The 508,175-nt window shown below is 40.3% G+C and overlaps 8 protein-coding genes, 1 non-coding gene and 2 pseudogenes across 51 annotated transcripts in view; 5 read left to right on the top strand and 6 right to left on the bottom strand.

The window, feature by feature from the left end:
• Window positions 1-20,933: 20,933 nt before the first annotated feature.
• Hesx1 (HESX homeobox 1) lies at window positions 20,934-23,299 on the bottom strand. Its single transcript, XM_006981472.4, has 4 exons — window positions 22,297-23,299; window positions 21,653-21,852; window positions 21,280-21,381; window positions 20,934-21,198 (listed from the first exon to the last, which is right to left on the bottom strand). The coding sequence occupies exons 1-4, from the start codon at window positions 22,451-22,453 to the stop codon at window positions 21,100-21,102; spliced, it is 558 nt and encodes a 185-aa protein (XP_006981534.1). The 5' UTR covers window positions 22,454-23,299; the 3' UTR covers window positions 20,934-21,099.
• A 17,778-nt stretch (window positions 23,300-41,077) lies between these two features.
• Window positions 41,078-89,960, top strand: Appl1 (adaptor protein, phosphotyrosine interacting with PH domain and leucine zipper 1). Of its 2 annotated transcripts, none has more exons than XM_076544098.1 (22): window positions 41,078-41,287; window positions 46,031-46,129; window positions 47,828-47,887; window positions 48,981-49,052; window positions 52,255-52,342; window positions 53,646-53,687; window positions 54,686-54,744; window positions 59,131-59,277; window positions 61,212-61,294; window positions 62,357-62,515; window positions 63,666-63,854; window positions 66,312-66,354; window positions 67,625-67,681; window positions 69,224-69,315; window positions 70,246-70,428; window positions 73,052-73,104; window positions 82,035-82,209; window positions 82,306-82,342; window positions 82,927-83,073; window positions 84,253-84,303; window positions 84,713-84,802; window positions 86,489-89,960. In XM_076544098.1, the coding sequence occupies exons 2-22, from the start codon at window positions 46,085-46,087 to the stop codon at window positions 86,633-86,635; spliced, it is 2,019 nt and encodes a 672-aa protein (XP_076400213.1). In that variant the 5' UTR covers window positions 41,078-41,287; window positions 46,031-46,084; the 3' UTR covers window positions 86,636-89,960. The 2 variants fall into 2 exon arrangements, with proteins under 2 accessions (XP_076400213.1, XP_076400212.1); XM_076544097.1 differs by lacking the exon at window positions 41,078-41,287 and adding an exon at window positions 41,947-42,152.
• Window positions 79,386-112,546, bottom strand: Asb14 (ankyrin repeat and SOCS box containing 14). Of its 3 annotated transcripts, XM_076544100.1 has the most exons (11): window positions 111,397-112,546; window positions 108,220-108,403; window positions 106,602-106,655; window positions 106,092-106,225; window positions 105,840-105,998; window positions 103,408-103,653; window positions 99,148-99,319; window positions 98,300-98,843; window positions 96,260-96,413; window positions 95,408-95,610; window positions 94,409-94,707 (listed from the first exon to the last, which is right to left on the bottom strand). In XM_076544100.1, the coding sequence occupies exons 2-10, from the start codon at window positions 108,339-108,341 to the stop codon at window positions 95,432-95,434; spliced, it is 1,764 nt and encodes a 587-aa protein (XP_076400215.1). In that variant the 5' UTR covers window positions 108,342-108,403; window positions 111,397-112,546; the 3' UTR covers window positions 94,409-94,707; window positions 95,408-95,431. The 3 variants fall into 3 exon arrangements, with proteins under 3 accessions (XP_076400214.1, XP_042140411.2, XP_076400215.1); XM_076544099.1 differs by lacking the exons at window positions 94,409-94,707; window positions 106,092-106,225; window positions 106,602-106,655; window positions 108,220-108,403; window positions 111,397-112,546 and adding an exon at window positions 79,386-79,404 and having other exon boundaries at window positions 105,840-105,973; XM_042284477.2 differs by lacking the exons at window positions 94,409-94,707; window positions 106,092-106,225; window positions 106,602-106,655; window positions 108,220-108,403; window positions 111,397-112,546 and adding an exon at window positions 93,296-93,431 and having other exon boundaries at window positions 105,840-105,973.
• Window positions 112,547-116,266: 3,720 nt separating this feature from the next.
• Window positions 116,267-291,681, bottom strand: Dnah12 (dynein axonemal heavy chain 12). The gene is made up of 76 exons (XM_076544093.1): window positions 291,389-291,681; window positions 273,521-273,709; window positions 273,000-273,125; window positions 272,699-272,901; window positions 268,789-268,870; window positions 268,608-268,634; window positions 267,498-267,687; window positions 266,209-266,281; window positions 265,372-265,530; window positions 264,974-265,169; window positions 264,087-264,275; window positions 263,112-263,268; window positions 261,773-261,864; window positions 255,600-255,778; window positions 254,213-254,348; window positions 251,386-251,511; window positions 250,147-250,281; window positions 249,652-249,845; window positions 248,923-249,166; window positions 244,143-244,328; window positions 242,733-242,933; window positions 237,718-237,912; window positions 235,551-235,672; window positions 235,171-235,453; window positions 230,831-230,950; window positions 230,382-230,538; window positions 229,133-229,305; window positions 226,910-227,062; window positions 226,393-226,632; window positions 225,638-225,883; window positions 225,170-225,289; window positions 218,897-219,006; window positions 215,771-215,954; window positions 215,318-215,458; window positions 211,445-211,528; window positions 210,762-210,950; window positions 208,234-208,353; window positions 206,134-206,322; window positions 203,157-203,308; window positions 202,071-202,209; window positions 200,846-201,012; window positions 196,503-196,758; window positions 193,375-193,674; window positions 192,458-192,636; window positions 191,308-191,500; window positions 188,863-189,024; window positions 182,716-182,910; window positions 180,265-180,398; window positions 178,873-179,035; window positions 178,137-178,217; window positions 175,399-175,579; window positions 170,743-170,870; window positions 169,122-169,211; window positions 167,963-168,103; window positions 163,898-164,139; window positions 162,491-162,638; window positions 162,062-162,207; window positions 159,367-159,581; window positions 158,518-158,710; window positions 156,857-157,049; window positions 153,780-153,952; window positions 151,907-152,047; window positions 149,659-149,817; window positions 142,735-142,879; window positions 140,939-141,089; window positions 140,371-140,624; window positions 140,044-140,184; window positions 132,342-132,479; window positions 129,679-129,912; window positions 127,824-128,012; window positions 126,282-126,385; window positions 122,809-123,013; window positions 121,072-121,209; window positions 120,263-120,354; window positions 118,496-118,563; window positions 116,267-116,527 (listed from the first exon to the last, which is right to left on the bottom strand). Exons 4-76 carry the CDS (start codon window positions 272,866-272,868, stop codon window positions 116,337-116,339), a joined length of 11,883 nt encoding a protein of 3,960 aa, XP_076400208.1. The 5' UTR covers window positions 272,869-272,901; window positions 273,000-273,125; window positions 273,521-273,709; window positions 291,389-291,681; the 3' UTR covers window positions 116,267-116,336.
• Window positions 229,458-230,240, top strand: LOC102919596 (large ribosomal subunit protein uL2 pseudogene; annotated as a pseudogene).
• Window positions 291,651-298,679, top strand: Pde12 (phosphodiesterase 12). The gene is made up of 3 exons (XM_042284475.2): window positions 291,651-293,360; window positions 294,533-294,611; window positions 295,380-298,679. The coding sequence occupies exons 1-3, from the start codon at window positions 292,047-292,049 to the stop codon at window positions 295,820-295,822; spliced, it is 1,836 nt and encodes a 611-aa protein (XP_042140409.2). The 5' UTR covers window positions 291,651-292,046; the 3' UTR covers window positions 295,823-298,679.
• A 4,017-nt stretch (window positions 298,680-302,696) lies between these two features.
• On the bottom strand, window positions 302,697-319,548 carry Arf4 (ARF GTPase 4). Its single transcript, XM_006981467.4, has 6 exons — window positions 319,094-319,548; window positions 312,133-312,213; window positions 311,844-311,953; window positions 306,502-306,573; window positions 305,804-305,929; window positions 302,697-303,643 (listed from the first exon to the last, which is right to left on the bottom strand). The coding sequence occupies exons 1-6, from the start codon at window positions 319,158-319,160 to the stop codon at window positions 303,557-303,559; spliced, it is 543 nt and encodes a 180-aa protein (XP_006981529.1). The 5' UTR covers window positions 319,161-319,548; the 3' UTR covers window positions 302,697-303,556.
• Window positions 319,549-327,358: 7,810 nt separating this feature from the next.
• On the bottom strand, window positions 327,359-376,759 carry Dennd6a (DENN domain containing 6A). Of its 2 annotated transcripts, none has more exons than XM_076544095.1 (20): window positions 376,451-376,757; window positions 367,512-367,550; window positions 367,368-367,410; window positions 360,991-361,103; window positions 360,192-360,272; window positions 357,581-357,686; window positions 355,907-355,986; window positions 354,801-354,863; window positions 353,841-353,896; window positions 349,836-349,958; window positions 349,399-349,494; window positions 345,305-345,399; window positions 342,465-342,530; window positions 342,138-342,202; window positions 340,246-340,335; window positions 332,712-332,765; window positions 332,497-332,606; window positions 332,037-332,139; window positions 330,663-330,737; window positions 327,359-329,552 (listed from the first exon to the last, which is right to left on the bottom strand). In XM_076544095.1, the coding sequence occupies exons 1-20, from the start codon at window positions 376,679-376,681 to the stop codon at window positions 329,421-329,423; spliced, it is 1,821 nt and encodes a 606-aa protein (XP_076400210.1). In that variant the 5' UTR covers window positions 376,682-376,757; the 3' UTR covers window positions 327,359-329,420. The 2 variants fall into 2 exon arrangements, with proteins under 2 accessions (XP_076400210.1, XP_076400211.1); XM_076544096.1 differs by having other exon boundaries at window positions 329,414-329,552; window positions 332,011-332,139; window positions 376,451-376,759.
• On the top strand, window positions 348,407-348,800 carry LOC102918686 (ubiquitin-like protein 5 pseudogene; annotated as a pseudogene).
• Window positions 376,760-435,818: 59,059 nt separating the features above from the next.
• Slmap (sarcolemma associated protein) overlaps window positions 435,819-508,175 on the top strand; it is a 144,746-nt gene continuing 72,389 nt past the window's right edge. For all 39 annotated transcript variants that reach the window (XM_042284465.2, XM_042284468.2, XM_042284469.2 and 36 more), the window contains exons 1-2: window positions 435,819-436,234; window positions 503,047-503,194. In XM_042284465.2, the coding sequence (XP_042140399.1) occupies window positions 436,037-436,234; window positions 503,047-503,194 (346 nt within the window). In that variant the 5' untranslated portion in view covers window positions 435,819-436,036. The remainder of the gene's footprint in view (window positions 436,235-503,046; window positions 503,195-508,175) is intronic.
• Window positions 489,421-489,552, bottom strand: LOC121832453 (small nucleolar RNA SNORA71). The gene has a single exon (XR_006076112.1). It is a non-coding gene; the product is annotated as a small nucleolar RNA SNORA71 (small nucleolar RNA).

The raw sequence follows: 508,175 nt of genomic DNA, 5'->3' as shown, positions 1-508,175 counted from the left end.
ATATTTAAAGGCAATGCAGAGTATTCAGAGTTTGAGGAATTGAGGTTGGAGTCTGACCATCAACTAAAAAGCCCCAACCAGCTAAGCTTTGGCTGCAGGTGAGAGAGATACTAAACTGGGACTACATAGGGAAATTAGAGATGTGAATTACATCATAAAGAAACTACATCCTCTTTCCCTGTTACAGGTGTGTAATTATCTATGTTGAATATTTTAATGTTATATAACATTAAATTGCCATTTTAATTATATAAAAGTTGCTTGAGCATATGAGACCTCAAAGCCCGCCCCCTACAGTGACACACTTCCTCCAATAAGGCCACGCCCACTTCAAGGAGGCCTCATCTCCTAACAGTACCACTCACTATGGGCCGAGCATTCAAACATATGAATCTATGGGAGTCATACCTATTCAAGTCACCACACCATGCCCAGCTTTAGTTTAGTCTTTGGGTAATCGAATAATCAGTGGGATAGTGACTAATAAATATAGCTAGCAATACATACAATTGCTGTTGGGACTGTATGCTTTTTCATTTTGGAGAGAGCTCTCAAAAGATGAGAGTGTCTTCATTCCGGCAAGGAGTGGCTGTATCCTATTAGGTGAAATTACACAGATTTCTGTATGTGTGAAGAGAAGCACAGGAAAGTGAGTACCCAAAGGGAAGCGTTTACTAGCTACCCATTTGTTGCCTCTTTTAGGTTCAGACTTACCCATCTTTAGCTGATAGGCAAAAATGAAGCTTTATAGCTGGTCTATTTAAATATTTTCCTTGGTCAGCTAACATTATACTAAACTTGTCAGTAGAGGGCGATGAAGAGACACTGCCCGAAGAAAGAAGCCAGCGGATCCTTAAGCGCGTCTTCCCCGGCGCGGTGCGCGCTCCACCTCCAGTGCGTGGCTGTGGCTTTTCCAGCTCCCCAAGAGCAGGGTGCTTCTCTAGTGTCCGGCTCTGCTACACATGCAGCTTTCCGGATACCAGGTTCTACAGAAGCTGCGTCCTGCACAGCACAGCAGCCAGCAGCGCCAGTGGCCAGAACCTCCGGATACCAGGTTCTACAGAAGCTGCGTCCTGCACAGCACAGCAGCCAGCAGCGCCAGTGGCCAGAACCTCTCCTGTTCTCCCTGTTGGGAGAGAGAGAGAGAGAGAGAGAGAGAGAGAGAGAGAGAGAGAGAGAGAGAGAGAGAGAGAGAGAGAGAGAGAGGAGGGAGGGAGGGAGGGAGGGAGGGAGGGAGGGAGGGAGGGAGGGAGGGGGAGGGAGGGAGGGAGGGAGGGAGGGAGGGAGGGAGGGAGGGAGGGAGGGAGGGAGGGAGGGAGGGAGGGAGGGAGGGAGAGATATATGATCCCGGAGCAGGGGGCTCTCAAAGCTCCAGGTCTACTTTTGGTGGGGTTTCTCACCCCTGAGCAGTAGTTTGTTGCATTTTTTTGTTTGTTTGTTTTTTGCTTTTGGGTTGAGGAGATAGGATCTCTGTCAGACTCAAAATCTTCCTGCTTCATTTTCCCAAGCTCTGGGCTTACGCTTGTGTGCCCCGTGCCCCGCTCATGGTCCCCATTGTTGGTTACGCTGTGGCGCCTTACACCCATACTCTTCCTTTTCTTCCTTTTTCGAGACAGGGTTTCTCTGTGCAGTTCTGGCTATCCTGGAACTCACTTTGTAGACCAGGCTGGCCTTGAATTCAGATCTGCCTGCCGATTTAAAGGCGTGGGCCACCACGGCCCAGTTCCTATATTTTTGTTGTTTGTTTTGTTTTTCGAGATACGATTCCTCCAACATAATATTTTTATTGGTTATTTGGGATTTTCACATAATGTTCCTGGTCACATTCACTTCCCAGTTTTCTCAGGCCCACCCTCCCCACAAGAAAGAAGAAGAGGAAGAAGAGGAGGAAGAAGAAGAGGAGGAGGAGGAAGAGGAAGAAGAAGAAAGATTTTGATCATATACTCTTAAATGTTCCCTCTATTTCTTTTCTTTTTTTCTTTTTGTTTTTTGTTTTTTCAAGACAGAGTTTCTCTGTGTAGCTTTGGAGCCTGTCCTGGAACTCGCTCTATAGACCAGGCTGGCCTGGAACTCACAGAGATCCGCCTGCCTCTGCCTCCCAAGTGCTGGGATTAAAGGCGTGTGCCACCACCACCTGGCCCCGCTCTATTTCTTACTAACAAACCCTTAATTTCTCTAATCTCTTGTTGTAGTCATTAATTCCTTATATTAAATTTTTTCCTGTTTAAATTATGCGGTTTCTGTCTCCTGATCTCCAGGCTAGTCTGTACCTGAGACAGGTCCAGAATTGCTCAGTCACTCCCCAATTGAGAACTCTGGGGAGACACAAAATTGAGGTAGACACTAAATTGAGATAGTTGAGCACCCTGGATCCCTCATTTGGTTTTGGATTGTGCACACAGCACACTCTACTTCCCTTGTAATGATGCACTTGGCAGCCTAGTTCCTCCCCCCTACATGTACCATGCACATACACCCTCTCCAAACAACTGCTTAGTATCCTCAAAAGCCCTCGAACCCCTACCTGCATGCTGTGGGATGTTCTGTATGGCAAATGTGTTGCTCTGATTGGTCAATAAATAAAACACTGATTGGCCAGTGGCTAGGCAGGAAGTATAGGCGTGACTAACAGAGAGAAGAAAAGAAAGAACAGGAAGGCAGAAGGAGTCACTGCCAGCCACTGCCAGGACAAACAGCATGTAAAGATGCCAGTAAGCCACGAGCCACATGGCAAGGTATAGATTTATGGAAATGGATTAATTTAAGCTATAAGAACAGTTAGCAAGAAGCCTGCCACAGCCATACAGTTTGTATGCAGTATAAGTCTCTGTGTTTACTTGGTTGGGTCTGAGTGGCTGTGGGACTGGCGGGTGACAAAGATTTGTCCTGACTGTGGGCAAGGCAGGAAAACTCTAGCTACACTTGTGTACTGGAGAGATGGCTCAGCAGTTAAGAGCACCAACTGCTCTTCCAGAGGACCCTGGTTCAGTTCCCAGTACCCACATGACAGCTCACAACTGTCTGTAACTCCAGTTCCTGGGGACCCAACAAATTTTTTTGTGTGTGCAAAACATTTTTTGCAAAATTTTTTATGTGAAAAACACCAATGCACTTTAAAAAAAAAAACCCATATGCATCAGGGATATACTTACTCCCATCTGAACAGTGGTATGAATTCCCCTGTCTATCATAACAATCAAATTTCAGCAGTTTCTGTTCAAGTATATTCTTGATGTATCCAAATATGAAGAATGTAAGGGCTAATCTGGCCTGACCTGGTTTTGAAGGCCTGGGCAGTGAACAAAACTGTATCCTCTAGCAGAGAGAATTCCCTATTTACCATCTTATGCCTGTGCACAACCGGGCATGCATATAATTAATTAGTTGATTAATATCAAATGCATTGTGGGAAGGGACATGCAGAGTAGAAAAGTCAACTAAAATAGAGAACCCCTTAGAAACCAGCCCCTCCTCTTCAGCCGCAGAAAAGGGAGGCCTAAACAACAACCCAGGCTCTTCAGTATCCCTGCTCACGTGGCTCCTTGTCAATCTTGACAGTGTATCTCTCTTGGATCTGTACTATCTCTTTGCTCCAAATAAAATTCTCAGGCTTCTTTTGCAAATCTGGGTGAGCCCTTATTTTCAATTCTTTTACTAAGAGACCAAGAACCTGGAAACACCCAGGCCACACCCAACTGCTAGTAACAAAACAACTAGCTAGACATGCTGCTATAGTCCTTATCCAGCCTCAGTGATTGTTTTGGCCTCCTGTGTGCTAAACACATGTGTTATCACTGAGCCTCACCCTACCCTGGAGCCTCTTTTGTGAGAACAGTAATCCCATTAATAGGGCTCCACTCTCAGGACCTAATGGTCCCTGAAGGCCTCACCCCTGCCACCATCGCAATGGCGGTTAGGAGCTTAACACACAAGCTGGGGTGAAGGGTGACAGACATTAGGTCCGTGCAGTAACAGGCTTGTTAGTGTGAAAAACAAAAACCTTGATGCTTGTCAACAGAGACCTGGCTGAGAACACACCGCGGAGAAGCTAACCGGGCACACTACACAAATCCAGCGGATCTGTTTGTTTCAATAAGGCAATCAATGGCAAACAGGTTTCTCCTCCCATAAAATGGGAGACACTCTTAAGCCCAGGTGCTGGCTATGTTGTCTGCTAATAAAAGCAAACTGATGTGAGTAAAGCTGCCCAATGAGTACCATCTCCCCGCCATCTCCCCATCATCTACCTACCATCTACCCACCATCTACCTACCATATACCTTCTACCACTGCCCATGGGAACCTCTACTTCCCCCAACACACAGGCTCTGCTCCATTTCTTGCTGAGTTCCAGCATATTCTCCTTAAGAATGACAGCTGATGGAGGAGAACAGAGCTCATGTGTTTGGGGACCTTTGTTCTGCTTCGTTACTTTATGGTCGTAGTGGGAAAGACATCAGCTGCTGTGTGCTCATAAATTAACGGTACCACAAAAGATAACTATCAAATTTCTCCTTCTTGTTGGAAAGTGGAAAAATAAAACTAAGGGTCTTAGCCTCATGGCATAAAAGAGAGAAAAATTAAGATGCTAACAAGCCAGTAAACTGAGCCAGCCATCAATCCAGGATGGAGCTGGAAATAAATTAATGTTATGGGGCAAACCTGGCAAACCCTGAGACATCCAGAGGGCTCATGAGGGAGCCCATCCCTTCCAGGATGCAGGAAGGCTCTCCCTGTCACAGTTCTTTGCTTTTTATGTAGCTCAGGTTAAGACCATGAAAAATAAACAATAGAATTTTGCCCTGGCATCACATTCCCTTCTGGGAGGAAATTGCTGCACCCACCTTTAGCTCCTCTGTTTGGAGTATGTTTTCTGGTATTTTAATTTTTAGATCTCTTAGTCCTTCTCTTGGCTTTTAAGAAAATTACTTGTCTTTTCTAACCTTTTAGACTCAAAGCAATGGTTCTTAAAGGTCTCTCGATGATTAGGAAACAGGCATGAATGGTAAAAAAAGTTGAGGTGAGTGAAAATCTCTTTTCTTTCTTCCAAGGCAAGCTTTGTGTAGATCTGAAATGATGACCATTTTGTGGGATTTTGTTTTATTATTGTTTGGATTTAGATTTTTCTAAGCTCCTCATAGCTCCATCATCATCATCATCATCATCATCATCATCATCATCATCATCATCTGTTTTCAAGACAGGGTTTCTCTGTGTAGCCCCGACTGTCCTGAAACTTGCTCTGTAGACCAGGCTAGCCTTGAACTCACAGAGATCTGATTGCCTCTGATTTCCAAGTGCTGGGGTTAAAGGCATGCACCACCATGCCCAGCAATATTAACTTTTTGAAACACAGTCTCATGTAGCCCAGGCTGGTCTTGAATTCACTATGCAGTTGGAGATGATCTTCAGCTTCTGATCCTCTTGCCTCCACCTCTTAAATGCTAGGATTATAGTTCAGTGCCACCATTCCGAGTTTGAGCTGTACTGGGGAGTAAACCCAGGGCCAGATGCATGCCAGGCAAGCACTCTATCAACTGTTTGTAGCACCCTGCTCTGCTTGTAACATTAAAACACTTTAAAGAAGATTTATTTATTTTGTGTGTATGAGTGTTTTGTTCACATGTACCTCTGCACACCACATGCACTTGCTTGTGATATTTTATGTAAGACAAGAAAGCACATTACAAAAAAAAAAAAAAAAAAAAAAAAAAAAAGCCGGGTGGTGGTGGCGTACACCTTTAATCCCAGCACTCTGGAGGCAGAGGCAGGTGAATCTCTGTGAGTTTGAGGCCAGCCTGGTCTACAAAGCTAGTTCCAGGAAAGGAGCAAAGCTACACAGAGAAACCCTGTCTCGGAAAAAAAAAAAAAAAAAAAAGAAAGAAAGAAAGAAAGAAAGCACATTACAGGGACTGAGGAAATGGCTTGGTGGATAAAGTGCCTAATGAACAAACATGAGGGCCTGGGGTTGGCTTTTCACCCTGGGAAAAGCCAGGAGCTGTAGCAGTGTATAGAACCCCAGTGCTAGGTTAGGGGCAAAGACGGGCAGAACCCCAAAGCTAATTGACCAGCCAGCCCAGCCTAATCAGTGAATTCCATGCGCAGTGGAGACCTTGTTTCAAAAGTAAGGTAGAAGGCAATGGATGGAGAAGCTGGCTGTCAGCCTCTGGCCTCTATGCACACACACAGGCACCTACACACAGACCCCCACACAAACATGGACTTACACACTCAACACATACACATGCATTAACAGTATAGCACATTAGAAAGGTACATTTTTGACAAGAGGCTTCTTGTGCAAATACATTGGCTTATGTGGAGAGATGCAACTGGTACCAAGATCATAGACTGCTTGTTAGTGAGATATTTCTCTCTTTTTCTTTCTTTCTTTTCTTTCTCTCTTTCTTTCTTTCTTTCTTTCTTTCTTTCTTTCTTTCTTTCTTTCTTTCTTTCTTTCTTTCTTTCTTTCTTTCTTTTTCTTCTTCCTTCTTCTTCCTTCCTCCTCCTCCTCCTCCTTCTTCTTCCTTCTTCTTTTTCCTTCTTTTTCTTTTGATTTTTCGAGACAGGGTTTCTCTGTGTAGCTTTGCAACCTGTTTTGGAACTCACTTTGAGGACCAGGCCTTGAACTCACAGAGATTCACCTGCCTCTGCCTCCCGAGCATTGGGATTAAAGGTGCGCGCCACCACACCCGGCTCCCTTCCTTCCTTACATTTATTTTTAATGTACGGGTGTTTTGCTTATATCTGTGTGCCACATGCATGCAGTACCCAAGCGGGCCACAAGAGGGCAGTGGATCCGTTGGGACTGGAGTTACAGATGGGATGGTTGTTCACGTCTGTGCTGAGAATCAAACCCAGGTCCTCTGGAAGAGCAGCCAGTATGCTTAATTGCACAGCCGTTTCTTTAGTCCAGAACAAGTTTTCTTTTCTTTCTTTCTTTTTTTTTTTTTTTTAAAGATTTATTTATTTATTATGTATACAGAGGAGGGCACCAGATCTCATTACAGATGGTTGTGAGCCACCATGTGGTTGCTGGGAATTGAACTCAGGACCTCTGGAAGAGCAGTTGGTGCTCTTAACCTTTGAGCCATCTCTCCAGCCCCAGAACAGGTTTTCTTAAATTGAAAACTAAATGTATTTTTCCCCAGCATAAGACTTTCAGTACTTTAGACAAAAACCTGGCCTCCTTATCCCACAGGAGGGCCTGATGATTTCCTAGACTCTGACCCTGTTCACTTTTCCTTACTTTCCTGCCTGAAGACCGGAGTACTTGGTTGTCCCCTTGGCTTGCACAGCTCTTCCCATAGGAGCAGCCCACTCTTCAAGGGATCTGCAGTGTGTGTGTGTGTGTGTGTGTGTGTGTGTACATTTCTAAGTGAGGCGTCTTCCTCAATTACCATCCACTTTTTTTTTCTTTTCTTTCTTTTTTTTTTTAAAGATTTATTTATTTATTATATATACAGTGTTCTGCCATGTGGTTGCTGGGAATTGAACTCAGGACCTCTGGAAGAAGAGCCAGGGCTCTTAACCTCTGAGCCATCTCTCCAGCCGCCCGCCCCCCCCTTTTTTTTCTTGAGAGGGTCTCCTGTATCCTATCCTGGCCCTGAACTTGCTATATAGCTGAGGCTGATCTTGAATTTCTGATCCTCCTGCCTCCATCTCCCGAGTTCTAGGATTATAGGAGTGTCCCACAACACCTTCTATTGGAGACGGCTTTTCACTAACCTTGGAGTTCAGCCATTGGCTAGGTAGGCTGTGCAGCGAGCTCTAGGGTCCGGGTCTCCACCTCCCCAGCACTGGACTTACAGATACTCGTGCTTCCCCTTTTTGTATGGCTGCCGGGAATCCACATTCAGGTCCTCATTCTCACACAGAAAGTGCTTCACCCCTGGGTCTTCGCCTATGCCCCGGGAATCGGCATTTTAAATATAAACTCAACATGATCCTCATGGACTCTTATTTCAGACTCCCTAGACACTGTGGAGTCTTTTTAAGATACAGGGTGTTGGGGCTGGAGAGACGCTCAGTGGTTAAGAGCACTGGCTGCTCTTCCAGAGGACCCAGGTTCAATTCCCAGCACCCACGTGTCAGCTCACAACTGTTTGTAATTCTAGTTCTAGGGGACCCGACACCCTCACACAGACAACAGACAGGTGAGACACCAATGCACATAAGATAAAAATAAATCTTGAATAAATAAATAAATAAAATAAAGAGATGCAGGGTGTTCAAAAGCATCCCGCAGAATGATACCTGGGGGCAAAGTGGGTCCTCTGGGCCAAGATGCTCCTTAAGGGTGCATTGGTTCATGGAAGAACAGGGCTGTGGCATCTGCAGTTTCTCCAACAAAGGCCAAGTGGATCACAACTAGATAGGGAGATTTTATCCACTAATACTAAGTTAAAGACAAACTATAGGAGTTAATTATCTCCCCCTTTTCAGGACAGAGCTGAAGACAGAACCAGGAAGAGTTCTACAGCAGGTCAGACCAGATACCTGTCTCAGAGATTTACTGCTTGTGGACAAGTGTACTGGGAACGCCCGCTGAGGAGGAGAGACTGAGTCAGCACGGACCCCTTTGAAGGTCTTGGGAATTTTAAGTGAGAGTCGTTGAGCTTGTACTCGGTTCCTATGCCAGGTAGTCCATGGGAGTCGGTGGACGATGGCTTCAGGTCTGCCCAGTTGTGTGAGGGCTGGCAGTTCCCACAGGAGCTTGTCACAGAGCAAAGTGGGTAGGTTAGGTCTGCTCGATATTGTTTGATAACGGATTCCCACCTGGGAGGCATAAACAGAAATTGCAACTTTAGGGAGTCTGCAGCAAGGACGAGCGGTGAGACTCGTCCTTTTGAGTGTGCTCAACATTCTGCTTTGTGCTTCTCGGTGAGAAGCCTGCCGCCACTCCCTGGAGTTGCAGAGGCTGTTGGTGAATGTGGTCCATCTCCCTGGGTTAAGAGTAGCTAGCTATCCTACTCTTAGAATTGGGCATCCCAGAGACTTCTCTCCTGGGTCTGGCAGGTTTGCTCTCCATTGAGTTTCCTAAACCGGCCAGAGATGAGGCTTGAGCCATCAAATCACGCCATGTCCACCAGCAGAGGAGGCCTGAGATAAAGGTGCTCCAACCATGTCACCTGAGCTCTGGATACCGACAGACCCTAGACCTTCCGACCACTCTTCCAGTGAGCCTACAGATGCCTTTACTGCTCCAGAAAGTTCCAGCCCATTTCTTCTCTTGCTACAGGGAAATCTCTGACTCACACACCAGCCTTGGATGCTTACTTTGCTATTGTTCCAAGTCTCAGACTAAAAAGTGACTTTTGGCAGATAATCATCTTTGTAACTTCATAGAGAGGCCACGCTTGGAATGTTGCTCAGTCGTAGAACTCTGCCTCGCATGTAGAAGGCCCCAGGTTCTGACCACAGCACTACAAGATTCCAGTGAGACTATGTGCCAGGGTTGGACTGTAAATGGGCAGCTATCATCCTAAGAGTGTGAGGACTTTATGAATGCTAGCTCAAGGACAAGCTCACCAGTCACTGCTCTCCTGGCTGTTCTAGAGCATAGTTCACAGAGCCAGTCTCTTACGACCGAATGCTCCACTCCTACACACCCCAACTCCACAGTATGGCTCCAACCCCAGCCCAGCAGTCCAGGGTTCACACCAGTCTTTCTCCTGCCATGCTTCCACACCTGTGAGAAACTGGCGTGCACTTTTTCCTCAGCATAGCCCCCTACTCCCTCAAACCTATAATATACAGAATACGATTCATACAAAAAGCAAGCTTATTGACTAGGCACAGTAATTAGTTTGCATATATATTGAACAAGGAATCAAACTGAGGGTCTGCCGCATATTAGGTAAGTGTTCTATCACTCAGCTATATTCTCAACACATAATCTTGAAGAAAGTTCGAAAGCGTGTGTGTGTGTGTGTGTGTGTGTGTGTGTGTGTGTGTGTGTTACACATGGGTACCCATGGAGGCTAGATTAGAGCGTTGGATGCTCCGGAGCTGGAGTTACAGGCAGTTGTAAGGCCCCATGTGGGTGTGGGTCCTGGGAACTGAACCTGAGTCCTCTGCAAGAGCAGTCAGTGCTCTGAACTGCTGAGCATCTCTTCGTCCCTGTTCCTTTATCTTTAGTCTACAGTGTCCCAAGTTCCCATTGCAGCTTTCCCCACACAATGTATTTGTATTAACCCGAACATCATTGTCTTTGCTTTTATTTACACTTAAGAGATGTTTTTTCTTTTATGTTCAGCCTTGAGTTTGAAACACTAATACTGCTCTGAGAGTCACGCCATGCACTATTGCTGTACGCAGGAAACTTGTCATTTCCTCCCTCCTCCTCAACCTTTCCCCCATTCCTACACTTCTGTTCTTGTCACACATCCCAATTCCCTCAAGGTAACCAGTCATCTCCTGGTTTTCGCTCTTTGTGATCTTTAAAAAATAAGCAGATGCGTCTGTTTCCTTGTTTCTCCTTTTCATACTATAAACATGTACTCTTTAGCACGCTTCTTTGTTGCTTAGGAGGACATACCCTGGCGGGGCAGTGGTGGCGCATGCCTTTAATCCCAGCACTCAGGAGGCAGAGGTGGGAGGATCTCTGTGAGTTCGAGGCCAGCCTGGTTCCAGATCGAGTTCCAGGACAGCCAGGGCTACACAGAGAAACCCCGTCTCAAAAAAACAAAACAACAACAGAAGACACCACCATTGTCAGTTCATAGAGATGGTCAATTTTTGGTACAGTCATGCAATGTTCTACTGTGGGGTGTTCTAGAATCACAATCATTCTATGCTTGGACATTTAGATTGCGTCTGAAATTTTGTAATGACAGTTATGCTCCAGTGAATATTCTTATGCATAAGGATTTTTTTTTGGTATTGGGAACTGAAGCGAGGTCCTCATGAATGCAAGACAAACACTGAGCCACAGGTCCAATTCTGCATTTCTGTTTATTAGAAATATATTTTTTTAGGGGTTGGGGATTTAGCTCAGTTGTCGAGCACTTGCCTAGCAAGTGCAAGGCCCTGGGTTCGGTCCTCAGCTCCGGGGGGGGGAAAAAAAAAAGAACTATATTTTTTAGAAGAAATGCCCCAGAAGCTGTATTGCCATTTTTTAAAATGTTGTTAGATTTCTCTTCGTGTGGGTTCCAGAAATTTCTATACCCACTACCAATGTATGAGAATGCCTGTTTTTCCACAGTCAGTCTGTCAGCTAAATGTTTTGGGTCAATTTGGGTGGAAGTTGTGAGGCTTAGGTCAAGCTTCATTTCCTTTTTCTCTTTTGATTTATTTTTATGTGCATTGGTGTTTTGCCTGCGTGTATGTCCATGTGAGGGTATCAGATCCTCTGGAACTAGTGTAACAAATGGTTGTGAGCGGCCATGTGGGCGCTGGAAATTGAGTCCAGGTCCTCTGGGAGAACAGCTAGTTCTTAACCTCGGAGCCTTCTCTATGCCCTCATTTTCCTTTTTTAAAATTGTGGAATCTAGTTGACTGACCACTACTCCGTTGAATGCCCCCTTTGTCAGAAGTCATCATCACCAGGTTTGTGCAGGTTGGTTTCTGAATGATCCATTCCAGCAGTTCTCAGCACCGGGGACTTTGCCCAGCATCTCACAGATGTCTGGAAGGTCTGGAATCAGGCTAGGTTGTAACAACTTGGGGACTAAGCACCCGAGCACACAGGATCCAGGGATGTCGCTCTATATTCTGCAGACTTTAAGTACCCAAGACAACAGAATATCCAGAATGAAGACTAAGAAATTTGCTCTGCTATATTTATGTGTGCCTGTCTGGTCACTAATATCCCACCATTTTGATTATTGTAGCTTTGTAAGTCTTTTTTTTTAAAAAAAATCAGGTAGTATGTGTTCTCTAAATCCACTCTTATTTTTCCAAATAATTTTGTCTTTTCTAGTTCCTTCCCCTTCCTACCTACATTAAAAACATTTTTTTCGCCGGGCGGTGGTGGTGCATGTCTGTAATCCTAGCACTTGGGAGGAAGAGGCAAGTGGATATCTGTGAGTTTGAGGCCAGCCTGGTCTACAGAGCTAGTCCAGGACAGGCACCAAAGCTACAGAGAAACCCTGTCTCAAAAAACCAAAAAAAAAAAAAAAAAAAAAAAAAAAATTGCCAGGTGTCAATGGTGCACACGTTTAATCCCAGCACTTGGGGGCCAGAGGCAGGTGGATCTCTGTGAGTTCGAGGCCACCCTGGTACCAGATCAAGTTCCAGGTCAGCCTGGAAACCCTGTCTCAGCAAACAAACAATCAAACTGATTTATATTTATGTGCACTGGTGTTTTGCCTGCATGTGTGTCAGTGTGAGGGTGTCGGATTCCCTGGATCTGAGATGGAGTTACAGACAGTTTGAGCTGCCATGTGGGTGCTAGGGATTGAACTGGGGTCCTCTGGAAGAGCAGCTGGTGCTCTTAACCACTGAACCATCTCTCCAGCTCCCTCTACCTACATTTTGTAAACAGCCTTTTTATACAAAAAGGTCTTTGGGGATTTGTTGGGAATTATGCAAGATTTTCTCATCACTTTGTAGAGGACTGACATCTTTTTTTTTTTTTTTTATCATTGTGGAGTCTTTTTAATATCACATATAACACACCCATAAGCCTTCCAGTGGGAATTAGTTTGTGAATTCTCTCAGCCATTTTATTACTTTTCTTTTTTTTATTTTTATTTTATTTTATTTATTTATTTATTTTTTTTTGGTTTTTCGAGACAGGGTTTCTCTGTGTAGCTTTGCGCCTTTCCTGGAGCTCACTTGGTAGCCCAGGCTGGCCTCGAACTCACAGAGATCCGCCTGCCTCTGCCTCCCGAGTGCTGGGATTAAAGGCGTGCGCCACCAACGCCCGGCTTTTTTTATTATTTTTATTTTATTTTTTTTCTTTCATCAGCTTGATACAGTACAAATTCTTATCCTAATAGTGAAATGTTTCACTGAAGCTTGGCCAGTGATTGAGTAAAAACAAAACTTATTATAAGCCACAGTCATCCTAGGGTCCCCCCTGCTGTGTAGCCTCCCTGGATCTGTGGGTTGCAGGAGGACCTGACATCTTGACCATACTGAGTTTCTAGGGCCTGGTTGTAGTGGCTCCACGGGGTCATTTAACATCCGTCATTAGCCCTCTGTAGTGTTTTGTAGGTGCTTTGTAGAGTTAGACTTAAGCGTGCACCTGGGGAAGATTGTTGTGTTTTTTATGTTTTACTGTTCCATTGAGCTGGGGATCAAACCTAGGGCCTCACACATGTTAGATGTGTGCTCTACCACTAAGCTACATGCCTACTCCCCTAGTCTTTACTCTATGTATGTATGTATGTACGTACGTACGTATGTATGTACGTATCTATCTATCTATCTATCTATCTATCTATCTATCTATCTATCTATCTATCTATCTATCTACTATATAATCTCTATAGCTATTTATTCATCCATCCATCCATCCATCTTCTATCTAATATCTATCTATCTGTCTATCTACTTATCTCTATATTGATTTCTCTATCTCTCTATAATCAATCATCTACCTATCTATCTCTATATCTATCTATTTAGTTTTTAAGAGAAAGTCTCCTATAGCCCGGGCTGCCTTTGAACTCTGTGTAGCTGAGGTTGGCCTTAAATCCCTGATCCTCCTGCCCCTCCTTTTGTCTGATTTTGAATTCTGTATCAAGGTAGTTTTCTGGAGAGTTGGTGCAGAACTCTCCTCCTGTCTGCCCAGCAGGTACTCCACCATCACTGAACCTCAGCCTTCTCTTTCACAGTGCTAAGTAGGATGTGCCTGGGGTTCTCCCTTGCAGAGATCGAGAACTATTGTTTCAGGACAGCAGGTTTACACATTTGATCGATAGCTTCTCAAACAATCTGATTTTGGATTGGCTCCTTTTCTCTGTGTCTTGCTGGTCTTTGTTACTGTCTTGATGCTAATTCTGAATGTATGCTCTTTCTTTTCAGTTCCTTTTTGTCTTTATTTGAGACAAGGTCTCCCTATGCAGCGTTGGCTGCCCTGGAACTCTCTGTGTTGGCCAGGCTGGCTTCAAATCCCAGAGCTCCTACTTCTGCCTCTGTAATAAAGGTGTACACCACCATGCCCAGCAGTAACTTCTGCCCAGTGCCACCCCTCGGATTTGTGTAGTTTTTAGCAGTGCAGGAGATTGAATGCACCCCAGGTGAGCACTCTGCCACTGGGCTATAGTCTCTGCCCTCTTCACTTTCCTTCTTTCCTTTCCTTTCCTTTCCTTTCCTTTCCTTTCCTTTCCTTTCCTTTCCTTTCCTTTCCTTTCCTTTCCTTTCCTTTCCTTTCCTTTCCTTTCCTTTTTTCCTTCCTTCCTTCCTTTCTTTTTTCTTTTTCTTTTTTTGTCTTTGAGACAGGGTTTCTCTGTGTAGCCCTAGCTATCCTGGAACTCACTCTGTAGACCAGGCTGGCCTCAAACTCACAGAGATCCACCTGCCTCTGCCTCCTGAGTGCTGGGATTAAAGGCGTGCACACATCACTGCCTGGCCCTCTTTAATTTCCTCCCTCCCTCCCTCCCTCCCTCCCTCCCTCCCTCCCTCCCTCCCTCCCTCCCTCCCTCCCTTCTTTCTTTCTTTCTTTCTTTCTTTCTTTCTTTCTTTCTTTCTTTCTTTCTTTCTAAGTTTCAGTTTTCTTAAGGTAAAAGGATAGATTATTGTCTTGTGAACTTTCTTAGTGACAATGTCATTAACCGGGAGCATTGTTCTCTAAGCATTCTGTGGTTGACTTTTACTACATTTGATATATTCTATTTTCACTCTTAATCAGTTTGAAGTATTTTCTAGCTCCCTTTGAGGCTTCATCTTTGCTCTATAGATCATTTGGAATGGGTTTACTTTCTGAGTATTTGGGAGGACTTTTCAGACATCTTTGTTACTGACTCCAGTTCAGTGTTTCAGAGAAGTCAGAGTCCCCAAGGCCATTTTCTGGTTCAGTGACTTAGGCTCCATTATTTCTACTGATGGGAAGCAGAAAAGCTGGTATTTTCGTAATCAGACTTTTCTACCACAGAACGATACAGATTGAAGTCAGCAAAGGTGAGGGCTGAGGATGTGGCTTAGTTGGTTGAAGGCTTTCCTAGGAAGACCATGCCCTAGGTTTCATTTTTAGCACTGTATGAAACAGGCACATGTCTGTAATAACAGCACTAAGGAGGATCAGAAGTTCACGGTCATCCTCAGCTACTTAGCAAGTTCAAGGCTGGACTGGAATACATGAGATCTTGCCCAAAATATAAATAAAAATCATCAGAGATAATAAGTATACAGAGCAGAGTCCAAAAAAAAAAAAAAAAAAAAAAAGAAAGAAAGAAAGAAACGGGAAGAGCTTTTAGAAGACCTATTCTATCAGAGCAGTACACATAGTGCCTGAGTCTTCCAGATTCCAGTTGACAGGACATACACCCAGGGAAGCTCAGTGGAGCCCTGGAATCTAGGGTTTCCACTGGGATTGGTCACATGGTCAGGGGCTACCCATGTGGTTGACCTTAGTCACTCAGGAGTCAGCCCCTCTGCAGATAACCCTGATGGAGTGTGGTCTAAATCACCACCTTAAGTTACACAGTTTGCGTAACTTATCTAGCATGATCCAAGACCCAGGAATACAAAAGTACTTTTATCAGGCAGGATATTACAAGGGCTCAGAAGTTATCTCCTAACAGGCCTACAAGGGCCAGTTTCTTTGGAATGTGCAGGGCTTGAATACTTGAAACTTGCTGAGTTAACCTTTTACTATGTCGGTTTAACTCCATTCTGCTCGGGAAACATATTTGGTATCGTTTCAGTTCTTATCAGTTTGTGAAGTTTTATTACCCAGAATACATGTACTTGAGATAACATACATGTGTGGGTTGGGGGAGAGGTGTTACTCAGAGGCAGAAAGCGTTTTCCTGACTTGGCGTGAGACACTGGGTTTGATACCCTGGCAGCCTCAACCCTCAACCCTCACTAATGAAGGTGTACTCTGGTGGTGTAGAAGTCACAGCTGTGTTTGGTGGTGTTCTGTTCTGCCTAACTCACTGCTTTCACGTGTTCCCACGACCGCTTAAGTCTCCAGTTATAATAATGAATCTGTTTCTCCCTGCAGTATCACCAATTCCTGTTTCATTAATTTTGTTGTTAGGTATATGTGTTTCCCTGCCTGTGAGTGTTAGTTTGTTTGAGACATGGGATCTCTATGTAGCCCTGGGTGTTCTGGAACTCACTATGTAAGACCCTTTCACCTTGGTTCTGAAACTGGTTTGCTCGGTGAACCTGGAATTTACCAATTCACTAGTCGGGGGCCTGGCCAGTGAGCCTGTTTCAGGCCCTACCCCAGACCCCAGCTAGCAAAGGGGTTACGGACAAGCGCCTCTGTGTTGATCCCGATGTTCGCCGCGGCATCTACTTTACCAGCCCAGCTACCCCTCCAGTCCCTGTTTGTTAGTTTCTGATGCAGCAAACAGGACGCCAGGACATAACCGACGTCGTCATTTAATTTACTGAAATCACCTTGTCACACATGTCCGTTAAAGCAGATGGCCGCGCCAGCCATCCTATGAGACTAGAGCACAGAAGTAGGTGATTTGGTTCCTAAACGTGAGTGATTTTACAACAGACGACGGTGATAAACCTTTTCGTTTCCGGAGTTCTTTTGTGAGGGTTCATTTGTGGGACTCACTCAATAAAGCTTGTTGATACCACCGTGCCTGCCAAGGCCAATTAGCACTGAAGGGTGAGCATGGGAAAATAAGGGAGGAAAAGAAAAGGGGTGACCCTCCCAGGGCTGGGAGTCTCAGGGAGAGTCACCAGGAGTTGCCTCCACCGCCCTGTGGGGGTGCACCGAGAGACAGACAGCGGACACTAAGTTATGCCAAAGGCAGTCGAGTGTTGGTGCCTGTTTTGGGCTAGAATCGTCAGCAAGTCGCTGATTATCTCAGTGACTTGGGTTTCACGTCACGTAAAGAGACTAGCTCGCTCTCCCTGTTTCAGAGTCCCTGGCGGTGCCGTGCGCTGGGCTTGGTCGTGGGAGGTTTATGCTATTTGTGTGCTGTGTGATAAGATGCAAGTGGAGAAAGCTCCTATTAGCACTGATTAACTCCAGAGCTGACCACCAGCACACACAACCATTGTTCCCGCCAGAACTCTTTACCGATGGGCTTTGTCTAGCTGGCTTTAGGAGAGACAAATGCCATTACAGGAGACCAAATAACTTCATCTGGGTGGACGTCAGATAATAGAGACTCTGCAGGTATTAGCCTGACTGCATTAGTTAGATTTGCTGCTACTGTTCACCTTGTCCTGGGTATTAATGGAGACAAAGGCCTGGAATTAGCAGCAGCAGAGATAAGCTGTGGGTTACAGCCTGGAGCTCAAGGGAAAGAATTTTACCCTAGCTTTGCATTTTGCTTGTTTTCTCCCTTCTCAGAGTTAACTTCCAGTTTCCCCCTGAATGTCATTATATTCTTTACAAATTTTAGCAATTTTATTTCCATTAAATCCCATTAACTGAGTCACTGTTTCTTCTAACGAGATCAGCCACTACCTATCAGGTTTTTGAAAATGATTTTAAGGGAAATACAGTGGCGATCTTGTGTATTATCCTTCTCCTTGAATATTCTTATATAATATGTATTTGTCTCATAAGAATCACAATAGAACTGATATTGTAATTAATATTTAAAGATGAATGGCTAGCTTGGTCGTGCCTCAACTTGATATACCATGCTTTGTTGACTCCCATGGGAGGCTTTACCCTTTCTGAATGGAGACAGGAGAGGAGTGGATTGGGGGTGGGTAGAAGGGAGATGGGGGGAGGGACCCGGAGGCGAGGAGGCAGGAGAAACTGTGGTTGGTATGTAAAATAAATTTTAAAAATTTAATAAATAAAAAAATAAATGGCTGTACATCACATTTATAGTTATTTTTAACAATACAAACTATCCTATTTTTCTAACATCTAAATATTATTTATTTCAATTACAATTGTAACCCTTTTTCTGTGGCGCTGGAGTTTGAACTGGAGTTTGGCTTTTATGCAGGTTAGGTGAATGCTCTACCAGCCCAGTGCTCACTGCATCATTTGTAATTTGTGCTATTGCATTGTGATTTCAGTTATAAAAACACGGTGCCGCCAGTTATACACAACTTCTTTTAGCTGTAAGCTAAGCAGAGTTTTAGGGCCCAGGAGTCAATCATATAAGGTTGTGCTGGGAAATGCAGAGATGAAGACAGCGCCAAGTCACAGCTTCCTTCCTCATCAGGCTTTCAGAATCGCCAGCCTTCACACTTCCTTTTTAAAGACTGTTCATTGTTGATCAATGTTTGTGATGCTATTTCATTTTCTTTTAGATGGTGGGTTTCTCTCTTTCTTTTTTACAGGCTCCTCATCCTCTTTATTAGCTTGGTTTAATTACAGACAAACTGTGGTTTTTGTTTGAAACCAAAATTTGTGAAAAACGCTACTTCAAAAATGTTCAAAATTTAATATTGTAGAGTAGTTTCTTCTTCTGTTCAAGACTTGAGAAAGAACAGTAACTCTAACATGGCAAGATACTGCAAATTATGATCATATTGAATAAACAATAGCACAACCAACAGAATGCCAACAATTTTTTAATAATATAAAAGATTTATAAGATATTTAATGGTGATTCTTTCTGAAGGATAAGACTTGAGGTGGCTTCTACTTCGGCAGTATTGTTATAAAATAAGCTTCTTCATATTACATGACACACTGTCCCCTCCGCCCGCTCTTATCAGCTTCCAACCAGCAAACTCAACATTTTCATGGGAGCCCAGTGGAGAGCAAAGGCAGCTGCTTGTGCAGAAGTGTTTGCTGATTGACTCCTAAGGACGGCTCCAGCTCTTTAACTAACGGCGAGTCCTTATGCTGGCAGGAGGGGCCCAGTCCTCCTCAGAAGCCCTCTAACGCTCAGGCCTTCCTAGTGACAGCCCTGCTCACCTTCTTTTTCTCCTCCTTCCCTTCTCAGAAACAGTGGAAAAGAAGCTGCAGGTTATTGCTGTCCGATTGTTGGGAAACAGCTCTCTGTCCCAAATGTGCTGTCAGTAAATTATTCTACAAAGTTCAGATTCAAGCTCAGAAATAATGGCAAGCTGTCTTTCAATCAATCAATCAATCAATCAATCAATAAATACTTCCGGGGGGGGGGACTGTAGTGGTGATGGATTTGATAGGTTCAGTAAGAGCCTATACTCTGGTCTTCACAGGGAAACAGGGTGGACAGAGGGTTAGGAGAGAGAGGAAAGAGAAAAGAAAATTCAACTCAGGTGGAGAAAACTGGAGTCTGGCTGCCATTGGACGGAATCAGAGCGTTCAAACTAGCATTTCAAAGCTAAACAAAAACTTACCCACCTAGGTTTTTTCATTAACTGGGAAACAAACACTTAGGTGTTTGTTTGTTTGTTTGTTTGTTTTTAAACAGAGGAAAGAACTCCCTTGTTGCCACAGATCTCCTTGATCTGTCTTCAGGTGGCAGGCCTGATTTGCCCATAGAAAGTGCCCCAATTATTTCCAGTGCGATGCCAGAGCATATACAAAAAGCCAGTCAACATAGCATGCAGCTGATTGGAGTCATTAAACTGGAAACTGAACCAACCAGATGATCACTATCTCTTACAACAAAAGGAGAGCAGAGCAAATGTACCTGAAAGTTACTCGAAAATTTGCATTTATTTGCACATTTACTCATTTTTAAAATGTTGAAGTTACACTTGTTTATTTGTGGTGTACGCAGTGTGCCTATGCAAAAGAGTGTGTGTGTGTGTGTGTGTGTGTGTGTGGTGTGTGTATGTGTGTGTATAGGGTATGTGTGTGTGTGGTGTGATATGTGTGTGTTTGTGTAGTGTGTGTGTGGTGTGTGTGTGTGTGTGGTGTGATATGTGTGTGTTTGTGTAGTGTGTGTGTGGTGTGTGTGTGGTGTGTGGTGTGTGTGTGTGAGTGTGTGTGTGGTGTGTGTGTGTGTGTGGTGTGTGTGTGTGTGTGAGTGTGTGTGTGGTGTGTGTGGTGTGTGTGTGTGTGTGTGTGTGTGGTGTGTGTGTGTGGTGTGTGTGTGGTGTGATATGTGTGTGTTTGTGTAGTGTGTGTGTGGTGTGTGGTGTGTGTGTGTGTGTGTGTGTGTGTGTGTGTGGTGTGTGGTGTGTGTAGTGTGTGTGTGGTGTGTGGTGTGTGTGTGTGTGTGTGTGTGTGTGTGTGTGCAGGTTCACGATGCACATGTGGAGATCAGTGAACTGCTTTCCAGTGTTGATTTTCTCTTTCTACCAGGTGGGGTCTGGGGGATTGATGGAGCCTCAGTCTCCAGGCCTGGCAGCAAGCACCTTTTAATTCTTCTTGCCAGTACAATGCGATAATGGGGATATGAGAACTGATGGTCTTACATTTGTACTCTGCCATGATGACTTAAAAAAATAACTTGAAATTGGTGTGCTGTAAGGATTTGTTAGAACACATGGCCAGAAATCAACAGCAGATTCACAAATGACTCACTCTATAACATAGATATGTAAAACTGTGTTTCAAAATATACCTGAAAGAAACTAATTGAAATGAATTGGACCCTTCTTTTTTTAGTTATTACATCTTTGAAATATTTTGTAAGTTGCATCCAGCCTGTGGGAATCACTTAGTTATGCATGAACATAGTGATTTTAATACACATACTTATTTATTACATTAACTTTACTCACTTTGAAAATAGTTATTGTTGAAGTTGGGAGGGAGGGGGGAGAATGGGATGCATCTGAGAAGTGTTATGAGGAGGAGAAGGGATGAATATGATTAAAATATACTATATATCTATGAAATTCTCAAAGAATAAAGTATATTAAATAGCTATCATTTCTTAAAAATTTTTATTAAAATATATAGGAAAGGTTTTATTTATTATAACTAAAAATCTCCAGATATAATATGTACTATGCTAGAATCATAATTATTTGTAATATTTTCAGAAAGCATGACAATATTCATTAGGTACAGGAAAGAGACAGTAACACTTTAAATACTTGGGATTCTATTGATTCCTTGTGTTCCGCAACTGGAAGAGGATCTCACATGTGTACTTTAAAAAACTATTTCAGAAGATCTGTGTTGAAGGGTTTTTTCGCCATTAGAAACTGTGATTCTCTACGGGCCCTTTTCAGCTTTGCCCGACGATTTTGGAACCAAATCTAAAATCAAGGGAAAATAAAATAGTTCTCAGACACATTACTGTATTATCATCACAAGTAACAACTGTGCTTGAAAATTACCTGGATTCTGTCTTCCTCTAGATTCAGCTTTTGAGCTAAGTCTTCTCTGATGTCAATGCCAGGATAGCAGTTCACTCTGAAGACATTTTCCAACACTTCAACCTAGAATAAGGAAAGAATTCTTGAATGTGATAATACTCCATATGTCACCAAAATTGGGCTTCCGGTTGTGCAGTATAAAAAAAAAATGCACTTAAACTTGGAAGTTAACCTAAATGCATTAAAAAAATCGATTACCCAGAGACTGTTAAAATATGAGTGCATTGTTTCATTAATGATACTTCTACACTGATCCCAAAGTGAACAGCTTTTGTTCACCAGGGCATCAGTTACAACCTTTGTGTTATTGCTATTGGGTGAAAAATCTTCCCACCTGATTTTGGGTAAAAGCAGTTCTTGGCCTTCGTCCTCTGTACCAGCTCAACTCTCTTTTCAAAGAGAGTGTTTCTGAGGCTGAAAAATAATTTTCATATTTCGAAGCCCCTTCTTCTGGCATTGGGTGATCCACGGGACAAGGAAATGAGAGCTCACTGGGAAGATCTGGGGCATGTAGGCATGAGTTGCCGCATTTCTCTAAAATCAGAAGAATAAACTCCATCTTAGATTGCCTGTGTTCCGCAAATTCAGGAAAAAGTCATTTCAGTAACTTATTTTGAAATTTCCTGGAGAATTTTTCAATTCAATTTCAAAAGGAAGGAAGGAAGGAAGGATAGAAGAGAAAAGAAATTCTGCCTTAGTGAGAGAACATTTTAGACTCTGCCATTTACTTCTCACTGAAAAGAGATTTAGAATGCCTGATGTGTCAAACATATACAGAGGGTCTTCCGAAGCAAACGGTAGTTCTTTCTATGACTGAATAACGTCTATTCCCAGCAGGCATTCTACTCTCTTATGATCCTGTTAGGGGCCTTTTGCATTTATGGAACAGAATGGAATCGTAGTTTCTAACTCCATACTGTGTGAAATAAAGAGCAAACTAAAAAGGCAGACAGATTTAAAAATAAAGTTGTGGCATACCTGAGTCGCTGCAGGTGTCTGCCCACGGTCTGTGGGGTCTTGTTGACGGTCCACAATCTTTTTTCTGGTCCAGTCCTAAAATGCTCTCAATTGAGAAGGAGCAGGATGAGGGTTTGCTTTTCTGGAGCTGAGCACCTTCCCGAAGGCTGGGAGACATCCTCTTCTGTGTCGCCCAGAGCTGGAGGGCTCCTGCCTCACGTGTGCAGAGCTGGGACCTGCCAGCAGTTCACCTTATAGCTTTGTTGACTAGGGGGCTGGGTTTTGCACGTCACTAATTAAAATCCTGTTTTAGAAAGTTTTAGCAAGTCAATGAACACTTGCCCAGCCAGCAGCTTAAGGAGTTAATTGTTTATTTGTTTGCAAGTAATTAGCAACTAATGGCTACACCAGGGGGCCACCTACAGGGACAAAAAGTGTTATCTCTCCTAAGCAGAATGCAGACTTAACTTTGTTGAAAGAAGTGATGCACGAAGGTAGCACTCCTCTTTTATTTGAGATCACTAATGTATAAAATCATGTTTTTATCCTGAAGTTTATATTTTCCAGGGTTCTAGTTACCTAAATGTACAGGACAGAGAGAAGAGCAGTCAAGTAAACAATAATCTGATTTAGCGAATGTTCTTCCAATGAAACTGGAAAAAGTAATAATCTCTTAATGCTATTACGGTAATTCTGATGAAAATGCCTGTTTTCCATATGCATATGTAATAGTGAACGTTGTCAACAAAGTCACAGTACTCTTCGGAGGGCAGCATACTGGAAAAGCCTGGCAATGTTATTAACACAGAGTGTAATTGTCTTCCAAGTGCCTTGGATTAATTCATAGGAACAGTTGCACCATGTATTTTAAATAATTAATGGGCTAATTCCTTTCTTTCATTCTTTGTTTTAAATGAGAAAGATACAAGCTTACATGAAGTTCATATGCTACAGAGAATAATTTCTTTCCTTAACACAGTTATTTCAAAGAATATAGTTAACTATACCCTTTTTTCTTTCCTTTTCTTTTCTTTCTTTCTTTTTTTTTTTTTTTTTTTTTTTTGAGACAGGGTCTTATATAGCCATGGAACCAACTCTACAGGCCAGGCTGGCCTTGAATCTGCCTCCCTCTGCCTGCTGAACACTGGGATTAAAGGTGGGGGGACACAGTGCATGTCCCACCTCTTGACTTAGGGCTTGTGTGTGCGACTTGCTTTGACCAGTGGAAAGAATGTGAACAAAAGCTCAAAACCTGTTAGTATGATTGGTTTGCTTTCCTGATAACACTATGACATCATCCCCGGGGTAGCTACTGCCCTTCAGCCTAAGCTCTAGAATGGACATGTGGATCAGACTCTTAACTCTTCTTACAGGCTATAGTCAAATCAGTTGAGTCCAGAAAAGCTCAGTCAAATGCCAACTGGTCTAATATTTTCTTTTTTTTTGTTTTTCAAGACAGGGTTTCTCTGTGTAACAGCCCTGGCTGTCCTGGAACTCACTTTGTAGACTAGGCTGGCCTCAGATTTACAGAGATCCCAGGCTGGAGGTGGTTAAGAGTACTGGCTGCTCTTCCAGAGGACCCAGGTTCAATTCCCAGCACCCACATAACAGCTAACAACTGTCTGTAACTCCAGTTCCTGGGGGATCTGACACCCTCACACATGCATACATGCATGCAAAATATCAATGCACATTAAAAGAATTATTATTTTTTTCTTTTTCTTTTTTTTTCTTATTTTTAAACAGAGATTTGCCTGTCTCTGCTTCTGAAGTGCTGGGATTAAAGGTGTAGTATTTCCTTTTCTTTTCTTTTTCTTTTTAATCCATATATCTTTATTTGCAAGTGTTCATTGCAAAGAGTCATTGTCTGGTTCAAGACCTCTGGTTTCTGCTCCACTCTGGATGCTGGGTCCTCCATGGCAATCCTCTTGGGTGTTCTGTTGTTATTGCCGTGTGTCATGGAGATCCTGCAGCTTTGAATCTGCAGGACCGGCCCCTTCACGTGCTCCAGCAGATCATAGATGGGGTGAATATTGGGGTGGGTCAACTCTGGTTCTGGGCAGGGGTAGTTGACGGTTTGGTCAGCCTGCTAGCTCTCCCCTAGCCTCACCACCACGGGGAGCTCTCCAGCATTGCGCTGGCTTGTACACCCCTTGCTATAGGTGTAAGGGGCGGGGCCAGTTCTCCTGTTTTCACAACCTCAGGGTCGGCTCCACTACACCTACCTCATTAGGGCCAGATCTACTGTGTTGCCCAGGCACGTGTAGGGGCCCCTCTCCTAGTGCTTCAGCTGGTGAGGAGCAGGGACAGGGACAGCTCTCCCACTCTTATGACCTCAGGGCCAGCTCTCCCACCTGCCACAGGCGGGGGTGGGTGTGGGTGTGGGAGATGGGGGACTGTGGTGGTGCGGGGTGTCTCTCCCCCACCCATACCACCATATGGTTCTAACGGTGCTGCAGGGCCCACTTTCCGGAGTGCTGCAGTTGGTAAGGATGGGTATGTTCCCTTGCCCACCACAGGTAGTAGGGGCAAGGGTGGGGTGGGGAGGGCATCTTTCCCTTGCCCTCACCACCACATGGGTCCTGTTTTATAATCCATCCTGCTAGTCTACATCTCTTTATTGGAGAATTGAGACCATTAATGTTAAGTGTTGTTATCAAACAATGTGTATTAATTCCGGCCATTTTGTTGTGTTTTCTTAGACCTCCTTTAATTAATGTTCTGGAATTATTTATGTACTCCCTGTGACATCTTTAACGTGTTTATCTTTGTTGTCGGACCAGCGTCTCCCTTCTAGTGTCCTCTGTAAAGATGGCTTAGTGGTCATAAAATCATTTTTCAAAAAATGTGTTTTTTCCATGCAATGTTTTCATTTCTTCTTCAATTTTAGTATACAGTTTTGCAGGGTTGTTGTCTTTCAGAACTTAGAATACATCTTGTCAGGCCCTTCTGCACTTAAACGTTTCTGTCAGATTGTCACTGAGTCTTACTCTGGTGGGCTCCATATTATACGTGACTTGACCTTGCTCCTTTGCAGCTTTTAATACTCTCTATTTAGGTTTTTTGTTTGTCTGTTTTGTTTTTAAGGTTTTCTGAGACATGGTTTCTCTGTGTAGTCCTGACTGTCTTGGAACTCTCTTTGTAGACCAGGCTGGCCTCGAGAGTGCCGGGATTAAAGGCATTCACCACCACCGTCCAGCTATTCTGTGTTTTTAATGTTTTAAGTATATTTGTCATGGGGGGGTTGCTTTTCTGGTCCCGGTCTATTCAGAGTTCTACAGGTCTCTTGTATCTACAGGATTCGGCAAATTTCTTCTATTGTTTTATTGGAGATATTCTCTATGCCTTTGCAATTGTGTTCTTCTCCTCCTTCTATGTCCATAATCCAAAAGTTAGGCCTTTTTAAAATCTCCCAGAACTGTTCCACTTTCTGCCCATACTTCCTTTTACATTCATCATTGACCTGTACTGAGTGGTCCAATCCCTCTACCTGCCTTCTGTCTCTGATTCTATCTTCTTTTTCTTTCCTTATTCTAAAAGCTCTTATTTGTTCTATTAGACAGGGTTTCTCTGTGTAGCCCTGGCTGTCTTAGAACTCACATTTCAGAGCAGGCTGGCCTTGAACTCAGATAACCATCTACTTCTGCCCCCTGAGCACTGGGATCGAAGGTGTGCACCACCACCGCTTGGCCTAAGAGATCTTTTAAAAAATATAGTGCCTCTGCCACCCTAGTCCTGGCATTAAAAGTGTGCACCACCACCACCACCCAGCCACCCGGGTATCTTTATTCTTGTTTTAAGGCTCTTCAGACATTTGTCATTTATGTAGAGTTGCTTTGATTCAGTAACATCATCTTTGATGAGGCTCAGATAGGAATAGAATTACTCAGAGGCTTAATATTAATTACACACGGCATGGCCTATGGCTCAAGCTTCTTGCTAGCTATCTCTTATAACTTAACTCAACTCATTTCTATTAATCTATGTATCACCACAGGTTCGGTGGCTTTACCTGTGTCCCATTACATATTGCTCCTTGGATGGCAGGCCAGAGTCTCCCTTGACTCCGCCCTTCCTTACGCACTGACCTTCCACAAGTACTGACATATATGATTACACACATCATCTCCTAGTGTATTCTCCCATCACTCCATCCCAGCCACACCAGGTGCCCCTCCTCTTCATGGATCCTCCATGTTCAGCCTTGCCTTTAGACCTTGACATGATTACGGTCACTATCTGGAATGTTTGTTCCCTGTGTAGTCTCTTCCTCCTTCAGGCATTGCTCCAATGTCACCTTTCCAGTGAGGCCTAGCTTTCCACCCCATGCTCCGCCCCACCCCGCACCCTCTTTGAACTGCAATCTTTCTCCCAGAGCCGTCTTCACGCCCTGTCCAGTTTTCATCCACAGCACTTACAGTCAAAACAGATGGTTTATGTTTACTGTTTGCTGCCCATTTCCTCACTGAGGATTTTTGTCTGTTTTCTTCAGTCCCCAGTCTTCAAGGTGCTGTTTGGCTCACTTAAGGTTTAAGAATAATAAATGGCCAGCTGTGTCAATGTGAAGACAGAGATTCGTCCATTAAGTTCCCTGATAAGAAAGTTAACTGGTGAGTTCGGCAAGCTTGAAAGCCAGACCTGAAGACAAGTGAAGTGAATGGAATGTAACTGGTTTAGTAACATCTGGGCCACATTCCTTGAAGGATCCTTTTTCTATGAAACAACTAGATTCTAAGTAAAGCCTACCTTAGATGTATTGATGGGATCTTACAAAGTCAATAAACATTAGTTTGTTCATGAAGTCAAACTAAACCCCAAACCCAACAACACAGCACTGAAGTCAGAACCGGGAGCAGTGGGGTCCCCTCCAGGGGCAAAGGTCTTGAGAATCACTGAAACTCAGAATCTCAGGCCAGCAGCGGTGAGCAAGCTGAACTGAAGACAACCTCTTGAGCTCTGTCAAAAACAGTCGAAACCCCACTTGGGAGGCAGAGGAGGTGGATCTCTGTGAGTGTGAGGCTAGCCTGGTCTACAAAGCGAGATCCAGAACAGGCACCAAAACTACACAGAGAAACCTTGTCTCGAAACCCCCCCCCCCAAAAAAAAAAAAACAGTTCAAACCATAAAGCTCATAATTAAGGATCATCAAGCACCTAAGGCCAGTCACCATGAGGGATAACCAGCAGAAATAAGGAGATTTGTATCACTACTTCTCCCCAGCATCCATTTTATACTCCATCAGCCGCAACAGGAGTTTCAAGGGTTAATAATTACATGTCCTAGACCACATTATCCATTGATGCGGTCTTGGGACCTTTCATCCTGTGAATATGAGCAGAAGCAATGTGTGTAAATGGTGAGGCCAGCTATCAAAAGGCAGAGCTGTTTCTGCTCTGTCTCCTGTCTTCACTGTGGAGAAGATGGTGGGAGACGGTGAAATGTTGGGAGCTGTGTTTAGAGAGAGAGGGGAGCTTGAAACCCTGTTGATTGTGGGTTCCCACATTCCATGCTAGTATGGAACCACCTAATTCGGCCAAAAAAAGGTCTCTTTTGCTTACTGAGGTCTCTGATGTGTGAAGTCAAATCCCTAGTCTAAGTAACGGCATTTCCTGAGGCAGTTCAGACGCTGATGCGGAATATAGACTAGCTAGAAATGAAAATGTGAAGAAGGGTAAAATTTTATATAGGGACAAATGATTAAATTGACAGAAATGGCAGGAAAGACTTGAAGGAAGCTAAACAGAACTTCTAAAATGAATGTGCACACACACATATTTAATTATTGAAATGTACTCAGTGGATAAATGAAATAGTATTTTGGACATATAAGTATCTTTGCTTTTATCCTGGCAAACACCACATTATTAACATTTTAAAATAGAGAGTCTTTTAAAAATTATGTTTACTTATTTACATATTTACACACACATGTGTACCTATGTGAATGTGTGCATGTGCCGAGGACAGCGTGTGGGATTGATTTCTCTCCTTTCACCACGTGGGTTCCTGAGCTAGAACTTGGGTTGCCAGGCTTAGTGGCAAGTGCTTTTACCTGCTGATATATCTGGCCAACCCCCGTTACAAACATTTTAAACACCTGCCCATCTGGTAGGAAAAATAATCTCACCATCATCCTTGTATTCTTGAAGCAAAGAAGTTGGGCATTTGTTTCTTTATGTTTGGTCACTATGTACTTCTTTTGTGAAATGATAGAATGTGTCTTAGCACATTTTTTCTAGCAGGGTGAATTGTTGTAGCCCACTAGTTCTCCTAGTGGCTGTACCCCGCAGGACTGCATAAGAGGTTGATTGGACCGCTGGCCTGAGTATCAGGTGTTTGTAAGGGTCTAACTAGCAAGGGGGAGGTCTTTTGCTCCACCCCTTGGCATTGTTACAAATAGACCTTTGGAATAAAGTTCTGGGCTGGTGGATAAGGATCCAGGCCCACCCGAGTCTATCCTGCATCTCTCTCTGTTTCTCTCCCCTCTATTTCTAACTAAGTCTCTTATCTCTCATTCCTTGAGCGTCCCTGGGGTAAATAATTGTGGGGGCTGGTCTGCCACCGTGAATTTTTGTTGTTTCTTTGCCAATGGCCTTTCTCCCCAGTGTGGATCTTGCTGTGTCCTACCTCAACTGACAATGGGGACAAGAAAACCCAGGGCTCAACTAAGACTCCGGTTTCCTAAGACTCAGTATTTAAAGATAAAGCAGTTTAGGCTTTGGGGCTCCAAAGGGCTCAGGCCTAAACTTTGATGCTATTTAATCTAATCAGTAGATTAAGTAGAGGTTGTCAGTTAACCCAACCTGATAGCTACTTCTACATTGTCTCTGTAGGGAAAATGTTACATGGTTCTAAAACAACTTAAAAAACAAACTTCTGAGTCATAACAAATATTCACTAAACTCTAGCATGGACTAGGGTTGTGCTAGGTACTCAGAACATAAAGACGAAATCATGCTGTATGGTGGTGGTGCACACCTTTAATCCCAGCACTTGGGAGGCAGAGGCAGGCAGATGTCTATGAGTTTGATGCCAGTCTGGTCTACAGAGTGAGTTCCAGAACTGCCAAGGCTATACAGAGAAACCCTATCTCAAAAAAAAACCAACAAAACAAAACAAAATAAAAACAAAGGACAAAAACAAAAGCATGTCTACTGTCAAGAAACTCATGATTAAGCCAGGCATGTGGTACATGTCTGTAGTTCCAGCATTCTGGTAGGTTAGGCAGAGGGATCATCAAAAGTTCGAGGCCAGCCAGAGTTATACAGAAAGATCTTGTCTCAAAAGAAAGTCATGATTAAGATGATAGTAATTCATATTAGGTATGGTAATATGGTTATGGTTAGGTTTTTAAAAGCTTTTTTAGGGGGTGAGGAGATGGCTCAAATGCGTAAAAGACCTGTCACACAAGCATCCCTGCACATACAGAGTACTTTCATGTGTAACATTCACACATGCCCCTTTAAAATATGCTCTAGTAAGTATTTATGGATAATGTCTCAGAATGTTTGGATTTTGCTTTAAGATGCTTCAGGAAGGCCAGGCATGGTGGCACATATCTTTAATTCCAGAACTCAAGAGGCAAAGGCAAGCATCTCTCTTTGAGTCCGAGGCTAGCCTGGTCTACACAGCAAGTTCTAGGATAGTCAAGATTACATAGAGAGCCCCTGTCTCAAAACAACAACAACAACAACAAGGATACTTCAGGAAGACAGAAAATAAACTAAGGAAGAAATAACTGTAGCAAATTTTGCAAAATATTGGCAAGCATTGGAGTAGAGTGACACACGTAGGCTCATTTTGAGATATACTAAGGTGGATTCGTTGGTCTCTCAACTTTTATAAATATAAATTATATAGTTCTCTTAGTCCTCCAGGAATACTGGTAAGCACAAACATAAATATAATATAGGAAAATAAAGATGTATACATTAGAGACTGTAGGAACAGAAAAGAGTCCGATATGCTGGGGTGAAATCGAAGATGACTGAAGGTGGGTCAGGAACCCAACTCTGACGTCAGGTTACAGCTCCAAACTTCAGTTCCACCTAGTTTAAGTTTTGTGATTTTGCATATGTAGCTTCCTTCTTATTCCTCTGTTTCTTCTACAACAAAAGGAAGGTAATTGTGTACTTAAAGATTGAGTTGGGGGTGAGGGGTAGGGATCTCTGCAAAACCTTTGGGACAGTAGCTAGTACAATGGAGAAATAAAAAAAAAGATATTATTTGTTACTGTTACTGATGACGTTTAAAAGGCTTTTCAGAGTTTGTTTGTTTGTTTGAAGACAGAGATATATCAGAAAATATCAGAGCCCGGCAGTGGTGGCACACACCTTTAATCCCAGCACTTGGGAGGCAGAGACAGGTGGATCTCTGTGAGTTCAAGGCCAGTCTGGTCTTCAGAATGAGTACCAGGACAGCCAAGGTTACACAGAGAAACCCTGTCTCGAAAAACAAAACAAAACAAAACAAAACAAAAAAAAGAAAGAAAGAAAAGAAAATATCAGAAACAAGGAACAAAACCTAAGGCCAAGTAGGGGTAGACAATGTGTCTGTGTATTGTGTATGTGTACTTATGTGTGCATACACATGCGTGCCTGTGTGTGTGACTGTGTGTACCTGTATGTATACATGTATGTGTGAGTGCATGTGCCTGTGTGCACATGTGTGATGAGTGCATTGTGTGTGTGTGTGAAGGGCTGAGAAGAAGGAAGTCAATGTGATTCCCATATTTCTTGGGAGGCCAGGTAGGTGATGGCATTATTAATAAGGGAATATAGATAAAGGAGGGATTATTAGCTGCAAATTTTATTTCTAGACATATTAAGCAATGATCAAGCATGTAAACCAAATCACTTCAGAACGGGAGTTTCCAGAATGAGACAGTCAAAACCAGCCGAGTGCAATAAATATTAAAGGTTCTAAAAGTGCTTGGAGGGGAGATTTATCTAGAATAGCAAACTTGAATGTCATATACCACACAAATACAGCCTGTGAGTTCATAAGATGACTAGAAGACACTAGAAATAATGTTGTTCCAGAAATCCTGCAGTTCAGGTATTAGTAGAATTCCCATAAAATAAATATACACTTCTCAGGGTTGTTATCTGAGCCAGAAGATGGCTCAGTGGGTAAAGCCACGCGCTGTGAAGCCCGACAGCCCAAGTTTGATCCCTGGAATCTGTATGTAGAGGGAAAGAACCGAGGAGGACAGGATGTCCTCTGACCCCACATGTGTACCCACGCCTGCCTTCCCCCACACAAAATAAAGGAATAAACGTAAAGACAAAAGTGAACAGCTAGTCCTCCATGAGGCAGCTGTATGGTTTCCATTGCATTCTTACCCAGAGGTGTTGAGATGTTATTAAATGCAGTATTCTGTTATATTTATGTATTTACTGTGTGTCTGTGCTTGCACGTGTGCACATGTGCGGATGTCACATCAGAGGACAGCTCCGGGGACGCAGTGCTCCCCATTCACCGTTGGCTCCCAGGATGGAACTTGGGTCATCAGGCTTGGCAGCCAGAGCCTTTGCTCCCTCAGCCATCTCACGTGCCCACCATCTGACTTTTGAGTGGCATAGATCTTCATTTAAAACAGATTCTATTGGAGGGGCTGGAGATGTGACTTGGAGGTTAGGAGCCCTGGCTGCAGCCAGGCGGTGGTGGCGCACGCCTTTAATCCCAGCACTCGGGAGGCAGAGGCAGTCAGATCTCTGTAAGTTTGAGGCCAGCCTGGTCTCCAAAGCGAGTTCCAGGAAAGGCACAAAGCTACACAGAGAAACCCTGTCTCGAAAAACCAAAAAAAAAAAAAAAAAAAAAAAAAAGCCCTGGCTACTTTTCCAGAGGACCCATGCCCAGGTGGTGGCTGACAACCATCTATAGTAAGGTCCAAAGAATCTGATGCCCTCTTCTGGCCTCCACCAGCTCTCCACGTGGTGGCTAGACAATCTGGCAGAACACTAATACACATAAAATAAAAACAAATAAAATCTCCAAAAATAAAATAATAAAAACAGATTACATTTGAGAGTGTTGGGAAGAAAAGAGCAGAAACAATTTTAGGAAAACTTTAAGTGCCCAGAAGACTCACTCTTTCCAGGACTCGAAAGCCCTTCTTTTCTAGAGTCAGGACTCCTGTTTATGACTAATCTCCTTTAAGGAGCAGGGCCTTCTGAAGAAAAACACAACCAATTAAAATATTATGTTCATTTGTCTATTCATGGTCATAGCTATGCATGTTTTCTAATTCATTTTTGAAACAGGTGCAAACTTAAGGAAAAGTTTCAAACTCTTTCCCTCCCCAATCATTACTTGAGAGTAGCTGCTAACTGATGCTTCATCACTCCCGAATACTTCAGTGTTTTTCCTGCAAAGACTTTCTTCTCCCATTACAATGAAACCATCCAAGGCAGGAAATCAACACTGACACACCACAATTATCAAATCCCACACAAGTTTCATCAACTGCCGTTCACACATAATAGATCCAGTACGGAGTGAGGCATTACCTTCAATTATGTGTGTACTTAAATTTATTTAATCATTAAACTTATTTAATCATCAAAAGCCTCACATTTCCTTGATCTTTAGCACTTGGGAAATTACAGTTACTTTCCAGACTGTCCTTCTGTTAAGTCCATCTGATGTTTCTGCATGATAGGTTTAGGTTGGACACTGGGGAGGCCCCTTACTGAAGCAGTAACATGTTCTTTTCATATTTCCTGTCAGGTAGTATACAATTCTGATTTGTCTTATTAGTGGGAACATTGAACTCTGAAGGTTTAAGTTGGTGTCTGCTGAAATCCCAGCATGGAGAGGGGGGATGGACATGAAGTCTGTCCTCTAGCTGAGGAGCTGTTGGTAACAGACAGCTGCTGGGAGAGGGAGAGTCAGTTTTCTTTAAGGATGTGGACCCTGGGAGGCTGACCACACTCCAGTGAAAGGTCACACATCCAAGAGTATATTTGCAGTACAGATTGGACTTAATGGGTTAAAAGTGGGGGAGGGCTAGTCATGAAGTTAGTTAGGTAGGGGAGGGGTGGTGGTGAGTCTGGGAGTAGTTGAGAGATGGGCTGAATATGATCAAAATACACTGTATGAAGTTCTCAAAGAACCAAAAGAGAAAACAAATGCTATCTTCCAAATTTCTTCACTGTACATTTATTATTTACCTTTTAAAATAACAGGGTATTTTGTGGGGGAGATCCTTTATTTTTTGGTACTAGAGATTGAACCTAGGGCTCTGTACTAGCATTTGCTTAGTACAGAGTCTCACTATGTAGCCCAGGCTGGCCCGAGACTAGCCAACCTCCTGCCTCAGTCTCTTGATTGCTAGGAATGTAGAAGTGAACCACCATGCCTGGTGAGGGAGCTATTTTAAACCTTTAAGTATCCTATTTTCTACCAAATTTTCTTAAAAAAAATTAATTTCATGTGTGTGAATGTTTTGTCTCTTTATGTGTAATGTGTATCACAGGTATGGCTGGTACCTTTGAAGGTCAGAAGGTGTGGGATCCCTTGGATCTGGGGGCAAGGGTGGTTCTAAGATGCCATGTAGGTTCTAGGAATCAAGCCCAGGCCCTCTGAGGGCATCGAGTGCTCTTAACCACGGTGACATCTTTCCAGCTTGTGTATGCAGTTATTTGCATACGATTGCGGGTGCCCAAGGAGACCTGCTGCATCAGCTCCCCCTGGAGCTGGAGTTGTAAGCAGTTATGAGCCAACCAACCAGGTGTTAGGAGCCAAACTCATGTCCTCCTTTGCAAGAGCAGTATGTGCTCTTAACTGTTGAGCCATCTCTCCAGCCCATTCTATATATATTTTTAGAAAAGCATTTTTTACTTTCTAGCAAAACAAAATATCCCAGGCACATGCCTCTCTACTCTTTCCTCCAGCCCTATAACCAGTAATTTCTCACAATGAACTCTTGTTTTTTTTAATGAGGAATGATATTTGGAAGTCGAGATCTTGGTTGTATGCTTGTTTATAGCTATTGGGTTATCTGTGTTCTCAGGCTCTCTTAAGAGGCAGGAACCATATTATGTATGTTCTACACGTTTACATGGGTACCTAACATGGATCCAGGACCACAGGGCTCTTTCTAATTTCTCTCTTTTGTCACCCTCTTTGACAGCCAGGATCCTGGCATCCGTTATCCCCAGAGTATTTATTCATTCCATCTTTTCTATGTGTGTAACCTCCCCCTAGCTGTGAGACGCCTTCCTCTCTCACAGCCCTGCTGAAAGGAAGTTTTCCTTAACTCACTTGAACACCAATAGTCTGCTTTCTTTTGTGGATATTCTCACTCCACCCTGGGTTTTGAAATTTTGTGTCAGGTACCTGCTCCCAAAAAGCCCTTCTCTTCCTGTATGACTTGAAAATTGCCTTCTCATACACTTTCCTGCCTTGTCCCACTTCAGCACTAACATCCTGCCGCAGGCCGACTCTCCACCAGAATGCACTCTTCACTAGTCTTGAAAAGAAGTGTATGTGAGGATACAATCCTTGTCATAATTGGACTCAAATATCCTGCCATGAGTCACCAGGGTAGCTTCATTCTATACCTATTCCTACTTTACCTGGGCCCCACCTATTGGCTTTGGACTGAATTATTCAGGAAGAGAAGAGGAAGTACTATCCACCCGTCTTCAGGTTAAACCACTGGTCTTCTGTTCTTAAGCTGCTCACCTTGTCCTCTGGCTAAGTCATTGATGCAAACATTTCTTTTAAATAAGTATACCTCATAAACTATTAAATTTATTTAAAACAATATCAATATACTCATTCTGATTTCTTGCTTCACTCAGTTGTTTTAAATTACAACTTCCATTAAAGTGGGTTTGTTGAAGTCATCACAGAGTGTCTCAGGATTTTACATGGTTGGAGCTCCTTCCTCTCCTTACTTGTTTCTCAGTCCGACCTCCTTGGTCTTTTCCAGCTACCTTGACCTCTGTGCTAGTTCTGAGTCAGGCCACTCCTGCCTTAGAGCGTTGGTTTCTGTGCTGACGGTCTCTTGTTGGAATGTTCTTTCCTCAGACATCCCCATGGCTCACTCTTGTGGCTTCAAGTTTCTGGTCAGATGTCACCTTTTCCATGATGTGTACCTTAAAAAGCCTATTTAAAACTGTGTCTCCCATCCTTTTCCTGCTCAATTTTCATTGCAGTTTCTAACATAATACCTCAACACTAAGCATGTTTATTTATTTATTTTTACAATCTTTCTCTTCACCATACCTTCTAAACAGTTCCACAGGGGCAGAGATTGTTAATGTTTCGCTTACTGTGGAATAAATATTTGTTGAATGAAGACAGTTGTTCAAATTCCCAAACTAAACACCACCACCTAGTGTTCATACAAGGATGTGTTCATTAATCCCAAGACTGATTTGCACTAACTCTGCAATAAAAGTCGTGGTTTATTCAATTCTCAGTTATCCTGTTTTGTTTTTAAACTTCCCTTAGTGTCTCGTAAAAGTCAAGACGTTCACAGCTATGAAGCATTCACAGGACATACTGACTTCTTTGACAGCCACCTCTTTCCCTTTTACCCTCTCTTCCAGAATTCCTATGCTGGTAAAAGTATCATAAAGGCCGTGAATCTTTTAACTTGGAGGCAGTTCCAAACCTCTTCCATAAACAAACAAACAAACAAACAAACAAGCAAACTCTCAGATATTCATTATAGTGATAGTTTTGCTGTTGGTACACCCTGTCCCTAGAACATCAAAATACAAATGCTGTGGTTTAAATGTTCCCACCAAAACTCATGTTGAAATTTAATCCCCATTGTGAGGTATTAAGAGAGTGGAGGGCTGGGGAGACAGCCCAGTGGAAGACCTCTGCAAGCAAGAGGATCTGACTTTGGATACCCAGCACCCACACCAAAGGTGGGCTTGGTCTTTGCATCTGTAACCCTGTTGGTGGGGTGGGGCGGAAACAGGCAGATTCTAGATTGGCTGGCCATCTAGACTAGCCAAAATAGCAAGGTCTGGATTCAGTGAGAGACCTTATTTCAAAATAAGGTGGAGAGCAATAGATACAGATACTAATATGGATCCTTCACCTCCATACTGGCATGCATGAGTGAGTGCCGCCATCCCGCCCCCATGCACACAACATACACATAGACGTGGGGGTGGGGAAGAAAAAGGAGGAGCAGGAGGAAGATGACAGGGATGAGGGGAGAAGAGAAAGAAAGATATTTAACTATGGTATTGGATGATGAGATTCAGATAGATTAAATGAGGCCATAAAGTCGAGGCACAAGTCAACAGGACTCTGCTGTATAAAATGAGGAAGAGAGACCTGGGCTGGGATATTCTGCTTCACTATGAATCCCGGGATGCCCGGGGAATCTGTGCAGAACCACAAGTGGCAAGAAGGACCTCTCAGCCATGGCTGGCCAAACTTGAACTTCTTAGTCTGTCACGAATCAAACAAACCTGCATTCTTTACAAATTAGTCCACGGCATTGGGTTGTACCAAGAAAAAATGGACTAAAGAAACCAAGGGTGGTGGTGCACTTCTGTGATCTCACTTCTTGGCAGGTGGAGGTACGAGGACTGGAGTTCAAGGTAAACCTGAGTTACATAGGGAGTCTGAGGTCAACCTGGTCTATATGAGAGCCTGTGGGGGGGGGAGGGAGAGAGAGAGAGAGAGAGAGAGAGAGAGAGAGAGAGAGAGAGAGAGAGAAGAAAAAGAAAGAAACCCAAAACAACAAAAGAAAACAGGCTAAACACCCTATTTATTTATTTTTAATTTTTAAAGTTTAGTTTTGGCCAGAGAAGCTCCTAAGTCACAGTGATAAGCCAGCAAGGGCAATGGTTTTGTTTAAATGGTATTGGAACTTCCTAAGATAATAAGCATGATTTCCTGATTCAGAACACATCAGTTTTTGTGGATATGACAAAGGAGAAATGAAGAAAATGGAAGCTGCTGTAAGAACAGGAAAGTATTTTCCTACTTAACAGTAGAGATTGGAAAGGACAAGTATATTTTTTACTGATTGTTTATTGTGCTGTGTACTACTCTACAGCTCACTGATTATTTTATCAACTCTACAGTGTAGGTTCCCTTTCTTAAGCCTCATTTCTCAGCTGACAGAGCAAAGACACAGAAAAGTAACTTGCTAAAGTCACAGACTACTAAGTGCTGGAGACAGGGTTCCAAAGCACAGGTGGGCTCCATCACGCCTAACCAAGAGCTCATAATCCAGACTCTCTCCTATTCTCCTCAGAAGAAAGGGGAATGCTGCTGATCTATGCCAAAGTTCTTGGTCTGAGCAGAGAAATTAATCAATGCTAACTTCTTCTAAAATAGGAAGATGATTTTTTTTTAAAACAAGGTGGAATGATTTGAGCTTCCAAATCACCAATTCATATACCCATTTCTTGAATTTAGTTCATCTCAGCTGTATGTTAAAAAGAAAATAATTGGATTATCTGTTTTTCCCACTCTAGTGATGTTCAAAAGTATTCTCTCTGTGTGTGCATCTGTGTGTGTGTGTGTGTGTGTGTGTGTGTGTGTGTGTGTGTGTATCTGTCTTTTGAGCACTGGAATTACAGGTTGTACCACTATGCCCAGATTATGCATCATCTTCTAAAAGCCACATTAATACCCCAAATTTCAGATTGAGGAGTCTTAGAGGTTATTTGTGAATAGGTGGCTTTCCAGAGGATTCTGGTAATGATTCTGCTCTTACCATTCTGAGTAGGACATTGGTAATTACTCTTCTAAATGCCTGTATCAGTAATTTTAAATGCTGTGCTGGGGACTGAAACTGAGGCCTTTGGCATGCTAGAGATACATTCTACCACAGAGCTATAACCCTTGTACTGGCTGTAAAATTTCTAAAGTACAAGGTTATTTAGGAAAGAAAAATGGTCATTCTCTATCTCATCGTTGATGGTGGTTTTCTTTTTCCCCCTTTCCTTCCTTCCTTCCTTCCTTCCTTCCTTCCTTCCTTCCTTCCTTCCTTCCTTCCTTCCTTCCTTCCTTCCTTCCTTCCCTCCCTCCCTCCCTCCCTCCCCCCCTCCTTCCTTCCTTCCTTCCTTCTTTCCTCCCTCCCTCCCTCCCTCCCTCCCTCTCTCCCTCCCTCCCTCCCTTCTTTCCTCCCTTCCTTCCTTCTCCCCACCCCCCCAGACAGGGTTTCTCTCTGTAGCCCTGACTGTCCTGGAACTCACTCTGTAGACCAGGCTGGATTTGAACTCAGAGATCTGCCTGCCTCTGCCTCCTGAGTGCACGTGCCGCCACCACCTGGCTGACAGAGGTTGTATTACATAGATTCTCAGCTCTACTCTGTACTAAAGCAGAAATTTCTATCAGGGTTTAGGGATTTGTCTACTAACAGTCTTTCAGATGATTTTTGTGTGTGCTGTGCTTACATTTGGAAACCATTAACCTAGGGGGATAATTTTTTAAAAGTGAAGCCCCAGCATCATTTGGGTTGTTGGATTCTTCCCTATTACAAACTACAGACCAGCGCTTCAAGGAATATAATGTAAAAACCTAATTATAAGAATAGTAAATATAATTTCAGAAGACTAGTAATTAACAAGCCTATTAATGGGATTGTATAACTTTTTATTGTAAACTACACGTGAAATGTCTCAATGAATTATATGTGTAAAGTATCTCTAAGAATTCTTTGATGGGTGCTGCTTAACTCTGATTTGCTTTCCATAAAATAAACCAGCTGCCTAAAGTTTTTACAATGTTACCCACATGCCAGTCTCAGTAGCCCCAAAGGCATTCTCTGAACAACCCTGTTTCCTGCATAAGAGGAAATGGGCTTACCCGGAACTGGTTGGTTAGCTATACAAAAGGCTGAAGATGTAGCACAGCTGGTCGAATGCTTGCCTAGCATGCATGAAGTCCTGCACTTCATCTCCAGCACCACACAAAATCAGGCACGGTGGCCGACTTGCTATCCCAGCACCCAGGAGGTGGAGACAGGATGATCCGAAGTTCAAGTTCATCCTTCGTTACACAGCAAGACGAAGGCCAGCTTGGGCTGCAAGAGACTTTCTCAAAAATAAAACAAAGGGCTTGGAGAGACGGCTCAGCAGTTAAGAGCACTGGCTGCTCTTCCAGAGAACCAAGGTTCAATTCCCAGCACCCACATGACAGTTCAAAACTGTCTGTAACTCCAGTTCTAGGGGACCTGACACCCTCACACAGACATACATGTAGGTAGAACACCAACATATATGAAATAAAAATAAATCATAAAAATCCTAACCCCCCCAAAACTAAACAAAACAAAATTCCACTAACCTTTTGGTTATCAAAAGAAAATATGAATTTTCCAGCTTTAGAGATGTTTTAAAATAATAAGTAAAATCGCATTGGTTGAACAGGGTATACAGTGTCCTGAATTTACAAGCACTTTAAATCTTTCTAGTTTTATAATTTATAATCTGACTAAACTACTTCTTAACCTAACTCATCAATGATCTGTTTGTTTGCTTGTTTGTTTATTTTTTTGAGACAGGGTTTCTCTGTGTAACAGCTCTGACTGTCCCAAAACTCACTCTGTAAACCAGGCTGGCATTGAACTCACAGAGATCCACCTGCCTCTGCCTCCTGAGTGTTGGGATTAAAGGTGTGCACCTCCATGCCTGGCTGATTGTTTTTATTTTTTAACCGTCTAGGCTTGGCAAGAACTCCTTGCCCTTTTAAGATAATATATAAGCCTCTTGAGCCCACTTTACAGAAACAGTTAAGACTAACAACAGAGAAGATTAATTTGATAATTTGATCATACCCAGATAATTCAGATGCTAAATATAATTCTTCTTCCTTTTCTTTTTTCTTTTCGACTTGACCAAGCTGGTCGATTAATTCTTCTTGTTTCATCACCTAAGTACTCCTCTTTCGCATACGTTGACAATTGTCATTCTTGGCTATTACCAGTTATCTCTATCTTTCTTTTTCTTTCCTTTTACAAAGTACAGTTGAAGCAAAAAGGTCACTTACCTTGAAGGTTTTCTTTCTCTTCTTCCTCCTCCTCCTCCTCCTCCTCCTCCTCCTCCTCCTCCTCCTCCTCCTTCTTCTTCTTCTTCTTCTTCTTCCCCTTTCTTTCTCCCTCTCACCCTCTTTCTCTCTTTCTCTGGCACAGGGTCTCACTATCTAGTCCTGGCTGGCCTGGAAGTCCATATCTAGACCAAGGCTTTCAACTTGCAAGGATCCTTGGGCCTCTGCCTCTTGAATGCTGGGATGACGGACATGTGTCACCACACCCTGCTTGAAAGTTTTGCTTCCCTACAAGCCAGGTGCACCCTGTTTGTGCTAGCCTAGTAAGAAGAGGTATCAAGAATAAAATACCGTAATACAAGTTGGAACTTTTCATATAATGTAAGAATTGGCTCCAAACCACCTTTCTTCAAAACTAAGCATCTCTTCAAGAGGGTGACTAGTTGGTAGAGAATCTAAGGGGTGAGTTCTCATACAAGAATCACAACACTAAGGATAATTCTGTGAAACTATAATACAAGTCTATCATACAACTTCTGAAACAATTTTTTAATCTTTCAAGAGCTCATGGGAAAAATCTAGTAGCTTTAATTTCAAACACGTAACTTCATGTTCATTACCATATTTGGATTTGTTCTATGGGATTTGGATTTGGTTCAGTTGAAGTAGCTGGGAACCAGGAAGCTAATGCTTTTTTTTTTTTTCAATAATCATACTTTTTTGAATGACAGTGGAAGGGATTGGTGGGGTTAACGGGTAGACTTTTGGGAAATATTAGTGATTTTTGCCACTTTCTCTGTATCCTGATAACCCCCTTGTATAACAGTAGAGAAATAAAGCAGTGTGAAGCTGGAGAAAAGGTCGCAACAAGAACAGAAAAAAGACAGCTTTCTAGCCCTTACACGCCCCATTTCCAACTGTGTGAGCTTCAACCCTACAGTCGAGGAGAACCAAGAAGCTATTTAAGTCTCTTTCAAAATCTCTTCGTGAAACAGAAATCCAATCAGTTTGCGAGACAAACACTTTACTGACGGAGGTATGTTCCCCAGCAATTGTATCTTTTTCATTTTTATTTTAAAAGGCATCTTCCTTTGTGATATATAGGAGAGGCGGTGGTCATAATTTCAGCATGTCAAACTTCAAGGCCAGGTAAGAACTAATAATGACTTGTCAACAAAGGCAAGGGTTTTAAACTCAGTACGTTGATAGCCAGGTGTCCAGAAAAAAAAAAAAAAAAAAAAGACGGTTTGGGGTCTACTATCTACCAATTAACCGTAAACGCCGTTAATGACACAATTTCGGATTTCAGAGATTTGTGAGTTAGCACCACTTAGCAGGAGTTAAGACTGAACACTTGGAGCAGGGTTGGAAAGGTTATGGGGCCAGCAGTAGGGATTTTTTTCTAAGGTTGCTGACGCAAGACGGTGCAGGGGTAAAACTGCCTCCAGTTCCCCCGAGCGGTCTTCACTCCAGGCTCAGGTTAACCGCGCGCCAGCGTGACAGAGACAGTCCCTGACATTCTCAAAAAAGGGAAGGAGAGCGACGCCCGCTCGCCGACGGGGCGGTCTGCGCGGTCACACCTCTGAGCCCGGCCGGCGGTCGGGGAAGGAATCTTCCCGGCCAGCCCCGCAGCGGTGACGGACGTCGCAGCCAGCCAATGGGCGTGCCGGAGGCGGGCCTGACGGGCCTGGAGGGGCGGGATTTCCCGCGCGGCCGCCGCGGAGAGCCCGGTTGGGGCGGCGGCGGCGCCTTCGAGAGGGCGGGCCGGGTCAGCTGCTGCAGGCGGGGCGGCGCGCGGAGCTGTGGGCGGCTGCTGAGTGTCCTGCCGCCGCCCAGCCTTCGCCACGATGCCGGGGATCGACAAGCTGCCCATTGAAGAGACGCTGGAAGACAGTCCGCAGGTGAGGCGCGGGCGGCGGCCGAGGACAGCGCGCGGCCTAGCGCGGGCCTGGCGCCTCAGGTGCCCGCGGCCCAGGTGGGCACCGCCGCCCGGGGTCGCTGCCTGCCGGGACCGCGCCCGACGGTCGCGGGCCGGGCTGGAGGCCCGCACGGCTGGGCCGCGGACTGAGACGGAGCGGCCGCCGCTGTCCCCGGCGGGGCCTGGCGCTTGCTGGAATCCGCGCCGGGTCTCCTCTGCCTTTCACGGGAGGTGCTGGGTTTTTTTATCGCGATGGTACGATGTGGTGAGATAAGCCCTCGGTCCTGGCGTTTTTTCGGAGGAGGCCTGGCACGCGGGGCGCGGCGGGGGCTGGTTTCCTTCGGAAGGGGCTGCGAGGCGGAGTGTGCCACGCCGGTGGACGCAGGGGCGCGCGCCTTGCTCCCCGCGGGGTGTCGTGTCCGGAGTCTCGGGCCGGCGGCTGTCACTTGAGCTGGGCACCCCCCGGGTGACGGGAAGGCGCCGACGCTGCTGAGCCCTGGGTTTGCAGACTTGGCCCGAATAAACTCATCAAAATAAAAGCCCTGTTTTGTGCAGTTGGGAAGGATGCTGGTGAGGTTGCTCTAGCTGAAGACAGTTTGGGAAAGCGTGACTGCTGGATTTCTTTATCAGTACGGAATGAAATCAGTTGTATTTTTAAAAGGTGTTAGGGCCTCTGACTTGCGTCCACTTCATCCTTATGGCCGCTTTTGTATATAGTAAGGGATATAAAACAATGTTGGATTTCTTAACTATTGCTGGCTGAGAAATACATATCATATGGCATTTATAGTGTAATGCCACCGCCCCCCCTCCCCCCAGGAAAAGAAAAGGGCTAGAGCTTGTTTTCCTGGATGACACATTTGCCATGGATTTTGTGCCAGTTCTGATTTCCAGGTTGAAATTGGGCGCTGATTGTAGAATTGATTTTTTTTTTTTTCCTCATTCTGAAAGCTATCTTCATAGGCCAGTTGCTCGGAGGTAATATACTCTTATCAGGCAATATGAGGAAGAGAAACTCACAGATGGTTTAAATTTTGCTTAATGACTTTCTCTGTAAAATCTTAAGCGATATTTCAGATGATTTGCAACAATTTTGTGGTTGTATTGGTCAGTGTAACTTTATCTTTTTACTTTTTAAAAATTAAGACTCAATACACTGAACTTCTTTTACTCAGTCTACTTTTTATAGCCCATAAAGACTATAAAGAGTATGGGTTGCCAGTGCCCTGTCTGTGACTTTCGACGAGATAATCTTGAATTTTCCATGTAATTAGTTGACAGATTGAATCAGGCTCCTTCTGTAGCCCAGGCCAGCCTCAGACACGAGTGCCTCCTGCCCCTGACTGCTGAGTGCAAGCTTGAACCACAAGGACTTCCAGTTGTTGCTTTGTTGTTTTTAGTTTAAAATTTGCTTTTATGTGGGTGGGTGTTCGGGCTGCATGTGTTTGTGTACCACTTGCCCACGTAGGTCAGAAGAGGAACTGGAACTGTTTCTGATGGTTGTGAGCTGCCATGTGGGCTCTGGAAATTGAACCTGATCCTCTGGAAGAGCAGCCAGTGCTCTTAACCACTGAGCCATCTCTCCAGCCCCTGTTTTTTAATTTAAAACAATGATTTTTGGGGGGACTGGAGAATGGATCCAGGATCTTGCACTTGCTAGGCAAATGATGTACCACTAAGATAAATCCTCAATCTTGTTTTTATTTATTATTTATTTATTTAATTTGTGTGTGTATATGTGTTGTTCATGTATGTATGCATGTGTTTGCATGTCTGTGTATGTGTGCTCATGTGCATGGAGGTCCAGAATTGATTCATCTTCCTTGATTGCTTACCATTTATTTATTGATGCAGGGTCTTTCTCTGAACCCTGGGTTTGCTAATTCAGCTAGTCCAGCTTGCCAGCTTGCCCCAGGTATCTATCCTGTCTCTGCCATACAAGTGCTGAGAGTGCATGGGATCTCCACACATGCCCAGTGTTTACATGGGTTCTGGGGAATCTGGACTCTGGGCCTCGAGTTTGCAGGCTAAGGGCGTTATCTACTGAGCCACCCTCCCAGCCCTATTAGAACGTGATTATGCGTATGCAGCTGTTCTTGTACATACACGCATGGAGAGGCTAGAGTGCCAACTCAGGTGCCATTCCTCCTCAGCCTCCGCCTAGCTTGTTGTTTTGAGATAGTGTCTTCCATAGAGACCGGGATCTCAGGGGATCATATAGGCCAGGCTGGCTGGGCAGCAAGCCCCAAGGGCCTGCTTGTCTATGCCTTCCCAGCACTGGGGTTACATGCACCTGCCACCATATCCAGCTTTTTACATGAGTACTTTACAGCTTAAATGTCTTCGTGGTATTCTGAGATAAAGATTCCAAGCCTGCATATTTCCTTAAGTGATTTAACAGGCGTCTCTTAAAATGTTTTATTAGCGTATTAGCATATATTAATTCCACATAACAATTTTATTATGACATTTCCATTTTTATTGTATTTGCCCCTCACCTCTCTTGTTCTCCCTTTCTCTTCCCAACTAGTCTTCTTACTTTCATGTCTTTTAAAAAGATCCTTGTTTTGTTTTGAGAGGAAACTCTTGTGTTGCTCAGGCTAGCTCGAGAGATCCCTCTGCCTCAGCCTCCAGAATAGTTAGGACTACAGCAAGTGTACCATATCCATCTCTCATTGTTTTAGAGTTTTTCCAAAGTTCTGCTTTTATAAATAGGGCTGAGGTGAATGCTTTTGGGTATATATCTTTCTCAGTTTATTTAGAAAATAATCCAGTAAGAATAATAAAGAATAGGAAAACTCTAAAAGCTCCTAATGTACTTTTTTTAAAAAAAAATTTATTTGGTTTTTCGAGACAGGGTTTCTCTGTATAGTCTTAGCTGTCTTAGAACTTTCTTTGTAGACTAGACTGGCCTGGAAGTCAGAGAGATCCTCCTGCCTCTGCCTCCTGAGTGCTGGGATTAAAGGCATGCACCATCACTGCCTGGCTTAGTGTACACCTTTTTAAAATAGATCTTTCAATCCTAATCAAAAGTGACCCACTGGGCAGAGGATGTAGGTCAGTGGTAGATCTCTGGCCTAGCAGTCAAGGCCATGGATTTGATTTCTAGTGCTGTAGCTTCTCCAGTCCCAGTAAAATGGCCTGTGGCCTATTAGTTGCTAAGTTGAAAAATTAGAGCTTGGTGGCTCATGTCTGTAGTCCCAGCATTTCAGAGGCTGAAAGCAGAATGACCACCATGAGTTTGAGGCCGGCTTGCCCTATCTTAAAATGAACAACTGTATGTGTGTATTGGGGCAGGGTAGTGCCACCATGAATTGCTTCCTGTTTTAATTTGTAAGCACACCCTTGTTCTTCTTGCTATTTTTGTTTGTTTGTTTGTTTTTCGAGGCAGCGTTTCTGTGTAGTCCTGGTGTCCTAGAATTCTCTCTGTAGACCAAGCTGGGCTCAAACTCAGAGATCTGCTCTGCCTTCCACATGCTGGGATAAAAGTGTGCACTACCATGCCCAGCTCCCCGCCCCCCCCCCCCCCCCAGGGTTTCTCTGTGTAGCTTTGCACCTTTCCTGGATCTCACTCGGTAGCCCAGGCTGGTCTTGAACTCACAGAGATCCACCTGCCTCTGCCTCCCAAGTGCTGGGATTAAAGGAGTGTGCCACCACTGCCCGCCATGCCCAGCTTTATGCTGCTACTTTAATGAAATGAAACAGAATAAAAAATCCTTTGACTTCTTGACATTACTATCAAAAGAGTTTAAATAGATTAAAAGTCAGAATTACTAGAGTTCTAGTATTTTACTGCTTTTAGAAAAATGTTTCACTGTCTGATTTATATACTGATTTATGTAAATTTAATTTTTTTTATAGACAAGATCTTTACTGGGTGTATTTGAAGAAGATGCTACTGCTATTTCCAATTATATGAACCAATTATACCAAGCTATGCACCGGATTTATGATGCACAGGTAAAGAATTAAAAGGCTCACACAATACTGGTTAAAAGAGACTCTCAGCACCTGAGGACAGAGGTAGTGTCTCCTTGACTTACTGCTACGTACTTCACTTGTTCTTAGGCCCAGAGTATTATCTGTTGAAAGGGTGAATGAATACTGTGGTGGTTTGACTAGGAATGGCCCCCATAGACTCATGTATTTGAATGTTTGGCCCTAGGGAGTGGCCTTATTGGGAGGTGTGGCCTTGTTGGAGGAAGTGTGTCATTATTGGGGTGGGCTTTGAGATCCCCTATGCTCAAGTTAGGCCTAGTATGGCATTTCCTTCTGCTGCCTGCAGATTAAGATGTAAAACTCTCAGCTCCTTCTCCAGCACCACATCTGCCTGCAGGCTAACATGCTTCCCTGCAGTGACAATAATAGACTAAACCTCTCAAACTGTAACCAGCCCCAGGTAAGTGTTCTTCTTTATAAGAGTGGCTGTGGTCATGGTTTCTCTTCCCAACAATAGATACCCTAGCCAAGACAAATACTAAGTATATTATATTACAGGACTTAGGTTTCAGTATAGAGTCTGCCCCCTCTCCTCAAACATAGTGAGAGCTTTCTTACTGGCGTTTACTCATAGGGAACTGACTGAAGACCCCATATTGTTGTATTTTTCTTAATCATGCTTTCAACTTTAAGGAGTCCTTTCTTTTTTCTGGAGTAAAGGCTTTGAAAGTAGCCAGCCTTTATCTAGTTAGTAGAAGGTTGTGACTGAGTTTTCTTGTAGAGTAGACAAAACTTGTCTATGTTTGTATAATTTATAAGTGTTAACAGCAGCCTGTGTTCTGTTGGTGTACTTTATTTGGGATTAGTTAAGTATATTAATTTTGTTTTCCTTCTTTTTTATCTATTGCTATGATAGTTGTGTCTTCCCACCGCCCACCCCCCATAGGTTTTACAAGGCTTCATTCTGGCCACAGATGTTCAGTTAAAAAGTGAAGCGTTATTTTATTATATCAAGACTGAAAAAAACTGAATTAACCAAAATGCCATTCTTCTGGCTGTGTTGCTTTGTTAGGTCCCATGTTAAGCACATTGTTATGTTATTGAATGCTCCTAGTCTCTAAATTGAAGAATAATCAGTCATTCTCATAGAATCTCTATAGATCTTGCTGACATTATGTACAGTTTACCTCTAGCGCTAAATATATTTAGTGCTTATTTTTCACCAGCAGAACCCCTTAAAACAAAACAGAAAAACAGATAAAACACATGTACCTAAAGCTGGGTATGGTATTGCATGTCTGTAATCTCAGCACTTGGGAGGCAGAGGCAAGAGGATCAGTAGTTCAAGGCCATCCTCAGCTACATAGCAAGTTTGAGGCCAGCCTGGGCTACATAAGTCCATGTCTTAAAAAAAGAAAAGGAAAAAGTATGTACCTGTAACATTGCTGAATTCCTTGACAGTGCTTCTCTTCTGGTTTATATCTTCTTTTGAAACACTTTTTTTTTTTTTTAACTTCTTTATTGACTCTTTGGGAGTTTCACATCATTCACCCCAGTTAACACTTTTAATGGTAGTTCCTTTTCCATTGCTGAGAAGTTAAAAAAAAAATACATGTATGGTATAAAGTGATAATAAATGAAGGTGGCCTAGAGATCATCAGTTAACGTTTTTTCTTAACTGTATATTGTGCTAATTTGAATCCTGGTCTTTTTCCTTAGAATGAACTAAGTGCAGCAACACATCTGACATCGAAACTTCTAAAAGAATATGAAAAGCAGGTACATATAGCAAGATTTGAAAGCATGGTTTAACATATGTAACTCTGTGTGTGTGTGTGTGAAAACTTTTTCATCCAGAATCTTTTAGTGTTTTAGAGCAAGGCTCTAAACATATAGATCAGGCTCTTCTCAAACTTTTGGTCCTCCTGCTTTAACCTTCCGAGTGCTGGTATTCAAGGCATACACTACCATGCATGGCCTCGTAGGACTTCTTGAATTTACAAAATACGCCATTGAAATTTCACCAAGTCCTTATTGTTAGTGACTTAATGTTAGAACCACGGTTGTCTGCTTTTCTAGATTTCTCCTTTTTACTAACAAAGAAACTGAGCTTTGTTCAAGTTTATGCTGTTAGTTGTTGGAGAAACCTGAGCTAAAGCCAAATCTTTGAACTCCTAGTATTGAGTACATTCCTGTGATGATATTTTGTTTGTGCTTTAACAAATAAATCTTGTCTGAAGATCAGAGGGTGGAGCTAGCTATTAGTAAACCATAGAGGTCTGTAGGTCTGTATAGACAAGAAACAGAAAGTGATATATATATATAGTTGGGTGGTGACAGGAGCTCATCTCCTTTTTGGTCTGAGGAGTCAGGGAGGTGAGAGGTGACTTCGGCTGCTCCTTTACTTCTCTGATCTTTCAGCATTTACCCCAATATCTGACTTTGGGTTTTTAATTATTAAGTCCAATTAGAATTTGTGCTACACATTCCAGTATATCATGTTAGTTGATTACTTTATAGACATTTAAAATAGTGTTGATTAATTATGAAGATTCTTTTATTAAAGGGGTATTTTTGGAGCATGCTCAAAATTTTAGAAGTTTCTTTTTGTTTTATTATTAAGAAATTTTCTATTCATTTTACATACCTACCACAATCCCTCCTCCTCTCTTTTCCTTTCTCCCAGCCTTCCCCCCCAACCCACCCCCAAATTCCCACCTCCTCCAAGTCAAGGTCTCCCATGGGGAGTCAGTAGAGCCTGGTACATTCAGTTGAGGCTGGAAGTTTCTAACATTACTTGAAAGCACAAATTCTGTTATTCATAAAAATACAGCATTGAACATTTATCTCATATGTATTTCTCAATTTTCAGCGTTTTCCTTTGGGGGGTGATGATGAAGTTATGAGCTCTACTTTACAGCAGTTTTCAAAGGTTATAGATGAGGTAAGTTTTGGTCTTGTTTGAATAGGTGGTTTTATAACTAAGTTACTCAAGTTATTCAGCTTTTACTGAAAACTATAAAAATTTATATTGTGTGTGTTCATGAGTGAGTACAAGGGCACCATAGTTTGTGTGTGGTGGTTAGAGGACAACTTGCAGGAATAGGTTCTCTCCTACCATCTGAATCCTTGGGGTTAGGGATCAGTCATCAGACTTGGTAGTAGGTGCTGATACCCACTGAGCCATCTTCCCAGCCTTTATGTGGGGAAGCAATGTAGTTCTGATTCTATAAGAAGTTTTGTTACAAAGAATAGTATCAGAAGGCACAATTTCCACATCATGATGGTTTTCATAATATCAATATTTTCTTATCTAATTAAAACATTTTCCCCAGAATAAACTTATCTGTGAGCTTCATCTATTCCTATGAATAGATGAATCATTCCATGAAACATTCAAAAAAAATTTTTTTTTACTGTTATTTGATATAGACAGAGAAGAATGAAGCTGTCTGCTGTAGTTAGGCACTTTGTGGTTTTTCTTTTGCTATTGAGCAACACTTTACTGTTCAGTCCTCATTAATCCATGCAAAATAGCCAAAATTAGTCCTTAATTTCTCAAACCATTAATCATAACAGATCACAAAACAGTAACAACATGAAGGTCTAGAAGTTAGAAGAAGAAAAGTAGTGAGATGTGTATGGAGAACCATAACTGTTCTCTACTCTTGCTGTAAAAGCTGTGATTGTTTGTGTGATTATTCTCATATACATACTTTTTTGCCATGCTTGGGATCCATCCCAGGGCCTCACATGTGCTCGGTAAGTCCTCTACCACTTAGCCCCAGCTTTTCTAATATCTTAATAACTCATCATAGCAGAATATTTTCTGAGGCTAACAGTATAAGTAATACTAATGGGTTAGGGATGTAGCTTAGTGGTAGAATACTTGACTAGCATATGTGAGTAGTAGGCTCTGACCCCTGGCACTTAAAGTAAACAAAAAAAATGCTTATAGGAATATTTTCTATTTTTTTTAATTATGGTAAAATAAAATATATTAACATTAATGATATTTAATCTATTTGCAGTGTTGTACAACCATAATAGCTGTCTAGATCAAGAACATTTTCATTTCTGGGTGATGGTGGCATAAGCCTTTAATCCCAGCACTTGGGAGGCAGAGGCAGGCAGCTAGCTATCTGTGAGTGTGAGGCCAGCCTGGTCTACAGAGTGAGTTTCAGGACAGCCAGGGCTACATAGAGAAACCCTGTCTTGAAAAACAAAACAAAACAAAACAAAAACATTTCATTATCCTAAAAGAAGTCTTTTCCCTTTAATCTATCACTTTCCCTCAAATTTTCCCAAGTCCTTGTCAATGATTATAATTTTGCTTTCTGTCTCTATATATTTGCCTGTTTGGATAGTTTATATAAATTAAATTAGCCTTTCATTCCTTTTTTTTGGTTGAATAAATTTCATTGTATAGATATATATTACCACATTTTGTTTATCCATTCATGGGTGTTCTGTTTAGTTATGACCATTCATATACTAGTTTGAGCTTTTATTTTATTTTTTTATATGCATTGGTGTTTTGCCTGCATGTATATTTGTATGAGTGTCGGGTACCCTGGAATTGGAGTTACAGATAGTTGTGAGCTGCCATGTGGGTGCTGGAAATTGAACCTGGGTCCTCTGGAAGAGCAGCCAGTGCTTTTAACCGCTGAGCCATCTCTCCAGCCCCCTAGTTTGACCTTTTAAATACCAGCTTTCAGTTCTTTTTTGGTATATTCTCAGGAGTGGGATTGCTTGGTTTTGTGGTAATTTTGTATCTAACTTTTTGAGGGATCACCAGATTATTTTATGTGTACCCTATAAACAGTATAAGAGAGTTCTATTTTTTTTTTATCCTTCCTAGCAATAATTTTTATTTTAAAAATGATAACCATTTGAGTTGGGTGGTGGTGGCACATGGCTTTTTTTTATTCCAGCTCTTGGGAGGCAGAGGCAGGAGGATCTCTATGAGTTTGAGGCTTGCCTGGTCTACAGAGTGAGTTCCAGGACAGCAGGACTACAGAGAGAAACCCTGTTTCAAAATGCCAAAAAAAAAAAATAAAAATAAAATGAAAAGTAATCATTTAATGGGAGTAAAGTCATTTTGACTTGCAGTGTTTGGATAGTTAATCGATATTGAGCATTTTTTCATGTGATTATTAACCATTTGTAGTCTTTGGGAAAGTATCTGTTCACATCCTTTGCCCATTTTTTTTTTTTTTTTTTTTTTTTTTTTTTCGAGACAGGGTTTCTCTGTGTAGCTTTGCGCCTTTCCTGGAGCTCACTTGGTAGACCAGGCTGGCCTCGAACTCACAGAGATCCGCCTGGCTCTGCCTCCCAAGTGCTGGGATTAAAGGCGTGCGCCACCACCGCCCGGCCATTTGCCCATTTTTAAATGGGCTATTTACTTTTTATTATTAAATTGTAAGAGTTCATTACCTAGATTCAAATTTCTCGTAAGACATGTCTGGCAAATGTTTTTTCATTCTCTTTATTATCTTAACTTTCTTGATAGTATCTTCTGGTGCACAGTTTTTATTTTAATAGAGTCCATTTTAGCATTTTATTTTGTTGCTTGTGTTTTTGATATATCTAAGAGAGTGTTGTCAAATAAAAGATCTTCCTAAATTTTTTTTCTAAAAGTTTCAGGCTGGGCATGATCGCGCACATCTTTAGTCCCAGCACTCAGAAGGCAGGGGCAGGTAGATCTCTGAGTGCGAGGCAAGCCTGGACCACTGGAGCTATGTAGAGAGGCTCTGTCTCACAAAAAGAAAACAAGTAGAAAAATAAGGAATTTCTTTTTTCTTTTTTTGAGTTTTCGAGACATGGTTTCTCTATGTAGTCCTGCTATCCTGGAACTCAATTTGAAGACCAGGCTGGCCTCAAACTCACAGACATCTGCCTGCCTCTGCCTCCCAAGTGCTGGGATTAAAGGTGTGTGTCATCATCGCCTGGTAGGAATTTCTCTTTTACCATATAATATTTCATATTATACTACATAATTTTTATTGTTTCCATATGTAAAACTATATCAGTCTTTTAAAAGACTAGATTGAAATTTATAGAACATTGGCAAATGTCTATGTATGGACATTTATTAGTTGTGTCATCTGTTAGTTATTTGGTCTCTTTGGTCTTTCTTTTACTAGCTTAGTTCTTGTCATGCGGTACTTTCAACTCAACTTGCCGATGCCATGATGTTCCCCATTTCCCAGTTTAAAGAAAGAGATCTGAAAGGTATTGAAGTCAACCTTATGTTTATATCATAAAGTCATCAGTTGTCAGATCAGTGCTAGTAGAGTGCATTTTATTTCCTATCTAAACCAGTTCTGACCACAACATGCCACTTTTAGTTTAAACAGTTACTAAACATTTATGGAAGTGCTTGATAGATATTAAACTAGTTCCTAACAAATAATAATGTCTTTTCCTCAAAAAGTAGATGGCTTAGCACAACAGTGTTTCATAATTAGGTAATGAGAAGGTGCTATGTGGGCTCAGAGGAAATGATCAAAAAGGCTTTACCAAAAACATGACATGAGCATTTTACAATGAAGAGAAATGTCTTAAGAGAAAGAAAGGAGTTCTGTTAGGGAGAAGAGAATTCACAAAGGTATAGGTTGTAGAAATATATCACTTATTCTGAGAATAATAAGAAATCAGTGCTGGACGTGCTGAAGCAAGGCAAGAGATGAATGTACAAGAGGATGAGATGGAAGTGAAGCATGGTAAAGATGTTGAACTTAAGTATATGAACAAAAACAAGCCAGTGGATTCTAAAGGAGCAAAGAGACACCGTCCTTTGTTTTCAGAGAGAAGAGAGTGAGTTTGCTATCTAGGAGACTAAGAAGTTGTAAGAGTCCGGTGAGGGAATAAAGAAGGCGGAAAGGTGATAGCGGCGCAGAGTAGAGGTTTATGTAGGCAGGGGACTAGAGGCACAGGCATATCTAAACTGTAGTAGTTAGTACACTTACTAGTTGGTAGGTAATAAGGTTAGTTGGTGACCAAATGAGTGTCTATAGATCTGGTTCTTTTAATAGTTTATAAACTCGAAGGTAGGTTAAAAAAAAAAAGTCCTGCATATCAGTGAATGGTAAAGAGCTTGAATTAAAGACAAGTGTCTTTTAGAGATGGAACCAATAACTGAAATGATCCTTAAGAGTAGTCAGTTCCAAGGTAGAAAGAACAAGTCACAATCTAAGGAGACTGAATGGCATAATCTTTTCTTTTTCACTCAGTATTTGAAATTATTAATATATATAAAAAACAAATTAACATGTTAGATTCTAGTATTGTCAGTATTTGCATTTCTTAACATTTAAAGTGGCTTTTGTCTTGTATTTATGGTAAGTAGATCTTCTGGTGATATATTGCTAATGATTTTGAATGCTTAGTAGACCAACTGAAACTAATCTTTTCACCTTGATTATAAATTCCTGTTTGAGTTTTAGTTATGGCTTAAATGGTACTAGTTGCTTTATAAATAGGATAAAATATTTCATAAGTATGCTAAACTGAAATTATTTTTGAACTTTTTCAGAAATACTGACACTAAAAGAGGTATTTCAGATTGCTAGTAATGGTAAGTGCTGAATGTGTTATACACTAATTTCTTTCATTCATCTATTAGTGTACATCATTGCTGATTTTTTTGTAATTAAAAAAATTAGCTCAATTAAATGGTTGATATAACATTTAAATCAGTGGAGATACTTTGAATATGCTTTTTACAAAAAAATATTTGAATGGCAGTTATAGCAGTCTTAAAATTTGCTATCCTCGTAATGCCTAAAGAGGGTCTAAATATTCTCTTTTACTTATTTCCTAAACATTCCAGTTTTTCCTTCCTTTCTTTCTTTCTTTCTCTCTCTCTCTCTCTCTCTCTCTCTCTCTCTCTCTCTCTCTCTTTCTTTCTTTTTTTTTGAGACAGAGTTTCTCTGTGTTGCCCTGGCTTTGCTGGGATTAACTCTGTAGACCAGGCTGTTCTCGAACTCACAGAGATATGCCTGCCTCTGCCTCCTGAGTGCTGAGATTAAAGGCTTGTACTACCACTCCCTGGCCTTCCTCTTTCTTTCTTTTCCACTCATATTCTCTTCTCTTTCTGTGCCAGGTCTTGAAGCCAGGACCTTGTGCATGCTAGGGAAACACTCTACCACATTTTTTTTTTTTAAAAAAGAGTTTTCCAATTTTTAATTGAAAATAATGTTTTTCCTTTTTCTTTTTATTTATTCTTCTCTTATACAATACATTCCTACCACATTCTTCCCTTCCCTTCACTCCTCCCAGTCACCTCCCTGACCTCCCCACCCCCCCTCACTCCCATCCCCACCCCCACTCTCCCAGATCCATTGTTCCTCCATTTCCCTTTGGAAAAGAACAGGCATTTTTAATAGATAATAATTTCTTTGGAAGTTAGTATTTTCTCACAGTTTGATACATAGTCACATAATTTAAGGGAAACGAGGCTGTGGGGAAAAGTTGAATGTAGTAATCACATGGTAGAGAATTTTTACCTAGCTCTAGTACAGGTGTAGTTTTGCAAAGTATGGTTTACTGTTAACACTCATTTCTGTTTTCCAGATCATGATGCTGCAATTAACAGATACAGTCGATTGTCAAAAAAGAGAGAAAATGACAAGGTATGTGTACACACTTTTAAAAACATTTTAAATGTATTTTTCATGTGTATAGGTGTTTTTTCTACAGGTATGTTTGTGTACCATGTGTGTTAAGTACCTGGGGAGGCTAGAAGAGGGAGTCAGAACCCCTGGAACTGGAGTTTCAGATGGTTGTGAGCCACCATGTGGGTGCTCAGATTTGACCCTAAATCCTCTGGAAGAGGTGTGAGTGCTTTTAACTGCTGAGCCATTATCTCTCCGTTCTCTGTATACTTTTTCAACATCACAGTTAATGGACATTTCATTAGGTGATTTAGTTTTTCCTGTTTAAAAATAGAGCCAATAGATTGTTGCTGTGGTATTACTCTTAAATTATTTTTTCCTAGCTGTTCAAAACCTTTCTGATCACTGGTCTGTTTAAACAAAATGCTTTTATTCTGCCAGTGTTTGATATTATAATTAAACATAACTGTTTTAAAAGTGTAGCTGCTTCTCAGTATAAAAAACTTGGTGTTTTTTTTGTTTTGTATTATGATAATACTGCATATATTCTGTTTTCATCTGATCACATGTGTATTCAGAAATACCTTGTGAGATACAGTATATGCATGCAATAACACTTAATGAAAAAAGAGGGCATGAATTTTAAAGAAAACAAGGAGTGGCATATTGGAAGGTTTAGGGGGAGGAAAAGGAAGGAGAAATGTGATTATATTATAATCTTAGAAAGAAAAAATCACAAAAAATAAAAAAAGATAATTCAGTTTTGTGTTCAGGTTATATGAAAGTATGTATATAAGTGTATAAATAGGTATTCATGGTAGTTTGGGTGAGAAAAAGGTGACCTTAAATTGGGGTAACACTCTGTGCTGGAAACTCATTAAAAAAACATATGATTAATGTTAGTTATTTAGCTGCGTTGTGTTCTTACCCTGCAAGGAAGTGTCACGAAACACGACAGAATCCGCTTATAAGAGTTTATTAGAGCCGGGCGGTGGTGGCGCACGCCTTTAATCCCAGCACTCGGGAGGCAGAGCCAGGCGGATCTCTGTGAGTTCGAGGCCAGCCTGGGCTACCAAGTGAGTCCCAGGAAAGGCGCAAAGCTACACAGAGAAACCCTGTCTCGAAAAACCAAAAAAAAAAAAAAAAAAAAAAAAAAAAAAAGAGTTTATTAGAAATACAGGGATAGAGAGTGCACAGGCCTGTGGGAGAGACACGTGCATGGAGAAGAGGAAGAGGAGAGAAGAGAGAGCTGGGAATATGGCGCTCCGCTTTAAAAACCGGCTGGGGGCGTGGCCAGGACACGTCACTAGTCCACGCATGTGCGTAGATCACATGGTCACGTAGCGCGCTTACGTAGCCATGTAACGTCACGGATTCTGGTCACGCGAGATGCCTTGGCCGGAACTTGCTAGGCGGAGATGTCCGGGTCCGCCGGGTATCCTGGCTACGAGAGACGCTTTGACCCGGAAATGGCTAGGCGGAAGTGTCCGCCTGGTAAATGGTACCGTGGGGGGCGTGTTGTAAACCCTTCAATTAAAACCAAGTAAGTCACACACATACCTCAGTGAATTGTCCCATACAGAACTCAGTGAAATTCTGGTATGAGGCTTTCTCTACTTAAAGGGAATATTTATGTTTTGATAGTTCTTTAAGAAGTGAAACTCAGAAGTATTACACAATATTTCAGGACAAATGCACTTAAGTAAATATTAAAGAAGAGAATATTACCAAGTTCTAGATGATTTCAAGGCTTGAGATACAGCTTGTACCAATGCTTGCACATGAGGCGAATGCTGTGCAGGCCTTGGTATTTACAACCCTGGCCACAGCTGTAGGCAGAGGCCGTTTGACTGCTTGTGGGAATTGACAACCGACTAGCGTTTAATGTGCAGCCAGTGTAACATAAAAGGGAATGAGTCTCACAAAGTGATCATTCCCCAAAACGGCTTTGTTTCAAATTTTAGTTCACAAATTACCCAATAAAACATACAAAGTTTGAAATCTACATTAGTTATTTTGACTTAGATGGTCTAGGTTATAAACTTTGGCATATTTTATATTGCTTTTGGCTATTCCAAGTATTTTTAAAAAAGTATTCATCTTTAATTAGAAAAATTGTTGAACACCTATTTATCAAGCAGTATGTTGGATCCTTTGTGGGAACAATGTGGGTAGGCTCCACTCTTGCTCTCCTGTGCATTCATGGAAGGCTTTTGTGTGACTCCATTCCAGAGCACAAGGATGAAGAGACTGGGCTAACATGAGTTAAATGCAGTAATAGAGATTTTTGCTAGTTGTACAGATAGAGCTTTATCGGTGAGTTGGGAAACATACTCAGGAGGTGACATATGCATTGTAGATAAGTAGACAACACTTTGGGTATTGAAAAGGACGTTCCTTAAAAAAAAAAAAAAAAAAAAAAAAATCCCCAAACCAAACAACAGAAATCCCTAAAACCAAAGCAGGTTTTCTGTTGAGACGTGTTTCTGGATTGGAAAATAGAAGGGTTTGGAGTACTGGCGGTGGGGTGAGATTCTGGGGACAAAGCTAAGGTCTGCTGCTGCGCTACTTGAAGTTATGTACTAGCTACTTAATTCCATGCCTTTATCCTCTATGCAAAACAAAAACCCCACAAAACTGTTGTGAAAATGCAATTAGATAATAAATGCACAGTATCAGTTTTAGCAAGTTTCACTAAATTCTAAACATGTGGCAATAGGAGGAAACCATTACCTTTCATTTCTTTGGATGTATTTGGGGAGAGATGTAGTTGGGGGCTGGGCTTGGTGTTCTAACTCACACACATGATCCCAGTACTTGGGAGGCAAAAGCAGGAGGATCAGTGAGTTTGAGGCCACCTCGGAGTTCAAAACTACCCAGAGCTACAGAAAGAGACAGTGTTTTATTTTTTTATTTTTTTTTTTTTGTTTTTTGAGACAGGGTTTCTCTGTGTAGCTTTGCGCCTTTCCTGGAACTCACTTGGTAGCCCAGACTGGCCTTGAACTCACAGAGATCCGCCTGGCTCTGCCTCCCGAGTGCTGGGATTAAAGGCGTGTACCACCACTGCCCGGCTAGAGACAGTGTTTTAAAACAGACCAACAGCCCCTTCCCCTCCCCAAAGCCCAGCCAAGAATAGTTTGGGCCAAATTGCTATATTTATGGCCTTGAAATTTGCATTAGAGGAAGTGAGTAGTCATCAAAGGATGTTAAGTGGGTAAGTAACACCATACAGTTATAGAACAAAAGCTGTAATGAAAATGTGAAAGGGATCATACTAGAGAGAATACAGTAAAAAGAGTACTAGAACCAGGCAGTGGTGAGCACGCCTTTAATCCCAGCATTCAGGAGGCAGAGGCAGGCAGATCTCTGAGTTTGAGGCCAGCCTGATCTACAAAGAGGATTCCAGGACAGGCTCCAAAGCTACACAGAGAACCCTGTCTCGAAAAACTAAAAAAATAAAACAAAACAAAAAAGAGTACTAGAATAATTTGCATAGTCATAATAAAGGTTGTTATTAAAAGAAGAGAAAAAGGAGTTTTGAGAGTTGTTCCTCATCTCTCACTGGGAATTGAACCCAGGGCTTTGTGAATGGTAGGCAAACACTCTACACACTGAGACACACTTCCCAACCCTACTTTTGAGAGAGAGATACAGTTCATAAAGAGAAATGACAAGTCCTATATATAGTAGGAGGTCAACTCCAAACTGACATTTCCTAGAGAGAAGTAAGAAAAAACAAGGAAGGACAGGTGTTATGAGGAAGAAGCTGTTTTTGATTTTGTGCATTTCCGATCATATAAACACTCATTTTTATACACAAAAGCACGTAAAGAACCTAGCTTACCTTTGGTATTTGGAGAATACTAGGGAGGAGATAAAAATTTACCACCACCAAGTCACTGGTGCATTGGATAATGTTGGAACTTGGTATTCCAAGAAAAGGAGGAAAAGACGCTAATACATATTAGGCCTCTGTAAGTGCTCAATGAAAATTTGTTGAGAAAAATAACTCAGGGTAGCATATGTATTTTAAATGTGAATCAAGGAAAATGAGCAGGTAGAAAAAAAGAGTGGTAGGGAGAAAACCAGGAAGGGAGAATTTGTGGTGTGAGCTGAATAAGATCAGATATTACTGGCTAAATAATAATCCATATAGTGGGCTCTGTCATGCTTGTTGCAGATATTTACATATGTAGTTATATGCAGATATGCATTTTGTAAGTGATATGGTTGGTAAACAGAAAAATCTGTTTACCCAGTGTGTTGATGGATTTTCAATAGAGTAGAAAATAGAAAAGCTATGTTCAGTGGTTATTCATACACTGTTTTCATTGATAGAATCCTCTTTATAGTTTCTATTGAAGATAATTCAAAATTAATTAATATTTTACTCTTTATTCAAAGGTAAAGTACGAAGTAACAGAGGATGTGTATACTTCCAGGAAGAAACAACATCAGACCATGATGCATTATTTTTGTGCATTAAATACTCTTCAGTACAAGAAGAAAATAGCTTTGTTAGAACCTCTACTTGGATACATGCAGGCTCAGGTAATACTATAGTATGTTTTGGGTTATATCTGTCCTAAAAACCTTGTATTAGGCTTGATATTTGCATTAACTATAAGGATATTGCAAACTGTTGTCAACATACTAATTGGTATTGTGGTCTTAAAAAGTAGTTTTAAAGACTGTCATGAGTGTTCTATTTTAATGAGGTTTTCCTTGCAATTGACATTCTAAAATGTTAGAGAATAAATGGAAACACATTGTATTCAGACTTTTTCCACCACAGTTACAGAAAGCTAGATGAATTTCAGTGTGATACCTACTGCTGGAGCTTCTTTTCATTATTGCTTCATATGTCTGAGAAAGAATGAGCAAGTTTGCATTTGTCCTGTGTTCCTTGCATACTACTTGAGTCAGAAATAATAGATGAGGGGGCTGGAAAGATGTCTCAGTGGTTAAGAGCACTGACTGCTTTTCTAGAGGACTGTAGCTGGAGTTATCTTCAGTCCCACCTGGCCCGGTAGCCACTCAGACTCAAATAAACACACAAACGCTTATATTATTTAAACTGTTTGGCCTAATGGCTCAGGTTTCTTGTTATCTAGTTCTTATATCTTAAATTAACCCATTTTTATTAGTCTATACCTTGCCACTCGACTCATGGCTTACCGGTACTTTACATCCTGCTCCTCATGGCAGCTGCTGGCAGCATCTCCCTGCCTCAGCCTTCACCTCCCAGAATTCTCCTCCTTGTCCTGCCTACACTATCCTTCCTGCCTGGCTACTGGCCAATCAGCGTTTTATTTATCAATCAATCATAGCAACATATATTTACAGCATACAGGGCATCCTATAGCAGAGGACCCAGGTTCAATTTTCAGTACCTATATGATAGGGGAATCTGACACTCTCTTCTGACCTCCAAGGGCACAAGTCACACACGTGGTGAACAAACATACATGCAGGCAAAACACCTTTATGCTGGAATGAATAATATAGTTCACATGCCCAAAAAGGGGCAATAGATCAGTTTCCTTTTTTTTTTTTTTTTTTTTTTGGTTTTTCAAGACAGGGTTTCTCTGTATGGCTTTGAGTCTTTCCTGGGACTCACTCTGTAGCCCAGTTTCTTAAAGAAACTTGCCATGAGGTGGTGGTGCACACCCTTAATCCCAGCACTCTGGAGGCAGAGGCAGGCGAATCTTTGTGAATTTGAGTCCATCGTAGTCTATAGAGCGAGTTCCAGTGCCATACAGAGAAATCCTGTCTCAAAAAAACAAAAAACAAACAAACAAACATAAACACCAAGAAACTTGAATATCCCTTCAGTAGCCTGAGGCCAGAGGAATAGTTGAGGCCGCCTAGGGTTACACAGTGAGACTTTATCTCAAATAACAACAGCAACTCCCTTAAAATATGTGAAAGATGACATAGTGGAATTTATCTAGTTTTCCTCAGTGGCTCTGTGTCTGGTACATATCGTAAACCACAACCTGCTATTTCACAAATCAAATAACCCAGTGTCATTTCTATATGTTAATTATTAAGCGGTGCTGTATACTGTACAAGAGACGCCAAGAGGCACAATAAAACCCACTATCAGAGTTTATTAAGGGAAGAGAATAGAAAGGGTGTGCATAGGCCTATGGAATGGCCGTACAGGAAGAGAGAAGGAATAGGTGGAACCCGTTTTTATAGGTGTGTGTTGCGGCCCCCCCCCCACGCAAATACGGGTTTCACGCATGCACATATGTTATGTAATCACTGTGTGCAGATTATGTGATCACGCAGCACATGGATTACATACGACATAAGTCCCTAGGATGACTAAGCATCTTGCCTGGCTACTGGACAGCGCTTGCCTGGTCATGTAGCTGGGGAGTGGCTAGGAATTCTAACACTGTGTAATCCTGTGTCTTAGAAATTGTTAATGTGATTTACATGTTTGTGTTGTATGGCCTTCTACTTCTCCACCTTAGATAAGTTTCTTTAAGATGGGCTCTGAAAATCTCAATGGACAACTGGAAGAATTTTTAGCTAATATTGGAACAAGTGTACAGAAGTAAGTATTTTGTTTTCATTTTAATAAAAATGAAATTATGACACTAAGTTAACAACTAAATGCCATAATTTAAGCATTTACAATTTAATTTCCTAGGGGTTAATTTTCTTGCCATGAGTTAATTTCTCAGCTTTATGGCTGAATTGTGGAGTTTTTACTATCTTCCTTCTAGAATGTAAACTCTAGATTTCATAACATTGTGGTATTTGATGACAGTTTTAATAAAAGCTATCTTTAATTTCCGAATAATATAGATACATAACAGTAATTCTCCCTAAGTGAAATTTTCTTTAAGATCTCATTTGTAAGCATTGCTTGGAAGATTATTAAGCAAATCTTGTTTTCTGTGCTCTACTGTGTAGAGAGAGAAAGCACTTCTAGTCACCTTTGCTGTCTGTGTAGCAATGCTGTTAATCTGAGGCATGGAGAGATGAAACTGGAGATTTTTCATTTTCTCTTTTGCAGTGCTGAAGCTTGTTGAACACAGGCCTGTGCTATATCATAGAGCATTTTAAAAACTATTCTCTAGTTAGGTGTCTAGTTACTAGTGTTCAAATTTGATATTGTTTCCAAAATACCTAAGTTTTTTTCTTTGGGTTTTTTGAGACAGGGTTTCTCAGTGTAGTTTTGGTGTCTGTCCTGGATCTCGCTCTGTAGACCAGGCTGGCCTCGAACTCACAGAGATCCGCCTGGCTCTGCCTCCCGAGTGCTGGGATTAAAGGTGTGCGCCACCATCGCCTAGCTCAAAATATCTAAGTTTTAAAAAGCATTTAGCCGGGCGGTGGTGGCGCATGTGCCTTTAATCCCAGCACTCGGGAGGCAGAGCCAGGCGGATCTCTGTGAGTTCGAGGCCAGCCTGGTCTACCGAGCGAGATCCAGGAAAGGCGCAAAGCTACACAGAGAAACCCTGTCTCAAAAAAAAAAAAAAAAAAAAAAAGCATTTATGTTACTTTAGCCATCTTACAATTACTTTTTAAATAATTAAATATATGGGCACATAGGATTGGTAAGGCATTCTTTCTTGGTTGTGGCTGGAAGTAACTAGTCTGTTCTCTGTATTAGTGTTCGAAGGGAAATGGATGGTGATGTAGAGACCATGCAACAGACAATAGAAGACTTGGAAGTGGCCAGTGATCCTTTATATGTGCCTGACCCTGATCCTACCAAGTTTCCTGTCAATCGAAATTTAACCCGAAAGGCTGGATACCTAAATGCTAGGAAGTAAGAAAACTATTGTAATTTTCATATCTCATCTTGTAATATTCAATCAATATAATGTATAATTAATATTATTTGCCAGATTGTTTGGGTTTTACTAAAGGTTGAAACCTCTTTTTTTAAAAAATACATTTTTATTTTTGTGTATCTATACATTATTATTATTATTATTTTGTGTATACATGTTGTAGCACAGTTTAGGAATGGGGGTGAGAGGAGAGCTTTCTGGAGCTGGTTCTTTCCACCATGTGGGTGGTTGGGGTAGAACTCAAGTTTCTAGGCTTGGTGGGAAGTGCCTTCACCATTATGCCATCTTGGTAGCCCAAGGTTGAAACTTTTTAGTGGTGTATTTATGAGCTTGTTGACAGATGGACGTTCATAAATACTTTCAAAATACTACCTTAAGCCAGGTGGTGGTGGCGCATGCCTTTAATCCCAGCACTTGGGAGGCAGAGGCAGGTGGATCTCTGTGAGCTCAAGGGCAGCCTGCTCTACAAAGTCAGTTCTAGGACAGCTAAGGCTACATAGAGGGATCCTGTCTTGAAAAACCAAAAAAAAAAAAAAAAAAAACAACCCAAAAAACCTTACCCTAATATTTATTGACTAATTTGGATTTATAAAAGGGATGAAACCATTTGAGTCTAAATAAGCCTATCATAACATTATATTAATATTACTCACATATTTAACTATGTGATTATATCAAGTCAAATTTGAGTTTTCATTTGAAAATGGGCCAAGCTTCCTTCCCCCACTCTTTATTTATTGATAACTTCAGTTATCAATGCTTGCTTGGAACCTAGGCCCTTGAGCATCCTAGGTACATGCTACCCCATTGAGCTAAGTCTCCAGCCTTCGCTTGATATAGGATGGTGAAGTAGATTAAGCCCAGAAATAAAATTGAGTTTCTTCCCTGTAATGTTGAACTATAACTAGTATTTTTGATGTATCGTTTTAATAGTTTTTTTTGAAACTGTAAATTACACTTTCACACAAGTAAGTCAACATACACAAATCATTTTAGAGTCTTATATATCTTGACATCTTTGTGCCTTTTTGCAAGTTGTTTTGTTTTCACATGCTTGTTCTTGTGTCTGCTGATGATAAGGGATTTTTAGGTGTCATTATTAAAATATCAATGTACTTTCTTTAGTAAAACAGGCTTGGTGTCATCTACCTGGGATAGACAGTTCTACTTCACGCAGGGTGGAAACTTAATGAGTCAAGCCCGTGGAGATGTGGCAGGAGGCCTGGCCATGGATATAGACAACTGTTCAGTGATGGCTGTGGATTGTGAAGACAGGCGATACTGTTTTCAGATCACTTCTTTTGATGGAAAAAAGTTAGTATTTTTCTGCTGCTAATAGGACATATATTTTAAAATAAAATGTAGAATATATAGAGATTTAAAATTACTTTGTATTGTTGGGGTGTTCTGTGTTGTATGGGTTGGTCAAAGAAAGAGGTCATTCCAAGATGAAATTTTAAGGCCTGTGTGGCAACAGGAAGGTCCAGCCTCTGATGAACTGAACTGTACCCCCAACAGCCATTCAAAGGTATATTTATTGATTGCTACACAAAGTTGTTTTTTGGGTAAAGTATTTCCTCATACTAAGGTCCCTAATCTAATCTATATGTCTCTCTAATGAAAAGTATCTCATGCCCTCATGACTTTAGTCTTTACTGTGTACATTTGCAATACACAATAACCCAAGAGCCTCAGCTGTGCCAGAGGCATCTTGTGACCAAAGTCATGCGAAGGCTGCAACATCCCTTCAGAAAAACAATCTACAAATCACGGAAAACAATCACTGTTTTCCACAAAGATTCTTCAAGGTCAAAGTACTTCTAGAAAACAACTATTCACTCTAATGTTTACCTTGGATACAGTGAAAACGATTCATTTTAATGTTTACCCTACAATGATTCTGCTAAATTCCTTCAACTATATATTAAGGTAATTTGCTTTCTAATTTAATAGACATGAGTTCATTTTTTTCTGACTTAATTAAATAATTTTTTTAATACTTTGAAGTTGTCAAAGCAACAAATGGGGCATACCTGTGATTTCATGTTTGAGACTAGTCACTGAAGAATCCTGCATAGTATTGGGAAGGCAGTGTAAGTTAGAATGCCAGCCAAGGGTTGTTATTTACTTTGTGTTCTTGGACAAGTTACTTATAAACCCTCTGATTTCTATTTTTCTATACATCAAATATAGGCAGAGGAGTTGTCAGTTATTGTGGGGAATAGAATTCTAACATACATAATGTGCCCATATGTGGTGTACAGATTATAATGATAGTCTTATTTTGAAATGTTAATCAGTTACTTTCTGGTTAGGTTATCTTGTCCATTATTGTTTATCATGCCCTTTAAAAAATTCTATTACCTTTGCCTTAAATGAGAATCTATAGAGTAGGGCAATCCTTTGAAAAGCATAAATATTATTTATAATATTTTATTTATGCATTTTCTTTCCCTTCCCTTTCCCCTCCCCATCTCCTCTCTTCTTCTCTTTGAACCCACAACCTTGAGCATTCTAGGCAAGTCTTTACCATAGCTAGAGCCACAGCCCTTTTTATAAAATCCCATTTTGTGACAGGTTCTCAGTAAGTTGTCTAGACTGACCTTCAACTTGTGGTCCTCTTACTTTAGCCTCAGAAGTAGTTTAGGAGTGTTTAGTAGTTTATAAGCGTGCCACCATGCCTGGTCTAAGTACATTTTCTTAAATAATTGAAGGATATTTTGTATACATAAATTGGATCTGCATCCATTAAAAAAATTTTTTTAATAGGACTGGAGAAATAGCTTAGGAGTTAAGAACACTTACTGCTTTTACAGAGCATCGAGGTCCAGTTCTGAACACCCACATCTTGCAGATCAAAACTGCCTATAGCTCCAGTTCCAGGGAAACTGACACCTTTCTGGCCTCCAAGGGCATCTGCATTCATGTGGTGCACATCAACTCACAAATACTTAAATAAAACAAGTAAATCTTTAAAAAAAAAACCACCGGTAATGGCTGCATTATAATCTTAAAAAAAAAAAAAAAAACATACAACATAATTTAAATGTTTTCCTAATGATAGATATTTAAGTTAGCAGAGATTGATTTTGACCTTTGAACTTTCTCATTATTTTGAAGAAAAATCTGGGTTCTCTGAAAGTCATTTTTTTGTTCTCCATAATATTTATATACATTAAGGTACCTTTTTACATAAAAGATAATTTTGCTTACTGTCTTAGCGACATGGTTATTTTCCTAGTCAGTCCTTCTACAGACAGACAATGTATGTCAGTGCTGTAGATTAGAGTTCTTGTTTTCTGTTAGCCAAGTTTGCAGATTGCCAGCATTTACACTTTTGTATTGTCAGTGTTTGCTAATGCTTGGCATGGTTTCCCATTGTTCCTGATAGGATAGAAAATTATTAAAATTTAAATTTTCTCATAAAATATTAATATATGGACAAAAGCCATATATTTTATGTTAGTGATTCATATGTTGGAATTTTTATTTAACCTTATTGAGGGTGAAACTGCCAACAATGAAGTTAGTATTTTCTAGTCAGATAGAGATGCTGGGAAGTTGAAGTGCATTTTCTTCTTTTATGTTCTGTCTTCTGAGAGTGGACACTCCATCTGATTTTGCACATTGTGTTGCAGATAGCCTCTTGGTGTTCAGGCTGAAACCCTGATGCTCTGGTGTCTTCTTTCCCTAAAGTATTGTCACTTGTGTGTTTTTTTTTTTTCTTTAATTTTAAAGTTGAGGCTAAAGCTTCCATTCTTTTCTCTCTAGATCTTCAATTTTGCAAGCAGAGAGTAAAAAAGACCATGAAGAGGTAAAAATTTTTTTATAAAGTTAATTTCTTTAGCAACATTTAAAACTTTTTTTCCTGAGAACAAAGCATATTAATGTATACATGTCATTATAGAAAATTTGGAAAAATCCTAGTTAATTAAAAATCATTTTTAAATTTCTCTGTTCTCAAGCAGGAGTCTTAGTTTTCTAACAGTTTTGTAGCTGGAGGAACCTTAGACACCGTTTCTGTGCTGTCATAGAGTGTTATGTTCAGCAGTGACCTCATGAGCCTTCCAGCAGGCGTAGGGTCATGAGTTGACAGTTTCATTTATTCTCCGTCTCACTAACTCTGAGACACCCTGCTGCAGCGAGAACATAGTGGAGCAGATGTGGTGCCGCAGGAGCAACCAAAGCGTAGGCGTGGGAAAATGAAAGACAGGGAAACAAGGATTTGGGAGTCTGTTCTTCCTTACAAGCCTTTTCGTTCTGGCTCCGGTTGTACTCCTAGTATACCACATGTGGAAGGTAAGGTGTTACCAAGACTGATACTTTAGAAACTGTTTTCAGAAATAGTCTTCATGAAAATATACCCTAGCTGACTTTCAAGCATTTTTATTTAGTATTATAATTTTATTGGTAAAAGACAGTTAGAAACTCTGTAGAGACACCATGTATTTATTTCTCCTGGGAAAGGTAGTTGTGGTCCTTGAGGACACACGACTCTGCTCTCGGCACAGTTTACCACAGTAGTAGTCTTGTGAGGCCTGTCAGGCGCAGGAACCCTTGAGAGAGATGGAATAGTGTTCTCTATTTTGAAAGAAGGAAGATATATAATGTACATTCCCCGGAAAGAATTTGTATTTTAATTTTTTACATAGGTGTTGTGGTAACTGAGTTCATACTACCATGTTTGGTGGGAATTAAGGGAAGAAGTAATATAAAAATATATAAATATATACTATTAAGTTACAATTTAATGTAATTACTATTTATTTCCTTGTATAAATACATTTATTTAAAAATAATTAATCTGAAGCTCTCTTACATGCATATGTTTATAGCAGGGTGTCTTGGTTTTGTTTTGTTTGTTTGTGCTGCTGGGGATTGAATCCAAGGTCTCATATGTTTTGTAAAGTATATCCTCTACCACTGAGCTACATCCCCACCCCCAAGGTATTTTCTTATGAAGAGGATTATGTGCTACTTCTAATGAAAATTCTGTTTCAGTTTAATATTGAATAGTCTTCCTTAGTAGAGAGGTTTTATTGAAAAAAAATTAGTAATCATATTTAATTATTTTTCTTTTTCAGTGGATTTGTACAATAAACAACATATCTAAACAAATATACTTGAGTGAAAATCCAGAGGTACTATTTTTTATTTTGTTATTCAGATCTATCTCAGTGAAGTTATTTTGTGGTTTATATGGCTTTTATTGACTCCTTTCTCAATTTATGTAATCTCAAGTACAGAATCCATACAGTATACCATGTATTGTCTGTCACAGAACAGTGTGTTATTTTAAAATACACTAAAATCAGTTACTCAACTGGTATTGACAGTTTAGCTTTATGTTGAATGCCGTGGAGTAGGCAAAAATTAGGTGAAACTCCATAGCTCCTCTAGGAGTTACTATGGTAAGGGAAAACGGAAGCTGTGTGAGATTTTATTTACAATATGTTGTGATGGTTTAAAAAATGCACATGGTGGTCACTTACAGGCTTACATTTTGAGAATGTTAGGATTGGTGAGGACTTTGTTTTAGAGAAAATTCTGTAGAGATGCTGCAGATAATACAATAAAAACTAAAGCTTAGACACAGAGGTGACATGTAGATGAACTAGGGTGTAAATAAAAGTTTCTGGTGCAGAATAGAAAACTGAAGTCTGCATACAGATCATCTGGAAATCATGCTATGATTTTGGTACATCTATCTATAATGATGTAGCCTGAATTCTCAGTTTACAACTTATTCTTTGAGTAGCAAAGGATTCAAACCCAGTGAACCTCAGCTTGTAAACTTAGCCTAGGTACAGTTCAGATGTGCAGGTAGAATCCAAGGGTGCTGGTAGTTGAAGGAATGGAATGAGTCCATGCTATCTGAGAGTTGGGAAAAAACTTGGTCCTAGACAGAAGCTGCCTAGATCTAGTCTTCATGAGCTGGCTATGCTGTAAACCCAGGTGCTTCCCAGAGCTGGAGAGGGATTGATGATTTCAGTTGAAAGTCTAAGTCTTAAGCTCTTCCCCTATCCCAACAGGGTTTCTTGGAGCGGCTTGCTTCTGCCCCTCCCCCAACCCAGGTTGATGGCATGTGCCACCGTGGCCAGCTTAAGCTACTATTGATGTAATGGTGGATTTGATAGGAGACACTAGTTAGTAACTGACTGAGTGAACGGTAAGGAAGAAAATGATAAAGATGACTTCCAGGTTTTAAATTCAAAGACTTTTCATTTAGAAAAAAGGAAGAATTCTGTTTTTGTGAAAATGAGATGCCATCCAGACTATTCATAATAATTTCACAAATAACTATATTCTAAGAGTTCATTTATATTTAATGAATATTTTCTACTCTTTCTAAATTTTATATTATATAAAATATTTTGAATTAGACTAGGCAATGTGGTAGGTGGTAGTACAAACCTTAATCCAAGATAACTGATAGTTAGGAAAATATTGTGTATGTTAGTAGAAAGAAATTAGAATTATTCTTGAATTATAGGAAGTTCATAATGTTTGAAATTAATGTACCTTACTAGTAAGGTCAGAGAATGGAAATACCTCAGTAGCTTGAATTTATATTGTAAACAACTCAAGAGCTTAATAACAATTTTGAGAACCATATCAAACTTTTAGTTTCTTACATTATTAACACTAATCCTTTTTTTAAAAAACAAAATGGAACAAAATAGGAAACTGCTGCACGAGTAAATCAGTCTGCTCTGGAAGCTGTCACTCCTTCCCCATCTTTCCAGCAGAGACATGAGAGCCTTCGTCCAGCAGGGTGAGTTAGTGTATGGGATTATTTAGTGGACAATATAAGCTATCTAAAGTGTTAGTGAGCAATCTGATTTTTAAAGTACAATTAGATAAGTACTAAGTCATCTCTAATAGAAGTATATTTTCAAAATAATAAATATACTAATAAGGGATGTGTGCGTGCACACATTCACGTATATGTGCCTGTGCAGGCCAGAGGTTGATATGGTGGAGATTGTTATTTTTAAGACAGGATCTCATAAACCTGGAGTCATTGATTTGATAGTCTGACTGGCCAGTGAGTTCCTTGAATCTTCCTTTCTATGCATTTCAGTGCTGTTTTTGCAGATGCCTGATGCCCTGGGGAGCTTTTTAAAATACAAATATTGAAGAGTAAAACCAGAGTTCTCCTGCTTAGGCAGCAGATACTTTGCTATCTCCCGAGTCCAGTTTATGATTTTAATTGGAAAGAAAGGAATCTTTTTTTTTGTTTGTTTGTTTTTTGTTTTTTTGAGACAGGGTTTCTCTGTGTAGCTTTGGAGCCTGTCCTGGATCTCACTCTGTAGACCAGGCTGGCCTCAAACTCACAGAGATCCACCTGCCTCTGCCTCCCAAGTGCTGGGATTAAAGTTGTGCATCACCACTTCTCAGCTAAGAAAGGAATCTTTTACTAAATAACTAGCTAGCTGATTTGGGATTAAGCTTTTACTTTTTCAGTCAGGGTCTTGCTTTGTAGACCAGGCCGACCCAGAGTTTGTGACTCTGTGCCTTCACTTCCTGAGGGCTGCGATTACAGGTCAGTGCTTCTCTGCCTGCCTTGGGAATGCTTTTTATTGGTGTTTGCTTTATACTGTCATTGACTTAAAATATTGTTTCTTTTTTTGTAGTCCTCTAAGCACTGAACTTCTGAAAGAAAAACTAAATTCAGTGCCTTTTTGTTTTCCTTTGTCTCTAGACAATCTCGGCCACCAACAGCTCGAACCAGCAGTTCAGGATCCTTGGGATCAGAGTCCACCAATTTGGCCTCCCTTTCTCTCGATTCTCTTGTTGCCCCAGATACTCCAATACAGTTTGATATAATTTCTCCTGTGTGTGAAGATCAGCCTGGCCAGGGAAAAGCCTTTGGCCAAGGAGGCAGGTGAGTGATGATGTCATGAAGACAATGTGCTGTGTGTAGTCTATAAGATTTGTGATTCTACTTATGATGCATTTCTGCATCAGCTACGTTGTCTTTCATGTAATTGCCTAACAACATTTTCGTAGTTATGATAGAACCATACAGATTCTTTTTTTAAAAGTCTTCTGCATCAATTAAAGGTTTTTGGATAATTAAATGTCAATAATTTTAATTCTGAATTGCTTATCAAGTCTATTACTTGGTTATTTGTCCTGTCAATTGCAGGGGAAATGATAGTTTTATCTTTAGGTTGTGATGATATTTTAAAAATTCTGTGTCAGAATAAGGGGTTGGGGATGTAGCTCAGTTGGTAGAGTGCTTGCTTAGCATGCATGGAGACTTGGATTCAATCCCCAGTACCACATCAAACTTGAGCATGTTTAGCTCATGCCTGCAGTTGGTGTACTTGGGAGTTGGGAGTAGGAGAATCAGATGTTCAGGCTGTCTTGGCTATAGAGCAAATTCAAGTCCAGTTTGGATTATATGAGATCCTGTCTTGATGATGATGTTAATGATGATGAAGAAGAAGAATACTCTTGTCAAATTACTTCATCTCGATGATGATGATGATGATGATGATGATGAAGAGGAAGAATACTCTTGTCAAAGTACTTAATTTTTTTTTTTTTTTTAGGGGGACTGGCTAGAGAAATGGCTCAGAAGTTGAGAGCACTTACTGCTCCTGCAGAGTGTCAGGTCATGGCACCACATGGCAGCTCACAACTACCTATAACTCTGGTTCTAGGGGGCCCGAAGCCATCTTCTGGCCTCGTGGGTTCCTGAATGCATGTGGTGCACAATAATTTATATAGACAAACACACATACACATAAAGAAATGAAACTATGGCGAATTGTTTATTAAGGAGGTTGGGCACTTATTACATTAAATTTGGATATGACATTTATATAATCATGTAAATTTGTATAAATATACTAAGTATGTGTAGCATTTGATATGATATGCCAGGCTGATATGAAAGAGATCAGTATTGGGCAAGAGAGATGGCTCAATGGTTAGCAGCACTTGCTGCTCTTGCAGAGGACCCAGGTTTGGTTCCCAGCACCTACATGGTAGCTGGCAACCATCCTTAACTCCAGCTTCAGGGAATCTGAAGCCCTTTTCTGGCCTCTGCAGGCACTGGACACATAAATAGTGCATATACATACATGTGGGCACTCATCTATAACCTAAAATAAGAATAAATAAATGTTTTTTTAAAAAAGAGGTCAGTATCTTTTTGTGTGTATGTATGTGTGTATATGCACATTTATGTGTTTGCAGATGCACACATACATTTAAGTGCATGTTTTGGGAGGCCAGAGGCCAGCTCAGGTGTTGTTCCCTTAGTGTGATTCCTCAGCCATCCACCTTTTTGACAAAGAATCTCCCACTGGCCTAAATCTTGCTAGGTTGGCTGGCTATCCAGTGAGCCCTAATGATCTGTCCATTTCTGCCTCCTCAGAGCTGGGATTGCAAGTGTGTACAACCTTGCTTGGCCTTTTTTTTTTTTTTTTTTTTTTTTTTTGTGGGAGGGTGTTTGAGACAGGGTTTCTCTATATCCTTGGCTGTCCTGCAGTCTGTGGACAAGGCTGGCCTTGAACTCAGAGATCTACCTGCCTCTGCCTCTCAAGTGCTAAGATTAAAAGTGTGCATGCACTACCACACCTGGCTGCTTGGCATTTTTTACATAGGTTTTGGGGGTTAAACTTAGGTCTGACTGAGCCATGTCCTTAGTCTCTGTCATGTTTTCTTAATGCTAGTATTATTTCAGACCACTGCTTCCAAGACTTTCTTTGAATGGAACTTTTTCCTTCTATCATTGTGATTGTGCCATAAGCTAAGAACAGGAAGAAGGAGGAGTAGTTTTTAATCTTTGGCTTGTTTTTCTCCTTGCATTGTTACTTATATCTTGAGAAATACAGAGGTCAGTTTTATTTCACTTTGTTTGTGGTGCTGGGAATGAAACCCAGGCTTTGTGTGCATACTAGGCAAGCCCTCTTAGTACATACATATCACATATCACATATCACATACATGTGATACTTATATAGAGGCTCAGCTGTAGGGAATACAATTAACAGGAAAGATAATAATGTTTTGAGCTAGACAGTGTTCAAATCTGAATAGTTAACTTGCAGTTTATACTTATAGAACCCAGACTGGGAAAAATCCCAGTTTACAGTTTAGTAAATCCCAGGCATTTTCATAAGCCTTCAGTAGTGTCTAACATTAATCTTCCTCTGTGTTGGCTTGTTTAAATTAGAAAACTTTTGGAAAATAGTTTATTATGAGGACTTTTTGTTGTGTGTGGCTAAATTTATGCCTGCTAAATAAAATACAGCAACAGAGGACTGAAATAGGTAAATCAGTCAATGCAGATACATTGGGTTGGCCTATCACTCAGTGTGAGAGTGAAGCTCATACAGTATTTTGGCCATCCTATTGTTCATTAACAGAGTAGGACATTCTAGAGCTTTTCTTTGTAAACATGTAAAGTTTTATGGCTCAGTTTTTAACTCTGGTCTCTTCCATGTGGCTTGTGGTGACTGACCCATTTGTTCCTATTTTTTCCTAAACTTCAGGCGTACAAATCCATTTGGAGAATCTGGAGGAAGCACAAAATCAGAAACTGAAGGTAGAACACATTTGGATACTCTTACATTCTAGAGTGACTCAGTAGTAGACTTTGAAATGTGCTGTTTGCATTTGTTCTGCTGCTGTGCTCAGCTTTGATGCTGTTTTTACTTCAGAATTGTCTCAACTTTACTCATAGTACTCCTAAGGCAACAAGAACCCAATCTGACTTCAGAAGTTACTCATACACAACTGTAGAATGTCGTAGACTTTTGACCATATAGTCAAATTCTTAGTACATAAGCTATCTCTTGAACTTTTTTGAAAAAAAAAGTTTTCATTTTCATCCTCCTACCCTCAAGAGGCAGTTGTGAATGGAGTATGTCCATGATCTCTTTCTCTGTATCATTGTTGGTGGTGTGTACTAAAGCTGTTGATTTGTGCAGGTTGATTCTGTATTTGCTACACAGCTGAATTTGTCCTTTCTAGAAGTTTCCTGATAGATTTTTTTTTGGGGGGGAGGATCTTTTAATGTATAATATTATGTCATCTGCAAGTAGGGATAGTTTGACTTCTTCTTTCCCTGTTTGTATCCCTTTAATTTCCTTCTCTGTCTGATTACTCTGGCTTGTGCTTTGAGCACAATATTGAAAAGGAGTGGGGAAGTGGACACCTTGTCTTGTTTCAACTTCAGTGGGATTGCTTCAAGGTTTTCTCCATTTAGGATGATGTTGGCTGTGGGCTTCTTACGTATAGCTTTTATTATAGTGAGGTATGTTCCTTCTAGTCCTACTAGGACTTTTATCTTAAGGGCATGTTGGATTTTTTCAAAGGCTTTTTTCTGCATCTATTGAGATGATCATGTGTTTTTTGTCTTTAAGTCTGCTTAGGTTTATTATGTTGAATTGACTTGCGTATGTTGAACCATCCCTGCATTTTAGGGATAAAGCCACTTTGTCATCGTGTATAGTCTTTTTTATTTGTTAGTATTTAGTATTTTATTGAGAAGTTTTGAATCTATGTTCATCAGAGATCCTGGGCTGTGGTTTTTTGTTATTGTTGTTTTTACCTGTTTGGATATTAGAGTGAAATCTATCGGCTTCAAGATGAGGCTTGGGAGTGCTCTTCCTGGTTCTGTTTTCTTTAAATAGTTTAAGAAGGATTGGCTGTAGATCTTTGAAATTCTGGTAGAATTCTGCTGTGAATCCATCTGGCTCTGGACTTACTTATCTGGAAAGCTTTTATTACTATTCTAATCACTTCATTTGTTATTTATATGTTTAGGTTGTTGAGTTCTTGGTTTAAATTTGGTGGTTTGGCTGAATCTAACAATATTTTTTTCTTTATGTTTTCCAGCTTAATGGAGAACAGGTCTTTTAGAATATTGCCATACAATATTCTGGGGAAAAAAATTTTTTTTTTTGTTTCTTTTTCTTCAAGACAGGGTTTCTCTGTGTAGTTTTGGTGCCTGGCCTGGAGCTCGCTCTGTAGACCAGGCTGGCCTCGAACTCATGGAGATCCGCCTGGCTCTGCCTCCCGAGTGCTGGGATTAAAGGCGTGTGCCACCACCACCCAGCCTGAATTTTTTTGTGTCATAATATTTTCCTGTTCATTTCTGATTCTGTTAATTTGAATGTCTGTCAGTCTTGTTTATCTTCTCAGAGACCTGTTGTTAGATTCATTGCTTCTTTGTAAATTTTTTTTATATTTCATTGATTTATACTCTGATTTATATTATTTCTTGCTGTTAACTGGGTTCCTCTGGAACTTAAGTCTGTTGACTCAAACTCAGAGATCTGTGTAGCCCTGGAACTTACTCTGTAGCCTTGAACTTAGAGATCCATTTGACTCTGCTTCACTAGTGCTGGGACTAAAGGCATGCACCACCACTGCCTGGCTGTTTTTCCAAATTTTTTAGTTGTATCATGAAACTATTTATTTGTAATCTTTCTGATTTTTTTAATGTAGGTACTTAGAGCTCTAAATTTCCCTCAAAGGACTGCTTTCAATATGGCCCAGAAGTTCTGTTTTGATTGTTTTCATTTTCATTTGGTTCCTGGAAATTTTTTTTATTTCTTTCTTGGTTTCTTTGACCTATTCATTATCCATTAATAAATTATCTAGTCTCCATGAGTTCGTGTACTTACTAGAGATTTGTTTGTTGTCAATTCTAGATTTTATTGCATTGTGGTCAGGTAAGATACATAGTTACCTCAGCCCTTCTGAATTTGGCTTATGGTATTAATTCTGATGTTTCTCTGTAGTTTTTGTTCAGATGATCTGTCTATTGGAGAAAGTGGGGTTTGGAATCACTATTTATGGGTTGATGTTAATCTTTGTTTTTAAATCCATTAGTACATTTTTTTTTTTTAATAGATTTTTTTTTTTTTTTTTTTTCCGAGACAGGGTTTCTCTGTGTAGCTTTGCGCCTTTCCTGGAACTCACTTGGTAGCCCAGGCTGGCCTCGAACTCACAAAGATCCGCCTGCCTCTGCCTCCCGAGTGCTGGGATTAAAGGCGTGCGCCACCACCGCCCGGCCATTTTTTTTTTTTAATGAAATTGGATTCACCAGTATTTGGTGAAAAAATATATACATTTTTTGAGACCTCTGTCTCTGTGTAACAGCCCTGGTTGTCCTGGAACTCGATTTGTAGACCAGGTTGGCCTTGAACTCACAAAGATCCTCCTGCCTCTGCCTCCTGAGTGATGGGATTAAAGGTGTGCGCCACCACACCCAGCTAGGTGAATGTATGTTTAGGATCATAAATGTGTTGGTTAAGTGTTACCTTGATTAAAACAAAGTGTCTTTATCTTTTATGGTTAGTTTTAGTTTGACATCTATTTTGTCAACTGCTAGAATAAGGGAAGCCTGCTTGCTTCCTGGTCCCATTTGATTGGAGTGTTTGTAGTCCATCCTTTTACTCTAAGATGGTGCCTGTTTTTTTTTTGTTTGTTTGTTTTTGTTTTTCGAGACAGGTTTTCTCTTGTGTTGCTTTGCGCCTTTCCTGGAACTCACTTGGTAGCCCAGGCTGGCCTCGAACTCACAGAGATCCACCTGCCTCTGCCTCCCGAGTGCTGGGATTAAAGATGTGCGCCACCACCGCCCGGAATGTGCCTGTTTTTAAAGCTGTGTTTCTTAAAAACAGCATACAGGGGAAAAACAGCATACAGGGGGCTGGAGAGATGGCTCAGTGGTTAAGAGCACTGGCTGCTCTTCCAGAGGTCCTGAGTTCAATTCCCAGCAACCACATGATGGCTGAAAACCATCTGTAATGAGATCTGGTGCCCTCTTCTGGTGTGCAGACATACATGCAGGCAGAACACTGTGTACATAATAAATAAATAAATCTTTAAAAAAAAAGAAAGAAAGAAAAAATCTAGCACACAGATGGATTTTGTTTCTTGTCCTTTCAGTTTGTGTCTTTTGTTTTGAGAATTCAGGCCATTGATATTTAAGGTTATTATTGAAATGTGCATGTTGCCAGTGGTGGTGGTGATCCCTTTAATCCCAGCACTTGGGGAGGCAGAGGCAGGCGGATCTCTGAGTTCGAAGCCAGCCTGGTCTACAGAGTGAGTTCCAGGACAGCCAGAGCTACACAGAGAAACCCTGTCTTGAAAAAACAAAAACAAAAAAGCAACCAAACAAATAAAAAAGAAATGTGTGTGTTAATTTTAGTCATTGTGTTATTAGTTTTTTGTGTTGTGTTTTCAGTGGTATTTTTGTATTTTAATAATGATGGCTTTATATTTCTTTCCATATTCTATATTGGTTGTGTTCATTACTTCCTGTGTTTTTTTTAGATTTGGTTTGTTGGGTAGAAAAATGTTTAGGCTGTTTAGATTATAGAAAATTGTTCTTTGCATTTCAATATGGCAGTTATATTAGTTTAGGCGGATCCTCATGGTCTTTTAGGACTGACTTGAATGCATTACTCCAGTCTTCTGGCTTTCAAAGGTTTCCCTGGGAAATCAGCTGTTACTCTGTTGAGCTTTCCTTAGATGTGACTTGTGGTATTGTTTTTTTTTCCCCTTGCAGCTTTCAGTACACTTTCTTTGTTATGTATACTTAGTACTTTAACTATGATATGTTATGGGTATTTTCTTTTCTGGTCTTGTCTATTTGATATTCTGTGTGTTTCTTGTATTTGTATGGGTGTGTCTTTCCTTAGTTTGGGGAATTTTTCTTCTATGAACTTGTGGAAGACTTGGTCTATGCCATTTACTTGGGATTCTTTTCCTTCATCTGTGCTTATAATTGAAGGTTTAGTTATCATGTTACTCCACATTTCCTGTATGTTTATGTGTTTTTAAGATTTTTTTTCATATTCTTTGATTATTTGGTCTAAATCTTCTACTTCATCTTCAAAACCTAATATTCTATCTTCTGCTTGACGCAGTTTACTTGTAAGGCTTCCCTTGAGTTTTCTAGTTGACTTACTGTTGGGAGTCCCTACTGGTCAGAGGTTGTAGTCTCTACCATGGCTAGGCAGCTCTCTCTAAGCTCAACAACATGAAGGATTCCCCCCAGTTCCCCAGGGGAAGCTTCCTACTCTCTGTCTGACCTTATTTGGAGACTGTCTCTAGGCCCAGATGCCTGACTTATCTCTAGTGTGACCCTTGACACAGTTCCCTGCAACAGCTTTCCCTCTGCTGCCCATGTGATAATTAAACATTGTGCTAGGAGCTTTATGGTAGGACTGTGCTATTTAATGCCAATTAGGTGGTGCCACTGTCCCTATCCTTCATATCTCCCATCATATCTGCCCTCACTCTGGAATGAAGTTGAACTATAACACTGAAGCAGTCTCCCAGAAGGCTATTTCCATCATGCTCATAGACTGGACGAGGCTCTCCTTGCCACTTCTACCCCCTTTGCCCTTGTGGCCGAGTGGCCAAAGGACCCTGGAGAAGAAGGGGAATCTCGGCTTACTAGGTTTTTCAGGTCCATCCTCATTTCAGTTTGAGTCCTCTTCCATGTTTGCATCTCTTTATTGAATTCTGTTCTCAAGTTCTGGATTATCTCCATCATATCCACCAGCGTTATGTTTGTGTTTTCTTGGGCATCACTCAGAGGTTTGTTTTCCTTAAGTTCTTTCTCCTTAATTTCATTGAGCTATTTCTTTGTGTCTTCTTAAACTGTTTAAATTATTGGATGTTTATTTTATTATTATTTTTTATTATTATATATACAGTGTTCTGCATGCACATATCCCTGCAGGCCAGAAGGCACCAGATCTCATTACAGATGGTTGTGAGCCACCATGTGGTTGCTGGGAATTGAACTCAGGACCTTTGGAAGAATAGCCAGTGCTCTTAACCTCTGAGCCATCTCTCCAGCCCATGATTGGTTTTTTAGATTCTGTGTCTTGGGTTTCACCTAGGTAATTATCATTGGCAAACATTTCCACAGCACTGGTAGGTTTTGGAGAGGAAATACTAGCTTGATCTTTTCATATTGTTTGTATTCTTGCAATAACATCTAGGCAGATGGACTTCTTTTCTTAGTTTTATGACTATTATGGACAAAGCAAATTGAGACACAAGAAGGGATGTACAAGTGGGTTAGGCCTAGAGGTGAGAAAGGACTTAGGTAGAAGGAAGTCAAATGAACAGCGCAGACTGGATTGTTGTACAGCATGTGTTTTCTGGTCCAGGCCTCGAGTGTAGGGGTAGATATGGCTAAGTGGAGAGGTGAGTGTGGTGTGGGAGGAGCTTGTAGGATTTGGGTAGACAGAGCAGGTCTTGGTGGAATCCTAGAGGTTGGTTGAGGCTCATTCTGGGGTGGCCAAACTAGGTTGGGGTACTTGACATGAGATCTGGGTGGGTTGGGTGGGGCAAGGGTGTGTGGAAGGATGTGTTCAGTTTTCTGGTATCTTTTTATTTATTTAAAAAACATTTTTAATTTTACATACCAATTCCAGTCTCCCTATCCACTCCTCAGAAGGGGTAAGGCCTCCCTTGGGGAGTCAACAATGTCTTGCAAACTAAGTTGAGGCAGGACCAAGCCCCTCCCCCTGGTTGAGCCAACCCTAGAGAATGTATTCCAAAAAGCCATTTCATACACCCAGGATAAGTCCTGGTCCCACTGATAGGGGCTCCCCAAACAGATCTAGCCATATAACTGTCACCCACATTTCAGAGGGTTCAGTTTGGTCGTATGCATATTTCCCAGCTGATAGGCCAGAGTCCATGAGCTCCCACCAACTTGGGTCAGCTGTCTCTGTGGTTTTCCCCATCATGATCTTGACCTCATCTGCTCCTGTGATCCCTCCTCCCTCTCTTCAACTGAAGTCTAGGAGCTCAGCCCAGTGTTTGGTTGTGGATCACTGCATTTGCTTCCATCAGTTACTGGATGTAGGTTCTGTGAAGACAATTAGGGTAGTTATTAATCTGATTATAGCGGAAGGTAAGTTCAGGCACCCTCTCCATTATTGCTAGGAGTCTTAGTTGGTGTCATCCTTGTGGATTCCTGAGGATTTCCCTAGCACCAGGTTTCTCTCTAACCCCCTAATGGGTTATCTTCCCCCTCTTTATAAGATATAAGATATCTTCCCCCTCTACCAAGATATCTCTTTCATTGTTCTCCCTCTCTGTCCCTCCCTCCACTGGACCATCTCAGTCTCTCATGTTCCCATCACCCATCTCTTCCCTTCCACCCTCATCCCAGTTTACCCAGGAGACCTTAACTAATTTCCCTTCCTGGGGCCCTCCATGTATGTCCCTCTTAGGGTCATCCTTTTACCTACCTTCTCTGGGGTTGTGAGTTGTAGCCTGGTTATCTTTTGCTTTGCATCAAATATCCATTTAAGAGTGAGTACATACCATGTTTGTCTTTCTGGGTCTGTGTTACCTCACTCAGGATGATTCTTTCTAGTTCCATCCATTTGCCCACGAATTTCATGATGTCATTTTTGTTTTTTACCACATTGTGTATATAATATGTACCACATTTTTCTTATCCTTTCTTGAGTTGAGGGGTATCTAGGTTGTTTCCAGGTTCTAGCTATTATGAATAATGCTGCTTTGAACATGGTTGAGCAAGTGACCTTGTGGTATGATTGAGCATCTCTTAGGTACATGCCCAATAGTAGTATTGCTTGGTCTTGAGGTAGATTGATTCCCAATTTTCTGATAAACTGCCATAATGATTTTGAGAGTGGCTGTATAAGTTTGCATCAGCAGTGGATGAGTGTTCCAGTTACTCCACATCCTTTCCAACATAGGTTGTTGTTAGCATTTTTGATCATAGCCATTCTGACAGGTGTAAGATGGTATCTCAGAGTCATTTTGATTTGCATTTCCCTGATGACTAAGGATGTTGAGCAATTCCTTAAACGTCTTTTGGCCATCTGAAATTCTTCTGTTGAGAATTCTCTATTTAGCTCTCTACCCCACTTTTAAATTGGATTATTTGGTATTTTGATGTCTAATTTCTTGAGTTATTTATATATTTTAGAGATCAATCCCTCTGTCAAATGTGGGGTTGGTGAGGATTTTTTCCCATTCTGTAGGCTACTGTTTTGTCTTGTTGACCGTGTCCTTTGCCTTACAGAAGCTTCTCAGCTTCAGGAGGTCCCATTTATTAATTGTTGCTCTCAGTGTCTGTGCTAATGGTATTATATTTAGGAAGTGGTCTCCTGTGCCAGTGTGTTGGGTTGTTTTATGTTTGGTGTGTGTGTGTGTGTGTGTGTGTGTGTGTGTGTATGTACACGTACGTACGTGTGTACGTGTACGTACAAGAACACGTGCACATGCATGTGTTTGTGCTTGTGTAGGCCAAAGGTCCACATTGGGTATCTCCCTCTATCCTTTTTCACCTATTTTTTGAGACATGGTCCCTCACTAAATCTGGAGCTTGCCAGCCAGCATTTCCCTCTCTGTGTCCCTCCCCTGTGACCCTGAGCCCTGAGGTTACAGACACCTACTGTCTCACCTGCTCTCGCAGCCAGCTTCTATGTGGGTGCTGGGCATCTGAACTCAAGTCCTCATGCTTATGCAGCAAATATTTACACGTGACACACTGAGCCATCATCCCTAGCCCCAGCAGCTATTTTCTTTTCTTTTCTTTCTTTCTTTTTTTTTCTGAGGGGGGTGGTGTCGAGGCAGGGTGTCTCTGTGTCACAGAGCCCTGGTTGTCCTGGAACTTGCTCTGTAGACCAGGCTGGCCTGGAACTCACAGAAATTCACCTGCCTCTGCTTCTCGAGTGCTGGGATTAAAGGCGTGCGCCACCACCATGCCCGGCTGCAGCTATTTTTCTTTAATTTTAAACTTACAGTAAAGTTATAGGAATAGTACAAAGAATTCTTTTTATTTAGAACCATGTCTTAGGGGTTCTATTGCTATGAGGAGACACCATGACCATGGCTACTCTTATAAAGGAAAACATTTAATTGGGGCCGGTTTATAGGTTTAGTCTGTTGTCATCATGGCAGTAAGCATGGCAGCATGCAGGCAGACATGGTGCTGGAGAAGGAGCCTAGAGTTCTAAATCTGTATTGGCAGGCAGCAGGAAGAGAGAGTGAGCCACTGGATCTGGCTTGAGCTTCTGAAACATCAAAGCTTATCCCCCAGTGATACATTTCCTCCAACAAAGCCACAGTACTACAACAAGGCTACACCTCCAATAATGCCATTCCCTGTGAGCCTTTGGGGGCCATTTTCATTCACACCACCACAAACCATATCACTATAACATTGTATTTTGCTGATTGAAATTGAGACCTTAATTTTCCTATAGCTTGAACACTGTAGGTTATTATAAATCCCTCCTTTAGGCTTTATTTTTCACTGGAAAAATCGAAAACCATGCAGTATATTCTTTTGGAAAAGAACTATGGGGTTTAAAAACACATAAATATTTAAATAGACTAGCACATGCTTGTAGAACCAGCATCCAGGATGCTAAAGCAGGAGAATTGTGAGTTTAAGGACAACCTGTGCTGCAAAACCAAAAGAATCCCTTAGCCATAATGTACCATATTCTGTTACAGATTCTATTCTCCATCAGTTATTTATTGTCCGATTCCTTGGTTCTATGGAGGTAAAGTCAGATGACCATCCAGATGTCGTTTATGAAACAATGCGCCAGATATTAGCTGCTCGGGCCATCCATAACATCTTTCGTATGACAGAATCACATTTATTAGTCACATGCGACTGTTTGAAGTAAGTAGTAACCCTCTCCAAACAAACTTACAGGAAAAATGAATTTTTAATTCAGCCTAATTAAAAAATTGTTTTCCAAATTTTTAATTATTATAGGTTAATTGATCCACAGACCCAAGTTACAAGGCTCACAGTGAGTTATATGTGATTAAAGTTTTAAGTATCTTTTGTTCGTGTATTCATTTTATAGTTTGATAATAACCTAGTCCTATGTGTTCTAGTATGACAGTATCAATTTAGATTGGTCTTTAGGCTGTAGTTACATATAGAACCAGCTCCAAAAAATTACTCAGCACTCTTCAACTTAAAGATTCAACACATTTTGATGCAATTGGTAGTTTTTATCTCTAGAGAGTTTATATGCCAAAGAAGTTAGCAGTAGGAATCAAGACATGAACATAATTGAGTTTATTTTATAATTCTGTATTTCTTTGTAGGTACAAGTGTATGTTTTCATTTAATTATTTACTAAGTAGATCATTTTTGTAGTTAAATTTGTATTGGTAAATATGTCATTGAATATAACTCAGTATTTAATAATCTCTTTGGTAATATCTACACCAAATATGGTATTATTTGTTCCTAGATTATTATTCTATTGAAAATTTGTCTTTAAAATTCTATTTACAATATTTTTAGAATTTAGCATCAGAGTTTATCATCTAAATGCTGCTGTAATGTAAGATCTCATGTTTATTTGTGGTGTTTCCGTGGCAGTTTCCATTACCGTGTGTAGTTTTGTATGCTACACACCAGGAAAATAAACGACTCTTTGGATTTGTTCTCCGGACGTCAGGCGGAAGAAGTGAAAGTAATTTGTCGTCAGTCTGCTATATATTTGAATCAAACAATGAGGGGGAGAAGGTACCTGGCTTTCAGAATGTTTATTTTGTAAAGCACCTATCAGAGTCACAGTTTAACCTAAACTTTCTGGAGAAAGCTCTCAGGTTGTGCCTAGTCCAGCTGAGCTGCTTGATGAAAGCATGCTGCTCTGGAGAGAGGAGTGCTGGTGATGGAGCCTGTCAGGTTCTGTACTGTCGAGAGCTGGCTCAGTCTTCTTGCCTCATGAACTTATCCTAGGAATAGAATATATCCCATAGTCATTTTACATCAGGATCGTCACCTCAATCCCTCATTCTTTGCATGACTTACTATTTCAGTAGTGATGTTTTCAAATTTTAAGCTTTTTCTATTTTTGAGAACTTCATATATGAGTACTGTGTTTACATCATTTCCTCTCCTCCCTTTCCGCTTTCCAACTCCTGCTTTGTTTGTCCCCCCCTTGAAAATTCATAATTTTAATTATTATTATTGGTGTGTGTATGTATGTATAAACCTTACTGAGTCCATTTAGTATTGCTTTTATATGCATGTGTTTGGGGCTGACCACTTAGAATTGGATAGCCTCTTGGGTCTCATCCCTGGACAAAACAGGGTCTTCCTCTCTCAGCAGCCATTGGTTGCCTGTAGCTCTTCATCTAGGGGTCGGGCCTTGTAAAATTTCCTCCATTTACATCAGCATGTCAGTTGTTGTCAATTTTCAGGTCTTGTTTAGGGAGCCATATTGTCGAGATTTCATGGATCCATCTTCTGTGTCATGTCTAGAAGACACGAAGCAGATGTTCTGGTCTGCTGGCTCTTACAGTCTTTTCAACTCTCTTCCATGCATTTCTCTGAGCCTTGGGTGTCGGGGTTGTGCTGCAGATGTATCCGTTGGGCCTGAGCACCCTACGGCCACTTGTGTTCTATATTTTGACCAGTTGTAGATCTCTGTGCTAGTCTCTATCAGTAATGAGTTTGATACCATGAGAAGTAGGATGGGCACATGATGGAGGGAAAAGCCAGCAGGAGAAGTTTCCTCAGAAGATTCTGAAGAAAACATGCTGACATTTTTTTTTTGGTTGAAATATTTTTAAATAAATTCTTATTTAACTAGTATGTTATCTTGAATTATTATAAAACTAGTTATGTCATCCATTTGGGTACTTGAAATTTTTAGTGTAATAGAAAAGTATCTGAGGTCTTCCTTTTTTATCCTTTTAGATTTGTGATTCTGTTGGATTGGCAAAACAGATAGCACTGCATGCTGAACTGGTAAGAGTCAGAGCCACTTAATTTCCAAGGGTGTCTAAGCTAAAGCAGGGTAATGAAAGCTCTTTCATACTAGCAAGTAAATACAGTTGTTTTGCAAAACAAGATTAACAGTGGGTGCTATTGTTCAGATATCATTTAGAATCTGGAGCCAGGTGGTGATGGTGTACATCTTTAACACCAGCACTTGGGAGGCAGGGGCAGGTGGATCTCTGAGTTCGAGGACAGCCTGGTCTACAGAGTGAGATCCAGGACAGCCAGGGCTACATAGAGAAACCCTGTCTGGAAAAACTATTGATGTGCCATATATAAAAGTACTAAAAAGTTACAAAGCTCGTATTAATTGAAATGTGCAAAGTTTAAAGTTACTTCCTATTTAACATGTTTGTTTTATTTACCCACCCCCTTTTAGGATCGTAGGGCATCAGAAAAACAAAAAGAAATAGAGAGAGTAAAAGAGAAACAACAGAAAGAACTCAGCAAACAAAAACAGATCGAGAAGGTATCTGTTCCTTTACGTGGTATTGGTGATGTTTAATTCAGCCCTGTGACTTTTAGATTTTAGTTTCCAAGTGAAAGTCCATTTCTGCTTGTTCAGCCACCTCATAACCAGATGATTCAGTGCATAGCAGAAAAGGGTTGACATCTGAATTGCATAGTAGCTGCCATGAAATATAACTTTCTGTTAAAGAAACATGCCAGAATTTTTGTATACCAATAGACTTAATTGTCCTGCTGAAAGCCACATTGACTGTGAAAGGGTAAATACTTATTTTAAGAATCAGCACGAGTGTCATATTCATATATGTACATGCATACACACACACACACACACACACACACGCATACACACGCATACACACGCATGCACACAGTGTTCAGCACAGGTTGGTCCTGGCAACCAGACTGGGGTGACAAGGCATGAGGAAAGGACGGACACTGAAGACAGGAAGGTGCATAGACAAGCTGGGATGGGTGTTCGTTCTGATGGAGTGGCACCCACTGCCGTACAACAGCCCAGAACTCAGTTTCTTATGTCTAGGTCTTGTGGAGGGGGAGCAGTCTGTAGAGCTCTACAGGGAGCAATCTGAGGTTGGAATCATTCCTGAGGTAGCAGGAGGGAAGAGGAAGCTGTGGTTGCTAGTTTTTGTACACACTGTCAGCATAGACCAGAAGGCAGCTTTGCCAGTTCCCATGGACTTGAGACACTGTATAGTCCTTGACAAGGCTGTGCTCCTGTCGATAACATGTTCACTCAGAGCTTCCTCCATTCCCCTACAGCACATTCATTCATCCATCTATTTTTTTATTTACTCAATTACTTACTTCCTTATTTATTTATTTATTTATTTATTTATTTATTTATTTGTGGTACTAAGGGTCAAACCTACAAAAGGATAATTAAAAGTACACAGTTAAAAAAAAAAAGATAAAAACGCCGGGCGGTGGTGGCACATGCCTTTAATCCCAGCACTCGGGAGGCAGAGGCAGGCGGATCTCTGTGAGTTCGAGGCCAGCCTGGGCTACCAAGTGAGTCCCAGGAAAGGCGCAAAGCTACACAGAGAAACCCTGTCTCAAAAAATCAAAAAAAAAAAAAAAAAGAAAAAGTACACAGTTTTCAGAGCTAAAACTTGATTAGGCGATCCATGAGATTGTAGGATCCTGTTAAGTCTGGTGGTGTTGATGGTAGGAAAACGGGAGAGAAAGTCACTGGGGAGGACACATGCGAAGAGACCAGTGAGAACTGAAGTGAGTCGGACACAGGTGCCTGAGAAGAGAAGATGGCAGAGACAACACAGCAGTACAGTTTGCCTGAGGGCAGGTGACAGCTGGAGAGGAGCAGGGCACGGGTGTGGACGGCGGTGGAGCTTCCTGACTGGGGGATTACTTGCGTGGTGTACAGTGAGATATGAGGATATTCAGAACATTAGCCGTAGAACAAGAAAGGGAGGATAAAATAGCAGACTTTTTTTTGCATGTTTGCTTTTATGGAATTATTCATATGATGCCAAAATTCACCCTGGTGTCTGATTTGTTGAATATATATAGTCTTCTTCTCATCGGATTGCCAGAACCGTGCATGTGACAGGCTTGGAGTGGCTCTCGAGCATAGTACGAGTGCACAGAAAACTAGTTCTCCATTTGACTGCTGACAGTTAACTTCCTTTCTTTTTTATCTTTCCACCAGGACTTGGAAGAACAGAGTCGGTTGATAGCTGCTTCCAGTAGACCAAACCAGGCTGGTAGTGAGGGCCAGGTTGTTGTCCTTAGCAGTAGCCAATCGGAGGAGAGTGATTTGGGAGAAGAAGGGAAAAAAAGAGAATCGGAAGCATAAACTTGTTTTTGCTTTTTGATTGATTTCCCCTTCCCCTGGAATGTGGCACAAGGTAACCATGTTGAAAGATCAAGGAGGAGACTAAGCTTTATATTTGCTTGTTTCAGCTTAATTTACAAAAGACTAAGCATGATAACAGGTTATATTGAGCATATCCTTAAAAATAAAATACTGCGCATTATCATCAAATTCCGCCTACCTAAATAAGACCTGCTTACTTCCTGTAGTAGATTGCTGAGGAATCACACTTGCTCAAGATATTTTTCTTTCAAATTGTGAACACTTTTTATCTTGCATTGTAATTGGCTGTCTCCATAAGAAATTATTTATTCTTCAGATTCTGACATTCGTGTGTGTGCTCTCTCCCTTTCTGTAGGAATATCTTGTTGGTAGTGAGAGAGTGTTCAGCCGAATGAGCTTAAAATCCGTTCTGTGGAGCATTCTACAAGTTTGCAAATATTCTAACAATATTAAGTATGCAGTAGGATTTGTATGAAATCACAGAACAGTGGCAGATGGTGCTGTTGATTTCAGGGCATTTTCTGGTCTTGCCCCCGTCTCTGATGAACTCTGTCATGGCAGTAGGAAAGAGACTCAAGTGTCTTGTTGGTGTTGACACAGTCCTTGGTATTTGTCACTGTCCTCTCAGTTCTCAGGTTGGGACTTTCATTATTGCTGCAGAGCAGTGAGGGTTAGAGTTTATTGAAAGATTTTGTTGTTGTTGTTCAAACATTTTATACTAGAATTGACATGTAAAGGGAGTGTTGTAGAGTGATACATTGTATTTTCTGTATTGTGAAATAATTTTTATTAATAATAAGTGACTTCTCAAAAGGTGTTCTATAACAATTATGTTTACTGCTTAGAATAAAAATGTGCAGTTTGGTTTAGAGAACATAATCTTTTAAATTTCAGACTGATAATCCCAGTATTTTCATAATCCCACATTTTGATAATGAATTGAATTGCCACTTTATATCCACAAAGGCAAATAACTAATTTATGAATATAGAATAATTTGTACTAATTATTGTAAATACTTTTACTTTTCAAATGAGTCACAGGTCTAATTCCGTGAAAGACTGAAAAGGAATTGAACTCCTCATATAGTATAGGACCAAGGAAGGAGTTAACTTGCTACCAAGGTTGACATGTCCCTGCAGTTTATCTTCTGTCAAAACTCTTTCTTCACTCAGATTTTAATCTGTTTGTAGATTTTGTTTTCATGTGTTCTACATGGAAAAGTGTATATATACATATGTATAAGGTTAAATATATTGACTAAAGTATTTTACATAGTCATACATTTATAGATTTTCAAGAGGTTAACCACCAATTTCACAAGTAATTTTCTCTTAGTTCTGTATTAGAAGTGGCTTCTGTTTTAGGTATCAGAATATAGCTCAGATTCACACTCATTAAGAACAGTTTTCTGTAGTAATGAGATAACATATACATACAAATCTATATATGTGTATATATATATATATATATGATCATGATATTGTTTTTATCCATGTGCCAAATGGAAGTAATGGTTATTTAATATACTTTAAAGTCTTATATTGCCTAAACATACAGTTAATTAGTAGCAATTTATGGAGTACATTTGGCTAAAAGTATATTTTGTACTTACTAAAGGGAATGCTTTCACATTAGTGTTTCCTTCTTGTTAACCTAGAAATTGCTGTGGTCAGTACTTGATTAGTTGTGGCAAGTCTTGCTTTTAAGACTTTATGGAGGTTGGTAAGGTTTCTGGTTTTTGTTGTTGGTTTTATTTGTTTTGTTTTTGTTGTCTGTTTGATTTTGGCAGTGCTGGGGATCAAACCCAGTCTCTCACACATGCTAAATAAGTCCTCTACCACTGAGCTGCATCCCCATCCCAAGTTTTCAGTTTCATGAAGTTTTTTCTTGATATAAGATGTCCTGCGTACTTCAGGGGAAATATGTTGTTTTATAGTAAGAGTGCTCACCATCAGGAGACAGTTTTACTTGCTGCTGCTTTGCATGGTAGCAAAATGCTGCTATTTGGATAAAAATTCAGGCTAGGGGTGAGGGTTTTCTAATTCTTTTTAAGTCACGTTTCATAGGAATTCCCACAGTTGCTGTCATGTCCACAGGTCAGACCAGAATGTGTTCCAATGCCCAGGACACGTCCTGAGGGGGTTGAACAGTTCGGATGACTCCAGTTCTGTTGCTATTAAACTGTATGGGATTCTGCACATCAGCTTTAATCAGCTCTCCTGCTTGAGGAAGGCTGCCTGTGAGCTTCTTCCTAAACATTAGTGCTGATCTTGGGCTGTTGTACTGTCCTCCAAAATCTCTCCCAGCTTTTTAGAAATTAATATTTCTTTAAAAAACAAATGAAATTTAGCCTACCTAATTCTGTTGTGCATTCTGTTACTTATATTGACAGTACTTGCATAACTGTAGTAATAAATTCAATAGAAAATCGCTTATTTCTGTATCCTTGCTAGAGACTTGCTATAAACTCACTAGAGACTAAAACTGTCCCTTTGAACAGAGTCCCTGAAGCTAATCTTGTTTTTGCCCTGTATTTAAAGGTTACTTGGTGTTTAATTTCAAAAGAATTCCTAGCTCCACAGTGTTCGGATGAGGAAGTTGCCATTATTTTTTGAGAAAATGATAGTAGGATATACATAACATTGTAGGTCACATGATTTTGTGTGGTGAACGTTCACCACTTACTACAGGAACCACACTATTTACAATTTGAACTGACAATATTGGCAGACCCTGAAAGCTAGTATATTACAAAATCTTCTGGTATCTGAATGAAATGAGAATATTATTTGATAACAAGCCTGAGCATTCAGATCATACTTTAAATATTAAACACACCAGTGTATGTCTCAAACAAGCTTTTCATCTTGTTTTTAGCAAGTTTGAGTTATTTCTCTTTGATGAGATTTTTATTCTACATTAATAACAAAAAAGATTTGAAACTAGAACCATGCTGAACTTTTAATCAGTCTGGCTGCACTTGTAAGTAATTGACTTCAGTTGATATGAATACTGGGGATTAAATGATAATTAATGTGCAAGACTGCTTTGTATATTTTGTGATTTTTGTAATGTAAGTAAATTGATTAACTCTTATTTCACTGATGATAATAACCAACTGTGCAGTGTACAATTAAAAATCATGCAGCATCTCTCTTAGAATTGGATTTGTGATCATGGTATAGTTGTGGGGCAGAGAACTTATTTTTCCATTTGTCAAAATAGGTATTTGCTGACAAGGCTTCAAGAAATATGTTGAATTTTTTAAATGTATAATAAAGTCCATGATTTTTATACAGACTTTATGTATGAAATATTTGATAGTTACTCTGAATTTTATTTCTCCAAGTAATTTCGGATATTTTCAGTCTGGGCCTGGAGAGATAGCTCAGCAGTCAAGAGCACATGTTCCTCTTCAGAGACCTGAGTTCAGTTCCCAGCATCCATATCAGATGGCTCACATTTCCTGCAACTTCAGTTTCAGTGGATCTGATACTTCCTTCTGACATCCATGGGCTTGTGCTCACATGCACTGCCCCCACAGACACAGTACACACATATAATTAAAAATAAGAAGACAAATACTGGTTTCTTTTAATCCTTTGTAACAGTTTGGCCCCATAACAGCCAAAATAGGGGAAAAAAATCACTTATCAAGAAAAGTTTAACTTTTTTTATAGCAAAGGAAAGAGACTTCAATAATTAACGATTCTAGTAAGTTATGATACATGCTTTGTGCTGTTATTCTACTTGAAGAAATTCCTCTGGTTATAAAGGCAGGTTATTGTTTGCTCCTGCTTAAGTAGCTTGGACCTGCAGTTTTAATACTAGTGTTATTTATTCCATGTGCTCTTTGTAGTTTATTATAGCACTTGGCAAGCTCTTTTCTTCTGCTGAGAGTTTATATTCTAATTTGTTTTGAGTTTTACAAAAATGTATATGTACTTGTAGGTCAAGGGAGTGGATGAAATTAACTAGAATTTTATAACTTAACTAATTGCATATGTGACCTAAGCAAACATTTCAAGTTCACTAATATTGGGAAAATTTTAGTGTAAAAATAATGTCTGTGTTTACTCAAGTAGCTAATGTAGCTATGGATCCTTATATCATAAATCAAAGAGCTGGCCAGGTGGTGGTGGCGGCGGTGGCGGCGGTGCACGCCTTTAATGCCAGCACTCATGAGGCAGAGGCAGGCGGATCTCTGTAAGTTCGAGGCCAGCCTGGGCTACAGAGGGAGTTCCAGCACAGCCAGGGCTACACAGAGAAACCCTGTCTTGGAAAACCCAAAGAATGAAAAAAAGAAAGAGAGACACACAGAGAGAGAGAGAGAGAGAGAGAGAGAGAGAGAGAGAGAGAGAGAGAGAGAGAGAGAGAGAGAGAGGAGAGAGGAGAGAGAGAGAGAGAAAGAGAAAAGAAAAAGAAATCAAAGAGCTTGAGTTGCACTAAAATGGACTATGTTAATGCTGAAAATACTAAGACTGAATATGGAAACTTCAATGTGATGGCTGACTGGGCTGCAGTGAAACGGAATGTATCGTCTTACCTCTCTGAGGTGCCATATGAACAAGACAAAACCTGGCTTAATGAACACCTGTACTTTTCCTCACCTTTCTCATACAGAACACTATATATAGGAATAAAAAGTTGGTTTATTTTGTTTTGTTTTTCGAGACATAGTTTCTCTGTGTAGCTTTTTGCGCCTTTCCTGAACTCACTCTGTAGCCCAGGCTGGCCTCGAACTCACAGAGATCTGCCTGCCTCTTCCTATTGAATGCTGGGATTAAAGGCATGTGCCACCTCTGCCTGGCTTTAAAAAGTTTAAGTATCTTTTACTTATATGCAGTGTAGCATAAGAATAAAAATTAATAATTAAAAATATTTTTAATTATAAAAATTTAAATATAATTAAAATGTATTTAAAAATATTCTTTACATGTAATATAGTATAGAAATAAAAATTTAAATAGGCATCTTCTGTTGGTAGTGAGCCCTTTCTCTGTTCAGTACCAGCCTGTATTTAGTGCAAAAACCGTAAGTTCATTGATTCGAAAACCATTTAAATTCCTCTGCTAGGGATCACATTAATCAGTACGTGGTGAGACATAACCAGGAATTTTCAGAAAGATGGCAAATTGTAGCTAGAGTTTTCCTGCCTTGCCCACAGTCAGGACAAATCTTTGTCACTCTCCAGTCCCACAGCCGCTCAGACCCAACCAAGTAAACACAGAGACTTATATTGCATACAAATGTATGGCTGTGGCAGGCTTCTTGCTAACTGTCCTTATAGCTTAAATGAACCCATTTCTATAAATCTATACCTTGCCACGTGGCTGGTGGCTTACCGGCGTCTTCACATACTGCTGGTCATGGCGGCAGCTGGCAGTGTCTCTCCGCGTCAGCCTTCCACTTCCCAGAATTCTCCTCTCTCCTTGTCCCACCTACTTCCTGCCTGGCCACTGGCCAATCAGTGTTTTATTTATTGACCAATCAGAGCAATTTGACATACAGACCGTCCCACAGCACTTCCCCTTTCTTTTTTTTAAAAGGAAGGTTTTAACTTTTACACATCTCCAAAGTCAGCTTGGTATATTTGGGAATTTGGGCGTAGCTTCTCTTACTACTTCCTGCTGGAGGGGGGCGCTGTATCTTATGGGGACACAAAGAAAATTTTAGGATCATGGAGTAGTCCGTGAGACCGTATCGTCTGAGCCAGTTGCCTTGAAATGATTCTGGATGTTGGATCATCTGGGCCATGGTGTCATCGGAGACCTTTCAGGTGGTCTTGGCTGGTCAAACCTGATGTATCTTTTTTTTTTTTTGGTTTTTTCGAGACAGGGTTTCTCTGTGTAGCTTTGCGCCTTTCCTGGAGCTCACTTGGTAGCCCAGGCTGGCCTCGAACTCACAAAGATCCGCCTGCCTCTGCCTCCCGAGTGCTGGGATTAAAGGCGTGCGCCACCACGCCCGGCCCTAACCTGATGTATCTTAATCTGGAACAAATCCATAGCCTCTGGCTTTCTGTAGAGACAAAAGCAGAGCCTCTTTTCCAAAGCAACATATCCTTACATCTAAATTTTGAAGTCAAGGTACCTTTAAAATATACATTTTGGCATAACTCAACAGCTTTTGCAATCAAATGTTTTTCTTCAGCTACAAATATCAAAGAGAACATAATCCAGATTCTCTGTGTGATAGCCATCTTTATGTGGCTTATTTTTTATATTACCTTGAGCCTATTGCTTTAAACTGCAGCCTTTTAAGCCTGAAATGGTGCTGTGGCTGCTGGCTCCGCCCACTTCAGCTTCCCAACATGGCGGTGGTACGTTTTCCGCCAGCTCTGGGAGCCATCATGGGTCTGTGCTTTTATCCAAGCAGCGTGTAGCCCAGAAACCTCTTTTTGTTTTGTACTAGCAAAGGCTAAATCCACCACGCAGCTTAATGTGCCACTTGCAGAGGCCTCAGCAAATGTTTTTCCCATCAGTGATAGAATTTCAATTCAGAGTTCTAAATGACCCTGTCTGTGTACTTGACTATAAAGAAATGTCAGCTGACTGGCATTTGAGCACATGGGCTGCTAGTTTCTAGGTCATGTAATGGGGTTCTTCTGCTCAGTTGAATCAGAAGACATATTTTCTGTCAAAAGATTACAAAAGTCATGGCCAGGTATGGTTGTGCACACTTTTAATCTTACCTTCCAAGAGGCAGATGCAGGTGGATCTCTATGAGTTCCAGGTTAGCAGAAATGAGAGAAAACAACCGTCGGAAGTGTCACCTGTTATTTTGAGTGCAAAGACATTGATTCATACACTTACTGTAAGACCAGTACACAGTTAGAACTGGGTGTGTTTCAGTTACCTGAAATCTGCTGGCTCCCGAGGCAAGCCTAGTAGCCTAAAATGGCTTTGAATTTGAGGCCCTCCCACCTCACTTCCTGAACAGTTTAGATTACAGGCATGTGCCACTGCACTTGCCTGAGGTTTTGGTTTTGATTTTTAATTACCTTTCAGTTCTAGCCATGTGTTGAGAAACTATATTCAAAGCTACTTTAAAAATTTGAAATTTATTTTTGGCAATCACACATGTATATATTTTGATTATATTTACCCCATCACCTCCTCTTATCCCCCTTCCATTCCTGCTGAGCCCCTTCTTCCCCTTAATAAGTTCCCCTTCTACTTTTATTATTTATTTGACTCACTAGTAATTAGAGTTGCTTGCGTGAGTATGAAGACAGGGCAGTGCAAATGTAACAAGTAAGTAACTTACTGGAGGATGGACAACTTCCCAGGGTTAAACCACTGGAGAAAGCTACTCTCCTTTCCCTCAGCAGCTGTTAATTACCAGTAGCTCCTTGAGGAGTGGTGGGGCCTCATGAGCCCTCCCTGATCCATGATGGGTTTTTTTAAAATTTGTTTTATTCATTTAGAGAGAGAAGTGTGTGTGTGTGTGTGTGTGTGTGTGTGTGTGTGTGTGTGTGTGTGCGCGCGCGCGTGCGCTTATGTGGAGATCAGAGTACAACTTGTTAGAGTTATTTTTCTCCTACCACTGGGCTCTGGGGGTCAAATTCCAGTCATCAGGCTGATGTGGTAAGCGCTTTTCCCCTTTGGCACCACAATGGAATGCTGGCGGGCCCAAAGTTTCTGTGAGATGATGAGATCACGATGACCATGTACAGCATTTCATAGCATCCTCTCTCTGACTCTTAACAGTTTTTTTTTTAATAGATGAATTTAACCTCTTTTTTTTTTTAAGATTTATTTATTTATTATGTATACAGAAAAGGGCGCCAGATCTCATTACAGATGGTTATGAGCCACCATGTGGTTGCTGGGAATTGAACTCAGGACCTCTGGAAGAGCAGTCGGTGCTCTTAACCTCTGAGCCATCTCTCCAGCCCCAGACTCTTAACAGTTTTTCTGTTCCTTCTTCTGCCGTGTCCTTTGAGCCCCAGAGGGGGATATTATGACTGTTTTGTTTAAGGCTGAGCACTCAGTAGTTGGTTGTTATTAGCATTTTCACCAGTTACAAGTCTTTACCTTAATTGACACCTACCGAAAAAAGAAACATCTCTGATCAAGGCTGAGATAACTAATGTATGAATATAATGTATTTAAGAGGCAGTTTGAGAACAAGTTAATTTAGCAAAATATCAGTAGGATCCTTCCTAGGGCTTATGACCTCTGCAATCTGGGGCTTTAAAAACACCACCAACACCAACATTCCCCCAAAACAAAAACAAAAACAAACCAGGTATATAGTACTAGGCATGAATTCCTTATTGTGGGGTGAGTCTCAAATCCAATCAGAGAGCAGTTGGTTAGCCCATCACATCAGGGGCACATTTTGCCTGCCAGCTCAGTACTGTAGCGTGCAGAGTCTCCAGCTGGGTTAGACAGTGATGAGTCTCCTACCCCACCCTCAGATGCCTGCATAGCAACTCCAGCACTAGAAAAGCTAGCCAGCAAGGAGGAAACTTCTAGCTCGTTTCTTGATATCTTTGTGTCCTGCAACCAAAGTATGTCATGTCTTTAGCAATGGTGTCTCACCATGAAGTCATGGTGGGCAGTCAGGAGCAAGGACAATGACCTGTGTTATTCGGGACTTCCGAACCTCTCTGAACAGCTCATAGAGGGGTATACCACACAGAACAACTGTAAATGATGGAGCTTACACCGAAGTTTTAATTACTGAGTGAAGAACAAGTCATTTACAATAAGTCAATTGTGAAGAAAATGCTGCAGGTTATACCTTCTTTTCTCCAGAATAGGTCAGTTACCAGGCTCCTGTAAGACTTCCTTGTCCGTAAAGGTCATACTCTTTGTAAAGGACATAAGCTTTTAGACAGTTGGGCAGTGGAAGAAATGACATGAAGACGGGGCAGCGCAGACGGAACCGTCCCATACACTTCCGGATCTTAAGGCGACACAAGTGTTGTAGAGAACGAGGGTTTGCTGAAACAAAAGGAATTGCTGTGTTTTTTGGTGACCTGAGGGTTTAGTGGGCAAATGTATTTGATAATCTGTGTTAATAACATTTCTGTTTGCCATACTGGCTGTAGGGAAACAGCTCTTCAGTTCTCATCACAGCCTTCCATGAGGATAGTTTCAGAACCACATCAATTGTGAGTCTGGCTTGTGAGACTCCCAAATCCTTCAAGTACTTAAATATCAGCTTCCCCATCTTATCTCTTGGCTGAAAGCTCAAAGACTCCGGGAGAAACGAGATTAAGAAAATCTTAATTTGATGCAGACAAGAGAATTCATTTAGGGAGCTTCATTTTATATGCTACAGGGTTAGAACTTAGCTTTCCCTCTTGCTATTGCCAATTCATAACTTATAATTCCTGGATGAATATTGTTTCCGTAGCAATAGGTTAAATGGATTGAGGAAGTAGTGTTACCTATCTACAAGAAAGTAATTAGATTTCATTTGATGGGAATTGATGATAAGCACACATTAAGTGTAGTTATGAATAGCACTGTTGTAAAAGAACGGCATTTTTCTATTCTTTTTAGGTCAACCTTTTATTCAGAAGAATATTCTAAAAATAAAATGAAGATAAATGTTTTGGTAGGAATTTTCTGTAAGAAAGATACTCACTCAAGATAAAATGTATTTCTGACCAGAGCTTCTGTTTTTCAAGCACAGATTTCAATTTTGAACAGATTTGAACTTGATCAACATAATCAAGCATCACACGAACAACTTTTCCAGAGAGATGCTGTAGCCATGACAAAGTTATGACTTCACAAAACTGAGAGGAGAACAAGCAGAAAGCAAATGAAAAAGCACTGAGCATCTGTAGGGTAGCAGAGTCATGAAGAGTACTAAACTCGGGCACTAGCTTGTCTGATCTCAGGTGGCCTTAGAACTCCACAAGGTAACGAGGCTTGACAGATTGGTCCGTATGTTTGTTGCTTGGTTGTCTGTAACAGAGATGGCTTTCTAGCTGTCAGATGTGAGTGGGAGTCTGCACAGATACCCAGATACCCTTAAAGAAAGGGTAGACACATGGAGCCTGCTGGCCAGCTGGAGTATGGGTGTGTGTTTCTCCTGTGAAACACAAAACTGTCTAGTTGGAGGATAAATTAGTTCTGGTTCTTAGAGAAAAGAATGAGACACTTTGGTTATTTTCAAAAAAAAACATTTAGTGTATGTGTGTCTTCATGCCTGTGCATATATTGAGGTCAGAGGACAATGTTCTGGAGTTGGTTTTCTCCTCCCACTATGTGGGTTCTAGGAATCAAACTCGGGTCATTAGATTTGGTGTTAAACACCTTAACTTGATGAGCCATCTTGCTAGTCTTTTTTTTTTTTTTTAAAGATAGAGTCTTAACTGGGTTGCTCGGGCTGGCCACAAGTAATGCCTCCTGAGTAGCTGGGACTCTGTATGCCATCATGCCCAGCTGGCATTTTATTAAAGCTTTTATTTTTTTTTTACATTTTCTGTTATTTAGAACCTAAATCTGATCCTGATGCTAGAACAATATGACAGTTTCTGTCTTTAAATAATTTATGTGCCCTTACACAAGATGCCAAAGTGAGAGTTGAAGTTATAATATAGGAGCTGTTTGGGAAATAATACCAGATGGTGTATGCCTAAACGCCAGATCAATGTGTAAAGTAACTTGTACCCTTATTACCTAAAATAAAACCTTTCACTTCATCAAACTGTTTCAAAGTCTTCCATTAACCATGTTATTTGTTTTGAAATTTTTTTGGGGGGGGGGCATGTTTTGAGACAGGGTTTTTTTGTGTAACCTTGGCTGTCCTGAAACTCACTATGTAGACCAGACTAGCCTCAGACTCATATAGATCCACCTGCCTCCGCCTCCCAAGTGCTGGGATTAAAGGTGTGCACTACCACAGTCCAGCCCTTGTTTTCAAATTTTGATAATATAAATTCAGGTATGTATAGAGCATCCACTGTATGCTAAGCTCAGACATAAAAGCCAAGGAAACAAAATGAACAAGAGCTGATGTTCATACATTTTGAGGAGATGCAGAATAATTTAAATGATGATTCTAGATGAATGCTATAAAGGAAGTCTCCATAATAAGTGAGTTGATTGAGGGAGGGAGCTACGTAAGGTGGATAGGGAAGGGCCTGTAGGAGCGGACACTTGAATAAGACCTGAAAAGTGGAAGAAGACACTTGAAAGCTCTGGAAAAAGTTGAAGGTGAGGAAATAGCAGAGGAGGTAAGGCAAAACCAAGAGACTGCTGTGTGAGTCTCTCTTCATCAGAAAGATGGCAAAAGGAAATGGGCTGATCAAGTTTGAGAACTAAGTGAAAGCGAGCCAAAGAAACACAGTGATTATGGGTATGGGGAACTTAGAAACATTTTAGCCAAATAAATAATTCACAGAAAAAGTAGCTAGAATACAAGATTGTGTGCATTCTTTAAAACCTTGCTCTTGTGTTGAACTTGTGAAATGTCCTCTTAGTTCTGACTAAAGTCACTTTCTCCTCTGAATTATTTCTGTACTTCTTACATCTCCCCACTGTTAGGTTTAGTTATTTTATGATATATCATACTAGAGTCTTCCCAACATGAGCTTTTCCAAGGGCATATTGTGTCTATTGTTCCAAGGCTACAGACAGTAACGTTTAGGGAATACCACCAGTACCGTGGACTTACCATAGTGTCTTTAATAACTGTAGATGTCCAGCCTTCAAAAGTACAAAAGCGATGAACTCTGTCCCCGTGAGGACAATCAAAACATCGCTCTGTGTCATACCCATAATTCAACAGCATCCTGAGCATGACTTCATCTTTCAGTGAGTACTGTAGTGCTGATGGGAAATGCAAAGGGTTAACTCTGCAGAAGTAATTGACGTTGGCCCCGTGCCTTAATAGTAGACTTATGAGCTCATAGTTGCCCATCCTGAGAGCTATCTGTAGGCAGTTGACTGGGTCTTGATTGGGTAGAGCTCCAGCACTCAGAAGCAGCTTAACAGAAGAGAGATCACCATTTGAAACAGCAAAATACAAGGCTGACTTCCTTTGATCATCATAATGTTTACGGATTCTCTGATCCAGCATGAAATTTACATCAAATCCAGCCTGAATGAGAAGTTCCAGGCACTGGGGGTGTGCTCCAGCTGCTGCGCAGTGAACTGGACTTATCCCACTCCTCTTGATGGCAGTAATATCTGTAACTGGAACCAACATCTTTAGAGCTCTGGGGAAAAAAATTTCAAAATGTACTCAGGTTGTTACAGTGCAGAGTTAACCTGTTTATGATCCTCTTATCCCTACATTGAATGTATATGTTAATCAGGTGGTATTTAGACTCCCTACCAAAAGGGCTAGTTTCTTCAAGAAACTCAGATGTCAAGTAAAATTTAATAAAACTACTGTTTAGGTTAAAACTGAATTAGCCAAATCACCTGAGACCCAAGATTTCCCATATTTCCCAAGCAGCTCTTTAAAAAAAATTAGTTATTACTATTTCCTGTTACTTAGAATTACAGAATTGAACTTACAATAAGTGGCCTTTGTCAGCTGCCACATGAATGGGCAGGTGGCCTGAACTTTTAGGAATGTTGGCATCAGCTCCATACTCTAGCAAGAGAGTCACAGAATCTGGATTTCCTCCTCTAACGGCTTCAAGTAAAATGGAGGAGGAATCAGAAGCCTGGCTGTGAACATCAGCCCCTAAAAAGAGAAGTCTCATTAGGCAAAGATTCTTTCCCACTCTATTGCTTAAGCAACCTTAATATACCATTACCTCCACTAAAAAGCGGCTCAGCAGTTAAGAGCAGTTGTTGCTCTTCCAGAGGACCAGGGTTTGGTTCCCAGCACCCATGAGGTGGTTCACAACCATCAGGAACTTTAGTTCCAAGGGATTTGATGCTCTCTTCTTACCTCTGGGCACCATACATACATGTGATGCACATAAGTACATGCAGACAAACACATAAAAACAAAACATTTTAAAACAGCACCTGTTATAGTAAAACACTAAGAATCAAAGACTAAAATATGTGCTCCCTTTTCCCAAGTGCTGTATAAACTAGTTGGGAAGAAAACCATGGGATAAGTAGTTTCTAAGTTACAATTCGGTTGACTTTCAGAGTCGTTCAATAGGTCGTTTGGCACTTGGAACTTCAGTAAGAATACTGGGTAACAGGTAGCTTGCTTTCGAGATTGGCTTATAAAAGCCACCCTAACCCATAACATGCTTGCATGTGGAGTGGCACAACAAGCAGCTATATTTCCATGTCCTCTAATGATACTTTGATGAAAAGGGACATTGGTTATTTTTCAAATTATTAGAGACTTCATATAATAAAGGACCCTAATCCTTCTTAAAGTTGAGGGCTGTTGATAGCTACAAAGGTAAATATGCCCACACTTCGTCGAGTATGTAGGTTAAGTGTCCCTAGAAGATCTAGGGCAGGGACTGGGAGGGGAGCTGGGAGCTGAAGAAAAGGAAGATGTCTGAGTCAATGCTAGATGTCTAGTGGAGCTGAGCACATTCTGAGCATATTTGGAGCTCAATAAAAAGGATGTGCCTTTAACTTAGCGCAGGCTCGCTCCTTCATCACAAGGGCTGCACAAGAACCTCATTCCTAGAATGCAGTAAGCAATCTAATAACCATTTTTGAGTGTTCACTATGTCCTGGTTCCTTTATGTGTGTAAAAATTTCTAAACTTGGGACTGTAGAGATAGCTCAGTGGCAAAAAGTGCTAGCTGCTCTTCCAGAAGACCTGAATTCAGTTTCCAGCACCCAGGTTGGGTGGCTCACAACCACCTTTAACTCCAGCTCTGGGGTTCAGTGCTCTCTTCTAGTCTTGGATATCTACACACCAATGGCATACACAGAGAGAGAGACATGTAATTAAAAATAAAATCTTGGTCAGGAGTGATGGTACATACCTTTAATCCCAATACTGGGAGGCAGAGGCAGGTGGATCTCTGAGTTTGAGGCCAGCCTGGGCTACATGGTGAGCTCCAGGACAGCCAGGGCTGCATAGAGAGACCCAGTCTCAAGAATCAAAAATAAATAAAAATAAAATCTTAAAGAATTTCTAATGGACCTCCACAATGGACCTCAGAAGTAGGTTCTAATATACTCATTTAAAGGTGCAGAAACTCAGGCTTTCTGAGTTTAAGTTCTCCAAGGACACAGACCTAGTAGACAAGCAAGGTGATTAAGATTTGTGTGCACATCTCCAGATCCAAGCTTACTTCTATGAGACCATGTTGCTATTGTGGCCACACAGGGTGGTAAAGTAATTGATTTAGAGTCAGATATGACTTCAAATGCTGACTCACTGGCTGGCAAATGGTGGTTTATCTGAAGGGTAAAAGATTGAAAATTTATTGTCTTTCCTCCGTCTCTATGTTTAAAATCAGTGATCTAAACAAAGGCTTACTCTTAAGCTAGAGATGTAGTTTATTATTAGAGTTCTTTTGAAGAATGCAGAGGACTAGTTTAAACCCCAGCAAAACACACACACACACACACACACACACACACACACACACACACACACACACACACACACAGAGAGAGAGAGAGAGAGAGAGAGAGAGAGACTGACAGAGAATCTGTCTTTCCTCAAAGATGGAAGATCTAGTGTTTACTTTTTGTTATTCTAGTGAATAACTTTAGACATCTCTTAGATCACATATGTTAGGTATGCTAAAATTAAAGGCATTTGTTAGAGATCTGCTTCCTGTATAGAAAAGAAGTAAGAAAACAAAGAACAGGACTGTTCTTCCATAGAGGAGACTCTGCCATCTAGAGTATTGCAGACTGGGACTACATATTACTAAAAGCCAAAGCTTCTGGATATAAAGAGAAAAAAAAAAAAAAATACACTGTTGGGCCTTCATACACTGCTTCATTGGACACATTAATGATGATCTCAATGATCTATAAGTTTTCTGAGCCAAGAGTCTCCTCTACTTAAACCAAAATCTAGAATGCTCATCACTATAATACAGTACTGGGGTAAGGGAATGGGTGTAATGGAGGAAGTGTTGCAGCTGGTACGACCTTTGATCCTCTTTCCTCACGCGTGAAATGAGGTTGATACCTGCCTCACATATTTAAAGGACTGTGTAGCACACAGACAGCTAAATGCCTGTGGGATAGAAAGTACTCTGTAAGCATGACTTCTTCTCTCTTCTCTTGGTTATTACTAGAGCAGAGGACTAGGACCCAAAGCAAAGCAGTCAGGAGGAATTTGCTATGATCTTAATAACTTGATGCCTCATGAAAACCTTGGAGGAGGTGGAGGGAAAGAAGCCAGGAGGGGGAGATGATAGCTAGATAGATGATGATAGATAGATAGATAGGACAGATATAAAGTAATATTAGTAGACTATTCCTGTACACTATGTGAAGATACTTCATTGTGATTGGTTTAATAAAAAGCTAAATGGCCAATAGCTAGGCAGGATTTTTTCAGAGCAGAGAGAATGCTGAGAAGAAGGGCAGAATCACTAGGAGTTGCCAGCCAGAGACAGGAAGCAGGAAAGCAGCATGAGCCATACAGAGTAACGGTAATAAAGCCACGAGGCAGGAAGTAAATTAATAGAAATGGGTTAATTTAAGTTATAAGAGCTAGTTAGAAACAAGCCTAAGCTATCAGCTGAGCTTTCTCAATAAGTCTCTGTAGTTATTTGGGAGCTGGCTGGATGGACGGAAAACATCCACTTACAGTAGTGGTTTTTTAAAATAATTTATTTTTATTTTATGTGCATTAGTGTTTTGCCTGCATGTAAGTCTGTGTGGGGGTGTTGGATTCCCTGGAACAGGAGTTACAGGCCATTGTGAGCTGCCATGTAGTTGCTGGGAATTGAACACTGGTCTTCTAGAAGAGCAGCCAGTGCTCTTAACCTCTGAGCCATTTCTCCAGCCCTGGTTAGTAGTGTTTGTTTTTTTGTTTTTGTAAGCGGTGAGCAGCTACTGTCTACTGGGTGTTTATGTGGTTGAGACAAAGTTGAGAGAGAGAGAGAGAGAGAGAGAGAGAGAGAGAGAGAGAGAGAGAGAGAGAGAGAGAGAGAGAGAACAAATGAATGAACGAACATGGGTTGTTGCAGAGACTTGGTAGGAAAGGACAACCAACACAAAAGTTTAAAACTCTTAGCATGATGAGGGAGTACTGGGCAAAAGTCATCTGCAGCCTTATAATTTGCAGAATTGTGTCACAAGAATTCCATCTCCATGTTTAGGCTTTTAAAAAATGTTTTGTTTTGTTTTGATAGGGTTTCACTGCATAGCCTGGGCTTGGCTGTCCTGGAACTAGCTCTGTAGTCCAGGCTAGCCTCGAACTCACCATCTGCCTCTGCATCCCAAGTGCTAGGATTAAAAGCGTGTGCCACCACCGCCCAGCTGAGTTCATCCTTTTTAACAGCCAACATTCACACACAATTTTCTTAAATACTGGTCTTTACAAAATGTTGATATCTATTATTTTGAAACATTCTTTCAAGGGGAACTCTTTGAGAGTCTGGAGAGATGGCTCAGTGGTTAAGAGCACTGGCTGCTCTTCCAGGTTCAATTACCAGCACCCACATGGCAGCTCACAACTGTTTTAACTCTAGTTCCAGGGCATCTGGCCTCAGTGGACTTTGCGTTCATATGGTAAATGGACATACATGCAGGCAAGACACTCACACACAAAAAAATAGGAATAAGTCTTTAAAAACAAATAAACAATAAACCCCACAGCCCAAAGTAACCCTTGGCTCTCAGTCCTCCTGTAATCAGTCATTAGGTCAACCTTGCCTTTCTGCAGTAATAGTTCCATGATTTCAGTGTGTCCACCTTGAGCAGCAAGGGCAAGAGGAGTAAATCCGTAGGAGCTCCGTGCATCTGGGTGGGCCCCAGAAGCCAGCATCAACTTTACCATGTCCCATCTGCCTAGCTTGGCAGCCTCATGGAGAGCAGTCCTCTCGTTGGCACATCGCAGATTGACATCCGCTCCACGGCTGATTAGCAAGGTGGCCATGTCGTAGGAGTCTTTCAGAACAGCTGGGAAAATGTGAAGTGGACATTCTATTAATGTGATGTAAGGTAAGTGGTGTATAGCTAGTGACCCTCAGCTCCTTAAAGAATTCTTCCCCTCCCCGCACACTCCAGCATTCTGTGTTTAGGAAACACATCATAAAATAAGGCAGATGCCGGGCAGTGGTGGCGCACGCCTTTAATCTCCAGCACTTGGGAGGCAGAGTCAGGGTGGATCTCTGTGAGTTCGAGGCCAGCCTGATCTACAGAATAAGCTCCAGGATGGGCTCCAAAGCTACACAGTGAAACCCTGTATAAGAAAAACAAAATAATACTAAACAAAAGTAATGTTTGTAGTGCTTTATATCAATGCAATGTTTGCTTTGTAAGCTATGAGCAGCTACTGTGTACTGGCTATTTCCACGGTTGAGACAGAGTTTCATTATTTTCTCAAGAAAATGGGGGCTTAGTGGAGAGGTTCACAACCTGCACTCCTCCCTAGGATCCACAGGCAGTCAATGGTTCCTGGAGGAGATGGAGACATTTCTTCAGTGATAGACCACTAGTGAGTTGTCTGTGCTCCTGTGAATAACCTCTCACCCACGCTTCTTTAAGCAACCCTAATTAAACTCACTGGATATCAAAAACAAGGGCATGAAAAAGGGGGGGCAGAGCTGAAAAGTGGGAGGAGATTAGAGGGACGGGAGAGGGCAATGGGAGATGAACATGACAGAGTACATTACATGAAAATATCGTGCCTAAATACATACATAATTTCATGCATACATGAAAATATCGTGCCTAAATGCCACATCAGTGTACAAAGCAACCCCTGTATTTACCACCTGAAAATACATCACACAGCATAAAACTTTTCACTTTTCAGAAGTGTTATAATGAAACCCAGTATTATGTGTAAGTAATGTATTTTTTTTTCTTAAAGAAAGAAAGGCCAGTGAGATGGCCCAGCGGGCAGAGGCACTTGCTGCCATGCCTGGTGACCTGTGTTCCATCCCTGGGTCACACATGGTGGAAGGAGAGAAACAATTCCTGCAAGTTGTCATATGATCTCCACACATGTACCATGTCAGTGGACCTCCCAACCACCCACACGCAATGAGTAAACAAATGCAAAAATATTATAAAAAGGAAAAGAAAATGCATGTTTATCTGTAAATTCCTTCGGAAGGACAGAAATGCTAAGGCCAGTCTAACTTGACCTCATTGTCTACTAAAATTGCTCCTTCACCCGTGACATGGAATGGTGGTGACAATTTTTATTTACATGTTAATTCTATTTTTTGAATTATTTATGAAAACCGTCTTTACTAAAAGTGAACTCTGTATTCTTAATGAGAGTCTAAATACTTAGTACAGTCCTAAGACGCCAGCAGCTGCTTAGCAGGGGACACTCACAGCAGCTGAAGCCACTTCAGCAAACGGATGGATGACTAAGATGTAATTTCAAAATGTATAGGAGAATGGCTCTGCTCACGGGAACTGAGAGTGTGGACCTGGTTCCCAAAGTGTGCAGTACAGAATGCTCCCTGGGCTTCTTTGCGCTGAAAATGATCATGTAGTTAGCAACAACCACAACAAAACAGCGCGCTGGCCTGGATCCCCGCACCACCAACACACGACATGAATAAAGGAAAGGCAAAAAACCAGAGAGGAAACCAGCCTTCCCCCATCATTGTGAATGGCTTCAGAGGTTAATGTGTGTTTGCTTTTCACATGTCACTTTTACATACTCTACCATCACGCAACACACTCGAGGTTTTGAGAGGGCGGGACTGACCCGCAGTTTCTCTGGTGTAGTGCTCTGTAGTGCATGCACTGCCTTCTCAGAAAGAGTGGGAGCCACGGAGACAACCTTGAGCAGAGTGGTGTTGATAAGAATTCCATTTGTGCTGGGTTTAAAGAGCCAGTCATTAGAATTCTTTGTCTTTCCCAACTATCTTTGTTCTTCCTCTGAGAATTTTTCTTAAACTTTAAATTTTGTTTCTTGGGACACAGTTTCAAAATCCACATAGTGAGTTAAAAGTCAAGAACAGTTGGTCACAGGCGAAGTCACCACATCGGGTTGTCCGAAAGCTAGAAAGCGGGTCTCTGTGTCTGGCCGGCAGGGACCGAATGGACAGGGCCCTAACTGTAGAAGCCTGTGGGGATGGAGGAGACCTAGACCCTTCTCCAAAAACAAGGTGTTCGTTTACCTGTAAGAAGAGGAGAATTGCCTTCCAAATTCTTAGCATTTGGATCGCAGCCATTGAGAAGGAGAAAATGGGCATTTTCTAGGAGGCCACCGCTGACAGCCAAAAAGAGCGGTGTTTCACCGCTGTGGGTGGTCTGTTCCCACACACTGGGTTTGGAAGCTGAAACAAATTCGTCACACCACACAGGTTAAGATGCAGAAATAAACTCAACTTACTCTTCAGAAGCATCAAGAGGAATGAAAAGGAGCTCACCATTCAGGGTTATTTCTAAGACGTTCTTGTTTAACTGCACTGCCGCCCTATGCAGAGGAAGCCAGCCGTCCCCATCTGCTTCATCGAATGCAGCCTGGTCCTTGGTTAAGCGTGCCAACACACCTTCCTCACCTAGTACAAGGAAAACAAAACAGATTCACATTTGGCACACGCAGGAGCCCACGCCACTTCTGGGCTTCGCGGCTGGGGTGAAGAAGAGTCCGAGCGCCATCTTCGGTGACAGGCAAGCTTAGCCGTCAGAGGACCAGCACCGAGGCTTTGTACACGCATTCCTCACACCCAGACCCAGGACCACCCCCAGTTCTGTCTGCACAGGAACTCCGGCATTCTTTGATAAGTTAGGCTGAGGCATTTTTCCCAGAAAAGGCCACTTCAGATTCTGGGTGTCTGTTTCCAGGCTTTTGGAGCGTGGAAGGAAATGCTGCTGCCGCCGCCGCCGCCTCTGTACCTCAGCACACATTGAAGGGAGACTAGGAAGAGTACTTAACTGTCTCTATTGCTTCAACTATCTTCTTATGGTCAGCACTCGAAACGGAATGGGATCTGCATAGAAAACACCCGTGGTTATAAACCTGCTGTTTCTGATGGAAGCCCAAAGGAAAAGGCAAAGACCGCAGTCGTTACTCAGGGATGAACTCTCATAGGAGGCAAACGATGAGACCCAGTGGAGACACTTGCCACGAGGGTGGGCATGCAGCTTAGTGCTAGAGTGCTTGCGTAGCATGCAACATCTTAGGTTTGATCTCCAGTGCACATGCGAATGCATGCACACACTCACCCATGCACACTCACATACGTGTGCTTGTGTATGAGTACAAGGGTTGGGGGGGCGGGAGAGAGACCATTTGTGAACTGTAGAACATTCCTCAACACATTATAGGGAAACTGCCTCTCCAGATCTGCCATCTCTCATTAGACATAACTTCTTGGAGGCAAGGAAACGGGTCTACTTGGGAGCCTAGACTGCAGTGTATGCCTTCAATAAATGTTGCCGAACTGACTCAAACCTGTCTGACATTGAAATAGCATTGTACCACATGAAAAAAAAAATTGATAGCTACTTTATGATTTAGCCAATGTTGCCAATCAGAGAGCATACATGTAGCTGTGCATGACTGTGAACTGTCCACACCTAGGGTAAGGGTGAGTCTTAGGCCGGTTAGAGACCTAGCGGCTCTTTCCTATCAATACTGCCAACAAAACTTGAGTCCATTCACCCAGAGGCGTCAGTCTCTTCTGAGGTTACCATCGGTCCTTGGATCTGGGTAGATGAAGACTGGGCTCCTCACCTGCCTCATTAGGGAATTTTCCATGGTGTCTTGGTTGGGTTCATGTGTACCTTTAACTCCCTAAGGACAATCGTGTATGGTATTCTCTGGCCCTTCCTAGCCTTCATGCATTTCTTCCTTCTGCTTTCCAGTGTGCATCTTCTCACCCAGACTTGCTGTTACCCTCCTTCAACTGTTTTCTTTACTTATTAAATTCTTAATCTTTCCAAGACATCTTTCTGGGCATCTGGGCATCATATCCTATACACACTTAAACTGCAGTTATTCATTGGGAGTGTAACTCGGTGGTGTAGTGCATGATTTGCAGCCACGTGGCCTTGGATTCAATTCCAACCACTACTGAAAAAAAAAAAAAAGACAACTGTGGTGGTTTGAAAGAAAATGGCTCCCAAAGGGAGTGGCACTATTGGGGGGGGCTTGTTGGAGTAGGTGTGGCCTTGTTGGAGGGAGTGGGTCATTGTGGGGGGGCTTTGAGGTCTATTTTCTCCAGTTTCACTAAGCGTGACAGTCAGTTGACTTCCTGTTGCCTGTGAGATATAGGACTCTGAGCTATTCCTCCAGCACCATGTCTGCCTACATGCCACCATGATAATAATGGACTGAACCTCTGAAACTGTCAGTGAGCCCCAGTTCAATGTTTTCCTTATAAGAGTTGCCGTGGTCCTGGTGTCTCTTCAGAGCAACAGAACACTGACTAAGACCCTCCCTGTGTTCTGTCTGCCTTCCCCTTCCATTTTTGTCACATTAGTGTTAAGATCATGACTCGTCTCAACTGTTGAATACTTCTTAACGCCCATTGCCCATGAGGAAGACATTACCTCTCATCTTCTGATGTGGGCTGAGTTAGCCGTGGCTTGTAAATGTCCAGCAAACTCCGCTGAATGACGAGTTGGGTGTCAAAGTCAGCATCTGCGTCCTCATCACTGTTGGAGTAATCCATGTGAAACTTGGATAGGTTCACTTGAGTTCAGGTGTTTTTTCCAGTTGTGAAAAGATTTTCAACTGCTTAAAAATACGGATGACATTTAGAAACCTAGAAAGTTGATAGGACTGAATAATGAAGAAAATGCAAATTTTGAAAACAAAATATTCATTTGAAAATGTCCCATGAATTTAAACGTTTTCTGGATTGCCAGAGTCATCATAAGTTAGAAGTTTCTGTAAATAGACATTTATTTAAAGCTTATTAAAGAAAACCTTCCTTTCATATGAGACTTAGGTTATAAATCATTGCCAACTATACACCAGAGGTTAATGTCTAAAATATGTAGAGAACTGCAAAAATTAAGTACCCAAGCCCTCAAATGATCTAGCCAATCTGAAGGCTAATGAACTGTATAGACAGTCCTTAAAAGAAAAATTTAAATGGCCAGTAAACTAGATGCCCCAGTGCCAGAGGGTGCTCAGCAGCCTTCTGGAGGAGAAAAGACATCAACAGCCATACCCAGCACTGGATCCTGCATATCACAGTAACAGCATGTTTAGGAGGAGATGCTCAGGAGTGTGAGAACTAACCACTTTCTGATGGGCCATGAGACCTGCTCCACAGGAGGGGCTTCATGCTCGGGACTGTCCACCTGGTCATCTTGCTTGAGATCACAGCCTTTGGGGGGGGGGGATCTAGCATTGCTGCTTCACAATTGGCACACTGCCAAACTGCTTTCTAACTATTTGTGTTTATAACCATAGATTTATGCCACTCTAATCTTTGCTACAGAAGCTCCTGTTCGCAATGAGTAGTGGTGAATATAGAAACCCACACATGGTTTAAGTGTCGGGTATAAGTAACTGTGAGAGCTCAGCTGCCGACGACTCCCATATATCCACACCCCCATCTCAAGGCACACTGAGGAAGAAGGGGCAGGAAGGATGTAAGAGCTGGCAGCTGGGGAGGAGGAGAGCTGCAAGGTGGCTTTCGGACAGGATACAGCTGCTGCACACAGGGGCTGGCCCCACACCCATGTACATATCTGGGCGGCACTGACTGGGCTCCGGTGGCATTTGATAGCAATGAACTAGAGGATATGAAGCTGGGAAGGGGACAGAGTGGGAGGTACCAAGAGGAACTGGAGAGGCGTAGTGGTGAGTGGAGATCAAGACAGCTTGTATAAATGCATGAAATTTGCAATGAATAAATAGAAATACTGTTTACCAAACAAAAACTAACCAAAAGAAAATGGCCAGCAAACATCTAAAACACTATTCAACATCAGCTTCCTTAGCCATTAGGGAAATACAAATTAAGCCTCTTTTGGAGATGGCTCAGTTCGTACACCAACATGAGGACCTAGGTTTGCAGCCCAGCACCCATGTAAAAAGGCAGGTGGAACGCACACATTTCTAATCCTAGTGCCAGTTTAGACAATCGGTGAGCACAAGGTAAACGAAAGTGTGAGGCCTGGTGTCAAAAAATAAGGCGGAGTAGATCTCTGTGGTCTCCAAAACAACACAGGCTATTGTCGTCACCCTGGTTACTCACAGTAACTCCGAGTTCATTGCTATCAAACGCCACCCGAGTCCAATCAGTGCCGCCCATATATGAACATGGGCGTGAGGCTATCGCCTGGAGCATGAGCAACCTACCAGAAAGCCACATCCCTAAAAGAGAGTGACCTTCTCTCTCTCCCTCAGCAGCTATCAACTGTCAATAGCTCCTCAGCGAGATGCAGGGCCTCACAGGCATCCACACTGGCATGTAGACTGGTTTCATTTTATGAAGGTGCTATGGATAACCACAGCTGCTGTGCACTGATGTGTGTAACAACTATATCGTGTCTGAAAGTCATCACTTTGCAGCTCTCCTACTGCTGAAGATGCCACATCTTTTGGCTGTAGGAAAAAAAAAAAATCTCAAACAGCCAGTAAAATTTATCCCTGCTGGCTAGCTTTCACAGTGTCATACGCAAGAATTCACAGTAGCCACGGTTACCTGCAAGAGACCTTCCCAAGATCAAACTCATCAAATCCTGGTGTATATGGAACAGACAATCTCTGTCCCATCCCTTATTGCAAAACTACTATAAGCTGATATATTCTAGGTGAGTGAAAATCATTTTTTAAAAAGATGTGATTACTGATAGGATTCCTATGCTCCAGGGCATGGCCCCACATTCACCCACACACATATGGAGAGTACTAACTGAACTTAGTGGGTTATAAAAAAGAAAAAAAAAACACAAAACAAAATAAGGACAAGAAGCTTGGAGAATGACATGTTGGGGGAAATATATGACCATATTTCATTGTATGCACTCATAAAAATGTCAAGAACAAATAAAATTAAAAACGAGGTGGACAGCAATAGAGAAGTAGATCCCACATCGCCCTCTGCCTTACACACACACACACACACACACACACACACACACACACACACACAGGCATACACTACATGAAATTAGACAGGGACCATAAGAGGAAATGGTTTTAAAGGAGGGGGAGGGGAGAAAAAGAGAGTGATGGAGACATATGAAAGTCAAAAGGGGAACTGTATGGGGAAGGAAGGGACTCAGGAAGAAAGGCAGGGGAGGGCAATGTCTGGGGAAGGGAACGAGTAAAGTATAATGACAGATGTGTCTGAAAATCTCAAAATAAAACCCGTCTACATGCTAACTTCAAAACTTAAAGCAAAACGGTAAAAACAACAAAAAACTACTTGTGAATAAATAATTAAATGAAACTTTAAAGGGATTTTAAAAAAAAGCCCAGGCCATTTTTGCAATACTGAAAGTGTTTATTATTGACTTTATTATGGACAAGGCATGTGAGTTTTTCCTCAATGATTCTGGCACCCAAAGAAGATCTTCCCTATACAGTGAATGTTGTACTAAAAATACTATTTTATCTAGTAAGAACTAAAAGTGACATGCTATGGGAATGAATACACCACAAAGAATAGGAATAGCAGTAGTTAAGACGAGGCAGTGTATTAGGCAATATCTAAATGGTTTAAAAAGAACATTACTATAGAACAGGCTCTAAAGACTAATTTTTACCTTTTAAAATATCTTCTAGGACTGCTCTGAAGTTTCCATGTTGCAGGTATCTGGATCTCCACTCCCTCTGGTGACCATTATAAATAGCTTTACTATAAATACTTAATCATAAGACAGTCTGGCATGTTTTCCTTGTTTTTCACACGTGGGTTTGTGCTGTCTGGAAACATGACCTCTTTTCTTCACTGCCAGATTCGTCAGATTTAAAAGATTTCATCTTATTTGGGAGATAGAAAGTATTTTCAGGGGATTAGCCATGAAAAAAAAAAATCATTGTCTTATATGGCCACTGGAGACCGGAATTTCTCACTTAAGAGGTGTTAACATTCTGACCCGCCCCTTGAAATCCCGCTTCTTGGGCCACACTGCGTCCTGGTGTAAAAACCTCATTTTAAGGAAAACTCCTCCCCTTTCTCTTTCCTGCTTTTCCTCCCACGAGGTGTGCACCCTTGACCTCTCTCTCTCTCTCCCTCTCTTCTCCCCCTCTTCCCTATCTCTCTTCATCTCTTTTATAATAAACTTTCCACGTGGATGCAGTGCCTGGGTGTGAAGGACTGTCCACATGCTGCTGCCTCCTGCATCTGCCCAGCATTTTTTCCCCTCATGAGCGGGCCCTGGTCTGGCCAGCCTTGGGTCCTCCGCATGCACAATTCATAACATTGGTACCCAGTGTGGGGCAATCCCACTGCTTTCTGCCCACGGTCTGACAAGCCCTGGGACCCTGTGCTGCCCACCATTTTTCCAACTAGAACACCACCAGGGGACTCTTCACCCTATGGGATTGGTAAGATTCCTCCCTTCCCTTCTGGTCATTTTCCCACAACTGAGGCTTCATCTCAGTCTGCTTGCTGGTACCACGTGTCTTTCAGGCTTTACACACACACACACACACACACACACACACACACACACACACACACACACACACACACACACACCGCCGCCACCTGGCGCTATGGGGTAGCATATGGAAACGGCCTGTGTCCGCTCAATTCCACCGCCCACAGCCTTTGGCACGATGGTCCATTGGCTATCTTGCACCGTTATCATTGGCCCTCGCTGACCCTCTGGGACACTCGAGGTCAGTTTGCAAGGCCTTATACCTAACTGTGGAAAAATGTGCCTACCCTACCCCAGCTCCCTCCTCATCACCCACCTCCCCATGCTCCTCCAGTGTCTGCTAAGCAATTATGTCATCACCTGTCGCCAGGTTCCTTCCCGCAACATGTACAATTGCCTGCCAGGGAAAACTCGCTCTCTCTGCCTGTCCCTTGCCTCTAATTCCTCTCCTTGTCCGTAATTCGTTCTCTTAAATGTTTTCCCTCTGCCACTTAACTCTGTTGCCAGGACCTCCCATTCCAAGCGAGGGAACTTGGCAGGAAGCCCCTCCCCCTCTGCAGCCTGTGGAGCAGCTGCAGAAATGTCTGTTCACTTGACTGTATTTCTGCTGCTGCCACTGCTCACGCTGCTGGGTCAGGCCAGGCGGAGCAGAGACCCCTGCCCCCACCACGCCTGCTCGCACCATGCTGCAGCTCCAGGAAGGCGTCCCTCTCTCCTGCCTGACTGCACTGCTCCTCTGTTTCCCAGTCCGCCCCCACAGCACTGCCTCTGAGCTCCAATGCATTCCAGTAAAGTTTCCCAAAAAACTTTTCTCCATCTTTCTGTCACAAAGTCTATTTCCTATGTGTGAATGGAAATGTATGATTGACATGGCCATCTATATTTCTTTCTGACTTTGAAACACTTCAGTTTATCTGTTCGTCAGGGGCATATTTGATAGGGGCCAATCATGTGGTCAGGCAGCGCCATCTTAAACAAGGGCAATGATGTGATCAAGCCGCCATCCTAAATAGGTCAAAATGGACAGGTCATATGACCTCACTGCCATCTTTACTAAGGGCACCAGGAAGTCACTTCCTGACTCAAGTTAAGGGCAGGGCGACAGAGTTCCAGTCGTGGCCTGGCGTTTGTTCCTCCATGGCTACTTGTGTGGGTGGGGGAGCTGTCTGGGTGGGGCAGAGGTCCAATCGTGGCCTGTCCTTCATTCCTCTGTGGCCACTAGTGTGGGTGGGACCCAGAGACATATGCGCTCCCCTCTGGGGCATCAGCAGAACCATTATATTAAGATTTTAAAATTTTAGATCTTAACATTAATACAATTCTGATACACTTTGGGTCACAAGCTCAGGATTTTAAATTTTCCTTGGTTATTCATTACCTGCTTTTCCTGATTGGAATTTCAATACTGATTGGTAATACTAAGGTATCTAAAACTTTTATGTCATTTTGTAAGATAATTCATATAGGCCTCAGAGGATTGAAAGAGTCATAAAGCCCAGATCCACTTCACAGGGTTGGAAGGACTCCAGCTTAAATTTCCCCCGCTTGTCTATTCCAAAGGATGGTATTTTTTCTCTCTCCTAGTCTTGGGACTCCTGCTCTTCCCAATTACTAAGAATATGGGCCTAAAAATTCCAAATAAGTTAATAAATTTTAACTTCTCTTCCTAGTTTAAATTTGTCTCAACAGGTTTCCACTTGGCTGGCGGACACCTCCAAGCTTCAGTTGCTGACCACACTGCTGCAGACTTGCTAAATGCTAATGTAGACCAACCACTGTAATTGTTCCTTGTCTCTACAACTGTGTCAGATAACCACGTGCTTCTGACAGATGCCCCATTGCCTAGCCTTTGACCAGCCTTTTATCCTTTTTTGGGGCCCTGACAACAACGCCCCAATGCCAGCTTGATGCAGTTACCGAAGAGAATACATTGTCCCAAGTTCCTTGTCCAGAATAGGCTGAAATGCTGGGTCAAAAGGAAACACCCTGGCATAGAGGACCAATTGGCTATCTAATGCCCATTGATACTTATTAATTAAAATGGTATTGCAATAAGATAAGAAATTTGACTTTCTTTATGCAGAACTAGGGAGGTATTGTATGACCTTAAGAAATTATTATTATTATTATTTATTATTATTATTATTTTTATTATTATTATATAATAATAAATTATTATTATTATTATTATTTTAGTTTTGGTGCCTGTCCTGGATCTTGCTCTGTAGACCTCAAACTCACAAAGATCTAACTGGCTCTGCCTCCTGAGTGCTGAGATTGAAGGCATATGCCACCACCACCTGGTAAGAAATTATTTCTATATAAATCATTTAGGATGGCTGTCTGGTCCTTTTCCTTTTCTCAGAGTTGTGCCGTACCCTGACTCACAAGCCCCCTTTCTCCTGTTCCCATTTGGCCTTGGGATCTTTCCCCCGTCACTCTTCTTTGCCTTCTCAGGAGATAGCTTAAAAAATAATTATTTCTATATAAGTCATTCAGGATTATAATCTGGCTGTATTCAAAGATCAGCCAACTTCATTAAGCTATAACTAACTGAGAAACCTGTATATTCAGATTTAAGTGATATATATATATATATATATATATATATATATATATATATATATGCTCTCAAAGTTATAAATACATCTAACAGATTTTGTTCCCTGGTCCTCAAACACCTGTAGAGATCTGAGAACATGGCATTTAATAAGAAACTTTTTATGATAAAGAGACCTGTCAGCTCCTGTATCTTCTCCAGGAAGACGGATGGCCACAGAACTTCTACCTGGAAGCTCATGGCAAGGCTGACCACACAGCAAAAAGCTGAGATCCTGTCCAGACTGTGAATAAGTGGAATAATGGAGGACTGATAGACCCATACTGCAAAGTCAAGGTGGGTCAGTCTCCCCAAATTTCTCCTCCATATCTGTCAGATCTTCTGAGCCTACCATCTGAACAAATGCTGCCTTTGGGGCCTCTGTCCCCAACAACCACAGAGAGACTTGGAATTACTGCCTAGGTAGCTGGAAAACTATCTTACTTCTTAAATGTATCCTTCTCAGATCTGACGATGTTTAATGACTAGGGGGTATCAGTTTAAGAGCTCCAGACTTCATGGTACAGGGTAGACTGGTTTCAAATATAACTCCAGAGGTTCAAAGTTTTAACAAATGGTTCCTAAGGTTTTTAACCCTTTTGCCTTGATGTAAATCCATTCCAGCTGTCTTACAGATAACTACAGGCTCCTGGGAAAAGTTTTGCTACTGCATCAAGAAATCTGGTCTGATGAAAACTAACAATCTCCAGAGCCCACTTCTGACCCCACCTATTTTTTGAGCATATTTTGCAGATTCGCTTTTCCCCCGTGACTTCCAGAGAAACAGCAGATGCCATGGCTTCTATACTCCTGATTTGGTGTGCCATTTCCATGCAAGCTCCTGGAACACCACTGCTGCAACCTGCCTCCTCAGCTCTCTCAAGGAACGTTCCTGCGATCTTCTGCCATGCATGACCCCCAGTTTCCCCCTCCCCACTTCGCCCCTTGGCAGCTTGAAGCATTCTCAGGAATTCAGCACCCTTGTTCCCCCACTTGCTCCCATAACTCAACTCTTTTATAATAATCAAAATGGAGGAATGTTAGTATTCTGTTTTGTCCTTTGAAATCCTGCCCCTTGGGGCCACCCTGCATCCTGATGTAAAAACCTCATTTTAAGGAAAACTCCCTCTCTCTCTCTTCTACTTTTCCTCCCATGAGGTGCACATCCTCAACCTCTCTCTCTCTCTCTCTCTCTCTCTCTCTCTCTCTCTCTCTCTCTCTCTCTCTCTCTCCTGTGTTTGTATCAAACTGTGAGAAACTAGATAAAATCTGCAAAGATTTCCACATGCTTCAACATAGAACTTTGTCTCACATTTTCTCTGAAGGTGTCTAGCTGAACCCAAAGGCATCTGGTTACAGGACTTTTCTAATCAAGGGTGGAACATCAGACAGAATGGGGTAAAGGCCCGTTCAAGGAATGACACCACAATACACAGTTTGGGAAATTTTTTAAGTAAGTGAAAATTTAAAAATTATCAGATGTTTTCTAAATTTGTTCAGTTTAGTTATCCAGCTGACAGAGCAGAGCCACACCACGTTTGACCCAATGTTGAATAGGCAGGTCTGTTTCTAACAACATGGCAATAACGAAGTTGGTAGAGTGTCCTGTAGTGGAAAGAGTTCCTTTACGTTCACTTGTCTTGTAGAGGGGGCAGATATAGGCGTTTGTCTTTGTAATCTTGGACTTTTCATCTTGAAAAAGAAGAAAAGAGAGAGACATCCATTAAAGAAAGAGGAAACAGCCATTGTTTCTAAAAGAACAATTGTTTACTTTGTAATAGAATGGCCAAGATCTTGAGTGTGATATTTGTAAGATTTAGGTTTTTTTTAACAGTGGGTATATTGAGGCAAGCACTTTCATATGGTTAATGAGTCTTGGTCTATAAATCAAGAGTTGATTGTAAAGTTTTGCTCCTGTGGGACTGGAGAGATGGCTTAGTAGATAATACATGGCTCAGGAGTTAAGAGCACTAACTTGTTCTGGGACCCCAGTTCAGTTTCCAACACTTATATCTGGCAGCTCACAACTTTTTGTAACTCTAGATATAGAAGATCTGATGCCTTCTGGCCTCCACAGGCACCCGCACATACATAGCACACACAGACAAACACATAAATTGAAAATTAAACTCTTTCAAATAATTATGTGTATACATGTGTGTTTCTTTCTGTGGGGATGGGAGTATCTGGACATGAGGGCACTGGATCCCCTGGAATGGAGTTGCAGGCACTTGAAAGCCATCTAACATGGGTGCAGCGGAGGCAACTTGGGTCCTCTGCAAGAGTAGCAGATGCTCTTAACTGCTGAATTATCTCTTCAGCCCCATAAAAACCAATCTTACCAAAACAGTTTGGATCTCTGGGAAGGTGTGAATCTCCAGAGGATGAGGGAGGGAAGGAGAAAGCACACACACAGGGAGTGTGTGATAGAGGAGGTTGGGGAGAAACTGCGTAGACTCCAGGAGCACTCCTTAGAACTGCACTGGACATTCTGAATTACAACGGAAGCAAATGCCAAGAAGTACAATAGCCCTGCAGGGGTGGAAGCTGGCACTACCTGCCAGCCAGCTTCAACAGGCCAATTAGAAGAAGCTGAAGGTCCTACCTGTTTTTAACAGGTTACTAATAAGGAAAATATACCAACTCCCGTAAACTCACAAAATAATCGATGTATAATTCCTAGAGGAGTTTTTCTAAATGAAAGGCACCCTTGTCACCATTGAATCACGTTAATAGAGAAGATATTTGATAGGTTGGGTGGTGAGTGTAGGTAATTGGTGAATATGTTCATCCACTGTTATTTAAGACTAGAAAATTGGGGCTAGGGGTGTAAGTCAGTGGTAGAACACGTCTTCACATGCAGGAGGCCCTAGGTTTGATCATAAGCACTTCAAAAAGGAAAACTAAAAATAATTTTTCAAAAATTAGAAAAATGAATGAGCCTCATTATTCATTTACTTTTAGAAAAAAAATGGTGATAGTAGAAAGAGCAAGTGCCTCCTCAAAGGGGTAAAGTTGCCCTCTATCCCACGGGGTTTCCATATGGGTCTTAGATCTCCTGGCTGGCTCCAAGGCCTATGGGTCTCTTACCGGCAGAAAACGCTGGGCACTGGCAGTCCTCATCAGAGCCTGCGCCCTCTGGCACTTAGCAAAGGCACGCAGCCAAAGTGTGTGTGTGTGGGGGGGGGAGAGGCTGTCGCTCTGTGAGATCCATCACAGAAGCGCGAGGATGTAATAAACAGGATGGTGTCTTAAAAAGATGGTTAACTTTTAATTTATATGTTATGTGCATATGTCTGTGTGTACGTGTGCCATGTTTGAGCTGGTGCCTGCTGAGGCCAGAAGAGGATATCAGATCCTCTGGAGCTGGAGTTACCAGCTGACAGACTTGGGTGCTGGAAATAAGCTTGTCCTCTGGAAGAAGAGCAGGTGCGCTTCACTGCTGAGCCATTTCCCCAGGCCTTAAAACTGTATCTTATATAGGCTAACAGCATAAAGAAGCAGAGTGATGGTCCCAAAGTAACAGAAGTGCTCCCAAATAGTTACAGCACAGACATCCCATCTTGTATAAATCACAAAGGAATTAAAACTTAAAAGGTTTGGGTAAAAAGTTATTCAGGGGAATAATTATCCTCTAACTATATTCTGTTACATATTTACTTGGTTTTATCCATATGATGGGCATCAGGTCAAACAAAAGTTTGGGATATTGTTCAGCAAGCAATCCACTGCAAAGAGAAATTGATGGATATTAGTAGTGATTTCTGAAATTTACTCATTAGAACAAAGTTGCCATTTGGACATTGACCAGAGATACAGGAGAAACATTAGATTTCTAGAAAAAGAGGGGGTGGGGGAGAAGGGGAAGAGGAGAGGAAAGGGAGAAGGAGGAGACGATGGATAGTTGAGAGAGGAAGCTTATGGACAGGCGAGGCGGACAGAAGGGAACAGATACCAATGCTGGCCAGTTTCTGAGTGCTGCTCAGGATACAGACACTGTGCTACCACACTCCACTCCCACGGTGGTCATGCCGTTCCTAGTCCACAGAGAGAGTGGAGGCTCACAGACAGAATAATCTTCTCCAGCTCCTGACAGGGTCAAGGGTCAAGTGTAAGCTGGGCATGCTGACTCATCCCTCTAAGATCAGTGCTACAGAGGCTGAGCCAGGAGCACTCCTGTGAGTCCAAGTCCACTCTAGGATACAGAGTGAGACCTCGATAAACAAGACAAAGTAAATATAAAGTAAAGAAAACAGATCTGTTTTCCTTTTAGTATGCTACTTTTTTTTTTTTTTTTGGTTAGGAAGGAAGGAAAATTAAGCAATTGAAGAAGGCAAAGAAAAATGGCAATTCGCCTCTTCACCTGTTGAGGGGTGAACCAGCCATGGTGGTGCACACCAGGAGGACAGTGCTTAAGAAGATGTGGCATGGGGATCAGGAGTTCAAGGCCAGCCTAGACTACACTTCTGTGGGGAATAGAACTCAGAAGTGTACGGGTTAAAGATGAGAGGCTGCCATGAGTCTCAGAAGAGACTTTGAACTTTGGAATCGTGACTTTGTTGAGACAGACTGTGGGGACTTCTGAAGTCGGACTTAGTACATTTTGCATTACGATCTGACTATAAGCCTGTGGAGGCCAGGGAGTAGACTGGGCCTCTTCAGTAACCCTGTCTTGAAATTATCTCTATAGAATTAGCATATTGCTTCCTTTTCAGTGGTTTTTCCTACCTCAGTTTCCACAGACTTGGGAGCAAAGTCCAACCCCATTTTTGAACAATAGATCATGCTGATAAATGAATTGTTAAGGACCAGGCTCTAAGGGAAATGTTCTGCCTTTTCTTCTCATCCCTACTTATTTTAAACCAGGAAAAGCTTAATAGTTTCCTCTCTGTTTCTAAGAATAAAACTGGGAATCTGTACACACACACACACACACACACACACACACACACACACACACTCATACACGCATACACACACATACACACTCAGATACACACAGACATACATACACATAGATACACACACACACACACACACACACACACACACACACAATCAAATGTAAGCAGAAGATTTCCATTCACTAAATGGAAGCTTTATTAAACTGTCAGTGGTTAAAAATTGATTCAGTCCTACACATTACAAGATGGAAGGGAGCCGTTTTCAAGTAGAAGCAGGAAAATAATTTCAGCTAACTTTTCTACTATTGAGACCACTAGAATATCAGCTAAAATTGTTAGGACCTAAAAGTAATCCCTCGTCCATTTTCCCAGCCTGCATGAAGACTTGTGCAAGGATTCTGATGACATGTTACTTCTCCTAGAAGAGGCCCTTTGCTTTGAAAGAAGATAGGAGACCACTAATGACAGTGATTGATCTATGACTAATCTGTGGTGGCAGACAGTTTGAATGGAAAGCACTAACTTGGTCCTGTCCCACCGTGCTCCATCAAGGTACAAGCCATGAATATACACGCCATCTTCTGGTGCGCTGTCAGAAGCATGACGAGAAATCACCTGCAAAGAGACCCACACTGTTAATGTTGTTCACCACGTACCTTCATCTCATGAAGAAAACTCTGGCTGGACAGTCAGGGTACATTAAGAAAAAAAAACCTGTCAGACTATAAAGTTTTTCAGCCATAATGTCTAAAAATATACACTATTATATAGTTGCCGTGTGTGTGTGTGTGTGTGTGTGTGTGTGTGTGTGTGTGTGTGTAGGCATAATGAGCATGTATATGAATGGGTGTGTGGAGGCAGAGGTCAACCTTGGGTGTGAGTCTTCAGGAGCCATCTTCCTTGGCTGGCTGGCCAGTGAGTCCCAGGTATCTACCTGCCCACTTCTCCAGCGCTGGGATTACAAATGCATGTAATCTGGCCAGCAGTTTCACACGGGTTCTTTTCTAGGGGAGAAGTCAGGTCCCCATGCTTGTGTGTTAAGCATTTTACTAACTGAGCTATCTACCCAGCCACATACAATTATTTTGAAACATTTTATCACATTAATTTTTGTTAACATAAGAACAATACTGGGTTATTTGTACCAAATATTGACATTACAAAAGCTCTAAATACTGTAAGACAAGAGTTATATAATTTATAAAACACAAAGAATAGAGAAATAATTTGGTTATATTGAACCTTTATATATAAATTTTGCATATTCTTCTTGCTTAAGCATATGACTGATTTAGCATCATACTATTGAGTTAAAGGAGTGACCTTTTGTACCTCAAATTCGTAGCCTAGTAAATCAATAGGGATGGTGTACTTTCTGGCATAATTCTGCATCGCTCCGGTTAAAAAAGCTTGGGTGAAAAAGAAACCAGAGATCCAAAACACATTGGGTTTTCCCAAAGAGAACCATTCCTACAAAGGAAAACAAGATACATTACGTCTATTTTTACGAAAGTGTCACTGCACGTACAATTCCTGATTCTGATTTTCGTCTATGTTGTCCTCACTTTCCCTGACATCAAATGCTCCCTCTTTCCTCCTTTCTTTTTCATAGTTATTCTTCTTGGAAATTCAAAATGGTTTCAGCATTAATTTGAGTAAGTTTAACTTGAAAGAGTCAAATCTGCAAAAGGCCATCTGTAATTTTGAGTGTTCATTACATTGTTGAGCCCAATGAAGAGCTGCCATCTTTAGAATTTTAACCTTTAATTAATGCTATTTCTCATGCTAGCCCAGCTCTTGAGCCCAGGTAAGGCCCTTGTTTGCATGTGCACTGCCCACTCTGGATGCTCAGTCTTCTTCCTGCTCCAGTGTGCACTGTCCTCTTGCTCCTGTCTACTCAATGTCTGAACAATGTCGCCGAGACACTTCTGGCCAGGCATAGTTTGTCATCTTGCACAATTCTGCAGTGGCCCACCAAAGTAAAACCAGACCTCCTAGTCTCCTACTCAAGATTCTTTTCCATCTGGCCCCACGGTATATTTTCAAGTGTGCCTTTTACTTTCAGGAATTCTTTACTCTAATTAGCTAGGCCTACATAGTGGTCCTGGCTATGCTGAATGGGCACCGTGGTTTTTTTTTTTTTTTTCTGCCTTTCTTTCGCCCCTCCCACACTCTCAGTCCAAATCTTTCTGAAGGCAGAACTCTGCCTAGTCCTGGAGTGGAGCCTGTGATTAACATCTGACCAATCATACTTCAAGTCACGGCAGCAAGTGACTCAGTGTAAGCCAAAGATGCAGAAGTGCTTGCTGAAGCCCTTGGTACAGGGTTTACCCTAATCTCAAAGTATCCCTCTCATTCTCCCCACACGGTACCTTTGTGTAAACATAAACTATGAGATAAGAAAGCACAGGAGCCGAGGAAGAACAGCAGCTTCTCATCTTATACTTTCCTGTGCCCTGAACATCTTTGTGCACGTATGTGCATGTGCAGCCTGGGAAGGGAGAGTCAAAGAACTTCTCTCACACTTTTTTTTTTTTGAGATAAGATAGAAGGCAAAGGACAAATGTTGATAAATCTAAGACTTGGGCTTTTTTGTGACTTCCTTTGAGCATTAAAATCACAAGACAACATTAAACAGTAGAGTCTGGGAATCACAGACTTAGAACTTTTATAAATATGTCACTCGAGTTTGACTAAAGTAAAATTTCAATTTTCTACTCAGTACTTCAAAACATGTGCATTTTATATATTCATACATTTTGCTTAGATAACCAGGAAACTACTCATCACATTTCTTTCAACCTAGGGACATTAAAGTGACCACAGTTGATTACTAATATCTCTCTGCTCAACAATGACAAGTATATATTTTGCTATATACAATATATACTGTGCTATATACAATATTTGAATGAATGTTTTTTTCATTTGAATAATACATATTTTAGTATAAAATTATCTATCATCCATCTATCTATCTATCTACCTATCTATCTATCATCTATCTATCTATCTATCTATCTATCTATCTATCTATCTATCTATCTATCTATCTATCTAACACTTTACCTGTAAAAAGCTCAGCCGGGCTAGGAAATCTGTGATGTAACTTCCAAGGGGCTTCAGACTTGGGTATGATCGTTCCGCCCACATTTCTGGAACCTTCCCAACAAGCAAGCTGCTTGAAAGCGCTTCCAATGCAGAGTCCATTACAACCACACCTTTAATAGCCTTCTTAAGGTCCTGTAGAGTATTACGTATAGTTCTAATTAAACTGCAATGAAAGAAATGGTGTCATCAACATATACTTGATAGTAAACATCCATGTACAATCTGCAAAAGAAGAGACAACAGGAAACAGTCACAGCTTTGTGGGAGTGTTCCCCAAAGCACGGCTATGCCAGTTGATAGGTGGCATATGAGGTAAATGTAGGTGCCATTTGAATGAGCATTGTCATTTTAGCCATTACATACTTTTTTTTTTGAGACAGGGTCTTACTATGTAGCCCTGGATAACCTGGAATTGGCTATGTAGACCAGGCTGGCCTTGAACTCACAGAGATCCCTCTACCACTGCTTCCCGAGTGCTAGGATTAAAGGTGCACACCACCACAAGTGGCATACTATCTTGAAATACAGAATAAACCAGTAGCATATCAATTTATTATTATTTGATATTCATATCAAATAATATCAAATACTTTTCTGGCTATTATTGTTCAGGACCTAGATAACTTTAAAAAATATATGTTGATAAATTATAATTGTGTATGTTTATGGAATATAAGGTGGTGTTATAATTTTTAATACAATTGGAAAATCATGTTAAACTCATGTTAAACTCATGTTAAAATCATGGGGGGTTCGTGAGGACCCCCCATGCTGTTTTCACATAGTGTATGTATGGGTTTACTTCCCACTGGCCGTTTTCATGAGAGCGAGGGATGACACTTAACGCTTTTCATTCGAGTCTCTTCTAGGTGCTGGTGCTGGTGCTGGTGCTGGTGCTGGTGCTGGTGCTGGTGCTGGTGCTGGTGCTGGCCTTCCTTCTAACATTGGCCTTTGGATAGCTTGTGTGAGAATGCGTGTTCAAGTCTCTTGCCCACTGATTAATCTGTAAGTTGTGTGAGTTCCTTACATATTTTATACATGATTGCTTCCTTTGATATGGAGAATCTTTGTATTTTGAGGGAATTCCATTTGTCTGTCTTTGCCTTTGAGGGTTATAGTCTCAGGCTTGTTTGTCTGGTATTGGTGACTGAACTCAGGACAGTAGTGATGTAGTCTATCACTGAACCACCGGCCCAGTACACTTTCAGGTCTTGGGTTAAACCTTTATCTATTTGCAGTTGGCTTTGTATGTGGTATGACATAAGGTCCAATTTCCTTCATTTGCCCTACACACATCCAGTTTCCCCAGCACTGCTTACAATGAGACTGTAGCTGCTCCACTGGGTACCACTGGCCCCGTTGTCAACTATCAGCTGACTATAAACTATGTTTTCCATTTTCTGAGCTCTTGCCTCTGTCCCTCCCTCGGTCAACGCATTCAGTAACCACCATCTGATCATGCTCCTGGAGTTTGGGTAGTGTGATGTCCCCAACTTTGCTCTTCTTTGCTTATAACTGCATTAGATATTTGAGATACTTTCTGACTCTTTATGAATTATATGAATTCTGAAATTGTTTTTCCTATAGCTATGAGACAAGACCTTTGAACTTTTATAAATGTTTCTTTGGATTTATGGACCATTTTGGGAGGATCAAATTCATTCAAGCAAAGAATCACCTGAGGAAAAATATTACATTATCTGTATAATATTACAGATAACATGGAAATATAGAAAAAAGTTGAAAAAATGGGGTTGTGCAGGCAGGACAAAGTGGCATAGCCCTGTAATCTTAGCACTCGAATGACTTAGAATTTCTTTGCACTTGAGGCCAGCTTGGGCTATATAGTGAGTTCAAGGACAGTCTGTGCTATGTAATAGCAAGACTCTGTTTCATAAAAACCAAAAAAGTATTATGCAATGGCTGAAAAGGGAAACCATGTATCAAAGTATGAATTATGTATTGATTTATAAATTTTCAAACACTGTTTCCTACTTAAGTCCAACTGCTGAATAGACCATAAATATACCTGTAGTGATTAATGAAGCCCTACTAGCTGAGAGACTGAATACTATTATAGATATGGATATATATGCATGTATATGTAGATATGCATACACACATATAATTATAGTATTATATAAGAAATACTGAATTACTGTTGGAAATATGACTCAGTGGCAGTGCATCTGCATAGCACATATGAAGCCCTAGGCTTCAATCTTTAGAACCACAAACCAAAGAGGCAAGCAAACAAATAAATTATGCTCCCCTCAAAACCCAGAGTTAAATAGAACAGCATGGTATTTTCATACAGTTTACTTTAGTATGTCAACAAGTCTAGAAAACAAAATAAGCATGGAAATATTACAGAAAACCCATGACAAAACAATTTTCTCTTTCTTGATCCAGTTTTGAATTACAAAAAATTCAATAAAAGTCAGCGCAAATAATTGGTTTATCATGGGGTACTTAATCAACTTCAGTAAGAAAAGGGAGCCAGACGTAGTGGTACACACCTGTAATTTAGCATCTTCAGAGGTGGAGGCAGCAGGTTTAGGAGTTCAAGGCCACATGAGCTACATAGCAAGTTCGAGGCCAGCTTAGGCTATCCTCTGTCTCAAAAACCAACCAACCAACCGGCCGGGTGGTGGTGGCGCACACCTTTAATCTCAGCACTCGGGAGGCAGAGCCAGGCGGATCTCGCTGAGTTCGAGGCCAGCCTGGGCTACCAAGTGAGTTCCAGGAAAAGGCGCAAAGCTACACAGAGAAACCCTGTCTCGAAAAAACAAAACAACAACAACAACAAAAACAATAAAACAAAAAACCAACCAACCAACCAATAAATAAGTCAGGTCTAAAGGTTAGTTGATAGCTAATCTGGGCCACAGTACTTAAAAATAAAGACAAAGAAAGCACATATCAGTGACAAAAACTGGTAGAAAGGATACATAGACCCATCCATGCTCACTCTGTTTAAACTGCTTTTTAATTACGTGTATGCTTGGGTTTGTATAAGTGCATATGAGTGCAGCTGCCAGACCAGAGGAGGGAGCTGGATACCATGGAGCTGGAGTTACAGCTGGTTGGGAGCTGCCTGATGAGGCTACCAGGAACTGGACTCAGGTCCACTGGAAAAGCCGCAAGTGATCCTAACCACTGAGCCATCTCTCCAGCCCCATCTTTACTTTGCGAAGAGGACAATAATAGATGAGAAGCTATGTGATTAATGACTACTTCTAATCAATAAGAGATCTCTTTTTCATAATCATTTTTTTACATGATAAAAAGATTCTCTTCTGGGATAAGGCTATGGTACTTAAAAAAATAAAATTGGACATTTTGATAATTTCTTAATATTTTAAAATTCAATAGCAGTAAGTCATTTTGTCAACTTTGGCTGCTTTCTGACTTCCTGGGGATTTACTCACTTGTTAAACCGTTCCATTTCTTGCACTAACACAGTATTCATGCTCTCTTCATACCTCACAGGATAATAGCGTAGTGCTCTTTCAATATCAAAATCATGGGGGAGCTGAAAAAACGTATGTTGAAAGTCACAAGTTACTCTCAAAATAGACAGTAAGCTTCATTCAGCTGTAATGTCAATAATAACTGACACATAGGTAATCATTATTATTTCCACTTTACAGATAGGACATCATTATTTCTAAAAATCTGTATAGTTTCTTTTTGCAAACTGAGTCTTGTTTTCCATGGATAAAATGTATTTACAATTTCATAACTGTTTCATGTTCACTTATAATCGATTATCACTTACCCTCCTATCAAATAGTTAATCTTGTAAATACAGAATGTTCTAGGGTACAGGAAGAGAGAAAGCCACTCAGTGTGTGATTCTGATGTCATATTTACAGATACTTGAGGTGAGGAGATGGTGAGGACTTTGGAATGCTCAAAGTCCTAAGACATTGGAGCTCACACTCCTGAGGTGGCAAGAGAATTCCCAGTCAGGGAATGCTCCAACTGAGGGTCAAGCTGCCCTTTCTGTCCTAAGAATCTAAGTGGTGCTAGTCTAGTGATTTTGACTCAGCACTCCCCCAAATATGTCTTAAATCTTCTTCCAGGTCCTTCCTAGGACCTTCCTTACTGGAGACAGCATTCACGAAGTCAACTGCCTTTTCCCACAGAGGTAAACCATAGAAGCAGGTGTGAAGAGAGGCATATTGCAAAATCAGTAGCTTGGAGGCCAGGACTGACTGTTGGCTGCCATCATGGTGGCATACAGTGGACCTCCTTCCCTACTTTGGTGACCACAGCCAGGATTGTGTGGGAATCCTGCAGTGGTACAGCCCACGGCCTCTGGAAGCAAGTAGAATAGGGGCCAGATTCTGCCGTGTCAGGGTGTCTGACACTGAAGGATGGCCATATTTACAGTAGCTACATTGGAAGGGAACTATAAAGATTGCTGCTGAGGGTCATAATCTGTTCACATTCCCCTTAGTCACTGGAAAAGAAGACAGTAGAGCACCATTCCGCATTACCTAGCAGGCTAAGTGCACTGGGCATGGAAAGGGAATGCATAACTGCTGCCTGAGCACGGATATGACTTCCTTGTGACAGCCACCTCCTAAGGTACAGATAAAAATAACCAAAAAACCACCATGTTCTCCCTGAACCAGCAAGTTCAGAACATTCCATTAAAAAATGTCTTTTTACTTTTGATTTAGAAATAAAAATGAATGATAGGCACAGTAGTTCATCCACAACTATAGTTACTAAGAACTTAGCTATGTAGCAGGCGTTTTACAAACTACTTTAAATTAATGTTCTCCTTAATGTCCTCAAAAAGCCTTATAACAACTGCAACTATTCTCCACCTAGCAGATTTGGAAACTAATGTACGAGAAGTAAAGTATGTTGCTGAAAGTTATAGTCTGGCTTCATGGAATTGCCCATCCAAATGCAATTTCTATTACAGCAGAAGCACTACATTTCAAACCAAGTATCACCTGATAGAGGATATCTTCAGTGATTTCTAACAGGATCTGGTCAGTACTTCCTGAGGAGCCTGATTGCTTGGAGCCTCCCTGGGTGAGAAGCAAGGATTCAAAGAGGACTTTTGTTTGTTGAAGATCTTTGGAGATATCAACATTGTCATGTAGTCCGAATATCTCAGGTTCTTGAGTAAATGGAAGTTTCTAGGGAAAACAGATAAAGCATGCATCATACATTCACTAGGGATCAGGATATGCCGCTCCAAAACATGCCACCTTAGCATAAGCATCACTTTGAGCTAAAGGCACATTATGTCGAGGATTTTCTTCCTCCTCTAATCTGCCTAACAGCAGGGCGTTTGTAATTTTCCCCTTGTGTTGTGCCAAGAAGAGGAGAGTTCTTACTAAAGACAGAAAACCGTATTGGGGTGAATCTGCAGATTCTACTAAGATAACTTGATCTTCTGTTAGTTTCCCTCATATGTTTCCTAAGCACTTTCTCACAATTTATTGCCCCTTAAGTCCAAGGCTTTTCCTTTGTTTTATCTGTGTATTTAAACGGCTTTATAAACCCCAAAGTAAACTGCTTCTTTTGGTTTTCAATCCTTTCACTGAAGTGTTCATATACTCAAAATATTAACATCAATACAAATTATATGTTGTTTCTCCCATGAAACTGCCTTTCATCCAGGGAATACCATAAGGGCAGAGCAAAGTGTTGTTCTTTCCCTACTACAAAGCATCAATTCCTGTTGTAGAATGTTATTTGAAGGTGTGTCACTTTTGTTTGTGTTGCATTTGTTTAACTCTGTGAAGCTGTGTTACTGTGCCTATGTAAAACACCTGATGGTCTAATAAAAAACTGAACGGCCAATAGTGAGGCAGGAGAAAGAATAGGGGGGGCTGGCAGGTAGAGAGAATATACAGAGGGAGAAATCTGGGAAGAAAGGAAGAAGTAGCCAGAGAAGGAGGAGGACATCGGGGTCAGCCACCCAGCTACACAGCAAGCCGTGGAGTAAGGGTGAAAGTAAGATATTCAGAAGAAAAGGAAAAAGCCCAGAGGCAAAAAGTAAACGGGATAATTTTAAAGTTAAGAAAAGTTAGCAAGAAACAAGCCAAGCTAAGGCCAGGCATCCATAATTAAGAATAAGCTTCTGGGTGTGATTTATTTGGGAGCTGGGTGGTGGCCCCCAGAAGAACAAAAACAAACAACAACAAATTTATAAGGCAGATGTGCAAACAACAAAGGGTTAAGAATCAACTAAACATCAAATACTAAAAGCTTCAGATTTTCTGTCCAGTAATTACCTGAACAAAAATGAGCCTGAAAGTTCATTAGAATCTTGCTTGTCTAAACCTATACATTAGAGGGTACAGCTCATCACTCAGAGCACACACACACACACACACACACACACACACACACACACACACACTTTCTCTCTCACACATTCATACTTTTTCTCTCTGTCACACATACACTTGTACATGCACACACATACATTCTCACACATTCACACACTCTCACATACACACACACTTTCACACATACACTCACATGCACTCTCTCATACACACATTCACATACTTTCTTCTCTCACACACTTTCACTCTTTCACACACACACGTGTGCTCTTTCACACACACTTTCACACTCACAACACTTTCTCACACACACTCACACTCTCACACACATTCACACACTCTCTCTTCCACATACACACTTTGTCACACATTTTCTCTTTCACATACACACTCTCACACTTTCTCACACACATCCACACACTCTTTCACACACACACTTTCTCACACACACTCTCTCTCACACAAACACAAATATGTCTTACCCTCGTTTCAGACCAACATTTACCTTAATGAATTCAATGTAGTCCTCATAAGTGCCTTTGGGAGGCGCAAAATAGTTCCCACTGGGAGAGAACTTGTAATGAGGGTTTTCAATGATGTGTAAGTTGTAGAAGTCTGCCAGCATGGTCAACAGGAGGCGTCTGTCCCAGTCGTCCGTCACTCTTCCTCCATAGTTACACTCCCCGGTCAGGTAAGAGATGGCTTCAAATGGGATTGTGTCATATTCATTTATAAACAACTGAAGCAAAGAGAGAAATGATAAAAAAAAAAAAAGAAATCCTTTCATTTCATTTCAAAATGGCTTCTCTTTTCTCTCTCTCCCTATGTAGAAAGGGAGCTAAAAGAATTATTACCGAATGTCTGGTGTTCAGTATTTTATTTTGAATTATTTTGTCTCCATTCTCCATTTTTCCGATATAAATACTTTGATATTTACTACTTATTTACTCTTACTCTATAGTCCGAGCTGGCCTCAGACTCAAGCCAATATACCTGCTTTAGCCTCCCAAGGCTGGGAGGATCAGGGTGAGACACCGTGCCTCGCTCATCTGTTGATTATGTGTGGGGTGTGCATGCATCTCAAGTGGGTGACTGTGGAGCCCAGATCAGGAGACTAAGTGGCTTTCTCTCTCTCTGCTTTGCTGCCTTGAAACATGGTCTCAGTGAACTTGCCGTTTTGGGCTAGGCTGCCTGGCCAGTGAGCTCTGGGATTAGCCTGTCTGGGCAGCGCATAGGTGCTGGAGATTCTGTCAGATGCTCAGGTAGATCACGTGCTCTTTTCCAGTGAGCACTCAAAGAACCTTTTTCTTGAAAAAAAAAATTACATGTGATCATGCATGTGTGTGTGTGTGTGTGTGTGTGTGTGTGTGTGTGTGTGTGTGTATTTATGTATGTAGTATGAGCACATGGGAGTGTAGGTGACCCCAAAGCCAGATTGACATTGGGTCCCCTGGAGCTGAAGTTACAGGTGGTTGTGAATTACCCAGCATGGGTGTTGGGAACTGAACTCAGGTCCTCTGCAAGAGCAATACGTGCTCTTAACCATTGAACCATCTCTCCAGTCTTCATAATGCATTTTTAAATGAGAAAAATACTTATGTTAAATAAGCAACATGGGAATTGCTAAAGCTTTTAGAAATGAATCAATCCTAACAAGCCTTTTTGGGTATGAATTGGGGTCCATTTTTATCTGTGAGAGGATACTCAGCAATGTCTGGAGATCAGTAAATTATAACTGTGGTGGGTGTGAGGTGCTATTGTCATCTCTTGGGTAGAGGTATGGGATGCTCTGAATGCACAGGGTAGCTGCCCACAGTCCCAGATACCAACAAGGCCAATGCTGGGGGCCTGAGGCCTGTTTCAGGACACCTTTCACGGTGAGATAAAAACAGCAGTTTTAAGTCTTAGTGCCGGGTCCTTGTTCCCATGGTGACATAGTTTCAATACATAAGTTTCCTTGTAATGATAGCAATAATAGTAAAGCTGTGATTTGCATGGCGTTCACTCTGTCTTATACATCTGCTATTAACCTTGCAGAACATGAAAATGTTAGGAAAATGTGAAGTAATAGGAAGACTTAAATTTATTTCTTCCACTTCTAGATCCTGTACTTTGTCCAATATACAGGGGTAGTGTGTGTGTTGCAATGGTATGTTACTTGCTGAGAGAGTTTTGCCTGTCTCTGAATTATAGAAGAAATGGTGCATGGTTGATAAAGTATTTTCTAAGTTCTCCAGAGCCAGGTCAAAATAAGGGCTTAGTCTTTTTTGAGACCCTCATGTTTTTGGGAGGAAGATAATTGTCAAGAGATTTTGGGGGGTGGCTGAGAAAAAGGGAAGGTTATCCTTGGAGGGAATGAATTATGTGCCATTTGAAAAAAAGTTTCCCCTTCCTTCTCTTTAGGGGAGGACGCATGTATGTTCAACTGGGTCCCCCCAAACTGGAGGAGACCCCCTAGAGAACTGAATGTTAAATTTGTACCATATGCAAGAGATAGAGACAGCTCTCTCTCTGCTGTTTAACCACTTAGCTGCCAGTTTCTGCTTGGGCCTTTTGGAGAGATACCCTGCCATTGTGGCCAGATGAAGATGGCTTAAAGGTGAATCTCAGTTCATGTCCTCACCACTAGATATGAAAGACGGATCTAGCTGATGTCTGTGGATTTCAATGCTAGTTCTGGGAAGGGTGAGGTCATGAGACTGACATCTGGGGCCTGGCAGATGGTGAGTTCTCAGTTGTTTATAGGTTGTATGGAAAATATTTTAAGCAAAATATTCTCCTACCTACTACGAGTTTCAAAAACAATGTTCAAATCAAAGTCATTCAACATAGATTGTAATTTATAAGCACTGATTTCAACAACTATAAGGATTTTCAAAATAAAGGACTTATTTCTGTTTAAGGTTTCTGATTCATTATTTTTAAAAGACTTGATAAGATACTAACAATTTATTTTTAACTCTTTTTTCCTCCTTCAGTGCTGGGGTCCAAACTTGTATATTAAGGTAAGTGCTTACTTCTGAGCTACATCTCCAGCCACGTATCAATAATTTCTATAAGAAGAATCTGTTATCTTTATTATCAAGTCTGACATAAGTGCCGTTAAGCGTGGCCTGGGGACTGTTAAGGAGTGCTCCTTCATAAATGCTTGTTCTGTTCTCATCTTACCTGCAGTTGTCGGATACTGATGCGTAGGTCTGACTCATTGAATCCATACGGGATGTTCCAACCCAGGGGACCGAATTTCTTTCTCTCTTGAACAAGAGCATGAAAAAAGCAAACTCCAAAAAGCAGCTTCTCCCATGCCTTTAATGCAAAAATCGTACAAGAGAAAAATAGGATTAGATTTCCATCAGTAAAACTAGAAAAATAGATGATCTTTCATTACAAGAGTCTACGTTCCCATGTCAGTACAAACTTCTAGTTTAAAAAGGCATGTATCTAAAGGCATACTTTATATAAAAAGCATTCATCTTATGCTTAATTCAAATATCCAAATCTAAGCAAGCCATAATAATGTTGAGTATTACTAAAATAAAAATTATTACTATTTTATAAAATTGTTGGTAATGATACCTGCCGTTCACAGCTATCTCTAACCCAGTATTAGTTTGTAGATTTGTGGGCATGTACTTGAGACTGTAAGTGCAAAAGAATGACTAGTGAAGAGAATATGAATGAATTCCAATATATAATGCCCAGTTTTATTACTTTTCATTTGGAGAGCACTAGGGAAAGCATTTTTAGCTGATCTCTCCATGACATTGTCCAATGTCTAATATGGATGTCGCTTGTACCTCCTCTATCAGTGCTCTGAAGGATGCTCACCCATCTCTTTAGGTCTTCCACAGTAGATTTCAAGTATACTGATGACATGTACTTCAAGTTAGAACACCTCAAACATAGCTCCAAGTCCATCACTACCCTCCTGTGATGCGCTGGTAACCGTTTCCCTCCCTCCTTCCCTTTCCATTTGTTGTCAAGTAGAATCTTGCTCTGTTGCCCAGGCTGGCCTCCTGGGCTGAAGCAATCTTTCTACCCAAGAGTCTGGAGTGGCTAGGACACAGTCACAGTTCATGCATTCTTTACTAATGAGATGCAGACCAGGCATGTTGGTACAAATCTATAGCCTTAGCTGCTCAAGCAGGAGGAGAGCTTGAGCCCAGGAGATGGAGGTTACTCTAGGAAACGTAACAAAATTCATCTCAAGACTGAAGCAAAACAACAACAACAAAAAATCCAAACCCAACCAATCCAGAAATGTAAGCATACTGTGCCTTAATGAAGAGACTCTACTCTTGAAACATACATAAGTCAAAATATATGTCTATACACTAGATAACGGTATAGAGAAACAGGGAGAGAAGAACCTTTTGAGAACAATTCCTTGATACATAAATATATTTCTTCCTCCAGACACGTACAGTAATGGGTCTTTGCCACCATTATGCCTTCCCTCCCGTGGATAGTTGATCTACCCATGACCTCTTCCAGGGTTTAAGATGGATGTCACATAGGCTTCCTATGACAGTGCTCTAGGGGATGCTCCAGAGGGTCTCTTCAGATCTCTCACAGTAGATGGCAAGTACACTAATGACTCAGCTAGCTAGAGGAGCATGCCTTGCACTTAGTAGGTGTTCAGTAAATATTTACTGACTGAATGGAGTTCGCCTCCTCCAAGGAGACTATAACTGGGCATAGGAGATGTAGAAACTGAAAAGGAACTGATATCATTGTTAGATATCAACAACCTGGAACAATAAGATATTTATTTCCAGTGGCCAAATGATGACAGCTCAAATTATTGTGGGCTCAGTTGTCAGATATTACTAGGGGCATGTCAACTATTTCTGGGAGCCTCTAAAAGAATTTTATATGTGTCTATAAGCTAGTCACCTGAAGAAACCTTAGAATAATGGTTTCCAAAGTATGAGTGCCAGGGTCAGCGTCATCATTTTCTCTTGAGAATTATGACCCCAAACTCTTAAGCCTCCTCCTAGACCACTGAATTAGAAACTTGGGAGCAGGGGAGGGGAGGGTCTGGCAGTGCATGCTGGAGCAAGCCCTTTAGGAGAATCTGCAGCACAGTGAGAACAAACATCACAGAGCATTTCACTCCATGTGGGTCTGTTTCCTTTTTACCTTGACACAAACTAGAATCATCTGGGAAGAGGGAACTTCAATTAAAGAACAGCTTCCATCAGATTGGCCTGTGGGCATGTCGGTGGGGGCATTTTCTTGATTGGTGATTGATGTAGGAGGACCCAGCCCACTGTGGGCAGCACCATACCCAGGCAGGCAGTCCTGGGCTGTGTAAAAAGGGGAACTGAACAAGCCATTGCACAGCTTTCCTCCTAGTTCCTGCCTCTGATCCTCCTTGAATTCCTGCCCTGATGTTCCTCAATGATGGTCTGTAATCAGTACATGGAAGCCAAATCAACCCTTTCCTCTTCAAGTTGGTTTTGGTCAGTGTTTTATCACAGCCACAGAAAGCAAAACAAGGCGTGACTTTCTTATTTGACCTATCTTCTATTTGCTTTTACTTCCAGAGAAGTTTCTTGGTGAAGGTCACCACTATTAACCATAAAATTATGACTCATGGCATGGATACTAACTTTGGATCTCACAGACAACAATAATGGAATGCCAACATTGCTTGATCAATGTTAAAATACAGGAAGTGCGAGGGTGTCTCTTCAACACAGCACCATTTTTTATTTGCATAATCTGAGTCCCAAATTAGCTTTGCTTATGATTTCCTGTCTTTGGTCCTCTGTCTTCTAATTGTAGGGATCACACACTGTGCTGCCTTCTCTGTTCTGGTAAGTTCTCTTCTAAAACCATAAAGTCTCTTCTTAGACTTACAGAGTTACTGTGCAGAAGTAGGGGCATAGGAATCATCATTAAGCAGAGACAGTAGTCTTTCAACTATTCAGTCCTTTCTCTTGCCTATTCTTCTTCTTTTTTTATTCACTCTTCTTCTTTTCTTCTTCTTCTTCTTCTTCTTCTTCTTCTTCTTCTTCTTCTTCTTCTTCTTCTTCTTCTTCTTCTTCTTCTTCTTTTTCTTCTTCTTCTTCTTCTTCTTCTTCTTCTTCTTCTTCTTCTTCTTCTTCTTCTTCTTCTTCTTCTTCTTCTTCTTCTTCGGCGTAAATAGGCAAATATAAAATAGTTAATGTTGGAGCTAGGTATGATGGCACATACCTAGAATTGTAGCACTTAGGAGGCTGAGTCAAAAGGACTGCTATGAGTTTGAGGCTAGCCAAACCCTCACTCAAAAGGTTTTGGAGGGTCTGGGGAGATGGCTTTAGCAGGGAAAGCAAGTTCAAATCCCCAGTACTAATGTAAAAGCCAGATATGGTAGTGTGCCTGTAACCCAGAGTCGGGGCCCGAGACCTGTGGATCCAAACAGTTCACCTGCCAGCCAGCCAGCCTAGCCAAAATGGCAAGCTTCAGATTCAGTGATCTCCTGCCTCAAAAAATAAGGTGGAGAGCAGTTGAGGAAGACAGCCAATATCATCAATAAAGTTGTAATTTTGCCTTTCCTATGTATATGCTTTTTTTGGGGGTGAGATTCTTAGTTGGAAAGAATTCAGACAGGAAAAGTGAGTGCTATGCTGGGATCCCCTAAAGTCTTCAATATCATGTGCAAAAATTGTACGTTTATTTACTTGAGGGTTATTATGCTTTACAATTTTATTGACTTGTTCATTTATATTCATGATAAATATATATAGTGTTGCATTTTATGAAGAAAATTTGTTTCTAATTATATTATGTACTTTAATCATACTTACTTCCCTTATCTCCCTACTATGTTAATATAGTGTGTGTGTGTGCATGCGTGTGTGTGTGTGTGTGTGTGTGTGTGTGTGTGTGTGTGTGATTAATTACAAGACCTACAAATAAGAGAAAATATGTGATATTTGTCTTTCTTTGTCTGGATTTTTTTGCTTAATACGATGATCTCCCATTGCATCAATTTTCTAGCAAATGACATAATTTCATTCTTATTTTTGGTAGAATAAAACTCTCTATGTATATATGCCACATACTTTCTAGTCATTGAGCTATTGGCAGATACGCCAGTGAATTCTACAGCCTGTCTGTTGTGAATAGTGCTTCAGTAGACACACTGTATGGATGCCCTGTGGTGTATTCCCTTAGCATCATTTGGATATTGTGCTGGTTAGTCTTCTGTCAGCTTGACACAGCTAAAGCCATTAAAGAGGATGGAGCCGCAATTGAGAAAATGACCCTATAAGAACAGGATGGAGGCATGCCTGCCGGAAATTTTCTTAATTAATTAAATTTTCTTAATTTTCTTGATAGGGGAGCGCTCAGCCCTTTATGGATGGCAACATTCCTGGGCTGGTGGTCCTGGGTTCTATAAGAAAGCAGGCTGAGGCCAGACGGTGGTGGTGCATGCCTTTAATTCCAGTACTTGGGAGGCAGAAGCAAGCGGATCTCTGTGAGTTCAAGGCCAGCCTGGGCTACAGAGTGAGTTCCAGGAAAGGCGCAAAGCTACACAGAGAAACCCTGTCTCGAAAAATCAAAAACAAAAACAAACAAACAAACAAAAAATGAAGAAAGCAGGCTGAACAAACCACGGGAAGCAAGCCAGTAAGCAGCACCCTTCCATGGCCTCTGTCATGCCCCTGTCTTCAGGTTCCCACCCTGTTTGAGTTCCTGTTCTGGCTTCCTTCCATGATGGACTATAGTGTGGAAGTGGAAGTCAAACAAACTCTTTCTTCCCCAGCTTGCTTTTGGTTATGTGTTTCATCACGGCCATAGTAACCTTAATGAAGACAGACTTTATCCAGAAGTGGCACAGCTGGGTCACACGGTCACATTAGTTTGAGGAATCTTCATACTAACTCCGCAGTGGCTGAACCAATTTGCATTTCCACAAGCAGTGTGTAAAAGGGTTCCCTTTTATCCACATCCACAATTTTCTTGCTTTTAGGTGATAATCGTTCTGGTTGGGATGAGATAAAATTTCTATGTGTTTTTCATTTGCATTTCCCTGGTGGTTAAGATGTTGAGTGTTTTCCCACGTGTTTACTGACCATGTGCACGTCACCTTCTGAGAACTGTTAGTGTGCTTCAGTCACCCATGTGTTGGCTGGGTTGGGTTTATTGTCTAGTTTCATTGCATCTCTCCACCACCACGGTACTGTGGTACCTAAGGGCATCTCTCCACCATCACGGTACTGTGGTACCCGAGGGCATCTCTCCATCATCATGGTACTGTGGTACATGAGAGAATCTCTCTATTGTCACGGTACTGTGGTACCCGAGGGCATCTCCCCACCATCACAGTACTGTGATACATGAGGGCATCTCTCCACCATCACGGTACTGTGCTACATGAGGGCATCTCTCCACCATCACGGTACTGTGGTACATGAGGGCATCTCTCCACCATCACGGTACTGTGGTACCCGAGGGCATCTCTCCATCATCATGGTACTGTGGTACATGAGAGAATCTCTCTATTGTCACGGTACTGTGGTACCCGAGGGCATCTCCCCACCATCACAGTACTGTGATACATGAGGGCATCTCTCCACCATCACGGTACTGTGCTACATGAGGGCATCTCTCCACCGTCACGGTACTGTGATACATGAGGGCATCTCTCCACCATCACGGTACTGTGGTACCCGAGGACATCTCTCCACCGTCACGGTACTGTGATACATGAGGGCATCTCTCCACCGTCACGGTACTGTGATACATGAGGGCATCTCTCCACCATCACAGTACTGTGGTACCTGAGGACATCTCTCCATCATCATGGTACTGTGGTACACGAGAGAATCTCTCTATTGTCACGGTACTGTGGTACCCGAGGACATCTCTCCATCATCATGGTACTGTGGTACACGAGAGAATCTCTCTATTGTCATGGTACTGTGGTACCTGAGGGCATTTTAATGCGAGTCTATGTTGTACAACTAGCGTATTTCCTCTGCAGCTCTACGTTCTCTTTCCCATCATCCTCCCGGCTTGCTCCCTTCATTTCCCTAGGCAGCTTTGCTTCTGCTTTCATGTCACATACAAATGCATGGTTCACTACACAACATGGAGGAAAACAAATAGGAGAAAGTATTTTTTGACTTGGTCACTTAATATGTTGATATCCCCTGCATCTATTTTCTGGCAAATGATATAACTTCATTATTCTTTACGACTGAAAAAGTCCATTGTGTCTGTATACCACAGCTCCACAACTTGGATGTTGTGAGTAGTGCTGCAATAAACACTGTGTGCAGGGGTCTCTGGAATGTGTTGACTTGGAGCCCTCGGAATAAAGATCCACATGCACTGTATGATAGATCTAATTTTAGTTTTTTAAAAAAGATTTAAATTTTTTTTATTTTATGTATAATGTATGTGTCTGATTCCCTGTATGTACACTATGTGTGTACAGTGCCCATGGAGACCAGAAGAGGGCGCTGGATTCCCTGGAGTTGGTGTTACAGATGGTTGTGAGACACCCTATGTGGGTGACTGAGCTATCTCTCCAGCCTCTCATTTGTTTTCTTAACGTCTGCTATTCTAACTTGGGTCACAGAAACTCTTTTTAAAATATATATATATATATATATATATATATATATATATGTATATATATATATATATAATCTATTTTTATTTTATGTGCATTGGTGTTTTGCCTGCATGTATCTCTGTGTGAGGGTGTCAGATCCCCTGGAACAGGAGTTACAGACAGGTGTGAACTGCCATGTGGGTGCTGGGAATTGAACTTAGGTCCTCTGGAAGAACAGCAGTGCTCTTAACTGCTGAGCCATCTCTCCAGCCCTGAGGACCTCTTAATGTAGTTTTAATTTGCATTTCTCTGATAGCTAGAGAGGTTGAGCATTTTTTCGCATGTTTATTGAACGTTCAATATTTTGTCCTTTGAGACTGTTCATTTCATTAGCCCATTTACTGACTGAGTTGATTAACTTCTTGTTGAGGTTTTTTAAGTTCTTTGTATGCTCTAGATATTCTCTGTCAGATATATAGCTGGCAAAGGTGTTCTCCAATCTCTAGGCTGTCTCTTCAGTTGATTGACGGTTTCCTTTGCTATGCAGAAGGCTTTTAGTTCCATGATGTTTCATTTGCCAGTTTCTGGCATTATTCCTGACTTACTCGAGTCCTATTTAGAAAGTTCTCGGCTATGTCCACATCTTACAGTGTTTCCTCACTTTTTTTTTCTTTAAAATTCCCAGAGTTTCAGGTCTTGATTCATTTAGAGTTGATTTTTGTGCAGGGTGAGAGGTGGGATCTAGTTTCATTCTGCATGTGGGCACCACTTGTTTCAATCTGTAGCCCAGGCTAGCCTAGAACTGCTTATGTAATCCAGGCTGGCCGCAGACTTGTAGCAATCCTCCTGCATCAGCCTCGCGAATGCTGATGTGACAAGCATGCACCATGATGTCTGACCGTGAAGTGGTTTTAGTTACACAATGGATAACCTAGTATTTGAAACCACTATGACGAGAACGCAAGTTCTTCAAAGGTGTACTTCTCTGCATCTGTGTTCTCTTTGCTTCACAGCTAGTACTTTTGGACATGCCCAACACATATTTGTTGAAAGTATGGTTAAGTTATATAATCTAAAACACTCTTGTCTTTAGTTTATAGGCTAAATTACATTCACTCAAAAATACTTATTTCCGTGTCTACTATGTCATAAGCAGAATATAAACTACTGAGAATAAAATGATGAATCATATAGAAACAATTTTTGTTATGTTAGAAAATATACCCAGTTTAGAAAACATGTTAAATAAAAGCCTTGTATTAGCATGTTTCATTACTATAAGAACACAACTGGGGAGTCTTGGAAGCTGAACATTACCAGTTCTTTGCCCGGGCATCCCTTGAAAAACTGAGAATCAGAAATTGGATCAGAAAGATATGATTGAAGGAGATTTAGCCGAAGACCCGTGGGAGGTTCGTTAGTCATTTTTACTCCATTCTGTAGAATTGTTACTGGGAACTAAGACAAAACAAACAAACAAAGCATTATGAAAGATGACAATCTCGAGCCCTAAAAATGCAAACATCAGTGGATTAACAAAGGAGTATAGGAGCAGAATATTCCAAAAAGGTTAAGAGTTTAAAACTTAAGAAATAGGGTATAATAGCTAAATAAATGTACTGGACTCTATCATAAGAAACATACTTTTGGAGATGGATAGCTTGTGAGCCAAAGCCTAAAAGTTGAATTGCAGACTTCAGGTGAAAAGTCTTCACATATCTTTTCCAGTGTGGGCATCCAGGAAACAGCAAGGTGACAGTTTTGTAGACAAACCCAAGTTCCTTCTTCTATTGCAGCTGTGATCATTTTTGCGGCAACCGGCCCTTGTCCTTGGCCCAGGGAAATAGCTTGAAACTTATTTCCGGACATAGATTTATCATTTGCAAACTTTAGCAGGCCTACAAGGGACGGGGACAAAGGACAGCACTGCTACTCTAGTCCAGCTTACAGTTCCTGTGTGTGCGCGCGTGTGCTTTCTCATGGAAAATCCTGTTGTCGCTCCTAACCACCGGATTTGTTAACAGAGTTATAGACATATAACAAATGCATGCTGAACAAAATGTTTTTAATTATAAGTTATAATCTTACAATATATGCTGGACATGCAGTGCATTTATATATATGCAGGCAAACCATACACAGAAAATAAATTGTGTGTGTGTGTGTGTGTGTGTGTGTGTGTGTGTGTGTGTGTTACAGTATATATACTTACTGGCCATGGGATCTGCTCCTGGAGACAGCACAAAGATTAAGGGAATGGTGCAATTTGAATCCAAGTAACTCTTTGTCAAATCAAATGGTGGAGGTTCTACAAATTTTTTCCCTAGCTTGTCAGTTACATAATTTGTTATAGCTGGGGTTATCTGGGGATAGAGAAGATACAGTCTTTTGAGAAAGTTTTACTGCATACCATAGATTTACTGAAAAACAAAAAAATAGAGTATCATTTCCAAAAGGCATACAGTGCATCATAGAAAACCATTAATTTCCTTAATATGTAAGAAGTAATCTATAAACTGATGACAAGAAAAGCATTCCAAAGAAAAATGGACAAAGGAGATTATCTTTTTACAGAAAAAGAAATACAAGTAAGTCTTAAACATAACGAAACAGGTCTCACTGGAGAGCAGCATGGTCCTCTTAGTCCCTACAGCTCCACTGGTGTGGCACTTCTGTGGTTATACATGTGAAGTGGAGATTTCGATTCCAGACAACTGGAGCTCCTAAACCCTGGAACTATCCAAGTCTAGCCACAGAGCTCAGAAAGACAAGACACCTATCTAAAAGATGTCTTTTAAGGCCACAATAACCAAATATTTGGTCAAATAGCAGTCTTCACTTTTTCGCTGAGACTAATATTTAGATCAGTAGACTAAGTAAAGCTGAGTTTTCCCTCTGTAACACAGTGTGGGTAGGTCTCATCCAGTCAGCGTAACAGGTTACAGGACAAAAGGGCAGGGGCAGATGTCTTCTGGATTGCCCCTGGATCTGAGCAGCACTGTCAGTGTTGCCTTGGGTCTCAGGTCTCCCAGGCTCCCTGGCCACTTGCCAGCTTCACCATCTCAGGACCCACTTCCTCAGACTTGTCAGTCTGGACAGCCCCAAGTGACACATGTTTTGATTCAAGTTAGTTCAACCCACTTTGTAGAAACTGACTGACCATAGAATACCTGCCTGTGCAGTGCTTTAAGTCTTGAAGATACACAGCAAAACAAGATATGGGTTCCCACCATCAAGAGTTCCCTGCTCTAGCTAGAGACACCCTAACAAATCAACAAGTATTGTGAGTTCTAGGGAGGTAAGTCCAATGGTGTGTAAAGTAAGTTCAGCCTTCAAAGCATGGATGGCAAAGCAGTAACCCCTCAAGAGGTGGGACTAACTCCACTTGCCTCCAGAGAGCCAGTCTGTGACACACAGACAGGTGTCCCCAGACGAAAAGCAAGAATCTTATTAGGTCAGTTCACCAAGGTGCTTTGTTCTTCAAGAAGAAATTACCCTTAGCTTATGGTAGTTTTTAGCTTCGTAAACTTGTACAGCTTTTAAACGTTTTAACACTTAGCTTATACAGACATTGCACAGCATCCCAAAACATAACCCTTTCTGGCCCAATTCTACATGCTTTTTTTCTACATTTAAATTTTAAAATATTTATTTTTATTTAGGATTTTGGAAACAAGGTCTCACTCTGTAGCCTAGGCTAGCCTGGAACTCATGGTGGTCCTCCTGCTATATTTTCTATAAGCAAGACACAGAGAAATGGAGGGTTTTTTCCCCCTCCTTCTTCCCACTCTGGCTAAAACTGTGAGTAAGTTCATTTCCTCTAGCTTATTGCTGTCTCTAGGTTTTCCATACCAGTCAGAGCAAACCTGAGATTCTGGTTACACAGTGTTTGCTGGTTAAGAGGCCCATCACCATGGACGACGGTGTCATCACGCACCCCAAGGCAGTTGTGTTCGGACTGGTGCTTCATAAATTGCAGGTTATCTGGATCTCAAATTTGTCTTTTACCTTATCGGGCCTCAAACACCGAAGAACTATTATTTTCTGCAGTTCATTCAGCGTCTTATCCATTGGTTCTGGAAATTTCACATTGTGCGGCTCTTTGCTGTCATAGATTTCCTGCCACTCCTTTATGTGCTCACAAAAATGCTCCCTGGTGGAAAAAATAATTATTTTTTCATTGAGAAATATCTTAAGAGGTGATTGAGCAAGGGAAGAAACAAGACATCAAGGGGACCATGTTAAAATGACTAGAATACAGGAGTTGTTCTTTTTGTTTGTGTTGTTTTTCGAGACAGGGTTTCTCTGTGTAGTCTTGGCTGTCCTGGAACTCCCTCTCTAGTCCAGCCTGGCCTCAAACTTAGAGATCCGCCTACCTCTGCCTCCTGACTGCTAGGATTCAGGAGTTGAGGGGAGGCAGGTAATGCATTCTATCTAGGAACAGGTAAATAAACCCTTCTGGCCAAGTAGAAGGTGTGAGAGAAGAAGCCAGAGGCCTTGATTCAGACAATGCCGCTCTAGTCAGAGTTCTGATATGATTCTCCGGCAGCTTGTAGGACTGGCCTCGGTGACCACAGACTCAGTTGACTCCATCCAGCTGTGAGTTCTTCCCTGACAAATGTACCATGGTATTATTTCAATCCTGAAAAGAAATGCCACTTTTTATTGCTCCCTGGACATAAAAATTGTAACATCTTCACAAAGAAGAGCACCATTGTAAAAGAAAATGGAAAGTGATATGTAGAAAAGTAAAATAACCAGAACTAGTTTTTTTGTTTGTTTCATTTAAATTTTTTTATTCATTTTACATACCAACCACAGATCCCCCTCTCATTCCTCCTCCCACTCTCCCCCCTGACTAACCCTCTCTTTATCCCCTCCGCCAAAAGTGTAAGTTCTCCCATAGGGAGACAGCAAAGCCTGGTACATTCAGTTGAGGCAGGACCCAGCCCCTCCCCCTGCATCAGGGGTGAGCAAGGTGTCCGACCATAGGTAATGGGCTCCAAAAAGCCAGCTCATGCACCAGGGATGGATCCTGATCCTACTACCAGGGCCCCTCAAACAGACCCAGCTACACAACTGTCTTCTGTATGCAGAGAGCCTAGTCCAGTCCCATGCAGGCTCCACAGCTGTCAGTCTAAAGTTTGAGAGTTCACTTGTCTCTGTAGATTTCCACATCATGATCTTGACCCCTCTTGCTCATAGAATCCCTCTTCCTTCTCTTCAACTGGACTCATGGAGCTTGGCCTGGTGGTTGGCTGTGGATCTCTGCATCTGCTTCCATCAGTTACTGCATGAAGACTCTATGATGACAGTTAAGGTGTTCACCAACCTGATTACCAGGGTAGTCCAGTTCAGGCACCCTCTTCACTATTGCTAGTAGTCTAATCTGGATTAGTCTAATGTGGATTCCTAGGAATTTCCCTAGCACCAGGTTTCTCCTTTACTCCATAATGCCTCCCTCTATCAAGATATCTCATTTATTGCTCTCCCACTCTGTCCCTATTCCAGCTCAACCATCTCTTTCTCTCATGTTCTCATCCCCCCTCCCCTCCCCTCTATTGCACCCCCTCACCCCCAGTTACTCATCAGGATCTCCTCTGTTTCCCCTTCCCAAGGTGATCCATACATCCTTCTTAGGGTCCTCCTTGTTAGGTAGCTTCTCTGGAGCTGTGGGTTGTAGTCTGATTATCTTTTGCTTTACATCTAGTATCCACTTATGAGTGAGAACATACCATGTTTGTCTTTCTGAGTCTAGGTTACCTCACTCAGGATGATATTTTCTAGTTTCATCCATTTGCCTGCAAATTTCATGATGTCATTGTTTTTTACAACTGAGTAGTACTCCTTTGTGTATATGTACCACATTTTCTTTATCTATTCTTTGGTTGAGGGGCATCTAGGTTGCTTCCAGGTTCTGGCTATTATGAATAATGCTGCTGTGAATATAGTTGAGCAAGTGTCCTTGTGGTATGATTGAGCATCCCTTGGGTATATGCCAAAGAGTGGTATCCTTGGGTCTTGAGATAGGTTGATTCCTAATTTTCTGAGAAGTCGCCATTTCCAGAGTGGCTGTACAAGTGTGCACTCCCACAGTGGAGGAGAGTTCCCCTTGTTCCACACCCTCTCCAGTATAAGCTGTCATCAGTGTTTTTGATCTTGGCCATTCTGACAGGCGTAAGATGGTATCTCAGAGTCATTTTGATTTGCATTTCCCTGATGACTAAGAATGTTGAACAATTCCTTAAGTGTCTTTTGGCCATCTGGGATTCTTTTGTTGAGAATTCTCTGTTTAGATCTGTAGCCCATTTTTTAATTGGATTGTGTGATATTTTGCTGTCTAGTTTCTTGAGTTCTTTACATATTTTGGAGATCAGCCCTCTGTCAGATGTGGTGTTGGTGAAGATCTTTTCCCATTCTATAGGTTGTTGTTTTATCTTATTTACTTTGCCTTACAGAAACTTCTCAGTTTCAGGAGGTCCCATTTATTAATTGTTGCTCTCAGTGTCTGTGCTATTGGTGTTATATTTAGGAAGTGGTCTCCTGTACCAATGCAGAACTGGTTTTTTTCAATGTCACCAATGGCTGCCATTTAGCCCATAGCTTTCAGTAAAAAAGGTCTGGAGTCAGAGCCCAGATGCCTCTGCTCTGGCAAGTGACCAATTTAACCTCACATTGGCAGATCAAACTGACCCTGACTAGCTTTTCCACAAAGAAAAGACTCCAAGGATATCATCAGCAATGTGAGTGACCTGAAGATCTCCATGTTCATGACACACATACATCAACACCTCTACTTCATCGACTTGAAGTACATTCTGTGTGCTGGGTGTTATGGATTACTTGCACTTTCATGCTCTGTTGTACTGGCCTGGAATTCACATTTAGACCAGGCTAGCCTTGAAGTCAATCTTGTTTCCTCAGTCTCTGGAGTGCTGGGATTACAAACATGTTCCACCATGCCTGGAGATGCTGATTGTTCTATATGGAGATGCTTCAGGAGCGCTATTTCAGTTAAACAGTTAATTGGGAGTTTTTTGTTTTTGTTTTTTAAAGATAATCCCCTTTCTTGTCAAATTCTTTTTCTGTCTCTCTAAAAAAAAAAAAAGGGAGGGGGAGGGAGGGCTCCCCACCTCAGGGCTAAAGATAAAATGGAAACAATTAAATGAAAGCCCCCCCCCCTTATACAACCCTTAAAGGAAACGAATACTGAGGCCACTGAGACCATTTTTGTAGTTAGAAAGGCTGCTGAGATATAAAGGTCCAGGGACACCATCTCAGTCTCTACAGAATAATTTAAGGCCACAGCGTGGAGGCATCACATCCATCAGACTTCTCTTTCTGACACTGTCAATCACAGATTTCTGGATTCTACTTTTATTATCATTCCTAATCCCTCACAGAGAAGATAGCTTTTTTTCATGATTTTCTTTCAGTGATTTATTGTTTTCTTCCAGGACTTTATTGTTTTCTTCTACTTTATTTATCCTTTTCTCTAGTTTTTTTTATAGCATTTTTCCCATTTTTTTTGTCTTTTCCTCTATATAAGCCTCTACCTTCTTCATGATGTTATTCATAAGGCTGTTTTCTTCTCCTTCTTCCAATTTTTGATGTTCAGGTCTAGATGTTGGAGCAGGGCTAGGTTCTGGTGATGCTGTATTGCTCTTCATTTTGTTGTATGTACTTCTGCCTTGACATCTGCCCATCTCCTTGTGGTTCGTTCTTGGTCTTATCAGCGCACATGGTTCAGACAGAGCTGACAGATTCAGGAAGTCTCTCTTTCTTGTCCAGATGGGAGTTCTCTTGTCCAGATGGGAAGTCCGGGTTCAGGATGGGAACTCTTGTCCAGACAGGAAGTCCAGGGCAGGATGGGCACTCTTGTCCAGAAGGGAAGTCCGGGGCAGGATGGGAGCTGGGGGCCTGTCTCTAAGTCTCAGGAAGTGGCTGGGGTCTCGGGCAGATGGGCGTGGGGCAGGGCGTGGAGATTGCAGGGTCTTCCGGGGGTCTTGGAGAAGGGGAGCCTTCCCGTAGGGCTAGAAGGGAACCTGCCTGGTGGCCAGAACCTGGGGCCATGTTGGGCAGGTGTTCCCCGGAGTGGCTGGTGCCCAGGGATGGGATCTAGGCTGAGCCCAGACACTCACCTCTGGTCCAGAAGGGAAGTTCCGGGGCAGGATCGAAGATGGCTTTTTTAAATGAAGAACTTTTAGGCAGTCTCTACCATGCCTTTGCTGAGATGCCGAGGTGGTTGTTGGAGACTGGTTCCTGTCTCCAGCTTGGTTCTTGTCCCACATTTCCACAAGAATAGAGCAGGCAGATAGCAAAGGTTATTAATGGTGACGAACTCTACTGCAAACTCGGGGTTAAAATCCTTAACAGGATCAAGCAACTGAAAACAGATTGCCATTTGGGACTTAAATGATTGGGTTTGAACTCCCGGGAGCAGTGAGGTGGCTGCAAGTCTGAGAAGCGTCACAGCTCTAGAAATCACGAGCAGATGCCAGAACAAGTCCGCAGGCTGCGGAGGGCTGCGACCTCGCAGGCTTCCAGAGCAGCAAGGGTCTTAATATCTGGAGGCTGGAAAGTGCTTGTGGGATGGATTGCCATCCAAGTCTGAAGCGTGGAGCCTTGGAGGCTGGTACAGGAACAGGTCCTTTGCCTGTGGTAGCAGATGGGTGCTGGAGGCCGGCTCAAGTCATCTGTCGACCCAGTACAGAAGCCATAAGCATAGGCAGTCTGCCTTCTTCTCCATCTAGTTCTACATCACCCCCACCCTGAAGTCCAAGTTCACAGAGTACCAACTGGGCCCTTGTTGACTGAATGGGCTTGCAAACCGAGTGAAGAAAACAATCAGGCAAGAGAGGCGAACCTCGCCAGAGAGAAGCCCTGGGGCTCACCAAATGCTCGCTGTCGGGTCTTCCATTGTCCAGACACTTGTTAGAAAGTTCCTCTCAGTTCTGGTTGCCATGATGCTCCTCTCAGGTTGCCTGTTCTTCCCACTTTCTTCATCTAGGGCAGTGGTCCTCATCCTTCCTAATGCTGTGACCCTTTAATTCAGTTGTTCATGTTGTGGTGACCCCCAACCACAAAATTATTTTCAGTGTTTCTTCATGGCTACTGCTATGGATCATAATGTAAATAGTTGTGCTTTTTGATGGTCTTAGGTGACTTCCCCCCCCCAAAGCTCCATTGGACACCCCCAAGGAATCTCGACCCGCAGGTTGAGAACCACTGACCTGGGGTGCTTTCCCTTAGCTGAGGTCTTGTTTCTTTTTAGCTGTTGAGTTAGCGGCTATTAGCAGTCCACTCCCTTTAGATCCTTTGCCCACAGGGTCCAGCCTCCAGCTGTGGGAAAGCTCCATACAGGGGGGTATGAGGGAGTGGCTGGGCAGGACACTTCCCTGTACCATTACCTTCCAGAGTGAAAGTACAACAGGTTGTGTTTCTGTTATGGTGACTTAAATGTTAGCTTCAAGGCTACGCAGTGAAGTCACACTGGCTTTGACTTTTTGTAATGCAGGAGCTGCCATCTGTGAAATGCTTATGAAAAAGATCCTTGGAAACGGATTTTGACAATGTATTGACTCCCCACTTGGGCCCAAAAGGTGACTAACGATCAACGCCTGGCATCTTGCCCTTGTTTCATGCCTGTCTCTTACTCTGGGCCACCTATAATCACCTTTCAGGTCTTCTACAATCACCTCCTTGTGAGGAACTGGAGGAGTATCTGTCTACCCAGCCTCAACCCCTTCAAGGCTGAAGGTGCAGAGGAAAGTTACAGTGTAAACCTGCAGTCACCATTGGTGCTAAGAAGAACAAAACCTCAGAGGATGGACGCCCCGCCTCACCCTCCAGGTGAGGGCAATTGTCCACGAGGGCCAGGTGGCTCCTGGAACAGGAGTGATCATCCAGCTGTCAAGACACTGGTAAAGATTTCTTTGGGCCACTTTGCAGGACTGGATCAGTAAGACACACCTGTACCAGTGATGAGAGCAGGAGACAGAAATCGGTCAGGTAGTTTAGAGCAGGGGTTGGTCAGCAGCTGGAAAGATCTCTGGTTCTGTTCTGGCCAGAGGCTAGAAACATCAGAAAATGCAGGGTGGGCTTTGATTCCTACTTGTCTCTTATCTGTTTTTCTCCTAAATGAACACTCTTGCCTGGAAATTGTCTGAAGGACGCAATGCCAACTGAGAGGCATCTGAACACCCTTGGATGAACTGACTGACTGACCAGCTCATCCCCCCATGACTCACCCCAGTTTCTGCTATAAGCCTGATAAAAACCTTCCTCAGCCAGACACTCAGTAGCAACCCGCTCCCTGGGATCTGTTCCTGCTGTCCAGGAACCCTGCCTTCTTTATAGTAAGCTTTATATTAAGTTTTGTACCAAAACTTCCAAAGCTCACCCCTCTGGGGTTCAGGAATTTCATTTTTCAAGTTTATAAGACAAGAACCTATAGCCATGGACTCAGTGGAAGTTGTGTGTGTGTGTGTGTGTGTGTGTGTGTGTGTGTGTGTGTGTGTGTGTGAGCTTGTATACCCTAACTCCTGGGGTAAAGCCCACCTGAGGCCAGGATCCTCTGCCACATTCAGAGACCCCTTTTTTTGACCTTAAGGACCTCACTTCCTCAGTATCACTAGGACTAATTAATTAAACGTACTCTTGCTCTAAGTCTGTCTCTGTAGACTAAACCTCACATCAGCACTCTGAATGCAGACCCCTCTGTCTCTCTTGCCAGTGTGGCCACTGTTACTTGTTTCTTTCATTGTTGGTTTACTGCGATAGATGGCAGAGCTGCAGGAGACCATGCTTTTGCCCAAAAACACCTTACATTTATGTGAAGTGTCACATTATGCGAAGAGCCTGTCTTTCTACTAACCACAGAAAAAATGCAGATTACCAGTTTAGTATTACCATTCAAATGGACACAATTACCTGAGTCCTTGGAAGACAGGAAGTTCACTTGCTCTGCAAATCTCCTCCCAGCTTTTATCCTGCAGCCACTTTGGAGCAGGATTTTTTTCAGCACTCTTGAGACTTACTCCTCCAGTTAAAAGAAACATGAGTTCCTGGTATTCGATCTCTTTCTTGGCCCTGTGTTCCCAAACAATAGCCGTTGTAAACGGTTGCTGTTAAGCGGGATGCCATCAACTTCTGTATCATAGCCTCACACCAATGAAACAACAACTGTTGTGGACTCCGCAAAAGACCGTGCAGAATGCAGCCCCTGAGAGACAGACAGGTAGCTGACATGGCTGCCTCAGCTACCTGCCCGGCGGTAAAACCCGAAGCCGGCAGGCACTATTGTTGGGACGGGAGCAGAGGTAAGGAGGGCTTGTCAGCAGCAGCAGCAGCAGCAGCAGCAGCAGCAGCAGCAGCGAGACCAGTCAGCACGCTGAGCGTGGCTGTAGGAGTGCGGCTCCTTAGGGACCTCTGCTCAGGTAAAGCTGACTCTTCACCTATGCTACAGCAAAGAATGTCGGGGTGAAGCAACGGTCACACATTTACAAGGCAGGGAGAGGGAAGGATGAAAAGGTGTAGAAAAGTAAGGGGACTGGGAAGGGAGTAGGAGTCTGGGAGTCTCACAAACCAGACTGCTTAGTCTTTGAGTGCGGCAGAAACATTGTAACCTTGTGACCTAGGATTTTACTGTATCAGTTGTAATCCCATGGAAGTCACACTGGGAACTATGTTCTCATTTACTGAAAACAAAACTCTTTGAGATGTAACCTCAGAACTTAACAAAACCAGCCTATCTGCTACTGTAAAGACATGTAATTGCAACTCTCTTGGGAAGCCCATACCCACACTTGTATGTGTCTTATTGCTTTCCTTAGCACCCCACTTTCTATTAACTCCCGTGTTAAAATCTGTGTTAAATCCATCTTTCATAAACTCCAACTCTGCTTCATAGTGGCTCATCCTGAAATTATTTCCTGTAGTGAAGCCAAGGATCAATGACCCAGCTTTACCTCACAGAGGTCCTTGAAAACTCAGGAGGCTGGTGGCAGGATGGAGCAATGGCTCTACCCCACCATTACTGACAGAAATAAGGGATTGCACACACTTTAATTTAGATGGGGGGGGGCAGAGAGCGATCGAGTGCATGTTTAATTAACAAAAACAAAAACAAAAAACAAAACAAAACAGCACACACCCTGTACACGGCACATTTCTAAAGAGAGAGGTGCTTAGGTACCTACAGTGGATACAATATTTCTGTGTTTTGAAGTGACATTATTAAAAGGATATAATTCATGACAAGGATTAAAATTTAAGCAATATAAAATTGAAGTACAAAATACAAGCTAATTTGTTTTTTTTATTTTTTAAATCTCTCTTTCTCTGTGTATGTATGTGTGCACGTGCGTAAGTGTGTGAGTGTGTGTGTGTGTGTGTGTGTGTGAAGCTTGACATCATTTATCGTCACAGAGATGTAAGTTAAACCACAAAGGAACAACGCTTATCACATACTAAAATGTATTTTGAAAATGACAATAGATGACACATACCTATGATCCAGCACTTGGGGGACTGAGGCAGGAAGATTGTGAGTTCAAGGCCATCATCCTGGCCACTGAGGACACTGATGCAAAGAGAAGAATACAGAATTCGGTGCAGACCGAGAACCACAGGAGCTTGACCTCTCACTGGATACAAACTGGGGAATCTGGCAATAACTTGCGTGTTTCTTTCTAGATACCTTCCAAATGGAAGTGTGTGCACTAGAGCACCAAGACCTGCACACAGCAGCGTCTGTAGTATTGTTATTTAGATGATGTTGAGGGAAAAAGCAGACAGAATACCTGCTTTTGGATACTGTTTATAAAGAAGCAAAACTAAACTGCAATATTGGAGAAGAGGCTAGTAGTCACCTGTGGAGGGAGTATGGGGTGAAGTACAGAACAGATTCAGGAATGATGGGACCGTTCTATTTCCAATTTTACCTTTGTGAGTTGACTGAGCTCTGTGTTATATTTTGTGAACATTTATGTAGTATATAAATGTTAAAAATTAAAAATAAACACCAGAATATCAACACGGTTGTGGAAACTATTGTTATGGGTGAAATAATGAATCAAACCAAGCAAGACATTGTACTACTCTCTAAGAAGCCATTTTGTAGATTATATTCCAAGGCACATTTTTAAAGTATTATAACAGGAAAATGCAAGTCACTTACAGAAGAAGATTAGCACATAACAAAAAGGAGAACAATAGCTTGTCCTTCTCAAACAGCGATCGGCATATGTTGCAATATAAGTTGTATGTGAAGTGGTCATTTAAATATCGCAGGCGCTTTTCCAAAATTTTGGATCTGTTACTAAAATGTTAAAAAAGAGAAATACGTTATCAAACAAAAATAGGAAAAATAAGTGACCTGGGTTAACCTATAAAATGTTTTAAATTGCCGGGCGGTGGTAGCACACATCTTTAATCCCAACACTTGGGAGGCAGAGGCAGGCAGATCTCTGTGAGTTCGAGACCCACCTGGGCTACACAGTGAGTTCCAGGAGAGGCACAAAGCTACACAGAGAAACCCTGTCTCGAAAAACAAAAAAACAAAAAAAAAAAAAAAGTTTTAAATTTATTAAAGTACTCATCACTAGAAACATTTGAAATCACACAAATACAAATGTAAAACTTGTCAAAGCTGAGTAATTGCCAACAGTTCTAATTCCGCCATATCATAACTGAAACATGTAAACAACGCATGTCATTTCTCCATCTTGACCTTCTTCCATCATGAGCACTATGTGAATTCACATTCTAAGTCACACTGGGAAATTTCAGGGATTTTAATTATTCAGGAGATATTATTCTACCAAGAGCTCACATAGAAAGAAATTTCTTACACACATGGGCTCAAGTCACATTTTTACTTAATAAGTACAGAAGTTATTGAACACAAGACATTGTTCTCAACACTTTGAAAACATTTCAGTTAATTCTCCAGACGACCAGAAGAGATAAATATTATTCCTGTTTTATAAAGAAGGGAAACTGAGGCAATTATAGAAAGGGTAGCTTACTTTTCTATAGTCCTGTAGCTGGTATGAAGTAAAAGTGAGATCGGATGATCCTAAAGCCTATGTATACATTTATTGTGACAGTTAAACTTTGTTGTCAGCTTGATGGATGGAGGACCGTGATGTAACTAACCTCTGGGAATGTCTGTGAGGGAGTTTTTATATTGGTTAATTGAAATGGGCTGGAGAAGGAAGGGAACTGGGCAGCAGTGTGACCAGCCACCTCACACCCTTCCGCCAGGCCTTCCCTAGCTCAACAAACCTCCAAACCGTGGGCTAAAATAAACCCTTCCTATCTTGAGTTGCTTTTTCTAGGTATTTTGTCCTAGCAACAAAGACAGTAACTAATACATTTCTTAATCAATTAAAGTGAAATTAGCAAATAAGTAGAAATGTGGTACAGCCTTTTAGACACCTCAAAGCTGGAGAGAGACATTAGAATTGTCAGCAAAAAGAAATCTTGAAGCCGGATGGTGGTGGTGCATGACTTTAATCCTAGCACTTAGTAGGCAGAAGCAAGCAGATCTCTGAGTTTGAAGCCAACCTGGACTATAAAGTGAGTTCCAGGACAGTCAGGGCTACACAGAGAAACCCTGTCTTAAAAAATCAAAACCAAGGAGAAAAAGAAAGAAAGGAAGAAATCTTGAGCATCATTGGAATACTTAAAAGACAGAAGAGCAAGGTGTGGTGCCACATGCTTTAATCTCAGCACTCAAGGAACCGAGATGGAATAACTGCCACAGTTTGAGGCTAGCCTGGGGTGATAGCAAGTACTGGATCACTCAGGGCTACATAGTGAGGGCAGCCCTACACATGTAGATCTTCGGTGCATGAAACAGTGTTTTAAAAGGGAGACTTTAGCTGTCTTTCTTTTGTTCTTCTCCCCTTCTTTCACATCTTCACACTTAATGTCCTACAATGAAAATACCACAGAAGTAACTGCAAACAATAATTTGGTTGTTTTTTAATGGGAAGGATGGTGAAAAATCTAATCTAGGGAGAATGGGGAAGACTGGAAATGCTTACCTGTCATGAATAGAGTTGATATAGAGGTTCACAAACCAGATGAGAGAGTACTGGTACATGGGATCAATGTTAGCCAGATCTGCAATGCTAAAGAACAGCACCGATGAGTGTTTCGCGATGGGTCTGTATCCTTCTCGGGACTCTGCTATCTTGAGTTCGGTTTTTTCTGCCACCTGGTAGAAGGGGAAAATCAAGATGAATGAATAGGGAGTGTCTTACTCATATTTTTCATATAACGAATCTTCTATATATTTGAAAAGCCCTTAACTCAATAACAAATTACATGAACTCAATTTAAGTGCATTCTACAAGAGAAGAGTTTCTAGCTAAAGAAAGAAAGGAAAAGGGAAGAATTACAGAGGGAGGAAGAGGAAGGTGAGAGTCAGGAAAGAGGAAAGGAAAACAGATGAACTTTACATATAGATTAAGAGTGTGATCGCCTACCAACCACTACTCTCTGAAGAATATGAGTTCTCAGTCTCTGCGTCTAGCATGTGTCTATCAGTTACCACCTTTTGTTTTAATAGGTCAAGAGGAAGGGGGATAGATAACAGTGTGCACATATCCATGTTAAAGACATTACCATGTGTACTATAGCTCAGTACAAACCCCAACTGTCTAATAGTTAATGGTTTTATATACACTGAGAATACATTCCTCAACTAGTCTCTCACACATTTAACCTCTTTGCAGTTAATTGTGCCATAGATATTCAACCATGGAAGAAGAAGAAGAAGAAGAAGAAGAAGAAGAAGAAGAAGAAGAAGAAGAAGAAGAAGAAGAAGAAGAAGAAGAAGAAGAAGAAGAAGAAGAAGAAGAAAACTTCCCTAAGGTAATAGCTCTTCACTTGACAACCCAGTCGGCTAGGCTGATATTCATTCTATGGGGAAATGTTTAGAACGCTGCCCCAACCAACTTTCCTCGTTTTGCTATGGCGTCCTATCCGCCCATTGCTGAGTGGGTAGCCTGTGCAGGCTTGATTACATAGAATAACCCCATTTGTAACTACATTGTCGGGTGTCCTGAGAGAGTTAGAACTTCAAGCACTTCAGAACTTCAGTCGGATGGTGCTTGTCCTAAGTGCTAGCAGATAAAGGGAAATTTCTCTGTGTAGTTTTCTAAATGGTAGACAAATGCATACAGAAACAAGGACAGAAGTTTTGCCAAGAGACTGACCTTTTTATAGTATTTTTATTTTATAATTAACTTAATTTCACATATCAGCCACAGATTCCCCCGTCCTCCCTCCTCCCACCCCTCAGCCCTCCCCCCTAATACACCCCCCACCCCCACTGTAGAGAAGGACCACACGGCCCTAGTAAGGAAGAGACAGCACAGGAATACAGTGCTTCTGCTCATCCTTCAGCCCTTGATGGATCATGTCAGAGGAAAAGAAATATTCTAATGTAGACCTTTTTATTTTTAGCTAATCTGAATGGAGTTCTATTCTTTCTGAAGTTTCCCCAAATTGATAAAATGCAATCACAAATGGTCTGAAAGTTCTGAACCTCAGTCTTGACTAAAGAAAAGCTAACAGCCACTGAGAATTGATAGTATTCTATGTAGAGAAGCATCCTACCATATGGACCACTTTCCTTCTCTCCTCCACTCCCACCCTTTCTTTTTGGCAGCCACGCTTGGGCAGGTGGTCCTGCGTTGAATAGAAATCAAGCTGAGCAAGCTCTGGAGGGTAAGCCACCAGGTACTGGGTTTCAGTCCTGCCTCCAGGCCCCTGCTTTGGTTAACCCTGATTATGGACTGTAACCTGTGGACCCAAAAAACATCTCCTTCCCGTGTCGGCTGTGGGCAGCACTTCATCACAGCAACCGAACACAAACAAGGACATCTCTCCTCTCTGAGAGTCAGTTCCAGAGGAATTGGGAAGACACCACAGAGATCTCGGCCATGGTCTCAGATGTGGGCTGCTGCGGGATACTTCTCTAAGACACTACCTTCTTTGGTTCTTCAAAAATTTCTCTAAGACACTACCTTCTTTGGTTCTTTAAAAATGTAAAGTAAGGGACCAAATGCCTGACAGAAAGGATCTTTATCAATGCATTAATATAAAACCAAACCTCTTGAACACTTGTTCCAGAGTGGAGCTGCATTGGAAGAGGGACAGATGGAAGATGCTGAGTGATTAATGCAACCTCTGTTATCTATAAGAATAAAGTGACAGAGGCTGGAGAGCTGGCCCAGTAGTTAAGAGTACTAGCTGCTCTTGTGAAGGACCTGAGTACACTTTCCAGGACCCAGATAGCAGCTCAAAACCATCTAATGGTTTTGAGATGGTTCAGTGGTAAGAGCACTTCCTGACAACCTGAGCTCCTCTCCAGACCGCATGTAAGAAGTCAGATGAGGTGGCTCCCATTTGTCAGAATGTCTGTGGCAAAATGGGAGGCAGAGACAAAAGACAGCCGAAAGTTTGTGACACAGTGCAGTAGTAGAAGTAACCAGGAAGACTGGGCTTCAGTAACGCAGAAGGAGGGAATAATTCCAGAAAGCTGGCCTCAGACTCCCCATCTCATAAATAAACACATCTTTGGGGTAAAAGATGTGCTATAAAAATAGCACCTGCCTGTTTGATGAATTTGGAATACATTATTGGCTGTAGACCACCGGCCGCCTCTCTCCACCTGCTGCTTATGTCTCTTCTCTCTCTCTCTCTCTCTCTCTCTCTCTCTCTCTCTCTCCAATAAGCACATGAAACACTTATTGCTCAGCCATTCAGGACTTATCTTTACACAGCTCAAATTCCCACCACTAACTGGGATAAGACAACTTTCAAAGTTCAGTTTTTAGATGGAGAGTGAACTAAAGCTAAACAAACCTAATACACTGCACATGTAACTATTAACTTTATTTCTTCCATGTGTAGATAATGTATGGATTGAACTAAGTTTAGAGAAATTCAACAGTAAGATATTATCTATCCTCTGAGCTTAAAATTAGTTTCTAAGTTTTCATATTTTATCAATTTTTCTTTTCTTGAAAGCCTACTTAACAGCATTTCCTCAGAGACGAGAAACCAATCAGAACGCTAGAATCCAAACATTTCCGGGAGTCTTTCTTTTCACCTGCTGTTTCTTTGTTATCTCATTAGACATCATCTTGGCAGAGTCTAAGACTTTTATTGCACTCTCATCTTCCAAAATGTTTCCTTCTGAAGATGATAATGTTTCTAAAATCCTTGTCTCTATGTCTTTTAGCTGCTTCTTATTAGCTGCAGACTGAAGAATAAGAGCATTCCGCTCCTCCTCTAATTCTGGTCTAAAAAAGACAGAAACATTTGCTGTAAATTTGTAGCAATTAATCTAATTTTTATCTAAATATTGTATATAAAAGTTTGTGAATATTTGAATAATTTTATAGCTGTAACAAAACCTAATCAATTTTATTATGGTAAGGGGAAATATTTGCATACCGTGATGGTTGGTTTTAATGGTTAATGTGACATAATCTAGAACTGCCCGGGAAGGAAGTCTCAGTGGGGGACCATCTACATTAGGTTGGCCACCACTTCATGAGCTGGACCCTGAACTATGAAAAGGAGAGAGGGAGCAAGTGCAGGCATGCATGTACCTATTGCTCTCTTCTTCTAGCACATGTCATGTGACTGGCTCATTCACTCTCCTGCTGCTGTGACTTCCTTGCTAAGAAGGACTATAAGCTGGAATTGTGGACTAAAATAAACCCTTCTTCCCGAGTTCCTTTTTGTCAATGTACCTGATCACAGCAATAGGAAATAAAAAGGCTCATACAAACATTGAGTTGAGAAGTTTAAACAAAGAAAACATCATTTGCCTACTTAAAATATGACAGCAACTCTAAGAGTGAGTTAGATCAATCCTTATGGCAGAGCTGGTTACATACAGGAAAATAAAAAAGACTCCAAGTAGGAGATTTCTTTATAACACCTTGGCTTTGAACAAAAATGAGATCACACTTCAAAATAATACCATCTTGTGTAGGATGTATTCTAGCACGGGCCTTGTTATATTTAACTTTTGGAAGGAACAAAGCTACTTTTATATACTTTTAATTGATTTCACTCAACATACTACTTAATAATGTCATATTAAGCTTCAATTGGATCAACTATTTTCTTCCAGAGCTGTTCTTTCCTGAGCTTTTCTGGGCATTGTTATTTTTTCCTCATTTGAAAAACAGTGTATGTTAGTAACAGAAAAATACCAAAGTATCAATAAAAACCACAAAGATTGCCTATGCTCTTACACACTGGGTCAAACAACTGCTAATAATCAGGTATATTCCTAATCTTTTCCTTTCTTTTTTCATTTTCAACACAGAGATTCATTCATCAATTTTTTTTAAATACAATATTACCTATTTTACATATGTAGTTTTATATCCTGTTTTCACACCCTACCCCAAGCATTTTAAAAATTTAATATTGTGTATAGGAGTCTTTGAATACATTTCTGATTATATCTATGGCCTACATTACTATGGACAAAATTTCTTGCTTAGTCTGATAGAAGTCACAGTATGTATTCTGAATCTCATTATCTATAGTAAAAGACCAATATAACATGACTTGGCTTAAAAGTTATTACCGAAATGCTATTTTAAAGGAGTATATAACTGCCTGACATATAATCACAAAATATAAAATTTAGTCATTTCAAAATAGTCACAACATAAAAATACTAATGGCCTACAGATATTCTCTAAACTGCCTGAAAGCTTGAAAAAAAAAAAAAAAAGAAATACATACCTCTCCTTTGCAACAACAATGCCTAGTAATTGATCTTCAAGCCCTTCTGGTGTTATCATGAAATTGAGCAAAGATACTTTTGTAGCCAGTTCTGGCATGTAGTGTGGATTTCTCAGTTTTGTGGTGATATAAAATTTAAAATCAAAAGAATATTCAATAATGACTTCACCAAGTCGGATGCAATCAATGCCACCTATATTTCAGGAAAAAGCAGATAATAAACAAGGCAAAGTTACTTAGCCTCTTTCCCTATGTACTTTTAAGGCCTTACCTAAGTTATAAACAAAGAGGCCTAAGTAAGTTGAACTAGAAAGCAGATGTGACTAGTAAGCAATTATACAGTAGGACTCATTTTGGAGCAACGGAGGACATTGTCTCTGGTTGTCATGGACCTTTGTAAATCAACATACTTTTTGAGTTTTTTTCCTATCAAATTTTAACCGTGATTCCAAAATTTTTATATGATCAAAGCTCACCAAAGTATTAGAACTTGACAGAGATAATGTTCATCAGCAGAAAGATGCATAGTGGGTCATGTTCACCTAGATTCAATTCTGGCCCACATTCTTGTCATTGTTCATAATTAATGGACTTTCTGAGATCAACCATCATAAGACAAGGGGATTTCAGTCTGGCTTCAACTGGATCATGCTCTCAACAGAGCTAGAATTCAGGCAGTAGTGGATAAGGCAAAAGAGGCTGAAGTTCTGACCTTAGGATACCCCAGGGAGATTCACTTCTAAAAGCTTATTTTGGGTTTCTTTCCCTACATAGCAACGCTACAGGAGTTCTACATTATCACCATCACCATATTAAGTTTATGCATTGTTTTTCTTTCATTAGTTCTACCTTGTTTAAATGTTTGTCGAAGTAACAAAGGCTCCAAAGAGGGATCTAGGTCTTCACCGACATTTTCCAGCAGAAGTGGAGTCCCAAACTGAATGCAGTTTTCCAACGTTCTCATATAGTCAGTATCCGATAGCTTAATAACACTAAGCTGATTTTCTTTCTCAGAGTTTTTGATCCACTTATTGGCTTGACCCTGGGGATCAATCATTAGGGGCCTAGAAATAGAAGAAAATTCTAAGAGGAATACATAAATGCTGCAATTTCTTAAAATCTGTAAAATTTAAGTAAATGTTGCCATCAATTGTTATGAAGTATTTTACATCAAGATTTATCTTCATAAAAGCCCTGTGATTATATATGTATACTATGTAACAATAATATCTAAAGAAGTGGTCATGAATTTGCCAGGGAGGGGAGCATAGGAGGAATGGAAGGGGGAAGAGGGAAGGCTAGATATTGTATAAATACAGTATTCATGTATGCAATTCTCAAAAAATTAAGAATTAAAACAAAAAGTAAAAGAAGTGTCCCTGGCTAAACCCAGTGGTCACAAAGCAAAAACTAAAAGACAGGAAAGTACAATGGTGGGAGGAGCTGGGGGAGGACTGTGGTGGGAGGAGCTGGGGGAGGACTGGTGGTGGTGGGAGGAGCTGGGGGAGGACTGTGGTGGGAGGAGCTGGGGGAGGACTGATGGTGGTGGGAGGAGCTGGGGGAGGACTGTGGTGGGAGGAGCTGGGGGAGGACTGATGGTGGTGGGAGGAGCTGGGGGAGGACTGGTGGTGGTGGGAGCTGGGGGAGGACTGATGGTGGGGGGGAGCTGAGGGAGCACTGATGGTGGTGGGAGGAGCTGGGGGAGGACTGATGGTGGTGGGAGGAGCTGGGGGAGGACTGTGGTGGTGGGAGGAGCTGAGGGAGCACTGATGGTGGTGGGAGGAGCTGAGGGAGCAGTGATGGTGGTGGGAGGAGCTGGGGGAGGACTGTGGTGGGAGGAGCTGGGGGAGCACTAATGGTGGAGGAGGATAAGAGGGGGTAAAAGGATGAGTGTGACCAGAATATATTATATACATGTATGAAATTGTCAAGAGAATAATTTAAAAATTGAGAATTTTATTCTTATAAATGAAGAAATTCAGTCTCACATTGGCCAAAATCCCAAGATTCTAAAACTAGACCAGTGTTAGAGGAATTAGGAATTTGTGAATCTGTGAGTTCTTCTGTTTTCAATAACCTGTCATCACAGCAATTTTAATGCATGGCATCAGTCACTGTAATGTGAAAAATAATGGTACAAAACATTTGTTAAAAGTTTAAAATAAAAAACATCAGTTAATAAATGATTTTTACAAGTTTGTGGGTAAAGCTATACAGAGTGATTCCCAAATTAAGTCTTATATATATTTAAAATCTATTCAGGAATGTTTTCTAGGACAGTAAAGTAAAGGCCTTGTGTTTGAGAATATATAACTGGTGGCTGGAGTGATGGTTCAATGATTTAGAGCATTCATTCCTCTTACAGAGGTCTCCTGTGCAGCTGACAAGTGTCTGCAACTGCAGTTCCAGGGACCTAACACTTATTTCTGGTCTCTGCAGGCAACCAGACATGCATGTGATACACAGAAATACATGCAAGCAAGCATTCATGCACATGAAATACATCAATCTGTTTTGAAAGGGATATATAATTAATGAGGAGAGAAGAGAACAGTGGTTACTCAGCCTGGGACTTGCTGGAGGATGGAGGCTAGAGAGGAAAATAGTAAATGGTTATTATAATCAACTTTAATATGAGGAATAACTCCCAATATTGGAAAATTACTCTCTTTTGAAAAAGTATCTTCAGGGCTTATTCAGCCACATTCTCATCCAATTTTAAATCTTCCCATTTCTAAAGCATGCCATGATTATACTCCTGAGTTCTCATATTCATTTGATACTACTCTTAAGTGTTCCACATCCTCACAACAGCCTGGCTTAGGCACAATTATTACCCCACTTTATAAATAGAGAAATCGAGGCAAGAATGACTTAGAAACCTTTAATTTGGTAAGATAACTGAATAAATGGTAAAATCATAGGTGCTGATGTATTTATACCACAGAATATAAACCTTCCTGGAACAAAGCACCCACACATGGAGTAACATGGATGAATCTAAAAACAGTTATGCTGAGAGGAAAATGTCTCATATATATGTCAAGAAGTAGATATGATGTTACATTACAGGCATAACTAATCTATGCTGAGAAGTAATTGGATCAATGATTTCCTGGGTGGAATGAGAGCAGGAAAGGAATATAAAGAGGTAGCCTTGCTCTGCATCTTGATGGAGGTTTGAGTGCACAGGTGTATACTCTTTTTGAACTCACCAAATGGTACATTAGAGTTATATATAATTTTGTTATATGTAATTTTTACCTCAAACAAAAAATACGTAAGCTAATATTGATGTAGTTAACAATATGATGTTGAAGTGGCTAAGGGGAAAACACATGTCTGCAGCTCATCTGTAAGCACATTTAGAAAGAAGGTTGGCAGAGGCATAGATGGATTCGTGATTAAGCAGCAAACAAAGCACAGTGCTAACTGCAGAGTCTCGGGGTGACCATTACACTGTGCTTCTTGGGAAAGTCTTTCAACTTTTATATATATTTGAAGACTTCCAAATAAACTCAAGGAAACCCTTTATGTTCCTTACCATCGTCTGGAATTATTAACAATCACACCATTATCTATGGAGAATGCATCTGTTGGTAGCCCAGCAATATTCCAAGCTCTGATTTTTACTGGATCACCCAAGGTTTTACTCAATGAGAACTCCTCTGAACATGGGAATTTTTTCTCCTGTAACAAATGAACAAAAGTCTGATGGTTTCTTTCATCTTATTAATTGAAATATTAAGTTAAATACATTTTTAATTTCCATAACTAAGGATCATAAAAAACTGCATTGAAAGTTGGACTTTGAGTTAAAGAAGAGGGAGAGGGGGAGAGAGGGGAGAGAGAGACAGAGAGGGGACCTCCCATATTTTCAGTACTCTTCCTTTCCCTGTCCTTATCGCCATCATGTTTTCCAAAACACGCTTGGAATGTCCCAAACAAAAGCTGCTAGGTGGGAATTATGTACCTTGCACATCCTGCTCCAATCTTCTGTGCATTCTTGTCGAAATCCGGAAGTGAAAGCACCAAGGTAAGCTATTACTCCTGCTGACACGAGGACATCACCCGTCAAGTTCTCATACGTTATTTGAAGGTCATTGGCAGCTTGAGACCATCTGTGCAACAAGCCAAAGGCAAAAACAATTTACAACAGACACTTGTATGGGAAGGGCTGGAAGGATGGCTCAGTGGTTAAGAGCACGGGCTGCTCTTCTAAAAGACGAGGGTTTAGTTTGCAGCATCCACATGGTGGCTCACAACTGTCTGTAACTACAGTTCAGAGGCTCCAACGCCCTCTCCTGGCCTCCACAGGCACCAGGCATGTATGTGGTGCACAGCCATACATGCAGGCCAACAGTCACACACATAAAATTAAAACAATAAAAAGGAAAGTACGAGGGCCTTCTTGTCCAGTCCTGTTAAGAAAATACTATGAAATGTTGGGCTTATCTGTAAAACAAGTAGGTTGGATCCCTTCCAGCTCTGATATGCTACATGATATGAATTTCCACATTTCTGTACATGAGCAACAGTTATGCCCTGTGGGACTCAGCTTCACCACCAATGACAACCCTGCATTTTTTCCTTTATACTTTTCTATTGGGTCCCACTATTTGTTCCAGCATTTATTTCTAGAAAATAAGATCCAGAAACAGTTGCAGGTCATTCCAGCAATACTATTTTGAAGCAAGACTCTTTGAAATTTCTTAAATTAAAAAGTTGAGATCCTGCAGATAAAGTCAATAGTTTTTCCATTCAACAAAACCATCATGGTAGAAGTTATTTCAAAACCATCTAACCGGGACTAAGTTACTATATCATGCTATTCATTGAATAAACATTACCAATCATGAGACAGCTGACTGTCCAGTCCAACTTAAAGATACATGGAAAACTGGAAAACAACTGTACAACCAACAACAACAACCACTTAGATTAAAAATTGTTGGCCGGGCAGCGGTGGCGCACGTCTTTAATCCCAGCACTCGGGAGGCAGAGGCAGGAGGATCTCTGTGAGTTTGAGGCCAGCCTGATCCACAAAGTGAGATCCAGGACAGGCTCCAAAACACCACAGAGAAACCCTGTCCTCCCCCCTCAAAATAAAATAAAGTAAAAAAGTAAAAACTGTTAACATTGTGTTTCCTTTTCTCCTTTTCCTCTCTCCTTTGTTTGCTTTTGTTTTTGAAAACAAGTTATAAATACTGTCCTCAACACTGATCTTGCTCCTTTGGAGAGTCCCAGCCAGGTGCTTTACAAAATGCCTCCTATTCTCGATCAGCCACTGTAAAATCAGAAGTGACTGGGACAAACAGCAGATGGGACCCCCATCTCACGCCTGTCACCCTCAGCTCTCGTGAGAAGCGGTAGGCTCTACCTCGATTTTTCTCCTCCCAGCCCTCCTATCAGTTTGGAGGCTCGTTCCAGCTTCTTAGCACACAGTTCCACCTGATCTTCCAAAGCTGCCTTTTCCTCTGTTTTCTCAAGAAAAATCTTCTGTAGATTTTCCAGGTGATGCTCTACTTCTGCCAGTTCTCCTCTCTTCTGATTCAGAAGCTCCATGGTCTCAGCTAAGGACTTCTGAGCCTCTGATAAGCGAGCTTTCTTAGGAGCCACAACCTGTTTGGGAACAATATGCAGATGTTGTGTGCTCGATGTCCAAGTCAGATGTTACGGGTCAGACATGGGGTATGACGATACATTATACATAATAAGCATCTAAATCTTATAAAGCAAACCACCAATATACTCCACAAAATATATAAATCACTTGGACTTGTAAACTATAGCATATAAAATTATTCTGGAATAACAAGTTATTTTAATGTGCAATAAAAACATCACAATATGTAGCAGAGTGTTTTAAGATAATGAGAAGTTGCCAATCAACTGAAAATGGGAGAGGGGAGCAGGTGGTTCTGTTTCTTCCTCTTTGCTTAACTTGTTGGTTCTTTTGTGACAAGTTTTTACTCGGTAGTCCTGACTGCCTTGAACCCAATGACAATCCTCTTGACTTAGCCTCCCAAGGGCAGGTATTAGAGACGTGAACCGCCATGCCTGGCTTCTCGTTCTGTTCTATAGTAAGTTGTTTTCTTTTTAATATACAAATGTGCTTTTAAAACTTTTTTAAAATATCATTTAAAGATCATTTTAAATATCATTTAAAGATCATTAAAACATCATTTTAAGATGTTTTAGTGTTTTGTTTTTTAAATATCATTTTCCTCTCTAAGTCGCTGGGCAGTGGTAGTGCATGCCTTTAATCCCAGCACTTGGGAGGCAGAGGCAGGCGGATTTCTGTGAGTTCGAGGACAGCCTGGTCTACAGAGTGAGTTCCAGGCAAGGCACAAAGCTACACAGAGAAACCCTGTCTTGGAAAAAAAAAACAGCAAAAAACCAAATTATGACAATTTCTTGGATAAATATGGGGAAAGAACACTTATTCAGTACTGGTAGGGGTGAAAAACTTGTATATCTGATATGGAAATCAGTGTGAAGTTTCTTCAAAAAACTACCATACAGTCCATCTACACCACTTTTGAACATATACCCAAGGACTTGATATCCTATTATAGAGATACCTGCTCATCCATATTCATTGTGCTCTCCACACAATGCCATGAAACAAAAACTTAGATGTTGTAGAATATTATTTTAAGATGTGTTACATTTGTTTATGCTGTGAAGTCTTTGTTTAATGATGCAAAGATGTGTTACATTTGTTTGATTAAATAAAATTAACCTGCAGTCAGGAGGCTGAGTCAGCAACTAGCTGACAGGATGTGGTAGGGAGGAACCACGTGTATCGAGGGTTCTTAAGTGGGGTCGGAGCAGAAGTGTGATGGGAGACGCGAGCAGGGGGAGAAGGTTAGCTACTTGCTATTCAGCCTCTCTGAGTGAGCAGAATTTCACCTCAATCTTGGAATCCTGAGTTCTATAGAGGGGCAGAGAGCTAGATAAAGTTTCCCTTAGTGGCCTTGAGAAAGCCAGGGCCTGAGGGAACAGAATTCCCTGTGGTGATATATTGTGTACCCTAATAAACTTGCATGAGGATCAGAGGACAGAGCCGGCCACTAGATTAGACGTGAGGTAAGGCAGTGGTGGCACACACCCTTAATTCTATCACTCGGGAGGCAGAGATCGTCTGGATCTCTGTGAGTTCAAGGCCACACTGGAAACAGAGCCAGGCAATGGTGGCACACACCTTTTATCCCAGTACTGGGAAGCACACATGCCTTTAATCCCAGGAAGTGGCATGGCTGGGTAGAGAACGGTGTGTAAGGCAGGAGGAGACAGGAACTGAGCAGCAGTTCAGCTGAGATTCTTTTGGGTAAGGACTCAGAGACATTCAGTCTGAGGAAACAGGATCAGATAAGGAGTTGGTGAGGTGAGGCTGGCTATGGCTTGCTCTTCTTCTTTGATCTTTCATCTTTCACCCCAATATATGGTTCCAAGTTTTTTATTAAAAGACCACCTAAGATTCGAACAACAATTCATGCCAGCAGTGGCTGAGTTGGAGTTGCTGATTAGGACAGCAGTTACTTAAGAGACAGCCACTGTATTTAGTGAAAAAAAAAAAAAACCACTTAGATGTCCATCAACAGATGAATAGACAAGGAAAATGTGGTATATTTACATAATGGAATATTATTCAGCTATTAAGAACAATGAGGAAGGTAACCCAGACTCAGAAAGATGAAGGTTTCATATTTTCCCTCATTTGTAGATGTTAGCTTTGAATCTTCAGATGTGCATATTTCATTTGGAATATCCACAGAGGTCTGGAAATGAGGAGGCCACAGGCTGGGGTAGAGTTGGGCTTTCAAGGGAAGGGATATAGAAAGCAGTGATATAAAAGTTTAAGGGGACTAATAAAACAGAAAGGGTTTAAATTGAGGTGGGGTGGGAGGGAAGGCTAGGGGAAGGAATACAAGGGGGGGTAATTAACTCTAAAGACTTAAAAATCATATAGAAACCTACTTACTACTGTAGAAAGAGAGAGAGAGAGAGAGAGAGAGAGAGAGAGAGAGAGAGAGTTAACATACATATACAATATCCTATAATGGGACATCCATGACCCTATTAGACACCACAAACTAACAAAAGCCCAGTGCTGGGAATAGATTTCCTTGTTTGGAGCTGTTGGTCAGTGAAGTTCCACAGACCCCCAAACATTACAGGCTATGCTACTGGTTACTTTCCAGAACTCAATGATAAGAATGACCTCTGTTGCTGAAGACACCATGTACTTGAGTCACAGAACATGGAGATTGTAAGTTGGTACTGACCCAAAAGTTTCATCCCATTGCTAGCTTCCACAGTGCTAGAAGGTGCTATGAAAGCTACCAGAGGGGAAAAGTGATCATCAGTCTTACCCAGCTGTGAACGCTGGGAGCTACAATAATGACCAGCTTTGACAAGACATGCCGGTGGTGTAACAACGACACAATAATTATGAAGTAACCAACCACTTTCTGACTGGATTTACATCTCACTCCACAAGATGAAGCCCATACCTGCACTATTCTTGGGCCAAGAACCTGTGGCTAGACAGATCATAGGCCTTAGGGGAGAGCCTACTACTACTATTCTGCTAAATGAACAAAGTATTAAACCCACTCCTAATGACTTATCAATGTATTTGTGACATATGGCATCTCTCAGCCATCATCAAGGAAGCTTCTATTTGCAGTAGATGATAGATAAAGAGACTCACAAATAACCGAGGTATAAAGATCCTGCAGAATGCTTAGCCTTAAACTGAACATACACACTGCACCTGCCCCTGAAGCTCAGGATCATTACAAAAGAGGGCAGAAGGATTCTAAGAGCAGAGCTGGTGACTGAATAGAAGGAAGCAGTGTCCCCTGGACACACAGAGCGGCTGGCTGCACACATGAACTCACAACGGTGTGGCAGCATGCACCGACCCATGCAAGCTCAAGCCAGACCAAAGCCCAGAATGGACAGTGCAGGTGGAAACGAAGTCCACCTTTAGCTGAGGAGCTATGGGCAGCTAACAGCTACTGGGAGAGGGAGAGTCAGTTTTCTTTAGGATGCTGCCATCAGTGGCTGACCCCGCTCCAGTGGCTGACCCCGCTCCAGTGGCTGACCCCGCTCCAGTGGCTGACCCCGCTCCAGTGGTTGACCCTGCTCCAGTGGCTGACCCTGCTCCAGCGTAAGACCACACATCTAAGAATACGTGTGCAGCACAGACTGGACTGGACGGGCAGGAATAACAAAGAGAACACCAAGTCGGTTGGGTGGGTGGGCAGGGGAGTGGGATGGAGCTGTGAGGAGCTGGGGAGAGGTGAATATAGTCAAAACTTACTTTATGAAATTCCGAAAGACCTAAAACAAAATAAATGTAAAAACTTAAAGTGTACATTTTTATTCCTGAGGCTATTTTAGTAGGAAATAGGTATGCAAGTTCTGAAAATACCTTTGCAACTCTGTCATACACTTCCATAGCCATGATCCATTTGCACAGACCTTCAGCTGCAGAAGAAGCTTTAGCCACCTTAGGGGGATCAAACTCAGGGTTTGTCAAGTATTCACTGCGAATCTTCTGCATAACAGCCACCTATATAACAGAGGTTTAGAGTTTAAAATTAAAGCATTCATCACACAATCGTAAAGTGGAAGGAAATCATATGTAATAAAAACATTTGGGCTGGGGGCAGTGGCATACACCTATAATCCCAGCACTCGGGAGGCAGAGCCAGGCGGATCTCTGTGAGATCGAGGCCAGCCTGGATCTACAGAGTGAGATCCAGGACAGGCATCAAAACTACACAGAGAAACCCTGTCTCAAAAAACCAAAATAAATAAATAAATAAATAAATAAAAACATTTGGATTTTAAAAAGTTACATCGAGTTACACTTGAGATGACTTACTGGGTAGAAGACACTTGCCACCAAGCCTGATAATCTGAGTTCAATCCCTAGCACTCACATGATGGAAGAAGAAACCTAGATAGTTTACATCATCCTTTGGCCTCCACCTGAGTGCCACAGCACATGTATCCACACTTATAACACACACACACACACACACACACACACACACTAAAATGATTTTTAAGAGTTACATTGTTTTTAGAAATCAAAATAAACATTTTGAGATAATTTTAAAAGTATAATTATAGCAGAAACAAAATATTTATGATAAAAATACATAAATTTATAGATATTAAAGAAAGATGTTTCTTCCAAAAATGCAAAAAAGACTCTGTAGATTGATAGAACATTTGAAAACAGAATAATTAACATCAATAAATAACAATTCAAATGGAAAATATGATACCTTCTTATTTTATGTAAATATGAACAAGATTTCCTAATAAAGGAACTATTATATGAAGATATTGAGAGAACTTTTTCAAGTCAACAGTAGACTAAAATAGTAATTTACTAATTTTCTAATAATCTGAGTGTTTTTTGTCATTATGAAAATTCATTCTATAACCATTAATAAATGTAGTACCCCTTTATCAATTATCATAATCTCACAAAAGGATTATCTCCTTATGTGTGTAATTTAAAGGTTATCACATCCCAACAAAATCACATTTAAAGAAGAAAATCTGATATAACTTACTGGAATATTGTCTTTGTCATACTCTCTCAAATCTCTTAAGAAATTCATATCTCCCAGAAGTTTTTTGCTAGGTCCCCAGTAATCAAATATCTACAAAAGAAGTTTATAGAAGTGGACAAGTTATACAATTAAAAGTGCATACTAGTCAGCAAAATGTTTATATATTTAAGAAATCTTAACTTCTTGAAAATAAAGACTCATTTCTTGCCAGATGTGGTGGTACATACCTTTAATTCCAGCATGCTTTATTAGGAAATAGAGGAGGCAGGCAGACCTCTGTGAGTTCAAGGTCAGCCTGGTTAACTTTAGTGTTCCAGGGCAGTCAGGGCTATGTGTGAAACCCTGTGTTTAAAAAAACAAACAGGAAAAGACTCTTCTCCCCAAGAACATGTTAAGGATATACCATACGAAGTATTTTAAACATTCACATAAACTTATTATTGAAGCTTTAATCACTGAAAACAGAGGTGGTCATCTCTTTTGAAAACTTAAATAAGCAGTGACCACAGTCACGACCATAGCAGTTTCACAGAAGAAAGTACATTTTATTGCTTCATGTTTTTAAAGGTTGGTTCTTTTTTTTTTTTATTAAATTATTTAGTGTGTTTATGTGTAAATGAGAATAACTAGACAAGGGTCTACTTTATTATCTTAATGAAAAATATAATTGAAAAATTTTAATTTAGGAATTCAAACCCAGGTATTATAAACCCTGGAAAGAAAGTGTCTGTAAATTCAGTGTCGGGTGCCCCCTCCTCCTTAAGGGATATACACCTTGAATTATAATTGCAATAACAGGCTACATGTATTGTGTGTGTGCTGTTGACAAGGCTTTCGATATTGAGCTTTGTAGGCATTAATTAGCTAACACCCTCTGACTTTGTAAGGTGGATGCCATGATTATCTTTTGACTAGAATCTGCCAGAGATCCAGACACTTCATCCAGAGGTCACATGGTTACTGGGATCTTCTGGCTCCACAGCCCTTGCTTTGATGTTAATGTTTTATAGACAGAACCTCACCCCGTGACTCAGGCTGCTTTGGAACTCACGATGGAGCCCAAAGAGGCCTGGAATTTACAGCACTCTTCCTGCTTCAACCTCCACAGCACAGCACACTACCTTTTTGTTTGGTTGGTTTTTGTTTTGTTTTGTTTTGTTGTTTCTGTTGCCCAGGCTTGCCTTGAATGCTGACCTTGAACTCCTGATTCTCTTGCCTCCCTCTGGAGAGCTAGGATTAGCACACTTTGATTTTTTATTTGTTTGTTTTGCTTTACTACAATTCTCTTAACTCAGTAAAATGTATGAATTCTCAAAAACAACACCCGAAGGTTCTATGTCACTTTCTTACAAGTCTTAGCTACAAAGTACAGGCCTCAGGACATAGGACAGTAGCAGGGAATCTGTATGGCCAGAAAAGAAAATAGACGCAACTAAAACCACAGCTTTCTGACACTGTGTTCACGAGAATATATACAGATACTATTTTCTGTAGTTAACTGAGTCCATACAATCTGGAAAACAGTATTTCTTTCCTGGATTGCAAGTTGTTGGTATTTAATTTGATAATGGTAAACAATTATAAAACAATAATATGATTTAAATCTGTGCCCGGTTATTACCTTGCCTCCAGTTCCTGAAGGATCTGAAATTTTTTCTGGTTTTATATCTTTCATGACACAAACAGCAGCCATAACTAGTTTAACACCAGCAGGAGGGTTCTTCATGGATTTCACAATTGTGATATCAGCTGGCTGTATCAAAAGAAAGCAAGGCATCCTTATAGAACAGCTTGTTTTTAAACAATGGGAATTAAATATTAATGTTGGGGCTAGCTGTGGCAGTATTCACCTATAATCTCAGAGCTCAGGAGGTGAAGGAAAAGGGTCAAGAGCTTGTGGCCAGCCTGGGTTACACAGGGAGATGCTATCTCAAGAAATAAAAAACAAAGTAATTTTTGGAAATAAAAACCATCTTGGTAATTTTGGCTTGCACGGTTATAAAAAGAATTAGCAATAGAGAATGGAACAGAGACCAAGCCTCAGTCTTGATGAAGACACAATTAGTGTTATGAAACCTCCAGAGAATCATCTGTAAAATGTTGTAAAAATAATATGACAAGCCTATATTAGAACTATGATTTGTTACCTGTATATTGTTAGGAAAGATACTTTCAGTTGTCAGATTATCCCAATATCCTGGTATTCCTTGTAATGGTTCAAGTTCTGGAAAGCTAGTAAGTATCTTAGTCCCTACCTGGGAACAGATTCTAAGATCACATCACCCAAATCCCACTAGAATTCAGACAGTGAGTGGGAAGAATGGCTGGTGTGAGGCATTTGTTTCACTGCTGTGGATGAGTGTGGAGCTGTACATTTCTGTGGACAAGGTCTGCAGGCTTCATTACTGGAGAAATAGCTCCTGGTAGACCAGTTCTGTGGTTTGCCTTTGTGGGTCATTCTTAGTAGATCACTCCAAGAGCTCTTTTGTAGTTCTTCCAATAATTCTGTTATCCATTTATCCATTTCCTTAAAACTTCTTGACTTCTCATACTAAATAGAATCAGCTCGGACCCTGACTCATACTAATAATGCAAACCAGGAAATACACCGCAGCAGACTCTAACTGAAGGTGGAGGCGAAGACCTGAACTGGCAGGGTTTGAAGGTATTAAGACTCTTGTATTAGAAAAGAGTCTGAAAGTTCATGGAACACAGTGATAAAATAGTTCCTTAAATTGATGGTCTTGGTTGCTTAGAATGATGTCTGTGTTAAACACAAGGATTTTTGGGTTCAGTTCTCAGCACCCACATGGTGGCTCACATACAGGGATCTGATACCCTCTTCTTGTTAAGCTTCAAACCCAAGACAAATGGCTGAGGTGCTTATTTAACATATCCAAGTTGGACCTGGCATCCAGGTTCTCCCAGCATCCCTCAGTCCCTACCTGTTAGACTATGGCTGGCATACCCTGCCCTCTATCCTGAACTCTCCAGCCCAAGGGATACGCTGCCCTTCCCGAACAGAGGCTCTTCCCTACATAATCCAGACATTTTGGTTACCCACCCTTTTGTACCTGTGGCCTCCTGGCTGCTGTACCTGGTTCCCCTCTCTTCCCTCTCTCTGTTCCTCCCCTTCTCTCACAGGTCCCAGCTCAGTCTGGTCATGTCCACTCTGGACTCTCCCAGATATCGCTGCCTCTGACATGCTCTCCCTTATATGGACAATAAACTTTCTCCTCCACCATACCTAGGAACAGTCATGTCTTTTCCTTTTCATTTTTTTTTTCATTCACTTCTGACCTCTACAGGCATCAGACAGACACAGTGCACACGTATATACAAGCAAAACATTCATGCACATAAAATGAAATAATCTAAAAACAATTTTTAAAATAAAAACAAAGTTTTGTTAAATTTGTCTGCGGTGACAAACCTCTACCGGGAAACTAAGCACCATGTGGCTTTTAAATGTAGTGGGAAGCATAAAGAAAGATAATCATAGGTTCTGGGGGTTGATTCTGCTTTGTTTTATAACAATCTCTAAGCTACCCTGTTTACTGTACTGCTTGAAACCAAGCCAAAGTGCCAATATGTCACTACAACTAAAGAGATTTCCATCTAAATCTTCATGACACTGCAGGCACAAAAATATTGGGACATAGTTTCAAAGAACTGATATTTTTCAAAATACAGCAAATATTTTCATTTATGCTTGAGAAAAGGAAGTGTTCAGAGAGGTATGCATTTCAAACCATCACAGGTGACATGTGAGAGAATTTCTGCAGCCAAACATCTTTAAAATTTAACCAATGACAGTGTGTCAGCATATTTAAAAATCACAGGACTCATGTTGCCCATGACAAACTAACTCTTCATGATGCTGTGTGTTTAGAGCAAGATGTCCTAGTAGCATAAGTTCCATGGTGGTTTGGTGTTCTGTGGAGATTAAAACTGTTTTTGTTGGGATAAATGCAGCTCAAAATACAACCCAGTTAACCAATAATGCCCTTCTGCCACAGTCCAGTAACTTCCAGGACATTCACCTAACACTAGTTTTGTTTTGGGGGCCTTATTCAGAGTTTTGAGGTCTATCTGTGCACTGTGATCTTAAGCACATCTATAAAAGCTATTCTCTGATGGCCTAAATGAGAGAAGTTAATCGGACGAAGTTCTCAAGCATAGTGTCTCATGTGCCACCTTCTTCTGACTGTTAGTTGAAGATATTGGTTGACTTGATCATTTTGGCATTGAGTGATGTTAGCTAACATGTACTGCATCAGGAAGCCCTCCATATTAACTACATCTATGTTTAACTCCTTAGAAATAAAGGGACAATATCTTCCTGTGTAAGGCTCAGTTTTACGAACACTTGTAAGAGATCTCAGCGTGTGTTTTTATGATTGCATTCTTCATGATGTTGTGATTTGTGTTAAGAATCATTTCAAATTCAGTGATATCATTATTCTGACAGCCATTGACTTGATTTATCATTACTAAAATTTCTGTAAGGTTTGGCTTTCTGTGGATCAAATGGATTTATTTTAAATTTCATCCGTATATTTGCTGGGGCCAGATATTTTAAATGAGTGGTAATTTTGACTTCCTGATTGGTTGTAATTCCCCAAATAATCAGCATATTCCTTTCTCTGTGCACCACTCAAGTGCATTTTGCTGTCACCCTGTGTCACCCTCACTGTGAGGGACGGCAGACTTGATGAGAAGAGACCTCACAGAGTGCCTTAAAGGTTTCTATTATCTGCCTGTGTTCTCTGTGCATTTGACTCTCCAAGGCGAACATTTATAATGACTGTGTACCCCTCCCTCCCGGGGCGGGGCATCGTTTCCATCACCAGTCTGGCTGCACTGATACAATAGCTTAATCATTTTAGAGCTCCCATATTCTTCTCTTTATCTTGAGCCTTGTGTTTGTTTTAAACCACAGTGTGACGTTGAGAGCATGGTCCTAAGCTTCCAGTGTTGCTTCATAAAATGCCTCAGGCAATCCATTTGACATTTTAAAAGTCAGAATTTTGTTTAGAAGTGGAGATAGCATTAAAATATAACTAATTCAGAGTATAGAATATTAATGCATTTTATATTAATTTGAGAGTATTAATGAATTTTCAGAATAATTTCCTGTTCTTGTATTTTGAATCTATGCCAATAGCTGCCTGTATCTATTCATTATTCCTGGGAAACTTGCCAAGTTGAAACTGATCTTAACCACTTGTTTCATGCTTTAAATCCCTCTCCTCCTTTTTTATCTTCAAGTTCGAAAGCCTTTTAGGAGCTGCTTAATGTTGCTTCAGCATCATCTTCTTTTAATGCTCTGGAAATCTACAGCGATTTTCCATTTGCCTCAGAGGTAACTATTCTAGAGTATTATAGACCATAATTCTCCTCATCATCACCCAGGAGTTCATCCTCCTTGTCAGACATCATGGCTGGGAGCCGGGGAAGGGAAGGAAATATTAGAAACAAGTTCTTTCCATGCTGCCCCCCATTCAGAGACATTGTGTTCAGCTTCTCAAAAAAAAATTTTTTTTTGAGGTTTTAAATTCCTAGTTCATGGCACAGTGAAAACACGAGGAAGTTTTATATTAGCATGAATGCCCTAAAACAATCTTGTCTTTAAGCTACCACTAGGCTGTCTAACTAAAGTCACACAGGGGTTGAGCCTGTGAAATGCTAAGCTAGCTGTTGGTTGAGTTTATAGTCTTGTGAGGTCTCCCACATGGAAAATTATGATAATGATTAAGGATGCAGGCTAGGAATAGGGTCTGGATACTCTCAGCCTCCCAGTCAATGGGCTCTTGACTCTCCTGTTCTGATTGTGAAGTAGTTCTGGTCTCGCATAAAGAGCCTTAAAAGTCACACACAACACAATGTACTGCAGAAAGGTACAACTCACAGCTGCATAAGACATAACTTTTGAATTTTCTGTGCCCATATATCCAGGAAGCTGCAGAAGTAGAGACCTGTTCTTCTCTTTGCCTCCTCATTCCTTTCCTTCTGGCCCATGTGTAGAGCCTCTTGGGATTCACAAAGACTATTCATTCCATTCCCACTAAACTATCCTGATTGAAAATTAGATATAACATAGGAAAAGCAAGTATGTAAATATAACACTGTATCAAAGAAGAACTGTTCAGATGTAAGTTCCATTTAACTTGACAAATAAACAATACAACCCAGCAAAACAGAGCCACAGCATGTTAACCAAAGACCTGCATATTGCTTCCTTGTTGATGAAACCCAAGGTAGCAAATTCAAACACTCCCCTTAAGTGTGTCCAGCGCAGACAGAGCTGCTTCCAAGGCGGGAATCGCCTCGGCCAGATCACTTTCACACTCGTTCTTCAGAGCCTGGGCCTCTTCTGCCTTCCCACTGGCTATTTCTTCATCCAACTTCACAAACTTTCTTTTTGCTTCTACTTGTGCAGATTCTATCTCAATAATCTAGAGAAAAGACATGAGGTGAAAATAAAGACAGATTTTCAAGTATCCTATTGCTTCTTCAAGCCTAGAGACAAAAGACTATTTGAAAATTATGGAATCCAACACATCCTTTTGGATAGTAGAAAGGTTTGTTATGAAAAATTAAGTTATGAAATTTGAAGATAAATGGATAATGCTGGAAACAATCATTCTGAGTGGTGACCCAGAAAGACAAATGTCATATGTCTTTTGTGGATGTTAGTTTTGGATCTTTAGATAGCTTTATCTCATTCAGAATACCACAGATATCAGGAAATTAATAAGGGAATGGAGAAGGAGAAGATTTCAAAGGAGGGAAGACAGAATGCAGTGATACAAAGAAGAAAGAGGAATAATGGAACAGGAATGGTCAAACGGGGTTGGGATGGGAAGGCTGGTTAGTGGAAGAAATGCGGGGAGGGATAATTAACATTAAAGGCTTTCTGAAAAGAAAACCATATGAAAACTACTATTGCAGAAGGCTCCTAAAATATAAACATTTACACACAGAGAGAACTTCAATGCAGTTACCCTAAAATAATGCCCTACGAACCACAGGTTAACAAAAAGCCCAGTGTCAGGAATGTGCTACCTCTATAGGATTTGTTGGCCAGTAAGATTCCACTGGCCAATAAGGTTCGACTGACACCTAAATACAAGAGGCTACTACCACTGCTCTGGGTAACCCTGCAGAGCTTCATGGTAAGGCCCTGTTGGTGAAGACACCCATACTCAAAGCATAGAACATGAAGAACTCAAGCTGGTGTTTAACTTGGAAACTTCATCCCTACTGGCCAGCTTTCATAGTGCTGGAAGGTGCTATGCATGTTACCAGAAGAGAAAAATAATTATCAATCTTATCTAGCTGTGAACCCTGCCAGCTACCATAATGACCTGCCTGTCAAGAGATTCTCACTGGTACAACAATGGAAGAGTGGCGTGAGAGTAGTCAAATACTTTCTGGTAACAGTTAAAGCCCGATTTACAAGATGCAACCCATATTTGACACTGCTGGTGGGATCAAGAACCACCTAGGTTGTAGATGAGAACCCATCACTATTACTCTGTTGACTCCTAACAACTTCTCATTCTAACCAAAGATTAATGTAGTACTCAGATCTCATCAGAGAAGCCTCTGTGTCACAGCCTTCCCCGTCCGAGGTTTGAGATCATTGCAGAGGAGGGGCAGGAAGACTCCAAGAGTCAGAGGCAGTAGATGACTACAAGGAAACCTGTTTTCTGGACACAACAGGGCAGGTGCATATACAAACTCAACAACTGTGATGATAGCATGCACAAGCCACTTGGAAGCTCACACAATGACAATCCCTAGCTGAGAATTACTGGTAATTGACAGATGTTGGAAGAGAGAGAATTACTTTCATTTTTTAAAAAAATATTTTATTCTTTTTTACTTTACCTCTCAGCTACAGCCTCCTCACACCCAGCTTCCCTATATCCCCTCTCTTCTCATCCCCTAATCTTTTCTTCCTCTGCCCCTGCCCAGGAAAAGGCAGGTCTCCCATGAATATTAACAAAACATGGCATATCAAGTCGCAGTAAAACTTAATCCCCATGCACTAAGGTTGGGCAAGGCAACCCAGCATGAGGAGTAGAGTCCCAAAAGCCTATAAAAAGAGTCAGAGACAGCCCCTGTTCCTAACATCAGGAGTCCCACAAGGGGACCAAGCCACATAACTGTAACCCATATGAGGAGTGCCCAGGCCAGTCCCATGCAGGTCCCTAGTTATTTGTTGGTCCAGTCTTTGTGAGCCCTTATGAAACCAGGTTCGTTGATTGTGTGAGTTTACTTGTGGTGTCCTTAACCCCTCTGGCTCCTACAATCCTTTGGCCCTGTAGGTCTAACATATTCTAGTATTTAGGAGTCTATAGGTATCACTACTAGGACTCAATGAGTTAAAAAAAAATGAAGACATGAAGTTGGGTGGGTATATAAAGGGGAGTGCGTCTGGAGGAGATGGAAAGGGGAACGAAGATAACTAAAATACAATGTATGAAATTCCAAAAAATACTAATAAAATACTTTAAAACAAAAAGATAGGTCTAGCCGGGCAATGGTGGTGTGTGCCTTTAATCCCAGGAAGGCAGAGACAGGAGGATCTCTGTGAGGCCAGCCTGGTCTACAGAGTGAGTTCCAGGTAGTCAAGGCTGTTACACAGAGAAACCCTAACTCAAACAAAACAAAAAGAAAACAAAACAAAAAGAAAGAAAGAAAAGGAAGGAAGGAAGGAAGGAAGGAAGGAAGGAAGGAAGGAAGGAAGGAAGGAAGGAAGGAAGGTCTAAAACAAAACAAAAAGAAAGATAGATCTAAAATGAGAATATAAATGCGGCCTTATTTGGAAATGGGTTTCATACCAGCCTCTAAAAGTGACAAGCATAGAGAACCAGTGAGATACACAGTCAGTAGAAGAGCATAAACTCCATAGGGTAGGGTGACAAAAAGTTAAGGCTTTGTTTCAAGACTAGTGTTACACAATTCAACTGTTTTTTGACATCAAGAAAAATACTGATTTCCTACCTGCATCATACGTGCATTTTCAATTTTAGCTTCCTCCAATTTGGGTTGCAGTTCAACAAGCTCCAGTTGCATTTCCCCAACCTAGACAGACAGTTTGCCATTAAGTTTTCACTGTTGTAACAGCTGACAGAGAAATTAGAAACTTAAATGCATCATACAATGCTGGCCATGAGAAATCCTAATTTTCCCAGTTCTTTGCATGATAAAAAGAACCATGAGAGCATATCCAGTCCTGTTCACACAAGATTATGCATCTTTTAGGTATTTTACAGGGCACTGGAACAAGTGGTGATGGAGGAAATGAAACCAGAAAAGATGTCAGCTCAGGTATTCTCATTATACTATGGTATACAAATAAAACAGCAGTAAGTGTTAATAGCACTGGACTCATTAGGATAAGCCCATCTTATATTTAACATCTGCTACAATAGAAAGCCAAAATAGATTTCTTATATTCTCAGATGACAACAAATTATTTAAAAATAAAACAGAATGTATTTGAGTCTCTGTGGTCTGGCAACTTAATAAGTTTCTCTAAAACTTATTCATCTATAAAATGAGGACATAAGAATGACTACCTCTGGAGTTGCTAAGAGAATAACTGAGACAGTGTATGTGAAATATATGACAGAACCTTGTAAATAACTTACAGTCAACAAACAGTTGCTCTTGTTTTTGTTATTATTTTTTGCATTTATCAGTATATATTATTATTTTGGAAGCTTCTCAAGTTTACCTGAGACTCAGCAAAAGCTAGCTGGTCAAGTCCATTCACATAGCGTTGTTTGGCTTCCATGACAGCTTGCCGTTTCTTAGTCAACAGTTGCCGAAATGAGCCAATAAGTTCGAGATAAGAAGTAGCGGTAACATAGTTATGTCGTCCTAACTCTTCTAAGAACCTAAAAAAGGGGCAACAGACAACAGTATAAGTAATGGATTTCACAATGATGTAAATTCAGCATAGCATTAACCATAGGCAATTATGAATAAAGGTTAAGGTTTATGCAGAACATGCTAAGTATTTTAACTTTCTGAAACTCCAGAAATCTATACATAACCATATTCCAAGTTCTTACCTGAAAAATATCAAAGACCAATGACACATTTAAAAAGCACAAATCAACAAAGGTGTGTATAAAGGACGAACTACAGCAAAAAAAATTACACAGTCTTTATTTTTCTATGTCATATACCAGGAAGCTCTAGATTTATAAGACACTCAAGCTATTGAATGAGGTAGGCAAGCATCCAGAAAGGGAACTGCAAATGGGACAAGTATGAGTTACATGGCATGTTACATGTTGACTGAATGTATAAGGCCACACACACAAGACTGGTACACACACACACACACACACACACACACACACACACACACAGAAGGATATACATAAGATATACAAGTATGCAGACTACAGCACACTGCTTGGACCACTGTCCAAGCCAATCATACTGGATAACTGACTTAGATGGGCAACATAATAGCACTTAAGTTCATGCCTCTATGAAACAAGGATTTAGAGATCAACAGTTAAAACACTCACTATTGAGGTATCTACCCTCCCCTGACCATCCAATTAGCTCACCTTTTCTATGACTTTTACCCAGTCATAATACCCAGTCTTTAATAGTAGTGTTTTCCCTAAGAAATCTGCCACACTAACCATTGTTGATCTGATCAGGATTGGGCACTAGACACGATGATAATCACACTTTGGGATAAATTTGGAGCAGGAAGCTAGAAATAATTGGCTAGCTTCTCCCTCTATCTAAAACTGCAAGACGTATATTCAAAAGCAAAGAGGCAGACAGCTTCCTCTAAACACAGTCAAAGAGGAAGAAAGGAAATGCCCAGAGGGAAGCAGTGATACATATCAGAGAACAAAACACTTGTGTGTTTTTCACAGATTCTAACTTCTTCTGGTTGTTTTTCAGATCTTTGTGAGACATTCATGGACTTTGATAATAAATTCTTCCTTGTTATTACTTTCTAGCTGAGGGTTTCAACTAATTAAATAACCAGAAAGATTAGAAGACAAATAATATCAAAATGTTGAACTTTTGTGGAAAATACAAGGCACTTAAAATACAAGGCATTTGCATAATTTTAAATATCATTACTATTAACCTTTCTGAAAGGGTCATAATGGAAGTATGAAAATGTTTACAGATCGGGACTATCTCTTTCCGCTCAATCTCAGTAAGCTCCAGGGTTTCTAAGAAATTCACAGCTACACGTTCAAGAGCATCTTCAGGCCATGGCTGGAAAGAAGAAGAAATTTTATTAGAGATGAGCAGTCTCCAGTGGTTAAGAGCTCTGGCTGCTCTTCCAGTGGACCTGGGTTCAAGTCCCAGCACCCACATGATAGTTCATAACTGTCTGTAACTCCAATATCTGACACCCTCACACACACATACATTCAGGCAAAACACCAATGCACATAAAAGAAAAATAAATAATTTCTAAAAAGCTTAGCAGTCTCAATCCAACAATGTAAGTAGTGACTTCATATAGAAGAAGAGTTTAGGGTTATGAAGAAACTTTAATGAGGAAAACAGAATTAAGTAGACTGAGGTCTCAATATTTTTTAGATTTCTTTACATATTAAAATGAAAATAAGAATAGCAAATAAGGATTAATGACACATTACATATTAAGAACATAATTATATCACTTTCACCACTCCTCTACTTAGATGTCCATTAGGCATCTCAGCTTTAACATGTCAGTTGTAGAAGATGCTGTCTACTCAATATCAATTAGTCCCTTTTCCACAGGAGAGAAAAGGGAAAAAAACATATTTAATTTGGATTTCTGTCCTTAGAAATCCTTCATAATCCCTATCATAACATCCAAAGCTGAGGTTCTTCTTAGCTAGTCTTTTCCACATCAGTGAAATGCTTCTTCTGCTCTATTCTGATCTATGCCAACTGTGATCTTGCCCCGGGCCTTCTCTGTTTTCTCAGACCTTCACATGGCTCGCTCTCTCACTTCCTTCATATTTAGATCCTAAAGGATCATGAAGGTGTTCCTGGAACACTCTTTCTAGAACAACCTTCTTCCTGTCACTGTTCAACCTCTTGTAGTGAGTGTGTCCTCAGAACTTACTAAGACCTCACACACCATTTACTCATTTGTCTACTATTGGCTTCCATTCAATCCTTGATAGAAATATAAAACTCATATAAGAAAGGACTTTCTTTTTTATCACTGCTGGATCTCCAGTGCCTAAAACAATACTTGACAACAAGTATTTTAAATGTTTAATTAAACAGTTTATGCTTCTTTACTTTTTCATTGGAGTATTTTCCTGATTTCCTTTCACTCAGTTTCAACAAGATGCTCGTAATTTTTTCCTTTTAGAGAAGTGAACATTTTAAGATTTTTTTGTTGTTTGCTTGTTTTGTTTGTTGCTGTGGAATAATCCTTCTGTACACTGTGCAAATTATGCTGTGATTGGTTAAATAAAGAAGCTGACTGGGCAGTAGCTGGACAGGGTAAGGTTAGGTGGGAAAACCAGCCTAAGGACACCAGGAAGAAGAAAGGTGGAGTCAGAGGAGCTGCCAGTGAGACAGGGAAAGGAAACAGGAGGTGCAAGATGAAAGAGAGGTAACGCCACATGGCAGAATGTAGATTAATAAAAATGGGCTAATTTAAGTTGTAAGAGTTAACTAGTAACAAGCTTGAGCTATTGGCTGAGCATTTATAATTAGTATTAAGTCTCTGTGCTCATTATTTGGGAACTGGTGAGCAGGAAAGAAAAGTCTGGCTACAGTTTGTATTTTGTTTTTTGGGACAGCCTTGGCTGTCCTGGACCTCACTTTGTAGACCAGGCTGACCTTGAACTTAGAGATCCATCTACCTCTGCCTCTGCCTCCTGAGTGCTGGGATTAGAGGTACAACTCACCACCCTAATGTCAGCAGACCTCTTTCAATCAGGAGAAGCCCTGAACTGAAGAAAAATGTTGCCCTTCTTCCAAATAAGGAGGAAATTCTCCTCTCTGACTGCTCTCAGGCTGCCACATGGGTTTTGTTGTTGACATAAGAAATGAAGTAAAACAGGAGATGTTCGAAGTCTTGAGCCTCATGGCCTTCATACTAGAACTGTATAACTGACTCTTTAAGACCTCCAGCTTGTGGACTAAAGATCTTGATAACTGTAAGGCTCCATAATTATGAGGACCAAATCCAGTCATAATTCCCCCACCTTACACACACACACACACACACACACACACACACACACACACACACACACACTATCCTATGGTTCCAAATCCACCCTTCTATATAACTGATTCATTTTAATACTTCAAAATATCACTATCTTAATCAGTATACACTTTACATATCACCATTATGTCTCTGTTTTTACTTACTAATTTTTTCTGTCTCTTCTAGTCCAGACTATGAATTTTTTCTGGGCAACACATAGCCTTATCAGCTCCTGGTGCTAAACACTATGCCCATCATTATAGTAACTGATCAATAAACACTTGCTGAATGTTAATCAAGCTTAAACATGGTAAAATTTTCAGAACTAGCAACTCTGCTCCCTCAAAACAAAATGAAACAAACCTGAAACCAATCAATAGTACAGCAATTGATGAGGGATGGGAATTGTCTCAGACGATTGCGAAAGGCATCTCCTATGGGGCTAAAGGCCACAACAATGTGAAGATTATCTTTGCAGCGATTCACAAAGAAAGCAAACAGGGCTAAAGGACTGAGTTCATCGTGTTTATTGCCAGCCTGAGCTACTGGACGGACACCCTACAGAACAGAAAATAGAAACCTTGTGAATAAAAATGGATTTAATACAAGGAGATGATCAGATATTAGAGTATGAGGTTTGTATGAATTGCCTTTAAATTTTTATTTTTATACCATTGGATGTTTAAAAACAAATATCTGTCAAGAATTTACCTGATAAAGATAATCAGAAAAACCCATCAAGATCCTATGCAGGCCTACATGCAACATTGTTTTTAGAGGAATAATGGAAATGAATGCAATATCCATCCGTAAGAAACTGACTGAACTCACAAAACAGCCTTATGACGTTACACTGGATTTTATATAACCTTGAAACAACAAAGTAAAGCCAGACTCAGCCTTATGACTTTACACTGGATTTTATATAACCTTCAAACAACAAAGTAAAGCCAGACTCAGAAACACAAATATTGAAAGCATGCTTTCTCCCATAAGCAAAATCTAGATTTTTTTTTTTTGTGTGTGTGTGTGTGTGTGTGTGTGTGTGTGTGTGTGTGTGTGTGTGTGTTACACACGATATACAGTAGAAATGTGGAGAAAGAAGTCTAAAGACAGGGTGAGGAAAATGACAGGATAATGAGAGGGAAAGAAAAAAGACAAATATTGCAAGTTCTCTCTCAAATGTGAACTTAAAGCACAAAGGAGACTATCTGGAGGGAGGAAAAGATCCAAGGGAAGGTGATAGGCAAAGCGCAATGTCATAAAGAAACCTAGTAGTTTGCATGCATACTAAAATAACAAAAATAAATCACATGTTATGTGAGTGCTCTTAACCACTGGTCAAGATACTTCTGAGTCCACAGACCTACATGAGACATCTCTATCATATGCCCCTACCCACATCCCAAGGCTCAGAGAATATTACCATCGTGGAAAAGATGAAAGAAATGCAGAGTGGAGTGCTGTGAAATGCTGTCTTCTGGTCATGAGTTGCCCTAGTGAACTCACAGAAGCTGTAACTACCTGCACAAAAATCAAGCCAGTCAGCATTCCAGTGTGGATGAAGTAAGGGCTCACTAGTCTTCACTCTTGGCAACTGACTGGTGCTGGAGAAGGGAGAGTCAATTTTATTCAGGGGCGTGGCCACTGGAGGTTGCCTATGCTCCAGTGTATGCCCCCTTACCTAAGTACATGCTGACAGCACTAATTGAACTCAGCAAATTATTTTAAACAACATGCATGTCTGGTGGCTCACAACTGCCTGTAACTTCAGTTCCAGGGGATCTGAGGTGGGTACTGGCACACACTCATATACACACCAATAAAAATAAAACATTTTAAAAGCATGTCTAAAATATGCAAATATAAAATAAGATAGTGAAGCAGAGAAAAGTTTAATAAGAAAATAATAATAAACAGTTAATAGCTAAGCCAAGCAGGAAAGTCCGGCAAAGCTAAAGAAATCTCACAGCTGTGAAACAATATTTATATACTGCAAATACATATTGCTCTCATTGTTAATAAAACTGATTGGTCGATAGCTGGGCAGAAAGAGATTGGGCAAGACAGCCTGACACAGAGAGAATGCTGGGAGGAAGAAGGGCAGAGTCCAGAGTCATGAGCAGATACAGAGGAAGCAAAAGATGAATGTGTCATACCCATAAAGAAACTGCCACGTGGCAGAGTGTAAATAAGGAAGACAGGTTAATTTAAAATGTAAGAGTTAGCTAGTAACAAGCCTGAGCTATTGGCTGAACATTTGTAATTAATATTAAATCTCCATGTTGGTTATTTGGAAGCAGGCAGTTGGGACAGGAAAACTCCAACTACAGATAGCACCCAATGTGGGGTGTAGATCCACGTAAGACCTGGAAAAGCTTAAAAAAGGTTCTAAACACACAAAAACAGAGCCAAACTCAGCTTCCTAGTCTCATGTCTCTCGTGCCAGCCACAGTACAGAGATATATCTCCTGGCAGCTGCCAGCACACCATAGCTAAGCCACATGGTGGGTTCCCACAGTATCTCACATGGGCAGCGGTGCAGAGAGGCATCTCTCTCAGCTGCTGCCTGTAGGTTTAAGCTACCAGTGCAAGCTCCACCAGCAAGCTGCATGGTGGGTTTGGGGTTTTTGCTCATGTAGACAGAAAAGGTTACAGATATGCAGTAAAGACAGATTCAAATGGGAAAAAAACCTCCAAATGGGTTACAGTGTGTTTAAAAATATATGTATGCTTGGGAGAGAAAAGAAAAAAGGGTAGAGAAAGTCCTTTAAAAGGGAATAGAGTAATAATAAGCCATGTAAAGATAAAAAATACACAGAGGGACTGGATCCTGTATGTTCTTGTGTTGTCTTTGATTTTTTTTTTTTGGCTGCTAAGAGACACTGGATTATAAAAACTGCTAGATTCAACCAACTTATCTATTTAAAAAATATCTTGACTTCAAAATTTAAGTCAAAAGATCTGTTACTTTGGGGGAGAAGTCATGCTTTATTTCTACAGGAAATGAGAAGCTGTGGATTCATTCTGGGTTAAAAAAAAAAGTCAGATTCAATTGAGAAAGACACCATGAAATCCTGGCTATAAATATAAAGAAATAAACCTAGAAGAACTACAAGACATGTGATGTATATTTTACCTGTTCAAACATATAACAAAAATCATCTTTGGCTGAGTTATGTACAATGCACAGTCTATGCTTGTATTAATGCAGATATTTTCACCTTTAAAAGTTTATGTATTTTCAGAGCAAGGGGACCAAACACCAATGAAAACAGATGGTCCAGGTGATCCAGCATCTCAAAATGCCTGTTATAGTCTCCTCAGAATTCTGAATCCAGAACAGCTTCAAGGCTGCTGGTTGATATGATACAGCCTCACAGAATACTCCAGTCAGGACTTGACCATAATCCTAAATTTTCTCAGGGTCCCCCAAAGATAACAGTGCCCACAAAAAACAGGAAGCAGTCTAGAGAACTATGCCCACATTCCCAAAAGATGGGTTATGGATGTTTATTATCATTTAAGGGGAGTTGGTTGCAAGTTGTTATTGGTAATGATCAGGACAAAAGCTGAACAAAGGAGATTAGATTCAGGGATCTTGTTCTAAACAGAAAAGGGGGAGGATATAGAAATGACAGGATAAAAGGCTAGATTATTGAATCTACTTTAATAAAAAACTATTAATATTACATATTTTAAAAAATAATTTATTTATTCTTATTTCCTGTGCATTGGTGTTTTGCCTGCATGTATGTCTGTGTGAGGGTGTTGAGTCCCTTGAAACTGGAGTTACAGACAGTTGTGAGTTGCCATGTGGGTGCTGGTAATTGAACTCAGGACCTCTGGAAGAGCAGTCAGTGCTTTTAACCACTGAACCATCACTCCAGCCCAATCTTACATATTTTAATTGGTATAGATTTTGGTTTATTGATACAAATTAAAGTTAATTTTGTTATACTGTATGTATATTTCTACTCTTATATAAGGTATTCTGTTTATGCAGCTCATTTAAAATGTAATATATAATTAAGAAATACATAATAATAGTCACCAATAATAGTAAAACTTACGGTCATGTTAGGTATGTTTTCAAGGTCATACACAGATATATTTAGATAGATAGATGGTCTTCAAACACTTCAAAGACCTACAGAATAAGGTATTTCATATGTCTAATAACTGAAGGCTTTTCATGACAGTGAGACATGCCTGCTCCTGGCAGCACCAATCTATTTCAGAGAAGATGATGGGCATCAAAGAAACTCCATATGGAATTTGTTTTCTTTATGGCAAAAGCAAGCCATATGGGCAAAGCAACTGCCCTTGCCTCAATTGCTGACAGTATACTGTCCAACCTGGACCAGCGGGATGCCAGAAAGGCGACTGCCAAAGTTTGCCAAGACAAGGTAGGACAGTCCTTCAAAATTCCCTGCTTCACAGAAAAGTCTGTCATATATGCCAGGCCTGTAGGCCAGAGTTGGATGCCTCAACATTACAGAGGAATTTGGGTGACTGTCCAGGCAGCCTGATACCTCTGTCAATTAGGTAACATTTCGTCTTTCTAGGGCCTTTGACAGAGTTAAAGACTAAATAGTTAAACTTATAGTTTTCCTTAGTTATGATAGAAAGCAAATTAGATATAAAACTTTGGATTCACAGAGATAGGACAGATAATGAAGTAATCTTCTCTGATTTTTGCCAAATACAAATAGCCTGGATATTGTGACTATTATTCTTACTTGATAACTGTTTTTATTGTATATAAGTTTACTAGGTTAAAACCTTCTTTTTTAATTAGACAAATAGGAGGAAATGCTGTGGAACAATATTTGTATACTATAAACATGTACTGCTCTCATTGTTAATAAAAAACTAATTGGTTAATAGCTGAGTGGGAAGAGATTGGGTGAGACAGCCTGATACAGAGAGAATTCTGAGAGAAAGAAAGGCAGAGTCTGGAGTCACAAGCAGACACAGAGAGAGCAGGTGATGAGCATAAATAAGGAATATAGGTTAATTTAAAATGGTTATTTGGGTCAGGAAAACTCCAACTGCATCTCACTCCCCACAGATGACTATTCTTTGTTTGGGAAAATGAGAATGAATTCTTCCTATTATTTGGGAACATCATCATCATTCTTGAGTCGTCCTGACGATATCACTAGCACTGCTCAGGTAAAAGCAAAAACATTTTTTTCTTTTCAACCCAGGCCACAAACTAGTAACATCTCATTTACTGAAGGGTTTCTAAGTGTTAAACACTATGTAAGTGCTTATTTTGTGTGATTCCCTCACCTCATTATAACCCTATGTAAGGGGAACTGCTGTCTGTGCTCCTATTTCATAGAAGGCAAAAGCAGAGGGCCTAGACTACCAGGGCGAGTCCATTTCACTCCAGGAGGAAACATCCAGATATAAGTAATAAGTTCCATGGATAAAAGTAAATTGAGTCAATGAAAAAGGAGTAAGTCTTAGAAATGGGGATCAAAGTATCTGACAGTTGACAGTAATAGGTGCTACACAATTGTATCTTGTCATTTAGATCACAAAACCTGACTTTCATATATATATATATATATGAACTGTAAGAAAAGATAGTTTAGTAAGACTTTTGAAAACTATACTGGACAAGCAGAAAGCCATACAACTAATCGAGTAAGATATCAATCATGGTTTCATTCTTCCTGTGTCTGTTGTTTATTTCTTTGTTCTGTTTTTGATTTTTTTTTTTTTTTTTTTTTTTTTGGTTTTTCGAGACAGGGTTTCTCTGTGTAGCTTTGCGCCTTTCCTGGAGCTCACTTGGTAGCCCAGGCTGGCCTCGAACTCACAGAGATCCGCCTGGCTCTGCCTCCCGAGTGCTGGGATTAAAGGCGTGCGCCACCAACGCCCGGCTTGTTCTGTTTTTGAGATTAACATCTCAAAATATAGTTCAAAAGCTGGGCAGTTGTGGTGCATGCCTTTAATCCCAGCACTCAGAAGGCAGAGGCGGGTGGATTGTTGTGAGTTCTAAGCAGCCTGTCTACAGAGTGAGTTCCAGGACAGCCAGGGCTGATATACAGAGAAACCCTGTCTCAAAAAAACAAAACAAAAATCAAAATATAGTTCAAGCTGACATCAAACTCATGATCCTTCTGCTTCAGTCTCCTGAGTGCTAGGATTAAAGGTCTATGCCACCACATCCAGCTCTGCTTCTCTCACCAGTTTAAGAGATGATATTAAACTTTGATCAATCATAAGCATGCTAAGTATCACAAAACATGTAAAACAATTGCTATTTTATGAAGATAATTATAAAATAATTTCTGACTTACAATGAAGCTAGAATTTAAAATTCACCAAAATGTGTTAAACTAATATAATTTAAATGTATAATATAATTTAAATTGTATATGCTATATTTTTCTAATTGCTTTATTGTATAAGATATATTTATCCTGAAGAGCACAGCAAACTGCTCATGATAAGAAAATTCCTGTGCTGACAGCAGGACTCCCCCAAAGCACTTACCTCCATTACTTCTTGCTTTTCATCTGCTGCAAAAATGTTAGGAACTTCACCAGTATTGAGCACACTGTCAACATCTTCTAGGAAAGCTTCCTCTTTAATCTGAGTGTCTGTGATCAGAAAGACTGTCTTCTGGCCCTTCATGCCTACATTTCTTAACAAGGTCTTAAAGGGAAAATGCACTTTATAAGCAGAATGCAGTGGACTTGTGTAGGTTTTGCTTCCCCTTCTGTTTATGCTTGGGTTTAAGGGTACTTTGATTCTGGGGGGCGGGAGGGGGTGGGAGCGGGTGTCAACCGGGAACTCCACTTCTCCCACACTGTAGGTGGACAACACAAACGACTTAGTTGCCTCAAGCTCCTAGACGTAACAAATGGATCAGAGGCATATGATCAAGAAGGACCCAGTCAAACTATTACTTTAAGGACTGAGATGGACCTCACAAACAGCCCTAGCACTGAGAAGGATGCTTACAAAGGCCAGTAATACAAAGTACTCGGGTCAACTGTGTTGCCTCACGGACTGAGCCAGCTGGAGAAGGAAAACAAATGAAGAACACGTCCAGGAGTACAGAGGAATTTCTAATCTGGGCCCTTAGATTGAAACAGGCTAAAGGACGGTCCATTTCTGAGCACTTAACTTCCTCTTCTGCTTAAGATAGCTTGAGCTAGGCTGTTTTTTTCTTTATCATTTGTTTTTGGCCAATCGTAAGCAAAATTCCCACCTTAAATAAAAACATGGACTTAGTAGTCTGATAGGGCTAATTTGCATAGGTCTGTTAAAACTGACTGTTAAAATTTCAGGAACTTCTTAGGATATTTTTAGATACAGCCAGGATTAAAATTAAGTGATATGATCATGTTCTTCCCAGAAGCCGTTAAGTTAATCAAACAAAAAGTCCAGTCTCTGGTATGAGTTACCTCCCTTGGAGTTGCTGAGCAGGGACTTCCCAGCCCCCGCCCCAAACAATACAGGCTATTGTCACTGGCCTTGGTCACTCATCAGAACTTGATGGTAAGCCCCCAATATTGACTGGAAACTTTCTCCCTGCTAGCTAGCTTTCATAGTAACTGAAAGGTGCTATGTAGGCCACTGTGAGAGGAAAGGTCATCAACAGTTGTGAACCCTGTGAACCACAATGCCCAAGAGTGAAACAGTGGCATGAATATTATGGGGTGCAGGGGATAACCAACAGTTTTATGATTGGATGTAAGGACTGATCCACAGGAGGGAACTCATACATGGTACTTGTAAACTTGCCCAAGAGTCCTTGGTTGGGAAGGTGATTTTCCCTGGGGAAATAACCTACTAGTCTTATTTTTGATAAATGGATATAACATTTGTGCTGGATAGTTTTATGCCAACTTGACACAAGCCAAAGTCCTCTAGAGGAGGGAACCTCAACTGAGAAAATGCCTCCACAAGATCAGGCTGTAGGCAACCCTGTAGGGCATTTTCTTAATTGGTGATTAATGAGGGAGAGCCCAGCACATTGTGGACAGTGTCATCCCTAGGCTGGTGGTCCTGGGTTCTATAAGAAAGCCAGGCTGAGCGAGCCATGGGAAGCAAGCCAGTAAGCAGCGCCCCTCCAGTGCCTCTGCATCAGTTCCTGCCTGCAGGTTCCTGCCCTGTTTGAGTTCCTGCCCTGCATGACTTTGATGATGAACGGTGCTGTGGACGGGTCAGCCAAATGAACCCTGTCCTCCACAACTTGCTCAAGGTCATGGTGTCTTGTCACTGCAATAGAAACCCTAACCAAGACAGTATTAAACTGCCTCCTAAATACTTATCCTTTCCCCCACAGATTAGTCTGGCTCTCGTCCCTCTTTTGAGAGTTTTCTTGTTATAGTGGGTGGTCATTACACAGACTCACAACTACTAAGGTGCAGAGAATAAGTGACTGCGGTGTTCAGCCCATATCACTTCCTTCTCCCTAGGCTCAGGAAACCTCACAGAAGAGGGAGGAGATAGAATGTAAGTGCCATAAGCTGGGAATGAATGTTGGGAGATCGACATGACAGGGCTTTTGCACTCATGAACTCACAGCAACTACTGCTGTCTGTACAAGACCCTGTGGAAATCATATATTCCCGTGAAATAAGTCTTCTCAAACCAGGATGAAGACAGAATCAGTGGCAACTGTGGTAACGTGCATTAGGAAGCCTTGTTCTGCTTTATAAAACATAACATAATTTCCTTTAGCTTCAGTGTCCTCAGCAGTGAAACAGCGATAACTATACCTGCTGCGTCCCAGTGCTGTACCTATGGAAGGAGGTTATGTAAGTAAAGCACTCAGGAGGTGGTCACCACTCACAGCAGGCACCCAATGATAGGGCAGTATTGCCATAACTACCTAAATACACACAGCTGCACGGGCTGACTCCCCTTGGACTTAGGCCGAGAATGAACTATCATCATTTTTCACACTAGGTATCTTCATAATTTTACCTTCATATCCTCCCGCCACTCATTCATCCCGTAACTCTTAGAAATTTCTGGTTGGAAAATCTGCATTTTTGCCATGGAGGTAGCTAGACGAGTTAAAGATTGCCGACCACTTCCTCCAAGCCCGATGAGCAACGCATTTCCACCAGACTGCTTTAGAATGCGACATATTCTTGATAAATGTTCCAAAACATACCTACCAAAAATAAGTTATTATCCATAGCAATACATGTACATTTCCTAACCTTTTTATTATAAGTATTTTATAACATCATGTTGTACTGTAAATATACACAAAATTTACTGAAAAACTAAAGCATGCAGGAGCTGGGGGTGGGGAACTTCTTGCCTCACAAGCCCAATGACCTTAGTTCAAATCTCCAGACTCACGTAGCAGCTGGATGCCACAAACATTTGGTATCCCAGCGCACCAACCAGAGATGAAGGTACAGATCTGAGAATCCCAGAGGCTCATGAGGCCAGCTAGCAGGGTTGATGCAGTGGTAAACAGGTCCTGTCTTTGTGTGTGTGTGTGTGTGTGTGTGTGTGTGTGTGTGTGTGTGTGTGTGTGTTGTGTTTTATTTTATTTTTCTTTATTAAGAAATTTTCTACTCATTCCTCATGCTATCCACAGACCCTCTCTCCTCCCTCCTCCCACCTCCCAGCCCTCTTTCCCAAGCCACCCCGCATCCCCACATCCCCCAAATCGAGGTCTCCCATGGGGAGTCAGCAGAGCCCAGCTCACTGAGCCTAGGCAGGTCCAAGCCCCTTCCCACTGCACCAAGGCTGTGCAAGGTGTCACACCACAGGCACTGGATTCCCAGAAGCCTGCCCATGCACCAGGGACAGATCCCGATCCCCCTGCCTGGGTGGCCCCCAAACAGTTCTGGTCCTGTCTTGAACAAGGTGGGAGGGTAGGATGGACACCTGAAAGCTGTCCTCTGAGCTCCACACTCTGTCCAGAAAACCAGGAGCTTCTTTTTATTAATACAGATTAAGGGGACTGTTGGCTGAAACAGGCAACTTAATAAAATCCTGATGTTTTGTATTGTAATATATAGGATAGGTATTTACTATATTTTCTGTTTTAAATATTTCAGGAAAATTCAGAAACAAAGTATCCAACACATACATAAATGTAAAACATAGGTACCTAAACACAACAAGACTCATTCTTCTCTTGTGAGTTTGATTGTACTCATCTAGACACTGGTCAACAACATCATTAAACTGGTGAATATTTGGAATTTCAATGTAAGTTCGATCATCTCCTTCAAGATCAGGGTTCATATAATCCCCAAACATGAGACTTCTTAAGTCTTCTTCAGTTACCTATAGAATATAAATCAGAAAGTTATAGAAATTAAATTACAAAATGAATTTAATAAATAATATAAAACTTTTATTTATGTCATGAGTTGACTACTAGCTAATTACTTTTAATATTAAGATAGCAAATAATAGTTTGTATAAAATTAACACCTAAGATGATAACTTTATGTGACAAAAAGAAAATTTTGTTGCTTTTTCTATAGACTGGGAATCAAAAGATTTGTTTGTTTTTATTTTATGAGTGTTTTGCTGGTATGTATCCAAGTGTACTGTGTGTGTATGCTATTCCTGAAGAGGCCAGAAGAGGTCATCATATCTCCCAGAGCTGGAGCTAAAGGTGGTTGTGAGCTGCCATGTGGTTGCTGGGAATCAAACCCAGGTCCTCTGCAAGAGCAGCCAGTGCTCTTAACTGCTGAGCTATCTCTCCAGATGCTTTTTCTATGGACTGGAAAGTCATCTTTTCTGACTTTCTCTGTTAAAAAGAGTACACTAGTTGATAGCATGCTATGTACCCTGTTCCATCCCATTAACAGCCACCATAGAATAACCTAAAACTAAATAACTCTAAGTAACCTCTACATCACATGCATTCTTCTACAGACTAATCTCAAAATTACCCAAAAGAAAAAGTAAAAGGATACATTCAATATAAAGCAAGTACATTTTTGCAAAAGTTCATTAATTACTAAGGAGATCCCACTTTAACCTGACCTGTTTTTAATCACTAAATACACTTACTGGAGCATTCTCTTTTCGAAGATGAAAAAAGACAGTATCAAACGGCTCCTTAAAGTGGTCCTTTATAACAGTTTTAATTAATCTGAAGAGCCAATTTCGATCATCATCATTAATGAGGCGATCATAAAACACACGGAGAACCTCATGCACAAACAGACGGACCATGGTGTGCTTGCTCTCTACAGCATCTTTCTCAATGAGCAAGCAACCCCTGATGACACGGGAGAAATCACGCAAATTGAAAGTATAATGAGATTTTGCAGGAGTGGGCAAAAGATTTTCCATAGATTGCTTATATATCTGTGAAGAAAAAAATGCAACAATTCAAAAATGAAATGCCTATAATTAAGAGCCCTAACAAGTAGTATAAGCAATACTTCACTTATCCTATTAGATAGTATCACTTTGGAAAACACATAAATATTGAGCCTAGCATGGAGTACATGCTCATTTTGGTCCAGAGCACTCAACCAGGCACTGTGAGGCTGAGTGAACTTGGTTCCATCCCTTCTCACTTTGGTTCCCGTTTGATGTCACTGTTCCACATACAGGGGGCCTGAGGTTATTAAGCAGTTTTAAATTGCAACAGAAACTAAAACCAGGCAACTCATTCTAAAGCATCCCAAATAGAGAGGAAAAAATAAGTGTCTTTGAGATGACCACTGACTTTAAATCAATCCTCTCCCTTCCCTTCTTCCTGTTAGACTCTGACTCTTTTTCTTCCTCCTCTATCTTAACTAGCAAGATATAGAAACAAAGTATATCTTTCCTGAGTGCTCTATTCCTCATAGGAAAGTTGCTACTCTCTTTCAAAAGGTTAGTTAATTTTTTAATATGTCCTAACAAAAAGAATGACAAAATTATTTTTCACTTGGATGTGTTTTGTGGTTTATCCCCCTGTGTACCCATGGTAAGTCTCTAATGCTTTAAAGAGAGAGAAAAGGTATCTCTTCTACCTGGCCAAGGCCCAGTCATTCCAAATAATATTTGAAATATTGTATTTTACAAATAAAAGCACTTTCCTGTATCAGAATTAATCTTCCACCCAGTCATGGTTTGAATCTGAAATGCTCCCCCCAAAGGCTCTCGTGTTAAAGGCTTGATTGGCAGAAGACGGGCTTTGGGAAGAGATTAGATTCTGGACTCTGATCTAATGGGTTCATAGCACAGTGGCATTATCAGGGATGGAGGAAACTACAAGGCAAGGCTAGTGGGAGGAAGTCAGTCACTGCGGCCTCGCCCTTGAAAGGCACACCTTGTACCCAGACCTCTCTTTATCAAGCTCCCAGACAGCTTAGTTTGGTGACATTATTCCCGAATTACCTTCGAGTGCACTGTTTTCCCTTTTAATACATGATAGGAGGCTGGTTCTGGCTTATGAGTAAGGGCAGATGACACACCCTGAACAAACCAGCAGGTGTTCTTTGACCACATGGGCCTAAGGTGTTTTTATTCCCATCCTTGCACGCTCTAATTTTTCACTGTAATGTATGTGGTCTGAGTAAAAGTAATATGTATATAAGCTGCTTACATTTCTTTTCTTAAGAAAAAAATTACAGCCATAGGACCAGATCAGTTCCTAGCCTAACTGTCATCAAAGAGGCTTCCTCTAGCAACTGATGCAGAGACTTATAGGTAAACACTGGGCAGAGCTTGGGGAACCCCACAGAAGAGGGGGAGGAAGGATTGTAGGGGCCAGAGGGGTTGAGGACACCATGAGATTACAGCCTACAAAATCAACTAAGCAGAGCACACAGGGGCTCACAGAGACTGAAGCAGCAGTCATGGAGCCTACATGGGTCTGCACTAGGTCCTCTACATATATGTTATGGCTGTTAGTTTGGGGGTTTTGTGGGATTCCTAAAAGTGGGAGTGGGGGTGTCTGTGACTCTTTTGCTTGCTCTGGAACCCCTTTCCTCCTACTGGGTTGCCTCATCCAGCCTTGATATGAGGATTTGTGCCTAGTCTTATTACATTTTGTTATGCAGTGTTCAGTTGATATCCTTGGGAGACCTGCTCTCTTCTGAAGGTAAATGGAGGAACAGTGGACCTGTGGGAGAAGGGAGGTGAGGAGGCTGGGAGGAGGAGAGGGAGGGAAGGCTGTGACTGGAATGCATTGTTATAAGAGAATGTTGTGGGATATTATTTTAGGATGTGTTACATTTGTTTGTGCTGTGGAATATTTGCTTAGTGATGCAAAGATATGTTGCATCCTTTTATGTTGCATTTGTTTAACTCTGTGAAGCTGTGTTGTTGTGCCTGTCTAAAACTCCTGATGGTCTAATAAAGAATCGAACAACTAATATCGAGGCAGGAGAAAGGACAAGCGGGGCTCGAAAGCAGAGAGAATAAATAGGAGGAGAAATCTGGAAGAACGAAGGAGCAAGAGAACAAAGAGAGGAGAATGCTAGGGGCCAGCCACCCAGCCAGTCACAGAGTAAAAGTGAAAGTAAGATTACAGAAGTAGGAAAGAGAGAAAGCCCAAAGACAAAAGGTAGATGGGATAATTTAAAGTTAGGAAAAGCTGGCTAGAAACAAGCCAAGCTAAGGCCAGGCATTCATAAGTAAGAATGAGACTCCGTGTGTGACTATTTGGGAGCTGGGTGGTGGGCCCAAAGAGTAATTGAGCCTAAAGAGTAAGAATAAAAAACAGCCAGCAACATGTTGGCTGTGTGGGGCAAGAGTAAAAGAAAATCCAACAACAAGAGAAGAATAAATAAAAAGAAAACAAGTGTGAAGAACAAGAAGAAGACAGAAAAGAGAAAATTTAACAAATAGCACAGTGAGAACCTAATCATCAAGGAAATGATTACCATGTGGCAAACACTAGTTATGGGCAAATTCCTTACAATAACCTTAGGAAACATATCTCATTTTACTGATTAAACACTGGGACTACAAAAGGTCAAACAGCTTGTTCTGGGACATCCAGCAAGGGATAGTAGCCAAGGCTCAACTCCAGTTAGATTCTCTGCTTTCAAAATCTATCGTCTTCCTGCTCTTAAACTGTCTGAACAGGATCTCTGTCCATGGAAACCACGGATGGCTAAGGGAACGGCGTTTTTAACGAAGACCAAGGAAGGGGAGCACCCGACACGAACACCTCTTCCGTCGCATTACTTGCTCACCTCCATAGTCCCACTGACTATTTGGTGTCCAATTGCAAAGTACTCTGGAGAGAAATCACGAGACCTAAGGTAGAATGCCATGATTGATGAGAAGATTCGGACCATGGTTTCATCGCTGAAAGTATTGATAGTGCAGATGTTGAAATGCCGAATGAAGCGGGGAGTGACCGCGTTCCTTCCCCCACCTGGAGGACCCATGGCTGCTATCAGCTCTATATCAACCAGTGTGATTTTACTGGTGTCCTTGAGGTCGTACCTGGAAAGCACACACAAAGACAAAGAAAGAGAAGAAGACAGAATGAAGCACAAACAGCCTTAGAAATTTAAACTTAGCTTTAGCTTTTGTAAAGGGAATAACTTTTAGATAAGGTTTCAAGTAGAAGAAAATACTCTACTCCTCCTGTCAGGGATGCTAATTCTGTTTCCCTTCTCCTGCCTTTCCCCTTCTTTCCATGCTTCCTTACAGTTTGATTCTGTAAATGTTCCTTTTCTCTGGAAGTGTTGCTGCAACGTACTTGTAGCTGATTATAGTTAGGGTGGCTGCTCCACTTTGCCTAGGATGAGTCTGGTGTGTGCTTGTTATTCTCAGCAGTGTCTCAGTTTGAAGTATACATCACTCTGGTGATGGTAAAGTCCTGATCTTCTTATCATCTGGGATCTTATCTTTAGAGTGCAATAACAATGTCTACACATTACCTACACATTTTGTATATAGAGAGGACTCTATTACACAAACATAAAGCTTCAAAGAAGTCCCTATCAGATATCTAAACAACAAAATTTAGTTGGCTATTTTCAACAGGTGGTTAAGTTCTTTAATACTGAAGTTTTCATCAGAAGGTGTGAAGAGTGGGGAGTTGGGTTCAAAGGCCTTACAAAAAATAGTGGTTTTATAGCAAATAACGCTAGGACATCTACATGTAGAAAAAAAATTTTTTTGTTTGTTTGTTTTTTGAGACGGGGTTTCTCTGTGTAGTTTTGCGCCTTTCCTGGAACTCACTCTGTAATCCAGGCTGGCCTCGAACTCACAGAGACCCGCCTGCTTCTGCCTCCCAAGTGCTGGGATTAAAGGCGTGTGCCACCACCGCCCGGCCGAAAAATAAATTTAAACACTGACTTTATACACCTTTCAGAACAATTAATTCAAAATGGACCACAGACCTAAATATTAAGTGCAAAAACATCAAAGTCTTAGAAGATAACATTGGAGAAAAATGTAAATGATGTTAGGTAAGTCAGTTTTTAAGTTATGATAACAAAGGCCCAAACTGTGAAAGAAATAATTGAAAAGGTGATCTTCATTAAAATAAAAACTTCTATTTGTAAAAGACAATAAAGAAGATAAGACATAGATTAGGAGAATTCAGACTAGCCTCCTGAGTGCTGGGATTATCGGAGTGTATTCCATACTCATTTTAAAACCAAACATTGTATTACCATAACAATTTGTGAAGGTTAGTTTTAATTGTCAAAAATCTAGAATCCCTCAGACCTCTGAGGATATCTATAGATGATTATCTTAATTACATTAATTGAGGTGGGAAATCCTGTCCACTTTGGGAAGTACTGTTTCCTAAGCCGGGGATCCTGGGTTGTATAAGAGTGGAGAAAGCAAGCTCTCATGCCTGTGTCTCTTCTGGCTGCTGATGGACTGTGAGTAGCTGCTTTACGTTCCTGATGCCCTGGTTTCTCTCTACCATGGTAGACATGGTAACCCAGGAAAGCTAAAATAAGCTCCCTTTCTCTTTAAGTTGGTTTTGACAAAGTATTTTATTATAGCAACAGGGGAAGAAACTAAGATACTCATTACAGTAGCTATTTTTGTAGTTGGTGTTTATCTATTGCAGTTTAAAACATATCCACATAATATTTTCATACAACTGTCTATAGAAGTATTTCTAGTTGTCCTGAAAGCAAGCAAGATATCCTCAATAGGCGAATGGACTAATAAACTATGGAACATCTATATAAAGGAATATTAACTCAGCACTAAGAAACACTTGCTAAGTGAAAGGAGCCAGTCTATAAATGCCATACACTTGGGTTTTTTGTTTTTTGGTTTTTGTTTTGTTTTGTTTTGTTTTTTAAATAAAGAAGCCAGAATAGACAATGGGAAAAAGAAAATATCTTTAACAAATGATGCTGGTCTAACTGGATGTTAACATGTAAAAGAATGCAAATAGATCCATATTTATCACCCTGCACAAAACCCAAGTCCAAATGGATCAAAGACTTCGACCTAAAACCAGACACACTGAACCTGATAGAAGAGAAATTGGGGAATAGACTTGAACGCACTGGCACAGGAGACAACTTCCTGAACAGAACACCAGTAGCACAGGGATTAAGATCAGCATTATGGGACCTCATGAAACTGAAAAGCCTTTATAGAGGAAAGGACACAGTCAATAGGACACAATAGCAGCCTACAGAACGGGAAAAGGTTTCCACCAACTCCACATTCAATAAAGGGCTAATATCCAAACTATGTAAAGAAATCAAGAAACTAGATATCAACAAACCAAATAATTAAAAGATGTGGTACAGATTGAAACACAGAATTATCAATAGAGGAATCTCAAATGGTCGAAAAACACTTAAATGCAAATCGAGATTCCATCTTACACCTGTCAGAATGACTAAGATAAATAACACAAGTGACAGCTCATGCTGGCAAGGATGTGGAGTAAGGGGAACACTTCTTCACTGCTGGTGAGAATGCTAACTTGTACAGCCACTACAGAAATCAATAAGGCAGTTCCTCTGAAAATTGGGGATCAATCTACCTCAAGACCCAGCTATTCCAATCCTGGGCATACACCCAAAGGATGCTCCATCCTACCATAAGGACACTTGCTCAACTATCTTCATAGCGACTTTATTCATAGTATCGAGCAACTGGAAATAATGTTGATGTCCCTCAACCAAAGAATGAATAAAGAAAATGTGGTACATTTACACAATGGAGTATATTGCCCAGCTGTTTAAAAAAAATGACTTCGTGAAATTTGCAGGCAAATGGATGGAACTAGGGAAAAAAACAACACCCTGAGCAAGGCAACCAGACCCAGAAAGAAGAACATGATATGTGCTCACTTACACATGGATATTAGGTGTTAGTAAAGGATAATCCCAATACAATCCACAGACCCAGAGGAGGCGAAGTAACAAGAGAAGTTCTAAGGAGGACATATGAATCTTCCTGGGAAGAGGAAATAGAATAGATTATGTGGGTGGACTGGGGGTAGGTGTGGGAACAGAAGGGATGGTGGAGAAGGGAGGGATGGAGGAAGAGATGACTGGAATTGGGGGGCATTTAATGAGCGCTGTAGAAACCTAGTGCAGTGGAAACATATTAGAAGCTATGAGAGTGACCCTCGTGAGGACTCCTAGTAAGGGAGGATAAAGAGCGTAAACCAGCCATCTTCAGTAACCAGGCAAGCCTTCCAGTGGTAGGACTGGAACACTAACTAACCCAGCCACAAAACCTTTGACCCACAACCTGTCCTGCCTGAAGTGCTGAGGTCTAATTTGAGGCCTGGGCCACAAGAGGGAGCCCATGACCGACACTGCCTGGATCAGGAACTTGAAGCTGAATAGCCCCGAGTCCTAGGATAGAACCAAATACAACTGGCAAAAAAGAAAAAAAAAAAAAGAGTCAATGAAATGATTCCTAATGATATTCTGCTGTACTCATAGATCAGAGACTAGCCCAATCATCATCATAGAGGCTTCCTCTGGCAGCTGATGGGAGCAGATGCAGAGACCCACAGCCAGACATTAGGCAGAGTTAGGGGAACACCGTGGAAGAGGGGGAGGAAGGATTGTAGGAGCCAGAGGGATTGAGGACACCAGGAGAACAGGTCCACAGAATCAACTAAGCAGGGCTTATAGGAGTTCACAGAGACTAGAGTGTTAATCACAGAGCCTGCATGGGTCTGCACTAGGTCCTCTGCATATATTGGTAGCTTGGGTTTTTTTGTGGAACTCTTAACAGGAGGATTGTGTGTGTGTGTGTGTGTGTGTGTGTGTGTGTGTGTGTGTGTGTGTGACTCTTTTGCTTGCTCTTGGGACTCTTTTCCTCCTACTTTGCCTCATCCAGCCTTGATATGAGGATTTGTGCCTAGTCTTATTGCATCTTGTTATGCCATGTTTGGTTGATATCCCTGGGAGGCCACCTACTCTTTTCTGAAGGGAAACAGAGGAGGAGTGGATCTGGAGAAGAGGGGAGATGGAGGTGGGGGAGCTGAGAGGAGTGGAGGGAGGGGAGGCTGTGGTAGGGATGTACTGTATGACAGAAGAATAAATAAAAAGAAAAAAAAGACTTCAATTGAATTATTTACCAATGTCCACAATCAAAAAACTGTCGTAATAACTCAATAGGAGGCTGAGCTCCATATTTCTCCAGTGAAGGCATATTCATGTCATCTATAAACACTATACATGTCTTTCCCATAGGTGGTCCAAATACTCCTTTGCGTCTTTTGTCCAATCTAGACATAATGATGTTCTAAAAATTTAAAAAGAAAAGGTATATTGACCTATGAAAATATTACAAATTTACTATTATCATCATTGATTAAGTCAATATTAAGATCTATGCAGCCAGTATCCATGGATAACCAGTAGCAGCTACCATTTGTTAATTAGTCAATAACTTAACATAAAAAATTAACATCAGAAAAAAGGACCGAACAATCTTTGAGAGGAAACAATGTTAGGTGTGTAATTACTCTGAGCTATTCTTACTTAAAATGATACTAAACTTTAAACTTGACCTCACAAATAACATCTGTGGAAGCTCTCCCTTGCACTTAGATTTATAACAGGTGTTTACATGTCAAGCTTGCATTACATATACACATGTATAATTCTATAATACTTTTCACACTGAATACCCCTTTAATTAAAAGCATTAATTTTTCCAACCTTTGTTGGATTTTTAAGGTCAACATAAATGTATATGCTTTTAAAATATTTCTGGTAATTTTTAAACTTGCTTGTACGTTGTAAAACTGAATACCAAGATTGTTTTATTTAAAAATTTTACAGTATTCTAACTTTGCATGACTTTGAAATGAAGGCAAATCTCTTGGCTGAAAACAACAGAAATAGGGTTGGGGAGAATAAGTAGGCACAAATTTAGAAACAGATGCTAAATGTGGCAACTACAAGAAGCTTCATGAAATAGCTTCAGCTTGTTATATTTAGGGGCAAAAGAAGGTCATGCAATATATCATGGTTGGACCAATCAAGTGAGTAGCAAATGTGCTTAAAAGTCACGAAGCAGAATACAGGAAACAACTGGATATTCTCCTATGCCCACCCACTACTCTTGTATGCACACACATGAGCGTTTCTTAACACTTTATTCTCCAGGTAAGTCAATTGTTGCTTCTCAAGTCACAATTAGTGACAAATCTTAATAAAGGGCTGTTGCAAAAGCGTTATCTTTTTATTCATAGATTTACAAAGTTGCATGTTTAACATATAACTAAATAGTTTAATGTTGATCAAATAAGATAAAGCATAATGCTTATAAGCCCAAGTTTCTGGCTTTATACTAACCTGAACCTGATTAGCACTGGTCCGTGCGGAGAAATTGACATAGAAAGGGAAGTACTTGTCTTTTTCCAAGTGGTTCATTAGCTTATCCTTCACATACACTGACTTTCCTGTACCAGTTGGACCCACAAAAAGCAGTGGCCTTTATGAAAATAATAACATAATTCAAAATGGAAGAAAGTAGGTAAGCATTTTTATGGAAAGAAACTCAAATAAGTAAAAAGCTTTAAATAGTAGTTAAGTCATTTCTATCTAAAACCCCACATGTGTAAAGTTGTTCGTGAAATCACAGTAAAGGTAGGACCAAGGAAGTGGCTCAGCAGGTAAAAGCACTTGCCTTGCAAGCCTGATGACCTAAGTTTGGATCCCTGGGACGCATGTAACAAGGGACCTGGTAGCTGGTGTCTGCAACCCCAGCATTCCTACTGTGAGATGAGAAGCAGAGATAGGAGCATTCTCCAAAAGGTTACTGCCCTACTAGTCTGGAGACACTGAACCTGTATGTAAAATGCATAGACTTGTGGAGGGGTGGTGGGTTGTATGAGTGCATATGTATGTGCAGACAGGCACAGGCACAACACATGTATGGAGTTCAGAGATGACCATGGTAGTATTCCCAGGTACTTCCCACCTTTTGTTTGAGACAGGGTCCCCCACTGGCCTGGAACTTGGCCAAGAAGGCTAGGCTAGCTGGCTCATGTGCTTTTAGGGTTCTGCCCGTCTCTGTCTCCCATCTTGCCATGGCTGTGATCACAAGTGTGCACCATCATGCCCATTGCTTTTAGATGGAGTCTGCTCCGCGTGCTTAGGAAGTAAAACTTTACTAACTGAGCCATCTCCCCACCCCAGAATCTGTAGCTTTTCAGTAGTAACAACTATGGTTCCGTTAAAACTTTGGAGTGAGCAATAAATTCTGAATTGTAGGTTTTCCAATAACGGTAGCTATCATTTAGAACAGGTTAACTAGCTCCCAGCCACAGTCTGTTGCCTGAAACTCAATGACCTTAAAGTTTACTTTAAAAAATGCTACTGTTTTATTAGAATGGAACTGTTACATTTAGAATTCATGTTTACAGTAGAGTTTCTTACTTTCCATAGGTAATACTCAAATCCATTAGGAAAGTATATCTTATTGTGTCCATTGTAGGGACTATGATGTCTTGAATCTTGGTACGTTTGTCTTCTAAACTAGAACTTTTAATTAATTCATTCCAGTGGAGCCAGCGACCCCGGTTTTTTAACTGTAAGAGAATATGTTTTAAAAAATTATAACTATGTACTTGCTACATCTGAAAGAATCTGTTCAATACTTACAACATTTGCTTCTTAAAATTTGAGCCCTTAGATAAAACATAACAACTGTAACACAATGACATTTTACCTATTGACAAGGAAAAGTTAACTCAGTTGAAAGATGGGTAAAGAACAGAAGCATGCCGTTTACAGAAGAATAAAGACAAATGGGCTACGGCAGCTCCTACAGTAAGGATCTGCACTGAGATAACATCGAGAGTCCGTTAACACTCACAGCCAGAGCCTCCATTCCTGGATGACTAGCACTGGAAAAGGGACTTACTGTCTTTTTTGAAAAGTAAGTGTTATTAAGAATTCTAAATCAGAAAAAAAAAAAGAATTCTAAATCAGGGAGGGACGGCTCAGTGCGCAGGAGCACTGGCTGTTCTTCCAGAGGACCCAGGTTCAGTTTCCAGCACTCACTTGTCAGCTCGCAACTGTAACTCCAGTTCCAGGAGATCTGATGCCTTCTTCTGACTTCTCTAGGCACCAAACATGCACTTAGCGCACATACATACATGCAGGTAAAACACCCATACACATGAACATTTTTAAATACTCTAAAGGACACCTCTCAAAATTAAAAACTTTAGCCTTTTCCCCATTTATAATGTAATATTATAATAATTCTATAAAATGTAAGTAACATCTTTAGTAATAAAGCAGATTAATAAATAAACATCCATGAATCTACCATTTAATTAATACAATTAATTTTTAATGATAATCCAAAGAATGTAAACATCACTTCATCATAAACTCAATGTATCTAAAATTTATGTCCTTTATTTTTTGAGATAGCTGTAGCCATGGCTGTCCTGAAGCTCACTATGTAGACCAGGCTGGGCTTGAACTCACACAGAGCCGCCTGCCTCTGCCTCCTGAGTGCTGAGACTAAAGGTGTACACCACCATGTCCAGATGAATTTATGTCCTCTTAATATCTAATCTTCCCTAAATGCCTTTAATTGCCTTTTTGCATATGCTGAGTATTTATTTCAAAGTATTCTAGTGTAACTTAAGTTGCAATTTTTTAGATTTTGGTTTCGTATCTTTCAGGTCTAAATGAGCTATAATCTAACTAAAAATAAAACATCATTTGTGACCTCTGTATTTGTTTGCTATTTTGTCTTTTTGGCCTAGGCTGATGCTCAGCCAAGATAATCAGCAGAGCTGTACTATTAAAGTCTTTTAATTCATGCTGAGTGGTGGTGGGGCATGCCTCTAATTCCAGCACTCTACAGACATAGGCAGGTGAATCTCTCCGAGTTCAAGGCCAGCCTGGTCCAGGATGGACAGGGCTACACTGAGAAAACTTACCTTGAAAAAAACAAAAACAAAACAAAAAAGTCTTGAAATTCTTTTGAACCACTGGCTGAACATGCTGCTGTCCTGATGTCTTCCAATCAGTACCAGCCTCAACCATTATTCTCTTCTCCTGATTCCTCTTCCCTTTTCCTGGCAGATCCCTAGGTTGCCTACTATCGAATAATAAGAGTTAATTCCTGGCCAAGTAGCCAGAGTCCAGGACCCGCTCCAGTGCTTAGCTGGTGCTACGAATTGTTTGCTGTATTCCGTTAGGCAAACAGGTGCCACAGCAAGCCTGTGGAGGTCAGTGGACAGCGTTTGGGAACCTGCCCTCTCCTTCCACTGAGGGACAGACATGGTAGAACTCAGGGATTCAAGTTTGTGGGCCAAGTGTTTTCACTAATGGTCATTTCACTAGCTCACAATTAATTTTTTTTTAAAACTCTTAGAGTCATATTAAAGTTATATAGACATGTATTTTGGAGTTAAAAGTTTTGTTAGGTTAAGAAAAAGATGCTGGATGTGGTGATGCATACCTTTAGTCCCAGAACTTGGGAGACAGAGGCAGGCAGATCCCTGAGTTCAAGGCCAGCCTGGTCTACAAAGTGAGTTCCAGGACAGTCAGGGCTACACAGAGAAACCCTGTCTTGAAAAACAAAACAAAAACAAACAAAAAGATTAAAAAAGAACAGTTCTCAATTCCCATTTTCTCTTTCCCAACGGCAACTCCTTTTACCTATTTAAATTGGATATTTTGATATTTACTTTCAGTTTTTAGAAAACATGCTTATACTATTGTCTCTTGATTATTCACTTTTAGAGATTATTTCACTGACTTCCTGTATGACTAATAAAGATAAAACTGTCTTTGGTCATATTCTTAAAATTCCATGTTTATATGATTTGTGTGAAGGAATTAATTTTCTACCGATAGTTGGGTTTGAGTCCTGTCTCTTTCTAGATTTCTACAAATAGGTAAAATTATAACCAAGGCTCTAATTAGATCTCATGGTTGTAAAATAAAATTTGCATGAATGAGATGATGGATTAAATATTTTCTGTTTTAAAGAAGGCTATTAAGAATTCTTTCACAGAGCCGGGTGGTGGTGGCACACGCCTTTAATCCCAGCACTCGGGAGGCAGAGGCAGGTGGATCTCTGTAAGTTCGAGGCCAGCCTGGGCTACCAAGTGAGTTCCAGGAAAGGCGCAAAGCTACACAGGGAAACCCCGTCTCGAAAAACCAAAAAAAAAAAAAAAAAAAAAAAAGATTTCTTTCACAGAGTGGAAAAGTAAGTTAAAGTTGCATGTGACATCATAAGCTGTGACTAGAACAAGTCTACAGGAGAAAGGAGGGACGCAGCATCTCAGCGCGGCAGTCATCACTCAGATGAAAACTCGGGCATCGTGCCCGCTGCCCCAGGGCTTTGTGTTTCACATGTTGTCTTCACATGCGCTTTAGGTCATACCTCATACATGTAGTCATAGACCAGGCCTTTTTCATCAAATGGGCATTCCCATTTGCCCACAGAGTTGGGCATTGGTTCTTCTTCATCTTTCCCTGTCACAATCAATCGTAAGAAATTATCAAAAGCAAGGCGGCCGTTTGTATCACAACTTGCTCCAATGGACCAAATCAAAGAGAATATAAAGCAGGCCTGTTGGGGAAAAAGTTAACCAGAGTGACTGTTTTTAAATAACATTTACAAGGAATAACTATAATTTAATGTCTTAAGGCCTGATTACTGGGAAAGGCCATGCACATAAACAAAGTAGAACTTAGTACAGCGAAACCATATAAAGAATCATTTCTTCGGCAGGAGTGATCAAAGACTTAAGTGCCTACATCAAATGACCTAGGGACATCTATTCAATTCATCCTCACATATATTCCTACCAGTGAAAATGATATATGTATACAAATATTTGTTATATCTCTCTTTCTTCAACTGGAAGTCTGGTTATTTACAGGATGTCCCACATGCTGATGGATACACAGCGGTGAAAATGATGTAACTCTGTAACACTGACTTGGAAAAATCAAGACATATTGCAATTGAGATGCAAATGAGTAAATATAGTTTGTAAATATAATTAGTAAATATTGACATATAAAATACACACAGGAAAGAGTAATATATATATATATATATATATATATATATAACCTTATATATATATATATATATATATATATAACCTTTACAGGGCTATGAGGGACACCAACAATAGTTGCCTTGAGGGTGGCTGAAAGACTGGTATAAACAGAAAATATGCTTTTGACTTTTGAATTTCATTCTATGTCCATGCCTAATCTGGCTAAATGAAAACATTGCCCTCAAATTTTCAATCAGGAATCAATCTACATATGTATCAATCAATACTTATGAAGTATTCTGAACCATGTGATAAATTAGGAGTTTGGGTATATCAAGAGAACAAAAGTTTTCTGGAAATGCCCAAAATTATAGATAGATGGACTATTCCTGGGATAATTTTATGAAAGCTAATAATAATAGCTGTGGAAGAATGTGAACAGATAGTCCTGAAAAGACAACTCCAAACATAAGGACAAGACAGGTAAACAAATGTCACACAACACATTTGTGAAGGGATGGAAGATGCGAGGGAAGGCTTGTATTACATTTCATTTATTTGTGTGTGCGCGTGCGTGCGTGCGTGCGTGTGTGTGTGTGTGTGTGTGTGTGTGTGTGTGTGTGTGTCAGGGAGCACGTGTGTGGAGGGCAGAGGACAACTGATGGGAGTTGACTCTCGACTTTCCACTCACGTGACTCCCAGAGATTAAACTTGTCAGACTTGGCAGCAAGTGCTTTTACCTACTGAGCAACCTCGCTTGCCTAAGAGGTAGTTTTTTGTTTGTTTGTTTGGTCGGTTGGTTGGTTGGTTTTGTTTTTTGTTTGTTTTGTTTTGTTTTGTTTTGCAACAAGGTGGAGGAAAAACCATGAGAGGGAAATGCTGCCGCCACATAAAGAAAGACAACGGGAGGGTAGAGTGCATTAAGAACAAGGCGGTAGATTGGAGAAAGGTGTAGGCAGGGAACAAAGATGTTTAGTTTTCTTCTTTTGTTTCCCTTTGGTAATCTCTGATCTTCTTTGAACTCTAGACACTGGCTAGCAAGGACTACTACTAATGTCTCCCCAAGTCCTCCACTGATTCTGCCTGTATCCACCCATCTGGTTGGGTGCCTTGCCCCAGTCTTTCACAGCTAGTGTCTGTGCTGCCTCTAGGCCTGCTTAGCACTAAGACAAACAAAATCAGCTAATGTAAAGCAAGTGAGTTTAACACTGCACCACCCATCAAGGGACTATTAACATATGGTGCTTCATTAAGAATAGCACAGTTTGAGTTCATTCGGACATATTTTATTTTCTTTAGATTGTTTTTAGAATATGAATGCCAGGTCAGGCTAACTTAGTGTCCTCAGCTATTATTCAGTGATCATCAAAAAACTGCTCTGGATCTTACAAAGGTCTTTCTGAATACAAATCTTATTTTCTATTACCACATTTTATTTTTTAACTTAAAACCACCTTAAATATAAAACCAACCATAATCCAAACACGAGTGTGCTTGGTAGTGGGTTCATTTTCCAGCACATTACAGAGGAGTATCTCAAAGAGGCGTGTGAGGGAGACAACTGCATTGATGTTACTTGTAGGAATCAGTTCCTGCAAAGGGAAAATAATAAAATGCTTTTGAAAATTTCCATCTTATTTGGAGAAGAAATGTAAGTAAACATTTCATTTTATAAAAATGGTAAGAGCATGTACATTATTGATATGTTCTTTTAACATTTAAACTTACAGAAAATAAACTGTAGGCACAATAAAACCATGTCTCAAAAGGTTTTAGTTTGGCTTATCATATGACAAACTTTGCACAATGTATTCTTATTCTAAATCCCATGACAAATGGAAATTAGGTATTATACAAAGAATAAACAATATTCTAAGGATAGCAGAATGGAGTCTTTTATAGCCATTCATTAAGTTATTTATTCTATGTTTATGAAAGACATATTATATTTATAACCATGGAGCAAGCTGGGAGATGTGGAAATAAGAGACACAATCCCTGGAAAGGAGCCACACTAAAATAAAACAGGCAAATATAATATAGTGAGATAATTCTATAAAGGAGGCAATCTCAGGAGAGAGAGATGGCGCTAGAGTACTTGGGGAGGAATAGGCCCAGAAATTGCTTTCAGGGAAACTGGAGAAGGATAAATAACAAAAGGCCTTCCTCCCAGGAAAGAAGAAGGTGAACTGAATTTTCAAGGAAAATGGAAGTTAGGTAAACAGAGGAGAGGAGGTCAGGATGTTTAAGGCAGTAAGATTATATAACAAATACAGGCAGATACGGACTACTAAGGTGAACTTACAGGATATAAAGGCAGGATGACAAAAAAAATTATGCTTCAGGAGCAGACAAGAATCAGACTCCAAGAGTCATATGGGCTTTGTTAAAGGTCATCATAGGACGAAGGCTCCTTTTAAGGACTTTTAAGCGGGGAATAAACAGGATGAGTGGGCGTTTAGAATCTCTGTTCTAACTGTAAAATGTGGACTGCACCAGAGCAGTGCTACTGTAATGATCCAGACAGGAGAGAAGTCAGAACTGAGGCCACATTCTCCAGGGAAGGCTGAGGTATGGAAACGGCTGGAGCGAAGACAGACGCAAAGATTACCAAGGAGGGGATGAGCCAATACAGAAAACATGACAACTGTGAAAAGAAACCCCATCACTCACTACCTGAAAGATGGAGCTTATTTTGTTTTTATTTATTTTTTATAGTAGTAGGGATTTAAAACTGAGAAATTGCTAACAACTTTGATTTTCCCTATGAAGTCACCATAAATAATCTTTGCAATGTGGAATTGTCTAGTGCTTTTCTTTTAATACCATATTTTTTTCTCTTCCTAAAATCGTATTTTAGGATGGAAAGCCATTGAGTTTCTTCCGTTATCAATATATTAATGATATATGTGCATTGTCACTGAATGGTGGTCTTCTATATTATGATCCCAAGAATTTATGGTAAAAGATCTTTGAAGATGTAACTAAAAATCTGGAGATGAGGACATTATTATGAACTATTCAATAGGCATGAAATCTAAGACCCCAAGTGCTACAGAGAAAAGGCCGTGTGAGGCTGGAAGAAGGGATTGGAGTTATGCAGCCATGAGCCACAGAACTGGAGCCACCGGAATCTGGAAGATAAGGAAAGATTCTCCCTTAGCATTTCCAGGGAAGCACAGCTCTGCCAACATCTTGATGTCAACCTCTAACCTCTGGAACCTGAGAAAGTAAAGTTCCGTTCTTCAGGAAACCACATTTGTAGTAATTTGTTATGACAGCCTCAGGAAAATAGCACAGCATAAAGAATCTTCACAAAATGCTAAACACTCATGTGAGTTTAAAAAGACACATATTTACAATATTTTAAAATCTATTTTTATTAAAGTGTGTGAATGTCTCTCTTCTCTCTCTGTCTCTCTCTCTCTCTCTGTGTGTGTGTGTGTGTGTGTGTGTGTGTGTGTGTGTGTGTGTGTGTACACATGTGCATCTGAGTGTAAGTGGGCATCAGAGATCCTGGAGTTGGAGCTATAGACAGTTATGAGCAACTCAACATGGGAGCTGGGAACTGAATGTGGGTCCTCTACAAGAGCAGTATGTATTCTTAACCACTGAGCCATCTCTCTAGCACCTAAAATATTTTTTAAAATATAGGGATTTTTAAAGGTCTAGAAACTATGACTTGATATAAGTATTCTAGTTAAAGTAAATTTAATCTTTTAAGTTATTTGCAATTTAAGCAATATAAAATCAAAGAAGGCTGGGCATGGAAGGGACATGCTTGTAATCTCAGAATTTGGGAGGCAAAGGCAGGAGGATCAGAAGTTCAAGGTCATTCCCAGTTATATAGTAAGTTCAAGGCCAACATAAAAAAATAAATAAATAAAAGAAAGGTAAAGAAAAACTGGCTTTAGTCATTCTAGCACAGTGACTGTAGATTTAGTTAAGTTGGACAGAATCTTCAGAAATCAGTTAAGTCAGAGAATTATAGTGCTGTTACCTTGCATTTTTTCTTTCGAAATGCTAAAGAAGGTGGTACCAGCCATCTGAAAAGTTCATTCAGCAGAATTTGATATTCTGGTTCACTTAGAGGCTCTCTCAATGAATTCAACCATGAAGCCACAAGGGGTTCCCATCCTAACTGTGAAGGTTCCAAATAAATCATACCACAACGACTCACAGTAGCAGGCTGGAGAAAAAAAGATTTTCTTTTATCTGACAATTATCAGCTAGCACTTCAAAGTCCATTCATGATCAGGGTCTGCCTGTTTTTACAGTCTAACACACACTAGATGTTCCCCGTTCAGTCAGGTCCTTAGACATCCTATACCTCTTCATGTTTATACATCATCCAGTCATAATTTGAAATGCCCAATCCTAGCTAATCTCTTTGAAGAAGTCTTGACTCTTCTGCAAAACTAGGTTAAACACAAACATCTTCTAAGGTCTTTCTCTCCTCATTACCCCCATGGATACTCAGTTCCCTCCATACTCTTAGAGTACTTATGTGTAACTATGTATTGAGATTATTTATTAGCATGCTTCTCATTCTTTTAAAACATACATTGAGTCTTATTCATTTGTATACCCTCAGTGTTAAACCCATTTTAGGACACAAAGGAAAATATTTTAATTAATGAATAAACAAACAAATAACAAAATACTATTATATCAAGAACTCACGGAAGCCTGTGAAAGGTCCATTGTTTCAAAGATGAGGCTCATCTGAGGAGACATTTGAATGATTTCTCCACTCATAAGGCAAAGCTAAGGGGAAATATTTTTCACATATTTTAAAATTTAGGTAGAAGTAATCTGTTTATAGATAAAGCACATGCTACCATATAAAGACATGAATATGGCGGGAAGCCAGAAAAAACTCTAGTCTAGTCCTGTGTTTATGATGTCTCCTTATCTTCTTTAATCTAAAACACTCCCTCTTTTATCATATATGTTCAAACTTGAATTCATCATTTCTCTCAATTCTCAACTTTCCCATTATTTTTAAAGCTACCTTATCTCAATTTCCTTGGCTTTGAGATTATTAAATTTTAATAGTATTAGTAACCGTTATTATCAACTATTCATATATCAAATTAATTTCACTGCAAAGTCTTTCCCACATCTACTTTTCTCTTGGTTTCCTCTTCGCTCCTACAATCACCATTCTAGACTCAAGTTTACCTTGTCTAGTCATATGTCAACAGTGAAGCCTCTAACACTTCTGGATTCAACTCCTTAGGTATAAAATAGAATGGCAAAGAGTTGCATTGTGTAATATGGTAGCTACTAGCCATGCAGAGCTATTTGTATTTAAGTGACCAATGTAAAATTAAATGAAGTTTAAAGTTCAGTTCTTTAGCACTGATCTTCTTGGTGCCAAAGAGGAAGTGAGGGCCTTATGCATGCTAGGCAGGCACTCTACTTCTGGGCTCCCTCCCCACCCCAAGGTCAGTTCTCCAGCTCTACTAAGCCATTCTGCAAATGACACATTAACAAGCCATATGTGACTGATTGATGGATACCTTAACAGTGCAGATGTTTCTAGAACTGTAGGAAAAGTTCTACTTGAGAGAACTTGTCTAGAATACGTTTTAAATGTATATCAGTAAACACTCCTCTACTTGCTACCAAGTTAGGATAACATCATCACTCACTCTACTCTACTGTGTTGTCTACCAACCTCTTAGACCTCTACCAACTTCTTAGACTTCACCATCAAGTGCAAGTCAGACATCTGGCAACACCTGCCTTGCTATCCCTACCAGGCCCCAACAACTCTCTCCTCATCAAAGCCCTCAGCACTTGGCCCAGTTGAATTCTAACTTCAGCCTGGGCCAGAGTTCATGAGCATGAGCATTTTAAAACAATAACATCTTATGTTCCTGACCATCCTGTCTTTGTTTGCTTTTTATTTACTTTGTTCCAGCCATTCATTTCATATATCTGGAAATTTACCTCTTGAAAAAAAAAAAAAACCCAAGTAATTCTGAACTATTTAATTCAAGCATCTTAGTCCCTGTCCACAGCTCCAACCATCCAGTTCTCCTTCCCACAACACCTAATACACTTTTTCCCTTTTCACTAAAAACACATTTTCTTCTAACATAATATACCCTGATTACAGGTTCCACTCCTCTACTCCTGCCAGTTCTTTCCTAATATACTTTCTCGTCATTTTTGTAAGGAATTTCTCTTCATGGCTGGTTTTATCTCCTTTGTTAGGTAAGTTCTGCTTTATATCCATTGCTTCTACTGTCCTCACACCGTTGTCTTTGAAGTCTTTGTACATTTCCAGTGTTGCAACACTACCTTTACCTAGGCCCAGGCTGCTTATTGATAGACTATTTCACACAGGCAGCCTTTGGTATAATGAATGGTGATTCAAGCATTTTCATTTAACCAGGTCCTCAGCACTGCCCACACATACGTCTCTATTTCCCTAAACCAGTGCTTCTCAACCTTCCAAATGCTGTGACTCTTTAACACAGTTCCTCATGTTGTGGTGAGGAACCTCTACCAACTTCTTAGACTTCACCATCAAGTACAAGTCAGACATCTGGCAACACCTGCCTTGCTATCACCTACCAGGCCCCAACCATAAAATATTTCATTGCTACTTCATAACTGTAATTTTGCCACTGTTATGAATCGTAATGTAAATATCTGATATGCAGGATATCTGATATGTGACTCCAAAGGGGTCATGACCCACTGGTTGAGAAGCACTGCTAAGCAGATGTGCTTCCCAGCTTCCACTACGGCTAACGAAAACTGTTTCATTGCTTCTTACATCTGCAAAGAACCAAGGTTTACCACTTGACGAAGACAAGTTGTCACAAGGCTTGTTTTTCATTTTCACCATCAACTCTGAATATCCAAACTTCCTGGCTATCCTCCCTCCCATCTAATGTGAGAGCACCCTTGCGATTGAGTTGAAATTCTTATACTTCATTCTACTGGTTAGTTCCTGCTTTCTGAAGCACCAGTACTTGTCAGCTTACTTTTTACTTTCAGCACAATCAATATTACTGAGTAAAAATAAGGAAAAATATAACGACCAACAATGATAAGGTACTTGGCCATAAATTTGAGTATTAATTAAATGAATTTACTACTTAGTAGGACATTCATTTCATATATGTATGGAAATCAATTGGGCAGGGGAAAATGACCTATTGGTGGAGTGCTTGCTTAACATATGCAAGGCCCCAGGATTCAGTCTCCAGTGCCACATAACAAGTATGGGAATAAACTGAGATACACACAGATAGGAGAATACTCATACAGATATGAAAAGAATAAGGAGCAAAGTCGAACACAACAACACAAACCCCTCATGTACATGGATGGAAACAGGAAAGCACTGAAGAGCATGAGCCCACCGTCAGATGTGCAAGACCCACTAAAACCAATTATTACTGATTAAGGGGTGATCTCTAGAAAATGGGCTGACTTCGAATGTGCAGGAATGACCCTTCGGGTGCAGAGAATTTTATGCATCTTTATTTTGGTAACAGTTATGAAAGTGTACAAATACATTAAAATCATAGCATCTAATTTTAGAATTTTATGTCCATTTACTCCCAATTAAAATAAATATTATAAGACTTCCATTGTCTAGTTCCTTTATATATTGCTCATATCCCAGGGCAATATTTTACAGAAAAAAACTGAAGTATTCAACTTTAAAAAAAATGAGACTTTCATTTTCTTCTAAGATATTAAAGTTCTATGTGAAATTATAAAATTGAAATAACTTAGTTTTTTTATGTGTATGAGTGTTTTGCCCAAATGTATATCTGTGCACCATATGAGTGCAGTGCCAAGGACTGAGCTACAGATGACTGTGAGCCACCATGTGGGGGCTGGGAATCAATGGAACACAGATCCTGGGTCCTCGGGTTCCCTGAGGAGTAGCCAGTGTTCTTAATAGCTAAGCAATCTCTCCAGCCCAACTTGATTTCTTGGTAGATTACTGTGGTGGCTTGGATAAGAATGCCCTCCATAGGCTCATGTATTTGAATGCTGGGTCATCAGAGAGTGGCATTATTTGAAAGGATTAGGACGTATGTGTGGCCTTGTTAGAAGAAGTGTGTCACTGGGTTTGGGCTTTGAGGTTTCAAAATTCCATGCCAAGCCCAGAGTTTCTCTCTCTGCCTATGGATCATGATCTAACTCTCAGCTACTGCTCCAGTGCCTGCCTGCCTGCCTCCATGCTCCCTGTCATGATGACAATGAACTAACCCTCTGAAACTCTAAGCAAGCCCTCAGCCAAACGCTTTCTTTTATAAGAGCTGCTTTGGTCACGGCGTCTCTTTGCAGCAATAGAGCAGTGACTAAGACAATTATTATGTTAACACAGAAGCTTTAATATAAAATTTAATATAAAGCTTTCATTCTATTAAAAAACAAAAAGACTTACTATAGCATAGTCTTTACTAAAAAGAAAATTTATAAATGTATGCAATTTTTACTCGCCTTAGCTTAATTATATAATCCTAGAATTGCTTAATTATGTCTGAATAAGCTCTGCTTTAAATAACAGTGACTTACCTTTTTATTATCATCCAAGACTGTATTCATACTCTCTATCCACAAAGTGTCAATAGGACCATCAAATACAACCCATTTCCGATCAGGGGTTTCTGCTAAGGCAAATTCTCTAAACGTGTTTGCCACAATGCCATCAGTCCACTGAGGAAAAAAGGAAAAGCCGAAAAGCCTCCTTCATAAAATAAATTTGATTTATCATTAAAAACATAGAGATAAGCCGGGCGGTGGTGGCGCACGCCTTTAATCCCAGCACTCGGGAGGCAGAGCCAGGCGGATCTCTGTGAGTTCGAGGCCAGCCTGGGCTACCAAGTGAGCTCCAGGAAAGGCGCAAAGCTAAGCAGAGAAACCCTGTCTCGAAAAAACCAAAAAAAAAAAAAAAAAAACATAGAGATACTTCTAGATTCTTGCTTTAATATGTACTGACAGAGGCAAGAGTGTTATCTTGTACATTACCTCATGAGACACTGGGTCAAACTGCCCAAAAAGCTGGCCCATAGTAATCGACTTCGGGTTTACAGTCCTGTACATGACCTTTTCTTCCTCTCCATAATTGCGTTCATTCATAAGACTTAACGTATCAGCCAGCACGTGCAGGACTTTTGTCTTAGCAGCAAAAGGCTCTCCTACCAGCATAAAACTATGAAAGATGGTAAAATATGACCAATTAAATTATTTATACCAGGATAGAAAACGTCACTCTGTGTTAATCACCATATATAATTTTTGAATTTCTAAAATGTTTCCTCAGATAGATGAAAATACACTTCACTTCTACACTGATCAAATCTACACTGAATTTTCCATGTTCATAACACTATCAAAAAATAGGCTATAATAGAAAGTCTCTAAATGACAAAAAATATTATTTACATATTCTTAAAATAAAAGCTAACGCATGAGAAGAAGTGTTTCTAAAGCTTTCAGTTGCTGTAGTGGCACAGTGCTCTTTACCAAAGATTTCCACACCCCCTCCTGGCATGCAGGCCTCCTTGCCACTCCGTTGGAAACATGAGGTGACTAATTCCAACCAATGAATCACACAAGGTAGGTAATTGCCAGTAAGGGAATTGACAGAGCTCTGTCACCCCTCTAGCAAGAATGTAATCCACAATGGTGAGGTGGTGGCTGCTCTTTATGACTATGATAATCAGAGTCTCCCCGATAACCTATACATGAACGTACAGTATGAACGAAAAAATACACCTTTGCACTGTAAATCATTCACATTTGGGCCCTGGTTGTTCCTACAGTGTAATCAGCCCATCCTAGGGAGGATGTTCTTGCCATAATAGAAGAAAACCAAAATATATGGCAAATGAAGTCTCCAGAGGATAAATGATTGACAATTGCTGTTATACAATGGTAAAACATTTGATGAATTTAATCATTTAGATAACTTGGAAGACAGATAACACACCTAATGAAGGGGGGAAGGGTAGTGAATAAATACAGTGTTATTCGGAACAATGGAAGGATATGGCTGGATTTAACAAGAAATAATAGCACAGAGGATGTGAGGGAGGTCTGTCTGCAGGTGGGTGTGTAAGAGGAAAGAGGGAGTTCAGGAATTCAGGGACCTGGAGAATTCTCATGCACATTGGTAAAAAATTAAGAACACTTTTCAACAATGAAAACTCAGAATGACATAAAGGATGAAATCAAGGACAGAGCTACTTTATCACATTATTAAAATCTATGAAGAATTAATGTGGTTCTCAGTACAGAAGTCTCCCAATCTTTGGAAGTTATTGTGCTGATATTTTATTTGTGCTGAAATGTGGTGATATTTTATTTGTATGTTAATAAAGTTTGCCTGGAGATCAGAGGAAATAGCAAGCCAGTAAACACAAAAGTCAGGCCCTAATCCGGTCACATGGCAGGCAGAGTCTCTGTGTGCTCAAGGACACACTAGGGAACAGCCAAGCGTGGTGACACATGCCTTTAATCCCAGTACCAACCATAGAGACCTGGAGGTCTGTACAGACAGGCACTGACAAGGAAGTGAGGTAGTTGGGCTAAGAGCCAATGAGAGGGCAGAACAGCAAGGCAATAAAGGAGCAGTTAGACAGGAAGTAACCCCCTTTTGGTAGCTGCAGAGCTGGAGAGGTAAGGTTGGTGGCTATCACTATTTCCCTGATCTCTAAGGCTTTCACCCCCATATTTGGCTCCGTGTTTCTTATTTAATAAGACCATTTAGAAATTTGTCTACAAGTTATCTTCTAGTCCACCAGTAGATACCCAAAACCATGTGTACTATAGAAGTGCATACAATACTATATTTTTCCTGCATATTCATAACTATTATAAAGGTTAATTTATAAATTGGACATAGTAAGAGACTAACAGTAGCTAGTCATAAAACAGAATAATTACACTAATATTCTTTGAGAAGATTATATGACAGTCCCCTCCCCTCAAATTGTGAAATTGTCCTTTTAGCATTTTTAGACTGCAGCTAGTTGATTGTGGTTAAATAAAGCCATGGAAATAAAAACTGTGGGTAAGGAGGGCTACCATAATCATTTTAGGAGAACAAGGCTTGATGAAAACAGGCTAGAGGCATAGAATCTATAAGCCTGACAGGGTTAAGGTTACCACAAGGATTTAGAGAAATATGACACTAAAACTGTACTTAGGGCAGATGGAGGATAAAACACATAAAAGCTGCTTAAATTTCTGAAGATGTCTACTGATTTCTACCTGCTGATTCTGTTCTAACAACATATATAGTACTCAACCCTGGATGCATGAGGATTATTTACTATTCCCTCATTTTAGTATAAGTTTGAAATTTTGCATAATACAAAGTTGTTTTCTTTAGCTTTACAAAAATCATGATTATTAGACCCTAACTTTCTGTAAACAGGAAATGGCTGGAATCATTTTTCAGTCACTATGAATAACATTTTTTCTTTCTTGTTTCTTCATGCATATTGAGGAAAGAAGACAAAAATAGAAAGACCTTTCAAAGGTTAAGTCTAGTCCCTTGGAAACAGCTGATGAGAAAGTCCCTCTCAGGAAACAAAAATCAAGCAGAGTTAGATCCAAAATGTTATAAAGAGCCTTAAGTTTACACAATTAAAGAGACCTTGTAAAGGAAAAATACACATAATATTATGAACACAAAATTACATATCTACTTTAATAATACCTTATATAATCAATTGTGTACATAAAATATTTACAGCTGCTTGGATAGTTCCCTACAAGGAAGAGATCCTGAAGCTTAACTTCCATTAGTTTCACAGTAAATCCATCTCTGGATATGGGGCCATCATGTGTCCAAGTGGATTTCAGAATTGTTACCCAACAGTGTGTTCCTCCAGTTCCTGAGACAGGATCTTCTTATATAGGCCAGTTTGGCCTGGAGTTCAAGATCCTCCTGCCTCAGATGATCATAAGCTAGGGTTACAGGCCTGCACCTCCATTCCTGGTTCTGTGTTTTTTGCTATAAGCTACTGAGAAAGGAGAAGTTATTTGTTCTCTAGTCCTCCTAATATAAAAAGTTTATTGCTTCTTTTGGTTCTTTAGTTTAATTTAAGATAACATCAAACTATGGCAGATAATCAATACTCTTACCCATGTCGAACAATCATCATTTCATATGTCTGAATAATTTTTTCAAGAAAAAATTTAACAGGCTGAAGATTATGTACTTGGCAGGTTTCATATGCACATTCCAAAAATTCCTGAAATAAAAGTGGAATGTGTTTCTGTGAAATGTTATTAAAAGTCATGTTAGAAAGTTTTATATTTTCAAATTAAAAAGAATAAATAAAACTGAAACGCCTTTAATATATCAATGTAAGTTATTAATGATCACAACATCCCAGCACTGGATATATGTTAAATAAAAATAATTCTTTTTAATGGTGTATGCCAAAATTCTGTTTTTGGTTAAGACATAAAAGAAAATGCTAGATAATCCTTCATATCACATAGCAACTAGGAATAAACAGAGAAGCTAAAAAAAATCATTTAAAATTTAATAGCCATAAGGTACAATAGATGCAAATCATTCTGAAGGAACTTAAGTTCAGAAATGGTTTAGTCTTTCCTGGGTGTCCTGGCTAGTTTTCTGTCAACTCAACTTGACACAAGACACAGTCATCTGAGAGCAAGCTAACCTCAATTGAGAAAATGCCTCCATAAGATTGGGCTGCAGGCAAGCCTGTAGGCATTTTTTTCTTTTTTTTTTTATTAAGAAAAAATTTTCATTCATTTTACACACCAATCAAAGATCCCCCTCTTCCCTCCTCCCGCCCCCCAGACTCCCCCTACCCACCCCCCCATTCCCCTACACAAGAAGGCAAGACCTCCCATGTGGAGGCACATCCAGTAGAGGCAATCCAAGCCCTTCCCCCTACCTCAAGTCTGCAGGAGGTGTCCCATCATAGGTAGTAAGCTCCAAAAAGCCCCCTCATGCACAAGGGATGGATTCTGATTCTACTGCCCCCCAAGCATATCAAGCTACCCAATTGTCTCGCCATGCAGAGGGCCTAGTCCAGTCCCATACAGGCTCTACAGCCATTGATCCCTCTAGTTTGGTTTGGTCATCTCTGCAGGTTTCCCCATCATGATCCTGATGCACTTGCTCATAAAATCCCTCCTCTCTCGCTTCGACCGGACTCATAGAGCTCTGCCTGGTGTTTGGCTGTGGATCTCTGCATCTGCCTCCATCAGTCACTGGAGAAAAGCTCTGTGATGACAGTTAGGGTATTCACCGATCTGATCACTGGGGTAAGCCAGTTCAGTTCAGGCACCCTCTCCACTATTTCTAGTGATCAGACCAGTGACACTGGTCCAGCCCATTGTGGGTAGTGCCATCCCTGGGCTGGTGGTCCTAGGTTCTATAAGAAAGCAGGCTGAGCAAGCCATGAGAGGTAAGCCAGTAAGCAGCACTCCTCCATAGCCTCTGCATCAGCTCCTGCCTTCAGGTTCCTGCCCTGTTTGAGTTCCTGTTCTGACTGCCTTCAATGATGAACTGTGATATTGAAGTGTAAATGAACGAAATTCTTTCCTCCCTAAGTTGATTTTGGTCATGACATTTCATTGCAGCAATAGAGGCCTTAATAAGACACTGGGCAAACACAGCTAAGCTCTTTTAAAGTCCTGCTGGAGGAAAAGACCTATACTACAGTTGGATAGCACACAAAAACGTGGAAGAATGAAACTCATTGTTAACAGTAAGTATACCCCCAAGAACCAGCTATTGGGCATATGCCCAAAGGATGGTTCATCCTCCCACAGAAACATTTGCTCAACCATGTTCATTGCTGATCTACTCATAATAGCCAGACATGGGAAACAACCTAAATGTTTTTCAGCAGAAGAATAGATAAAGAAAATGTGGTATATTTACACAATGGAGTATTACTCAGCCATTTAAAAAAAATGGAATCATGAGATTCACAGGTAAATAGATGGAACTTGGAAAAATCATCTTGAGTGAGGTATCCCAGACCCAGAAAGTCATATATGGTATGCACTTGCTTATATAGCTTATACAGCTTATAGCTGTTAAGTCAAAGACAACAAAGCGACCATTTGTAGAACCACAGAGTGTAGGAATAGAGTAAGGGGGACAGCTAGATCTTGTTAGGAAAGGGAACTAGAATAGATATGTAAGAATTGAAGAGGTCAGACTGGAATGGGGGATCAAGTGGGAAGGGGGAGGAGGGATGGGAAGAAGGAATATGAAGAGAGACAGTTAAACTTAAGGGGCATTTGAAAGGTAGTATGGAACATAATATAATAGAAGCTTCCTAAAATAGATACATATATGAAGGTAATCTAAATGAAATTACCAAATAATGGGGAAGACAGTGTCCCAACTGGCAAATGAAGCTTCCAGCATCAGGACTGGGTTTCATCTAATTGAGTTGTTGGCCAAAGCAGTCCCATGGCAACCAAACAACCCAGGCTGTTGCCAAGACTGTAAGTAATTCTCCACAAACTGACAGCAAGATCCCTTGCTGAGGACATCTACACAATTTATTGAATATAGAGAAGTCGAGCTGGGGTCTACACAGAGCCTTCACTCCTACTTCTAGCATCTTTGGTACAGGAAGGCACTCCGTATGCTACCAAAGGAGAAACCGACACCAAGCCAGCCACAAATCCTTTGATCTACAACGGTATCCTGCCTGCAAGATACACTAGGGAAATGGTGACACAAAGCTTGTGGGAGTAGCCAACCAATATCTGAAGGCCCACTCCATGAGATGGAACCCATACCCAGCACTGCTTGGGTGACCAAGAATCAGAGATTAGATAGCCAGGAGACCTAGGGTCAAACCAAATACTACTGTTCTAATTCCCATAGCAATAAAGTGACTCCTAATGACATTCTGCTATACTCCCTACATTCACAGATCAGTGTCTTACTCAGCCATCATCAGAGAAGCTTCCTTCTGCAGCAAATAGAAACAAATACAGAGACCCACAGCCAGGCATTATGCAAAGTGTGAATGATCTTGGAATACCCAGCCTTAAATGGGACATCTCTATCACGTTCCTCCCCTCAGGGCACAGGGAACCCCATGATAGAGGAAGTGGAAAGAGCCAGAGGGGTTGGAGGATATCAAGGAGATGGGACCATTTAAACCAACATTATTAAAGCTCATGAGAACTCAGGGAGACTGAGGTAACAGGCACAGGGCCTGCACCAGGTCCTTTGTGTATATATTATGGCTTCCAGCTTAGTGTTTCTGTGGGATTCCTGAGTGTGTGAACGAGTGGGTCTCTGATTCTTGTGCCTTCTCATGGGCTCTTTTCCTTCTGTTTGCCTTGTCCAACTCTGATGTCTTAGTTTTGTTTTTATCTTATTATATTTTATTTTATAATTATCCCTTAGAAGTCTGTTTTCTCATGAGAGAAAGAAAGGGAGTGGATCCAGATTGGAGGAGAGAAACTGGGAGGAATAGAGGGAGAGGAAACTATATTCAGTGTATATTATGTGAGAAAAAGAAATCAATTTTCCTTTTTTTTTTTCCAGACAAGGTTTCTCTGTGTAACAGTCCTGTCAGTACTGGAATTCACTCTGTAGACCAGGCTGGCCTCGAACTCACAGAGATCTGCCTGCCTCTGCCTCCCAAGTGCTGGGATTAAAGGCATGCACCACTGCCGCCCAGCTAGAAATCTATTTTCAATAAAAGAAAAAAATTGTTTTACATATGAGATAGGGGCCCACTCATTAATTCCAATGTGACTATCTAGTGGCACCAGTACTATTTTTTGGAAAAATTATTCCCTAGCCCAAATGAGTTGACTTGATACCTTGTCAAAAATTAGTAAGTATGGACATTTTTTTCTCTGCAAATTCTCTTCTGTTGTTATATTTGCCTATCCATATGTCAGCATCACTCCATTTTAGTCATATGCCATTTTATTATGTTTGGAATTGAAGTGTGAATCCTCCTACCTTTTTTCTTTTTTTTGTTCACCTTTTGGTTCTGTGTCTGAACCCACTGTCTTGCTAATGCTAAGCCTGTGTTCTACAGTGAGCTTTATCCACACTCTCTGGTTTTTCTTCGTCTTTCAAGATTGTTTAAACTGAGTGCCTGGCAGTTACGTGTGACTTTTAGAAAGACCTTCTAAATGCCTATAAAGCCAACTGGGATTTTAGTGGAGACTGAATTGATGCTGTGGATCAGTTTGTGGAAAGCTGTCATCTTAACCATTTTAATTTTCCCAATCTATGAACATGAGATAGTGTCCCATTTATTTAAGTCTTGTTTTGCTTCCTGTCCCTTCCCTTCCTCCCCTTCCTTCTTCCCTCCCTCCCTCCCTCCTTCCTTCCTTCCTCCCTCCCTCCCTCCCTCCTTCCTTTGCTCCTCTCCCCTACCCTCATCTTGAGGTGTAGCTCAGAATGGCCTTGAACTTATAACCTCCTGCTTCATACTCCTTGATGCTGCGTGCTGGGATCCTAGAAATGCACTATGTCACTAAGCTTGTTTACTTTTGTTCAGTGAAATTTTGTAGATTTCAGAGTGAACATTTTGCACTTTTTACCAAATTAATTCTTAAGAATTTTATTCTTTTTGTTGCTATTGAAAACAAACTATTTTCTTAATTTCACTTTGGATTGTTCAGTATAAACATACAGAAATGTGATTGGATTTTGTATGGTGTACCCTATAGCCTTGCTAAACTGTGGATCTCTTGTGGCTGGGTGGTGGTGGCGGCGGCGGCGGCGGCGGCGTACGCCTTTAATCCCAGCACTCGGGAGGCAGAGCCAGGCAGATCTCTGTGAATTCGAGGCCAGCCTGGTCTACAGAGTGAGATCCAGGACAGGAACCAAAACTATACAGAGAAACCCTGTCTCGGAAAAACAAAAAACAAAAAAACAAAAAAAACCTATGTATCTCTTGTCATTATTATTATATAAGTTATTCAAGATTTTCTATACAAAATCATATCATTTGTGATTAAAGATAGTTTCACTCCTTGCTTCCAGAACAAACAAAAAAACAACAAAACAAAACCAAAAGAGTAACTTTACTGTCCAATCCCAAAAACTATAACACAATAATGGCAGTGGGTAAACAAATTCTATCTCTAGTAGAAAGATTAAAAGACAAAACTATTAAAGGTAAAACAAGTCAAATGTAATTAAGTGATACAAATTATAAGAAGATAAAAAGTGTGATACTAAAAACATAAAATGTGGGAAAATAAGAGTTTAAGTGTAGCATGTAAATGTAAATTAAAGTTGCTACCAACTTTAAAAAGCCAGAAACCCTGTCTCGAAAAAAAGAAAAAACAAAACAAAAAAAAAGCCAGCTCTAAATCTGGTTTATGTAAATCTTAGGAAAGCACAGCACTATAGGAAGCCTTCAGACAACAAAGGAAACAAGAAAAAACAGACATGCAAACAGAAAACAATTAACAAGATACCCTGAGTTACTCCTTACACATCAGTAATTAATTTGGACTGACTGAGCAGGTGAAAGCATGGCCACCCACCAAGCCTGACAGCTTGCATCTCACCCCTGAGAACGGATTCCTGCAAGCTGTTCTCTGCCCTCTACGAGACACAAGACCAAATTATCTGCTGCTTGCAACCTCTTATAGAACACCCAGAGAGTGAAAGCAAATGGACAAAAAGACATTCTGTGAAAATAAAAATAAAAAGAAAGCAGAGGTAGTTGTACTTATTTATAAAAAAAATACATAAATATTTACCAATAGTAAAAGAGTAAAAAGACAAAATAAACTTGAACCCAAAACTGTAAACTAAAATAATAAAAACTGAAAAGGCAAACGAAGTCTTCAGCAATGACAATGAAGACAAAGCAGTTATAGTTGGACGCCCAGCACCGGACCCCTAGCGACAGACAGCAACACTAAGGCTCTCAACATTCACAGACAATCCAGACACCAAAGCAATAAAGAAACAAATGAGTCACACTTCAGTCCAAGTGGAGCTAATAACAGACCCAAGCATTCTCACCAACAGCACCAGAATACATATTCTTAAGTATGAATGAAAAAATTTACAAAATGGACAATTATATTAAGATACAAACCAAACCTTAACATATTTAAGATAAAATCATATCAAATACCTTTTTTATTTTTAAACTTTTTCTGTTTCAAGTTTTATTTGAATTTTGAGTATTTTGATGGTCACAATAATTACAGTGGATTTTGCTAAACCTTTAAAGACCTAATATCAATGCTTCTCAAACTCTTCCAAAAAATTTTTGAAAAATAGGGAGTGACTCCAAACTCCCCATTATGAAACTATCCAAACAGAATAAGGACCCCAGTTTAATAAAGGTTTGTAAATAATTGAGCCGTCAGTTGAATTTATTGTACAGAGGAAGTCATTCTCATGGATTCACTTACATTATAGTCAGCTTCAGGAAGTTTAATACCAGGAAATAAGTCACTAGTTATTCCATTAAATAAAGGTATGTCATGTGATAGAAACTTTGGTTCATTTACATCTTTAATTGATCGAAGAAGCTAAAATCACAAAAAGGACAATGTAATTTAATTGTCTGCACTTATATGCACACACACACACACACACACACACACACACACACATACACATTTTTAGCCAAAGTCAGTTTATTTTATATTGCTCATAGCATCCCCATAATGAAAAATTAACACTATGGTTATCAAACCTAAAGGCCTCTGTATTAATATAAAGTACGATAAATAACCTAAAAGTACAATTTCCACCTTACCTAAAAGACTTGGAGCAACAACTCTCTCAGTTGCCGTGCGCGGTTCCTGATTGATCTCACTAAAGACGTTATATTTCCACTAAGGTTTTCAGAGTGCACATATTTAATTAACACTTACCAATATGTCCTCATTTTCATCGGGATATTTTAATTTTAAGTTTCCAGCTGCCACTAAAACCGCTTTCACTGCTCTCATTCCATAGTCATAATGAAATTGTGAGGAGAGCTGCTCCGAGCAAAGCCTGTAGGTCATTACGATCTTCACAGACAGAGGCTTTGCATTCAAAAACCCGTAGGAGTAGAGGGAGATTTCGGCTATGAGGGCATAGTTTGGAACCATCATAGCTACCGTTCTAAAAAGAACCTGAGGCATATAATAAATCAAATATATTACTTATGCAAAAGAAGTCATTTTTAAAGCTGAGCAGAAGCAGGATCAAAAGATGCTGATAGCCAAGTTTATTCCTTAAATGCAACATCTATTTATAAACTATTTTTTCAGCAGTAGCTAAATGTTATGTAATTGGTAGTTTTAGATTTCTAAAAACGCTTTAGAAGCTAGGCATGGTGGCATACATGCACAATCTTGACTACTCAAGAGATTGAAGTTCAAGGCCAGACTAGGCAATTTAGTAGGACTATCTCAAAATAAAAATAAAAGCAGCCTTGGGAGGCAACTCAGTGGTAGAGTGCTTGTTTAGTATGCCTGAGCTCAAGCCTCTGCATCACCAAACAAATGAGAGTTTGAGGCTTACCTTATACCAGAGGGAAAAGGGGGAAAGAAATGGCAAAATAGATGGAGGAGTTTATAACAGTTTGAGTGGGTTATGCTATTAGTTTTGATTAACAAACTTAAACTCTCAAAAAAATTACCTTGAGGTTGTCTGGCAATTCAGAACGTCCTGCGTAGCCAGGATTCATGGTAATAGCTACAAAACAGTTCGGATTGAGCTTAAGTTCTGTCCCTTCAAAAACAAACACATCCAATTTCTGTTGAATGGCTCTCTGAATGCAGAGAATCTGCTGGGCCACCACTGATAACACTTCCAGTTCAATTCGATTAAATTCATCAAAGCAAGCCCAAGCACCTGAAGAAGCCAGTCCTTTAAAAAACTAAGGATATGGGGGGGGGTGTAAATGGTGAATTCTCTTAAGAAAGGACATCATTTGTAAACAAAGAAAAACAAACAAACAAAAACATTTGACCTTCTAAGTCAAAATTAAAAGTTAAGCTTAAAAAGCTCCAAGGATATTACCAATGTCATCACCACTAAAATCAAAGTTCAAGTAACACTGAAACTACAGCCCAGTAATATTAATGAGCACGTGACTTTGCCTCAGTGTGCCCAGGTAGACCTAGCAGTAAGCCTGTAACATTTGACATTCCTACCTTTCCCATTGCTAGATAGTCTAGCCCATCAGAGCAGTTGAACACCACACACTGTACAGCAAGAGCTTTAGCCAAGTCTTTGGTGGTTTCAGTTTTTCCTGTACCTGCTGGCCCCTCTGGCGCACCTCCGAGGTTTAAATAGAAGGCACCTATCTGGGAAAAAAAACAACAACAAAAGTTATGTGTGAAAGGAAATCTATGATCAGCTAGAAAAAGAAACCAAACTGGAGAGTTGCTGGCCAACTGAATCTATCTGTATTTGTAGCTTCAGGGAAGCCAGATGTTATTATATTGTCGTTACTTTTTAGCATAGAACTTTCTGGCTGTAAGAACTGTTATCTAATACTTCACAAATACATAGTTTCCCTTCAAGAACAGCGAATCGAGCCCTGAGGGAGTAAAATTAATTCAGGATGATTTCCTTCAGAAAGCAGATGTGAGGATATTGGTAGAAGATAATAAAGATAGCTTCCAGATAGCTAATTGAGGAACAAAATAAGTAATACAAATGGGGTCCGTATTTGGAGGACAAACAATGTATCATCTATGATTTCTCTAGATTTTACCTTGGAGAACATAATGAACATACCCTTGGTATGTTCTCCATTTTCTGCATCCCCCAAAGAACTGCTCTGTTATTTCTTTCACCAATATTATTGCTTTCTACTTTGTATTGCAGCTAATATGCATTCCTCTTTTTCATTAATCAGAGTGTGAATTCAGCAGTGTATGAATTATTTCCCTAATAAATCATATGCACAAGAATCCTCATTTCATCTGTGCTAGAGAATTCAATTTTGTACGCTAACCTACTCAGCATTAAATGAGTTGCTGTTTCTTCACATCCCTCCTCACGTCCCAGGTTGGCTTGGCAAGTGTAGCAGACAAAAATACAGAATGCATAGGGAAACTTTAATTTCAGAAGAACAGTGGATGACTTGTTAGCAGTTCTCTTGCTTCCCTTGCACTATTTAGAGAAAACACCACACACACACACACACACACACACACACACACACACACACACACACACACACACCATGTAATGATGCTTCAGTTAATGCTAGAGGGCACCAATCACATGTGTCATACAGCCTCATTCTGTTGGCCATGCCATCTAGTTTCGGGAAAACATCTCGTTTTGCAAATGCATATTTTGTGGCATTTACATGAGACATGATTGCCTAAAAAATATTTCCTAGACTGTATCTCTATCCTTAAGTGACATACGAATAATTTTTTAATCACTTGAAATTTAGATTTACCCAGGAGTCCTATATTCTATTATTATCATTATTGTGGGGTTTTCATGGTTGTGCTTCTATCTCCCACGGCTGCTCAACCAAGCGCAGGCCTGTGCAGTCCCCTCCCTGAGTTCTGACAGCACAGTAACTGGGAGTCCAGGGACACAGCTGTGCTCTGACCTTCCCATCATCTCTCCAGTACTCCACTGGTTTTGTCTTTTATCTTCAGTACCTTTCTTTTTCTAATTAGTCACCATGGAAGTGACCTGAGACTTGTATACAATAGAATCCAAACACGTTTGTATGCTGAAAGGGGGCTGAGAAGTAAATACTCAGGATCACAATGCCACATAGAGGGGACTTGGGGGTGGGGCAAGCTAAGCAGCCAGGTAAGCGGGATTCAGTCCCTGAAGGCAATGGGAGAAGGCAGGACAGGCTCACTCTTGAAAGTGTCTTCTTCTGTGGCACATGCACACGCTGTGGCACACACCAGCATTCTCATTTACCTGCACACATTTTATAGTATATATATATATACATATATATATATATATACATATATATATACATAATATCATAGATCATATATATGATATATGATAAAATAATTTGAAAAACAGAAGTAGGGGTTAGGAAAGGATAAGTGCATCAGATTATTTGGGATAAGTTAACAAATGAGGGGCCGAGAGATGGCAAGCAGGTGAAGGTATATGACACCAAACCTGATAACCTGAGTTCAATCCCCAGGTCCCATAAGGTAGGAAAGAACAGAGTCCTAAAAGTTGTTCTCTGACCTCTACACATGTATTGCTTCATGTACACACCCCCACACTCTCTCCCTCACACACACACACATATAAATAATTGTAAAAATGTTTTAAAATAAATGAGGTTAGCCAATATTAAATTTGGACAAGAAAATATATTCTGTACCAAAAAGTATGATTTAATGTGTAAACAAAATGAGTTAACTGCATACCAAGGTTCTGTAGCATCTGTCAGTCAGAGGAGTTATGACAAGGCGAGGGGAGTTACCAAGATACTCATATGCATATTTTACATTGCAGTTAATGATACGAACTCGTGCATTCTCATATTCCCAGTAATAACGAAGCTGAGCAAGCCACTGGAAATCTGTATCATGTGAGACACCTAGAAAGGATGAAATAGGATCATGAAGTGAAAATATTCGAAAAGTAATCTTTTATGATAACAGCAAATATTAAAATAATTCATGTTTTCAAATTAAAGACCATTCCAAGGAAATCATATTAAGGAAAAACAACGCCTCTTTTGGAGTGCTTGCTGGCAGACTCGCCGCCATGGGCCGTGTGATCCGAGGGCAGCGGAAAGGTGCGGGTTCTGTGTCCCGCTCGCACGTGAAACACCTTAAGGGCGCCGCGCCTGCGTGCTGTGGACTTCCCTGAGCAGCTGGCTCTATTGAGGGTATCATACTATCATTCATGACCCTGGTCACGGCTATCCACTCGCAAAAGTGGTCTTTTGTGATCCCTACTGATTTAAGAAGCGGACGTCCTGTTCCTCACCATAGAGGGAATCCACACTGGGCAGTTTGTGTACTGTGACAAGAAGGCCCAACTGAATATCAGCAATGTTTAGCCTCTGGGCACCATGCCTGAGGGTACTATTGTGTGTTGTCTGGAGGAGAAGCCTGGGGACAGGGGCAAGGTGGCATGAACCTCTGGGAACTATGCCACAGTCATCTCCCACAACCCGGAGACCAAGAAGATGCGAGTGAAGCTGCCTTCAGGGTCCAAGAAGGTCATTTCCTTGGCCAACAGGGCTGTTGTTGGTGTTGTGGCCGTGAGGGCAGAACTGACAAACCTATCTGAAAGGCTGGCCATGCCTACCACAAGTACAAGGCCAAGGAGAACTGTTGGCCACATGTCCGGGGTGTGCCCGTGAATCCTGTGGAGCATCTCTTTGGAGGTGGTAACCACCGGGACCTTGGTGAACCCTCCACTAATCGGAAGAGATGCCCCTGCTGGGCGCAAAGTTAGTTTCATTGCTGCCCGCTCGACTGGGCAATACACGGAACCAAAACCGTACAGGAGAAGGAGAACTAGAACTCAGGAGCTAATAATAAAGTATGTCCTTCGGCAAGACAAAATCAAAAACAACAACCAAACAAACAAAACCCACTCAAGTCTTTGTTTCTTAGCAGCTATTGATATTTTACATTTTATATAAAAGAAAAAGTCACCTACCCATGTCAATCATGTCCATAACGACGTCCCTAGCGTGTACATCAATGGTAACCAAAGCGCCCAGTGTGATCCTGGTCTGCTTAGACAGCTTTCCTCTTACTAGCTCTACGATATCATTTAGTTGGTACTGGAGTTCCTTGTAGTACTTCTTTAAGCCCTACAAAATAACAAAACAATCTAGTTGACGTTATGTAGATATGTATGTATATGACTCAAAACACTATATTTACTTATTTAGGAAATAACCATGACTTCATAATCTATTTGAAAATATAAGTGAGTTACAGAGTGAATTTGTGTAACCCTAGTAAAAAATAACAAACTTTCCAAAATTTGTATAATTTTAATGCATATAGAAATTGAGGATATTATCTTTGCAAAGAACAGACAAGCAAACAAAGAAATATGAAATGAGAAAGAATGTTGTTTAAAATCAAATAATGCTTTACCTCTGTTCCACCACTTATAACTTCCTGTGTCTCAGAAGTCCAGAACATTTGAGAAACACAAAGCACAACCTGGCCAGGCCACTCTCTGACCCAGTCTTTTCTTGCAGATTCTGGATAAGCCTGAATAATTAAAATTAATTTCTATCTTTAAAAGGTTACCAAAGAAAAGAAGTCTGTAAACATCTAACAACAATTTTTATGTTCTTCTGCTGGGTTAGTTGTCAAGTTTTTGATGAACAATACACATTATTTCTATTATAAGAAGAATATTTAAAAAAAACCATTAAACCATTTAAAAAGTCTTACATAAGGAGGGTGAGGGTTATGAGATGTATAATTTGTGCATGTACAAAAGCTTGAAAACAAGTCAAATACAGTATGTATATTGATGTTGAACTTGAATTGCAAAGGAAGCTTCTGGTTAGTGTGGTCAGCTTGACAGAATCCAGTCACCTGGGAGACCGGCCTCTGGGCATGACTACAGGGCTTGATCTTGATTAGTTAATTGATCCAAGAAGACCCGTCTTAACTGTGGGAGGGACCACTCCCTGCGCAGAGGATTCTGGAGTCTGTAAAGTGGAGAGAACTGAGCTCTAGGAAGCATTCAGGGCTCTCTCCTTCCTGGCTGTGGCTGCAGTGCAGCCCCCTGCTCCGGCTCCTGCTGTCTTGACTGCCACAGAGTACCTTGAATTGTGAGCTAAAATAAATGCTTCCTCCCTGAAGTTGCTTCTATGACGTTATTTTATCATAGCAACAGGAAAAGTAACTACGACAGAGACCATATAATATATTTAAAAACTGGGCTAGTGTGAGACCCAAACAGGAAAAATCTACCTTGAAGGTTGAGAGTTCTGTTTGCAGTTAAGAACAAGATCCTGTTTGTCCCATGTTTGACCTATCTGCACTGGATATGCTTGACCACATGCGGGCAGGAGGTACATGGGCAGGAAGTACGTCATGATATTCGTTTGTCCCTGACTGGACCTGGTGGAAAGTACAGTGGCCCCATGGTTTTGCTTTTTTAAGTCCCTGTAAAACATGACTTGTGGCCATTTGCTGGGAACTCCAGGGCAGTCCTGGCCAGAGCCCATCCTCTTGGCCAGTATTTAATTAAAGCTTGCTTTAAATTTAGCTTAAAATTGTAGTAGTGGTCTTATTCTTACTTGGTGGGATTACTACTAGTAGTTAGAATGTCTGTGTTACTTATCCATAACTTTTCTAAAACTTACATAACTAAGATATACAATTACATTTAGTATTTAAATTATTAAACTTATTAAATTATTTTAACAATCTGTGCATTTGAATTTGAAATATACTTTCATCTACTACTAATACTTTCACGTTTCAAAAGTTTTAAATATATTTTGAAGGGAAGGTTTAACAGTTTAAAAATAGCTTGCTTCATAGTGGAGAGGTGCTTGAACTGGCCTTCCCCTGTAATCAGATTGGTGAATACCCTAACTGTCATCATAGAGCCTTCATCCAGTAACCGATGGAAGCAGATGCAGAGATCCACAGCCAACCACCAGGCCGAGCTCCGGGAGTCCAGTTGAAGAGAGGGAAGAGGGATTATATGAGCAAGGGGGAGTCAAGATCATGATGGGGAAATCTACACAGACAACTGAGCCAAGCTTGTCGGAACTCATAAAATCTAGACTGACAGCTGTGGAGCCTGCATGGAACCGAACTAGGCCCTCTGCATGTGGGAGACAGTTGTGTAGCTTGGTCTGTTTGAGGGGCCCCTGGCAGTGGGATCAGGATAGATCCCTGGTACATGAGCTGACTTTTTGGAACCCATTACCTATAGTCGGATGCCTTGCTCAGCCTCGATGCAGCGGGGAAGGGCTTGGACCTGCCTCAACTGAATGTACCAGGCTTTCTTGACTCCCCATGGGAGGCCTTACCCTTTTGGAGGAGTGGATGGAGTGGGTGGGGGGAGGTGGAGGGGCAAGAAGAGGGAGTGGGGGATGGGAGGAAGTGGGAGGAGTGGGGAGGGGGAACTGTGGTTGGTATGTAAAATGAACAAAAAAATTAAAAAAGAAAATAAGAACCTCACAAATTCTTTATTCTATCGTCACATTGCACAAATAAAGAAACTTAACCATGAAAACAAAAAGTAGCTTGCTTCAATAACAAATGGTAACAGCAAATAACAATTATAAATTATAAAGACTTTGTAGGATGAATTTTGAAGCTGATGATAATGAAAAGTATTCTTTTAAACTAACACATCAAATATAAGAATATAGATATATTATTTATAAAATATTTTTATTAAAGTACTTATAGATAAATTCAAATAACAAAGTAACATAAGCTCTGAAGAGAAGTAATAAATGCCAGGTATGTGGCAAGTACATTTTTTATGTCAATGAAGGCAATACCTCATGGACAATGTTGATGCTTTCCTATATATTTTTAGTTTGTTTGGAATCATAGAGAAAGGAGAAAAAAATCAAGATTTAATTGCAAAACCATTGAAGCCACAGAAAAGCTATCTCAAGAAAATTTTCAGTCTGGAAAGATTGCTCAGTGGTTAAGGGCATGTACTACTCTTCCAGAGGACCAGGGTTCAGTTCCCTGCACCCACATCTGGCGGCTCACAACTGCCAGTAACTCCTGATTCAGAGGGATGCAATGTCTCTGGCTTCCATGGGCACCTGCACTAATGCGCACACACTCTCACACAGACACACATAAATACTACACATAGTTCAAATAATAATACTTTTGAAAGGTAAGCTTCACAGGGCCCTTTAGTGAGAAAGGTTATCTCACTCAAGTAATGACTTGCTGGACACAGGCTGCAAGGGCTTTTAAAACTATGCTCACCACACAAATGCTCCTTTGTGGTGCTTAAGATAGAACAAGGGAAAATATATATTTCAAGATTAGGATAATTTGGTTAGCCTTGAATGAGGTATATAAAACATCCAGGTGCTATATTTACTTCAGATTTATTAAGTATCTCATGTATGTTCATCTTATTTAGAATTTTACAGTAGTTAAGTTTCAAAAAGCAATAAGTGAACCAGAAAATGTATTTAACATGTTTGAGCAGATCTGACCTGAAGATCAGCAAGTATTAAAGCACATGACTATTTGCCTACAATAAATATGTAAGTAGCACTGCAATGTTTTATTTCTTGGGTTTAAAAAGTATTTGTTTACTTACTTATTGTGGGGGTGGGTATGTGTGAAGAGTGCATGTGTGAATATCAAAAGACAACTTGTGGGAATCAGTTCCCTCATTCCATCATATGAACTCTAGGGAATTAAACTCAGATTATTAGGCTTGGCAGAAAGAACCTTTACATGTTTAGCCATTTCTATGGTCTCTATTTTGCTTTTTGAGACAGAGTCTCACTTTGTAGCCAAAGCTACCCTGGAACTTATGTAACTGAGGTTGGCCTCAAACTTGGGGCAGTCTACCTTCCTCAGCCTCTCCAGCTACTGAGATTGCAGCTGTGAGCTACTATGTGTGGCAACATTCTAATTTGGACATTTATGAAATAAAATCCTGATTTTTCAGAAGCCTCTGCAAACCTACTTCTCTTCCAGGCATCCCCCTGAGTAAATCTCATCCATGTGCTCATGGAAAGACTATTAAAGTAATTCTTGAGGCCTCCCCCTCCTCCCCATTTCACTCTACAACCAATTTAAGGCCTGTTGAAATTAAGATACAAATATATTTCTCATCCATCTAATTTGTTCCATATTTCCCACCAACTGTCTAGTGTCAGACCACATCTTCTAGGCTAATACAAGGGTCTCCTAATTTGTCTTCCTCTTTTGATAGTCTGCTAATTCATTTTTTATACCATAGTCTTACTAGTATAAAATATAAACCAGATTATGATTTCCCCCATTAAAATATTTTAACCTTCCTATGTACAATAAAAATGAACCCCTCCCTTCTTATCTTCTTTCTGCCTTCCTTTTTCTTCATTCTACCCCAGATACAAAGATCTTCTCACAGTTTCTTACAGATTCTTGAATCTTCCTGAGCCCAGAGCCTTTACACAGGACCCCAACACATTCTTTAATTCACTCTTTATCTAGCTATTTTCTACTTACCCTTCATATCTCCGCCTCAGTCCAACTTCCTCTATGAGCCTATTGCTGGACCCTCTCCCATGCTAAAGTCATGTACTCTACTATTCTCTCTGATGATACATCTTCCTCTTATAACATACCTGTATAAGTTATTATATATATTATTCTCATCAATTCTTACTACTGATGTAGAAATAAAGAGAAAAAAAATCATGTCACCAAACTAACCAAACAGCCCAGCATTTGTAGACTACAGCATGCATTAACCCTAGGAAACATACCAGCCGGGATGCAGCAATCACGTCATGAATACTTCTGAGCATCAGATCTTCAACTTGAATGAGCCACTTCTCTACAGCACCCCTTGCTGCTGACGTGGAGATCAGTGCAATCAGCTCCACTCGCTCACCTTCAGAGCTGTACATGGCCTTAATGTCCAGGTTAGGCAGGAACTCCAATTTAGCAATGCCTTCAAAGCATTTTTTTAAGTGTGGCTGAACTCTGAGTGGATCTTTGGTCTCTGATAAAATCTCTAACATTTCATCATTAGATAAAAAGAAAAATCTGGAAAAGAAATATGTGAATAAAAAGGTTTTAGTGACAATTCACCACACACCAGAAAAATGTTTTAAATTATAGCACAATTGATTATCTATCATACCGAGGGAAGAAAAGTCGTTTCTTTTCAAGATACGCATTCAGTCCCTTCATGATTTTCTCCAAAAGGTCATTGCAGTTCAGGAGTTTTTCTAATAAGCCTGTTAAAGAAGTAGCAACAAGAACCTAAAAGACACAGAGTCATATGAGACACACTTACATACTTGGTATTAATACACACATGACTAATGATAAGGTTTTTGAAACTTTATAAAATTAGTAATGGAACATCTCCCCCTTTTTTGAGACAGATCTCACTATGCAGCCAAGGCTGGACATGGACTTGTAATTCTCTTCTTGCTTTAGCCCCCCAAATGGGCCACACCCAGCTTTGAAATTTCTTTTATAACATAAAAAATACTAAAATTCACTAAGTCATACATATTATAGTCCAAGGGCATTAGTTACAAATGATGCTATCATTATTGTGTATATTTTATTATATTTTAGTGACTTTTTTATTTTTTTTTGGTTTTTCGAGACAGGGTTTCTCTGTGTAGCTTTGCGCCTTTCCTGGAACTCACTTGGTAGTCCAGGCTGGCCTCGAACTCACAGAGATCCACCTGGCTCTGCCTCCCGAGTGCTGGGATTAAAGGTGTGCGCCACCACCGCCCGGCGACTTTTTTATTTTTAATTGTGTGTATGAAATGAAGGTATGTCTGAACATGGGTTTGTGCATGTGAGTGTAGTGACTTGTGAGGTCAAAAGTGTCAGATCCCCTGGAGCTGGAGTTGCAGGCAGCTGAGTATTGCTAGGAACTGAACTTGGGTCCTCTTGAAGAGTGGGAAGTACCCTTAGCCATTGAGCCTTCTCTATAGTTCCCCCTCCTATGTTCTTTTGAATAATATGGGAAGAGTCTTGTTAGGATGGTGTATGATTTAATTTTAGCTTTTACAATTGTAAGCTTTAAACTTAACCTACAGCAGGGTTTTGGCAATCTATATCTCACTGACCAAATCTAGCCAGTTTTGTATGATCCTCAAACTAAGAATATTTTTATACTTTCAGAAGGTTAAAAAATTAAAGGGAGGCTAGGAACGTAGCTCAGCTGGCAGCATGCTTGCTTAGCGGGCATGAGGCCTAGGGTTCTTTTGTCAGCACCGTGAGTAAACTGAGTGCGCTGGCACACTGCTGCCTCCCAACATTCCACGGGTGCAGGAGGATCAGAAGTTCAAGATCATTTTCAGCTACACAGAGAATTTGAAGCAACTTGGGCTAGAGACTCTGTCTAAAAAAATTAAATTAAACCATAAAAATGAAGCTAATAATGCTGTTTCATAATGTAAGTGACCATGTTGTCAGTGTCTATAAGCAAGCTTTATTATGGTAGAAACATACCCAGTCATTCCATGTTAGTTCTGGCCGCTTTTCACCGTATGACGGCAGAAGCAAGCATTACAAAAGAGACTCCGTGCCTCACAAAGCCTACAAAATGTATTAACTAGCTATTTACAGAAAAATCTAATCTATAAGAAGAAATCATGAACTGAAAAGCTCCTAAAGTCAGTGAGATAAAAATCCTTGAAATCCATCCATTTCTGTAACTAATTCTCAACAAGTCTAGCACTTATTTGGTTTTTCTCAGCATTGGAATATGTTATTTCTTAAGTTGAATAGATTTTAAAAGTAGATGCATAGCTATGATGTATGCTGAATGTGTAAAAAAAAAAAACCACTGTTTTCAACACTAGAATCCTACCTAAGGTACTCTTAATAGGAAAGACACATAGAAAATAAGACCATTTGAGAGTAGATTCATGTCCTCTAATTAACACTTTCAAGCAAAGAAAGGACTGCTTAAAGTGATCAAGCATTCTCCACCTCTTCTTTATCTCATTGTTTTATGTATCTGTTTACTTTGTGAAGTGATGGACAGTGGTTGTAGATAGTGGAAGTCAAGTGAGATAACTATTCATCTCAAGTGGTTGGTTACACTATGCTTATACATACATACACACACATATATGAATGAGTTGCAAGTACTATTATTATGAATTGAAAATGAGATTATTTTGATACTTTTGAACTTATATTTTTATGAACTTTCCAATTTGTATACAATGAGTAAGTTTTATTTTAATAATCAGAAAAAAAAGCCAAATGCTTTCTTTAAAACCCCTAAGGTTTTAACTAAGGTTCACCTACTACAGGAAAGAAAACAAGCACTTCACCTTTGGATCTTTAGCACAGAACTTCATGATATCCCTCCAGTTTCTGTCTACTGTCTGAAACTGACGTCCTTCTTCTGGCATCTGCTGCATGATATCCTCAGAGCAAAAGATAGGCTCTAAGTACAGCCACTGAGCTTGCACTTTTAACCACTCATCAATTGTTTCCTGTATTCGAATCAGACGGTCCTCCCAGGCCTTAATAAAAAGTATACTGTACTAAATTCCAGTTTTTAAAAGAAAAACTATAAATTATAGCAAGAAAAAATATTAGAATTCAACTCTGTTTTAATATCAACACAACACAACTTATACCTTAATATTATTTATAGGAATCTCATGTAGGCTTAGAAAAAACATGGGAGATATAACAAGCTTCCCTAAACCAAAGGAACTCACATTTGGTAGTGATTGTAAAATTATTTCATTTCATAATCTCTCAGGGAATCAACCCAAATCTTAAATGTATGTGCTGCTCTACACCAGTGATGATCAACTATGGATGATGTTGTCCTCCATACCAGGTAATATTTCAGAGTGGCTGAAATATCACAATGCTAATTATTACAGCTAATAGGAAGAGGATACTGCTAATACCTAGTGTATGGAGACCAGACACACTGCTAAATGTACTTCAATATGCAGGGTAGTCCCCATCGTGTAACAAGTCTTTCTCTGTCCCACCATCCAGTACCCAAACAATGACACAGACTTATTATTAATTATGAAGGCTTGGTCTTTAGGCTTGTTTTTAACTATCTCTTATAACTTAAATTAACCCACATTTTTATTAATCTATGTTCTACCACATGGCTTTTACCTCTATCCCATTCTGTGTGTCTCTCTCATGCCTAGATTCATCTCCTACTTCCTCTCTCCTAGCCCAGAAGTCCCACCTATACCTCTTGCCTAGCTATTGGTCATTCAGCTCTTTATTAAACCATCACAGCAATATATCTTCACACAGTGTACAAATATCCCACCATAGCCACGACGAAGAATTATTCAGCCCAGGACCAGAGAGGTGGCTCAGTGAGTAAAGGAACTTGCCACCAAGACTGACATCCTGAGTTTGGTGGCCCAAATGGGTGCTACACAGTGGAAGGAGAGAACTGACTTCTACGAGCTGCTCTCTGACCTAGGCACATGCACTGTGGCATGCCTACATGCACACACACACACACACACACACACACACACACACACAGTAATAAATAAACATAAAGAAAGAAATGTATATAAAAAAGAATTACTTAGCCCCAAATATCAATAGTGTAAAGTTGAAGGATCTTGCTCTACATCAGCACAGTTTGAAGAAAACTGAAATTAAAATTTGAAAATAAAATAAAATAAGCCTCCTTATCCTCAGAGATTGCCTAGAGTTAATAAAATATTTCTCAAGTGTATGTCGTAAGGTCTTAGGTTTGGAGCTTCATCTCTCTTTTTTAAAACATAAAATCGCTAAATTTCTCTTCTTCTTTTTTTTTTTTTTAATGGCTGAGATCTACATGAACAGCCTGGACATGAGTGGGAGCAATGAACGGCGAGGGTCGAGGGAAAGAGAGCAGGAGATCCCACCTGGATCAAGAACAGAGAGGGAGAACAAGGAATAGGAGACCATGGTAAATGAAGACCACATGAGAAAAGGAAGAAACAAAGTGCTAAAGAGGCCCACAGAAATCCACAAAGATACCCCCACAAAAGACTGCTGGCAATGGCGAGAGACAGCTGGGACTGACCTACTCTGGTGATGGGATGGCCAAACACCCTAATAGTTGTGCCAGAAACCCCATCCAAGGACTAAGGAATCTGGATGCAGACATCCACGGCTAGGCCCTGGGTGGAGTGCTGGGAGTCTAATTAGCGAGAAAGAGGAGGGTTTATATGAAAATTGTTGAAACCAAGGTTGGATAAAGCACAGGGACAAATAGCCAAATGAATGGAAACACATGAACTATGAACCAAAGGCTGAGGGGCCCCCAACTGGATCAGGCCCTCTGAATAGGTGAGACAGTTGATTGGCTTGATCTGTTTGGGAGGCATCTAGGCAGTGGTACCAGGTCCTGGGCTCGCTGCATGAGATAGCTGTTTGAAACCTGGGACTTATACAGGGACGCTTGGCTCAATCTGGGAGGAGGGGACCTGGACTGAGTCTATCAGGTCGATCTCAGTCCTCGGGGATGGTCTTGATCTAGAGGTGGTGAGAATGGGGGGTGGGCTGGGGAGAAGGGGAGGGGGGCAGGAAGTGGGAGAACAAGGGAATCTGTGGCTGTTATGTCGAACTGAATAGTATTGTAAAATAAAAGAAAAAATAAACAGGATAAAAAAAAATAAATTTCTCTTCTTAAACAAGAACTTTTTAACAAACACACACACACACACACACACACACACACACACTCACAAACCAGTCTGATTTGTAGGAGCATATCCAATGTTATGTTTTCTTTAGAAACAACTATTGTTTTCACCAAATAATGGCAGCCAACATCAACTATGAAACACTACTTATGGTTAAACATTTCACCTTATAAAAATGTGTCAAGGGCGTTGGTGGCGCACGCCTTTAATCCCAGCACTCGGGAGGCAGAGCCAGGTGGATCTCTGTGAGTTCGAGGCCAGCCTGGGCTACCAAGTGAGCTCCAGGAAAGGCACAAAGCTACACAGAGAAACCCTGTCTCGAAAAACCAAAAAAAAAAAAAAAAAAATGTGTCAAAACATCATTATGTATGGTACAAATATATACAATTGTTACTTGTGAGTTAAAAATACAATTAAAAATTATATCTGGTTTTTTAAAAATCTGCCTTGGTTTGAATCTCAATTCTGTCATTTAATAGCTAAGTGAATTTGGGCAAATAGCCCATCCTCAGTTTTCTGAACTATTTAGACAGATAATAACAATGCCTACCACGAAGGTCTACTGTGGGGAAAAAAATCAGTAAATGTGAAACCACTAGACAATGACCAGTATGGTTAACATCAATCAAAACTGGGTCTACAATCCAGTAACTTGTCTTTTCCTCAATTTATATAGCTCCCAGTTAGAAGGCTGACCTTATTTAGTTACCTAACAGGAACTTAAAGGCTTAAAGTGCCAGTGCTTGGGTTGGAGGACAGAGCTGCTGACCATAAAGACCCTGTCAAGTTGTTCTTTGTTTCAAATAAAAGCAAGGAGCTTGGTTAAATCAACCACGGTTATCCAGCTCCTCTTCCAGGTAATGTAGAATGATTTGGGGGATTTCTTGTTGCTGTTTATTTGAATAAATGTAGGGGAACTTCTCTCTACCACCTTTAAACATGCAATGTATTTAAAAGCACAACCTATTTGTTTGTTTGTTTGTTTATTTACCTTTTTTTGAGAAAAGGTCTTGTCATGTAGTCCAGGCTGGGTTCTAACTCGCTAGATAGCCTACAGTAGATTGCAATGCATGATGATTCTCCTGCCTCCGACTTCTGAATACTGGAATTATAAGCTTTGCTAGGAGCAGCTAAGAAGTAATCTCTAATTGTGCTTGTACAAGAATATGCCCACCTGGCTACCTCTACATCAGATGACAAATCTCTTCAGTCTAAATGTCATCACACACACACACACACACACACACACACACACACACACACACTACACCAAGTTCGCTTACCTTCTTTGTTCAGTGTTTTGGGAGTTCTCCTCAGTGCTTCTCTTAGTTTATACAGTTCATAATCCCTTCTTAATCTCTTGTCTCCTGGTTGTGCTTTATTGGCTTTGTACTCACCAAGGGGCAAAACCACTGGACTTTATTATACTATGAAGCTATTATCATTATCTGCATGCTTTCCTTAGTTACCGGAATCAATGATAAAGATACATCATTTATTTTTCTGAAGTGGGCGGCAGTAACTCATTAATTACTCTCACGCTTGTTGTTCACAAATAGAATTAAATAGTGATATAGATAACTTTACTCTGCGGATACAGTGTGATATATGATCTGAGCTTTCTAAAATTAGAAATTAGCTGTATTTAAAAATTCCCAGAAATGAAGTTTTTAAATTTCACTTGCTATAAAAACTGCTTGTCAGTCTGGAGTGTGCACTTAACATGTGTGAGGTCCTTTTACAGAAAGGAAGGAAGAAGGAAAAAAGGGAGGGATGGAAGAAAGGGGAGGGAGGGGGAGGGAGGGAAGAGACAAAAGCATAAAGCCAGGCATGGTGGCTCATGCTGTAATTCCAGTACTCAGGACCTGAGGCAGAATAATTATTACCACTTTGAGACCAGCTTGGCCTATATAGTGAGTTCAAGATACAGAGCGAGTCCATGTCTCAAGAAAAAGTAGAGGAAAGATGAGGAGGAAGGGAAGGGAAGCGAGAAAAAGCAAGAAACTTGTATTCCTTCTATCAATATCACTGGAGAAAAATCTTAATAAAGAAGGAGTTTCTTCTCAAAGAGACCAGTTAATATATTATTTGTTTATTCTTTTTTTTTTTTTTGGTTTTTCTTTTTTTCTTTTTTCTTTTCTGTTTTCAAGACAGGGTTTCTCTGTGTAACAGCCCTAGCTGTCCCGGAATTAACTCTGTAGCCCAGGCTGTCCTCAAACTCACATGAACCTGCCTCTGCCTCCTGAGTGCTGGGATTAAAGGCATGCCCCCCACCACCCTGCTTGTTTGTTCATTTTTAAGTTTTTATACATGTGGCTGTTTTGCCTTTGTGTATCTGGTTATTGTATGCATACAGTAGCTGCTGAGGCCAGAAGGGGGCACCAGATCCTCTGGAACTGGAGTTAAAACAGTTGTTAGGCACCTTGGGGACACTGGGAACCAAACAAGTGCTCTTACCACAGTTCCAGCTCTTCAGCCTCCTATTGCATGTTAATCCTCAAATATGCATTTCTATATCTCACCACACAAAACATAAAGGCTCAATTCTATCACTTGAATAGATATTTTAAAGGCATTCAAAAGTATTTTCATGAGAACATACATGAAACAAGATAGAAATCTTTATAAGTGACAAGGAGCTATCATATTTAACATACCTTGATCTCATTTTCAAATGGTTTGATAAAAGGCGAGCCTCTCATTGTCTGAGTTTTTATAATTTGATCATCAAGAATTGCCTGAATCTCATCCACTGAAGAAAGGATATAGACTCCAGTATCACGATACAGACTTATATGAAAAGAAATATCATCCCAAGTTGCTATCATAGCATTCATGGCTCTCTCTAAAGAAAATTCCTGAAAGGGAGAAGTGGAAAAAGAATAGGATGATACAAAAAAGGAGCTCATTTATGTTGTTTTATTTCCCTTCGTAACTCAGTAAGTGTTTTATTCATTACACCATAATCTCCATAACTTTCTGTATCTATCTATCTATCTATCTATCTATCTATCTATCTATCTATCTATCTATCTATCTATCTATCTATCTATCTATCAGTCTATCTATCTATCTATCTATCTATCTATCTATCTATCTATCTATCTATCTATCTATCTATTACCTACCTATCTATCTAACTATCTCTTGAAATAGGGTCACCTTTTAATATTTAAAAGTTCCTTAGAGAAGTCATGGACCCAGGAGAAAACCAAACACTACTGTTCTGCTAAAGGCATAGAGCAATAAAATGATGCTCTCCTATACTCACTGGGGAGGTGAGGAGGATGTAGGAGGAGTTTAGGGAAGGGAAAACCATAATCAGAATTTATTGTACAAAAAGTTCTACTTTCTATTAAAAAATGAATAAATTCTAAGAAAAATTCAGTTTTTTTTTTATTTTTCAAGACAGGGTTTCTCTGTGTAGCTTTGTGCCTTTCCTGGAACTAACTTGGTAGCCCAGGCTGGTCTCGAACTCACAGAGATCCACCTGGCTCTGTCTCCCGAGTGCTGAGATTAAAGGCGTGCACCACCACCCAGAAAAATTCAGTTTTTTAAAGTTTAGTTTTTATGAAAACTCTTGTTGTCACTGTTAAAATGGGCAACAGAATAAAATACCCACTGGATTTTCTCCAAAGTGCCCTTTTTGCAGGTAGCCTGTAACTTGAAGTTTTCTGTGTATTTCAAGAACCTTCTCTCTAAGGCCATACTTATTTATTGGAACACACACACACACACACACACACACACACACACACACACACACACCATATGCCACACACATATCAATCCACCCAGATTCTTAATGGAGTAACTATACATCAAAACTGTATATCATTCAATTATATCAGAATGTGGCAGAATTAGGAATATGTCAAAGAAGCAATTTCTAGTCTGGATTTCAGAGAAGCAAGCACACGTTCCTGTCACAGAAGTGTGGCTTTCTATCATCTTCCACTCCCTATCTCTTCCACTGTTATCTTCCCATTGCCACCACACCAAAAAACAAAAACTATGCCTATCAGTGAACAAACTCATTGAGTGTTTCAGTCTCTCTCTATGCTCACCTTGCTTGCACCTGCACTTATCACTTCAAATTTTTCTAAATATGGTGTAAGGTTTAATTTTAAAACTTTTCTCAGAGTGGTTCCAGAATCTGGAGTTAAGTCATAGCCCACAATCTCTGACATCTGTTTCCAGTGGCGGGCTCTCATTCCCGGATTGCACAGAATGGAGACAGTAGGGATGTACTCCTGAGGAAGAAAATACAATGATCTCATTTGACTCCCATCCACGTAGACTCCATAAATGAAACCTTGATAATAGGAAGATTACACTTCTTCAAATGATTTAATGTGAGTACAATTAAAAACGTCAACTAGAGCCGGGCGGTGGTGGCGCACGCCTTTAATCCCAGCACTCGGGAGGCAGAGCCAGGTGGATCTCTGTGAGTTCGAGGCCAGCCTGGGCTACCAAGTGAGCTCCAGGAAAGGCGCAAAGCTACACAGAGAAACCCTGTCTCGAAAAACCAAAAAAAAAAAAAAAAAAAAAAAAAAAAAAAAAAAAAAAAAAAAAAAAAAAAACGTCAACTAGATGTAGAGGAAGGAATAGGGAACAAAGAGATTCTAAAGTCCATCAGCAATATTAGGCATGCAAAGTGATCAAGAAATTACCATAGTAAAAACTGATAAGGAAAAAATTTCATGAACCTTAGTATCACAAAAAATAAAGAGCTTAACAGCAAATTTAAGAAATGTGGGCCTACATAGTAAAAATTGCAAATATAGTTTTAAAGGGAATGGAGATCTAAATGATTGGAAGGATAATTACTTATAGCTTAGCTCTTCTGGAATTGTTGGCCAGTGAAGTCCCATAGAACCCCCCCCCAATATTACAGGCTATTGCCATTGCTCTTGGTTACCCTCCAGAATCCTACTGTTGAATATATCACATACTCGAGTTACAGAATATGGAGAAATCAAGCTGATACTGACCTGGATAAATCATATCTGATGGTTAGTTTTTGTAATGCTGAAAAGTGCTATACATGCTACCAGAGAACAAAAGTAATCATCAGTCTTACCCAGCTATGAACCTGTGAGTTACAACTGTCCTGGCAAGATAAGCCAACTGGTGCAATAGCGGCATTTAAATGTTATGGGAGTAGCCAACCGCTTTCTGATTGGACTTAATCCATACTGTACAAGATGGAACCCATACTTGCTACTGTAATCAATACCAAGAAGCTGTGGCTGGAGAGGCCCTAGGGAGAGAACTTACTACTGTTATTCTGAAAAATGGGCACAGTATTAAACTAAGAACTTATCATTACACCTATAGTGGATCTCTCAAACCTCATCAGAGAAGTTTCTTTTTGTAGATTATAATTAACATACAATAACACAGAGACTACAACTGGATGAGGTGCAGAGAGTAAAGATTGGAGTGATCATGCCTAAATGGGATCTCTCTGCCACATCCTCTCTTCCCCAGGCTCAGAAATCATAGCAGAAGAGAGGGTGAAGAGATTGCATGAACCAGAGGCTGTGGAAGCTGTTACTTCACTCTGTTCCATGATGGCAGAGTAAAGGAACAAGGAAATGGAGTTTTCTGGACACAGTAAGGCAGTTGAACACATGAACTCATAGTAGTTAAGGGAGCATATACAAGACCTGTGCAAGCTCACGTCAGACAAAATCCCACCAATGGAGGAGGAGCCGAACATGAAGTGGCCTTCCTAGATGAGGAGCTATTTGTTAAAAATAACAGCTGGGAGAGGAAGAGTCAGTTTTCTTTACAGGTGTGGCCCCCCACACCAATCAACCATACTGTAGCAGACGGGCAAATACTCAAGATTGTATGAGTAGTACAAAGTGCACAGTATGGGTTTAGAAATTCTGAGGGCACAAAGTTAGGTAGGTATGGAAGGGGAGAGAATGGACTGGAAGGAGCTGGGGGTGAACATGATCAAAGTACAGCTATGACTGTTGTAGTTTGTTTTCTGCTGCTGTGGTGAATCCAGGACCAAACCCAATCATTGCCCCTCCTTGCTCACCGGAACTACATAATAAGGCCCTACTGCTGAAGACACGGTGCATTGTGGTTGCAGGGCGTATATCAAGCCGGGACTGATCAAAAGCTTCCCCTCATGCGGGCCAGCTTTCACAGTGATGGGAGGTACTATGCAGGCCACATCTGTGGCATTCCCCAGTGTTGGACCTTCATGCTACAATACCAACCTGTCAGGCTTACCGGTGCTTACCGGTGCAATGGGAACATGATGGTCATTGGGATAATCAACTACTTTCTGACTGGATCAGAGGCACTCCACAGAAGGGACTCAATGCTTACCATGGTGAATGTTGTAAAAAGCCCCTGGCTCAGGAGGTCATAGGCCCTAGACAGGAACATACTACTATTGTTCTGTTAAATATACATGTCGAACTGCCTTCTAAATAGCTATATATAGACTCATACCTCAGTAAGTACTTCTCTCAACCTAGGGAAAGAGGGTTCTATCTTCGGTGGGCAGCAGTTAATGCAGACTGCCAGAATGCTAAGAATAGGTTCCGGGCAAGTGTTTAGACACCTAAATGGGACCTCTATATTATATACCTGCCTCGAGGCTCAGGGAACATCATAGAAAAGCAAGTGTTAAGACTCTAAGAGCCGGGGCATGGAGAGAAGTGCTGTGAGATGCTTTCTTGTAGACATGACATACCTGTCATGAACTGACTGTAGCTATAGGTTACTTGTATGAGGCCCGCATGAGAGCAAGTGAACAAGATCAGTTAGAATTCCAGCAGGCATCAGTAACTGGACTTCTTTTTTAAAGGAGAGGACACAAAGACGTGGGCAAAGGAAGAACAAAATGGGTAAAGAGTCAGGCATAGGGGCTTCTACCTGAAATTCTGACACTCAGGAAACTAAGGAATTGCCAATCTGAGCCACACAGTGAAAAGGCTCATCAAGGGGTGTACAGAATGATCTTGTCTTAGAACAGGACAATTGATCTAAAAAGGTATCTTTCCAAAGAAGGCATGAAAATGTCCAATAAGCATGTGAAAAGATAGTCAGCCTTCAGGTAGATGCAAGTCAAACCATGACATCCCACTTCATCCTCACCAGAGTGGCCAAAGCCACCAAGACTGACAATAAAGTATAAAGTATGTTACCCAGAAGTGTCAAACTCCCTTTCTGTCTCCTATGACCCATGGGATTACTACTGCAGGGGCTGTGGGCACAGGGAGAGTACAGGAAACCCAGAGAAGGGGAGGCAGATGTTACAACAAAAAATAAAGAAATGTCGTGAGCAGTCTTATAGTAACAAATTTAACAACATATAATCTTCAGGGTAAATTAAGCAAATAAGGGGATAATAACATGCTACATTTTATGGAAAATAAGATAATACATTCACACTGCTATTTATGTAACAGAATTCTAAAAGTATTCAAGAAAGTGCTACACTGATCACTTGGGTAATAAAGATAAGAAATATGAGAGGAGAGTGTGCAGATTTTTATTTGAGGGGCATAAAGTATATTAAACATTGAACGTCATCCTTAAGTAGTTTATTTTTTTAGTGAGACAACTTATCTGATCATTACGAGAATGTGGCATGGAGGACAGGGCGGAACTCAAAAGCACCACAAGTCTGCAGTCTGGACCTGGCAGCTGCACATGTGGCATCTCCACCAGAACCACTAGGGTGTCACCAGCTGCACAGAAGGAGGCAGTAACAGCCAGTGCTGTGGTCCGTGCCTGCAGTCCGAGGACTGCAGAGGGAGGAGGAGGAGGATCACGAATCTGAGGCCAGCCTTGGCTACTCAAGTTCCAGCCAGGTTGGGCTGCACAACAAGATTGAGGACATGAGCTCAATTCCAACACCCACATGGAGGAAGGTGAGAGCTGACTCCCGCACGTTGTCCTTAGACTATATACACATGTAAGGCATGTTGTCCTTAGACTATATACACATGTAAGGCACGCACGTGTATGTGCCTGAGGAACAACAGCCACAGCTGTCCTCCGGCCTCCAGATACACGGGTATGAATGCTTGTACACAAACATGCCCCCACATACATAAACACACACAAGTACACACATGGATGTGCATGTACATGTGCATACACACATTAATATTCTTGCCTAGAATGAAGAAAGTGGGAATTTGGCCAAAAGATGAAGCAAAAAGTATTTCAAAACTACACTAAAAAAACTACTACACTGATTATGTAGGTCTCTGCTTATTTTTGTTTTTTGTTTGTTTTGTTTTTTGTGAGACAAGATCTCACTAGATAGCCCAGGCTCCCTGGAACTTGTAATCCTCCTACCCCAGCCTCTAGGTGCTGGGATGAAAGGCGTGTGTTGCCACACCAAAACTCTTCATTTGTGAAAACTCTGTTTTCACTTTTCTTTAGGTATCAATGGTATTCTCTCAAAGCAGCCATCTCAGAGCTACAGGAAGTTCACAGCTCATATCCCTAACAATTTGTGGAGCAATAAATGAATGAATGAATAAATAAATAAATGAATGAATGAGGCTCCTTTCACAGAGTCAGAGTTAAAATGCCAAGAAGGAACATTATTGGCCTACTTTGGACTACAGGCTTATCCCTGAACTAGTTACCACAGCCAGAGAGATGATGTATTTAGGGTTTCCTCATCAGGCGCTCCCAGAGGAACAACTGGTTAGTTACTGACCAAAGCCTGTTTATATGGAGCTGGACTACTGATATACACAAAGTCTTCAAATCAGAGGATGGATCTGATAACGTATATAGTATACAACATGATACTGAGAGGGATGTATAATATTTGAATGCCATTAAAAACGTGTATACCTTAAAAACCTTTATCTGCTCCATTACTGTAGTACACATAGCAATTGTAGGATTCTCCTTTGGTTCTTCTTCAGGTTTCTCGTCCATCAAAGATCGTTTTCTTGCTGCCTTTCTTTTTTCTTGTAATTCTTTTTTTTGCTTAGTTTGGAAGAATTTCAGTGTCTTAAAAATTTCTCGGGAAAACTCATCGACATCAGCTTCCATGCTTTCCCCGTTAAGGTCCAAAAACCCTCCATCCATCCACCTGAATAAAAAGAAAAAATAATTTAAAACTCATATTTCTGAACTACACATAAGTATTGAGAAACTTTTGTGTGGACTCATTTTCTCTGTCAGAGACAACTGAGGCACACAGGAGAAATGATGGTAAAGGGACATCATCATTTAAACTACAGTGCCTATGCCGAGACATACATCCAATTACAAACAGGTAACTAACACTAGTCAAGTAAAATGTAAACTGGAGCCCACACTTTTAATTTTGTGTAAGTATTACTAAACTAGTTACATAAAATGTGAACTGACTCTGATAAATCCAAGCAAGACTCAGAAGTTCTATTATCAGGTTCCGTGACACATTAGTGTCATCTGAGGCTCTCCTATATGATACCTGCTTTTCACACAAGCAAATGAATACATCCTACTTTTAAACTTTTAACAAGAAATGTCTTATATTTATACACCTTTTAAATTATTTGCTCAATTTTTTATTACATTACTAAAAATTACCGTTTTTCTGTTCGTTGCCACTTCAAAACAAAGTTAAAAAACTTCTGGTAGGGTTCAATGTTGACTTTTAATTTTTCCAGCTCAGGATACTTTGTCAATTCCCATTTGAAAAGTTCTTCTTCTTTATTAATAAACTGAACTGATTCTTCTGATTCCTGAATACGTTTCTGTAGTTGTCTTACATCTGTCACATACTAAAAGCAAACAAATGTTGCAGAAATATCCAGATGATATTATAACAAGAGTACATAATATTACACAAGGAATGTTCTCCTATTTGTACAATGACTTTAACTATCAAAGTCACAACATCACTATGGTGATGAACAGGACATGGTTCTGCTTCACTGTATGACAGTACACTAAGTCAGACATCAGGTTTGATAACCAAGTGCTCCTTCTTTTGGCATGGTAAATGCATGTTTCGTCTACATTTTAAAATGTGTTCACCTACAGCTGGCCACAGTTACAGCCCTAACTAAATGTGTGTCTGACCTGTTGCATGCGATCCAGTTCTGCGAACTCTGCAAACTCTTCCATGCGACGTGATTCTTTTTCTATTTCCAAAATCAGTTTCTCTCTCTTGGCTATTAGTTCATTTTCTTTTGCACGTTTAGCATGCTCAATGAGCTTTTTAAAGAGATAATTTAATGATGTTAATTAATGTTGTAGAAAGAAAATAATTTTGAAATAAAAATATGAATGTTTTACAGTAATTTAGAGAAAATGGAAACAGAATCATTGTCTTTAATGACTGATGCAAAAATGGAAAGAGTAAATAACAGACAAATTTCCTAGATCTTTCAAAACTCAAAATTGTTAATTATATAGTTTGACTATTTAATATATTGTGGCATAATATTCAAAGCCACCATTTATAGAGCATACACGTACCATATATCAAGGGCTGTTAAGAACCCTTTCTATATTATTATTTTCTCTACAAAGATAAAGAAATTGAGATATATGGAAATCAAAAGGCATGTCAAGGTTACAAGATTGTAAAAGCAAAAAGTGAAGATGAAAACCTTGTCTATCCCATGCTTTTTGTTATTGTTCTATTTTGTCTCCCAGATTAGGATAAGCTGGCTGATTACTTTTCAGAATTTTAAATTATATTCACTCTGATATAAAATCCTAAGTCTGACACCTCCAATCTCTGAGAATTTGATTTACTCAGCTTCTCTGAGTTACATTTTAATCATCTGTAAAATAGGGGCAAATTGGCACAGCTGGGGTTTTATGAGTATTTATTAACAAGAAACGGCAATAACTTAGTTCGTGCTTACTATTAATTTACATAATAGTTCTGACCTCTTTGTCATCCATCTGGCACTTACCAAACCCTCAGAGTTGAGCCTAGAAGCCTGTTCTAAGCTGGCTCTACCATAACAGGTGAAAGACACACTGACATCCACACCGACAGGTTTTAAAGTCAGGTGGAAATTGGTATGAAAATTAAACATCTGCACTACTTAAAATGTGGATGAAATGAGAAGGCTCTGCCAGTAAAGATAATTGCCACTAAGTCTGATGGCCTGAGTTCAATACCTAGGACCCACAAAGTAGAAGTAGAACCAACTCCCACAAATTGTCCTCATATTTCCACATGCATGCCGTAGTGGAGAGAGAGAGAGAGAGAGAGAGAGAGAGAGAGAGAGAGAGAGAGAGAGAGAGAGAGAGAGAATATTAAAACTTTCAGAACACAAATTATACACTTTAAAATATACTTACTTCATCATTCTCATCAAAGATAGGGTTAATTTTTGTAGGCCACATGAGGACAGTTGCATTTAAATTTAAGTCTTCTTGAGGAAATAGAAAAACATCCAAAAAGTAACTCATTTGCCGCTTAGATTCCTACAAAAGAAACTCTAGATGTATCATATAAAAAAGAGCACAGTCAACAATTTCTAATATTCCTTCAAATTTAATATTTGATGCTCTGTTCAAATTACATGGGTATTTTAATAGCTATCCTATACTTATTTGGCTTCAAGTCATACAACTATACTTTAATGTGGGTTTTAAAGATTGTTAATGCTTTCACCAGGGGCCGGGAAGATGCTTTAGTGGTAACACATGTGCTGCACAGGACCAGAGCTTGGATCTATGTCACCGACAATAAACAGGTGTAGTGGTGTGTGCCTGTGATGCCAGAGTGTGGGAGGTGGAGCCAGGTGGATCCAGAGACTTACTGACCAGCCAGACTCACTGAGTAAGTGAGCTCCAGATTCAGTGACAGAAACTCTCTAAACAAACACAAATAGGAAAATGATAGAGGAGGACATCTAATGTTGACTTCTGACCCCAACACACATAGCCCATGTAACCCACCCCCAACACACACACTACACACATTCCCATACATGCAATTAGTTTTCTCTGATTGTTGGCTCAATATAAAGATAACTCTATAACCTCCTTGTCCATGATTTTAAGAGGTGATTAAGTGTTTGGCAACCTTTGAATCTTTTGATTTTAAATTATTTTACATTCTTTTTGTTCTTATGATTTGATTTTTAATCTTTGATGATAAATATTTTATTATCTTTTCTTTATTTTGCATCCTTAGTAATATTACCATATTTTGGATTACTTAGCATTACAGCAGTAGTCCAGGAAGAGCTCCAGTGTGAACAGCAAAGGGAAAAAACCACAGTAGATGTACCTAATTGGAGAGGCAGAATTTTTTACCCCCTATGGATCTCACTGATCCAGATGTTATACAGCCATGATGTAACACTTAAAAAAAGTTGGGGATGACAAGATGGTTCAGAAGGAAAAGCACATGGTGCCATGCCCTACAACCTAAGTTAGATTCATGGCACCACACCAAGGGAGAGAACCAATTCTCTTAGGTTGTTCTCTGACCTCCACACCTATGTCCTAGCATGTGCACACCCCACACTAATTAATTAATACATTAATTAAAACATAATTAAAAGAAGAAAAGTCAGATCTGGTGGTACTTCAGGATTCTCAGAAAGGAGGAGTAATGCTCAGTTAAGTTCAAGCCTCCAGTCCCATGACTCCTGAGGGAAATACATGAATGTAGTCTCCAGGATCCATGCACAGAAATATTTTCAGCAGTACTGCCATTAATAACAAAGAATAATAAATATCCAGAACAGTAAATTCTAAAACTCCTTTTGTGTGTGCAGATGTAGGTACATGTGTGTGTCCACGTGTATATGGCGGCCAGAGGTCAATCTCTGGTATCATTCCTTAGGATCTGCCCATATTATTTATTGACTGATTTTTGTTTTTTGAGACATGGTCTCTCTCTATAGCTTTGATTGCTCTGGAACTCACTATGTAGACCAGGCTGGCATTAAATTCATATACACCCTCCTGCCTCTACCTCTGAAGTGCTAGGATTAAAGGCATGGACCACCATGCCCAGCTCCCACCCTATTTTTTAAGAATCTCTCTCTCTCTGGCCTGGGGCTCAGTAATAAAGACAGATTAATTGTCCAGCAGGCCCCAGGATCCACCTGTTTCAGCCTCCCTGGCACTAGCATCATCAGCATGCAACACCAGGCCCAGCTTTCTGTGTGGATGCTGGGGATCAAGTGCAAGTCCTCATGCTAGTGAAGCAAACTTAAAAACTAAGGTATTGCACACTGATACAGCATCAGAAATGGACTACACTCCAGCGAAAATAAGCTGAAAAAAAAAATAAGCCGATATGACACTGGCAATATGCAAAAGAATACACACAGAATGGTTCCTCTTAGATGAATATCAAAGTCACATAAAAAGAAACTACGTATGCTAGAAATGCACACTTAGTTCGTAAAACCATAAGGAAGGGTAAGAAAGTGAACTCAGTCAAAAGGAACACAGTATTCACATGCTGCTGGGCCAGGGGCTGTGATGGCGGGCTTCTGGGCCGTTGGTTCTATTCTTTCCCTGGGAAGGAGTCACTTGTTTTACAACATCCTAAACTATGTGTGATGTGATTTTTAGTAATCTGTCATGTGTTACAGCATTAAAAGCCTTCCAAACAGAATGGAAGTTAAATATATTTGAATGGGTATAGAATCTTGTGCTGTTTTTAAGACTACTATTAGATGTAGAAAGTCTTAAAAAAAAAACTTAAACTCCACATTATTTAAGAATATAAACATAATTGACTGGGCAGTGGTGATGCACACCTTTAATCCCAGCACTCAGGAGGCAGAGGCAAGAGCATCTCTGAGTTCGAGGCCAGCCTGAGCTACAGAGTGAGTACTAGGACAGTCAGGGCTACACAGAGAAACCCTGTCTTGAAAAAACAAACAGAAAAATTTAAAAAAAAACCATAATTGATGAAACTAAACAAATCAAAATCACCATTTCAGAGAAAATCAAGTTGAAGCCTACTGGGGATGGAGGAGAAAGAGAGAAGACATCTATAATGGAGAGGGGAGAAAGAGCAATGGGTGTGACCAGAAGAACACAGGTGAGGCCTTCTGGGTTATTCTTCTATTTTACCTGGGTGTGTCAACACTGATTACTTACTTCACAATAGTTGATAAGGTTTTGTTTTGTTTTGTATTGTTGTTGTTGTTTTTACCTGGATCCTTTCAGCCAACTTACGAATTCCTGAAGTTCTAGCTTTTTCTACAAATGCAATTAGCTCCATCATTTCTTCTGTTGTCTCGGGAACTCGCAGAGCATGCTCTTTGATTGTTTCAAAATCACTGCAGATACTGACAGAACACTCTGGTTTACTCCACTTACGACAAGTCATTTGTAGTACATTTAATAAACATGTGCTATGATTGTCATAAAACTGGAACTCTCCTAAAAACAACTGGCTGATTCACTGAGATATCCCATAATATTTAAGCTTAGCTTGTCTGATGTCACTATACACATCAATACTTTCATTTGAAATTATGGCATACTTAATTACTTTTCTAGTGACCTCTTAAACTCTCTTTAAGAGTGAGATGAACATTGTAGCAGACCTTAAATCTGACAAGTCCTAATCTAAATCCCACCTCAGCTGCTACTAGGGTGCTGGTTAGCTTTTGTCAATTTGACACAAACTAGAGTCTTAGGAGAGGAGGAAACTGCAACTAAAGACTTGCTTCCGTCAGACTGGCCTGGGGGAAGACTGATTGATTGGTATGGAAGAGTCTAGCACACTGTGGGCAGCACCATCCCTGAGCAGGTAGTCCTGGGATGTACAAGAAACCATGAGCAAGCCATGGGGAGCAAGCAGGTAGGTAAGCAGATTTCTCCCTATCGCTACTTCCCTTTCCACCTTGAGTTCCTGCCCTGACTCCCCAAACTGGTTTTTGGCCACGGTTTTATCACAGCACTGAAAAGCTCACTAAGACAACTAGTTTTGTGAATTTAGGGCAAACTTAGATCCAGTTCTATATTTATAAAATGAAGCTATTAATACTTCTCCTGCAGAACTGTGTAATACAAGAATGAATGTAAAAGGTATAGCATAGGTCAAGTCCCTGTGAAATATAACAATATAGCAAATAAAAAGATCATATCCTTGTTTATATATTTTAAACTCTAAGATATCTTAGAATATCCTATGTATAGAAGTATGAATCTAGGTATCCTGTGTCATTATTCAACAAAAGTATATTTTTCAGACTTGTCTTCCTATGCCTTAAAATATTTGTATTGATATAACACTAGAAATATCAGGAAAGAATCCAGCTAGGCTGGAAAAGATGCATGTATACTTTTGTATTCATTTATTTTGGTTTTTCAAGTTAGGGTTTCTCTGTGTAGTCTTGCCTGTCCTGTAACTCGCTCTGTAGACCAGGCTAGTCTCAAAATCATAGAGATGGACCTGCCTCTGTCTCCCAAGTTCTGGGATTAAAGGCATGTGCCACCACGGCCCAGCCATCTTCTATTTTTTAAACAGGAGTAATAAAGTGAAATGTCCCTTTGGCCCTGCTATTGTGAACACAGTAGTGAATATTACTTACGATTCGTTTTCTTTCCTGTGTTTCGCAGCGATGTCACTTAGTAGTATGTTTGCAAAGGCTTTTGCTTTGTTGGTCAAGCCTATCTTCAAGTCCTCACAGTCCAAACGAATCATAGGGTAATGAACCCACTGAGGCAAAAGCATTATTTCTGAAGCAAGACTGAAAAACTTTTCTATAAACTTTAAAGAAGAGTGTTTAAAAACAAAGTTAGACTTTTATAATTAGTGATTTTATAGTACTATATTATGATGAAATTCTTAATCCTGTAATCTATTATTCTTGCTAAGTGACTCATATTCTTTTTGTTACACAAACTTGTTTCCTCTTGGGACTGAGACTACACCCAGGGCCTGAGGATTCTGGCCATGTGCTCTACCACTGAACTACACAGTCAGGGCCTAAAGGCTCTTGTTCTTTTTATGGTGGAATTTGATCTACTTGTAAATACCAAATGTGTTGACATCTATAGCATCAAAATCTGTATATTTCACAAGGTTTCCTCAGTTAAAAATATGCCCAAAGTCAACTATTTCTGTTTAGGAACCAACGTGTATTATGCTATAATATTTGTAGCTGCATGTATTTGTTTTTGCCATTACTGACTACCTCTCTGAAGGTTATAATTCAATCTTTAGGAAAAGAAATCTAAGAAACATTCAGTGTTAGAATAATCCAGAAGGACGGAAATATTATGGTCTACAATTACCAAAGATCCAAGATCTTGGAATTTATATCAATTTCTTAATACTTAAAAACTGCGATGATTTTCAAAAATTAAACAAAGTAGTATCAAGTGCAACTTTGACAACATCTTGCATTTTGTGCAAATGAAACACTCTGGCAAACCTGAGCAATCTTTGACTTAATGTTACAATCAATGTTTAATATTTCTCTCAACCTTCTTCCTTGTTATCACTATCCCACCCACAGCCAAAACTCCTGTTCCTTTTGTTCATTCCCAAAAATATTTTCCTTCATTTTAATCTCAAAGTTATCATATTCTTCTATAGTTTACAGTATTTAATGAATTGGGTTTAACCTTTTCTTTGTCCAAGGGATCAGAGGACATTAACTAATTTAATGATTATCTTGAATACTTGTCTTTTTGTTAAATGGAAATATAACAGAAAGTAAATAGTGCTGATATTAATAGAGAGCAATGACTATCGATGAATTTAACAACAACAAGAGAGAAAACCACCAAAAAAGTGATTACTATAGTTTGTTTCATACAAACTTGTCACGAGACAAAATTAAACAATGAAGGTTTATATAACACACAAATGCCAGGGAGAATGAAAAAGCCCTGGGTGACACAGACAATCTCCCTGTTGTATACTTTAATATATGCTCATTATGTTCAAGAAAATAGAGGAAATATGAATATAAGAAGGAAAAAGGAAACTCATCAAAGAAATGGTGACCCACAAAATCTGACATGCACATGTCACTTAACCATTACAGAGTGACACAGAAAACAAAAAAAAAAAATAGCAGGAAACAAGTTACCATATAGCTATCATAAGACCTTATCAGCAATTAATCCATGGATTATGTCTACAACCAAAAGATAGAGTGACTGATGGGCTGGGGAGATGACTCAATGGTTAAACTGCTTATTGCCAAGCATGAAGACCGGAGTTCGACCCTCAGCACTCAGGAAATCTGGGTGTGCCCCCAGGGCCTCTACTCTCATAGGGACAGCATAAATCATAACAACAGACAACACAACAGATCTCAACAAAATTCGAAAACGTGGAAGCATATTGAATATGCGATGAAACTAGAAACCAACCTAAGAATACTGTGGAAACTATATAAACACATGGAAATTTAACAACTTACTTTTAAATAACAAGTGGATCAAGAAAGAAAGAAAAAAAAGAAACTTAAAATCTCTCCTTCTTCTAAGCCATTGAAATTGCTCAATGCATAAAGGCACACGGTAGAGATAGAATTGATTCCTACAGGCTGTTTTCTCACTTCCAAGTGCTATGGTAGGTGTAGGCACACACACACACACACACACACACGCACGCACGCACGCACGCACGCACACGCACACACATACCTCTCTTCTCTATTCCTTCTGTCTCCATATAAACATCCGCTTCAAATCCGAGCTCAGCTGGGCATGGTATTGTGTTCCTGTAATCCTTGCACTTGAGAGGTGGAAGCAAGGAGATTGTCCATTTAAAGCGGGCCCACCTGGGCTACAGAGTGAGTTCCAGATTAGCCTGTTTGACATAGTGAATCCATGTCTACACACACATGTGCACATGTGCACACACACATACACACACACTTGAGTTAAGCTCACATTTTCTTCCATTTCTTGTATGAAACCTTCAACTTTAAAAACAATAGCAATTTTCTTTTGTGTTCACATAATACTTTGTTAATCTCTATTCTAATTTTATATCAACATATAACTGTTATTTTTGTTTGTTTGTTTGTTTATTTGAGACAGAGTTTCTCTATATAGTCCTGGCTGTCCTGGAACTCATTCTGTAGACCAGGCTGGCTGGAACTCAGAGATCTGCCTGCCTCTGCCTCTGCCTCCCTAGTGCAGGCATTAAAGATGTGCCACCACCGCCCGGCTAATAATTGTCATTTGTACATCAAGATTTCAGTGACAAATTGAAGCTCCTGAAGAGAGTATTTAAATATTGTTTATTTTTAATCTTACTGTCATAAATGTTTTATAGGAGTGGGTGAGATGGCGTATCAGGTGAAGTGCTTGCCTTCAGGCCTAAGGGCCTAGCTCGAGCTCTTGGGCTCACATAATAGAGAGAGAAACAACTCCTCTGACTTTCACATGTGCACATGCTCTCTCTATAAGTAAATAAATTCCATCTTAAAATGTTTAAAAAAATGTTATTAACTCAACAAATTGACTGAAAGAATAGTTAAAATAATTATGAGGCAATTAAATGGCTTTACTAAAATGATGCTTTAAATAAGAAATTTTTTTTTTCAAAAAAAGTCTTTTAATTGTTCAAAATAGCACAAAACAACATCGCACTATGGTAATATTGAGTCACAGGGTTACTCTACAATAGATGAACGGGGTAGTACTGTTCTCAGAAGAGAAATCAAAAGGTGCTTGGGAGAAGGGATAGGGAAAACAAAGGGACCAGGCGAGTGGGCTCCAACTTGACTAAACATGACAGTTTTCCACAGAGAAATATGATACAATACACTAGAGTCTCCAGGGGGTATGGGCCTGAGCAGCTGAACACATTGGCTGTCCATTTTTAAATCCTTCAGTAACTTTCTTGCAAGTATTACTCACCGCCTAAAACTTGGGTCCCGGAGAGAAAAATCCAGAGCTTGGGGACAATGCTATGAAATTAATTACTGAGTTTGTGTCATGTACCTACTCCCAACCTGTGTGGGATATATAGCATACCCCACACACTTGGGGCTGCCTTCAAGGTGTCCAGGTCCCACCTGTTCCCTGCCCCTCCTGTTTTGTTCAGGGTCAGTCCTCTGCAAGTGATGCTAATGAAGATGTAGAAGCCCAAGCCTCTACATGTTAAGTGCTAACCCACAGGGAATAAAGGTCAATGTCTCACACTGTTCCAAAAGCAGGTAGGGGCTAGCAACAGGAAATTAGGCAGTGTCTATCAGGTCCTACCCAGGACACTCTCTCTCCTGCCCTAGCTGCTCTCTCAGCTTTTTCCCCAGAAAGATCCTTGCCAATGATTAGCCAACAGGGGGGAAAATGGAAGAAAAAAAAAATACGATACACATTCTGTACACAGTTAACAAAAAGGGATAAACCCCCACACGCTAAGGCTAAAATTACAATAAAAATGTTATACTTCATTAATTTCAACTTAAAAAATACAACAAATGCAGCAGTTGGTGATGTGTCCCCCAGGCTCAAGCAATTTTTATTTATATTATTTGAAGCATTACCTAGGGCAAAAGTTCCTAATCAAAGAAAATTCAAAAAGTGTTCATTAAAAATAAACAGAATTATCCTTCTGAATAAGCATGTCTATCCATATTGTGATTGTTCCGGTCCTGGTTTTGTAGCTTTTTCTAAGAGAGACAGTTTCACAGCATGGTATATGATATTGTGGTTCTTACACACTGGCAGCTAATGACTGAGAGAGGGAGAAACAGCCTCTTCAGGGGTGAGCCCCATATAGGTTATCCAAGATAAAGTGGTCAGTCCTGAAACCATATACATACAAACAATAAAAAGGAGTCAGTGGGTTTTGTGTGTGTGTGTGTGTGTGTGTTTGAGGGTGTGGGGGGCTGGAGGGAGGAAAGGGAAAGAGAGAATGGTGTAATTATATATTAAATAAAATGTATTTTAATTAAAATGCTTTTTTTTGTTGTTTTTTGAGATAATGTGGAGGCCCACAGAGGTTTCCTAGTGAGATCTGAGCTTGCTTTACCCAGCAGCTGCATTAGAAGATGGCTTGACCACGTGTGTGGCTACCAGATGACTGGCAGGGTCTGCCCATGGCTGTGCTCGGGGAAATATTTTGCTCCTCCCCTTAGCATTCCTATAGACAGCTCTTTTTCAGAGACAGAAGAGGCTAATGGATAATGACCCAGGCCCTCCCCAGGCTATCCTGTGTTCCTGTTTCTCTCCCCTCTATCCTTCTCTCTAAATATTTTTCACTTCTCCCTCCTCAAGAGTACCCTGGGGGGAAAGTGGGAGCAGGCTTCCCACAGAGAAATGGGTGCCTCCCCCCCCCCCAAAAAAAAGACAGATTTTCTCCATGTATCCCTGACTGTCCTGGAACTCACTCTGTAGACCAGGCTGGCCTCAAACTCACAGAGATCCACCTGCCTCTGCCTCCCAAGTGTTGCAACTAAAGGCATGCGCCACCACATCACTGTGCACTATCACACCTTGTGGAGCCCCACAGAGGTTTCCTAGTGAGAACTTACTTAGGGTCCAAGAATCTGAGCTTGCTTTACCCAGCAGGGCTGCATAAGGGGACGATCTGACCACATGCATGGTTACCAGGTGTTTAAAAGAGTCTACACTTGGCTGTGCAGTGTGCTTTGATCTAGCAAAGGGAGGTCTTTTGCCCCACCCCTTGGCATTGTTATAAAAAGCCCTTTTAAAGAGGCAGAAGGGGCTCTTGTGTATTGACCCAGGTCCTGAGCTATCCGGTGTTTCTAGCTTTCTTCTCTTTGCTATCTTTCTATCTAAAAGTTCCTTATCCGCCGGGCGTTGGTGGCGCACGCCTTTAATCCCAGCACTCGGGAGGCAGAGCCAGGAGGATCTCTGTGAGTTCGAGGCCAGCCTGGGTTACCAAGTGAGCTCCAGGAAAGGCGCAAAGCTACACAGAGAAACCCTGTCTCGAAAAACCCAAAAAAAAAAAAAAAAAGTTCCTTATCCCTCTCTCCTCCTCAAAGGAACCCTTTAAAAGGTGGGATCTGGCCTCCCACAACAATTGGCTTAAAAAAACATTTTTAAAAATAAAAACAAAACAAGATCAACAGTTGTCTGTAATGTTCTCAATTAGTCAAAGAGCAGAAAACAACTGATCACCAGGTGCCCAGCTTCATTGGATACATTTATGACACAATCTTGTGCCTGAGGCTTAAGGAACATTGTGAAAGATGAGCTGGAATGATTGTAGAGCTAGGAGACCAGGAAATCTGCTGTGAGATTGTGTCTCCTAGAAAAGACAGGGAAGCTATACCCAGGAAATCACCACAATAAGGCTGCCGAAACAAGACCTGGTAAAGGACAACACCAGTAGATATGCTTATGTGAAAAAGGAAAATCTCAAGGTTTTGGAGGCAGCACCCACCCATAGATAAAGAATTACAAGCAACTAGGACTGCTGAGAGAGGGTGGACTAGTTTTCTCCAAGGATGAATCTCCTAATTGGTTATCCAATACCAAGTGGTCAGCCCTGAAATCATTTACAAACAAACAATATTAGATGGACTCAGCAGGTTGTCTTTATCTATTTGGGCATATACATATGTACATATGTGTGTGTGTGTTATACAGACGTAATATATATGTGTGCACCTAAATATATATGTAACAATAACAAAGAAAAAGAGGCCATGAATTTGAGGGAGAATGAAGGGTACATGGGAGTTGCTAGAGAAAGGAAAGGGAGGGGGATAATGATGTAACTATATTTTAATTAAAAATGTGAAAAAAAAACAGAATTACCACTGACCTCTGTGTATTCATCAAAAGTATGGTCTTCTGCCTGGAAAGTTTCTATCATCTTTGTTGCAGTCCCATCAAGGAGCCAGTTATAGTTTTCAACTGAAAATTAACATTTCAATTAAAATCTGAATAACATTTTAATATAGTAAAATGTTTTTGTATTATCAAAGAACAGAGTAGCCTACTCAAGTACAATTTTATAGGGTATTAACGTTTAGAGAAATAAGGAGAGGAAAAAATATTTAACAGCCATTACTTTGTGTGCTAACCTAAAAAAGTTAATGAAAATGTTTAAAGACTCAAGAGGCAAACCAAGTAAATAGATTTTGAAGCCAAAAAGACAAGTTTATTTAGTATATTGCAAAGAGAGCAATAAAGCTGTCTGCCCAAACGTGTATCTTTAAATGTTAAATGTACTACAATATTTGAAGCTTTGAAAATAATTTAGAGGTGTTGGACATAGCTGTTCTGTCCATGGCCTTGAAGCACCACCCCAAAGATGCAGCAGGTAATTGCTCCACCTGCCTATGACCTTGAAGTGCACGCCCCTGGGGCGTGGCCTCTCAGCGACCCTTAAGACCTGAGATGCACGTAGGCGCGCTGTTTTTGCTCCCTCGTGGGTTTGGATGACGACCAGGTGGAAGAACAGCAGGGTTCTCTAACTCAGCTCTCCAGGACCCTATGCTAAATCTCCCATGCTGTCGTGAGTTTTTAATCCTGTAATAAATTCCTTTGCCCTTTAAGCAAACTCCGTGGATTTCTCGCTATATGGAGGAATAGATTATGTGAGCTAGCAGACAGTTTTAGTCAATAGTCTTTCAAAGGGCAACTATCCATCCTGATAGCAGATACACTTGTGCAGTAAAATTAAACTTCAGGCTTTTCAAAACTGTCCTCTCTTTAAAAAAAAAAATACTGTTATTGATTCTTTGGTAATTTCACATTATGCACCCTGATCACACTCATTTCCCGGTTCTTCCATGTCCACCCTCCCACCTTTCTGACTCCCCCCCAAAAAATAAAAAATTAAAATTAAATATAAAAAAGGAAAAGAAAAAAATGAAGTTCAGTTTGTGTTGCCTACTCACTGTAGCACGGTCAGCCTTGCCTTAGCTTCTTTATTACTCCAACATTTCCATTTCTCCTTTTCCTTTGACTTTTTCACCTGCTCCATTAACACTCACCCCTCAAACCAGACAACAAATTGCAACTTTCGAGGTCTGATCCATGACTATTGAATCCATGATTCTGCTTATTTCTGGCTCTTTCATAACAGCACCAGAAAATCAGATATCTGCCCAGATTTAATGTAAAAATAGAATGATAAAAATCTACTTCATACGTACCGTATGAATCATAATGTGCTTTTGTGCCTTCTAAGTTGCGATGTACCGCTATCTTCAGTGTATTAAGAGCCCAGTGTAACACGTGTTCTGGAAGTTCTGTGTCAAGATTGACAGGTGATGAAGTTCCTGACAGCCAAGAAGACACTGTTTGGACATTCTAACACAAGTAAAAACAAAAATGAATGTCATAAATATCTAACTGAACTGATCTATAACATTTTCTTTAAATTTCTGTGGTCCAAGAAAAGGTAACTCAATGAAAAGTACTAACTTAATAGTAAATAGTTTGTAACACAATATGAAAACTTAAATTGGAGCTGAGCATGATGCATGTCTGAATCCCCGAAGTTTCTCTATGGAGGCTAAAGCAGGAGGGTAAAGAGCTCCAGGGCAGCCCGAGCTACAACATGGCACCATGTCTAAAAATGTAAAACCTCAAAGATAAAAAACAACCACAAAAACCCAATCCACCTTAAGTTAGTTTTCTATCGTTTAACAAGGTGATAACACTAAGAAGCACTAGAAAGAAGAAATGTGTGGTATATCTTGCTTTGGTTTTTGTTTGTTTTGAGACAGAGTTTCTCTATATAGCCCTGGCTGTCCTGGAACTCGCTCTGTAGCCCAAGCTGGCCTCGGGCTCACAGAGATCCACCTGCCTCTGCCTCCAAAGTGATGGAATTAAAGATGTGAGCTACCATGACTTGGGTTTTCTTTTTAAGACATTCACAACTTAGTAGCAAGAAGACACACACAAAAGTATTAGTTCAGAACAGTAAAAAAAAAAAAGGTAAAAAGAAGGAAAACATCTCTAATTAATAGATGTTTTCAAAGAAAAAAGCATTTTATAACAAAATAACTGGTAGGGCAATAAAAGGTGTAATATTTTATGTTTATACAGAGTACAGTGAGATTCAATTCAAATATTCTGAAATAGAATAGTATAAGGACACATAATGGTTAAAGATGAAGTAATACCTGCAGAATTTCAGATATTCGTTCTATCAAACCCAAAACAACATCTTCCAACTCTTGAAAGGTGGGATAAAATTCCATTTTATCTTCATCAAATGTCAACTCCATCTTAAATATTGGAAGCCTGTCTTGGTGTTTTGGATCAAAGAGTTTAACAAATTCTTCTACAGTTCTCCGTAAGAGATCCTTTAGCTACATGATATCATAAATTACTATTAATTATTTCAGAAGGTATAAACATACTCTTTACCTTAAGTGAATTGTGAACAATTACATGATCTCTATAAACTTGCTTACTTCTGGAGTTATAATCCTTCTTAATAAATATCTAAACAATAAATAGAACGATCTTTGCAAACCAGATTTTGTAATAGACTACCAGTACTCTAAACACGGCAGTGTAGAATTTCTACATTTATTTATTTATTTTCAAAACCTATGTGTGCAATATGTAAGTGAGCACAGGCATGTTCATGCCATGGTACATGTATGCGCCATGATACTTTTGTGGAGCTCTGGGGACAGCTTTTGGGGAGTCACTTCTTCCCTTCACCTTGCTGAGGCAGGGCCTCTCTTGTCTCTGCTGTTGCACCGACTGGGCAAGTTTCTGGGCAGTTCTTCTGTCTCTGCTACTCATCTTGCTGTAGGATTACAGATGCAGGCTATAGCCTCCAGCTCTTTACACGGGTCCCAGCAATAGAACCTAGGTTGTTGCATGGCCAGCTCTTTTACCTACAGAGCCATTTCCCTGCTGGCCTTCTTTAATTTATTTAACAAAATTGCTTAGCACTGTGCTTTAATGAATTTTTTTCAAGTACTGAATTTTAAGTGTTATCATTCAAGATACACATATAGAACATATATGTGATTTGACATAATAGCATATATACCTGGTTTGACATAAGGATGGAAACACAGCTGTAAAAGGAATCCATTTTTTCAGGCTTAATGCCTTCAAGTGCCTCCTTCCTAGTAAAGAGATTTATAACCTTTGGATACCATGTGTTCATTATCCTCTCTTCTGATTTTTTAGCTTGAATTGATAGATCATTTCTCAGTGCTTCACAATCAATTGGGCCTCTAGCTCTACAGAGGAACAAAGAAAAATAATTCAAATGACAGACTGGTCTTTATATATAGTTGTTGAAACAGATAAGACACAATTTTAAAGTTCTAAAATACAAAGAAAGGTTTTAGAGATTTGTAAATCAGTTTTAGAATTACATAATAAAATATGTCAGACAAGGAATCATTCAACTTCTAATTAATACATATGTAAAGATTTTACCTAATTCCTGTTAAGTCCAGCAAAATTATATCTGCAAATGTTGTATAACCGAGCTCCAGCAATATTTTCATAGTTGGATGAACAATGTGCAAATTAGCTAATATTTGGCTTCTTGCTTGCACAAAGCTAGAATGCCAAGGATTGGAATAATCTAGTCCTCTGGAAAAGCAAAACACCACATTAAACATGATTGAAAAACACACCCCAAGTTCTGAGAAATTAATGTTAAAGTGAAAACAGTGGGGACTAGCAGGAAGGAACTGCAGTCAAGAAAGGAAGTCTTTTGATTTTGCACACTCAGTTTTGAAACTACATTATCGTTAGAAGAAAGAGATCATTTGTGGCTAAAACAGACTGTATGCCCAGTTAACTTCTACTTTGCTCAAGGTCAGCTACCCAAAATACAGAAGTAAGAACAGTGTTAGGTTTATGGAAAAATCTATCTGGCATATATCAAAGATTACTCAAGGCTAAACTGAATTTTTTGTTTATCATCTTCATCATCATCTTCATCATCATCATACCAAGTTTCATGTAACTTAGATTAACCTCAAACTCACTATGGCTGAGGCTGGCTTTGAACTCCTGATTAAGTCCTGGCATTACAGGCTTAAGCCACCTTACAATGTACATCATGTTATGCTGAATTATTTTTCATATAGGTCTTCCTACTAATGTAACTAGAACTTGATGATTAATGAAGAGAATATCTTTGGAGATTTTTTTAAAGAAAATACATTTGGGCTTCATGACTGCACACTTGAATATATAGTCAGTTCATTTTTAAATTGTATCCAAAGCTAGATGATATACTGTTTTTTGAAATAGTTTACTCACACAGGAGATTCAGGCAAAGGGCCCCCTTCATCTTCAAGCCATTGAACTGGAGGTTTCACAAGAACACTTTGTACTAAAATACACATATATGTTAACATTTTTGAATATCCTTCCAAGATCTATTCTCTAACTAAAACCAAATTAAATTTTTTTGTCTAAATCTCTAACTTGATTCTGTAAGGTAGAGTTTACTGTACATTAAAATGAGCACAAAAAAATACTCCCTTTTCTTTTATATAATCATGTTCTTAGCATTATTTTGGCCTTCCTCTGGAGGTGAATTCACATACAGGAACACTCTTAATTCTCAGTTCTTTTCATTCTATCTATTCAAAAATCACCAGCAAGACCACTTAAGAAGTTCATTCTAAGATAGCTACCAGGGATTGGGGAGAAAGGGAGTTAGGGAGATGTTGGTAAAATGTTAAAGAATTTCAATTAGCTAAGAGAAGTAAGTTAAAGAGCTCTATTGCACAATATTGTAAAGAAAGTGAAAAATAATACATTGTTTACAAACATCTAACAGCACTTTAAAGCATTTTTAGCACATGCATGAAGTAATATATGTCAATTAGCTCACCTTAGACATTATTTGAAGCATATTTTATATGATAAATAAATATATATATTAAAATTTGTCAATTAAAGAAGAAAAGCCAGAGCCTAGTGTGTTGACTCATATCTATAACCACAGTCCTCAAGAGACTGAGGCAAGATGATTGTCATGAGCTTTGAGGTCAGCTGAGGGTACATAATAAGGTTCCAGGTCAGCCTGGGTTACAAAGTGATACTCTGTCTCAAAAGCAACAAAAACAATATTCTAATAAAAATTACAAAGATTAAAATGCATGAATATTTTCTAACAGTCATTAAAACTAGGATAGCTAAAACCATAGTAACAAAATAAAAAATCAAATAGTAATAAATAGTAGCTAAAAAATACAAAAGGTACCCTTAAGTCATAAAGTCGTTGACTGGGTCTCAGAACATAACTGTAGGTAAAAATCATAGTGAAGAAATACATACATTTAAAATATATAGTATTCAATATTCATTTTATTTCTATTCTTTTGTCTTCTTTTGCTTTTTTGAGACAAGATCTCATGTGGCTCAGGCTGGACTCAAACTCACTATGCAGTTGAGGGTGGACCTGGAACTCTTTATCTTCCCAGTCCACCTCTCAAGTGCTGGTGTTCCAGATGTGTGCCAGACACCCAGCTGCCTTCCACTTATCATTCACTTGCGGGACAGAGGTAAAATAAGTTTGGTCTGTGTCAAATGTTACTTACCCAAATATCTCTTCATGCTTTTTTCAAAGTCACTTGACACCTCACTTACGAGACTTCCAAGCAGCTCTTCTCTTTTCTTCCCTTCCTTTAAGTGCTCAGGTATCAGCATTAACATGTGGTCCAGCCATTCTGGCTGAATGGGTACTATAGGACTACTCTCTACACACTGCTTCATGTAAATGTAGTTCAACTTGGAAACATTAAAAGAACAAGCCAAATGGTCAGAATGATAGAGCATTTCTGTGTAGCTCCTAAGTTCTATTTTCTAAGACAATATTTTTTCAGAATAAAAAATACTCTAAAAGTCTCACATGCACATACATACCACCACCACCACCACCACCACCACCACCGACCCCACCCCACCCCACCCCACAACACAGTATAAATAAACATAATGGATTTTTTAAAAAAATTTAGATAAACGAAACCAAAATCTTGACTAGTAAAAGGAGGTTCTTCCATAGTATTCTCAGTTCATAAGGAAATTTTCATATTCATATTTTCAGTCCTCTATCCCCAAAGAAAATCTTAATGGACTTAAAAAATTTGCAGCCCCATCTGCAAACATGCTTCATAATTTTCTCTTATATGTAACCAGCTCCAAAAGTTTCTGGATCCTTTACTATTTTATATAATTTTACACGTTGGCATGTTTCTACCTATCATTTCACAGTCCCATGTTGTTACTCATGCGGTCAGTATCCCTAAAAAAACCTCTAGCACCCAGCACATAGTCGGTATATAGTAACTCTCAATAAGTACTTGTTAAGTAAAAAATAAATATTGTATCAATATTAGGATAATTAATTATGACACTATTTTACAAAAGAGATGCGTTTCTTCTATAACTGATATTTTGAATATTTTTCAATAGTTTGGAATAAGAACTAAAATATTTATGCAGATAATCCTCAAATAATGGATGGCAACACAAATACAACTCTTGAAAACCTCATTGTGGCCCACAATATGCTTGCTCCTTTGGGTAGAGAAATATAAATTTTTTTTACAGACTTCTTTCCTAGGAGGAGGCTTGGTGGGCACTCTTAGAAGAATACTTTGTAATAATTATTTTGAACATTTTCAAAACAAGAAAATCCAACTCACTCCTTTTTTTTTAATTTCACTGGTCATCTGTCAAAAATAAAACAAAAGACAAATAAGTATGGAGTTTAAAACATTTTACTCAAATAAAATCTTAAATATAAATGTTCTTTTAAAAATGAGTTCTATTGAGATTCACTTAAGAAATAAAATGGAATAGGATGGTTTGAAGGTGAGAACTCACAGTCGGAGGGAAATCTGGCTCTGGTAATGAAGGTATTCTTTTATCCAGCGTTTTGTCTAGATTTTTTTTTGCTCCAGCAATTCTGAAATTTATGTTTAGAAAAGTGTATGATAAAATGAGCATTAATTACTAAATACTTCAAGTTGAACATTTTAGACATCTATACTAATACTAAACAAAGAAATTTTCAAGAGATTTTTATTTGACTATATTTTCATTTCCTTTTTTCTTTTTTTTTTTTAAAAGGAGGGGGATACTGAGAGACAATTTCACCCAGGTTGGCCTTGAACTTGCTAGGTAGTTGAGGTTGGTCTTCTGTTTGTGGCAATCCTACTGCCTCAGCTTCCCAGAGTGTTGAAATTACAGGCATGAGCCTCTAACTGAACTTTTTATGAGAAACAAATCTTAGTGACCATTACCCATGATATCTTAAATTTTAAATTATTAAAAAAAATCTTAAAAGAGTAATACTAAAAATAAAATAATTTTCAATTATAACTTACTAATAGTTTTAAAGTGAATTCTGATATAGAGTAAACCATCTCTGTTGAAATGCCAACATGTCCAAAAATGCTTTCCTTATACCTGAATTAAGAAATACCTCTTGAGGGCTTCAGAAGCCTTTCTTTCAGCTCACATGCCTTGAGACTAAGAAGACAGGAAAACAAACTGGGGACACATTGAGCCCCGGCCACATCGAGCAAGCACCAGAAATACTTAGGAGGACACAGCAATGCTGTTGGCATCCAAGAAGCTGAGACAAATTAATATCTAACTCCAGTCTTTTTTTTGTGCAAAGAAATACATAGAAATTCTACTTTCATTATTATTAATATAGTATTATAGTTGGAAAACTTTGAGGTAGTATATTTTATCAAGCAGAAAATGAAAGTGGTACATATCTGGAAGACCCTGTCTTGAAAAAAACAAAACAAAACAAAACAAAACAAAAACGGTCTTGTCATCCATACAGTTCTGTAAGTAGTACCACTTTTATTTGTTGCTATTTAAAATAGTTCTAATAATTTCCTGTCATGGAGGAAACAGGAGTTTGGAATGGTTCCTCCCTCCCTCCCTCCCTCCCTCCCTCCCTCCCTCCCTCCCTCCCTCCCTCTTTTCCCTTCCTCCTCCTTTTCTTCTTCTAGCCCTGGCTGATCTGGACCTTGATATTAGACAAACTGAAGCCACATGCCTCTGGCCCTCAAGTGCTAGTATTAAAGGCATGCACCACCACACCTGGCTTATTTAGAACATTTTAATGGCATCCACTGTTCTAAAAATACATCTTGAACTCATTGCTATAGCCTATAAAGCTCTGAACAGTCTGCTCCAGTCTCCTCTTCACCTTCTCCCAGTCTTCCCTAGGCTAATGGTACCTTCATGATATTGACTATTGTCAACTGCTATGTACACTAAAAGCATTCGTATTTCATGAATTGTGTGGTTGTTGTCTCCATCCCTACACTGAGTTTCTCCTATTTGTTTAAGTGGAAGGTTTCTTCCCGTTCCTTAGTTTTCTACTTAAATATTGTTCCCACAACCCTTTCCTGTGGTGCCCCTGGGATAATCTTTCATGTTACTATTATTTTATTTTTTTTTATTCATACAGGGTCCCACTATGTAACCCAGGATGGACTTGAACTCACAATCCTCCTGCCTCAGCTTTCTCAGTACTGAGATTACAGGCATGAACCACCACAGTCTTTATCTTGTTTTCTCCAAGTACCCATCATCTAAAGCAGTGCAACCTTTTACACAGTTCTTCGTGTTATAATGACCCAACCACAAAATTATTTTTGTCACTATCTCATAACTGTAATTTTGCTATCATTATGAATCATAATGTAAATATTTGGTTTTCCAGCGGTCTCAGGCAACACCTGTCAAAGGGTCACTCAGCCTTTGAAGGGATCATGACCCACAGGTTGAGAACAACTGATCTAAAGGGTTAGTATAATTTGTTTTTCATTACATGTTTACTGTCTTTTGTTTTGTTTTGTTTTGGTTTTTCGAGACAAGGTTTCTCTGTGTACCTTTGGAGCTGTCCTGCAACTCACTCTGTAGCCCAGGCTGGGCCTCACAGAGATCCGCCTGCCTCTGGCTCCCGAGTGCTGGGATTAAAGGCGTGTGCCACCACTGCCCGCCCGGCACATGTTTACTGTCTTATCTTGATGGCAAACAAACTTGTTCAAGACACAGTCAGTCCTTTCTTATTGTTTTCTATGACCTTCCTAGTAATGGACACATTGTCAACATCAAGTAATTAATATCTGCACATAAAATGATATAAATTTTAGAGAGGATTAAAGTAATGTGGAAGGTATTTGAATACTTTCTAGACATGGTAATCCATAAATTAAACATTAATTGCAAAGCATATCTTCATTTTTTTTCCCAAGGCCAGTATGTTTCTTTTTTATTTTTGTGTTTGACTTGAGGTGGTTGAATGATTTATAAGCATTATATTAATTCCCATGTAAAACTCCAAGACCACATATGTCTGATTCTAATTGGCCAAAATCCAACATATGAGTCCGGATTTCAAGACCAAAACCACCATGTTGCTTGACTTTTCCGTTAGCAGACATCATGGGTCATGACAATGAGAAACCGTAAGACACTGTTGAGTAACATCCTAAGAAGCCTCTTCTAAGTCTTCTACAGTACTGAGGAGAGTCTGCAGAATGAATCAGGTAAGAGGCTAGAGAGAGGCTCGGTGACTCAGAGCTCCTGCTGCTCTTCCAGAGGACCAGCATTTGGTTCCCAGCACCTGTGTTGGGCACAACTGCCGGGGGACATAATGTCCTCTTATGGTCTCTTACATGTACATGTGAGTGCATGCGCACGCATTGTAAAAGAATGAAGGGAGCAAAAGATCCCTAACAGCATATACAATGATGTTAGTTAATATTCTTCATAAACTTAGGTTTAAATATGAGTAAGTGAAAGATGGGATTATAAAAATAGAAGTCTAAGAAAGTTATATGATTCCATACTTGTTTAATGATAATGTGTAACTACCAAAATTTAAATGATTGTTTTTGACAATATGACCATCAAACAATGTGCCAGTAAAATTTAAGTCAGTTGTAAAACCACTTTTTTTTAAAAGATTTATTTATTAATTATGTATACAGTGTTCTGCCTGCACACCAGAAGAGGGCACTAGATCTCATTATAGATGGTTGTGAGCCACCCTGTGGTTGCTGGGAATTGAACTCAGGACCTCTGGAAGAACAGCCAGTGCTCCCATCCTCTGAGCCATCTCTCCAGCTCCATAAAACCACTTTTAAAAGAAGTTGACCAAGAAGAGAAAGTCCTGATTCTTTTTCAGAACTCAGTCCAGTTCTAACATAATAGCAGACACAAGAACAAGATACTTAAACTGCAGAACCAGACTACTCAGGGCCAAACCTCAGGTGTGTGAGCAAATGACTTTTCTGTTCCTTGGTTTACTCATTTAAAAAATATTGATAAATGGCTCAGGAACCAGATTCGATTTCCAGTACCCACATGGCAGCTCACAAGTCTAGTTCCAGGGGATCTGATCCCTCTCTGACTTCCCTGGGCTCTTGCATATGTGTGGTATACATACATAAACTTAGGCACACACACACATAAAATAAATAAATGTTTTAAAAATAAAATAAAAAAGAGTTTAACAATAGTATATATCTCATTGAGGTGCTGTGAGAAGTATAGGAAACGTGATAGGAACAATATCTGGACAAGCAAGCACTCTACAAAATTGGCTATCATTATGATTAATTTTCAATTTCTTTTCTAATTAATTTGAATTTTAATCCTTACTTTATCCATGGATGGCATATATAGTTTTTAAAAATATTTATGAGTCTATTACACTAATCATTAATTCCAAGCAATAATTATTTACTAATATGCTACTTACACTAACTGGTTAATTTTCTTCTGCTGCTCCTTAGATCTTCTGTAGTTTAGCAGCTCACTTTGTTTTGGTGTGTTAACACCTATGTCTTTGGGGGGACGGACAATAGGGGGCAACTTCAAGTTCAAAGCCTCCTTTTCTGCTGATATGGCAGTTGTGTTGGGATTCGACATCTTGGTCTCCTAAGGATTAAAATACTCTATACCCTGGAAAGAAAAGGTTCATACAGACACTATTGCATGAAATCAAGCATCAATGTATTTAGTGTCTTTTACATATGGACAGCATAAATAAAGCTCCATACCTCTTCAGACGTGCTTGCCAAGCATGGCAGTGGTTAAAGAATGGCAGTTGAGAGGAGTGGGCAGGGATTCTAAGCACAGCTCTACCAACCACTTACTAGGAAGAAATGAGGCCAGACAGTCTTTCCCTTAGGATCGGAAATTAAGGAACTGAATTTAGTGCGCTGTGAATAGCCTTTCAACTCTAAACCCCAGGGTTTGTTGTTTTCCCCTAGAGGCAAACCACAACAAAATCTAGTTGTTAAGAGAGAATGCCCCTCCCCCTAAACTGGCATTTAATATCATTAACATTTTTCAAAACATTATTGAATCATTCTGGCTAACATCATAGAAAATGATGTTATGATTGACAAAAATAGTCATATTTAATGCAAAGCAAATGTAAAACATATAAATACTCAACAATTTAACTGTGGTATCAACTACACTTCCCCCAAATGCCCCCAGGATTTAGAGATTTGTCTGCAGGCACCCAAGTCATAGATCTAAGGGGGAAAGGAAGGAAAATGCAGAGGGCCGTCACCTGATCGTCACCCAGAGATGTCTCTAAGAGTTTCTCCTCTGGTGAAAGAACGTGAATAAGGAAGGTTGAAAGCTCCAGGAAGTATCCAGTGGAGGGCGTAGACAATCCAGTAGAAACAACACAGTCACCATAGAAACTGGCCTGGCTGCCAGGAAGGGCTGAAGTTTGCTGGAGGAGGCCCTTGCCGAACTAGGATAGATGTAAGATTAACAGTCACACACATTAACATCACTCACTCAACCGAATGGAGGGCAAGCGGTTTTTGTTGTTGCTGCCGCTGTTTAACTAACTGCCTTACCTTGGAAGGAGTCCAGGAAGCAGGATTTTCAAATTGTAGAAAAAGGGACGAGTAGAAAATTAAATCCATTGGAAAACATATAGATTTGTGTAAATATTCATAATGAAGAATGGAGTCTACAAGTATCCTCATAGTGACCTTCTGTAACTGTTGTAACTAATGCTCAATATAATTTACCTTGCTTCTATATTTGCCATTTGTTTATACAACACTTTCAGGAAGTCCTTACCAAAAATCAAACAGGTTAAGGGGCAAATTTTGTGGCTGCGCTTGAGGAAAGAATGTTGTGATTTGAAACCCCTATGAATAGTCCAGGAAGATTATGGGGGATAAGAAAATTCTTGTAATTTTTCAGTTAGCATACCAAATAATGGGTCTCACTCTGAGATCTCTATACATATTTCTTTCACTTTTACATGCCCTCTTCCTGTTCTCTCCTCACACTAGCTCCTTTTTTTTTTTAACCCGTCTACTTTTACACTATATATGTATTCAAACAGACATTCTGCACATGAGACCATCTGAGATATATGTCTCTGTGTGGTTTGTTTCACTTGACATGACCTGTCACATTTAATACCTCGTCCTCCCACCAGCTACAGCCTTCTCTCTGGTGTGCCAGTGGGTAGCATTTTATGTTGGTAGTTTCCAAACTCCCGGCTGGGGGTGGGGAACAGTGTGTGGACACGTTCCTTCTTCCTGGACCTCGACTTTTCCCCAGGACCTACAGTTTTCGCCTTAGTATATTTGCTTCAATGATTCTGTCAGGGTTAGCTTATTTCTTCTGTTTGCATGGTTTTGGAGGGGTTCCTCCCATGCCTAGTCAGGGGAGCTGTTTGGTGCTGAAGGTTTTGGAGAGTTTAGTGAGAATTTCCTTCGTCCCTTGGCTGAAGAGCATAGTAACAGGGCTTGTTCTCAGAAATGCCCTTATTCGCCCCAGTCTGGGAGGAAAGGAGGCTTAGCAGACCACAATTTGGTCCGAAGTGTGCTTCTCAGCCCAGAGTAGATTTATGCTTCAAATTATTATTATTATTATTATTATTATTATTATTTTGCAATTTTCAGGTGGTAAATTTATTGATTCCTGAAACATTTGAGTATCTTCTGTGTGCCAGTCACCATGTCAGAATTTTTTGCATACACAATATACTACTATGTCTTGCACATAGTAAGTGTTTCATATGTGTGACTTCAATAAGAGAATGAAGTTTATAGAACTCTGTAGCTCAAGTATCGGTGTGTATAAAACAAAATAATTGTATAGTTTTTAATGCTATTTTCATTAGGCTAAAGTACAAGGACTAGAGGGAAGGAAGGGAAGCTTTGTGTGATGTACAAGCTCTCAGTTGTTCAAACAGATTAATTCAGTGATGTAGTGAAGAGATTTTATAGATATAATCAAGTCACCAGTAAACTGACAGTAATCTATTAAGATCAGCATTATCCAACTTGTCTCTACCAATAGTTTTTGTTTGTTTGTTTGTTTTGTTTTGTTTTTCAAGATAGGGTTTCTCTGTGTAGTTTTGGTCTTTCCTGGAACTCACTCTGTAGTCCAGGTTGGCCTTGAACTCACAGAGATCCACCCGTCTCTGCTTCCTGAGTGCTGGGATTAAAGGCATGCGCCACTATGCCCAGCTCTAAGGGAAGTTTTTAACTGGGGCTTGCTTACAGTTTCAGAGGTTCAGTACATTGGTCATCATAGGCAGGGGCATGGCAGCATGCAGATGGACTTGGTGCTAGAGAAGAAGCTGAGAATCCTAAATCTGTAACCACAGGTAGCAGGAAGAGACAGAATCTGGACTTGGCGTGTACTTTGAAACCTCAAAGGCCACCTCCAGTGACCTCCAACAAGGCCACACCTCCTAGTCCTTTCAAACAGTGCCATTCCCTGGAGATCAGGTATTCAAATCTATGAGCCTATGGGAGCCATTCTCATTTCAACCACTACAGCATCAAAAAAGATTACCCACCATGATCAAGCTGACTTCATTCCAGAGATGTACATATGGTTCAACATAGATAATCAATAAACACAATCCACTACATAAACATACTAAAAGACAAAGAACACATGATCATCTCATTAGATGAAGAAAGGGCATTTGACAAAATTCAACATCTCTTCATGACAGAGAGACTAGATACAAAGGACATACTTCAACACAATGAAGGCAATTTAAAGCAAACTCATAGTCAACATCATCCTAAATGAAGAGAAACTCAAAGCATTTCTCCTAAAATCAGGAACAAGACAGTGATGCCCATTCTCTCCATACCTATTCAATATACTACTTGAAATCTTAGCTAGAGCAATAAGACAGCTGAGGAAGATCAAGGAGATGGAGACAGGAAAGGGAGAAGTCAGAGTGCCTTCATTTGCAGGTGATAGGATTTTATATATAAAAGACTCTGAAGACTACCCCTGGAAACTTGGACAGCTAATCAACACCTTCCACAATGTAACAAGATATAAAAGTAACATACCAAAGTCAGTGGTTCCAATATAAAAATGACAAATACACTGAGAGAAAAAACAGGGAAACAATAACTTTGACAATAGCCTAAAAAAAAAGAAAAAAGAAAAAAGAAAAGAAAAAGAAAAAGAAAAGAAAAGAAAAGAGAAGAGAAGAAAACCTTGGGAAAACTTTAACCAAGCAAGTGAAAGACTTGTATAATAAAAACTTTAGAAACTGGGCAATGGTAGTATATGCCTTTAATCCCAGCACTCAGGAGGCAGAGGCAGGTGAATCTCTGAGTTTGAGGTTAGCCTGGTCTATAGAGTGAGTTCTAGGGCATCCCAGGCTACACAGAGAAACCTTGTCTTGAAAATACAAACCAAACCAACCAACCAACCAACCAAACAAACAAACATTTTAGAATATTGATGAAAAATCTGAAGAAGAGAAGACACCAGAAGGTGGGATAATCTCCCATGCTTATGGACTGATAAGATTAATATTGTGAAAATGGCCATCCCACCAAAAACAATCTACAAATCAATGTAACCCTCATCAAAATTCACACAATTTTTTACAGAAATTGAAAAAAATCCATTTTAACTTCATGTGGAAACACAAGAAATCCAGGATTGCTAAAATACAATCCTGAATAATAAAAGAACTGCTGGAGGTGATTATAATCACACCCCAGATTTCAAGTTATATTACAGAGCCATAATAGAACAGCATAGTATTAACATAAACACACACATTCATCAAGGAAATCAGATTGAAGACCCAGACATGAGTCTACACACCTTTGGTCCTCTGATTTTTGACCAAGAAGCCTCAAATACATGTTGAAGAAAAGACAGCATCCTTAACAAATGGTGCTCTTCAAACTGGATAATTGAGTATAGAATGGAAATAGATCCAGATCTATAAACCTTTATAAAACTCAACTCCAAATAGATCAAGGACATCAACATAAGATTAGATAACCTGAATGTGATAAAGGAGAAATTAGGGAATAGGTTTGAACTCATTGATACAGGAAAGGACTTTCTGAATAGGACACCAACAACACAGGCACTAAGACCAACAATTAATAAATGGGACCTTGTGAAGCTAAAAAGGACTTCTGTGCAGCAAAGAACACCATCATTTGGACAAAGCAGCATCATACAGGTTGATTTACTAATTATATATCTGATAAAGAGATAGTATCTAGAATACATAAATGACTAACAAAACTGACCATCAAGAAAAAAAACCCAATTTTAAAATGGGATACATAACTAAGAGTTGACAAAAGATGTACACAAATGGCTAAGAAACACTTCAACAATGTTTAGCATCCTTAGCTAGCTGGGAAATGAAAATTAAAACTGCTTTGAGATTTCATTTACCCCTGTCATAATTGCAAAGATCAATAAAACCAACATCACATGCTGGTGAGGATGCTGAGAAATGGGAAGCATCAATTCACTGCTGGTGAAAGAGCAGACTGATACTGCCAGTACAAATCAGTATGGAAGTCTCAAAAAAAATCACCTTCAAATCAATCTACTTCATAATCCATACAACTCTTAGGCATATACCCAAAGGACTTTACATCTTACTACAGAGATACTTGTTCATTCATGTTCATTTCTACTTTATTCATAATAGACAAAATTTAGAAACAACCTAGATATCCATTAGGAAAACATGGCACATTCACATAATGAAATATTATTCAGCTGTTAATAAATATGAAATTCCAAAAATTGAAGGTAAATGTGTGGAGCTAGAAACAATTATCCTGAGTAAGGTAATCCAGATTTAAAAGAGCAAATATTGCATACTTTCTCTTATAGGTGGATGTTAGCTTTTAAGATTTTGATATGTATACTTCAATCCAAATAACCACAAAGGTTAAGTACGTGGGAATGAGGGACTCTTTTTCTCTCTCTCTCTCTCTCTCTCTCTCTCTCTCTCTCTCTCTCTCTCTCTCTCTCTCTCTTTTGGTTTTTCAAGACAGGGTTTCTCTGTGTAGCTTTGCACCTTTCCTGGAACTCACTCTGTAGACCAGGCTGGCCTCGAACTCACAAAGATCTGCCTGCCTCTGCCTCCCGAGTGCTGGGATTAAAGGTGTGCGCCACCGCCTCCCGGCAAGGGACTCTTTTAAGGAAGGGGAAATGGAGTGTAGGGAGGTAAAGGGAAACTAGGAAGGTTAAGTTGGAATAGTCTCTGTTTTGATTTTCACTTTGGAGGGCTTTTTTGGGGGGGAGGGGGCGGGGGGAAGAACATAAAGTTGGGTGGGTACGGAAGTGTAGAGGACCTAGAAGGAGTGTGGGAGGAGAAAAACATGATCAAAATATATTACATAGAAAAAAATCTAAATAAAAAAGTTTAAAAAAATATAAACTATTGGGAGGGAATATAGGAAGAGACAACTAACACTAAAGCCTGTTTGAAAAGCCGTGTGAAAACCTACTACTATAAATGCTTCCTCAAATAGATATGTAATGGCTATTCTCAGTTGTCAACTTGACTATATCTGGAATTAACCAAAACCCAAGCAGCTGAGTCTACCTATGATTTTTCTTGAATGAATCAGTTGAAGTGAGAAGGGCTATTCTAAATCAGGATCTTTTGATGTGGGAAGTTCCACTTTAAATCTGGGCCATATCTTCTGATGGTAGCCTTTATAAAGAGCATGGAAGAAAGATGTGTATTTGCTCTTTGCCTGCTTACCCTCACCCTTGCTGGCAAGTTCATTTCTTCACTGGCATTAGTGCCTACTTCTTCAGGATTCCAGTGTATATGGAAGACCAGATGAGACATCCAACTTTGTGGACTGAACAACTATTGGATTCTTGGACTTTCCACAGGGAGACTGCCATTGTTGGAAAAGTCCAACCATGGACTGTAAGCTACTCTAGTAAGTTCTATTTATACATACAGATTCATTCTATCACTTCTGTTTCTCTAGAGAATCCTGACTAATACAATATACATATATGAAAGGAATTTAAGTGGAGTCACCATATGAAAGGGGAGACAATGCCCCAGTGGATCAGTGTTCCAGCTAGATAACTTATGACACCAAGTAAAACCTCCAGTGCTAGGAATAGGTTATATCATATTAAGTTGTTGGCATAGGGGTCCCACAGATTCTCCCCAAACACACACACCAAACATCATAGGCTATTGCCAAGGCTATTGGTTACTCTCCATAATATGATGGTTACTCTCCTTTACTTAAGACACCACTTACTTATGTCTTTGAACATGGAGAAAGCAAGCTGGTGACCAACTGGAAGCTTCACCTTACTGACTAGTATTTATGGTGCTGAAAGGTACACTGCATGCTACTGGAAGAGGTCATCATCAATATCACCCAGATACAAACTCTGTGACCTACAACAATGACCTGCCTGCAAGATACGCGGCTGTAATAGTGGTATAAACAGCACAAAAGTAACCAATCACTTCTAATTGGATATAAGGCCTATTCCATGAGATGAAACCCATACCTGACACTGTTAAAGTAGCCAAGAACTTGATACTGGATAGTTCATAGGCTTAGGGGAAAACCTACTACTATTATTCTGCTAAAGGAACATGGCAATAAAATTACTCCTAATGACATAACTTTATACCCATAGATCAATGTATCAGTCAACCCTCATCAGAGAAGCTACTTCTTTCAGCAGATGAGAATTAACAGAGACTCACAACTAGAAAATAGAGAGATTTTCAAAACAAACTGAAACTGAACAAAAAAAGAAAGAAAGAAAAGAAAATGTGCAGAAAGTAAGAGACTTTGGAGCATTCAGTTCCAAATAGATGTTTTTCTTAAACTCCCTTCCCTCAAGGCTCAGAGATTGTCTTAGTCGGTGTTCTATTGCTGTGAAGAAACACCATAACCACAGCAACTCTTATAAAGGAAAATATTTAATTGGGGCTGGCTTACAGTCCAGAGGTTTAGTCCATTATCAGTATGGTGGGAAGCATGGCGGCACACAGACAGACATGGAGACATGGAGAGGGGCTGAGAGTTCAACAACTGGGTCAGCAGGCAGCAAAAGAGAGAGAGAGAGCTACTAGGCCTGGCTTGGACTTCTGAAACCTTAAAGCCCACCCCCAGTGACACACTTCCTCCAACAAGGCCACACCCATTCCAACAAGGCCACACCTCCTAATCTTTTTCAAGTAGCTTCACTCTAAAGACCAAGCATTCAAATAGTTTAACCTATGGGGTCCATTCTTATTCAAACCACTACAGAGACCTATTCAGAAGAGGAGATGGAAAGAGAGGAAGAGTCAGAGTCAGCAGATGGGTCCAAGGAAACTGTCTGTCAGATACAATAGGACTGATATAAATATGAACTTACAGAGACTGTGATAGCATGAACAAAATATGCATAGGTTTAAACCAGACAAAATCCTAGCTCTGAAAAGAACTGGCCAGGCAATGGTGGTGCACACCTTTAATCTCAGCACTTGGGAGGCACGTGCAGGAGTATCTCTGTGGGTTCAAGAATAGTCTGATTCAGAAGGCAAGTTCCAGGACAGCCAGAGCTACACAGAGAAACCTTATCTCAAAAAACAAAAAATAAAAATTTTTAATTTAAAAATAAATAAAAAAAGAAAGGAAGAACTGGGCACAATGTTCCACTACTAACCAAGGTCTTTGTAATTGATACATGCTGGGAAAAGGAAAATAAGTTTTCTCCAGTGGAGTGTGTGTGAATTTTGTTTTGTCTTGATATTTTTGTTTTATTGAGTTTTTGTTTTTTCATTTTTATTCTTTCTTTCGACTTTGAAAAGAGAGAGAGAGCATGAAGTTGGGTGGATAGGGAAGTGGGAGGTGTTGGGGAGAGGAAAAACATGATAAAATAATATTGTATGAAAATTTTTTTAGGGGTTGGGGATTTAGCTTAGTGGTAGAGCACTTGCCTAGCAAGCGCAAGGCCCTGGGTTCAGTCCTCAGCTTCAGAAAAAGAAAAAAAAAAGAAGAATTTTTTTTTTAAATAAAATTAAATAATCAGGCTGGAGAGATGGCTCAGCTGTTAAAGGTTAGGCTCATAATCAAAATATATAAAATTAAATGATTATTATATGTGTGTATGATGGGGTGAGGGTGGCAATGTTATGGCATACCTGGGAAGACAATCTTGTTGTCCTTTTAATCATTTTTTTCCTTCTATGTTATGGAATAATCTTCTTGTACACTGTGAAGATGTGTCCTTGCCAAGGTACCTTCTGATTGGTTTAATAAAAAAGCTGACTGGCCAATAGCTAGGCAAGAAGAGATTTGGTGGGACAGCCAAACTGAGAGGACACTGGGAAGAAGAAGGGCAGAGTCACAGGAATCTGAGGAGTCTCGTGGAGACATGGAGAGAAGAAAGATGAACTTGCCATGCTGAAAAAGGGTACCGCCATGTGGCAAAGCATAGATAAGAAATGTATTAATTTAAGTTCTAAGAGCTAGTTAAAGACAAGTCTAAGCTATTGGCAGAGCACTTGTAATTAAGTCTGTATGGTTATTTGGGGTGACAGCTGGGACACAGAAAAACTCCTCCTACACTTCTACCTTTACATGGGTTCCAGGGATCGAACTCAGGTTGAGATTTCGTATAGCTGTTTTGGCCCCTGAACTATCTCAACCAGCCTGGATTATTTAGCTTTTTAACACTGAGTTTTAACAGTTCCTTACATATTCTAGTTGCAAGTATTGATTTAGATATTTTGCAAATATATGTTCTCTTGTTCTTCATTTCATTTTATTCTTTTCTTAATGGTGTCTTTGAAGAGCAATCATTTCTAACTTTGATAAAGCCAATGTGTGTGTATATGTATTTTGAGGTAATTTATAAAAGGCAGGTACATCCATGAAGATTTTGTTTTCTTCTAATTTTATGTTTTACTCCATTAAATTTTTACATGGATGGACCCAAGTTAATATTTTGCATAAGAACATAAAAATGCAGAGGCTGGATAGATGGCACAGCAATTTAGAACACTTCTTGCTCTTGCAGAGGACTCAGGTTCAATTCTCAGCATCCACATGGTAGTTCGCAACCAGCCTTAACTCCAGTTCCGTGGGGTCTGATGCCTCTTCTGGCCTTCTTGGGCACCAGGCACACACATGGCATACATACATACATATATACAAAGTAAAATAAATCTTTATAAAAAGAAAATACAAATACCCCAGTATCATTTGCTGAAAAAGATTGTCTTTTGCTCCTGATGTGAGCTGGCATCTTTATTTAAAAAAAAAATCACTTGAGGAGCCAGAGATGGTGATGCATACACATCTATAGCTTCAGATACTCAAGAGGCTGAAGTTGGAACTTCAAGGTGTTCAAGGCTAGCTTGTACAACATAGTGAACCCTATCTCAAAACCAAACCAAACCAAAACCAAACAAAAATAACAAAACCATCACTTGATAAAACATAACTGTAGGGTTTTATTTCTGGATTCTCAGTCTGTTCCATTGATCTGAATGCCTACCTGTGCACAATACAACATTGTCTTGATCGCTGTAATTTATTAAAAACAATTTATAGACTTAGAATCAGGTAGTTTTAGTCTTCATTGATCTATAAAAATAATTAGTTTGTACTATGGTAGGTCTTTTGCATTTCCATATAAAGTTTAGATTGTTTGTAAATGTCCCCCCCCTTTTTTTTTCAGACAAGACCTCACCACTGTGTAGCTTTGGCTTCAGTTTGCACATTGTAAATTTTTGAAAAAAAAATCAAAACTTATTGTTATTTAACTTTTTCCTTATATTTACCAGGTCTCTCTTTTGTTCACTATTATTGTGCTGGGGTTACATCTGTGACTTTACATCTATTAATATGTTTTATTTAATTGGGTCACCCATGCTTGATGTGTATAATTTTAAATTATTTCCTCTTGTCATATTGTTCCCATAAAAGTTATCTTCCTTAATTTCTCTGACTAGTTTTAGTGTAAACTCTCTTTTGTCAGACTTTGGAACAATGATACCTGATTGTTTTCTAGTGACATTTGCTAGGAATACTGTGTTCCATCTTTTCACCGTAAGATAGTGTCTGTCTTTGACAGTGAGTCTTATTCCTTGCAGAATACCCCCTGGCCCCAAATCAACCAGAGAGATCCTGTTTTTTAGTCTGATCTGCAAGTCCATATTTTTCTATTAGAAAACTGAGACTATATTCATAGTTGTTGTTGCACAGTGTGCACTAATTCATGTCCTTTTGTTGGTTTTTAGATCTTGTTTTTCTGTTCCTAATTTGCTTATACTGTCCCAGTGAGTTGTTTTCTGAAGCCTTGTGGCTATCTTTCTCTTCTAAAGGATTCAAGAATCTCCTATCGATACCATAAATTATCTTAGTGGCCATGGCCTGTTTTTGTTACAGAAGGGTTTTCTTTCTCCTTCAGTTATGACATAGTTTAGTGGCAATTTCTCTTGCAGCTTTTGATGGTTTCTTTAGATTTAGGATTTTAACTAGATGATGAAGGGAGTTTCTTTGCTGGTCATAACTGTTCTAAATGTCTTGTGCATATGGATGGGCATCCTTTCCCTTGATTTGGGAATGCTATGATTTTATTGAAATGTTTGTATTGCTAACATTCTTCTTTCAGGTTCGTAATTCATTTATTTGGTCTTTTCATAGTGTCCCATTGATTTCAAATGCTCTGTTCATTGAAAATTTGTGAATATTCCAGTTCCTCTCTCTGTCTTCAAGCCCTGACATTTCTCTTCCCATGACCCATTCTACTGGTGACACTTTCTGCAGATTTTTTTGTTTGACTTACTGAGTTTTTTGTTTCCAGTATTTCAGTTGGATTTTCTTCAGTATTTCCATCTCTTTGTTAAATTCTATTTTTATATCATATATTGATTTCCTTATTTCATCCAGCTATGTTCTCTGGAATTGATTTCATGAATGATCATCCTCTTTAATTTCTGTGAGCATACTTAGTATCATTCTTTTGAGTTCTTTGCAATTGGAAGCTATTACTCCAGTATTAGAAATCTGCTAAGCCGGGTGGTGGTGGCGCATGCCTTTGATCCCAGCACTCGAGAGGCAGAGCCAGGCGGATCTCTGTGAGTTCAAGGCCAGCCTGAAATGAGTTCCAGGAAAGGCGCAAAGCTACACAGAGAAACCCTGTCTCGAAAAACCAAAAAAAAAAAAAAAAAAAAAAAAAGATATCTGCAAAGCAGTTATGTTGCCTTGGACTTTTGTAGCACGAATCCTAATTGGTCTTAATAAAAACCTGGAGCCAGATATCAGGGTAGATGCTGAAAGATCAGAGAGACAAAGGAACAAGCCCCAGCCACCTCCCTCCTCCAACTACTCAGCCAAAAGGACAAATCACTCCTGCCTCCTCCCTCCTTATATTCCTTGTCTCTGCCCTGCCATATCACTTCCTGTCTTAACCTCCCTAATGTTGGGCTTAAAGGCGTGAGATTGCAAGTGCTGAGATCAAAGGTGTGTGCCACCACTGCCTGGCTCAGTTTCTCTTTCAGATTCAATCAATCTTGAGTAGCCCAGGGTGGCCTTGAACTCCTGATCTTCCTGCTTCTTCCTCCCAAGTGCTGGGATTAAAGGGGTGTGCCACTACTGCCTGGCCTCTATGTCTAACTAGTGGTTGGCTTTGCCTTCTGATCTTCAGGCAAGCTTTGTATGTTAGAGTATACACAAAATATCACCAGATTTTCATGTTTCTTGTGTTTTTGTCATTCAAGTTGCATATCTGGGGTTAATTTTTTATTTTTCATTTCCTTACTTAGCCTGTGTGTGTGTGTGTGTGTGTGTGTGTGTGTGTGTGTGTGTATGCGCACATATGCCACAGCGTATGTGTGGAGGTCAGAGGTCAACCTGTAGGAGCTGGTTCTCTCCTTCAACCAAGTGAGTCCCAGGTATTCAACTCAGATCTTCAATCATGCAAACAGCCATCTTGCTATCCCAGGATAAATTTAAAAAAAAAAATAATCCTTATTCTTTAACTGGAAATATCTGCAATATTCAAGAAAGACTAGGTTGGGGTAGAGTTGAGGTGTCCTTTTCCTCTGTTACACTGTTTGTTTGTGGTAACTGGCTGATCACCAGTACTTCCCCCTAGAGAACACTGCCTACAAAACAATCGATCTCCAAGATTAGGAACATTATGAAAAGTCATCTTTTAATTGCCAATCACTTTAAGAAGGAACACTGATAGGGCTGTGTGCAGTAATATAGCAGTTACTGTGGGTATGCGTGGAATGCACAAAGAGTAAGACTACTCGTCAGGCAAGTCCAAATAGAAGGGACAAAGGAGGTAAGGTGAGACATTCTGGGCTAAAGGTAGAAGGAAAAAATGAGAGGCAAAGAAATGTACTCAGGTTAAAATAGTCATGGCTCTCAGGAGGCTTAGACGCAGCACTCACAAACGATGCCAGCCTGTGGTCTCTGGGAAAGCCTGTGAAAAGGAAAAGGGGGTGGGGATGGGGAATGAAAAAGGACAAGAACAAGGCAAGACAGAGCTGGTTTGCTTCTCCAACATTTGGCATTGTCCTAGTTTGCCTCTTACTACTGCAATGAAACACTGAGCAAAATCACAGAGGCAGGCAGGTCTCTGAGTTTGGGGCCAGCCTGGTCTACAGAGCAAGTTCCAGGACAGCCAGGGCTGTCTCAGGAAGGAAAAAAAAAGATGGTGACAAAAAGTTTTTATTTTGAAAAATAAAAACACAAACATAAACAAAAACAAAGCAAACAACAAAACACTGAACAAAACCAACTTTGAGAGAAGGGGATTATTTGACTTATAGGTTATAGTTCAACACAACAGGAAGCCAGGGGAGGAACTCAAGGCAGGAACCTAGAAACAGGAAGCTGAGGCCACGGAGGAAAGCTGCTCCACTCACACCTGCTACTGCCCTTGGTGGTCACTCCATAGTCTTGGCATCTCCAATGTGCTAGGATTTCCACTGGAACAGAGACTACGCCTTCACCAATGGCCTCCAGCTTCCCTCCAGGGACTCCAACCTTGCCATGTGGTGCCAAGTCTCAGCTTTTTTCTATGACCCCTTCAATCCTGGAGTTTTCCTGCTACCAAAACCAGTACTGCATGGGCAACATTTACATATTAACACATTTCGCTATAGATATAGTCTTGGCTCCCTTTCCCAAAGATTCTGTGTGCTGACCCTGAGGAAGTATTTCCCAGAGATTTCACCTAATGATGCTTGTTTATTGTTAATCACAGCTGATTTTTTTTTTCAAACCCAGCAAACCAGTCAGGCGGTGGTGGTGCACACCTTTGATCCCAGCACTTGGGAGACAGAGCCAGGCAGATCTCGGTGAGTTTGAGGCCAGCCTGGTCTACAGAGTGAGTTCTAGGACAGGCTCTAAATGCTACACAGAGAAACCCTGTCTTGAAAAAACAAAAAACAAACAAAAAAAAATCAAAAAACCAGTTATCTATTGTCTCAGTTAAGGAAAGGTTTCACTTCCTAGATTCTTAATTCAAATATATCACACCAATGGCCCTGATGCAATCTTTGAGGAACTCACAAATGTGAGGAGTCAAGGAATCCCTGAGTGAATGTGTGCTGCTGACTTGAGCTCACTGGAAGAAGGAAACACTCCAAACTGAGCCAATTCCTTCAAAACACACTCTGGACTTCCTTTCCTGCTTTGTAAAGCTCCCGTGTTACGTTGCTACTGAAGCTAAAGATGTTCAGTACCACCTACGTCTGTTGATGACTGTTCCCTGTCTTCACCCAGTTTATTTAACGGAAAGTCTAGCAAATCATGTGCAGGCCCTGTGCATGATGTCTCAATCTCTGTGAACTTCTATGTGCTCTGGTTCAGTTGTGTGTAGAAGGCTTTGATTCTTCAGAGTTCTCCATCCCCTCTGGCTCTTACACTCTTTGCACCTCTTCTGCAGGGTTCCCTGAGCCCTGAGAGGAAGGATTTAACGGAGATTATCCCATTTAGGGCTGAGTGTTCCAAGGTCTTTCATTGTCGGTATAACTGAAAGACCCCAGCATACTAGCTTAGCCTAACGCCATTTCGAGTAAGGTCTGAAAAGCACGGGGTGTCTACGGCCGGCCACCTGGCCCCAGAAAAGGGTACTAAAGGTCAGAAAAACAACTTGGAGCCAGACAGCAGGCGTGTCAAGCTCGGGGGGGGGGGGGGGGGGGGGGGGGGGGGGGGGGGGGAACCACGAGCTGCCCTGAGTTTGAACCCGGCCTCATTTGAATCGTCCAATCAGAACCCTGTAAACCATGCTCCTCGTGCTCCTGCTGCCAGACCCTATAAAAACCCTCCACTCCAGCCCATGGGCACGCCAGTCTCTTGAGCCTCTTGAGGGACTGTGTTGCCCCGGGTACCCGTGTTCCTGAATAAAGCCTCTTGCTGTTTGCATCTGACTTGTGGTCTCGGTGTGATCTCTGGGCGAGGGTCTCTCCAGAGGGAAGACTGCCTTCGGGGGTCTTTCATAACGTCTAGCTGTGGGTCTCTGTATTTGTTTCTATCTGCTGCAGGAGGATGTAAAATCTCTAGTTCTGAGAGAATACAATTTGTAAAATCAGATAAGCTTATTTTTCAAAGCCTATTTAAAAAGAATTTATGGAAAAGACATCAAAATGTGATCCTCTGGCTAAGCCTAGTGGTACTCAGTGTGATTTCAGCACGTGTAGCTGAGACAGGAGGACTGCAAGTTTGAGGCCAGCCTGGACTAAGTGAAAGCCTGTGTCAAAACACAACAAAACTCTAATCCAGGCAGTGATAGCACACACCTTTAATCCCAGCACTCAGAAGGTAGAGGCAGGAGGATCACTTTGAGTTCAAGGTCAGTCTGTCTACAGAGAGTTCCAGGACAGCCAAGGCTACACAGAGAGACCTTGTTTCAAAAAGCAAGGAAACAAAACAAAACACCAAAAAAGTGATCCTCTAATACATATACCAAGTTTCCTCTTTAAAAAAAAAAAATTATGTGTATAGGTGTTTTGCCTGTATGTACATCTGTGCCTGTGGAGGCCAAAAGAAGGTGTTGGATACTGTGGAGCTGGAGTTACAGGCAGTGTGAGCCATCACATGAGTACTTAGAGTGGAGCTGGTTCTCTGGAAGAGCAGCCAGTGTTCTTGACCACTGGGCCATCAAGTTTCTTTTTCTTTACAAGAGAAATGTTGAAGATACTAAGAGATTTTATAAGATAAATTTAGAGAGAAGGATAAAGAAGTAAGCTTAAGAATTCCGTATGGCAGGCTGGAGAGCTGGCTTAAGAGTTAAGAGCACTGGCTGTTCTTCCAGAGGTCCTGAGTTTGATTCCCAGCAACCACATGATGGTTTATAACCATCTGTAATGAAATCTGGTGCCCTCTTCTGGCCTGCAGGAATGCAGGCAGAATACTGTATACATAATATATAAATATTTTTTAAAAAATTTCTGTATGGCTCTAAACTTGCATTCATGTTTTTAATTTTGTGTGCATATTGTGTGAGCTTAGGGAGCAAGCATATCGCATAGCTTACATAGAGGTCAGAGGACAATTTGGTTGTGGCTTTATGTGGATTCCAGGGATCAAACTAAAGTTGTAGGGCTTGTGTGACAAGTGCTTTTTTTTTTTTTTTTAAAGACTTATTTATTTATTTACTATGTATAAGGTGCTCTGTCTGCATGGCCAGAAGAGGGCACCAGATCTCATTACATATGTTTGTGAGCCACTATGTGGTTGCTGGGAATTGAACTCAGAACCTCTAGAAGAACAATCAATGCTTTTAACCGCTGAGCCATCTCTCCAGCCCATGACAAGTGCTTTTACCTGCTCTAGGTCATCTCACTGGCTGCTAAATTTGGACAGATTTTACAGAATCTCTTGAAACTAATTTTGATTGCTATTATATAACATTACAATAGCATATATAATGTGTCACAAATGTTTTAAAAGCACAAAACCTAAAAGAAACAAGTTAGTTAGCATGATAGTGTACATTTGTAATGCCAGTATTGAGGAAACTGAAGTGGAAAGTTTTGAGTTCAAGGCTAGTAAAATCCTATCTCCCATCTCAAAGAAAAAAAAAAAGAAAGAAAAGGGAGGGGGTTGGGGAAGGAAAGACAAAATAGATAAGTTGAGCCTTTCAATTTTTTATGAAAGGGCAAATAGAAATTATTTTGAATGCATAGCCCCACCTCTTTTTCAGTACAGGAGATTGAACCTAGTGCCTCGTGCTTGTTAGGCACTCTATCACAAGCCTGACTTTTGAATTATGAGGGGGAAATAACCCAAATTGATATCAAGTACTACTCAAAATTTCTGAATGCTATCACCCAAAACTACAGTATCACTTTGACCATATAGATAGATAAGCAATCTATGTGTTTAACTGCCAATATCATCTACCAGAGTGGAAGTAACAAGTTGTCGTGAGATGGTGGCACAGGCCTTTAATCCCAGCACTTGGGAGGAAAGAAGAGGGTGGATCTCTGTGATTTTGAGGCCAGACTGGTCTACAGTGTGAGCTCCAGGCCAGCCAGGGCTACAAAGAGAAATCCTGTCTCGAAAACCAAACCAAAACAAAAAACTAAAAAAGAAAAAGAAACTGTCTTTACATATGAATATTGGGAGATTTATTAATGATACATAGGTATATAATTCTGACTGGTAAAGGCATGTTTCTTTTGTGCTGTTTTATTATTTTGAGATAGCAATATTTAGCCCAGGCTGGTCCAGAACACATGATCCTCTGGAACGGTGGGATTACAGGTATGTGCTACCATGCCTAGCTTAGTTTTGTAGGCTTTTCTTTTAAAACTTAAAAAATGTGTCAATGTGGGCACATGTGTTTTTTTTTTTTTGTGTGTGTGTGTGTGTGTACATGCACATGTATACACATGTGTGTAGAGGCCAGATGTCAACTTCCAGCATCTTTACTCAAAGCATAACAACCTTGTTTTTTGAGACAAGGTCTCTCTCTCATTGGCCTGGAGCTTGTAATTAGGCTAGGCTGGCTGGCCAGTAGCCCCAAGTCTCTGGTTTGCATTCCCAGAGCTGGGATTACAGGCATACACCACCCTGACTAGCATTTTATCTGGGTTCTGGGATCGAACTTAAATCCTTACTCTTGTATTTCAAACATGTTACTAAGCATGCTCTTTCACCAGCAGTGTGGGCTTGCTCTCCGTATGGACTTTATCAAGTTCTCATACTTGCTAGACAAGTACTACTACTCTACCACCGAGCTACACCCTTGGCTTGTTTCTTTTTGGGGGTAGGTGTGTGTGTGTGGGGGGGGTGAGACAGGCTTTCTTTGTGTAGTTTTGGTGCCTGTCCTGGAACTCGCTCTGTAGACCAGGCTGGCTTCGAACTCACTCACAGAGACCCGCCTGGCTCTGCCTCCTGAGTGCTGGTATTAAAGGCGAGCGCCGCCGCCGCCGCCGCCGCCGCCGCCGCCGCCACCACCACCACCTCCCTGCCTTAGCTCGTTTCTTGACATGGATTGAAAACAGATGAATAAAATTATTCCTATTCACCTCATCCCCCCATGTGTATTATCAAAATCATATTATTGCTTAATCTCTCAATGTCAAGTTTCAATTATGGAATTTATAAATAGGGTTATAAATTAATCTCATAAAAATAAATCTTCAAGCATGGCATTTACTTACTACTTTCAAGCTTGTGAATTAAAAACAAGCTTGCCACAAGATATGACACTTCAGAATACTTCTTGAAAAATAAACGATCATGAAAATAGAAGGTCAGTACAGTCGATGAGACTTTCTTACTTGCTACTGTCCTATGGGCTCACTGTTCTGGTCAGACAGGATTTGGTTTTGGTCTGCAACTAATACGTTAAAGGAGTTTTGAAAGAAATAAAAACAAAACTCTCAGCTAAATTTAAACTTCAGATAAAGTAATACGGGGAGGAATTAAGCACGTTCGGTTTTTTTTTTTTTTAAGTTCTTTAATGTTTTACGCGAGTCGTGTATTTTTATTTGCTAAAACTTGCACCTCTCCAAAGACAAGGCCGTCCAAGCTCTTTACGACTGAAACAGCTTTCGGCAACCTGTCGGGATTCTGTCAGTTTACCATGCTGTGGCTTTGACCCAGTCTCTCCGGGTTCCACATTTCTAAGCGGCGGACAGGACACCTACCTCGAAAACAACAACTTGGGGCTTAAGGAAATCGCATGCCCTCGCGCTCACTAGATGGTTGAGACACCGGGCGGGCGGCTGGTGGCCGCTCAGCTACCAGAGGCTCGGCGCCGGCCTAGCCTCACCCAACCCGCCACACCTCGAAAAACAGGGAGCAGGGCAGCCCAACTGCGGAGAACGGCGAGGTTCCCACGCCCTCACACACCCAGGCCGAGGCCACGTAAGGAGAAGGGACAGAAAGCTTAGCATCGCTGGGAGGAGGGCACGTGACACCGCTCAGTCACTTCCGGTTCAATAAGCCTGCCACGCCAGCCCTCCGCCTGCACTTTCAACAAAACGCCGGGGCGTGGTATTCCCCCCCCCCCCCCGGCACCTTTACACTTCCTTCCTTCTTTGCCTTTAACCCGTGTGGAATACCAACACCAAGGCGCTTGGATCTCGGCACGAGCGGCAATGACAAGGACGAGCCGGTTAAGCGCGCGTGTGGCGAAAGTGCGGGTCGGGAAGGCGGTGCGCTTTCTGCTCCCGCCGCGCCTTCTGCTCCCCGCCGGCCGGAAGTCCCTGTTCTGAATGGGTCTGGAGCCGGCGGCCGCCGTTCCTCCGTTCGGGCTTCACGCCGGGCGACTCTGCATCTCGGCTCCCGTCGGCCGCTAGGTTCATGTGGAGGCTCCCAGGCCGCGTCGCGCTTCGTCGGGTCGGGTCGGCGGTGGAGGCGTGCAGCCGGGCCGAGGCCGCGGCCGAGACCCCCGCGCGCGCCATGGAGCGCGCAGTGGTGCGCTGTGTGCCCTCGGAGCCCAAGCTCAGCTTGTCCTTCGCGCTGGCCGACGGCAGCCACAAGAACATGCAGCGCGACCAGAGCGAGCCTCTGGGCCGGGCCCTCAGCCGCATCGCCACCAACGCCCTGAAGGGCCACGCGAAGGTCGCCGCTGCCAAGAAGAACAGGAAGACCCGAGCCCACGCGAGCGGTGGCGCGGCCGGCGCGGCCTGCGCGGCGACGGGGCCCGAGGCGGCCGCGGCCTGCGAGCCGGTGGTGAAGCTGTACTACCGAGAGGAGGCCGTGGCGGAGGATGTGCTCAACGTGGACGCCTGGCAGGACGGCGCCGTGCTGCAGATCGGCGATGTCAAGTACAAGGTAGAGCGCAACCCGCCTGCCTTCACGGAGCTGCAGTTGCCGCGCTACATCATGGCCGGCTTCCCGGTGTGCCCCAAACTCAGCCTGGAATTCGGGGATTCCGCCAGCTCCGTGTTCCGCTGGTACAAAGAAGTCAGACCCGGTGCGGCAGAGCCCGGGGACGGCGGCCTCGCGTCCTCGTCTCGCTCCTTGCCGTCTTCAGCTTGGACCGAGACGGGTGTCGACGAGCGCGTCTACACCCCGTGCAACGCGGACATCGGGCTCCGGCTCAAGCTCCGCTGCACCCCGGGCAACGGGCAGCGCTTCGGGCCAAGCCGCGAGCTGGAGAGCGTGTGTCCGGTGGAGGCCGGGCCTGGCACCTGCACTTTTGACCATCGACACCTGTACACCAAGAAGGTGACAGAGGACGCCTTCATCCGTACTGTCTCCTACAACATCCTGGCAGACACGTACGCCCAGACTGAGTTCTCTCGGACAGTCCTGTACCCGTACTGTGCCCCCTACGCCCTGGAGCTTGACTACCGCCAGAACCTTATCCAGAAGGAGCTCACGGGCTACAACGCAGACCTCATCTGTTTGCAGGAGGTGGACCGCGCAGTGTTCTCCGACAGCTTGGTGCCGGCCCTGGAGGCCTTCGGGCTGGAGGGCGTGTTTCGAATCAAACAGCACGAAGGCCTGGCCACTTTCTACCGGAAGTCAAAGTTTACCCTCCTTAGCCAACACGACATTTCTTTTCAAGAAGCCTTGGAGTCGGACCCTCTGCACAGAGAATTACTAGAGAAACTGGCTTTGAACCCTCTAGCGCAGGAGAAGGTCCTCCAGAGATCGTCTGTCCTTCAGGTCAAGTAACTGCCTGTTTTCTTCATATTCACCCATGTTTAGGGGCCTTCGGAGTGCAGGGGTGGTTTTGGTACTTATTGAAACTGTCTAGATTGCATTTCTTTGAAGTATGTTTTCGCTAGTGTGGCCAGTGTGACCGGTTCATTAATGCAGCACATATTAAGCACCCCTGGTGTGCCGAACTACGCCGCAGGTTGCCTTGGAGAAGATGAATAGAGATATTCTTAGTGCTTACATTCCAGGTAATGTAATGTACACACGGAATTCAGTAATGATAGTAACTTGCCAAGCACTGTTTTAGAGCACGTTAAAGCAGTTCCAAGTATAAGTGCCTCTTGGTTCAGGACCTGTTTCATGACTATTGTTACCTAGTATGTAAAAAAAAAAAAAAAAGATTGGCTTTTTATTCTGTTTTACAGATATTATTTCATAAATGAGAAAATGTTCAAATGCTCTTACTCTGGTTCATAGACTTATGAACCAGGAGTCTTAGCCAGTTGACTAGGGTAGCATTATTGTTCAGGGTGTGAACTGCTTCTTAGCTTAAAAGTGCCTGGCGGTGGTAGCGCACGCCTTTAATCCCAGCACTAAGGAGGCAGAGGCAGGCGGATCTCTGTGAGTTCTAGGCCAGCCAGGTCAATAGAGCAAGATCCAGGATAGGCACCAAAGCTACACAGAGAAACCCTGTCTCGAGGGGAAAAAAACAAAAAACCTTGCAATATCAATTTTAAAAGATGTTATCTTAGTTTTCAAGGGACTATGGAATAAAATAGTTCAGCCTACAGTCTTTGGTTTTTCAAGACAAGGTTTCTCTGTGTAGTTTTGGTGCCTTTTCCTGGATCTCAGGCTGTAGACCAGGCTGGCCTTGAACTCACAGAGATCTGCCTGGCTCTGCCTCCCGAGTGCTGGGATTAAAGGCGTGCGCCACCACCAGGCTCAGCCTACAGTTTTAAGAACAAAACATTCTGGAGGGTGGGATATTGTGGCACCGGCCCTTTAATCCCAGCACTTTGGAGGAAGAGGCAGGTGGATATCTGATTTTGAGGCCAGTCTAGTTTACATAGTTGTGTCCAGAACAGCCAGGACTGAATAGTGAGAAACCATCTCAAGCAACAGAAAGTTCTGGGTAGATTGGCAGACACCAACTGAACTCTTGGCGTTTCCTATTGTAGATTTCAGTTCTTCAGTCTACAAAGGACTCTTCTAAAAAGATATGTGTTGCTAATACCCATCTCTACTGGCACCCAAAAGGTAGGTTTTATTTAGTTTTACAAGTGACTTAATGTAATTAAAGCTGTTTTACTTAGACACACACACACACACACACACACACACACACACACACACACACACACACCTTGATTTTAGTTGATTTTTTTTTTTTGGTTTTTCGAGACAGGGTTTCTCTACATAGCTTTGCGCCTTTCCTGGAGCTCACTTGGTAGCCCAGGCTGGCCTCGAACTCACAGAGATCCGCCTGGCTCTGCCTCCCGAGTGCTGGGATTAAAGGCATGCGCCACCACTGCCCGGCTTAGTTGATTTTTTTTTGATAGAGCTTTGAAATATGTTGGCCTAGAACTTGAAATCCTCCTGCCTCAGCCTCCTCAGAGCTTAGATTCCAGATGTGTACCCCCACCCCAACCCTATACAAACATTTATCTAGAATTTGACTCCAATGCCATAGGTGATTATTTAAAGTTGCTAAAGCTGCTTTTATAAAAATGTCTTGGGCCCAGATGGCTCAGCTGGTAAAGGTGCCCCCATCAAACCTGATGACCTAAGTTCAATCCCAGGGACCTGCATGGTGGAAAGAGGACCAGCTCAATGTGAATTGTCCTCTGAACTCCACACAGACACCAAGACACATCCCACCTGTCACACACACTAAATGTGAAAATGTGTATGTGTGCACATACATATACATGTCGAATATTACTCAGGGACCATAATTTGTGAGGGGTCCCCCTCTCTTTGGGGAGGGCTTTAAAAAGTACTTACACTAATTTCATTTGTTTGTAGGTGGATACATTCGTCTCATTCAAATGGCGGTAGCTTTGGTTCACATTAGACATGTTTCGTGTGACCTGTATCCTGGCATACCAGTTATATTTTGTGGAGACTTTAATAGCACACCATCAACAGGAATGTATCATTTTGTCATCAATGGCAGCATTACAGAGGATCACGAAGACTGGGCTTCCAATGGGGAAGAGGAAAGGTGCAACATGTCTCTCACACACCTTTCCAGACTGAAAAGTGCTTGTGGTGAACCTGCTTACACAAATTATGTCGGTGGCTTCCACGGATGTCTAGATTACATTTTCATTGACTTAAATGCTTTCGAGGTTGAACAGGTTATACCGTTACCTAGTCATGAAGAAGTTACCACCCACCAGGCCTTACCTAGTGTTTCTCATCCTTCTGATCACATAGCACTGGTATGTGATTTAAAATGGAAATAGATTTTGCTTCATTGAGTCTGAAAAGGAAGCTAGTTACTTTTCAGGAAATTTAATATGAATCAGAGCTTATATAAAAAAAAATCTTCAAAGAGGAAATCTAGTCACTAAACTTTATTATGGTCATTCCCTGTTAGTTATGTCCCAGATGGCTTTGTTACAGAACCAATTCATGTCTGCATCATATAATACCCTTTTCCTCTTTATAATTTCCTACATGTGGAGGAAAACATATTTATGATTAGCCAAGAAAAAAATTGAATTATTGTGTACATTTTATAAGTTTTTTTTAATCTGGTAATTAAGATTTTTAAGTACTCTGAATAATCTCATAATTTTTCTTTCATAACACATTTTACATTGAATTATGTTCATATAATTGGGGGAGGAGGAGACATGCAGGTAAAAGATGGAAGACTTCAGAGAGACATGGAATACATTAGTCTATCACTACCTCAGTTTGGTTAGAATTTATTATAATTTTAGAGCTTTAACAAAAGATTAAAATATTCCATTACCAATTGTTACAGCTTCTTCATTTTTCAGTTAACAAGGTATTTTCACATTTCTAGAATTTTGTGTTTAGTGTACAAAGGATGGCACAAATGTGCAGAATCTGTTCTCATTCAACGTCAGCCCATTTTAATAGTAAGTTGCAAGCACAGTGGACTCTTCAAAGGGAGCAGCAACAGCACTTGATCCCCTTGTCTTCACTCTTGATCGTGACAAATATATGTAAACACACAGGGTACTTGACCATATGATAGCAAGTTACAGCACAGTTATTTTATGAGAAACTTCTGATAGGGGCTTCAAATTGTACATGAACCATTGAGCATTTCTAAGCGGGAAGTGTTTTCAAAATTGTAGTTCTTATAAGGAGGAAAAGGGAGCCAGGCATGGTGCTTTATAGCTGTAATCCTAGCACTCAGGAGTCTGAGGTAGGGCTGCTTTGAGTTCAATAGTAGTCTGGGTTACACAGTTCAAGGCCAGTTTGGGCTACGTAAATGGGAAAAAAAGGGAGACAGTGGGCTTTTGCCAATATCTGAAAACAAACTTTTCCTTTTTTCTTTTGTGGTTTTTCGAGACAGGGTTTCTCTGTGTAGCTTTGCACCTTTTCTGGAACTCGCTTTGGAGACCAGGCTGGCCTTGAACTCATAAAGGTGCCTCTGCCTCCCGAGTGCTAGGATTAAAGGTGTGTACCACCACCGCCTGGCTGGAACAAACTTTTTATAGACTTAAGTTAAGGATTATAGTTTGAGTAACAGAAGAGTGCCACATAATTTATATATAAAAGAAAATTTTAAAATGAAGCCAAACATTTTAAGAGGAGAAATTACAAGTTGTATTAATTAGTATCTAGTTTAGATAACTAAGTTTTACTAAATTTGTTGTCACCATACCTTACTGGTAATGCTTTAGCTATTGCTTTTTGATGTTCAGAATTCACACTATAGCATAGCTTATATTTCTGCAGTTAATTTCTGGCTTAGATAGTAAAGGCTTGTTACCTCAAAAAGAGGTTTAATTTCCCAGTCTTGAAGCCTTTATTTCAAATTTTTTAATTTCTAACCCAATACCATAAGAACTTTCCTCTTTTGAAAATGTCTTTTCCCCTATATTCTTCTAATGTAGTTTGTTTTCATATTCTATCGATACCCTTAAGTTAATAAGTCTGAGAATATAAACATTTCACCTGCACTGCAGATTGAACCTTATTCAAATTATTTAAAGGGAAATAATCATTAAGGTGGCAGTTTCTTGGGATCTTGTTTAAAAAAAATTAGCTCATGAAAAATTGATGCTACCAAATTGTGCCTTCCTAAATATGGTAGTGGGTTATTTTGTTTGTTTCTTTTCCTGAGGATCAAATTCAGGGCCACTGAGTTACATTCCCATCTATATATATTTTAAGAGCAGTTTATATAGTCAGAACTAGTTCTTTTGCAAAACATTTTTTCAAGATTGTTTCTGTGTTGCTGGGGATTGAACCCAGAATCCTGAGCATGCTAAACATGTGTAGTACTGCCAAACTACAGTAGCAACACTTTTAAAATTTGGGCTTGTTTTGCTTTCAGATATGCATGTTCACAAATTTTAACACCAACTCTTAAGGAGTTGACAGTAATTACTCAGCAAGAAGTCAACATTTTGAAAGAAAACTGTTTAATGTGAGACTATTTATACCCACAAAAAAAAAAAAATGCATTGAGATCCTTTATTTAATCCAATGGTGGGCTTGAATTGTGGTCAGAGAAACTAGAATTTACCAAACATCCCAAGTCCTTAAATTTGATATTTGTGGATTAAATGATATAATCAGATTATATACAGATATTTCAGGATATTCAGATAATGAAGTATAAAGATTTGACTATAAAAGAGCATACAGGTGTTAGGATGACTGGAGTGCAAAGACAGGGAACTCTACAAAAATTCTATAAATACCATACCAAAATCTATTTGTACTTGCAAGTTAGTACAAGGTGTTAATCGGAGTGTTTAAGCTATCTTTGTGGTTGAGTTTTTCTATTACATTTGGAGTTTTTAATTCATTTTATTTTAATAAATATGAGAAGTCTAGCAACTTTGGGGTAAACCACATTTTATGTCACAAGTTCTTGCTGAAGGAAAAGTATTTTAGAGCAGGTTCTTCTGTTAAAATCAACTCTTACACTGTCCCCATAATGAACACTAACTTTGTAATTCATTTGTAAAACCATTTCTGTCTACAGTGTTGTGGCTTTATTCACTTGGTATGTTTTTCAGGTTCATCCGTGTTATAATATGTACCAATACTTCATCTTTGTTTATAGCTGAGTATTTTCTACTGTGTGGATAATACATCTTGCTTATCTGACCATGTGGATTGTTTCTTTTTGCTGTTGTGACTAGTACTATGGATATTTGTGCTCAAGTTTTCCGTTGAACATTTGGGGGGGAGGGCAGTGCTAGGGAATCCTGGATTGGTATATGTTAGGCAAATATTCTACCACTGAGCTACAACCCAGAGCATCTGTTTTCAGTTCTTTTGAGTATATACTTCAGAGTCAATTGCTGGGTCATAATTCTTTTTAGCTTTCTGGAACACTGCTAGGCCTTCTCACCATGGCTACACTATCGTATATACTCCCTCACTGTTGTATGGACATTCAATTTTCCCTCCATCCTCCAACTTATTTCTACCACCACTTTCCCCCAACCCACCAAGAGAGGCTTTCTCTGTGGAGCCCTGATCCTGGAACCCCCTTTGTGGATCAGGCTGGCATCAAACTTAGAGATCCACCTGCCTCTGCCTCCTGAGTGCTGGGATAAAAGGTGTGTGCCTTGTCACTGGGCTTTTACTCCTATTTTTTAAATGGTCATCCTAGTTCACATGAAGTGATACTCTAATGAGGCATTTCTAACTTTTGAATTGAAGTTGTTGAAGTCATAAACATGCTTTATTCTAAATAATTTACCAAACTTCTCTTTCTAGAGCCTACCTTCAGCAACTGCTACTTCTTTTTATGGGTTTGTGCCAAGTGGAAAAGGTCTTACTGCTTCCTTTGAAGAAAACTAAATATCAGAGTTCAAAATACCACAACCTTGAATATAAACAAAAAAATTATGGTAAAAACCCAAAATGTTCACAACAAAAGGCCATTTTTTTTACACTTCAGCAATTTGAGAGAACTTACTTTTAAATAAGACCACTTTAAATCCAGATTAGTAGATAGCATGAATGTATAAATACTAATTACTGAGAAATGAGATAAATATAATTGAGTATAATAATAAATTATAATGTGTAATCATAAAAAGTTCAAGCTATTAGATTTTTTAAATCCCTAAATTCAAGGTAACTTTTAAACTGTAAACCAATAAATTAAGCTGACATTTATCTTGTTAAATAAGGGGTGGGGAACTATTACTTGGCCACCTTTAGTATAGATGCTAAAATTTATATAAAAATTATAATTTCAAACATTAAGTGTAATCTGTTGAGTTGGCTGGTACCAGCCTCTATATATAACTATTAATGAGTGACATCTGAAACATTAAACCTAAGCCTGAAGAGACCACTCAGTGGTTAAAAGTGCTCACTCTTCCCAGGGGTTCATTTCCCAGCATCCACATGGTGGCTCACAACCTCCTGTAACTCCAGTTTCAGGAATCCAGTGTCTTCTGCTGGCATCTCTGGCCACCGGGCATGCACCTGGGTACAAAGACACATGGCAGGCAAAACACCCATACCCATAAATTAAAAAAAAAATTTTTAAATGCCATCAACAAAAACCATTCAAGCTGTCAGTTCAGCTGGCTTAATACCACTTTCATCTGCCAGTCGGATTCATTCTGATAAGAACCTTTTGTTGGTTTTGTCAAAACCCAAGTTCTGTAATGTTTTTTTGTTTTTTTCAAGACAGGGATTTTCTGTGTAGCCCTGGCTGTCCCGGAATTCACTATGTAAACTAGGCTGGCCTCAAACTGCCTGCCTTAGCCTCTGTAGTGCTGGAATTAAAGGCTTGAACCACCACCACCAGGCTTAAACTGGTTTTTATTGTTAAGAGCTATTAGTATAGTTAGTCACACACTAACAGAAACCCTGTACTTACAGGTCTCACCCTGTTTGCTCTGACAACCCTTTACCTGTTATCGCCATGAAATGTCTGCTTTGGACTTTCATAAATGCGAAGAAATACAGTCTTTTGTGATTGGCTTCTTTCACCTAGGCTGTTTAGGTACTTCCATATTGTAGCATCAGTACTGAGCTTTTTCTAAAATGTATTTTTCCATTGTTAGGTTATACACATTTATCTACTTATAGACTGATGGGTATTTGTACTGCTTCCACAAATAATGTTGCTATAAACATTTGTGTACAAGTTGTGTGTGGGTGTTTTCATTTCTCTTGAGTATTCCTCTTCCACAGGAAAACTGTTGGGTCATATGGAAAAATATTTAGCTTTTGGGACATTTAGCTAGAGTAAAAAAGCAGGTACACAATCCCTACCAGAAATACACAAGGGCTCTAATTTCTGCACATCCTCAACATTACTAGCTTTATTCTTTAATAATAAAAGGTATTCTAGTATGAAGTGGTACTGGTTTTGCTTTTTAATTTACATTCCTCTAGGGAACATGTCTTCCCTATTTATAAGACTCCTAATGGCCTCCTAAAACAGTATCACAGGCTGTATCACTTTTTTGTGTGTGGGGTGGGTGCACATACTTATGATCAAGTTAAAGTGATAAACTAAGCACATGCATTAACAAGAAATAGAACTATAATAAAACCACTTTTTTTTTTTTTTTTTTTTTTTTGAGCTGAGGATCAAACCCACAGCCTTGTGCTTGCTAGGCAAGCGCTCTATCACTGAGCTAAATCCCCAATCCCCTACTTAAACTCTTAATTCTTTTGAAAATTTCCCGTTTTGTGGGGGGGGCTTTTCGAGACAGGGTTTCTCTGTAGCTTCGGAGCCTGTCTTGGAACTCACTCTGTAGACCAGGCTGGCTTCTAACTCACAGAAATCCACCTGCCTCTGCCTCCCGAGTGCTGGGATTAAAGGCATGTGCCACCACTGCCCGGCTTGTTTTTTTGTTTTTTTAACAAGGTTGAACACAAGAACTGAAATTGTAGAAAGCAAAAGTGTAGAGAAGAGAAAACTATCATACATCCCTATTTGAATAATTTTATGTCTGGACAAAACAAAAACCCCAGTGTAACTAAAGCCAGAACAGTTCCTAAGAGTTAGACCTTAAGTGCCCATGAAAACTTCATTGGCGAAGTAGAAACTGCGGACAAGGCAGAAGGACCTGGTTCCACTTCTACTCTAACAGTGACCTGGAAGGCACCACCTGCACAGCGGCCTCACTTGTTTTTTGATCTGAATCTTGGTATTGCTGTCCACTGAATCCAATTTAGGCACCTAAACATAGTTTATAACCAGTTTTTATTTTATCAATAATTTAAAAATATACATTTTACAAGCATGTAGAAATAGATTTTTGAAGCCAGGCATAGTGGCACACACCTTTAATCTTGGGCACTGGGGAGACAGAGGCAGGTGGATCTCTGTGAGTTTAAAAGACCAGGCTGGACTACATAGCAAGTTCCAGAATAGGCAGGATTGTTACAGACAAACCTGTCTCAAAACAGCAAAAATTTTGATCCATGATTTTATATAAACCTCTAAGAGCTATTAAATCATAAAAAAATTAAAAGTTTATAATACACGAGAAAAATTTATTAATAGACAAAAATCTATTCTATCTAGTATAGTTATGGTATGTACCATTGTTGTTGCCTTAACAATTAAGTCACATACAGCTTTGTGTTGACATTGTGAAACATTAAGTTACAAAGTGCTTGTAGTCTATTCTCTAGCACACTCAGCAACCTAATGTTAGCTGCCAAATGTATATATACCTACTTGTTACTTTTTTGAGAAAGGTCTCATGTTTCCCATTCTGGCCTCAAACTCACTAAGTAGACAATGACAATTTCTGATATGCCTGCCACCTCCATGGGACATGGTACTGAGGATCAAACTTGGGGCTCTGCATACAAGACAAGCACTCCACCAGCTGAGCTTGATCACCAATCCTTTTATTCCTTGCTTCTGGAGTTCATGTTATGACAACATTTTACTCTTCTTGATCTGTTGTTTTAACTTTATAGCTTTAAATGGTATTCTACTAGAAAAAGTAAAATTCTTCATGCTGCACCCAACTTTGATGCACTTGGTAAACCATGGTTAAGTTTACTGCCAACCATTAGTAAACTCACTGGGATTTATAATACTAGCCATACCATGTAAAATATGTAAATCAACTTTGCTATGTAAGAAAATCAGTTTCAAATATTGCAAAGACTCAAAAGAACACACAATCATATTTTTTATCATTTTATTAGGAATAATTTCAAATGGGTTATGAAGAAAACTTATTCACTGAATTTGATGAGTTTTCAAAAAGTTCTTAAGATATGTTCATCAATAAACAGTAAAGTATCAGCAGAACTATCATATACTGGGCAAAGAGTCAGGTTGATTCCAAAAGCAACATGCAACATAAAAAAGGTAACAATATAAAGGGACAATCTGCTGAGTATTAAAAGTTATCTCAATATGAACTCTTTGCAACCAGCACAGAATTAGCTATCAAATCCAAACCATATTGACGAGGTAAGTTTGGCTGATGGAAGCCAGGAGTCAATAATGTGAGGGTGGTGGTTGGTGGGGGATCCTCAGTAAGAAAACTGAATAGTGTTTTGGAGCACATTCTTGGCTGGTACAAGCAGTATTAGAAAAAACTTTTTTGGCAAGGGGTAGAATAAATACAAATGGAATGCTACATTTTTAAATCAGCAGACTGTCCTAGGAATGATAAAGGTGTCAGTAAAGTATCAGGGGAATAACTTTATAACATTATTGGTGTGGGCTCAAAAAAACACTCAAAACAGATTTGTTTAAAGGTGTCACAAATATGTCCAGGCATTTAGGCTTAAGGGAAGTATAATAGTGGATACTTTTTTTTCCCAAGGAGAATTTCTCTTACACCCAAGCATATTGCTAAATAGCAACATTGTGCTTGGTAAACAATAATTGGCAACAAAATAAGTTTTAAATGCTGTAATATTCTGCCCAAACCTGTCTCAGATATCCTTTAATAACCAAGATGCAAACTAATTTTGTTGTAACAAGTCTAGACCAATTCTATCAAACATGTCCTTGGTTAGATATCCAGGTTCATTTAACGTTTTGAAAGTTCATTTGACAGCCAATCGAGTCCCTCATACAGACCAGTTCCTTGTGTAGCACAAGTGGCTTGAACATACCACTGTGAAGAAAAGACAAGAAAATACTTGATTAACAAGATGATACATACTGCCATTTTTAAACAGAAAATATTAAGTCCCTCCCCATAAATGCCTAAGGGCACTACTAAGTAATTACAAGTATACAAAATGGAAACTATAAAATCACAGTAATAAACACTAAGGAAATAAGTGATCTACTTGCATCCCACAAGCATGAATTTAATGCTCTCAGTAACTACAAAGGTCACTCAAAGAATCCTTTAGGAATTTGTTCACTCAATCCATTTAAAAATCTCTTAACAAATTACCTCCCTGGTCCTTAAGATCCTCTCATTATACGCCATAAACTAAGGATAACATACGTGCAGATTTTTTAGACTTTGCTTTTTTTTAGACAAGGCCTCCTATGTGCTAGGTGAGTCCTCTGCCATTAAGCCACATCCCAGTCTAAAAGGGGTAAGTATCTGAAAGATTTTTGTTGATAGTCTAAGAACTTTAACTTTTCACATAACTTTAGTGTTTTAAAAAATAATTTTAACAAATTTGGTCTCACATATTCCAAAAAGTTTCACTTTTTAAACAGGAAAGATTCTTAATTACTTGTATGAAACACAATAAAATCTAAATAATAAAAAAAGACCATGTTTCAAAGAAACAACCCCCCCCATAAAACTTGAGACACCTAGAAACAATTCATATTTAATGGATAACTTTATCTATCTATCTATCTATCTATCTATCTATCTATCTATCTATCTATCTATTTATTGGTTTTTCGAGGCAGGGTTTCTCTGCGTAGCTTTGCGCCTTTCCTGGAGCTCACTTGGTAGCCCAGGCTGATCCGCCTGGCTCTGCCTCCCGAGTGCTGGGATTAAAGGTGTGCGCCACCACCGCCCAGCTCTAATTTACTCATTTTTAACAGACTAGTCTTATTCCACCTTAGAAGAAAAAAACGTATCTTAATGTTGCAAAGCCATTGTAGGTTTACCATGTTGCCAATTATCTGAGTATCAAATACCCTAGTAACCCAGAAGGGAGGGGAAGGGCACAAATTCCTATCTCCACAGTATAAAAACCTTCTATCTCTTACAATGTATCTTTTTTTAATTCTAATGGGACATCACAAGAGTCTACACAATAAACCAACAGTATCTGCCTTATTGACAAGTTAATGCAAAGCTGCTGTAGAGTAGGGACACTATTGTTTTTTGACTGTATCTTTGGTTTTTTGAAGACATGGTCTCATGTCTGTGATACAATTTCTATGTTTATGTTGGACTTTGCCAATATATCAATCACTGATAGGTTATTTAATAGTAAGCACAGTATTTCTTATAAATTTGTATTCAAAAAAATGTGTCAACTGAGGTTCTTCCCTAAGGTTCTGAAGTTAATAAACAAAGAGCACTAAACGATAGGATTTAAGATACAGCTGCTAAATCCTGTGTCTTTTATAAACAGCACCAAATGTTGGGCTTGTTATGACTGCACGTGCCTGCAATACTGGTGATTGGGAAAGAAAAGCAGGAGAATGTCCCTGAGTTCAAAGCCAGCATAGGAAAAAAAAAAAAAAAAAACAAGCCAAGTATGAAAGAAATGCTCTGGGTTCAAACCCCAACACCACAAGAAATAGTAAAAATAAAACATTTGTATTTAAAAAAAAAAAAACCTGGAGAACTAATTGAATGATACAAAATTAAGAATGTCTGTAATCTCTACATATTCAACTCTTAGTACTGTTAATGTACCAATACAGAAGATAAAGTTAATAAAATTAAATAAATAGAAAAGTGAGAAACTATCAATATTTTTAAAAACAAAATTTAATGCAATATTTGTAGTATTGAAATAAAGCCCAAAAGGGCTGGTTTCTAGTATGTTATGCATTTCCTATAAACCATATTACCATATTTCTAGAAATGTGCTATCTGTCCAAAGGAAATAATTATTACACATTTAAACTGGGCAGGCATGGTGGCATAGGCAGAGGCAGGCAGATCTCTGTGAGTTTGAGGCCAGCCTGGTCTACAGAGTAAGTTCCAGGCCAGCCAGGGTTACAGTTAGATTCTATCTCCAAATAATAATATCAATAATAATAACAATACTAATAAGCAGCTGAGTATTAGCCTAATTAGCCTACTTTCACCAGTGAGGAGGTTAGTGTCACCTCCAATACTTACTGTTCTGTTACGGAGAGACTGAAGACCTAACTTATCTGTCATCTCACTGATGGCCATAGCATTTGGCAAATCCTGTTTGTTTGCAAACAGCAGCAGCACTGCATCCTGCAGCTCATCTTCCAGAAGCTGGAGATAAAGGTTAAACCATTACCAGCTACCTTCTAAAATCAGACTACTCACAAATCTTAAATATGCATTTTATTCAACAGTAAACAAGCTATTAGACACCAATTACATTTCCCTATGTAAATTTCAAGCACTCATAAATCTCATCCTTCAGTTTGAGCAAATAATGATTGGCCTTTAAGAAGGTGGTTCTCAATCTTCATGCTGCGACCCTTTAATACAGTTCCTCTTGTTGCAGTGATCCACAACCATAAAATTATTTTTGTTGCTACCTCTGTAACTGAAATTTTGCTACCATTATGAGTTGTAATGTAAATATCTGTGTTTACGATGGTCTTAGGTGACCCTTATGAAAGGAGCATTTGACCCCCAAGATGGGGTCTCGACCCAAAGGTTTAGAACTGCTGAACTACATAAATAAATCAATAGACTATCGAGGGCTTTTCTGTGCATTCTTAAGAACTTAGAAATAATATACTTTCCCAAGTTTACTTCTATCTCTAAAATGTGTGACCACGGACAATACCACAAAAACACATCTTGAAAATGATCAACTTAAAATACATACTTACCATTTTCTGCAGCACAGCTGCTCCTTCCTGAATTCTTTCTCGATCATTGCTATCTACCACAAAAATAAGACCCTAGGGAAAATTTTTTTCAATAAATTATAACAGTTAAACTTAAGGGCAACACTAAATATAAAATATACTAGCAAAACAGTATGGAGAATTAGACACCTGGTAGAAAATGTTCTTGCGTCCTGGCTAGGTTTACGCGAAGAAGCTAGAATCATCTGATAGGAGGAAACCGCGAGTGAGAAAATGCCTCTAGAAGAGCCAGGCGTAGGACATTTTCTTTCTTTTTTTCAGACTTACTCTTAGTATGAGCATGTGTGGGTGAGGTATGTGCACATGAATTTAAGTGCCTACAGAGGTCAGAGATGTGAGGAGCTGTAAGGAGTTGTAATAGCAGCAGGCAGTTGTAAGCCAGCTGATGTGGGTGCTGGGAACTGAACTCGGGTCCTCAGGAAGAGCCATCTCTGCAGCCCCTGTAGGATATTTTCTTAATTACTGATGTGGGAGTGGGAGGGCCCAGGCCATGGTGGAGAGTGCTACCGGTGGACAGGTGGTTCTGGGGTGCTTTGATCATCATGTTTCATCACAGAAGTAGTAACCCTAAGACAGAATGTTTAAAAATAGTTTTAAAAAGTCTCTAACACAGGCTAGCAAGACAACACAGCAGATAAAGGCACATGATGACCCGAGTTTGGTCCCCAGAACCCACATGCTAAGAAGAGACTCAGTCCCACAATGTAAGTCTAAGTGGCATACCCTCCGCCCCCAACACACACCGGAAAATAAATAAAATAAAATACAATGTGACTTTAAAATTACAAAGAATTTCTGTTCTGGCTAATTTTATGTCAGCTTGATGCAAGCTAGTCATCTGAGAAGAGCAACCTCAGTTGAGAAAATGCTTCCATAAGATCTGGCTGTAGACAAGCCTGTAGGGCACTTTCTTAATTAGTGATTGATGTGGGAGGGTCCAGCCCATTGTGGGTGGTGCTATCCCTAGGCTAGTGGTCTTGGGTTCTGTAAGAAAGCAGGCTGAGCAAGCCATGAAGAGTAAGCCAGTAAACAAGGATCTTCCATGGTTCAAGTTCAAGGCTCATCTATTGAAAACTGATTTAAGCACCATGCAATTTTAACCTACCATTCTTCAAATCCAAAAAAAGCCCCAAACTTTATTAACCAATGACTACTTTTCTCAATGCTAAGAGAAACAAATGTTGCCCCCTTTCTCTTCCCTATCATATTAAATACAGTAACACATAAGTAGCTAATGAGTTACCAGTCTGGAGGTCTCCCTCAGAGGGTAGGATGCCTGTCTGACAAGCAGGAAGCCCTGGGTTTGAGCTCTTACACTGAATAAAACTGAGTGTGGGGTTGCACTCCACTGTGATTCCAATATTCAGGAAGCAGAAGCAGGAGATCACAAGCTTCAAGGGACCATCAGCTATACTTTGACGTTGAGGGTGGCATAGGCTATGTGAGACCCAGTCTTAAAAATTAACAAAACAAACAGAGGCTACATACTGAAGACAAAAGGAAAAAATGAAAGGTTCCTCAAAAGTTTATGACCTATGTGGATTTATGTATGTAGTAAAAGGCATGTGCAAAGTGTAAAAAGGAGAGATGACACACTTCAATGGGTTTTTTTTTGTTTTAAATAAAGAAATTAGAATTGAGAATTGCATAATGGTACTAGCATGTTCTTTTCAGGTATATGAAATAACTTCCTGATAGTTTAAAGTTAATCATCTTTAAGAAAAAGCATTTTCATTAGTAAGAAGAGAACTGTATAAATATAAATATAATTTCTTCTTTAAATTATTATTATATATTTCTTTATTTCTTGAGAATATAATTACATCATTTCTCCTCTTCCTTTTTCTCCCTCCAGCCTCTTGCTCTTTTTCAAATTCATGGCCTCTTTTGCTTTGTTGTTAATGTATGCATCCCTAAATACATCAATACAAGCTGCTCAGTCAACAGGTTTTTTTTATACTTTATCATAGAAATAAAAAAAAGTCTTGCTCCAAAAGGCTGTTTGCTAACTCCAATTGGAAGAAACAAGCCCTAAGCAAATATCTCATGAAAAATTCGTGGTCTGCATGGTCAAATAAGAAATTCATAATGAAAGAAGCAACAGTAAGAATTTTAAAGCAATTCACAAATGTAATTCTGTACAACAAAAGTAGCAATGGGGAAACAACTAAATTAAGACTTTTCTGAAAACTTCCATAGGACACAGCATGAAATTCTCAGCTAATAAAATGATAGTAAATTGCATCTCTGTTAAAAGTTTATACCTTACATTATACTTAAGTGCTTGGTTAAATATTCTTTCTAAAACCCTGACCCCAACAGAATTTTTTAATTAATTTATTTTATTTTTTAATGAGTGTGTGTGTGTGTGTGTGTGTGTGTGTGTGTGTGTGTGTGCGCACACGTGCGCACGCCTGAGTGTTAATGTATGGGCAGAGGTGTCAGAAGAGAGCATCAGATCCCCCTGAAACTGGAGTTACAGATGGTTTAAAGCACCATTTGGGTGCTAGAAAACAAATTTAGGTCTTTTGTGAGAGCAACAAGCACTGCTGAGCCATCTTCGCAGCCCCAATCTCATTTTCTTAACATTTCATTTTCATTTTCTAAATGTAAATAATGTCATCTGTTCCAAAGTAACATTAGTAGGAAGGAGATTTTAAGAATAAGTTCTAAATTAGTCCTTTCCTGTAATAGCCTAGGATCAACAGTATGGAAAAGCTCAACTTCTAAAATTAAGTCCATCTGTTCGAAGAAAAGATGACTTAAGGGCTGGAGAGATGGCTCAGAGGTTAAGAGCACTGACTGCTCTTCCAAAGGTCCTGAGTTCAATACCCAGCAACCACATGGTGGCTCACAACCATCTGTAATGAGATCTGGTGCCCTCTTCTGGACTGCAGCTGTATATGCAGGCAGAACACTGTATACATAATAAATAAATAAATCTTTAAAAAAAAAAAAAAAAAAAAAAAAAGAAAAGATGACTTAAAAAGCCAAATTGGGTGCAGCAGAGTTGGTTCTGTGGTTATGAGCACTTCCTGTGCGGATAAAGGACCCAGGGTCAGTTCCCAGCACCCACATGGCAGCTCACAACCATCCTTAACTCCAGTTTCCAGGAATCTAACAACTTCTGGCTCTGCAGGCACCAGGCATGTATGTGGTACACATACATACATGTTGGCAAACAAAAACAAACAAAAAAAATAAAAACCAGCCTTTTTAAAAAAGCCAAATGAATTATTTAGAAAAGCAAAATAATTGGACTTATCTAATGATGGGAGAGGAATTTACTACAATAAACAATTAGTTTCATTTAAGTGTTAGGAGTTAGAAGTGGTTAGGAATGCTAGAAATGCAAGCTAGAAGAGCTTAGTTGTAATTATACCAGGCCACACAGGGCTTTCTCTAGCAGGCAGGAACTCCCTAGGATGAAGAATGCTCTGGTCTTTAATTCTAAGGTCATCCAAGGAGGCCAGGATAGATCTAATCTCAAATTCATGATTCACATGTCTTACAAAGCATTTGAAACAAATATAAGGATAAGACTATTATAAGGTTTAAAATCAGCAAGATTTACATCATGCCTAATTTTATTTCAGATACACATGAGAGTTTATTGTGTTAGCTTCTATTTCCACAATAAAGTTTTTTAAAAGCCTGTACTTTTGCAAAATCTGTTTTCTATCCAAAGCCATGTGAATTAACATTCTTGTTTTTTAGTAAAATATGCCACATAATTATTTTTATATTCATACACTTGTACTACTTAGGCCAGGATTGTTCCAGCCATTCAACACGGGTGTTTATTGCTACCAGGCAACAGTATGCCTCAATGGAGAATAAGCACAACATTGCAAATCTTAAATACCCCAAGTGTTTAGCATATATACTATGTCAAAAAATTCTCAACTTTGGTAGTAAAACAAAAGCCTGATGTATAAGTCCTCATTATGGTAAAAAAGACAAAAGAACTGAGACCAGGTTAACAACAACAACAAAAAAGAGTTCCTCAATCGTTGCTTTTTAAAGATAGGTGCTCCCTATGGAGCCTTAGCTGGCCTAGAACTTGCTATGCAAGAACAGGCTGGACTGAATTTAGAGCCATCCTCCTGCTTCCCAAGTTCAATTACAGGTTCCAATTACAAGTATGTGCCATTGCTGTCCAGCTATAATTTAATTTTGAAGTCACTTCTAAGTTTCTGTTTCCTCACATTTGGAAACCTCAGCATAGGGTCGGGCAGTGGTGGTGCACACCTTTAATTCCAGCACTAGGGAAGCAGAGACAGGCAGATCTCTGTGAGTTTACAGAGTAATAAGTTCCAGGACAGCCAGAGCTACACGAGAAACCCTGTCTTGGGGGGGGGGGGGGGGGCGGGGGGGAGACGGGACGGGACGGACAAAAACAAAAAACAAAGAAAAGAAACCCCAGCATAATGGTGCATGCCTGCAATCTTAGTACTCAGGAGAGGGAGAGAGAACATGAGAACAGAACTAGAAGTGTTGTTCTTACCAGGAAATGAGTGTGCAAGCGTGCAAGCATTTGTAGTTGTCACAACTTCACTTGGAAGGTACAGTGGCTACTAGCATTTAGTAGGTAGACACAAAGGATGCTATTAAACATCATACAATCCAAGAGAGGCCTCCTCACAGTTCAAAAATGTCAGTAGAGCTGCTATCATAAGAACACAAACTAGCCCAATCAATACCACAAAAGAACTTGCTAGAAGTATCAAATCTAAGAAGCTTGTCCACAGGATCAATCTGTACTTTTAACAGATACCCAGGTGATTCACACACTTACTAAAGTGCTAGAACACTAAGACTGCTTGGCTTACATGCTCAAGATTCGGACCTATGACTGGACTTGTGAGATTTAAGACTCCCTCAAAAGTGCAGCCAAATTTGACAACTCCTAATCTACATAATCCCTAAGGTCTCTTTCATGCCAGTATATCCTATATAATATAAAAATCTCCTACAAGTTAACAAAGCAGACTGAACTAAATCAAGTTCTACCACTGTCTTAGGTCCACTGTGATATATAACTCAAATTAAGGTTAAGAATCAAAGGAACTACTGATAAAATACTTAATTCATTCTTGAGAACTCATTTACTCCTATCCAAAAATCTCACTGGAGTAGCTACATTTAATTCTTCTACACTATGTAACTGAACTTGGAAGGCATGACTAAGAGTATACTAAAGAATGAAATGGGTGATAAGAATGTAAACAAGTCAACATTCAATATAACATTCAGAATATGAAATCTATAAATTAAAGTTACAAATATATGGCATATCTCACCTGGGTATTCTGGAAGTAATGCCTCCAGAGAGGCCTAATTTTATCTTGACCACCGACATCCCACACTGTGAAACAAATGTTCTTATACTCCACTGTTTCCACATTAAAACCTGTAAGAAAAAACAAAAAACAAAATGACCACTGTCCATAATTAAGTACCAAGAAATAAACCCTTTTAATGCAGAATTCTCTTAAAATAGCATTTTAAGTCTTACCAATATCAACTCTAAGATTAACAAAGACAAAATTTAATTTTTCACTGTATATAGTTATCTATAAATTTTCTTACCAATGGTGGGAATGGTGGTGACTATCTCCCCTAATTTCAGTTTATACAGAATTGTCGTCTTGCCAGCAGCATCCAATCCAACTAGAAGAAGACACCATAGATTTAAAATCTGAATCAAATATATATAAGCAATTCAACAATAATTTAGTTTCAAAGTAAAAGTTAACTGTTTGATACACAAATGAGTTAAAATGTAATTTTTCTCATTTCTCTCCCCCACCTGCCCACTACCACCCCATCAACACCTTCCTAATCTTTGCCCTTTTCCTTTTAGACCTATAGACACAGAAAAAAAAGGAACTGGCAGGCTTGAGTTCTAATCTCTTGGGCACTGTATCACCAACTAGGTGAGTGCCTTTGTTGGAGACAGAGTCTCTTATGTATCCCAGAATGGCCTCAAACTCATTATGTGGCTGGGGATGGCCTTCAACTCTTGATATTCTTGCCTCTATCTCCCTGAATACTGGTGCTAGGATTATAGGTGAGCTGTGCCTGTTAGAAATGGAGAAGCCAGTATAGTACACCAGCTAAGCCACATCTTCAGATCAAAAATTAATCCCCTGTTTAATATTTACACAATGTATTTTGAATAAATGTTCTTCATGCTGGAGAGGTGACTTAGTGGTTTAGAGCAAGTACTAGTTTGGCTCCTGGCAGCCACTATCACATGTCTCATAAATACCTTTCACTTCAGCTCTAAGGGAGCTGATGCTCTCTTCTGGCCTGCACAGGCAGTACACGCATGTGCACATACCCGCACACTGACACAAATAACTAAAAATTAAAAGTGAAATCTTTCTTTTAAAAAGTTCTTAATGCTGGGGGTGGGGGGGGGGGGAGCCGGCATATATAGCTAGGTACTAGTCTCCTGATAGGACTAATTTTGACTAAATCTGTATCAATATCAAATATGCACAAATAAGATTCAAAGTCTTGATTTGTGTTTTGAAAATGGTCCTATCATATTGTTCTCCAATATTAATCTCAATTTTAATCTTTTTGTTGTTGTTATTCTCTAAAACAGGATCTCATGTAGCCCAGACCTCAAATTCACATTTGTACCAAAGCTGGCCTCAACATCCTGATGCTTCTGCCACTGCCTCTCAAGTGCTAGAATTACAGGCATGTGCTATCACATATGGCTAAATGTTAATTCATGAGATGCAGGTAAGTAGAAGGGAATATGCTTGTTTATGGGTCAAAGTCTATATTAGAAGGTATTATATAAGCCTCTTTATTATAGTAATAGTGAAGAACAAATTAAATGCTTTTAAGTATGACTCTCAAAACCTATATATTGTTGTCCATTAAACTCTCATAAATAAAAGATCAATATCAAGTAACTTCATTGAATGTACTTTTTTTTTTTTTAAGAACATCTCATTTGGCTGCCTTCATTTATTTTATTAAAAACAAAATCAACAGAGCATTAGTTTAGGCAAAAATACCTACTTAATGTTTAAATCAAACCACAACTTAAAACATGAAAACAGTGCTAGCAGGTCTTAATCTCACCTATCAGGTTATAGTCCTGTGCACTTCAGTGTGACTTTTTAGTTGGTCCAAGAGAAATGAAAAGCTACAGGACGACTTCAACCTATAGAACAACCTTTTCAAGCCATATCCTGAAAACAGTAGCATCTTTCTGATGCAGTTTAAAAAGAAGAAATACTCCTCTTGACAGCAAGAGAAAAGGCCCCTAGGCCGTGACAACATGAGCATGGTTTGTACTCCACGATTTTTAGGAATCTACCCTGGAGAAAGGGAAGGAGAGGAGGGTGCTGAGGAGTGAGAGAAGGGTGGGAATCATTCACTCATTTCCTTATTCCTAGGCTCTCTAGTTGAACCCTGACTCTCACTTGTTGATACTGGGCACCAGCTTTTTCTTTCCAAAGGACTATGACATATATTAGTCAGTGACTAGTCTGCTCTCACTTATAGGCCCAAGAAAGGTTAACTGTTACACAGTATTTCATTTTCCAAATGTGAAATAGTATCAACAAGATGAGTCAATCGGAAGGTGGGAGCTCAATGCTAGAGCTCTTGCATGGCAAGTACAAGGCTCTAGACTTGGGGGAAAGGAACAAAAACAAACAAAAAAACCCAACCAGATTTTAGTGTAAGACCTCTCTGGGTGATTGTGATCAAATTTTATTAACATCAAAATTTACCTTTGGGCCAGGTGGGGTGTTGTGCCTTTAATCCCAACACTTGGGAGGCAGAGGCAGGTGTAGCTGAGTTTGAGTCTACACACAAACTTGTTCACAAATGTGCACAATGACATTATTTATGAGAACTAAAAATAACTATAAATAACTGATAAATGGATAAGCAAACTGACATTTTCCACACAAGGGAATTACCATCTGGCCACAATACATCATAGACTACTAACTACATGTTACACAAATGATGAAAACAACTATGACAAGTGAAAAGGCCAGACATGCATTATTATTTCATTAGCTGAAATGTCCGAAACAGTGAAATCTATAGAAACAAAGAATATTAGTGGTTGCCATGGATGCTAAAAAAGAAATACAGCAGTGACTGATAAAAGTTATGGTATTCCAATGCCATTACAATGAATGAAGAGGTGTTGGAGAGGCAGGAAAGATGGAGGATTAGAAGTGGCTTTTTGTTTGTTTTGTTTTTTAATTAATATTTTTAAATTTTCTTTTGGGAGGATGCTACAGGGGTGAGTTATGCAGGGACTGGGAAATGAATGGGATTGGGGTGCGTGATGTAGAACTCCCAGAGTCAATAAAAATTATGTTAAAAAAAGCAGTCATGGAAATATTCTAGAATTTGAAAATGTTACACAATTTTGTAAACATAACAATTATACTTTAGGGGTGGCACATTTTTTATTACAGTTTAATTATTTTGTGTGTGAGTTTCTATGTGCATGTGTGTGGCTGCATGCATGAATGCACAGTGCCTGGGGAGTCAGAGGACAGCGTGCAGGGGTCACTTCTGTCCCTCCACCATTCCACTCCCAGAGACTGAAGTCCAGTGGTTAGGCCTGACAAGTGCCTTTATCTGCTGAGACATCTTGAAGGTTCACGGTGGCTTATGCTTTATGAACATACAAAAATCAAAAACACAAAATAATTGGTCAGTGGTGTAATCTCAGAATATGGGAATTGGGACAGAAAAATCAGGAATTCCAACCCAACCTAGGCTATATGTGACCTTGTGTCACAAAACACCCACCAATGTAAGAAAGCTAATTCTGATGCCAGAGCTTTCAAATAGTATTTATATACTGTGATCTTACTTATAAGATTTTAAGACTACTATAGCTTAATATTCTATCTAGTTCCTCAGAGGTTTGACCATTTAAACTGAAATTGGAACTACCAGTTACAGAAAAATAAGGTTAGGTTTTTTTAAAATTAATGTTTGAATTTTCTACCCAACATAGTTGAAGAGTATTTTCCCTTTTATCAATGAGTTAATTAGCAACAAACTATCTAAGGTTAGTAATTATGTTTGCAAATAATGGCATAAGAAAATGCTTGTAATATATTAAGTAAAAAGGAACAACACAAAACAATTTTAAAGGAATAAAACCTAAAATGTGGAGAATAAGATGGCTCAGTGGTAAGCATTTACTGTTCTTCTAGAGGACTTGAGTTCAATTCCTAATACTCACACTGGGTAGTATACAACCGCCTGTAACTCCAGTTCCAGATCTATCTCTCTCTCTCTCTCTCTCTCTCTCTCTCTCTCTCTCTCTCTCTCTCTCTCTCTCTCTCTCACACACACACACACACACACACACACACACACACACACAAATAGTGAAATGGTTGAATTACAGGTGATGATCACTTTTTTCATGTCTAAATTTCACAAAAACAACTTAAAAAATAATCAGAACCAAGAATTAACCTTAATAAAAAGATTTAAAAAATGTTTTTGAGGGGAAAAAAGGAACATCATTCTAAGCTTAAAGCCTCACTTATTAGTATATTTTTATTACTTATAGTGTATTTTTTTAAAATTGGCAAATAGAGGATCCTTCCTAGTACATCAGAAGTTCAAGGTCATCCTTAGTTACATAGGAAGTAGGTCAGCCCGCGCTATATGAGATCCTTTCTCAAAAAACCTGGCAAGATGGCTCAGTGGTTAAAGATCATCCTCAGAAGCCTTTTCCCCAAGTTCAAAGAAAATAGGTTAAGATTAGTAACTCCTCTACCAAATACATTAGTAATTTCAGGAATAAAATTTAAGTATCGATTTACCAAAAGCACACCTTATCATAGACCTCAAAGATAGGGACCTATCTGCTTTCTAACTCTGATACCTGAGTAATCTAAGGTAGAAACTAATTGTCCTTCAACTTAAATTTAGTATTATTCAAATGAGTAAATTTCCCTTATAACTAGTGCATCATTTCTATTGATCAAGAGTCTAAAGATTTTAAATTCAATATATTGTATTGGCTATTTGTTAGTGTTTGAAACATAGTCTTCCTGGCCTCAATTTTGAGATCCTCCTGTTTCAGCCTTCATGGTGCTCAGATTACAGGCATACATCACACTAACCCAGGCTTGCCTTACTTTTAATTATGGTTAATTATTAGACATATCTTCCAACATCTTCTCTAATTTTGGGAGAGCAGCTAGTACAGAAATTGCATTTTCATCTTCACAGTAGGTGGGTAATCCAGACACATTAGCTAACTACTACTGTCTCTTTATATGCTTTTAAACAATAATCTAGGACTACAGATGTAGCTCAGTGGTTGTGTTATGTGCTCAGAACTAGAGACCCTAATTTTAATCCCCAGCACCAAAAGAATAAACAGACTATGAAAAGCTTTTGACTCAAGGAAGCATATATAAGCCTGATAAAGAAAATCTGAGCCCATTAATGAGAGAGAGGGGTTAAAAAAACACATCATTCAGGGCTAGGTTTAGGGTAGACTACATGCACAAGGCCTTGAGTTCCAGTCTCAAAACCACACCACAAAGCAAATACACACACAGGAGCACATGTGTACATACAATCATCCATTCACTGATATTCCCAATACTTGAATGGGTAAGATACCATAAAAGTGATTATTGATTACAAGGTCAGTCACTCATAAAGCCACAAAGAAACAACAACAAACCCCAAAACTCTTAGGAATTACCAAACTTCCAAACCACTATGCTCCCAGTTCATGCACATAAACCTGACACTTATACTTCCTCTAATGAGTTATCATAAAAGTTGACATTATGAATAGAGTGCTTTTAGCCACGGAAAACTCCAGGTGTGGTGGCACACAACTTTACCCCCAGCCCTTGGGAGGCAGAGGAGGGTGGATCACTGTGAGTTTAAGACCAGCCTGGTCTATATAGTGAGTTCCAAGACAGCCAGAGCTATGTAGAGAGACCCTGTATCATAGAACAAAAACAGCAAAAGAAAGCGAACTTGAGTGATCATATACTTAACATAAAGATTGTAATCCCAACTCATGACTTCTATCCCTTTCATCATCACAGCAGGTTAAAAGCTTGTCTACTTCCGTTTTCTTCCAGTCATTACTTGGGATGGATGGGAAAGTTTCTCAAACGTGGCAAAGTGCTTAAAGCATCACTTTACCCTTCTCAGCCATCCCTTTAGCCAGCCCAGGACGGTAACAAAGAAAACCAGAATCCATCTACAATAAATTCTTTCTTCTTCAGTAACACAATCTTGTACTGGCTAATCTCTAAGACACTCATTTATCTCAGTCCAAAGTCCTTCCTTTGACTTCAGGTCCTTTTCCACACTGCCAATTTCCAACCACGTAAGGCTTAAAGAACACAATGGCCCTCCTAAAATAACTGTCCTCTTCATAAAGGGGAGCTGAGGAACTGTGAAAGAACACATTTTCCCTTAGCTTTGTGAAGGAGTCGTGAACAATTGTTTTCTAGATTGTAAAGACGCTGAACAATAACCAACTTGTACCCCCATACTCTGCAACATTACAGAAACTGAAGCACTTCTTGGTGGGGGTGCTCAATACGACCCCTTTCTCCTCACACTCAACAAGTGTCAAAAGATACTATTCAGGTCCTTGGAACTCAGCTGTGAGGTATTAAGGAGAGAACTCTCACTTCAGCCTAGTGAATGGCCTCGTGGGCAATAAATCCTGCCACTGAGAAGCAGTTTTTAAACAAACTTTTTTAATAGATTACCTCGAACTCAAGAGTCATGTTCAGTTCAGGTGCTTTAGAACTTTCCAGTTAAAACACTTTTTCGTTTCTAAAGTTGACTTTTTAATTTTTTTATTATTATCTAGGCCAGATAGATCAAATTAGTTTGAAAGAGCAAAGATATTAAACCGAACAAGTTTAGTGTTTTAGGTTTAGAGCTGAAAGACGGCCATGGGATAAATTCTGTTTTCACAGAATAAGCTTCATAACCATGAGAAAATAAAGTCGAATCCAGATCAAGGTAAAGTTTAGTAAAATGAGCTCAGAGGACTCCGGGCTTTTTGCTCAAACCTTGGGTGCTCCTTCGCCACAGTGGGCCTGGTCACTTCCTGCCCCAGGCGGCTCCTGGCTGGGCTCACATACCAATGGTGTGTGCACAGGGCGTGCACGACCAGGAAAGGGGGAGGAGGAAGGCTGGAGTCGCCCAGCCTCACTCTCGGCCGCTGCCCACAGCCAGAAAAGTGAGGCGGAAGATTGCACCCTTAGGATGGCCTCGCCACGGTGAACTACCCCTGGAGCTCGGCTCCCTCTTCTCAGGCTCTCAATTCGATCAGGGAGAGAAAGGCACGCAAAGCCGAGAGCGAGGACGTCTGGCCCGAGTCTCCGGCTCAGCCTCTGTGGGAGACAGATCCCTCACCCCTCGCCCCCATTGTTCCCCTGAAGCAGTCTTCTGGTCTGCCCTCCCCCACCTCGGCCGGGGAAGGCTGGGCCCGAGGCCCCCGGGCAAGCACCTGGCCCTCCCCGGCTCCCGGCCCCTCACTCACCCATCAAAATGCGCATCTGCTTCTTGCCGAAGAGGCGAGAGAAGAGAGAGGAGATGGTGAGGCCCATAGCGGTGGTGGCACTTGCGACGGTCAAAAGAGGGGGTCTGGTGCGTCCTCGGGCCTTCTCGGTTCCGGCTCACGACCAACGGGGCGGAAGAGAAAAGGCCGAAGACCTGTCTCGCTGGCCGGCGTGTCGGCGAAGCCGCGGGACACGACGTAGCGGGACCGGGAGCTGCTCGGCGACTGGTGCGGTGGCTCCGGCGCGGCGTTAAGTGTTCGGCTGTGCCACGTCACACGGCGGCCGCGGAGGCTCTGGCGGCGGCCCGCCCGCTCCAACGCGGACAGAATCGCGTCACCGCGGCCCCACCCCCCTGCGTTGCCGACGCCGCCCGCACCACGGCGCCTGCGCGCACAGGGCCTGAGCCGGCTTCACCGACGTGCGACCCACCGGAGGTGGGGCCCAGCGAGGACGGCTTGCACATGCGCACGGAAGGACAGGCAGGCTCCCAGGATTCCTTGTTCCATCGCTTCCAATGGGGTTCGAAGTGAATGGCTTCCGCCCGGATGAGTGAGTTGTAGTCCACGGTTCCAGGCTGGCGAGATGTGCATTGTGGGCTAAGTAGTGACGTTCTTGTTGGCCTTTGGGTGACTTCCTCCTTCCGGGGAGCTTTGGTGGTTCCCCACTCCCACTAATGTAATCGAACCTTACACGCGACCAAGATGCTTGCCACAATGAAGAAGCGAAGATAGACCCTGTTTTAAACAATAAATATTCTTTCCAGGCTAGGTGGGGAGGTGGGCGGTGATGGATTTCATGGGAAATATCCTTAAATTACCCGGCTGCTCTCAGCAATCTGGGATAGAAGATCCAACGACAGCCCGCACAACAAAGGAAATTCGTATAGAATTTTTATTTACTTATTTTTTACTTATAGACCTCTAAAGTCTCCCTCTAAGGGGAGAGGGGTCTCTGAGTTTAGCAGTTTAATGAAAGTATTAGATAGTAAATAAAGCGTAGTAAATAAAGCATCTAACAGACCCTAGCATCTCCGGAGATATTTAAAAACAGACCTGCTGGTAGAGTAAAGGTGGAAAGATCCTAGACCCGATGCCAAGTTATATTGCAGTCGCTAATCCCACTAATTACAAGAGTGTTTCAAGGCTTTTTTCCTTCCCCTACCAACACTGACACTGAACACAGGATCTCAAGCGTGCTAAGAAACGTTCTACCACTGCCAGGCAGAAAAGGCAGGACGACCTCGAATTTGTGATCCTCTTACATCTGCTTCCTGAGTGGCTGGGTTTCTAGGCTTGTACCACCACACCCAGCTGAGTATTTCTGCTTTGAGAAGTCAAGTAAAGACTGCTTTTCTGAGACCTTTTCATTCCCCGAAGAATAATGAAAGATTTACTACTGTTTTACTGGTTACAAAATAAGGTATAAATATCATTTGTTTGTTTAAAGAAAGTTTTCTTATGACTTTCACTTCCTCCCACATACTTCCCCTACCACCATTGCTGAAGTTTATCATCAGAAGTACCCACAATCCACCCCTGTTAGTATTCACCAACTCTTAAAGTTTGTAAGCATTTTCCCTATTTAATGTTATTGGCAACACCCCACCTTTCCCTCTTGTCTGAAAGCATTAAGAAAGCAGAGAACTTGGCACATCACAATGATAGGGAGATGACCAAAAAACTAGGGTCTATCCATACTCTAGAATACTATGAGGAGTTAGGATGAACCAGAACTCTACTCAGTATCCTAATAAAAACATCTCCAAAGAGGTTTAGTGGAGGGGAGAGGGAACACATAGAAAATACAGTAAGGTGGTGTAAAAATAGATTTCTGGGGATATAGCTCAGTTGGTGAACGTCACAAAAGCTTTGGGTTCATCATCCCCAGCACTGCATGAGACCAGTTGTGACCACACATACCTGCAGTCCCAGCACTTGAGAGAGGGAGAAGACAATCAGAAGTGTAAGGACATGCTCCACTACAAAGTTTAAGGCCAGCCTGGAATACATGAGACTGACTGTCAAACAAAATACAAAGTTCTGCAGTCTGATAGGGCACATTTGTAATCCCAGCACTTGGGAGACAGAAAGTGGAGGATCAGGAAGACAAGGTCATCTTGGCTAGATAGCAAATGTGAGGCTAGCCCGAACTATATGAGACTTTGCCCCACAATAATGCAGATCATCATTACGTGTCTATGTTTATATGCATGCACGAATGTGGACTCAGCACAAGATTTCAAATAGAATTCAGTAGTCAATAGCACTTCCCTGATTAGCTATGGAGGAAGGGAACCTTTCCAGGGAATGGAAAAACCTGTATGAAACAGTCAAAGGACAGCTTTATTTGTACTTTAAAAAAAAAATCACTTCATTGAGATATAACTTACGGCAATGATTTACCAATTTTTAAGTGTACAATTAGTAACATATTCTGTAGTATCCATTTCTAAGGCTAGTGAGCATAGGGATAGCTCGGCAACTTAGGATCCTTCTTAGCGTGAGCTACACACACATCTTTCTCAAATTAATGATTTGTAACCTGAAACCCTTGCCTACATTAAGCTGACTTAATTAATTAGCTCCTGAGAAACCCTTAGTAACTCCCCTTTTGTGGTCAAACACATACTCAGGAGCTAAGGACAATGGGACAATCCAGCCAAAACTGACTTTGGATGCACATGCTGTAAGGCAAATTGTCGTGTGAGTGAACTTTTAGGGAAAAACCACTGATTATCTTATTCCTATTTATGATGGAGCATGCATATAATTAAAATCAGATACAGTATAAGAAAGGACATGTGCAATGAACAAAGGCTTACAAAACACAAGCCTACATATCAAAACAGCAAAAAACCAAACAACCCCCCCAAAAAAAGAAAACAAAAAGCACCCATACACCACCTCCTAGGAAATAACTCCTTTTCTTAGGCCCATAAAAGCAAGCCCCAAGCAGTAACCAGGGCTTTCTAGGGCCCACTGTTCCCCTGAAGCACACATACTCTATATTTCCACTGTGCCTTGAATAAAAACCTTTGCTTACATTCCTATTTGTGAAACCACTGGTAATATTTCTGTTACCCACAAAAGCAAGCTTACCCATGTTTCTTTGTATTTAACCTCTCTTTGCTAACAGCCTCTAGCCAATCATTGACCCCTAGTATTTTTTAAGGTTTATTTGTATTTATGTGTATTTGTGTATCTGAGTGTTTCTATATACTTGCATGCAAGTCACCAAGGAGGCCAGAAGAGGGTGTTGGATCCCCTGAGGCTGGAATTACAGGCAGTTATAAGCTTCCCAATGAGTTCTAACTCTGGTCTTCTGCAACAGCAGCAAGTATTTTTAGTTATTTCTCTACACTGAGCTATCTCTCCAGCCCCTATTTAATACTTTTTTAAAGTCCCAAATGAAAACAGAGATGCAAACAAACCAGATATCTTTTTAAAAACTATAATAGAGAAACAAACAACCCAGATAACCTTTAAAAAAGATAATAAAAGGTACTAGAGAGATGGTTCAGTGGTTAACAGTACTTGCCATTCTTCCAAGTGCGCTCTCTCTCTGCCTATCTCTCTGTCTCTCTCTGAACAGTATGCCAGACATTGCATTTAACATACAGTATTTCATTCACTCTTCTTACTTTGCCTAGTGGTAACTTAGCTTGCCTAGCATGCATGCAGCTCTCTGTTCCAATTCCAGTACTGCAAGTAAATAAAACTTAATCCCAATTTAATATATACCACTCACTGTTCAGAGAATACAAGTGACTCAGTTCACTAATTAGTTGTACAAACAGTAAATTTTGCCATTGCTTTGCCTTAGGCTCTGTAAACAGTATCATCAATCTCATTCTTTGATTTTAATCCATTACTTGTCTTTTGAAAGGTTACATCTTCTGAACTTTATCTTTAATAGTAGAAAAGTATCTACACTACTAAGAATCTTACCTACCTACATTTTCTTCTGTAGGCATCAGTGTGAGAATTTCTGGAGTCTTTAGCCAGCTCAACCTGTTACCTTTCAGTAACTGAGAATCTGCTTTAAAGTTAAACCTTCCCTTAGTTTTCATGATTTCTGTAGTCACCTCTCTTTGTTCTTTTTAAATTTTTCATTTCTATTTTATGTGCATGGGTGTTTATCAGATGTTACTGGACTGGACATTGTTAATATATATAATGGAGTTTTTATCTGAATCTGTCAAATGTTAATGGACTAGACATCATTAATGTAATTTTTGGCTGTATATATTGTATATACTTATTGGATAGTTTTTCTTGTATTAGTTATAAGCTTTCTTTAATTTTAGACAAAAAGAGAGGAGATGTGGTGGTATTGTGTTCCCCAAAATATTGTGTACCTTAATAAACTTATCTGCATCTATGTCTGTTCATCCTGTACATACCTGGTCCCCAGTGAAGCCAGAACAAAGTGTCCAAGCCCCTGGAACTGGAGTGATGCACAGCTGACTGTGAGCCACCATGTAGGTGCTGGGAATCCCAGCTCAGGTCTTCTGAAAGAGCAGCTGGTGCTCTGAACTGCTAAGCCAGCTCTCCAGGCTCTACTTTCTTCACTCTTTTTTAACAAGATATTTTATTTATTCTACATGATTTGGGGAGAGGGGCTTGTACATCTGGATCTAAGCTTTCCTGAGGTCAATGTTGTGTTTGCTCTTTAATAGTTTTGAGAAATATTGTTGACTTGGAAGAGAATAATAAAGTCTGTTGACTTTACTAAGTTCAAATTTACCTACTTGCCCAACTGAGGGGAAGTCTTACCCTTACCTTATTGCTTTAAGAAGAAATATTATATATGCAATAAACTATTTTAACATTTCTTACAGGACATTTTTATTTAATAAATTTTTCTTTTTTTGAGACAGTTTTCATGTGGCTGAGGATGACCTTGAACTTCTGATCTTTTTATCTCCAGGTGTCTGACACCATGTCCACTTTATGCTGGGCTTGCTGCATGCTAGGCTAGGATTCAACCAGCTAAGCCACATTCTCAGCCCAGAAAACTTAAAAGCAGAGTGTAACTACTAAGCCATCTCCCTTCAGAATTTATAGTGGTCACATTCTGACTTCTAGATGTTTTCTACATACTTTACAGTAATCTCACAAAGAGTCTACCAACTGAAGCCATTATTTCAGTATTGTATCTACCTTTATAAAGGTTCCAGTTAAAGAAATGAAGGCAAGAGGAAATAAGAAATGTGTGGGGGTTGGGGAAGGGAGAGTCAAACCATATGCCTTGCATGTTAGGTTGCTCAAAGATAATGTCAAATTCACTTACTATGTACCACAGCAACATTAATGAAAGTTATGTCCCAAAGCGTCCTTTCACACAAATCTATGACCTTTGTATGGTATGAATGTTTTCTTTTGTTTTTATTTTCACTTTTTGTTTGTTTGAGACAGGGTGACACTGTAATCCGGCTCGCCTCCACCTCACTATGTAGCCCAGGCTGCCCTCAAACTCAGAGTAATCTTGCCATAGCCATGCTGGGATTATAGGTGTGCATCACCATGCCTACCCAACACAAATGTTTTATATGCTCCCAGTTTTTGAAAATATCCCCCGTGCTTCAGAAAGTTAGGAACAAGCTACCTAACAAATGTTCCCCAACCCTGGGATTAGAGTTAATGTGTCACTAATCCTGTCTTCAGAGCTGGTAGTGACAATGAAACCATTACCTCAGGTTAACAGGATGTGGTGGTGTAGATATGTCATCCTGGCATTCAGGAGGCTGAGGCAGGAGGATCACAAGTTTGAAGTTATCCTGGGATGGCAAGTTCCATGCCAGGCTATACAGCAAGATCCTGTATTTAAAAACAAACAAAAAACAAAAACAAAACAACAACAACAACAACAAAAAAACACCTACTATTAAATTCATATGTATATGTTCTCAAATTTTAAAACTTCTTAAGCCTAGAAGCCCATTAAAACTAGATTGCTAGGTCTTCCTGCTAGCAAAAATCAAGGAACAAGGATCCTATTTATCACCTAGAACAATACAAACACCAAACCAGCAACATAGGAGACAGTGTTTCAGATGCAGCAATGACCCCTAAAAGACAGGAAGCAGGTCCTGGAGACTTAGCTCAGCAGGTAAAAGTGCTTGTCACACAACCAACAGCATCTGAGTGGCAATCCCCAGAACCCACATAAAAGGTATATGATTGCTCCTAAGGGGAGAGGAGAGGCAGATGCAGAAGAATGCCTGGAAGCTCACTGGCCAGCTACCCTGGCAGATGTAGTATCCACTCATGTGTGAACAAATCAGGCACACACACACACAATATAAAGGTAAAAAATACATTTAACTCTGTAATTAATATTATACTTGATTAGAGACTGCATATTTTCCTTTAAGACCAGGAATAAAAGAGATGTCTACCCTTACCAATAACATTCAGTATTGTACTACAAATACTAGCCAATACAGTTAGATAAGAAAAAATAATAAAAAGCAATCCAGACTAAAGGAGAAGTAAAACAGTCATTATATGTGGCATAATCTTTATATAAAAAGTCTGAAGCAATATTAAACCTTTATAATAAAGGAGTTGTCAGATACAAGATCAGTGTATCAAAATGTGCTACTCTTCCACATACTAGTATTTTAACTGAATTTTCAGATGAAGAATTTCAAGTTGAAAACTAAAATTTTAAGAATAGAATTTGCAACTTCAGAAAAATATGTCAGGCTTAAAGACAAATCTGACAGGCTTGGAAAAACTGAATCCTGAAAACTACAAAATAGTTCTGAGCAAAATTAAAGACTACATAAATAAATGAGAAGACACTGTTCATGTTTCAAAACCTCAGTGCTATGATGTCAATTCCCCATCAGTTGGTTACTTTTGGAATCCTAGCCCTGGAGAGATGGAGACAGGAAGATCAGGAATTCAGTCACCTATGGTAACACAGTGAGTTTGAGGCTAGTCTGAAAATAAATAAATAAATAAATAAATAAATAAATAAATAAATAAATAAATAAAATCTTAATAAACATCCTAATAAAATGGTGAAGGGAGTTACAAACTCAGGAGAAAGGCAGAACCATTTATAAAAGATGTATCTGAAAACTGTAACTAAAATTTGTCTTTTGGGCCAGGCATGGTGGTTTACGAATGCACACTTTTAATCCCAGCACTCACAAGGCAGAGAAAGGTGTGTATCTCTGTGAGTCTGTGACCAGCCTGGGCTATACAGGGTGTTCCAGGTCAGCCTGGCTACATAGTGAGACCTTGTCAAAACAAACAAACCAAAACCAAATGTATTTCCCATGGTGGCAAGATGGCTCAGCAGTTAGGCATCCCTGTGCAAACCTAGGGACCTGAGCTGGATTCCACCTCATTGAAGCTTACTAAACCTACATAAAGGTGGAACCAATTCAACAAAGTTGTCCTCTGACTTCTGCTCGCTCTCTCGCTCTCTCTCTCTCTCTCTCTCTCTCTCTCTCACACACACACACACACACACACACACACACACACACACACGCCCATGCATACACAGTCATCTAAAATTTTAAAAACAAACAAACCCCAAACCAAAACTGACTTTGGGGGCTACAAAGAGACAGATCAGAGGGTAAGAACGCTGCCTGTGCAAGCAGGAGACACACACACATAAAAGCTGGGCATGGCCTTGCACACTTGTACCCCAGCATTGGTTAAGAGAAGTTCCTGGGCAGTCAGTCCAGCTGAAACTGAGCTTCAGGGTCAGTGAGAGACCCTGTCTCTGTCTCAAAAATAAGGCAGAGAGTGATAGGGGGAGACACTGAAAGCCTTCCTCTGGCTTATCTATCCATGTATGCATGCAAATGCACCACACACACACACACACACACACACACACACACACACACACACACACACACACACACACACCATGAGAAACTGTCAATCCATTTGTTCCTACACATCTGAATTTTACTTTTTTGAATTTCCTCATGACTCAGGAAAATACTAATTTTCTAATATTAGGGCTGGTGATGCAGCTCGGCTGGCAGAGAGCTTGCCTAGAAAGCATGCAGCCTTGGGCTCAAACCTCAGCACTACCTAAACCAGGAGTGGGAGAACAGGCCTGTGATCCCCACACTGAAGAGGTGCAAACAGGAAGATAGGAAGTTCAAGGTCATCCTTGGCTACACAGCGAGTTTGAAGCTAGCCTGGGACACAAGAAAACCTGTCTTCAAAACAAGAAAGACCAGAAGAGAAGAGACATAACACAAGCTATCCAGGTGTTTTAAAACCCAAGGCTTTAATTCAGCTTTTGGTAATGACCATACATGCCTCCACAAAACCTCTTTTCCACTGTAAATAGAAGGCACTAGGCATTACATAACACTCTGAAAGCACTGATTCCTTCTTATGCTGGTGGAGATAACACATTAAATGGCAGGGTTTGAATACTAAACTCTAAAAAAAAAAAAAAAAAAAAAAAAAGATAATTCTGAAAATCACATGAAAAATTAAATTCCCATTCAGTCTTTCTTGGGTTTCCAATGCAACCTTAAGATATTCTTGCAGGTACATAATTTGAAGTTAAGAGAGGTGAGTATGAGTTGGTTTTTAACATGTGTTAAGTTTCTGTTATATGTGGTAAATGTAAAGACAGCATTATTATGCTAATTGATAATTGATATTTCATGTTATTCTTTAGGTGTGCAAAATAAATTTCAAGTGATATATCCCACAGAAGTATATTTCAAAACATCCTTGATATAACACTAATGACTTTCATATTCATGTCACAAACTGTATATAAATTGTGAAATTATTAAAATACATTGTTCTGAAAAATAATAAGATGACCATTTCTACCTAAATAAAGTTTCCCAGAAAGTTATGCAGTACTTTAGCATAAAAAAGTAGTTGCCCTTTTTCTGAAAGGTCAGTATTGTTTCACAAAATAACCCATTCAATCCACACAAATGATTCATCCAAATGCCCTACTCTTTCTATGACAGTGGTATGTTTCAAGAGACTGTATCCATGATTAAAGGGCACACTTGGCTATGAGACCACAGTCACGAGCACAAGGAACCATCTTAGGTCAGGAATGCCCTTTACCATCAGTAGAGAACAAGAGATGGCTTCCGAAGCCACTTTTTGAAAAACACATACACCTAATTCGGGCTGTTTGGAGGGTACTGAAGACACAGCTATTTACATATGTGCTGCTTCCTGTGTGCCTGTCTGAACAAGTGGCTTCTGCAGACACTCCCATTTAAACAACACAACCAAACAATCTTAACACATCAAATGATACTAGTCTACTTTTGGCAAGGTAGTATAAACAAAACAAACAAACAAACAAAACTATAATTTTGATTTAGACAAAAGTTTCCATATCATACAACAGCAAGAAAAGTATTCTGAAAATCATTAATTTAGGAGAAATAGTATCAACCAACAAACAATGTTGAAAATTAAACTTAAAATCCTCAAATAATTATTGCAAGAATGGCTTATGAATACTTTTGACATAAAAATAATTATTTTAAAAAAAACAGCTGACTATGACGTTCATAGTGAGAATGTCTTCCAAAGACATTCAAGCTAATTAATTTATACAGGCCCAGTTAGTAAAAGGGAAAAGGAAGATCAACTCTTCCATAAGCAGAAATACATATGCCTCCTTCCTCTGGAGAAACTTGTAAAACCTCATTTTGAAAAAGGTAAAAAAAACAGTGAAATGAGAACCTACATGATAATTTAAAACACCTGTCAATAAACATGAGGAGCAAGAAGAAACACTTTTGAGCAAATCTTGACATAATTAAAAAGTTGTATATCATAATTAAAAAAGGAAAAGCTTTATAATTAGCAGCTGGACCCTGTGAAACATATAGGACAATGGAAGGCACTACATAAGCCTCAGTTCTATCAACTAGAGTTGGAAATTTCAATCTTTCCTTCTTAAGAAGACAGCCAGTGTGAACGTGATTTTCCTATCCCCTGAGTTTCAACATGATTGGGCAAAGCAGCACCAATTTAAAAAAATACCTGCAATGCCAGCACTGCAGTTTGGAGTCACTTAACTGACGGCCCACAGGTCTCTCCTAAGAGCACTTCAGAACATGATTACAAATAGGGAAATGTCTCTCGGAACTGCAGTATCGTGGAACCACCACAGAATGTACTAAAAATGTCTCTCTACAGCTCAGTCTTTCCACTTGTATCTAGCAATTGCTGCTGTTTTCCATGCTACTGCCACTCAGACAGCTCCTCTGCGTCTGCAGGAAATGTCAGTTTGCTTCATGGTGTACAGTCCTTTTTGGCTGGAAACCTTATATCATGTCATGCCAGTCTTGAGCAGTATGCCTTGCAGGTCCTCTGGCAATGCTAAGATAATTGCATCTATATGTGTCCGTAACTTTGCCACAGTGTCTGGTTTCACAGGTAAATTCTCTCGGTCAGCCTGCAACTGCAAAAAGAATAGTTTAAGCGAATTTGTATTAATGCATTGTGCTTACTATATAAACATGTTTTTATATCCGGATATCTTGAAACTTTAGGTCTTAGTCTAGAATGTACAGAAAACAAAACTGTAGAGGTATTCCACTAAGTGGGGAAGAGGGTGTGTCAAGGGACCTCAATAGAAGGTTAGTCTATAAATTCACAAATTGTGACTGAGGATATCATACGGCATAAAATGTAAGTGAGATGATGGTTTTATAGCATTCAAAAGATTCCATTGTAAGTATCTTTAGAGGGGCTGGAGAGACAGCTCAGCAGTTAAAGGTACTTGCTGCTCTTGTACAAGACCTGGGTTCCATTCCCAGCACATACATAGTTTCACTGTTCCAATGGATGGGGTGCCCTCTTCTGGTCTCCGCAGGCACTGCATGTGCTGTGGGATGGTCTGTATGTCAAATCTGTTGCTCTGATTGGTCAATAAATAAAACACTGATTGGCCAGTGGTCAGACAGGAAGTAGGTGGGACAAGGAGAGAGGAGAATTCTGGGAAGCAAAAGGCTGAGGCGCAGAGACACTGCCAGCCACCGCCATGACCAGCAGCATGTGAAGATGCCGGTAGGCCACCAGCCACGTGGCAAGGTATAGATTTATGGAAATGGATTAATTTAAGCTATAAGAACAGTTAGCAAGAAGCCTGCCACGGCCACACAGTTTGTATGCAATATAAGTCTCTGTGTTTACTTGGTTGGGTCTGAGCGGCTGTGGGACTGGTGGGTGACAAAGATTTGTCCTGACTGTGGGCAAGGCAGGAAAACTCTAGCTACACTGCATGCATACGGTGCACTTCATAAGTACAGGCCAAACTCTCACAAGTAATTTTAAAAATTATTTAAATAGCTTTAGAATAATTTGAAATCACTGTGATCAGAATAATTTGAAATCACTGTGATCTGTTTGAGTGATCAAATACTTCTAGTGAGATCTACCATCAATTGTCCAATCTCAAATTTTTTCTAAAAAGTTACTCCGTACATAGTAAGAGTCAGCTCAGATGAGAAAAACATTTTCACAAAAAGGTCCATTGTATTATTATATCTTCATCTCTTTAGTTACATACCAACTTATTTTTAAGCTTCAACACAAGGTCTACTGTTTCTACTTCTGTATGTTTCTGGATCCAGAGAAGGAGGTCCTAGACAGTAAGAAAATTCCAAATTGGTACATACTCAAAAAATACTCGAACCTCTTTGTCTCAACCAGTGAGACCAGTGGAAAGGAAGGACAAGATGGGAAGGAAGACAGGGCATACAACTCCAACACAGCAGGACAGTGCAGAGGGAAATTTTACAAAAATCTTAAAACTACTAAGGAGATCACTTTTAACATTAGCCAAAACAATTGTAAACAAAACTTAAGAAAACTCCTTTCTGAGGTGGCCCTTTGTCAAGAGGGAAAACGAAACAGCAGCTCAATGCAATAAATACTAATCTTTCCTTATTATAACAGTAATTTATAAGGAATTTTTAGCTAACAAGTCAAGACAACCAAATGTGAATACATTACTCTATATAAATTTTGTATCTTCAAATAAAATTTTCATAGGGCTTACTTGTGGCTGCTTTTATCATGGTATTTGTCTAAAAGCCACAGTCACTAGGAGTTTATGATTAGGAAAGATAACATTGTGACCAGCCCACCTCAACATTTAAAGTGAAATACAACAGAAAGTGAGATTGTAGCATCTCAAGAAGCTTCCTTTGAAGTAGGCTGGTGTGAGTTACAGGTGTAAAATGCAGCCCAACCACGTGAACGAAACTGTCAGCACTAACTGGAGATGGTGACTAAGTCACACTGGAAACAGCTGGAGCCACACAGCAGGGGCGGGAGTCCTGATCCCAGGTGCACTCTGCTTTATAGATTTGCCAATTTCTGTGGTATAATACTCCCACTGCAGGTGACTTCATGCTACTAACTGAGGTCTGAACACAGAACTGGGAAGAGAGGTGCACAATTAGTTCATGTAGACCAAAAGCAGAGTACAGCACTCCATGGCTTCACAACTTAAGGTGGTGCACACTGAGGCAAGCTCACTAAATCCTCAACCACAGCTGCAGCATAAAGCAGATCACAACACCCCCACCTCGAAGAATTTTTGTGATAATTAAGAGAGCCCTGACTCATAGGACAAGATATGAGCACATTAGCTATGAGTACTATTTATAATAATAAAGTGGGGCTTGGTGGAGAAAGGCATTACTGCCAAGCCAGACACCCTAGTTTAGACCTGGGACCCTCATGGTAAGAGAGAACTGATTCATGAAAGCTGTCCTCTGACCTCCACACTCACACTATAACATGCATACATGCACACATACACACACACACAAAATAAGTAAATGTATTAAAGTGGATTCTAAGTATTATTTTCAAACTCTAAAAATATTTTTTGTACTCTTAATACTTGCATCATACTAACACACTGTTTTCTAACCTCTTCACAAAGAGCTTCTAGATGGAGTGCCTCCAATTTTTGGGTCATTTCTTTCCGACGGGTCTTGAACCAGCCATCAAAATTAGGAGACTTTAGAAATTGCCTACAAAAATAAATTTTAAAAAAGGCAAAGTTTAGTTAATACTTATTTCTTCTTTCAATAACCCCTCTTAAAAACAAGACAACAAACAAATAAAACAAAAAATAAACAAACAAACCCACCCAAGGTCTCAAGTAACCCAGGTAAGCCTCAAACTTGCTATGAAGCTGAGGATGACATTTAACTCTGGATCCTCTTGACTCTCCCTCCCAAGTGTTTGGATTACAATGTGCCACCATGCTAGCCTTTCATTTCTTTCTTATAGTTCAGAGATACATGCTACCTGAATAATCTAGGTTTTACAACTAGTTTTTTAAGTAAAGATTCACAGGTAGGTGGAAAATAAGTAAAGTGATTAACCGGTAAAGTCCAATCCAATCTCCCTTTATTCCAGATGTGAGCTGAGGCCCCGTTTTTTCAAGTGTTTTCATAAATTCTTCTGGAAGGAACTGTCTTAACTGGGGTGGACTCTAGAAAACAAGGCATTCTACGTTTAGAGATAAGGAACCGCTCTATTCAAAGAAGGAAATTATAGCTAGACAACTCAAAGAGGAAAGTGCTTGACTAGCACATACCTTCCATGGAGAAATACTTTTCTGCAAAGGCATCAAGCTTGCCACATATCTTTCCTAAAGCCAAAATAAATAAATAAATAAATAGATAGATAGATAGATAGATAGATAGATAGATAGATAGATAGATAGATATAGATAGATAGACAGATGAATGAATGAATGAATGTTAGTTCTTACACAGTCTTACTTAAGGGTCTTACATTTTAATAAAATGGTTTTCTAAGTCATACTAGGACATACACATACACACACACTTTTTTTTTCCACACAGTTTTCAGGTTTATAACTCCCTACTATAGGTAGTTCATAAAAACTAGAATTTCTCTTCCCCACAGTAGGTTACAAAAATCTCATCTTCCCTGGCCTTGCTGACCATGACTTCTCTACTCTAGCTTGTCTACAAGGAGTGGTTAAGACCTCCATTTCTGTCAGAAAAAGTCTCAATCACACCTGCAAAGAAAGGATCTGACAGACAGGCTTTGCTGATGGTCACCACTCAGTATGATAGCATCGGACCAGAACATGCACTCTTTTTGCCAATAACATTTGGACACAGATATACATGCTTCAATCATGCTTATGCAATGAAGTCTCTGTAGCAATCCAAAGGACATGGGCTAAAGAGTTTCAAGATAGCAGAATACATGACATTTATAGTGGGTGGCACATTCAGAGACATATTGCAAGCTCTATGTCTCTTCCTCCATACCCTACCCCACCCCACCCTACCCTATCTATCTATCTATCTATCTATCTATCTATCTATCTATCTATCTATCTATCATCTACCTATCCTCTTTGTAATGTTTTGTATAATAAACCAACTAACATGAATGTTTCCCTGAGTCTCTCAAAATAAATGAGTAGATTCTGAAGAAGGGATTATGGGATTTACAGTGGATCAGTACTAAGCACAGACTGGAGCGTGGGACTGGCATCTAACATGGAGTAGAGCAAACTCAAGAATCCAGCCCTCAGCATTTGGCATCTGAAGCTATCACCAGGTATAGTGTCAGAATTGAATTAGAAGATACCTTGCTGGTATCTACTGCAGAGCTGACTGCTTGGTGGTGAGGTAAAAAACTGCATACCTCATGGAGTCACAGAAGTGATAGATCTTGTGAGTATGTTGAAGGAAAAAGTGATCCACAGTGGTTTTTTTAAAAAATATTTTTAAGTTATTACATTCATTTATTTACTGTGTGTTTCTCTTGGCACATGTGCATGCAAGTGCACATGCATATGCATGGCATGTATGTGGAAATAAGTGCTCTTCCCTTCTATCATGTAGATCTCAGGGATCTAGGATGGAACTCAGATTGTGAGGCTTGGCAGCAAGTGCCTTTCCTCAATGAGCACCTTGACAAGCTGAATCTGAATTATTCCATCATGTTCCTTCAATAATTTCACCATTTCCTACAAAAGACTGCTCCAGTTAAACTGACTTGGAAAGTCATGTTTCAACAAAATTTAACCAAGACGTGGATACTCAAAACAGGTTACTTTTCCTTTGTTCCAAGATTGGTGGCTTGCTGTACTGCACAAGCTGATTTTGAACTCATGGGCTCAAGTGATCTTCCACCTTAGCTTCCCAAGTAACTGAGACATGACACTGTGTCCAGTTCTTATCTTCACTTGTTTAAAATTATTTATGTGTGAGTGCATGGTCCATATGGGCTTGTGTACCAGAGCACACACATGGAAGTCAGAGGACAACTCTGCGGGTTGGTTCTCCCCTTCCACCTTTACATGTGACTGAACAAGTTGTCAGGCTTGTGCAGCAAATGCCTTTCCTTCGGAGCTCTCTCACCAGCTCTTGTTTGGTTTGTTCAAACAGGGTCTTGCTGTGTACTCCTGGCTATCCTTGAAATCATGATCTTCCTGTCCCCACACCAATTGTTGGAATTACAGGACTATGCTCTTCTATCTAAACTCAGATATATTTTTAAGGTTTATTTTTTATTTATGTGTGTGTGCAGGCACATGCACATTCATACTCATGGACACCAGAAGCCTGGTGTTAAATGCCCTCAAGTTAGAATTACAGGTGGTTTTGAGCCTCTGGAAATGGGTGCTGGAACAGATATCGGGTCCTCTCTGCAAGAGCAGCAAGTTCCCCTAACTGCACAGCATCTCTCCAGCCCCTTATAATTTGAATGACAATAGTTAACTGTGTTGACTATGTCAGAAAATATACTTAACACTTTAAATGCTTCATCTCTGGTAATCCTTGAAACCACGATTTGTGAAAGTAACTACTGGGAAACTGAAGCTTCAAAAAGCTAAACAGCCTGACCAGACTCATTTTTTGAACTTGAATTCAGATATACTTGATATTCCCTCACTTTTCTTTCTTTTATTGTTGCTATTTATTTAAATATTTTTAAGATTATAATTACATCCCTTTCATCCTTCCAAACCTTCCATATAACCACAAGCCCACTGTCTCTTCACATTCATGGCTTCTCGAACTGCGTGCGCGCGTGAGTGCCTGCGTGCGTGCGTGCGTGTGTTTATGTGTGTGTGTGTGTGTGTGTGTGTGTGTGTGTGTGTGTGGTCTCTCACATACGTGAATATAACCTGCTCTGCCTGTATAATGTTACTTGTCTGTGTGTTTTCAGGGCTGACCTTTTGGTATTGGATAGCCAATGGTGAGCTCTTCCCAGGGAAGACTTTCTCCCACTCTCAGCATTTCTTAGCTGGCTGGAGTTTCTGTCTAGGTCGAAGCCTCACGAACTTTCCCCTTCTATGTGAGCATGCCTATTGCTGCCATCACTGCTCAGGTCATGTTTCGGCAGCCATGGTGGTGAGACTTCATGGGTATAGCTTCTGATATTTCTAAGATACAATCTCACAGAAAACTTCCTTTTTCTCTGGATCTTACAAACATTCCATTCCCTTTCCCACAATAATCCCTAAACCCTCAGTGTAGGCACTGTGCTGTGGATTTATCAGTTGGAACTGGACTCTAAAACTCTGCATTTTGGGCCGGGCGGTGGTGGCGCACGCCTTTAATCCCAGCACTCGGGAGGCAGAGGCAGGCGGATCTCCGTGAGTTCAAGGCCAGCCTGGTCTCCAAAGTGAGTTCCAGGAAAGGCGCAAAGCTACACAGAGAAACCCTGTCTCGAAAAACCAAAAAAAAAAAAAAAAAAAACTCTGCATTTTGATTGGCTTTGCTGTTGTTTGAGACAGCATCTAACCCACAGCCCTGGCTGGCTTTCAGCTTGTGACAGCCCTTCTGCTCCGGCGTCCTGAATGCTGGGAGGGACCACAGGAGTGAGTGACCAGGCCCGGCTCAGTCTGTGCTCTTGTGTACCAAAAAAAGTTGATCTACTTAAACAAGGTGTCTTATTTGTTTGATTCTAGGTATCAAATCCAAGGTCTCACCACCAATTCTTATTGTACCACTGAATTACATCCCCAACACAACACAGGTTTAAATGAATCAAAATTCGATCTCCAAATGAAGAAAGAATACTTTTTTCTAAAATGGACAACAAAGATCTTCAGGTTGCTTTTGTATCTTCATAGATTCTGTTAATAATGACATAAAAGCAATGATACAATCTCCAGACCAAGCTATTGTGATACTGCCTATATTTATATGTCAGTCCACTAAATTCCTTAGAATGGCTCTATTAGTCATTTACTCAATAAATAGTTAAAAGTCTACCCTACATCAGACTGCGGGAGTGCTAAGGAACAAGACACACATAGTTCCCTTTGTCATAGAGTTATTTATTTTCTTGGATGTGGTATCAAATTCTGTTCAAGAAAATAGTATCAGTCAGACATGGTAGCACATGTCTTTAATCCCACAACTTGAGAGGCAGAAGCAGATCTCTGTGAGTTGGAGGCCATCCTGATCTATACAGTGATTTCTAGGCAGCCAAGACTACATAGTGAGACGCTATCTCAAACAAAACAACAAACAAACAAAAAAACGTATTAGAAGAAGAAACTCCAAGGTGACCTTTTAAAGTACAAAATGCAGGCATTATATAAAATCTCACAACAGTAGTTCAGTAGATGTGTGTACCAGGACTATGTACTCCCTGGGCCAACTTGGGCCAAAGTACAGCACACTGCCCTGCACTAACCCTGACCAGGCAGAGGTAGCCACCCCGGGGTCCATGTCATAGAGCAGCCTGTGCACCAAAACTTGCAGGATTGCTGACATACTTCAGCAATAAGGGAAACAGGAACTTAGCTCCAGCCTTGGTTTCTATTTATAGGGGTGATAGGGAAAAAGACTTCCAGGGGCTTAGTATGAATCTGAATCTAGGAGTGCCACAAGTTCTCACTATAGCAGATTCCTTACTCCCTCCTGAAACAGATCCCCACATCACTGGAGCAGATAAGAGCTCCTAGTCTGAGAAAGATGGTATTTAAGAGAAGGGAAGAAGCTGAAAAACAAACATGAAGGGAGCCATAAATTAGATATGGGGTTGGCTGATTCATCCAGAAAATATCCTCCTCGACCCCACTCAAGAAGTTCCTCCTGAAAAACCCAGTATGAGAAACAGCAGCTTCTCAGTATGAGAAACAGCAGTACTATGGTGGAAGAGGCATTTTCTCGGCAGCTTTTCTGGGTATTTCTTCCTCTTTGCTGCATCTGACACCCTCCACTGGTCATTTCTGATGAAAAGCTGGATCCAGCTTTGCCCACCTAGTGGGGATTTATATCTGGGTCTGTGACAGCTAACACAAACCTAACCTGAATCCTTGGGTGTCTGCATCACTTGTAATTATTTGTTCTATGAATGCTGCACATACATAAATTCATAGAACGATCACCAAAGCCAGGTGTGGTGGCGCACGCCTTTGATCCCAGCATTTGGGAGGCAGAGGCGGGAGGATCTCTATGAGTTCTAGACCAGCCAAAGCTATATAGAAAGGCACTGTCTCAAAAATCAAACAAAAAACAATCACCAAAAACATTTATAATACCTAGAGGATAAACTGGTATGCATGTTGGACTTGTTAATATCTAATGTAGCACTTGGCAGTAAATTGTCTTTGGATAAGTGACATAAGTATCTACTAAAAATAGCTTCACTACACTAAAGTGTACATAGTAATTTAAAAATTAATTCAATTGAAACACTTCAGTTCCTAAAGAATGAGTAACACTGATACTAAAATCACTACATTAAGGGGGTTCTGTGGTTGGATATAAAGTATCCTGCCAAAAAGATTCCTATGTTGAAGGCTTGGTTCTCTAACTGGTGATGAAATTGAGAGGTAATTGGATCATGAAAGTACTAAATTCATTAGTGGGTTAATCCACTGCTGAGTTTGTATGGAATGGGCTATTAATGAAGTAGGCCATGGCTAGAGGTCACTAACAACACAACTCTGAATATACACCCTGGCCCTGGCCCCTTCTCATGAAGTGGGCAGCCTGTGTTACAAGTTCACATTGCTGTGATAGTCTACCTTGTCTCATGCCTAAAACAATAGCAATAGGCTAACCTTTTACTCGTCTCTAAAATTATGAGTCAAAATAAATCCTCTTCTTTAACTTTTTTTTCCAGGAATTTGTCACAGTGATAAAACATCTGAATAATACAAGGTTTATTGTTGTGGGATATTTGTACACTGTGTGAAGATGTATTGCTGTGATTGGTGTAATAAAAACCTGAATGGTCAACAGCCAGGCAGGGTATAAGCAGGACTTCCAAGCAAAGAGAGGAAACAGGAGGTGCAAGATGGAAGAGAGGTAACACCATGTGGCAGAACACAGATTAACATAAATGGGTTAATTTAAGATATAAGAGCTAGTTGCAACAAGCCTAAGCTAAAGGCCAAGCTTTCATAATTAATAATAAGTCTCCATGTTGTTATTTGTGGGCTGGCAGTCCTGATGAAAAAGGACTTCTACAATTTGTGTAAAACATTGTGGCTATATGGTGATACAACTTTAATAATGTATTTAATGGGCTTTGGGGTACCTAGTAAACACTACACTTGTCCAGGTATGGTGGCACACACATGTAATCAGATTCCATGGCAGTCAAGGCTAAGGACCAAAGGAAAGACAGAGGGAAGGAAGAGAGGGAGGGACTACACTTGACTAATGGTTCTTAAGTAACAAATACTAATGAGGATATAGCCACATGCTCCACTGGGCAGTTGATAAACTAACCTGATTCTGCTTTTGCAAAACAAGGCCTTTTGTTGTTGTTGTTGTTTTATTTTTTTGTTTTGTTTTCTGAGATAGGTTTTCTGTGTATAACAACCCTGGCTGTCCTGGAACTCACAGAGATCTGCCTGCCTTTGCCTTCCAAATGCTCAGATTAAAGGCATGTGCCACCATGCTCAGCTCTTTTTTGTGCTGATGTTTTTTTTTGTTTTTGAGGCAGGATGGCACTGTGAGATCTTGATTGTATTCTAATTTTCAATAACCCTCCCATTGCTGTCTCTCAAGTGCTGGGACAGTAATGTTCCACTTCAGTATCTGACTGTTAGGTAATCACCTTGGATGATCAATCAGTTTATTAGAGGCAGCTAGCTGGTATCTTGTATTTTTTATCACCTAGAATAATGGATTTAATCTTCTTTGTGCTTAATTTTCTCATCTGTTAAAATCAGCAGTTATAGTGTTGGGGCTATAGCTCAGTGGTAGAGTATTTGCTTTGCATGTGCAAGGCCTTGGGATCAATCCCAGCACCACCCTCCTTCATTACTGTGCATGCCCCACTCCCATCAGTTTAATTCTGTGCATTCTGTGTGGTTGAATAATAATCAGGGACTCGTGTATTTACATATTTGGTCCCAGCTGGTGAAACTGGGAAGTTTGGGAAGGATTAGGAGGTGTGGCCTTGTTGGTGGAGGTGTGTCACTAGGGGTCAACTGAAGTTTCAAAAGCCCATGGCATTCCCAATTAGCTCTCTCTGCTTCATGACTGTGGATCAAGACTTAAGACTCTCAGCTACTGCTCCAGCACCATGCCTGCCTGCATGCTGCCATGCTCCCCTCCGTGATGGTCATGAACTCTAACCCTCTGCAACTATAAGCTCCAATAAACTCTTTCTTCTATAAGTTGACTTGATCATCGTCTCTTATCACAGAAATAGAAAAGCAACGCAGACAATTGTATGTCTATTTAAAAAATGGGAAGTAAAAAGGAATAAAATTTTATCAAGTCAAAAAATTGTATCAGTATCTCAATCAAGACTTATAACATGTGACAATCCTTTAAGAAGCCCACAGCCATATTCTTAGGGGTATCTTTCTGAGTGCTATTCTTTCTCCCTTAATCCTAGTGCTTGAAATATATATTAAAGGTCTTTTAATAAACTCCAACCCTACTTAAAAAATGTCACAACAAACTTGAAAGGTATTTAGGGACCATAGAACCAGCCACATGTGGACAAGCAAACTGAGGATCAATGACTTACCTAAGGGAATGAGAACAAAGAATCCAGGTCTCTCATAAATAACTTTTAAATCAATAAACACATTAACTGGTAAATCATAGAACTTACAATACAGAGGACAGAAATCACATTTATTAAGATTAATAACTTACTAATGGAATGATGAAACTTTGTGTCAGTTCCAAAAAATAGCGTCGGAGAATAACACTTTGAGCCTCAGAAGGACGTTTCTGCTGTACACCCTTGAGAGAAGACAGAAGCCCATATGTTAATGTTCGGGAATGTAAGATAATGACCAAGTCCAACTGCTTTGTAAACAGGCATTTAAATTTAATACCAATCAACAACCAATAAAAAAAACAAACCCTAGAATGTTATCGAAAAATAACTTAATTAGAAGTTCATTTTGTAAAACTGTAAAAGGAAGTTTTAGCTAGAGGCTAGGGAGTCGGGGTGGGGAGGGGAAGGCTGATCTTTCTGTAACTGTACTAAGTTACAGCCGGAGAGCAGCAAGCAGTTTTGGTGTGTTATTATTGTACAGTAGGGTGGCCACAGAACAATTACATACTACATATCTCAAAAACATAAAAGGAAGGAATATAAATGTGTCACCACAAAAAAATTATAAATGTTTGAAGAAATGGGTACATTTAACCAGCCTTAAGCATTACAGAATGTATGTACATATATAATAGTACTGTACTGATACATATAATTTGCTTTTATCACTCAAACATAAATTTGAGACCCTATAGATTTATTAATATCATTTATCCCATACTTAAGAGCATCAGTTCACAGTGAAAAATAATCTTTATTTTGCATATGCTGTATTAATACAACTGACATCTTTAAAAAATACTTTCTCTTACTGTTAGATGCTACAGACAATTTACAACAATGTCTAAGTTTCCAGACTGACTTGTTTTTCTATAGCTACAAAACCAATACTCAAGTCTATGACTACTGCTGCACTGGTGTCTTGATTATGTGTGCATGCACCTTACCAACTAAGCCATCTCTGCAGCTCCTAGTCTTTTGATTTTTTTCAATTAAAAATCTTTATTACCCTTACTTGTGTATATGGGTGCATGTGCATATATGTACCAAGGAGTGCTTGTACACATCAGAGTACAGCTTGCTGGAGTCAGTTCTCTCTTTCTCGCATTGGCTCCTGGGAGTGAACTCAGGTTTATGCATTTATTTTGCGTGCGGCAGTGTATGTGTATGATTCGGGAGGTGGGAAGTGGCACACATGGACAACAGCAAAGTGTTTGGAGTTAGCTTCTCCTCTCTCTGACATCAGGTGGGTCCCAGAGATTAAACTCAGGCTGGCAGCCTGGCAGCCAACACCTTCACCTCTCGAGCCATCTCGCCAGCACTATCTATTTTTGAGACGAGGACTCACTATTTAGCCAGGCTGGTCTAGAACTTAAGCTTGTCCTATTTCAGTTGCCTAGTGTTGGTATTACAGGGATGAGCCATGACATCCAGACCTAAAGCTTGGACTGAAAAGTAATACAGGGCTGAGGTATGTGAGGCAAAAAACAAAAGTTGTTCAGGGCTAGCAAGATGGCTCAGTGAATAAAGGCATTTTCCCCTGGAACTCACATAAAAGGTGGGAAGAGAGAATTGACACTACAATGGTTCCCTGACCCCTCCATCATGTAAGTGCATGCACGCACACGCACAGATTTTTTAATTTTTCAAAGAGAATCCAAGCCAAGGCACAATGGCACAGGCATGGAACACAGTATTTACGAGGTAGAAGCAGGAGGATTACAAGTTCATGCCTAGCAGTGAGTTCTAGGCAAACCAGGTGAGATTCTAGGTTAGGGATATGCCTCAATGGTAAAGCACTTGCCTAGCATGCATGAGGCCCTGGTTTAACCAGCAGTATTGTTTTTAAGAAGTGAAGTTCTATTTCACATTACTACACATAAAAACAAAAACAATCCCCCCCCCACACACACACACATTGCCTAACTAAATACTACAGACCTCAACAAGGAGATTTAAATTAATAATATGAGCAAGCAGTTACCTTCTGGAGTTGTTTTATGATCTCCTCATCTCTGTTTAGATATGGCTTGTAAGAGGTATAAACTCCTAAGAAAAGAAGATAGATAAACAGAAAAGCCCAACAACCTAGATGAGCACACACTTCAGATTAATAAGGTCTGGCTAGCAGGATGACTCAGCTGGGACAGGCACTGGCTATGCAGGCCTCACTGTGTGAGCTACACTCAGCCCTGCAATCCATGGAGGAAGGAGAGAAATGACTCCCAAATACTGTCCTCTGACCGCCACACATACACTACGACACTTGCATGCAGACATTCACAAGTATACACAAAATAAAAGTCAATACCAGGTTTAGAATCCAGAGTTTTTAGGTTCTTCAATTTTTTTACTTTAACTTGCTTAGGAATTTCACCTAAAAGAAAAAAAAAAACATAAAAACTCTTATAAACTGGACTGAAGATGTAACTTAATGATAGAATGTTTGCCTGGCATGCTCACCCTTAGCATCTCTTAGTCACATCACACATGCTACAGGACTCATATTTTGGCTCAAATGATTTTTCTGTAACAAAAACTAAATGCTGGGAGGGAAATAATTTAGAAATAAGTTCCATATTTCTCACAGTCGGTAGTTCTGGATAATAATGAAGATTATTATATAGTAATCTACATGTGCTCTTTTAAAATGAGAAGTGACAAGAACGCAGCAGTGCAGCAGGCTTCACTCTGCACTCTGATGCAGGAAACTTCATTAGGTCTAAGACACATCCTGAGCTCCAGGCCTAGTCACTAGTGGAGGGGCGGCAGGTGGGCTTAATCAAAACACACTGTGTGGATGCACAAAATTCTGAAACAACTCTTTAAAAACATCCAATAGATGCCAGGAAGCTCCATGAAAAGCTCACAAATGTGAGGAAACACACCGCAGTTCTATGATTATAAATATTTGATTTAAAAAGGGTTATTCAGTGTCTGATGTAACAGAGCACAAGAAGGGCTTAACATTAGCAGAGTCATCTTAATGCACCTTTGCGTGGTGTTTGCACATAAATCTTCTTGACTTAGAGCAAGTATTTTCTCTTTCTTCTTGTGAAAACACCAAATCCACTTTCTCATTACAAATGAGAAAGTTTCTAGTTTCTAGTAAGAGCCAATATAAACCAGTACTCTTGGTTTTTTCTTCCACAGACATTATTCTTAGGTTTTATTTTTCCATTTAGTACAAAGTGGATATTAGGTAAAACACAAAAAGAGCAACCTCTGCATCGGAACTAATTACCTTGCCGTATTAAAACCAAACACACATTTCTAGGATAATTATCAACTTCTGTGCCTAAGGGACACTCTGCTTTGCCTTGTCTTCCCTCCGAGACCTACAGGATATGCTTTTTCTGTAATTCTATAGATTCTGTCTGTTTGAGTTTTCAAGTCAGAATCCCCATCAGGGTTTTACACTGCACAACTTGTGTAGCATGTGCAGTAGGCCTGGCTCTGAATTCAAGAAGCCAAACTATATGCCCTAAGACAAGATTCATGATTGTAAAATTAAATCTGATTTCATGAATATGGCTCTAAATCCACAAGAAATAAAGGGGAAAACATATAATGAACTTCATCAAAACTAAAAAAGCTGGTGCATAAAAGGACTCTACCCAAAGAGTAAAAAGATAGTCCATAGAATGGTTCAAAATTTACAAAGCATGTCTGATAAGAGACCAGCACCCAGGCTTTTTCCCCCCCTTTTTGAGACAAGGTCTCACTATGAGAACGTGCTAAGAACATCAGATTAGCCTCAAACTCATAGAGATCTGCTTACTTCGGCCTCCCAATTGCTGGGGCGCTGGCATTAAAGACATTTGCCAAAATGTCCAGCTTCCCTATGGTGATTTTTAAGACAAGTTTATCAGTTCATACTATGTCACTAATGGTTTCTGGCAAAAGTTTCCTACCTCTATCCCTAAGGGAACCTTTTTCATAAAAAGCAAAGTATTGTATTATAGTCAATCAGACAGTCTAGATTAGTAAAAACCAAACTGATGATAAGTATAAAAATAAAAAACTTAAAAACCTCCCATGTCTTTTGTGAGTAGAGTAACTGCTGTTCTTTGAACTGTCATTTGTATCTCTAAACAAACTAATGTATTGACGGGAGCATGACAATGTTAGGGGTATCATTAAATTGGCATTTAAATTAAACATCCAGTCTCAGAATGCATTTATTCATGTAATCAACACTTACTAACCTAATACTAGATGTCTTTTTCTCAAGGAAAGCACAAACATGTGAGGACTTCCTTAGTCAATACAATGCACAAGACTACACAACATTTCTCTTAAGATCTACCTGAAAGGGTGGGGGTGGGGGTGGGGGGGTGGTGGTGGTGGTGGTGGTGGTGGTGGTGGTGGTGGTGGTGGTGGTGGTGCACGCCTTTAATCCCAGCACTCGGGAAGCAGAGGCAGGCGGATCTCTGAGTTCGAGGCCAGCCTGGTCTCCAAAGCGAGTTCCAGGAAAGGTGCAAAGCTACACAGAGAAACACTATCTCGAAAAACCAAAAAAAAAAATCTACCTGAGAATTTCATGCCAAGTCTGAAATAATTATAGCTTTTTGTTGTTTTTGAGACAGAGTTTCTCTATGTTAACAGCCCTGGCTGTCCTAGAACTTGCTCTGTAGACCAGTCTGTCCTGCAACTCAGAGATCTGCCTGCCTCTGCCTCCTGAGCGCTGGGATTAGAGCCGTGCGCCACCACTGTCCAGCCTTTCTGTCCTTATTTTGAGACAGGGTCTCCATTCTATAGCTCATGCTGTCCTGGAATTATGTAGTCCAGGCTGGCTTTGAACTCAAAATCCTCCTGCCTCAGTCTCCAGAGTGCTGGGATTATACATAGGCACTATGACTTCTGGCTATCATTTAGTTTTATATAAGACTTTCCTCGAGCAAAGTAGAATTTCCAGTTGTACTGGCTTATAAAATAAAAGGCTTAGTTTCCCTGGGCTTTATAACAATGCTTTTGGGCAAGGGCATATGCCCATTTTAGTGAGAAGCTGTAACTCTCCTCCAAAGGCTCTTCTCTAGGCTATCTCCAAGAATGTTGCCAATAATATAAACAGCAAGAGACAAACACAAGGGGAGATACAAGTAAGTGCCCATCCCATCACACACTGTAAACACCAAGTAGACACATTACCCGCAGGTTTAAGATCTCCTATTCGAATAATGTGTGGCCAGTGCTGTAGCGTCTTAGCAAAAAAGGGGTTGGTTACTCCTAAGATGACTGAGGGCCTGGATAAAAATGAGACAAAATAAAAAGGTGCAAAACAAAAAATTAAAAAGAATGTTAAATCACCAAAGAATAAGTGACAGTTTCTGAGTGGACAATATATAGAATATTGTTCCCTTTACTTGGTTTATTACATATCAACATAACAGGTAACATATTCAGTATTAGACACATGAATATAAAAAGATATGATACGATTATTTTTATTAGATTTATTCATTTTATTTTGTGTGAGCGTTTTGCCTACATGTGTGTCTATGCTTCACATGTATGCTTGGGACACTAGAAGACCAAATGAAGGCATCAGAGGCCCTGGAACTGGAGTTAAGGCTGTGAGTCACCATGTGGGTGCTGGGAACCATATCTGGGTCATCTGCAAGAGCAGCCAGTGCTTTTAACTGTGAGCCATCTCCCCAGTGCCCCCAAAACATGATTCTTAACACAGAATATAGGTATAGAGTTATACACACTCAATCATGATGCCAACAATTAAAGACACTGAAGAACAAAATGAGGATGAAGTGCACAGTAATCACAAGGAGAATCTATGGTCCGCCAGGGTTTTAAAAGGACAGACTCACCAAAGACACGATACAGACAAGACATGAAAGATGAGTAGTTTTCTGCCAAGTAAACAAGGGAGGGTACATGCCAAGCAATGAGGTGAGGTCAGTCTCTACCCAGAACTACACACATGGTAACAGGTACTTCAGCACTCCTGAGCAGACTGGGGCAGATAACAGTTAAAGAAGAGTCAAGGCAGCACCGAGCATATACAATTAATATGTTATCTTGGGTTTTGTTTGTTTGTTTTGGTTTTTTGAGACAAGGTTTCTCTGTGTAGTCCTGGCTGTCCTGGAACTCACTCTGTAGACCAGGCTGGCCTCAAACTCAGAGATCTCCCTGCCTCTGCCTCTGCCTCTGCCTCCTGAGTGCTGGGATTAAAGGTGTGCACCACCACTGCCCAGCTAATGCTATCTCATGAGCAAAGAGCAGCCACAAAGAATCAAGTGGAGTTATACCACATAAAGGTTATAGATCACTGTAGGTATACTTTGGATGATGCCCTGTATGGAAGGGAGGCCTGGGGGAAAAGCCACAGTGAACAGAGAAAAACTGAAGTCTGAAGAGGGAACTATAGAAAGAAGATGATAAATAGGTGGAGAGATGTTTTAGGGTGATGAACTGACAGAAGTGAGTTATAAGAGTTGTTCTGGGCCATGTTAAGAAGACATAATACTATGTTTTGGACAACTAAGTCAAAACTAATACCACTTATGAAGAAAGTAATATAAGATTAGAACAAAAAAGAGGGAAATAAAATAAAATCAGTTAAACATGCTTAGTTTCAGATGCATTTACACATACGTGTGTGAAATGGGCATTGTGGTACATGCCTATAATCCCAGCACTTGGGAGGCAAAGGCAGTAGGATCAGTGGTTCAAGATCATCCTAAACTACATTATCAAGTTCAAGGACACCCTAATGTATAAGGCCAGTTCTAGGCCAACAGTGCTTGGGATTGAGATCTCATCTCAAAAAGAACGAACACATATACAGATGTAACGTTCTACACCACCAATAAGGTAGGTCTGGGTGTTGGAGAGATCTAAGGTACAAAGACATATTTCAGTCATTAGTATAGGATCTTTTAAGTTTTTGTTCCGTAGTTAGTCCAGAGTGGCCTTGAACTCACCTCAGTCTTCCTGCTCAGCCTCTCAGTACTGAGATTACAGGAGTGAACTACCATGACAAGTTAATATAGATTCTTTAAATTAATTACAATTAATTAAATATTAATTGTATGTGAGAGAACGAGCCCAGGAGAGAGCACAGGAGCATATGGGGGGAAGAGGAAGAGAGAGGCAGAGAGAGAGAGAGAGAAAGAGGAAGAGGGAGAGGAAGAGAGAAATGAAGATGCTCTTGTACCATGGCATGCTGGGGTGGGGGTGGTATCAGAAGAGTTTTCAGGAGTTGTTCTCTCCTTCCACCTTCCTGAAGCAGGGTCTTTCACTGTTTCTGTTGATGCAATGCACAGTCCAGGCTGGCTGGCGCACAGCTTCCAGGGGTTTCTCCTGTCTCTGCCTCCCAGCTAACTGCAGGAGAACTTAGACTACAGATGGATGCCACTGTGTCCAGTTGTGTACGTGGTGTTTGGGGCTTGAGCCTCAATTGACAGCTTGCATGGCAAGTGCTTTTACCTGCTTAGCCACCTCCTCAGCCTTAGTATAGGGTCGTAACAGAGACCATGGGTGCTGTTAAGGTTATATAGAAAATGATCTGTCTGAAAAAAGAACCCAGAAGACAATCTTTGATAACATCAACATTTAAGGGAAGAGCAGAGAAAGAAGTCTACACATAAAAATAAAATATACCACCAGACAGCCAGGAGACAGGAGGATCAAGGATTAAGATATTCTGAAGATAAGTGTGAAGTAGGTCTTCAATCCTACGCGAGGCTGAGGCACAGAGATCAAAAATTCAAGACCAGTCTGGGCTATGGATGGAGACTTTACCTTAAAAATGGCACATCTGCCATTCTCATAGTTGGAAGGTAGCACCAGGAGGCTCAGAAATTCAAGGCTAGCCTATAGTATATGAAAGCCTGTCTCAAAAATTTGTGCAGGCACATGCATGCATGTACACACACACACACACACACACACACACACACACGGGGGGGGGGGGGGGGGGGGGTGGCGCGGCAATGGAGTTCTTGTTCATTACCTCAAGCAATGAGCATAAAAAATGTTTACAAATTAAGAAGTTAGTCTCGGATTTAGAGGGATGGCTCAGAGGTTAAGAACACTGTCTGCCCTTTCAAAGCACTCAGGTTCATTTCCCAGCACCCACATGGCAGCTCACAACCATTTGTAACTCCAGTTCCAGGGGACCTGATGCCCTCTGGCCTCCATGGGCACTGCACACACATGGTGCATAGACATCCATGCAAACAAAACACTCATACACATAAAATAAAAATAAATTAAGAAAAAGAAATTCTGATTTGAGCTAGAAGTTGTGTCGATAAGTTCAAGGGGATTAGAGCTCCAGCCACAATGATTGAGGTGGTTTGCAACGACCATCTAGGAAAGAAAGTCCGCGTCAAGTGCAACACCAATGACACTATCAGGGACTTGAAGAAACCGATAGCGGCCCAAACTGGCACCCGTTGGAATACGATCGTTCTTAAAAAGTGGTACACAATTTTTAAGGACCAAGTGTCTCTGGGAGATTATGAAATCCATGATGGGATGAACCTGGAGCTTTATTACCAATAGACGGGAATTCCTTCTCCTTGTCTACCCTGCCTTCCTCTCCCACCCTTGTTTGACACTGGTATAGATGCCCATTTCTAATGATTCACATGAATAAAAACTTCAATGCTGAAAAAAAAAAAAAGCACTTGGGAGGCAGAGGCAGGTAGATTTCTGTGAGTTTGAGGCCAGCCTGCCTGGTCTACAAGGTGAGTTCCAGGATAGCCAGGGCTATACAGAGAAATCCTCTCTCAAAAAAAAAAAAAAACAAACAGCCAAACAACCCCCCCAAAACAGGAAGTTTGCCTGCACCAGACACTGTGACATTAACAGAAAATCAAGAAGTATAGGAATTAAATGGAAATTATTTTTCCCTTTAAAACTTTAGCTAAGAAAAGAAGATAAGCAATTATAAAACAGGAGTTAAAATGGAAAGAATATGATCATTTTCCCTTCCATAGATCAAAAGAATTTTTCATAAGAGTAAAAATCTGAGGTACAGTTGTGTAATTATTAATAACAACACAGATTCTATTAAGTAAAATCTCTTAAAGAAAGTTACTAACTCTTCAAATCTTAAATTATTACCAACAGCTCCCCAAAACTTTTATAAAATCAATTTGTCAGTAAATCAAAATTTTAAATTAAAAATTTATTACATAACAAAATGTATTATTATACAATTCTACAAAATGTTGGAAATAAAGGTACAACTTAGTTAACAAAAGGTACTGTTTACTCACGGAGCTTGAGTGCGAGTAGTATATTCTTTGAATTCACTATCATGAATTGTGAAGTAAGGTCGAAAATCGCTAAAGTACTTTAATGGAGAAATACAGCTGTGGAACAGGAAGACACAAAATCAAGGTTCCAATCCATAACCATGAGACATCCATATAAACAATATATATCCGATAGATGAATCATTCCAATATTGCCTTTAGGTAAGCACTGATGACTAATATTAATTGGAACCTATCAAGGTCTAACTTCACGTAAGTAAAGAATGTGTGTGTGTGTTATTCAAAGCAGCAGAAACATTGTTCTAGCTCTAACTGAACCTGAGTCAATCTTTTCATCCATTCTGAGCAAGCTGTTGCATGGATTAATGCCATGGGTGGGGGAACATCACAGACTGGAAATACTGAAAGTATCAGCATCAAGAGCCCAATATACTCACTTAACAAGGGCCAGTACAGTTTCTGAAGACTCTGATGGTGATGGTGCCATAACCACCAGGGGCTCTCCCAACAGCACCAACTCCCATAGCATCTGACTATGAAGGAAAACTGGGCAGAAACACCTAGAAAGTGTTTACATGGTAGAAATACTTTATTATTTATCCAATTTTGTCTTTCAAAATCCCAAATAATCATTCTAAGAATTTCACATTAATAAAAATTCTTCCTGATACTGAATGTGGCAATTATGTAGAGACATTAGTCCCTCAAATACACACACACACACACACACACACACACACACACACACACACACACAGATATATATCTCAAAGCCAGGTATGAGGCACACTCATGTAATACCAGCACTTGGAAGGGAGAAGCAGGAGGATCAGAAGTTCAAGATCATCCTCAGATAGTGAGCCCAAGACTTGTCTCAAAAAAGGAAAAGAAGGGCTGGAGAGATGGCTCAGCAGTTAAGAACACTGACTGATCTTCCAAAGGACCTGAGTTCAATTCCCAGCAACCACATGGTGGCTGACAACCACCTGTAATGAGATCTGGTGCCCTGTTCTGGCTTGCAGGGACACATGCAGGCAGAATATTGTATACATAATAAATAAATAAAAATTTATTTAAAAAAAAGGAAAAGAAATAAAAGAAAAAGAAAAAAACCCAAAAACCAAAACCAACTTATATATCAGTTTGACTTATTCCATTTTTTTTATAAAATTAGATGCAACACATGCAAAACAAATAACAACAATAAAAGCCTATCATCAAATTGTGTTAACAGAGGACAGGCCTATTTTATTAGCAATCCTGTTATATTTTAATTTCTATTCTAAGTATTTTGAAGGAAACAAAAGAATCTTCCAAGGGACATTTACTGAATGTTCATAACTAAAATTCAGTGGTAGGCTGGGGGCAGTTTTGCACAGAGCATATGCTTTGCAGAGTGCAAGGCCCCAGGTTCAATCTCTAGAACACACACAGATGCACACATTCTACAAAGAGAAAAGCCAACTCTCTACAACTTTGGGTGTCTTTTAAGATCTCCATCCTTTCTCTCAGAGTCCGAGTGTAAAATATCATTTCAACATAACAAATGCTACTTATATTAACAAACATAAAATGAAAATGAGGTGGGTATTGTGCAAAAGCCTGTAATGTCAGCAGTTGGGAGGTGAAGACAGGAAGACCAAGTGAGCTGGAGGCCAGACAGGGCTACTGAAGAATCTGTCTCAAAAAACAAAAAACAAAACAAAGAAAGAAAAAGGAAAGCTCTATACACAAAGTACTATCAAAGGGAAAAAAATTAATGTAATCCTTAGATATTTTGCCTGAGACTATTTTTCATGGTTAAGTTTTTTTTTTATTTTTAAAAAATTTTATTTATGCTATTTATTTATTTACTTACTCATTTATTTATTTATTCATTCATACATATTTTTATATGTATGCATGTGTCTGTTCACCACATGCATGCTTGGTGTCCAGGGAGGCCAGACGAGGACATGAGATCCCCTGGAACTGGAGCTATGGATGGTTGTGAGCCACCTGTGGGCACTAGGAATCAAACCCGAGTCCTCTGCAAGAGCAACAAATGCTCTAAACCACTGAGCCACACTGTCAGCCCCTATGGCTTAGATTTCTCTTTTTTATTTCCCTTTTCCTTCTCCCTCTTCCCCCAAGATAAAAAGATTTAATACTCTCTGAAGTTCAAAGAAAAGCTTTCTTTCTTTCTTTCTTTTTTTTTTTTTTTTTTTTTTTGGTTTTTCGAGACAGGGTTTCTCTGTGTGGCTTTACGCCTTTCCTAGAACTCACTTGGTAGCCCAGGCTGGCCTCGAACTCACAGAGATCCGCCTGCCTCTGCCTCCCGAGTGCTGGGATTAAAGGCGCGCGCAGCCACCACCGCGGGGCTGAAAAGCTTTCTAGTACATCTAGGCATGATGGCACACACACACACACACACACACACACACACACACACACACACACACACACACACGCACTCCTTGCACCTGGGAGATTGAGGCAGGAAGGCTATCCTGTCTCAACAAAACAAAATGAAAGCAACCTCACATACACATAAACAACAACGACAAAAACCCACACCACCACCACCACCACAAAACTCCACAGAAAACAAAAACCTAGTAACTGAATTCTGAGTTAATTTATACAAATTCTTCAACTTATCCCTCAATGACTCAAGTATCAAAACTATCAACAGTATGTAATCTTTATGTATCTTTTCTGTAGTACTGATTTATTTTATAGATACTCCATCTTTTTATTCAAAGTTAAAACTTTTAAAAATCTTAATTTTAAGCCTTATTCATATTTTATATACAGCAAAATTGAACCTTGCCAAAGATATAGAAATAGTTCCACTACCTCAAAAAATTCCCTCATTCTCAAGGTCCCTCTCCTTGGGTTTCTGGCCCTGTATTTTGCTGCCAAAGTTATGTAAAGGAAACCATCTATTAAGTAGCTTACAAGAGTCTGACATCTGTGATGAGCATACTGTCTTTAAAAGTTATTTCTGCTGCTGTATCTATCAAAGGTTCATTCACTCTATTATTGCTGAGTGGTTTTCTATGTGAATGGGGATTTGAGTTGTATCCTATTTCAGGCTCTATGAATAAAGTAACTTTTTTATTTCTTGACTTTTTAAAAAGATTTTCATAGGCCGGTCGGTCGGTCGGTCGGTGGTGGCACAAGCCTTTAATCCCAGCACTCCGGAGGCAGAGCCAGGTGGATCTCTGTGAGTTCGAGGCCAGCCTGGGCTACAGAGTGAGATCCAGGAAAGGTGCAAAGCTACACAGAGAAACCCTGTCTCGAAAAACAAAAAAAAAAATAAGGTGGAGACTGATTGAGAAACACTCCATGTTAACCTCTGACCTATACACACAGAAAAAAAATTTAAAAAAAAAAAAAGATTTTCATAGTATATATGTACTTTTAAATTTTATTCATTTATTTTATTTTACTTATTTTTTGAAACAGTGTTTCTCTGTAACTGCCCTGGCTGTCCTGGAACTCCCTGTATAGACCAGGAGGGCCTCAAACTCACAGAGATCTGCCTGTCTCTGCCTCCACAGTGCTGGGATTAAAGGGTTGTTGTGCCATCACTACCCAGTTTCATATATTTTTATATATGAGTGTTTTGCCTGGGTATATATCTGTACACCAGGTACGCGCCTAGTGCCCGACGAGATTGGAAGATGACACTGGATGCCCTGGGACTGGGGTTACCAGAAGTTCTGAGTCACTTGTGGGTACTCGTAGTCAAACCTGGGACCTCTGGAAGAGCAGCCAGTGCTCTTAACCTCTGAGCCATCTCTCTATCCTATATGTTTTGATCATATTCTTTCCCCTTCCTCAACTCCTCCCAGATTCTTCTCACCCACCCAACTTCGTGTTCTTTTCTTTGTCAAACAAACAGCCCAGAAAGATTAAAAACAAAAACAAAAAACCCAAAACAACAACAAACAAACAAAATTACCCAAACAAAACAACAACAAGAAAGCATACAAGTTGTGTTGACCATCTACTCCTGAGCATAGGCCCTGCCCCAGACTGTGGGTGATATTACCCATGAATAAAGCAAATTACGGCACGCACGTATCTGTATGCAAGTCTTTGTACAAGCTGTTGTTTCTCTATTTTTCTTTACTGAAGTTTTAATTAAAGTACAAATCTTGTGAAATTTCACCACAAAATTGAAAATTCAACTTAAAAAAACCCTCTGCTTTTTGTTACATCTCCACAATACAACTCTCACATCAAATGAAACAAAAACTATTTGTCTTAACCATTGAGTCCCCAACGTATATCTCCATTTTCCTATCTCATCAGATGCAGCTGGGATGGAACACTGGACCTTACCATTAAACTATAACCAGCATTTTCTTCTAGGTTTATTCACATTCTCCATAAATTAATAACAATTATCACAAAATAAAAAGACAAAGTAAACAATTTTTTTTATTCTTTACCTGAAAAGATCCACCTCATGAACAGTAGGTAAAATAATAGATGTGTGTGTGTCTGCCTAAAGGATTAAAAGAAAAGAAGAAAATTAGGGGAGATAGAACTAAATTTTACAGAAACTGTTTTTCAGTTTTGTTTTTAAGACAGGGTCTAATGGTGTAGGCTTGATTGTCCTGGAACTCACAGTATAGTCTAGGCTGGCCTTGAACTCACAGATTTGTGCAGGGACTCAGGGTATGCACCACCATGCTTGGTTATCTTAAGCCAAGTATGATACACTATGGTACATGACTGTACTGTAATAGCAGCACTGAAAAGCGGAGGCAGAACTGATGCAAGTTCAAGGTCAGCCTCACTAGCAAGTTCTTGGCCAGACAGGGCTACACAGTGAGATGCCTATTCTGTATTTTTCATGAAGAGAATGGGTCTTACCAGTCTCCCCTAATACAAAAGATAGGAGAAAAATATGAACACCATGGGTAAGAACCAACCCAATGGCCAGATGTGAGACCAGGTCACAACTGCAACTCAGCCTACCATTAACATCAGGATCTGCGCAACAAGCACAATCAGTTTTCCTGCTGTTCTCAAGCTTTACTCAAAGAACAAAGGGAATGGTAATAGAGTCAAACCAACTGATGAACAGAAACTGCTTTCAGAAAAATAAAAGTTCTGAATCCTTTTGACTGAGTCTTCTAAAATTAGGAGTCTGTTGGCTACCTTTCTAAGAGAAAACCTTTTCCAGAACGAAACCTCCTTTAAAAAGTATTTACAGTCCTTTTGTCCTCACAATTACAACATAAACTCTGGGTTCTCCAGGACCTACTGTGGTAGTAACAACAACAAATGCCAAGAAATGTAAAGTTTATCACCAATTAACCAGAAAAGTAGTGGGTGTTTCCGTATGTTCAGAAATGTGTAACAGGCCCTGAGCCTTCACTGAGGGCACTTTGGCATCACAGTACCTGCTGAGTTAACTGCGCCATCTGAGTGGTCCCAGGCTTGTCATGACACGTGGGAATCCGGACCTTAAAGACAGAGAGAGAACGTATTACCTTCTTCTGTATGAGAAGTGCTCTATCTGGCTGCTAAAATCACACACTCGGCACGTCTAAAATGCTGTAAACACCAAGTATTTCGGGTTTCAGAACTAAGGATATTCATTTTTAGTTACAGCATAAATGGGGAACCAAAGTTTCCAAGTGAACAGAGATCAGTGAACTCCAAGAAGTAAATGTGTTGAAAAACAAAGCCAGGACACCAGCCTCCTAGAGCTTCCTGCTTATCTTTCCAGTCTCTGCTTCATAATATACACACACCCAAACACACCCTCTCAAGCCTGCCAAATTTGTGTATAAATCCACAGGAAACCATGGGAACTCTCAACTCAGTGCTATCAGTAATATTTTTTATGTTTGCCAAAGGGGTTGGGGGATACAGAACAAGCAAATCTAAAGGAACACCATGAAGAATAAAGCCAATGTCATAAATACTTGAATTGCAAAGAACCTGAGTACATTCACACAAAATCTGAGGGAAAATTCAACTAAACACAAAACAGTGGGCTGGAAATATAGCTCAGTGGTAAAGCACTTGCCTAGCACTTGTGAGGCCCTGGGTTCAATCCCTGATACACAGAGAGAAAAACAATGAAAAGAAAAAGAAAAAGAAAACTCACTGTAACAAAATATTCCAAGATAAACATGCTTGGCCTGATGTTAAATGTTAAAGACCATTTAGACCTGGAAACCAATGGTTTTTCTAGTTTATCTTAATTTTCAGCAATTCACACTCAATACAACTGTTCTGTTTCTGCTTACCACCCATATTGAAGAATTTAACATTCCCATGCAAACTCTACAAGGTGCATTGTCTGACTGGAAAGGCTTGGAATTGTATGAAGGATTTTGTGAAGCAGGATAACCTGTGGTGTACTATAATGCCTCATAGCAGTAACAGCAGCAAAAGCAGTAGAACTACTAGATGTTATAGGATGTTAAAAACCAAAACCCATGTATGAGGTTTCTAGAGAGTTCTTCAAAGGGCAGACAAATGAGTGGTAAGTTGTTACCTTCATTACTACCCCCATGATAGGCAGATGCAACGTTTTCCCTGGCACTGGGGCAGGCCATCGGTCAACATCATTACAAGCTGAAAATGTAACAAAATATTTTCTTAATGGAAGTGGGAAATTAAAACATTTAAAATGGACACTGCAAGTTAAGACTTCTTTTGTAACATGGGAGAAACATATTAGTAATAATAGCAGATAAAATAAAGTAAAAGTGATGAAATATTTTACTTACATTTCTTTCAGAAATACATTTTACTTACATTTCTTTCAGAAATACTATGTTTTATATATACGTATATATACATATATATATGTATATATATGTTAATTGTTCAATGGGAGCGTGAGAGATGGCTCAACAGTTAAGAGCACTTCCTAATCTTGCAAATGACCTGAGTTTCGTTTTTGGCACTGATGTTAGGAAACTCACAACCACCTGCAACTCCATCTTCAAGAATCTGATGCCCTTTCTGCTCTCCCCTTAGGTGTACACACACACACACACACACACACACACACACACACAAAGTGGTGTTTTGCCTTCATGTATGTCTGAGTGAGGGCATCAGATCCCCTAAAACTGGAGTTACAGACAGCTGTGACCTGCACATGGATGCTGGGAACTGAACCCAGGTCCTCTGGAAGAACAGTCAGTGTTCTTAACCACTAAGCTATTTTTCCAGCCCAATAAATGTTTTTTAATTGAAAAGAAAAACCTGTTGAATGACATATAGGTTTGAGGCCAGTTTTCTTACTTATTTTTGAACTACTAAAATGCTGCACACAAAGGATTTCTGTTCAATAGTACTCCAGGAACTATCAGTTGAAAACCGTATTCCTAACTCTAATAAACATCATTTATGTTGTTACAGTACATGGGACCACATAGCACTTTCGGTATTTATAGGTAAACATGCCAGACCAAAAATTTTGTATCTCTCTCACATCATGTAAGTCTTAAACCCTCTTCTGATTCTAGACTATCAACTTCCACTTTATTAAAACGCTTTCATTAATTGGGGGTGAAGAGACGGCTCAATTGTTGAGTGCTAACAGATCTACCAAAATACCAAAGGTTGGTTCCCAGAACCCATGTCAGGTAGCTCACAGCCACTTGTAACTCTAGCTCTAAGGGATCTGATACTTATGATCTCCAAGGGCACCTACACACACACACACACACACACACACACACACACACACACACACACACACACACACGCACGCGCGCGCGCACACGGTGGGGGGGGGGGGTTGTGCAGAAAGTCAGTACAGTGCTTGCTGCACAAGCATGAGGAACTGAGTTTGATGCCCAGAACTCAAGAAAAAGCCAGGCATGGGAGTGATGCATGGTTGTAATTCAAGCACTGGGGAGGAGAAGGAAGCTCACTGAGGCTCACTGGCCAGTCAGCTGGGCCTAATTAGAAAGCCCCAGGTCTCAGTAAGAGACCCTATTTCAAAAATCAAGATGAACTGCTCCTGAGGAATATCACAAAAGTTTGACCACAGGTTTACACACACACACACACACACACACACACACACACACACACACACGCTCACAGATTGGCATGTGCCCTTGCACACACATGCATCTGAACACGTAAATTTGCACACATTAACAGATATACTTGCACATAGAATACATAACTAATGTAATATTTAACTTACCTGCTTCTAAGTAAGGTTCATTTTTTTCAAAATACTCTGGTGCTATCTGTTTGAGTACGGTGTGAAAAAAATGAATATAAGGTAGTTTGCTGATCAAAACCAAGGACTGAAGAAAGAAAGGGGACAAAAGTTTTTTTAATGCCTAATGATTATAATTTAGGTTTGCCATTTAGTTTTGCATGAACAATTATTAATGAGCTAAAATTCAGCAAAAATGTATGGATTCTGAAATTAAATGGTTTTTATTGTACAAGGTTAAAAGAAAATACAAAGCCATAACTGGGTAATGCAAAAAGTTTAATCTTATTATTATGCTTTAAGAACTAAAGGCATATCACAGATATTCCTGCTCTTAAGTAAACAAGTTCCCCCACAAACAAACTAATATAATGGACAATGTTAAAAGCCAAGCATAGCCGGGCGGTGGTGGCGCACGCCTTTAATCCCAGCACTCGGGAGGCAGAGCCAGGCGGATCTCTGTGAGTTCGAGGCCAGCCTGGGCTACCAAGTGAGTCCCAGGAAAGGCGCAAAGCTACACAGAGAAACCTTGTCTCGAAAAACCAAAAAAAAAAAAAAAAAAAAAAGCCAAGCATAAATGTTAGTTTGAACCATCAACTTGAGACAATCTATAACTACCTGGGAAGAGAATATCAAGGAGTGACCTCTGTGTCAGGCTGGCCTATGTTTGTAGAGATTAACTTCAAGATACTAAATAAGGTAGAAAGACCCACCTATTGTGGGTGAAACCATTCCCTAGACAGGGATCCTGAACTAAGAGTGACAAGAACAGGCTGAGCATGCTATGGGTGCAATCATATGGGTGCAAGTCATCAGTGTCTAAACTACTGCTACTGTGACCTCCCCACAAAGGTGGACTACACAGAACCCAGAACCAGGATTAACATAAGCTACATAAGCCTGTTTGGGTCAGGGCATTTTATCACAGCAGTAGAAACAAATTAAGATACCCACCTATTGTCCACAACACAGTAACATCAAAAATTAGCCACATGAAGTGTTTCTACTAAGGAAAGAACAAACTGTGATGCTTGGCCCAAATTCCTATGACTGTTAGTTCTACCGTCCAGCTGTCCTAACCTAGCTACACACTTAAAAATTGCAACTTTGCTGGGCGGTGGCGGTGGCGGCGGCGGCGGCGGCGGTGGTGGTGGTGCACGCATGCCTTTAATCCCAGCACTCGGGAAGCAGAGCCAGGCAGATCTCTGTGAGTTCGAGGCCAGCCTGGTCTACAGAGCAAGATCCAGGACAGGCTCCAAAGCTACACAGAGAAACCCTGTCTCAAAAAAAAAAATGCAACTTCTAGTATAACTTTAGATACAAATTACACTGATTTTAAGTGTAGTTCTTTTTCCTTCAAAGATGCGACATTTATTTTTAAGATTTTATTTTTATTTATGTGTGTATTGTGGGTGTCCACAAAGACCAGAAGAGGGCTTCAGATCTCCTGGAGTTGGAACTATAGGTAGTTGTAAGCTGTCCAGTGTGGGCGCTGGGAAGTGAACTGGCGTCCTCTGCAACAGCAGTAAATACTCCTAACAGCTGAGCCATCTTCAGGCTCCAAATTACTTTCTACCTTTCTATCAAGCATCAATTGATGGGCACTGAACATCCTGATGACAGATGGAGAATGTATGTCCTAATAGCTCACGTTAGGCAGGACTGATTCATTTTCCTTTAATTTATGAAAAAGACTGTCATGTAGGTTGGAAGCAATATGGCAAAGGTGTTGCTAATTTTACTTATTGACTCATCAAAAAAAGAAAAAAAAAACAAAAACACAAAAACCTGTAGGTTTTCCTGGGTTGTAAGATCATTACCACTTGTTTATTTTCTCCCTTATTCTCCAATGTCAAAATGCAGGAGAACTCTCCCATGTATTAACTGAAACACTACGGCTTATCAGAAGTCTAGTACAGAGACAGCGACAATACAACAGTTAAAAATTACAAAACATGGGCTGGAGAGATGGCTCAGAGGTTAGCACTGGCTGTTCTTCCAGAGGTCCTGAGCTCAATTCCTAGCAACCACATGGTGACTCACAGCCATCTATAATGAGATCTGGTGCCCTCTTCTGGCATGCAGGCAGAATACTGTATACATACTAAGTAAATTAAAAAAAAACAAAACAAAACAAACAAAAAAAAAACTACAAAATCATAGTGGCACACCCCTTTAATCTCAGCACCCAGGAGGCAGAGGCAGGTGGATTTCTGTGAGTACAATGAGGCCAATCAGGTCTAATAGCAAGGTCTAATAGAACAACCAGTGTATACATACAGAGTATGTGTGTATATATACATATATATCAGACTCTGTCTTAAAAAAATAAATAAATAAGATGAGGCAGGTGCCTATAATCAAAAAAGCACAGGTAAAACATAAAAACCTTAGACATTATTAAGTCTAAATATTCCTACTTTAGGGTGTGGGGAATTGAGGCAAGGTCTCATGTAGCCCAGGTTGGCCTCAAATTCCTGCTTCTTCTATCTCCACCTCCCAAGTGTTCAGACCATGGGCAGATACCATCAAGTCCAGTCTTCACTTTTCTAATCACAACATAAAAAATATTAATAGTTCATATAAAAATTACCTTCTGAAAGTAGCCTCTTTTAAGAGTTTTATCTCGAACTTGTCGAAAATACACATATCCATAAAAATATGCAGGATCTTTCTATGAAAGAAGAAATAAAAACTGTATGTGTGTATGTATGTATGTATATACATATGTATAGATATCCTTTAACAGTACCACTGGACTTCCTTAATAACCCAAGTCAGTATGTGAGCAACACACAAAAGCTAGTCATACATTCCTATCAATAAACAAAACTCAGGAGAATAAAGAACCTGTCAACTTGCCCAAAGATTAAAACTGTAGCCTAAGAACTAGAGACAGGATTTTCTCTAGGAACCCGTTAGCTTATGTTCTTTATTCACATCTAAACTAGCAAACTATAATCAGAAAACCATCAATTTCAGTATTTTCCCCAATGCTACATTGTTTCTTCAATTTTGCAGTAAATACCTATAGTTATAATAAAGTCTGAGGTACTGGCACAGGGAAGACTCCTCAAGCATGACGGTATTTACTGTATAATGTCACTCCACCTGCACATCTCAATAGATCCCAACAAGCAAAGCTCCTCACCCTGCTAGTCGATTTTTATAATTGACAATGGCATCATTTCCAGAATAGTAACTTCACAGTAATTCCACTCACATACTGAATCCTTATCATTTAGTCTCTCTTTGAGAAACCCAGACAGATAATAGAGTAGCACCCCCCCAAAAGCAAACAATAATGAAATGTTGTCAAAGGTGACTGAATATACTAGCTCTACTATAGCAACAAGTTATAACGTTTCCTCTCACATGGACATTTTTCCAACCTTTAAGTAAACTGGTAAATCTTTGTCAAATTGATCGAGGAGACAGTGCAGGGACACCCTCCTCCCAGAAGACTGCCGGAATCTAAAACAAAACTGGGTGTCTCCAAGACAACCTAATGAAAACAAAGGGGAGAGCCAGTCAGGATGGCTTTGGGTGACATTTATCCAGTCTAATCAATATTAGAGTGAAAGGACTTCACAAATAATGTAAACACAGTTCTTCATGTTTAAGAGAAGAAGAAAAGACAGCTTAAAATTTCTAAGATTTAGCCAGGAGTAGCAGTGCACACCTTTAATCCTGGTACTTGGGAGGCAGAGGCAGGTGGGTCTCTGGAGGCTGAGGCTGGTCTACAGAGTGACCTCTAGACCATCAAGAGCTACAGAATAAGACCGTGTCTCAAAAACACAAACAAAATAAAGACTTGCTCAAGGACATATTGCTAGTTAGAGGGAAAAGCCCATCTTAATTCCTAAGTGTTTCTGCATTCTTTCCTTTTCGATTTTGAGACAAGGTCTCACTATGTGGATGTCCTGAACTCTGTGTAGAAAAGGCTAGTTTTGAACTCAGCAATCTGCCTGCCTTGACCTCCCAAGTGCTGGGATTAAAGGCGTGTGCCACCATATCCATGTATACAAAAGTTTTAAAAAATCTTTCTGAGAGAAGAATAATTTGAAAATCATTATATTCTTTCCAATTTTACATCTTCCCATCAAAGTCAGAATAAACCCTCAGTTCCTCCTCAGCATGGTTTTTCAGACTATCATGAGCTCCCCCTGCTTGCCTCAGCAGCCCCTCTACACCTGCCTTCCTGGGCCAATTGTACTTGCCTCAATCCGCTGATGTTTTTCCAACGAGCTGTTTTCCTGATTTGGCTCAAAAATTGCCTAGAAGTCTTCCTTGACGCTCTTTGCCCATAACCACCTCTGTCCAAGAGCACAGTTGCTCCCTGGAGGTCCCATAACATCCTGCTTCCCTCATGCATGTCTGGTAATAGATGGGATTCCACATTCCTGTCTCTTACCCTTTGCATCCTGATTACCTTTCCTGTTGCTGTGTTCAAATACTGTGTAACAAAGTAACTTAAAGGGAAAAAAAAGATTGTGTGATTTTTTTTTTTTTTGTCAACTTGACACATTAGAATCATCTGGGAAGGAGAAATTTTAATTAAAGATTGCCTGCAGGAAAATCTGTGGGTCATTTTCTGTATTAATGATTGCTGTGGAAGGGCCCAGCCCACTATGGGTAGTGCCACCCCTGGGCAGGTGGTCCTCAGTTGTACAAGAAAGCAAGCTGAGCAAAAACAAGAAGAGCAAGCTAGTAAGCAGCATTCCTCTGCAGTCTCTATCTCAGTTCCTGCCTACAGGTTCCTGCCCTGACTTTGCTCAGTGATGGACTGTGATTAGGATGCGTAAGCCAAATAAACCATTTCCTCCTCAAAAAAAAAAAAAAAAAAAAAAAATCTTTCTGAGCTAGGGTCTCATGTAGCTCAGGCTGGCCTCACCTTGCTATGCAGCAGCCTTGAAGTCCTGGTCCTCCTGCCCCCACCTCCCTAGTGCTGTGGTTACAGTTAGGCCATCATGCCAATTCTATGTAGTACAGGGCAGTGAACACAGGGACTCTTGCATGCTAGATAAACACTGCATCCCACTAAACCACAGCCCCAGTTTCCAAATACAGAAACTCTTAAAAGTAGACAAAGCTGTAGTGTTTTGGGATACATGACTCAGTGATGAAAAAATAATAAGAAGGAAAATATGAAGCCTTTATTCTAACAATCAGTGGCTACAGGAAGGAGCCGAGGAGTCACAAGAGGTTTGAGGAGGTTCTAGCAAAGTTATATTAATTGGTCCTGTATGTTTTACATTTCACAATGGGAAGCTCCTTTAAAAATGCGTAATATGCAAGATTCAGTAAGAGTCCAAGTAATCAACTTATTATCTTAATAATGTGATTAACAATTAATTTTCAACTTTAATCATTTTAGCAAGCCTCTTAAAATGCAAATTTTAATTAAACTTGTCAGGCAATAATTACTTTAAAAAACCATTAAACTCTAAAATTTAGCTCATTAACACCCACGCCAGCTGGTGAAATGGCTAACCCAGTGCAATGACTGGGCAGGTGAAAGCGCTTTATACTCAAGCCTGATGAACACAGTGGTCAGTCCCCAGAACCCACAGATGAAGTAGAGAACTGAGCCCTGACAACTGTCCTCTGGCCTCCACCAATGCATGCCAGCACAGTGGCACATGTGCACCAATGTGTATATGTGCACACATACACACAGAGCAACAGTAGTAATCACTTAGATTTTTCCCAATATGTTAGAATATAATAATGCTCAATATTTTTACCATTACATATGTAACTACTTTTTTATTTTTCTTATATGACATTCTAAATAGGAAACATAAATGTCACAGTTGTTCAATCTTTTCAAAAGACAGATTAGGTAAGAGAATCTAAGTTCAATTCTCAGCACCCACATGGCAGCTCACAACTGTCTATAACTCCAGTTCCAAGAGATCTGACACCTTCATATAAAAATACATGCAGGCAAACACCAATGCACATAAAATAAAAATAAATAAAATTTAAAAAGCATAGAAGTGTAGAAGTGTAAAAGTACAGAAGTGTAGAAGTGTATTAGTGTAGCCTCTACACTAACACCAGTCCATAACCTGCTACTGACACATGACCAAATAAATATGTAAGTTGAATACACTTAAAAGCTTTTCTAGCAGTCTGATACTAGTGTGGCAAATTTATAGTTATATTTTGTTTTACTGATATTTTTAAATTTCCCTTTTCTGACATTTTGTTTAGCTTGCATTTTACAAAAGACATTTTTTAAAAAAGGCCCTTCAACACAGATAATATAAGCCGTATATTACAGTGTCCTTGCTGCTAAACACAAATACTGTCTGCAAGCCAAGTCTACCCACAATGAGGACTGTCGTCCTTCAATTCATCACTACTTAAAATTCTCTCTGAGACTGTTTTTCCTTTGACATGCATATGGCGATTGCTGTCCTTGAGTATTCAACATGGCTGCATTCGGATGGTGATACTGGTAAACAATGAGGAAAGTCTGGCATGTGTAGCTGAGGGCAAGCACACTTTAAACTCCTACTCAGATAAAATGCACTCCAAAGGCAAGAACAAGTCTTTTTGTTGTTTGTTTTATAAAATCATGAAGATGTAAAGTGTACATGAAGGGAATGTTGTAGGACTGGCAAACTAATTCACTATGAATTGTAAAAAGCATTTTTTTCCTGTGTAGTTTTCATACAGTCTAAAATGCTATTCTACTTTTTTTTTTTTTTTTTTTTGGAGCGGAGTGGGGTGGGGCGGGGGTGGTATATCATGGAAAGGAAATCTTGATTTATGACTCTTTCCTAAAATCTGCTCTGCTGTGCCAAGACTTCCTTCCACAGCAATAAAAACTATTTTGGAAATTTTAAATCAATCTCAAAGTTGGCACAGTAATTATAACTTCCATTTGCAAGACACAGAGGAAAAACAGTGATTCGGATAACCACCATGGGCTCTGGGATCTGAGATGCTCTCTAGAGCATGCTCGTTAGGTTATCAAGATGCTGTTTTCAGTATCATTTTCCCAATTTCACTTACATGTTCCTACCATGCTTTGAGTAAAATAAACCATAATTCATTTGATGGGCAGCTTATTAAAAAGACATTTAGGCCGGGCGTTGGTGGCGCACGCCTTTAATCCCAGCACTCGGGAGGCAGAGCCAGGCGGATCTCTGTGAGTTCGAGGCCAGCCTGGGCTACCAAGTGAGCTCCAGGAAAGGCGCAAAACTACACAGAGAAACCCTGTCTCGAAAAACCAAAAAACAAAAAAAAACAAAAAAACAAAAAAAAAAGACATTTAAAAAATCTGTAGGTCATTCATATGCCTAAACTACTAGAATTTTATTTACATAGATTTATACTTGAGTTTAAACTTACAAAAAGAAAAAAATGATCCATACAGATACTATTAAATAAGTTATCAAAAAGGCTATCAAGTGTCAGATGTAGTGGCAAACATCTTTAGTCCCATCACTGAGGAGGCAGAGACAGGTGGATCTCTGTGAGTTCAGGCCAGCTTGGTCTACATAGAGAGTTCCATGGCAGCCAGAGCTATATAGTGAAACCCTGTTCCTCCCACACACAAAAAAATAAATAAATAAATAAATAAATAAATAAATAAATAAATAAATAAATAAGGCTATCAAGTAGCTCAGTGGTAGAGTTCTTGCCTGGCATGCACAAGGTCCTAGGTTCAATTTCCAGTACTACAAATAAATAAAATAAATTTTTAAAGGCTGTCAAAATACCATGAAATTAACTTTTTTAGCCTTGATGTTTGGAGGAGAAGGGAAGTTTTTCCTCTAGTTTCTGGGGTTCAGTGGCTAGGATCTGTACATTAAATTGAACAATAAAATATTAACAATAGAAAAGATTTAGTTGCACATGTTGATAAGCCTTTAATCCTAGCACTTAGGAGAGGCCAAGGCAGGTGAACCTCTGTTTGAGGTCAGCCTGGTCTACAAAGAGAATTCCAGGACAGCCAAGGCTACACAGAGACTCTGTCTCGAAAAACTGGTGGGCGGGGGGCGGGGGGGGGTGTTGTAAAAACCGTACAGAAAAAGTTGACACCCCAAAGGAAGTTAGATCTGGGAGCTTACATACAATTTTATCCAGATTCATTAAAAAGGTTGGCCTTTTAGAAGTAATAAACTGTGGGAAGGTAAACATATATATGAAAAACTATAGGAGTTAAAGATTATTTAGCAAAGTTTGTTTATGATGATTCAAGTACATGCTATCTCCAGCAAGAGGTAACAATCTTGGGCCAGTAAAATGGCTCAGAGTGTAAAGGCACTTGCTGCACAAGCCGAGAAACCTGAGACTGACCTGTGGAACCCACTTAAAATGGTAGGAGAGAATGAATTCTATGAAGTTGCCCTCTGACCATGCCCACCATGGTATGTGCAACTACACACATCACACACACACACACACACACACACACACACACACACACAGAGAGAGGAAAAAAGAAGAGACCTATGACAGCCAGTTATAGATTGATGGGATATTACACAGTCAACTGGGATTCCAATCACACAAAGTCAATTCATCCTGCAAGCCACAAATTTTAGCTCACTTTGAGTGCTAGAAATCCAAACCAACACTCACTACATTCAGCACTGTATATGTAGACTTCATAAGGAAAATGTTAAATGAAATAAGGATAGAATCAGACAACTTCTCTGTCACGGTATCATTATGGACGAAAACCAGTTGTAATCAGTTCAGATCAGGACAAAAGACCTACTAGACTTGACCCACAGCAGTATCCATTTTACTAAGAAACTGGTTTTCTTTCACGTCTCTGACCAAGGCAGAGCTCCACATATATCGGAGAAAAAACAAAACTGCAACCATTTATGCAGAAAGAAAATTAATAGTAATCTTTCAAATCTCCCAAATCAAATTAATTGGACTGAACTGTCAGGACATTAGAAATAACACAAAAGAAAAAGCAAACTGGAGTAACTCTGCCTTAAGGGTTTTGTGTGTGGCCTGAGGAACTGAATGTTCTGGCTACTTTAAGTTTATGAAGCTGTTTTAAAAGTAAAACACAGAGGTAGCCTGAGAGATGTCAATGATCAGGACCACACAAGCACAGCTCATAGGAACCAGAGAAAGCAAGCTTAATGGTTCTATAAACTAAGCACTATTTCAAGAGCTTTACATGAAGCAGCAACTCATATAAACAACTGCAAATAATTGATGAGAGCAATTTCATAACTATATTCTTGCTGGTTTGTGAATTTTTAGAATATCTGGAGCTAGAGATATGGCTCAGTGTTTAAGAGTGCTTACTGCTCTTTCAGAGGACCAGACTGGCTCATAACTGCCTCTAACTCCAGCTCTAGGGGATCTGCTGACCTCTTTTGGCCTCTGAGAGCACTGCACTCATGTGCACAAACCCATGTTCAGCTATACAACATTAAAAAAAAATTTTTTTTTTACTGCCTTTGTACAGTTCCAGGCAAATTCCTAAGTTCTGAACTGAAAATAAATACTCTATACACTTTAAGTTACCAAATATACTATCCTATCTTTATTTTAGAATTTATTGCTCTTCATGTTTTATCTCATCATGCTTTAACAGTTACTTTAAGAGCTGAAAAAAGTGAAATCAACAATGTATCATTAAACAAAAACTCAAAATCATTGATGTGTTGAGCTAAAACTGAGTGTGCATTCCAATGTGCCATACTGGCTACTTGTCATATATGAAGACTATAACCCATATTAGTACAAGATTCAAGAGAAACATTATATGATAAATAGTCACCTGAATTTGAGTCTGGAAAGGACAAATAGCAAATATTGGTTTTCTGAAAAAGAAAACAAGAGCTATCAATGCTGGCATATACACACTCCAATAAAAGCAAGCAAAATATAACAGTAGACTCTACAGGGAAACATATTCACTTACTTCTTTATCAGTAAGTTTGGAATGTTGAGGATAAATTACCTGGAAGAAAAAGGTTAAATTGTGTTAGCATACAATGGGTACTTCCAAAATTCTAGCAGGATGTGGCCAAAAAGTTCTTAAGAAATCACAGTTGATGCTGGGATGTCATCTATAGTCACAGGTCCTTGTGAAGCTGGGTAAAGAGGATACCTTGAGCCTGCTAGTTCCAGGACAGCCCAGAAAACATGGTCAGACTTTCTCAAACAGAAATAAATATTTTAGTAACAAAATAAGAAAGAAAGTAAAATATTAGCCTAAAAATTCTATCAAAATCATCTCCAAGACTGGTGAAATCTAAACTCATTCTTTCTGTTTGAAATTTAAATGGAAAGAAAACATAATCCATATTTCAACTCATACCTGTTCAAGAAATAATACTTTTCAGTTGATTCCATGAGTACTATATATCAAATACTTAAGAGAAAAATGACAAGGAAAAAATTACCTGAAATTTAAAAAGCCTCTACCATAAAGCCTATCCTAACCACATACCCCTCACTCCCTTAAATACCCATGAAGTATTTTCCTAGTTTAGTACTGCAATGGCTATACAAGTCCACGCCAGAACCAGCAACAGTCAACAGAAGACTCTAGAGCATTCATCCTGCAGATCAACCACTTCCACGAGTGACTAAAAAGCAGGTTCTAGCATGGTGTGGTGGCACAAGCTTATAATCTCAACATGCATGAGGCTAAAGCAGGGTTTGAGACTAGCTTGGGCTGCATAGTAAGTTTCAGGGCAGGCTGGGCTACAGCACAACTCAGTCTCACAAAAGTTCTTATTTACTACTGTCTTTAAACTTAGACATTTCTAGCCAGAGTAGACACTTAAAAAACAAAACAAAACAACAGCTTTGCTCCACCAGAGGATACACTCTCAAATCAGTTCTATTAAACCAGTAGTATTTAATATATAATTTTTATATCTACCCAAGTCTCCCTTTCTTCATGTTCAAATTATTTCACTTGCAATTTTTAAAGCAGAAATAACACCTAAAAACCATTACTACTATGTTCTATTTAAGTCATGGTTTAGGTAAATCTCAATACAAGCTGGGGGAATTGGTATGTGCCTGGAATCTCAGTGCTTGAAAAGCCCAGGAAGGAAGATTTTAAGGTCATCCTGGACTATATATAGATTCCAAGCCAACCTGGACAACATAGTGAGACTGTCTCAGAAAACAAAATAATCTGATTATAGCTAAATTAATCTAGAGTTTGCTGGGCCCAATCATGTTGGCAAATTTAGTAGCCTATAACAACTTATCTTCAACAACTCTACAAGCCGTTTTATGGGACTATCCTTTCAATGTTTATTTAGTGTATACACACACACACACACACACACAAATAAAAGTGTTTTAAAAATTAAAGTACAGGAGAATATCATGGGTTAATTAGAGTCTTCTGAGTTACAACTAAAGGAGTGTAATTACATGACAAGACAGAAATAAGGACTAAGTGTGACAACAAAAACATTTCTCAGAAAAAATATTCAGATATATCCATATAAACATATATATATATGAACTCCCTCATTTTATTTACTACTGTCTTTACACAGAATGTGTGTGTGTGAGAGAGAGAGAGAGAGAGAGAGAGAGAAAGAGAGAGATGTATATTACATCCCTAGCCAAAAAGAGGTTTTAAATGAACTACCTCTGCAGAAGGAGGTGTATTTGCTATGACCCTACCCACCTGAAGACTGTGGTCTCAGAAGAGAGATAATTAAGAATATGAGTTACTGGTGGTATCATATGTGCACACATGTAAATTAAAAACAGGGCTGCAGCTGTAACTAAGTAAGTGGTATAGTCTTGCCTATCATGTGAAACATTCTAGATTTAATCCCTAGTAGCATCAAACAAACAACAATAAAAAAATCAATAACTAATAAGCACCTGAAGATACTCAACATCATTGTTAGGAAAATGCAAATAAAAACAAAATAAAAGACCACTCCTACCTATCCATTTGGATATTCAAAAGAACAGATGATAAGAGCGAACAGGATCAGGAAAAACTGAAACCCGTTTATGTTGCTGGTAGAAACATTTTGGTAGGTTTTGGTCTTTGTTTTTTAAGCTGTATCACATACTGTGGTGGTTTGAAAGAAAATGGTCCTCAAAGGGCATGGCACTATAAGGAGGTGTGGCCTTGCTGGAGGAAGTGTATCACTGTGGAGGCAGGCTTTGAGTCTCATATACATTCAAGCCATGTCCAGTGAGACAGACCTGCAAGTCAAAATGTAGGACACTTGGCTACTTCTCCAGCACCATGTCTACCTGCACACCAGCACGTCATACCATGATGATAATGGACTGAACCTCTGAAAATGTAAGCCACGCCAATTAATTGTTTTTCCTTTATAAGAGTTGCTGTGGTCAGGATGTCTCTTCACAGCAATAGAAACCCTAACCAAGACATAATACCATATATAGCCAACCAAGTTCACCTCTATGAACATAACCAAGAGCAGGGAAAAAATATGTTCACATGAAAACTAGTACAGGAGTATTCTGTGCAGCATTCACAATAGTCACAACATAGAAATAATTTCTATCAAATGATGAATAGATAAACAAAATGTGGTATAGCCAAGCACATGGTCTACTCTTCAGCAATAAAAGAAATGCTGACATGTCCAACCTTAAGCAGCTTTTCTCACCCCAGGAAAAGCAATGAACACAGCACGCCACCAAATGATAAACTACTTAAAACATTTGGAGATACTTTCTTTTGTAACTTGGTCCCACAGTTCTCAAGTATGACCTTTGTAGATGACAAGGCTACACTGCATTATCAAAAGGCTGAACACACCTGACAGATGAAACCTGAAAACATGCAAAGTGAAAACAGAAAAGGCCATGTGTGTGATTTCATTTATGTAAAATATATGCAAGAAGCAAATCCATAGTCACACATAGATTTGTGGTTGCCAAAGGCTGGAAAAAATGTGTTGGTTTTCTTTTAGAAGTGATGACAATGTTCTACAACTGCATTAGTGGTGCTAGCTGTATGATTTAGGAAAACACTAAAACCACTGAACTGTGATTTTAAATGGGTAGATCTTACAATATGCAAATATCTGAGCTAAAACAAGCACAACCCCTAACAGTCTGTGCCTGGGCACAGCTAATAATTCACCTTAAAATCATAATGTGGAAATTATAGTCTTTCTCCCAGTGACCTCAAGATTCTCTGTCTTCTAGAATAATCATCATCAAACATTTTCCTTTCAAAGAAAAAAAAATCAGGTATTTTTTGTTTGTTTTGAGATAGAGTCTCATGTGTAGCCCTGGCTGGTTGGAAACTCACTGTGCTGTGTCAGCAGACTGGGCTAGCCTTGAACTCACTGAGATCACCTGCCTCTGTGGGAGATGAGGACTAAAGGGGCACACCACCATCCTCACCTAGCTATTCATATCTTTAAGCTGAATTACACTGTATCACACCCTTCTATTTAACTGAAGATCATAACATATCAGTATAAAATCTATTCACTAATCTGAAATATGCTTGGATTTGCCTGAGACTTCCTTTGGCCATGTTTAAGAACTGTTTAACTATTTGACTTTGCATATTTCTATCCAAAACAAGTGATTTTTTTCTTTTCCTCTTTTCTACAGTTTTTCTTAAATGAATATACACATCATTTTTATTATGTGAGGTAAAAATTTTAATTTTCTAAGTTTTAAGATTCAAAATAAATATCTTCCATTGGAAAGTTTTCACTTAGCCTCTAGAAAACGCAACTACATGCTCTTATTCAACTCTTTTATTACATAATAATGAAGTTAAATAATAATTACCCCACTACCACCTCACAGACAGACACCTCACAGAGAACAGGGCACAGGAGCCTGTGTCTGTGGTCCTGGTATTCAGGGGACAGAAACAAGAGGATCACGTGAGCTCAGGTTTGTGACATCAACCTCAGCAACACAGCAAGAACTCAACTGCTTGCAGGGGGTGGGGGGTTGCTCACAGGTTTGGATAAAGGGTTATGGAGCCCAAGCAGACTTCAAACCCAGTAGGCAGCTGAGGGTAATCCTCAACTCCTAATCCTCCTGCCTTCACCTCAGTGCTGGGACAACAGACACACACCACTATGCTTGGTACGAGAATATCCATCTCTTTAAAAAAGATACCTAAACAGGGATAAAGTGATAACTCAGTGGTTAACTGAACTTGCTGCTCTTCCAGGGGACCCAAGATTGGTTTCCAGAATCCATGTCAGGTGTCTCACAATCATGTGTAACCCTAGTTCTAGGGGGATCTGATGCCTCTACCCTCTGAGGGCACCTGCATTCTTGTGCATATACCTACACATATACATAATAAAAATCAAAATGAAAAAGGTACTTGACAGAATCTGCTGTGTGCATATGGTTTGTATGTACCCATATAACGTTCCTGTGCAGGAAGCTTGGTCCCTGTGTGATGCTGAGGCAGTGGTCTAGAAGGGAATGATGACGGTCTCAAGATTGGTTCCTATGACAGGGCTGCTAAAAATTTATTTTTAAATTTTAAGAAGGAACAAGGACTCTTCCTGCCCCCATGGCCTCCTGCTTTCTTTCTCACCATGTGATTCTCCTTTTTTATGTTCTTACCGTAATGCCACCCCCTAATGTAATGGAGCCATGAGACCCTCGCTAGCGGATGTTACGGCCATGCTACTGGATGTCTAAGGCTGAGACTAAATAATCTTCTTTCCTTTTTATATCACCCAGTATCCAGTATTTTGTTATCATTACAGAAAACGTACTAATACAGAATTTTCTGCACATGATAGGAAATAGACAAGCCAACTATTATGGCCTCTCCAAACAGCCTCAATGTTCCTGTTATAATAAGTACCAACAAAACTTTAATAACACTGTCCTCAAAATTGAGCCTATAGTACTTAATGGGACTCTTATGAATTGATTAAATGAGAAATCTAAAGCTCTAAAGAGTTACAATTCATTCTACTTTATTTTTTTTTAAGTTTTAAAATTTCAAAGCATTTAGATTTCAGATTTCCAGGTTAGAAGTGCTTAGCATGTTTTATTTAATATTATTGTATAAAGGGAGATACTTTGGGGAAGGCAAATTATCATTGTGAATAAATTAGGAATCTCATTTTAAGTTATTACTGGCATTTCACAGGTCTGCCAGGTATATTTCTATGAGTAGCTTCATTTTTCACTCAGGATAGCTTGCATATTAGAGAAAATCTAACTTTTAGGGTCAGAAGGAATCAAAATCCTCACTTATTAAACTTTTATGATTTGGGATAAGCTGGTTACATTTGTTTCCCTACTTAAAAAAAAAAAGATTTAAAAAAAAATCAATGCCACCCAAAACACATGGTTAATTCTCACACATCACTCTGAAGGTTTTCCAACACCAATCTACCCCACAGAGCAACAGTGTATGTACTACTGTCATCCCACAAGCAGCAATGTGTGGCTCAAACTCACATGCTGTTCTGTTGTTGTTGCTCACTGTGGGGCTGGGGGAGGGGGGAATGTTCTCCCTGTGTAGCCTTGACCAGCCTGGAACTCACCTGTAGGTCAGGCTGGCTATGGCCACCCTTCTGCCTCAGGTCTGCCTACAGGTCTGCAGCACCACAACCTGCATAGACTAGGTTCCTCCATGCTGTCTTTTCAAAGTGATTTAAAGTGGCTCAAATTCTGCATTTTGTTTTGTTTTGTAAAAAGGTTGATGTCCCTGCATGTCCCTTCAACTGTTCCGTGTAGATAGATTATTCATTTGGATCGAATTCTGATTGGAGTTATACATGCATCTGATCTCATCTTTTGTCACACAACTAAGTGTTGATTCTGAATTTTTAAGAAACAAATATAGCCTTTCTGGCATAGTAGAAGAGCCACTGGTCTTTCGATCCTGATTCTGAAACCAATAATAAAGGTGGGCTCCAGGATCTTACTGTCCTAATCTGTCTGACTGATCTTTAATCTGTCTTTTGAGCCTCTCTAGTTGTAGTTTACAGATAGAGGGGCTGGAGCACTTTGAAGTCACTTCCAACACAAGTCATCCTAACTACTCCTCCTGTCCATGTCTAATATACGTGCAGCTTTGAAAAAAGCGAAATAGTTCAATTATTTTCTTATATTAGTTACTGCCTTGTATTCATTTTAAAAAGTAAGAGTAAGGCAAAATACTCTGTATTTCTCCCCCAGTTAAAAAATAAAATAAAACAAAAGGCTGGGCATGGTGTACTCAGGAGGCAGCAGTACACAGATCTCTGAGTTTGAAGCCAGCATGGTCTGCACAGGGAGACCCTGTCTAAGAACAAGGACAAGTGAGATGGCTCAGCTGTTTAGGGAAAAGGAAGTTGGGGCTGCCAAGCCTGAAGACCTGCGTTTGACCCCCAGGACCCACATGGTGAAAGGAGAGAAGCGACTCTTGTTCCCGCCTGTGCTCTATCATCTGTGCGCGCGCGCGCGCGCGCGCGCGCGCACACACACACACACAAATAAATAAAGGTTTGTTTTTTTTTTTTTTTCAGACAAGCAAAACAAAATTGCTTTGTCTCAAACATGGTAGCATGTGCCTGCTAATCCCAGCACTGGGAGATGGAGGGGCAGGGAGGTTAAGGGGCAAAGGGCATAGACTGAGACAAGAAGACTGCTGTGAGTTCAAGGCCAGTCTGGGGTACAAGTATTCCAGGGTTAGAGTGAGATCCAGTCTCAAACAAAACAAAAATCATTTTGCATCTTATCACGTTCATCTTTCTTTGGACCTTTTACGAAGGAATCTTCCCAATTCTAACCCTTACTTTCTAAAAGCAGTGATCCTTAATCTGCACACAAATTCAAACAGAAGATTCATGGATTCACTCAAACAGTCTACTTAACTATTAACATAATTTTGGCTTATTCCTTTTCTAAGGGAGTTCATACTGTTGATTCTTTTTTTTTTTTTGAAGGTTGAGGAAGAAAAAAAAAAGCTAAAAACTACTTTATAAAGAAAACTGCTGTTCAATGGTAAATAAAACTCAGTGTGCACCCTTTAGTGATTCAGATTTTTTCAGCATCCCAACTATATTAAAATATTCCACTTATTTTAAAAAAATACTCATGTGAAAAGCAATGTTCCAAATGACGAGATCACAAAAGCAATCAATTTGGCTGGAGAGAAGACTCAGTGGGTAAGAGCACCCACTGGCTGCTCTTCCAAAGGACCGGGTTCAGCAGCAGCTCACAACTATCTGTAACTCCCATTCAGAGGACCCGATGCCCTCTTCTAACCTCCGGGTCAACCAGGCATGATGTGGTGCAGAGACACACACATAAGCACAATACCCATACATAAAAATAATTTTTAATGTAACCAAATACAACAGCCTCTGCTTTCTAGTTAAGTTTTATTTTGCTACACATATAATTTCAGTTTATCATTAAGTAATTAGCATAAAATAATTGTCTTCAGGGGCTGGAGAGATGGCTCAGCTGTTAAGAGCACTGGCTGCTCTTCCAGAGGATCTGAGTTCAGTTCCCAGCACCCACGTAGCCAGAACGGTCTGTAACTACACATCTAGGGAATCTGACCCCCTTTTCCAGACTCCACCGGCTTAAGACACAAATGTTCTGACTTACAGACATGGAGGCAAAACATTCATACACATTAAATAAACAAATCTTAAAAAATAATGTCTTCAGTCTCTGGAGATTGTTATTCCTGCCTCAAATCAAATAAAGAATTTCTCTATGTACTAACTCGATCTATTTTCAACAAATATTTACTGAATACTTGTGTCGGGCAATAAATTTGATCCTATGGACTACTGAGATTAATTCTTGGATCTCCACCTTTTGTCTCAATCTACAAATGCCGGTTCTAGCATCCTTTTATTTGTATGTCCACTATCTTGCATAATGCCTAGATCTTAGTAAAAACTCAGTATTTAATGAACTGTGTAACGGCACAAAAGACGAAGAGATGGGTGGAACACAGAAGCAGTAGTTCCTCCCTTGGAACAACTCCCCTGGCCAACTGAGGCAACCAAAGTTAGAATGAGATTAGAATTTTTCACTGACACCAAAAGAGTAACAACAAAATACCAAAAACTTTAGAATGTACGTCTTTCTAATAATGCTTCTCTTGGATAAATAAGACAAATCTCTTATGCTACAAAAGAAAAAAAAGGATGCTAAACAGTGATAAAAGTGAGTGAGATTCGAAGGCCTTTAGGTAAATGTTATAAAAATGGGAAACTGACAGATTTACAAGCCAGCGATTTTCCCTATGACATTAGGTTTCAGGCCAACTGTTACAGGGGATGGGGATACAGCTCTCGGGTGGGGAGCTTGCCTAGTATTGGGAGTCTCTGGATTCCCATCTGTAATGGGAGAGAGGGAACTGGAGGGAATGGGGGCCGACGACACACCAAACCAGAAAAGGGGAACAAAGAGAGGAAAAGGTTTTCACATGCATGCTGAGAGAAGCATTTCGGCTTGGTCTTAGTGGAATGATCTATGAGTGAGAACAACTGACAATACAATCTGTGCGCCCACACGCTTGGAAGTGCACGTTTGGCTACTCTAATTCACCATATGTCGGGGGTATTGTTCCTTTCTTGAAAGTCCCAAGCACACATCCTGTCTGCTGCAGCCTTTTCTGGGTGCCACAAATCCTTCAGTTATGGCTGTGTTTTTGGTCTTTTCTTTTTTTTTTTTTTTAAAGAGGAACATCAACAAGTATTTAGGAGGGGCCTACAAAGAACTTTTCACCCCTAGCCGCAGCCCACGATCCTCCCACGGAAGGGCCGGACGAGCGCCGCCCAGCTGAGCCGTGCAGGGGCTGCGAGCCACGCCCGGATGCGCGGCTGCCAGGACCCGGCCGCCCGGCTCGCGGGCGAAGGGTGGAGACAGGGTGCGGCCCGGCCTCACCTCCACCGCCTGGCCCAGCTCCAGGTCGAAGCCCACCACACACACGCAGTGCAGCCAGGCCGAGAAGCCGTCCCAGCGCAGCAGGCCCCGGCGGCCATCGTCCTCCTCATCGTCCTCCAGCGCGACTCCCGCCGCCGCCGCAAGGGCAGCCGCCTCGCGCCCCTCGGCCCCGGCCTCGTCCAACGACCCGCGGGAACCGGGTCCGAAGACCTCCGGGCCCCGCAGAGCCATCCGCCACCCCCTCTCAGCGCCGGCCGTCTCCACCGCGGACCGCGCCGCAGAGCGCGCAGGGCCTCCGCGCACGCGCACCAAGGGCTGCGGTGGACGGACGCTCCGGAGCCGCCGGATAGGGGCGAGGCCGCGGGCCACGTGACCCTGGGAGCGCAGCTCGCTGCCTTTCCCTGCACCCACGGCTCCTCCTCCCACTGGGAGGCTGTATGGCCTCCCGGTATTGCACCTCTTTCGGATGAAACAGTGGCTCAGGAGTCGTCTTCTCGCCTCCACAACAACGAAGCAATGAATTGTTCTTGGAATGCCACCGTTCGTTATCAAAGTATTACTAAAACATAATGGCAACAGTAACCAGTGTCTATTAAACTCTTACTCTGTGCCAGTTGATGAGCCAAGTTCAAATACAAGTATTAAGCTATTGAACATATCATCGCGAGTAGGCAGACATTATATTTCTATCTTGTTTGCTAATGTTGGGTAGGTATTATTATTATTATTATTATTATTATTATTATTAGCTATGACCTATGTACTCCCAGCTGGCTTCTACCTTGTGGTACTTCTACTTCAGCCTCCCAACATGCTGGGTTTAGTGGCATGGGCCACCACATCTGGCTAATTTATGTCTCTTCACCGATAAGGAAACTGAAGTTCTGAGAGGCTATGTGACTAGTCCCAAAAGTATGAGAACTCTAATGCAAGCATGAGTTCACTCCTGCAGTTTGCTGATAAAGAGATGTGTACTTTCACTCGGCTGGACCTGTTCTACCAAGGCAACTCCCATCTTTATTGGTCTGTCTGACTCACTCAGCTCTCATACATCTCCAGACTTTCTTGGAACCCCAAGTTGGTCAAGTCACCTTTGGACCATGCTCTCTGAGCACTGGAGAAAAGGGCCTGGTTTCAAACTACTTTGTCAGAGTCCAGTCAGCACTAGACTGGGCACTCAGGAGGCACCTGCCCTGTTCAGTTGCTATGGACTGTTGGCACAGCACGATACCACTTAATAGGATTTATTCAGTATCTACCAGGATTGGTCCATCGAAAGCTATCAGGAAACACAGTAATGCCCAATAAGAAAGTGTATAGAAGACAATTGATGACCCACGGGGTGTGTTTAAAAAACAGCCTAGTATTTGTGCTTTTGCACTCATTCCCATTCCTGAGTCTCTAGACAACCTCAAAAGACCGTGCTAGTGTCATTTCCATTTTACATAGAACAAAACAGGGCTCCAAGTGATAATGCTGTCAGAGCTAGTAAGGTGGTGGAACAGATTCAAACCCGGGTCTTTCTGATGGATAAGAATCTCACTACAGAAGGACGGAGAGTGGCTGGGAGCACTTGCTGCCTTTGCAGGGGACCCATGTTCAGTTCCCAGTACCCACATGGTGGCTCATAGTTATCTGTAACTCCAGTTCCAGGGGATCTGATGCCCTCTTCTCATTTCCAATGATACCAGGAACGCATGTGGTACACGGATACGAATGCAGGCAAAACATTAAAACACATAAAAATACTTTACCATCAAGGATGTATGGCCAAGTGTTCTCAGACATCAGCAGTAGTGTATGCTGAAGACTTTTTAAAAAGATTTATTTATTATTTTTATCTTATATGTGTGACTGTTTTGCTTTTTTGTTTGTTTGTTTTCGAGACAGGGTTTCTCTGTGTAGCTTTGCACCTTTCCTGGAACTCACTTGGTAGCCCAGGCTGGCCTCGAACTCACAGAGATCCGCCTGGCTCTGCCTCCCGAGTGCTGGGATTAAAGGCGTGCGCCCCCATCGCCCAGCCTGTTTTGAGTTTTTATGTACGTATGTGTACTGAAGTGGAGTTTGGTGCCCACTAAGGCCAGAAGAGGGTGCCAGATCCTCTGGACCCAGAGTTAAAGAGGGTTGTAAGTCGGTACTGAGAACCAGTCCTTACTCTTCTGCAAGGACAGCAAGTGTTCTTCATTGCTGAGCCATCTATCTCCCTAGCCCCACCTGGAAACTTTCTATAGTACAGAACATGAACTAGGGACAACACTCACATTAGAAGCTGTCTTTGACTAAAACAACCTTCCTGTTACATAGAACCAGTCTAGTTCAGAAAGAAAAACATAATCTGCATTCAAGTAAGGTTCTAAACTGGCTGTCTGGAGAAAACAGTACTGTCTTCTATTAGAAAGAAGAGTAAGCTAGAAATTAAAAAAAAAAGTCTGTGGTCCACTGGTAGTTCCATCCATTATCATGACAGCAAGCAGCTCCAAGAACTAGTTTCTGGACTGGTAAATGAAAATGATAATGTCTAACCTGCCTCCCTGACCACTAAGAAGAGACAAATGGCCCTAATACATACACTTTACTGTATGCCACTTTACTATTAATGATTAATACACTCTAATGACCAGCTGATCCACAGTGCTGGATCTTTGACCTGTGGGCACAAACTACCATTCTTTGAAATACAACCTTTGTTTGTTTTTCTGTTTGAGACAGGGTTTCTCGGTGGAGTCCTGGCTGTCCTGGAACTAGCTCTATAGACCAGGATGCCCTTGAACTCAGAGATCCTGCCTCTGCCTTCAGAGTGCTGGGATTAAAGGCGTGCACCACCGCTCCTGGGGGAAACACTGTCTTATGTAATATTTTGTTAAGGACACCTTGTCCAAATGGTGCATTCTGAAAACCGCATATTAAGACAGCCATAGGTCTGATGAGAAGTTAGGGACAGCGAGCATCTGGGTTTTGTGACAAAAACATACATTAATACCACTACTTCTTAAACCTTTATACAAAAAGTTCTATAAACACCAGGAAAAACCGGAAGTAGGTATGGGTTTGTTTTCTCTCCATACTTATAACTTTGATACTCTCCCTGGCTCCTCTTTTTAAGACTTGCTTATGTTTATTTATTTATTTTGGGGAGCACACACCTACTATAGCTTGTGAATGGTGGTCATAGGACAACTTTTTGGAGATGGCTCACTCCTTGCATCGTGTGGGAACCAGGTTGTCAGCCTGGCAGCAAATGCTTTCGCCTACTCAGCCCTCTTGCCCTGTGATCCAGCGTGGGTTCTGTGCTGAATACCTGCATGGGGTCGGGAAGAGGGAAATGGTGACACCTGCCTTCTCCTTGCAGTTTGTCTTTAGAACCTTGGGATTGAAAGAATCTTGAGTCGGGTACTTTCTCCATGCTTCCCATCCTGTTTCCAAATCTGATGCTGGGTCAGCCAGTCCTTCAGGTGCACCAGCTCTTAAATGTAAGTCAATACCTTTCAGAGCTGCTGGTTTCTGGAGGTTCATAAGGACTAGGAAAGACTTGCTTCTCACTGAGTCCGGCTCTTCTAAATGATAGCCCTGTGGGATTGTTCCAGAATAGTCATCCTGTACACCCAAGTCTTCTGGTTTCTGGGGTAAATTACCCAAATCCTCCACCTGTTCCTCAGAGGATTCTAGCAATTCATCATCCTGTCACCCAACTTGGGTAAACTTCATTTTGTCAAGTCATTTTTAAGACACAGAAGCCAACACCACTCTTTAGGTGTGAGCCAACCCCAGCAGAGTGAACCCTGGGACTACGTCCTTCCTTATTCTGGCCAGGAGTCTTCTTATATGAGTGCCACTTCAGATCACATTTGCTTGGTTTGGCAGGCAGTTCACATCCCGGGCTCAGGTTGTGTTTCCTGTCAACAGAAGCCCTCGGTGGTAGGCATTCTGGTGGTGGTGGTTTTTTTCCCATGTGAGAAGCACTTAAGTCAGAGTAGGCCACTTGAGAAAAAAAAAAAAAAAAAAAAAACCTGACTGAATTCATGGCTTTGCTGCTCTTCTAATATTACCAAAAACACTGAATACAAGATTAAAAACATTCCAGACTTCCCCACTCACTCCTAGCCAAATTCCTGGTACTTAAGCAATTTTCATAGCTTAAAAAAAAGTAAAGAATAAGAACATGAGACATGGTGTGATTTGCAATGTCATGTTTTAGAGCTTAATTTTTACCAGAAGAGCCTGAAGGAAGACTAAATGTCCTAGACATTGACTCACCTGGGTAACCAGTAGATTTCCTTCTTGCTTTTTAACTAAATCCATGTAGGCATGACTACAGTGCAGAGGCAAGCAAATAAAAGAAATTGGGCTGTTCATATAGTTCAAGGGTAGAGCACTTGGCTGACATTCATGAGGTTCAATTCCCAGGACCAACAAACAAACACCACCAAAATCAAACCCAAACCATCCACCCCACCAAAGTCACTCTAGACTTAGTGGTTCACGTTTATGAGTCTAGCACTTGGGGGGTGGAGGCAGGAGCATCAAAAACTCAAGAAGGTCAACCTTGGCTACATTAAAAAGTTTGGGGCCATCCTGGGCTACACGAGACCCTATCAAAACAATAGAAACAACAAAACAAAACATAGAGAGGCCAACTACCTTTATGCTGTCAGTAGAAAGCTGAGTTTACTGCACCTCTCTGAAAGACAAATGTTTACGTGCAGATTTTTGAAAGGAAGGTTGGAGAAAAAGCAACTATAAAATGCACTATGAGGCGCTTCCTAAAAACGGTGTCTGTGAAAGTTTTAAAAGGGATAATGAGAAGCTGTTAGAATGGTTCAATTGGTAAAGTTCTTGCCATGTAAGTTTGAGGAGCTGAATTTGGATCCCCAGTACCCACACGGAATCCCAGAGTGATGACTCCTTACTGTGGCAGGGATAGAGCAGAACAGATCCTCACTGGCCACCCAGGCTAGTCAATCATTGAACTCTGGATTAGGTAAAACACACTGTCAAAAAACAAAACAAAACAAAAAAACTGAAAAGTACCCTAATGTTGGCCTGGGGCTAATAAACCACACACACACACACACACACACACACACACACACACACACACACACTCATGGGGGGGGGTGCAGGGGGTGATGGAAAGCTTTGTTTTTCATGTTTTTATTTGGAACATGCCTGACACATGGCAGATACTCAGCAAATATCTACTGAGTAAATGTGTGTGTGTGTTTGTGTGTGTGTGTGTTAAATGCATATGAATGTAACTGTTCTCTTATTTTTTAACCCATTTAATTCATCACTATTTCAGTTTAGCTTTTACAATGTACAATGCATAAGATCACCATTTTAAGTTTTTGAATCATAAAAGGCCAATTTATTTCTCACCGTTCTGCAGGCTAGGAAGTTTAAGATCAAGGCACATTGATACATTTGGGTGAGAACCCATTATGACAGCCTGAACATTGTGTTTCCCTGTTGCTTTCTTTTAAGGAATATATCAGCAGCAGCTCTATTGGAGCCACCTTAAAAATCTTGACTATGGTTTTTGATTGACATTTCTAAAACTGGCATGGCCTGGTGGGGAAATGAAGTCTCAGTGGGAACCGTCAGTGTGTCTGGCAGTGTGTGAAGCATACAGGATCCCCTTGGCTGGTGGATCTTCCTTGAATGGATTACCTGTGGTATCTGTGAGAGAGTCCTCCAGAGGAACAGTAGACTGTCGGGGTTATTGGACTGGCTTACATGATAGGGTGAGTACTTCCTCCCTGGCCATCCATGAGCTAGAGAGTTAGAGAACCAGACAGCTGGTCAGGCCTCAGAGAGGCTGAGAGCCTCAGAACTGTGGAACACGACGAAGCAGTCCTGGTCCAAGGCCGAAGGCCTGGGAGCTTCCTGAGAGTTGCTGCTGTGAGTCTTCATCGGAAGGCTAAAGTGGGAGGCTGATGCTCCCTGGATATGGCAGGACAGAAGAAAATGCACTCACTCGGGAAGAGTGGAGCTTGTGCGTGCTGGCTGGCTTCCCTTCCTTCACATTTATTCCACCGGGGCTCCCAGCTCACTGGATGGTGTTGCTTGCGGTCAAGACAGGTCTTTCTTCCTCACTTGGTGTCTCACATGCTGATTGTCTCTGGAAATGTCCTGTTCTCTGTTTGTATAGAATATTCCTTTCATAGTCAGTAGTCTAAACAAATGAAAGTTAATACTAAATTTTTTTCTTTCCTTTCCCTTTCTTTCTTCCCTCCTTTCCTCCCTCTCCGCCTCTGTCTGTCCATCCGTGTCTTTCTTTCTTTCTTTCTTTCTTTCTTTCTTTCTTTCTTTCTTTCTTTCTTTCTTTCTTTCTTTCTTTCTTTCTTTCTTTCTTCCTTCCTTCCTTCCTTCCTTCCTTCCTTCCTTCCTTCCTTCCTTTCTTTCTTTCTTTCTTTCTTTCTTTCTTTCTTTCTTTCTTTCTTTCTTTCTTTCTTTCTTTCTTCTTCCCAAGACAGGGTTTCTCTGTGTAGCCCTGCCTCTCCTGGAACTCACTCTGTAGCCCAGGCTGGCCTCAAACTCGGAGATTTGCCTGCCTCTGCCTCCCAAGAACTGGGATTAAAGGTGTGTACCACCACCACCTGGCTAAAATTTTTCTTTTTAATGAATGTGTTTGTGTGTGTGTGTGTGTGTGTGTGTGTGTGTGTGTGTGTGTGTGCCCATAGGGTCCAGAGGAGGGTATCAGATCCTCTAGAGTTGGAGTTGCAGGTGATTGCAAACTGTCTGTCATGGATGCTGGGAACGAACTTGGGTCCTTTAACCACTGAGCCCTCTATTTAGCCCTTGTGTTTGTTTTGAGACAGGATCTCACTATGTAGACCAGGCTGGCCCTGAATGCACAGAGATCCTCCCAAGTGCAGGGATTAAAGGTCACACACACACACACACACACACACACACACACACACACACACGAGAGAACACATAAACAAAATATCATACAACAGATGAGGAGGTATGGCATTGTTGGAGAAGGTGTGTCACTGGGTTGGGGCTTTGAGGTTTACCAAAGCCTGCACCATTCCCAGTTAGTTCTCTCTCAATCTCTCTCTCTCTTCCTTTCCCTCTGCCTCTCCCTCTCTTTGGCTCTTGCTTATGGATCAGGATGTAGCTCTCAGCTACTGCTCCAGCTCCATGCCTGCCTGCCTGCCTGCTGCCTGCTGCCATGCTCCCCGACATGATGATCATGGACCCTTCTGGAACCATGAGCCCCGATAAACTCTTTCTTTTATAAGTTGCCTTGGTCATGGTGTCTCTTCACAGGAATTGAAAAGTAAATGAGACAGGAAATAAAATGTTCCCATCCGTATTTTTGGGAGCCCACACTGTTAGGCCATGATGTGTCTGTTAACTGAGTTATGAACTACATAGGTATTTGATTGAAGATTGCTCTGATATATCTGTAAGGGTGTTCTTGATGAGGTTACCTTTACAATTGCCTTTCCTATAGTCATGTTCAATCAATTGGAAGCCTGAGTGGACCAATATGAGAGGTATCATGGGGGAAAGACTGTCTTATTCAACTTCTCTGCAGAATAATACAGATTATGATGCTAATAGTAGGGTTCTGCTATAACAAATATTTAAGAAAGGGAATTGTGGCTGGAGAAATAGCTCTGTGGTTAAGGTCACTGGCTGCTCTTCCAGAGAACCTGGGTTTAGTTTCCTGCACCCTTATGGCAGCTCATAACTGTCTCCCCCCAGTTCCAGGGATCTGATGCCCTCTTCTGGTTTCCAAGAGCACTGTGATGTACAGACATACATGACAGCAAAACACCCATACTAATAAAATCATTTAAATTTTTTTTTTAAAGTGAAGTAGGAGCTGGGTGGCAGTGGCGCACACCTTTAATCCCAGCACTCGGGAGGCAGAGGCAAGTGGATCCCTGTGAGTTCGAGGCCAGCCTGTGTCTACTACAGAGCTAGATCCAGGACAGACAAAAACTACATGGAGAAACCCTGTCTTGAAAAAAAAACAACAAAAACGAAAACAAAAAGAGTGAGGTGGGTTTAGAACTGGGTAATGGGGCATGTAATGGGGTAGGAGGTGGAGGACTTTTGAGATGCAAATGAGAGAAACATGGATGTTAAGGGTGATGGTTCTGGTGAAGATGCAGAAAGGACTATTTTTGTTTTGTTTTTGAGATAGATTTTTATGATCCAGGCTGTCCTTGAACTTGCTATACAGCTAAGGATGGCCTTGAACTTCTGTTCCTACTGCCTGAATCTCCCAAGTGCTGTGACTACAGGCAAATGCCATCCTTTCTGGCTTGCCTCCATCTTTTCAGAAAAATTACAAGGAATCATAAACCCAACATTAGTATGAATGTGGGCAATAAGCCATTCCAGTGGGGTTTTTGTGGTAGTAAAAGTCATGTTATCCAACGGAGAAAAGATGATTCTTGATATAATCGGATAAAGATATTTGCCATATTCTATTTTGTGGAAGTTGGAACCTGTGAACAACGAGAGTGGATATTTGCCTGAACTTTCTAAGCATATTGAAGTGGCTTAGTTCCTCCTAGACGTAAAAGGTAAAAAGGAGAGAATTTTAAAAGAGGTTATTAAGTAAAAGGGGACCAGGAATTAAAGGTCTGAAAAATTCTCAGCTTATTCATAAAGCTAACAACAAAAAGAGGAACTGTTTTAAAACAGATACTCTGTGCCTAAACAACCGTTTGACCAGGGCATGTATATGTACATATGCATGTATATGTACATATGCATGTACCCCTGGAGCTCATCAGCTTTCTAGCAAGCATGTCAGTTTTAACTGGAAGGAATATACACAGACAAAATTAAGCAAGATTGTGTAACTTCTGAAATTCTTTTTTTTTAAAAGACTATTTTATGGTTATGAGTGTTCTATCTGCATATATGCCTTTATTCCAGAAGAGGCCATCAGATCCCTCTATAGCTGGTTGTGAGCCACCTTGTGGTTGCTAGGAATTGAACTCAGGACCTCTGGAAGAGTTGCCATCGCTGCAGCCCCATGAACCATCTCTCCAGCCCAGTGAGCCATCTCTCCAGCCCTGAACTTCTGAAATTCTATAGGACCAAGAAGTTATTTGTATGTGTGGTGGTTGGAATGAGATATATCTCCAGCGGTCTCTGGCATTTGAACATTTGGGCCCAGTTGGTGGTACTGTTGGGGCAGTTTAGGTGGTGCAGCCTTGCTGGAGAAAGCATGCCATGGACGGCAGGCTTCGATTTAAAAAAAAAAAAAAAAAGCCTTGGGCCATTTTCCATTTTGTTCTCGCTGCTTCGTTCTTGTGCTAAGATATCAGCTCCTGTTGACATGGTCGCCGCTGCTGCTCTGCTGCCCTGCCTTTAGGGAATCTAACCCTCTGGAATCAAGAGCCACACATAAAATGCTCTCTTTTAAAAGTTGTCTTGGTCATGGTGTTTTAATCGCAGCACTAGAAAATTAACCAAGACAAACAGAAAAGAAGAGGATTAAGGCTCTGGATTCAACTAAGCCTGAATTTTTCATGGTAAATAGCTCTAGTTACTTACATTGGTCTTTTACCAAGTACTTATAGACAATCTTCCCCGGGCCCAGCACAGTGGTGCTGCACGCCTTTAGTCCCAGTACCTGGGAAGCAGAGGCAGGTTGATCTCTGAGTTTGAGGCCAGCCTGGTCTATCTAGAGAGTTCCAGGACACCAAAGGCTACATAGAAAGACCCTGTCTCAAAATAAGTAAACATATAAATAAAATAAGTAAATATATAAATAAAAATAAAATTAAATCTTTCCTGAGAGTTTATTTAACCAGAAAAAAGCTGTATGATAGAGTATTAATCTAATTTATTATTCCTGTGTCTTTATGTTCTAAAACAACCCACAAATGGGAGAAAGGAGGCCCAAACAAGGGGCAATAATATACACTTAGCTAAATGATACGTATTTCACACAAAAAGAAACATTCTTATTGGAAAATGATCTTCAAAACAGAGGAGATAATTCAATTCTTTATCCCTTCAAATATTATTTAACTGGGAAAGATACAGTGCTAAACTATGAGAAATAGCAAACCCAAGTGTTTTCTAGGAATTCACAATTTAGCAGGAAAAATAAAACAAGTATGCAAGTGAGTTACACAAATTCTCCTAGAACTGGAGAACTGTTAGAAAGAATACTTTTCCTGTCCCTTTAAGATGCTGACCAGAACCTAAACACATTTTTTCCTTTGTGTTCGTTTGTTTTTGTTTTCTGATACTCTGAGCTTCCTCCCTCTCTCTCCCCTCTCTCTCCCTCCCTCCCTCTCTCTCTCTCTCTCTCTCTCTCTCTCTCTCTTCTCTCTCTCTTCCTCTCTCCTTCTGTCCCTCCTCCCTCTTTCTTTTTTTTTCTTTTTTTCTTTTTCCTTTTTTTTTTTTTTGAGACAGGGTCTCATGTATACCAGGTTGGCCTAGAATGTAACTTAAGATATAACTTTGTAACTTAAGTTAAGATGACCTTAAATTTAGGAGACTCCTGCTTCTCCCTCCCAAGCATGCATACATACAAGTACATACTAGGTATGTATGTTTGTGCCACCAGGCCCAATTTGGTTGGCTGTATGTCTGCCATTTTATATATATTTTTTAATGGCCAAAGCTCTACCTCAGTTTGTCTTCAGTTTTTCTTTTTTCATGGCTTTTCACTCACAGACTTTTGACTTTTATTAGTCTAACCTTGAACACACACCAACCTTGCTGGGGAAAAATTCCAAACAGCTTTCTTTTCACTGTTCTAGGCAAGCCAATGGAGTCTGACAGTACAAACTAAAAAAATTGCCTAAATTCATCTCAGCCCAGGAAGTCTTCCCTGACTAGTTCCCCAGCTAGTCAGTGCCAGCCTGCCCAACTCTACCTCACTACAAATTGGAATTCCATTCTGACTAAGAGCTTTGTCTATAGAGGAAAAATACAGGATAGAGGAAATTTCCAAGCTAGGGTTGCTTAAACACCTTCGAGAATTTACAGAGTACTGCAGAGATAGAGTGCTTGCCTAGCATGTACGAGGCCAGGAGTCGATTCCCAGCCCCGATAATAACAGTAAGTCATAAATCATGGCAAAAAGGAAGGGTTGGGGCAGCAGCTCATGAGCAAGAGTGCTTGCCTAGGGTACACAAGGTCTCTGGTCCAGAGTGAGAGTGCTTGCCTAGGGTACCCAAGGTCTCTGGTCCGGTCACCAATGATGTAGATAAGAAATAAGAATTTACAATGAGTTTTAGTTCTAATTACAAATAATTGCCATGAAGTATATATTTTTTACAATGTTACTGAGCTTGCAATCCTCTAGGAATGATGTGAGGTGGTGGATTAAACAGGATTACATTTTTGTTTTCAAAAATGAAGTCAGAGGACTCATACTCCCTGGTCTCAAAATATAACACAAAACCACAGTAGTAAAAACAGTGTAGTAGGGGCAAAAAGACAGACATACAAATCAGTGTGAAAGAACAGAGGGATCAGAAATAAACCACTGAATATGTGGTCAAATGGTTTCTGGCAAAGATGCCAAGAACATTCACTGGAGAAAGGCCAGACTGTTCAACAAATAGTGCCAGAAAAACTAGAAATTCACATGCAAAAATAATGCAGTTAGATCCTTATCTATCACTATGTGCAGAAAACAGTTCAAGATAGGAATGATCTAAACACAAAAGTTAAACTCCTAAAGCTCTTCAAAGAAAACACAGAAAAAAAAAATTTCACGATACTGGGTTTGGCAATAACTTCTTGGGTGTTGCACCAAAAGTATGGGGTGGGGCAACCAGTTATACTAAGATTCCTCACCACCAAAACTGTCTTTGGGGGTGTACTGGGATCAAATCTAGGACACTGTACATGCTAGGAAAGAGCTCTAAAACTTTTGTATATCAAGAACACCACTAACAGTTAAAAGGCAACCCACAAGATGGGAGAAATATTTGTAAATCACTTTTCTGTAAGAGGAAAATATCTAGACTGCATCAATAATTATCATACAAATTACCAACCAACAAACAACCTGTTCTACTTTGTTTTTCTGTTGCTATAATAAATACCATGACCAAAAGCAACTCGGAGAGGAAAGGGTTAATTTGACAGGTGCCATCCATCATCAAGGAAGGTCAAGGCAGAGGAACTCAAGGCAGGAGCCTGAAGTAGAGACCATGGAGGAACACTGCATACTGGCTTGTTTCCTCCTACTCAGCCTGCTTTCTTACACAACCTAAGATCATCTTTCCTGGTGGGAGGTGTAGTTATATATTGTATACCCTAATAAAATTTGCCTGAAGATCAGAGAGACAAAGGAACAAGCCACTGCCACGTCTCACCTCACCAACGCCTCAGCCTGAAAAGCCTCAGCCAATAGGCCTCTAGCTGAATGAGCTTCCTCAGCCAAAAAAGCTTCAGCCTAAAAAGCCTCTATCTGAAAAGTACGCTTCTGCCTTTAGTTCCTGTCTCCTCATGCCTTATATACCTTTGTCCACCTGGCCATCACTTCATGGGATAAAAGGCATGTGTGCTTCCCAGTACTGGGATTAAAGGTGTGTGCCACCACTGCCTGACTCTGTTTTCTCTCATAGACTGAGTCAACCTCATGTAATCCAGGATGGCTTTGAACTTACAGAAATCCAGATGGATTTCTGCCTCCTGAGTGCTAGGATTAAAGGTGTGTGCCAACACTGCCTGGCATCTATGGTTAATCTAGTGACTTGTTCTGTTCTCTGATCTTCAGTCAAATTTTATTAGTGTACACAGTATATCACCATGGGGGGGGGGCGCAGGGACTGCCCACAGTGGGCTGGGCCCTCCCACATCAATCAGCCATCAAGAAAATCCCCTACAGTCATGCCCATAAACCATTCCCATTGAGGCAGTTCTTCAGTTGAGGTTCCCTCTTCCCAGATGACTCTAGGTTTGCACCAAGTTGGCAGCTGAAAAAATTGAAAACTGAGCAAACAACTTGAATGGAATTTTTCCCAAGTAGATATACAAATGACTATTTAAGCACATAGAGACGGTATTAATGATGCAAATTAAAACCATGGGTAGGCAAGTCATTGTGGCACAGGTTATTAATCTCAACACTCAGGAGGCATCAGGGTAGGAGGATCTCTGTGAATTTGAGGCCAGCTTGGTTTACATGATGATTTTCAGGACAGTCAGAGCTACATAGAGAGACCCTACCTTAAAAAAAAAAAAAAGACCATGACACCATGAGTAGATATTATTTCACATCTACTAGGCTGGATATGGAGAAAAAAGTGAAAACAGAAAGGAAGGGAGGGGAAAAAAGCAAGCAATGACCAGTTTGGGCTTGGATGTGAAGACATCGGCACACACACATCGTCTATAGGAATGTGAAATAGTGCAGCTTCTGTCGAAAACAGTATAGTGGTTCCTAAAAGTAATTAAACATAATGGGGCTGGAGATGTGGCTTAGTAGTAAAGTGATTGCCTAGCAAGCACAAGAATTCTATCCCAAACACTATACAACACCCTAAAAAAATTAAGCAGTTAACTTATAATCCAGCAATGACACCTTTAGGTATATGTTCCAAAGAAAGAATTTCAGAGAACCAAACAGGTATTTAGACAAAATCGAAAACAACTTAAAAGTCTATTTGCATGTGAATTGATTTTAAAATACGCATTGGCCACAGTTCATGTGCCCAAAGGCAATGTGTGTTTGGTGGACAGTGCAGAAAAACAGTCTCTTTTTTCTGGAACATTCTACTGGCAGAGGTTTTCTAGAAACTTAGAAGCCAATGTCTTAGATACTTTACTATGAAGAGGCATCATGATCAAGGCCACTTATAAAAGAAAGCATTTAATTAATTGAGGACCTGTTTACAATGTCTGAGAGTGAGTCCATGATCACTAATGGTGGGGAGCATGACAGCAGGTAGGCAGGCATGGCCCTGGAGCAGTAGCTGAGAGTTTATATTTGATCCAATAGCAGGAGGCAGAGGGCGAGACTGGGCCTGGCATGGGCTTATGAAACCTGAAAGCCCACCCCCAGGGACACATCTTCTAACCATTCCCAAAACAGTTTTTAGCAACCAGGGACCGATCAGTCAAACACATGAGCCTATGGGGAACATTCTCATTCACACCACCACAGCCACCATGGTTAGAAGGTGATACTGAGGAGAGCAGCATGACATGAGTTTGGAGAGGAATGCAGTGTTGACATTAGCAGGAACTTGTACAGTAGAAAGTTTGTATCTTAGTCTAAGTACAGCACATATAAAGTAGTACACATTGTAACACAATATCCCTCTGGTTGTTAACTGAAGAACAGGTTAGAAAAATGATTTAAGACGGCAGACTTGGGGCCCGAGATGTTTCAGCAGTTAAGAGAACTCACTATTCTTGGAAAGGACTGGAGTTTAGTTCCCACCTCTCATGTTATGTGCTTGGAACAACCTGTAATTCCAGGTCCGGGGGATCTGATGCCCTCTTCTAGCAACCACAGGCACCTGCACACACACACACACACACACACACACACACACACACACACACACACACACACACACATAAAAATAAAATAAAAGTTTTAAAAAAAGATAGCCAACTTGATAGATATCCTTTGAAAGCCCAGTTGACTGTATTGGTTCCTTGGCTAGATTTGGATTTAGGAAAGCCCCTACCATCAATCTAATAAGAATGGTTCATTATGTCTAAATTGCACAATGGGCTTCATGACTTGATCTTTGTAGACTGGTATAACAAAACACCATACACCGAGAGGCTTATTTTTCCACAGTTCTGGGAGATAAGAAGTCCCAGGTCAAAGCCCTGGCAGACTCTTTCTAGGCTAAGAACCTGCTCCTCTCAATCACAGACACCATCTTCTCACTGTTCTCAAATGGATAAAGGGAGGACATTGCCTTTTCTATAGGGGTAGCAATTACACTCATGAGAACTCTCCTCCCATGACCCTATTGTTTATCAAAGGCCCACCTTCTAATACCATCACTTGTGACGCTTTTAACATATGAATTTTAGGAGGACAAAAATATGTAAATATCCAAGTGTGGTGGTTCACACCCATAATCCCAGTATTCAGGAGGCAGAGGCAGGAAGATTTCTGTAAGCTCATGGCTAACTGGGTCTACACAAAGTTCCAGGCTAGCCAGAGCCATGCAACATCAGAAGAAGAAAAAAAAGACTCAAACCATAGCAATTTGGAACCACCTACTTTCCTTTTAGGAAGTTGAAATTTTGGTACTTGCCAGTTAGAAGACAACTGACTAGCTCTGGAGTAAAATCCCTGGGTGTGAATCTGGAACCAGATTCCCTTATTGGTGGCTTTCACCTAATGTCACAGTGTGCTGGTGGTGATCCTAAGCAATGTGACTCCACTAGGAGACAGCCCTTGGGAAGATGATCTGATTTCCTCAGACTTTGCTCCATGTCCTTACTTTCAATGCTAATTTCGTTTTAAGCTTGCTATAATAAATCACAGATGTATGATAATATTCTGAGTCTTGTGAGCCTTCCTAGCAAGTTATTTGAAACATAGTGGTCTTAGGGAACTGTGACTGAGATGGTTCATCAAATCAAGTTGGCTGCTCCAAAGGCTGGCCATCTGATTTTGATCCCTGGTAGCAGAAAAAGAGAACCAACTCCTGCCAGCTGCCCTCTGACCTCCACAAGCCCTGTAGCATGCACATGCACACACATTAATAAATACATAAATGAAAAAAATATGTATTTCTCTTGTTTAACAAGAGAAACAGATCATGATTTCTAAAATATTATGTTCATTGTAGAAATTCAAACGGAGACTGGAAATCCCCGTCTGATAAGGAAAATTTGGTTCTTCCTCTGTAATTCCCCGGCTCATTTTAGTTTGTTAAAGATTCAGTTTACCAAGTATCTGCTTGCCTATTGTGTTCAAAGGCACCCGAATTTATGTTTTCCTTCTTGCTATCATTTTCAACCCTCTTTTTTTTTTTTAAATCTGGCACCACTGTAGTATCATTGCTGTATCTCTGAAGGTGTGTACGATGGCATTGGTTTAGAAAGCCATTCTTCCTAGTAAAAGGTTCCATACTGTAAGCCACACCACACAATCTAATCTTCCCTAATCATCAATCCGCTCCCATTGTCGTTACACTAGACTCCCTTCAAGGCTTCTCATAACCTAGTCTCATCCAGTTTAGTTTATCCCCCATCTTTATCCTCACTGATGCTCACCCCGTCTCCCCAAGGCCCTGCTGACACAGCATGCTCATCGCTAACTCCAGTGCTTTCGTTATGTACTTCTGCTTTTTACTCCATCTTTTCCTGACTCATTCAAGCCTCCTTTTATTTATAAAGCTTTTTTTGGACTAACAGCCCTGACTAGACTATTTGGCTCCTTTCAAAACATTCAGAGTACATGCCACACAAGTGAGAATTTATGTATGCACTCATAATAACATTTTGGTGGCAAGTAATAGAAAACCAAACTCCAAATAATTTATTCAATAACAGAACCATGTATATTGAAAATCAGATAATATATATTTTTAAGATTCAAAAAAAACTACGTGCCTATGCATGTGAGTGAGTGCCCTCAGAGGCCAGAAGATGGTGTCAGATCCTCTGGTGCTGGACTTACAGGTAGTTGGAAGCTGCCTGATGTGGGTGCTGAGAACTGAACTCCAGTCTTGGGCAAGAGCAGCAAGTTGTCTTAGCCGATGACCCATCGCCCCAGCCTAAGAATATGTGTTTACTGCAATTTACATTAGCAACTTGTCTTTGGCTGTGACAGTGTACCCGATAAAAGTAACGTAAGGAAGTGAGGGTTTATTTGGGTTTATAGTTCCATAGTTCATCATGGCAGGGAAGGTATGGCAGCAGCAACAGGAGGCAGCTGATCAGATGACATCCATGGGCAGAGGCAGAGAGGGATGAACACCAGTGCTCAGCTCACTTAGGATCTCAGCCCATGGTATGGTGCCACTCAGAGTTACAGTGGGTCTTTTTACCTCAGTTAACCTAATCTAGTTGTTCCCTCACAGGCATGCCCAGGGGCCTCTGTCCTAGATGATTCTATATCCTGTCTAGTTGACAATCACCATTCAAAGGCTTTGATAATGGCAGCCATATTTTAGTTTCTTCTTCATTTTTCTATTATTACACTTTAATGTGTGTGTGTGTGTGTGTGTGTGTGTGTGTGTGTGTACATGCCACAACACATGTGTGGAGGTCAGAGGATCACTTGTGGCAGTTGGTTCTTTTTCCACCATATGAGTCCTGGGGATCACACTTGCATCTTTAAGCTTGGTGGCAGGTGCCTTTACTTTCTGAGCCATCTTACCAGCCTCTTGTTTTTCTCCTCCCTCCCTCCCTCCCTCCCTCCCTCCTTCCTTGTGGTTCTGGGGGTTGGGGGTCAGGGTCTCACACATACTAGACAAGTGTCTCCCCATCGGGCTTCACTCTCAGCCATTAGGATTTGTCTGTGCTCCATGTCTGGGTCTGCCGTCTGTTGAGTTGGCTCCTCCATACACCTTAAAGCTTCCATTTCATAGGCATACAGGTCCAGGCTCTACAGAAGACTAGCAAGTCATACTAGTATCAGGGCCCAGGCTGGTAATGCTACTGTAGCTCTTGGTTTTCTCTCTCTGGTATGAAGTGAGTCTGGTGTAGGGAGCCGCATTCTAAGATGGCGCTGGCTTCCTGGTAGCCTAGCTGTAAACAACTCCATATTTGGCTATGATGCACGAGTATGGTAATTGGCCTTATGTCCTCAGCCTATCCCGTGGCTCCCTGTGCTAGCATTCTGGCGGGACCCAATCACAGTATGGCACGTTTGCCTGATTCCCTATATAAGCAGCTGCAATTTAGTTCTGGGGGGGGGGGGGTCACCTTCAGCTCTCCCTTAATCAAGAGGCGCTCCAATAAAGTGTGATCTGAGAAGAATCCTCGAGTGGTGGTCGTTCTTCCTGGCTGGCCGAGGAGCTCGCCGCAGTCTGGACTCCCACAGTGACAGTGTACACTATGCCCCTAGCCCATATGGGGCAAGAGGTTGAAGAACTGAACCAGGGGTGGCTGTGCACCAGGCTGAGAAGACCATATTCAATATGCCTCCATCTTCTGGAAGCAGTAGTGTTAACACCTCTTAAAAACCATGGCCCACTAGACAATCAGCACTTTCCTTGGGGCCCAGAGACATTGAGGACCTATTTTGCATCTGCTGAAGCATCAGGAAAAATATGGGTGAAGCAGGGTCACAGTTCAGTATGCTATTGCCTGAGCAGGGGATAAGCTACCGTTCCCAAGCAATCCCTACTCCTTCTCAGATTTACTGTCAAGGAATGTCTCTCTCCTAGTCCTGGAGGATGATCCGCAAGAGATCTCAGATGATGCCAAGAAAGTCTGATACTCTGGGAGGAGTGGTCATGACCTTCAATGACAATTTGATATCCCTTAATGGGCAATTAGTCATACCTTCCAGTAGAATCTTAATGATGTCTCATGTGAATGCCCAACAATGCCTTATTCTGATACCCCAAAAGTACCTTCCACCACAGCCTCTTTAACAAACAAATGCTATGGGCACCAAGCATGCCTTTCACTGATGCCCAGGTTATATTCTCCTCTATGGAGCAGATACCACTGCCTCCCTGGATGATGAGACTGCAACAACCTTGGGATGCTCACCTGTTTCCAATCACTGCTGATTTCAGACTCCTAAGACTCTTGTGAGTCACTTAAAATGCAAAAAGGGTCCTTTTGTCTGAGCAGCCCACATCTGACCCACAGACAGCAGAGAGCACCAGGGCTTTTGGAGGGGCACCCAGGAGGAAACCCCCACTTTTTAGGCCTTATTTCTACAAGTATGATAACTGTGGAAAGGCTTATACCAAGCATGCCCACTTGATAGTCACATGCACAAAAACAGGTTAGCAATCCCACAGATGCCATGAGGAAAGGTACCATATGGTTTTTTTCCCCCATTCTTATGAGCTTGGATATGTACCAGACACTGACCACATAGATGGGACAGGTGTATAAAACAGTTTATGAAACAGACAATACTAAAGGGCTCATGAGCAGATACCAGTATTCCAAGAAGCTCAAGAGAAAACCAGTGGATAGATGGTCCTCCCGGCCCCTGACTTTGGGTTGTTCTCCTCTGCCTTTTCTCTTGGAATTTGCTGTCCCTACATATTGTCATACATGAGCTTCTTTGATAGGTCTAAGTTTAGATGTAGATGGAAAGAAACTAGGAAAGAGTATTGAAGTTCAAATGAAGCTCTGGACCTTGTCAGAGATTCTTCAAAACCTCAACAACGTCACCTCTTAGCCGAGTGTCATGGCTACCTTTAATGCCAGTTCTTGGTAGGCAGAGGCAGGTGAGTTTGAGGCCACTCTAGTCTATGTAGCAAGTTCCAGGCCAGCCAAGGCTATGTGGTGATGCCCCCACTTTAAAACAAAGGAAAACAGCTGGCATCTCTGGGGCCACCCACTTCTACCATTTAGCCAGCTGAGAAGATGGTGACAGAGGCAGGAGGCTTTGTTTAAAAGCTCTGATCACATGTCCCCGTAGACGGAGACTCTGGTAATTCTCCTTTGCCTGCTCCATAAAATCCACGCTCTTACTTTGGTCCTCTACTGTTTCCAGGGCCACACTACCACTCATTAGCCATGCATCTTTGGTAAAGGTTTTGAACACTGTGCTTTATTTTACCTTCTGGAAAATGATTAAAACCAGTATTGGGCTGTACTGGACATCTCATATACCCTGCACCAGAGTCTCTCTGGTACTGCTTCCTCTCCCCCACCAGATGTAGATGGAGTGCCCTACTGCAAACAGCCACAGCAGCTTAGGCTTGTGGGAGTATTAACACTCATAAGGAAAATAGGACTAACGGGAAATGGGCGATAGGAGAGACCCAGGCAGGTAAAATATGGCCTGCTGCTCTCCCCTCCATGATTTTCTGCAAGACACTGCTTCTCTCCACAGCACAGCCTGTAGGGGGCGCCAGTAGCCACTCCCGCTGCTCCTTTTCTCAGCTGGGCATGAAGCAGAGCCTAACTCAGAAATGCAGCACCTCCCTTTCATCACTTCCTGTTCTTCTTGCCTTTCATTTTCTACGTTATAATGCCATTAGTTTGAACCCCCCAAATAGAATATTAATGAAAAAAGAAAGACAGAGACAGAGAGAATTCAACCTCATGGAATTCAACCTTTCTTTTTCTTTCTTTTTTTTATTTCTTTAAAATTTTTCTGTTCATTTTACATACCAACTACAGTTCCCCCTCTCTCCTCTCCTTCCACTCCCCCTCCCACTATCTCCGCTCCCCATCCACTCCCTAGAAAGGGTAAGGCCTGTTATGGGGAGTCAGTGTAGGTTTCTCCCTAACCCCACAATGGCTCATTCTATCAAGATATCTTTCATTGCTCTCCCTCTCCTTCCCTCCCGCAACTCACCCATTCTGTTCCTCATGTTCTCATCCTGGCCCCTGTTCATCCAAGAGATCTCATCCATTTCCCCTTCCTAGGGCAATCCATGTGTCTCTCTTAAGGTCTTCCTTGTTACCTAGCTTCTCTGGAACTGAGGGTCGTAGCCTGGTTATCCTTTGCTTTTTATCTAATATCTACTAGTGAGTGAGTATATACACCATGTTTGTCTTTCTGAGTCTGGGTTACTTCACTCAGGATGATATTTTCTAGTTCTATCCATTTGCCTGCAAATTTCATGATTATATATATATATCCTCCTCCTGCCTCAGCCTCCTAAGTATAGAACTAGGGCCAGCTGATAAGTTTTAAAATATAAACAACACTGTAGGGAGTCTAGGATACATTCTCTGCTCTTTCTTTCTTGTTCCATCTTCATTAAGATTAGAACTTCATTTAAATCTAATTTTCAAGAGGAATCATTTTATTAAGTTAACACTAAACATCTATTAATGTGGTCTCAAACTGTGTAATTTAATCTCAGTGAGTAGCCATATAACAAGTGCTACCAAATACTGCCACCTTTTCTCCTCTACTTTCATATCAGCAGTAGGATATCTGTAGTGACAAAGAGGATGACCAGAAAACTGCTGGCATGAAGCCTTATCCTCACCACCACTACCCCACCAATTCCCAGGCTCAGAAGAATAGTATAATGAAGTCAATTCCTTGTGTGATATTAACACATTAAAAGGTAATATGACTGTCAACCAGTATTTATTCCCTTTTCCAGGTACTTTTCTGGTAGGGTTGACTACATGAGTGACTGATCTGATGTAGGATGTTGATAAAGGGAAACTTAATGACTTCTAAAAGCTTCAGATGGGTAGGAGAGATGGCTCAGTAGGTCAAGCACCTGCTGCAAAAGCATGAATCACCAGGGCCCTGTATCAGAGGAGTCTGCGATCCTACTGGGAGATAAGAGGAAGTGAAGTCAGGTACATCCCACAAGGTTTGAAGGCCAGTTAGTCTGGTGTGCACAGAAGAAAAACAATAGAGTTCCTGTCTCAAACAAGGTGGACAGCAAGGGCTGGCACACAAAGCTGTCCTTTGACTGCCACATGTGCCTGAATTCACAGACACAGATATAGACAGACAGACAGACAGACAGACAGACAGACACACACACACACACACACACACACACACAGCAGGGGGAGTGCATCTTTAAAAATGAAAGAAAAAAACCTAGAGACTAGACACTGGCTGTTCTTCCAGAGGTCCTGGGTTCATTTCCTAGCACTCACATGGCAGTTTACAATGATCTTTAACTCTAGCTTTAAGAGATATAATGCCTTTGCTGGGCGGTGGTGGCGCATGCCTTTAATCCCAGCACTCGGGAGGCAGAGCCAAGCGGATCTCCATGAGTTCAAGGCCAGCCTGGGCTACCAAGTGAATTCCAGGAAAGGCACAAAGCTACACAGGGAAACCCTGTCTCGGAAAACAAAAAACAAAAAACAAAAAACAACAACAACAAAAAAAGAGATATAATGCCTTCTTCTGGACTCTGAGGGAACCGGGCATGCACATGGTACACGGACATATATGTAAGCAAAATGCTCATACACATAAAATTAAAATAAATAAATATTAAAAGAAAAAATATCAAATAGAATAAAAAATTAGTTTTATTATGTAGGAAAATATTAAGAGGTATGGAGAGATGGCTCAATGATTAAGAGCACTTGTTGGTCTTCAGAAGTCCTCAGTTACAGTCAAGACCATCTGTAACGCCAGTACCTGGGACCTGACACCCTCTTCAGACCTCAACTGGCACTGTACTCAGTACACATACATACATGGAAGCAAAACATTCATATACATAAAATAAAACGAATTTTAAGAATAAATTAAAGAAAATATTGAGAAGCTGAGAAGAAAGATTTTCTTTGGAATGTGTATGAGTGTTTTGTGTAGATGGATTTTTCTTTGTCCCCCACCCAAGCCAGCTCCCAAATAACAACACAGAGACTTTGTGTTAATTATAAAAGTTCGGGTGATAGCTTAGGCTTGTTTCTAACTAACTCTTATAACTTAAATTAACCCATATCTTTTCATCTACTTTCTACCATGTGGCTTTTACTTCTATCCCATTTTTGTGTGTCCAACTCCTTTTGCATCTGGCTGGTGACTCCTTGTCTCTACCCTTTTCTTCCGAGCATTCTCTCTGCCTTGAAAATCCTGCCTAGATATTGGCCTTTTAGCTTTTTTTTTTTTTTTTACTAAATCAATCACAGTGATATATCTTCACACAGTGTACAAAAAGATTATTTCTTAACACTTTTGCATGTATGTCTGTGTACCATATGTGTGCTGGGTGTTTTTGGAGGCCATAATGATGTTAAATCCCCTGGAGCTGGAGTTGAGGCAGTTGTGAGCTATCCTGTGGATGCTGGAAATTGAACTTGAGTCTCTGGGCCAGCAGCCAGAGTCCCTAAATATTTAATTATTTGATAGAAGATTTTATATTTCATTTGTATACTGGTGAGTAGTTAACAAAAATTAATTTCTAGAATGCTATTAGCATACTTTTAAAAGGAAAATTTGTATGTAAGCCCTCAGGATCTAATAAGAGGATCATAACTGAATGAGTGCATTTTAAATTACCATTTGCAGGACAGGATGAAGTATTAGTTGTAAGCAAGTAAGCCAGGCACTTTTAGAGGCAAACTCCTATGTTAATATACCTTCAGAGTATCCTTTCCTTTATTTTCAGCTAAAATTTTATGGCATAAGTTGAGCTGCACAGATGCTGTCTGTCATTTTAACAGTCCAAACATGTGCTCCATGACATTGAGCTAAGCCTAACCCAAGATGTGTCTGCCCCTTTTCTTTCTTATGATCTTAAGTTGAATATGAGAAGAAATATGTGTATTCCTACATTGTCTTCCTCTGTGAACATGTGTGAGCGCCACATAAAATCCCAGTGCTTCTTTTGTTTAGGAAGGCCATTCCTTTGGAAATAATTCCCATACTCTCCTTACCTGTGATAATAAACCTCTGCTCTTTCAGGAGTGCTTTGCACTCACCAAGATGTAAACCTACTGCATCTGGTCATGTAAGAGTCAGAGTTAGAAAGAAAATTCAGTGCCAGGAAGGGAGATGTTAAAATAAAAAACAGCACTTAATAATCCAGGAGCCCTATGGTGGTTTCTTGATGGTTGGTATACATCATGCATTTTTTGAAAAATCAGTTGTAGAGCCCCCAAAGACTCAGCTGACAAGTGTAAGGTAAGGGTAAGGGGAGGACTTGGAATGGTTTCTTTCTTTAATTTTATTTTTGAGTTTATAACATAATTACAATATTTCTCCCTTCTCCTGCCAAACCCTCCCATCTACTCCTCCCCACTCTTATTCAAATGCCTGGCCTCTTTTTCACTAATTGTTATTGAATGCACACATATACATGCATATATATATATATATATGTTCTTAAATACAACTTGCTCAGTCTGTGTAATGTTATTTTTTTTTTTAACAAGGCCTCATACAGTCCAGGCTGGTCTCAAACTTGCTATGTAGCTGAGGATAGACTTGAACTCCTGATCCTCCAGCCTCACCTCCCAAGTTCTGGAACTACAGTCATGTGTCACACCTGACTCAAAGGTTTTTTTTAAAGTAACTCATTGTTTTCTCTATGAATCTCAGGATGTCATAAACTCATGATCTTATTGCCTCTGTCTCCAGAGTGCTGGGATGTGGACATGTACCACCACGTATGGCTGAAGCTCACATTTTAAAAAATTGATTCATTTAATTTTATGTGTATGTGTGTGTGCCTGAGTGCATATATGTGCACCATACGTGTGCAGAAGCCTGCAGAGTGGACCTTGCATTTTAAAGAAACATGGTAGGACACTGAGAAGGAGCTAATCTGAAGATCAGCTCTTGAGAAATGATGCACACACAGAGAAGTTACCACTTCGTGTTTCCTGTACTCAGATATGGGAAACTGTCCAGAGAGAGAGAGCAGTGAGGGCATGTGGCCAGAAAGCTTGTTTAGAAAGCAAACATGTATGTGTTATTTGAGGTTTTGAGGGGTCCTTGAGGGAGAATAGGGGAGCCAGAGATGCTTAAGAACAACACTTCTCAAACTGGAATCACCAGGGATCTTGGTCAATTCAGATTCTAATTCAAGGGGGTGCCTGAATCAGGGGAATTCTCTCTTTTTCCCTCCCCCCCCCACCCCACCCCCGCGCGCGTGCGCATGTGTGTGTTCATGTACACTCACCTCTACATGCACACGTACAAGTCAGAGGTTAACATTGTGCATGCTCTTACATCATTCTCCTCTACTATAATTATGGTGATAACAATGATGATGATTGCTATTATTTGAGACAGGGTCTCATTATGTGGCTCCGGCTGGCCTGGTACCCAGGTTGCAGACCAGACTAGCCTTGAACTCACAGAGATCCTCCTGCTTCCCCCTCCCAAGGGCTGGGATTAAAGGTGTTCACCACTATGCCTGGCCCCACCTTATTTTATTTTAATTTGAGACAAAGTCTCTCACTGAGCCTGAAGTTCAGTGCTTTGGCTAGGCTGACAGGCCAGCAATCCTCTGGGATCCCCAGTGCTGGGGATCCAGACACACACCGTCACACCTGCCCAAGACTTCTGTGTCTCCAGCGTGTCCCCGAGTGACACTGCTGTTGCTGGACCCAGGAGCACACTCTGAAGTCTTTAGTCGATAATGAAGAAATGGAACATGAAACGGGAAACCAAGACACGAAGGGTAGCCAAGGTCTGAAATAGACTTAATCCAAATGTTTCACAAATCTGAATCCCATAGGAGGAAAGAGCTGAGTTAGAACCCCGTACAACCCAGACCAGCTAAAAGTAAATCCCCAAGACCCCGGATCTTTCCCATGCTTCCGGCAACTTTCTTCCCCTCTCGGACTATGTTTGCGGCCTGTGAGAAAGAGCCCAGGGGATAAAGTCACAGGCTAGCTCCTATTCACCTATATCCGGGAAAACAAAACCAAGTTTCTGAAAATAATTACTTGTCCTCTCACAAATTCACTCCTCACAAACTAGAAAACGCAGCTTTGTAACACAGGATAGCAGATTATCCCCCAAAGAAGTTTCCGAAAAGAATTGAGAGCCAGTGTGGCGGTTCTTGATTGTAATTCCCAACACTCAGGAGGCTGATGCAGGAGGATCACGATACATCTGAGGCCATCCTGGACTACATAGTGTATTCTGGGCTGGCCTGGGCTATAGAGTTAGACTCTGCCTCACTCATCTCCCCATAAAATGCTGCATCATAGCTTGCCCTAAAACCCTGGGTAGTTCTTCCCCTGTAAAGAATAACATCCAGAATTCTGAGTTCTGAATTCCTCTGTACTGTGCTTCATTGCTGCGTCTCCAGCTCTGTCTCTTACAAGCACCAGCGCTCTCACGCAGGCTTAGTCCCTTTTCTGTTGCTGTGATAAACCGTCACATCCAAGACAGTTTGCAGGAGGAGGTGTTTATCGGGGGCTTATGGCTTCAGAGGGTTTGGACCCATAGCCATCATGATTAGGAAATACGGCAGCAGGCAGGCATGGCGAATGGAGCTGGAAACTCAGAGCTGAGGGCTCACATCTCAAACCACAAATAGGAAGTAGAGAGCAAATTTGGGGTGTCTAGAGGCTACTAAACCTCAAAGCCTCCCCCAGTGACTCACTTGCTCCAACAAGGCAACACCTTAAACCTTCCCAAACAGCATCACCAACTGGGGATGAAGTATTCAAATGCCTGAGAACACGGGGATCATCCCATTCAAACGACCACACTCACTCAGCACAGGCACAACCCATCCACAGGGCAGCTCCTGTGCCAAGGCTTCTGCCTCAGTAGTTTTGCCAAGCCCTTCTTTTATTATCTTCCTAAGCCTGCCCGAAACATAACAATAATGATTAACAGCAACAAGTCTAGATTTACGTAGTTCTTACGGCTCATTAGACGGCTCATTTTCTCAAAGAATTCTGACTGCATCTCTGGAAGACAAGACATAGTAAGCCCCATTTATTTGGGTCCAGAATGATGGTGCACGCCTCCAATCCCAGCAAAATTAGACCCTGTCAAAAAACAAAAACAAAACAAACCCACAAACCCCAAATAAATAAATTCTATTCATTAATTCTTCAGAAAATTTTTGATTATTCTTTTGTGTGTACCAGGCAAAACTGTGGGTACTGAAAAGCTATGCAGGCAAATCCTTCCATCCAGCAAGCTTACATTTTAGCTTACCAAGACAAATAATAAGTAAACAAGTAACCATAAATTTTGACAATGGGCCGGGTGGTGATGGCGTATGCCTTAAATCCTGGTACTCAGGAAGCAGAGACAGGCAGATCTCTGTGAGTTTGAGGCCAGCCAGGTCTACAAAGAGAAACCCTGTCTTGAAAAACCAAACCAAACCAAACAAACAAATAAATAAACCCCTCTCCTCCTCCCAAAAAAACCCCAAAACTTGACAAGGGATGGAGCTGGAGATGTGGCTCAGCGATTTAGAGCACTGGCTGCCCTTCCTGACATTCTAAGTTCGATTCCCAGCACCTGAACTGCAGTTTACAACAATCTAAGCCTATACTTTCATGCAATTCTTACACAATCTGGTGCTCTATAAATATATGCAGACAAAACATCTGTACACATAAAACACATAAGTAAATCTTCAGAGAAACTGTCCACGAGAAGACAAGTGAAGGAGGGCGTGAGGATTCGAGGGCCCGAGGACAGCTGGAGGCAGAGGAAACTGCAAAGGCCCAGGGCAGGCGTGGCACGTCTGTCAAGGGTAGAGTGACCGACAAAGACGGTCTGAGAAGGGAAGGAGGCACGGCAAGCCACACAGGAGGGAGGGCTTGGTAAGCGGCTCTAGAAATTTGACTTTTTCCTTGAAATCTGATGTAACACCATCATCCACTTTAAAATAGTGACTTAAAATAATGATTTAAAAATCCTATTTTAAAATAGGATATTTATTGCCTTGAAAATGTACCACAGGGAAAAGGACCATCAAGGGAGAACAGCTAGGACACTATAAGTGAAGAGGCCTAACTTAACATCAGAGCAGCCATGACAGGCTGCAGACTAACAGTACTGGGACTAGGCCTCACCATTACAACAACCAGGTAGAGCCAAAAACTGTACCCTGTGGGGAACCAATCAGAATTGAGACAAACAAGTACTAGATGCTCCAGGACATAAAAGATAGCTTACATCACTTGTACATAGATAGGTTGCCAATTTCCTTGCAGCAATGCCAATACCAATCCCTGTTTGACAAGACTTCTGTTACCTCACTCCTGCCCAATCAGGAGTTCAGCCCCCATCTGAATCAAGAATTCTCCTACACCCCCATCCTTTACTCATTAAAAACGCTGCCACAACTGAGCTCAGCACTCTCCCTGATCCAACTGCTCTGTTGGAACCAAAAGAGAGCCCAAGCTCATCTTGCAATAAAGGCTCTTTGCTTTTGCATTTGAACTCAGACTCCTGGTGATGTCTTGGAGGCTCAAGATGTGGGCATAACCTAAGGATGCATCTATGACAGGATGAGGCACAGCCCCAAGGCAGATGCAGTCAGGCTGAGAAGTGGTCAGGGTCTACATCTGTTTTGAAGTCTCAGCAGGTAGAATCAGACATCTTGAAGTTGAGAAGATGAGAACTCAGTGACAACTGAGTCTGGGAACTCTGAAATTAAGATAGGGTCTTTGTTGGTTGCTTCAACAGATAAATAAGTTGAGGTTTAAGGCAGGATGAAGGGAAGGGGGAAATGATATAACTATATTATAATCTCAAAAACAAATGAAATAATTTTTAAAAGCTAAAAATAATAATGAAAGAAAAAGTCCATGAATTTAGAGGGAGTGAGGGAGAATATGGGGGGGGGTGTTTGGAGGAAGGAGAGGGAGAAATATTGTAATTATATTTTTGTTAAAAATAGTTTTTAAAGGATGTTAAGTAATTCCTGCAAAGTCCACTATCTGGTTGTCTGTTACAGATTTAGCCACAGAGTCTAAGTGGCAGTTCCTTCTGCACATGTCCCCACAAAAACAGCCTGGGCTGGAGGCCTGCCCTTCCGTTGACCTGACAGAATTAATAGGCTTTTGTTTTCCAAGAATTTTTTTGCTAATATAAACACAAGAATGACCTGTAATAAGGCTGGGAGTAGTCTTTGAATTTGGGGGTTTCTAGGGTTTCCCACACTTAGAAAATACTGTAGAGGCTGGGACTCAGGTTGGGGTGGCTGAAAGATATGCACATCTTTAATCCCAGCACTCGGGAGGTAGAGGCAGGCAGATCTCTATGAGTTCCAGGCCAGCCTGGTCTACAGAGTGAATTCCAGGATAGCCAAGGCTACACAGAGAAACCCTGTCTTGAAAATAAATAAATAAATAAATAAATAAATAAATAAATAAATAAATAAATAAATAAATAAATAAATAAATAAATAAAAACAAGTAAGTAAGTAAGTAAATCCGGGCCAGGAAGATTGCTTAGTGGGTAGGGTGTTTCAGGCAATGCTTGATCTGATTCTGGCACCCAAGATCCACACATTAGAAGCAGAGAAGCAGCTCTTGCAAGTTGTCAACTGACCTCATCATGAGTATCATGGCATGCATCCCTGTCCTCACACACATACTCATAAACAAATCAACAACCTTGGGAGCTGTTCTAAAGTGTTTGATTCTATAAGAGAATTAATTTTTTTAATCACAGAAATAACTCCTCTTTCTTGAGTAGATACTCTGACCATACTTTATCTGAATAAATAATTTAATTGAACAAAAGGAGGAAGAATGACAGGGACTCTCACTTTGGCATTATTAATTTAAAGGAAAACACTGGGAACAACCTAAATGCTCGATAGTGTAGGCACAGTTGATGAACTGTGTGTTAACACAGAGCATAGTACCATGTACTCGTTTGGAAAGCCAGGGTAAGTCTTTATTTATGGTGTGGAATGATGTTCATTAATGTGTTCCAATATGGAAGGATCAGGCCATAGAAGAAAATGTAGATATGATTTTGCATTAGTCAAGCCATATGCATATATACACATAAATATAAATAAGGGATGGCTGGAAGCAAGTTCATAAAACATTAATGCTTATTTGGCTAGAGAGGGTTATGCAACTTACTTTCTGCTTTTCTATATTAAGTGACTTAAAAATGAATCTATCTTAATTATGTAATCAGAAAACCCAAATTTTCATCACAGGAAAAAAAACTACTACTTAGGATTTTGTAATTTTGCCTTTTTAATTCTATATTTTGTTTTTTTAAATATTTACTTTCATGTATTTAATTGTTTTGCCTTTATGTATGCAAATGTACCACTTTCATGCCTGATGCCCATGGAAGCCAGAAGAGGGTGTCAGGTCCCCTGGAACTAGAGTTACAGATGGTTGTGTGCTACCATGTTGATGCTAAGGACCCAAACTTGGGTCCTCTGCAAGGGAAGTGTGTTCTCTTAACCACCAGGCCAGCTCTCCATGCCCTATGTTTCTTTTTTTTTTTTTTAAATTTGTTTTGTTTTTCTACATGGAGTTTCATGTAGCCCAGGGTGATTTTGAAGTCTCCAAGTGGCATCAGCTGACCTTCAACTCTTGATATTCCTGTTTTGAAGTGCTGGGATCACAAGTGTATACCGTTATGCCAGGCTCTTTTTTCTTTTCTTTCTTTTTTCTTCCATATTGGAAATCTAACATGGGTCCTTGGATATGTCAGAAAAGCATTTTAACACTGATAAACAGCCCCAGCCTACAACTCTAACTATAACTGTGTTACTAAATTGGTTTTTGCTGTTGTTTATTTATTGTCTGTAGAGGTGTGTGGTATAGGTGCTCATGTATGTACCTATGTGTTTTTGTGTATGTATGCCAGAGGGGGACTTTGAATTTCTTCCTCAATTGCTCTTACTTCATCTTTTAAGAAAGGGTCATCATTGAATCTAGAGCTCAATTATTCAGCAAGACTAGCTCTGGGGAGCCTCCTGTCTCCCCCTCCCCGGTGCTAGGATAACAGAACCCAAATTTTTATGAGAGCTCTTGGTATATGGTCAAGAGTGGGGATTGAACTCATGTTCTTGTGCTTGTATAACAAGCATTTCACCAGAGGAGCCAGCTCCTTATTCTGGGATTAAAGGTGTGCACCACTACCGCCCGGCTCTGTTTCTCTTTTAGAACGGTTCAATCTTTCAATCTCGTGTAGTCCAGGGTGAACTTGAACTCCTGATCTTCTTGCTTCCTCCTCCCAAGTGCTAGGATTAAAGGTGTGTACCACCACCACCTGGCCTCTATGGTTAACTAGTGACTAGCTCAGCCCTCTGATCTCCAGGCCAGCTTCATTTGTCAGAACACAAACAAAATATCATACAACACAGAATGATGCTCCTCCTGACCCTGTTGCCTCCAGTTACGAAGTGCTAGGGTTACAGGATTGTACCATCTCACCTGGCCACTAAACTGCTTCTATCTAAAATTAAACTTTAAAACTATCCATTAGATATTTTGCACCTTAGAAAAATTTTATTAAGCATCCATTTCATCAACTGAATATTGAAAGAGTTAAGGAGACTGTGGTGTCTCTTTATACTCCAGTTCTTTCCACTAAGCTAAACACAGTCTGCTCCAGTTACTCAAATTTCCTTTCTTTTTCTCTGAACACTTTTCTTGGACCTTTGTACTGACAAAAATTAAGTGGTTAATTTTTAAAAACCACAGTTATTTACACAAATAAGGTAACATGAAGTTCACTGACAATTTTTACTAAAGTATAAATAGCTTTGAAACAATCAAAGAGAAAAATACTATTCAGAGTCTCTTGCTTTCTTGTGTTCTCTCATATGTACTGTATGTGTATCTATCTATCTATCTATCTATCTATCTATCTATCTATCTATCTATCATCTATCTATCATCTATCTATCAATCAATCATCTATCTATCTATCTATCTATCTATCTATCTATCTATCTATCTATCTATCTATCTATCTAACTATCTATCAATCATCTAGCTAGCTAGCTAGCTATAATCTATCTGTCTGTCTGTCAAAAGAAAGGACTACTTGGAAGGAAGAAAGGTCAAAAGCAAGGAGGTAGGAAGAAGAAGGAAATGGATAAGAAAGAATTATCACATATTCTCTCCCCTGTTTGGGAGGAGCATGGGGACTAGTGGGAAGTGGGGTTAAGGAAAGGTGATAGGGAGAAAATGTGAACAAAGTACAATGATAATATGCATTGAACTGTCATAAAGAAACTCGTTAATGGGCTGGTGAGATAGCTCAGTGAGTATCAACCACCAAACTGATAATCTGAGTTCAATCCCTGGGACCCACACGGTGGAAGGAAAGAACCAGCTCCTGCAAGTTGTTCTCTGACCTCAACACACATGCGATGGAACACCCTGGCCAACCCCCACCCCAATAAATAAAATTTTTAAATGAAAAAGAAGTCCATTATTTTGTACTCCTACTTTAAGAAATAATTATCTAAGAGTGTTAATGCATACCAGCACTTGAGAGAAGGCGTCAAGAATCAGAAGTTCCAGGCCAATCTAACACACACACACACACACACACACACACACACACACACACACACACACACGAAATAAATGTGCTGAAGTCTAGTGTTTCAACACATTTATGTAGTGATTTCTTCCTTCTAAGATAATTATACAATTATATGACATATGGGATACTTTCTTTAATTTCCAAAATACATATCATGGGCATTATATCAACTGTGTAATATTTTTCTCTTAGATAAATAGATCAGTCCTCTCAAGCAGAGTGAACTGGTGGAACTCCAACTCCCGAAGTGTTGGATATTAGCCACATCCAGGTGTTAAAGATGATAAACAATCTATTTGTTGAAAATCAACTTCAAAGACTTAGATGGCTATTGGTAACAAAAGCAGACGCAATGTCATGTCTCTACACTACTCACTAAAGTAAATTAAGGACTCAAAGGGGAAGGGTTGTTTGTTCATAAAGGAAGAAAGAAGATGGAAAGTAGGGAGAAATATCAAATCATAAAACAGATTTAAATTTATTGGAGTTTAATTTTTTTATTGGCAGACTAGAAATAGGTCATAGCCTCATAATTTTACAGGCAATGAAACAGATCTATGAAGGAAATGTTTGGGAATAGAGTGATTCTTTTGTTTCTCTCAGTCCTTTTTTCCCTCCACCTTTCTTTATAAAGCTTTTCTTATCCAGCATCTCATGTAGCCTTAGCTAACCTTGAACTTACTGTGTAGCCTAGGAACTTTGAACTCCTAATGTAAGGGCTGAAGTTATGTTTTTGTTTGTTTGTTTGGATTTTTTTGTGTTTTTTTTTTTTTTTGAAGCTTAAGGACTGTTTTATTGGAGCTTGAGAGTAAACCACAGGGCCAGCAAGCTATAAACCTTAACAGTTGCCAGGAGGAGAGAGCTGAAGAGGAAATGCCTGAAGTTATGTTTTAAGTTTAACTTACTGTGCTTAAGAGATCTATAAAATGAAAATGCCTCTAACCTGTAAGCCCCTCTTGCCTAAGGACAGATAAACCTACAAGTTCCATTCGTCCAAAGACAGATAACTTCCCAGAAGGCTGAGAGATGTTGTTCATGTAAGATAACAAGCCATGTGTTTTCACATCTTTAAATAAGGTTGGCTGCCTCCACTGCACAGGATGTGCTTGATCTCTCCTAGGCAGGAGGTACATAGGTAGGAAGCATGTCAGGATGTATGCTTGCCCCTGATTGGATGAAGATGGACGGATGCAGTCATGTGGGGTTTGGCTTTATAAGCACCAGACTAATTTGCAGCCATTTTCTGGGAGTCCTAGGTATGGACCTGGCCAGTGTTCATTGTCCTGGCCAGTATTTAATAAAGCTTGCTTCAAATTTGGCACAAATATTGTGGTAGTGGTCTTATTCTCACCTGGTTGGGATTAACACTAATCCTCCTGCCTTTAGGTCCTAGGTGTTGTATAATTTCTACATTTAATTAGCCACCAGATTTCTATGATCATGAATACTCAGCAAGCTGAAAAATGTTAAAAGATCATCTTCAAGTTCTCTTTCAGTTCTAACTTTTTTGTCTTGGTCTTATTTCAGTTCTCTTAAATAACATTCTAGTTAATTAATCAATTAGTTAATTAAAAATTGATTATTTTATTTTGTGTGTGAGGCATGTTTTGCCACAGAGTGCATAAAGAGTCCAAAAGACAATTTGCTGAAGTTCTCTCTTTCCACTATGGGGTCCCAGGGATCAAACTCAGGCCCTGTAGTAATGGCCTTTATCTAGTTAACTATCTCACTGGCTCTTATCTCAATTCTTTTATTTTTCTTTCAGTTTTTTTGAGACAGTGTTTCTCCGTGTTGCCCTGGAACTAACTTTGCTGACCAAGCTGGCCTTGAACTCACAGAAATCCACCCGCCTCTGCCTCCCAAGTGTTATGATTAAAGTGTGCCACCATCTCCTGGCTCTCCATTTTTAATGTAAATTTCATTTCTCAATGGGTTTGCTATCAGTGAAAGACAAATCTGAAATGATAAAACTTATTTTTATTTTATTCTGTTCAGGGAACTATTTATATTTTATTAAGAGACATGTGTATGCAAAAGTCTTGAAAACTCATGTCTCTGTCCTCACCCTGACCTTGCTTCCTAACTTCCATTTCATAGTCATGTTTCTAACTGCTCTCTAAATGTCTTTCCAAAAGTTCTATAGCTCAGAGTGTGGACATAGTTCTGTGGAAATCTTGCATGTATAAGGTCCTGGGTTTGACTCCAGAACCACCAACAACCAAAAGAAAAGAAAAAAAAAACCAACCTTTTACAGACCACTGAAATCTCACCTCCCAGCAAAGAACTGAATGTTCTACTTGGATCCCATACCACCCCTTTCCTTTGTTCCTCATATTCTAAAAACTGTACCCACAAGAGTCCTCCAAATCCTCCCTGCCCTCCATTTATACTGCTAAGGTCTTAGTCCAGTAGTAATCATTTCTCATCAAGACTAAACAGGAGCTTCTAAATGTTCTTTCTGTTTCGTTGGCTATCATTCTAAAGGGTATAGTTAATTATGCCATTTACCTGTTTAAAAATGTATTAGGAGAGGTCAGTAGTTAAGAGCTGGTACTGTTCTTGCAGGGCTGAAGTTGAATTCCCAGCATGAAAGCTGGGTGGATCACAACAACCTATAACTCCAGCTCCAGGGGATTTGACACACCTGGTCTTCATGTGCACTTACATGTATAACCCTGACCCATATATAAGTAATTAATAAAATAAAATCTTAAAATTTTTTCTTGACCAGCTCCCTCATGACCTTCAGTATAAAAAAGCAGATACAAACATGGTATGTAAGGTCCTTTGTGAGCTGTTTCTTGGCTACATTTCTAACCTACCTGGACTTCATTCTTTAAACATACTGCATCCTTGTCATGCTGACCTGACTGCTGTTCTTCAAGTAAGTCATGTTCTCTTCATTTTTGGCCCTACAGTCAAGATATTACTTTAGTCTGAAATGCCTTTTTTTGCTTCATCTTAAATTTATCTTCAGGACAGGTCATCTCTGGAGATGCAGTCCTGTTTCCTCTTTCTAAAGACTTTCCTGACTTTTTCTTACAGATTTATTTAATTTTAATTTATGTGTATGTGTCTGTGTGTGTATATAAGTGTATGAATGATGGTGCCTTCGAAAGCCACAAGAGGGCTCCAGTCCACTGGCGCTGGAGTTACAGGCAGATGTGAGCTACCCAATGTGGGTTCTAGGAATTGAATTCTGGCCCTCTGCAAGAGTAATAAATGCTCATAACTGTTAAGTCATCTCTCCAGACCATTTCCTGACTTCTTTAGGCAGATTTTTTTTATATAAATATGCACTTACAGAATCTATTATATAGTATTTTAATTATCTACTACTACATAACATAATATCCCCAAATTTGGGGGCTTAACACAAACATAAGCAATTATCTCTCACTTTCTGTAGACCATAAATTTGAATCTGAGAGATACTCAGCTGAACAAGTGTGATTAGAAACTTCTTGTAGGGTTCAGTCTGATGCCAGCCAGGACTTCAGTCATCATCACTGATTTACTCACATTGCTGGTCCATTGGTGCTGAAAGCCTTAGCTCCTTTCCTGATGGGCCTTTCCCCAGAGCTGCTTGAGACTCCAACACCCAAAGCACAAGTCTCAAGTCCTTTACAACCTAACCTTGAGAAACACTAAGTATAACCTCTGCCACACTAAGCCTGATTCATTGTGAAAGAAGATGACATAAGGAATTGCATACCAGTGTGAGAATCACTAGGAGCCATGTTAGATACTGGTTGTCACACGCAGAACAACTTCCATTTTACATTATATCTTACTAGCTATGATTGCAAAATAAGATTACACTTTAAAATGACGAATAATAATTGTATGTATTTATTAGATTCAGTGTTAAAGATGCATTATAGAATGATTAAAACTAGTTAATAAATCTGCCATTTGACCTATTGATAATTATTCTGTACTGTTAACATTTGAAAATTTGCCTTAGCAGCTGGGAGGTGGTGGCACACACCTTTAATACTAGCACTTGGGAGGCAGGGGCAGGCAGGTCTCTGAGTTTGAGACTGACAAAGTGAGTTCCAGGGTAGTCAGGGCTACACAGAGACACTAGTCTCGAAAAACAAAAACAAAATCTGCCTTAGCAACTTCAAGACATACATTATTAATTCTTGTTACTATGCTGTACAATAGATCTCAGATCTTACTCCTTTTATCTCAAACTTTGTACCCTCTGACCAAGCCTCTGAAAGCCACCATTCTCCTTCCTCCCTACTAGTACTTTGAATTTTACTATGCAGTTTTACATATGACTGAGCTCATGCTTTACATGTGTGTGTCTGGCTTATTCCGTTAGCCCAACATCCTCCAAGATCGCCTGAGTCGTTGCAAATGGCAGCATTTTAGTTTTTTAAAGGCTTTTAATTCATTGGGTACATAGACCACGTTTTTTGCTGTTTATCAGTTGACGGACATTCAGGTTAATTCTGTATCTTGGCTACCCTGAATAGCACTGCAGTGAACAGAGGAGAGCAAATGTCTTTTTAACTAGATGCTTTCAGTTTCTTGAGATGTTTCCCAATTGGGGTTTCTGGGTGATATGTTAATTCTGCTTTTAGCATCTTGAGGAACATCCTTGCGGGTTTTTATGTAAGTAATACCAATCTGCATTCCTTTAACCAATGCACAAATGCTCCCTTTTCTTTCTTATTTTTAAAACTTCATTTATTTTAGAATTTCCATACAAGTACATATTATATGTTGAGCATAACTCCCCACACCTCTTTTCTTTCTTTATTATCTCTCTAAAGCCATTTTTCTCTTTCAGTTTCTACCAACACTTGTTACTGTTCATCTTGACTTTTTTCCAGTGCTGAGGATTAAACCTGGGGACTTGTACCTGCTAAGCAAGAGGCTCTACTGCTGAACCCTTCTAAGTATTGTTAGCATTCATCTTTGTGTTTCGTTTTGGCTTTGGTTTTTGAGACAGGGCTTCACCACATAGTCAGGTAAGATCCTGAACTCAATGCACAGTCGAGGCTGGCCTCAAACTTGATGCAACTCTCCTGCCTCAGCTTCCTGCTGGGATTACAACTCGTAGCTAAGCTTTATCATTTTGATCATAGCCATTCTAACAGGTAGTATTTCACTGTAGTCTCATTTTGCATTTCACTGATGATTGGGACTGTTTTCTCAAATACTTATTGGCCATTTGTGCTTTTTCTCATGAGAAATGTACACTCAACTCTGTTGCACATCTTTAATGACGGTTTTTGTTTTATTATTGTAGAGCTGTTTAAGTTCCTTACATAATGCAGATAGTAAATCTTATTTATTTTTGCTTAATGAGACAGAGTCTCATGTAACTCAAGCTGATCTCAAACTTTCATATAATTGAGGATGACCTTGGACTCCTGATCCTTGTGCTTCCTCCTTCAAAGTCCTGGGATGACAAGTGTGAGCCACTATACCTAGAAACAGTTACTTTTCATACTCAAAGTATGATGGCTTAAGTCTCATGGCCCATTTCCTACAAAGAATAACTTCTCCCTCCCCCTGCATTTCTGATAATACCCAAAACATAGCTATTGTGTTTCCAGAAAGAGTTCTCCTGGTTTTCTGCCCCAGCCTTCTGAATTTGCCACAGTTCTTCTGTCTCTCACCCACCCTCTGACCTGTACTTATGAGTGTCATCATTGCTTCTACAACTGACTTTGGGAAGTGGTTGATACTCCTCCAAAGAAGTCAAACCAACTCAAGAGCACTCCTGAGGTCAGGCTGTGATTATCGGCAAGTCACCAATCTTTTGCATGAAGAAGCGGACATGGCAATTTACACTGCCATTACCAATGGCTGTTCTAAGAGGTTCTCAGTTATATATATATTCATTCTTTCCTTTTACATACCAACGCTCTCCCCCCACCTACCCCCATCCCACCACCATCCCCTCCTCACAGAGAGTAAAGCCTCCCTTGGGAGGTTCACAGTCTTAACTCACTCCAGAATGCTGCTGGCTGGTCCTCCAGAAATTCTACAACTATCAGATGATATCCCTGTCCTAAGTTCTACAAAAGGCAAAGTTCAGTACAGTCAGTCACTAGTCCAATTCCTTTTAAAGTCTGGGAAATTTCCATGGGTGGAACTTGCTATCCATTTCCTGGAGCTCTGACCAAGAGTCATCCATTTTTCATTCATGGCCTTTCCTCCAGCCCTGGCTGAGAAGCTTGCATACTCTCGGCATTCATCTTCATCCCACTTCCATGACTCTCACCAAAACCATTCTTGTCAATTCTGCACAGATGTCTAGCAGGCCACAAACACAGAACAACTTGAATCCAAGGGAAGACATTTAAATGTATAAATAAATCAACAGAAGCAGAGCATGACTGAGGATCACTCTTATTACACATTTGCTTTACTTCAACTCTTTCAGGCCTTCACCTTGAATTAGACATAACTAATTGTTTTATATTTATATAATTCAAGGGGCTACTTCAGGGTATTTCCTAGGACTAAGGTATAATTAGAACCAAAATGGTAAATGATCCTTCACCCTTTGAGAAGTTAGTGTTTATAACTGAGTTACTTATCAAGGTTAAAACATAAAATCCTGGCCTTGGCCAGCTAGCCTGTAATATCACTTGCCGTAATTGCTTATTTGAAAGCATATCTCCTCATGACTAGAGGACCTAGAGGTTAGACAGCAAAAACAAACAGCTAGAAGAGATATAAAGAATAAATGGTACCTAATGATAGAAAATAATGTCAAGCAGATTGTCTCGTGGAATAGTAGGCCCTGGGGAAATGAGATTTTGGAATAAAGCAGATGTAGGGCTACACCTTCCAGGGATGGATTATGCCTCTTCCAGAAAAGAAAAGTTATCAAATGAAAATTTAAGTGCTAGACATAGGATATCTTCCTATGACTTATTAGTCAAAGAGGCCCCAAGGGTCCCCCGAACAAAACATTCTATTGTCATTGTTCTTGGCTGCTCCCATAACTAGATGGTTAGACCTTATTATTGAAGACAAAGCATGTTTGGCTGCAGAACACAGAAAAATAAAGCTGGAACTGACTCAGATACCTCTTCCCTGTAGCCTAGCTTCTGGAAGGTGGTGTGGAGGCCATTGGGGAAGAAACGTCATCAATGATGGTGAAACATCCTGAGCCTGACCTCCAGGCTCTTTAGTGAAAAAGAGGCATGTTTTCAAACAAGTAATTACAGCCGATGGTATTACAGGCAAGTTGGCCAAAGTGACATCTGAATGCTATAATGTACCTTCCCGGCAAGCTGTGCCCAGTGGTACAATAGTAGCACGAAGGTTATGGGAATAAAAAAAGAATTTTAATTGAATTTGAGGCCTGTTCTGCAGGAAAGAATTTGTGCCTGGTAGGGGTAAATCTGGTCAAGCCTGTGGCTGGGGAAGTCATAGGCCCTAAGGGGAGATCTACTACTTTTTTGCTAAACCGACTTCCTTGTTAATATTGATGCTTATCCCCACAGATTAGTGCTGTGCTCAACCTTGGTTGTGGTGGCTTTTTTTTTTTTTTTTCGTAGTGGTCATCACTCAATGCAGAGACTCATAAGTGGTCAAAGTGCTAGGAATAAGTGGCTCTTGAGTTCTTAGGCCTAAATATGACCTTTATATCAACCTCTCCAAAGCTCAGGGAACACTGTAGCAGAGGAGGTAAAAGACCGTAAAAACCTGTCTTAGTTACTTTTCTATTGCTTGAAGAGACACCATGACTGAGGCAAGTTACAGTAGAAAGAGTTTATTGGGGGCTTACAGTTTTAGAGGATGAATCCATGACCACCATGGTGGGAAATCCGGCGGCAGGCAGGCATGGCACTGGAGCAATAGCTTAGAGCTTACATTTGATCCACAAGTGTGAGGCAGAGAGAGCTGGTCAGGAATGGCCTCAAAGCCCACCTCCAGTGGCATTTCTCCTTCAACAAGGCCACACCTCCTAATCTTCCCCAAACAGAAGGAAACACACAAAAATGGCTTATAATACTATAGTAAAACAAATGAGTAGGGTTGGAGAGATGGCTCGGCAGTCCATCAAAATCGCTGCTCTTCCAAAGGAACCAAGTTTGTTTTCCATCACCCATATAGAGTGGTTCACAACTACAGCTCCAGGGGATCTGACACCATTTTCTGGTGCCTGTGGGCAGCCGTACATAAGTGGTATGAATACATACATACATACATACATACATACATACATACATGCAATCTGTACTTTAAAAAAAGGAGCCGGGCGGTGGTGGCGCACGCCTTTAATCCCAGCACTCGGGAGGCAGAGCCAGGCGGATCTCTGTGAGTTCGAGGCCAGCCTGGGCTACCAAGTGAGTTCCAGGAAAGGCGCAAAGCTACATAGAGAAACCCTGTCTCAAAAAACAAAAAAAAAAAAAAAAAAGGAAAATATTATGTAGAAGTGTACATAAAGCACTGCAAACCAATCCAGTTAAGCTCAATTCAGTCGAACAATCATTAAACAGCTACTATGTGCCTGTGAGGCTAGCTGGCAATACAAAGGGGAGAAACCATGGAACTAGTCCGAAAACATTCACAGGTGGACAGGACAATTTCTCTGGCTAAAGTGATTAATCTGCACTTGAGCTTGCATGAGAAGAATAGACTCCCAAAGGACTGCTCCTAAAGGAACAATGACTCCTATATTAATACTGCGACAAACACAAAAGGTGTAAGAGAAAAGCAGTCCTCCCACCACACACTGTCCTCCATCTATACCTGCACTTACTGTCCCCCTCACAGAAATGACCGCTGTTACCAATTGCCTGTTTATCTTCCCAGAAAGACTCTTTTTCTACCTATACATCATGTGTGGAACTGGCAGAAACATTGATTATTTGCTTTTTCCCATTCATGCAATTTTAAAAATACAGTAGCATTATTCTTTGTAAGATCTTGCATATTGTTCTTAAAATATATATTGGAGATTTCTGTATCTATATAGAACAACTTTGGTTAGTTTTATTAACTCAGTGTATCCTTGCATTTACATATTTGAAGATTTACTTTATTTTTTATTATTATTATTATTTTTTTTTTTTTTTGGTTTTTCGAGACAGGGTTTCTCTGTGTAGCTTTGCGCCTTTCCTGGAACTCACTTGGTAGCCCAGGCTGGCCTCGAACTCACAAAGATCCTCCTGGCTCTGCCTCCCGAGTGCTGGGATTAAAGGCGTGTGCCACCACCGCCCGGCAGATTTACTTTATTTTTTAATGTCTGTGTATGACACATGGATGAAGGTACCTGTGGAGGCCAGAATAAGGTGCTGGATTTCCAGGGATTAGAGTTATAGGTGGTTGGAAGCCACCCAACATGGGTGATGGGAACCAAACTCAAGTCCTCTGGAAGAGCAGCAAATACTCTTAACCACTGAACCATCTCTCCAGTCCCTATTTACTTAATTACTTGTTTTTGAGACAGGCTTTTACTATGTATGTAGTCCAGGCTCTCCTCAAAGTCACAATCTTTGTTTTGCTTCAGAGTGCTGGGATTACTGCTGCATATCATTACATCTGGCTTCATTCAGCTTTTTCTTTAAATGATTTAGTCTCCACTCTTATGGATTTGCTCCATTTGTTCTTATCATATGTCCTGGCCAGTTTTTAGGTCAACTTGTCACAAGCTAGAGTCATCTGAGAGTGGGAAAGGTCAATTGAGACAATGTCTCCATAAGACCAGGCTATAGGCAGGCAAGCCTGTAGGGCATTTTCTTAATTTATTGATTGATGGTGGAGGGCCCTGTCCATTGTGGGTGAGGTCACAGTGGAGCCTGGTGGTCCTGGGTTCTATAAGAAAGCAAGCTGAGCAAGAGAAGTAAGGCAGTAAGCAGCCCCTGCATCGGCTCCTGCCTCCAGGTTCCTGCTCTGACTTCCTTCAATGATGAGCAATAATATAGAACTGTAAGCCAAATAAGCCCTTCCTCCCCAAGTTGTTTTTAGTCACAGTGTTTCATCACAGTAAGAGTAACCCTAACTAAAATAAAAATTGGCACCAGGTTCATGGCGTATGGCTGTGACAGGATCTGACCGTGTTGCTTTGGGGAGGATTGTGAAAGGACTTGGGAACTTTGGGCTAGAAAAGCCATTGAGGTTTCAAAGCTTGGTAAGCTGTTGTGAGAACTTGGATGATTAGAGGATAATGCTTAGAACAATGCCGATGATGGGGTCCTGGTCTGTGAAACTTTAGAGGAGGCCAAGAATATCAGAGCCATTGATAGTTTGAATAATAATGTGTGGTTCTGGTCAGCTGGGGTTGAAGAGCCAGCTGTGATGAACAAGAGACTAGCAGCACACCTGAAGGCAAACCTTTGCTTTCCTGGGACAATTGATGCTGACTAGCTGGGCAGCTGAGCAGAGACAAGCCTTTTTTAAGGTGAAATCTTATGGGAAGTGTTTCCTGAGGGTCAACACACAGAAGCTGTGTTCCAGAGGTGACTGAGGGTGTACCTCATACTGGCAACCGAACTTGGTCATGTGTAAAAGTCTCCCAGGTGTTACTAGTTTTTGAAGGCATGAAGGGGTCAGGAGAGCAGCTGAGGCTTGGCACTGTGAGAGGCCGAAAGAGTTATCAGAGAAGGTGCAGGCTCAGTAGCAGGCTCAGTAGCAGGCTCAGTAGCAGGCTCAGTAGCATTTGAAGTCCCAGCACTGAAGGGGCCATGTAAAGAGTTGAGGTTTGGTTCCATAGAGAGAGCCCAGGACTTTGCATTATTGGTGAAAGTGTAGCCCAGTTGCAGCAGGAGACCTGAACACTTTGGAGATACCAGTGCCCTGGGATGACCACCAAGGAGAGCAGGGGCTGTGGGGAGGAATGAGCCAGAGTCTAGAGACAAGCTGTCTGTACTGTGGCAAGCCCGTTTAAGGGTCCCCAGAGGAACATGAGTGAATCCCAGACTTGGACACTGAACTATACTGTTGGAGCTGGTTTTTTTGTTCAGGTTGTAACTGTGCGCTGGTTCTTCCTTCTTGCAATAAAAAAGTACTTTAAAAACATTTTTTCCCCTGGAATCCACAGTTGAGAGACTTTGAACTTTTAAAGAGATTTTGGAGTTTTACAGAGACTTTGAATTTTCAAAGAGACTGGATATTTTAAAGAGACTGATTTTTATTAAGTGTTTGAATTGTAAACACTATGGGACCTTTAAGTTTGTAGTATATTTTAGACTGTGATATTTGTTAATATGAGATTTTGGGGATGAACAAAAAGAAAAGGTTATTGTTGAAGAGTGTTGTGTTGGTGTGTCAAGTGGACATGTGATCAATTGTCCCTTTCCCCCCAGTTGCTTTGGTCATGGTGTTTCAGTGCAGGAAGAATAACCCTACTTACAACACCATCTATACAACATTCCTTTGCACGAATGTTATTTAGCCAGATGCCCTATGGATGTTGGACCCCAAACTTTGCTAATACCAATGGTGTAATTGTTATCCTTCTATGGATTAGAATATTTTTTGTAATAAGAAAAAGAGTAACTGTGATGTTAGTGATATTTTGCTTCAAATCCAGGTAGTAAGAGAGAATTGTTCACTTATAAGGGAATGTTAAAGGCTACAAACCAAACTGGATGTTGTGGCATATGCTGGCAATCCCAGTGCTCAGGAGAGAGACTGGAGCTGGAGGCTAGTGATTGAGGCCAGCTTGGGGCAATACAGTGAGATTCTGTCTCAATAACAACAAAAAAAGTACAAAGCATTAACTTACACACTGTGCCTGAAATACATTCCTCCAAACAACTGTTAAAGGGATAAAAGCCCAAGTCTCTCTCCACCCATGTCATCAGAGTGCTCTAAAGGGCTATGTAGAAAGGCCTATCCGTGTCCTGTCTACAGAGTCTACAGAGGAGCTTTGTTACAGTCATCTCAGTATTTGTCATCCAGGCCTTGCCTTGGCACTAAGAACTTCCCCCTAGAGCCGGGACCTAAAAATACAGACATACAAATGTGCATTTGTCACACAATAATTTATCAAAAGACCTTTGGTCATGCAAGTGGGGAACACATTTCCTTTTGCCCTGCCCAGTGACTTTTATTTAGTTTTATTTTGAAATAATTAAAAACTTAGAAAATTTGCAAGAATAGCACAAAGAACTTCAATTTCTCCTTTATCTGAATACACTATTTAAAATGTTTTATTTTATTTATTTATTTTGGAGGGACTATGCATGTGGAGGTCAGAGGACAATCTTCAGGAGTTGGTTCTCTCCTCTCTTGTGTGGATCTGGGGGACTCAAACTCAGGTGGGGAGGCTTGGCCTCTAGTTCTTTCACCCACTGAGCAACCTCATCAACCCCCAAATTCACTAGTTTCACATTTTGCCACAGTCTTTCTCTCCCATGTATATAAAATGTATGTATATGTACATACATTTCTCTTCTGAGTTTTTGAGACTAGGTTGCATATATTCTCCCTTTTTTAACCTCTTAATACTCCAGTGCATATTTCCTTAAAAAAGAGATATCCTTTAGTTTATTGGGTAGAGACTAACCTAGCCACTCCATCAACTTAAATCTTTTTAAGAATTCTTTTATTAATTTATTTTTTTTACTTAGTTTTATTCTTTTTTTTGTTGTTGTTTTTTGTTTTTTTGTTTTTTGTTTTTCGAGACAGGGTTTCTCTATGTAGCTTTGCGCCTTTCCTGGAACTCACTTGGTAGCCCAGGCTGGCCTCGAACTCACAGAGAGATCCACCTGCCTCTGCCTCCCAAGTGCTGGGATTAAAGGCGTACACCACCACCGCCCAGCTAGTTTTATTCTTATTTATCCATTTGCTTTTTTGGAATGGATTCCACATGCATTGTATCTCATTACTGAGTGTCATAAGAGAAGACAAATGTCCCTGAATGCACACTCAGTAAGCATGCTAATAAGTAGACACCTAACGATTTCTGACTGCCCAGCTACCTTTTCCTCTGCTTTTGGCAACAGCTTTATGGAGCCAGCCCTTTTCCACTGGATGCAGTTATTGGGGCTGTCCTTCAAAGTGTGATGCCCATGAAATGAGCAAGTAATTTGGTGTAGTTTAGTCAGCTTCTCTGTGCCATTTCTATCTCAAAAAAAGAGACTCAAAGATTAGGAAACAGTAAGCTGACTGACTCCTCCTAAAGGTGGTGTCCTGGTGAGGTTGCTCACTGTCTCTTATTACTCATCAACAGCTCCTTCCGGAGACTTACTTTTAAAAAGTATTTAATGTGTATGAGTGTTTCGTCCGCATGTATGTCTGTGCACCATGTGGAGGCCTAGTGCCTGAGGAGGCCAGAATACGGCATCAGATCCCTGGAACTAGAATTACAGATAGTTGTGAGCCATGCGGATGCTGGGAATCTAGCCCAGGTCCTCTGGAAGAGAAGCCAGAGCTTTTAACTGCTAAATTACCTCTCCAGTCCTCTGAGACTTAATTTTTCAGCACGCTCTTTCTCTGAACTATTATGCATTTTGATCATATCCAAAGGTTTAGATTGGTCAGAGTCTCTCCTCTCCTCCCTCTTCTTCTCCCTCTTCTCTTCCCCTCCTCCACCTCTCCTCTTTCTGTCTTCCTCCCTCCCTCCCTCCCTCCCTCCCTCCCTCCCTCCCTCCCTCCCTCCCCTCACCTCTGTGGTAGATGTATGTGGGTATAGGTGAGCATATCTCTGTGTGTGTGTGTGGGGGGTTGTCTCTCTCACTCTACATCATATATATGTTTTAAGCAAGGATCTCATGTGGTCCACTAAGTAACCAGAAATGATGCTCAACTTCTGATTCTCCTGCATCCACTTGCTGACTTAATGGATTACAGGCACTCACCACCATGATCAGTTTATGTGATCCTGGAGATCTAACCCAGGGCTTTGTGAATGCTAACTATGCAAGCATTCTTTCAACTGAGACACACCTATATTTTTTGAGGCAGAGTCTCTCAATGAACCTGGAGCTCATCATTTTTTGGCTACGCAGACTAGCCAGTAAGCCTCCACTCGTATTCCCAGCACTGGGATTACAGGCTTCTGCTGCCATATTCTACGCCTGGTTTTTATGTGAGTGGTTGGGATCAGAACACAGTGAGCCAGTGAGCCACCTACCCAGCCCACAGAGTTCATTCTCTTTTTTTTTTTTGCTTGCAAACACAAGCCCCTAATCAGTAAAAGTTGATTTAAAAACTAAATCTGTTTTCAGAAATGCTCACCTTTTGGAATTATGTACCCAGTATGCCCTGGGCACACCATTCCCCTGCCCGAGGTAGCAGTGCCTTCTCACTAAAGCTCTGCTATTTAGTCTGAGACCCTTTTTTAACTCTCCCAGAAGTCACCATTCTGGAAAAGCAGAGCAGCAGCCTGTCTGTTGTAGTGCTTTGGAATGTCTCCAGCAAAGGGGTGCTGTCTTAGTCAGAAGTAATTTGAACTCCTTTGCTCCAAACTTGCTCCACCTGAGTTAATAGTCACAGAATACAATCTGTCTTGAGCACAGTGGCTCATCGTGGACTTGCCTGTCTGCCTGATTGATTTTGGGGTTTGCTGCTAGCAGGAAGTAATGACAGTGCTCTTTGTTATTCGTGACAAGCTGTTCCTATTACCTGAGTTAACTATTAGCAGGAGCTCACACATATACAAGAACAGACTGCTACCTTCAGAATGACGGTCAGATAGTGCAACCCCATATCATGGGGGAAGTCTCATCAAAGCATAGTCACAGCAAAAGGGTCCCTGTGCTCTTTGAAAGCGCCCCGTCCACTCATGTCACTTGTTCCCTTGCTCTCCCTTCTTGTTCTGTTGTACAGCAGTTGATTTTCTCAGCCACTCATGAAGCAAACATTTTCTCTGACTTTACCTTTGCATCAACAAAAACTCTAATCACTTAACAAATATCAATGGCCTGAGGTGTGGCTCAGTGGAAGAACGCTTACCTAGTATGTTCAGATCCAAATCCCTGGGTTTGATCCCCAGCACTCCAACAGAAGGAAAATAAATGATAAACAAGTAAATCAATGAGCAAACACTTACCTGTCTACTATGGGTCAAGAAGTGTGCTAGGTGCTGGTAAAATAGCAGAAATCAGAAATAGAGCCCTTACAATGTTTATAGTACAGAGGGGACACAGGCCTGAATCAAGATGTTATAGCCAGATCAACAAATTGTTACTAGTGCTAGTAACTGTAAAGACAAGTTCAAAGATCTTTAAGGGAGGATAAGAGTAAACAATTTTCTCCTAAACAAGTATGCTCCATAATTCTAAGTTTTCTTTCTTAAAAGGCTGGTAGATCATTCTTCTATCCCATTAATCTGTAAACAGCCTGTGAACTCATCAGCCTGCTTCTCCAGCAACATCCCAAAGAAGATCTAGTTCCTCTTCCAGAGAAAAACAAAGGTTTTATGTTTTATTTTCTCATTGCATCAATTAGTATTTCCAAAGCCAAATAGAAAATGAAAATCACCTAGAAAGGATATTCCAAAATATAGAAGACTAGCGCTTCAAAGAAGAAACAATAAAGGAAGCATGTTTGCTTTCCATTGCTACCATAAAATAACAGATTTACTGGGTGAATAACACAAACTCACTATCTTATAGTCGCACAGATCAGAAATCTGATGTGACCTTCCTAGGCTAAAACTGAGGTGTTGGCGGGCCTGAGTCCCTCTCTGGAGGCTGGAGGGAAGACCACTTTCTAAGGCTGGAGGGAGGACCACTTTCTGAGGCTAGAGGGAGGAACATTTCCTTTGCCCGTCTCTGGCTTCCAGAGGATGCTTTCATTCCATGGTTCTCGGCCTCTCTTCTTCCACCTTCAAAGTCAGCTACTTGAGGTTGCATCCTCTGTCACATCTCTCTGACCCACTCTGCTTCCTTCTTCCACTTTAAGGACTTGTGTGATTAAAAGTAGGTCTATTCAGCTGGGCGTTGGTGGCGCACGCCTTTAATCCCAGCACTCGGGAGGCAGAGCCAGGCGGATCTCTGTGAGTTCGAGGCCAGCCTGGGCTACCAAGTGAGCTCCAGGAAAGGCGCAAAGCTACACAGAGAAACCCTGTCTCGAAAAACCAAAAAAAAAAAAAAAGTAGGTCTATTCAGATAATCCAAGATAATCTACTCAGCTCAACTTCTGCACCTTTAATCATATCAGCAAAATCTCTTTTTCCATATACTGTAACATGTTTATAGAGCCCAGGGGTTGCAGGCGGACATCTTTGAGAAGTCATTATTCTGGCCAGTACAGGAGAAAAGGAAAATACTCTGGGTGAGGATGAAACAAGAAGAGACGCATTGAACTGTTTGGACAAAACAAAAGGTACAAGATAGTCTTTTTTTTTTTTTTCTGTACAGCATCAAATTGCTTAAAGTGGTTAGTTTCAGGCAGTGGAATCATAAGCACTTCCTCCTTTTTTATTTTTAACTTATTATCATCATCATCATCTTCATTATTTTGGTTTTTTTTTTTTTTTTTTTTTTTTTCAGACAGGATCTCACTATGTAGCTCTGGCTGTTTTGGAACTCACTATGTAGACCAGACTCTCTTGGAACCCACAGATCTGCCTGCCTCTTCCTCCCGAGTGCTAGGGTTGAAGGCTTGCACTACCATGCCAAGCTCATCCTTTACATTTTCCCCCCTTTGTTTTTCCAAGTTTTCTACATTTACAACATACTTTGGGACTGGTGATGTAGCTCAGTGGTAGAGCACTTGTCTAGTGTGCACAAGGTTCTGGGTTCAAGTACTAACAACTTTCTCACTTTTTCTTTCTCTTGCATGCAGAGTAAAACAAAATGATAAAATGCTTTTAAAAACCATGCATGTGGTAACTTAGGAGACTATTCTTACTAGGAAATGATTGTTCTAGGTGAAATGTTACAATGTCTACAACTTATCATCAAATGACTGGGAACATGTATATAGTAGTAACTTTGAATCAGGGAGTTGCATATGTTCATTTTAATTGTATTGCAATATATATTTGATGTTTTATATAATAAAAAGATTAGGGTTGGGGATTTAGCTCAGTCATAGAGCGCTTGCCTAGCAAGCGCAAGGCCCTGGGTTCAGTCCTCAGCTGGGGCGGGGGGGGGGGGGGGGGGGGAGGTGGAGGTGGAGATTGTAGCATATTTTGAAATGCTAAACTTTAGTGAGTAGAGATTCTGGATTGATTCAACATTACTCTTATTCACATTTTCTTTTTTAAAACTTTATTACTATTGTGTACGTGCTTGCATTGATGTGTGTGTGTGTGTGTGTGTGTGTGTGTGCCATGACATGCATACAGAATTCAAAGAACAACTTTGTGGAGTTGTTTTTCCTCTCTACCTTTCTGTGGGCTCCAGGGATTGAATTGAGGCTGGCAAGCTTGTGTGGCAAACACATTTACCAGCTGTATTAATTAGAGTTTTATTGCTGTGAAGAGACACCATGACCACAGCCAGCAACTCTTTTTTTTTTTTTTTTTTTTTTCTCTTGAGAAAGCATTTCTCTATGTAACAGCCCTGGCTGTCCTGAAATGCTCTTTGTAGACCAGGCTCAGGCAGGCCTCAAACTCACAGAGATCTGTCCAGGGCCCGAATTAAAGGCATGCACCACCATGCCTGGCATCATGGCTACTCTTATAAAGGAAAACATTTAGTCGGGGCTGGCTTACAGTTCAGAGGCTCAGTCTATTATTGTCATGGTGGGAAGAAGCACAGCAGCATTTAAGCAGACATGGTGCTGGAGAGGTAGCTCCGAATTCTACATCTGGAAGATGTAGGCATCTGGAGGAAAGGATAGCACTGGGCCTGGCTTGAGTTTCTGAAACTTCAGAGCCTGCCCCTAGTGACATGCTTCCTCTAACAAGGCCACACCTACTCCAGCAAGGATGTGTCTCCTAATAGTGCCACTCCCTATGGGCCTAGGGGGTCATTTTCATTCTAACTACCACACCAGCTGAGCTATTTTTTTTTTTTATATTTTATTATTTTTTGGTTTTTCGAGACAGGATTTCTCTGTGTAACAGCCCTGACTGTCTTGGAACTTGCTTTGAAGACCAGGCTGGCCTTGAACTCACAAAGATCTACCTGCCTCTGCCTCCCAAGTGCTGGGACTAAAGGTATGCACCACCATGCCTGGCTTTCATCCCCCGTTTTCAAGAATGACTTCTGCTAGTTGTGATGGTATCCAACCTATAATCCCAGAACTCAAGAACAGTCAGAGGAGGGAGGATGGAGAGCCTGAGACCAGCCTGGGCTGTATAGTAAGACCCTGTCTCAAAAACTAAAACAGAAAACCAATGTCGTCCCCACAGCATTTCAAAAGATTGTCAACATGCTGGACACACAGCAATGGAGGCTGGGAGTTTTGAAGCAGTATGTTTAAAGCAGGATCAGCTATATGATTTGAAGACCACATACAAATGAAGAGAGCTATTGTTTAAAAATTAACAAAAAATGTCAAGACGGTGAGTCCTTCCATGTGTCTGAGCACAGGCTCTACACACAGGCTATGTACATGGGAAACCGTTTCTAGCCAAAGCTCATAAAGACTCCATAGATGGTCTCCCCACTCCCTATTAAACCTTGAATGCTAAGTGTGCTGGGTGGTGGGGGATATGGGGGTTCAGGGGGGTGATGACTGAGGAAGAGAGGTGCTCTAGAGTTACAGACCTCTTCACTCCATACCAACCTATTTTTTAGGGATCCTTAAGGTACAGTACTACTGAGAAATCTGTCAGTTCTTCAAAATACCCACTCAGTGAGATGCTGATGTTATCTGTGCCAGTGCTGTGCAATAGCAACAATGTATATATCTAAAACAAAAAGTCTAATGGAGCTTAATAATGAATCACAAATAATTACAAACAATTAAACTGATTTTCAGAATGCCATAGTTTTCTAAAATAAATATCATACTTTAAAACATCTTTCAAAAATCACTAGTTATGACCACATATAAACAGGGCCTCTGACATTTTACTTGGCAACTAAGATATTTAGAAACAAACTAGATACATTAGTAAAAAATTCAGAAAGAAAATGCCTCATGTGGCTCTCTGACCCTGCCCTTTTTATTTTTAATCGTTTGCTGCATACCAAGTAACATTCTTAAGTTAGTTATAAAAGACAAAAGGACACTTTGAATAATCAAGATGAGACTTACATAAGAGAGACAAAACAAACCGAATTTCATTCATCCCTTCTCTTCTCCCCAGTACAGGGCTTTTGTTAGCAATATTTGTCACTTTGGGGACTAAGGGTCTTACTGTTCACTTTCCCATTTCAGTTGATTGATGTGGAATTTAAAAAGGGCATGCCTCAGATGGCTGAGAATAAATATGTGGGAAGATAGAGCTGACAAACGGCTAATACTACCAGACTTGGCGTTTGTGATAGTTGTAGAGGACTTCTACTTGAATGACCAAAAGGCACACATTCCTACCAATCAAGAAAAATGACTACATATTTATTTCATTTTTAAGAACGAAAACCCTCTAGCCCGTATTCTGGGTTTGTATGGTGATTTAGGATGCCATCGAAAATTCTTAGTATTGGAGCTAGAGGATCAGTTTCCCTACCTATAAAATAGAGTTAATACTGCAGTACAGAGATGTTATGATATAGTCATCACATAGTTATTGCAGTTTCCTTTTCTGGATCTCAGAGTCCTTGCCTATAAAATGAAGAAGCTGGATTAATTGCGATTCTTTCTAGAGTTGACCTTCTGATTCTCTCTTTTCACATTCACAGGAATAGTGTGTTGAATGAAAAATAAATGTCTTTACTTGTCTTTAGGTGATTTTTTTTCCCCCCAAAGAACCAGGAAACTAAAACAGATGAGCAGTGCTTCTGGAATGTGGTGGCAACTCCACCCTGGACACCTGGGAAATGACGGGTGTTTCCATTGAAGAGGAGAGCCTTAGTGGGCAAAGAATCAGCTTTTTTTTTTTTTTTCTTTTTCTTTTAAATACAGGGTTTTGTGTAGCCCAAGCGAGCTTTGAATTCTTCATGCAGTCTATGCTGGCTCTGAATTCTTGACCCTCCTGTTTCTACCTCTCCAGGGCTAAGGTTACGAGGGTGCACTGCTGTGGCTGGCTCAGCTTCAGTTGTCATAAGCCAGCATGTGCCTTTAAAAACACCACTGCTCACCCTTTTGATATCTGAGTCTGCCTGGCTTCTTACTTGGCAGCTGAGTCTGACCTGTGGCCCACAGGCTGAAGCCAGGGTAGATATGAGTGTGGAGCAATGCTCAATTGTAAACTTACTTAAAATACTAGATAGTTTTGTTATTTTTAAAAATGCAACTGTGAGTCCCTGGACATGACCTTTGGGGACTGGAGAGACGGCTCAGCAGTGAGGAGCACGCGCTGCTCTTGCAGAGGTCCCAGGTTCAGATCTGATCACCCACATGGCATGGTTTATGACATCTATAACTCCAGCTCCAGGACATCAGAAGCCCTCCTTTGGCTGTCAGGGACCAGGGACACAAGTGGTGCACACACATCTACAGACGAACATCCATATACACAAACTACAACTAAACACATCTTTAAAAAAACCTGCTTAATAGTAATAGAACCTACTGCAATATCAGAGATTTGGCAATGTCTGCTTGGACAGTATTTTCAAACCAGCAATCTGCTTAAGCATTCCATAATTTATTATATCTGAAATAACTAGTTGAAAGCCAATTAGGACATTATCCATTTTGGAAGGTTGTATATTAACTGAATTTACAGAATCATCCCTGATATATCTGACATGAAAACATTTCCCATTTGAATGGTACTGTGATAATAACTGTACAATTTTACCTTTACTTTTCCAAGATTGAAAAGTAGCCTAGATCACAACAGTGAGAATCTGATCAGTCTATAAGAAAGTAAACATTTTTTAAAAAGGAAAAGAGAGCTACATTGTCAGGAAATATTGCCATTCCAGTTTCTTAAAACATGGCGACAGGCATTGGTGGCACAGGCCTCTACTCCCAGCACTCAAGAGGCAGAGACAGGCAAATCTCTGAGTTCGAGGCCAGCCTGGTCTACAAAGTGAGTTCCAGGACAGCCAGGGCTATACAGAGAAACCATGTCTCAAAAAACAAGACAAAACAAACAAACAAAACCCATGGCATATTTTTTAATTCAATTAAAAATTTGTATGGATACAAAATCATAGAAAGGAACACCCACATGGCCTACAATTCAGAATATCTCATGTATGAGAGTTCTTAATTTAAGCCTTTCTGTGCCTGCCAAGTAACAGTGGGTGAAGAACGCCTTCAAGCATTTGGCATTTCCAGGGCCCCATGGAGTAGGGTAGGATTCTCTACTCTGGCAGATTATAGCAGTTCCAAGCTTTTTCTTGCTAGAAAGCTCATTCTGTTTGTTTAACATTAATTTGGGAGATGGGACAGTAGAACTGAACATAGTCATTTCTTTTTATGCTTACATTTACAGCTAAGATTCTCTCTATATAAACTAGAGGTAAAACATCTTGCTCTTTACTATATATAAGTGGAAGGCTGGGAAAATTCTATTGGTAACAATAATAAAACAACATTTTTTTCAGAGAACCTACTGTTTTCCAGTCTCCATGGTTGGTATTTTTTTTTCTTGAACTATCTTACTAAATACAAACAAGATTCTGGGAAATATTACAAACTTTTTTCCAAATGAGGACACAGACCTAGCTAGGCTGAGTAATTCACTATGTGTTATAAAATGGAAATAGACATCATGCTTGATTCTGTAAGGTTTTTTTTTTTTAATTATTCTACTTTGGCCTTCTAGAAGGAAAATGAAAATGTTCTGAAGTCTACTATTGAGGAATAATTTTATTGTACACCGTGAAGGTGTGTCACTCAGATTGGTTTAATAAAAAGCTGACTGGCCTATAGCTAGGCAGGATTTCCAAGCACAGAGGATGCTGGGAGGAAGAAGGGAGGAGTCACCAATGGACAAAAGGGAATAGACAATGCAAGAAAAGAGGTAAAAGCCACGAGTCACATGGCAACACATAGATGAATAAAAATGGGTTAATTAAAGTTGTAAGAACTAGTTACTAACAAGCCTAAGCTATAGGTTGAACTTTCATAATTAATAATGTCTCCATGTCACTATTAGGAAGCCTGTGGTCCTGACGAAAAAGTCCAACAGTCTATTGCACTGGTTACAAGTTCTCTGACCTCTGACCCCTTCACACTCATTATCCGTAGTTGGAATGTAACTGGACCCCATAACCTCATAGGGAGGTTAGGGCACTATTAGGAGGTGTGGCTTTGTTGGCGAAGGCATGGCCTTGTTAGAAGAAGCGTCTCACTGTAGTGGCAGGCTTTGAGGTTTTCTGTGCTCAGAATACCGCCCAGTGTTTCAGTCAATTTCCTGTTGCCTGCAAGATGTAGGACTCCAGATACTTCTCCAGCACCATGTCTGCCTGCACATTGCCATGCTCCCTATCATGCTGATAATGGACTGAACTTCTGAAACTGTAAGCGAGTCCCCTCAATTAAATGTCTTCCTTGTAGGAGTTGCCATAGTCATGGTATCTCTTCACAGCAATAGAAACCCTAATGAAGACAACCCTATTCTCCAGTAATACAGACCTCCTTCTAATTCCCTTAGAGTCTTGTCTTCTCAAGTGTCTAGCCCTTTGTTCAGGATATCACTTTGGCTTAAAATGTTTCTATCTCATTAGTACCAGATTAACTGGCTTAGTCCAACATTTTTGATTGTTTTGTTCTTGTATGTAGACAGATTTTTCTTTGGGCTACCAACTTACAAATAGCAACATGGACTTATTATTAATTCTGAAAGTTGGGAGCCTATAGCTTAGGTTTGTTCTTATCTAGCTCTTATAACCTAAATTAACCCATATATTAATCTATGTTCTATCATATGGTATTGCCTCTCTCCCATTTTGCACTCCTGTTTCCTCTCTGTGTCTCCTAGTGTCCCTTGTGTCCCTTGACTCATCTCCTAATTCTTTTCTCTCTGCCTGGAAGTCCTACCCATACCTCCTGTCTAGCTATTGGCCACTCAGCTCTTTATCAAACCGATCACAGCAATGTCAACATGCAGTGCACAAATACCCCACAACACTTCTGGTCCTGAGGTGGCCCCAAGGCCATGCAAATAGTAGGTCATTATTCTGTTCCTGGCTTACATCCCCAGCTCCTACTCATGTTTGAAGCCCCAGTATAAATTATTCTGTGCTCCCATTAGTTTTGAGTCACTCCAAATACAGCAAGGGTCTTATTGTGCCTTCATCTAGACTATAAGAAACTTTGGGGATTCTTTATTCTTCTTCTTCACTTTTGAAATTCCAGAGTATTTGACAGTTTCTGTTTCCCAGTGGGTATTCAATTAAATGTTTGTAGAATGAGTAGAAACATGATTAAGTAACTTTAAAATTCATGCACATAATTCATTACAGATTTGTAGAATTTTTTTTTTTTACTTTATTGAGGCAGGATCTCATGATGTAGCCTTGGCTAGCCTGAAACTTGTTAAGGCTGACTTCTAACTCAGAGATCCATTTGTCTCTGTCTCCTGAGTGATGGGATTAAAGGCATGCTCTACCATGTGTGGTTTACTTTATTATTTTAAGGCTAAAAGTTATCAGAAGCAAAAAATTTTCATCCTGATAATAAAACTTTCCAGCATGTCCTTATTCTGGAGGACAAAACACCTGGGGTACTGTAGTTATTCAATATATTTGTTGAAATGACAAAGAATCATAAAGTGTGATGGTGTTGTGAAATATAGAATATTTGTTTAACTGTGTAAAGATATGTTGCATTTGTTTAACTATGTAAAGGTGTGTTGCTATCTTCCCTTGCCTGCCTAAGGTACGTGATTAGTCTAATAAAAAGCTGAATGGTGAATAGCTAGGCAGAGGAGGGATAGGTTGGGCTGGTGGGCAGAGAGAAAAGGGGAGCTAGCCAGCCAATTGGGAGCCAGCCAGACAAGGAGGAAGCAGGGAAGCAGGTTGGACAGTATGTAGTTGAGATAAATGAGCCTCGGGACAGCACACAGATTAGTAGAAATGGGTTAATTTAAGTTAAAAAAAAAACTAGCTAGAAACAAGCCTAAGCTAAGTCTCTGTGTCATGATTTGGGGGCTGGTGGTCCCAGAAAGCCTGATACATGAAGGATCAGGTCTTGGGCATTCATATTCCCCTGAATTTAAGCTTCAAGCACAAGAGTGCTTTTGCATGCATGTGCGCGCGCGCGCGCGCGCACACACACACACACACACACACACACACACACACACACACACACACACACACACACATCTTTATAATACATTACTTATTGTGTCCAGATTCACTCTGTGCTGCCCCTACTTTATCCTGTAATGATTGGGATCATCTTTTTGTAAGCTGTGTGGAGCCGTGTCTCTGTTTTGCCTCACTTGCCCAAGGGACCTTCTGATTGGTTTAATAAAGAGCTGAACAGCCAATAGCTAGGCAGGAGAAGCTAGGTGGGTTTTCTGGGCCAAGACAGGAACTCTGGAAAAAGTCTGAGGTGGGGTATTCTCCAGCCAGATGCGGAGGAAGTATGGTACTAAGGAGAGGTAATGAGCCACATGATAGAATGTAGTTAATATAAACAGGTTAATTTAGGTTTAAAGAGCTAGTTGGGAACAAGCCTATGCTAAGGCCAAGCTTTCATAACTAATAAAAAGTCTCTGTGTCATTATTTGGGAGTTGGCAGTCCACAGAAAGTGTGACTATATCTAATAACAGTATGTGATTTCCATTTACATATTAAATATTTACTTAGCCACTGTACCAGGCACACTGATGTATTGTTTTAAACAGTCTCATTTTATTACTTACTCTCCCTCTTCCTGGAAACTTAGTAAACCATTCAGCAAATACCATATTTATTGTAGTCCTTCAACTTTCCTTCATTCAGTTTTTGTTACTTTTCCCAGAAGGAAAAAGTCCCTGACTCCCTTTAGCAGAGTTCTGAATATAATGAAGTCAAGTTACCTTATTTTATTCCTTCAGTCTCAAAGCTGCAACACTGGTTATACAACCAGAGGGCAGAGATTAAGACTGTGTTTATGTGTGTCCCCTGGACTCAGCATAGTTCTAAAGCCCTACAGAAGGATTGAAATGAATACTCTGTTGGACAATGTGGTTTAATATCACGAAGTCTCTCTACAAGGGGGTTATGTATTATTATCATTATGTTATAGAAGACAAAATGTGGCCTAAACAAGTTTAAAGACATGTCCAAGGTTTCACAGGGAAGACTGTGGTCACAGGAATCTCAAGAATGAAGTCAGCACTGATTCTGAAAGATTAAGATTCTCTACAGTCTTTCCTTAAGGTTTTCATTCAGCTCTGGCTACGCTTTTTTCTTTTTTAGAACAATGACTCCTTACATACTGGTCTTTCTCCTTGTGATTCTCAGGTTTAACACATACTTCAGGATTGTTAGCTGGGCAACGCTCCATATTTTCCTATTAGAAACTTTCGATCCCTCTTTGGAAATGTCTTAAAACTTTCGGGTCTCAAGGCACGCGCTTTTACTTCCAGCATTTAGAAGGCAGAGGCGGGTGGATCTCTGAGTTCGAGGCCAGCTTGTTCTACATAGAGAATTCCAGGACAGCCAGAGCTACACTGAGAAATCCTGTCTCTAACTCAACCTCCACTCCCCCCAACAAAACAAAACAAAAACCCTAAAACTTTCTGGTTTCACTACTTCCAGGTTAGAAAATCCATGTAGGAGTCCTGAGAATCTCGCATCAGTGAAAAGGACACAAATTTGAAATGGAAAACATGGAGAATTTGGCACAGCGAGCAAAGTCCTTCTGATGTTATGAAATCTAGGGACTTGTGGAATTTGTTTGGTCACCAGTAGGGCAATAGTGTAGTGACTCAGTTGCCCATAGCTACAACGGCTGCTAATGTGTCTTTACTTTGCCTGGATCTATCATCCTTAGGCGTATTTCCAGTGAGAACTACACTGAATAAATTTAGATAAAAGTTGGTACTGTCTTATTCATAAGTTGAATCAGGAAGCTGCCGCTGTGTGTTCTTGGAACATTCAACCCCGCTAAAGTTTCTCTTGCCCTTTACCAAAATGGTCGTTCAGGTTGTCCGGAGGGTTGAAGCTCCTGGCCCTTAACAAAGATGGCGCCGGAGGCCTGTTAAGAACGAGTTTGCCCTCTCCCCTGCCAGTGACACGCATGGCTCCAGCGGCGTCGCTCACGTGACCCTCCCGGACTACGGCACGGGAGACGGCGGAGGAGGGCCCTAGAAAAGGGTGCGCGTTCCCGTGGCGGTGCACCGGGTAGGTTTCAGTCAGAGTCACTATGGCGGCCGGCGCTGGCAAGGTAAGCTGAGGCGGCGGCGGCGGAGGTGGAGGTGGCGGTGTGGGCAAGGGCGGCAGGGCCGGCGCGCCGCCCCGGGCTCCCGATCCCTAGAGCCTGCCGGAGAGGAGGTCGCCCGAGGTCGTAGCCAGCGGCCGGGGCTGGCAGGGGCTGGCAGAAGGGGTTGAGGGCTGAGGCGAGCGGGCACCGGCTCCTGACTGCCGTTTGTTTTGCTGTCTCCCCCATCAGGTCGGAAAGTTTCCTGCCTCGTCCGCCACCGCCTGAGCTTGCCGCACTGGCCGCGAGTGGAGGAGGCTGCGGCGGACCCAGCCCCGGCCTCCAGGCCTCTCCCGCCACCTCCGGGCCGGCCTCCCTCCCCCACCCCGTCGTCCCCCGGGAGCTGCCAGTCCCTGCGATGCGACCCTCGCGAGGACGACCCTGACGGGAGGTGGCCCATGTGCTGAGCCGTCCAGCCCCCAGGGCTCCGGAACCAACTTCCCGCCGGCCCGGGCGCTCAAAGCCTGTCCGCACCGGCCTGCAGAGCCGGGGTCCCCGCCCTGGTCGCGGGGACACCCGCCAGGTGCCCGGGACTCGCGACTCGGCAGCCGCCCGCGCCCCGGCAGCCCTCCCACGCCTCCAGCCTGGGATCGCAGCCTCGGCTCACGCTGGCCCGGGGACCCCTGCCACTCCCGGGCGGCCTCGGCGCAGCAGGGGCCATGCACCCCGGCCCGCTGGCCCTCTAGCCCTCCTCGTCGACCCCCCGCGCCTCTTCTCTCCCCCGAGGCCCCCGAGGACCCGCGGTGGCTGCCCGGAGGTCCTCAGCTCCTCTTCCTTGGGCCCCGGAGGACCTTCCTGGCTGCACCCAGCCAACCCTCTTCATGCTGCAGTGCCGCAACGTTTCCGCTACCGACGGGGAGAAGCGGCCGGGATCTCAAACAAAACACAAGAATCGGTGTGTGACTCATCAGCCTGGATACCTCCCGTCCCCAAACTGTCTTCCAGGAGTTTACTTGGCCGAAGCTGCCCAATGTTTGAGCCTTTTCTTCCTAGGGAAGATGGACTGAAAGCTGCTGGTTGGGGACTTTTTTTGGTCAAGGAGCCTCTGCGTTTTAAAGGAGGTGATGGGGCTTGCGCTGGCTTGTCTTCCTGCCCAGTTGAAGAGTTGCTGATGTTCACTGGTTATGCTTAGACAATGCGCAGTTTGTTTTAATGTAAACATTTTGGGGGGATAGGGGTATAGGCTTGTGAAGAGCATCCCGAAGCTGGAGGAGCTCCTCATTGTCCCTGGTAGAGACAGCCCCTCCCCAGCCTGTCCTCGATGCCGTCAGCCTTGGCCATCTTCACTTGCCGCCCGAACTCGCACCCGTTTCAGGAGCGCCATGTCTACCTGGACGAGCCCATCAAGATTGGCCGCTCGGTGGCACGCTGTCGACCAGCGCAGAATAATGCCACCTTTGATTGCAAAGTGCTGTCAAGGAACCATGCCCTCGTCTGGTTTGACCACAAGACGAGCAAGGTAATGTCCCTACAGTGTTTTCCAGTCTTTACTTCTCTTTCCCCTTGCCCTCTCTGAGAGGTATAAGGTGTGCAGCATCTCAGGGTTTGTTTCCACAGGACGCTTTTCTTCGAGGCCATGGAATCAGCTTTTTGCGCGTCTGAATTCTAGTGGAAATTGAATCGAAGTGGTTGAATGAAAAACAGAGAGGGTATTGTTATTAAATGTCTCGGTAGGGCGATGACTTCTTGATAACTTGGTCATTCCCAGTGAAATCCCAAACCCTAATTCGTTTAGGAAAAGTAGATAGTGAAACTTGACCTCTTGCTTTCGGTCCTCTTAGAAAGGTGAATCTGCAGTTCATTGCTTGCTTGATTAAGCAAACAGCAGTTCCCAAAGCAATGCCGGAATCTGTGGCCACGGTTACGTCGAGGTTCCAGTGTCTGTGGTGAAATGTAGTTAACACACAGCTTGTAGTTGAATTCAATTCCGGGCCTGCCTGGTAGGATAAATGCTGTGCAAACTTAATGTTTTTGTAAGGTTTGATATTTATTTGCACATGATTGAAATAATTTGTAAAAATTAAAGGCAATTTAATTAGGTTGGCATAATTACATATTCAGAGTTGTTTACAAATTGTATGAACAGAAATTTATTGGTTTACGTTTTAATTTCTTTGGTAGATAATGTGTAGTTACACGATGATATGCAAAAATTAGTATTAATAAATTTGCTTATTTTTCTTAAGTTATATCCAATATATCAATTATAATATTACTTATAATAAGAATTCCTGGGCCTTTGGTTCTTTCATTATTATTATTTTTTTTAAAGTCAGGGACCAGCTGGCCTGGAACTCATTCTATAGACCAGGCTGGCGTCAAACTTAGAGATTTGCCTGCCTCTGCCTCTCAAGTGCTGGGATTAAAGGTCACTAGCCTAGCCTTGCTTTTAATTTTTAATCCAGTTTAGCTTGTTTATCTTGGCACTGTACCTCCATAGTTGCTTCTATTGAAAAAAAAATAAGGTCTTTAAAGTTTTTAAAAAAAATTGTATAAAGAATATTTTAAAGAGCTCATCTTTGGGCCTAAACCCAAGGTTTTGGTTGAGCTACTGAATTAATTCTGACTTAAAGTAAGTTACATAAGACTAATAAGGCTGTCTCCAGTTTTGTCTCCTGACTTTTTGCCCCCTCTTTCTGAGTGACATGATGAAGTCTTTTTTTTTTTTTAAGAGGAGAATTTATCTTCAAGAGTGGTGTTTTGAAATGAAAGAAACTTGAGCCTCTAGAGGAAGAAAGTAAAACTTGTGAACTACTGAATTAAGGAATTACAAAATAAACTTGTTTTTTTTTTTTTTTTTTTAAAGAAAGAAAAGATTCCCCAAGTGCTGCATGCTTGCATAATAATGCCTATAACCTGTTCTGTGTGTAGGATGAGAAATGAAAAGTGTGTTAACTTTTTCTGAGTCACACAAGATGTTCTTTAACCCATAAAACTGACTTTTTAACCCCCTGGAAGCTAACATTTGGGTGCGTTGATGGATGATCTGTAATTCTTTGCAAATGAGTGTAGAGTTCTTTATTGGATTCCAACAGTTGACTACTCATACAGCCAACTTTTATATTTTTACTTTTTTTTTTTTTTTGGTTTTCCAAGACAGGGTTTCTCTGTGTGGTTTTGGTGCCTGTCCTGGAACTCTGAAGACCAGGCTGGCCTCAACCTCACAGAGATCCGCCTGCCTCTGCCTCCAGAGTGCTGGGCTTATAGCCACTGCTGCCTGGCTATATTGTTACCTTTTTATGTTATTGGGAAATAGGTCTAGCATAATCACACAACAGATTTGCTTATAGTACGTGCTTCGCAACTGCAGTTCTTGTTTGAAAAACAGTGCCTGGCCAGGTGGCTACTTAATGAGTTTAAGATCACTAGCTGGGGTCTATAGTGACACCCTGTCTCAGAAAATCAAGATGGAGAGAGGGGTAGAGAGAATTTTTTGAAGGGTAGACTTGGTTTATTTCTCCCATTTTCACTTTTTTTTTTCCTTTTTGTGCTATTGGCTAAAATAGCACCTAGGGCTTTGTGTAATTATTCATCTTTATACCACCTAATTGGGTTTAAACAAGCTGTTAGGTCTTCCCTTGTGATCAAATTATTTTAGGAATTAATTTTAAAGTATTGGCTTAGACAGACAGGTTTATATTGAGCATGTATTCTTTGCCAGACCCTGGGAGAGAGAAAGAAAATCAAACCAGTTTGGCCAAGTACTATTTATTAATGCTTTGTGTATGAAATTTGTAGTTTCAAGAGCTCTCCTGTAAATATAGCAGGAGAATTCTTGACACCCACCCCCCCACCTAATACATATTCTTGAAAATTCTGATACATAAAGATGCAAGAATTCATTCTTACGGATATCATTTCAGGAAAGTTTATTTTTAAGTACCTCTAAGCCTTAGTTTTCTTATCTGTGGATGATATCGCCTGCTTAGTTTTTATTTTGGTAATGGGAAAGAAATGTTGGACCTTGCGTGCACTAAACACCTGTTGTATCACTGGACCACGTCCACTGCTCCCTTACTGATTTAGGGATTGAGATCATTGTGCAAATCACTTAGTACCCTCTGCTTTGCTTTTATTAAAGCCTCAAGATTTAGTAGTGAGAGTGTTTGAGGGGGAAGAGTGACCCCCAAAACAGTGCTTTGTGAATCACTGCTGTGCTGTGGAGTCTTAGGAAGGTAATAAGAAGTTTCTTTTCATTTTTAGACAGGATCTCTTGTATGCCGAGCTCATGCCAAACTCAACACATACCCAAAGTGCTGGGAATTCAGGCTTTTGCCACTACATCCAGTTTATGAGTGTTGAAGACTGAACCCAGGACTTTGTACAAGCTAAGAAAGTGCTCTACCAATTGAGCTACATCCCAAGTCCAGAAATTGTTCAATATATAGAAATAATTTTAAAAGTAGAAGGTAGTGAAGTTGGTAACTCTGTCCCAGTAGGCGTTTTGCCTTAGAGGTAGGAAACTGGAGTAATATGCCCTTTGGTTGACTTTGTTGGTGACCTGTTCTGCATTTGCCATTATGGGAGGCCTAGTAAAAGCTGGGGGAAGTAGTAAACACTTGAAGCATGTGTTTTGAAATTTTGAGACCTGGTCTTTTCTCACTCTCTATCCAGACTACTCGAGGCAATGTTCTTCCTTCAGCCTCCTCCGTGTTAGGATTACAAGTGTGAGCCACCATTCTGGGTTATTTGAAACTTGATTATTCAGCTCATAGATGCGCATTTTAGAAAACTGGCAAAATGTAGGCAAATGGAAATTTGCTTTAGAAGTAAATGGAGTTTGTCAAGCAAAAGAAAGATATAGTCGTGGATGGGCTTGAGTGTGGGTGTTACCAGGGATACATAGTTTTAATGTTAAATTCATGAAGAGTGAGCTATGGTTTGCCAAAGTGTGGTGTTTGCTAGTCTTAACAATTCATCTTAGGGATGTTAAGTGCTGTCTTGCCTGCCTTTTATGTATCATCTTTTACTCCTTTGTGGACTCTATAAACTTTTCAGATTTTATAGCAGATAATAGATAGTTCTTCACTTGACTGAAATGCCACTGAGCAAGTAAATGTATCCATATGGTAGTTATACAGAAGGCATTATGAGTGAACATATTTGGGTGGCCTTATTTGTTAGTGAGTTCCAGGTTTGCCAGGGTTATATAACAAGACATGTATATTAAAATAAAATAAAGCCAAAGAGAATTTTGGATAGAGATCACATAACAGTCAAAATCATTATTTAATAAAAGTGATAGAATGTTGTGTACAGTTAAGGGCCCAGAGCAAAGAAATTACAGCTTAACTTGTACATTATATCTCATTCTTTCTTGTAAATGCTTTATATCGGTGATTCTCAACCTATGGGTCATGATCCTTTTGGGGATTGCATATCAGATATTCTATATATCAGATATTTACAATTAATAATAGCAAAATTACAGTCATGAAATATCAATGAAATAATTTTATCGTGGGGGGGGTCACCATAGCATGAGGAACTGTATTAAAGGGTCACAGTGTTAGGAAGGTTGAGAACCAACCACTGCTTTACATGTTAAATTAACTTATTTCATCCTCAACTTTGGTAGGTGTTTATTTTTTTTCTCATGCATATGAGGAAATTGAGGCATAGGGAGAAGAGGTTAGGTTAACATGTCTGAGTTCATATTGCTAGTAAATGGTAGAGCCATGATTTGAGCACAGGTATTTTGATTCTTGATTTGATACCTACAGGGCCAACCTCATAAACACTGCCATCCCAAGACCATGACATTTTAAACAGGATGTGATTTTATTAAGTACAAGCACCAGGTTGACAGTATAAATGAAAATGATTAAATGGCCATAAGCAAAACAAACAGACTGGTGTATTAGATTAACTTGTCTAGAAGGATTTCTATAACAACTGAAGATTTTAGGGAAAGTTTCATGGACAACAGTTCATGGATGAAATGCAAATTCAGCTAGACTGAAGGGCTTAGAAAAAAAAAACATTGTAGATAAGAGTGAATCAAGGAAAGGGGTTTGGATTAGGAGGAATTGCTTAAGAAAAGGAATAGAAGCAGGAATGAGATTATGTGTTCCAGTGACATTGCAAGAAGTCATTGCTGTGGTGATATATTGTGTACCTCAATAAACTTTGCCTGAAGAGAGACAAAGGAACAAGCCACCCCTTAACTCTAGGACTCTTCAGCTTGAAAACCCCTTTGGTTTCTGTCTCCTCACGCCTTATATACCTTTCTCTGCCTAGCAGTCACTTCCTGGGATTAAAGGCATGTGCTTCTCAAGCAAAGGCATGAGATCTCAAGTGCTGGGATTAAAGATGTGTGATTCCCAAGTATTGGGATTAAAGGTGTGTGCCAGCACTGCCTGGCTCTGGTTCTCCCCTAGACTGAGTCAATCTCATATAGTCCAGGGTGGCTTTGAACTCAGAGATCTGTCTAAGGAGTGCTAAGGTTAAAGGTGTGTGCCACCACTGCCTGGCCTGTATGTTTAATCTAGTGGCTTGTTCTGTCCTCTGATCTTCAGACAAATTTTATTAGGGTACACAATATATCACCACACATTGCAATGGAAGAAAGCCAGGTTGCTTCTTTCCTTGATGTGTCCAAACATGACTGCTAAGATCATGCACTCAGTCTTGGAGAGAATGGCAGATTATATAGTCATTGCTTTTTATTTTGTTTGTATGTTTGTTTTAACAATTTCTAAGATTTTTTTTTTTGTTAATAGAAGTAAAAAGTTTGTTTTTTTTTGAGAAATGCTAGTTTATACGAGAAAGTTGTTTATCTGGTAAGTTATATTTAAGGTACACTAAACATGTATAGGAAGCTAGATTGTATTTACAAATCACATGTGTATTTCCTTTCATGATGCATTTTACAACAGTAAAAAAATCGATAAAGTATTTAATCTGATATATTGAGTTTTAAAAAATACAGCTTAGGGCCAGGAGAGATGATGGCTCAGTGATTAAGAGCACTGGTTTCTCTTTCAGAGGATCCAGGTTTGATTTCCAGCATCCACATGGTGGCTCACACAACTATCTTTAACTACAGACCCAGGTGATCTAACACTCTTTTCTGGTTTCCGTAGTCACTGCACACACATGATACACAGAAATACATAAAAAAGAATAGTTTATATACTTAATCATCCCCTTCCATCTAGTTATTTGACTATACTCCTTAAATTTATTCTCTTCTTCTTTTGAGACAGGGTTTCTCTAAACATAGTAACAAGATAGCACTGGCTATCTTGAAACCAGGCTGTCTTGAACTCATAGAGAACCACCTACCTCTGCCTAGTGAGTGCTGGGAATAAAGGTGTGCCCTACCACGCCTGGCTTTAAATCTATTCTTTACCTTCTTAGGCTCCTATTCCATTTTCTTAAATGGTATTTATGTTAGCTGAAAACCTGTTCTCTAGCAAGTAGGGAGTAGAATGTCCATCATTTAAGGTTTTAAGTAGAGAGATTGTGAGATTGGTTCTTTTTTGGAAATTGGAGACTTTGAGACAAGGTCTTGTATGTAGCTCAGGCTATCCAGAACTTGCTATGTAGCCCAGTCTCTCTGGTGTTTAGACTGGTGTGCACTGCCTGATTTGACTTGAGATTGGTTCTATTTTGTTTTTGTATTTTGAATTTTTGAATGGGGTTTCTCTGTGTAGCACTGGTTGTCCTGGAACTCACTCTGAAGACTAGGCTGGCCTTGAACTCACAGAGATCCACCTGCCTCTGCCTCCTGAGTGCTGGGACTAAAGGCGTGCGCCACCAATGCCCGGCAATGAGATTGGTTCTTAATGGCAATTACTTTATATTGGAATCAAGAAAAATACAGCTGGCTGGTGTATAGCTCCATAGTAGAATGCATGTCTAACATGCATAAGGCCCTGGGTTCCATTCCTAGCATTTCCAAAGGATAAAAGTATGGACACAAGGAAAAGGGTGGCATTTATTTTAAAAACCTAACTTTCTGGGATTCATGCTTTTCTCTTGTGTTATGGGCAGGCAAATACTCCACACTCCTGCTTAAAAAAAAAAATCTTGATTGTTGCTTATTAATTTTCAGTATTAAAATCTGTTTTTTATCTCCCCATCTTTTATTTCTCTTCTTCATCTCAAACTTGATTTACCAGTGAATATGACAGTGCTCACTGTTCCTTTTTAAAACAAGTGCCTTTTCCGGTTTTTTTGTCTTCCAAAATGACCTTTCCCTTTTATCCCTGAGGCTTAGTTCCAGGGAGAAACTTTCCCTGACTCTCTCTGAAGAATGGATGGCTTCTTTTTCTCTACTCCTATAGAACTTTGACTATAACTTCATTATGGGACATCGACAACAAAATAAGTGTAATGCAAATGCTCTATTGCCCTACCAGATGTGAGCGCTTGAGAACAAAGAATAGGCACTATATAAATGTTTGAATGAGTGAAATGTGAACAATGCAGCAGTCTGTTTCTATACACCCTTGGAGGGTTGAAGGGCAGGAGGTCATTCAAGTTAGTTTTCAGTTTGAAGTTACGCACTTAATTACCAACATGTATTCTGAACAAATCATTACTTATTAGAACTTGCGATATGCAAGAATATTTTGCTAAATATTTTGGGCTTTTATATAAACTTGTGTTTGGTGATATTAGTTTTGAATTAGTGTATTTATGTCCATCCTTAGACAACATAGTACTTTCTTGGGGGAGTATGTGTTTTAAATATTCATTTTGTCTGTATACATGTTTAGGAAACAAGGAGAACTGCTGTAGTCTGACTTTTCTTAAACCCAAAAGAGTTTTTATGTTTAGAGACTATTAGTGCGTGTAGTAGTAACTAAGGGAATTTGAAGTAGAATCTAGATTTTTTTTTTTACCCATGGAGTAAAAGCCAAAGTACTAAACATTTACTCTGAACTGTCTTCTTATGGACTTAACAGTTAACAGTTGTAATAAAATTGTCTGTCTTTTACTTCCTCTTTTTTTTTTTTTTTTAAATTTAATTTTGTTTTTGTTTTTTTCAAGACAGGGTCTCACTATGTAGCTTTGACTGTTTTGTTTTGCTGTGTTTTTTCGAAACAGGGTTTCTCTGTGTAACCTTGGCTGTTCTGGAACTCACTCTGTAGACCAGGCTGGTCTCGAACTCACAGAGATCCGCCTGCCCCTGCCACCCCAGTGCTGAGATTAAAGGCATGTGCCACCACTCCTGACTATGTGTTTGCTATCTTAAAAGGCAGTTGAAGCTTTGGTACTGTGGCACATAACCAAAAACTGACAGATTTTCAACAGCTCCAGTGACCATTCTCTGAGTCAGCTGATGTTTTTCTAAACTTATCTCTACTACTTCTGATGTTTTTCTCTTAGATTGGAGTTTAGGTATATGTACACATGAAGGAAACAGTCTTGGAAAAACTTTAATGCAATAGTGGAGATGGAACCTAGCTCCCCCAAGGCCATTCTAGGCAGGTGCTGTATCACTGAGCCCACCTAGGAAAAATTAAAAAAAAAAAAATATTTTTAATTTCTCACATAGAATTTTTTAGCATACAAAATAATGGATTTCATAATGACATTCTTCATACATGTCTATCATTGTACTCTGCTCATATCTGCCTCCTCTGTGCCCTATCCCCACTGGTCCCTTCTCCCATTTTTCACCAAGTACAGTTTTATACTCTAGAGAGAGGGTGTGGTGTGTGCCTGTAATCCCAGCACTCCAGAGGCTTGAGACAAGAAGAGTGCAAGTTAAGGCAATCCTGGACTACATGGAGTTGGACAATGTTAAGCATCTAGTTCAGAGAAAGAGCATAGGACCTTGGTATAATCTCCAGTGAATTCACACCCTTGGATACACACACACACACACACTTTAGTACATAAGAGTAAGCTTTATAGTGGCACTTGCAAACAGGTTTTGGTGATTAGTATTGATTATATCCTTTGTCCCAATACATACTTTGTGGTAGATTTTAATTTTAACACAAAGAAACTTTGTACATTAGATTCCATAATACTTTCATGCTTGTCATTTTATTTGCATGTGTAACTAACTACTTGTTCTACCTGATCCAGTTGAACAAGACTTTTCAATGTGGATGTTCAAGTCTTTCTGTATTTTTAGTTATTTAAATAATAGGAATATGCTCTCATAAAAGTTTCAGCAATAGGAATCATACAGATTAAAAGAAACTCATCCTTCATATCTGTCATCTTCTACAATTAGAAGTGGTATTAGTTTAGTGTATAATTTTTTTTTTTTTTTTTTTTTTTTTTGGTTTTTCCGAGACAGGGTTTCTCTGTGTAGCTTTGCGCCTTCCCTGGAACTCACTCTGTAGTCCAGGCTGGCCTTGAACTCACAGAGATCCTCCTGGCTCTGCCTCCCAAGTGCTGGGATTAAAGGCGTGCGCCACCACCGCCTGGCCTTATGTATAATTTTTATTGCATATGTTCACTTAGATGTATAGATTAGTAAACATCTTTTCTTTCTTGATTGCTTTCTTTTTTAAACGTGGTGTGTGTGTGTGTGTGTGTGTGTGTGTGTGTGTGTGTGTTTTGCAGTCTTGTTTCCCTCTCAAGTGCTGTGATTATAGAGTTGAGCCACAATTCCCAGCGCTGAATTGCAGTATAGTTTGAATTTTCTTTCTGTTCCCTTAGTGTGAATGTCCTAATCACTATTGGACTTTTGTTTTAATAAGTTTAGTAGATGGAGAAGCTATTTCTGATTTTGAAATATTTGCTACTGAGACCAATTCTGATACTATTGAGAAGTTGCAATGCTAGAGTTTTAATGTGGGAATTGAGAAATGGCAGTTAAAGATATAGTTTAAAAGCCTAATCTGGGCTGGGTGTGGTGGCACACACCTTTAATCCCAGCACTGGGAGGCAGAGGCAGGCGGATCTCTGAATTCAAGGCGAGCTCTGGTCTACAGAGTGAGTTCTAGGACAGGCACCAAAACTATACAGAGAAACCCTGTCTCAAAAAACCAGGGGGGTGGGGAGGGAGAAGCCTAATCTGAACCTGGGAAGTGTATAAAAATTCTGATAACCCAGGGATTTTGTGATGATTGCAGGAACATGGAGGGGGTAAAACATTATTGTTTTGAGAAGAACAAAGTTTAAATTACTGTTGAACTTAGTTTGGGACCATTATGCATTTCAGGCCAGCTAGTAGTATCTCATTGTCTAATGCTTGCAAGTTCAGGGCAGAGCCCAGTACATAGTTTTATAAAAAAGAATTAGAATACCAATTACCAGTAGAAGTATCTGTGAATCATTGTTTCCAGGGAGCCGAGAAAGTCATGTATTGCTTCCTCCAGGAATGGGGGCAGAAAATGTGGGAGGAATGAAGAAAGCTTCACAGAAAATGCTGTTTTTAAGTCACTGTTTAAAGTGAGTAAGGTTTTGCAGGCTGGATGAAAAGAGCAGTGGATTCCAGCCTTAGGGAACAGGAAACATTGAGGACGGAAAGGCCTGAAAGAGAATAATGTATTGTGGGAATGCATCTCAGAAGCTAGCCGACTTGGGAAGGGCAAAGAATTGCTGTTCAATCTCTGAGGCCGTTGAGCACCTGGCCCAGGTGTGCACTTGTTGGGGACAGTGTCTGTCTGTAAGGTTTTCCAGTTGTGCCACCCTGGCAAGTATCTGTGCTTTAGTTTTCTTCACTTGTAAAGGAGTCCAGGGCTGAGAGTATTCAATTCCCAGACTGCTAAACCAAATAAAATGAACAAACAAAAGAAAATTAAATGCAGGCTAATAGTAGAGTTACTTCCTAGGACTGTTAGAAAGACTGAATGAGAATTCTTCATGTAAAACACTTAGGAGGTACTCAACTGTGGCCATTCATTTTTCCCTTTGGTTTGCTTGGAGTACTTACACAATAATATCTTGTATATTGATTTTCTATAAGTGTACTTTTTTTTTGAGGCAGAGTCTCATGTAGGTAGCTAAGGATGGCTTTGAATTCTTGGTCCTCAGGCCTCCACCTCCTAAGTGCTGGGCATGTTCTACCATACTTAATTTATAAATAGGAATTTTCATTGTTGAGAGTTTTTCTCCCTTGAATATCTGTCTGTTGTAGAGTTTGCTAAACTTAGTAAATTCTCTTGAATTTGTGAACTTATGAATGTGGTAAAGTAATAATAGTCTTTTTAAATTAGTATCTAATGTATGATTTCCCTCAAAAAAGCAGGCAAAATTCAAAGATTAGAATCTAGTCAGCCAATCAGAAAAGCAGTTTCAATTCTCATTTTTCTCATGGCTGAGGTGTTGAACACCCTGAAAAATATTATTGACCATTTGTGCTTTTTTTGTGTGAGAGTCCAGCTTTTGAAGGGTTCTGATGTGGAGGAGAGAGGGATAAGAAAATATCAGATAGAAAGAGAGACCTAGAAGAGGAGAAGAAAGACAGGGACACAGGATAGCTTTGGGAGGGCCTGGGTCAATACCCAACAGCCCCTAGCTTTATTCAAAAGGGCTTTTTATAATATGCCAAGGGGAGAGGCAAAAGACCTCCCCCTTGCAAGATCAAAGCACACCATACAGCCACGTGTAAGTAGATTCTTCCGAACACCTGGTAAGCACACCAGATCATCTCCTTACGCAGCTATGTTGGGTAAGCAAGCTCTGAAATTTTCTTTTCTTTCTTTCTTTCTTTCTTTCTTTCTTTCTTTCTTTCTTTCTTTCTTTCTTTCTTTCTTTCCCTCCCTCCCTCCCTCCCTCCCTCCCTCCCTCCCTTCCTTCCTTTCTCCATCTGGTAAAAGCCAAAGATTTTGTTCTTTCTTTTTTTTTCATTTTTCTTTATTAAGAATTTTTTTACTCACTCTGTATACCACCCACAGATCCCATCTCCTCCCTCTTTCTACCCCCAAGCCCTCCCTCTCAAGCCACCCTACATCCTCACATCCCCCAAATCAAGGTCTCCTGTAGCAGGAATCTTAAAAGTTCTTATTAATAAAATCAAACCCAAGGCCAGTTATTGGGGTCAATGCTGGTAGATCAGAGAGCCAGAACAAGCCACAGCTATCTCACCTCACCAATTCCTTAGCTGGTCCTGTTTCCTCAGACTGGAAGCTTCTGTGTCCTCATCCCAATGGCTCTCAGCTGAACTGCTGCTTAAAAGCCTGAATGCTTAACCAGTCAAATGCTTAACCAGCCAAATGCTTAACCAGCCAAAATGCTTCTAGTTTCTCGTCCTCACGCCTTATATATCTTTCTGCTTTCTACCACCACTCTCTGGGATTAAAGGCTGGCTTCCTGGGATTAAAGGTGTGAGTCACCATGCCTGGCTGTTTCCAATGTGGCCTTGAACTCACAGAGATCCAGAGGGATTTCTGTCTCTGGAATGCTAGGATTAAAGGCGTGTGCTATCACTGCCTAACTAGTGGCTTTTCTGTTCTCTGACCCCAGATAAGTTTATTAAGGTACACAATATTTTGGGGAACACAATACCACCACAGTCTCCCATGGGGAGTCAGCAGAGCCTGGCACACTGAGCCTAGGCAGGTCCAAGCCCCTTCTCACTGCATCAAGGTGTCACACCGCAGGTACCAGACTCCCAAAAGCCTGCCCATGCACCAGGGACAGATCCCGATCCCCCTGCCTGGGTACCCCCCAAACATTTCAGCCAAACAACCATCTTCCATAACCAGGCCCAGTCCAGTCCCATGGGGGCTCCACAGCCACTAGTCTATAGTTTATGGGCTTCTACCAGTGTGGCTGGTTATCTCTGCATGTCTTCCCATCATGATCTCAACATCCCCCGGCAGCAGAATCCCTCCTCTCTCTCATGAATTGGACTCCCAGAGCTCAGCCTGGCACCTGGCCGTGGATCTCTGTATCTGCCTCCATCAGTCACTGAACAAAGGCTCTATGATGGCGGTTAGGGTATTCACTAGACTGGTCACCAGAATAGACCAGTCCAGGCACCCTCTAGACCACTGCCAGCACTCCCAGGTGGGGTCATCCTTGTGGATTCCTGAGAGCCTCCCCAGCACCCTGCCTCCTCCTATTCCCATGATGTCCTCATCTATCATTGTATCTCCCTCCCTGCCCTCCCACCCTGTTCCTGTTCCAGCTCGACCCTCCCATCTCCCCATGTTCTCATCCCCAACTCCTTGCTCTCCACCACCACCCTGACTCCCAGTCCGCCCATGCAGATCTCATCCACCTCTCCTTCGCAGGGCCATCCATGTGTCCCTCCTAGGGTCTTTTCCTGCTAGCTAGCCTCTCTGGAGCTATGGGTTGCAGTCTGGCCATCCCTTCCCTCCTATTTAGTATCCACTTATGAGTGAGTACATACTGTGTTTGTCCTTCTGAGTCTGGGTTACCTCACTCAGGATGATATTTTCTAGTTCCATCCATTTGCCTGCAAATTTCATGATATCACTGTTTTTTACTGCTGAGTAGTACTCCATTGTATATATGTGCCACGTTTTCTTTATCCATTCTTCAGTTGAGGGGCATCTAGGTTGTTTCCAGGTTCTTGATATTATGAATAATGCTGATATGAACATAGTTGAGCATATGTCCTTGTGGTAAGATTGAGAAGCTCAGATTTTTCCGACCTTGAGTAATTTCTCACTAGATAGCCTCTGTGGGCCTCTTACACTTTTGAGAATTGTCTGTTCAGTTTATTATTGGTTCATTGTTTTTACTGGAAGATTTGTAAATTTAGAGTTCTAGTACATTCTGTAGACTGCCTCTTTACTCTGTTGATTTTCACTTTTTCCTTAGCTGGGTAGAATCCCTTTAATTTCATGTAATTCCATTTGTGAACAGTTGGGCTTACTTCCTTGGCTACTGCAACACTTCAGAAGAGTCTTCTGTGACTCTACCTGCTGGGGTGTTTCCTATACTTCTAGCAGCTTTAAAATTTCAGGTATTAGGTTAAGGTCTGGTCCATTTTGAATTGATTGTTGTGTAAAGTTTTCTATGAGTGGACATGCTATTTTTTTTTATTACCATTTGTGGACAGTCTGTCTGTTTTTTCCATGTATGTCTTGGCGTATGTGTTAAAACTTCTGGAGCTGTCGTGGTGTGAGTTTATTTCTGTCTCCTCTGTTCTATTTCGTTGGCTTCCACATCTGTCTCCCTGCCAGTGCCATGCTGTCTGTTTTTGTTTGTCGCTTTTCTTGCTTGGTCTCTGAAGTAGGATTTGAGTTTAGGTAGTATGATACTCCCAGCATTTCTTTTCTACTTAGGATTGTTTTAGCACTGTGGAGTCTTCCATATGAAATTTATGATTATTTTTCTATATTTATGTAGATCACTATTGGAATTTTGAAGAAGATTGTGTTGAATCTGTAGGCACCTTTCAGTAATACATCTATTTCACAATACTCTATTAATCATGGAAGATGGGACTTTCCTTTATCTTGTGTCTTTAGTTTTTTCAGTCTTTTTTATTTTTATTGATTGGTTTTTTAAAAATTTTATGTGCATTGGCATTTTGCCTGCACATATGTCTTTGAGAGTCAGATCCCCTGGAGCTGAGGTTACAGACAGTTGTGAGATGCCATGTGGATACTGGGGATTGAACCTAGGTCCTCGGGAAGAGCAGCCAGTGTAGATGTAACCAACCGTCTTATTAAATAAGAAACACAGAAACAATGTAAAAGAGAAAGCCGAGAAGTCAGAGCTCAGAGCTAAAATCTCACCCTTCCTCCTGCTGTCCCAGCTTCGCGAAAAGAGACCTACTTCCTGTCGGTTCGTTTTTTTAAAGTATGTTGTTCTGCCTTCTCATTGGTTGTAAACCCAAACACATGACTGCCTCGTCACTGTCTGAATGTACAGCCCCCTAGGTCTTAAAGGCATATGTCTCCAATGCTGGCTGTATCCCTGAACACACAGAGATCTTATGGGATTAAAGGCGTGTGCCACCACCGCCACACTCTTGCTATGGCTCTAATAGCTCTGACCCTGAACACACAGATATCTATGGGATTAAAGGCGTGTGCCACCACCGCCACACTCTTGCTATGGCTCTAATAGCTCTGACTCCCAGACAACTTTATTTATTAACATACAATCAAAATAATAATTCAGTACAATTAGATTATCACCACATTTCCCCTTTTCTATTTTAATAAAAAGAAAAAGAAAGCAAAAGGTTATAACTAAAGAAAAACTATATACAAAAGTACAATAACTATATACAATATATACAAGTAATAAATACCTAAACAGGTATTTGACAAATCAGAGAAAATAATTCCATTATCTATCCTATTTTGGTAATCCCAAGATGTATCTAATGTACTTTCTATCCTAATTAATTTTCAACTATAACTAACTAATCTTCAACCATAACTAACTAATCTTCAACTCCCTCAGAGACCCAAGAAGGGAATAATAGTAGCTAACAAAAATAAAAACAGGAAGTGCATGCAAGCAACTTCCAAAAAATTTTGTGAGTTGACAGAAACAGCCAGCTGCCTGGGCAGTCACCTGAGGTTTCTCCGCAGTGTTGGGGCATCATCTTCAGCCTATAGGCTTAGTGTATCTGACAGACTCATTTGTGAAGTAGGATGTACACAAGGTCAACAGTTCAACCTCACATTGGGTGAGAGCAGTCCACGTACCAGAAACACCTGAATTCCACTAGTGTCCTGTCATGATTCAGGATTTTAAATTCTGGAAATTGTTGACAGTTTTTTAATTCAGCTGTCCATTCTTCTTGGCTGTGTATATATGGCTTCATCTCAGCATCCCCTTCTTCTCCACATCCCTCTATTAAATGCCAGTCTACTTTTGAGAGGCATGAGCTTTCAGCTGCTGTTCCATTGTACAACAGAATCCATCGGCCCTCTGCCTGTTAAGCTGCCTTCGAAGAAAAGGGCACCGTACCTTTTCCGGATGCGAAGGCTGTAGATGTAACCAACCGTCTTATTAAATAAGAAACACAGAAACAATGTAAAAGAGAAAGCCGAGAGGTCAGAGCTCAGAGCTAAAATCTCACCCTTCCTCCTGCTGTCCCAGCTTCGCGAAAAGAGACCTACTTCCTGTCGGTTCGTATTTTTAAAGTATGTTGTTCTGCCTTCTCATTGGTTGTAAACCCAAACACATGACTGCCTCGTCACTGTCTGAATGTACAGCCCCCTAGGTCTTAAAGGCATATGTCTCCAATGCTGGCTGTATCCCTGAACACACAGAGATCTTATGGGATTAAAGGCGTGTGCCGCCACCGCCACACTCTTGCTATGGCTCTAATAGCTCTGACCCTGAACACACAGATATCTATGGGATTAAAGGCGTGTGCCACCACCGCCACACTCTTGCTATGGCTCTAATAGCTCTGACCCCCAGACAACTTTATTTATTAACATACAATCAAATTAATATTTCAGTACAAATCAAAATAATATTTCAATACAATTAGATTACCACCACATTTCCCCTTTTCTATTTTAATAAAAAGAAAAAAAGCAAAAGGTTATGACTAACAAAAGAAAAACTATATACAAAAGTACAATAACTATATACAATATATACAAGTAATAAATACCTAAACAGGTATTTGACGAATCAGAGAAAATAATTCCATTATCTATCCTATTTTGATAATTCCAAGATGTATCTAATGTACTTTCTATCCTAATTAATTTTCAACTATAACTAACTAATCTTCAACCATAACTAACTAATCTTCAACTCCCTCAGAGACCCAAGAAGGGAATAATATTAGCTAACAAAAATAAAAACAGGAAGTGCATGCAAGCAACTTCCAAAAAAATTTTGTGAGTTGACAGAAACAGCCAGCTGCCTGGGCAGTCACCTGAGGTTTCTCCGCAGTGTTGGGGCATCATCTTCAGCCTATAGGCTTAGTGTATCTGACAGACTCATTTGTGAAGTAGGATGTACACAAGGTCAACAGTTCAACCTCACATTGGGTGAGAGCAGTCCACGTACCAGAAACACCTGAATTCCACTAGTGTCCTGTCATGATTCAGGATTTTAAATTCTGGAAATTGTTGACAGTTTTTTAATTCAGCTGTCCATTCTTCTTGGCTGTGTATATATGGCTTCATCTCAGCATCCCCTTCTTCTCCACATCCCTCTATTAAATGCCAGTCTACTTTTGAGAGGCATGAGCTTTCAGCTGCTGTTCCATTGTACAACAGAATCCATCGGCCCTCTGCCTGTTAAGCTGCCTTTGAAGAAAAGGGCACCGTACCTTTTCCGGATGCGAAGGCCACTTCAGGGATGGAGTCATATTGTCCTGGCCTCAGAAGATGCCTTTTGATAAAGTCATAACCACACTTGTTTTGGCAAGAATCAGTAGTCCCTTGTTTCGTGATCTGTCTGTCCATTTTGTCCTGTTGATTCGAGGATACTTTGTTGTCCAGTGGCTAACTTTTGCCAGAATGAAAGTTGACTCCATATGCAGTTTCTTCAATGCCCATATTTTCTCTAAAGTAGATTGGTACTGCCAGGAGCCGACATGTCTCAAAAAAGAAAAATTTTCTAAGTTATTAAAACATTTTAAATGCCATATTCTGTAGATCTCTGAAGGGTTTGAAGATGACCTGTCTAAAACATCTCTGCTCAATTTTTAAAACATATCCAATATGACTACAAGTTCTATGATAATGTCTAACTACTAGCTTTCATTTCTTTATATCCTAATAGTTGATAATAATAACATTCAAGGATCAGAAATTTGCATTACATTGTTAAATGGATGGAATAAATACAATTAGAAATATACATATAGCATTTTCTAACAATATCAGTTTCAAATTTGTGTACAATATAAAACAATTCAATCCAATGTAAAGTATTTAAAACTAGTAATTGTCTTTCTCTTTTCTTTCTTTTTTTTCTTTCTTTCTTTCTTTCTTTCCTTCTTTTTTTTTTTTTTTTAAACAAGAACCTTAAATCTAATCTCCTTTGCTTAGCCTTTTTCCTAACCCTTGACAATAACTTGTAACCAACCCCCCTAAATACTGAAAATTATCCCAGACCCAGAACCCATTAAAAAGACCAAAAAACCACCTGCCCCACACCACCTCTTTGGGAATGTGGGCGTCGTATTCTTAAAATTGCTTCCTGCTGGGTATGGGCGAAGTTTTCTTTATCCTGAAAGAAAAATTTTAGGTTAATTGTCAAATTCTAAGAGAGGTAACTATATCCTTCACTATCCAGTCTGTGTATAATGCCAAAGTTCAGGGTTTATCTCAAGTCCTTATTCAAGTAGTCTTTGAGACTGGATCATCTCAGCTAGTCATCTCAAATTTGCTCTGAGCATCTTGTAGTTCAAAGCTGATCTGTGGATGATGTTTGTCAGCTTAATGATATTATTATTGTCCACGTGGAATTGTTGTTGTTGTGGGGCCCCATCTTCTTTCTGGAGACTTCAGTTGATGTTAGGCCAGGCCGTGATTTCCTGCAGAAAACTGATAAGAGACTCGAACACAAAAACATATATATGCAGCTAGCCTTTTTTCTAGAATTAGTTAGTACTCTATGTGACCATTCATATCTTAACAAAGTTTAAAATGTATATATATATATTAATCTTGTAAATTTTGATATAAAATTTATACTTTGAGAACAGTTTAAAGAATCAGAATAGAATCAAAGAGTTGAGATTAGTAATAGAATAGTCCCTTAATTAATTTTGCTTTTGTCCTGTACCATAGCAGAAATGGCTCTTATTCTGGCATGATACAGGGAGTTTGCATTTTCCTTTTAACAACATGCTTGATTTTAAAGAAGGAGAGAGCCATTCTCCAACTCCAAAGTCAGCTTTAAATTTTAATTGAACTGGGACTGTTAGAAGACCAATAGTGTTAAATCTTTAGAGAAAAGCAGAAACAAACATTTAGAAAGACATAAAATTTTTTTAGATAATATATACCCATACACCGTTTCACTCTGTTTCTTGGGATAGATGATTTGTCCCTTTTCTTCAGTTGTCTCATTTGTCCAGTGTTCTTCAGATTCCTTAATCTTCATTCTCCTAAAAGACAAAAACAAAAACCTTTCCCCAAGACTAATTTTGGGGATGTTTCCTTTTGACAAGTTATTATCTGATTAAATGAAAAGGCATGTGTTATTGATACAAGTTAGTTTAAATTGGATGTTCATGCTGGTTGATGAACTATCACCTCCTCTAATTAAGAGGTCTCTCTTGTTCAAATCGAACCTTTATCAATTTTGATGGTACCCACAGCTTATCTTCTCCTGTAGAAACAAAAGCAAAACCACGTCCCCAATGTAATACATACCCTGGTTTCCATTCTGAGGTCAGCACATCCTTAAAGTATATAGGCTGATTTAATTCTGTAGTTTTTTCTATTATCCAATGTCTCTCTGCAGCTGTTGTTCCTTTCTCATTGGCATTCAGAAAATTCAAAGTTAGAAGAGCATTATGCAGTCTATTTCTGGGGGTTTTTGTTACCCATTTCTGTTTATTTAGCATATCCTTTAGAGTTCTGTTTGATCTTTCTATAACTGCTTGACCTGTAGGATTATGTGGTATGCCTGTAATATGCTTTATATTGTAATAAGCAAAAAACTGTTTCATTTTAACAGAGACATATGATGGAGAATTGTCAGTTTTGATTTGTGCAGGTATACCCATGATGGCCATAACTTCTAGCAAATGAGTGATTACAGAATCAGCTTTTTCAGAACTCAAAGCAGTTGCCCATTGAAATCCTGAATAAGTATCGATAGTGTGGTGTACATATTTCAATTTTCCAAATTCTGCAAAGTGAAACACGTCCATCTGCCAGATTTCATTTCTCTGAGTACCCTTTGGGTTACATCCTGCTGGTAATGGCGTCTGATTGTAGAAGGAACAAGTAGGACATTTCTTTATTATTTCTTTGGCTTGTTGCCAGGTTATGGAAAAATCCTTTTTTAAACCTTTACTATTAACGTGATGTTTTTTATGAAATTCTGAGGCCTCCAGCACATTTCCTATCAATAATTTATCAATCTCTTCATTGCCTTGTGCTAGAGGGCCTGGCAGACCAGTATGGGATCGAATGTGAGTTATATATAAAGGATGATTCCTTTTCCTGATTGTATCTTGTAATTGAATAAATAGTGAAGTTAATTCTGAAGCATCAGGGATAAATTCTGCAGTCTCAATATGTAACACCACTCTTTCAGCATACTGAGAGTCAGTTACTATGTTGAGAGGTTCTGAAAAATCCATTAATACCAACAGAATAGCATACAATTCTGATTTTTGCACTGAATTATACGGACTTTGAACCACTTTACTTAAATTTTCTGATTTGTAACCTGCCTTTCCTTCTTTGTTGGCATCTGTATAAAATGTACGAACTCCAGATATGGGTTTTTGCCGTACAATTCGAGGCAAGATCCATTCAGCTCTCTTTATAAGATCAATTCTATTGCTTTTGGGATATTTGCTGTTAATTTCTCCCAAAAAATTACTGCAAGCTCTTTGCCAAGGTTCACTTTCTGTCCATAATTTTTCAATGTCCTCCTTAGTTAATGGTACGACAATTTCTGCTGGGTCTATGCCTGCTAATTGACGAAGTCTCAATTTTCCTTTGTAAATCAAGTCAGAGATTTTTTCCACATAAGTTTTTAATTTTTTATTTGGTTTATTTGGTAAAAATATCCATTCCAATATAATATCTTCCCTCTGCATTAATATTCCAGTAGGAGAACGCCTAGAAGGTAAGATAACCAAAATGCAATCCAGCTTTGGATCAATACGATTCACGTGTCCTTCATGCACTTTCTTTTCTACCAATGCTAATTCTTTCTCAGCTTCAGGTGATAATTCTCTTGGACTATTTAAGTCCTTGTCACCTTCTAAGGTTTTGAACAAATTAGTCAGTTCATCATTTTTTACCCCAACAATAGTTCGTAGATGAGAAATATCTCCAAATAATCTTTGAAAGTCATTAAGAGTCTGTAGTCTATCTCTCCGAATTTGCACCTTTTGGGGTCTAATTTTTTGTAGCTCTATTTTATATCCTAAATAATTAATAGAATCTCCTCTTTGTATCTTTTCAGGAGCAATTTGTAATCCCCAGCGAGGCAAAATTTTCTTTACTTCTTCAAACATTATTTCTAAAGTATCTGCATTTGAGTCAGCTAGTAAAATATCGTCCATATAATGATAAATTATAGATTTAGGAAATTTTTTACGTATCACTTCCAATGGCTGTTGTACAAAATATTGGCACAGAGTTGGGCTATTCAACATTCCCTGTGGGAGGACCCTCCATTGAAATCTTTTAACCGGTTGAGAATTATTATAAGTAGGCACTGTAAAAGCAAATCTTTCTCTGTCTTTTTCTTGTAAGGGTATTGAAAAGAAACAGTCTTTTAAATCAATAACTATGAGAGGCCATCCTTTTGGTAACAGAGTAGGCAAAGGCATCCCAGATTGTAGAGAACCCATTGGCTGAATTACTTTGTTAATTGCCCTAAGGTCTGTTACCATTCTCCATTTACCAGATTTCTTTTTAATAACAAATACAGGAGAATTCCAAGGGCTGGTTGATTCTTCAATATGCTGAGCATTTAACTGTTCTTCTACCAGCTCTTCTAAAGCCTGGAGTTTCTCTGTTGTTAAAGGCCATTGCTGGACCCATACAGGCTTGTCTGTTAACCATTTTAAAGGTAGAGCTGTTGGTGTCTTTGGAAGATCATCAGTTATTGTGCCCTGTTCTTGTATAATATGGATGGCTGGTGACCACTCATTAGAACAATATCTTCTAATATTTCTCTCAGTAACATGTGCTAGTTTATGATTTGTTTCTGAGATTGGAGGGATGTTAATCTGAGTATTCCATTGTTGCAACAAGTCTCGACCCCACAGGTTCATAGTTATGTTAGCCACATATGGTTTTAATTTTCCTCTCTGTCCTTCTGGACCTATACATTCGAGCCATCTTGCACTCTGTTTCACCTGAGATAATGTCCCAATTCCTAACAGTTGAACGTTTACCTCCTGAAGAGGCCAAGTTGGATGCCAAAATTCTGGTGCAATTATGGTAACGTCCGCACCTGTGTCTACCAGACCAGACAACAAAACACCATTTATTTTTATCGTTAATTTTGGTCTTTGTTCATTAATAGAAGTTTGCCAAAAAATTTTCTTTATGTTTTCTCCTGAATTTTCTATTCTCTCTGTTTCATCATTCTGACCAGCATGATTTATTCCAATAGGCATTTGGTTATTTAATCGCTCTCCAGAGCAGGCATTTCCTCTATGGCTGCCGGAAAGGTTTGAACTGGATTTGCACTGGGGGCCTGCCTGAGGCCCCTCTGGGAGTTTCCCGAAGACTGAGGCAAAGGATTACCCTGTCTGTCCTTTGTTGATCTACATTCGTTGGTCCAGTGTTTTCCCTTACCACACCTTCTGCATACTCCAGAAGGAAGGGGCATTCTGTTGCCATTGTTCCTTGAAGAAACATTGTTTCTGGAATTGACCTGTCTACAGTCCCTTTTCAAATGTCCTTGCTTTCCACATCCAAAACATCTAACACTCCTCAAACCTTTTGAAATTACTTCTCCTACCCATGTATCATCATGCTCATCAGCTTCAACATTAATTGTTTCTCTAATCCAATCTTCCATAGGTGCAGATCTTGCCCTTAATGGCCTGATTATTCTTTTGCATGCTGCATTCGCATTCTCAAAGGCCAAAGATTCAATTATTGCCTTACCAGCTTCTGAATCCGAGACTGTTCTCTTTACTGCTGAAGCCAGTCTTTGTAAAAAATCTGTAAAAGACTCTTTTGGGCCTTGCTTCACCTTTGTAAATGACTCAGATTTTTTTCCTGGTTCCTCAACTTTGTCCCATGCATTCAAGGCTGCCGTTCGACATAAAATTAGGGTTTGGACATCATATAAACATTGTGCTTGTGCTGAAGCATATTGGCCTTCGCCCATAAGCTGATCCTGGCAAACTTGTACTCCTTTATCCCTCCATTGTTTTTCTATGTTTTTAGCCTCCTCCTTAAACCAAGTCAGAAATTGAAGTCTCTGGCTGGGTTCCAGAACACCTTGTGCGAGGTCCCGCCAGTCCTGTGGTACTATCCTATTATATGTTGACCAAGTGTTTAACATTTGCTTTACATATGGGGAATGCATGCCATAAGATACTATTGCCTCCTTAAACCTTTTTAAATCCAACATTTCAATTGGAGCCCAAGTATTTTGTGTAGCCATTTGATCAGGCATCTGCTGTACTGTTACAGGATAAATTAAGGGTGACTGTGTGAAAACAGGCTTTCTTTCTGCAACCTTATGATCCCGACTTGAAACAACTTCACTGTTAATTTCTTCTGTCTGAATTTTTACAGGTTTAACAAGTTCTTCTAACGCTGTTATCCTGGCACTTAAATTGACTATCTTTTTAAATATTAAAATGTGGATTATTATAGTGATGAGGTGCATAATTCTACCAATACTAATATTATATAGTTGTTCCATTGCCAGACTGCCTAAAATTTCGAACAAAAACCAATTTTCTTCCAATGTACACATAAAACCCATTTGTTTTTTAATGTGGAAAAAAATTCTCTTTTAGATAGTTTCCTTTAAAATATCTGATATATTATGACTTACCAAATCTGCGTAGAACAGTAGAAATCCGAGGGGATTTTCAAAGCAGCCACCTAGTGTCCCAGGTGTAAATCCAGAAAGAGAGAGAGAGAGAGAGAGAGAGAGAGAGAGAGAGAGAGAGAGAGAGAGAGAGAAAAGAGAAAAGAGAGAACACACAAGAAAGCGTAGCCGGCTAAAGCTTAAATGCAGCCACGTGTTCCCTCTTGTGCCGAGTCAAGGCTTGGGTCTGGCTTCCTTAAGCTCCGACCACGTGCGTTTACAGGCAGGGCCCTGTTCGGCAGGGCAGGTCTGAGTTGTTTGTAGCACCGGCTTTAGGCAAGCTGCTCACAGACCTAGGCCCGGGCTAGAAGTTGCTACCCGGACTAGGACGCCAGCAGCTCGGACTAAGAAGCCGATCGCCGCCGGCCGCCGTGTGTCGCCGCTGCCGCCGCCGCCGCCGCCGCCGCCGCCGCCGCCGCCGCCGCCGGCCGCCTGCCGCCCTTGCGGGAAAGCGGACCTGCTGCCAAGCCAAGCAGTTTTTAATGGATTCTTGTCACGTTGGGCGCCAGATGTAGATGTAACCAACCGTCTTATTAAATAAGAAACACAGAAACAATGTAAAAGAGAAAGCCGAGAGGTCAGAGCTCAGAGCTAAAATCTCACCCTTCCTCCTGCTGTCCCAGCTTCGCGAAAAGAGACCTACTTCCTGTCGGTTCGTATTTTTAAAGTATGTTGTTCTGCCTTCTCATTGGTTGTAAACCCAAACACATGACTGCCTCGTCACTGTCTGAATGTACAGCCCCCTAGGTCTTAAAGGCATATGTCTCCAATGCTGGCTGTATCCCTGAACACACAGAGATCTTATGGGATTAAAGGCGTGTGCCGCCACCGCCACACTCTTGCTATGGCTCTAATAGCTCTGACCCTGAACACACAGATATCTATGGGATTAAAGGCGTGTGCCACCACCGCCACACTCTTGCTATGGCTCTAATAGCTCTGACCCCCAGACAACTTTATTTATTAACATACAATCAAATTAATATTTCAGTACAAATCAAAATAATATTTCAATACAATTAGATTACCACCACATTTCCCCTTTTCTATTTTAATAAAAAGAAAAAAAGCAAAAGGTTATGACTAACAAAAGAAAAACTATATACAAAAGTACAATAACTATATACAATATATACAAGTAATAAATACCTAAACAGGTATTTGACGAATCAGAGAAAATAATTCCATTATCTATCCTATTTTGATAATTCCAAGATGTATCTAATGTACTTTCTATCCTAATTAATTTTCAACTATAACTAACTAATCTTCAACCATAACTAACTAATCTTCAACTCCCTCAGAGACCCAAGAAGGGAATAATATTAGCTAACAAAAATAAAAACAGGAAGTGCATGCAAGCAACTTCCAAAAAAATTTTGTGAGTTGACAGAAACAGCCAGCTGCCTGGGCAGTCACCTGAGGTTTCTCCGCAGTGTTGGGGCATCATCTTCAGCCTATAGGCTTAGTGTATCTGACAGACTCATTTGTGAAGTAGGATGTACACAAGGTCAACAGTTCAACCTCACATTGGGTGAGAGCAGTCCACGTACCAGAAACACCTGAATTCCACTAGTGTCCTGTCATGATTCAGGATTTTAAATTCTGGAAATTGTTGACAGTTTTTTAATTCAGCTGTCCATTCTTCTTGGCTGTGTATATATGGCTTCATCTCAGCATCCCCTTCTTCTCCACATCCCTCTATTAAATGCCAGTCTACTTTTGAGAGGCATGAGCTTTCAGCTGCTGTTCCATTGTACAACAGAATCCATCGGCCCTCTGCCTGTTAAGCTGCCTTCGAAGAAAAGGGCACCGTACCTTTTCCGGATGCGAAGGCCACTTCAGGGATGGAGTCATATTGTCCTGGCCTCAGAAGATGCCTTTTGATAAAGTCATAACCACACTTGTTTTGGCAAGAATCAGTAGTCCCTTGTTTCGTGATCTGTCTGTCCATTTTGTCCTGTTGATTCGAGGATACTTTGTTGTCCAGTGGCTAACTTTTGCCAGAATGAAAGTTGACTCCATATGCAGTTTCTTCAATGCCCATATTTTCTCTAAAGTAGATTGGTACTGCCAGGAGCCGACATGTCTCAAAAAAGAAAAATTTTCTAAGTTATTAAAACATTTTAAATGCCATATTCTGTAGATCTCTGAAGGGTTTGAAGATGACCTGTCTAAAACATCTCTGCTCAATTTTTAAAACATATCCAATATGACTACAAGTTCTATGATAATGTCTAACTACTAGCTTTCATTTCTTTATATCCTAATAGTTGATAATAATAACATTCAAGGATCAGAAATTTGCATTACATTGTTAAATGGATGGAATAAATACAATTAGAAATATACATATAGCATTTTCTAACAATATCAGTTTCAAATTTGTGTACAATATAAAACAATTCAATCCAATGTAAAGTATTTAAAACTAGTAATTGTCTTTCTCTTTTCTTTCTTTTTTTTTTCTTTCTTTCTTTCTTTCTTTCCTTCTTTTTTTTTTTTTTAAACAAGAACCTTAAATCTAATCTCCTTTGCTTAGCCTTTTTCCTAACCCTTGACAATAACTTGTAACCAACCCCCCTAAATACTGAAAATTATCCCAGACCCAGAACCCATTAAAAAGACCAAAAAACCACCTGCCCCACACCACCTCTTTGGGAATGTGGGCGTCGTATTCTTAAAATTGCTTCCTGCTGGGTATGGGCGAAGTTTTCTTTATCCTGAAAGAAAAATTTTAGGTTAATTGTCAAATTCTAAGAGAGGTAACTATATCCTTCACTATCCAGTCTGTGTATAATGCCAAAGTTCAGGGTTTATCTCAAGTCCTTATTCAAGTAGTCTTTGAGACTGGATCATCTCAGCTAGTCATCTCAAATTTGCTCTGAGCATCTTGTAGTTCAAAGCTGATCTGTGGATGATGTTTGTCAGCTTAATGATATTATTATTGTCCACGTGGAATTGTTGTTGTTGTGGGGCCCCATCTTCTTTCTGGAGACTTCAGTTGATGTTAGGCCAGGCCGTGATTTCCTGCAGAAAACTGATAAGAGACTCGAACACAAAAACATATATATGCAGCTAGCCTTTTTTCTAGAATTAGTTAGTACTCTATGTGACCATTCATATCTTAACAAAGTTTAAAATGTATATATATATATTAATCTTGTAAATTTTGATATAAAATTTATACTTTGAGAACAGTTTAAAGAATCAGAATAGAATCAAAGAGTTGAGATTAGTAATAGAATAGTCCCTTAATTAATTTTGCTTTTGTCCTGTACCATAGCAGAAATGGCTCTTATTCTGGCATGATACAGGGAGTTTGCATTTTCCTTTTAACAACATGCTTGATTTTAAAGAAGGAGAGAGCCATTCTCCAACTCCAAAGTCAGCTTTAAATTTTAATTGAACTGGGACTATTAGAAAACCAAGAGTCGGGGCTGGAGAGATGGCTCAGAGGTTAAGAGCACTGACTGCTCTTCCAGAGGTCCTGAGTTCAATTCCCAACACCCACATGGTAGCTCACAACTATCTGTAATGAGATCTGGCACCCTCCTCTGTGTACATAATAAATAAATCAACCTTAAAAAAAAAAAAAAAAAAAAAAAAAAAAAGAAAACCAAGAGTGTTAAATCTTTAGAGAAAAGCAGAAACAAACATTTAGGAAGACATAAAATTTTTTTAGATAATATATACCCATACACCGTTTCACTCTGTTTCTTGGGATAGATGATTTGTCCCTTTTCTTCAGTTGTCTCATTTGTCCAGTGTTCTTCAGATTCCTTAACCTTCATTCTCCTAAAAGACAAAAACAAAAACCTTTCCCCAAGACTAATTTTGGGGATGTTCCTTTTTGGCAAGTTATTATCTGATGAAATGAAAAGGCATGTTTTATTGATACAAGTTAGTTTAAATTGGATGTTCATGCTGGTTGATGAACTATCACCTCCTCTAATTAAGAGGTCTCTCTTGTTCAAATCGAACCTTTATCAATTTTGATGGTACCCACAGCTTATCTTCTCCTGTAGAAACAAAAGCAAAACCACGTCCCCAATGTAATACATACCCTGGTTTCCATTCTGAGGTCAGCACATCCTTAAAGTATATAGGCTGATTTAATTCTGTAGTTTTTTCTATTATCCAATGTCTCTCTGCAGCTGTTGTTCCTTTCTCATTGGCATTCAGAAAATTCAAAGTTAGAAGAGCATTATGCAGTCTATTTCTGGGGGTTTTTGTTACCCATTTCTGTTTATTTAGCATATCCTTTAGAGTTCTGTTTGATCTTTCTATAACTGCTTGACCTGTAGGATTATGTGGTATGCCTGTAATATGCTTTATATTGTAATAAGCAAAAAACTGTTACATTTTAACAGAGACATATGATGGAGCATTGTCAGTTTTGATTTGTGCAGGTATACCCATGATGGCCATAACTTCTAGCAAATGAGTGATTACAGAATCAGCTTTTTCAGAACTCAAAGCAGTTGCCCATTGAAATCCTGAATAAGTATCGATAGTGTGGTGTACATATTTCAATTTTCCAAATTCTGCAAAGTGAAACACGTCCATCTGCCAGATTTCATTTCTCTGAGTACCCTTTGGGTTACATCCTGCTGGTAATGGCGTCTGATTGTAGAAGGAACAAGTAGGACATTTCTTTACTATTTCATTGGCTTGTTGCCAGGTTATGGAAAAATCCTTTTTTAAACCTTTACTATTAACGTGATGTTTTTTATGAAATTCTGAGGCCTCCAGCACATTTCCTATCAATAATTTATCAATTTCATCATTGCCTTGTGCTAGAGGGCCTGGCAGACCAGTATGGGATCGAATGTGAGTTATATATAAAGGATGATTCCTTTTCCTGATTGTATCTTGTAATTGAATAAATAGTGAAGTTAATTCTGAAGCATCAGGGATAAATTCTGCAGTCTCAATATGTAACACCATTCTTTCAGCATACTGAGAGTCAGTTACTATGTTGAGAGGTTCTGAAAAATCCATTAATACCAACAGAATAGCATACAATTCTGATTTTTGAACTGAATTATACGGACTTTGAACCACTTTACTTAAATTTTTTGATTTGTAACCTGCCTTTCCTTCTTTGTTGGCATCTGTATAAAATGTACGAACTCCAGATATGGGTTTTTGCCGTACAATTCGAGGCAAGATCCAATCAGCTCTCTTTATAAGATCAATTCTATTGCTTTTGGGATATTTGCTGTTAATTTCTCCCAAAAAATTACTGCAAGCTCTTTGCCAAGGTTCACTTTCTGTCCATAATTTTTCAATGTCCTCCTTAGTTAATGGTACGACAATTTCTGCTGGGTCTATGCCTGCTAATTGACGAAGTCTCATTTTTCCTTTGTAAATCAAGTCAGAGATTTTTTCCACATAAGTTTTTAATTTTTTATTTGGTTTATTTGGTAAAAATATCCATTCCAATATAATATCTTCCCTCTGCATTAATATTCCAGTAGGAGAACGCCTAGAAGGTAAGATAACCAAAATGCAATCCAGCTTTGGATCAATACGATTCACGTGTCCTTCATGCACTTTCTTTTCTACCAAGGCTAATTCTTTCTCAGCTTCAGGTGATAATTCTCTTGGACTATTTAAGTCCTTGTCACCTTCTAAGGTTTTGAACAAATTAGTCAGTTCATCATTTTTTACCCCAATAATAGTTCGTAGATGAGAAATATCTCCAAATAATCTTTGAAAGTCATTAAGAGTCTGTAGTCTATCTCTCCGAATTTGCACCTTTTGGGGTCTAATTTTTTGTAGCTCTATTTTATATCCTAAATAATTAATAGAATCTCCTCTTTGTATCTTTTCAGGAGCAATTTGTAATCCCCAGCGAGGCAAAATTTTCTTTACTTCTTCAAACATTATTTCTAAAGTATCTGCATTTGAGTCAGCTAGTAAAATATCGTCCATATAATGATAAATTATAGATTTAGGAAATTTTTTACGTATCACTTCCAATGGCTGTTGTACAAAATATTGGCACAGAGTTGGGCTATTCAACATTCCCTGTGGGAGGACCCTCCATTGAAATCTTTTAACCGGTTGAGAATTATTATAAGTAGGCACTGTAAAAGCAAATCTTTCTCTGTCTTTTTCTTGTAAGGGTATTGAAAAGAAACAGTCTTTTAAATCAATAACTATGAGAGGCCATCCTTTTGGTAACAGAGTAGGCAAAGGCATCCCAGATTGTAGAGAACCCATTGGCTGAATTACTTTGTTAATTGCCCTAAGGTCTGTTACCATTCTCCATTTACCAGATTTCTTTTTAATAACAATTACAGGAGAATTCCAAGGGCTGGTTGATTCTTCAATATGCTGAGCATTTAACTGTTCTTCTACCAGCTCTTCTAAAGCCTGGAGTTTCTCTGTTGTTAAAGGCCATTGCTGGACCCATACAGGCTTGTCTGTTAACCATTTTAAAGGTAGAGCTGTTGGTGTCTTTGGAAGATCATCAGTTATTGTGCCCTGTTCTTGTATAATATGGATGGCTGGTGACCACTCATTAGAACAATATCTTCTAATATTTCTCTCAGTAACATGTGCTAGTTTATGATTTGTTTCTGAGATTGGAGGGATGTTAATCTGAGTATTCCATTGTTGCAACAAGTCTCGACCCCACAGGTTCATAGTTATGTTAGCCACATATGGTTTTAATTTTCCTCTCTGTCCTTCTGGACCTATACATTCGAGCCATCTTGCACTCTGTTTCACCTGAGATAATGTCCCAATTCCTAACAGTTGAACGTTTACCTCCTGAAGAGGCCAAGTTGGATGCCAAAATTCTGGTGCTATTATGGTAATGTCCGCACCTGTGTCTACCAGACCAGACAACAAAACACCATTTATTTTTATCGTTAATTTTGGTCTTTGTTCATTAATAGAAGTTTGCCAAAAAATTTTCTTTATGTTTTCTCCTGAATTTTCTATTCTCTCTGTTTCATCATTCTGACCAGCATGATTTATTCCAATAGGCATTTGGTTATTTAATCGCTCTCCAGAGCAGGCATTTCCTCTATGGCTGCCGGAAAGGTTTGAACTGGATTTGCACTGGGGGCCTGCCTGAGGCCCCTCTGGGAGTTTCCCGAAGACTGAGGCAAAGGATTACCCTGTCTGTCCTTTGTTGATCTACATTCGTTGGTCCAGTGTTTTCCCTTACCACACCTTCTGCATACTCCAGAAGGAAGGGGCATTCTTTTGCCATTGTTCCTTGAAGAAACATTGTTTCTGGAAATGACCTGTCTACAGTCCCTTTTCAAATGTCCTTGCTTTCCACATCCAAAACATCTAACACTCCTCAAACCTTTTGAAATTACTTCTCCTACCCATGTATCATCATGCTCATCAGCTTCAACATTAATTGTTTCTCTAATCCAATCTTCCATAGGTGCAGATCTTGCCCTTAATGGCCTGATTATTCTTTTGCATGCTGCATTCGCATTCTCAAAGGCCAAAGATTCAATTATTGCCTTACCAGCTTCTGAATCCGAGACCGTTCTCTTTACTGCTGAAGCCAGTCTTTGTAAAAAATCTGTAAAAGACTCTTTTGGGCCTTGCTTCACCTTTGTAAATGACTCAGATTTTTTTCCTGGTTCCTCAACTTTGTCCCATGCATTCAAGGCTGCCGTTCGACATAAAATTAGGGTTTGGACATCATATAAACATTGTGCTTGTGCTGAAGCATATTGGCCTTCGCCCATAAGCTGATCCTGGCAAACTTGTACTCCTTTATCCCTCCATTGTTTTTCTATGTTTTTAGCCTCCTCCTTAAACCAAGTCAGAAATTGAAGTCTCTGGCTGGGTTCTAGAACACCTTGTGCGAGGTCCCGCCAGTCCTGTGGTACTATCCTATTATATGTTGACCAAGTGTTTAACATTTGCTTTACATATGGGGAATGCATGCCATAAGATACTATTGCCTCCTTAAACCTTTTTAAATCCAACATTTCAATTGGAGCCCAAGTATTTTGTGTAGCCATTTGATCAGGCATCTGCTGTACTGTTACAGGATAAATTAAGGGTGACTGTGTGAAAACAGGCTTTCTTTCTGCAACCTTATGATCCCGACTTGAAACAACTTCACTGTTAATTTCTTCTGTCTGAATTTTTACAGGTTTAACAAGTTCTTCTAACGCTGTTATCCTGGCACTTAAATTGACTATCTTTTTAAATATTAAAATGTGGATTATTATAGTGATGAGGTGCATAATTCCACCAATACTAATATTATATAGTTGTTCCATTGCCAGACTGCCTAAAATTTCGAACAAAAACCAATTTTCTTCCAATGTACACATAAAACCCATTTGTTTTTTAATGTGGAAAAAAATTCTCTTTTAGATAGTTTCCTTTAAAATATCTGATATATTATGACTTACCAAATCTGCGTAGAACAGTAGAAATCCGAGGGGATTTTCAAAGCAGCCACCTAGTGTCCCAGGTGTAAATCCAGAGAGAGAGAGAGAGAGAGAGAGAGAGAGGAAAGAGAGAACGCACAAGAAAGCGTAGCCGGCTAAAGCTTAAATGCAGCCACGTGTTCCCTCTTGTGCCGAGTCAAGGCTTGGGTCTGGCTTCCTTAAGCTCCGACCACGTGCCTTGGCTTTACAGGCAGGGCCCTGTTCGGCAGGGCAGGTCTGAGTTGTTTGTAGCACCGGCTTTAGGCAAGCTGCTCACAGACCTAGGCCCGGGCTAGAAGTTGCTACCCGGACTAGGACGCCAGCAGCTCGGACTAAGAAGCCGATCGCCGCGGGCCGCCTGCCGCCCTTGTGGGAAAGCGGACCTGCCGCCAAGCCAAGCAGTTTTTAATGGATTCTTGTCACGTTGGGCGCCAGATGTAGATGTAATCAACCGTCTTATTAAATAAGAAACACAGAAACAATGTAAAAGAGAAAGCTGAGAAGTCAGAGCTCAGAGCTAAAATCTCACCCTTCCTCCTGCTGTCCCAGCTTCGCGAAAAGAGACCTACTTCCTGTCGGTTCGTTTTTTTAAAGTATGTTGTTCTGCCTTCTCATTGGTTGTAAACCCAAACATATGACTGCCTCGTCACTGTCTGAATGTACAGCCCCCTAGGTCTTAAAGGCATATGTCTCCAATGCTGGCTGTATCCCTGAACACACAGAGATCTTATGGGATTAAAGGCGTGTGCCACCACCGCCACACTCTTGCTATGGCTCTAATAGCTCTGACCCTGAACACACAGATATCTATGGGATTAAAGGCGTGTGCCACCACCGCCACACTCTTGCTATGGCTCTAATAGCTCTGACTCCCAGACAACTTTATTTATTAACATACAATCAAAATAATAATTCAGTACAATTAGATTATCACCACAAGCCAGTGCTCTTACCCACTGGGCCATCTCTCTACTCCCCAGTTTTTTCAGTCTTAAAGTACCCATTGTAGAAGTCTTTAATTTCCTTGGTAAGATTTATTACTAGGTATGTATTTATTTTGAAGCTGTTGAAGCTGTTGTGACAAGGATCTAAAAAATTCTTTCTTGGCAAATTTATTACTGGTATATAGGAAAGCTGCTGATTTTTGTGTCAGTTTTGTATTTTGATACTTGGTTGAAGTATCAGATCTAACAGTCTTCAGGGACTTTTAAGTATTTGTCATCTGCAAATAGGGATATTTGACTTCTGCCTATGCTATTGTATCCCTTTTATATCTTTTTCTTAACTTACGTCTGTAGGTAAGACTGAGTACTCTTGACTGGTTTCAAATTTTCAAGGAAGTGTTTTTTTTAAATTTTTATTTGTTTTTACATTTAGTGTAATGTTGGATATAGGCTATCTATATACATATATATATATATATATATATATATATATCTACTTATTATGTACAGATATACTCTTTCTATTCATAGAATGTTTAGAACTTCTGTCATGAAGGGATGTTGAATTTGCCAAATGATCATGTGAACTCTGTCTTCAAGTGTATTTAAATGCTGTATTTTTTTAATTGGCATATGCTGCACAAAACTTGCATTACTGGGACGAAACCAGTTTGGTCGTGCTGTATGGTCTTATTAATGTGTTCTTGGATTCAGTTTGCAGGTATTTTATTGAGGATGTTGCTTCTGGGTTAATCAGGGCATTTGGTCTTCAGTTTTCCTTTTGGGTTGCATCCTCCTTTGTTTGATATCAGTATGATCTTGGCTTCTTAGAATGAGACTGGGAATATTGCTTTCTGTCTTGTGGAACAGTTTGATGAGTATTGGTGCTTATTCTTTCTTAAAAGTGTAGTAGAAGTCAGCAGCGAATCCTGTCCTGTTTTTTATTTGTTTTCTTTTAAAATATTGCTTCAGTCTCATTTGTCATAGGTCTGTTTTGTAGCATGAATCTTAAAAGTCACACTGTTTAAGTTGTTTATGTCTTTAATTTGTAGGTTAGATGTATTTAGGAATTCACTCATTTCTTCTAGATTTTCCAATTTCTTGGAATATAGCTTTCAAAATATTATTTAATGATTCTTGAATTTCATTGGCATGTGTAACATCGCTCTTTTCATCTCTACCTTTATAGTTTGGGTCTGTTAATTTGAATAAATATGTGTGATTAGGTTTTTTGAGCTGTCTCTAAATTTTTAATGTGAGCACTTATATATAAACTTTCTTGGTAGAACTCCTCTAGCTGTATCTTAGAGGTTCTGGTACATTGTGCTATTATTTTCATTTAATTCTCAGAATTTTAAAATTTCTTCCTTGATTCCTCCAATGACTGGCTGTTCATTCAAAAGTATTGTTCAGTTTCCTAGTATTTGTTTAGTTCTATGCTTTTGTTGCTATTGTTTTCTATGTATGAAGTGTGTGGTTGAGCATAGCGATTTATTTCATGGCCAGGGAACAAAAATGAGAAAGAGAAGGTGATTGTTGTCACATGCCATTCCCCAAGTGCATGTTTCCAGGGATCTAAGTACCTCCTAATATGTTCCTACCATATAGAAGTTCCTTTTCTTCCCAATAGTGCCTTCCATTAGACCACATTTTTAATACCTGGACTTGGGTAGATATTCAGCATCCAAACCATACCACTAATAGACTATGAAATAGAAAAATCACGTAAGTGAGCTGTTATGATATTTTGATATGATATGAGATCTTATCCTTTTAAGTTTTGACCTTTATTTGTTGTTGATGATAATCTTGTAGGTAGTAACAGATGTCAAAAATATATTGGAATGTTAAACTTTGTAATACAGCATGAATTAGAAATTCAGTGGCCATAGATGCTATTCTCATAATACATATTTTTTAATGTTCTGAGTTTTGAAAGTTTGGAACTTATCTTTGTATTATTATTAATTGTTGTTGGTTGTTTTTGCTCTTTTGGGGGGGCCTTCCACCCAGCTCCTAAATAAATCACATGGAGGCTTATTATTACTTATGAATGCCCTGCCTTAGCCAGCTTTTCTTAAATTATCCCATCTACCTCTAGGCTTTTACCTTTCTCTTCTGTAGATCTTACTTTTACTCTTACTCCGTGACTGTCTGTGTGGCTAGGTGGCTGGCCTCAAGCATCCTCCTCTCCTTGTTCTCTTGTTCTTTCTTCTCTTCCTCCCAGATTTCTCCTTCTATTTATTCTCTCTGCCTGTGAGTCCTGTCTATCCTTTCTCCTGCCTCACTATTGGCCATTCAGCTCTTTATTAGACCATTAGGTGTTTTAGACAGGTACAGTAATACAGCTTTACAGAGTTAAACAAATGTAACATAAAAGAATGCAACACATCTTTGCATCATTAAACAAATGTTCCACAGAATAAACAAATGTAACACATCTTAAAATTCTACAACAATTGGTAGAAAAAAAAATCTATGGAGACTCTTAATATGTATTAACTGGATACAGTTCAGGCCTACTATGTCCAAAGTATGGGAAGAGAGGCTTTCTGAGAACTACTTGTTAGTTTACGTTTGGCCAATAATAAAAATTTTAGCCTCATCTTGAGCTCATGATATTCCTTATTTAGCTTTCCCAGGTGTTGGGCTAACAGGTGTGCATTTCTATGTCCAGCTTCTGACTTGTAGGGCTGTCATTTTGTTGAGCTTTAGTACTCTATTTGCACAATGTTTATCTGTTGTAAAGTGTGGATGTCAAAACCCAGAATCTGCATTGTCACTTCCTTTGAAAGTGTAACTGCTGCTAACATAGCTTACGTGAAACTGAGTTTCTGAGTCTTGAAAAACAGTTTGAGAAAAATCTCCAAAAGTTAAGGTATAAATAATTTCCTAAATTACAACTACTTTCAAAAGTTTCAGTGTTTTCAATATAATTTTCAAAACCCCTGTTACATGAACTTCTACTATTACCAGAAAACGTCAAACTTTTCTTTTTAAACCTTTTGGTGTAGCATTTAAATTGGCTCAGATTACATCCTCCAGAAGATTATAATTTTATTGTATAGTAGAGCTCTCTCAATTTATAACCTTTACTGAATTTAAAGTTGAAATTGATCAATACTACGACTTCATCTAATGATTTCAAATTTTGCTTTGCATATTAGATTCAAATAAAGTTTATGAAAGTATTCTGATGTGAGAAATAAATACTAAGGATATTTTTATGGCTTGCATTTTTGCTGTGTTCAAAAGTAGTTTTTTAACTTAAGCTCCTGCAGGCATCTTGTTTAAAAAGAAAGTAGGTGAACTAACTAATGTCATTTATTGTTGCTATTCTAGCAACAGAACACTTTCAATTAAAGAGCAAACATTTGTAATAGTTATGTTGATTGAATATTTAAAAAGCAGCATTCTTAGTGATATTTATATGTGTTTTGATTATATTGATTTTTTTTATACTTTTTGATGAGTTAATGTTTCAAAGTAAAAACAGTGTCATTTTCTTCTCTATGAAAGTTGTCATTTTCTTGTCTATGAAAGTTAAGTAGATTAGCTAAATCAGTCAGGGTTTTTACAGTTAGGTTTCCCATTTCTTCCTTAGATTTCTTAGGTAATTGTTTTATCTGTTCTATTTTTCTTAAACCGTATTTTTTGTTTTCTGTATTGTATATATCCCTTAAATTGACTATAACGGAGGTGTCATGTGTTGAACACAGGGCCTTATGTGTGTTATTATACTAGGCAAGTGTTCTATTGCTGATTACACACCCAGCTTGGCTATAGTGAATTCTGAATAGATATTTTAATAGTTATTTATATCATTTAAAAAGCTAATTCTTTAGAATTGCGTGAACTCACTTTTTTTTTTTTTTTTTAAATATACCGACTGTATAAATAGCAGAGGGCCAGAAATGTATGTCAGTGTAAGAGTATTTGCTTAGCATCTTCTGACTCTGGATTTGAACTGACATATATTAAAAATGAAATTTATTTATATAGCTAGACACATTATTAACACAATAAAGTTGTGTGGCCTTCTTAGGTTTAGCTTATTTGGTATTTTGAGGGTAATTCTTTTCCTCCCTTGATTTTTAGTTCCAGATTTGAGATACCTGCTTTTTTTTTTTTCATTAAGATTCCATTTTTAATTTCGTACAGCATATATGCGGTACTCATCAAGCGCTTCCTGTGAACTAATCAGAGTCTGGTAAACAGAAGTCTGCCCAGTGGACCTGACATTCTAGAATACAGTGTGCCATCGCTCATCTTCATCTCTTCTGCTTGTTTAGCACAAATGGAGTGCTTTGGATCTATTGCTAGAAAGTTGAACACAATTCATGTGTCCTTTAGTGCGCAAAAGCAATACTTTTGATTAAATTTCAGTTTTGCATTTGATGGAATCCATAATGTCCATATCTCCTCTGATGTTACATATTAACAAAGTACATATGTACTTTTTACATCCTTTTATTTTCCTGTTGTATAACTCATGTAATCCTTTATGTACATTATATTTAAAAGTCATTAGGGAACCTTTTATATGGATTATTTGATGATTTAGTTTAGTTTTGGAATATTTGTGTATAGGAGCAGCGAGGAGAGAGGTCTGGGATTCAACTCAGGGTCACAGGCTTATTATTATTGTACCACCTCTCCCCTCCCAGTATGAATTTTTAATGGAACTTTTCAAACTTTTCTGTGCATAACACTGTTCTTTCCTGGTTCTGTGTGTGTGTGTGTGTGTACGTGTGTGTGTGTATGACAATTTTGACATCTTCATCTTTGTCTCTTGTGTCTAGAGTTGTCTAGAGTCTCTGTTGTCTCCATGAAGTCTTCATTTTTATCCGTTGATTTGTAATATTCCTAGTTCTTTCTCAGAAGTCATGTAATTACAGTTTTAACTACTTCTGAGTTTTTATTTCAAAGTTTATATCTTCCTGTATTTAACTGTTATTTCTAGTTTATTTTTAATTTTCTAGAGTATACACTATAGTGCTTAGTATATCTAAAAGGTGCGCAACTATTACCACTTTGTAGTTCCAGAACATTTTTGTCCTCCGCCTCCAAAGAAACTCTAGATCTCTTAGTTGTCATTACTCAGTTCCTCCTCCCTGCCAAACTCTGGCAACCACTGATCTTTCTTTGTCTGTAGATTGCCTATCTGGTCATTTTGTCTAAATGAAATTAGGCAACATGCTTTTGCATCTACTTTTTATTTAGCATAGTGTTTTTAAGGGATTCTCCAAGTTGAGGCATTTACCAGTACTGTTTCTTTTATTGCAGATAGTAAACCACGGTATGACTATACCATATTTTATTTATCCAAGTCATTCAGTCATGGACATTTAAGTAGTTTTATTTTCTGTCTAGCTATTATGAATTTGTGCTCAAGTTTTTGTGCTACATATATTCCAGTTTATTTGTATATATATGTGGAAGTAAAATTGCTATATCATGTATAACTCTACATTGTAGCAGGTTTCTTGGACTGCCAGCCCCCAAAATCATGACACGGAGACTTATTATTAGTTTTGAGTGCTTGACCTTATCTTATGCTTGTCCCACCAGCTCTTATTACTAAATTAACCGTTTCTCTTCATCTATGTTTTGCCTCAGGGCTTTTTACCTTTATTTCATTCTGTATTTTCTAATCCATGTCTGTCTGGCTGACGGCTGCCTGGCTGACTCTGGGCGTCTACCTCTCTTTCCTCCTCCTTCTCTTCTCCCTTTTCTCCTCCCAAGCCTAGATTCCTCTTCCTACTTATTCTCTCTTCCAGCCAGCCCTGCCTATCCCTCTGCTGCCTAGCTATTGGCTGTTGGCTTTTTATTAGACCAGTCAGGTGCCTTAGGAAGGCAAGATGAAACAGCAGCACATCTTTACATAGTTAAACAAATGCAGCATAAACAAATGTAAGACATCTTCACCTAGTTCAGCAAATGCAAAATAAACAAATGCAACCATCTTTACATAGTTAAAGTAATATTCTGGAACATAAACAAATGTAACACAGCTTTACATAGTTAAAATAATATTCCACAATACTATGTATAGCATTTTGGGAAACTGTCAATCTGTTTTTCAAAGTGGGTATACCACTTTATACTTTATCAGTGTATGAGAGTTTTTAGTTTATCTCCTCATCAATGTGTTTTTAAATTTTAGCTGTCTGGAGAGTATGAGGTGATATCTCAGATTTTGATTTGTAGTTCTCTAGTGAGTAGTAATGTTGATCATTTTTTTTCATATTCTTATTGGTAATTTGTAGCAGGAATCTTAAACGTTCTTATTAATAAAGTCAAACCCGAGGCCAGTTATTGGGGTCAATGCTGGTAGATCAGAGAGACAGAACAAGCCACAGCTATCTCACCTTGCCAATTCCTCAGCTGGTCCTGTTTCCTTAGACTGGAAGCTTCTGTGTCCTCATCCCAATGGCTCTCAGCTGAATTACTGCTCAAAAGCCTGAATGCTTAACCAGCCAAAACCTTAACCAGCCAAATGCTTAACCAGCCAAAATCTTCTAGTTTCTGGTCCTCACGCCTTATATATCTTTTTGCTTTCTACCACCACTCCCTGGGATTAAAGGCTGGCTTTCTGGGATTAAAGGCGTGTGTCACCATGCTTGGCTATTTCCAATGTGGCCTTGAACTCGCAGAGATCCAGAGGGATTTCTGTCTCTGGAATGCTAGGATTAAAGGCGTGTGCTATCACTGCCTAACTAGTGGCTTGTCTGTTCTCTGACCCCAGGTAAGTTTATTAGAGTACACAATATTTTGGGGAACACAATACCACCACAGTAATTTATGTACATTTTGTTTTCATTTTGTGGTACAGGGTCCTGTCTAGGCTGGCTTCTACCTCACAGTTCTCCTACAGTTGGGTGGGCACTACCATATCCACTTTTGTATATATGTATTTTGGACAAATATCTATTCAGATCCATTTAGGATTTAGGTTTTTTTATTTTTTATTTTTATTTTTATTATTATTATTTTTAGACAGGGTTTCACTACATAGACCAGACTGGCATCAAACTCATAGAGATCTGTCTGTCCCAGCCTCCTGAATGCTGGGATCCAAGGTGTGTGTCATAATACCTGGCCAAGAGTTTTATTCTTGTTACTTTTGAGATTATAATGTAATTAAATCATTCCTCCCATCCTTTTTCCCACTAAACCCTTCCATATACTTTCTCTCTTCTCTCTTTCAAATTAATGGTCTCTTTTTCATTAATTGTTATTACATACATGTATGTATATGTATATACATACTGCCTGCTTGCCTTTCTCTGCCACCTTCTCTCTCTTTCTCCTTCCTTCCCTTTCCTTGTTCCTCACCCTTTCCTCTTCCCTTTGTCTTTCCTAATCTCTTTTTTGTTTCCTTGTTTCTTATGACAAGGTCTTGGTGTGTACAAGTGTCCCAGGTTTGCCTGGATTCTCTTGTTTTCTTCTTAGTGTTGGGATTACAGGTATGAGTAGTAACTGACTTAAAAAACAAAAGTGGTTTCAGATATCAAAGTCATGTCAGATGCTTATTAAAACAAAGGTTCCCAGGGGATCATTGTATATTGAGACTTGACGTCATGTAGTTGAAAATGTAGAATTAAAATAATATAATGACTAAGAACATGGATTGTGGAGCCCAGCTATTGTAGATGGCTGTGAATCCTGGCTTTGTTACTTTCCATGACCTTGGGCAAGTCAATGCTGTTTTAGAGCCTCACTTCCTCTGTCATAGGAATGTTTGTGCTGTGAAATGCATAGCATACCTTGGAACAAATGTACTTACTAGTTACTTTTCCAGTCACTGTCATCAGATACTTGACAAAAGGCGACTAATGAGGGGAGGATTTATTGTGGCTCATGGTTTGAGAGGGTAGGGTCTTGTGGCAGGGAAGGCATGTGGAGTTCCGGCAGCAGCATGTGGTTGGGATTCCTCATGTTTTGTGTCTTAGTTAGGGTTTCTGTTGTTGTGAAGAGACACATGACCACAACAATGCCTTTAAAGGAAAACATGCTGGCTTGCAGTTTCAAGTGAGTGCATGCATGTGTGTGTATGTGTGTACAGGCAAATGTGTACCACAGTGCATGTGTGGAGTCATCAGGCTGGTGTTGTTAAGTGCTTGTCCCCACTGAGCTATCTCATCAGCTCTGCCGAAAGTATTTACTGACATGTGAAATGTAGGGAGTGTAAGTCCTATGGAGTATGTCATTAGGATGTCTCTAATTCTAAAAAGATAGTGCAAGATATAGAATGTTTATTGTATACTGAAGATAGATAAGTATATTATGCTGTTGACAGCAGCTTATTTTTGAAAGCTTGAAGAATTTCTTTTTATTTTCTTCTGTACTTAATTTTTACTATTCTGTTATTCTGATTTTAATGATTTTTTTTTTTTGTATTTTAAAAAATTTTTCTGGGGGTGGGGCGGGCTGGTGAACACCTTCAATCCCAGGACTTGGATCTCTGTGAGTTTGAGACCAGCCTAGTCTACAGAGTGAGTTCCAGGACAGGTAGCACCGTTACACAGAGAAACCCTGTCTGAAAAAACAAAAAGCAAAAACCAACAAAAACAAACAATTTGAGTTGTAGGCTTGGTTGTCCTGGTGCCCTCTGTATAGATCAGTGGACCTTGAATTCATAGAGGTCTGCCTGTCTCTGTCTACAGTTCTGAGATTAAAGATGCACTTAGAGAAAATGATTGCTTTTGAAAAGGCTCATTTGAGGTGAAAAGCTTGGCTGCCAGTGCTAGTTCTGCTATTGAAGACTATTAACCTTGAATTAACGCTTTGTCTTTTGTAGTAAAACAATTTGTTCATCTATGGAATGAGAAATTGGACTTACATTTATTTAAAATTTTAAATACTTGCTGCTCATGGAGGTCAGAATGGGCCTGGATCTGGATCCAGATCCCTGGAACTGGAGTTATAGACAGTTGTGAGCTGCTATGTGGGCATTGGGTTTGAACCCGGATCCTCGGGAAGAATACCTAGGTTTCTACCTCTTGTTAGCTGTATAGCATTTGGTGAGAATTTAGCCTCTTTGTGCCTTAGTTTTCTTGTGGGAATAATAATAGCATTTCATAGGGATTAAGAAAATTAAATGAGTCATCATGTGTAAAGGAAGTAATATTGGGCTGGGCACACAGTTAGGACTCAATAAATATTAACCTTTCACTACATAACCTCCCTTGTGTAGTTACTTAATGTTAGGAGTAGTTTTAGCCAAATTAGTGTTGTTAAGTTGTGTATCATTTAAAAACTGCAGTTTTCTGTTTAGGTATGTTCAAAATTGTGGTGTTTGCCAGTTTGTAAAGTGGAGTAGTTTGGATTTTGAACTCTTCTTCTGCCTTCACACTTTGCTTTCTTGTTTTGGGTTCTTGTATTGGTAGTTTCTTTAGGCTTTAAGTTATCTCACTGATGAGGATTTTTGGAGAACTCAATACTAAAATTTTACTTGATTTTTCTAGAATTTTAACTAACTCTTTTTATTTTGAAGACACTGTACTTTAATCTATTTGTGATAAGTTGCAGTATAGAATTCTTTGATTGTACCTATTTTTCTTCAACTGATATTTTAACTTTAGGGCATAGCATAAGGGTTGAGATAATGTTACAGAAAATTGACTAGCCTATTGAAGGAAAAATCTAACATGACCTTTTAAACTCAGAAATGGTAGAGGATAATTTCCCATTTAACTCAGTTGATGCATAGGTGGTACTTAATTTAATCCCAGAAAAGAATGTATTCAACTGTTAGTAAGAAATAAATCAACATATTTATTAGTCACTCTTAGAATTAGTAACCATGTTGAAGTTCATTTTGTAATCCTGAATGAAGATGACAGAAATAAATTAGTTTTATATTACACATCATCATCTTTCACTGACTATATGAGGTAATTAAGTTCTTCAGTCAGTAGTGACTCAGCTATTGCATGGCTTTGGAAATTTTTATCCAAGAATAGGTGACTCTGGTAGGAAAGTTTATTATTGCAGTTAAAGAGTGAAGGTAATTATATATTTGTTTTCTGTAGGTACAAGAGAGAAATTGCATTTTTGTTTTAAAAAATTATTTGTGTATTTTTTTTGAGAGGGTATGAGTGCTCTGTCTGCTCATATGCCTGCAGATTTCATTATAGATGGTTATGAGCCACCATGTGGGTGCTGGAAATTGAACTCAGAACCTCTGAAGAGCAGCCAGTGCTCTTAACCACTGATCCATTTCTCCAGCCCTAGAAATTGTATTTCAATACATGTTTTTTTCTTAATGTCTTTAGGTCTTTAGATGTTTTTCCTTCTTTGTGCAATGTACCTGAAGTGATAGCCTGCTACAGGGGTCATTATTTCTATATTACCAAGAAACATAAGAAAATTTTTTTGTTTTTGTTTTTACTGACTTTATTAGTTACTTTTTTTGTTGCAGTGATGAAATACCACATCTAAGGCAACTTAAAGAAGAAAGTTTGTTTTGGCTTTTGGTTCCAGGGGGAGAGCCCATAATTTGGTGGGGGCCGTATGACTGCAAGCAGCAAGGTCAGGACAGGGAGAGATCATATTCTATCCACATGTAGGAAGCAGAGAGAAAACTAGATATAGGACACAGCTGGAAACTCTCAAAGCCTACCTCAGTGTATGTCATCCAATAAGAAAGTAGTTGGTTCATTCAAAATACATATTTAAGCCAGACAGGGCAGCATGCCTACAGTCTTGGCATTCTGGAGGAGAAAGAGGGTTGAGATATTAACGACAACTCTTAAGGCTACATATTGAATGGAGCCAGCCTCGGTTGCACAATTAAGAGCCTGTCTCAAAAACCTAAAATAAGCAAGCAAGCATGCAAATAAAAAATAGAGATTTGAGGTCTGGGGTCATATGTAGCGCAGTGATATGTATTGTACAGACCTTATGTATTGTAAAGGTCTGGCTCCTGTCATTAGCAATGCAAAAGTGGGGAAAATACACATGTAGTAAAATACAAATTGGTTGTTGTATTTAATCAGTACATACCTACTGCAAGAAAAAGTATGATAGGGACACTAACTGTGTATTTTGAGAGTCCAAGATGACTTTTGTTACTTTTTTTAATGTAATTAAAAAATTCAGTAGTAAATTTAAAAAGGAATGATAAATCAAAAGATAAGCAAACACCTTTAAATGTTTCCAGGTGCAATATTAGGCAGGACTGGTCAGGACTTTCAACTCTTTCTCTTTGATCCATTCAACCTGGAGCTGCTAACCCAGCATGGCTGTTTCTTTGTTGCTGAGAGAGCTGTATGTTTGTTCTGTGGGCTGCATCTTTTTATTTATTTATTTATTTATTTATTTATTTATTTATTTATTTATTTATTTATTTATTTATTTGTTTGTTTGTTTTTTAGCTTTGGCTAAATCCCGAACTAGCTGTTCTGACTTGAGTGACTCACATCTTGGGACTCTACTCCATGCTACTCCAAGAAAACACTAACTTTACTAACTTTACCATTTCAAGTAAAAATTCTGTAGTGCCCTACTTGTTTTGTAGACTCATTTGAAAATATGCTTCTGAGTTTTTAAAAAGTTCCTTGTGGAGTTTTTCTTTATGAGTGGACCAAACAAACATATTTGCATCCTTCCCAACTAATACAGAATAATCATCTAATAATAAGTGACAAGTTCACTACCAAAAAAGTAACAGAGGGGCTTTTTTTTTTTCCGGTGTGATTTTAATTTCTTTTTTTAAAATTTTTTATTTTATTTTATTTTACAATACTATTCAGTTCTACATAACAGCCACAGATTCCCTTGTTCTCTCCCTTCCTGCCCCCCTCCCCTTTCCCCCAGCCCACCCCCCATTCTCACCTCCTCCAGATCAAGGTCTCCCCTGATAGACTCAGTCCAGGCAGGTCCAGTCCCCTCCTCCCAGATTGAGCCAAGCGTCCCTGCATAAGTCCCAGGTTTCAAACAGCTAACTCATGCAACGAACCCAGGACCTGGTACCACTGCCTAGATGCCTCCCAAACAGATCAAGCCAATCAACTGTCTCACCTATTCAGAGGGCCTGACCCAGTTGGGGGCCCCTCAGCCATTGGTTCATAGTTCATGTGTTTCCATTCGTTTAGCTATTTGTCCCTGTGCTTTATCCAACCTTGGTTCCAACAATTCTCGCTCATATAAACCCTCCTCTTTCTGGCTAATTAGACTCCCAGCGCTCCACCCGGGGCCTAGCCGTGGATGTCTGCATCCAGATTCCTCAGTCCTTGGATGGGGTTTCTGGCACAACTATTAGGGTGTTTGGCCATCCCATCACCAGAGTAGGTCAGTCCCGGCTGTCTCTCGGCCATTGCCAACAGTCTTTTGTGGGGGTATCTTTGTGGATTTCTGCGGGCCTCTTTAGCACTTTGTTTCTTCCTTTTCTCATGTGGTCTTCATCAGAGGGGCTTTTTTTTTTTTTTTTTTTTTTTTTGGTTTTTCGAGACAGGGTTTCTCTGTGTAGCTTTGCACCTTTCCTGGACTCGCTTTGTAGACCAGGCTGGCCTCGAACTCACAGAGATCCGCCTGCCTCTGCCTCCCGAGTGCTGGGATTAAAGGCGTGCGCCACCACCGCCCGGCCCAGAGGGGCTTTTTAAAGCAAGAAATGAAAATGTGTCTTTTATTTTTTTCCTTTTTTTTTTTTAAAAGATTTATTTATTTATTATGTACACAGAAGAGGGTGTCAGATCTCATTACAGATGGTTGTGAGCCACCATGTGGTTGCTGGGATTGAACTCAGGACCTCTGGAAGAGCAGTCGATGCTCTTACCCTCTGAGCCATCTCTCCAGCCCATTATTTTTTTTTCTTCTAACATCAAAGATTTTTCCCATTTCTGATAAATTACTTGCATTAATCATATGCTGTATAATTACTACCATAGTTTTATACATTACCCACACTCAAATATGCTTCTTTATTATATAGGGCTGTATGGGTTTTATACTGTTAATAGTTTGGCTTACATGAAATCACAGATAAAGAGATGATGTATGACAATCAAGAAGTCAGGAATGATAAGTAAGACATCTTCTTGTTCATTTTATTATGCTTTGTAGTAGTTTTTGTTTTGTTAAAAATAAAGCCAGATGTGATGGTAGACACCTGGAGTTCCAGTATTCAGAAGAGGACACTGAAGAGAATGGGCTATGTAATGAGTTTCAAGCTTGACTGGACTACATAGCAAGACCCTGTTTCCAAAAAAGAAAAACCCAGAAGCAAAAAAAGCATATAACCAATTTAATATAGTAATTTTTTTTTGTGGTAAATTGTCTTCTACTAGAATGGTAAACAATCTTATCATAGGTAGTGGTATATTTATTTGTTCCCTTTAGTCTCTTCCACTCTGATTGGCTTGATTAATTTGGGACCCCAAGAAGAGATATCCTTATAAATTTTAACTTTTGGAATTAGAGATTATTGTTGGTTGGTCTTTGGCTCTTTTTGGGGTGTCCACCACCTAACTCCCAAATAAATCACACATGGAGGCTTATTCTTAACTATAAATGTCCTACCTTAGCTTGGCTTAGTTCTTGCCAGCTTTTCTTAGCTTTAAATTATCCCACCTACTTTTTTCCTCTGGGTTTTTCCCATCCTCTTCTGTAAGTCTTATTCTTACTCCGTGGCTTATGTAGCTGGGTGGCTGGCTCCTGGAGTCCTCCTCCTTTCTCTCTCGTTCCTAGATCTTCCTCTCCTCCCAAATTTCTCCCTCTATATATTCTCTCTGTCTGCCAGCCCTACCTATCCTTTCTCCTTCCTTGCTATTGGTTCAGTTCTTTATTAGACCATCAGGTGTTTTACACAGCCACAGTAACACAGCTTCACAGAGTTAAACAAATGCAACATAAACAAAAGTAACACACCTTAAAATAATGTTCCCCAACAAGAGATTCTGAGTTGTAATGTGTTGTGACTTTTCTAGATTTCTTCTGCTCTTAGGCTCTTCAGCAGTTTATTTGAGTCAGCATGACTTCTATATGTAGACTGGTAGAACTATTAGGTGCTCTTGGTTTTTTTTCTGACCTCTTAGGTATTATTTTTCCTGATTAAATACCTCCCCCCCATACTTCTAACTATTTTGTTAGAAACTAATTCAGACATTTACTCCACTGGTTTCTTCATGCTGACTCAAATAAACGTGTGTGTGTGTGTGTGTGTGTGTGTGTGTGTGTGTGTGTGTGTGTGTGTGCGTGCGTGCGTGCAGGTGCTCACAGAGGCCAGTGGGTCCCCCAGGAGATGGATTTATAGGTGGTAGGTTATGAGCTGCTTGATGTGTGTTGGGAATCACTTAGGTTCTCTGGGAGAACAGTTCATGCTCTTAACCACTGTGTCATCTTTCTAGCCTCTAGTTCATGTAACTTTAGTGATTAGTTAATGCTTGTGCTTTTCGTTCATGTATAGCTTTATTTCTTCCATTCCCCATCCCTTCCCCTTTCTTTACATATTTGTACTACTGAGGCTGCGATTCTGGGACCTCATGTCTGTGAGGCAGGTGCTTTACCATGGAGCTGCACTCTTAGCCTCTTTTAACAATTTGCTTTTTTGTTCAGGTTAGCACTGTTCCTGCCTTAGTCATCCTAGTACCTGGGATCACAGGTGTGTGTACCACACCCAGCTCATGTCTGTACTTTCTGTTTTTTTCCTTGCATTTACTCACTGCATGTTCTCCAGAGAATCTAAAAGTGAATTGTCCAAAACAGAAGAGAGTCATTCACTAGCCATACCCCTCCAGTAATCTCCAAACACAGATGATGTTTGGGCTGCCCAAGTAGTCAAAGTTAGAAACTTGTGTCTTCAATACTGAGCCCATAGAATCTATCATTAAGCTCTCTTTACTACTTCTAAAATTGTTCAAGTTTAAAACTTCTAAAATTGTTCAAGTTCAAAACATTATTTACTTTAGAAGCCTTGTAACTGAGTGTCCAAGGCTTTGGTCTAACACCTCTTAAGCCTTTACTGCCCTGAATGAAGTATGAATTTGATTTCAGTACTTCCCTGCCTAAAATCTATAGTGATGAGTTTCCTATCATCTGTATTATAAACATTATACTTATTTGATGCTTCTTAAGAAAGGCTTGGTGCTGCTTACCTTTCCAGTCTTATTTCTTGTCTTCTCAGTTTTTCATTTTCCTAGTACCACTCCAGACGCCTCCCTTGTCAGCCCTACTTGTTGTGTTGGTTCTAATCCATGGTTGCTCAGGCTGTTGAGTCTCTCTCTGGGTGTCTTCTTCCTGCCCACTGTGTGGTGGTGATCAGGGCCTCTGGGTGTTTTCAAGTTTTGTCTAACCCAGAGCTTCAAAGGAAATAAATCTCTGGCCAAAGTTAGATGCCGCAGGGTAAAACTGTAGTTCAACATAGAGTTGTCCAGTCTCATGGTTAAACTACCACCATAACCAATGAGAGAGATTAGCAAGTAGGCCAGTGATGAGAAGTAGGCACAGTAGGACATGTTCATCAGTCATGGGTCTCCATTCTGCAGGCACTGCTCTTCCTCCTGGGCCAGGATGCAGCTCCAGGAGTCACAGTGACTCAGACAGTGGTCAGTTTTCTCAAAGGAAGAAGACACAGGCCCACTAGCACTTGCGTTTGTTATTGGCTCTGTTGATGGGCAGTTCCCAAGGACCAAGAACAGCAACCGCTCCTGCCTCCAGTTCTGCCTCACTTCATAGCTCACAAGCTGCTCTTCTTCCATTCCTCCACTCCCTGTTGATCCCCTTTCTCTTCCATCACTCCACTACCTACTTACTCACTATCAGGTGGGCCAAGGTGTTGTCTTTCTTTGTCCTGGCCTCAGTGTTATCTTTGCACTTCCTGGAGTGCCTGGGTGGTGAATACAATTTTATATCCTCGGGAGTTACTTTTCAGATTTCTCTTTGTGGAGATAAGCACTGTAAACTGTTAGTGTATATTCTTCCAAATTTTTGCTTCCTGGTTGTACTGGCTGGTTTTGTGTCAACTTGACACAAGGTGGAGTCATCAGAGAGGAAGGAGCCTCAGTTGAGAAAATGCCTCTGTGAGATCCAGCTGTAAGCCATTTTTTTAAAATTAGGGATTAATAAGGGAGGGTTCAGCCCATGGTGTATGGTGCCATCCCTGGGCTGGTGGTCCTGGGTTCTATAAGAAAGCAGGCTGAGCAAGCCATGGGAAGCAAGCCAGGAAGCAGCACTCCTCTGTGACTTCTGCATCATCAGCTCCTGCCTCCAGGTTCCTGCCCTGACTTCCTTTGGTGATTAACAGTGATGTGGAAGTGTAAGATGAATAAACCCTTTCCTCTCCAAATTGCCTTTTGGTTGTGGTGTTTCATTGCAGCAATAGAAACCCTAAGACACTAATAGTGTAATCTATATCATTGATTTTACAAAATGGATAATATTTTTATCCTGATACTATACCTCATTATTTGTGAAGATTGCATTATATTTCATTAGATGATTATAATATGGGTTTTTGTTGTTTTTTTGCAGTTTTCTTCCTTAGCCTTTTGAGTGTTTGGGTTACAGGTGTGTTCAACCAAACCCTCTTTATCATATAGTTTGGATGGACATTAAAGTTATTTCCAGTTTGTTTGAGACAGGGCCTGCTATGTAGCTCTGGCTAGTCTGGAACTCACTATGTAGACTAGGTTGACCTGGAATTCTCAGAGATCTATCTGCCTGCCTCCTGAGTGCTGAGATTAAGGATGTGTGCCAGCAGGCCCACTCACAGTTTTAAAATTTGTAATTAAAATTTTTTGACAATATCATACTTACATACAATGAACTTTGATTACACTCAACCCTTACTACTTTTTCATCCTTTCCCACTACTCCAGACTCTCCTTCCTCCTTTTCCTCTCTTGGTCTCTGTCCTTCCCTCTCTCATTTTCTCCCTTGCTTCCTGTTTTGTTCAGGTCCTCCCAGGTAGTCACAGCTGTTGCGTGATCATAAGGACCACCTTGTATTCAGAAGGCAGCACCACACTGCATTCTTCCCCATCCTTCACTTCCCATAGTCCTTCCACTCTATCTTCTGTGATGTTCCCTGGGCCTCAGATGGAGTGACATAGATAGCCCATTTGGGGCTAAGCACTTAGCTATCATGTTCCCCTGCTCTAACTATTGCCCACTGCTTCAAGAGGCTTCTCTAATCAAGTCTGAGAGTCGCAAAAGTCTGTGGGTATAAACATATATATTTAGAAAGCAGTTTTAATACATGTCTATTTGGCAGACATCAGTATTAGATTCCCCAGTAGGGCATGCGACCTCCCATAGGCTTTTGACCAGTTCTCTGGTGCCAGCCACTTTTATATTCCGTCCTGTAGAGTTTCTTCAAATCCAATCAGAATGCACTTGGTTACCCTCAGAACATTCATGTCGTTGCATATCTTGCCAGGCAGTTCAGTGTTGAAACAGGAATGGTCTACAGCTGGGTGTGATTGTTCTAGCGCTATGGTGGTGGGTATCCAAGAGCAAATATAACAGCCTGTAGTGTTTTGAGAATCTGCTGGGACTACCCGGCCAGTCATAGGGGAATATCCCACAGCTGACACTGGAATTTTGGGTTGAAAACCTATGGCTTCTGGGAGCAGTGTTAACCACCATGAGGAGTACTTCTGTTCAAATTCCTTTTTCCTTTTTTAAAGTCTATTAAGTAGTAGGTTCCTGTGTGACTTTTTCATGCATTCTTAGTTTTGATTGACCCTTGCCTTCAATCCCATGTTTCTTTTATTTCTCTATTCCCTTTTCTTCTCTAGAGCCCCTCCTCTACTTTCATATAAATATGATTTACTCTCCTACTCCCTTCAATACTCCCTGCCCCGTGTCTCCTTTCTCAATATCTGGCCTCTACGGACACTCACTGCAACTTAAACAAAACTATCTAAAAATTTGACTTCAAGATCCATATTTGAGCGAGAACACCTAGTGTTTGTCTTTCTGGGTATGGCTTACCACACTCAGTATTATATTTTCCAATTTCATTCACTTTCCTGCAAATTTCATTTTTCTTTAATGTTGAGTAGAATTTGATTGTGTGAGTGGTTTACGATAGTCACATATTATTTCTATAATTATTGGCTGATGGCTGAATCCATGAACAGAGATGCTCAGGAAATGGCAGGTAAACCATGGGACAAGTATAGGCTCTAAGTATTATATTACTATATGAATCAACTAAGTATTTTAAGTATTTATTTAGTACTTATTCAGTATACATTTATTAAAGAAAGGTTCAAGACAGAACTGATTCTACTCTCCAAGGATTTTCAGTAGTCAAGAAGAGGCTTTGTTTGATGTTCTTAGTTTTTGTATAATCTTTGGGCATATATTTAACTACTGTCTTAATCATGGTATTCGTGAGTTTAGATGAGGTAATGTATGTAAAGGAGCTAGCAGAGGACCTGGTATAAGCAAATACTTAATATGCTTGTGGACATGGAAACTGAAAAACCTCAATTTAGGGCTGTGTGTCAAATAGTTGATATTAGGTAGTATATGCGTTTTTGAAAGAAGTTTTAAAGCTTGCCTTTCTAGATGGTTTTGCAGCAGAAGGTCTGATTGTTTTATTGTCACCATCACTACTAATTTGCCACTTGGCCAGTTGTCAGGCTTATCTTACTGATGTATGAAGTAAAATCATTCTTATTTCATAGATGCTTGAGAGAAACAGAAGAAGCAGTACAATTTTTAGACAGAGGTAATAGAGCAGAAAGTTGAAGTTAAAACAGTTTAAAATCTGCCCAGTGTGGTGGCTCACACCTGTAATCCCATCTCTTGAGAGTTGGAGGCAGGAAAATCAGGTTTTAAAGGTCATCCTTGCCTACATAACAAGTTCAAGGCAAGCCTGGGTGAAGTCTACACAGCCTGCACTTGTAAGATCTTGTTTCAAAAACAAACAATAAAACAAAATGTTTAAAATGCACCTTTCTCCCCATTGCTAGTTTCAGAGCACTTTTAGCAAGTTACTTAATCTCTCTTAATTCTAAATTATTTATCTGTAGTATGGGGTTAATGTAATAAGTACATTAAGTGAAAAAATACATGCAGAGGGGTTTGTTTAAAACCAGATGTGATGGTTGTGAATTATTTTGTCAGTGGTGAGTAATGGATTTTTGGTTCAGCTTTGCTTTCTATGGATAAAGCTTGTAAATAGCTGAATTCTGGGTGTAAATGGTATTGCTTTTCATGGAAGAGAAAGAAATAAATTCTTTAAAAATATATTTATTCTTTTACTTAGTGTCTGTGTGCTCATGTGCTCCTATGCCATGGCTCATGTGGAGGTTTTCTTCTTCTGTGTGTGTTCCAGGGATCAAATTTAGGTTGTCAGGCTTGATGGCAAGAGCCTTTAACTTGCCAATCCATCTCACTGGCCCAGAAATCAGTCCTTTTAAAAGGAAATTTTGCATGGTAGTGTATACATTTTATTCCAACACTCAGGAGATAGAAGCAGGTAGTTAGGTATCTGTGAGTTTCAGGCCAGCCAAGGGTTCCATAGTGAGACATAAGTAACTCAAAATAAGCAAGCAAATGAATGAAATTGGTTAAAAGAAAATTTCACAACTTCTCCAACTTGTTAGGTCTCAAGATTTTCCTAGGGGAAATGTTTAGGATCTATATTTAAGCCATGAATGGAGGTAGAAATTGACCATGATACTTTCTGTCACTAAATTTCAGTTCAAAATCTTAAAAAGAATTAGTGAATCCTGAATGGGAGTATTCCTTATTCTGAAAGAAGTGAGTATCAGGAAGGATTTTGGGAGTGGGCTCTATTTGAACACCTGAATCATGTGGTAGCAGAAAACCAGAGCCCCTCTGCACTTAACCTTATAAGGAAACTATTTTCTTTAGCTCAGATAGTCATTTCCTATGATAAAATAGTCATTTCTCAGATAAAATTATTTTTTTCATAGATTGTACCATTGTTTACTTCTATATTCACCTATAATAATTATTATTATTACTTTTCTTTTTCAAAGAAAAAAGTATCTGTTCAAGGCTTTGACCATTTGCATATTGACAGGAATTCTTTGAAGATTACAATTTGCCTTGAAAAAGAAATGCATATAAAGTCTGTGTGTGATTTCTAAGAAAGGACTGAATTACTGGGGGCAAAAGTGAGCAAGTCGTGGCCTCCCTATTTCTAGTGACTCTAGTCCATCCTATAGCTGCTGTGTCATCAGAGATGTTAAGAGTAATTCCCTAAACCTTTTTTTTTTTTTTTTTTAATCTGTAAGGCTGTTGAAGAAGTGGCAGAAAAGTTAACAACAAATGTAATAGAAAATCTCTTGTCACTAGAGTTATTTCAAGCACTGGCAGATGGACACAGGGACAGGACACAGCCCTCTGAGGTGTTAGTGTCTCCCATGCCTGAGCCAAATTTTAAGCTGAGTAAAAACTGTGTCTCCAATATCACTTTGTGTGGTGGTCTTGCTGTCCATTCCCTAGCCATCTGGTATCCACAAACACCTGGGAGCAAAGGAGGAGAGGGGTCAGGTAGCCTTCTACCACACAGGCTTCCGGAGGCAGGAAGGGCTGTTCCACAGGAGGACGTGACTGGGGTTGATGGGATCCTTGCAAAACTAGGTCAGAGTAAAAGCCCTCAAGGCAGAGCCTGCTTCTTCTACCTCCCTTCCAGAAGCCCCGGAGGACACTGCCCAGAGCTGATAGTGGATACTCAGTGAGTTGTCAGGAGACCAAGAGGCTGTGAGAAGGAAGATGTGTTCCAAAGCACTAGGGTTTGGCAAGGACAGGAATGGACCTTCCAAATGCAGGGTAAGGCTTCCAGCATCCTCTCCCTGAAGTATCTATGACCAAGGTACAGGCAGCCCATAATTGCTTCCGAATTCAGGGGCCTAAACCAAAATTTTAATCAAATCTTTTCTTGTGCCTCTGTCTTAAGAAACTCAACTCCTTGTCTAGGCCAAGGTCCCCTTTTACATTATGCCATGGATTTCTGCCCTTGTTCCTTTGGATTCTGTCATTCTTCAGGGCTGGGTCATGACTATATATAAATGTACTGTCCTACCTGTTCCTCCTCCTCCTTGCCTTCTTAATTCCGTCACCACCCTCACGTAAGTGTGACTTAGCAGCAATTATGTCTATCTGCACTTCACATCAGTCTTGCAGAACTTAGCTATTTGATTCATACTGATTTATTTTTAGTCTTTCTAAGTCTATGATTTTTCTGTATAGTTGTAAACTATTGTAACTATATGTAAGTACTGTAAACTGAAATGATTTACCTAATGGTGGATTCTCGTTTGAAATGAGTTCTAACTATTCTCCTTGCTTCGTGAAAATTTCATAATCTTGTAAGATTTTATGAGAAGCTTTGAATTAAAGATCAGAGAGTGCTTAATTTCAGAAGGAAGGCAGGCAGACATTGTGGTTTAGAATTTTTTGTTTTGGAATCATCTTGTCAAGTCAGCAATAGCTATGAGACTGTTATAATTTGTTTAATATGCCTGAGTCTCAGGTTTTTAATCTATAAAATGGAGATGTTAATATCTTCTTGGTAGTCTCATGAGGATGGAAGTGATGCATGTCACATATCTGCGCACATCACAGGGGGTCTGTAGGTGGAAGCTATTAATGTTGCTTTTTAAATGATATTGCATAGCCCTTAATATACAAGGCTTTTACCGCCTTGCTAAATTTATTCATAGGTATTTTATTCTTTTAGATTCTTTTAAATGGAAATGCTTTCTTAATTATCATTTTGGGGTGCTCGTGGCTGGCATAGAGAAACATAGCTGCTGGGCTGTTTCTCTACACACACACACACACACACACACATACACACACACACAGACACACACACATATACACACACACACACATACACACACACATACACACACACATATACACACACACATACACACACACATACACACATACATACACACACATACACACACATACACACACACACACATACATCATACGTAAGAGTAAACATGTATTTTTTCCTTCTCTTGTTCCACTCTACCTCTTAATTTTAGGTATATGACCTTGTTGCAGTAATGACATACCTGAAAAAAGTGACTTAAGAAAGGAAGGGTTTATTTGTATTCACAGATGTCATTGAGGAGATGGATGGCAGGAACATGAAGCAGTTACTCACATTGTGTCCATACTCGACAAGCAAAGAAATAAATGCTGGTACTCAGCTTGCTTTCTTCCTGTTTGATCTGAGAATCCAGTTCATGGAATGGTATACCCACATTTAGGGTCAGTCTGTTCACCTCAATTAACACATTATAAAAAAAATCCCTCATAGGCGTGCCCAGAAGTTTGTTTCCCGATGATGCCTCCAAGTTGATAATCAAGAAGCACCATTCCAGGTGCCTTTCTCCCCCATAGTCTCCCATTTTTACTTTGATGTTTTCCACACATACTACCACTCAGTCAGGAAAGCAAAGAGACACGAATGAATCCTGGTCCTCTTTTTAGTTTCTCTTTTTTCAGTCCAGCACCACTAACCCGTGGGATGATGCACCCACTTTCAGAGTGGGTCTTCTCTCATTTAATCTTCCCTGGAAACTCCTTCACAGACAGACCTGGAGATGTGTCTCATAAGGATTCTAAATCCAGTCAGCTTGACAGTGAATTAGCCAGCACAATGTGTGTATGCTCTGTATGTGAAAGAAAACATGCAGTGCTTGTCTTTCTGATTTGGCTTATTTTGTTTACTCTGATGATCTCCCAGTTCCGTTTTCCTACATAGGTCAGAGTTTTATTTCTTTTTGTGGTTGAATAATACTCTACTGTGTATATATACCATATTTTTATCCATTCATCCCTTTAAAAAGTTTTTAAAAATGTGTATAAGTATTTTGCCTGCATGTATGTAAGTGCACCATGTGTGTATGATGCCTACTGAGTCCAGAAGAGCTGAAGTTACAGGCAGTTGTGAGCAGCTGTGTGGGTGTTGGGAACAGAACTAAGTCTTCTGTAAGCAGCTAGTGCTCTTAACTGCTGAACAATCTCTCCAGCTGTCTGTTTACTTCTTGGTTGGCATTTAGGCTGGTTGCATGTCTCAGCTGCAAGAGGAAAACATAAGGAAACACTTCAAGATATAGGCATAGGCTAGGACTGAAAGGGCCTCTAATAGCTCAGGTAACTTCAAGAATTGATAATGGGCTGTCTGAAAAAGTTAAAAGACCTTGCTTATGCCTTTATTTGAAAGTGCTTCTTTATGTTTTCCTCTGGCAGCTTTAAAATTTTAGTTACTACATTAGTGTGATTGAGATTAAGGTCTTAAAGGTGTAAGGGTGAGAAGATAGGTATCTAGTTGTGTTCTTCTGTTGATGGAGATCTAGTTATCCCACACCCATTTGTTGAAGAGACTGTCTATTCTCCATTGTTTTTAGGTGTCTTTAGATGCATGGGCTTATTTCTGGGTCATCTATTCTATTCCATTTGTCCTTGTGACAGTGTTTTGCTGTTTTTGTTACTGTGTCTCTGTAATATAATTGAGGTCAAACATTGTGATACCTTCAGCATTACTTTATAGAATTATTTTGTCTCTTCAGGAACATTTGTACTTACATGTGAGTTTCAGGATTTTTTTCCCCCCAAATTCTGTTTAGAGTACCATTGAAATTTTTGTTTGGCTTGCATTGATTCTATAGATCTTGTTCATTAATGCAGCCATTTTCACAGTCTTTTTCTGTGAATCTGAGTTTAGAGAAATCTTTCCATCTTCAGTTGTCTTCTTCAGTTTCTTTAGTGTTTTTAAAGATTTATTTTAAAAATTCTGCACATGCATGTGTGGGTTTGTGCATATGCATGTCCTCAGAGACCAGAAGAGGATATTGGATTTCCTGGAGCTGGAGTTACCAGGAGCTTGTGAACTGCCCTGTGTGGGTGCTGGGAACCTAACTTGATCCTCTGCCCTCCAGCCCCTCAGTGCTTGTGGTTCTCATTGCAGCTCTTTGACTTCTTTCAGGCCCGTTCTTGGGGTTTCGTTCAGTGGAAGGTGTTGTATGCATCCCCCTCTGATTTTTCTCAGCAGCTTTGTTACAGGTACAGAGACAAGCAGCTGGTTTTTGTACTAATTTGTATTGTGTCACTTTGCTGAAAGGGTTTATCAGCTCTAAGAGGTTTTTATTGAAGTCTGGAGGGAATTTTAAGTCTAGGACCATGTCATCTGCAAACAGGGATAGTTTGCCTTCTTTTCTTAGCTCTATTGAAGACTTTAAGAAATGTCTTAATAAGGGTATAGAGAGAGTGGACACTTTTATCTCATAGTTCATTTCAAGGAAATACTCTTCATTTACTCCTACTAATATAATGTTGGCTATTGGGTTCTCAGATGTAGTGTTTATTATGTTGAGATATAGTACTTCTAGTTCTAGTTTCTATAGGGATTTTATCATAAAGGGATGTTGAACTTCAGCAAAGGTCTTTTGAGGATCTGTTGAGTTGATTATGCGATTTTTGTTTTTTAATTCTGAAGACCATGAGCTAGATTGTATATTAATTTGTGTGTGTTGAGCCATCCTGTCCTCCCAGAAATAAAGTCCATTTGTCATGGTATATGATCTTTAAAATGTGTTGTTGAATTTAGTTTGCAAGTCTATTATTTAGAATTTGAAAATTTATTTATTATTATTGTACACATGTATGTATAGGTACATGCCTGACATGATATGTTTGTTGAGGTCAGGGGACATCTTTGTGAACTCAGTTCTTTTCCACCTTTCTGTAGGTTCTGGGAATTGAACTTAGGTTTCAGGCCTGTGGAAAGTGCTTTAAATTTTTTAAAATTATTTTTTTTTATATGTGTGATTTTTTTTTGCTTGCATATAAATCTGTGCATAAGGTACATGCTTCATGCCTGAGAAAACAGAAGAGTGCTTCTAATCTCCTGGAACTGGAGTTACATATGGTTATGAGCTGCAATGTGGGTCCTGGGACTTGAACCCAGGTCCTTTGGGAGAGCAGCTACTACTCTTGAATTGCTGAGCCATCTCTCCAGCCCTACCTTATTTATTTTAAAAGATTTTATTTATTTTTATTTTATATGTATGAGTGTTTTTTGCGCGCGTGCGTGCGTGCGTGCGTGCGTGCGTGCGTGCGTGTGTCTGGTATCCTTGGAGGCTAAGATTCCCCTGGAACTGGAGTTACAGGTAGTTGTGAGTCACTATGTGGGTACTTCAGCTCCTTTGCTTTGTTTGTTTGTTGAGACAGGATTTCACCATGTAGCCTTGGCTGGCCTGGAATTAACTACATAGACCAGGCTGGGTTTGAACTCATAGATCTGGCTGCTTCTGCCTGAGTGCTGGGATTAAAGGCATGTGCCACCATGCCCAACATTATTTTTTGAGCTGTGTCTTACTGAAACCAAGCAAATTGCAGGGGGTTTCCTGTCTGTCTCCCCAACAATAAAATCACAGGGATGTGTGAGTCATGCTTTTCTCTTCTCTCATTGTGTTATTCTCTTTTCTTTTCCCCATTGATATATGTCTTTGTGTGTGTGTGTGTGTGTGTGTGTGTGTGTGTGTGTGTGTGTGTGTGTGTGTACGTACACAGGAGCTGCAAGATGCATATGGAGGTAAGAGAACAACTTGTGGGAGCCAGTTCTTTCTTACCATGTGGTCCCGAGAACAGATCTTCAGGATTGGTGGCAACCACCTTTAGTCACTGAGTTATCCTCCAGCCCATTCAACCTTTGTTTCCTGAAACAGGGTCTTTCACTGAACGTGCCAATTGAGCTAGGCTGGCTAGCTAGGGCCCTCAGGATCTTCTGTCTCTCTTGCCAATTGCTGGCTCTGTGTGTGATTGCTCAGGCTCCAAACTCAGGTCTGCCAGTGCTGGCCTCACTATATTCAGTTCTTTGTACACCAGTGACCTCTGCTGGTCACAGTTAACATTACAGTCTGTGGGCTGGTGAATTCTCCCTTTTTTGTCAAGAGTCCTAGGTAATTTAGGAAGGGGTTGTGTCCCAAGTGCATTGGAAGTCTAGGGAGCAACAGCAACACTGAGATCTTTAGGACAGGCTTGTCAATCTGTGCTTTAACAATCTGTTAAATAGCTTCATGGGTATAGCTGCTCTGACATTTCTAAGAGACACAATCTCACAGTAAACTTCCTGTTCTTGTGGATTTTACAGTCTTTACACCCTCTTTTCCATGAGACTTTCCATGAGACCCTCTATAATCCATGAGACTTAGGTGCAGGAATTGTATTGTAGATACATAAGTTGGGACTGGGCACCACATGATCTCTTGCTCTCCACACTTGACCAATTGTGGGTTTCTGGAATGATCTCTGTCTGTAGTAAAGAGAAATTTCTTTGATAAGAGTTGCAAACTTCACTTATTTGTGGGTATAAGGATGAATATTTAGAATTTTGTTAGGAATTAGGCTGGTTTAGGACAGTAGCAGTTGTAGGTACTCTTCCAAGATTCACTTCACTAGCTCTGGGTAGTTGGCTAGGTTTCCAGTCTCTGGCATGTCTTCCCTCTTGTTGACCAGTTCTTAAGTCTGTTTAGAGAGCTGTTGGTTACAACCAGGATATGTATGCCACTCTTGCAGCAATCCTTAGGGTTATCATAGCATGCTAGTCATTGTTGTGGTTCAAAGGTGTCATAGTGGCTGCCTAAACAAGACCCGAACAACAGTGATACCACTAGACATGCTAACACAGAAGGGGAAAGCTCAGGGGGCCTCAACTCTAGACAGGCCCACTAAGGAGTACTGAAAGCAGGAAAAATAGTCTTCTCCAGGGAAGAGCTCCCAATAGGTTATCCAGTACCCAAGTGGTCAAACCTGAAATCATATACATACAAGTAACATGTTGTATTTGTACATTAATGAATACACACACACCACTACTATCAATTAAAGAAAAAGGAGCCAAGAGAGCAAGGGGAGGATACATGGAGAGGTTGGAGGGAGGAAAGGGAAGGATGAAGTATATTACAGTTTCAGAACATAAGAAATCATGAAAATTAATATTAAAAAAACACCCCATGTGTTAAATAGTTTGGGGTTTGGTGGCATATGCCTTTAATTCCAGCATTTGGGAGACAGAGGCAGGTGAATTTCTATGAGCTTGAGGCCAGTTAGAGCTACATGGTGAGACTATCAACAATACAACAATAAAATCTGTTAAACAAGTACCATATTTGAGGGATGGAGCTGTGTATGTACAGTGGTCCACTGGAGCTTCAGAGTCCTTAATTCCTGCAACAGAGTGTCTTATACTTTTCCCACATCTGACTCCTTGTCACATGAGAAATTTGTATGTAAGCATCTAGAATTAATATGTAAGTTAAACATTTGCTTGGAATAAATCATAAAATTAATTTAAAATACATACGTGATATACATGTGATTTTGAATTTGTTAAGGATGAAAGCAAAGTTGCATATTAGTTGTAGGTGGACATTTCTGTCCTGTCTGCCAGCTCCTGAATTACCGACATGGAGACTTAATATTACTTATAAATGTTCAGCTTATAGCTTAGGCTTGTTATTAGCTAACTCTAGTTTAACTGACATTTAAATTATCCCATATTTGTTATCTGTGCTTTGCCACATGGCTTGGTACCTTTTCTCAGTATGATATGCCCATCTTGTTTCTGTCTGCATCTGCTGGAGACTCCTGACTCTGTCCTTCCCCTTCCCAGAGTCCTTAATTTGGTTTCCTCATCTCTACTTCCTGCCTGGCTACTGACCAGTCAACTTTTTATTTGCCAATGAGAGTAATGCATACTCATAGTGTGCAAAAAGATTGTTCCATAGCAATTAGTAACATGGCTGTATTGTTATGTATCATGTCTGAATATTTGATGCTGTACAAGTTAGAGCATCTTCAGAGTTTTGCAGAATTGATTGATATTTTGATTTTTATAATCATTAGTACTGAGAATATCACTTGTATAAATATATAGACAAAATGGCAGAGCTATGTTTAACGTCATTTCAGAAATTGTTGAAAGTTTTGTCCTAATCCCAAACCAGAATAACATATTTTTATGAAATTGAAATCAGGATCACAAACATCAGTGTTTTTTTTTTTTTTTTTTTTTTTTTTTTTTTTTTGGTTTTTCGAGACAGGGTTTCTCTGAGTAGCTTTGTGCCTTTCCTGGAGCTCACTTGATAGCCCAGGCTGGCCTCGAACTCACAGAGATCCGCCTGGCTCTGCCTCCCGAGTGCTGGGATTAAAGGCGTGCGCCACCAACGCCCGGCTAAACATCAGTTTTTAAAATCAAACATTCTAACATATTATAATTCAGAGATACACTAATTTGATGCTTTCATGTTAAGAAATGGCAGCAGGAAAATACTTGTCTTTGTTTTCTGTAATTAAACAACTGTGTTTCTATAAGAGCAGAACTGTTTGTATGTGCAGCTCCTACACTGGTCTTGAATCCTAGCCAAGGGTTTCAGGCAGTGTTTATTGGCTTTGTATGGAGTGATGGCATGCTCAGTACAAAGTAACATGCTGAAGAACCAAGGCTACCATGAAGTCATGTGTACTGGGAGGGAGCAAGTGCAGCCAGATACACTCCAGATTAATTTGTGTTTGTTTGTAAATTAATTTTTGGTTGTTGCATTTTCAGAAACCTTTCACTGATGCCACGGGGGGTGGGGTGGAGGGGTAGGGGGGGTCACAACACATAGCTTAAGAAGTTGTGCACTGTATCAGTGAGCTCTTGGCAGATAGGTGGTTCCAGAGGTTGAGTCCTCTGGCTTTAGGCAGTTTGGAGGCATGGGAGACAATTAAGGTCAGTTCCTAGCTACCTGCGACAGATTGCTTCTCCTTGTATGGTCACTGCCTGAGCTGAGCCTCTTGTTCCTAGAACGTTTTCTTTGCGGAGATCCGAACCTGCTACCCTCTGCGATTGCCTCTCACTGGCACCCTGAGCTGTGGTGGTTGACTTCAGCCTTGCTGACGTGGTTGTTACTTGTTCTCAGGTCATCCAGGCTAACTCAGTTTTCGATAATGGATCCTCTCAAGGTGGCACAGGCCAAAGAACCCTGGGGACACACACAGCCAGTGACACAGTTGGGCGTCTCTGTGATGACCCAGCCCTGGAACCGGGGCTCATGAGAACTGAGGGTCTGTTCTTTCGGGAGGCCTGGCAGTCTTTTCTTCACCAGGGCTGTCGGGCTTATTTCTGCATGTGGCTTCCACTCTCCATCCCCATTCACACGGCCACACACGTGGCTGCGTTTTGTGAAGTCGTCCGTTTCTCAGCTCTTTTCAGCTGTCTTCCACTCTTGATGGTCTTCAGTGTTCTTCTCTTCCTTGTAATAGTGTTCATCTGTGTTATCCTTTCTTCCTTCACCTGTCACACACAAATGGCTTTCGAGCTGCAGTTTTAACCTCAAGTTAAGTTGTCTCTTTTACTTCTGTGAGTGAAGGTCCCGTGTTGTTTCAGGTTAGGAAACTGCCCACTAATCCCCCCTTCCAGAATGGTTACATGAGAGGATGTTCTGTTTTGTCAAATGCCTTTTCCGCCTAAATTGAGATGCCTGTGAGGTTGGCTTTTCCTATTAATCTGTAACATTGGTCGACTTCCGTCTTTGTAAGGTGGCATCTAATGTCATTAACTTTCTTAAGAGACACTGCTTATGATAGGTAAATTGCTCTTTCTAAGCAGTATTAGCTGCTTGAGTTGGGGTGAGTTCTGCATCTGTCCTTCATGTCACTTTCAGAGAGGTGAAAATACACAGTCATTTGTGATTACAGTCTGGTCTGCTCCCTCTGGAGGCAGGTACCAAGGTCCCATTCTGGGAATGCATGTTGATGTTGCCAGATTGCTGCCCTTCTGGAGAGTAGGCAGGCCAAGGGTAAGTGAACTCCATAAAATATCTTACCATTTTAAAATTGCCTTTTTCTCTTTTTTCCTTCACTCTTTAAGGAAGTCATTTTAAAATTATAATATATATATGTATATATATAAAGTTGACGATATAATTGGCTTTTTGGTGAAATTTTCATACATGTATATCATTGTACTTTGCTCATATTTCCCCCATTAGTACTCTTATCTCCCTGTTTCTGCTGATCTTTTTCTCTCCTTCTGCTTTCATGTTATAGATATGTCATGATATGTGTGTGAGTGCACATGCTTGAGCACATATAAAATCTAGGTTCTCCATGAAAGGGAGCATGGGGTATTTTTCCTTCCATTATTCATTATTTCCTCTGTTCTCTCTTCAGACCTCTTTTTCATTCTCTACCTTCATCTCTCTCTCTCTCTCTCTCTCTCTCTCTCTCTCTCACACACACACACACACACACACACACACACACACACACACACACACAAACCTAGATCCCATGTTTGGGAGAAAACATTCGGTGTTTGAATCTGGCTTACTTTGCTCTTAACATTACCTTGTTCTTAGGTCAATGTTTATGCACTGCTCAAGTCTTTACATATTTCCTGGAGTCTAGCAAAGTTGGTTCTGTAGGCTTTTTCTTTTTGGTGTTTCTGGGTGGGTAGATGCTTGGAGTTGCCTACTCTAACGTTTTTGCTGATGTCACTTTGTTCCTTTCTTCGGTTTTTTAAAAATTGCTTCCAATTTTTTCATTTCTCGTAGGCATTGTTCATTGTACGTTATCACTCAGATGTTTCCTGTAGAACTTTTTCTATTTATTTTTGAGTTTTCTAGAGATTCTTTCCACCCCTGATCAGTTGTTTTGTATTATTGTCTTGTGTCTAGTTATTTTCCTAAGATCTCTTAGTTTTCGAGTTCACAAAGCGCCCTCTTCTGTTGGTTTTGTAAAATGTTTTATTTTTCCTTCTCCACTTTTTCCCTGGATCTTTTCTTTTGTTGTTCTGTTAATCTTGATTTCATTTCCAGCAGCTCTCTGTCACTGAGCAGCTGTGTCTTGGAAGCCAGCTTTGATTGGCTGGTTGCTTTTAAGAATTTCTTTCTTTTTTTTTTTTCTTTTTCTTTTTTTTTTTTTTTTGGTTTTTCGAGACAGGGTTTCTCTGTGTAGCTTTGCGCCTTTTCCTAGAACTCACTTGGTAGTCCAGGCTGGCCTCGAACTCACAGAGATCCGCCTGCCTCTGCCTCCCGAGTGCTGGGATTAAAGGTGTGCGCCACCACCGCCCGGCAAGAATTTCTATAGGGGAGCTTGTTTACCTGAGTGCTAGAGCCTGTGTTCACACTGAGAAAGGCTCTGGGTTCTACTGGGAACCAGGTTTATATAGTTACTGGGTTGAGCTAAATGTTTCCATTTTCAGCTTCTTTTCTTTTGCTGTGCTTCAAACTGTTCCTGGAATTCCTAGTAGCTGCTTTGTGATACTTAGGCCCAGTCAACCACACTGTGTATGGTCATGCAGCTGTTTCCCCTGGTTTTGTTTAGTGGGGTGTTGGATTTTTTCCTTGTCTTAGTCATTCTGTTTGATTTTAGGTGGTGATTGAAGTAAATTAAAAATGTGGTTTTGCAGTATCTGCAGTCTACACAGAATTCATTCTGTAGTCACATTTAGAAACTCCCTATGTGGTGCTGGGCTGTTGCTGTTGGTACATACAGAACTGGGAGTGGTGCATGTGGAAAAGGAGAAGTTCAGGCTCACCATCTGCTGGTAGCAAGTTTGAGGCCAGCCTGGTGTATAGGGGAGCTTGTCTTGAGGACTAAACAAATAAACCTCTTCTATATATGGAGTTAGAATTTGTGGTTGACTATGTCTGTGATATATATGATAGGGATAATATCTAATAGGGATAATGTATAATAAAGGTGATAGTTGCACAACACCATGACTGTACTAAGCTATACACTTTAAAAAGGTGAATTTTAATTCTGAAATAGTAGCCCATACCTGTAATCCCAGCACTTAGGAATCTGAATTTGATACCAGCCTGAGCTATATAGTGGCTCAAGGCCAGCCAGAGCAATATAATGAGACCTTAACCCAAGAGTAAGAAGTCTATGATATAGATATTAATAGATTCATATATAAGTAAGAAATGTGATAGTTAAGTTAAATTATCTTTCCAAAGGTTACAGAGGTAACGCTCAAATAATAAAATCAAAAAAATATTTTCCCCACTATACACAATGACTTTCATGTTTTATTATCCTTTATTCATCTCACAAGCACTCTTAAAAGATTTATCATATCAAAGGCTAATAATTTGCTAAAAATGTAAAAATAACATTACGTTTAATTTATTCCCAGGTGACAATTTAAAGACTGCCATACTACCTATAAACAATTTATTCTATTGCTGTGACAAAACACCATGACCTAAAAGCAAGTTGGGGGCCAGGGGCATGAGGGAGATTATTTGGCTTACACTTCCACATTGCTGTTCATCACTGATGAAAGTTAGGACAGGAACTCAAACAGGGCAGGTTCCTGAGGCCTTGACCTTTGCGTCATGATGGATTATTGTACCCTGGACTGTGAGCTAAAATAAACCTTTCTCCCTCAAGTTGTTTTTGTTGAGAATATTTTATCACAGTAACAAGGCAGAAGAGAACAACAGCTGTCCTCAAAAAAAAAAAAAAAAAAAAATTAAAAACAATGCTTTTGTACCACCTCTAAAAGAATGCCATTATTATTAGGGCTACACTGTACAGAAATCACCATATTTATTCCTATGTTAACTAAAGATGTTAGCTTGTTTGCCAGGGACTGGAAGAGACTTTGCTTACAGCTCTTGAGCGAGTTCACAGAAAGCAGGTATACCAGTTGGTCTTGTCAAACCAGAAATAGTCTTCTTTATGCTCTTTTCCACTTTAAAAGAAAACGGTTTTGATCACAGCTGACAATTTTAAGGCATTGGCAGATGTATTTATCCTTTTTCTCAGTACCTAAAGAACACCCTAGCAGTCCTACGACTGCCTGCACTAGTCACTAGGCATTCACCTTGATGTTGAACAAGTATATAGTCCTAAATTTATTAACCCCCCCCCCCCCCCAGTGACTTGAAGACCAAAGGTGAACAAGGGTACTTTCATTGTTTTCAGGCTTTAATTCTTCAGTTAGCTTTTGCTTTCCCAAGTGAGCTTTGAACTCCCTGAAATCATGTATTGATGGTGGTTCCTAAGTGAAAGGTTTTCTGTGCCAACAATGACTTTTCCTAATTTCTTGCTGACCAATGCACAGTCACAGCACTGCACATACTGTATTATCTGACTTCACAAAATTCCTATTATAGACTAATTGATTCTATAAGTACATACATTGTACATTACTTTCATGTGAAATATTTAGAACCTGAAAATACTTTAATCCCTACTATAATGATACACTGCTTCTTTATAATCTTTTCAAAGTTGAAAAGCTTTGCAGATATCCAAACACCAAAAAGAGCTAAGCTCCCAAACAAAACACAAGCATAGTGTGTGTGTATCACATAGAAGATATGTGTGATTTTATATATAATATGTGATATTATATATATTATATATTATCCCTATTTTTAAAAGAAACTATGTATCACTCAATCACCCTGCTGTCTTAGTCCCTTGCAACCATATATATACTTTTGTTTCTATGTATTTACACATTTGGTACGTTTTCTGTAAGTGGACTGATAGAATATATGGTGGGGACTTGTGATGACTGCAGCTGCTTCTTCTCCTTTGCCATCTTCTCTGCTCTGCTGCTGGGGACTTAATCCAGGGCCTGTGCTTGACGAGCACTCTGTCACTGAGCTGCACCTCCCATCCATATTCGTCTTTTTCCCTTTCCTTTGAGACAGGGTCTTCATCCTTGATCTCATAATCCTCCTGCCTAAGTCTCCTGAATGCTGAGATTACAGGCACATGCTATCACACTCATCCCAATTTACCTTCTTTTACTTTGCATTTATGTCCTGTAGGCTCATCACATGAGGGTGTGTATACACACACACACACACACACACACACACACACACACACACACACACACTAATACTTGATTCTTTTGTATTGTCAAATAGCCTGGTGTGTGGATATGCTGCTTTTGTTTATCTGTTCAGTTGATAGACATTTCAGTTGTTTATCTGTTCAGTTGTTTTGATTATTATGAACAATGCTATTATGAATGTTTGCGGTTTTTGTGAAGACTTATGTTTTCTACTATTTTGGATAAATTCCAAGGAGTTTTAGATTGTTGGGTTGTATTCTAACTTTATGTTTAACACTTATAACACAAACTGTTTTATAAGGTGGCTCCACCATATGTACAGTTAAATTTTAAACTATCCAGTTTTAAATTTTTATTTTCATGTATGTTGAATATTAACTGAAATGAGTCATTTCAGTTGATAGTGGAAAGGTTCTCTTGAAGTAGTTTGCAAAGTTGACAGTACTTTTTTAAAAGTAAGTTTGAAATTATTACTGTTAACCCTTTGCCTTTTCTTTTCTTTTCAGTTTTATCTCCAAGACACTAAAAGTAGTAATGGTACCTTTATAAATAGCCAGAGATTGAGTCGAGGCTCTGAAGAAAGTCCACCATGTGAAATTCTTTCTGGTGACATTATCCAGTTTGGGGTAGATGTGACAGAAAATACACGGAAAGGTATGAGTATGGATCAAGTTTTCCTGTCATTTGTCTTTATAAGTTTTAAAATCTTGATTAGTGTTATAAAACATTACATGCTTGTAAGATCTATTTAAATATGGATATGTGAAGCAAAAAATTTAAAAGTTACCCACTTCTATTTGCTTTTCTAAAATTATAAATTATAAAATATTAATTAGTAATGAATATTCTTCATCATGTTATAAAAACATAGGGAGCTATTGTGTCAGGAAGCACTTGGCTGCAGTGATACTACACCCTAGCCAAGATGAACTTACAACCTGGGGATGATGCTTATCATCAATAGCAAGATTTCCTGAGACTTAGTGAGCAGTCTGGACACAGACAGTTGTTAGTTGACTTAATGATATAATGGAACTCAGTCATAAAAGCAGAAGAGAAATTAGCTGTAGGGGTACAGGAGGGGTAATGGGCAAATTTAATCTAAGTGCAGCAATAGATATATTTCTGCTCATACACATATGCATGTGTGTAAAAAGATATAGTTAAACTCATTATTTTGTATCCCAACTAAAAACACCATAAAAATAATGTAATGAATGTCTGATGTTTTACCCTAGATATAAATGATTGTGATTTTGAGGTCTTTACTATCCTTTTTTCTGCTATCTTGAGCATATTGTTTTCTCAATGCTTTTGCTTATCTCATGGTCAGAGGGTTATAACTGCAAACTTAGATATCATTTTCCTCATATCAGTACTCCATGCAGAAAGATAATGTGGGAATAAAATGCCCTCTTCTGTCCCTTTTTATGTGGAAAAGTCAGAATGCAGTACCAAAGAAACCTGATAATTGACAAAAAAGAGAACAAGGAGATCCATGGTTGATATAACTCAGTTATGATTTGAGTGTGAATTGTTAAAATCCCCTATGAAATCAGAGTTCTGTCAGCAAGACATGGGGGCAGGCGGTAATACTGAATGCAAGTATAATGTTTCCTGTGCTACAGTCTCTGAAACTGCAAGTTCTCTAGCTAAATAATGCAAATTACTCTTTAAAATTATTTTATTTCACAATTCTGAAGTTTCTTGGCTCTAACTAGTTCATTATCTACTCTCTGATTATGACCCCCTTTTTTTTTTCTTTCTTTAAGATAGAGTTTCTCTGTGTGGTTTTGGTGCCTGTAATGGATCTTGCTCTGTAGACCAGGGTGGCCTTGAACTCACAGAGATCCACCTGGCTCTGCTCCTGGGTGCTGGGATTAAAGGTGTGCACCACCGCCACCCAGCTGATTATGAACTCTTATGGCTGACTCAAAATTAAAGCACTTCTGGTATAAACCAAAAGAACGTAATTCAGACAGTGGGGCAGTAGATCGGCACGTTTCTCCCTCGGTTTTTCTGAGCATGCTCTGGTCTAGTGATGCCCTAAAGCATTAGACTCTGATATTTTGCACAGTTCAGTGCACTTGGCGGTGGTGCTATTCTCATTCTGTGTGTAGCTCTCTGCATAAACCTGCATTGCCATTAAAATGGTAGTCTTATTTTTGTTAATTTTTTTTCTTTCTTTGTAAGATGTGTGTGGTATTTGAATTTGGGTAGGGCCAACCCTGTAGGAATTTCCATTTAGAGCTGTAAAGTAAGATTGAATCTTAATGTAAAGTGTTGATTACTCCTTAGTAAGAGAACTCAGATGGTGTGAAGCCACTGAGAAGAGAGAAAAGTAAGTCTCTCTTTGCTGCTTTTGTAGCATACATGTAAGTAAGCCACAGCAAGGGACTTGGACTACATTGTATTTCCTTCAAGGATTCCTACTTAGTGATTTAGGGTTCTCAAATAATTATTAGGCAGTAATTGATAAAAGAATGTGGTTATCAGTTTTAGGAAATGGCTTAGTTAAGCTGTACCTAGCAAAGCCTTTAGTATGCTGACATATATGCAGATTCACAGGGGGTTGATTACAGAATGCAGCTTGCAGCCCTTTCTGGATTCCTTCACACTCTTCCCCATATACTGAAGGAGATTTAGGATAATTATTAGTACAGTATGATTTCTGCAATATTGGGTTTCTGCAGACCTCTTTGAATGTTTGTCTTTTGGCATTTGGCATTTATTGTTTTCACAAAGTTTATTTAATTTGTAGGCCCTTGAGATACAGACATGTTAGAAAACATGTATTACCTGTTCAAGCTTACACTAGAAAAAAATATAGATTTTTTTTTTAAATGCTGAATAGTAGTATGATGAGTTTTATAACACTTGAAGAATCCTAAATACACAGTATTACTAGATAGCTCTGGGTAGAAGAAGTCTAGAGGATTTTCAAATTGTGTTAGAAAGGAGAGGCCACTTGTACATTGTGGTAAGTCCTTTAGTCAGACAACATTTACTGGGGCCTGGCATTCATAAGGCCTTGAACTATACATTTTCCTTTTAAACAATTACATGCCTGTGTCTGTTTGCCACCTATGTGCATGAACCTGTGGAGACCAGAAGATGTAGGATCCTTGGAGCTGGGGTTGTAGGTGGTTGTAAGCTACACAGTATGGGTGCTGGGACTAGAGCTCAGGTGCTCTGAAGAGCAGCCACTCTCCAGTCCCCATTCTTTACTACTACTTTCTCTTCTTCCTCTTTCCTTCAGACAGGATCTCCTGTAGCCCTGGCTGGCCTGGAACTTCCTATGTAAAACAGGCTGGTCTTGAACTTGTAAGAAACTTATCTGCCTCTGTCTCTTGAGTGCCTTCTTTACTTCTTGTCTCCAGCCTATTCCAGCTGTCTTCTCTATGTGTGCTTTCTTTCTTTATTCCTAACATTTTTTTTTGGCCTTTCCTTACATTTCCAGCTTTCTAATCTTGTTTTGTTTGTTCCTTTCAATATATATTTCTTTCCCTGTCCATGCCTACTACAAATTCCCATGTTGTCTTTTATTACTTACAGTGCTATGAATCCCTCCTTTTTATTTATATCTTTTTATTTATATGTCTGGTTTGTTTCCCTGTTGAGATCTTAACGGCAAGGACCTAGTCATAATCATCATTATTTTCAATATTGCTTTGTAGCCAGCAATTTCCCAGTGAATATTTATTGAACAAGTAGGTAAACCCATAGAACCCCCACATTTCATGGCCAACAAAAAGAATGAGCCAGTAGTAATATTACTCATAGTATACAAAGAAAAATAAAGAAGTAAAATCTGTATAATGAGAAATATGACATTACCAACTAGGTAGAAATAAGACTTGTTGGAGTAACAGCAGATGCTTAGTCCAGGTCAGTGAATACACACATTGAGCCTCAAAGATTTTTGTCATATCAGTAAAGTTATTTACCTAAGATTGCTGGCCTACCATTAAAAGGACTTCTAGAAATTAACATGAATAACATCTCTACTGTGAAAGACAGGCATTTTGAATATCAAATTATAACAGCATTGGATTGAAGTATGTTAAATATGTTTAAGTTGGTGAGCTTGCATTAAAACTCAAAAGGAAAATTGATTTTTTTTATTACTTTTGTAAGAACTTAGAAGAAATCTATTTATCATCTGAAAACAGGTAAATAATGAGGAAGAATAAGAACACTCATACTTCCTGTCCTGTAAGAAGTATAGCTTGGTTGGTAAGGGAGTAGTTCATTGGTAGAATACTTCCAGGTATGCGTGCAGTTCTACTTTAATCTCCAGTACTTGAGGAAAAAAACAACCACCACAACAAACCTCAATTATACCTGAGGTTAAAAAAGAAAGTAGTTGAAGAGGCTGGAGAGACGGTTTAGTGGTTAAGAGCAAAGAGACTGGAGAGACAGTTCAGTGGTTAAGTGCATGCATTACTCTTTTTTTTTTTTTTTTTTTTTTTTAGTTTTTTCGAGACAGGGTTTCTCTGTGTAGCTTTGCGCCTTTCCTGGAACTCACTTGGTAGCCCAGGCTGGCCTCGAACTCACAGAGATCCGCCTGCCTCTGCCTCCCTAGTGCTGGGATTAAAGGCGTGCGCCACCACCGCCCGGCGCATGCATTACTCTTAAAGAGAACCAGCATTCAGTTTCCAGTGCCCACATAAGGTATTCAGTCACAGGTGTGACTCCAGCTCCAGGTTATCTGATACCTTCTTCTGGACTCCTCAGGCACCTGCACTCATGTGTACATACCCACACGCTATGCACATAATTAAAACATACATCTTTTTAAAAAAGTAGTTGAAGGTTGAAAGTTTGTGATGATTGAACTACCATTATCAAGAGAAAACCGAATGATAAAATATTAATTTAAATTTAGAACAAAAGCACTGTTGAGTCATCTGTCTTTCTCTGCTCTTCTAACTCTTAAAGCCTGAGAATTAGAAGCCTTATAAAGTCGAAAACTTCTAAAGATAGAAAGTTATTAACAATTATTTTATCTTAAATGCTAAAAATCAATTAATGCAAATCTTTCACAGTCTAGAAAAATGAATACCTGATTCAGATGGTATTTTTTAAAAGGTTTCTTAGATTTTTGGTGACTCTGCTGTTGCTGATCTTGAGCTTCTTCATGCTGAGTGTAGACCAGCACTGCACTGGAGGCAGAGCTAGACAGAATGTTTCTCTTTCCCATTCCAGGGCCTCCGAAAGCTTTTAAACCAGTCACACTGAACATGGGTCCCCTAAGGGGCATGTGTGTGAGGAGGCAGCACGAGACTGAAAGCATACCACAGAGTAAATAGATCTCAAAACCAAAATAAACGACCTGTATCGATACTAGAGAAAGGAAACTCAGTGACAGTCAGGTCTTAGTGTTACTGTAATCTCTGGTAGTCTGTACCGGGGAGTCATTGTAAATAGTTCTTCCACATGTCTGTTACTGTCTACATTGGACATACTTGTTCCTCATATTTAACATGGATGAATTTTGTATGTGATTTACAATATCTGTGTTTATTTAATGTGGCAATGTTCTGATGCTTCCTTTCCTTTCTGGACAAACTGTTTAAATTATATGCTTTACATTTAGTCCTTGAGTTTGAAATATGGTGATTTTGAGAGCAAA

Source organism: Peromyscus maniculatus, chromosome 9 (genome assembly GCF_049852395.1).
Source record: "Peromyscus maniculatus bairdii isolate BWxNUB_F1_BW_parent chromosome 9, HU_Pman_BW_mat_3.1, whole genome shotgun sequence".
In the NCBI taxonomy this organism is placed as follows: Eukaryota; Metazoa; Chordata; class Mammalia; order Rodentia; family Cricetidae; genus Peromyscus; species Peromyscus maniculatus.
Note: the sequence above shows the minus strand (reverse complement) of the source record. Positions and strands in the feature narration are given on the sequence as shown.

Coding starts and splice junctions, on each gene's coding strand:
- Dennd6a (XM_076544095.1), bottom strand. CDS start 376,681: ATGGCTCTGCGGGGCCCGGAGGTCTTCGGACCCGGTTCCCGCGGGTCG. Junction 367,551..376,450: donor AGCTGGGCCAGGCGGTGGAG/GTGAGGCCGGGC, acceptor TTTTTCTTCCAG/GTAATTTATCCTCAACATTC. Junction 349,959..353,840: donor CATGAGGTGGATCTTTTCAG/GTAAAGAATAAA, acceptor AACACTTTCTAG/GTGTTTCTGCCCAGTTTTCC.
- Arf4 (XM_006981467.4), bottom strand. CDS start 319,160: ATGGGCCTCACCATCTCCTCTCTCTTCTCTCGCCTCTTCGGCAAGAAG. Junction 312,214..319,093: donor GCAGATGCGCATTTTGATGG/GTGAGTGAGGGG, acceptor GTCTTCTTCTAG/TTGGATTGGATGCTGCTGGC. Junction 306,574..311,843: donor ATTACTTCCAGAATACCCAG/GTGAGATATGCC, acceptor AATTTTCCCTAG/GGTCTTATTTTTGTGGTAGA.
- Hesx1 (XM_006981472.4), bottom strand. CDS start 22,453: ATGTCTCCCAGCCTTCGGGAAGGTGCTCAGCTCCAGAAAAGCAAACCC. Junction 21,853..22,296: donor AGACACCTGCAGCGACTCAG/GTATGCCACAAC, acceptor TTCTGATTTTAG/AGAAATGCGGCAACTCATGC. Junction 21,382..21,652: donor CTGCTTTTACCCAAAATCAG/GTGGGAAGATTT, acceptor TCCTTATTCTAG/GTTGAAGTGTTGGAAAATGT.
- Appl1 (XM_076544097.1), top strand. CDS start 42,099: ATGCCGGGGATCGACAAGCTGCCCATTGAAGAGACGCTGGAAGACAGT. Junction 82,343..82,926: donor CCCAAGTTACAAGGCTCACA/GTGAGTTATATG, acceptor TTTCCGTGGCAG/TTTCCATTACCGTGTGTAGT. Junction 84,803..86,488: donor AACAAAAACAGATCGAGAAG/GTATCTGTTCCT, acceptor TCTTTCCACCAG/GACTTGGAAGAACAGAGTCG.
- Pde12 (XM_042284475.2), top strand. CDS start 292,047: ATGTGGAGGCTCCCAGGCCGCGTCGCGCTTCGTCGGGTCGGGTCGGCG. Junction 293,361..294,532: donor AGAGATCGTCTGTCCTTCAG/GTCAAGTAACTG, acceptor TTCCTATTGTAG/ATTTCAGTTCTTCAGTCTAC. Junction 294,612..295,379: donor TCTCTACTGGCACCCAAAAG/GTAGGTTTTATT, acceptor ATTTGTTTGTAG/GTGGATACATTCGTCTCATT.
- Asb14 (XM_076544100.1), bottom strand. CDS start 108,341: ATGGATTACTCCAACAGTGATGAGGACGCAGATGCTGACTTTGACACC. Junction 103,654..105,839: donor CAATTCTCCTCTTCTTACAG/GTAAACGAACAC, acceptor ACATTTTCCCAG/CTGTTCTGAAAGACTCCTAC. Junction 96,414..98,299: donor CAGTTATTAAAGACACTATG/GTAAGTCCACGG, acceptor TTCTCCTCTCAG/TTTTGTGAAGTCATAACTTT.
- Dnah12 (XM_076544093.1), bottom strand. CDS start 272,868: ATGTCGAATCCCAACACAACTGCCATATCAGCAGAAAAGGAGGCTTTG. Junction 182,911..188,862: donor AAAAGCAAGAAGTAATGGAG/GTAAGTGCTTTG, acceptor TCTGTTCTGTAG/GGTGTCCGTCCAGTAGCTCA. Junction 126,386..127,823: donor CTGAAGATATCCTCTATCAG/GTGATACTTGGT, acceptor ACGTTTTTTCAG/CTCCCCCATGATTTTGATAT.